We start from the raw sequence: 576,716 nt of genomic DNA, 5'->3' as shown, positions 1-576,716 counted from the left end.
GTCTCTGTAATATTCTTCTCTTTCTAAACCTCTGGTAATTCAGTAAGTGCTGCTTGATGCAGCATCTTGGGAAGACTGTTAAATACACTATTCCTTCTTTCTCAGACAGTAGTGAAAGAGAAAGCATCTAGCAATTAACTTCAGGCAAGACTACTCACATCTACAAACTGTTTGACCCCAAATGTTGCTAATCTTAAAACACATCTACTTTAGTGTTTGGGCATCAACTTCTTTTGAAACATCAGCTCATAAAACTGTCTCTCCTCCATCCTTTTTTTTTATTCTCTCCACTGATTATGTATCTTTGTTTTCCTTTCCCGTCACCATAAGTTTAATTTTTCTGTATGCTTCTACACATTGTTTCCAGATGTTTCCAAAGTAATTTTAAATTATTTTTTCCCAAGACTTTTGCTGAGACTTTCCTTCCACTTGAAGATTCTTCTCTTCATTTTGTCCAAGATCAAAATGAATAGGTTGAATTAATACAAGTGGGAGAGAAGCCCGGGCAGCTACTATGAAGTGCTTGCGCTGCCTAAAAGGGTTTGAGAGCTTCCCGACAGATTGCTGCAAAATGTTGTTCTTCTGCTTTGGGAAAGGTCTAGTTAGCTTAGAAACCAACAAATCAGAGGATATTACCAGACTAGAGATCACAAAAAGGACACAGTGAATAAAAGAACATAAGACATTAAAAGAGGAAGGAAAAAAAAAAAAAAGAGAAAGTCACATATGGAGGGAGCAGGGAATGATTAGAGTATATAATCATTATTCCCAAAGATTTCTTGCATCTATTCTAGTAAAGGAGTCCAAATATCCAGGTCATTTCTTGACTAGAAACATATATAAGGCAGTACAGTGCACATCTAGATGCTCTTTTCCTGTTTTCTTGAGAGTGTTGTTAAAAAAGTCTGTTATATTTTTCCCTTTGGTCAGTTCTTTGCTCTCATCTATGATGAGACTGTGCATATGGTTCATCACTGAAAAGTCTAGGGGTAATTTTCTGTTAACAGAGAGACAAGAAAACAGACCTGTGCTTGTAAATCCTCTGTGCTTGTAAGTCCTCTGACTGTGTGCTTAATAAGTATTGTTGGGCATGGTGAGGTCTGTGCAGGACACAGAGTTCTGCTACCAGACTTGGCAAATGTTTCCTTGCACAGAGTTGACAGGGAAAATAACCATGCATGCCTGAGTCTAGTGAAGTCTAATGAAGTCTGTCGTCCTTAATGTATGTAGACCTGAGCATCTGCACTTCTTGGGCAGGGACCTTGCTATTCATGTTATCTGTTTTGTTTCTTTCTGCAAAGACATACTTGTGGACCAGTCTAACTGAACCCAGGACAGCTCTAAGTGTTTTTTTTTTGTTTGTTTGTTTGTGTTTTTTTGTTTGTTTGTTTGTTTTTTGTTCGTTTGTTTGTTTGTTTTGTTTTGTTTTGTTTTATTTCTCTCTGTGTGGGACTTAAGTGAGTTTGAAAATGTTTGTTTCAATTTCTTTGGCCGTATGTATATAATATCTCGATACATCTTTTTAAAGCACCCTAATGTAGCTGAAAAATAACTCACCACACTGTTTTCCACCTAGCTGACCTTTTCCTTCTTTTAGCAAACACATACAAGTGTGAACAGCGTCTCTGACTACTGAAAGGGTAGGAAACTAGAGTTTCTCATCACTGGCATTCATAAAGTTGCCCATTCTTTCTGTCTTTCTCAGTCATTATTGCCCTCTAGAAGCAAAGATGTTTTCTTAAATGCTATACATCTATTCAGTAACATCATCACCGAGGAACCAAAAGGCATGAAAGCAAAGTAGTTTAAAAAAATATATAAATGTGTGTGTTGAGCAAGTGAGTTTTGGGCTTTTTTCTTCATAAGTTTCATTTATGAAACGGGTATAACCTGGAATTCTGTCACCATTTGACAGATGACTGAAAGCTCTCCATGCCTGTATAGTCAGAATTTTGCTGACTCCATGATTCTCAAATGTGTCATTTAAGGCTCACAGTCAAAAAATCATCTCCAGTGGCAGTATCTTTGCCGTGAAAATCTAAAGATATAAAACAAGCAAGGCTTGCAGGGAGAGAGAATATTTTTGATTTACTCATAGTGATGTATCTAAAAAAAGAAACAGATATTTCAGCACACCAGCCCACCTAGAAGACTAAAATAGAAGCAGGAAGTTTTAAAGCTAAATGCAGACATCGATAGGAGAAACCTCATAGTTGACTGTGAAGGTCACTGCTACTCTTTCACTAAAGGAAGTGCTCTGCTCTGCTTGAAATGGGAGCTAAAATTAGCTCAGCCCCATCTCAAAAGTCCAGTATTCCATGTTGTGCACTGTGTTATCACATCCTGTTGATAAAGTTCTATTTGCAATATTTTGCTTCCTTTCAGAGGGCTTTGTCTTTGCCAGCTACCACAGCTTCTCTTGACATCCCAGAGCCATGGCAACTATTTTGTTCGTTTTTACCTTGTTGGAAATTCAGTTGAGCTCATACCTCTTTCTGTGTTATCTTGAACTTGTGGGCTAATACTACGCACTTAGACATGAAAGTGTGATGTACTTGTTACACAATATATTTGCTGTGGTTTGAGCCAACAATAACTGCTCTCAAAACTTAAAACCAACTGTTCCACTTTAAGCAATACAGGACGTTAAAGGAAGACTGAGAACCCACAGCCCAAACCTGCTGAAAATGTAAATTTGGTATAGAAATGAGAGTTACATATAACTAAAGTTTTTCAAAGTATTCTCTGTGCCAGACAAAATACCTGTGCATCCGTGAAACTGAGTTTTAATTTTCCATTTTGTTATTACTGACTATCACTTCTTAATGCGTGTATGAAGAAAAGCATCTGTTTTGATGCCAGGAAGCACGCACACTTCTTACTCCCCAGTCTATGGTCAGCCTGTGGTGTCACTATCTACACCCAGATTCTCTATGTTTGAAGGCAAATATTTACTCTTCTGGTTACTGGATATAGTCATTTTGACAGCAAGTTTTTGGTCATACTTCTGTTTTGTTTTGTTTTCACTTCTCAAATACCTTGCCCTGGCATTTTCTTTGTGCCTATGAGGAGTTCTTTGTGCAAGGTACCATATTCCTCAGTTAAAAAATGCATATGTCCAGTTACTGCCTGAGGTCTCTGGCCATTGGTGGAGCAAAACAGCTAAGCTCAGGAGGAGGGAAATACCACAGTAGCCTACATATCTTCCAGAGATATCTGATGTTAATAATAGCTTACATCAGAAAAGGAAGCTAGTGCGAAAAGATCAAAGTGAGTTGCTGGAAAAATCTACTAGGGATTTTCAATTTCACACCTAGCTTTTTAGGGCATGCTTTTTGTTCATCTTTTGTCTGTCTTAACCACTAACTGCTATCATTTCTGTTCTTAAAGAGGCCAGCAGACCTGCTTCATTGGCTCTTCTTCTTAGATACCTTAGCTTTCATTAAAGGCTCTCTTTTTTTTTTTTTTTTTTTTTTTTTTTTTTTTTTCCTTTTTCCTTTTTGTAGTGCCAAAAGCTGTAGTGAAACATTAACTGGGTTTAGTCTAATCTCAATGGCCAAAAGAGTGCAGGATATCATCTTTCACAGACAATGTGGTTGCTTCACTTGGCTCCAACAGCAGCAGCTTTCAGCCCACTTTTCCATTCTGAGCAGATTTTTTTTCCTGCTCTGTTCAGGATTGAATTCAGCATGTCTCAGCTGGATAGTAAAGAGCCTCTATAGGACCTGCAGCACAGGAAGGAAGTGCTGGCTTGCATCTAACTACCAGGTAACCCCATTTTTCTGTAGGCCATTGACCTCTTCTGCCTTCCACTCTAACTTCCTGAAGTTCTCGTCGTAACACAGGCATCACAGCTTTGCTGACTTTGATCATTATATGCAGTGGCTGAGGATTAGAAATAGTGTCTTTTACTCTTGTCTGCCAGAGAATTTAGTTATTCACAACTGTGCTTATTTGCAACTTTGCTTATTCACAACTATATTTAGTTATTCACAACTATGCTTATTTCACAAGCATACTTAATTGTAGAAAATAGGGCAACAAATGCCTTCAGTCTTCTAAATACGTGTTCTCCTCTTTTATGCATCATGCTTATAATATAAAGAAAGTAGCCTGTATATGCCTGGTTATTGACAACATGTGCATAGAAAACCAGATACAGTTTTTCTGGACACAGATAACCTGCTCTTTGCCCCATATATCTCAGAACTGTTTTTGTATAGCCTGTCTTATCTGAGCATCAGTAACACTGGCTTCTGCACTGTTGCTGATTCAGGAAACTGCTTTCCTACTCAAAGAAAGAAAATAAATGCCAAGATTAATTGCTAAGAAATTGAGTCCTGTCCTGCATCCCACAGACATTGAAGACTGATATTGGAAGGGAGAAGGGAGAACAGGAAGGGAAATTAACTGACTGAAGTAGTGAACTCTTTGTTCTTTTTAGAGGATTTTGACTACCCTTTGGCATTATTTCCTTTAACAAGGAGGTTTTATGTTTAAGATATTTGGGCTTTGAGAAGGGCTATAAAAAAAGTAAAAGAATCTAGACAGTTCTTTTAGGGCACAAAACACTACTCTGATTGTTCTTCAGGTTTGATGCCAAGTGTCTCTAATACTGGGCATGATGCTTTACCATCACACAGATCTTTGTTCCTTCTGCATGACTGATGCAGTTGCATAATGGGCCTAGCAGTCTTTTATATGGGAGACAGGCTAATTCTGGGCATAACCATTATATCTCTGTCATGCGGTGTCTTAAATCCTGGTCAAATGAAGTCCTCAGCACCTTCAGCAGAAAACTGAAAATCAACAGTGCCTTAGCAAAAGCAGAAGCAGCAGCTGGAAAAAGCTGTTGTAGGCAGATATGGTCATGGTGTCAGGATATCTCACTAAGTATTTTGTGGCCAGGTGTTTTTTTGTCGAAATGGGTACTTGGGAACGTTCACGTTACAGGCAGAGGGGACATGACTCCTACAGAACACTGCCTGAAGTATTCTTATATGTTTGCAGTCATAAGGTTGAGCTGTTCCTTAAGGTCTGATTGTACAGTTGACACTCTCACTTGACTAACTTGCAATGCACTGGGGAGAAATGAAGGTTGTAGGGACCTCTACTGAATGAAACTCTGTATCTGACAGCATTGTCTGTGCAACCACATCCTCAGATGTTAACCTTGAAAAGTTTAAAAAATAACAAAATTTATCAACCTTTAGAGGTAAAGGCAAAGGTGTTAAAGCCTTCACCTTTGCTGTACTGATAACTTTGAGGTTCATATAATCTTTTTTTTTTGGTCTGGAATGTACAAGAAAAACAAGTCGAGCTGTCAGAAAAACAAAATGAGAAAAATACCACAATGTGCAAACATGTGGTCTAATTTCACTTGTAGAAGTAGGGTGCATGAAGACATTACTGTACTTTCCTGAGAACCCAGGCTAGTGTCTGAAAACAAGCTACGAAACATTACTCACCCCAAGTAGCATAGGGGAGGATTGCAAGAGTAGTGAGGGATAAGAGAAAGCTGAGTTTTAAATTGACACTGGCACTTGAATGGACCTTTATTCTTTCCATTTATCTGCCTATATTTGCTCTTTGCACTGGGGAAACACCTCTATAAGTCAGCCATGCATCCTGAACACATATATTCCCTAAATGCCCGTCTTTGGGGATCTAATACAGGAGCCTATTAACCACCTCAGTTGAAGACCTGCCTTCCTGTTGGCCCCTGGGACCAGAATGGACATAGAGGGAACTTTTCTGGTCACCTCCCCAGAAAGAACCAAAATCTAGCACAGCCTTTGTGACCTACTGGGCTAAGTGCCCTCATTTTTTGGAGACTTCTTTTCTGGGAAAACATATGATTGTCTTAAACTCTTGGTAGTCTGCCTGCTTTTTAATTAACTTCTAAAGGAACTGTGAAAGAATTCAGGTCTTTAGAAACTTTGCCAATCTTCAAACAAAGGAAATGAAATACATTAGCTATAGAAGAAACAAGTCCTTTGCACTAGCTCTGCAGTGAGTTAGGGAGGGCGAATGGTCTCATATCTGTGAGGAAGGATGATAGGTAACACTACATGTAAAACTCTGCAAGGGCAATGGCATACTGATAAACTGCATGGCAGCATCAGGTAAAATGTTTTGTTCTGTATCTTTTTCAGTTCTCATTCTTTTTATGTCTTCTTCACTCTATAGGCTATGAGATGAGTACTTTACTGGAAGCACAGCAGACAGTGCCCTGGAGAGCAGGAAAGGAGTCACCATTCTTCTTGGATCAGATTATTTTGAGCAGGCTGTTATAATCTAGTTTCCCCGGAGGAGGGCACTCTGTGATCGGCCAAGCAGACAGCACGGCCCTGACCAAAGCTTTGTGCCAGCAGCAAGCGATCGCTGCGGGCAGGTGGGTGAAAGGGAGCCTGGTCTGACAAGGGCACCCGCGTGGGCTGTCGTGTGAAGCCAGTATGGACTGGCGCTATCCACGGGTCGGTGCGACTGTCAGGCTGCTGATTCAGAGGAAATACAAATAGCCCAAATCTCAAACCAGACAAAAACACACAAGAAAACTTTCTGAAAGCCTAGACAGATTTATTTATTTATTTATGTATTTATTTATTTATTACTTTTTTAAACTCCATCTCAACATTTGAACCCATCACTGCCAGGGAGAGTTACTTGCCTGAGGGTCATGTCAGAGGAAGGAAAATCATGTCTGTGGCACTGTAGGAATGAACTTTGGGTTTTAGACAATCTGGAGGACATCAAGATGGTATTAGAACTGATCTCACATAAGGACTTCAGTGTCCCATCAAATTTATGGTCCTGAACACAGTGCCATGGCTCTGTTGCAATATATAGTTGGACACCCAGGGTTTGCCACGCTGCTTTCTGGGTACTTAAACCCTAAAACACCTCTTTTCCCAATACCTGGGTAAGAACAAGTGGTTCCTGCCAAGACCTTCCCAGAGCACCCGTAGCAACTAACCACAAGCCTGTAATTAGGGCAGTAGCAACACTGTCAAATTCCCATTCCTCACCTGACCCAGGGATTTATGTATGCCCAAGCTTCCCAGCCCCTAGATAATCAGGCTTTTATGAAAAAGCTGTACGCGTCTGTGAAAATTAAGCTGTTGGTATAAAGGATTACTTTTTTTTTCTGGAGCCAGAGACAGAAGGCATTGCTGAAGCCTGAGCATGGGCTATGCTTGCCCTTTTTCTTGACAGGGTAACGGCACTGCTGCATAGTGATTTGGCTAGAAAGCTTCTGTCTTCACTAGTGTGCAGATGAGCTTCTCATGCGGGGTGCAGGTATACTTGAGGACTATGTTGGCACAACTTGGAGAAAAAGTACATTACTGAACTCAGGCTAGGAAGGATTCTTTTAAGATATGAAAGAGTTGGTTTCAAGTCATTGTGTTAGTTGTCCAGGAGAACAGCTTTAGAAGAAAAGAGTGAAATATATTAATATCAAAATATCCATTAGGTCTCCACAGAAGCTATACAGAGGAAATAAAAGCATGTAAGTGCCAGCACGTAGGCTTTTAGAAACCTCTGTAGCACTTAAGTATTGAACTTAGAGCCTACAGCTAATGTTCCCTGATGAGCTGTGCATCTTTGGACTATGAAAACAGGGCAAAATTTGAAAGATAGTGGAAAGACTGGACAAAAGGAAAAATGAAATAAGAGATTGAGAGGCAAAAAAGCAAACACAATTCATCAATGAGATTAAGGATGCTCTCAAAATTTTTTATACTTGAAACATTTTTTTCTTTGTAAAAAGTTCCAATGAATATTATGGTAAATTTGGCACCTTGAGATGAGTGTCAGATGGAAGAGGGCTTAAAGACTTTGCTTCAGCAAAGTATATGAGAATAAATAGATCTAACCTTGCTTAGCAGAACACTTTGTGTATTCAGCTTTAGGTATGCACTTGTGTCCTCTTAAAGACTGTTTTAACAATCTCCCCTTTTCCCAACAAGCCCATTTTCCTTAAACTTGTTTTTCACCATGTGTAGTACCATTTCTTTCCAGTGGAGGGAAAACGTGTACGTCTATCCTGGCTATCTTCCTTTCCACATAAGCATTTTAGCACAACAACCAAAGCAACTTACAGACAGAAAAAAAAAAAAAAAAAAAAAAAAAAAAAAAAAAAAAAAAGTGTCATAAAATCATCTTTAGATGAAACAGTTTATTTTGCTATAACTCATACTAATTTGGATAAAGTTAAATCGTGTAATAGAAATAATATTGGCCTGTGCTCATAAGCTGAATGGAGAGTTGGCACAGGACTGAGAGTAAAGTCTGGGTATCCTAGTTTTTTCCATATTGCTTTTTTTGTCCCCCTTCCCTTTGACTAAACACTGATAATACTATCATTAATTGACTAGACTTTGCAGAAGAGGTGGAAAAAAAGACCTCCATATGGAAGTGCATGGTCACTACCTAACTGAAGATGGGCACATACAGAGTGTACTTAATCAAATGTATTTGACGCTTCTTCAAAATGCAATACTTATTTAGGGTAACTTAAAAATTATTGTTTTCACTTTTTCTCTTACTGGAGATTTCTGATAAAACATACATACTGTTGATGACAATGCAAAATGAGTGTATTTTACTGTTGTTTGAAGATCTGAAAGGAGGGACATTCAGGGACTAATGGTACAATCTTGTATACAGTTACGTGCTCAGATATTCATTTGTATTAAATTAAATAGAATCTATTTTTACCAGAGTGTATGTAGGCAAAAGTATTCCTAGTGTGTATCAACAAGCAAACAATACTTCAGAAATGTACAACAAACCACGAAAGTAATGAACTTTGGAATATTTGCATCCTCAGAATGGAAGAAATGCAAAACTTTCATATTTTAAAACCTCTCTCTCATACATACTCTACACTCTTCAAGAATCTTCTGTATTCAGAGATCTAGATCAGAGGTCAGGGAGTGTGATCCCCAGATGTCTCTGTGTCCGATACGAGTTACTCAGTGGGCAGAAACTTTAATTTCAGCTTGCAAAACAGCATCCTGGAGGTGGGGAGAGCACGCAGTAGCAGGAGGCACTTGTCTGGCTGCAGTCTTCCTGCTGCCCCGCTGCAGTTCTTCCTTGCCCCCGTGCTGGGAGGCAGCACTGGGACCTGCTGCAGGCCACTGCCTTCCCACCTCAGGGGAAAATAAGCTCAAGGAGGGAAGTGTTCGGAGGGAGAAGAGAGAGATGTGATGCTGAAAGTATCTTGGGAAGGGGGGAAGAGTAAATGTGATGAGATCTGTGGAAGCCTGTCTGCTCATTACAAAAGGAACGGAGTAGATATTTACTGGTGCACCATAACAGTCACGGGCTGGCCCGCATGGCAAAGCCACCACTGCCTTTAGAGGTGCACTTGTGATGTTTGAAGACTCGTGTGTCCTCCGAAACAAAACGTGAGAGCCGGCTGTCGCTGCCCCGAGCTGTCAGACAGCTCTGAGCGCCCGGGGGCGTCGCGGCGGGGGCTCCCCGTGCAAACGGGGGGACGGGGGAGCGGGCAAGCGGGATGCGAGCTTGGGTCTCAGCATCGTGCCGGGCTCCGTGCTGCGGCGGCGCTGCTCAGGCACAGGTGGGGAAGAAAAAAATATATACATATATACACCTCCCTGCCTTCCTCCTCTGCAGCCGCGAAGACGGACGGACGGACGGACGGACGGCCGCCTCCCGCGGAACGGGCCGGGCCGGACAGGGCAGGAGAGGAGGGCAGAGGAGAGGAGAGGAGGGGAGGGGAGAAGAGGAGAGAGGAGGGGAGAGGGCGGCTCCGTCGACGATCTCCGCCGATCCCGGCCTGTCCCCACCGCCGGGGGCCGATCCGGGCGGTCTCGTTGGGGGCGGAGCGGGGTCCGGGGCGGAGCGGCGAGGCGGGGCCGCCGCCCGGGATATAAGGGGCGAACCAGGCGGGTGCCCGGAGTCGGCAGCGCGTCGGGAGCGGGTTGGGGAGGGGATCGGAGCGGGCAGCACGGAGCCGGCGAGGCAAGGGGCTGCGAGGTGCGGTGATGGAGCTGCTGCGGACCATCGCCTACCCGCCGGGAGGCGGCGGCGGAGCCTCCAAGGGCTGCGAGGCGGCGATGGGCAGAGGCGGGAGCGGCGAGTCGCGGAGGAAGAAGGCTGAGGAGCAGCCCCACCAGCACCCGCACGCCGCCGCGGAGGTCTCCCGGATTATTACCGACCCCACGACCGGGAAGCGCTACTGCCGCGGGAAGGTGCTCGGAAAGGTAATGGACCGTGCCCGCTCCGGAAAAAAGGGGCTGCCCTTCCCGCGGGGTGCCCCGCTTGGACCCCACAGCCACTCGGCTCACCCCGGCCTCCCCCTCGCTCCCAGCACTCATCCTGTTCCCCCGCCACATCACGGCCCCGGTGAGCCCGCGGAAACGATTCGGATTTGGGGGTGCGCGACACAGCCCCTCGGGCAGGCGATGAACGCGCAGCCTGTCTTTTTACCAAATTGTCCCGTACGAAGGAAGTCGTGCTCCTTGACTAATACATGAGCTGGTGAATGACTAAGTGTGGGGCTTCTTTCGTACCTGCTCTAATTGCCTTTTTTCTCCTGTGTCTCTTCAGGGTGGATTTGCAAAATGTTATGAGATGACAGATTTGACAACAAATAAAGTTTATGCTGCAAAAATCATTCCTCATAGCAGAGTAGCAAAACCTCATCAAAGGGAAAAGGTGTGTGCATGAATTACTTTTTTTTTTTTTCCCGTCCCTCTTAAACTGTGTGCGCGCTGGATTGCCCAACCATTTTTTTTTTTTTCTGAAATGGTTGTGATAGAGCTGTCTGCTCAGCTCAAGCTAGTGGTCACAAGGTTAACAATGCTTTTTCCACCCTCTTGTCTCTGCAGATTGATAAAGAGATTGAGCTGCACAGAATGCTTAATCATAGGCATGTTGTGCAGTTTTATCACTACTTTGAAGACAGAGAGAATATTTACATTCTTCTGGAGTACTGCAGTAGAAGGGTGAGCATCAACTGGGAGAAATCCAGTATTTACTTGCCTGGAATCTGCAACTAATTTAAATGTGTAATGTGTAAAAGGTATTTTTCATGGCTTCTTTAGTTGCCGTTTACCTGTGTACTAATTTACCTCTGCTTAAGATTAATCCTCTGTGCGAATGTTCAGTGACACTTTGTTTTTCATTTGTTTTTCCTCTGCAGTCAATGGCTCACATCTTAAAAGCGAGGAAGGTATTGACAGAACCAGAAGTACGATACTACCTCAGGCAAATTGTGTCAGGGCTAAAGTATCTTCATGAACAGGAAATCTTGCATAGGGATCTTAAACTAGGTGAGTTGTTCTCCTTGCTTACTTCCGAACACCACTTCAGTTTTGCCAGCCCTGTACCACTTTACACCTGTGTGCTGATAACTTAATAGAATCAGCTTAGTCTGTCTTTATAGTGGAAACTTGGAGTGCTTAAGGGGTGACATTCAGTATTCATATTAAAAAGAAACTTGGCTAGCTTCTGGCTTTGAACAAAGTATGACTCAGCACCTGTGGCAAATGCATTCCTACCTAGCAAGAAAAGGACTGACTGGAATTTCTCTGTCTGCTAGGTAACTTCTTCATTAATGAGAACATGGAATTGAAACTGGGTGACTTTGGCTTGGCAGCTCGTCTGGAACCACTGGAGCACAGGAGGAGGTAGGAGCTTTTTTTTCTTTTTAAAGAAAGTAAAGGGAAGCCTAGTAAAAAATGAAACGAAATTCACTTAGGAAAAGCAGAGATCCTGTTCCATAGCAAAAGCTAGTTTCTGCTGGCATCAAAATTTCCCCTCTTAGAAAACAGGCTGCTGTGCTTTGACGTTTTCTTTCCTGTGAGCATTTGAATAATAGAAAATGCCAGAGGCAGGGTATCTGACTAATGGTTCAGATATGAGTCTGCTTTTCCTGTATCATGAAGACACCATGAAACATGTCTACACTATTATCATTCATAGAAGTCTTCTTCAAGAGCCTCCAAGCTCTTGCCCAAACATGAGAGTAAAACCTGCCCTATGAAAAATAGCTTCTCTCCTCTTTCTATCTGGAATACTAACAGGGTCTGTGGCCTCTTTGATTTGCAGAACAATATGTGGCACACCAAATTACCTCTCTCCAGAAGTCCTCAACAAACAAGGGCATGGCTGTGAATCTGACATCTGGGCCTTAGGCTGTGTAATGTAAGTACTTTGCTGCCTTTGAAACAACATATTTCTGTTTCTGGCTTAGGCTTTTAAGAGTTCAAAGGGAATGGATGTGGTACTGCACTGCTTTCTAGCCCTTTATATATGCCAAACCAAAGTGCAGCAATTCAAATTTTCCTTCTTGTGAAAAGAAGACAAAACATTTTCTGTAGTTGCAGATGTATATTGTGGGTGTATAAAACATGTAAAGTTAACTTCCTTTTGCTTTTAAACAGGTATACAATGCTGTTGGGAAGACCCCCGTTTGAGACCACAAATCTTAAGGAGACATACAGATGTATAAGGGAAGCAAGATACAGTCTGCCTTCATCTCTCATGGCCCCTGCGAAACACCTAATAGCTAGTATGTTGTCAAAGAATCCTGAAGACCGGCCCAGTTTAGATGAAATAATTCGACATGATTTTTTTGTACAGGTTGGTATTGTCTAGTGTTCTGACAAACTATCCACCCTTAAATAGGCACCCTGTGGTCTAAAAATTGCTTTTTGAATCTCCTTTCCACAGGGCTTTACACCTGACAGACTTTCTGCTAGCTGTTGTCACACCGTTCCTGACTTCCATTTGTCAAGTCCTGCTAAAAACTTCTTCAAAAAAGCAGCTGCTGCTCTCTTTGGTGGTAAAAAGGATAAAGCTAGATACTTTGACACACACAGTAAGTGAATTATAATTATGTGTGGAACTTACCTCTCTGTCACCTGTGCTTCAGAGTCATGCTCATAACATACAGCTATGAGATAGCAAGGGAACACCTGTATTTGTCTCTGAGCTTCCTTGAATTAGGTTTGACCTCTTTATCAATAGGTATTGATGGCAGCCTGCAACCTACACCAACTTACATAAGTAAATGCTGCTTCTGGCATACTGACAATCTATATGGGCCATCTGTTAGCCAGTCTATTTAAGTTTGCTCTTAGTGATCTGCGTATAATGGCACTACTGTTCTGGTAGACTGGCAGGTTTAAAAGTACTTGCTGGAAGGAGACAATGCACTCTGCAGTTAACTTGTTGCATTACAGAAAACCTAACAACATATAAACAATATAAAACAACACTTCCAGATGCACCATTAAGGTTTTTTGTTTTGTTTTCCCGTGTAACAGACAGACTAGCTAAAGAAGACGAAGAAATTTACAAACTCAGGCATGATTTGAAGAAGACATCGATAACCCAGCAGCCCCACAAACACAGAACAGATGAGGTAAATGCAAGTGTGGTTCAATTCAGATCCAATAACAGTTGGGTGGAGTAGCTATAATTAAGTTATATTTGACTTGGATATCACAGCTCAGGCTGTACACAGCATAATCAAGCTTAAATGATTAGGAGAGTTGCTTTAAGAAGGCTTAACCGAGCTTCACCAAACTATAGCAGCCTTTGTAGGGAGACTATCAATTTTGTCTTTTGAGTAATTACAGTATCTGCCTAGCACCCATTGTTTATGTGGAAACTAGTCTGCCAGGTGCTCTTTCCCAATATTCCAAATTCAGGGCTTAGTTTATGGTTGAATACTACTGCTTCTTAAAGGGTAAACACTGAGATCTAACCCTTAAAATTTTGGTGTTAAGGCCTGCATGCAGCGTCTCTTCTGTTCTCCTGCATTAGCAAAAGATTAATAGTGCTTAAGACTAAAATTGAAGATCTGAAGAATGGAAGGACTTGGCATGTTTCAAGCATGGTCTAGTAGCAGTTCTTCGTACTTTCTTGAAACATTAGTAACAGTTTTCCTAGTTTTTTTTTTGTTTGTTGATAGACAAGAAAGCCATGTGAAAATTTGTGTGTAAGCCTTAGCTTGTGTTATGTTTTATGTTTACATGTCTGACATCTCTTCTAGGAGATCCAGCCTCTTATCACAACAGTAGCCAAGCCGGGAGCGTTACCAGAAACTAAGCAGATTGGAGACTCTATTCGGATGATAGTCAGAGGAACTCTGGGAAGCTGCAGCAGTAGCAGTGAATGTAAGTGCAGCAAAATGTAATCTCTAATTCTAAATCCCACTCTTACTTTCTTCGTGTCTCCAGACTTAGAAGCCTGGAACAAACAGCTTCTTCCTACCCTCCTATTTTTAGTGCTTTACATTCTATAGTAATATTTTGAAAGAATTAAAACTGAAAAGCCATGAAGACTGAACTTGTTAAAATTACAGTCCAGATAACTTAAAGCTTTAGAATTAAAGGCTTCTCTGTGTGGTTATGTCAGTCTAATAATTCTTCTCTTTTAGGCCTGGAAGACAGTACTATGGGAAGTGTTGCAGATACAGTTGCAAGGGTTTTGCGTGGATGTCTGGAGAACATGCCAGAAGCAGATAGCATTCCCAAAGAACAGCTGACAGCATCCTTCCAGTGGGTTACAAAATGGGTGGACTATTCTAACAAATACGGCTTTGGCTACCAGCTGTCAGATCATACCGTTGGTGTCCTTTTCAACAATGGGGCGCATATGAGCCTTCTGCCAGATAAGAAGTAAGAATAATTACAAACCAACCACTCACTTGGGCAATTTAAACTTGAGGTGGTTTTATCTTACATCTGACATCCTTATTTTCTTTCTCCTCTTACAGGACAGTCCACTACTACCCTGAGCTAGGCCAATGCTCTGTCTTCTCAACCGCAGAGGCTCCTGAACAGTTCATTAGCCAAGTAACTGTACTGAAGTATTTCTCGCACTACATGGAAGAGAACCTCATGGATGTAAGTTTAGCATTTTCTGGATGTTGAGTTTCAGAAATGAACCTTGAGCTAAATGAACTGTGAGTTCTTAACGTGTTTGTTCTCTTTCCTAGGGAGGTGATCTGCCCAGCCTTACAGATGTGCGCAGGCCCAGGCTTTACCTCTTACAGTGGCTTAAATCTGACAAAGCACTGATGATGCTCTTCAATGATGGCACATTTCAAGTAAGTCCTGTTGCATCACCTGACGCAATGCTTCTACAATCCTTGACTGCAAAACTTGAGTGGCAGTCACTGAGATAAGAATGTATACAAACAGGAACTCTCTTCTCTTTTGCAGGTGAACTTCTATCATGATCACACGAAAATCATCATTTGCAATCAGAGTGAGGAGTATCTCCTTACCTACATCAATGAAGACAGGATATCCACAACGTTCCGCCTGACAACTCTTCTGGTTTCTGGATGCTCACTGGAACTAAAACACAGAATGGAATATGCTCTGAACATGCTGCTGCAGCGATGTAACTGAAGGGACTGACTTAAACCAAATGGACATTCTTGTTCACTGTGAAACTTACAGTGGGGATAGTGGAGCAACTAGTATGTTGATGATGGATGTGTGGTGGTACGAAAACTTGACTGTCATAGTGTGCTGGGCACACTTCTCTTAGACAGAAGCCTAAATCTACTGTTGGACTAAAATGGTGTGACAATGAGTTCTTCGGACCATAGTTTTCCTTGCTTCGTGTGTGTTAAAGATACTTTTGATATGAATTCTGAGCAGAGTGTGACTACTTGCTCCTGTGTAAGAGAGCATTTCTGATGGAGTTAAACTGTGAATATGTATCTGGAAAGGGAGGGAAGGGTGAGCTCCATTGCTGTGGAATAGCTGTTACAAGCAACAAGCAGCTTCTAGCTGCTTGACTGTGAACTATGGCCATACTTTTTTTTTCACTCCCTTATTTTTCAAAAACTACCCCCACTTGTGGCTGGCAAAGTGCATTCCTTGTTAATAATTTTTTTTATTTATTACAGCCTAAAGTGAAGTATTTATTACACAACATTTTTTTTGGACCTTGGCATTTTAAATATAATTCTGTTGGCAATAAAGAGAATGGAAAATCTGAAGCATCACTCTCCACTCTTTTTACAGTACAACTTAACCTTCCCTCCTTGCTATTGATAAACATCTCACAGGTCTGCTCTCCTTACGCCACTTTAAAAAAAAGTCTGCTACAGCTCAGGCTATGAATGACTGAAGCTTTAGAAAGGAGCGGTCTGTCCATGTCTATGCACACTTGTAGTCACAAGCATCAATAACCCACTGCTAATTATAGCAGTAACCCTGAATCAACAATTGATGAAGCTGCAGAATAATGATATGGACCTTGACACTCACTTATTTTCCTAGGACAAAAGCCTTATGCTAAGAACAGCATAAGGATGGCCTGGCCTGTATACCAATCCCACTGCTCCTAGGACTACGTAGATAAGAGCATTTGCCTTCCTAAACTGAAGGCAATGCAATTTGTCTGTTAATTTATGCAAATAAAGGGGATTACTTAGGACTGATGACTCAGTGTAGGAGGGTTATGTCTACTTGTAGCCTAGACTTCCTTCTATATATTGTATAGTACTTAGGTCTATGTAAATGAAGGCTGGTTTTCAACTGTTCTGATGCAGCATCAAGTAGTAGTTCAACTGCTTATTTGGATTAATCATTGTATAACTGAACCAGGTTTGTTCTAAAGGCAGACCTCAATTGTCATCAGTGTTTCATTCAAAGCAGCTGAATGCAAGGAGCAGGCAGTCAGTGTAATAAAGTACAGACTAAACAAAGCACAGATGTCAACCTAAAATAGTGAGCAGAGGAGGTATCACTGACTTGCTTCATCTTGCAGCAAGCTGTATAAATGTGATTGTTTTCCTTGTATTGAATACCATGCATTAGGTAATATTTATTTGCTTCTCAAGTCTAGACAGGAAGACTTAATTGAGTTCTTCAGATGGATTCATTAATGTAACTCTAGGCACTTCAGTGAAGTTAAATATATACTTGCTATAGTGAGCAGAATTCAGCTTCCCAGCTGTCTGCTTTCTTCAGGGGATAATGATTGATTTTATTCCTGGGAGGACATGCTTACCTCATTCTGCTGCGCACATACAGTTGTTGTTGAGCTCTTTTTACTTACAAAGTAAGATCTCACTTTTTGTTTATTATACAAGTAAGCGCACAGTTTGTATTTGAAACAAAAACTACTTGGTCTATAGTACTTAATTTCTTCAATTGGGAAACAAATCAAAACAGTTATTTGAGTATCTATGTGCTAGAGAAACTGTGAAGCTTTACTTCAGTTGCTATAATTTCTTTGAGTATCAAAATCATCTTTCTGTGGCTGAAATTCAGGTTGCTGTAAGCAAACACCCCAAATCCTATTGTAGGATGCTAACTGGTTGTGGACAGTTGTAATGCAGCTCCTTCAAATACAGCTAAGTGAATCAGTTATCTGTACGCAATGTATATGTATGGTACCGGGATGCTTGGTGCTTTCTAAATCTTTCTGTATCTTTCTGGTCAGTGCTCTGTACCCTTACTTTACTTTTTAAGTTTCATATTGAAAAAATAAGAAAGGTTTTTAGATGGGGTTAAGAAAAAATGCTAATTTCAAAGTGCACTACCTTCACCCTACTCCCTCAGCCCAAGGAGGGAAAGCTGCTTTGGAATTTGTAACATAAAGACTTGCATTTATAACAAAGGTTCTGAAATTCTTTCCCAGGGTGGATCCTGTCTTAAATAAGACACTGTAGTGCACTAATTGACCTCTTTTACCCAATCACATAACACCCCTGTTGTAATTCTGTGTATGGGAAGATTAATATTAGAAATGTATTTGTCCATTCCTCAATATAACAAGTGTCTTACCTTCTCTTGAAAGACAGCCATGTTGTGGATTTTTTTTATGTTTGTCAAGCAGTGATTCAAATCTTTTTTTATTGAAAAAAGTGTAAACACAGCATAAACATGTACTTTGGGAGCACATGTACTTGAAGGAAAATATGGGGATATTAAAGGATTAGGTGAAAGTTGGCACATAGATTTCTTAAGTATGAGTGGTGGACCCAGGAAATAACACTGTCACAAACATACAAAAACAATAAAAAAACAAATAACCCCCCTTTGTTGTACTTATATGAAAATGTATTTATCAAATCTTAAAATACATTTTTGCAAATATACATGTGTACTTGCACAGTCCAGTGTGGTAACCTGCCAGTAGGAAGCAAGTCAAGTAAGCAATTCAAAAATATCAATGCAATGCATTACCCATTGATGCCACTAGTCGCTTGAGTGTTCTGGGGCACTCTGTAATTCATGTAAAGTGTTCTGAAATTATTCCATTTCATGAAATCACTTCATATACAGTATATGAGAAAAAAAAAAAAAAAAAGTTCATGTTCTTGTGTTACAAGCTACTCTGCAATATTGAACAAACTTGAACAAACTTCCTGACATTGTCCAGGCTACTTAGGAAACTAAAAACAAAACAAAACAAACAAACAAACAAACAAAATCAGTCACTTTAAACCAATTTCATTACTTCTGAGAATAATCAGATTGGAAAATGATCCTTTTACCCTTTTACTACCCATTTATAACTGTGAATTTCCTGAACGATTAGAGGGATTCTAAATGTAAATAGGATATTTCAGAAAACATGTTATAGATTCCTGTAGGTAATAGCTAACTATTTGCTTTGTGGATTTTTTCTTGGGGGGGGGGGGCTGGTGTCCATTTTAAAATGCCTTATGACATATTAAAATCAATAGTCTTTGACTGAATTGCTACAATGTTAGACACATATATTCAAAGTAAGAAGTTAAACTCCACTTAAATATACAGTATCAGAAATTAATATCATGGTTCATGAGTATTTGGAAATTAGTATAACAGAATACAAAGATTTAGCCTCTGGGATTTATCTGTGTAAATTAGCTTCAGCATGGAAGGAAAATGATTTGAAAGATTTTGTCATATGACATAGAATTAGACTAAATTTGAAACTGTTGCAGGTTTTTTATGTACCATGAAATCATGGGGAAGAAAACATTTTACATTTTCTCTATTATGTAGGTGTTTTGTGAACAGGAGTAAGGTATTATCCCACTTGACTATTTACTGCTCTTCCTACTTATTATTAAAAGAAACACTTTAAACTGTCATAATGGTGACATAAAGATTTAATGAAGTCAACAATGCCTTGAGAATACTCATTATTGGTACAAAACTGGATGAGGTAAGGTAAAAACTTCTTATTATGAGGTTAAAAGGCAGTGAGGTACTTTACTGTTGCCTCCACAAAGGATTTTGACTGGAGTAATTGAATGAACTCCCTGGCACTTTGCCTTCTCTTGAGGCAAGCCATAAATTAAGATTACCCCATGCTCTCGTCCCCTACTTATCTTGAGTGATTCATGAAAATCACTGCATATTTTCCATCAATAATTTCAAAAGCCATTTAAAGGAGAGGGTGGAACAACAGTGCTCTGTGGATGAACGGGTGGGTGTCTTTCCATCCACCAAGAATTGTAGGCAGAGGTGGACAATATAAAGTGGAGGCAGCTGATAATCCAAGCCTTTCAAATCCAGAGTCACAGGCACACACAGTGCTCCCTTTCTCATCACTAACCCACAATTCAGCACAATTGCTGTAGTCTTCCTGTCAGAGAAGACCCCCTCTCTCTCTTGGCCTATTAGACTTCATGCAGAGGAATATTCATAATCTGACTGTGGATACTTAATGGATAAAATTAAGTTTGATTCTGATCAAATTCTGATTAAAATTCTTTTTAATTCAACCACATTCATTTTAAAAATAAAGTTGAGCTTTGGTCCACAGCATATTTACTGCTTTACTATTACTATTACTTGAGATATCAGATAATACCTTTTTCCTTCCTAAAGACCTCTTTTTTACTACCATTCTGATTTTCTCTTCTTTTCCCCATAATTCCACTCTGGAATAAACATCACATCATTATTTATACACCTGGATTTAAGATCTTTAGGGCTGATGTATCACAAAACTCTACACTTCCCAAACAAAGACGACTCCAAAGTGCTACAGTAATTCAAATAACCCAGTCACAACCTGGTCATTTTGGACATCTTTCTCATGCACCATTCTTCTGAAGGACTCAATTCACAGTATTTCACATGAGGTGACCACCACATCAACACTGCTAGCAAGATAAATAAAAAGAGCTATGAGGTCACATTTTCAGTCCTATCACAGACTCAGGAAGACCTCACCTGCTCATATGTCAAACACTGACTTCACAGACACAAGCATTATAATCAAATTAACAGGTAAACTGACAATTCAGGGAAATTTAACACATATAGAAGTTTCTCATCTTTAAAGTAGCATCTGCAATTTGCGACTTATGGCCATAGTCTTTTTTTTTTTTTTTTTTTTTTTTTTAATATAAATAAAGACACTGAAAAATTTTAAGGAGGTTTGTGTGTTTGGATTCACTGGAGGGGAGGAAGTGTCAGGGGTTATGTGGTGGGATTGGCAAATTGGTTCTTTTCCCTCTCTCCTAAAGAGAAAATTAGTGTGATTATAGCATTACTGGGAGCTGACCACTTCAGAGAGTTTAAGGGGTTTAAGAAAGGCTGCTTAAAATGGTTCAGTTTCTTTCTTTTACTTCTCTTAACAGCTTTGCAGTGCTAGATGTCAACAGATTTTGGGGAAGTAAAGCAATTTCTGGAGACCCTTCATGACACAGACACAAACACAGACACAAACACAAAAGCAAACACAACTATTTCTAACTGAGCACTAAAAAGCTAGACGTCCTTGTTTCTCAGGGCAGTAGCTGCAGAATTAGAGCTGCTAAGACTTGATGTTACTATCATTTCAAAGATAAAATATGAAAAAAAAAAAAAAAGAAAAAGAAAAAAAAAAAATAAACCTTTCAAACTCCCAGTTCTATCAGGGGCTTATATACTGATATATCATAAAGAAATGAATCTGGAGAAAAATTCCGCACCTTTTATTGCAGTGTTTAATATATGGCTGGAATTGTAAAAGAAGCAAAAATTAAATGTAGACTTGGATGTGAACAATTCTGTCTCTAATGGATGAAGACTACTGGTTCAGATGGGAGGAGTGGGGAGAAGTATATTGCTTAATAAAGCAGGCTGTGGCAGAGGTGGATGGTCAATGAGAACAGAAGAAAAGAAGCAAGGTCATGCCATCAAATTAAGTTTCATCTTTGAAGATGAAAAAATAAAAAAATGAGCAGTTTGCTTATCATCTTCAAGGACAGCTTCTCATGATTGCCTTCACATTAAGTCATGGATAGGTGCAGTCAAAATGCATGAGAGGTACAATAGCTGGATAGAACAGGAAAGTTTGGATGTTTTAGTACAAGGCAGCTGAGAGAAACTCATGCTACTTTAAATTCTTTTTATTACCTATTAGCACAGGCTGCAACAGTTGTGTATGATGTTTCACATGGTAATTGAAAAAAGCTGGCCTGATTTCCAGATACACCAGACTCTGCCAGTGCTGTGTACCAATGGAAATGCAGTGGATGGTCTCTCCTTACAGTCGAGGCTATATATCTCATAACAGGACACAGAACAAGGGGGTGTCAGACAGTTGTTATGGGAAGGAGAAAGCACACGGAGTGATTATAGGATTATTCAGTAGTATATGATGCTGTTTCTGTCTCTCTAAGCATTTACACTGAGCTTCTCATCCTCACATCTTACGTTTCCCCAGCATGTCAGTTCCTTCTTGTTATCGTTAATTACAAATAATTAGAAGGTTGGCTTGGGAGGGTGACTCACAGCACAGAAGGGAACAGGGTTTTCAGAGGGGTTCTGGAAAAGGCATGGGAGCTCATAGCACTATAAGGAAGGAAGAGAAGGTGCTGGTGAGCTATGAGTCATGGGAGGGAGTCCTGGGAAAGAAACATCAGGGAGGGCCACCAGGGGGGCAGAGGCACGTGTTTTGAACCCTCTCTCAGTGCAAGCATGTTGTGAGGGAAGTGGAGAGCTGAAGAACCAGGTAAGAAGGAGACAGCCAGATGAGACACTTGGAGAAGAAGTGAAGGCCAGAAGCAGGCCTCAGGGCAGGCTCAGAGAAAGCTGGGTCAGGCCTGGGGCAGCCGCTCAGTAGACCAGGGACAGTCCTGAGAGGGGCGCTGAGGATGCCTCAAGCAGGGACTGGGGTGGGAGGCCCTCTTTGAGCCATCTCAGTGACACATGAGGTTCAAAGCAGGGCTGGGGACGGGTGAAAAAAAAAGTGGTCTTCATGTTTTAGAGGATAAAATAGTAAAGAATAGCAAAGAAAAGTCATAGAAGGAATCAAACTGATCCATCATCAATCAGTAAAAGGATAGATGAAGGTGCAAGTGGGACCTTGTGTGTTTGGAGCAGGGGAGGAATTTGAATGTCATCTCATTAATTCGTGTCAAAGAAGGCTGATAGAGACGGCACTCTGAAGGGACTGGAGATGACAGAAAAGGCAGCTGGTAGGCTGTGCTGGTGATAAAAGCAGACATGAAGCAGGGGTGAAATGCCGAGGAAAGAAAGTGATGCGACTAGGGAAAAGACGCTACAAGAATTTAAGAAACAAGAAGGGAATAAGTCAAGTACAGAAGTTCAAAATCCCAGAAAAAAAAAAAAAAATTAGAGCCTTTCCTTATGAAGTGGAGCTGAGAACAGAAGGAAGATACTTGAACTTACTTATTAGTAGCCATTGCACATCTGTTGCCAGGAGAGCTGAGAGAGCAGTGCTAAATTGGGTCAAGCGGAGGATTAGCAGTGAGAAATGAAGCAGGAGATGCAGGCAAGGTGCCGGCGGGGGAAGGCAGGAGGAGACGGGTGCGAAGTGGGATAAGGAAAGCAGGAGTCCCGCAGGGAGACTGAATTCCCCTCCGCCTGAAGGAGAAGGTGCCATGTCACGAGGCCTGGGGCAGCACATTTAATACACACAATAGGCATCTCTGAGAACATTAAATGTGAAGTGAGTGCTTAGAAAATATTCACATTCTTATTAGAATGAGAGATTAACAATGATCCTGTTAGATTAGAGGTGCTAGCTTTGGGGACCAGTATTGCAAGACAATGTGTTGCTCTTCTGAGTCACTGGTTTCGTTCTTGCATGGGCCTTTATTAACTGCAAATCTTTACCTTCCAATGGCTGCCTCTGGACCATGTGAAATGAGTTGGTGGCTTATTCCTGCTCATACTGAGCAGGTATCCACATTACAAAAAAGCATCACTGCTAATTACAAGCCATTTGCACTAATTGGCATCCTTGCTGGAAGTCTTCAGAGGGAAGACTAATGACTAAACAACAGGCATGGCAACTAAAACACCCAGTTGCCATCACGCTGGGCTGTTGACTGGTCAGGGAGTATGTGGTGGGGTGGGTGGCCAGGGACATGCACAGCAGTTGTTGCCTGAGATGTGTCAGATTTCTGTGGCCTTTTTAGAACCAACCTTTGGTTTTCTGAGCCTCAGCTTTCAGCAGTGATGGAGATCTGTGACTTTTGTATTCTGTGTCTTTCTGTACTGCTAATTACAATGCAACGTTTCCCATCTCCAAATTTTACTGTAGTTTGTTTTCTGGCCTTTTTTGTTATTAATGTTTTCATTTGATTGTGCATCATCTGCACAAATGACAAAGTATGTATCTTCTAATTTCTAATGAATACATGACACATGAGTTGAGCATTCTTAATAGATTGTTTCTTCTACCTCAGGTTTCCCCATTCAGGCAGTTTCAGGTATAGAAACACAGTAGAAGATAGTTGTAATAATCCATCCTTCTATGAGAAAAAATAAGATGAAGAGGAAGAAAACAGTAAACCTCGTTTCCTTGTTTTACTAGTCAGTGGTTAACTTTGCATCATGCAACATCTGTTTAACTGGATGTTAACTGTGTTGGGGGACGATGACAATGACACATACTAGCTAACCTAAGTAATAGCAACAGGAAATATAGCATGTGGCAGGCGCCTTAAATTTTCTACTGTATCCAGATATCACAGGTTTGGCATACAGAGATCAGATAGTATGAAACTTTTGGAATGGACATACAGAAGGGTAGTATATGGGACAAATAGATTTCGAGGAGGTTGGTGAAAGCCCACCTTGCCTAAAATGAGAATTTTTTCCATTGTCTCTGTGACTCATGGTCCAGATCCCTTTTGTGCGTGTTATCTACACATGACTTGTAATTCAAGTACTGATTGACCTCTTGGGAATCTCCTCTTGGGAATCTGTTTAGTACTTGGGGGGGGAGGGGGGGGGGGGGAGCTCTTCTGCAGGGAGAATTTGCAAATTCTTTCTGGATACTAATGTACATGTATTTCTATGTAGAACCACTCTGTCAGATGAAGAGTGCTAATGCACCAGCTTAACAAAAGTAAAACAGAGCTCAGAGGGGATTTGGTTATTAGTTTGAGATCTCTTTCAACACTGTTTCTTAAATGGTCACAGCTCTTGCTCACGTCAATTGCTCCTCCTCATGCTCAGGTCCTGTGATCTTCATGTAAGAACTTGGACTGTGAGGAACTTGCAACTAGTGGTGACCTTAATTTGTGGAAGAAGACAAACAAACAGAAAACAAAACAAACAAACAAAAACATTAGCAGAATTTTCTAGACAGTCATTGACTTTTCTACACAACCTCACTCTTCAAACAGTGGGTTTGTGCTGTAGACTTACAGAAACCAAGCTCTTGGAAAAACAAAGGGTGATTCTTTAATTGTATTGACCACTTTGTGTTGTACAAATAAGATCTGTTCTAACATTCCATAAGGTTGAAATTGACATTGCAATTGTAATTATGTTCAATAACAGAGTCTCATAAATATTGTTTTTTCACCATGCTGGACAATTAAACTAGAAAATGTAGGAAAATGTAATCAGGGTATTTTCTTCCATTTTAAAGACTTTTAAATTTTCACTAAATTAATTCTCTCTTTGATAGCATAAAAAAAAAAAAAAAGTATTTCCATACTTGTAATTTTAAGATTATTTATAAAAGCCTTTCTGAGTTCACCAGAGAGAAGAGATCAGTTATTCAATGTTTTTCTCCTAATGAACAGACCATAAAGCTCTCATGAACAACCATAAAGCTCTAAGCCCTTTAAATCTCATGCTTTTAAAAATACTTGCAAATTAAGATTATATTGGGTACAGAGAAAAAATAGGATGAATCTACCTAATATTATCTAGGGGTGACTAAAGCCAGATTGTTATTTTAAGTCAGATTTCAAAGAAACCTTGTAGCATTTCAGGTACTGGAGAGCAAATTGCAGCACAGATTTGGCTTCTTATTCTTTTCTGAATGGAGCTATAAGAAAATGCAAAGTTTTGTTTTATAAATTTTGGCTGACTTTGACTTGCTGGCCTCATTTTAAGAAGCAATCTCTTGCTTTGTCCATAATGAATGCTTCCCAAAAAAATGAAGGAATTTGAAAATCATTGCATAATTCGGATGGAATAGACACTTTATTGCCTTAGATGCTTATTATGGGTAAATGCTCAGCTGTGTCACTCTAGCAATTCTACTGATGATGAGAACTTCTGCAATGGGAAAGGGAAGCTGTATTTGTTGCTAGTTTTTTAATTATGTAAAGACCAGAGATAAATGATCTTTTGGTTTGTGATTAGGGTTAATGATTTATAGAGGTGGTTAAGTGTCTTTCTGAAGACAAAGGACATAAGGACACAAGAGCCTTTCTGCTGAGGGACTTGCCAAGCAGTTGCCACCAGTGGCTGCTGTCCTCTGCAAAATCTTTCTGATTTCAGGAAATGTTCAGACAGGCCCAAGAAGCTGAGTTAGTATGTTCTGTTGCAGCTCTGTGTACTAATTATAGACATGGAATAATTGTTGAGTAATAAGGCAGTGAGGAATGACATGAGGAACAACAATAAGATTATGTGGTCACTTGGCAAGAGATGGTGCTTGGTATAATGTAGTTAAGGGGAGTTGTTTGTTTGTTTGTTTGTTGTTGTTGTTGTTTTAAAATTCTAATTAGTGTATATGTCCTATTTGGCTAGTGTTATTAAGGTATTGTGAAAGGAGTGTGTCTGGGGGATGGGCTTAAGAGAATTTAGTGAAGTGAACTTGCAGAACAAGAGACACAGCACAGAGGGCATGATGTAGAGAAAAGTTACTGGATTAAGACAGCCAAGACTGCTAGGACTGGCAAAATACTGAGTACTAACATACTGAGGCTGTTAGATCACACACCTGGGTGACAGTATGTAGCAAAGTGGTGATATGCTTCATATCTGACACTACTTAGATAAGTGGGCTGTTAACCTATGTAAGAAGCACAATCAAGTCCATAAAATGTCTCAACAGGCAGAAGGAGACTGACCTAAGCTCTCTCTCTGGTATGCCAGCTAGTCAGAAGCAAGAACCTCAGGTCCTCATAGCTGTCATCCCAAACATGCCTTGATAAAGGACATCTAGGGTAAGGCATTGCCACATGGTTTATGGATGGAGCTGGCTTAAACTCAGCCTGCTGGAAATCGGCAGTAGTGATCATATGTAGTGTGCCCATCTGTGAAAACCTACTGACTCTACCACTAATTCTGATATCTTCAGTTCCATATCTAGAGTGTTTTCAGGTGGTGTTAAATGAGCAGCAAATGAGTAACTCTAAATATGTTCTTTGAAGCGTGAATTTCCAGTCATGAGTTCCACCTGGGAGCACATAGCAAAGAAAGCCCCATGCCCCTCTATTTGCATGGCTTGAATATGCAGTGAGTGAGCTCTGGAGCAAGGATTCCAGACTGGTTTTTGAAAAGCTCATTTCTGAGCACGATGCTTTTGCTTGGAGGTATGTCCCTCAGGAAAACTCCTGGAAAACTTGTTATCTCCAGTGGAGCATGACTTGCCTGTTCTGGGCGATGGAAAGTGGTCGTAGCTGTTTGCACTTGAATAGTTTTGTAAATGCTCATAGCTTCTTAATTTTGGACTCTTTTCTTTCTGGATAAAAAGATGATGTGGAGAGCTTCCCGGCACACAGACAATAGTTGTACAAAATTCCTGGTAAAAGGTTTTGTCTGATAATACAAGTTCAGATTCAGGTTTGAGTCCAAACTTCAGATAAGCACTATTTTTCTATCTGTTTTGGTTCAGGTGCTGGGTGTTCTTTCTCTTTCTTCAAAGCCTCCTGGGAGATTTTACTTGTTCCAATGCCAAAGCACAAATTAGATTGAAGTTAGTCTATCTGCATGTGGCTCCATTTCCATTTTTGTCTGAAAGAATGTTACATTATTAAGACAATTCAAACCTTGTTTAAAGAGAGAATTCTGATATAAAAAGACAATTTCTCTGCTACAAATTTAGAGTCTAAACATATGGTAATGTACACACACAGCAAATCTGACTCTTTATTTCATGGGAAATATAGTTACTCTCCATCAGCCTTCTTTGTCAAAGAAATGTGGGATACCAAGAACTGGAAAAAGTAGCCGGTTACTATAAAAATATTAAGAATGCCCTCTCTTGGTTGTTTTTTGTTCATTTGTTTTTAATATGCTAAGTGAGACCTAGTCATTTAATACAGGTCATTTTGTTACAGTGTAGGACAACCTGAGAAGTATGGCTGGCATCCCATCTTTTCTGTGCTTTTTTATCTGATGCTTTTCTTGCTATGTCAATTGATTCTTGTTGTGGCGGTTTGTTCTTAGTCTTTGTAGTTTGCCTACAAAGAGATCACTTTTTTTTTTTTTTTTTTTGTTTTGTTTGTTTTTTGTTTTTTTTTTTTGAATGCACGTGCCTTTGCCTTCCCTTTCATCTGACCTTGCTGGAGTTTCTCAGAAAACAGTGGATTTGTTTGCCTACCACACAATGTTATTCTTTGCTCTAGTGTGCTCATGTTGGAAGTAGAACTGCATCAATGCTGATTACAAGTTAAACAATCCTTCCCTGATACCTGTGGCTTCTAAATACTATATGCAGCAAACTAAAAAAATTAAGATGAATGGTATCTCATTAATTACAGAAAAATTGATGCTACTAAAATCAGAGTTTAACAGTTAAAGTCTTGAAAGTAAGCAGCTCATTTTATCCAATCTAAACAGGAGATATGTTTTTCAGGGAGTGGGTGCACATTGCTGGTTCCTGTATGAAACCCCTTTAAACAAACAAACTTAGAACACCTTTATTCATTTTTCTCTTTTGAAAATTTAAGAATGTTGTTATTATTTTACCAGATAATTTAACACTTCTCATAACACATTGTTCTGCTTATCTGCAGCTACTCAGCTAGAAGACTCATTAGCTTTTACATGTTAAATATTTCCCCTTCGCTTTTTGTGGTTTACACTTTTACTCTATTTTCAAAATTAATTTTGTATTGAAGGTTATGGCAATAAAATCCACTTGGATGCTTTCTCTCTTTTATTTTTTCTCTCTCACAAAATACAATGCAATTAATTTTTTGCTTATCCCATGAAAAAGATTTAATGCTCTGCTGAAAAATAAAATGTACTATTCATCTTCTGTTTGCATGAATCTAGAAAACTAGGTTATATCTGGGAAACAAATAAACAAAAAAAAACACCCACACTAATTCTCTGACAGTCTGCAAACAGGTGAAACTGAAGGGTTAAATTCCACTATCTTTGCTTGAGGTTTGTGAATTTTGATTGCATGGCTGGTTCTGAGAGGCTGATATGGAGTCTAGAACTCTTATGGGAACAACTGAGGTGCCTTGAAGAGAATGCTCTCTCCGGTGGTAGTGCAGTACCCTTGCTTTTTCTTCATGCTGTCTTGTTTGTTTTTTGTTGCGGTTGTTTGTTTTATATAGGGTCATCCAAATAAATGAGAGTATTTTGCAGGCCGGCACAAGCTTTTTGTAAATGGATAGTGAAGTGGTTAATTCACAGATGAAGCTGAAGTTTAGAGTCTGTTCCTCAGCAATGGAGCCAATTTTCATGAAGAACCAAGCTGTAGTAGTATATTAGTGAAAATGAGCACTGAGGCATTTACAAACTAATTAATAAGACTGTGGTATATAGTGAGGTTTCAACTAGAAAGAACTATAGACTGAAAAGAAACACATCATGTCTGAATGTTAGGCAACATGTCTTGCCTGTTAGGCAAGGGGGACATGCCATATGTGCCAAGCTTTATGGCTTTTCTTCCCAGCCCCCTTGTGGCAAATCTCTGAGATCTTTGCCCAGGTACTCTGAGGATATGGTAAATATTTCCTTCTGAATACTTGTATATACATATTATTGACTTAGAGTTGGCTAACTGGAGAGGGTTTCTCCTACTGGCAATAGATCCTTAAATATTCTTGTTGGGCAAAAAGGCAATCACAGAGTTCTGTTTTTTTTTTTTTTTTTTTTTTTTTTTTTTTTTTTTTTTCTTTTGTAGGAAAGTACTCATAGGAACACTCCAAATTCTTTCCCAGCATAGGCAAACATATGATATTACCACAGTAAAGGAGCGTTGTTAGAATTGATATCTGATAAAATCTGTTTATTTGGAAAAGGAAGTTGTAAAGCAAGATTATTTGCATGCAGGCTCACAAGTACCAAGGGGATTTCATAAGGAATTCAATAAACATCACTTGCTCACATCTCAACAGTTTTATGGGGCTTCACCTTTAAATCACCACAATATATTCTATATTATATTCTATATTTGATATTTTCTCTTATTCAGGCTCTTCAGAAATTTCCTGAGTTGACACAGAAACACATCAAGCCTGTTAAAACTATTAAATGCTCTGCAATATCCTTGTAGGATACTGGCTTAGTATAAGAAGTTGGTTCACATGACAGTATCAAGTAACTTTTCTTTAAGTGATACAGGTGAATAAACTTAACATGAGTTTTGCAGGGCTTCCTGAAGTACTGTCAAAGTAAGAGCAAAAATAAATGTCTATTTGCTGTTCAAGTGCAAATTTGTCTTAGATTCTTGGGTGGGTCCCTCCTTCCCTTCTCTAAATGCAAACTGGCAAAAAAAAAAAAAAAAAAAAAAAAAAATTTATTTTTTTTTTTATTCCAGGAAATATGACACCAGTTCAGGCAAAAGATTCAGCTGTGCCTGCCCATGTCATATGTGCAAGTTTGAAGAAGACACCTAGTAGAGTCAAAGAAAAATTAAGTGTGGCAGAAACCTCTATAGGCGATCTAGTCCAGCCTCCTGCTTCAAGCAGAAATGAATTAACAGGCAGATAAGTTTACTTAGGACCATGTCCACTCTAGTTTTGAAACTCTCCAATGATAAGAGATCCCACAGCCTGCCTTGGCAACCTGTTCCATTGCTAACCACATTCATTGTAAATAACTTTTCCCTTGTGTGCAACTGCAGTTTCATTTGTCATGCTCTTGCCATTTTGCTGTACATATTCAAATGGGTCTTCCTCTGTCTTCTCTATTAAAATCCTGGAAGACTGCAACTAAATTCCACTTCCCTTTTTGGGTTGAGCTCTCCCCCAATCATCTCCCCCAGTTATCATCTATGATGTTGCTGAGGGTGCAGCTCATCCCATTGTCCCTGCCCTTGATGAAAATATTAAACTATATCAGTCCCCATATCAACACTAAAGAGTGCTGCTTTTAACTATCAGTCTTACTTTCAGTGGTAAACCAGTGCAGTGATAAAACTCTGCTTGCCAGACAGTTCTTCAGCCACCTTGCAGCCTACCTATCCAAAACTTGTCCTCAATTTCTCTATGAATGTGCTGTGGCAGATCAAACACCTTGACAAAGCCAACATGAACAGCGTCCACTGCTTTCCCCTCATTCACAAAGCCAGTCATCTCTACGGAGATGATAATCAATCTGGTCAAGCATGATTTTCCCATGCTAAAACCATTCTGGCCACTCCCAGCATGTTGAATGGGACATTATCCCATGATGAATTGTAAAATCATCTACAAGAGACCTGCATAAGGGTTCTTGGACACTGGCCTTCGAGGCTTCCTCCCCTTCCTGCTAGTCAGGTAATGTAAAAATTTCTTAGAAAGATATATTTGTTCTTAGATGGATGAGGAAACTCCTGCCTCTGTGGGTACAAAGACAGTTGATGAATTTGGAAGCAAAACTTGGGAGAAATAGCTTTGCTGTATACCTGATGTTTAACAGAGTCTGGTCTTGTTTGGCTTATTGAGTTACTGGCATGGGGAGGGAAGTTGCTGGCAGAGATTTGGGAAAAAGGCTGCTGTAGGCACTGTCTTGCAGCGAAGCTTATGACCACTTAACCTTTAAAAAAAAAAAAAAAAAAACAGAGCTACATCTTGACAGATTGGGCAAAATTGTCCAAATCCTTCAGAAGTACATAATTTAGCACTTGTGTTTCTCCTTGATGTTTCTTTTTGTTGATTTTGGTGAGCTTCTGTGCTGGAGATGACAGAGGTTTTTGGAGGTGCCTTTTTCTTGTGCTCACCCTATGATTGGAATTCCACTTGTGGTAAACAACTATGGGTTAAATGCTTCAGTGATCAGTAATTAAACACTAATCTATTTCAGAGTTGTCACCTTCAGACTTTCTGTACCTTTTTGCTGCTGATTGGACTTTCCGAAAGAACTCAAAAAGTGCATCTGATCTTTCAATTTTAGAGGTCCAAGCTTGAGATAAGCAGTCACATTCACAGTAAGATCAGAATGTCATTTGTCTGCTAGCTACTGAATTTAAGCTTCTTGGTATGGAGCAAGTCTCCATTTTTATTTTTCTTCATACTTAGAAATAATAAAATCAGGAAATTCAATGCCTTTCAGTAAGCATTGCTGTGAGTTTTATAAAAAGCACTGAACTTGCAAGCCAAGGATATTAAGTTCTATATTGCCAAGGTCAAATTTCCTGTAACATCATACTGCCTTCGAAAATACAGCTTATTTTGATGTTCTGTCTAATATATGCATCTGTTATTTAACAACATGGATCAGAATTATCATTCTGTATAAATTAACATTCTACAAAAGCATTGATTCAAATACTTCGATTATTTTGTTCCTAAGGCTTTTTTTTTTTTTTTTTTTTTTTCTTACTAAAGTACAGTTATTCCTTAGGAAGATGTTAGCTATCTCATGTCTTCAGATTTTTAAAGCAGATTTACACATTTGATGGTTCCGCTATGCCAAACCGCATTCAGCATGAATAATGAAGGGTGTTACACTAAGATAATCCTTTACAGCAGCAACACCAAGAAGGTATTTTTCTACCCTGACCTACTTCTCATTGTCATCTTCTGCACCTTTCTGTAGACATTGTTGAAATCTAAGTGAGCATTGTATGCTATCAAATAGAAGGCTATTTCTGACTGCTAACTTTATAACAGGAGGAAACCAATCCCTGTTCTGATATATGTGTTGCAAACTGAGTGACAGAAATATCATTTTCTATCTGTCAAATTTTATACTGAGATTATTTCAAGTCTCGGGCAATAGAAATGGGAGAAATATTTAAAGAAAAGGCAGTGCAAAGGTTAGGATTTATTCTTCAATACTCTTTATTGACTTAAGTTCAAACTGCAAAATCTTTCTCAGGTTTTAGCTGTTCTTTCTCCAGCAAAACTGCTAGTGAAGGCCACAGTAGAAATAAAGAATATATTGCTCTTACTAGCTCAGAGTTTCAGCGTGAATTTGGCATAGCTAGAGACTTTTAGTGAGAAAGATTGCTGTTTTGGGGAAGGTTGGGGGCTTCAACCAGTGCCTTGTGGACTTGTTATGCAAGACTGTTAGATTGCTATGATGGCTGAAATCAGGATAAAAATGAATGAAACTATATTTGTTCTTTAACCATCCTATCTATCAGTGATGTTATATACACAATAAGTATCAACAGTGTAAATTTGACAGCTAAGGCAAATAAGACTATTTTATTTTGTGATTACTTGGTGTTAGTCTCAGGACAGGTTTTGCTTCTGAAAACAAGAATTTTAAATAGCACAATTATTTGGTTCCCAATAACAAAGGTGCTCATAAATAAGTACACACAAAGCAGCATGGTTCTTTAACTGACATGTCAACTAACCTGAGTTGGCTATAAATCACTGAGGGAAAAAGAATACTCATTTTAGTAATAACGTGTTGTTTTCAGGAATTGGTATTGGAAGGAAGCTGTTAGCAAAGGCTATACTGGACTAGAAAAAGAATGTACTTACATCAGAATGTACTATAGATCAGAAGTACTTACATCTTCTGATCTATAGGAATAAAAAGGTGGCAACAGGGTTAAAGGTGAAGTAAATAGTAACTACTCTGAGAATGTAATTGCTTTTTTTTTTTTTTCTCCCACTGGCAGTGAGAAAACACCAATTTACAGGTACATTTAATCTCAACAGATCACCATGGCAAAAGGTTTTTGTTGAAGTGCTGAGGTCCAGTGTTTGAAAATTGCCTTTGAGGTTTTCATTTCATTTACATTCTTTTGTGCATCTTTAATGAGTATTCAATCTTATTTTAAAGTATAATGATAAATATGCTAATACACTTTTTGTTCTCACCAAAAGTAATTGAACATCTTATTGCTGTGCTCTGGGCTAACACAGTGTGAATATCTAATGCAGGAGTTCATGTACTTTTTTATTTAAACAACACAGGCTGGTCAACACTTATTTGGAATAAAACCAGGCCTGGGATGTATCAGATCCTTAATCTTCCCAGGGCTACATCAGGCACAGTTACTAGCTGGCTGCACTAGGATGCAAGTCCCTTTTGAATATAAAATGGTAGCCAAAGCCTCCATGAAACAACCCCAAAAGGTTACTGTATAGTCTATACTGTACTGTACCGCACTGTCCCAGAACAGCTGCGACAACTTTAAGCAAAACCATCTACCAGCTGCTACCAATGGAAGCATCTTGCAGGTAGCCACAAGATACTGCTATCTAATCTGGGGGCTGCTCTGCTCCAGTGCGGAACTGCCACTTGCAATCTGTTGGGTGCTGTGGGAACAGACCACCAAGAGCAGCCTTAGAGCTGCTCTGCATGGCACTGCTGATGGAGCTGACTTCTAATCGATTCCTGGAATGCAGGAAGCACCAAAGCAAATTGGGTTTTAAGTTGTTTTCAAAATCTTCTGCTTTTTTTTTTTTTTTTTTTTTTTTTTAATTGATTCTAAATTATCTTTGTCTTTAAATTCTTGAGTAGCGTGGGCCTTTAGTATCAGATAATTTTGGAGTACTACCAAAGGGGAAGGGAAATCTAAGTGCCATGTCTGTGAGCAAAATTGTTTCACCTGACTGCTTTTCCTTTTCTTCAGGATCAGCAGTCCCTAGTCTATTCTTCAGGTTTCCTCTTTCTTTTGTTAAAGCATTATAACAAATCTGAGGTCTGATAATAAATTTGTCCCTATATGTTTGAAGTATAAATTAACAGCCCTACATGAAAAGTTGGGTAATTTAATAGCTTATTTAATGTTGTGTATTGTATTTTTAAAATGACATTTGACAAATAACTTTGAAAAATTCCTTTGGTTAAAAAACACTTCAATCTGATATGTGGTTTATTCATAATACACATATGGTCTCTCATCTACATGTTTGAAGCACCCTGTGAGAATGGACACATTTTCTTTAACTTCTGTTCAACAGTATTCAGTGGTTTCTTTTTCCTTTTCTTTTTCTTTTCTTTTTTCTTTTTTTTTTTCTTCACAGTGTATTGAACTGTCTAAAAATATCCCTCTGTATTTTTCCCTTGATTGCATTATTCTCTTAGACCCTTAGCACTGCATTTCTCAGTCGACTGATTTGACAGTTCGTGAAAAGGGCAGAAATTATCAACTGAAACTGAAGCTCATGTTATTTCACCAGATTTTACTCTCTGCAGAATGATGCAAAAAGGATGACCCATTTTCTCCTCTTCCAGGATTAAAGGCTAATACATCAAGAATCCTGGAACTGTCACTAATTTGTAGTGATTTCTCTCAGTTAGAGATGTTTCTACTTCTATATTACAGACTTTAAAGTTTGCAGCCTCTTTGATAAAGACTTCCTTGCCTTGCTGTCTAAAATGAATTATTGACAAAGACAGGGAATCATAATTGAAAGCAAACACAAACATAGTCATCTGTATAGAAATGCTACAGGTTACTAACATGGTCAGTTTGTTTTCAGTACTGCAAATACAGATACACCCTTTGCCTGACAAGGTCAATGCTCCTTAAGCAGCACCTGGTGCAGCATGCAGGCTTCCATGCCTCTGCAATTCCTTTTTCCCTCCTATCCACTCATAATATCCGTAAATGCAAAGACTGTATCCATCAGCGACTTTTGTGTCTCACAGGAGCTTTGTAGGCCATGCCAAGTGGTTTGTAGTGCTGCACTGTTTTCCACATTAATTTTGATGATAACTACAGAATGGTAGTCTACAGAAAATATTGGTAGTTGGTAGTACCAACAATTTGGGAATTAGTCTGTAAGGGTGTTACTGTTGTTGAGGCCTCTCTTGTTCAGCCTAGTATAAATTGCCTGACTTGGATATTAGTAGCACAGAGCCCAGTATGGGCTGCAAAACTCAACTGAGTGGTGGTGAGTTCTTCAGTGATTATTCTGTTTGAGCTCCATATTGCTGGTAGTGCCTAGTATGGTTCAGCGTGCCTATTAGAGTTGCAGTCATAGCAGTGCTTGTAGTCTGAGCATACTCCAGAACATCTCTGTTTCTGCCTCAAATGCCGGTCTAATGAGAACCGTTTAAAGTACTTATCTATGAAGGATGAAAAAAGGACCCTTTAGGAAGATCATCTTGAGTCCTGGAGTTAAGGACTTAATTTAATGATCTTTATTTCTTTTCAGGAGAGTGTGCGTGAAGAGCTTAAGGAAAATGACACTGGCTTTATGCTTATAATGATCAAATGATCTAATGCACAACATGAATGAGGACAAAAGTTGTGATTTTTTATTGCTATGAAGTCAGAAGAAATTATATGAAATATGTAATAAGCTAGAATGACAGCACACTGATCCTTAGACATATATAGCATGTTGATTCTGTTTGACCTCAGAGCCATACTTATCTTTCATGCCAAAACATTGTACAGTGAAATAGGTGAAACAGTGGAAAATCTGTTGCCATCCATCTAGATACGTAAGTATCTATTTTAAAACAACCAAGCTGGTGTGATGAATCACATAATTCCAAAACGTTCTCTATCTCTGTATCGTTAAACCTCCCACTACTTTGGATTTCAAGTCAACACCTCAATGCTGCTTAAACAATAAAAAACACCCAAAACCTTTTAAATATGGAAATTTACAATTTTCTCCTGTGAAATCATCTTGTCCCTTCCATTTTAATGTACTTGTCACCATTAAGCTTTCATTGTTGGTTTGGAGTTTTCAATATCTTCTGCCTGCAAAAACATAAACAAAACATAACAGAAAAGGTTCTTATATGTGGAAAGTTTGAAATCTGTAGATACATCTCTAAAAAATAAAAAATGCTAAAGAGACCACTGGTGAGGAGAACTCTAGATACTTTAAATGTGGTAGAATATAAACTGCTATATATACTAAACCTTTGAGTTCTCTATATGGCGGTGTTCACTTATGCTCTGTAAGTTTTTGCATGAGCTTCATTTTGAGAGAATTTAAAGGGATGTTTGTTCTGCCTCATCAGAAAAATTAGGGAACTTCCTTCACCTTTACTATGTCATCATCTTTTCTGCTTTGTTCTGAATGTATATGATTTTCTCCTAGTGGATATCATTCTTCATTTTTTGAGGCATACTTTATATCAGTAAGAAGTTTGCCCCTTTGGACATTTATGGAAGAATAGATTAATACCTATAGCCATGGCATGTAAATGAGGCTGTCACTATAAGATGTTCATGAGAGGCTATATGTGCCTCAGGCCTTCTGTCCTGTGGTATTACTCCCTGCCCAGGAGACATGTACATTTTTCCAGCTCTTTTTAAACATTATTCACCAAAGTCTAGATTCTGATCCTCTTGCTCATCCTCATAAATGCCTTATTCTGAGAACTGTCCTTTTGATGATTTTTGGTTGACAGGGGGATATATGCTATGCTATGAAAGGGATTTAAAGCTGTCTCCTCAGGGACCAGGTTTAGACACATATGATAAATCTTAGCATATGTTAAATTCTCTGATAAAATACTCTCTGGACAGCAGGTATTTGTGATTGCATTCTGCAGGTTCTTACACTTATATGCTTCAAATAGATGGATGAAAGGAAATAAATTGCCATTTAGGAGCTTTTCTACCTGGAGAAATAATCCAAAATAGCTGTTCAAACAGGCACTTGTAAGAACAGAACATTGCAAAATAGCTCTTTTGGAGAAGCTGTTAGAGATTATTTCTCTGTGTCAGCAAATCCTTCAAGGATTATAACCGAGCAATCTTTTCAGCCTTCTCTCTCACTGTCACCAAGCTTGCAGAGAAGAAAAGGAAAAACGCAGGCCTTTTCTGTTTGTTCGTTTGTTTTGAGGCAGAGTATGTACAATTGTAATTTGTTTGGAAAGAATTCCTTTTTCTTTCCACTTCAGAATGACATTGAGACCATGAAGATAGACTTTAAGAATGCTTGTTGACTAAGGTACACATTCTGTTGTCTCATTACTGACCTCTTGTATATTCTATTTTAATTATTTTTGACTGTTAATGAATATTATTTCTTCTAATTATTGTTGGAGAAACAACATGAGTAAGAGAGATCTCTTTTACCTCCAATGCAAGATTTCCTGATATATTTAAAAAAGAAAACCAACCCAATAGTCTGGATCAAAACCTCAAACACTTTCTAAATTATTACAAATGTAGAGATACCTACACAGATGGTGACTATTTTCAAATCTTCTTGATTCAGAGCTGCAGGGAGTATGTGACATATACTATCAAGTATGTATTATTTGTAATAGTTTCCTTCTAGAGTTTGGAAAAAGTCAGCAACACTTAGGCAAGAAAATAATAAGAGGGAGATGTTAGAGATAGCAATAGTTGAGTGAAAGTAAACTGTGTGGTCCTATTTCCTAATCAAAGAAAATGCCATGGGGAGAGAATACAATGGTACTGACATTGCAGCATACATTAGAAAGGGAAAAGATACTCATCCTGGGAAACTATTTGCCAGAAGATGAAGTGAGGCTAAGACTTGGAAAGATTTCAAAATCTACTCAGCACTTGTACAAGCATAATCTCCCACAAAAACATTAAATATTCTAAGTTTTTCCAGGGAGATATAAAGATTGTTGCTTTAGAATTCAAGTCAATCAATAACTGCCTGAGAGCAGAATGAAACTTCCCATAGTTAGCCCTCCACTGTCTATGATGGGGCTTCTCAGACCTGTTGCAGTATCTAGTGCTGGCCATTGTCAGTGACAGGGCACAGGCTGCATACTTTAATTCATCTTTGCTACAAACATTTAGGCTAAAAGAGCTCTGGGATGATCAGTGAAATATTTAAACAAACATTGCTGGATGGCATTCTTGCAAAAAGGCCTCTTAAGCATTTCAGCTAGATGCCCATACTTCTAACCCTGTACTGCTGTGTAACAAAGTACAGCTATCTGAAGTGTTTAACAATCTCCACAGGACTGCTCTGTCACTGTGCCACTCTGGTATGATCGCAGAATACATAAATGGCTACACCTCTGCAGAGAGCCTGATCTCTTCTAGAATCAAGTACACTGGAAAAGTCTTTCTGTAGTAGTTTATGTTATGTTTTTCCTGTCAGTTAAAAAAACAGGGCATAGCTGTTGGTACTATACATTTAAAGAAGGCTGTGCATAGAGATATGCAGGATATCATGGGCACACTCATGACACAGTGCCTTCACAATTCTCTTTCAAATACTGTACAGTGCTTGGAAACAGACAGGGGTGTATCTTATCTACACAACAGAAACCTACAATGCTTTTAAAAAGCAGTTTAATTAGCAGCTCTGTGGCTACACTACAGAGCTTAGTTCAGACTTCTCAGCACTGTTAAACAGTCAGGGTAAATACACCTGTCCAGAGGTCTGCATTCTCACCGGCAGATTGTTGGACTCATCTATACAGCTAAATTAAAAAGTGCTAGACAGCATTCCTGGGCTCTGAAACTCAATTGTTTATACTGTTAGATCATTAGACTTGGGCACACCTTTAACCTGAGCCAGCTACCTCTGGGCCAAGCAATTTCTGAACATGGCAAGAGATTTGATTTGAGGAGCATTCCCAAGAGGAAATCAGGGTGTGGTCATTGTATTTGGAACAGTGAGAGAGTTTAAAAGTCTAGAAAAGGTCTAATTTCAGCCAGTATCTCAGAGGTGGGAATGACCCCAGGTGTATCGAAGTTACCTGTGTAAAGGCAGCCTTATTGGCTTCTGGGTTGGCGTGTTTAATGCTGGCTTTAGACTATATGAGACCTGTGCAGAGGAGACATACCTATCATCTTAGTAAAAATCCAAATAAAATGATTATGTTTGGAAAGGAAATCATTTCCTTCGAGGTATGACTGTGTGGTATTCCACGGGGCAGAAGTTAACTTCAGATTCTGATCATCTGTAGGAGAAAGTATTTCATATGTGGCACTCAGGTTGAAAATTTCCATGTTTTGAAAAGCTCACTCAACAGACTTATCCAAGAAGACTTTTGATACAATCGTAAGTCTGCAAACAATTTTGTCACTGCTCCTGGAGTTACATGCAAAACCTTTGTCTGCCTTCATGGTGGACATCTGCATAAAACAGCTTTACGACTGAGAGTTTGAAAGAAATCTTCCAGCCTTAACAGTACTGTGTGATAATAGTAAGAAATAGGTAACAATATACCGAAGAAAACTCAGAGATTTTATTAGGAGTCGAGAGCTATTCCATGGCAGGTTGGCAGGTTTTATCTTTTTTTTTTTTTTTTTTTCTTCACTTGGTACTACTTATGCCCCTTGGAATAATAGTAGTGGATTGATTAGATGTGGCACAAAGATTCATTGAGTTTCCTTTTGGAAGGACAGTATGTAAAAAGGCCACACAGAATACCCTGTAAACTCCAAGAAGAGGTGAAATGTCTTTCTCCATCTACGTTTATTTTATTTGCCATAAGAAATGTATTGCTGGTTATCCAAGCCTTGTAAGAGAGTCTGCATCTGGTTTGTGATTTTACAGGGTGTACACCCTTCAATTCAGTGACAGGCAAAGGTATCTGAGCTAACTCTGGAACTGGATAAGGAACTGCTGTGTCAGCACAGTGCTACACCCTCATTAATTGGCATGGAGGAGTTAGGTAAATTATCTCAGGTAGAACTGTGCTTTTGCAGCTCTGCTTCTCATCCTCATTGTATCTGAGCTGTGTTGGATCAAGTGAATATTCCAACTTGTTCAGAATCTGTAACCTGGTCATCAACTGTGTGATGTAGCACATCTGTTTGCTGGGTGCCTGACTTTGAATCTCCTTGTCTTGGGACAAACACCCTAGATTTGCAATCCAACTTAAAAAAAAATAATAATGTAAAAGAACTTTGGAAGTAGAAATCTTTTAGAACGGAAACTGAAAATTATTTTAATTTTCAGAAAGCAAATTCAGAAAATGTGTTTGCATCACAGACTCTGCTTTTGTGTGTGAATGTACTAAAGAGGGTTTCCAGTATAAACATTGCCACATTCTGTTCACTCAAAATTTGCAACAGAACAGCAGTTCTTAATCTGGTCAAACTACACTGAAAGGGTCAAGCAGAAAAATTATTTCATCTATTGTGACTAAAGAGAACCTTCTGCCAATAGACCAAGTAAGATATTAAGGAAGTCTTCAGTAACCTGTTTGGATGATGGCAGCTTCTGAAGGTCTAGTCAGGAAAAAAAGAAAAAGAAAAAAAAAAAAAAAAGACACTTTAAAGGGCCGTGATCATTTTAAATACTTTTAAATACTGTAAGGCATAAAAACATCCAAAGAAAAAAAAAAAAAGGCTCAAATTTTCCATTCTTTACAATGAGATATGTTGAGACACACTCTAAGTCAAACTGTAACCTCTAAGTCAAACTTAGAAAAAATCAAACTGTAACCTTGATTTTTATACTATACATTAGATCACAGGTGGCTTATGTCTTTGGTACTCATTGCAATATGGTAGTGTGTGAGGTGATGTCCTGAATTATTTTGAATATCTTAAGCTGCAGTTTAAATATTTCTTGGAAACTTGTTCTCCTTCCTCAGTTTCTGTTTCTCATCAGCAGATGTGGGTACAAAATATCTGGCCAGATGGAAAAACAATAAAGCTATTCATGTTGCTTAGTTTCCTAGCCTGAATTCCAAAAGAAATGGAGCTTGTGTAATCAGAGCCTATATTCTTCTACCAGCAATATGAGTATCTTGGCCAATATCTTCTGTGTTTAACAGCAGTATTGAGGGCTTAGAAAAATCAAAGTCTGCATGCCTGATGAAATAGCGGCTAAGGTGTGTAGTGGGAGATGATCCTACGCTCCTACCAGCAGAAGTGCTGCAGTATTATCATATCTCATTTTTGATGTCTGAGAACCTACATGACAGACAGACATTTTGAAAGCATGAAAAGCATCAGTCAGAGCTTGCATTTTCTTTTGAAGAATGTAACCATGTTACAGGAAACCATGAGAAATCTCTTTTCAAACATTCTTTTGCTTATAGAATTTGATTTATAAAACTCTGGATATTTGGTACAGAATTATGACCACAATAAAGTTATCTAATTCTTAAGCGTTTACAGTTTGACACCTGGGAATCCCTCACATCTTTACTTATGTCTTTGTGATAGACACCTCTGGAGTGACCCAATCATTTCATAAGAAATTTTGATTTCTAGCTGCTGATGAATTGTTCACAGAACTGAAAACGGAAGGTAAGCCATTTGAAAATACATTATGGTGACAGAATCTCCTCAGGCACCCACAACCTAGTGGAACAGAGAGTTATACAAGTGGCTCAGCCGCTTGCTAAAGTTATAAATATTTGCATTATATGGTCCAATTTCTGTTAGACAAGGCCAAAGCCCAGTACGAGCTTAACCTGGCCACTACGGCCAAGGATAACAAAAAAAGATTTGCAAGAGGAGGACCAAGGAGAATCTCCATCCTTTACTGGACACAGGGTGGAACATGACTACTTAGGATAAGGAAAAGGTTGAGGTCCTTAATGCCTTCTTTACATCTATCTTTACTAGCCAGACCACTTATCTCTGGGGTACTCAGCTTCCTGACCTGGAAGTCTGGGACGAGGAGCAGAAGAACAACTCCACAGTTCAGGTGAAAACAGAGTTGCCCCACTGGATTGCTGTGAACAATTAGTTGTTCCACCTGGACTGTCACAAGTTCATGGAGCCAGATGGTATCTACCTGAGGGTGCCGAGCGAGTTGGTGGATGTGATTGCTGGGCCACTTTTCATCATCTGTCAATGGTCATGGTCATCTGGAGTGGTCTCAGATGACTGGAGACTTGTTAATGTGACGCTTATCTACATGAAGGGTCAAAGGGTTGTAAGGAGGAATTGGGGAACTACAGACCTGTCAACCTGACCTCGGTGCCAGGACAGGTGATGGAACGGGGCATCTTAAATGCTATCACACAGTATCTGTTGGACAATGGAGGGATCAGGCCCAGTCAGCATGGGTTCATGAAAGGCCCAGTCAGCATGGGTCATCAAACCCATGTTGACCAACCTCATCTCCTTCTATGACCAGGTGACCTGCCTGGTGGATGAAGGAAAGGCTGTTGATATAGTCTATCTGACTTCAGCAAGGCCTTTGACACAGTCTCCCACAGACTTCTTCTGGAGAAGTTGGCAGCCCATGGCTTAAACAGGTACACTCTTCACTGGGTTAAAAACTGGCTGTATGGCCAGGCACAGAGGGTGGTGGTGAATGGAGCGAAATCCAGCTGGTGACTGGTCACCAGTGGTCCTCCTCAGGGGTCGGTGTTGCAGCCCATCCTCTTGAATATCTTTATAGATGATAAAATATATAAATATAAATATATTTATAGATGATTTGGGTGAATTGAATGCACCCTCAGTAAGTTTGCAGACGACACCAAGCTAGGGGGAAATGTCAATCTGCCAGAGGGTATGAAGGCCCTGCAGAGGGACCTGGACAGGACAGGTCAATTGGCAGAGGCCAGTGGGATGAGGTTCAACATAGCTAAGTGCCAGGTCCTGCACTTTGGCCACAACAGACCCATACAGCACTACAGGCTTGGGGCAGAGTGGCTGGAAAGCTGTGCAGAGGAAAAGGATCTGGGGGTGTTGGTTGATGCTCATGTGAACATGAGCTGGCAGTGTACTCAGGTGGCCAAGAAGGCCAACGGCATCCTGGCTTGTATCAGGAATACTGTATCCAGTAGGTCCAGGGAGGCGATTGTTGTATTCAGTAAGCACAATCTTTGCCAAACAATAGCAACATCATCTCATAGGAAAAAAATACTGTAGAACTTCAGAAAAAGGGTTGGTAAACTGAATATAAAACAAATAGTCAAGTAACAGGTCTTGTCTTTTCTAGCACGTAAGACAGCATGGACATATTTCCCTGGTTGTGATCTGTGTCTGCCTGCTCAATTTTACATGTGGTACTTCTTGTCACAGGGCTAGTCCTGTGCAAGTTGAAATTTGTTCTGTCATTGAACTGCAGTGAGGAAAAATGTCTCAAATCAGAGCTCCTCTGAGTATTGGACACAACTCAGCACTCTCCTGCTCTATGTCCTAGATGCAAGCAATCAGGCAATCACCATAATCTGTTGACCATCTCCATCTGTAACAGGGGATCATGGATGGAGAAAGAGGCTATAGCACTGTGGTACATAAATACAGGAGGTACACTCTTCACTATGTGCATGTTAGTTCTCAGAGATGCAAAGCACTTGATATGTCTCTGTCCTGCCATCCTGGATTGGTGAGTAAAGTCATATCTTTCCTAAAAGTAAACCCCAAATCAACCAGTTGTAGAAAGGCACTGGGAAAAAAAAATCTTCAAAATAAATATTTATATAATAATGGAATTCCTTGTACTTTCCTTTGAGCTTCTTGATAGTGATTCTGGCATGTCCAGGGACAAAACACAGTATAATGTGAACTACTGGTCAGAGGAGATGCAACAGTCATTAGCAAAGTCTTGCCAGTACAGGGTTAACACAGCTTGCTCTTGACAGCCTCAGTTATACAGCTTTCCTCACATATCACCGCTTATCTTCCTTCCCCATGACATTGCCACAACAAATTAAAGCCCCCATCCTGCAAGCACTTTACGCATGTGGATAGTCAGAGTTAATCACATGCATGAGTGTTTGCACTATTGTAGCATGAGAGATTAAAATCTAGAAAAGCAACCATATAAAATGACCCATTTTGAATAGGAAGAGAAAGGTTCTCAATAGAAGTTCTCTACAGCTTGCTTGGATTTAACATCGATAAAGATGTTCTCTTACCTTTTTTTTTTTTTTTTTCCCAAAACATGTTTCTCTACTACACCACACATATCTAAAGACATAACACCAAAGGCTGAAATATGACACATATGACACTGGCACTCTGCCAGCACTTTAAATCTGTTGGTGTGGCTGAGACACTAAAACCCATACACAGGAACAGCTGCCTGGCACAGGAGTGTTTTAGGCTGGTTCATTGATAAATTCTTAAGCAACGTTGTCAGTTGTGAAGATTATGAGTTGTGATTATGTGTTGGTAGCATAACCAAAAATAAAACAAAGGTAAAAAAACAAAGGGAGATACTATTAGTTGCTGATTGTTATGCACTTAGCAGCTTCAACTGCCCGGTTAGCACCTGCCTCTCTAATAGGTTTTAACAAGAAGGCTGGAACTGGACCTTTTGTTGCAACCGTTAATGTGCAAATCAGCTCTACTGGGCTTTAAAAAAAAATGTTGTTTATCCTGCTTTCTTTGAAGAGAAAATGCTAAACAAGTGTCTCTTTTAAAATATTTTCTTGCTTTATATATATATATATATATATATATGTATATATATTTAAGTAAATATGAACAACTGAAAGAATAGTATAGCACTTTGTGGCCTGCCATTGCATTGCCTACATGTTACTAAATATGTTACATTATGTTGCCAGACAGAACATAATGTGGCGGGAAAGAAATCTGGAAATTTTTTCAAGTGATTGCCAAACATTTTTTTTACTTCCCCCCCCCTTCCCCCTCTTCCCTCCCCTTATTTCATGTCGTTTGGAATAAAGCTTCATTTTCAAGATCACTTTCTGAGTAATTTGATCAGACATCTTTAAATCACATCACTTTACACTGCTGTGGGGATGGAAGTTTAACACTTATGAGCAATTAATAATGATGGCCAATATAAATTCTCCTTCCTCCACTCTGTTTCTCCACAACAAAAGCACAACGCAGAGATATTTTTTTTATATCTGATAAGGGACTATGGAGAGATAGAATTCGAATCTTTGTTTAAGACCATGTGCATTAAAAAAAAAAACAAACACTTTGTTCAGGCTGTGCAAATGCTTGGGGTCTGCAGATCCATAGGAGTGCTACTAGTTGTGTTTTAGCTCAGAAGCATTCTTCTGTGTTCAGGGGCAAAGATAAATATAAATTATTTGTTAAGTCCTTTGGTTACCCCCATTTTAAGTTCCCATGTGGTATATAAGTGAATTTTGCATGAGGTTTCCACTACTTGCCTGACTTTCACCCAAAGGGGTGAGAAGACTAATATTGGATAGGTTTCACATAATGACTAAGCACTCAAATGTTCACGCTGTTTTAAACTTCTTTAAAACACTGTAACTTGTAACTGGATTTAGTTCCTTCAAACAGAATCTGAGGATATTTTTGTATGAGTTATATCTGAATCAGAAATATGGCAAGAACAACATGTTGCCTCCGTCTGGCATTTCATCTTCTAGTTGCAGATGGAGAAAAGAGAACAAAAATATAAAATATGCTTACCAAACAAGGATAACCAACAGTTGAAAGCTTCAGCTTTTTTTTTTTTTTTTTTTTTTTTTTTTTTTTTTTTTTTTTCCCAATATGAAGTTCACATCTTTGGTAAAAGCTGTGAATGCGTTGCCACTGCAGAAATTCCACTGTGGTTAGCTTGCATGGGAAACACTGCTTGTAATTTGGATCTAGGACCTGGGATATCTGTTGTAACTTGCCTTTAAAAGAAAAGAGCTTTTGAGAAAAATTCCTTTTCCATCCACTGTGGCTCACAGTGCCTCCATGGTGGCACGCATAGACTCTGTAATGAAGCCTCAGGGATTTCTCCTTCTGTAAATTGCAGTCTAGACTTGACATAATCATTTTATGTTGTCCTTCCTCATAGCACCCACAATTAGATGGATGTGGCTGAAAAGTTGTGGGCTGGGGTCATTTTTGATTGGAAGGCAGCTTCTACTAAGGTCTCCAGGGAGTCACCAATGAGATGCAAGGAGTTATCTTGTCTTAATGCTGAGCAGATGGATACAGTTGCTTAACATTGGATTTTTATTTATTTATTTACTCAAGCACCTCCTTGGGCTAAGCTTTCTATCCTGTGTCTTCTAAGTTACACAGTAAAAAGTGTATATACATTTATCATTCAGCCCCAGGGACATACTGATAGAAGTACCTGAACATGGCAGAAATTGCACTAAAAGCAGAAAATTAGACATAAGCAGTCATATATATTTTCTGGGTCAGTGAGCTCTGAACAAAAGACAGAGAAACTATTCTTCGTGTAAAGTGTAAAAGTAAACCAAATCCAGTGCTTTCATTATGGCAATCACCTCCCTTTAAATGTTGTGATAGTTTTATTCATTATTACACAATAATTGTGGTGGTTTCACCCTGATGGCTAGCTAGCTAAACTGGCTAAACACATGGCTGGCTAAACCAGTCACTCTCTCACTCCTCAAAGGAAAAGGAGGAGAAAATACCCTGGAAAGGACTCAAGGGTTGAGATAAGGACAGGGAGACTGCTCACCATTTACCGTCATGGGAAAAATAGGCTCATAGTAGGGAGATTAATGTATTTTATTGCCTATTACTACCAGAATAGAGCAGTGAGAAACTAAAAGCAAATTAAAAACACCTTATTTCCATCCACCCTCTTCTTCCTCCACCCCCCAAGCAGCACAGGGGAACAGGGAACCGGGGCTGAGTCTCCACCACTCCTTCACCAGTCCCTCTCTGCTCCAGCTCCACGTGGGGTCCCTCCCATGGGATGCTGTCCTTCCCAAAATGAGCCTATGGGGGCTGCCCACAGGCAGCAGCTCTTCAAGACCTGCTCCCACATGGCTCTGTCCCACGGGGTCCATCCCCCAGGAGCAAACTGCTCCAGCACGGGTCCCCCACGGGTGGGCGGCAGCTCCCCCCAGACCCCCTGCTCCTGCGTGGGCTCCTCTCCATGGGCTGCAGCTCCAGCCCAGGGCCTGCTCCACTGGGGGCTCTTCCACAGGCTGCAGCATGGAGATCTGCTCCATGTGGGACCCATGGGCTGCAGGGGGACAGCCTGCTCCACCAGGGGCCAATCCCTGCACAGGCCTCAGGGGAACTGCTGCTGCCTGCCTGCAGCACCTCCTGCCCTCCTGCTGCACTCACCTGGGGGCTGCAGGGCTGGTTCTCACTCTTCTCTCTCCCAGCTGTTGTTGTGCAGCAGGTTTTTTATTTCCCCTTTCTTCAGTCTTCCCTCCCAGAGGCTCAGCCAGTGTCTGACCAGCGACAAGTCCCTTTTGGAGCCAGCTGGAGCTGGCTCTACTCTGACAAGGGGCAGCTGCTGGGTTCTGCTTACAGAGGCCTTCCCTGCAGCATTCCCACTACCAAAGTCTCGCCACATAAACCCAATTAAATAATATAGTGGGGTAGTCTCCTAGGCTTTTTGTTTGTGTGCTTGTTTGTTTGTTTTATATTACAATATTTTTTATAAACGGAAGTGTGTTTCGCATTTAGATGCCAAAAGGAAAACCTTCTCTTAATGGTCATCAGGATTTATTTTTTCCAGGTAACTCTTTTGCGTGATTAAGTGGTGATATATTCTCTGAAAGCGTCTATCATTTTCTTATTTGGATGACCTAATAATAATTCCAGACAGTCAAAATACAGTTATGCTTTCATTCTTTAGAGTATGTTTGAGATGAAGGAAGACCTCTGATGCTCCTAATCATGTTTTATGGGCTGATACTGAGGACAACACTGCTAACAAAAAATTATAATAGAGGCTAACTGATATCACCCTGATGCTATAGGGTAGTCACATGAGTTATATATCTGTGTGAAGTTTTCCAATATGATAACTCTGTATTTGCAGTAAAATAGCTACTCCTCCAATAAATTCTTAAGGAGTTGTAGCATCTCACTTTACTTAAGGTAGAGGTCTTTAGTTGTAATGTGAAAGATTGCTTGGATAGCTCTAGATACATTTATTTAAAAACTTGCTGCACTAGGCACATTTTAATTACAATTAGTAAGGTCTATATGAAAATTTTATTTTATTTAAAAAGCCATCATGTAAATTAAGTGACAAATCCTCCCTGCCTTCATCCAAACACTCATTCTCAAACTGGAGTCTCAGCCTCTGTCAGGTCAGTTCTACCCTGCAGGTCACATTGCACGAGTATGGAAGCCTTATTTGAACAGACGTGGCTGTGATGAAGTGAAACAAATTGCCAATATATCCTGCATGAAAACTGAGGTGTGAGGCCTGAAGAGTTGCATAGGTTATGGCTGAAGAAATTTTGCTCAGCTTATGTCCAGTAAAACGCTGGTCCCCAAATTTTCTGCTCTTAGCCCTTTATTTTTCCTTGCAATGGCAGCATGACCAGCCTGGTTGTTATGCTGTCTTTTGTTCATGGGTTTTGGCCATGATAACTCTGTTTAAATAATGATGTGTCATTAGGAAGTGCCTAAGGATACTGAGGTGGAGGATTGCTTTGGAGATGAAAGGAAACCAAACATGAGAGCTCTGCTTAGACACACCTTCCCCCAGGATCACGAGGGTGCTCTTCCTGTCTGTGTTGTGTGGCATGCAGGATCCATGGAGTGTCTGTGTTTGCAGCAGAAGTTAGACTAGGTAAGAAGATGAAGGAATTCCGTTCATCTACATCTCATCATAGCAGTGAGGCACTGTAAAAGAACCTAGACAGTTGGCAAGGCTTATGTGGTGGGATCCTTGGTAGATATAGTGATAGCACAGCCACCAACTCTTTCCCTGCATGGATGAGAGAAGCACCCAGAGATGGCCCTGCATGGCATGTTATTCTAGACGATTATTATGGGTTAATGCAAGTTATAGTCATTTTCCCAACGACAATATACTTTTCCAAACTTGTGAAAAGACTTTAGCGTACCAGTCAAATTGATGGTAGCTCTGTCTGCTTCTAAGATCTGCTGCTAGATTTACTATACTATTAGCTCTAGTAAAAAGAGTGGTTCAGCGTCTACCTGCATTTAACAAATGCAGGCGCTAAACTGAGCTGCAATGTTCAAGCAGATTCTCACAGGCATGCATGGAGAAGCAGAGCCCAACCCTGTCCCTGTTTTGGCCTTAGTGTGTGTACACAATGAGACACTGTTTGCACAGGAAGATGGTCCTCTGTAGGAAATTATTTCAATACCTGAGTGCTAGATGTGGCATGCAACACCTAACAACTAGCTTTTTGTATGAATCCTTACCCTGGGTGTCCCTTCTGAATTCAGTGCAGCACGTTAGTGTATATTTGTGGTCTTTCTTTTATTTCTCTATTTCAAAGCGCTGTTTTAATTTTTGGTTTAAGCATGAAAGTGAGACGTGTGCTGAGGCTGAAACCTCTTGCCAAATGTTGGACTGCAGTGAATTTTTATGGCTAAGCTGTAAAGCATGAAAACATAGATTTATAGGAGAAGCCTGACAGACTGCTAATGAAAGCCAAGCTGGCAAATAGTTACAGATTAGAAATACATCCCTATCGATATGTATTTCTGTAAAGTAACAGAACAGCTTTGCACTGCATGTTCCCTCCCACCTCCAGGAAGAGCCAAGGCTCTGCAATATGAAAAAGGAATTCTCACTATTTTAAAGTGTTCAGACATGTCCTGTACCTTCTATTAGGAAATCATACAGTCAAATGCTTACTAATACATGGTGACTAACCTTCCATTGAGCTCAGCATGACACAAGCTTTGTGTCAAAGCTTTCACTGTGCAAGCATGACCTATCACTGTCATGAATTCCTGTTGTGAACTTTTCTTTATCACGGACTTTACTTAATTATTTCCAACCATATTTAAATAAGGTAGTTTCCCTTTGTGATATGAATGTTCACTATCAGAGCATAGTTTTTCCAATGCTTAGCATGTGCTGACTGACCTATATAGAGCCGAGTATCTTCCAAATGGGTAATGCTTAAATAAAGAACCTAGCATATTTCAGAGGAGGTCCTATTGCCCTGAGACTGTCCTTCTCTCTTAGCAAATGTACTCACATTCCAAAATATTCCCTGAGTTAGAAAGCTGTAGTGGCTAATACAGTGTCAGATGTTCACTGAAGCGTTGCAGCTTCAAAGTTTTGCTGTCTCCTTTCTTCCTGTTGGCTACAGCTTTAGATTTGTCCTGGTTTTAACTGAAACTATTATATTCTACAAGCCTGAAGCTGTGTCATTTTGAGAACTTACCCTGTTGCAGATTCAGATACCAAAGTTCAAGTCTTCACAAATCCTCTGTAGTTGTTGGAAGCAAAGATATACAGTTAGAGAGATTACAATGAGGTATTTTTTGTCCATCCACGCACTATGATCTTTGTATGAAGTCACTGCTTTGTGTTGAAGATAGAAGCATTCATTAAAAAAGAGACTGAGGCTGCCATGCTTTTAAATATCACAATATTAAGCTTTTCATGCCTAATGCTACAGGGAAGTCCAAAGTGTTACCTGCAGTCTCAATACAGTTCACATGGATGGGACGAAATTCTGCTTAGGGGAGAGCTTTAAAGACTCTCGGCGTACTCTCATGTGAAACAGTGAAGACAAAAGTATGGCTTAAATGCCATGCATCTCCAAGGCTTTTTCACCTTAGCCAGTGCTGTGTGGCATCCCTCCACACACAAAGGACTTGGAACCTGATAACCTGGAGCAAGGTACTTAGCCCACTTCTCTAAGCCTGTTGTTTCAAAATGCAGTGTGGTGTTCCAGTGCACATAGGGCAGGGGGAGAAAGTCGGGGGTCTCAGGGCTGTTCTAAGGAGTCCTTATTTCATGTTGAACTGTTATTGGGTAAAATGCAGAAATATGTTTTGGCACAGTTCACCTCTGCCAGGGGAAAGCTATTGTGTCCTCTTCTATCCAGCTTAAGAGCTTCAGCAAGAGCAGGGACCTTGCTGAAGCACACTTTTCTCCCAGAACAGCTTGCAGTTTGTTGTAGTGAGGATTGTTTTTGAAATTAATTGGATATACTTCTTAGCAGGGAACAGTTTAACTGCTTATTCTGTTAATGCATAGGCAATGAGTTTGTCCCCACCATCTAAAACTTCTGTCCTCCCTATTGTCAAAAGCACAGTTTGAGCTTAGCATGAAGTCAGTCACCAGAACTCTAGGCTTCTTGTGATAATTCTGTAATTATAGTTAAACATTTTTCTGCATCATTTTTTAAATTATGATTTTCATGGTTTCCTCTGGGGCTATCCCAGATCAGATGGTATGCTATTAAAAATTCTAGGACTGGTGAAAAGAATTAAAAAAGAAACTATTGGTCTGATTTTGTTACTCATTGCCAGATTTACTTAAATATAATCTTGACATTTTAGCATGTAGCTTCAAGAGCTTCCATGTGATTGCCAGTCTGCAAACATTTTTTTTTAACTTTTTTTTTTTTTTTTTTTTTTTTTAATCTGCTTTACTATGGAACGTACGGGAAGATTTCTGAAGGAACTGATGGACCATGGACACAGGAAGGGTCGGGGGAGCATCACATGTCAAGCTTTCTGAACAAAATACAAACTGACCCTGTTAAAACATACTTGTATGGAGAAGCCATGTTATCAGATCATTGCAATTGTTTACTCTTTTTACTTTAATTACTTTCCTGAGGGACTGAACTATTAAACATCATCATTAGAAGCTCCAGTTCTCCCTTTGACTTGCTCTTTGGCTCTGCTGGTGCCTAAAGTCATTAGGTGCCCTTTACTGATAAATAATTAGGTTAGTTAACAATCTCACCATATCCTGTTGTATTCTAACCTATTGTAAAATGTCAAACAGACATGCAAAAATGAGATCATCATACCAAAGATTATTATAATAAATATTTTTATCGTGCATCTGAAGTTTTGTTTTCCAACAAAATAAAAATTGGGATGCTTTGGAGGAAAAGAACGGGTTTTGTGTGAGTATCAGCTGAGCATTCAGATTTTTAAGATACCTCTAAGTATTATGAATAGGATTCCATGTATGCTTGTGGTTAAAATGAGTAATTACTCAGGAACAAGCTGCCATTGGAGAGCTGTTTGAAGAGTGCTGATACACCCCAAATTTGGACAGACTCTTCAGTCGCAAGGGCCCTTGAAACCCCAGGGTGTCTGGGAGGTCTGTAAGCCAGAGTGACTGGTGAGCTGTAGCAGCACTGTTATCCAATGCAAACCTTGAGCACACACCTGGGGAAATTATTAGGCCCTTAACTCTCAAAACGTGAATTTTACAAAGAATAGATGATTGCTGCCTGAATCTGACTAGATTCCTCTTTTATATTTCTCCATTATTTCCTTTAAAATTAATCTATGAGTCCACCAGCTTTAATACTGTTTTGCAGAGGCTTCTTCCACCCTCCCTTTGTGCAATTGTTGACCTTTGGTTTGTGGGTTTTTCATGTGAAGTGTGCTGCTGATACTGACATAGGAATCTTAATGAGAGACTTTCAAACCAGACAGAGGTAATTCTGTCAAGAAGCAAACCAACAAACAAACAAACAAAATGAAGGCCCCAAATATCCTCCATGACAAAAATTCAATATATAGGAGATATCAAAACTGGCAGTTAAACTGCCTTGCAGCTATGTTTGAAACAGTGAAGTGTTTCCTGATTTTTAAATTTTATTTATTTATTTATTTTTTTCTGTCATAAACTTTTCAATATCTACTTTTAATCTTACAATGCTTAATGTACCTTGCAGGAAGTATAAGTGAAACTCTAGGTACATGAATCTGGCACGGAGTCATGCTCTGACACAGGTACATCTCACAGGTCCTGTCCTGTCAGAGCACATTACCTCAATGAGATAACTGGAGGCGCTGCTGCTGGTGGCATACAATTTCTCAAGTACCCTGGAGAATAAAAATGTGGTGAAAAGTCAACCCTATCCAGTGGCCACAGCATACACAAGTAATCCTGCATGTAAAGCTTGGAATAGCAGACTCTCAGATGATTAGGAACATTTTTAATAAGAACATGGTTGTTAAAAAAATGGTGCAGCCCTAACAAAGAAGGCTATTAGTCTAGATCCATCCTGGACAATATCAGCATTTGGGAACTTTGCTGTGCAGAGCAGTGTACTGTATCTTTGTGAGATCTTTGTATCTCAGTGTACTGAGACTCTGCCTTACACCAGCTGGATTGAGGTGATGTGCTCTGAAGTTACCCATGCTGAGCAGGGCTTATGGACTTGGCAAAATGCTGGCTGTGCCAAAGACTTGTCTCCAAATACTGAGCAACCTGTCCTGAAATACAACTCTCTATCAAGGATGCTGACAAAGAAGAAGGGAGAAATGTATGGAGGGAAAGTATGTAGACACAGCTGTTCAGAAAGATATATGCAGCAGTGCACCACATGAGGCTACATGCTAGTTAGAAGCCCCCACTTAAATTAATTTCTGCCAAGGACATCTTGCTGCTAAAGAAATAACCTGAGTACAGGTACTTAGGGACTGTTTGGTGTTGTTTGACAGTCCATGTGAAAGAAGAGTGCTTTTTCAAATTTTCCCTCTAAAGTCAGTCAGAGGAGTGAGAGAGGCTTTTCCTTTGGTGGAGACTTCTCTCTCAGGTGACTACATGAGCTTGCTGTCTCTCTGAGTAGTGCTTCAGGAAAGCACATCCTCAGACTGTTATCCTGTCTCTCTACTGTCTGTCCATTCGTCATGGTAGTTCATCTGTCTCCATCACACAGGAGGCAGGGAGTACAGCCAGGATGGTTTTGCTGGCTGGGGTTCAGCTCCCTGCTGTTTCATCAATGAACAAAGCAGAATGATGGATTACTGACATATTGCACTGATATTTTGCCAGCAGGTTAATCGCTGTCATGTAGTGTCACTGTTCAGTAGAGACTTAACTGAGAACTTCGACAAAGAATGGGCTGGTAGTACAGCATCTGAAATTACCCAGGTATGCACAGGTCATTTAGCAGAACGATTAACACTGAGCAGATCCAGGACTTCATTTAACAATTTGAGAGCCAAACCTTTACCCTTCTTCTATATTTGGATGCCTTAATGTTGGTCAATACTGGCCTTCAAATCCACATAACTGGAACTGTGTCTCTTGTTTCCAGTCAGCTGCAATTTCAAAAATTAATGCAGGTTGGCCTGCCAGTAATCAGCGTTATGATTTTCTGCTAATATTGGGGTGAAGTGATGGTCATAATTATTCATGAGGTTTGTAGTTCTTCATTTTGGTATAAAATTCTGACTTACTCATTTGTTATGTAAGACTGCTTGTGCAAGCAAATATTTTATGTTATTATTTTTATTTTTGTCAAGGGTTACAACCTCAACAACAGTTATGAGGAGGACTTCTTCCACTGTAAGTGCTGATTGAGCTTTCTTTTCTTATTCTGCAAAGAGCATTTGTATAACTGTGCAACCAAACCTGAAGACCCATACCTATTTAATTAACTTCAGTTCTGTTTGGTCTTTCTGAGAAAAAAAAATAATAATGTTTTTCAGTTATTTTATTTGAACAATCAAAATAAGTGTTTGTCACAACTAATGTGTAATAGTAGATTTGTTACCTTCAATGGCAGCCTGTTCTGCTGAAGATTACTTTCTCAAAGATGACCTAGAAAAGGGCTTAAATGTTTAATGATTATTTCTTTCTGTCCTTGTTTCAGTCAGTCAATCAATCTCTGACACACATCTTATGTTCAATAGTACACAAAAGACAAATGATCTGAAAAGAAATGCATCTCTTCTGAAGAAGGGAATGCAATCTCATAGTATCAGGTTGTAAACAGCAAGTCAGAGTCATTTGTTTGCTTCACATTGTCACCTGAGTTATTTATTTACTTATTTATTTAAAGATTTTCTGAATTTCTGACATCCACAAATATCCATTTATTTATTTATTTATTTATTTATTTATTTAAGACTGTGGATCTAGGAGTTCCAGGAAGAAAGGATATAATTTTGAAATATTCTGAGGAAAATACAAGTTCATAAATTCCATATCAAAAAAATTGTCCTTTACAAACAGAAATTTGGAAAGAGAGATTAGTTGCTTTTAATGTAGTTGGCAAAGCATACATACCAAAATGGGTATCTAACTTTTTTTTGAAGACAAGGAAAAGTAGTGAATATTTAACTCTTCTTAAGCCTATATTGCAGTTGACGAATTGCTGCCTTCGTGAGGACTGGCAAAGACTGATCTTTGCCAGTCTTTTCTATATTTTTCTGACACTCTTCTGTATTTTTTTTTCCAATATTGCAAAGTCCCATAAAATATAGCCAACAGCACTGACATAGTGCTCTACTAATGCTTTTAAGGTCTACACACAGGTAACATTGTGTAGCTGCTATTTTCAATTTAGCTTCTTCTTAAGGGCTCCTGATTTCTCCCTTAGATCCTGCTTTCAACTTAACTCGTACTTTCTCACTTCTGTGTCAAAGGGCAGTAGTAGGTAATTTGCCAATATGTCATGTCATTGCCCTTCAAGATGAGTTTGGATTGCTTTCTCACTGGGATCACTACATCCTTTTCATGAGTAACTTTCCAAAATGCAATCACTCTTTCTATATATGTGGTCTACATCCATTGTTCTTAAGAACAGAAACAGATTTTACTTTCAGCTATATTATAATATATTTTAATGAATCATCCTAATTAGCATTCCAGATCATGCTGAGGGACTGTCTCAAATTAAAGTGGCAGTAGAAGAGGTTCTAAAATAAATCAATATAATGAACACTGACTAATTACTAAAAGCAGATGGTATTCTCTCTGGAGTTCTAAAAGAAGTCAAATATGAAATTGCTGAACTGTTAACTGTGATATATAAATAAGCCCTACACTGAATGCCCTGGTACCAGAGGATTGGAAGTTGGTTAACATATCGCCAATTTTAGAATCGTTTCAGACATAATCCTAGAAACTAACGAACATATTGATAACACTGCTAGAAATAACACTAAAGAATTAAATTAATTTATACATACATACTACAATATGATGACAAATAAACAGCACTTGTTTTGTATGGAAAATAGTATCTCATAATTCTATCAGAATTCAGAAGTCTGTGATGTCATGGATTGACTGGCAAAAATGATAAAATTTATTTCAATTTTCAGAATGCTTTTGGCACATATTCTCTCCTAAAGGTTTTTGAGGAAACTATAGTGTTATGAAATGAGATCTTCTTGTGGGCCTATGATATATTTAAGTCAGGAAGTAAAAGATAGAAATAAAGTGTGAGTTTTCAGAGTGGAAGGAGCTTCTTGGTGGACTCCATAAAAAGCTATGATGAATCCCATGCTGTTAAACATAGTCAAGAATAATTTGGGAATAGGGTGAACATGATATTGTGTTGTGATCCAAAGAATTGCAGGAAAGTTCCACAATGAATGCTTGCACTATAAAATGGCAAATGAAATTAAATGCCAATAAATGGAATGTATTATACTAAAGGAAACAGTTTTAAGGAGCTGTGTATAGCAGAAGTCTTTTAGTTAACAAATATCACCTGGAAAACGTGATTTTGAGGCCACTATACATAGTTCACTGAAAATTTATGCTTAATATTCTATGGCAAACAGAAACAAACAAACTGACAAAAAAAAAAAAAACCCTATAGAGGATATTTTAATGTGTAGAAGAGGAATAATGAACATCACGGGTGTCCTGTAGAAATCCATGATACACCCACCCTTTGTATATTCCACATAGTTGAAGTTATATCTTTGTCTTTACCTTCCTTCCCCCCTGCTCCAATAAAGAAGAACGATAGAACAATAGAAAGATAGATAGATTAAAAGGAATGGAAAAAATAGATAGAAATAAAAAGGATGTATAGAATTCCTGGAAAAGTAAGTAAAGCATTGCATATATATGCAATAATGCACTTAGCAGCATTCAAACCAGGAGAAAGGCATTTAAGGGAAAGTATATGGATGTTTATAAAATTGTGACTGTCAAGAAGGCAAAGAAGAAATTGCCAGATAGCACTTTCATAACAAGAAAAGGAGATGCTTGTCCAGATAATATGTGGAACTCAGTACTGCAAAATACTGTGCATGTTAAAGGATTATGTGCTTTCAGAAGACAATTACAGAAAACGAAGAGAAGAAAAAGTCCATTAGAAACTATTACGCACAAAGACAACCACCTCTAAATCATCAGGTCCTTAAACTGGAATTGCAGAGTATATTGTGTGACGTATCTCAGTACATTTACTATGTTCCTATTGGTTTGGGGAGATATCCACTCTGGGTTGCTGCAAAAAATAGGATACAAGGCTAGACAGCCATTTGTAGACACCCAGGACTGTTGTTCTTATTTTACAAACTTAATTAAAGTTGTCTGCATCATACCATATATTGAATACTCCTTCCAAATGCATATTTTTAACACAGTGCTTTTTGGGTGTTTCAGTTATGCAGATTGACCCCCCCAAGCACTGTCTCCCCGGTATTGTGAAGTGTATGTCCATGTAATAATGTCCCACACCCCAAGGAGTTCAGTTGTCCTTGTTTTTCAGACAGTACTGGAAAAGCTGCTCCTCCGATGTGTCGCTTTGCTGAGATGTGTTGAACAGCCAGTGCAGCTCGGTGAGCAGGGGTAGCTCTGCTTGTACAGCCTGCTTTAGCTGCTGCCTGCCTACGGCAGAAGCAGAGCTTAGCCTATGCACACAGGGAGCAGGTGTAGTAAGCAAGCCAGCAAAGGAAGGGAAAAAGACAGGATAATGATGTAGCTATCAAAGGAAAACATGGCCCCTCAGATATTGCAATTTGACTGACAACTTTCATCAGCATTTGTATTCCAGTCATTACTTCAATACTGGGAAAAACAAAACAAAACAAAACACAACAAAAAGAATTGTTGATCTGTCTGTTCCAATCCAAGTTTAGCTAAAGAATACTTGAAATGATGTGGGTACATTCTGAACTTATTGGCACATACATTTTATTTAGAAAATTATTGTGTTGATTTTGTAGCTGTTCTGTACGTTTAGACAGAGTTAGAAATAAACTCTGAGAAATTGGTCAGATCTCTTTTAGAGTGCCTCGGTAATTTAATTATCTTTATTTCCATTTATAAATTCTACTGCAGATGTTTTCCAGACAGAAAATTAACCATTGTCAGCTATGTGCATGGACACTTAACTTTATTTCATATCTTCTATCTTTTCAAATCCAAAAGAGCCTCAGGAAGCTCTCTGAGCTTTTATTTTAAATTTACCTGCATGGCATTATAATTTTGCTTTTGTGACTGGGGATGGCTGAAAGTGGAAAGCAAAGTTTGATAGTGCTTGTTGTTAAGCCACTTAAAAAAAAAAAAAGTAGAAAAGTAGACAGGTCTAATGCTTAATTACAGCAAGCCTGGGGCATCTGTGTATACTTTGGGTATGTTATGAGACAAAAGATTAATTTGGTAAAATTTTCTTTGTAATTCAGATTCTATGGGACAAGCCTAACTTTTTTCAATTAGTACTGACAGACAAAGACAGATCCTTCCATTTACAAAGCATTTCACAGCACGGAATTTCTGCATGTGCATTTGAAGTGATCTCACATGGAAGTCAGACTAGTTGCTTCTAATGTTCTGGATGCATTAGAAGCAAAGAAATGAAAAATCTCTTTAGCAAACTTGTAGCACTGGTTTTATGTAGGAATCTATAAATACATTCATAAACTAGTTTATTGTGCTTCACAGTTAAAACTGCAGTGGCTGAAGCTAGGATGAGGTAACTGTATAAATAGATCTTCATGCATGAAGTATCTCTGAACATATCTCACATTGATCTTTGAAAATAATTCACAGCCTGGTCAGGTACTAAATATTCCATGGTGTACTTCTGCTTGTCAAGCCTGAGGATTGAAACTGCAATACTAAATAGTGGGTAGTTCCCAACTTATTTGTTTGTTTGTGATAGTTCTGTCACCAGTCTCCACATATTTTCAGCCATATTTTTCATCTGCACTCTGGATTTCACAGGTCTGATTCCAGCTGCAAACAGCATGCTCTGTGACTGCATTTCTAATATCGCCACTTGAAAGGAACATTGACCCCATTGTGCAGGAATTAGTAAGAAGGAGTGACCAAATGAAAACAAAGAAACAAAAAACAAACACTAAATGCAAGGCCATTAAGTCCATATGAGATAAGGACATATCCACATAGCAGGATATGTCCTTATGTCACAAACTCGTGTCAAGATCACAAACTCTTTTGGGTGTTGAATCAACTGCTTTCTACAAGTTCCTACTGATTCATTCCTACAAGAAGTCTCTGTCTTCTGTTTTCTCCTCAAGTTCTCATAATGGGAATGCTTCCAGGGTTTAGAGTTGTGACGTGGGGACAGAGAATGCACAGACTCCGTAACAAAAGACATGGAGTAATTGTCTCTAATTATATGAGTGGGGATGGAAGGATATTGGGTTAGAAATTTAACTTCTAGGCCTGTGTCCAGTGTTCCAAGATGCATAGACACCTGTCCATGCTTGGAAGGATTTTCCCATAGAACATAAATGTATGCAGGGCTGGAGGCAAGTTTATGCAGGTTAAACCCGTAGGATCTTGTTTTTTGACTCTATTCCTTTGAGGGCAATGAGATTTGCACTGTTGTTATTATAGCTTCAAGATAGCATTCCAGCCTTTGTAGACTTATTAATCTGTTCCAAGATATTTGTGTGTGTGTGCATGAGTGTGTGTGTGTGTTTGCATGTGCATCTGTATGCCTGTGTCTGTGTGTGTGTCTTGGGGGGTGGGTGGGGGTGTTAAGCCCCACATCCCATTCAATGTTTCCTTTAACGCTTTTGTGAAACTTCAATCTGTGGTGAGGAATTTTCAGTAGGAGGGTAATTGTAGAAACATTTACAGCATGACACTGTATACAGGTCTTAGACAACTTTTTTTTAGATTATCTTGACTTAAATATTTGCTTACCCTCAAGCTATATTTGGCCTGTTTTGTAACCATTATAGACTGATAGACTTTCAGCTAGGAATCTTGTGAATTCATCAAAGATGCAAGTGTGTTGAATGGAAGCCTGAATAAAGAGTATATAATACTCTTAATACAAGAATAATACATATAATACAAGAATACTATATAATCTATAATAATTATATAATTTATATAATAGATTTATATATATTATATAATAATCTACTATAATAATCTATATAATACAAGAATATGTCTTGTATGTTAAGAACTGTCTTATGATAATACATGTACAATAGAGTATCTGACAAAAAAGAAGGGTCATTAAAATGTGTTCATGAGACTTACACCATAATCTCACCCTCTGCTGATTTACCGCCTTCAGAATACAAGTTTATACAATTCCCACCCTGAATACTTTCCAAGAGCAAAGAATACAGGCAGCAACCACTGACTTTTATTTTATTTTTTTTTCTTTTCTTCCTCTTCCTAATTATGCTTCCCTTTAACGCATTCCTTGGAGATGTTCCCATCAACTAATTTAACTGCACACGCATACACAGTCCTTCTTGGGTAAGAAAATGATGAAACTGGAATAATTCCCAAAATAAAATGTTTAACTCTGCATAACTTAGTAATACCACCAACAGCTTTTTCAAAAACATTTTTTCAGACATTTTTCTGATTGAGGTATGTGTTTTTTACCAGAATATTTCTCTTTCTCAACGTTGCTTGACCATTAAAGAACATGCCTTATTAAACATAAGGTATTTTCTACTTTAGCTTTCTCAGATTAAAGCACTTTAGACTGTCTCTTTGGTGAAATCGTGAAGCAGAATGACAGCTTTGGACAAAAAGTAACTCAGGGCAATTATAGCCAAACAATTTCAGGAAGAAATGAGTAATTGAAGATAATTTTTTTTAATGGAAAAGCTGGCACAATCATTGGCTTGCTCTGCATTTAAATCTGATATCTTAACTGACCCAGCAGAAACCTTCATACGGGCAAAGATATCATCATTAAAGAAAATGTCTTTTTGCCATCAAAGCTTTTCATTCAAGAAATAAGATTAATTTTTATCAAGAAGAGGTCTGTCCTGCCAGTAGAATTATGTAGACCAGGAGTGACCACCAGTACAAATGCAGGGTGGGGTAGCTTTGCACTGAAAGTTAGAAGAGAGCCTAAGGCAAACAGCACATTTATGATACCTCATATCTAAACCTGCTTCACACATTAAGGCAGTTTTACAGTCAAAATTGCTTCCCCCCCCCCCTCCATTTTTTTCATATAACTTAAGAGCTTTTTCATTGAAAAAAATAATAGATGGGTTCAACTTTTTGCGGTGAACATCTTCTGAAGTGTCCTGTGAAAAATCTATTTAAAGATCCCTTTATTTTGAACTTTCTAAAGTGAAACAAAACAAAACAAAACAAAACAACAACAACAACAACAACAAAAAACACTTTGACTGTTTTGCAATGACAGGTTTAACTGTGAAAACCTTTCTCATTTCTCAAGATCGTTCAGTATTTAGCAATATGCTCATTTTTGTAGCTGAGGAGACAGAGACAGGATGTGTTGAATTAATGTAGTTATAGGACATATTCTTTGTGTCCTCTCTTGGTGGTCTTAGTTATAAAAAAATATTTTATTTTAGAGCCAGGTCGAAGAGAATGTAATGCCAGCTTGCTTTCTTTTCCTGTACATAAAGCTCAGTCAGTGAACAAAAGGAGGCCTCTAAGAAAGTGGATAGTTTCTAAACCTACTTGTTTGAATAATATTTTGTTTAAAGTTTCTCTATATGTTTCACATAAAGGCATTGATATTGGATACAACTGCTGGGTAGACATTATAGTAGAGTTAACTTACTTTAGGCCTCAAACTAATTTACTGATGGAACAAGTAATAAAACTTGTCTCCTTTGACCTAGGCCAGTGTGCTAATGCACTGAACTGCATTGATTATTAACAAAAACTATTTTTAAGTGTGGACCTAGGCCAAATATTTTGCTCTGTGATCTCAGTTTTCAGTTTTGCCTTAAAATGCCTAGACTGAAAAAGGAACAAAGCAACAAAAACATTAGAAAGCATTAATACCAAGAAATCACAGGAAACTCTTGCACCAGCTTTTATTGTAATAATTGAAAGCATCACCTTTGACTCAGGGGAGAGGAGCATTTGCTCCTCTCTGACATAATCCTTAGAGATATGTTAGACCTGGCAAAATAACAGAAGAGCATTTGCCTCCAATCTCCTGATCTCCCTTGTCCATTTCACTTTATTCCTGTCTTAAGCTGCTGGTTAAGCCACAAAGAAACCTAGTAGGATCTTACTGTGATGGACCTAGAATAAACTATTAGGTGTAACTTCTTTATATCATGACATAATTTATGAGAAATGCTATCAAAACAAAAGCAGTTCAGAGCTGGATGGGTAGGTTGTATTTTAACCTTCTCATAACAAAGACATTTAGGAATAACATTAAAGACATTAAAGTGATGATGCATATTTATTCATATGGAGAAGTGGCAGCCCATGGCTTGGACAGGCATACTCTTTGCTGGGTTAAAAACTGGCTGGACGGCCGGGCCCAGAGCTTTCTTTTAGGAAGAACTTCTTCACTGAAAGGGTTGTGAGGCACTGGAACAGGCTGCCCAGGGAAGTGGTGGAGTCACCATCCCTGGAAGCCTTCAAAAGACGTTTAGATGTAGAGCTTAGGGATATGGTTTAGTGGAGGGCTGTTAGCGTTAGGTTGGAGGTTGGACTCGATGACCTTGAGGTCTCTTCCAACCTAGAAAATTCTGTGATTCTGTGATTCAGAGAGTGGTGGTGAATGGAGTGAAATTCAGCTGGTGACCAGTCACCAGTGGTGTTCTCCAGGGGTCAGTGTTGGGGCCCAACCTCTTTTATATCTTCACTGATGATTTGGATGAGGGAACTGAGTGTACCCTCAGTAAGTCTGCAGATGACACCAAGTTGGAGGAAAGTGTCAATCTGCCAGAAGATAGGAAGGCCCTGCAGAGAGACCTGGACAGGATGGATCAATCTGCAGAGGCCAGTGGGATGAGGTTCAACATAGCTAAGTGCCAGGTCCTGCACTTTGGCCACAACAGCCCCATGCAGTGCTACAGGCTTGGGGCAGAGTGGCTGGAAAGCTGTGCAGAGGAAAAGGATCTGGGGGTGTTTGTTGATGCTCATGTGAACATGAGCTGGCAGTGTACTCAGGTGGCCAACAGCATCCTGGCTTGTATCAGGAATACTGTATCCAGTAGGTCCAGGGAGGTGATCACCAGGTACTCTGCTCTGGTGAGGCTGCACCTTGAGTACTGTGTTCAGTTTTGGGCCCCTCACTACAAGACAGACATCAAGGCCTTGGAGCTTGTCCAGAGAAGGGCTATGAAGCTGGTGAAGGGCCTGGAGCATAAGTCCTGTGGGGAAAGGCTGAGGGCACTGGGGTTGTTTAGTCTGGAGAAGAGGATGCTCAGGGGAGACCTTATTGCTCTCTACAATTTCCTGAAAGGAAGGTGTGGGGAGTTGAAGGTCTCTTCTCACAGGTAACTAGTGATGGGAATGCCCTCAAGTTGCACCAGGGGAGGTTCATGTTGGAAATTAGGAGATATTTCTTCTTAGAAAGAGTAGTCAGGCTTTGGAATGGGTGGCCCAGGGAGGTGTTGGAGTCACTATCCCTGGGGGTGTTTAAGGAGAGGTTGGACATGGTGCCTAGGAACATGGTTTAGTGGGTGAAATTGGTGGTAGGGGTATGGTTGGACCAGATGGTCTTGGAGGTCTTTTCCAAGCTTGATGAGTCTATGATTTCTGTGATTCTGTATTGGATATTGATTCCTTTCCTATATTATCACCTGAGAGATAGGTCGCTGCAACATTATTTACGGTCCCTGCTTTATACCTTCTGTTGGAAAATTGCTCAAAATTTTGAACTAAGAAAATAAATTTTACTTCCTAACAGGAACAAATACGTTTTTTTTTTTGTTGTTGTTTTTTTTTTTTTTTTTTTTTTTTTTTAATCAGGGAGATAAAGGTAGTGTCTCTGCAGCTGTTGTAGAATTTGGAGTATGGATAGGATTATTAAGTATGTTAACCGACATTTGAGCACTTTGGGGTTTTCTTTCAAAGACCTGTATAATGTTAGAGCCTTATGGATGGAGGTCTGATTCCCATTGTGGTTGACATTCCTACACAGTAAAGGATCTTTCTGTCTCAGGAAATTAATATCAGTGTGAAGAATGTAGAGTAATGTCACTAAAAACTTTTGGGAAAAAAAAAAAAAAAAAAGATTAAATAGCAAATTCTGCAGTATTTCATTATTACTTTCCATTCCCAGCTATAGGGAGATAATAAGGTATTATTATATTTAAGGCAGATATACTCTAAAGTTAAATCAGTACTAAGTGAGCAGAATAGATCTGGCTGAATTTTTTTCCACAATGTGTTTTTACTGCTACCAAAATTTTCAACCGCCTGTGATAATGGAAGCACTGTGCATAGAAGCACTATCCACACAAGAAGTAGTACTAGCAAAAATAGACAGTGTGGATGACCGTATTTTATTTCAGTTTCCTGAAAAATTAAACATTTGCGTGTTTTATAAAATGTAATGTTTCACCTCAACAAATGCAATTTCTAGATGTACTCATAATCTGAATCCTCACATTTGAAAACTCACCTGTCTATTGGAGATCCCAGTTACTGCACCAGCAAAGACGGACACACATACTGAGCCTGTTTGCCAAAAATTCTGTAGATCTGGGTCTAGTTGTCATGATACTGTGCCTGTAGGTATGGGGAAGTGTTTACTTGGTGGTGAACCCTCTGCAACTCTATATGTGAAAAAGGGAGCAGAAGGTTCACTGAGTTTTTATACCTTGTAAGAATAGATGACAATCAATACATGTTTGTGCAGATCTTAGACTGCAATTAGAGAACAAGCTTGATGCACCTCCATTTTCTCTTAGAAATGTCAGCAGTAAAAGGACTAATCATAGGTGTTTGGTTAGTCACAGGCGTAATGACATTTCTGAAACATGCTCAGTTAAAATCTGATAATGGATTTCTTCTTGCTTCATAAAAGACATTTATGAATGCTGTAAACTGAAATCTTGTCACAAGCTACATTCTCTACACTTTAGAAGTTCCCAAGTGCAGTGAGTACACTGGCATATAGTAACTCTTGCTTTTGCAAAGGGTAGAGATTAGCTGTTGTACTTGACTAGAATCAGCTCTCCAATCTGTGGCCAGATACTGTGGCGATAATGTTGTCTAAGTACCCAAAGGGAGAGCTCTCTAGCCTCAACACTTTAGGACATAGCATGGCTCATGTCCATACATCTAAAATTGCTTGTGCTGTAAAATAACGGAGTTGCATTCAAAGTGCCTTTCAAGAATGGCCCTTGGTCCTCCTCTCTAGGAGACTGCTGTTTGGCATTTGCCAAAATGATGCCAAGAGTTGTGCACCTAATATAACAAGAGGAGTATCTGTGTGAGTATTTCCATTCTGGTCCTGTTTAACCAACAAAAAGTCAAAAAGACAAAGACCTTACAAAACAGCAAGGTGGGATTCATTTGCTGAAGAGCATATGTATTAGACAGAAATGTAGATCCACATTAGCTTCTTTGGGAGGCTACAGTCAGTAAAGAAAAATGGGCATTTCTAACACATGATTCAACTCTTCTTAAAGTAGGAATCTAAAATAGGTCAGATATATTGTGCCTTTAAAATGCCAAAAGGCATCCCACTAAATTGACTATAACAGAAGTCTGCTAGCTTGGAGATAGGAATCTACTCTGTAGACAACAAAAGTTAGGGAAGATGACTATACATCCCATATCTGCAGATTCAGTGCTAGAAAAGCATGTTCAGGACAAACTCAGAGGTATGAAATGTTCAAGGGCATTGTGAGAATGTGTTTCACCTAAGGTCTCAGCTACACAAACATGTACCAACACCAAAGTTTTATGTTTTTAGTATACGCATTTACTCCTGTGAATTCCATAAGGTAACTACAGTTTCTCAGTATAAAAATGCCTTATTTCTATACGTGTATATTGTTTCTCTTCTTGGTCTAGAAGAAAAGCCTTGAGCTCTTTATATTGACATAATTGTATAAATACTCATCTGGTTAAGTCTCTTCAGCCTAGCTGAAGGATTATGATTCTTTATAGTAGACAAGGGAGCTATGGTTTCCTCACACAGTTTGCACAACATTTCACTACTTAACTGCATTTAAACACATTGTCAAAAACCATTTACAAATTAGTAAACTTCAGAAGCACTTAAAAACATGACACCAGTATGAAATAAAAAAGATGATAGCAAAATTTTCTGTTTATAAAGGACCGTGTCATAATAATGGATGGGTGGGATTCAGCTCATCTTCAGAAATCTACAGTGAAGTTGTCTTTAAGATTTCTGAGCTCTTGTAGCAAATGAGGAAAAATAAATGTATGCAGAGAGTGATTCATCTCATTCTAAGAGAGATGTCTAAAATAAGCAAGATTTATTACATTTTATAAGTGCCTGTTTCTCTCCACCCACTGTACAGAGAGTCCAGATGACTAGCTCTGATGTAGGTGGCTACACTGTAGGCATTATAGTTGGGGAAATTAATCCTGCTCCACATTTTGTAAAGGGGTAGCCAAAAATCAGTGACCAAATAAGAGATAGGATGCTTTCAGAGCTGTTCCTCACATAATCATGGAGCTCTTCCAAAGTAACATAAACCTTTTCCTCTTGGCTTAGCAAACAAGAAGCCAGGTGTTGTTTGTTTTGTTTTGTTTTTTTTTTTTAAAAAAAAAAAAGGTCAGGTCAAGTTTGTCATATGTTAGTTCCCAGGGCCAAACAGAGGACAAGACTCAATGTATTTTAAATTAAACTGTTCATTAACATTGTATATGTATATTATGTAGGGGGGTGCACTTATGTGTCAGAGGGAATGGTAAGTAAAGAGCTAGCTTTCCCACACTGGTGTGTGAGAAGAGAACTCTGGAATGGCTTTTCTGCTCTACTTTGTGGGCATTAAAATAAAGAAAACTGTCTCCACGAACATTCCTTAGGTAAAAGGTTATGTCTGGAGCTGCCAGAACTGCTCTTTACTGCTAAGGCTTAAGCTGCAGGCAGAGGGCATGTACTGAGAAGAGATTTGGTGGCTCCTCTCTCTTCTTCACTGCCCTTGAGAAATTGTGCAGCTCAGAGCTGGACCCAAACTGTTGTAGCAGATACTAGCAGACCCCTGAATAAGTCCTAACCCAGTGGCTAAGAAGGGGGCTGTTTAATATGAGGGCAGACATGAAGAAATTTCTTAAAAGGTCTATTAATAATCATGCTTTCTTTACAGCATACATCAAGAGAAAAAAAAAATGGCACTGCATTTCAACATTTAAATTATCTTCTATTTCTGCAGCCATTTACACCCTTGTTAAATAATCATAATTCCCAACTCCTACAGAACTTCATTTAGAAACAAATATTGCCAAGCATATGGAGCAGAATGAAACTGGTTAATATGACTACATCATATAACACCCTGAACTGATGACATGTCTCTGTGTAGAGATTTAATGTTTGGTATAATTCAAGGAGGTGGAAGCAGCACAGTGCCAAGATGGAGTTTTGTTTGTTTGTTTGTTTTGTTTTGTTTTGTTTTCCTAGGGGGAAGGTGTTACTTCAAGGTACTGCTGTCTCTCTCCCATTTTATAACCCAGAACATCAGGCAGTGCTCCAGCCCCACACCACAGACCTCTCCCTGTGTAAGTCCTCCAGTTCAAGAGAATGTAGCATGCACATAATAACTGTCAGGATCAAATTATTACACATCGTTTAGTCACTCTAAGTTTTGTGTCAATAACATAAATATAGAGTAAACTAACTAGCTTTCCCTCCTTCCTGCCTGCTTGCCTGCCTGGCGGAAGTCTTTTGCATGGGAAGACCTGAATGTGAAATTGTCCTATAAGCAACGAAGCATGGAGTCTCAGGCTGTGATGGGTCTCCCACTGTACGTGTCCACAGACTTAGGTCACCTCAGTTTATACAGAAAGATATTTGCTGGGGCACCATGAATGAAGAAACTGAATGAGCGATAAAGGGAGAAACTGCTGTGAGATGGTGAAGCTCTTTTCAATGTAAAGACTACCTGCTATTACATTTGAGTTATTTTAATGGCTTAAAAAACTCCATGCTACTCCATTGCCCTACCTCAAGCACAGCCAGGCATGTTGAGGGGACTTGAACTGTAGCCCTGTCTCTTCCTTTTCCTCTTTTCCTTTCTTGCTCTAAAACATGCAGGCTCTTTTTGTGCTTGGCACTCCAGACAGTTGTGTAATGCACCAAGGGTTCTCCAGATATGCTCACATAAGAGGTAAACAATCAGAGGTCATGGAAAGGCAACTTTTTTTTTTTTTTAATTTTATTTGCTGAGTCACAAATGAAAACAACATATGGAACTGGTGACAACATAATCAAAACCTAAATAAGCCATAAGAGAAAATCAATTATGTGTTTTGGCCATAAAACTTCTCAGTTTATCGTTCCTACTAGATCAGCTCTCTCTCTGAACTTCATGGATAATTGAGGTCCCTGCATCATTCTGGTTCGTACCTGCCAAAAGAGCTTTCTTAAAATATTTTCATAAAGTGATGGAATAGTATAAGGGTTAGAACTTTAGCTTCACAGGTAATTATCACTGGGATTTCAATTTTCAATTGTTATTTTGTTTTCTGGTCTAGCTAGATGCTGCAATTGTTTTTATATTTATCCTTATTTTTATCCTTCTGTTTCACATTTTGCAGTGGACTCATCTGAAGTCCTGGAAAACTGCATAAAAGTTTTTGAAATTCCAATCAGCAGGATTTCTTTTAGTAGAGGAGACTTAAATTTTTGATTCTGGTTTTAGCAAGCATATATTCCTTATTTGAGTGTTAGAAAGTCACAGTGAAAACTTTAATAGACCACTCTGCTCCAAAAATACCATACACATACCTCAGGAAAGGGCTTATTTTACTGAATTTTGGACCAAATATGTTTAGGATCACTGGTCTTACCTTTGCTGTGCATTGCTTGTGATAAATTAGGGAGGGTGAGATCTGTGTTGTTCCTATGAGTGTGTCAAGGTGAGATAAGTAACAGCACAATGTTATTACAACAACAATTACAATAATTCATAATTATTCCTTTGGAAATGCAGTTTTTAAGCTCTAAACTGTTCCTTATGTTTCATCTTCTCCTTGTAACACATATAGGTGGAATTGGCCACTTGTATGAAGATTTCGTACATCTGGGCTGAAACTTCTGGTAATCTTTGTCACGATAAGCACTTCCAGTATGTTTCTTGCACAGACAAACATGTGCTTTCCAAATGTTCTTTGTTATATATGTCCATAGGATTTCTTACAGATCTAGGTCTCCATGACTTTCCATTGCCTGCAGATCTGCATATAATATTACTTGCCTCTGGCATGGAACTTAAAGAGAGGATTAGTAGTGAACTTTTGTAGCAGGTCTTTAACTCTCTTCTCTACATCTGCTCACAATGACAGGCTGAAATGTGAAGGAGCAAAAGGATCTGAGGCCTCAGAAAAAAAGGCTGTTAATGCATGTTTTCATTTTATGCCAACTAATTCAGCTCAGGGAATATAATAACAGTTCACCTCTCTTTCCTGTGCACCAACCACTCCCAACTCATCTCCCTTTTTATGGTAAACTGAACTATTCCTGGAAAAAAACAAAGGAAGTTGTGCAGATACAGGTTATGTATAATGAGAAATAATAACTATCCTGTAAATAATGGAAGCTCTTGTCCCATCACCACTTTACACCACTTTTTAACAAATTGAAATGAATTGAAGTAAATGCAGAAAGTTGTGAACTTAATCAAAACTTTTAACCGCATATTTCCTTGCAGTTCCTTGTCTCTCTACATATAACTCCTTTCGATAAAAACTTCTCAGTGGACATAATGCTGAAGAATACGTTTCTCACCTGCTTTGGAAGAAAATACACCTTCGGACATCAGTCTTCAATATGATATTCTCATGTAAAAACTTTTCAACCCCATCAGTACTTCAGAAAACATTACCTCAGCTCTAAGCTGGTCTCCAATGTAATCGTTTCCATTTATCATAACCAGACAATATGCATTCTTCCTGTGTTGCCTCCCTCTGACAGCAAACCACCTAATCAATGAATGGAACCTGCCTTTGTCAGATGCTGGAGGTGTTTTAGGTATCCAGTATAAAGAGAAAGCTAAAACAAAGCCTTGAAAGAGCATGGACACTAAAGAAAGTTATACAATGGACATAAAGGTTTTGGAAAATGATGGAAAAATGTAAAATTCAGCAAGAATAAAATTCCACTACTTTGAGTTATAACTATTTTTCTCGCTAACTGGCAGCCAGTTACAAGTAGTATTCCTCATAAGGAATATAAGGATAATGTTTAATACCTTCACCAGTGACCTGAATAATGGGACAGAATGAACCCTTCATGAGTCTGCAAATAACACCAACATTGTGGAGTAGCCACGTGTGACTGTACTGGCCAGGGACTGACTGACGGGGAAGCAGCTTTGTCGAAGAGAGTACAGGGTCCACAATACAAGCCAAATGCATGTGGCAGCCATGAAGTCTAAACATGTACTGGGCTGCATAAGCAAAAGTGCAGCCACCCCATTGGTGAGAAAGATTATTTCCCTCTGCACTCATTAAGTCTGTACCTAAAATACTGGGCCTGTGATACATGCAGACAAACTGAAGGGAGCTTATCAGAGGACCAGCAGAAGGAGGCTGGGACGTATGACAGAGGAGGCAGCTGAAGGAACTGAGGTTTTTAGTCTGGAGAAGAGAAAAGGAATCTAAGAGCAGTCTTCAGCAACCTAAAGGAAGACAAAAATAAGGCAAAGCCAGACTCTGCTTAGGGTTGCACAGCGAAACAGCAGGAGGCAATAGTCACAACTTAAAACAGAGAAAAATAAAGAGAAAATATTTTTTCACCATGAGTGAACACTAGACACTAGAAGAAAAACAGCAGAACAAAGTCTGACCCTGAATTTAGTCCTGCTTGGAGCAAGAATTTGGACTACATCTCCAGAGTTCCTTGCTAGCCTACAGTTTCACTCAATCTATGATCTCTGTGGCTGCTTGAAAGCATCCCTCTTCCTCATGCCATGAAGCAGTAGATCCAGCAGCAGGTTTATTCTCTTCAAGTAGAAGTCAACAATATTTCTTACAGAGTGCCGTCCTGGGGTGTTCAAATCCCCTCTCTGCCTGTCTGCTTCCCCTGTTCCCTTCAGCTTCAACCTCGCTGTGATTCACCTTGCATGTTGACCTCAGTTTTCTTACCCGGTGCATTCTACTTTTGCCCTGCTTTTGTCTCTAGCCACCTTCACGTCTTTCTGTTTTTCTCAGCCAATGTTAGCTGAACCATTTCACATATGAATGCATACAAGAAGAAAGCAATTCATGGCAGTAGTGTATTGCTTGCAAACCGTGATAGCTCATGTCACCTTCATAACCCAGTCCTTTCTACCTACAGTCTTTACTTCATGTAATTAGCTTTTTGTTCTGAGGGAGGCTGATATGTACAGGCCTGTGCTACCCCACAGCAAATACATTTTATCATATGCAAGCAAGGCTCAGGAGCAGAGGACTCCCCAGAGAAACACTCCCATGTATGTCAATTTTTTAAACAGCCAAGTTATCTATACATCTATACTCTCCCTCTAATTCATGGCTGAACCTTAATGTATACTTTCTTGTCTTGACTTTTTTTTTTTTTTTTTTTTTTTTTTCTGTTTCTTTCCTTTTCCTCATTTCAAAAGGATATTAAATATATGCCTATGTATTAGACTTCCTTCAATAACAAAAGTTATTTTATACACACAGATTCCTTTTTTAAAAAATAAATTATTAAACAAACTCCTCTGAGAAGTTTTAAAGAACTTAAGGCCAAATTCTTTGTTATCTGTAATATTTCCATATTTCCATAATAAAATGCATGATTGAGATGTTCTATCATACTGACCTTTAAATGTTTTTTAAAATGAAATATTTCCAGGCTTCTTACAACCGAGCATAAGAAGTTCAGGTTGGGGTGAGAGTGAACTGAAATACAGAAAAGCTCACAATGACATGCAGCATTCAGAGCTGCAGAAAAACATCTGCAGCCACATGCCTTAACTAATTGCTGCATGACTTAGAAATTATTCCTTCTAAGGCAAGTTCAGACAAAAAATGGAAATATTTAGTCTGTGCCAGCTTTGTAAAGTGCTCACTCCACAAAGGGACTTTACTGTGCCATATTGTATAGTCCTTGTAAGGGCTTAGCTCCACAGAATTCTTAAACTGTGCTACAAGAATTCTTTTCTGCAGTAAATATTGTTGTTGCTAAAGTACAAGAAACATCTCTAGTGCTAGGCCTTGTGTGGTAAAAGTATTCTTGTCAGGAAAATTTTGCTCAGAATGTATAGAGGAGAACGCCTTTAAAACTTGGCTACGTTCACTGCAGGAGACTTTCTAAAAGTAGTAGTAGAAGTGGAATGGTAGTTCTGGAATTTTTTAACATTAGTATATTCAGATTTCTACAGTGGTAGTCTGCACATAGAGGTCTAGTGACATCTTTGATGTTGATGGCTAGTTTAGGTGATGGCACAAGCCTGGCAGATATGACACAGGGCTACTGGGAGACTGGTACCCTCCATGAGCAGCAGCTTAAGGACAGTCAGGGTTCCACAGGACTTATAAAATGCACAGTGTCCACCTGTGCACATGTGGTGCAGCCATGTGGTTTTACAGGAACCAATAATAGCTTTATAGCCACTGGACAGATGGCCACACAGGACTGTTTGTTTGTTAACATTGGTACTTATTGGAATAAAGCAAAAGGTAGCAGGTTTATTTGTAAAGAAGACTGCTTTGTTTCCCATAGCAGACAGTACCTAAAAAAAAGTTTGTTTGTTTTAATTGTGTTTGGAAACAACTAATGTGTTTAACCCATTTTGTTTTTGACTAGTCATGCCTGTGAGCTTGTTTGGAATTTAACTCTAAAGAACATATAAAAGTTTTTTCAGAGTTATTCTTGAATATTCCAGATTCAGGTTTTTGTGACCGATTTTACAATTTTATCTCCATTGCATTCTGTAGTTGAATATGTTAAGCACTAATTTGAAATATGCTTCTATAAATATATTGTCACTTAAATTTACTGTTCTAGTGAATATTCATGACAATGAATTCATTTCCTCCATGACTAGTGGAAAGTAAGCACAAAAGGGATGCAAAAGTGATTTCATTAAATAACTCAGATTAATATTTGCAGGTGATTTTTTTTTCTTTCCTTTTTTTTTTTTTTTTTTTTTTTTTTTTCCCATGCATTATTTACTTATCTCCTCAGCAAGCTGTACAAATAAATGGCACCACCATATATTTGCTTAAAAACTGTTGTTCTTAGAATACTGTGAAAGTAAATAAAACTTGTGTTTTCAAAGGTCACAACAGTAATCCCAACACCAGTAGGAAATCAGCAGACTAGCTGATACAAAAAAACCATCCATATAGATTTCCTTAAGTAAACTAGGCATAGGAAAGAACGTAAGGCTACCTTAAATCCTAACCTTTGATTATTTTAGGGAGCAAGCTTAACTTATTAGTAGTATCTCTTATACTGCTATTTGTCTTTTCTTGAGACCCAAATTTACTGCTGATTCTCCAACACTAAAATTATCCCAGTGGGGTGGCCTAATTTTGCAGTGATAATCTAGAGTTTAAGCAGTTGGTTTGGTTCATCATAAAGAAAAGGACTAATTTGCACTTCCATATGATAAGACAGAAATTAGTCTTTTATGTCTTAACTTTTTGTGTGCAGCCTGCAGCTGCCAACAACAATCTCCATTTCAAAACCCAGAACCAATAATGCAGGCTAAATCTGATTCAAAAGCCATTGTGTTTGTATTTTAATTAACAGTTTAGTGGAATATATTATTGTCTTCTCCTAAAAGCTGAACAGTTCCTCTCCCCAGAACATAGCCTGTAGTATTAAGCAGCAGCAGACTTAATTCAGAAAGGAAGTACCATTTGCACTAGCCAAATAGTTTGTCTGTTATATCATAGCAATTACAGACAGTCTACCTCTGCCATGTTACATGTCATTCAAAAATACCAGACTGCATCTCTACCTTTGATATCTGGAAATACACATATATATTTATTTATAATATTTTATTTATTTTTTATTTATTTATTTTATATTTATAATAAGTTTATAGTATTTATATATTTATTATATATACTTATATATATTTATATTCTTTCTTTCTTTCTTTCTTTCTTTCTTTCTTTCTTTCTTTCTTTCTTTCTTTCTTTCTCTCTCTCTCTCTCTCTCTTTCTCTCTCTCTTTCTCTCTTTCTCTCTTTCTCTCTATCTTTCTCTCTTTCTCTCTCTTTCTCTCTTTCTCTCTCTCTTTCTTTCTCTCTTTTCTTTCATAGCCCCTATTAATTTATGTAAAGAAAAAGATTAAACACATCAAATAATAAAAAAGAGATTAGAAACTTTCTCATCTCTTTTTATACTGAAATAAAGAGTGAGTCAGCACATGATGCACAGTCTTTAACAGGTAAAAGGAAATGAAAAATAAATGAAGTGCCTTCAGGAAAAAAAATGAACGGTTTCATCCCATTAGATAAATAAATCTATGCAAGTGAAATAAGCTGTACATCAAAATTTTAAGTTTCTATTATTATAGAAAGTTTTCAACAGAGGACAATAGATAACAAGAGTTCTCTTTCAGCACCTCTTCAGCAGATTGCAGCAATGACAGTCCAGTTCTCAGTGAAGGTTTGTGCACTTTGTTGTATCTGCCAGGCTGTTTTTATTCCCTGAAACTGAGTAGCTGTGGCAGGGAGTGCTGTCAGCTTCTTCTGACTCACAAGTGGAACTGAGACCTGCCCTAGAAGAGCAAATGAAAAATGTTTCTTTGGGTATGGTGTCTATTATATCCCTGTCATCTCTAAAGGGAGAGATGTTTTATTTCACCTCCTCCTCAAGAGTTACAAGCAAATAGCTGAAGAAAAGGAGGGGAAAACACATAATCTGATGGACTGAGAATGTGATATGTCTGTGAGCTTGTCAGTCTCAGTAGCTACTCAACGAGGCATTGAGTGTTTCTCAGTGTTGCATAGTTGTTCCATCTGCAACTTGTTCCATCTCTTCTTACCAAGTCTTAATACTTCAGCCATGGATCTTAGGCAGAAAAGTTTAATTTAGGTGCACTGCACTGAATTACAGCTTTGAAGTTTGAAATTTCACCAATAAGTTACATGATAGCAACACATTCTATTTTTCATGCTACCAATTGTTAGACTGAATTTAGGCACAGGATAAAAGGCTTCGGATTATTCCTTGCATTTCTACATCTAGAATATCCATACTAGGTTATTATAATCTCATAGACAGCTGAAAAGCAGTATAGGCTCTATAAATTTCCAAAGCAAATTGGATTTTACTTTAAAATGTTGCATCCACTAGAACATTTATTTTGTTAATTCTGGAAAGTAAACACAAAATTATATTCAGGGTATTCCATTTACCAAGAAATGATAATGGAAGAGTACCAGTAGAATGACATCAGCACTGAAAGTGGAAATGGAAACTCAATTCAAAAAATATAATCTAGCTGAATCACAAAAGGCAAAAAGTTGGATAATGGAATTGCTTAAACAAAATGGGAGTCTTGGCATAATGCCTTGTGATACCACAATTAAGACTTCACTTGAAACATAAGAAAATAGTCAACAATGGACTGTGATAATATTCTGTAGGGCCATTAAGCTTGCTGTTCAGTCTTCAGAGCAAATTTAGAACTCCAATTTGATGGAAGTAATGATCCCAGAAAGCAGTGATGGATGGGATTTGTGACAGTCTGGGCCAGTTTGTTGACCAATGACACAATTGTATCTGCATCTTCTGGGTTTCTGTGCTGAGTACATTGGGAAACACTATAGTAAGTAAGTCAGAAAAGCTGAATGCGTCAGTTGGTAGCAGAGAAATATAAATATACAAAATGACTATCTTATTATCTTGTTTCTTCAAAATGCACTTTATTTTATTTTAGGAAGATGGTATAGAGTCCAGAAGTTGCTTCTTCCTGCACTGGAGAATAACTGCTGGTGACCTCTGTCTCCAGACAAAGTCATCAGATATTTGAAGAGTGTTGTTTCTTGTTTTTAAATCTCCTGAATAAGAAGAACTCAAGTCATAAAGCAATATGGCAATTAACCTTTTTATCCTATCCAGTACTTATTTCAACCATGTATTGAAGCAAATATATTCAGGTACCCTTTGGTATTTAGAATCACTGAGTAAACGAAGGTCTGGATTCCTGTACCTGAGGTTGGTAAGCCCTGGCAGTTCAAAACATGCATAATGGCCTAAGAATGGCCTTTCATTTTCAAATCAACAAGTTTCAGGCTTTCTTTGCGGTCTTCTTCTTCTTCTTCTTCTTCTTCTTCTTCTTCTTCTTCTTCTTCTTCTTCTTCTTCTTCTTCTTCTTCTTCTTCTTCTTCTTCTTCTTCTTCTTCTTCTTCTTCTTCTTCTTCTTCTTCTTCTTCTTCTTCTTCTTCTTCTTCTTCTTCTTATTTTTTCTCTTTAATATATTTTTATAACATTCTACCTTCTGATTTCTGCCTGCTATTTTGAATATTGCTTTCAAATGTCATTCTAAGAGTTTTTCTGTGCCACATAATATGAAAAAGAGGAGGTTACTAGGATTCATTTTCATTCTATTTTGAAGTAATGTCATATCTTTTGTTCCTTACCATGGTGCCTCATACGCCAGTAACAGAAAAAGTAATGGAAAACAAATTTGATCATGCTGAAACTTAGGAAAATTTTCTACTAAATATAGAACAAACTTTTGCAGAAATCATGGACACTGCAGAAAGGTAGGGAGGAGAATGTTAAAAATTACTGACAATAATAAGATGGGATGTGATAGTAGGACCAATGGGAAAAGGAGGTCCTTCAAAATTCAGTTCTTAAAGAGGCCAAAGGGAATTTAACAGACTGCATTGTGCTGAGCCAGACATGATTTTAACAGGACAACATGAAAGTGTAGCATCAGTCACTATAAAAAAAAAAAAAAAAAAAAAAAAAAAGTAAAATTAAAAGTAAATTCAGATTGTTCTTCTCTTCTGTTGCTCTTCCTGGAACAGTTCCACTTAATATAAAGTATTGAATACTCATTGGGCTAGAGGGAAGTAGTGAGAGGAGGAACTGTACCTCCCAGCAGTTAGAGTACTCATTTGGGAAGAATGATGTTCAAATAGCTGCTCCAAAAAACATTCAATTATTTATACAATCAGAAAAACTCAAGATAACTTCAGTCACAACCTGTCAGATCAGCTTAGAAGTTAGAACAGTCACTGGGGAGAGGTGACCAGAGTCCTGCCAGTAAATAATGCATATCAAGGGCTTAAAACAGTCTTCTACATTCCAAATGAGTTCCCCAAGCTGTAGGCTGCATTAAATTACTCTGTACCTCTCATTACTTTTTTTCAGTAATGATTTTCTTATGCATCTTTCATATTATTTTCAAACATCTAGATTTTGTCCTGATATGAACAGGGCTAGAACAGAGTAGTTACTAGAACATTTTTACAACAAAACAACAAATAAACTTTTGCTGTTTGTTACTTTAGTCTCTCTTTCTCTAGCTTGGACAAAATAAATACATATTCTTTATCTGCTCTAGGGTGAACACTGATGACACATGAACATAATTTTTAGGTAGGCTATTGCATTTTGGCATAACAGTAGTGCAGGGATTGGTCATCTGAAAGAATAAGATAAAAAGTGGGGAAAAACAAACAAACAAACAAAAAATAGAACAGCTTTCTGTAATCAGCAGAGTACTCCAATCAAAACTTTAGCTTCATTTCTATTAAAAAATACTTATCTCTTGCTGATTAATATAGAGTAGATTACAGTTTTTAATGCCAAAGAGTGAAGAGGTCAGATTCATCCTTTGTATTTGTTATTGTACTAACTTGGTCTGTTAATACTGGAAAGATATTAATCAGATGAGAAATGTCCTAATCAGAGAGAAGCAAAGAGTGCTTTACAAAACAGGTGGCTACTGCTGTGCAGGAGCATGACTGGAATGTGGAGTGAGAGAGCATGATTTTGAAAGAATTAATTAAATAAAACATACACCAATGATGAAGTGTTTTGTTGTTGGTGGTGTTGTTTATTTGTTTGTTTTTCCAATTTACTAGATACCTTTTCAAACAATCCATCCTGATGCTTGCTAGTTCAATGAATACCAAATGACTTCATACATTTTTAGGGGGCCTAATTTGCTTATTATGCCACACTCTTCCTTGCTGTTCTTCCACTGAGAAGTTCCAAAATCAGTGTGAACTGAGAGTTTGTCATTACCTCTCTGAATCCAGTGTTTGGACATCCAGCTTTACTACAACAGTTACTACATACAGTATGGAATGCCATTCAAGATCTAAAATGTGACACGAGTTAGTCTTTGCTAAATTAAGTACATCAATTTTCTAAATATGTTTTGTGACTTTTCTTCATTTCATGCTTTTCTTTCGGACTGTTAGACAACTACCTTTGTCTGCAAACACAGCTAAGGGATAATTCACCACAGGGACAATTTCCAAAATGGCAGTATGGGTAAGGCAACCTCAGCTTTGGTCTCCTTCAACTTCTACAGTCCATCAGTACTACCCAATCTGGCCTTGCAATCACAAACACTGTGACACAATCCCAACTGACACTAGAACATTCAACACATAGTCTATATTACCTACCAGAGGAATACTGCTTTGGTGGTCTGTGACACATCTTCATGTAAGACATTTCTTCTTAGTTTTACATTGTATGCTTGGGCTCTGTGGCTACTTTCAGGTGTGTGCCCTCCATTTTTGAGTTCTTTCTCACTTTTAAATAATTAAAAGCTCCTGATGGGTCTTGTGGATCTTCACAATGTCTTACCCATAAAACCCTCTCAATATCTACCCTATCTTTCCTTTTTTTGTGGTTACAGTGGTCGCAGTTTGGTGCTATGCTTTGAACACCTTTTATTAAATTACAGCTACTGTGCCTTTAATCTTCAGGCTATCTATCAAGAGATGCTCTCTATCAATTTTCAGAGTTTGATGAAATCTCCTTTTCTTAGGACATTATCCCTCTTTTGATGTTTCCCTTTCGTAGAATAACACATGATTTCTCATTGAGCTTGTGCAAATTATGTTTTTCTTCTTTTATTCCTTTCCTCTGCTTTATCTATCTCCGTTGTCACATTTGCCTAAGAGTGTTGAAGTGGCTGGGACTTAGAATGGTGTAGCATTAGACTTACTGGATCTCTCCTACAATTAGAGATCAACTAGAGACAGAACCCTGCCATGGCATTATTCTTCTTTCATCATACATTTTTTAAGCCTTTCACTTATTCTTAATGCTCAAAGTAAATGCATGTACTGAAAAAATGTATTCTTGATTTCCCTTCTGTTCTTTGTGAATAATTTCTACTTACACCAGTACTCATCTTACAGTGTGTTCTTGCCACATTCCCTTGATGTCAATTTTGCCATGGCTTTGGCTGCATGTGAAGTTTCTTATTTCTTCACTTTATTTCTTATAATTCCAACATCTAAAGAGCCATCGAAATGTCATCCTGTGAGAACCAAAGTTGTGTTTTTGCAGTCAAGAACTAATTTTCTGTATTCCAAGGTAGTTGTGTAGTCATAATAAGGAGAAACGCTAAGTAGATACATGTAAGTGGACAGTAGAAGACCTCACTGTTCCAAAATAAGGTAGAAGCTTGAGAAAAACAGAATGAGCAGTGTGAGAACAGTAAAACAAAGATCACAAGTTCTCAAAACATAAGAAAGGAGAAATTAAAGGGTTGAAAAAAAGAAAAATTGTACATATATGGTATAGAGAAGAGTCAAGTAGCTTTTGAACCTATAGAACTCAGCCAATGAGGAAACAGGGGAGGTGATCAGGTGTCAGGTAATAAGGAATAAAAGGTTATGATTCGTTTACTAAAATGCACTCCTGATTGACAGGTCTCCCTCTATTGCAATCGCGAATAAAATAGCTTCACAGAAGATCCTGTCTGAAGAAAATTATTTGAGATGTTTCTCACAATTCCACAAGTTTTATCCCTATCTCCCAGATGGTCTTCTTGCTGCTTTCTCTTTTCCCCTATATTCTCTGTCTGGGTTAATTCTCTGACTAGCCTATTACCATATTTTGCTTTCTTATAGTCTTTTATCACCTGTCTCTTTCAAATTTTAAAACCTTCCTGTGTAGGGCTGAGAATCTGTACCAGGTCATTTATCTTTGGGAGCTGGACCCTACTTTTTGCTACATTTTTTTATTCATAGAATGCTCTTTGCCAAAGAGGGTAAAGCTTTCCAGATGACACCAGGTGCAAAACAGTATGCTTCTTCCCAGGATGTGTTTGTTCCTGCCTGACATTTATTCACATTTATTTCTACCTTTACTTCTCCAGCAGAGCTTACAGCATCCTGAGATCACTTCTGACCTGTTATGGGTTACCTCTAGCATAGTGTTGTATCATTGAAAGATAGTGCTCAGAGAGTTTGATTGACTTAGGGTAACACTCTCTGCTGTCCCAGATTTTCTCCCTATGAGACAAAACATCTCCCTGAATTATGGGTCCAATCATCAGGCAATTTGCTTTATGCCTCTCCAGGGAACCTCTAACCTGCTCCACCTATTGTTTCTCCTTTTCAGATTGTAGCTGTAACTTCCCAGCTGCAACTACATCTGATTCCTCAGTCTTGATTGTCATTGTTTGCTACTGGTTTTTAAATTTAAAGATCACTAAATGATTCTTCTATCCAATGAGAAAAGGACTTGTGTAGGAAGTGAGTCACTACCTGCTGACTGAGACAGACAGTATCTGTCCTCTGCTGAGGAATGTTTTTAAAATATGAGTTCCAAAATCTGTCTTCCTATGCATTGGAGCTGTGGAAGAAGAAGGGGAAATAATAAACAGAAAAATACTGTAATGTGATCTTCTAAACTTCTGCACAATATTGGCTGATTGGGCTTTTTTTGTTTGTTTGTTTGTTTCATCTGGGGACACAAAGTTTAAAAATCTTCCACAAGGTCTTATCTCTTTAGGAATCTGACATTAGTCTTTTCATATTGGTTTCATTCTCCAGTTGCTACATATTTTAATGTGCTGATTTTTATATTTTACCAAGGATAGGGACATTAAGGAAGCATATACATGGCAAAAGTGCATGTGTCACAGAGGAACCCGTGAGTGGCAGAAGACTAGTAGATGACATCTTTGTTTATAAAGTTTCAAAATAAATAAAAGAGAGATAAAAATATTATATGATATATATACAAAATATATAAACATGGGGGAAAGAAAGATACATAGAAACACCATCTCTGATTCAGACAGGGGCACCTCTTCTAGGTAACATGCCTGGATGGAAGAATATAGGCAAATTGAACAAGCAGCAGCAGGTTCCTGTAAGATCAAGCCACTGATAGAGCAGGGATTTGGGATGTATAGCTCAGAGGATAAAATCCTTATTCTGGAGCTGTGGAGAACTGCCAAGGAATCCAGACAGGGCTAAGATTGTTTACTTGAAATCGTTGCTATTTGAATCAGTTTTATGAGGTGGTGCTTCGTAGCTGGTATGTTTTTAGAATTGTGTGAATCTACCTCACAATTGGAGATATACATTCACATGCTACTATATTCACATATTGAAAATAGATTGGTCATATGATGTCCTTAAGCTGCAAGTGAAAAATTCCAGGAATGCAATTAAAACTATTATTTTAGTATATATGCTAAAGTCATGGTTAGGGAATCAACAGATCAGAATTTTTTTAGATTCATACTTTTTGACTGTATCTAAAGAAACTATGCAATACAATGCAATGTCCTTGGTTTGCTTATAACATCACTTAATAAATTAAGCATTTAAAAAACTTATATACTTGAAGTATTTCTGTTCCAGTTCAGGAGTTAGTTTTTGCACTAGGTTCATGAGGAAGCAGGTGACACACTATTTAAGCATGCTATATTACACTGAAAATCCACACATCACTTGAGCTAAACCTAAGCCAAAGCTGACATGGTATTATGGAAACAATATTTTAAACCTATTTATTTATTCTGTGATTTAAATATGCAAAACATTAGATAATTTTATTCCACATAAAAATAATTTAGCATTTTGTAAATTCAAAGCTTTCTTCTTGTTATAAAAATGTAAGTCTTTAACATACCAAATACTAGCATATATATAGCATAATGACTACCTCAGAAATAACACTCTCTCTCCCCAAAATCTGAAGGTAGATTTTCTTTATTTTGGTATGAGCCCTTAGGTAAAATAAGAGTGGATATAGATCTATTTTCACAAAGTCTTGTTTCACAAAATAAAAACATTTGAAAGTATCGTGTAGATTTTTGATGCATATAACTAATTTTATTTTGAAGGAAGTGCACAGCTTTTGCAGTATAACTGTTTTCACCTTTTCCAAAATGCCTCTCCCAGACTTTGTTTTTCTTCAGTAAATCAAGATGCATATTCCCAGTATATGTAGGAAAGGAGCTAAATGTCATGTTAAGATATTGTGCTGCCGTTACACTTAACATGGAGTGGGATTTCTTACAGTTTAAACAGAACTATTTGGAATGGAACTTGTTCGTTCTTTAAATATTTATCATCTTGAAAGACTTTTTTTTTTTTTTTTTTTTTTTTTTGCCTGAGGAAATAGCAAACAAGGATACAAGCATGCTTTATTGGTCTCAACAGGTTTCAATGTGAGATTTTCAGAGTGTTTTACATATGTTAATGACTTGAGCTTCACACTACTCCTTTGGGAAAAGACAGCATTATCCCACTTAGCAGTGCAGGAAATGAAGGAACATGTGTGAGTTATTTAAAGGTATTAGGTGTCAATCTACATGATGAAGTGCTGAAATACTGAAGAAAAAATCTGGCTCATTGAACCTTGACGATTTAGTCAAGCACATACAGGAAACTTGTGGCCTCAGCAGGAATCCAGAACTTCTAATTCCCAGGGTTTTTGTCATAATCCTCCTCCCAGTACTTTCAGTTCAGTACGCAGCTGCAGCCGGTGCAGGTAAGGAGCCCAGGAGTTTTAAATGTTTATATCCAACAGAGCAAGAGTTGAAAAGAAACTTCAGCTTGAACAGCAGGCTCTTGCTTTAGCCATGCCACAAGCATTGGCATTGGTGGAAATAAGATCATTTTTTTTTTCGACTGACAGGATGAGATTCTTGTTTCTAATTGTAGTGTTTTTTAAAGAAAAATTAAAAAAAACAAAAACAAAAACAAAAACTGCATTTGTAAGGAAAGGAGGAAAAGAAACAGACACACAAATTCTATTTGCCTTTTTAACTCCCTTTCATGAAATGCAAACTGTGACTTCACCTTTTGTGGGCCTTCAAAGGGTAGCTGTTTCAAGTGTAATTTACATTTTTCTAAGCCTGTTATTCGGAAAAGAAAATAAAATGCTTTACTCTTCTACATTTTGGGGGGAGGGATAAGATGAAAAAGTAGCTAGATGAAATCAACTACTTTAAACAATTACAGAGATCTATGTAAACTAACAATGACAAAGTAAACTCACCTAAATATTTCTCAAACTGACATGGAAGCCAAGGTACCTAAGATTTAAGGCTTATGCAAGTATTTTCTTTACTTAAAAACTGGAATAAATCCTTGCATTACTTATAACAAAGGAAAAAATGATATCAAAACACAATCTCTTCTTATGCTATTATGCTCTACACATCACTGACTCAGCTTGGGTGAAGTCTGGGCAGGGCTGTCCACACTTGGTTCTGTGGACAAATTGCTCACCCCATAAGCTTCTGCTGAAAAGCAGATTTATAACCATTTAGTTCTTGTATCAATTTGTTAGCTGGAGCTCCTAGCCCACACCAAAGCCCTTTTGAAATGCTAAGACTCCCACTAACTTTTTCAGCTGCTGATCCAGACAGCTAATCATTATCAAACTGTGGACCCTCCCAATGAGGTGGTCAAGTTTAAGAAGACTGAGGTTTTACGGACACATTGATGTTTAGGTTTCTTCCCCTCAGCAGCCTTTTGTTTGGAGTACTATGATGGATTTGAAAGGCTAAATTCTGAATTATTAGACTCTCAGACAAGAAGTAGGGACTGTAATCAAGGTCTCCACATGCAATAGTCTGCAGATTGTTGTCTGTTTTTAAAAGGGTCTTTCTCAATCTTATTTTTGGAGCTATTCTGCTTTATAAATAATTAAATATTCAGTGAAGCGGAGACTGGAATCTCTTGTTCCCACCTCAGTGCCCTAACCATTGAGCCTGAAAGTCCTTCTCTCCTTTTCTTTGGCTCAATGAATATTTAATTATTATCCCAAATGGAGCAATGTCAGCAGATTAAGATGTTTTTTCTATGATACCCTGTCTGGTGGGTTGGACACACTCATGGGATGTTTGTTGTGCCTGTTCCACTCAACAGCTTGTAAAACAAATTTCTGACCTGCCAAAAGACTACTTGCTCATGGAGTAGGTCCCATCATGCTTGTATTTTTTTGAGCTTGAACATATGACTCATGGGAGAAGTCCTACTGGAGTCAAAAGCAAACATGTCTTTAAGTATATTGTGTTATGTCTTCAATCAATATTTTAATTCACAGAATGGAATTAATTAATAATGTATAATTTGAATATTATTCAATACCAGATTATATGATAGTAGGTGTATGAAAAAGCAAGAATGCTACAGTGTCATAAAAGCACTATAAAGAATTCCAAAAGAGTCAAGAAACAAAGGTGAAGTCCAAGACTGGTACAGTAGAAGGAATGGGAACTATGTCAGGGAAATTAATGCTGCCCAGGGCTGCTCTTTAACAGAAAGAAAGATCTTCAGAATCGTAACTCCGAAAAACACAGAAAATTAATGAAGGACAGCAAGCTAACTGGAAATGTTTGGTGCAGAGGTCACAGAAGGAAACCAGAGCATTCCTGTTGCAATGTGCCTTGCTCTTAATGTATCCCTTGGGACAATCAGCACAGAGCTCTGCTTCCTCCTTGCAACCCTGGTGCCACGCACACGGTCAACGCCTGACAGTGCACTAATGTCACCTTTTGATGGTCCTCGTGGCTTGCTTGGGACACCGACTGATAGTAGGGTGCCGTGGTGTGTGGAGACTCACCTGCCTCATCCCTGATGTGCCAGCTGTGATTGGGGCCTGCTGTGCCCGAGGCAGGCTTGAGGCGATCAGGACAACACTGGCCAGGCCTGTATACTAAAGCACTGTTGTCACAGTGGTGGGAAATATAATAAGGCATGAATTTTAAGTTTCCCTGTTTGAGATCAGTTCTTAAGGGGCGTATGTGGTTGTGTGAACGCTCTTCCTCTTTGACTGTTTGCACAGGAAACATAGCTGGATGCTGTGTTTCATTTCCCAGCATTGCTGACTTTAGGGACTAATGCGGTATACCAGCCAACAACCCCTCCCCCCCCCCCCCCCCCAGGTGTGAAGATGTTGGCTGGAATCACTGCTTGTCATTGAGTGAAGCTTGAAATCATTATGTTGCAGTATTTTTAATATGGCTGACAACCATACACTAAAATCAAATCATTACAGTGAAAATTACATCTCTAATGCTTTGAGTGTGTATATGTGAGGGAAAGATTTGAGATTACAGCAAGGCCTCTAAGATTGGTTTTAACCCTTGTGAATTGCTTTAGTGTTCCCCCCTTCCCCTCTGTAAAAAGGACTTTTTTTTTTTTTTTTTTGGCAACACAGTGTGTTAATTTTCTACCTTCAAAACTAGAATAAAGTGGATAGCTGACACTTCCCTGGAATAGTATGGTTAGACACTTTCAGACAGTATCAGACTGTGTGTATACCAGCATTTTTACTTGACTGTAAAATGCAATAGTGCAATAGAAACCTATCATTAAGTACCATTATAGAGGTAGAAGTAGAAGCTGTTGCTGAACTAGGTCTCTTGTTAATTTAAACTAAATTCAAGACCTGGCAGGGAAAAATGATTCTTGAACAAATAGAGAATTCCTAATGAAAATGAAAAAAATGAAAAAAAATAATGTTGGACAACGTATTTTTAATCAATATGTATGAGTTTTTTTATAACCTGTCAAACTGATGGCATGCTTCCTTTGGATTAGCCAGCATACATAAATATATCAACCACTTCAAATCTGCATTTGTTAGAGCTAATATGACTGTAACTTAGTAACAAAATAAATTGTATAAGTGATTTTACCATGTCTGGTCTTGTCTTTTTCATTGAAATGTCCCTTGCTACTCTTTTATTTCAGTTATAATTACTTATTTTTAGCTATTTTTAGCTAACACTTTTAGGTTTTGCTTATTTCTAGTAACCCAGGCAATGGTCCTTGCTTTATCTATGCCTGTACCTGAAATCTGATATTTAAAAAAAAAAAGATATTTAATCAAGAGTATTAGCACTGAAGAAGAAAACCACATGATAAATACCTATGTTGACATATAGACATCCACCCAAGTCTATTTTTTTCTGTTCTCTCTCAGGTGTGAGAGCTCAGTGGAGGTGGCAGTGTTAATAACTACAGCAGCCCTGGAGGATTTGAGGGCAGAGTGATCTTAGTAACTTTGTGGGCACAAAAGCTCTCTACATGTCTCAAAAAAAAGTTACATTTTGGAAGGAACATGCTAGTTGTATCATGAGGAGTTCTGCAAGTCTCACAAGCAGCAAAACCTGGTTTGGTTGTACTAATTTAGTTTTTTAGTGTTGCTAAAATACCAGCAAACCAGACTCAGGTCTTTCATCTGGTGAAATGGACAGTGTTCAGGCATCATGTATATCAGGGTAGATTTGTTGTTCTGCACTGTAATTTCCCACCCCAAGGGATTTTGAAAAAATGATACAGAGTCCAGCTGACTGTTGTCAGCACAGACATGAATACTGAAACCAGCTTGTCTTTCTTCTCTCCTATATGTCCTTAAAGGAATGAGAAAAACAATAAAAGTAGGTATTAACATTATTAACATTAGTTGTGACTGAAAACTAGTAAAGCAAGATATACTGCAAATGGAGATGACAAGATGAAAGATTTGTTTACAAAAGATAAATTTGCTTTCCTGGTACCTGTGGTTGCTCTTAGCTTGTCCTGCCTTTCTCAAGGGTGTGGGAGGAACCACGATCTCCAAATATAGTGAAATTATGTGGGGAAAAGTGTTCGTCTGGTTTTGTAGTTCTTTTTAAGTCTGACAGTCTGAGAAGCATGCAGTGCAGCAAGGACAGGAATAGAGTATAGGATAGGAATAGGGTATAGGACAGGAATAGGGAATAGGCTGCTGTATTACTACACAGGGAAAATAAATGAATAAGAGACAAATAATTCAAAACAAAAGGGTTGACTGTCTTGGATGTGCTAATGACAACATGGTTTACACTCCTTTGCTCAGAGTAGTTTCAAATTTGAGTCCATTTAGCAACTATATGCTATAGAAAACCTCTTTGCATAAACTTTATGCATTACTTTGCATAAAGTAATACTAATTAAATGCACCCTCATAAAGTAGGATGCAAGATACCAGCTTGAATATGGAAGATGTTTTGCTTTTTTTTTTTTTTTTTTTTTTTTTTTTTTTTTTTTTTTTAGGATGCATTAGGGGGATTAAGTATTTTAGATTAGATTTAGTAATAGATTCTAACAGAAAATGTTTTCCTCTGACAGTTTCAGTTAGGGACCTGCTAACACTAAAGTATAAACTTGTCTATGGTGGAAAATAATATCAGCTTGGATGACTCACCCTTTTCCTTCTTATAGCAAATAAAATATATAGCATTTAAGAACTTGAATTGCCTTAGGGCTTAAGCCTTCTGCTTACTGAAGTTTTCCAAAGGAAAGTGTAATATAATCTATTTTATTTTATGGCATTATAATAAGCTGGATTTTCAGTTATTTTAGGGAATACACAAGTCTTGACAATCAGAAATAATTTGTTTGATTGTTTGACATCAGAGCATTTCATTTATCTCCATACTTTAAATCTCACAGCATTTATGAGGCTATTTATATAGATATTTCCTATCAGCAAAGTCAAAATAGAAAAGACTGGAGATTTTGAAATAAAACATTTTACTTCATTTTATTTTACTAGCAAGTAAAATAAACCTGCAAGGTAGATTGGACTGATGCTAGAGTAAAATGTTAGGAAGACAATGCATTTTAATGATGTTTTAATTGTTCATCCATTTGGGGAATTTATTTGAAATTCTGCCTCTGTCTATCCAGGCAGCTCTACTTACTACTAAATGTGAATTTTTATAATAATCCAGCAATCATCTTTTTTGGCCATAGGAGATTGTCCTGGAAGGCTATTCCTGAACTGCAGTTAACCATGAAATAGATCCTTTGTCCAGAAAGATGAACTTCACACTTGAATTGCTGACAGGTCACAACCTGCCCAGTTTCCAAACATTTCACAACAAAACTAAGATGTTGTACAAGAGCTGTGTGCAAAATTGTTGGTATATGCTTTATATTCAATGCTTATGGGCTGTGCTACCACTGAGAAACTGACCTCAAAAGTGGAGATCTCAAAAAAGCCAATTGTTAACTTAATGACATGTGCTTTACATGCCAGTGCAGGAGCAGCGTCTATGGCTCTGGGCACTCCTCATTAAAATTCCTCTCTGAAAGCAGAGGTAAGGGGATTTCCTTCTGAAGGAACTGGTGCTTTGATGAATAGTGCTTATCATTCATGTCAACAGCAGCTCATCCTGAAGGATCAGGTGAAGAGGATTTTTTTTCCTTTAGTTTGTACTTTACATCTAATGCCAGGGTTTTTTTAAACATCCGGAATTAAACTACCTACAGGCTCCCAGCAAACTTTTACTTCCTCTTTTTCTGCTTTATCTAAAACCCCAGAGCAAATGCTGATGGGGAATGTGCTAGTTCATTTCAAAATACCCTTTTTCAAGGAAAAGTCTATAATTGCTGAGAAGCTATTTCCAGTTATGACTCTTTCTGTTCTTATCAAAGGCAATCAGAGATGCAAACAAAAACAATAGGTTTTGGCTCTAGATTGGTAATAGTAGCAACATCAGTCTGCCTATTGAGTCCTGTGTCATAGACCTGTGGGATCTCAATAATATGTCAGAGTTCAGCACTGTAATCCATCTGCCAAACCCAGAGAGGTGCATGGGGGCACCACTTTCATGAAGCATGCATACGTGAAGAAGCCCATGGTTATGGTGCTGTTGATTTAGTGTTGCTCATAGCTTTCATTGCTTATGAAGTTTAAGTGGAATGGATGCAGCAGCTCCCCAGGCTCCACAGTGAAGATCCTGGGAACTTTGTCAGGATTAAATGTGTTTTATTCTGAAACATAGAGTCGGATTGATACAAAAGACTACTCCTTCATTCAGTTTTTATATTCCTGGATTCTGGATTCCTGGATCCCTTAAATTCTCTGTTCCTCCTCGTGAGTGGTTTCTGCAATGCCACTTGAAGTCTATCACTTTTTGTGAGGTTTAATTTCCAGTGCCGGAACTGGAAAAAAAAAATCTGTGTCAAACTGAACTTTATTTTTTTCATTTTCTCCCAGCACAACAGAAAGTTTTGAGAAAATGGGCCTTCCTGAAGATTGTCACTACTGTTCCCTTCTTTTGTTTGGGTCTGTAACTGCTGATACTAATTATAGGTGAATATACCTCTTCCTTATTTTATGCAAACTGCATGACATAGAATGAAGCAAACAGGCTGTAATAATATATGTGTAGGTTTCTAAATCAAGCATAGATAGACATGGTAATTTAAGTCATAAAATAGCGGATATGTTATATTTTATTTTTAGTACTTAGGTGGTGTTTTCCTAGCCTTATATGAAAACCCTTGCTGTCTGTGCCATTGGTAGGTAAGATTACCTAACAGTATCCATTTTAAGACCTTGATGATTATTGTATATCTTTGTAGATATTGTAGATTGTAGATTGTATTGTATTATAATATTGTAGGTTATTGTATATATTGTAGATATTGTATATCTGCAGAGCGTAGTTAATTTTTGCATTCTCTTCCCCACTTCTCCTAGCAGTTCAGGTATTACTTTTATGTTAGTTATGTACATGTGTATGTAGTAGAGACTGTAGTCAAAGGATGGAAGATGTGATTTTTTATTTATTTATTTTTTTTTAGTATTATTTGCTAGGCAAATACTGGGAGCTCTAAAGAAGGGTTCAGTAGGGTGTATACGTGTGAGTCTCCAACTGTTCCTGTGTAATAGGATCATTTCCTGAACAGGAATGTACTTAGTATTATTTAGTCATAAATTATCAGTGCATGTAAATCATGCTTTTGTCATGATTTTAGCGTATGAAATCAAATTGCTTTCTCTTACCTAGGAACAGTTATTGATTATCTTTGGCCTGGACTTAGGTAGTATGTTGGCCAGCCAACCAGAAAGGTGTGTTCAGTTTTTAAATCCTGTTTAATAATTACAAGATCTACTAAAGATTGCTGAGTTTATTGCCATAAATTAGAAACATTCATTCATAGATCAAAATAAATGTTAGGACTAATATGATGTTTGAAGTTGTTACATTGCACTAAATACTAAATGATGTTTCAAATCCTAGTGTCTGACCATATTTAAGACTTTTATCTTCAAGGTTACACATGATGTAACATAGATACAAATGCTGCAATCAAGGAGAAGGCCGGTCTACACACTATTTGTCTTTTCTTAGCTGAAAGTAGATTTAGAGTAGATTCAGATAAGCTGGAGCAGATTTCTGCTTGGGTGTTCTTTTTCACATAGGGATTGTGTTGATTCCACCTGACCTAGAACTGTTTTAAATAAGCAAAACTAATTCAAAACAGCTATAAATCCACATGAGGAAAACTACGAAATCAGTATGGCTAAACAAACAGTTTTCCTTGTATAGAATTGTAAAGAGAGTGGAGCATATGGACCTTTTGTTGCCAATCTTTAGAAGCATGAAGGCAAAGCACTGAGAACCAGGCTGACTATACACAAAGATGTTTCCTTGCTCCTGTGAAGTGTTTCCTCTCTGAGTTTGTGTATATATGCTATACTTGCATACAGTACATACTACTGTGCTCTTGTGTGAGAGAGCTAAGTCACTTTATCAGGAGTGAAAAATTCATCATATTACAGACTAATTCAAATAAAGCATGTAAGGGTTTGGAAAGCTTCATTTTAAAATTAATTAAAAGTACCAAAATTTGGAAAGAGGCACAAATGCTTTAAGTCTCGTCTTAGGAAAATATAATATTTTGAATCTTATCAGAAATATTTTGTAGTTCCAAGGATGAAAAGCCCAGACAAGCTCTGGATTGTTTCCTCCTATAGTAAATGGAGAATGACCAGGAAACACGTTACAGAACAAAGTTTCAGATCTGTACTGCATAGATACATCAGGCTATTTAGCATAGTAGGGTTTAATTTTAAATACAAGCTGGTAAGAAGATTATTTTCTCAGTAGTACTGTCACAGATGCATAATGAGACCTTCTGCTGGCTAAAAGAAGCAAAAATACATTTGACTGTTTGCCTGCAGCTTGTTTAGCTCTATCACTTGCTTTCAAATTGCCAGGTATTGAAACTGCATAGGTGAAAGTGGGTGAGCAGAACCTTTTGATTTCACTGGATTAGTGAGGATGCATCATTGCTTTTGTCTCAAAGCTTATGTTTTATGTAAATGCTTACTAGATCTTTTACTGAGCCTGTGCACAGGGGGGAGAGGTAGCATTCAGACTGAAAAAACAGACAAAGTTTTAATTGCCTTAGTATAAGAGCATGAAACTTGGGAACCAAAAGAGTAAGAAAAGAAGGACCTTTGTGATTGGTGTCATGGAATCTGATACATGAAGAAAGAAGTGGAAAACAGGAGGAAAACTTTAATACTAATAGTTTCACACTTTTGCTTATTAAATGAGAAAGCAGGTCTTTCTATTCTCTTTCTTTTCTATGTCACGTCTGTTTTTAATATTATTTTATAGAGCTAAACTATCAGTTTTCTTTCTTTAATAGCAATGGGTTATTTTCTAGTCTGATTTTTTTAAGGAAAATATAATCACAATTTTTGTCTATGCAAGTAAGTTTTGATTGTGTTGACAATTTTCAGCCAGAGGTTAAAGTCACAAAGATACTAAATGCATGGAAGTTACATTAACAAGCAGTTAGATGTAGCTAGAGACTATTTCACTGTCCCCTCCACACCCCGTACTACCTCTTGCTAAGAAAGGAGAGGCTTCAGGCTTTGCTAGATACCAGAGGACACACCTGTGATAAGACATCAATCCCCAAACAAAATTCTTCATTTTTTCTTTTTACAGAACTTTTTCTGAAGGAACAAAAACTACACTAGTAAAGTTATTCATATGTGTAGCCTACTCGCCATGTTTTTTTCAGACCTTTGTATATGAAATTTGTTATCTTTTGCGTTATTGGCAAACAAATGCATCAGTGAAAAATTATACATTTAGAAAGGAGCATTGGATAAGTCCTGTAAGAGATTCTTAAATTACAGACTGTTTACACAATGATTTCAAATATCAAACTGTATGTTCTTATGTTAATGTGCATTGGTATATATAGTTAAAACTGCCGTCCATTTTGACTACTTAAAACTTGCTTTACAGTGACACTGAGGAGTGTCATGACATGCACTGCTTCTACCAATGATCTTACATCAGCATATCACAGTTTATTCATATATTCACCAGTGCACATGAATGTACATCTAATATTTAGCGACCTTTATTAGTCTTGTGTACCACTTTGATTTCTGGGGGGCGGAGGGGGGGAGGGGGTGGTGGGGGTGGGATTTCATTTGTTAATTGAGATTTTCACTTTATAACAAGGCATATGTTCAAGTCATTTGGTACACAAAGACATTTTGTTAAGAGTTGTTTACTCCTAGTTCACAAAGCAATTGGCCTGAAGAAAAAATCAAATAATTATAAATATCACTGATGATGTTTGTATGCTCAAAGTGAAAGTTAATGATGCCTGATCAAAATTCTATGAGTCTTGTTCAGAATAATAAGTAGAGAAAACCTGCTTGGAAAATGTCTGTGTTGCTGTTGAAACAGAAGCTAATTTTAATATTGTGGAGATAACATTTTTATTTTATTTTCTGCTGTGTGACTGTTGACTCCAAAATATCTTCATAAAGTTACCCTGGCTTTAGAACTGTGATCACCTCTGTGTTAAGACATTGTCTGTTTCCATTCCCAGTGGTATCAGTTCTATGATATTTAGGGGTTTACACTGGGATAACTTATGCAATTGCTGGCCCTAGTTGTCCAAACTGTATTTCTTAGGGATGTTGTTTTCTTTGTAAGTACATTGGCAAAACTGATATTGTGTGATCTTCTCAGTCTTAGTTCATTCTGGTCTGTTAATGTAAGATGAAGTTAATGACCATATACATTAGGTGTGAGGCTGTAACACATGTAGCTGAGGCCTGTGTGCATCTCCTGCTGCATGGGACTGCTGTATGACTGAACTAAGCTGCCAAAGTTTATAAAGTCTTAGATTGTCAAAACCACATCTGCCACGAATAGAGACCACATTGTCTCACACAAAGATTAAAGAAGTATCTTTATCACAGCTTTGACACACGTTCAGCACTCATGTATGAGTGGGTTATAAGTTTCCATATTTATTTTTGCAGAAGTTACTATTGGCTATGTTATTCCATTCAGAACACTGTTCAAAACTGAGAGGCTATGTCCACATGCTAAGCTGACATGTGCCATGGAGATAAAGCATCCTAATGGGATTATTGCAGACTTCTGTTGTTCCAGTTATAAATACAAAATACCTATGACACTTCTACCTGTGCAAAACCCCATAGTCTTAGTATTGCACCTGAGTTACAATTGTACCATTGTAAGAGGAATCCCTGACAAGGTTCTAGTGCAGATTCTGAGAACAGTTTCTGAACACCAGGACTTTGCTGCACCACAGGCAATTAGTACTTTGTGCCACACACGCTTCACCATGAGTCAAACTTCTTTCATCTTTCACAGGGAAATCACTGCTGGGTCAGGAATCGCAAGCCACCAAATCCTATTGTAGTTCTTGTGCTGAAATAGTGTCAGCAATATACCACATCAAAATGTTTCATCCTGACACCTGTAAATATAGAATGGAGGAATCCTACTTGTCTGGTTTTGCCTTTTGCTAAGGGACAGTGTATTCTGTCTTCCTTCTCTGAACTATTTCAGGTTCTTCACTTCCTCTTTTCTCTTGAATTTTTTTTTCTTCACGTGTGTGTGTGTGTGTGTGTGTCTGTGTGTGTCTGTGTGTTTTTCCAGTGTGGAAGGAGGATAGTAGAGGCAAAGCTGAGAGGCTTGTTTCAGTTCAAGGATGGCCCTGGAGGAGTAATATGCTTTCAGTTTATGAAGGTTTGTTATTTTCAAGCTTCATCTGCAGACTTACTTTTTTGTGCCATGCAATGTCAGCAGGTGAAGAAAAACCTTGACATAACATGGCTGTGAGAGCTCCTACAGGCTCAGCCTGCAGTTTTGCACAAAACTATTATCAACAGTGGCATTTGCAACTACATTGTCTGATGCCTTTGAGTCACTATTTTGAAAATGGTATGCAGGTGTAACGCTGAGAAAAGGTGCAGATGTGAGATGACATTTCTATTGCAGACCCCTCCCTAAAAGCATCCATACTAATGGATTGGGGGATTCTGATCATCTTCCACAGGAGCCAGCATCTGTAATGGGGCTAGAGGAGGAAAGGAACTGATAGGAGGTGCAGCTGAGCAACAGAGGGTTGCAGGCATGGAACAAATATAGTGCAGCTTTCAGTTAACAATCATTATCTTAGCATTGGTTCCCCTGCTAACTGTCACTAGTGGTAAAAAAAACTCATTTACAAGTGAGTCCTGTTCATTCTTTATTTTTTTTTTTTCCACAAGAATCTTACACCACCTCTTTTTTTTTTTTTTTTTTTTTTTTCATCCTTCTCACAAGTCTTGCAAGAAAACAAGAGCTTCTTTCTCAAGTTCTGGCTGCTACAATCAAAAGGCAGGAAACTAAACACACTTTTACACTTGTCAGGTTTTAGCTATTTGCTGTCCTCAGACTCTTTTTTTTTTTTTTTTTTTTTTCTTTCTTACAGAAAATTGATTCGCTAAAAAATACCCAAACTAGAAATAAACTAATTGTAGCTCAGTGCTTATTACCCTGCTCCTTTCTACACAATCTTTGTGATATCAGGAGATTGGTTACTGAATAGGTCATTCTTCTAGCTCTCCCTTCTCATTCTTTTCATGTTTAGCTGCTTTAATATCTCACCTTTCCTTACTGAGGATGGAGGATAGCTGGGAGAGTCTATTGACGAAACATCAGGGAAAGGCCACTTGGCTTTTTCAGTATGTGATGTGGAGAGCCTCAGGGCTGCTATACTCAGTTAGCCTTATTTGCTTGTGGCCCCACTGCATGTGTACTGTTTGTCTAGGGCTACAAAATGAATGTGAGATGCATATGCAGATTCATATGTATCACAGAGGTGGTACATGTCTGTATTCTGTGAGCACGTGCTCCTGCTCTGGAAAGCTAATCTTGGGACAATGGGGGATGGAAGCCCCTTCCTGCACTCTTTGTTAACATCCAGGTTTGGCTCTTGCATCATTCTTTTGAGCAATGGTAGGTAGAGCACGTGATGGGAGTTCCTCATTTGGTGTTTGTATTTACTGTATCCTGGACTGGCTCCAAAATATTGAAAGGCTGGAATGCTTGTTATGGATATTTACATGCCCATGCTTGGATATTTTTCAGTCTGTTCCTGTTGAAGGTGAATAGTCGGGGCTAGCAAATAGTTTTCTACATGCCTGGAAGTAAGCTCATTATTATTATTATTATTTTGGCTACAACTTTTAGTTCAGCAGCAGAGTTACAACTAAAAACATGCTTTAGTTACAACTAAAAACATGCAAATATGTTAGAAGTAAATTCCATGAAAGTTAAAACTAGCACAATATGTGGGTCTAGAATGCAAAGCTAATTTCTTTGAAAGTTATTTTCAAAACTGTTTTAAAGTCAAGATGAATGACACATTGGTGGAATGAGCACCACATCTTGCTTGCTCTGTAATTAGTTATGTAAGTTCTCCACTATAGACGTACAAAAAGGTGCTTGCCTACTTGGACACATACATGCTATCAGTACCACTGGTCTCCAAACTCCCACCGATTGTACAGTTAGGACAACATTTGAGAAGCACGGTGTTTGATCTCAGGCAAATATGTAATCTGTCACCCTCTGTTCCTCCTCAGATTCCATGCTCATTAACTATTTGCAAAAGCTTCCAAATTTGCATGTAAACTCAATAGTCACTGTGGAAAATCACAGCTGAGCCACTCTGAATATATTTGTATTTGGGGACAAATGTTTTTAAAATCCTCCAGAAAAATAATAGTGCTAAAACTGTCTGATGATTACAGCAGCTACCACAGTCTTGGAAGTGCAAAGTAGCAGGAGTGTCTGCCTGAGAAAATGAACATGAATGCTTATAATGCAATTATTATTCATAGTTGAACAAATTGGAAAGCATTGTAAGAAAAATAGCTAATAGATTTTTAAACACTTTTAATCAATTTCAAGGTGATTCTTTTAAGCAGCATCTTAGAGAAATTCTTACTACAGTACCTCCTGTGAGGTTCCATTATTTCTTTCATAGTTGTAGACAAAATTTTTGCTGATATCTCTATCTCAGGAGCAGCAGTTAAGTGATTTTTCACTCTGTGTTTTTAAGTGTCCCATAAATTTTTACTTAGATACTATGACCCTACAATGAGAGCTGCTTCAGATATTTGAAGTGTGCAAACACAGTCCTTAAGCCGGGCTTTGATCTCCTTTGTCTGTAAACCAAACAGATATATTCGATAAGGAGAGGTGGACAGAGCTCTTGAAAAGGAGTAGCTGAGAATTTTATAATTTCATGATTGATATTTCAAAGAAAATAATATGGTGCTCTCTACTTCTAGAAGACTTTCACAGGCTGTCTGAATGTGACAAAATAGGTTTGGTTTATATTTAAAAATCATGAAAATCTAGATTGCTAAAAGGTACTAGACACACTTTGAAGTGTACTGCTTGCACAAAAAATATGGTTCTGATATTTCAAAAAAAAAAAAAAAAAAAAATCCTGTATCTTTCATTATCCAATTCCCTTTATCTTTCATTGGTAAAGCAGGTATTTGGATCCCTAGAATTCTGGTCTGAAAACAGAGGTTAGTAATTCATAATTCATATAGGAAATTTCAGTCTAATGCATATTTAAACCTGAAAACAGCAGTGATTTTCATGTATAGCATTTCATTTCAGAACTTCACTGACCCGTAAGCTATTTAAGAACATATTTCAGAGGATGCTTGTTTGTTTGTTTTTTACTGAATCATTTTGAAAAATTAGATTTTGCTGGTGGATATAGCAGTTACAAGGAGATTTAAAAGGTGGTGTCTAATTTTTTTCTGTTCTCTGACTACTGATACACTAGTGTTATGATGAAATATTAACCATAATTAGAGGTGAAGAAAAAGGATCAAGAGTGGAAATTTTCATTTAATAACTTTTTTTTGGATCTGATTTTTCTACATTGATACATACAGCGTGGAACTTATATACTTCTCATCAAAGTTTCCCTGGATGTGAATATAACTAAGGAGAAAACCTTGCCATGAAGAATTTATCTAGACAGACAAGATAACTAAAGTCTACACTATACAGACAAAGCACAGAAGCATGAAGATTTTATATAGAAGTTAAATAGCTGTATTAGCATAAAACTGAGCTCAAGCCATCAAGACCTACCTTTCAGCGGGTTTTTGAATGCTTTTATCTTCAGAAACAATTCCCCAGGGTGGAAGATTTGGTTTAAAAGTGTGTAAATGACATTATGTTGTTGTTTAACCCCAGCGGGCAACTCGGCACCACACGCCTCCCCAGGTGGAATGGGGCAGAGAATCAGAAAGGTGAAGCTTGCAGAACTCATGGATTGATATGGACAACTTGCAAGGTAAAGCAAAAGCTGTGCATGCAAGCAAAGCAAAACCAGGAATCCATTCACTGTTTCCCACCAGCAGGCAGGTGTCCAGCCACTCCCAGGAAAGCAGGGCCCATCATGCTGAACAGTTTATTGAAAGACAAACACCATTACTCCAAATGCACTACCCCCTTCCTCCTTCTTTACCCCAGCTGTTTGTGCTGATCACAGCACCACACGGTGTAGGACACCCCTGTCCTGGCTGTGTCTTTTCCCAGCTCCTGGGGCACTCCCAGCCTCCTCGCTGGCAGGACAGCACAAGGAGCTGAAGGCTCTGTGTGAGTACTGCTCTGCAACAGCTAAATACATCATTGTGTTATCACCTCTCTTTTAATCAAAAATCCAAAACACAACATGGGATGAGCCTCTATAAAGAAAATTAATTCTATCCCAGTGAAAATCAAAACACAGTACAAGACAGATTATTTGGGGAATCGCCAGCTATGTAAGTGATACAAATTCTGGTCAGAGATAACATGTTCTTGTAGCATTATCATAATATGACTGTGGATACATTGAGCAGTCTGAAAGTGCCTTTGGGCAATGGGCTTTCTTCAAGGAGTATTCAAATGATTCAATACCAAGTAAGACCATGATCCAGGACACAGAATTAAGCAGTCTGAGTAAAGATAGCTAAATGAGAGGTGTCAGGAAAGACTCATCCTATGGTAATGGATACGTCAATGAACATGTGCAGAAGTAAGAAGCGAAGGAAGAGGAACACCTGGGAAGTGAAATCTGTAGTGGCTGTGAGGGAGCGTACTGCTGGAGCTGAAAGGAAGAACCACAGATGGGATGACAAATAATGTACTAAGGCAGTGTGCTGTGAGAGAGCAGACAAAAGCCCTAAAGCCTCTGTGGTCCTTGTGGTAAGTATTCACAAAAGGCAATGACAGAAAACAGTTACTGGTATTGCAGTGGGACAACGGAGCCTCCCTAATAACAACAGTGATCCGTTAAATCGCTATAGTCAATCTGGGATATATATTATCAAAGTCAGTGAGAGTGAGGGCAGGGAGAGTGTGAGAAAATGTGGCATAGAAAGGCCTAAGGAAACAAGGGCTACCTATGATTAAGAAAATTAAGATGCAATTCAATAAACGAAAACTGAAGTTAGATGGAAACAAGTACACCACATCAGTGGTACAAGCAAGAATCTGAAGTTGAATTTTAAGGCAATTATATTTGAAGAAATGTGAAAAGTAGATGGCTGCAAGGAGTTAGCTGTAAAGTGGGTTTACACAAACGTGGTTTCTGCATCAACAAATGCCTGAGTGGAGATGTGATCCTACTTACAAGGAAGTGTGATGAGGTTCTTTCAAGGAGGTGTGATGACCTGTGGAGAATGGAGATGAAGGAACATAAGTTTCCTATGCAGACAACTTGGAGAAATAAGAAGGCAGCTTGTGTGGCATGTTGCTCACCTGGATGGTATGGGACCTGAAAGTGAAACCATCAGGGGCAGTGAACAGCACTTGCTAGAGGCAATCTCCTGATAATTTTTCTTAGAGATTAGAAAATAACCAATTACAGGGAATGGAAGATAAACTTTTGTTTTCTTCAAGGCATAGGGTATTGCAGTTTAATCAAGGAAGCTTAACCAGATGAACTGTTTCTACCATAAATTTGCCTCAGGTTACTAAATGGTAAGAGGCACAGAAAGGGCTTACCTCAAAGGAAGGCTATGAAGATTAATGAGTGTATGCTTATATTGTGTTTTGCCCATACTGTAAATGCTTTCTAGAGAGGAAGATTTTGAAGTAACGCAAATAGAGACTCTAGAGCAGGAGGTGACAGATGCAAAGCCTTGGTCTAAATTTAGGCACAGTGGGGTAAACTGAAAACAAGAATATTCTGTGTTTGACTGGAGCACTAATAGGAAAAACAAAACAAAATAAAACAAAACAAACAAAAAAACAGATTTAGGAAGTACAAACATTGTACAGTGAGAAAACTGGAGTGCTTTTTAGCACTTTCAGCATCAGTTTGGGAAGGAGTTAAGGCTCTCATGAAGACCATTAAAACCCTAAAAACTAGTAAAGGGTAAAATGCAGCACCCAAATCAGTGAGTGTGCTTCCCCTTCCTTGGAGTTCTATGAGAGATGAGATGATGTGGTTTTTCAGCCACCAATCTGTTTATTTCCATTTTACTTTATTTTATTTTATTTTATTTTATTTTATTTTATTTTATTTTATTTTATTTTATTTTATTTTATTTTATTTTATTTTATTTTATTTTATTTTATTTTATTTTATTTTATTTTATTTTATGACAAATACACAGAGTTGATTTTCTCTTGTAGGAGAGGATAGATTGCCTTTGCATCTGAAGATCTGCCTGGCATGGAAGCAGACTCAGAAGGGAATGTAATAAAGACATGGTGCCATCACTGTGAAAATTACTGCTCTGTCGTCTCTAGTTTATTTGCTGGATTTCTTGCTCCTTCACCTCCCAAAAATCCATTATGTATAACATTGAACAAGTAAGTAATTAAGATAATCAGAATTTCTGGCTCTACATAAGGCAGCCTAATTTTTTTTTATTTTTTTTTTTTTTGGGGGGGGGAAGGGAGAGGAGGACAGTCTCCTTTTACTAGAGAATGAAGAATCTAAGAATATTATTATTCAAATACCAGTCAAAAATGACATGGGGAAGTTACTTTTCATAAGAACAAACCTATGAACGCTGGAGTCTTCAAAACAGACCCTATGAGTTAGGTTTCTAGTTGCATTGAATTTTAAGTGGACTCAGATGCCCAGTTCACTTGAGCACCTTTGAAAAATCCCAGCCTAGACTACTCACAAATTTAATTTAATGAATCTGGAAGCTCTTTGCTTTATTTCTTACTAATCTTGTGTTACTTCCCTGTCTCTATACAGTGTCCACTGAGACTTTAATTCAGCATAATGGAAGTTGTGTGTTTGGGCCTGCATGTAGTCACTGGGGCTGCAGGACTTAATACAGTCTGCCTGTGCAGACCTCAGATGAGATGGTCTGTATTTTAAACATGTTAAACTGGAGCACATGCAAAGCATCCTTCGTTCAAAGTTGCTTAGTAGATGATCTAGGAACAAAGCAGGCCGTGGAACTGGGTTTAGATTTCTATGCTAAATGTGGTGTGATGTGACAGCACAGCTGAGTTTATGGAGGAAAGCTATGCCTGGCTAGGGGAGGCAGTGGTAAATTCTTGGTGCTGACAGTCATCTGTCTTCCCTTCCAGTGGAGCATGCACTCTGCGATACGCTCCAACTGAATAGCAGATTTACTAGGTTCAAGTTCCATTCAGTAAAGGAATATAAAACAGTTTTTTTGCTATGAAACGGAAACGTTTATGAACTGACAGTCAGCCCTTCATTGTTTGCAACATGGCTTGGTGCAGAGATGACACTTTGAAAGGTGTGCCAAAAAGCTAAAGCAGCCGTGTTGAAAAGGCTAATATATTCTCAGGGGCAGCTGGCAGACCATAGATATTAATAAAAATCTCAATAAAGACTTATTGTCCTGGTTTCAGCTAGGATAGAGTTAATTTTCTTTCTGATAGCTGGCATGGTCCTGTGTTTTGGATTTAGGATGAGAATAATGTTGATAGCACAATGATATTTTAGCTTTTGCAGAGCTGTGCTTGCACAGAGCCTAGGATTTTGAGCTTCTACTGCTGTCCTGCCAGCGAGGAGGCTGGGGGTGCAGCAGGAGCTGGGAGGGGACAGGAGCTGGGCCAGGACAGCTGGCCCGGGCTGGCCAGGGGGATGTTCCGTAACTTATGGAGTCATGATGAGCAATAAACTGGGGTGCATGGGGATTCTGATGCCCAACAAGCTGGGCATCAGTTGCTGTATGATGAGCAACTGTATTGTGTATCACTTGTTTTGTGAATTCTTTTATCAGTATTATTATTTTCCCTTCCTTTTCTATTCCATTAAATTATCTTTATTTTAAACCATGAGTTTTACTTTTTTTTTTTTTTTTTTTTTTTTTTTCTTGTGTCCCCCAGCCCAGTGCAGGAAGAGACAGTGAAAGGCTGTGATGCTTAGATGCGTGCTGGGTTAAATCACAACATTTGTTTCATCACAAAAGAGAAATGGGAAAGTGACAGAATAATAGATACAATTTCTGGTGAAGAAAGCAGAGCGCAACTAAACCATTTTGGTTACGATAATCTGGAATCTTCTACTGTTTTTTACTACACTGAAAAGGATCTGGTGTTGGCTAGTAAAGCTGCCTCTAAGAGGCTCCCAGCATTTTGACAAACAACATTGAAATTCAACCAATTCATGCACGACTTGAGAGGGGAAGACATGGGAAAATGCCAGCCTCAAGGATGGGGCCGCAGCTTTCCCAGAATTTCCAAGCTGTGACACGCTCAGGCTTGACTTCAGTGCTGGACAGTATAACCAGGAGCTAGGTTTTATGAGGGGGACAGGGCAGGAAATGAGAGATAAACTTTAGCCACAATTAACTCAGGTCAGGGAAATTCTAAGGACAGTTTAATAATCTGTAACCTGACCAAGCACAGAGGGATGTCTGGCAACATTAAATTTTCTGAGGCACTCAGATTCCTAAAATTGTTATCCTTATGCTGTTCTGATGCCTATTCTGTACAACAGGCACACATTAAATATGAAAGAGCAAGAATTAAAAACTATTACCTAAATTACCTGTATTATTGTGGAAGAAGCTGGTTTTGTAGTCAAATATATGTATCTATTTATTTATTTATTTTATTTCTGCTGCTTAGGCTGATGAGCTGTGTTTATCCTTTATCACAATAATAAAAAGATTTTAATTCTGTCATGGACTGCCATCCAAGTTCTTGTAGGAAGTATGCAAATGTAGAGCAGAAAGATGGATACAACCCCAGACCAGGAATGGTGTGTGTCTGTGTCTTGTTCAGTGAAATGTTTGCAATTCATGTCAACAAGGATAGTTATTAGGGACAACAGAACACAGAAAATCCCAGCATGGCCAAGTTAAGAGGGATTCTTTTAATGAATATGACAATTACTACAGCCTGAACATTTAATGTTTTTCAGTTATAGGCATGTAAGTGTGGGGAAGAAAATTTTTTCCTCCATCAGCTATGTAATAAGAAGTGTCATTGCAAAAACATAAATATGGGTTCCATCTTTTTCTTTGTTTCCTTTTTTTTTTCTTTGTTTTTTTTTCTTTTTTTTTTTTCTTTCTTTTTTTTTTTTTTTCTCTCAGAAGGACACAAGTGACTCAGCCATTTTATTGTGAAAGAAAAAGAAAAACAGTTGTATTAAAGTGACCATTATCTTTAAGTGACCAGTTTTAAGTTAATGTTAGATGACCATCTTTAAGTTAAAGTGACCAGTATCTTTATCTCAGATACATGGCATCCACAGATTAACTGGTTAATCAGAAATGATCAGAAACCTAGAAAACCTTCAGCTGAAATGTGAATAAATTTTGATTGCCAACTTTGTTGGAAAGTGAGGTGTGTTGATAGCCAAAGCTGTCATTGGTGCTCTCTGAAGTGATGTGTAGTCTCTTGCAAAATCAATATGTAGTCAGCCTTTGTGATACTAACGCTTGCTTTGGCTGCAGATGGAAGAACTCCAGTGTGATAATACAGAACAAAGTTCACTTTCTGGATTGTTTGTTGTTAAGTAATGTGTAGAAAACATTGTAAGGTGAAAGATGGTAGAGGACTTTCTGGACAGACAACCTTTTCCCTTTTTGAGACAGCCCATTGTATTTTGTTCATGGTTGTTCCTAAAAGAAAAACAGCTGAATGTTGAGGGGCTGCAGGACTAGGAGCTGAATACCAACAGAAATATACCTGATAAGTATTCACTTATATGGTGCTTGTGAGTATAATAGTAAGTATCAGTGAACTAGAGGCTTTCCTGTGGAAGATTTGAAATGCATGCCAGTACGTTTTGTAGGTGTCAACTTTGTTTGTAGTCATAGTACCTGTGGTGAAAGACTTGAGAGGAGGTACCCATGTACATTCTTTGTTCTGTTACTTTTTAGCACCAGCTATTCTTTTGTACCAGTCTGGAAGAAAAATGAATGTTGTACATACAACATGACAGGATATGTATGAAAGTCAATCTGTTCTCCATCTTGTCCCTGCAAATGGCTGCTCTCGGGTACCAAGCAATGTGTAACAACAGGCAAAATACATAATGACTCTTACAGAAGAGAGTCTTCCAGGCTCAAGCAGTCTGTGACCAAGGATTCCCAGGATCCACAGGAGCATTGTTCCCCTGTGTGAAGGCCACCTAGACATTATTTTCCTTCCTTTAACTTAGCCAAGTTCTTTCTGAACCAATGCAAGCATTTGATACTTACAAGGTCCTATACCATGAGTCTCTGTTATTTAAGTCTGTTACTAAAGCATCTCTTGTTTATTATGAACCTACCACTTCTTACTTAATTTGATACACATATGTTTTGTACTGGAGAAGTTAAGGAACAATCACACTCAATTCCTCTTCTCCTTTCTCTCATAGTTTTATAGACTTCTGTCACATTCTCCCCTTGACATCCCTTCCCACACCCACCATCTCTTTTTCAAGCTGAAGAGTTTAGTCTCCCTAATCATTCCCAATCAGAAGCTGCTAGAGCTTTTCTAGTTGTCTTTCTTCTTCTTCTTCTTCCCTGCATGAACAGAGTTGCCTGCCTTTAAAGTTTCTGGTACATTAAGGATTTATAAGGTGACACATTATTCTATCCCTTCACTAATAATTTTTGAAACTTGATTTTGTCTTTTGATAGAGAATTGAGAAGTAATTGAGCTGATAAAACAGTTTATCATCATTAAAGATTCTGCTTGTGACTGAAAACAAATAAAATATTTGGATATTGAGTTGAGAATATAAAATATAGTACAATTTAACAGTTTGGGCTGTTCGGGAAAGGGAAGAGGTAAATAAGAACTGGACAAGTTAACATATCTCCCTATCCTTGTTGCCACTGGAACTGGAGTTGGACAGGGTGATGATCTTCCCTTTCATTTGGTATGGCAGCTGAAAAGTTAACTTTTTCCTTGACAGGTGAGCTTGGGGGCAGAAAGGTTCCTGAAAGCAGTCAGCAAGCATTGACTCAACAGGAACCAAAAGGAACAGTTTCATACATAGCTCATGTCACTGCTACCTGGGTGCACTTTTGAATTATTTTATTTCAAATGCTGAGTTTCAGTGTATAAGAGGCTGTGATGGAAATTTCCCATTACATTCTATTGATAAATGCCATTTTGGCAAAACACAGAAGTTTCCAAGGAAGAACTTACGAGTATTTGGAAAATGCAATGCTCTGCTTGGAAGATAGAAAATCTGGAAGACTTTAGTCTACTTGGAAGTAAATCTCCGCAGACATTCTATATGGGCTACTGGGAAGCAAAAAAGGTATCACTTGACATTGTCCCTTGAATCAGAAGAGTTATAACACTCTTCTAATTTAACTATATATGTATTTATTTGAATGTCTGACTCTTTCTGTATAGATGTATATCTTTGGCTCCCTGCCACTACAACTTCTGATTATTGCCTGTTGAGATTCTGAGATTCTCTGTTGAGATTCAAGGGTCCTTATATTTTTTGTCCATAATCTTCTCCATAAGACCTATCAATTCAGATAATCTCCCAATTCATCAGTATTTATTATAAGATATTAATGCCTATCACTAGTGGAGGTTTGGATTCAAAGATTCCTGCATGCTGTGGCATACCCATTGCTCCAGTTTGCAAAAAGCCAATGTAAGTTCCTGTGGAAATGGTGATAGGCTTCCTAATGGAAATGCCACGAGAGCTGAAATAATTAGCAGAAATCTTGCAAAATCAGGAACTAAAAGATGTCTTTATCCTGTGTGTTTTAGAAATAGAAAAGTGTGAATGAATGTGCACCAGACCCTTCTTATCAATTTCATCTTCTCTCTCCTGAGCAAGAACTCAAAAACTTAAATAGATTCTGGCAGAAAACAATTAGAGGTTAATCCTTTGTCTTATTTCAAACACTTTCTCCAAACATATCAATATAATTTTTTAAATATTAAGGCACACAGCCTAAGTCTGGAAATCTGTCCATGGATGTAATATGAATTTTACAAAGAGAGTTTGCAATAAAGGTTTACATAAGATCATCTGGCAAAAACAAACAAACAAACAAAAACAACATACATTCAAACTGTTCAAAACAGCTTTAGAAGACAATTTCCCCAGTAGTCCCACTTTTTTTTTTTTTTTTTTTTTTTTTTTTAATCCAAATTATCTAGCTTTGGGATTGGATTTAAATCATAAAAATGATAACATCTCATTTAAAGACACTCACACCACCTGAATTTAGGCAGATAGCTTTGGACTCCCTGAATGGCTAGTGAAGGGTGAAAGATCAGATTTAAAATCTTCCTATAAGTGATTCACTAGTGCCTTTTATTATCTATATAGACAACCCTGACTATCAGTGGAAGCACTTAAGTCTGATGCTTAATGTATGATGGTGAAAATATCCTTCACTGAAAGATCCAGTCATACTGGAAAGGACTAGAAATTTGGGCTTGTTTATGCACACCCATCTGGGGCGACAACAAGGAGGAGGTGGGTGGTCAGGAGAAAGCCCCACCAGACCTGGAGGATTCTGAGCATGAGGAATGGCAACTTAGTGTAGATGTGCTTATTTGTCCTTTCACCTTGCTCTTCTGATGCTTCTGGAGCCACAAACATTTTCATGCTCTAGCAGTAGAAATTGTTTGGCAGCTACCACAAGGAAAAGATGGTCAGAGTTGTAGCTAAATAAAGAAGCTCTATTCTTGGCGTGGCACTGACATTCTTTTCAGTAATTGTAACACCCAATTGCACTACTGCAGAGGAGTGCATACGTGCCCCACATTGCACTGATAGAGCGGATGGGACCAACACCACTGTGATATGTGTGATATATACCTCAGCTACCTTGCTCTTGAATCCTAGGAGAGTCCACTGATGACCAGTCATTGACTTCAGTTGTTGTTCAATGTGGTGGAAGACCATTTGTCTTCTATGTTAAATAACTTCTGCCATCTAACACAGAATTATCTTTTCCAGGATAGTCATAGTAGTTCACATTTTTCCTTCTCATCTTCTGTAATGATCAAGGAAAGAAACGTACAGAGCTGTTACTGTGATGCTTCTACAGACTCAGGAACACCTTTGGAAGTCCTGGATGGAAGATTTTCAGTGTTGTTCATATACCAGAAGCATGTTGTTGTTATTTTAGTGGGCAGATACTTTCAGCACTTTTTTTTTTTTTTTTTTTTTTTTTTTTTGGTTAATGCTTTATTACATATAGCAAGGCAACATGCCATTCTGGGCACTGCACTAGAAAAGCAACAATGGAAACAATAACTGTCATCAGGCATAACTATAGGCAGTGCTGGAAAAAGAATGAAAGAAAATAGTAATAACAGAGTCAAACAGGATAGAAATCTGACTAATGAATGCAAAATCTCTACCAGCAGCAGAGCGTGTGGGATTTTTATTTCTATTTTAACTCTGCAGTATTGTTCTTTAGTTGTTGCTCAAATCTAGTAAAAACATTTGGAAGTGAAAAAAGTATTTGCTTAAGGTAGTTATGGGTGGAAAGCCTGCTGGAATGATCTGGGTGGTGCAGTCAGAGCTTAACCCTTTCATGCCACATCTGAGCTGTGCTTTTGTAAAAGGGCGCCAGTGACTCACTCTCATAACCCTTCCTCCTTGTTCTCACCTGTGCAGGTCTAAGACTCCAGCACACTTTTAGAGCAGCCTGAAGAAAGCTGCAAGAAATGATAGAGATTAAGTTGCTTCGACTGCATCCCATGTGGCTCAGATGCATCCCTTCTGTCAATGTGAAATGTTCAAACAATATAGGCATTGCTTTTATGACTGTTGATTACCTGAGTTTCACCTTACATAAGGCAAATTCTTGAGAAGCTCAATAAACCAGATGAAGGCTGCTTTGTTTTGCAGAGCAGTTACAGTTACACTGAAGAATTTGGACCTTTGAGACGGTGAGCTCTGAAACATAAACGTGGCAAGCACCATGCAGAGGTAAACAGTGGCAAACTGTGTTCATGGACCTCTTCTGTCATCCAAAATACTTCTTGCTGGAACACAGCCCTCCCTTTTTTTGCCTTATAATGGTAATACGTTAGATGTGACAGTATGCACTGTCATGCTCGGAGAGTCCCTAGGTAGCCTGTCTGTGTCTTCAGCAGTAAAACTGATCTCATGAGGTAGCAGCTGAAGAATGTTTGCTATTTGCATGATAGCATATCTAGATTTGTAGTGTGCAGTCCATCCATAAATGTGCTTATCCTTTGCCTTTCAAAAACTGCTTGGTTACTCATTTACACTCGGGATCATTGTAGTTCATATTGTCATGGGTTTGGGGATAATTGTGCAACAGTTAAAAGGTCTTAGCTGTGTCAATGACAGGAAACAATGCTTCTATTTATGTTAATTTTACAGGTAATGTGTACACTCAACTAATTTTGCTAGTCCAGTTAAGAGCAGAATTCTAGTAATTGACTATAGGGTGGAGTGGTGGCTACTGTTTCTCAGACATATTGCACTCTGTGGATGTCCTGACTGACTGCTGACACTTTTGAGTAGGGACTAGTACTGGAGGAAGGAAGGAAGGAAGGAAGCCTACAGACAGGCTGAGGTGTACACTGCTTTAAAGTGGGTACCATATAAAAGCTAATTAAAAGAAAGACAGTTTCAGAAAAGTCATGCATAAAGTCTTTTAATGTTAATTTCCCAGAGGGAAAGGCATCAGATGGTATATTAATTGCTATAATTCTTCTTCTTTCTCTTTATTGTTTGTGCTAGTCCCCACTGTTTCAAACACAGCATCAATCTTTTAATCAATTTTCAGTGTTGTTTATTGGCAACATTCACCAACTTTAGACCATAGAGTAGAGTATAAATTTGGAAGCTGAATTGATCTGTAAATCCTAATATTATATTTTTATCTTGAAAAATATATAAACATCCATTTATTGTAACCATAGTTATATATGAGTATGATACCTATAATCCTTATTCATCTGCCATTCTTCATCTCCCAAAAGAGATTTTTTTCTGAGATCTTAGTCACCTTTGTAAGAATTGATTCTCTCTTAGACATATACACTGCAGATGCAAAACAAACAAACAAACAAACAAACAAAAACAGACAGCCAGAACATATGGTTATATTTCAGAGAATGTTATTTCATTTAAGTTAAAACCATGCCAGAGACTGTTTTAACAGTCAATACTCATGGTCAAATCTTGGTGTTCTGAAACATTGTTCATCACAATTTATTAACACAGACGTAGCATAAGATGATAAACTTAATTTAGCTCATTAGTCTGTGTTTGCTTTCGTGCTTTGATCTTGTAGAGGCAGCAAGTTTCTCCCCCCTCCCCCTTCCACCATGTTCCATGGGAAGAGTTAGCCCAAGCAATTCACAGATCTTTCAATCCCTGTCAGTCTTCCATATGCACAGCTGTGTCTCTGTCTTGACTCCAGGCCTCTTGGCTGGAGTTGGTGGAGCAAATAAACTCATCTCCATGTATAAGGGCTTCTACAGAATGACAAGGTGGTTGCATGTATTGCCCAGTGTCTGGGCTGAGTGTGATTAATGGCTGACCATGTTCATGTCTAGATGAGCTATCTAGTACAGCATGTTTTTGTGAAAATCCTTTGAGCTGAAGGGCTTTAATACTTTTTTTTTCCTTTTTTTTTTTTTTTTTTCTTATATTTTGTAGCCCTGAAACATTTTGCTGTTAAAAAATACTGGAAAGTATTGAAAGATACTCAGGAAGTTACAGAAGGTTGTGAATACAAGGGTGGGATTTGGATGCTGTGAAAGACATTTTCAGAAGTCTTTCTTTCTTTCTTTCTTTCTTTCTTTCTTTCTTTCTTTCTTTCTTTCTTTCTTTCTTTCTTTCTTTCTTTCTTTCTTTCTTTCTGTTTCTCTTTCTCTCTTTCTTTCTCTCCTTTTTTCTCTCTCTTTTTCTCTTTCTCTCTCTTTCTCTCTCTTTCTTTCTCTCTCTTTCTTTCTCTCTCTCTCCCTTTCTTTCTCTCTCTCATTCTCTTTCTCTCTCATTCTCTTTCTTTTTTTCCCTCTTTCTCTCTCTCTTTTTTTTTTTTTTTTTTTTTTTTTTTTTTTACAGAAGCATAAACAATCTTTTAATTGTTTACTCTTTGCTTGTTCTTCAGACAACGTAACATCCTCTGCATTGATGCATTAGTCACCAAGTATGGGCTGTCCTAAATCTTAGCCATCTGGATTTCTTATAGAAGATAAGAAAGAGTACTGTGGGAGCTAAAGAAAACAGGAAGATCCCATGTACAGAATATAAAAAGCAATTGGATCACACTGCCTATTACAAAGCAAGCACAAATATTTTATAACTAATACTTAACTATGTGATTTCTGAAAGCTTCAAAGAATAGTTGTTTTCTTCCTTTTGAATGCTCTTGATATGAAAGAATATCAGTTTGTTAAATGAGCAAATGAATAATCTTTGGTGAAAATGCTTTTAAAATTAATAGCTATAGACGCAACAAATCTCAAAAATGGGATCTCTCAGTTTTTTCAATAATTAAACTTGGAAATCTTATACAATAGAAAGAAATCTAACTCTATGTGTAACTGTTGGCAGAAATCATTTTTCAAATAGTTTATATTTTATAATAAATGGGTTTGCCTGATAAATTCCAAAGTATGTATGGCACAATTCTCCTCTCATCCCACTTTACTTGCTGAGCTAATCTGTTTTGGTTTATGTCAGCCACTGTTTATCAAGCACTCTGCTTTTTCAATAAATCTCAAATGAGATAAAAATGTGTTTAGTGTTGTTGACATCAGACCCCTGAAACCAGCTGCGGAGTTCCTATTGTTTGGTTTCAATGCTCACTAAAATGAATTTCCTTTCTGTTGAATCCAAGGGATATGATGAGTGACAGGCCTTCTCTCTCTCTCTCTCTTTTTTTTTTTTTTTTTTTTTTTTAATCACACAGATCTGGTTGAACCTCTAGATGCCCCGATAAGCAGTGCATATGTGTGTGAAAGGAAGGGAAACAGGAATTCCTTTTGGAAGGGTGACAGCCTTAGCAAGACTGAAGTGAGTTCAAGGCAGATGTTCCTGGCAGAAATCAACTGAAAACTCACATCTAAAATCTTGCACAGCTGCCAGCAAAAAAACTTACATTTATCTTGGCTCTTTTTTCAAACATTTATCTTGAAAAATAATAATAAAATAAATAATAATAATAATAAAACCTTTATAAAGAGCTAGCTTTCTGCCAAGTATATAACACACTGACATGTTTCACCATGAAAAGCAGGACTCGGCATTGTAATCCCAAGAAAATGTTAGCCCGGCAACCATGTAACTGTTCTTCAGTTTAATATGTGAATGTTTGCATCTTAGAGAACACCCCAGGGACAAAACATTGCATTTAACTAAGCATTTGTTGGGATAGTAATCAAAGTGGTGGAAGAGAGATAGAGATCCTTCCTCCCTTTAAAAAATCTATGTCTGATAATACATCTACAATATGAGTATGGAGGCTTTTCTCTTTCAGGCTTTCCAGAAGCATGTAACAGACTCCACTGATGCCCTTGGCCTGCTAACTGGCATGCTATTCTCAGTGAAAGAACAGCATTTCTTCCTCCTCCTGTGATTCTGCTCAGTACCAGGCCCCTGGGGTTTCCCTGTTCCTCTCCTTGTCCTGTGCTCCTGTCATGCAGAGCAGTACTGCTGCCTTGTTTTAAGACCTCAAGTGACACTAAGTTAGAACAACTTCTAATGCCTCAGATCTAAGAGGCAATGGTCAGGGATAAATGAGATCAACAAAGTGAGAAGTGATGTGGCTTGGTATTTCATGTGGGATGAGACCCTTTTTGTGGGTGTGGTGGTTTTACTCACTGAAATAACCAAGAGCACTAAGACATATGTTGCAGTAGGCTGCATGCTTTAAGAATTAAAGCAAGGCTATGTGCTGGCCCCCTTGAGATTCTCCATAATATTTTCTTCACTAGGCAGCTCTACACAGGGAATCCTGGACTGATATGAAGCTAGCTCAGAGCAGGCAGATTAGATTAACATCTGCAGTTCAGTTCCTAATTACTAAAATGTCTGCTAGAGTAATATTTCCCTCTTGATTCCAGAGGTTCCTTTTGTGTGCTTTCTGGAAGAGCAGATTCCCACCTGTTCCTCAAGGAAGCTGCTTTACCAGATCAGATTGGAAAATTGCAGGGCAATAATGCACCATGCACATAGATTATCTTTTATATGCTTTCTCTCTAGCTTGAAATATGTTTAAAATTTTTGAAAAAATCATCTTTTGAACCATCATTGACAGCAAATTATATCCTGGGGTTAATATGTTTATTTTTGTACCAACAGTACCTATTCATTGGTGATAAGACTGATATAGTTTAGTTGTTGAATAATTTTTTGAATATTTTTGAACACTTCCATCTCTAATTCTTAGTGGCTACTATCACCTTTAAGAGTAGAATTAAGAGTCACATGTATTTAATTTGTGTATCCTGGCTCTTTGTTTAAGCACTTGTATAGTGTTTGTCTGGCCATTTCCCTGAGGCTCATGAGACACTAGAATCTTGCCTATCCATACTGTAGACACCTATGGGTTACTCAGATATGGATGACCTGAGAAAGTCAAATGAACCCCATGTTAGGCAACCTCTTTTCTGCATAAAGATGAATTATGAAATCTCCTTAAGCTAAATATTTACTGAAATCAGGGCATTATTGCTTCAGATATGCACTCTGGGGCCTGGAGAGAGATGAAGGAAGGATAATTTGTTGTCATCTGTCCATCCCCATCTATAGATTGGGACGTTTTTTAGAGATTGGAGAAAAAGTGAGAGTATGTTGGTTATTTGGAACTCCCTAGCATTGGTTTGATAAGTAGCAATTGTATCTATATTATCGAGATCTATATTGTCAAGCGATATTGACTGGGGGAGATGATATTTGTGAGCTATTGTTATGCTGGACATCCAACAATGTGTGTGAGAGAGCTGTCCCATTGTAATTGTAGAGGAAAGTCTACAGGTCACTGCAATGCAGAGATTGCTGGCAGATTCCACATTTTTGCTGTCCGTTCTCTGTGGAGGAAATCCTAGGTCACTTCTGCGCATTTATGAGATGGGTGGGTGGGCGGATGGATGGGAGGGGACAATTTATTATGACACATGAGCATCCACATGGAGAAGAGGTTTGCCAAGTTCCTGCAGAGGCCAAAGTGACCAGGAAACAGGCTGCAAGTGTGACGTAGGGGAAACTTGGTGGGGTTGCACAAGCAGGACACTTAGCTAGGAACAGCGAAATGTCAAAGTTAGCTGGCGGGATACTCTTGTGTGTGCCAGGGTGGAACTTTCTTTCCCTTCAGCAAATTCAGTGATAATTATAGTAGATACATGATTTACCTCTGCATCTCCTAAAGACAACAAAGCATTATTTGCTAGTTTGTAATTGGTTATCCTTATCCTGTTTAAGAAACACAGCCTGTTTCCTCTTTCTCTTCCAGATCCTGGCAGCCAGATGCTCCAGCTGAAGCTCCTTGTGCTATCACTGAGTCCAATCTGACAGGATTTTGTGTTAAAATACATTACATTTATTGAAGTCCGTAACCAGACCACACCAACCTTGTCAATGTCCTAATGGGGGAGATGTTGCAGGGATATATCTCACTGGAACAGTATGGTGTGGTTTTACAATATCCCTGGAAAAGACCCTGAGAAGCACACTGCTGAAGGGAACATGAGCATTACACTACTCTGCCAGCCTCAGCCCAGAGAGGACATGGCACATGGCATCACCTTCCTTCTGCTGTACTCTTTGGTTTGGAGTAGGGTCTGCAGCTGGAGCGGGAACAAAGTTTGAGCTTCATGAATGCTGCATTTGTGTAAAAATTGTCATTTGTTAAACAACACTGAAACTTTTTTTTTTTTTTTTATCTTTTATCTTATGAAATCTCTTTCAATATTTGTGATATTTTGTCTATGAACAGAACTCCATCTTCAACTGTGCTCCTATAGCTTAGGTCTTCCAGTTATCCAACAAAGGACTATATTTCTTGATGTGCTTACACATAGTTTTATTCCCTGTTTCAGAGGATGGAATACAAGAAGCATTACAGATAATTAGCAAGATCTACATAAATAAATTGCATTCAGGCCTTCACTGGAAATCTGTCTTTTCATAAATGTTTGATACAGGGGAGAATAATGCACTTCTGAACTTCAGAGGGGGGAAGTTCTTGATCCAGGAATTTAGAAGTAGAGGAAATTCTATCTATATTCCTCTTTTTCTTAAACTGTAATTTCTCTGGGATTGGCTCCACTGAGTAAACAGTTTTTTTTTTTTTTTAATTTATTTTTGTTTAAAAAATGAAATCTTTTTCCTAACTACTTTCAGACTCTTAAAAAAAAACAAAAAACAAAAAACAAAAAACAAAACTTTTCTTCTTTCTGCTTTTCTTTTTCTATTACTGGAAATTATCCCCTTCTTTCTTTTTCAGATTCTGAAATGTTAATGTGTGCAGCCATGTTAGAAAAAAAAAAAAAAAAAAAGGATCTGTCACCATCAAAACCTATGTTTCAAAAATTCAGACACTGAAAGTTGTCTGGTTTTGCTTCATGTCTTGCTCATTCTTTTATTTGAAGTGTTTTGGAAGACCAGTTAGGTCTAAGAGTAGTTATGAAATACAATTGTACAATGATATCTTCAGCTTAATGGGCATTGAAAGGGATGCATAAATGCTAGAGCATGTCATCATGCAATCACAGCAATCATATATCGCTGCTGCTGAAAATTCAAGTAAGAGGAAAAAATAAACTTTTTTTTTTTCATTCTGTTTTGTTGGTTAAGTCAGTAAGTTTGTACATGTACATACATACTTCTGTGTATTCCTGATGGCCAAAAGGAAACTCTGAATCACCTGCTCTGTCCTCCTGTCACATTTACTGTATTTATTTTGCATGCTTATTATCGTTTTATCCCCTTTTTTCTGTGCCTTCTGTGCATGTCACCCTGATTCCTACTACTCTTATATTTTGCAACAGAATTATTTAAGGAAGAAGAGTGAACTCATATTTTCTTCATCAGAGATTTCCTCATGATTTTAAGGAATAGTCTGGATACCTTGGCAATGCCACCATTCCCTCACTTTTTTTGTTTTGTTTTGTTTTTTATTCAGTGAGATCTCAGATTCTGAAGAAAACAAACAAACAAACAAAAAACATAATAATGCAAAGACTCCAAATATTCCTTTGTGAGTTACCATATGACAAAATATTTGAAAATCTCTAAAGGAAATTCTTGAAAATTTCACAATCTTTTCTGAGAATCACTTAAACTTTTCCTGCATTATACTGCAAGTACTTTTATGAAATCTGGCAGATTAGTGTGCAAAATAAAGAACAAGTTGCTTGCTTTTCAAATGGATTAGACTTTCAAAAGTGTTAGGACTTATTTAAACTTGTCCCTTACAAAGCTGCCAATGTGAAGATGATGGCAATGGCAATGCAAACAAGTGGCAGCTGTTCCAGAGAGGATAGGATTTAGTTTCACCAGATTTCTTTGTTACCATGAAACTGTTGTGTGGAGTGTCATCATTTCCTCCTCACAGTCAGCTGCAAGAAATGAAAGAGTAAGACAATGGCTACGGGGCAACAGATATTGGAATGTATGTTATATATTTCTGTGTTGTGCAATTAGAACTGTTATTGGGAAGTCACCTGAAGGATATGGAATTTTTTAGCCAGTTGTCATTAAGTGGGCTTGTTTCAGTCCCTTCAGAGTACAATTGCATGAAATCTGTAAAAATTGCATAAGGGGTTAAATTGGAGCAATGTATCATTTAAATTGTTTGTTTCCTTTTCTAAGTGTCTAGAGTTTCCCTAGCAACACAGAACTTGAAGTGCTTAGGTAGAACCTTGCCAGTTTCTTTCTTTTTTTCTTTCTTTCTTTCTTTCTTTCTTTCTTTCTTTCTTTCTTTCTTTCTTTCTTTCTTTCTTTCTTTCTTTCTTTCTTTCTTTCTTTCTTTCTTTCTTTCTTTCTTTCTTTCTTTCTTTCTTTCTTTCTTCCTTCCTTCCTTCCTTCCTTCCTTCCTTCCTTCCTTCCTTCCTTCCTTCCTTCCTTCCTTCCTTCCTTCCTTCCTTCCTTCCTTCCTTCCTTCCTTCCTTCCTTCCTTCCTTCCTTCCTTCCTTCCTTCCTTTCTTTCTTTCTTTCTTTCTTTCTTTCTTTCTTTCTTTCTTTCTTTCTTTCTTTCTTTCTTTCTTTCTTTCTTTCTTTCTTTCTTTCTTTCTTTCTTTCTTTCTTTCTCTCTCTCTCTCTCTCTCTCTTTCTTTCTTTCTTTCTTTCTCTCTATCTCTCTTTCTTTCTCTCTCTCTTTCTCTCTTTCTCTCTTTCTCTCTCTCTCTTTCTCTCTCTCTCTCTCTCTCTTTCTCTCTCTCTCTCTTTCTCTCTCTCTCTCTTTCTCTCTTTCTCTCTCTCTTTCTCTCTTTCTCTCTCTCTTTCTCTCTTTCTCTCTTTCTCTCTTTCTCTCTCCCTTCCTCCCTTCCTCCCTTCCTCCCTTCCTCTCTTTCTCTCTTTCTTTCTCTTTCCATTCTTTCTTTGTCTGTCTCTCTCTCTCTTTTTTTTTTTTTTTTTTTTTCATTATTTCTTCTGCCATGGAGTTTAGCAAAGTAAACTGGAATTTATTGAAGCAAAAAAGTCTTGGATTTAGTAATTAAAGAACAAGCCTGTCCAAGGGATAAATACTAATAATTTAATGTGATGAACTAGAACTGACAAATCCTCATTACCATAGGTATGAATCAAATGTCAGTTCACAAACACAGTAAATGTTCAGCTTTTGCTCTGGCAACACAGGTTAGGAAGACCAGGAAAGTAATCTTCCTAAGAAAGTCAAGAGGATGCTGATTACCTTCTTGAAGATGTAATATTCACAGTATGTGGCTGATACAAATACAAGTACCACACATAATCTCAGATTGGATTATAGAGGGTATTTTAAGGTTGTTTACTTATTAGCTAAGAGTGGATAGACACAAAAGGACAATAGACCAAGTAGTGCAGAATGCATTTACTTGCAGCCCTTTTCTGCTAAACTTTGTTTCTCAGTTTAAGGTGGCATGAGCAGCTTGCATATGTTTAAGTACTTGTTTCCTTTGCAAATTTTTTTCATGCTGGATAAACACTTCGGAACAACTATTTCCTTTCCATTTTTGTGACAGAGGGGAGGAAATTAGCAAGAAAGGTTTAGCTTTCTCCTTATAATTGAGAGCTATTCCATTTCAGCAAATTTATTTTAAAAGCTCTGACAAAGTCACACATCAAAGTAAAAGATCTGAAATCTAGCATGTCCACGTTGCAGATATAATGCTCTTTCCCTGTTGACAACTTGCCCACATTTACCCAACTGATGTTTGGAAAATGAAATTTGTAGATGCACAGAACAGCTATAGGTGGACCTGCACAATGCAGTGTAATGCACCACAGACAATGCAAAATGAGCTGTCAGGATACTAAAACTAACCTTATTGCATGAAGTTCTTATCTTTCACTCAAAGAAATATGAATTTGGCCTTGCAAAAAGTCCTGAAATATCCTCTATCAGAGTCAACAGAACTGCAAAATCACTATAATTTAGAAAAAACATGCCCAGACCTGTATATATTGCAGAAAACTAGGGTAAAGGAGTCACGTCATAGGATACTGTCCTTTTTAACAGTGTGGGCTGTACAGCTTTGCTATACAGGCCATACAAAGCCCATGGCAATGCAATTACTGAACAAATATTCGATATTATGTATTTAAATGTCAGTCTTCTGCAGCTCCATATAATACACTAAAAAATTTAGGAAAGTTACATATTGCAGAATAAATAGTTTGTTATATTTCAGTGAAACCAACAGATACCTGTATCTGTCTACACAAATAAAACCATGGCTATAGTTATTGAAGGAATATATTAACATAAAAAATAAAGATTTTATTTGCTGTAAACTGAGTATCATTTAGAAGAACTAAGTGTACAAGAGCAACAGCTGTCACTAGCGAAATATGCCCTTTGCAACAGCTTTACCAAACTTAAAAAAATTGTTTATGATATGGGAGGTTTTAAAAGTAGAAAGGAGCTTTGTAATCAGTCAGTTGGAGTTATGTGGTTAATTCCCACTCCTAGCCCTGATGACCTCTCTCTACTCGACAAAACCTGTGTATGGATATATATGTATATATATATAATATTTATATCTTGGAGCTTATAAAAATAAATTCACACCCTAAAAAAACTGTATCTGCCATCTTATTTAAACAAATTTCTATTGAATTAATCATTCAAGCAAAGACTTCAGGACCATGTTTTGAACACCATTTTGTATCTTTTGTATACATGTGGGCAGAATAGTTGGTTTAATTCTTGCCAGTCTCACTGCCTAGGTGGTTCCACAATCCAGGTGATGGGGATTTAACAACAAATGTTGTGCCCTTGCCTTACCCTGAACTCTTGAAAGTACATGGCATGAAGTGTAATGCAGTTGTAGGGGCCAGCAGAAGAGCTGTTTCTGAGACAGAACATAGTGGTTATAACAAGAAGGTTCCTGAATCAAATGAGATCACAATGAGTAAAAGCAAACTGATGCTGCTCAGGGCAGGACTAAAACAGAGAGTTCATCATGAAATTTATTTGAATCCCTCACTGCTGTCAAGATTCAAGATTTAAGATACAATACATTTATGTATTTATAAACGTGGCCTCCTATTTTTACCACAAAGACCCATGAACAGAAGAAGTACTTGCATACAAATTATACATAGGAATATGTAATATTTAAATGATAAATCTCAATTTTATTTCCTGACAAATACCTATTTTAGGTCTGCTTTAACTGGTCATCTAGTCTATCTCTACAGTCACTACAGTCAAGGCCTTTGAAGAAAAACAGCCCTCCTGTACTTGATACCTGCCTTTGGGTAGGATGTAATGCCCTTTGCAAATCCTTGGTTCTCTCTCTCTCTCTCTTTTTTTTTTTTTTTTTACTGCCTGTAGAAAGCAATCCTCTTCAACAAGAACAAGAAGACAAGAAGCCTTTCTGAAAGTAAAGTTACTTGCAATGAAACACACTGATGTAAGGCTAGCATCCTTAATCTTCCTTTTCAAAACAGGTAACTTGAGGCACCAACAGGTAATAGCTTTGCTTATAGTCATGCAGAGAAATGACAGCAGAGAAGAAGGAATAAAGACAAACATTACCAATCTGTATTTGTCAAGTTATTTTCAGCCAGATCAGTGTTCTGAAAGACTAAATTTACTATGAACCTTTCCCTGAGAAAAATACGCCTTGGGTCAAGTAACATTTTTTTTTCCATCCACAGCCAAATCTTTCCCTAATAAGCCTCTGTACACCAGATGGCTGATGAGCAACAACCCATGCAAGTGATACCATCCTGATAATTTTCGACTCTTTCTCTGTTGTCTAACAGTGAAAATGTCACCAGTTTTCTTGCAAAGTCACATTTTTGTCTCAAGCATCTTTTAAGTGTGCATTCCTTTCTCTGATTAAACATCTTTCTGAGGAGACTTTCCCATTTCTCTTTTCCCATATTTGAGAGTGGTAAGGTGCCATCAACACAGATCCTAAAAAGAAGTAGCACATAGTTTGGTATAGATGTAGAGAAATAGCAGAAGAGGTGTTTGTACAACAGATCAGTGTATTAAAATTGTAAAATGAGAAAGGAAAGCAATTTGAACAGGAATATAAAAAAGCAATTGTTCTGCTCTTAGCCAAACTCCCTCATGATTAGGATGTACTCTAAACTTTCAGCACTTAAAAACATTTTGGACTCTTTGGAGACATTGGTTATCTTTTGCTTCCTCTGGTTTTAGTCTAATTCTGATCATGCTTGATATTTGAACAGGAAAAGTGATTTTATGAGAATTTTGTTCAGATGCTGATATTCTAAAATTATGTACTGCATCGTGTATATGGTTCAGACTGTAACAAAAATCTAACAGTGATGAAATAAATTTATAGCATAAGAAAAAAAAAAAAAAAAAAAAAAAAAACAACAAAACAAAACTCATGGAGGTTGCCTGTCTGACATTTATGAAGAATGGCAGAAAACCCATCAATGGCTGGTGTTAGATATTATAGATAATCCATGAAAAATAAACATGATCTCAACATATATGAAACTGAGATGAAATAATATAAATATATGGTCCAGGCACATTTTGATTGTGCAGTGTGGTCAGCTGCAGTGAAATGCATAATATCAACATGTACTGTTTTATATTACAGGTATCTCCATGACCCTACATCTGCCAGAATGCTTGGGAATGCTTCTTCCTCTGTGGTCTGGAATTGTTTGTGATGGTATTCTGGGAATTCCTAGGTAACTGGGTCTGTTTCCTGTATTTATTTGCAATTTGATCGTGTGAAAGCCATCTCATGAGAAAGATATGAGAAAGCTAGCTAGATATGTTGCTTTAGCATGTAACACTACACAACCAAGTGGTGAAATATGGAAAGGGAGGATAAGCATTCCATCCTGCTTATCTCACAGAGGTTGCAGCAGTAACATTACAGTTGCTGTGATTGCAATGAAAGTGGAATAGAGTCCCCTAATTTTTTCTCCCTTTCCGTTTTCCTGGGTTAGGAAGAAGTAGGGTGGTTATGTTTATCTTTCTTTTGAATGAGTCTGCACTGTGTGTCTCTTTTGTGCTGCTTCATATAAATTAGAAATTGTTTTATTCCCAGGTGGTGTAGTGTCAATTTTTTCCCTTGTTGAACAATGTATTTTGATAGTTACAGACCTTGGGCAGCAGAACAAGCTAGGCTGCAGGTGTTCTTCAGTGACTAAATATTATCAGAGAAGTCAAATTTTGGTTGGCCTGTATACTTCCTCTTTAGAAAATGGGAAATCATCCAACACGTCACATTTTCCTTAGAGGAAACTAGTCATAGGAACAGGAAGGCTGTGTCAATAAAAAAAAAACGGTACAACTAAGCATTTTGTGATTGTTTTTAGTCTCTAAGTATTGTGCAAAGGATAAAACATATACATGTGTGTGTTTGTTATGTCTTAAACAGTTGGCGCTGTCTAGCAAAAATAACAAACAAACAAACAAACAAACAACCCAAATTTGCTGACTGTTTTAATAAAGCCCAACATAAAAATCAGAGAGATTGCTGTGCAGCTGTAAACTGAGAACTGATATGTAATTACTCAGGCTCAAATTCCAATTGGTAAGATTCTTTGGTGTTTTGTGTTATTTTCTAATATGGACTTGGGTATGAAAATCACATTAACTGTGCAGAAGTGGAGAAGCAGCATTGCGCCTCGTTTTCTAGTTGACGGACTATCTGGAAAGGTCAGTTGCTTTGGGAAAGCTCTTATCTTGCAGTGTGATTTGCTAAATTTGCATAGGTATTGATTATTTATTAGAGCAGATTAGGAAGAAAGATCAAGATGGTTACTTACTATGTAAAAAAATGGGCCATGTTTGTTTACACATATTTTTACTTAAGACTGTCAGCTCAGTTTTGAAAAGCTTCCTCCTGACTTTGTCTACAATTTTTGGAGTGAAATTGTGCTGAGGTAGACATGATGTCATTTACACATTTAATTACCTTGCTGACTTGGCGCAACAGATTGCAGCTATATAAAAGACATCATCTTCACTCACAAACATCTGATACTCACACTTTCTTTCCTTCTTACATGGAAAATGATAAGTTGATTATCAGACACCTCTTAAAAGTATCTCCTTTTTGTACAGAGTTTAGAGCTATTTCTTGTTCGTGTAGCTCCCTGCCAAAAGTTTGGGAAGTTCTCTGTCATAGTAATTGTGTTGTGAATGCTATACATGCTGTGCATTAACACACAGGGGTGTGAAAGAGACAGTAGAGGAAGTGCTACCTCATGAAGTAAATGTATGCAAACTGGCATCATAAGATGCTTTGTCTAAGGCAACAAAGACACTATTATCCAATGAGAAACTAGAGACAATGTAGTTTTAAAAATTCCATAGCAGTGTCTGATAGTTAGTATGTGTTAGCTCAAGATATTTGTTCCATAAAAGTTTGGAAACTACTCTTTCTTTCAGTGATCATTGCAGAGATGTCAGTCCATGGTCAAAATATAAATTGAGAGCATTTCAAAAATGCTTATTCTGCTGCTGCTGTGATCAGTCTGTTTTCACAGTTTAACTAGATGACTGCACCATTTCTGCAGCATCCATAGCCTGTAACTTTCAAAACACACTTGCATGAACATTGCCATTTATAGACTGAATAACTGGCACATAATGTCCTAGCATCACAAACATCTTTTATTTCCCCACAGCAATACTAAAGAAAATGCAACACTGTTCCCTAGCTAAACAGAAGCAGGGAAACGGTGCATGTAAACCAGTATTTAATCTCTGGCCATGTTACCAGGTGTCCTTCAGCTTCCATAGGTGGAAGGAAAAAGAGCACTTTTGTTTTACAGTGTTGTTATTTTAAGATTGCAAAAGATAAATATGTCTACTTACAACAGTTTATAAAATTACTTTGTCTGATGTAGACTCATATCATTACAGCTGTCTTATATGGCCAGAAATATACAGTTTTTTTTTTTTTGTTTGTTTGTTTCTGTTTTTTTTTTTTTGTTTGTTTGTTTGTTTGTTTCCCTTAGAAACACTGTTGTTGGGGCATTCTGTGTGCAGTCACCTCTGACTGTAAATAGCAATAGTACCATATGACCCATTTCCCTTTCTTAGCTCATGTGAATTTTCTACAAGAAAAAAATGACAGAAGACCCCAGTATCACTCCTTGTCTCTGCTAACAATCAGCATGGTGAATTCACTGACCTTGCTTCTATTCTTTTGTCTAGGATAATGTCAGTTAGTCCAGTTCTCAAACCCTCACCACAGTTTTTCACATGACACCTTGTACATGGCTCTGTACAAGGTGTCTCATTTTCACTTTCACCAAGGGTGACCTGTCTTGTACCACCTCAGGGCTGCTCTGGACTGTCTATAGGGCTAAAACACCACTGAGCAGCAGTGTAATTTTACAACAATCAATAAGTTTGCAGTAGCTGTATTCCTGTCAAAGATGTGATTACCAACTGGTGGGTTGAGAAATCCTGATGGGATGAAATCCGGATGATCATAGCAATGACATAGGGATAGATTTAAACATGTATATAACATATATTTATATATATCTATATATATATGTTATGTATTTATATATATATATATATATATATATATATATATACATATATATCTATAAGGGTAATGCATAGATTGGCAATTAATATTCTTAGATTCATTGAAATCTAATGGGAGTTTTGCAACTCATGTTATTAGTCCCAAGAGTCTGCCTAAGCTGTAAAGAGAAAAAATTAGACACTTATTAAAAATGATAGAACAGTCAGAGTTCATGCCCTACATGTTGAAAAGATGCAAGTTACTTTATATTTTGAACTAAATCTATGTGTTGGTTGCTCGGACTTTTTATGACACACGTAGGTAAGCAAGAGTAAATGCAAAATATCCATTGCTGAAGCCGTTACCACAATTTCATTCTAATGGGGAAGCAGTAATTTCCTAGTGTTATGCTGTATGCATTTTAAATATTAGTTTCAAACATGTAGAATTCCAGCTGCGTTAAATGGAAATGACCTTTTGTCATCATTGCTTTAAATATTCAGTTCCATTGCATGACAGAGAAAATCTAGTGCAAATATACTCTCTCCAGGTTAACATTCAGCACTATTTTGACAATTCATTTTTGACAATTACAGCTCTTGAAAAAAAAAGGAAAATTTTAATCAAAACTATTAATAAGGTGTATGTATGTGGTAAAGCATTTATACCCCTATTTTGAAACATCACAGTGTTGTAATGACAAACATCCTCTTGCTTTGTACTCTTCAAATATAAGAGAATAGAAAATATACATAATGTGTCAAGAGCAAAGCTAATTTTCAGCATTCAGACAAATTGTTTCTTTCTTTGTTTCTTTCAAACAAAGAAACATTTCTGCAAACCCGGAAACTGAAAAAAAATATATATTTTTTTCAGGAAATATTTCCTGGTGAAGAAAAGATTTTATACATCTTAATTTATGGACTGTACACTTTGAATATCAGATCTTCAGGTGTTTCAGTACAGGAGTCTAATCTTAGCTATGGAAGATGAATAAAAAATGGTAACACCAGTATGTTGAGACTGCTGTAACTCTTCGGGTGACCTAAATTTTAGAGGTCAGTAATGGTAGTACTCACGAACAATTAAGATATTCTATCCACCTGTGCCAAGCTCTGCCAGCCACTCTTTCCATTAGTCATCAGCAGAGGTTTGATTGCACTTTTGCTTTCCCAGACCCTGGAGAATGGCTGAACAAGGTCCCCTGTCTCTTTTCTAAATGACAGGTGTATATCAGGGCACTGAAGGTACTTGTATATATGCATATGCTTTTTATTTTTTTTTCAGATGCAACGCCTCGTCTGGGTTGTGCAGTCAGTCATTACTTCCAGCAGGCTGTGTATGCCAGGTCTAGGTATCTGCTTTCTTGGTAAGCAGAGCAACACGTTCTGTGTCAATACATCCTCCCTGGACATTGATGGTTTAAGCAACTTTCTTGTTTTGCATTCTTTATGATATTGCCTGCAACTTCTTAGCAGTTGTGGTGGAATTTAGCTGCCCAGCAAAGTAAAACCACCACACTGCGTTTCTGGAATCTACAAACCTTGGATAAGGTAAGTGATGAAGCATTTCGTGAAAAGCTGATTCATTCCATAGGAGACCATGAGCTTGTTCTTCTAGTACCTTTCCGCTCAGCAGCTGCTGCTCTTGTAGTGTGCAAAGGTCTAAAAGACGTTCAGAAATTGCTGTGACTGGCAGCTTATGTTCACCTTGCTACCTAATATTTGCTTTAGCACCAGCCAATACTTGCCCAAGTGTGCTTGTGGCAATCCCACTGGGCTGTGGAAATAGGATGTTTACAGAATGGTTATTTCCACAAACTTACCCCGTGGAACGCAGAACATTGTTTGGCATGTGCATGTGCTGAATCTGCCTGAACAGATCCATATATGAACATGCTCTGAACTGAGTCTCTTCAAGCAGAATAAATGCCTGAAATCTTCAGAAAAATGATTTCTTGATTTCAGGCTTGAATTCTCTTAAAAGCAATGAATATATAATAATGACTGATCTTGATTAATTATTTTGATGTGCTTGAATGCTGGGGATGACTTAAAATGTTCTCATAATGAGAAGGAATCCCACTGTGGCAGTTATTAGAAAGGATAAGAAGGTTCTTCCCTCATAGACCTTACAATTTCAATATGCACATAGTTAGGTAACTACCAACTAATTACACACCCTACAATTAAAAAAAAAAAAAATCTGCATGAGAAGCTCTATCAAAATGCAAAATATGATTATTGCTTTGGGGTCATGTAATTTACAACATTAAAAGCAAAGCATATTGGTTTTCTATGAGTCAAAAATTAATTTGTGTTTCTAATGAATCATTGCCCTCATGATGACGAAAGACATGAGTATTGTATTCTGTTTACAAGCTTTATTCTGTTTATTCTGTTTCCTTGGCATTAAGAGTAAGAATATTTTTACAGAAGAAGCAACACAAAATTATTTAGACAGAATATAGATAAGTTTCTTTAAATAATTATCATTTGTCTTAGTATATGCTTCGAGACTCTTCTAGATAATGATTTCTATCATAAAAACTAAGTGATTGATTTATTAAATTCTAGATGTTTACCATATCTCTGTCACACAAGTATTCACCTGCTTGTAGCTATATATGCACGTATTCTTATACAGATAATTCTTGGAGATCTGAGGAATTTAAATATAAATTAGGAATTCAATTCTGTCCTTAAGAATTTATGCATCTTTCAATCTTATGAGCCTCTATTTGCATTTTTTTAATTAATATGTTTTGTTCTAGGGAAAGAGGCCAGCCTGATATGAGTTGTAGTATTATTATGGCAGCAGACAAAAGCAGATGTGAAAATGCTGCATTCTTTAATTTGATAAAATGTGTCTTTAGCTTTATTTTGGAAAAGCTACCACTTCAAGTACATGTTTTCTTAATGTTACTGATGGAAAGACTCCAGAAGAGACAACTGTAAATCTTGGTAATGTTTATTTTATGGAAGCATAGCTAGGCCTATATAAATTTTCATTTTGTGAAAAATTTTGAAGTTCTGAAAACTGTTTTAAGTGCTGCTAAGGTGGTAAGTGTGTTATCTTCTTGTTTTAGCTTTTACCTGTAATTCTGTACATATTTCCATGATGTCTTTCATTTGAAAAAAAAAAATCACAAGACTTCCTCAAAAAAAAAAAAAAAAAAAAAAGGAAAAAAAAATAGTCCTGTCCAAGGATATCTGTCCAATGCTATTAAGAAGTTATTATAGCTTATTATAACTTATAGCAGTTCCATGGCTTGAAGCACTTTTGCAAAAGGGAATGAGTGAAGGTCAAGCCTGGAAAAAAATCTTGTTTTGTGAAAAACACTGAAGCTTCACCCTTTTCATCACAATTCCATCATCCAGATTCAGGAGCCTACCATGTATGAATCAGTTCCTGGCATAATTTAGAACAGCCTTGAGGCAACATTTATTTGAATTGGCTAAAATTGTTCTTCTAGACGAAGTTCCCAGATTGCTCACCTCTGTGCAGTCAGTCAGGAGGAGGTGTTACCCCAAAACACCACTTCCTGCCTTAGAATGCCCACTGTCTTCATTGATATATGCTCCTGTACAGTGAAGTCTGTAGCAGGGGGCATGGGTATCCACCACAACACATAGATAGATAAAGATCACCCTTTGTTTTTCTTTGGAAGTGAGATGGTTTGCCAGAGGCATGTTTGTATTGAATTGATGAAGCATTTCGCTCTTCAATCTTTCTTGTTAGGCCCCACTTCGAGTGCTGTGTTCAGGTCTGGGGACCCCAGCACAAGAAGGATGTGGACCTATCAGAGTGAGTCCAGAGGAGGGCTACAAAAATGATCAGATGGCTGGAGCACCTCTCCTACGAAGAAAGGCTGAGAAAGCTGGAGATGTTCAGCCTGAAGAAGAGAAGGCTCCAGGGAGACATTGAGGCCTTTCAGTACTTAAAGGGCTCTTATAAAAAGGATGGAGAGGGACTCTTGTGTAGGTAAGGATAGAACAAGGGATGTGGTCTTAAACCAAAACAGGGTAGGTTTAGATGAGACATTAGGAAGATATTTATTGAGAGGGTGGTGAGGCATTGGCCAGACTGCCCAGAGAAGCTGTGGATGCCCCATCCCTGGAAGTGTTCAAGGCTACAATGGATGGGGCCTTGGCCAACCTGATCTAGTGGGTGGTATCCCTGCCTGTGGCAGTGGGGTTGGAATTAGATTATCTTTAAGATCCCTTCCAACCCAAGACATTCTATAATTTAGGGAAGTCAGACTGATCAAATCTCACTAAAAATAAAAATAAAAATCTATGAATTTGAAGGAAATTTGTTTTTATGGATTTGTAGGAGCCTACCCTGAAAAACATACCAAAAAGAAAGAAGTGAAATAAGACTTTAAAATTTTACTTTTTGTCTTGTACCATGAAGTACTGTGTATGCATATTTCCGTTTCTCATAGAAGCTAGCTATTCTTCAGCAGACTTAACCTCCATTATTAACAGAAATAGAATGGTGACATTTTGATCCAGTTACTGTACAGGTGGACAACCTAAATTAACTATTAGTGAATTATTATTATTATTATTATTGCTTTTAAACAAGTTATTTTAGTTACATTTTTTTGCTTTCAATTAGAGATGTATAACTCATTTTGAAAATATTTTTAACACTTCATCTGAAATTATTAACCGAATTTGATCTGAAATGTTTTAAAGATTTTCAGTACCTCCCCAAATACATGTTTCGTTGAATTTGCTACCCAAGAGAAAAACAAGCTAAATCCAAAAACATCAAGCTTTGCTTACAGAGAATTGCTGTATGTTAGCTTATTGTGTTGTGGTTTGGGATTTGCAGAGCCCTAGCTGCGTTTATGGTTACTGCACCAGGTGTAGCTTTGGGATGGGATACTATGAGGTTTTCTTTGTTTGCTTGTTTTAATAGCATTTACAGTAAAAATAGCAGTACTAAAACAAAGTTGTCCCTATACATCACTGGCATGTGCTCATAACAATCTTTCAGTTTCTGTGCAGTAGGTACATAGTTCAAAAGCAGCTAAAGTGTTGGGTACAATAAAATAATTTTAAGAGCATTGCTGTATGGCATTGCCTTTATCAAGCTCTTCTTGTCATGCTGAGGATTGAGACTTGTCATCATTATCATTCTCATTATGTTGTTTCTTATCCATACTGATGGTGGAAACTTTTACATAGAGGAGAATGGGAGTGACTAAGGCCTTAAACTGGTCCTTCTGAGGAGAGGAACAAGGGTTTGTCACCACTGTAACATTTAGCCTCCAATATGAAAGGAATAGCACCTAAGGGACATTAATCTCAGCCCTGCCATGTTTGATTTTATTCATGCAGAAAGCGGAGCAGACTCATTAGACCTCAGTAGTGATGCAGCTGCTTTCTGCCAGTGGGACAGCTGAGTATCACAGAGCTGTCACAGGGATGCATGCCACAGATCTTCCTTTGTCAGAGAGGAAAACGACTGTAATAGGAACTGGCAGATCTGTGCCAGGACTGCACTTCAGCCTCACACAACCATACAAGGCTGGTGTAAAAATAAGAAGTGCTCGCCACAACACAGAGGCAGTGTTTGTGCACAGGGCAGAAGAAAGCACTAAGTGTGTTTGTTCTCTGCTTTGTAATCCTTAAGCATCTCCAGGATCTGCAGTTGGACATGCTTGAAACAAGAAATAGAATGACTTATTCTTTTGGTTAGGGAGGTTTTTCTGGATGCTTTTTTCCTTTGTGGATAAATCAAATAAGGTTTTATCATACCCCAATTTACAAAGACAATTGTAGCAAAGCCAGGAAGACGAATGGCCTGATTCTTCCTGATTCTTCCTGGAAGAAAAAAAAAAAAAAAAAAAAAAAAAGGAAATTCTTCAACTTGCCAGTTTCCTATTTCTGTGTTGTGATGTTGTGCTCGGATCATGTCAGGGCATGTCAGGGCATGTCAGGACGGTCCTTTCTTTCAGGGTTATGTTTTATAAGCTCAAAGGCAGAACCACCAACCAATTCCCATGTTATTCCCATGCTATTCCCATGCTATTATGTGGCTTTGTTGAGCTTTAATTGATATAAAACATCTTCCAGAGGATCTTATCTGCACAAGCTGTTCTTCAGTTTAAGGATATTACAGTGCTGCGTGCTACTGTGATAGGCTTTATTACAGATGTTATTCATTGTGGGACTGCAGTAATACTACAGAGGGGTTTTCTGTTGAAATGATTGTCACATATCACAGGAGCATATTTTAACGGCAAAACCATATAAACATCATCCTGCTTTCACACTGAAATATTTATGATTTGCAAAACTATTAACATCACACTAAAGGATTAAACTATTCTGAGTTAGAGCTGACTACCTATTTCAGGATTCCAAATTATCAATAGTATAGAGATGATTTATAATGAGATAGTTATAGTGCTGCTAATTAAGAACTGGTTTTCAGCTGTAAATAGTCATTTACAATTTTCTGAAAACAGTTGCATATGCAGTGTTGATTTGTCATCATTATTGAAAAAGTAGTTTTATTTTTCCACAAATAAATATGAAGTGTCTTAAATTAATAAAGCAAAAATCAAAGCCCACAAAAAAAGCCTAATAATAATAATAATAAATAATTTGCTTTTGTAACTGCTTTAGAATTCATCCAAACAATAGTCCTCACTCTCAGTTGTTTTCAAAGGCAACTTTTCCAAATTTGTTACATAATTTTCACCAAAGCTTTTGAACAGAGCTGCTGAAATTTGCGCTGCCTTTGTCCCAAAAACTGTGGCTGCACAGCTAAGATTAGTTCTGTGTGTAGATTTTCTTGTTTGCACTTAGAAGTGTTGGTTTAAGCTCAAAGGTGCTGTTTAAACCTCATTTCACAGAAGGTGCAACGAGACAGTCAGCTTAGAAACGTTTCTTCAAATAATAACATTATGACTTTTCCGACTGTACTTTGTGTTGGAAGATGACATCTGCATATACACTACATCATGCAGTGTGATTGCAAATGATTTGCTTTACCACTCTCAATCTGAATTCCATTGGGATTGTGTAAGGCTCTTGGCGGTGTTGATACCTTATCGTCTGTAAGCAGACCAACAGCATAGTAATTAGGAAAAAGGAATGAGGAAGTTCCTCTAAGATAAACTTTATGTCTTATCAAGCCTTTAAGGCTTTACTCATCATTCTGATTTCCAGACCTTCCCCTAGCTCTCAAGTGTCTGAGTTCAGCTTTGAAAAGTCGTTCATTAGCTCGATCGATATCTAAGGGCTGGACTTGGCAGGACAAAGTAGGCATTGACTACAGGAAGTTTTGGGTTACATGTAGCAGCCATCTAGATGGGACAGCTGAAGTAGTTACCAATGAGCCTGGCCACTACCAATACCTAAAGGCTAATGTCTTCTTACTAGAGACGGACAATGAAGTGTGCAAACAAGAACTATAAAACACCTGTCATAGTTACTGAAACTACTGGAAATTTTAGTTCACATTAAACACCACAGTTAGGGTGTTTATGTAAACACAGAGAACTGTGGCATTGTACATAGAAGTATGCCCCACTCACTGCCCCTTTCAGGAACAAGGCATCATAGGTTCTGAGGCAAGGGTCATAATCCTTCCAGACATCTGCGTTTCTTCTGTTGCTGCATGTCATTCAGTATCTATTTTTTTACGGCACCTTGTTGCCAAGTATTTAATGGAATTTACAAAGTCCAAGTGGGGTTCTTTGGCTTGTTATGAAACATATAGTGCAAGTTAGGACATGTCTACTTGCAGTGCAATGAAATCCAGTGCAACAATTTCCTGATCTCATAAGTGGTATGACTTTGGTGGCTAAGGTCTAGAAGCAATGCCACTGGATCTGTGTGATGCTGTGGCAAAGTCAACTGGTGCCACATGCATGCAGCAATTATGGTATATCTGTAAGCTGTTCTTCAACAGAACTATGTTAACATAGGTGGTAACAACATGAGTGTATCTGTCTGAAAGTTATTGATACGGCCTTAGGTGCTCAGGAATGAGGTCTGCAAAAGGCATCCCTCCATGAGGGGAGCCACGCTCTTTGCCTGTAGCAGAGAGGCTAAGGAAGGAAAGGAGTCTTATAGATTGACTGCTTGGACTTTGGCATGGGACCAGTTCTGTCTGTTGAGTATTCACAACTGTGAGCATGTTCCTGAAGCATGACCACCAACTCTCTTCATTCAAGAAAGTTAAGTGAGGATACATGTTTATACATGTTTTTTTTTTTTTTTTTTTTTTTTTTTTTTTTTTTTTTAAACCAGCATGGTCAATAACGGTGGGGTCTAGTTCCTGTTCCACTGCATATTTAGCATAAATCAGGAAATCCTTCGGTGAAAAAGACTCTAGGCCCCAGTCTTTTCTGTTATAAGCTTCCACAGTCATAATCACACTGTTTCTCTGCCTCTGTCATCAGTATTCCATATAAATTTGACAGCTGCTCCAGGAAGAAGCATGAATGTCCTCATTCTAGAGTACCTTGCTGCCTAGCATCTGAAGCAGTCTCTTTCAGCAAGTTAGAAAGTAGTTGAATTCTAATTGTCATAGGTGAGTGCTCTAGCCATTAAGATACTAGATAGAAAAGAAACAAAACCATGATCTATGTAGAGCTCTCTATATTTCACCTGATAAGAAGGCATCTGACAGGTGGAGCCTGGAGGGAAGACAAGTAGAAAAGCTACCACGAGAATCCTGTTAAAGCTTAAGCTTGAAACAGTTGCTGAACTGCCCCAAACCATCAAGGCTGAAACATTTCTGAGCAGAAAGAGAGATGTAGGCAGCTAAAGAGCTTTGCAATTAAAAAGTTTTGTGATTACGGATTTTTTGTGTCTCCAGGGATAGGTGGTAGCTGAGATAAGTGCAGTCTTTCCTGAGGTAAGCACTGTGTCCACATAGGTAAAAACTGGGATTAAGGGCAATTGGAGTGATTGGCTGAGGAGAGTAGAGGACTTAGGCCTGGTAGAAGAATATCCTGAACTATATGGATCTGGCAAAGAAAAGATGGAGGTTAAGGCCAACTCAGTCTTAAGCAAAGTTAATCACATTTCTGATGAAAATGTTTATAGGTCAGCTGTTGCCTATATGAAATTCTAGAGATAAATTAAGGTATTATGAATAACCAGGCAGAAATGAGGGTTAGGCATGACATTCTGGTTTATCTTTTAGTTTAATAGCAGGCATTTATCTTTCTCTCTTATTTCCCAAAACAATCTAGTTTCTTGACAACAAGAGGTAGCATAAGACACTTACAGAAGAACCAGATGGTTTAATCTTGTCCCACTTATTTGGTGTTAACTTAGCATCAGGTATCTGTACGCTTCCCCGGCAAAGACAAAATGAGCACTTCTAGTCGCTCAGCTGGAACTGGCTCCTGACTCAACAGTGAAAGTTGATGGTAGTCTGCCTTGCATTCTGCAGCTGTACAGGCTAGTACCTTGCTTGCATTCTGCCTGTGCATATATGTAAAGTATTTGGTTTGGTTGTTTTTGTTGTTGGTGGTGGTTTTTTGTTGTTGTTGCTGTTGTTCTGTTTTGTTTTGTTTTTGTTTTTGTTTTGTTTTGTTTTGATTTGTTTTGTTTTGTTTCTGAATTGCACAAAGAACTGAAGGAATATAGGATATCTGTGTGCCTTAACTAACCAGACCAGGTTACTTAATCTTAGCTGTAGTCCCAGAAGCAAACTGAAGCTCATTAGAAAGTGAGGCACAGCACATTTCTCCATGCAGGAAGAAAGCCTATGGACATTACCAGGAAAAAGAATTTGTTTTTTCAAGGTATCTTTTAAAAAAAGAAAACCAAAGTGAAGTTCAGGTAAGGATTGTTCTGCTGTTTCCTTATGTGCAATACTCAGAGAACACTCAGTGAGAATAGGTGCCATGTTCTTTGCAAGTACCCATGGCAGATGTTTGGAAGTAATTTCTGGGGTGGAAAAAATACACCCAAACTAAACCAAAATCCAAACCATTACCTGCAAGTATCAATATCTATCCAAGTATCAAAACAAAATTATAATTTAAAATGAACCCCCTTTCCCTGATCCTTACATTCTGCATCTTTTCTCATTTATCTTTTATACAATCCTGTTGACTTCAACAAAGCCCTGACAACCCTGACCTCAAGCCAGTGAAGCATGTTCTGCCTTGGAGTAAAACTATTTTATTAGTGCCTGCAGTGTGTTTCTGAAGTTATAAGGGTGGATTTAGCTCAGGGATTTATTAGCCAGGCCTATGACTAGGATGTCTCATGTAAAAAAAAAAAATGAATTACACAATATTTTTCCAGAAAATAGTGTTTTCTTTGATTAGACTAATTCTCAATATTATGTCTAGTGGAGACAAAATGTTGAAGGTCTTTCTGTTCTTATGTATTTCTCTCAGCAGTTGTTGACAAGTTACAATTTTCTATCAGGCCTTAGCATACCTTTGCCCTCCCCACAGTATCTTCTCAAATTTTACAGAGCAGAACTCATATGGAAGACATCCCCAGATATAGTTTGTACATTTTGTGCATTTCTTTTACCCCTCATAGCATGCAATGTCAGTCCCATTTTGCTGCTGTAATCTTTTTCATCATCTGTCCTACTCTGCAATTATTTACTCAAGTGATGAGTAAATCACTGTTTCTTTCATATAACCTTATTGTCACGCTTTGTTTAACTTTTTCTGCAGTTAAAATTGTCTTTATTACATTATCTGTGTTGTTCTGTGATAATGGAGTATCACAGTGTTCTGTGATATGAGAGCTCTGTCTGTCTCAGCTTGGGGCTGTTGTAAATGTCAGCTGAGTGATTATATATTGGATGCAAAAAGCCTTTTCCTGTTGCATAAAAGACTAAATCTTAGTGGGACATTTCATTATCCTAATTCTTTACAATTTTAATATTCAAATTAATGCTTTTAGTTTTGAATAAACTATATCATTCCTATATGCACCTGATAGAAAATTATATTTCAAAAGATATACTAAAATGTCCTATTTATAGAATATTTATGCTAAAAAAATAATGCTGAATAAGCTTACACTCCAGTTATTCCATATTTTTAAATATAGTCCTAACTTTAAGTATGAGAGCAGTCTCAAATCCTGTTTTGACATTGCTTTTGTTCACCGTGCTTTTGCTAAGTCTGTGATTTTGAAAGCACTGGTTATCTTTAAAATTGAGAGAGAGAGAGAGAAAATGTAGGAAAATGTATCTTTAAATTAAAATTTTGAATGTTTATTATATAAATTCTATAAATTCTGGAGACACACATGGACATGCACTTGAAACAACAAAAAATCCTCTTCTACTCTACTGTAATTTTCTAATCACCACTGCCCCCTTTGTGCTTTCTGTGGGTAAGCCACAAAAGCTTTCTCTATTAAATACTGCCTAATTGTGCCCAGTTATATTTTAGTTCACAGCAGAGAGATCCAGGCTGAGAAGACATTGAAATAAAAACTGTCTTTCCCTAACATCTGAGGTCATCCAGAAACAGAATAACTGTTCTTCAATTTGCTGCATACTTTCTGTAAAGCATTAGTGCTATGAAAATTCACCGAGGTGTACTGAAGCACAGGCAACAATGACCCAGTGGAAATATCCGAAAAACAAGGCAGCGTGAGGCACTGTACTTTGAATGAAAAATTGCTTTGCTTCTTCTTGTTTTTTGTTTTTTGTGTTTTTTTGTTTTGTTTTGTTTTGTTTTGTTTTGTTTTGTTTTGTTTTGTTTTTTTTTAAATGAGCAGAACCAAGCAAAGGAGAGTTTTGCTGAGAAGACTGTTCTTTTCAATTCTTTGAGAAAGCCTGAGGCACACTGATGATGGAAACCTGCTGTCATGCTTCTGTGTTGGACTGTATAAATGAATATTATTCTGGTAGCAAGACTTGGTTAAAGCATACAGTACAATGGAAGATGATGTATGTATGCTCATTACTGGAAATGTCTGTGTATATTTAGTTGTGTGAAATTACTCACAGAAGTAAGAACTGATACCTAAACAGTTGTAGGTCTGGAAAATTTTAGATATAGATCAGGAATCAGCTACCCACTCTTTCCTGGAGGTGCTAAAGAGAAGGAAGTATAAATTTTTATATGATATCCATCTGATCACTCTGAACTTCTTGTGGTAGCTTTTTTCAGGTTTCTGTGTTTTACTTATTAATCAAATTCTGCTACTTTGAGAGTCATCTGTAAAGAAAAGTTGTTGAAACTTTTTTCCTTCCTCTTTCTTTTCCACCCTAGTACTTTCTCATGAAGGTATTTCCGCAGAGTTGTAGGGAACAGCCACTGTGCTTGAGAAGTTTGGAAGAAAATTCACAGCTTAAGCTACATTGCTGACAAGATCATTCAGCTCCTGTGATCTTTTAGCCTATATTAAAGACACAGTTAAAGCTTCAGAGATTATTGTGAGAGTGAAGAAAATTAATCACATCTCTGTTAAATGTTGTGTTTGTAACATTTACTTTATGAATCCCAGAAGTGGATTTTGCAGCCACTTGAGGATCTGGACAGTTTCACAAGGAAACTGTGTTTGTTTCTCAGCTCATTCTGGCATTCCAATAGCATCTTGCTTGTAAATCCATTCCTCCAGTCTGCAAGGAACTTGCTCATCTCCTGGCTATTACCTCTTGTGGTTATCTGCCAGCTCAGAGCATGGGCAGAATCACCTTGCAACTGTCTGTGCTTAGCTGTGCAGACAGCCTTGCAGGCTGGCAGGTGTTGTTAGTAGTGTGCAAGGCACAGTGGCCTACGGACAGACAGCTCAGACAGCTCTCCCTCTTCAGAGGTAGATGAGTATTTCTTGTGAATTGCTTTCTTTGCTGTTCCCTCTCTTTTCCCCACTTCTATGGTCTTTCAAGTGTGCTGCACCTTCAGTTTACCTACTGGAGTTCAGACAGTGGTGGGTCTGAGAATGAAATATTTGACTGGAACTGGCACTTAACTTGTGGCAAGTGGTAGGTCTCAGGAAACACTCCCTTTTCCTAGCACTGTTTTCTTTGTCTCCTTTTTCACCGTCTCAATCTTTATCTGTCCTTTATACATAATATATGATAAGACAGCATAGATCTCCAGATTGACTTGATTTGTTGTGATGTGAGGTTCCATATGAAACAGTTCTGTTATAACTGCCTGTGGAAGTGGGCCTGACTGCTTATGGTTCATGAACATTTGCCTTTGGTCTCTAATAGTTAACTTTGCATCATCAGCCTCATAATTTTTAATGCTTTTTCAATTGCAAATCTATATGAAGAACAACTTGGCTTTTGTTTTTGCACAAGGGAGTAGAAAACCCATGCTACAAGATGGGATTCACACAAAGAGCTTCCATCTGTAAAGAGATGGAAATGGAATTTGACAAAAATCCCAACATGATCATGTAGTTTTGGTTTTGGTTTGGTTTTTGGTTTTGTTTTGTTTTCAGCTCCTCATGAGGCTGAATGCAGCTCCAGCTGCTTCTGGTATATTTCCTACAGTATCTCCAAACTATAGCCAACCAGGGAACACTCTCCCCAGGCCTAAAATAGCTTTACAATATAATGTTGCAGTTGTATTTTCTATCTCAGCCACTGTGGGAGATGTAACTTACCCTTCAGAGAGGACCTCTGAGCATTAGATGCTAGTGAAAACAGCTGATACACATTCATGCTTCAGTCTGCAGTGTAATAATTTCAGCAGTTGTACATTTTAAAAGCACTGTGACATAGAGGTCAGAGACTGATATCCAGGGCAGAACGGAGTTATGGAAGAGGATTAACATCAAATAGGTTTTAAAAGCACTGTTCACATTTGGGGAACTAAAAGTAATTTATCTAGTTCTGATAATATTAAAGAGCAAAGCATAATGTGACCCTTGAGAGAACATATCAAATTTAGTATTACTGAAAATCTGAAATAGATGTCATTGCTGTATTGCAGTCCTTGCATGAGATATGTGATGCCATGTAGGTCTCTGAGTATGAAACATACTTTGTGTAGTCCCATGAATTTCCCTGATGACATGGACTTGTCTTAGAGATAGCCATCTATTTCTGTATTTCACTAAGGCAGGGCAAGCATGAAAGAAGTACGTTTGCTCAAGGTCAGCCTCCAGCCTTTCTCACAGGTGATAGAGAATATATCCTAGTCCTCCTGCCAAGACTTCACGTGCCTGCACAGCTAGCCCTGCTCCACCTCTGGGCACAAAGGTCCATCAGGGTAGCTGCCAAGCACTAGAAAATTTAGCTTGGCTGATAACAATTCACAGATAGATTTGCAGGTTACCAGAGAAGAAAGAAAGCTGTTTGTTGCTCTTCTTTTTCTCTTAAAGGTTATATGTAATTATATGAATTTTCCTTAAATTATTTTACCAAAGACTATTTTCTCTGGAAGAGGACTTCTAAAGGAAGTCCTTTACCAAGGATTTCTCTTCTCAAGAGAAGGGAAGGCTCCGGGGAAACTTTATAGCAACCTTCCAGTACCTAAAGGGTGCCTACAACAAGACTGGAGAGGAACTTTTTACAAGGGCATGTAGTGGTAAGAAAAGAGGTAATGGTCCTGCTGCAACACGTGCTTAGATATAGTGATGAAGTGGCTGTGGAGAAAGATCAATTTGATTTAAAAAAATATTAAAGACTTTAACTCTCACTGATCTGAATCACTTGTCAGAGGAGGAGATTCTGAGCCATACTCCACATTTCTGTACTGCAAAGGGGACAGCCTACACCTCTGTAGCTAATTCACACAGGTCTATGTGCAACACAGGTGAGATCAGCAGGAGACTGTTGAAAGCAATACAATGTCTCCCCTAATTCTGTTTTCAAAGGGGAGAGTACTACCTCTTCTGTGGTTTTACATTCTTCCATGTCCAAGTGTACCTACCAGACATCTTGGAAAGGTTTGGGATGCCAACAAACTCCTGATAAGCAGTGCGAACTACTACAGGGTCACATTTTCCTGTGTAGTGAAAGATTTGTCTCAAGAATTTCTTCCCTACCATCCCACAGAATTAACTTCCACATCATTCTCCTGAAGATGCTCAGCCAGTCCAGTGGTGCTTTAATCCCATCATCTGATTTCTTTGTATTATAAGCCAAAAAAGTGTGGAAGGGTTGAATACCTAAGGTGTATATACAGATAACTGGAGGATAATTAAAACATTGTAATTTATTGTTGATTTTGAAAAGATGAGCTGGATACTCTTTAGACAAGGGTACTCATACAGCTCTGGAAATATGTGTTGTTACATGGTACGATTATAATTTGTATCTGTGCGTTTATTAGTATTTTTAATCATGTGTTTAGCCCTTTCTCTGTAACAATACATTTCATTTACCATAATCTAGTATAATTTTAAGAACATAATTCATTTTCCAGCTAACAAAGGTGACTAGGTAGTCCTGTATCTTCAGTGCAAGCTTCCTGGGGCATCGGCTGTTTTGTTGTTTGAATCTGCCTCAGTGAGGGGTCCAAGTACACAGGGCTGCAAAATGTGCTTCAATTCAAACAGCAGCATAAAATTTATTGTAAGGTTTCATATTTACAGGGAAAACTATCACATAACTGGACTTTGTTTGCATTGTGACTTCTTAAACTGACAGGAATGACTATAGGCCTGCATTTCCAGAAATTAATCCCAAATTCAACTGATTTAGCTTCTAGTGGCAATGAACACTCCATCAGACATTAAAAAAAAAAATACAGGGATTTTATGTGCAGGAAAAAATAGCGTTCCTCAAAATATCCCAATAAAGATTTTTTATATATATATAATTATATATATATACTTTCTGTGTTTACAAATGCTAATCCGTAGGAAAATTTTGTTCTAATTCCCCCTGAACCTTTAGATCTTGCATTCAATTAATAGAAAATATAAAAATATTTACATTTGCTGGTGATTCACAGAAAAAAATGCCTCTCCCATGATGTGGATGTCTCAGGATAGCCCTGTCCTATGCTGGAAACATCTGTACATTCAGTAATTTCAGTTGAACCTGCACTAACATTTAGCATTACATAGATGTATAACTCTTTCTGGAAAGTGTGACTGAGGTCAGGTGGAAAGAAGTCATAAAATGCTTTGGACGTAACACTTTTGTCTTTTCCATGCTTGAAGCTGTTGGTAGGACTCATGCAACCTTACTTAAAGTGAACACTGCATACAAACCTGACAGTCTTCAAAGTAAAATTGCAAAATAATTTATTATAATGTCATTTTAGTCCTCTATATTGTCCCAGTATGGTTGCACTAATATTACCCATTTGGAAACACTGAGCAAGGGCCAACATCTTGCTGCTGGCACTCACTCTTTGAAACACAGGAGAAGAGAGTAATTAAATGATGTAATCTTATGAGGACTGAGGAACCAGAGCCCATTCATTACATGACATAAAAAAGAAAGATACCTTCATAGTACTACCTAATCTTCCTGACATATCACATGTAACATACAGAGGATTTTAAAGTCCTCTGTGACAAAACACAGAGAAATGAGTCTTACTTTCTAGAGTAAAACAAAACAAAACAAAACAAAACAAAATAAAACAAAATAAAATAAAATAAAAGAGAGAGAGAGAGAGAAGAAATGAAACCTCTTTCCAGCAAATAGCAAAAGTTATTTAATTTTTAAAGTCATGCTGTTTACCAAGTTCTTCCTATACATCTGTTGGAAAGAGCTGACTGTGTCCTGCTGCACTACTCCAAGCATCAGTCTGGGGCAGCTGCATGCATGGTACCCACTCCTGTGCCATGGGATCCCCAGCTTTAGCTCCAGCACAAGGATCAGCACCCACCACAGGTAGGTACAAGGAGACGAGGAGCAGGCAGGGGATCCACATGGCCTTAATGGTGTAATGTACTTACCAGCAGTTTCTCTGGGGTAAGAGAGGAAGATGAGGAAGGCAGGATCTGTGCACAGGAGAGAAGCTGCATGCTTTTGTCTGCTCCAGTGCTGCTTGCAGGAGGAAGCTGTATTATGAGCTCTCCAGGTGAGCAGTTTGGAAAGAAGAGCCTAAAGAGCTGCTTGGTACCTGTTGAAATTGCCTGGCATGGCATAGTTTGTACAAATGAAACCATTTGCTTCATCATGGAGAAATTATCACACAGAAATAATATCTTCAGATAATAAAAGAATCTAAAATTTCCTGGCAATTTTTCCCTATCACCCCAGACACCCTTTATGATATGATGGTACTTTGTCTTCCTTAAACAGACAAGTAAACCATACATAGCCTGAGGAAGAAGGTACCCTTGCTTGTGAAATTCAATGTATAATAGCTATAGATATTTCAGGGTAAATACTATGAGGGAAAGATTTTATTTTTTTTTTCTTGTTGTTACATACTACGTTTACACAATGCAAACATAAAAGATAAATGGGATAAAGGCACGTGGCTTGTGACCCAGATAGCATGACATATCTATGCAGACTGAGACTCACATTTGCAGAATCCCAGGAGGAATTTCTGAAGGCTGCTGCTAGCTCTTAATATTCTTATTCCTGTTTATGCATCCTTGTATCTGCTCATTGAGCAGTCCTTTTCTCCTCTGCAGAGGTATCTTGGTTTGCTGTTTCATCTTTTGGTTTGTGCTTTATCTTTCCATTTCATTTCTTTAGTGTTAGTATTTGCCATTCTCAGCACTTTTGTGGACTTTTTCCCTCATCACAGAATCACAGAATTGTAGGGGTTGGAAAGGACCTCAAGAGATCATCGGGCCCAACCCCCCCGACAAAGCAAGTTACTTAGAGCAGGCTGCCCATCCAAACTCTTTGTACTAATTTCCTGTTTCTGATATTCTGAATGCCTTCTTTTGCATCCCTTCATTTTCTCAATTTGCCTTCTAGAATTAAAACCATTTCTCCTCATAAACCTCCTTCCTCCACTTTCCACTCCCAACATTAGCACTCACCCCCACACAGATTCCTGTTCTACTACTGCCTGACACCTGCACACAGAAACTCTGATTACTACTCATCACCCCTCCCCTCCAAAAAAGATACTCTCAGACATGCTGTCACCTTCAGAGACACTTATACTCCCAGGTCTTCTCACTGACACCTGCACTTCGCCACACAGAGTGCCATATTTTTGCACTACATCCTTCATCCTTCACATCCTTCATCCTTCATCCTTCATTCTTTACCCACCCAGATGTGTGGGCCTTGATGAGCTCGTTCAGCTGTAGTCTGCTCTAAGCAGATCACAGAAGTTTTATTTCCTTTTTCCTTTTTTTTTTTTTTTTTCTTTTTTTCTTTTTCTTTTTTTTTTTCTTTTTTTTTTCTTTTCCTTCATGGTCAATATTTTGCATCATCAGAGTTGTGTGGCATATGAACCTCATACCATGAACAACGTGAAAATCCTCAAATTGAAAGCACAAATAAATCAAATGAATTATTTTGTTCTTTCATTCCCCAGTACCTTGTGCTCACCTTGAGTTGGGACAGGTTGCTGGGAAATCCCATTGCATTGCAGAGACTCCCAGAGACTCCAGATCACTGATCTGCTCCGACATGACTTTTCTATGATTTTTGTTTTATTATTATTATTAATACAATTCTCTTTTTTATGTGCTTGCGTCTCACAGCACTTTGCCGCTTTCATAATGTGCTTAACAAATAAAAAGAGAAATTGATTCAGCAATAAGTAAAACATTGTTATATTTAAGCAATTTGTTTTATACATACATGTGGCTGTGTTTTGGGAAGCTGTAGAGACACACAATACTTTTTAATTCCTCCAGTTAGGTGTGGAAAGTACATAACTGCAATGAACAGGGAGAAAATTAAACATTAGAATTTAAATATTTTACATCAGAATGGGAAGAATGGAAATCTGCAAGCATTTGAATTGCAAATTGCATTTGGAATTTTGTTCACGTTTACTCAGCTTGTGAAAGTGTCAACTCTTGACATTTAATAATGTCCCTAAACCCTGCACAGTCTAGAAAAAACAGGATTTTCTTTGTGACTGGGTGTTGTTGGACTGTTGCACAGCACTCAGGTGTAGACTGCTGAAGAGCAACATGTTCCTGGCACTTAGATGCGTGTTGCAACTGCATACCAACCCTGTGTAGTGGCAACACCAAGACACCATCCAACTCTTCTCCATGCCTCTTTCTCTCTAATCCCTGTTTTCCACAGAAAGTATGTGCAGTTTCACCAGACTTACAGGAGCCCAGGTGTATTCCCACTGAGGCATCATCTGGGTAGAAGCGGACAAACACCACTTTAAATACTACTTATGCATTTAAAATCATTTAAAAGCATTTACTCCAGGTATGAAATTTATGCTGCTACATTGGAGTCATAAAGAAGCATAAATTCCTCTTCCATAAAATATGTCATTTTATTTTCTTCAGAAACATCACTGGCCTTTGGATTTCTCCTATACCATTTCTCCTATTTTGACCTTGAGATGCTTTGGAGTACATTATTGGACAGAATGAAGGCTGAAAGAAAGTAAGGGGCAATGACAGGGAAGGTTTGTACTGTTAGAAATAGTTTGTCTCTTTGGGGCCTCTGAAGAAGGAGAACTGGACTGTTACTGGAAAATATTTTACTTTCCAGACAGTCCCTAAATACTACAAATCAAACTTTGGCTTCTGAGCCCAGATATGCTCTTTTTGTATCTTCTACCCCATCTTTAGTGTACATCTTTATTGAGAAGCTCTAGATATGGTATGTTCTCATGAATATAATGCCTTTCATTTAAAGTTATCTTTCAATAAAAATAACCTGTAATAACTCACCAATTGAATCTTTTGTTTTTCTCTATACAGGCAATGTTATATTAGGAGCCTTTTCATAGTTTGGAATAGCATGAAAAATAAAATATCAGTTTCAGATTATATCAGGACTGCCAGATTTAGCTCACTCTGATGTAGCGTCAACTGTTGCACTAGAAAAAAAAAAAAAAAAAAAGAAGAAGAAAAAATAATAATAAAAAGAAAAAGAGGAAAGAAGAAAAAAGAAAAAAAGAAGAAAGAAAAAAGAAGAAAGAAAAAAGAAAAAAGGATAAAAAGAAAAAGGAAAAAGGATAAAAAGAAAAAAGGAAAAAGCGATGTAACCTGATTGCATGATAATTTTCTTCATTTGAAGGGGATTATACTAAATGGGATTTCAGAGTATGTGAAATCAAGAACTATATGAAATAGCCACAGTGAAATCATATGAAACTATTATATTGCCCAAAATACTGCTGTAAAATCAAAGCTCAAATTCAATGTGCTAATGTGCTGTGGAAATAGTCTCAAACGAACTTTGAGATTTTAATGTTGTTCGAACTGTAAACTCATTCAAATGAGTTTACAGAGGAGACAGAAACATGGTCATAACCTTTTCTACTATATCATACAGCAGGATATGGAATGACCTCTAGGATTTTAGGACTAAGCTTTATGAAAAAAAATAATATATAAAATAAAATTACACATCTACTTGTAATAGTAAATGGTAGGATTAACCCCAAATTAAATGCTGTAGGCTATAAACTCAGTATACATGTGAAATAGAAGACTCAAACTGATTATCTTAAGGTAATTTATTTAGAGTGACTTTTTTCCAGCAGTATTCCTTCTATATAAAATCTGTTTATTTTGTATTTCTTATGAATTTATAAGATGTCATTGTAATGAACATACTTTGTTAAGTAATGCAGATCTGTTTTTCTCATTTTAGTATGAAAATTTGTCCACCAGTCAGACCACAGAATATGTAACTTGTAGGTATGTTGGTAACTCGTACAATATTTTATTGTAAATATGAGTATTTTATTGTAAAATATTAGTTTAGTTAAAAAATGTAATAACCACTGTTAAATGTTTAGGGTAAGAACCTGAGATTTCACAATGGATATCCTACTGCTCCTAAATGAAGATTTATTAGTACATGTAATTAAGCCATCAAATAAAAGCATGAAGTCTTTCATTTTCTGATGTATGCTATAGTCAGCTTGAAAGTCTTAAGTTTCTTAAAGACAAATGTTGGTACAAAAGATCAAAACCATCACTGCTAGATACAGGATTTATGAAGCCGTTGATAAATGAAGTCTACACCAAGGAATTAGTAAAAATAATTAAAAAAGAAATCCCCTTCCTTCAACTCATAAGTGAAAGAAAGACAGAATAACTTCAAAAGAAAGCTATGACATAGTATAAGGGATTCTAATTGCTACATCAAATTACAAAGGTAACTACCTCATTAAAATTTCTTTTCAAAATTCATTTCTATACTATAAAATATACATCTACAGCAATTACATAAAAAGCTATGCTCCTGGTAATCTTTTAGAGAATCACTTAGCCTTCACCTGGATGCTAATATGCATATAAAAATGTAATGATGACAACTAATACAGGTTCTCTTTCAAACATAAAACATCAAATTGTTGTACATCCAGTTGTATTATTTATTGGATTATTTTTTCTTACTGAAACACACTCTGCAGTGATTATGAGTGCTTTGATATTTCACAGACAATTGAATAGATTTTACTGTATTGAATGGAGTAGGATTGATGGAGGCAGAACTCTTCCATCTGTATATAAATCAATGAAGTTAAAGCCTTTATACATATTGTAAGAAGGTCAGGGTCTTTCAAGTTAAGCCCCCCTTTTTTTTACTGGTGAATAACCCTTGACAGTAAAACATGACTCCTGATATTGGAAGAGACCTCTGAAGGCCATTGGATGCAATTCTGCTTTTTTAAGGGGTTTTAACTGTCTTCAAGCATGGAGACTCCACAGCCTTTCTGGACAACCTCTTCCAAAAATTGTAAGTATTTGTTTCTCACACCAAGTTGGAATTACCCTTGTTCCACCTTGGGTTTGTTGTCTCTCATCCTGTCCTGTTGCACATCTGAGAAAAGTCTGATTACATCTCCTCAACACTATCCTTTTCAGTAGCTACAGGCTACAGGTCTCCTATTAAACTTCTTTTCTTAATGCTTAATTTACACAGTTCTTTCAACCTTTTTCTGTATGTCATCTGTTCCAATCTACTAATCAACCTGTCCCTCAGTTGGACTTGTCCCAGTATGTGATTATCTTCTTTATACTGGATAACCCGAAACTTGATAACAATCAAGAGTCCATAAGTACTGATACTTATGGACTGATGGTTGATGGTTTCTTTTGAATGCAGCCACCATGACTTATTAGCAAAATGTTATAGCTAACACTGAGAAGAGCAGCTGCTGTTGCTGAAAATCAGCATATTTATTAATGCCAGATGCCTATGTTATGGCAAATAATTCAGTCAATTTATTTAAACTATTGTCAACAATAGGTATGCATTTTTCCCTGATAATTTTAAATCCTCATTTTCTCATTAACTGATTACTGTGAATTAAAAACAAAAACAAACAAAGAAAAAGAATGATGGAAACAGTAAGAAAACGCAGGCAAAAATTAAGAGTGTTTTTTTGTTTGTTTGTTTGTTTGTTTGTTTGAAAGCTCCTAGAAGAATGTTCCATTTCTGATACTATCCATTGTATCATTTAAAAGTAGGTGAGAAGCTACTACTTGCAGCAAAAGCGAGTTTGATGAAGTTACAGTTCTGGACATCAATATGGCTAGAAGCATGCACCATAAGAAATTATTCTGTGTACATGTACAGTAATTTCTACAATTAAGGCCTTTGTATGCCTATGCTACAATTTCAAGGTCAGGTAGTGTTTTGTTTGTGTTTTTTTTTTTTTTTTTTTTTTTTAATCACTCGATATAAAGGACTCACAAGCTGATTATAGCCTGGAACATGCATTCTCCAAAATACCACAAGGCCTAGGAAAGCTTACATTTCTTTTTTGTTAGTTGGTGGAAACATAATCATTATTTTGTTGATCACATCCGTCGGAACGTGGTGACATCCATCCAGCCATTTTGCCCCCAAGAACTGGATTTCCTGTGCAGGTCCCTTGACCTTATTCTGCTTAATAGAAAAACCAGCTTTCAGGAGAATTTGAATTATTTTCTTCCCTTTCTCAAAAACTTCTTCTGCTGTGTTACCCCATATGATGATATCATAGATATACTGCAGGTGTTCAGGAGTGTTCCCCTGTTCCAGTGTCATCTGGATCAGTCCATGGCAAATGGTAGGGCTGTGTTTCCACCCCTGGGGCAGCCGGTTCCAAGTGTATTGGACTCCCCTTCAAGTGAAAGCAAACTATGGCCTGCATGCTACTGCCAGAGGGATGAAGAAAAATGCATTAGCAATATCGATTGTAGCATACCACTTAGCTGCCTTTGACTCTAGTTCATACTGGAGTTCTAGCATGTCCAGCACTGCAGCACTCAGCGGTGGTGTGATTTCATTCAGGCCCTGATAGTCCACCGTTAGCCTCCACTTGCCATTAGACTTTTGCACTGGCCATATAGGACTATTAAAGGGTGAGTGAGTCTTGCTGATCACTCTTTCGCTCTCCAGGTGATGAACTAACTCATGGATAGGGATCAAGGAGTCTTGGTTGGTGCGATATTGCCACCGGTGCACGATTATAGTCGCAATGGGCACTTCAATCATCAGCAATACTACAGCAGAAGGGTCTTCTGAGAGACCAGGCAGGGGAGAAAGCTGCTTAATCTTCTCTGTGCTCAAGGCATCTGTGCCAAAATCCCACCCTTTTGGATCCTTGAAGTACCCTCTCTTGAGGTAGTCTATGCTGAGGATGCATGAAGCCTCTGGGCCAGTCACAATGGGGTGCTTTTGCCACTCATTCCCAGTTAGACTCACTTCAGTTTTCAATACAGTTAGCTATTGGGATCTCCCTGTCACTCCAGAGATAGAGATGTGTTCTGCCCCTTGGTGGCCTGATGGCATTAGGGTACACTGTGCGCCTATGTCCTCTAGAGCTTTATATTTCTGCAGTTCCAGTGTGCCAGGCCATCTAATCCACACAGTCCAGTAAATCTGGTTGTCCCTCTCCTCTACCTAGCCAGGGGCAGAGCCCCACTAGTCCTGGCTGGAGCATCTGTCAATTAATTCTTGAAAATGTGAAGCAGAAGTCTCTTCATCAGAGTCAGGAGTAATACTAGCCTTTCTACTGCCTCTGGGGGACTGCCCAACAGAAACTGGGGCAGCAATCCTCTTAGGGGCCCCTTTTCTTGCTGCTGTATCTTTCCACAGTTCATGTACCCAAGCAGCTAGGGCTGAGGTTGGTTCATCGTCCCACTTCCTCATATCTTCCCCATGCTTACGTAAATAAAACCACAAGGCGCCCCGTGTTGTGCATCCCGGATTCTCCCTTGCTTGAGCTGGAGAATGCTGGTACTTAATGGCTGAAAGATTTTTCCATCTAGGTGAGGAGGAAGTTATGTGTTCTTCTAACCATTGGGACAGTTTCTCCATGGCTGAAATGCAAGCCTGTACCAGGGCAGAGAGATTTTCTTCATATTTATGAAGCTGGTTGGACACAGTATCCACTGTTGGCCCCATCCCCTCATCCCAATCTATTCCTGCCAGTGTGCTGACATGTGATAAGTGTGCAGCCTGTACAAACTTCCACCACATGGATGCTGTGCACTGGACTTCGTCAGAGTCTTTATGTGTCTGTTCATGGTACAAATCACTATAAATCATCTCCAGCACAGCTAATTCTCTCATTTCCTGGAGGCCTTTCTCCATGGTGGTCCACTTGCCTACTCGATATACAATATCTTCCTTGTGGGGATACCTTTCTTTCACTGCTGCCAGGAGTCGCTTTCAGAGGCTGAGAATCTGTGCTTCTCTCCCAATTAATCTGTCAATGAGCCTTTCTCTAGAGAGGGATCTGAGCTGCTTGGCTTCATTGCCTTCTAGTTGTTGGCTATTAGCCCCTGTGTCCCAGCACTGAAGCAGCCAGGTGAAGATGTGCTCGCCTGGATGACAACTGAAATCCTTTTCGTACTTCTCTCTACTCACTGAAGGATAGAGATCGAGTGGTTTCTGATTCATTTATGATTTCAGTCTCTCCTCCCTGATGTTGTTGTGATGATGCTGCTTTAGAGCTGTCTGCCTTTTCCTCTTCTCCCTCCTCCTTACGAGGAGCTTCTTCCCTTACTAAATGAGCTGACTTCCGTTTCCATTGTTTCCATTGTCTTGACTATAGGGGCGACTGATACCATAGGTGGTTGGTCCTCTGGGGTGGTCACAGTGTGTGTTATCTCGTCATCAAATTCAGAAACTTCCCTATCCCCTTGAGGGTGCTGGGCAGTGTTAATTGACATTTGATAGGTGTAAGCCAGACCCCAGAAGAGTGCAGCAAGCTGGTGGAGTTCTCTGGTATTGACAGGGTCAGGGCATAAGTCTTTCAAACATTCTACCATTTTTTTTGGATTTTGCACTTGTTCAGGGGTGAAGTTAAAAAACATCAGAGGAGAAAACCATGACAGGTACCTGCCCATATCCCCACACACACCTTGCCACCCACAACTACTTTGTCTCAGGGCAAGTCTTAGACAGTATTCTCAATAAATTGTTTCACCTTAGGGAGGAAGAAAAACACTAGAACTAGTAGTAGGAGGATGACATGTGACCAAGGGTATCCAAAATACTCAAAGGCTGCTGCAATTAGCCCACAGGGAGAGAAGAAGGAGGCACCACTCCTGATATTATTCACAAATTGACTGCTAGGGGAGAAAAAGAAGGTGGTGTAATTCTTAATATTTCCAAAAAGATAATCTCCAGGAGACCAGACTGATAACAATGCAAGGCCTGAGTACTAGACGAAACTGAAGGCCAGTATGTTACAGCACAGTATGATAAAGAAACCAAATACAGATTTTAACATGTTCTCTGATCAGATATAGAGGAAAAAAGAGAACAGAGAATTGATTACATACAACATAGTCACACAGAAAAACATTAACAGCAAACCGAACATTGTGACTAGCAAGTATGTTAGTTGTAAATACTTTAATCAATTCTACTGTTATCTCAACCCTCGAGCCCCATGTTGGGCACCAAAAAAGACGGTGGTAGTTTTACTTGAATGGGCAGCTGAGCTCCACCACAACTGCTCTCTCACTCCCCCCTCCTCAAAGAGGAAGGGGGAGAAAATACAACACAAAGAGCTCAAGGTTTGAGATGAGAATTATTTCATTAAAGGTAAAGGGAATGGGGAGAAAAAGAAAGAAAGAAAGAAACAAACAAACAAACAAAAACAAAACAAAACAAAAAACAATAACAACAAGGCCACACAAAAGCACAGAGAAAAAGGAAAAAAAAATATTCTCTACTTCCCATCAATGAGCAATGTTCGGCCGCATCCTAGGAAGCAGGGCCTCAAAACGCGTAACGATTGTTCAGGAGGACAGCCTCCTCTCCCATGAGAACCCCCCTTTTTATTGCTGAGGTTATCAGGTGTTATGGAATATCCCTTCAGTTGGTTTAGGTCAGGTGCCCTGGCGATGTCCCTTCCCCATCATTTGCCCACCCCCAGCCTACTGGCTCTTGGGGGATTGGAGGGAGTCTTGATGCTGTGCCAGCACTATGCAGCTGTAGACACAACACTGCTGTTCCAGCTACAAGTGCAGAGCACATCACTCTGTGGGTTGCTGCAGGGAAATGTGACTCCATCCCAGACAGACCCAACACAGGTAGATAAGTGCTGTACTGACTTTACAGAGAGTGGAACTTGAGTACAGAAAGTCCAAATGCGGTTGCAGAAACTTATTCAGGAAGTCAAAATCAAACCAGGAACAGAGCATTTGTTTTCTGGCACCCAACCCCATGCTTTAAATAGAAAATGTTCCATCCTGTGACAACATTTTCAGTCCAGCATTGTCCGAGGAATGGATTGATGACCTCATAGGACTTTTCCACCACCAGCAGCTGGGTTTCCACAATTAGTCATGACAACTTTGTTGATGCTGTGGTTAGTGATGGCTGCCTCAGAGTTTTAGGTGTGGTTATGTAAAATGTCTAAAGCTAAAGTTAGCTGTGGAAAAGATTTACTGGCTCATCTGACCTATACCCCTCCCATGCAGCATTGCTCACAACAGTATGTATTTTTTGTGTTTCTATGGGTATGACTTCCACCTTCTTGGACGTTCAAGGTTCCTTCATTTACTTCAAGTAGAGAAAGTATGCAAAGGACTCAATTCTACCACTTAATGCTTCTCCCTCTCATTCCCAACAGCTAGTCAAAGCTTTCTCCACTTGTACTTATTCCCAGGTTTTGTGTAATACCTATGTGCCTTGTCTGTCAAGATGTACCTTCTTTTTCTCTTTCTTACTAGAAATCCCGACCCCATAGGAGTAAATGCCACTGATGGATTCGATCTTTCTCTCTTCCATTTAGAAATAAAACAAAACACCTTCCTGTCTCACCTAACTCAGGACACTGTCTCTGAGACCTCAGACATGGAACCACCTGCTCCATTCCTGCAGGAATCAGCAGCAGTGTGTTATACCGGACTAATGTTCTTAGACAATCCCAGCTGATGCAACAGATTTGACCACCACCTTCCTCTTTGTCCCAATGGCTGTTTCTGTGTTAGACCCAAAGGTTTAGATCCATGTTGGTGGGAATCAGGAAAAATCCAGAGAAATGTAGGTTGTTTTGATGAAATAAGCTCCTCCGGTAACTTCCATCATGAAGGAATAAATCTGTATCACATAGTAGACTACTCCAAAGGAAAACAAAGCAAAGGAAAACAACGTGCTTACATTTTAATTCTGCTTGAGGGACAATGAGGTTATTTTTAGTACATGACTGTTTCATTAATTGCAGTTGCTACTGTGAATGACATCAAGCTAGAAAGAGGAAACTCTCTTCATGTACTTCCGTGTAGGGAAAGCAAATAAAAGAAATATGTATTTTCCTAAGAGGTGAAACATTCTTTCTGAGAAGGCTGACTTAATAAAGACAGAAATATCTGAGTAAACACGAAATATTTCTAAAGTGAAGCCTTTACATAAACTTTTTTTTTTCAAACAGTTGTTGTTGTTGTTGTTGCTGTTTTTCACAGCACTCACAGTCAAACAGACCAGCTAGTGCAGGTCATGCAGCATTTTCCACTGTAGGCAGACGTAGTTGCTGTGTGTCCTTGTGGCCATGCAGCATTGACAACTGGGATACTGAAGATTGTCTCTCTTTGGCACAGAAAAGAAATTCCTCTTCCTGTGCAGTAAATAGATAGATAGATAGATAGATAGATAGATAGATAGATAAATGGTGATTTCACTAAATTCTTTATTTGTGTGCTGTAAGGGGTACAGGACCACAGAACTGACCATTTCTGAGTAAATGGTGACTTTGTACCTGGGTAATAGATGGCTGAAAATTTCATTAGTTAAAAAGCAAGCTGGAGCCTTTTGTCATGTTATGTTAGGTGACTTATTGAAAATTTGGTTTCAAACCTCAGTGGAGGAGTGGGGAGGCAAAGGGATGAAGTTAAACGTATATGTAGAAAGCAGCTGAATTATAAGACAATTTATTCACAGTCTTTTTAAAGTGCACCTTAGAAGAAGACTGAGTGCTAAAGGGAGCCCCAAGGTTTTCTAGGCTTGAGCTGGGTTTTGGAAATCTGTCCTTGAAGGGTGGCATCAGATTGTGAACATTTCGGTGAGGTCACTTGCCGCTCAGGAACAAAAGGGCAAGCTGTCTTTGTGACTGAGTTAGATTTAGTCTAGAAAAGCAGCTTCGGCTGATCACAAGGCTCCCAATGTGTACAACTGCTGCATCTGCAACATTTGCTCTTACTCATTTAACTTCCAGTTCAGAGGAGACCAATCTGCGTCAGGGCTTTGTAATGGCATCTGCAACCCAAAGCAAACAGTAACTGTTCAGATCAAAGTTTTTCTCTGGTTTCAGGTTGAGTAGCCTCAATTGCTGATTATGGGTGCTGTCAAACTAGTGCTCAGTATGCACAATCATCCAACATATTTATTTTTGTTCCAATCTAGACATACTATTCAGAAATCCATAGAAGAAATCTCTTGCATTAGAGAAAAAAGTTGATTATTAAATTCAACTTTGAGGATTTTTCTTTTTATTTACTGACTCAGGCAAACTTTTTTTCTTGATAGGTCAGAGAAATACCAGCATGAGGCCTTGCACTTTATGTGTGTGAAAATGCTCTTCCAGAATGCATCCATTTTTTCAAGTGAAGCAATTGGAGCAAGATGGTCAGAAATTTTTGTTTTACTAATGAGATCAAGCTTTACTTAGGGGAAAAAATAAAAAAAAAAGTCTCATTATTATTCTTTTTATAACTATATCAGTTTTTAGTTGAATACTAGACACAGTATCCAGAACACATCAAGTAGTATCCAGAACAAATAACTGCATAAGGCAGCAATTGCTTTTAGTTTCAATACTCACATTTACAAACACTGGATCACAGTGTTTGTAAATCACAGGGTTCCTACTTTTAATGTGGCCCATGATATTTAATGATTTGTGAACTGTGAGCAAGCTTCTTACAAGTATTACAATGGGTTGTAAAAGTACTTCTTATTGTGAATTCCATTCTGTAAATTAACTAACGATTTTATTTTCTATTTTCCCAAGCTTCTACTTGTATCTTCAACACTGTGCAGTCTCTCCTACAGAACAAAGCATACCTTAAAATAAAAAATGTTTCAACCAAAGATTTTGTTGCTTTAGAAACACTACCATTAGGAGGCAATATAGAAATGGAGGTAAAGTACTGTATCTTGAAATGATCCATACAGTAGGAAGCCTTTTTCACATTACTGCTTGCTAAACCTTGTATATTTGTATGCCTAGCTTTTCAGTCTGCCTCAACTTTATTTAAGGATGAATGTTGATGAATGCAACTTTAATTTAGCTCTTTGATCTTTCCAGTGGTTGTCTATTGTGTCAGAATAAAAATGATGTTAAACACTTTTTGCCGCTACAGTTAAGTTGGTCAAGAGTGACTATTTGGGAAGCTGTGTCCTCACAGTGAAAATTAATTTTTTCATTAGTAGCTCATATAAGTTACGCTAAAACAACTGGAAATTCTCTTGCAATTCCTAAAACAAAATTCTCTTCTTTCACCCAGTGAGCAGAAAGCCCATTAATCCTAAATTAATTATAAGCAAGCAAGCTTCATCTCAGTAGCATCAAACTATCTGAAATTTGAAAATTGAAATAAATTAAGAAAGAGAATATGGCAAAGTGTTCCTTTTTCTCATCTGATATTTCTCAGATGACATCCAGAAATGGTTTGATTGACTTGTTTTCCTTGTACTTTTCCCGTACTTTTCTGATTTCAGTATCATTGTTCTGCGGCTAATCCACTACTTCTAACCATTTAAAAATGAATTGCAGTAAGAAAGTATTTAGCAAATAAAATTGTCATAAAATTTTCATTAGAAAATATGCTGTTTCCCAAAAACTATTCAAACTAAGATATTGAACCTGAGTACCAAAAAAGTAAGTGGGTTCAGGCTTGCTCAGAAAATCTCTGCAACAAATTTACAAGCCAGAAAAAGAACAAGGAAATTAAATTCATTGTTTTCTATTGAATATTTTAAAGGGTTAGGAAGAATGTCACTAACACAGAAGTAATTTTATTATTTTTTTTCACCTGGAGTGTTTGTCATTTCTCTTTCCATGAGCCCCTCCAACTCACCATTTCAAAAATGTATGATCAGTAAGAAAATAAGAAAAGCCTCCAATAATTAAACTTTATACTGAATAAACAAACAAACAAACAAACAAAACCCTTTTCTTTCATTTCTGCAAAGGAAATCAGGGAGGAAAAAAAAAAAAAAAAAAAAAAAAAAGAAGAAGAAGAAGAAAAGGAAAGCCCTATGAAACTTTGTAGGAGTTGATGAATAGATTACCTTCAAAAGGAAGATAAAAGATTACTGATAACAGATAACAAACAGCTCTATCTGCACATTTCTGGGATTTTGGCTATGACGCTAAGGTTTAAGTCCACTCAGATTTGCTGCAGTTGTTCAGGGAATAAGCTGAATAGCATCTGACCAAATGAACCTCTTTTAATCATAATAATAGAAGACCAACCATTCGTATTCCCTTTTTGCATGTAACAATACATCAAGTATCTCATATTTTGCATTTCCTAAAACAGTGATAGGTAGGAATTTTAAGCCTTGTGGACTAAGATATACATGTAATTCCAGTGTCTAATCTTTGGAGGCTTCTTTAGAAATACTGGCATAGAATGTCTTCTCTTGGCTTGCTGGTGGTCTGCACTTAAACTCTTGCTGTATCAACACAGCCAGAGTTTATAGGAGTTTATAGGAGTTCGGAGTTTATAGGAAGGCTCTGAGCACATCACAGAAAGGATGGACTTTCATATGAGTTTGTGTGATTTCAGCCTATAAATCTGGCAGCAGTCCTAAACTTAATTATGTCTTGGAATTAAGTTGACACTTGGTATTATGGGTTTGAGACAATTCTTAGAGTCAGTTCTATTACACAGTGCTTATTTACCTTTCTCAACAAAGACAGCTATTGACATGGCTAAAAGGAGGAGATCAGTTGTGTGGATTGACAGCCTAATATGAAGAAAACCATTGGCAAGAATAAATCTTCATGGTATTATCTGCAGTAGACATCACAATGGTGCAGAAGCTGTAATAACTCATTATGAGAAATTTAGGCAAGTCATGGCAATGTCTACTGGTCCAGTGCAGCTACATTTGAAAGTCCAGAAATGGAGGATTCATTCCCACAAAATGAGGAATGCTTTTCATAGCTGCAAGTAGGCTCAAAGCTTCAAATTCCAGAGCTGTGTTTGGATGGAAGTTCTCTGACAGCTCAGCGTATAGAAAAGTGTCCCAGGCATGCTACTGGGCAGCAGATTTAAGGGAGGGAAACAAATGGCTCAAAATGACTGTACCAAAGTCCTTAGTAATTTTCAAAAGCATTTTACCCTGTGCAGAGGACAAATATGAGTCCTGTGTATCACCAACACAGCTTGTAAATCATGAGGTACTTAGTTGGGTCTTCTGCTTTCCATAGTGTTCTGAATTTTATTCGGCATAAGTATGGTTCAAAAAGATACCAACAAAGACCTTAAAACAAGACCTCCAAAACTTCCATTTATTGCTTTACAAACATAGCCAATGTTATCATAGTACTGATATTTCACTGCCATGTTAAGATAGCAGTCTTTGAAGTGTCAGCCAAACTGGAGCCAAAGGTAAACTTAAATGAGATTACTCTGCATGTTGAATAGGGTTTGCATTTGAGAATTTTGCTGCCATTTCCTGTTGTGTATATCACACTTTATACAAAAGGTGAAGTGATGTGGATTTGGTAAATTATGTTTTATCTGGTCACACAGGTTATTTCAACACCTTTCGGTTCATACAATTTTTGCACTTTGTCATGTTGAAATTAAATGGAGAAAAAGGAAAGAAAAACATCTTAACAAACAAAAGCACTGCTATGCTTTAGTAATGTTTCTCCTGCAAATGATAGATGTTCAGAATTACAATCTTTAAATAGGCAAAGAACACAACCAGGGATGTAGTAGGTAATTTTACATTTTCAGTATGGAAATAAATAGCTTAATAGAAAAAGGACAAATTCAGAACAAAGTAAATTGTGGAAAGATAGTTTTACAAATAGGAATCAAAGTTGATATGAAAGTATTACAATAAGATTAATACAATTTGTTATGCTTTCAGAATGGAAAACCATTGCTCAGTAGCTTTGTTCAGAGTGCTTTAAATTTACATATAAAATAAAATGGAATGCACACCATCTCCCTGGGGAAGCTGACCAGCTGGCTTACACTCACAGTATGTGAAAACTGTACCTTTTCTGGGATAGTTTGAAGTATGTCAATTCCTTTAAATATTTGTAGTAATAATTATAATACGATAATAATAATAAAGCTAGATGTTATCCTTAGTACATTAATAAAGACTAACATTTCCAAAAAGGACAAGGGAGTGAGGATGTCAGTCTTTCTGAAACTGGATGAACAACTCTTGGATTCTTTTCATAATCTAAGCAATATAGTTAAATCAGCAGGCATATACAAGCAATTATAATATTTTTTACTTAGAGTAGTCCAAATTAATTAAAGGCAGATTTACTTGCAAGAATTGTTGTTGTTGATCTAACCACTTAAAACTTTTAAACTAAGTATAAAGCTGAGATAAAATTCAATTTATAAGCAATTATTCCTTATATTTCATTAATGCACCACGTATACTTTTTGGAAGAGAATAACAAATATGAATCCAATAATTTTGTTTATAACTAAAATTAATTGGTCATTCTTGCGTTCATGGATGTGCTTCTCACATCATAGTGCTGTTTAAGAACTGGAGCTTGATGCTGGAAAAGAAAGAATATGAAAGTCAAGAAGAACAGATGTATTTTTTCCTGCCTGTGTAGACTTTCAGGAAACTAGTATCTGCATGCATTTGGATGTGAAAACACAAATGTCTTCCCTGGTTTTGCTTTCAAGTCAAACACTGAACTCAGGTTGTTAAATATTAGTAACCCTTGGACTATATTCTGGTCCCATGCTAAAGGAAAGCTGCTGACAGAGTTTTGTTTGGGATATGACTGTGTTGCTCTGTGTGCTCTTTGATATTTATGTCTCTTGAGTTGTGTGCTCATCGTGCTGGTGTAGAGGCTTATAAGGAAATAACTTTCTTCTCTTTCCCTGAACTCCAGCAGATTGTATACACAGGGCTCAGTAGTTTGCTTGCACATGTTCCCCTGCATGCTTTGAAGTATTATTCCAGTGATGATAACAAAGGAAAACAGGTATTGTACTCCCATGTCTGAATGTTTTTTTTAGTAGGACTAGTATAGCAAAAACACAAAATCCTTTGGAGTCAAAAAGAAATTAAATGTAGAACTTCATTTTTTTTTCCTCTTTTTTGTGAGATGATTTGTTTTTTAAGGGTATCTTGGAGGGAGAGTGATTGGAGAGGGTTTGAAAAAAAGACATTATTAAATATACCAGATGCTCACAGAAATTCAATAATTTTTTTTTTTTTTTATTTCTTTTATTATATTATCCGGTATGTGGCACACATACACCAAAGGAATTTTTGCTTTAAATAAGAAAGATTACCCAAGTTAAATTACATTTGTTTCATCCACAAAATAATATAAAATTAAGATATGAGCTCAATAACAACTGATGTAGCCAAGACAATCTCCCATAAGCACCTATTTTTAAAGTTTACATGACTGATTCCTAGAAATATAAGCTGGACTGAAAGCTATTGTATTTGCCTTTTATAGTAATAAAGATACTAGGAATGAGGTATCATTTCAACTTATCTTTTCCCCTTTTAATTAAAAACATCCTGCTTTTGGAGATAAGTGGCATCTCATCTGAAGGAATTTATGGGTAGAAGAAGTAACACTGTTCCATGTAACTCTGAGTCAGAAATGATAACAGATTTACTGTAAACTGTTATGTATATGTACTCATAATGCTCTCAGTTTCAGTGCTTTAAATATGCACAAGCTTTATATCCTTGGAAGACACTTTTGATTTAAAAATAATTTAATTTTATAATAATTTAATTTAAAATACATTTTCATACTTTTGGTACCAATGTTGATTTAGAACTTTATTTTCTAAAGAAAGTGTAAGAAAGTTACTTTACACCACACTTACTATTTGTTTCTGTGTTGTATTTTGCCTGTTTTGGAGCATGTAGACAGTCTCAGAAATTGTTCAAGCAACCTACTGAGAAAAGGGATGCAACATCTGAATCAGAGCTATTATTATGTTCCCGTGGTCCTGGGATTACTGTAGCATTGAGTCCTTCAATACACATCAGTGTTCTTAATACAAAATTTTAAGCTGTCTGCCCACATCCCTCTTCTTCCACCTCCAGAGTTCTTCTATACATTTCTTCTTCCCTGGCCAAGACCATTTTCCATGTGGGTTTCTACAAGATCTGTAGAGAATCCGCCATAGCTAACAGATCTACATATCTAGATGATTCCCACTTACAAGAAAACCATGGAAGGTGGTTATAGATCATTTTATCTGTGTCTTTGAATAGAGATAGAGTTGAGATAAATTTTAATTCACTCATGGAGCTATTCTCAAACCCCAGTATGGTCCCCTCACACATTCACAGATTGGACTTCTGGGTTTTTCTTCCATTGTTGTGGCCACCTGATATCCCTCTGCAAACTACACTCACTGCTTACAGGGCAGAATACTGTCAGGCAGATATTTAGATATTTGTTAACACAGTTTAATACAGCCTTTAATTCAGTTTAGCAGCCACAACAAGAAAGCCTAAGGCTGTTGCCATTCAGCACTGAATTTAAAGGAGATGAGACAGGTTGATTAGGTTAAATATATGAGTAGAGGCAGTTATTGCGGAAATACTGTCACACTTATAACACACGTGAAGCCAACAATATCAAAAATATTAGAAGATAGCAATACCATGCTATCTTGGTCTATGGAGCCTTTTGTAGTGCAGACCAGCCCTGCCTGAGTGCTCCAAGACAACTGTATGTTTGCCTTTACCCTTTCCCTGAGGTGTGATAAAGGGAGGTAGAGCAGAGCTTGCCAATTTCAGCAATGCTGGACAAATGGGTGAAGGCTTACTTTTCTCTCCTGAACTGCAGAAGGAGAGAAAAATCTCCTTTGCACCAGGGCATATGAGGTATGGTGCTCATGTAATTAAAAAGTGGCCAGAGTTGGACAGATGAATCTGTAACCTAAGACATACATTACGGCATTCCCTCTGTATATGGACTCACAGAGAATACAGTCTGTGTACAGACCTGAAGTGCAGAACCTGGCCTTTTCAGATTCAGATTGTTCAAATTTTAAGAACATTTTTTTCAAGTCCCACTGTCAGAAAAGAAATTTTCATAAAACATGCAATGCTTGTGTACACTGTTGTAAGCATCACGGGATATTCAAAGAGGACTACTGTAATAAATAAATAAATAAATAAACTGAGATTAATAGTTAAAAACAAACATAAATTTGAAACCTATACTACCTGATTGGATCATTTATTAATCTTCATGAACTATGTACGTATCAGAAACATTTCTTCCAGTTGAGCTAAGGCTCCAGGAAGGTCACAAGTAATTTTAGGTCACGGTTGTATCTATGTGAGTAACAACTTTTATATGAGGCTTTTTTCTCCTACTCCTCTCATTTGACAGGTAAGTACAAGTAACTCTGACCAGCAGTAGCTATCCACTACTCCACAGGCACTAGAATGCAGCCTAGTTATCTCTTGTGACACAGCAGGGAGTTCAGACTTGAAGCAAAGTATGCTGTAAATTTTCTGACAGTTTCCCATTTTATTGCAAAGCCAGCATAGTCAGAGAGGCTCAGAAGCCAGCAGGATATTAGCTTGGCTTGGTTAAATTACAGGGAAAGAGTAAAATTTGGCCCACTGAATTTTCTTACAGTGTAATCCAGTGAAAAATTGTCTCAGTTGTTGCCTGTATACTAGTAACCAAGTGCAGTCATGCCATAGACCTAACACAGACATGTAATCATTCATGCTGTGAACACAGTCCATTGTATAATTTCAGTTTGGGTCAGCTAGCATATTTGCAGGCAAAGCCTAGTCTGGTATTGCAGGGTGAGCCAGGACCCATTCCTTGCCACTTGGGCAAGCTAACCTACAAAGTAGGGGTTGGGGGATTTTAACTCCATGAACGTGATGTTTTGCTGCTGTAACTAGGACTCAAGAGTCTCTGGGATGTTTTTGTTTGTTTGTTTTTTATTTGTCTAATGGTTTTACTCCCCAGGAGGAGAGAGAGGAATGGGTGTTCCTCCAGTGTCCTCAATGTCAGCATCTGAGGAGAGAAAACCTCCAAACTCCACCCTAACCATTCAAGCCACGTTTTTCCTAGGCAGATGAAAGTATTCCACCTTTGAATGGCAAATCATCTTTGTCAAGTCATGGTGTATATTATGGTGCTCAATAGGGGAAGAGTGCATATAAGAGAGCACATAACTAGGACTGTGTTGATACAAGGTTTTGACAAGTGCAGACCCAGGGCCAGGTAGCCCCCATAAGCCAGCTCTTTCCAAACCATCTCTCCATCCTGAGTGGAATGATTCTATGTTATCATCTCATTTGTATTTCATACTTGTTGGATTTCCTCCGTATGTTTGTCTCAAATTGAAATTAACAAATTGGTGCATTCCAAAGTCAGGGATGAACATGTACCTACCCCAAGATAAACATCACAGGTACAACAACATTGCAACACTGTGTGCAGCAGCTGTCCCACTTTTATCAGTCATGATGTTATGTGCAAAATCTGTTTTAGGGGCAAAGAGGAAACACACCCTAACTATATGCATATACAGTCAAAAGTTTATTGTTAGTGTAACTGAAATGTTAAAAGTTTAATCATTACTAGTCCAAGTCTAATTGATATAAAAAGAAATATTATTAATAAAGTTAGAATATTTACATATAGAAAAAAAATCTCTTTAATAGTAATAATACAATTGAAATTGTTACACACATTTCTTAGTTTCTGCCCTTTCTTCTGGCACTGTGTTCACCCTTCTACTGCTCTTCTGATCCTAAGGTTGGTAGTTTCATCAAAGGTTGTTGGGGTGGGGGGATGTTAAATCAATTATCAGTGTCTGGAGACCTTTGCCAACAGGACTAAGATTTTTTATTTTTCTTTTCTCCTCACTCCAGGATACAGTAGAGGTCATTTTTATGCGCTTGCTAGAATATTTTTAGACTATTTTATTTTATTTTATTTTATTTATTTTATTTTTATTAAATATATCATATATACTAGGTATTATTTCTTCTCTTCATTACCTTTAAAATTAGTTTTGCCTTGCTCCAGATCTTAATTTCTTTAACTGACTAGGTAAGCTGTAGGGTCTCCAATGCTAAGCCTATGCCACATCTCTTATCATGCCATGCCTATATTCCTCTATGCTACATCTCATGTCTCTGATTCTCCAGGTTTGTACCAGGCTTGTATTTCTTCACAGTACATCATTTTGTTAGAGTTGTAAATATCACATTCTACATAGCATAACTGATTGTTACTGTTGGCCATTTAAAACCGTGGTTGTACCATACAAAGATAACAAATTAGCTATAGACACCTAGTCAATTAAAAAAATTATTGTCACAGCTAAAACAAGTAAAACAAAGCTGCAGGCAGGTCAAAAAAAGTTCAGACTGAGCAAGTTTGACAAGCCTCAGTCCTAAGGCCTTACAATTCAGTACAAAGTTGATGGCTTAACAACCACTAACTGTGGTTATACAATATTATGGGGATGTATGGGTATGATCCCATGCTTGGATTGTCTGCAAGATTGCTTATAGCCTATATATTAAAACACTTAAAGTGTATTAATCTTTTCGCTGACTTATTCTGATACCTGTATACAGTAGTTGAAAATGGGAATGTTACCTGAATTACTGGAAATTAAAGTGTGATGACCTGCAGGATGGGTGAGAGCGGAAACACATTTTGCTACCATGTCTGTGGAATGACATGGGTGGTAAAAGATTATATTACTACTTTTGAGGGGAAGGTTGGAGATGATAATATGATTAAAATCAGGTTTCTTATTGTTTTCTGAAATAGTTGTTTTTACTGATTTTGTAAAACAAAAGCTAGGAAAATATGATTGAAAAGAAGAAACCTAATCTTAAAAACAAAAACAAAAACAAAAACAAACAAAAAACAAACAAACAAACAAACAAAAAAAACTTGAACCTTGGAAGTCATGCCAAAAAGTGGTGTCTAGACAGTGCTTTCTCTTTGTTTTTTCTGTCTATTCAGCTCTTTATAACCATGGATATCAACTGAAAGCTGAATAAGGCTCTCACACCCATGACTGCCTGACAGGTTGTAGATGGTACAAGACAGAGACAGGAACAAGAGTATTTCTCAGCCTCAGGCATTCTAGGATGTTTTAGGCAGGCAGAATATAATAAATTATTATTGTAATGCAGTAGGAAACATTTTCTGACCACTAAGACTGAGAAGTTCTATCCATACAGTTCCATCCATACAGTTCCATCCATAAAGCTCCATCCTTCCTTACCTGGAGGATGTATGCACATCAGACAGGAAGATCTGAAGAACTACTTTTCCTCTACAATACTGATGTCTACAAGTCACAACGAGAGGATTGATTTGTTTCTTGAAGTACAATCAGTCAAATCTGAAAAAATATTAGCATAATCTTAATGACTTTTGACTCAGAACAGAAGAGAATATCCTGAGTTGAAAGGGACTCAGAAGGATCGAGTCCAGCTCCCAGCAGTAGTACCCAATTAAGACAATTTGGAAATATTAAGCTAAGAGAAAGTGGTTGTGAATCCCATTGCACAGATAAAGCATTCATCCTGACAGAAAGCTTTAAAAAGCCTAAAGATGCTGCTGTCTTTCTTGCTTCATTTTCTGACCAGTGAAACAACTATGGTGAATGGCTGATTCACACACAAGGTGAGGGCATCCCTGGAGGCTGAAAGACAAATAACACCTGGAACAAATGTCCAGAGTCTGATCTCATCTTTGTCAGTTGGGCATGCAATCTGATTGCAAAATACAGTGCAATTTGAAGCCTCTCTTCAAGAGACAATTGGGATTGGAATAACAAAGGTGTGGTAGAATAGGAATTAGCTGCATTGTTTGAGCAATGTTGAGTAATTTGCACAGTACCTTCCTAGTCTGTGCCTCACTCAGCTAAGTCCTTGGTACAGTCAGTCTCCCACGATCTGCAACTTCATTCACTAAGAAAACGCAATGCACATAAATAAGCAAATGTGGCACCAGGTCTGTAGCAGTTTGACTCTGTTGGAATGACCTCAAAATCCAAAAGCCATCCAGATTTTTTCTTTTATGTAGATTTGCAGATTCTAAACTGTTTCTTTTTTTTTTTTTTTTTGGAAATCTGAATTTACTTATTGCAAAAATAGCTGCCTGAAAACAATTAGACAGAAAATACAAAACATATCTCTTAGATGAATTCATTGTTCTCCTCGTAAACATCCGTTGGGGTATTGCATCCTGGAAAAGCCACTCAGTTTCACTACATATGGAGGTTAAAGTTTACTAGTTCCCATGCATCAGCAAACCATAGTTGCCTTGTATGCACATTCAAGAAATGCACCTTCCTCTGTATTCAGGTATGTAAATTTTAAATATACTGCCAGAGTCAGAAAATTATTTTTCTCATGTTGTTAATTAGAGCTATTAACCATGAATTTTCTGCTACATAATCAGAAATGACAACAATTAGTATACAGATGACCATAATTTATATTCAGTCAGGTATCCCAAAACTGCTGAACTACGAGTCTTATACCTCTCTATATTGTTTTTCTTTATTACTATTTTTTTCCACAAAAACAGCTTCAAAGAAAGAAAACACATATTATGCAGGTTTATCTTTTCTTCTGTGCTTGTCTTCTCTGCTCCTCAGCACCTCTCTCTCTCTTTCACCATCAGAGAAATAAACATTCATTTGGAAAAATACAGACCAGCAGGTCCTGTATTTCCCACTTTTGTCCTATTATTCTAAAGAGGCTGACTCTGCCAGGAAGGTAATAACATTCTCTATGCTCTCCACAGGTGTTGGGATATTTAAGTTCATTAAAAGAAACACTGAGCCCTAACACAATTACACCTTAATTCAGCATCTCCAGACAATTTGGCAGTTTTATTATTTTACAGTCAAGGGAACCATACCTGGCAGATGACAAACAAAAGAGAGAGAAAGGCTGCTCAAAATAATACATGTATGTATAAAATTCTATACATATAGTCATACATGTGTATCCATATTATTCTATATGTCTATATATGTAATATATATATGCTGTGAAAGTCTGCTCTTAGAAAAAGAAGGTAACTGTGACATGCAAATGCACAAACTAACAACAGTTAGAAATTCAGATAGTCATTCCTTCTCTTGGATGTTGTCCCAGTGTTTACAGACTGATACTTAGACTTTGATTTCCATGGCTTTGTTTGGCTTGTACTGCGTCAGAATAGTCATTCCTTTGTTTAAACATCCTTACAAAGAATGATGTGAAATCTATAATGGACATATACACCCCAGTTAAATATTTAATACTATCTGCATGTGTATTCTGTCTTCAGGCAACATGGCTGACAGATGCAGTGCTTTGTGCTCAGCACAGGGCTGAATTTTACCCAGACTATTTCCATGTACACAATAACATATACTTCCAGTGCTTTAATTAATATTACTTGTCCAGAATTATTTTAATTCCTTAGGCAGGGATACATGAAAAACAAAAACCCAAACCAAACCAAAAATCTGTTTTCTTAGCATACAGTGCAAATTCATAGAGAAACTGCACAGAATTAAGAAGTAAATGTCTAAAAGCTGAGGAATGATCAGACTGTCTAAAACACTCACCTAAGCCTAAACCTTCATCCGATACTTTAATGAAAACAAACAAACAAACAAACAAACAACAACAAATCAATCCACAAATAAACAAATAAAAGAACCAGATTGTTCTTTCTAAAGAGCTACTTCTTAACTGGTAAGCTTTTTAGCTCCAAACCCTACTTTAGAGGTATGAAAATGGAGAAACACTTTCTCTCATTCACTTCTCCTTTACATTCCTCCCTTCTCTTACATATGTGCTACAATATCTTCAGATGACAACTTAGGGTGACATTTTAATTGTAATTGCCAACTAAATTAAAACATTGTTAAAAAGAGAATTCAAGGGGAAATTTATGAAAATGAGGCTAACTGTTGCACAGATCATCCTCAGAGCTGTTATACTGATGGACAGGAAAAAAAAATATGCTTTTTTTTCATAAACACTATCTGTACTGCAGTGAGTTTTCTATCTGCTGTTGCATATATTGAACCACAAGGTGTTGAATACTAGAAATTATCTTTTGGATTCTGAATTTACAGCATACATAAGGCACAGTGTTCAGGCAATGGAGGTGTCTTTTAAAGGCTCTGTTCTCTGATGGATGCCTCCATGCTGGATGACAAGTTTACCCCAGTGATTCTTTGGACACCCTTATAGAATTTATCAGCTCATGTAAGAAACAGTATTTTAAAAAACAGTATTGGAATCCAGCAGTTCATTTACTGCCCCAAGGATGCTATGCTGTTTCCTGGTGCACTTTTCCACTTTGTGCTTTTAACATTTTTTCATCATTCTTCAGCCTTTATGCTACATTCTGGAGTAGATCATTTAGACTGATTTCAAAGATGACAAAAAATCTGTGCCAGTTTATGATCAATCACTGACTGAAAAAAAGACCCTCTCTTTCCTTCTAATTGAAGGCTAGGTTGTATTGGAGTCCGGCCACAGAAGCAAACTGAGGGAGTTACCTAATGAATCACTGCCCCAGTGCATATTTCAGGATCTCAAAAATGGCTTAAGGCTTTGTTCACAGACTGCAGACAGTGCACACATTCATGCAGAAAATAAGTGAGAGCTATCTCGCCAAGACATACCTTAATCTGGTCTCAGACTCCTTTAAAATCACACATATCATTATTAAGAAGTAGAAGATTGTGAGGCTTGTAATGCAAGTCTTAGTATTGAAAAGGCATTTCTGTATTTTAATTATTATTATTATACAAAAGTATAAGTACTCTGGTATTTGATACAGAGGTGTGGCTCCAGAAGTTAGCACTGAAGTTTCTCCATAGGTATGGCTAAAGGCAGGGACATCCTTAAGGAAATTTTGAAACAACATCGCCCCACTCCTTTGAAAATACCTTTGGGATTATTTCAGTAGCACCTTGCTGATGTTGCAACAATGAAAATAGTTAGGTCAGAGACATTAACATTCCTTTGGCTATGCTGTTTCTGTTGCATGACTAGGCAACCGAGCCCATTAGACTAATCCAGGGTTGGTGTTTTTCCCAGTTTTGCAGATCATGTGGCTCATCCTTATAAATCCATAAATAAAGCACAACACAGCAAAGCTCCCCCTTTTTTTTTCTTCTTTTATTTATGTATTTATTTTCCAGCAGCAAATTCATTACCGCATATCACATATAATGTAAAATCCCAGTTCTGAAAGGTGACTTAAACTTGCTTAGCTTCAAGCATCTGAGTGGTGCCACAGGATTTAGGAGGGACTGTTTCTGTGCTTTAGGACTTGGCTGAACTGAAACCTCACTTAGAATTTTTGTGTGCTGGATTAAACCTCTGTAAGGATTTGTTTCAGCTAGAATAGCACCTGATCTCTAGCAGCAGGTCTTGAGAAAAGTGAATTGAAATCAAACTGCTTTTATGAGACCCATCCTAATCATCAGTGTTTTGGAAAAGCAAAGTTACCTGCAGTCTTGACTACTTCTGTTAAATACAGTGTTACAGGGTGTCAGTAACTGCTACTTACTTGGTATAATTATATGCAGCTATGATTATGCTTTAAGTGATTCAGGACAATATTATGGCCCCATGCCTTTCTAGTCTTCCCTCACTTACAGTAATTGAAAATTATACATAATCGAATTAAATGCTTGCTATTGCTAGATCTGGCTGTACATTGGCAGACAGAGACATTACCTATAAGTCATTCATATATTAGTTGGATATACTGATATCTCCATCCTGTTCATATTAATCCATGAGGGCAGCACAGTAAATGTACTTTTTTGATGCTACGTGTCTGTTGATTGGTTATGTGTTTCTTGACTTTTCAGAGCTGCTTGGGAACTAACAAGATTATGCTCCAAAATGGTTTCTTTTCAAGAGTGTTTTGTAATGTACGGAGCAGAGCATAGGTAATCAGTAACCTTAAATTTAAATCCTAACGCATTTTTGGACTGTTGAGTGACACAGACTCTCTTAGACTAGATTTAATTTCTCTCAAAAGAGAGAAATAACACCACATAATAACACCACATAAACAAGTTTTGATTCTTCATTGACAAAGGCAATTTAATGGTCTGGGTGAACTAGGCTGTGTGAATACTACCATTCATGATAATGAGAGATTACAGCATTGTGTCAGAGTCCTGGCTCATCTGAAGCCTACTGACCTGCTTTGACCACAATTAAAAAGAATGTGATGTATTTCAGTAAAAGTTTAATGTTGTGGTAAGTATTAGTTGGCATGGTTTTTCCTTTGTTACCCCTTCAACAACAGCTTTGCTGCTGTACTTCAGTCATTCATCATGCAGAGGTTTTCCCCTGAGACTTTCACAACTTTGTTTGCCACACCAGAAGTTCAGCTGTTTTCTTCCATCCCAGTGCATTTGAAATCATTCTGTGAATGAGTACAGCATTAGGAACTTTCTTTCTGGGCACAGCAATGTATTTTCAGAAAACATTTTTGGGGCCAGACTCAGAAAACCTCATGCAGGTACCTTTGTGTAGTTGTGTATATCCTTTTTCAACTTCCTCTGACTTCTCTGCTGCTCTCAAAAATACACTTGACAGCAATATCATCCTTTAGGAAAACATCATTTCTCCAAGTGTGCTGATTGTCCTGGCAGCTGGTAAATTACCAGACAGTAATGGTGAAATATTTTACTTAATAAACTCTTTTTTTTTCTTTTTTTTTTTTTTTTTTTTTTTTTTTTTCTGTATTTCAGTTGTGGCCTTATTTAAGCAGCTGAGGTCTTCCCAGCTGCTTGAGCCAGAGGTTAACATACTGTAGTATTAGAGGTATGGATTGAAATCATTTTCAGCTGTGACAACACTAGTTTCTAATTTTGGCTTTTCTGGAGAGAACAGCTGCAAAACTCAAGCCTAAGTGGAAATGAAGAGACAAAAAGGCAAAGTGGGAAATCGGAATCTATTGGTTGCCTGGAGCTGAGGTACAACACACAGCTAAATGACATTTTCCTAAGTGCTTGCTAGGCAATAACTTCCTGATGTGTTATCCAACTGACAACAGGTTTCCAAACCCATTTTTAGGTATCAGTAGAAAGAAGCCTAGCTCAAATTAGTTAAAGTCAACAAAAATTATAAGGAAAACAGAGGCATGGAAACCCATACTCTCACAAAGATATCTACTTCAGTCTTAGCTACAAATCAAAGAACATATTAGTACCCTTTCATAAAGCATAATGGAATAACAAAACAAACATATGTAGAAAAATTAGTATGTATTGCCCCTTTTCAGTTGCATTGCTCTAATGGGAACTTCCAGCTTCTCTGTGCTGCATCTGAGTGATTGGATGCTATGTTAGGTATACCACAACCCATCACGATAATTCCTGTGTCCCTATCACATTTTACCCTTAGATCTATATTCAACACATATGAGTGTAGAAATCTTGGAGAAAATTCTTGCGGAATAATAAGCAGAAGTCTCACATGTATGTAAAAAAGCAGGACATCAGCATGGTGCGAGTAAATTTTGTGCGCTTCTTTGCACTGTGACTCATAACTCTGTCAAGATGTGATGTTCAGGTTCAGTTGCAGAGTATAGCATTGGGTAAGACAGAAGAAACATGACCCAAATAGTATTTGGAGGATATCCTGCAACAAGTTAGAAAGTAATAGCCATATAGCTGCTAGTACAAAGAAGATTCAAAGAAGAAATCCCCACCCCAAACCCCCCTAAAAAAAAATAAAATAAATAAAATTAAAAAAACATACTGAATCTCCTTTGCTATGTTTCAGGCTTGAGTTTAGGGAGGATCTTGGAGTCATTCAACTCTTGTTCAGCAAGTATGTAAGTGCATGCCTCCTGCTGCCTGTAACTCTGGTGGACTCTTAGTATTTAGAATCCCAGCTCAGTTTCATATTTTTCTCTTTTCCTTGGTGAACTCATTTTTGCATGGCTATGCTAGTTTGCCAATGGATGCCCTTGATAGCCTCACAAACAGACAGGCAGCACATGGCTCATGTCCTGTGAATGAAGGGACTGAAAATAATGAAACACATTTTAAGATTGTAGGGAAGAGATTCTCAAAAACAATATTGGCTGTTAAGTGACTATGTCTGTATTGAAATAATTGAGAACTGGGGGTATAGCTTTGATTTGTGCCATTGAAATTTTCTCTTCACTTATTTCAAATGTGGTATAAAATGTTTTGCCTAGAACAATCCTGCTATAACAAGTAACTGAAAACCATGACAGTAATACACATACTATTCAATAATACTGAATTATGGAATATCAGAATTTCAGACCTTGAGGGACAATGCTGCCATTAACTTACTAAAAAGGCCTTTCTAAAGATTTTAAAATGTTTTCACAATGCTTTAGCTTTCCTCTTTTATTCTCTTTTGCAAAATTCCTTGTTTTCTTTCACAAATCTTTTCTTCTTCTTCTTCTTCTTCTTCTTCTTCTTCTTCTTCTTCTTCTTCTTCTTCTTCTTCTTCTTCTTCTTCTTCTTCTTCCTCTTCCTCTTCCTCCCCTTCTTCTTATGATTCTTATTTTTTTAAAAAACAACTATTTTTATACAGTCATATAACATCATAACATCAAGGGTATTATGCAAAAATGTATTTGGCATGAAACACTTTGGTTCTCAAAGTAATAAAACTCAAAGGTTTTTGTCATCTTATTGTTTCTGATAGCTCACACATATGCCCTCCCATTCCTTCCCATTGTAGATAGATTGTAGGTGCTTTGTGGCAACAGCTTATTATTATTTTTCTTTTTCTTTTTTTTTTTTTTTTTCTGAAATTCATTTTACAGAGCTTAGTGTAATGTGCTGTGAATATGGCTCTTAGCAGACCAGGGAGAAAAATAATTTTTAAAATCATGATTTCTTTTAACCTGTTTAATTTAAGATAGCTATCAGAGTCAAAACTCAAGGGAGAAGACTGTGCCTAAAATACTAATGCAAATACTTGGAGTATGGCTGTAAAACAGGTGCTTGTACACGTGTTATGACGTAAACATCTAACCATCCCTGTGTGCCTGATAATACTTGATTTGCATAGCTGGCTGGGGAAACGTGGGAGTGTAATTTTTGTAGGACCCAAATCCGAAGTTTCAATTTACGCTCTTTATGTTGGTAGGTTAATGTGTCTGTCCTAGTACAGAATTGCCATACCTCATTTTGTTTTATAACAGCAATTGCAAACTAATAATTAAAAGTCAAAACTTCTCTTCAGTCTCTAGAAGTGCCATGCTATTGTGGCTGTTGTTGTTGTTGCTGTTGTTATTATTATTATTATATTTTTTTGCGCTCTCTAAGAGATATGGTGCTGTAAGCAAGCTGTGATCTAGTACTGTGAATTACTCCAGGAGATTGACACTGAGTCCCGCTAGGAAGTGAGGTACAGAGGTCCTCTGTATTTCCTAAAATTGTGTGCCAATTATTATCTGATGCTTACTATAGAGATATCATATAATTCTTGTAAATAGGGATAACTGATGGCAGACTCACTAACCTGTACAAAAGGCACAAATCTGATATATTCCCTGCTGCCTTTAGGGCACAGCTTCTTTGCTATTGGGACTCCAGGATTTTCTTCACAGAAGTACAAGTCCAGCATGTGCTGGAAAGTGCAGCCTTCCTGCATGCTGGCTTACTTCTCACTGATGAAATACACTGTACAGGACTTCCTCTTAGGTCACAGTGATAAGCAGCTCTGTAGCATGATGTTGAGGTACTGTGTTTTACACCTGAGTTGCGCTGGATGTGCCTCAAGGAGTCAGCCAGGCTGGAGCTGCCAGCGAGGAGAGGCAGCTGCCTGGCTGGCCGTGCAGCTCCATCTGTCTGTCCTTCCCCAGCTGGGGCTGCAGGTGGAACAACATACTGGAATTCAGAGGATCTATTGTTACTACACAGAAAACTGTGGTTATATTTACTTAGTACTTTTATCTAAGGGTATAATAGTGCTTTTCAAATCAAACAAAGCTTCCCAAATAAATATCTCATGTCAAACTCATTATTCAAGTATTTTATAGGAAATAATAATATGGTAATACTGGGTATCTTGCTTAAAGTGACACAGGAGGCTTGTAGCAAGACAAAATAGGAAGCAATGTTTTCTGACTTGCTAACATAATTATTGCCCTAAAATAATTCATCTCTCACTATAGCTGAATGTTCAATGTTGTGCTTTTAAATGTTCAGTTAGCATCAGGATTAGGTGAGTGGTGAAAAACAGCAATGTTGCTTTGTTCAAAGGTTGTCAGTTTTGATAGCAGATAGTTAAATTATGTTCTATAAAAAGAGCCATCTTTAAATACATATTTTCTTCTTTTTATTTCCGTCTTTTTTGAGGGGCAAGCTGCTATTCAGTGACAGTCAAGCCTGTACTGTAACTTCCTTATTCTAGACAGACCAGTAGATGGGCACAGTACAGCCTACTCTTAGACATCAAAAAAGGATGACTCATTTTCATTCCAACTATGAGAAAATGAATCTTTGCCACAGGATTTCACAAACTACTTCTAATAATTAAAGCCATAAATGTGTGTTTGTTGCTGCTTCACCCAATAAAACATTTCTGCCTTTCAAAGATACCTAGTAACTTTTATATATTTAATTAATAAAAAGGCAGACACAGCAGCTGCAAAATGTTTAATACTTAAAGAGTTTTTGCTTCAGAAAGAAACAAAGACAGATGGTTTTCTTTAGATATAGGCTTGAATTTAGTTCATTGTGTTTAAAGATATTGATTAGAACAATTCAGGTGCTTAACTGAAAGTTAAAGTTAGTCTGTGTGGGGAAAGAAAATGGCCAGGAGAAGGTAAAACTCATAGATTTCCTGGAAAATAGATTCTCCTTGGTCTTTGAACATGGCCTTTGAAGAACTGACACTCAGGACTATGGCACTGTGGTGGTTCAGCCTTGTTCAGCTGTCAGAAGCCCACACAACCATTTTCTTACTCCCCCTCCTGAACAGGATGGGGGAAGAAAATAAGATGGAAAAGCTTGTGGTATGTCAACAGGGAGATTATATACTGATAAACATGAGCAATCCAGGCTTGACTAGAGGAAAACTAATTTAATTTATTGACAACTAAAATAGATTTGAGTGGTGAGAAGCAAAGACAAAATCAATATAGTACCTTCCTCCCACTCCCCTCTACCATTTTTCCAAGGCTACCCTTCACTCCTTCATTCATCTACCAAGCTGTACAGTGGGGAGTGGGAAACGAGGATCTAGGATCTGTCCACAGCAGTTCCTCTCTGTTGCTCCTTTCTCCTCACACTTCTTCCACCTCAGCATGTCTGACACCAGATATGGTTTTGCAGCAGCTAGTGGGGAGACAGTTCATCCTGGTATAGGGTACAGAGACATGCTGCCCACAACAGATCCCAGCCTTGCTGGGTACCTGTGTACACAGAGCTGCACCTGGAAATATAGGTGCATACCTCTTTGGACTTCCAGAATTCAGTATTCATCATGGAAAGACTTTGACAATCTTCTAAGCTTAGAAGACTTAGGGGTCTGAACTGGCAAATATGTGCTTATGTTTCTTTCTGTATCTAGCCTTAGCTGGCTTTCACAGGAGATGTACTAAGAAAGTGCAATGGAGGAAGAGATGGATTGGTGACAGCTGCACACAGTGACACAATTAGGCTTTCTGAAAGGAAGGGCATTTACAGATTGTGTACTTTGGCCAAAGACAGGTTTATTCATGATGTAGAAAGACAGACATATCATGCAGTAGTGTGGATGTAATGCTTACTTATGGCGTGAGTGAAGGATTCTCATAAATAACATCTTTTCTTTTTCCCTCTTATCACAGAAACCTGCACATGTAATTCTCAAAATAAAAATATATTTCACTATTCTGCTAAAAAGTTGAATTTATATGGTTTTGTGTCTGTATTGTACATGATTTAAATATAGTAATGTCACTGGAAAAAAAAACACACAGGAACTGAAAAGTTGATGTCCCACTAAAATATTTATCTTTAAAGTAAAATAATTGTTTAAGCTTTTATCTCCTACTAAAATTCTAACGTAAGGCATTACATTAAAATAGTGTCATGAAAAAGTCTTGAGAAAAAAAAAATCTTCCAAAATGAACAGTTGTTTTTCTTGTTGGTGGTGGTTTTGTTTTGTTTTGTTTTGTTTTCATTTGAGAGTTTTGTTTGCTTGTTTTTTTTGTTTTTACTCATAGGAGGTAGAAGCCCGAAGCCTCAGATTTGGATATAGGCATTGTAATTAATAGACTGAGTAGAGCAGACTGTCCATTGGTGTGGTTTGCTGATACAATTGAACATCAACATAAAGAATCAAACTTAGCGTGCCTTCATTTATATAATTCAATTAATGTTTTTGTCCTCTGTGTCTGCATCTTGAAATATGCTGCAGACAACTTAACAGGGGCACAGACAAAGCAGAAACTCTGAGTTTTTCTTTGTTTGTTTGCTTTTCTGGTTTTGTTTGTGTATTTGTTTTGTTTTGGAGATATTTTTTTCCTGATCAATGCAATAACCTTAGCTAAGCAGACAAATACTGTGCCATTATCATGACTTTCAGCTGCTGCTACACCCACCTCATCTTTTAGGACTTCAGGTAGTTCTATGCTAGAGCAGCTAGCACTGAACTCTGTGTTGGAATCAGAAGATTTTTTTTGCAATAGTCCTGAAATCAGTCTATTTAGAAATATTGACTTGCTGTGGGAAAACACAATGAAAATTATTCAGATCCTGTTTTATTTTCTCTCTCTGGAACTAGGGGAGTTGAGAATACTTCCAGACTGAAGAAATATGTCCAAAAGAATTATAGCCAGTCACTTGTGTTTTTGCGTAAATGGCTACAAAGTTAGAACAAAATTAATTTCCCTGATTTTTTATAGGGAGTTAAGAAGTATTATGACAGACAATGTATGTATTCTTATATTCTGTGTTTTTTGCATCTAATTGATGCAATTAAAAATGAGACGAGTTTATATTAAAAAACAGACATAAAATACTGCTAAATGCAGACAAAAAATTGCAATGAAGCTGGAATTAGTAACTCTTATATTAAAGATATTACAGAAAAATCACTCATTATGTAATAAAATTGCAAGTGACCAGTCAAAATAGGTTGCTGGCAAAAAGTAGAATCAATGGAGACACATAAAAGGATGAAGTGTAAATTGCTTGAACAGTATTTCATTGGGGAAAATCCTGAAGTCCTGTAGGTTTGTTTGTTTGTTTGTTTCCAAATTATACCTACTAAACAAGCATCAGTTGCTTTCATCTCTTTAGAGTTAAAGGGCACTTATGATAGAAAAGAAAAGAATCTTGTCTTCACCTCTTCAACTTCTTCGCTCTTGTTTGTTTCACTTGGCAAAAGGAAGGATGTGATTTGACCTGTGAATTACAAGAAGCCAATTTTATGTTTCCTTCAGGCTATTCAGATACTACAAACAGCATGAATTTCCTGGAATAATAATAAAGTTTTCACAGAATGCTTTCCTAGTATCCTGGCTCCCCTCAGGTAAGACAAAGTTGAACAAAAGTTTGATTGTAGCCAGCAATGGTAACAAAGAACAAGCTTGAGATGTCTGATATACTGCCAACCAGTGCCTTAGTGATATCCCCCTGTCCCACAGTATTAGTTAGCTTGATATAGGTCCAAACTCAGCGTTTCAGTGCTCCGCTCTGCTGATGCCTCACAGTTCTATACTGTACTGGATGCTAGGCTGCATGCACACAGTGTCATTGGACCAGGATCTCCAAAGGATTTTCCTAAACCTTCCTGGCTGAGAAGAACACTCTTGCTGTTGGTCCCAGGTCTGGGCTGAATTTAAGAAACAGAAATTAATTTGGGACCAGAGACTGGAACCAGAAACTGCCTGCAGTCAGGTGCCCTCCTCACACATTTTCTCTCATTTTTCATCAATCTATTTGTGTCATGGATAAAAATTCAGCAAAGTGGCTGGTGAGAAACTCTCCTTGGACAAGAGAGTTGCTTCCATCCAATATGGATGGGAAAATGGAAAAACACAAAGATCAGCACCACAATGTTGTCTTTTATGAGTACAACTCATTCATTTATCAAATAATATCTGCCAGATTTTTGCAACTGCAGGCTCTCATTCACGGGCAAATCAGAACTACATAGCAGTGAGGCAGATCCAGGCTTTAGGGGTGCTTTTTCAGACAATTTTATTCTTTCCAATCATTTATGCCCAGAAAAGTATCCTATTTGCTCCCAAATGTCCTTTTTTTTTTTTTTTTTTTTTTTTTTTTTCCCACAACTTCTGTAGCCTGGATTCTTAACATAGAGATAGATTTATTTATTTACTTATTTATTTTCTGATGTCAAACAGAAAGTCATTCCACATCCTGGCCAGGTCTGTGTTCCAATGAACGTCTCTAAAGTTGGGCCAGTAAATTTTTTTTTTTTTTCTGAGCAATTAACTATATTCCCCCCTACCTTTAGTTTGTTACTGAGATATCCTTCTTCTTCTTTAAAGCTGAAATTATCTGTCTCACCAGGTATGACCTCTTGATGTGTCTTTCGTTCCGATTCTTGCTGTGTATTATTAACCTAAAAAATGTAAGTTTTCTTTCATGCATATCAAAAAGCATTGTAAATATTGAAAGTACAAAAGTACTTCTCAGAAAAGTCCTTCATGTCCCATCTGCAGGATTTGTTTAAAGTTTTTGACAGTCTATAAAGAAATGCATTCAGTGTGTACCATGGTTAGATATCCTTACAGAGCTCAGCATGCTGCTGCCTAAACATTTCATCCCCTGCTGCAGAATAATCGGAGCCCAAGCACTTTCCCATTTATTTTTCATGCAGTATCTTTTCTTGGGGGTATGTGACCTTGAAGTGTTGCTAACACCCTGAGATTTATTCAGCAGCTTCCTTTGATGAGGCAGCCTGCTTCATTAAGTCAATCCCCATGCATTTGTAGCTCAAGCCATAGCTGTGAGACAAGTTTCAAGTTAACAGTTCATATCCCCAAAAGAGAGCCCTCATAGTACTTATGCTCTCATCGTGCAAGGACTTCTCTTTGCTTCATATTGACTGTAGGTTGAAGTCCCATTATCTTCATAAGGCAGAACACTTGCACATTATGTGGCAAAACAGGTACCCATGGGAGCCCTAAGGAGGCCAAGAGGTACTTTCCATTTTCTGTTATCCTTCTCACAACTGCCTGAGACCACACTCCTGAGTATGGAAATCCCAGCTATTCTCGATAATTTCACATCCTGCTTCTTAGCTGACCTGGTCTTACTCTGTTTTTAGCGTGCTTCATGTATTTTCAGCATTTTATATGATGTAGTAACACCATGGATACATATGCTTCAAAGTAAATCTGTTTGGTGGTGTAAACATCTCAGATCTTTGGGATAGTTTCAAACAAAAGGGAAAGAAGTTCACAACTTGAGCTCTAGAAGGAGAATATACATTATTACATGTATATACACATATACATATATTATATATATATATATAAATCAGAGCACTGCATCTGGAAACTCTGACCAGCTGTGCAAAGAATGCATTGTCAAACAAGCTGTACAACACTGCAGAGAGAAGCAAGGGTGAAGCTGGGGACAGAATTTCCTTCTCCTCAGCTGCTGTTTTTCTGATGAATTAATGAAACTTTAATTTAAGTTACTGTGAGCTCCATTAAAGGCTGAATTTATCTGTGGATCAAGTATGAGTTTAGGTTTAGAACTATGTGTGAGCCACAAAATCTTCTCCATGTAGCCAAGGAGGAAGAAGCAGAGCATGACTCATTATGGCTACTGTTATTACAAAGGGTATTGCTAAATACTTGCATAGATTCCTTCAAGCAATTGTAAGTATGACCTTGGATACAATATCATTATATTCATCTCTTTCTAACACCTTATTCTGGTTTTCTTAATGTTCAAAGTGGCAGACAAATATGACAAATACATCAGGTGTGGTAGCATCTAACATCTAGCAACAGCGACAAAGTCCAAGATACCCTGCAGGGGCTAGCTTCCTTCTGCTGCCTCCACAGCACCCCATAATGTTTGTCTGAAAAAATCGCACAGTGCACATGACACTAAGAGGAGTTGTCTCTCCCACTGTTTGTAGCCACTGTTCTTTCCTGTTGCTCTGGAATATATAGGAATGCAATGTCTTTGAAAGTTGCAGCAGTCTGATACATAACATCATTTTTATCCTGACCGTTAATAACTGATATCCCATCCATTCCTGCTCCTGCAAAATTTTCATATATATTTGGCTGATCTTTTCTTCCTCAGAAGAATTCTGCAGGAAAAAAAAAAAAAAATGTAAACAGTCAGAAGTTTTAGTGCCTGAATGAAGAAGCAAAGGGAATAATGTTTAAATAAAAATAGTCTATCTGCTCACACAGCTACATCAAACGTGAAGAAATTGCCTCAAAACAAAGACACCAGTTTCCTCTGCCACAACTATATCCATATGGAATAAGTGAGACAGAATCTTCTTCATCAGACTGGGGAATAGGGAAGATGTGGCTGATGATGTGGACCAAGCAAATCAAAGAGATCCATCTGAGAGATAGATACAGTTCTTGGACTATAAGATAGAGTCCCGTGGAATGATTCCCATATTTTCATATATCTGAGATAAGGTGAAAAGTAAGAGATCTGTGGACTGTTATAGCATCACCATCATCCTAATTCTGAGTAAATATATCAGAAAAAAAAAAATAGCTAGGGATAGTTATCATTGTTAAGGCTGATAAAAAACTTTAATCTTTGAACTTGTCACTTTAACTCAGCAGCTGACTGCTTTTTCAGCATCAGCAAACTTCAGTAAATCTGAGGGGAAAATACTGTTAGTTGCATGCACAAACATATTAAACATTATTTACATTGTATATAAATATAAGGAAACTGCCTTACATACATAACAGTATATTGCCTTCTCACCTCACATACAGGTGGTGCTTTGATGTGACTTATCTAAGACATTGTAAACCCAACTCACCAGTAAGCTGTTCTCTTTGAAAAATATTAAACTGATTCTCATGTTTCTGGTGCCTATGAGGATAAAGCAACTGCAGCAGAATGCTAAGTAAAAATTGGAAGATACACTCCATTAGTGGTTGTATTGGATATCGGTGTTCACCAGGTTGTCCATGTCCAAAAAAGGCAAATTTGCAGAATTAATTATGACAGTGTCTTGAATTAGTAGCCCATGAACTCTTCGAAATGACCCAAAAGCTTTGTATAGTGGTTTCCAGTGAAGTGGCTAAATGGTAATTGCATCTGGCTGAATGGGAATTTGCCTTAGTGATCACACCTACCAGCTTGGAAAGGTGTTCTCTGCAAATTCCTTGTTTTTCATAGACGACAGAATAGCATTCATTGCCTCATAGTTGTGACCCCACCAATGAGAGGCACACCAATCCCAAGATATTTGTCACAAGCTGTGGGGTTGCTCACTTCCACCAACAGCAGACTATCAACTTGGTACTACTAGTTGTCACATCCATGTGCTCTCATCTGCTCTGCTGTCAAGACAGGGAGGTAAGATCCTCATGTAGTGTCATCAGTGTTTCACATAAATATAATATTCACAAAAATATTCAGAAAGTCATAATATTTCAATTATTATTTTGCATATTCCATCCATTATTAAAGTGCACAAGGCCAATTAGTGCTCTCTGTGTGATTCAGTACAGTGGGTTTCCAGCAATGTGTGCTGGTGTGTCTCACTTTGTAATCATAATTTATGAACCATACCTCCCCTCTTCCACCCCCACTCAGTCATAGCTCCTGACTGGGAATGTTTACCTCCATTTTCCCTGGCCTCAAAGCAGGGAATTTAAAGCAAATGTCTGCCAACGTCTCATGGCAGCAGCTTGTGCAGAGTCATGAAAAAGAAATTCTGCCCTCATAAAAAGCAGTAGCTCTTGGCTGCAGTCAGGGCAAGTAAATACACATGAGCTGACCTGCTGCCAGGAAATCAGTTTTGCAAGACCAGTAATCCACAACAGACAGCTTTCCCCACATGCCTTGCAGAAGGAAAGCATGGAATTACATGAGTAGTGGCACCATGGAGGGCAGATACTGAGCCAGCCACATTGTACCAGCAAAGACACAGAGTGTGGCAGCTGGAGACTGTCACAGACAATGCATAGAGTACAGCACCACACAACTACTTCCACAATGGTTAGTACAGCCTCTAGAGTAAGCCTAAAACTAAAGAAAGAAAGAAAAAAATAATAAAAGGAGCTTGGTTTGTAGCTTTAGCTTAGAGCCTAATCCTAAATTCACTGTATCTGTAGCAAGGCTTTGGGAAGTGGTATCCTGGATTTCATTTTTGCTACATTTTTGCATTGTACCTATGCAAACTCCCTGATCCTTGAGGTGGTACAGTCCATGTGAGTAAGACTCTTACTGATATTCACAATCCTGACCAATCTTGGATGTTGCTTAGAGTGGAAACCCATCTGGAGTAGGGAAAAAAAAGAAAAAAAAAAAAAAAAAGAAGAAGAAAAAAAAGTTTACTTTCCATGAAAAGTACTGGCAGATAACAGTGATCACTGTGAAGTGCTTATGTAGTCTAATCTGTTAATGAAACTCTTCATGGTGTGAATTACCTTGGCCAGGGGGAAAGTCTAGGTAAATCTGGTAATTTCATCTCTATTGAACTGTGGCTACAGATATCAGATTTCATGGTTTGTCTTAAGTTGAAAAAATATAAGTCTCTTTGCTGCATACACAACCATTAAAACCACCTCTTAGTAGGTAATCTACAGGAAAGGATACATTCTGCCCTGAATTATGGTTTTAAGAGTTTTGCTTTCATACAGGAAAATAGAGTGAAATTACTTGGCCAGTTATATGCAGAAGGCCTTGGTGACTTTTAAATCAGTTATCCTGTGGGTAAAGCCTCAGTTTAAACAGGTCTCAGGTCAAGGAAAACAAGTGATTTAAAAAAAAAGAAAAAGTGTCTCATTGGTACAGTGGGCTCCAGGACCACCTTTAGCATCTTGACAAGCATTGTTGCTCAAGGTTTGCACTGAGCTTATTCATCAGAAGACTGTAAAGCTAATCTTTCTTAAGATACATGAAAAATATTGACAGGGAACCATCACCCTTAACTTTATAAGATGTCATTTTTACTTCTTTTAAAGGAGCAAGAAATGGAGATTTACATTCAAAGAAATTATTAGTTTGCTTTGCTCAAGTGACCTTTAGAGATTCTGACTGAAGAAAATGTGCCTCCAGCCTGACTCATTCTTTTCCCTTCAGATACAGTCTCTGTTTGTCATTAAAGAATGCTACTACAGCAGCTCTTGAGAAAGCATGCTGTTTTTTTCCCCGAGTTATAGTGGGAAGTATAATTATAGGATAAGCTGCATTGAATTTATGTCAAAATGTTCAGCTCAAGTCACATGTCAGAGAATGAATTAACTAAAAAGAAAAGCTAAACCTTCACCTGTTCTACATTTTTGAACTATGTATTTGAATTGGATTCTGTTCCTGCACAGAGAGAGAGACACCTTTTATCTTCCCAAAATGAACAGATATTTCTTCCTCCAGGCTTCCAGTCAATGGAAACTAATTGTACTGTTTATCTCTCCTGTTACAAAGAATTTATGAAGAAGGGATTTGCTTAATGTAATCAGATCTCTCATAGGATGGTGTCTTTGTACTATTATAGGCAAAATCCTCATCTTACCCACTCAGATTTTCCATAGAAAGACACTTAAGTTGAGGTTTTAATAATAAAATATTTGTTGTAAAGATAACAGTTTCTTAATCTTAAAGGATATATATATATATATATATATGAAAAAGGGTCCAGTTTCAAATTTTGAGCACTTTTATATTTTAATTGCAAATATATTTATATTTTCACCTTATTAAAATCTAAAAGTGAAAGGGTTCAAAATGTCTTTGAAACCCATGTGGGTTGAAGAATATAAATGTTGTGACTGGGAACAACTCCTTCATTTGGTAAGAGTATAGCCCCCTCAAGAAGTGGCTGGAGATCAGTCATGTCTGTGATGACCAAAACCTCAGGAAGAGTTTTGCCTTCCTGTTGTGTACACAAGGACTGAAGTGCATTTTACACATAGAAAAAAAAAAAAAAAAAAAAAAAAAAAAAAAAAAAAAGTGATATATTTTGCCCTGAGCTGAGGATTTATGAGCTTAGACCACTTTACCTGGCCCAGAAGGATACCCACTTTCCTCAAGGTGATATATAGCCACTGTAGCCCTCAGCTATGCTCAGTGGTAAAAGTGAGCTGTGGACTATTAAGGAGTGAAATGACTAAGGTGCAGGGAACACCCTGCATGGGAAAATATAATTACACAGTGCCCATGAATTTGCATGGCTACCATGCATTTGATTCAGCTGCTGGAACCACTCAGTGCTCCTTGATCATCTTTGTAGCCCTCCTCTAATCTGGGCAATCCTAATAGGTTCTAATAGGTCCTAGGAGGTTCTAATAGGTCCATGTCCTTATTGTGCTGGAGGCCCTAAAACTGGATGCAGCACTCCAGGTTGGGTCTCACAAGAGCAGAACAGAGGGGTAGAATCACTTCCCTTGCCACACTTCTTTTGATGCAACCCAGGATATGGTTGCTTTCTGGACTGCAAGTGCACACTTCTGGCTCATGTGAAGATTCTCTTTCACCAGTACCCCCAAGTACTTCTCCTCAGAGTTGCTCTCAATCTGTTTTCCTCCCAGCCTGTCTTTGTGCTTGGGATTGCCTCAGCCCATGTGCAGGACCTTGTGCTTGTTCTTGTTGAACCTCATGAGTTTCCACTTCATTCCACACAGGCCCACCTTGCAAGCCTGCCCAGATCCCTCTGGATGGCATCCCTTCCCTCCTGTGTGTCAACCACACCACAGCTTGGTGTCATCAGCAAACATGCCAAGGATGCACTCAATCCCTCAATCCCACTGTCTACATCACTGACAAAGATGTAAAGTTCTGTTTACACTCCTGCTGGAACAGACCAGCTCAAGATCAATTCATAGGACTTCTGATACCAGTATGATGCTAGTAACCCCCTAATTCTAGTTATTTATTTATTTAATTATCTATTTATAGTTTTGCTCCCTATCACGTGGCTTTTCTGAGAGATGAAGATATGGCAGTTGTCTAATTATGACTGATTTCTGTGTGAGCATTCCTGTTGCATCTCTTGCTTCTTAAACAGGTGAAGAACAGTGAGGAGAAACTGAAAAAAATGTATTCTGCAAGGCTTCTGCAACTAAGGCAGACAGTACATTAACTTCTGATAATGTACTGTGCTAAAGGACAAAACTGTGATTCCACTACATTGTCCCTCTTCGTTGCTGTCACAGCAACACTACTGTCATTTGACATGCCCTGTGTTTGCATTTCCTGCTGGATTCAAAGTGACCACACTATTTTTAATGTTTCTTAACCTGTTAGAAAGTTGCATCACCCTTCCAGTCAAGATGTTTGGAAGGTCTCATGTACAAAAAGCATCCAGAAAGCCTGATCAAGAGCACGCATATGTAAAATGGGAAATTTCAGAAAGTCTAAAGGGAACTGAGGCTAATCAATGATTCTCCATCTGAAAGTGCCTGTTTCAAAATCTTGTTTTGACAAATAGCCTGGACTCTTCTTTTAGACAGCCATGTTTAGGTGAGATAAATCTTGCTGTTAGGAGCCTTAAAGTCTGCATAACATTATTTTATTTTATTATTATTATTATTTTTAATGGCTGAACACACTATTTATTCTTCACTCTTCCAAAATTATTCTTCCCTTCTCAAAGTCAAATCAGCTAGATTGAATGCATGTTCTGTATCACAATCACTCCAAATGAAATAAAAATAAAAATGTTCAAATGAAGTCTCCTAAGCTGCCTCCAATAGATTATGTTTTATGGAAATTTTCCTTCCAAGTTCTTTCTAATACTGCATCCCTAGTTTCATATGTTATGTTTATTTTAATTTATATCATTCACTGTCTCACATATTCCTAATAAAAACATGGTTTTAATAATCACATAACCTGATCAGGCTATATTTTTCAAATATTTAGAAATTGCTTGCAAATAAAGTTCAGACTAGCTTTTTGTAAATGGAAATATCCATCTGCATTGTGGGGAGATATAAAGATGACTGCAGGGTTAAGAAAACTTCAATTAACAAATCTGTAAGAAAACAAAACAACAATAAAAAAAAAAAAACATTTCTAATATGATATGAAAAGTCAGTTCTGTTTAAAGTTATTTTTGTGCTGTCTGGCATCTCACTTTTATTTAGTCAATCAAATGAATAGATTTACTTTTGAGATATTTGATCATAAATTTATTGAGGTAGATATAGAACACAGGATTATCTTAATAACAGAGAATAATGGAGAAAATATGTCAAAGAAAATAAAAGATATTTTCAAAGAATTAAAATTATTCCCACACAGGAGCTAGACATTTCAGCTGCTTAATGAATTGTTCTTTTTGAGACTGAAGCTAGACTTTGCTTCTTGTCACAAATTAAATTAATTTGGAGTCTGCTTCACTAGGTCCTGTCAAAAGTCTCCTGTGAGATTCCCCCTTTAATACCATGCAATATTTTTCAGGCCCCAGGAGTCCGTGGGACATTTCTTAGCATTAGAAAATGATCATATCATTTGGCATGAAGAACACACTTTTCTCCAGAGAAGCCAGTTCTACAGTAGGTGGTAAATTGGAAGCCAAACCTGGGATAAAGCAGCAGAGTATTAGGAACAAAACTCCTCCCAGTCAGTTCCATTTGGTGCTTAAAGCTCATGGAATGTTTCTTCTCACTGACCTGTTGTAAGCATATTCTGATGATGGGGGAAAATAGAAGCAAGAAACATTCTATATTGTTGCTACAAAATTTGAGAGGGATGAAAGGTAGCAATATCAGCTCCTTTATGTCAACATACGTAAAAATCTCATTCGTAATGGCACAGAACAGGAAATTACTTATGTGTCACAAGTTCTAGCATCTTGGAAGAATGCTATAGTTAAACTAATCACATGGAAAGGCTCAAATTAATAGTTCATATCTTTTCATTTCAGTGTCTGCTTCCTCATTCTATATCAGTGAAATAAACTTTATTAATGCCGTGCATATTTATAATCCATAGATAAGGAAGCCAAGCTGCTACCTCAAATGTCCATTGTACCCAGGGAAATACAGAGCAAACTGTGGCAGGAAGAGACATAGCTCTAAAGTGAGGAGGGGGAAGAGAGCTGCACAGCCACACAACTGAAGAAACTTCACCTGGTGCAGGAGAAAAAAGGACACCCTGACTTAAAACTGTATTCTTTCTTCTTTCTTTTCTTTTCTTCTTAAAACTTTTTTCTTACTGCCGTTCTCTTGGGTCCTGTCACTGTCCCCAGAGAGAAGCTGTGAGCATATTTGTGAAACAAGGACCAAAATCTAAAATGCTGACCCAGAGACTGATGTCATTGACTCCAGAGACTAAGGCAGGGTGTCAGAGAGATGGTCAAAATCCCCATTCTCTGGTCAGAACCCTCCCATTCTCCTCCAGCTTGTAACTGCAAGTCTCATCATATTTGAAGTCCATATCTAAGCAGAGAATTTAAGTTATTTTATAGGTTTTGGTAATGAAAATAATAGATGAATTGTCAGAGATATTCTTTTGGATGGAATGATTTTAAACAGAAAAGTTTTCTACTGAGAAATTGTTAAATCTGTGAAGTCCTTGTAGCTCAAATAAATATTTCTAGGACTTGGAAGGGCCAAGCTTAATGTCCTTGTTAAGGATAAAGTAACTCACAAATGTGTTTACAACTGTGTTTCTGTTGCTGCAAGCAAGCTCTATAACATGAGACTAAAACAAACAAACAGACAACAATAAAGCAAACAAAGCAAACAAACATACAAAACCAAAATGAAACAAAAAAAAAAAAAAAAAAAACAAACAAAACAACAACAACAAAAAACTATAGAATCATAAAATCATTTATCAAAGCAAAGGCAAATAGGTGACTTGGATATTGCGCCTGAGCAGGCAGGTACTTATATAAGGAAGAGGTTTGTCCATCAGGATGTTTTCAGTCTTACTGACAATCATAACAAAAGGCAGTGCCAAAAATTAAAGTTGGACAAATTCAACTTTGAAATAAAAGGAAAATTCCTGGCATGTCTTTGAGGATCAATTAGGCATGTAGAACAGTTTACAGAGGCAGATAATGAAGGTTGTAAGGTGAAGTCTTTGAAATAAAGATATCAAATGTCTTCTCTGAAAAATATATTTAAATATATGCCATATTTTTGTAGCTTCTATGATATTTTTTTTTGGTTGTTTGTTGTTTGCATGGTAGCTAAGGGCAGCAGGGTGGGGAAGAGCCAGGTCAAGATGTTGTCTTCTGACCACAGAGTCTCTAAGACTCTGCATGGCCCAGAATCCCCTGCACGAGCTTTAGGGGAGCAGCAGTGCCTACATGGCCCTCAGCATCCACAGAGTATTTGCAGCAGGACAGTAAGACAATGTCCAAACTCCTGTCCAAACACCAGCCCTATCCTCATTCTTAAGTCATGCTGCTTTCTCATTGTCTTGCTCTTCCCTTGAATTTTCTTTTCTTTGCTGCAGACAAAGCCCAATTTCAATAGAATAATGTGTGCCAATGTCCACCAACAGAAACAGTGGGAAAAATAAGATTTTGATTTCAGCTCCACTTGTTTACATCTGGTGTAACTTTACTGATTTCTGGGGCTAGATTAAATTCAGGTAGTTCTGAATTCTGGAAAGAATAGAACAGTATGTTTTAACAAACTTAACAGTAAGTACATGAATAGTTCAGCCATTGTCAGACTAATTCTTAGTCCATTTACAAGTTCTAGTGTTTTTCTAGATATAGGTCACTGTGCTCAGCACAGCAAAGAAAGAAATCCTCATTCTATCCTCACATCATCAATAGAAATTTACATCATCATAGCAATCCTTATATTCATTGATAGAAGTTTACAGAACATTTTACAGAAAACAATTACAAAACAATTTACAGAAAATGTGTTTTGGTGGGAATATAACTGTTACTAGAGCCTAGAGCTCCTGAACATCCTTGTCAAATCTCTTCTCCTCAAAGTCCCATGTGATACTGATGGAAGACCTGAGAATTCACAATAAATGAACTTATCATTCACTATAAGCTGGAAACAGCTTCCCAAATTGAAGAAAATATCTTCCACTTACGAAATTTTTTGGTCCTATCATGTACAACATTATCATGGCCATGGTGGATTCCCTGATATTAGCTTAAAGATGGTAATCTGTTTCTCCAGACCATTATTAAAACTGGCAGTTCTCTTTGAAGAGAGCAAGAACACATATCAACACTAGGTAATGGTTGTTTTTATAGTTCTCTTATTTGAAATAAAATGTTCTTCCACTGGCGCTTACATTGAAAAAAAAAAAAAAAAGAAAAAAAAAAAGAAAAAAAAAGAAAAAAAAAGAAAAAAAAAGAAAAAAAAAGAAAAAAAAAAGAAAAAAAGATAACTTTGGAAGTATACAGATTGAAAGGAAAGACTGTTGTATGCTGGCTAAGGCCAGAAAACCAGGAAAGAGCAGTACTCTGGATTTGTTTTTACCTGACATAAATTTATTCTGTGTCTTTGAAGGGTCCCCTAATCCCACAGTAAATTTGTCTGTTCACTTGAATGTTCTTATTGTGTAGCAATATTAACTGCCAAGTTAATTTAATGTTAAATGGTGGTAATTCCATAAAAATACTTAAAGAGTTGATGAATTGTATTCCAGCATTATTTTCAGTACTTAAAAATACATTTCTTTGGATGGATCCATCATGAATTCCCAAAAGACAGTATCTTGAGAGATATTGAGAGATCTTGAATATCTGAGAGCTCAAAACTATAGCTTCAAAAACAATATCTAGGAAAAATATAGAATTTCATAGTTTAAATATATCAACCACAACATCAGCTGCTAATATTTCCCAAAGGGTGTCTGGCTTATGTCTTTTCTGTAGTTTTGTGTGAGGGAGGATGTGTGAACTATCACACCAAGGTTTATGAAAGTTGAAGCAAGCAGTCAGGGTGACATTTTTTCAATATTTGATGTCAAGTTTTCCACCTATTCCCTATAGCAAGGCTGGGGAGATGAAGGGAAAGTATTTAAAGGCTTCCACAATATTTTCTTCCTGTCATGAAGAGCAGATAGCCCCATGTAACTTCTCTCCTGAAGAAAATCTTTGCTATCTCAAAGAAACTGTGTGTGTGTTTTAAAAATTGTCTGGGTTAATCATTACTATATTTCTACTGCTCTGTTCTAACAGCAAATGTCTGTAACTTAGTTATGACTATGGCTTTAGATACCTCTTGTTCTACAGCACCAAGGGTAGTGTTTTCCTATAAACTGATATCTGTATGTTAATGACTCAGTGAGAAAGTCTTTTCTTTTATTGTGTTTTTGCATAGTGAAACCAATGCTCTATCCTGGAGGTGCTAAGTCACAAGTTTTTGTAATGAGACAAGTGAGGTGCTGTATGTTTTTTTCAGTGTTAGAAAAAAAGCATTGCAAATGCTTGTAAAACATTTCAAGTAAAAGGTCTGAAACAGGTAGGAGAAAAACAGGCAGTAAAAAGATGCCTTTAATTACCTTGGTAAACCACCATATTAACATTTGTTAGTTTCTTGTAGTCAGCTTACATTTACCTTTTCAATAGGTGACATTCCCTGGGACAGTCCTCTGGGAAGACCCTCATAAGAATCCCATGCCATCCTTTCCATCTCACATCATTCCATGAAAAGCCAGTGGGAGAGCTCTAAGCTATGTGAATAAGCAAGGTCCTCCTGGAGCAGGTCCCACAGATGCTGTAACAGCTAAGAGATGTAGAAGAGTGGATCTTTTCACCTTATTTTTAGCCCTATAATGCTGTTTTACTCAGTAAGGTGAATGCAACCTGCTAACATATTTTTAGGAGAATGGAGAGGAGCACACACATGTTTTTCCCTCTATGGTTGCAGCTAGTGTTCTGAAGATTTCACAGGAGTTTCCAGTATTTGCCTGTGTTACAGCATCTGCTCTAAAAATACAAACAAAACAAACAAACAAACAAACAAACAAACAAATTTCCTCTCATAGGTTCAGTTCAGAGGGCAAACATCACTAAAAATAAAGTGTTTTTTGTTGTTGTTGTTATTGTTTGTTTGTTTGTTTGTTTGTTTTCCCATTAGCACAACTCTACTGTGCCTGTTTCCAGGGTACAGTGTCAGCCCAGCCCACTTCCTGATAGAAGGAGGAAGAGAAAGAAAATTAGTAAGTGAGGCTCCTTGTCTTTTTTTTTTTTTTTTTTTTTTTTTTTTCATGAGAAACTTGAAATGGTCCAGGGCATTAATATCAACATCTCCAAAATCATCAAAGTCACAACATCTGTGCACTACCTGGGAGCTCCTGATGGTGTAACTCCATACTGATACAAGCAGCCATGGCAGAGCTCTTACTAGTGCGCTAGCCACTTATGATGTATCTCCTGGGATTGGAGCCCTGGAAGACATGGTAAATTATCCCATAGCATGTAAGGTCTTTCATCCTTAGTAAAATCTGCAACACACTATGCTTCTGTACTGTGCTTTCCTATATAGATTTACCTGAGCTTTACAAACATTAGGTGGGTGTTTGCAACCTTGCTGTCATGGTGAAACAGCTGCATTTTCTAGGCATCAGTTATATCAATGGGATAACCCAAGGAAGAATATAAATGAAGGTACCTAGAGAATCACAGCCATGGAGAGATACTGGTAGAGTCAGATAAAGTGACCTGGAGGATCCACATCCCTCTTCCCCTCCATCCTTTTCTGTGCCTATTTCCTATTAAGGCTGTTTAGAAGAAAAGAGGAATGTCTATTTGGTAACAGGACATAATTACCTTCTACACTGTTTACAGAGAATGGGCTGGCTGCTGTAAGCAGATTGAACCAGCCCCACACAAATCCTGCTCAAAACACTTAGCCACAGCATTCAGCTTGGTAATGATTCAGGCCTCCAGGGAAGATGGAGCACAAGGGTCAAACATTAAAACAACATTAGTTAAAAAGCATGTGTGTTAAGGTCATGGCTGGAGGAACATGACATTTTCTCATATATCCCAGCAAAGTATAGAAACACAATATGCCCTGTGTAGAAGGCTCACTTTTTAGATGCAAAGTAGGCTGCAATCATGAATAGTTATGAATTATACTTCATTAATGCTGATGCTGTGCTCTCCAAAGGCTTTTTCTTTTCCTGCCATGCAGGGATGCCCTAGAAATTCAACCAAAGAAAAGATGTGGGCAGGAACAAAAGACCTCAGCCAGCTGCCAGATTCGTTTGTAACAGTACAACGAGTGTGGTCCTAGAAAGTAGGAAATTGCTGCTGCACAGTTGGAGTCAGTTCTTTCATTCAGTGTCAGAACAAGGCTTTCTAGCAGGGTTCCTACATGAGGGGCAACTTAACAAACATAAGAATGGGTGCATTCAACAAGGCCACAGTTCATCCAGCTAAGTGTCCTGCCAATAGTGGATGCTTTGGAAAGATTATAGGAATAGAACCAGGAGAGGCTGATGCTTCCCAAGATTAGCCTCTCAAATGGCACCCTTTTAGAGCACTAGAAGTGCCATTTGGAGTTGGTCTGAGGAGAAGGTTTTACTCTGAGCACTGGACTGTTAAGTGTCCATGATGTTTAATTGTGTGCATGCCTTGAGGCACAGGCTTGAACTCTAAGCACATTATTCACTTCCAGCTACTAGTTTATTAGAATGTTTGGAAACCACAGAAACACCCAAAAAAAAAGGGAAAGGGAAAGGGAAAGGGAAAGGGAAAGGGAAAGGGAAAGGGAAAGGGAAAGGGAAAGGGAAAGGGAAAGGGAAAGGGAAAGGGAAAGGGAAAGGGAAAGGGAAAGGGAAAGGGAAAGGGAAAGGGAAAGGGAAAGGGAAAGGGAGAGGGAAAGGGAGAGGGAGAGGGAAAGAGGGAGAGGGAGAGGGAGAGGGAAGGGAAGGGAAGGGAAGGGAAGGGAAGGGAAGGGAAGGGAAGGGAAGGGAAGGGAAGGGAAGGGAAGGGAAGGGAAGGGAAGGGAAGGGAAGGGAAGGGAAGGGAAGGGAAGGGAAGGGAAGGGAAGGGAAGGGAAGGGAAGGGAAGGGAAGGGAAGGGAAGGGAAGGGAAGGGAAGGGAAGGGAAGGGAAGGGAAGGGAAGGGAAGGGAAGGGAAGGGAAGGGAAGGGAAGGGAAGGGAAGGGAAGGGAAGGGAAGGGAAAAGGAAGTATAGTATAGTGTAGAAAAAGCTGACTGATATCGACTAATCTCAGTATCCTGGTCCTGTTTTATTTTGCGGTAGAGGAATACCTTTTCATTTAAAAGTTCTCAGAATCTCAGTGATTTTGGCCACTTACTTCTACAATCCATGTATGCTTTTAATTTCTGTGGCCATGCTAAAATAAGGAGTTACAGCTTCTTTCTGGAAGAACTACCTCACCGCCCTTTGTTCAATGCGTGAACTTTTGGGCTAGGATACAGCTGCAGAGCTCTCTGGGCTATGACTGACTACTTCTCCTTACACTGTTAGTACACTGTTACTATACTACTGGGCACACAGCTAGTGGAGACATTGTAGTGGTGTCCCAGTGACTAGTCAGCTTTCTCATGGTTCAGACAGTTAAGGAGTCCTTTTGCAGACCAGTTACAAAGGCTTTACAAGCTGTCTTTAACGAGTTAAAGACATATCAGGCTTTTGGCTAGTGGGAATCAGATCTGCTTTCTGTCTAAAAAAAAGTAAATTAGATGCGCCTTGGAAGTGCATTCTTTTGTGTGTATATATCATAGAATAGAATGGTTTGGGTTGGAAAGGACCTTAAAGATCATCTAATTCCATCCCTGCCTCTGGGCAACCTGTGCTTGTACCTCATCATCCTCACAGTAAAGAATTTCTTCCTTATATTGAATCTAAATCTACACATGTACTATCCTGTAGGCCCCCTTTAGGTATTGGAAGACAGCTATAAGGACTGCTACTGGGAGAAGAATGTGGAAATGTTTTTCCACTGTGTGGGTGACTGAAGACTGACAAAGGTTGCCCAGAGAGCTTGTAGAGATACTCAAAAGCAGCCTGGACATGGTCCTTGGTAACCCGCTGTAGGTGACTTCTTGAGCAGAGGTGGTTAGACTGCATGGCCTCCAGATGTCCATTTCAGCCTCAGCCTTTTTGTGGTTCTGTGATTCTGTTAAAATGCTAAAGGGTGTTCCATGAGCTGAAAAAAAAAAAAAAAAAAAAAAAAAAAAAAGACCACTGAACAAAAGAATCATTGTAAACCTGGCTGGCCTACTGAATCTTTCATATCTGGGAGACCACATCTGCCAGTTTCTGTGAACAAAGAACACCTTGTCTCTTTGAGTGGTCTAGGAAAGTCTCATTGAAGGGAAGCTGGTGGAGTTTTGTAGAAGTGATTAAGGCTGTGAAGTAATCTGCCAAACTCACAAGTGGAACCTCAGCCTACCTCCATCAGCTGTGGCTGCTGCCTAACACAAAGCATGAGTCCTGCTGCACCAGTGAGATTAGAAGGGCTTACTGGAGCTTTGACATTGCTGTGAAATAGTCTTATTTATACAATAGTGTGGTTAACAGGAAAGCACACATGTGCCAAAGGAAAAGAAAAAAAAAAAAAAAAAAGAAAAAAAAAAAAGGCAAAGCAAAATAATTTGATATTTCAGTCTCCTCTCCCCCAGAAAACCAGATTATGTATAATACTTGTCTTCAGTTAAATGCATGCTGTATGACAAGTCTTTGTTCATTTAACAAAGGATAATTTAAACTGTTTTTCCTTTAGATTGCTGTACTTCCTAAAGGTCCACATTCTGAGAAAAAATCAAAACAGAACATAGGATCACTCAGGTTTCCATGTCTATTATAAACTTATTTATACATAATTGTGTAAATTCATTGAGATGCATAGCACCAGTTCTTCCAGTTGACAGTTCTCCTGAGGGAGCATGAAGGATCATGACTGCCCTGCCAGTTGCATTCATCCCAGAGTCATTCCAGAGCGCATCTCCTGCAGACTGAAGTGTTACTCTGGACTTATGCCCATGATACTGGGAGAATGATCTTGTTCTCAGGTTTGCCTTCTCAACACTTAGAAGTTCTCAGTGAGCAAATGTGTAAAAAATATGAGGACATCAGTGATATCACAAGAACTACAATTCCTTAGATACCATTTGTAATTAATTTTGATAACCTGATACACTAGTTTAAAAGCAGTTGCTATGGCAACCTAAAGTCAAGTCAAGGAGTTGGATGTGTTAATTGGCATACTGTGTAAGTAGCTCATTCACTGGTTTATATTGCTATGGAAACATAAATGTCATTTTACACCGATGACAAAGGGCTCAGTTATGCTTTTATTTTTTGTTCTTCCTTTCAGCATCTTGTGTTTATATAATTATATTTAATAAATGAATGCTAGTCCTAGTCTCAGGAAGATTAAGGATTTCTAACCTGAATTCAACATCTGCATCCCAGGAATCCTGGAAATTCCATGCACTATTTCTTTAACAAAAATTTAACAAAGCTATAAGCTTTAAAATAAAACAGTGTCAGAACAATGGAAGGTTGTCCTAAACAGTGCTGAAATACCAGCTATACAGCATACCTACTAAAATGGAAGTGTCCAACTTGGAAGACATTAGACTTGTAGAGCTTTGTGCTGCCCTAGAAATCTGTTATTAAGGTTTAGTCTCTGATATTGGTTATACAGAGATAAGCTCTACTTAAGACATGAGTCACAGCAATGCTCCAATGTTGTCCCTACATCGTTAATAAGGACTAGCGTTACAGAAGGCTAATACACTGAAGATTGTATTCTCAGCTACTGGCTGTATATTGTTGGTGAGAGCTGTCAGTGTCCTGACCACAAGTTGTTGCCATAAATGACTGCCTTCTTGTCTGAATTCTCACTGATTTCTTTAGAAGGAGTTCAGATTCAGGTGTGTTATTAATAGTGGTGCCAATGTCTTTTGATCAGTGTCTTTCTTTTGACTTAAAACATTAATATATAAATAAAAGCATAGAGTTTCTATTTGGTATCAGTGGAGTCAAAGATATCACAAAGTACTATCTACCCTTTTAAGTGACTATTTTTCATCATCTCAAAGCATTATGGCGTGTGAATTGACAGTAAAAGAAGAGCTGTCAGAGGAAGAGAGGACCAGAAAGCAATGAGTACATGGCCCAGCAAGACAAATTCTATCCTGTGTGTTCAAAACACAGGTCACCTCTCTAAATCCAATCTTGTTATGTTTTGGAAAGCAGTGGATTTACTTTTTAGAATCTATTTTCTTTCTTAGGATTTTAAATGGTGCAGAAAGACATGATTCTAGCTGCCGTTTGCCTTAGTGATAGCAAATGTTAAGGAGAAGAAACTACCTTCTTTGTATTGCTAGCAACGGCAACATTGTGCAGTTCTTTGGTACCTTGGTACTGTTCATTGGCTACTACAAAGGAAATCTATTCAGTATCTCAGTTAACAACCTCATTGATTAACATTACACTAATAAGGATTTCTAAAATCATTTCTATCTGTGGCATGCAAAAGAGGGAACTCTCAATAGATGTGTGAAAAACTAGCAACACAGGCTGAACTAATGAACGGAATGACACACAAAGCTAAAACAAAAGCATTTACTAATCTTTTCCTCCATCTTACAGTGAAATCGTTAAGGTATAATTGTGAAGTTATTAAAACAAATGCTTCTTAATTGGAGAGGTGGTGTTATTTCCATACCCTTTTAAATATATTTTAAGATCTTCCAGTATATAATCTCCTTGTAAACAGTCCCACTTCTCATATTAATTCTTTCTGCAAATGATCTTACCTCTTCACTTATTAATCATATTTCCCCAGTGTGACAGTGTGACAATAGGTAATATAGAAAACAAAGGAGGTATTTAAAATAGAATTCAATCATGCAGTATTATCAAGCAAGTTTCTCACTTTAAAACTAGATCAAAACTAACACATTTCCAGCAAGAGGAACAAATTTTCTATGTTCTGCATTGAGACATTGTTCATGAGCACAGACAAAGGCTGATCCATGTTTTTCAATCCGTTCCATATGAACAATGCGTGCACTTGAGGGATCACTCCATGGACTTTTTCTCCAGACATACAGCTTAGTTAAAGCTTTCCCACACCTTCTTTTCTTGAATTGCTTGTTCCCACTATCATGCTGCTATTGACTTAATTCGTTGGAGTGACAGGACTAATCATGGTGCTGATTCAATCAGAAAAGATATTTTGAAGAGCTTAATTTAATCCACATCCTTTCACAGAGGAAGACGGATGAAGGAGAAAGTGGGAGGACAGAAACCTCTCAAAATAGCTTTGCTATAGGAGAAACTGTAAGGTTGAATCACAGCCACAGTGAGACTCCTCCAGCTCCCAGTAGATGCTCCCTCACTACAAGAAGGACATTGAGGCCCTGGAGCATGTCCAGATAAGGACTACAAAGCTGGTGAAGGCTCAGGTTCTGTGGGGAGCGGCTGAGGGAGCTGGGGTTGTTTAGTCTGGAGAAGAGGAGGCTCAGGGGAGACCTTATTGCTCTCTACAGCTACCTGAAAGGAAGGTGTGGGAAGCTGGGGGTTGGCCTCTTCTCACAGATAACTAGTGATAGGACCAGAGTGAATGGCCTCAAGTTGTGTCAAGGCTTAGGCTGGAAATTAGGAGACATTTCTTCTCAGAAAGAATAGTCAGACACTGGAATGGGTTGCTCAGGGAGGTGGTGGAGTCACTGTCCCTGGGGGTGTTTACGGAAAGGTAGGACATGTTGTTTAGGGAAGTGGTTTAGTGGGATGTTGGTGGTAGGGTGATGGTTGGACCAGATGGTCTTGGAGGTCTTTTCCAACCTTGGTGATTCTGTGATTCTTTCTTGTGTCCACCCTGCACACTGCAGTAGATGCAGACATGCCCAAGCTAGTTCCACATAATATTCTCAGTGGGATGATTTGATTTCTAGTTGTTGTGGGTAGGCTGTTTCCACTATCTCACCCATCTCAGGTAGAGCCTTCTGGTGTAAGTGTGATCTGTGCACTGGAGTATTACGCTGCAACCTATAGTCTAGTTAAAATGCAGTTGGGCTAGTTAAGATAAGACCCTGGTGACTGTGTCATTGTGAGTAATACTTAAAGCTAATATAGGATGCAACAAAAACTTCTTCCACTAAAATTCTGTTCTCAGTGATGTCCCTGTTTATTTTTACTGTAGCCAGTATTTGATCCTTAGCAGCTACTAAGTGATGAAGATCATGTTCTGCTACAATTATTCTGCCATATATTTTTCAACATATTTAGGTTACTAAGGCAAATGACCTATCAGCACTGCACAAACAAATAATCCAATTACAATGCAAACACTTTCAATACTGCACCTTTCATTAAAGTTCTTTACCTAGGTATCTCTTTTGAAAGCAGCATTAATCAGCATAAGGAGACCTCAGCTCTTTCTCTGTGTCAACTTCACAGCTGGAAATTTTATCATTAGAGAAAGTAGACACTGCTTTCAGTCAGCTGAAAACAAACTGTGCTAAAAAAAAATGCATCTTGGATTATTCAGAATTCACTTCACCAGAGGCAGTTCTGTCACTGTATGTTCACAGCTGATTCAATGGAAAAGGTCACATGGCCACTTAAAAAGCTTCAGATTCATGTTATCTTTTGCTCCAGCAAAAGTGAGTGAAACAAAAAGGATAATAATTCCAACAGAAGGAAGAAAATAAAAAATAAAAAATAAAAAAATGGATTTGAGAACAGTTCAGCTCCTGGAGTTAGAAAATGAGATTTTGTTACAGAATAGCACTTGTAAAAAAATCTGGTAACATCAGCTGTTATAAAGAAGCTTTGCAGGTGGGCTTGGTGTTATGCACAGGCTGCTGCTCCCCATGGTGGAGAAGCCTGGGTACTATTACAGCTATATTATAAAGGGAGCTTGTTACCATTTAAACAGGTTGGAACTTCCCTGGTCATTTTGATGAGATGAGGTCTGCATTCTGCTATCAGCTAAGCCCAAGAACCTCAGATGGAGAGGGACATCACTCTGATGTGACCTGAGATGGGGAAATGACCCTTGTTTCCACATGGGTCCTGTGGTGGTGCCGGAGCATACCCAAGGTCACTGCACTGTTCCCAGCCGGAAGGTATCAGGCAGCTGCACTGGCACAATGCCACAGGCAGTGGGGTCCCACAGGCAACGTGCCACAGCCACAGAAACGGGTCTTATCTGCTCCTGTTCCCTGCTCCCCTGCTGCAGTCCTGACATCAATCACTGTCTTTGTTATCATACTTGATATGCATGCACAGGTTAGTGTCACGACTGGTAGGAGACAGGAGCTAATGAGGGAAAGGTTGCTAATAAACTTTCCTCCTTCTCCCGCCTGCTTCTCTCTATTTTGATAAATCTCTCCTCTCTCACTGTGGATTGGCAAAGCACAAGAGCAATTTTTTTAGTTCATTCGTTTTCACAGAGATGTGCAGTGTTTTACCAAGCGGCTGTATGAAAACCATTTATTAGCTCTTTATACCAAATGCTGTAGGAAGAGTATCTAGTCATGTGCTATGAGTACCATGGATAGGACACTGAGAAATCTTCCTCAAAAACAAAGCATCAATATAGTTTCCGTTAAGAAACCTACTATAAACAATTGTGTGTAACAAGGCACTCTAAAAACTAGAATAACCTTCATTGCCTGGGAATTCAGGCAACCTTCATTTTTCCTCAAATCTTTTTAAAAATAGTATACATTTTAGGAATCCAGGGACTCACTGTAATTTTTCTAAACATTTTCATAAGGCTATGAAACTAGCTTCTAGATATCTATCTAGTTTGTTGCAAAAGAAAACTGCTGCCCAAGGTGAGAAACTGAATTTAATCTGAACCATTTGGACTCTAGGGGAAGCGACTGGAATTTCACATATGGTAGAAGTTGGCCATAGACCTTATTTTACCTGCAGCTGTTAGGTGAACATCAAAATGATTGTGTCAATGTAGTTATAATGCCCAGACTTAATGGTTGTCCTGGTGAACACTAGAACTAAAGACCTAACAATAAATGAAGCTGCCCTGTATTCCCAGACTGTCTGGGAGAAATGTCAGGTTTATTCAAGTGGGATCAGGATCAGCTACATGGTGTTGCTATAACGGTGTGCTGTACTTGAAAACTTAGCCAAGAAGCTAAGTGCACAGGAGTATCTTTGTATCTTCTACGTGCTATAGCCTAACAGTACGTCAGCATCCAGCAAGGATGATGGAGTGATACTGCCAATGTCAGCCTTTGTTCTCACAGTCAAGTACACAGCTACCTTGATTCTTAAAAGCATAATTACACCTTTTACCTGCTGTGATATAGAGATTGCTCTTTCAGTGACTAGAATTTGATACCTGCTTTCACAGTAAGGCACTGGGATTTGTCTTCAGACATGAAGCTCCTGGGTTAAATTTTAAAATGAAGAATAGCGGTTTACTACAGTGAAAATGATTTGTGCATTCTCTGGGTCTATTTTTCTTGTCTTCCTTTTCATCTTTTAAAAACACTTCCAACCTCACAAGAGTTTCAGGATTGTAAGATGTGTGACCTAGTATAACATCTTGTGAGAAAGACACAGGGACTGTCACAGGAAAGGCAGCACAACATGTCCATGTAAAGTGCAGTCACAGCTGAACAAAGAACATTAGCAATTAATATTAAAATACATACATTGACTTTCCAACAGCAGAGGATAGGATAGGTAGGCAAATTCATCAAGAAGATACATAGACAGAGAGAGAATAGTGTAAATGAACACTAGTAACTTTCAGACTGCACAAGTACTCACACATATTTCTCCTCTGTCTGGGGGTAGTATACAAATCTCTAGAATATTTGTACTTATTTTTAATCCTACTTCAGATCAAAGACTGGCCTTTGTTTTAGCTCATTTGACCTCTGCTGTTCCCTCATCTTCAGCTTCCCTGGTACACACAATTTCATTCATCTTCAGTCTGAAATATAGCTGTTAAATTCCTTGTGGACATGAGCCGGTGCTCTCATTGGTCTATCTTCAGATCCAATTTCTGGTTCTCAGTTTTCTCTTTACAAGGTTCAGATTTCTTACTTGACCTTTCAAGCTTATTCTCAGTGGTCTTTTTGCTGCCCTTAGCCGGGCTGATATCTTCTGGCTTCTCTAAAAATGTCAGATCACTGATCTCTGAGCTTGTCAGGGTGTTCTCAGACCCACATTGCTAGGGGCTGTATGTACCTACCTTGTTCATTTTTCCACTCAGTTGCACTTTAAAGATGGGACACTTATTTTGTCTGTGGATAAATGCTAACAACTGAAATAACCCAGCTACTAATGTTGGTCACGTTAAGGGGTAGCATTTTATCCGTCAAAAATCTTGGTATTTTAATAGTTCACCATTAAAAGGCAGGAAAATGACTGTAGGCTTTAGTTGTTTCTCCTGCACTTTGTGCACATCTTATCCGAGGCTGTAATCTTTGTAGGCCAAGAACTGTCTTTCCTAAGTGAAGATTACTTTGATAGCTACCAGAATTCAAGGAATTAGCAATAATAATGTTCTACTCCACTAAAGGTTGCTTTCACTGTCTTTTTCCTATGACTTCTGGCTTCTGTTAAATGTATCCGAGCTGTTTGTGGGAAAAAAAAAAAAAAAAAAAAAAAAAAAAGCACCCTATTGAGAGAATCACACCATGTCACAAAAAGTTTCTTCATATTGTACACCAAAATGTGTCTAAGCTTTTACAGGGAAATGTGCCACGTTATTTTCACCTTCCAGAAGACTGTCTTTACTGCAGGAACACAAGCTGCAGCTTCCTTTGATTTCAACAGAGTTCTTCATGTTCATCAGGAATGTGACAGTGAGTAATGGCTCTTGTAACTCATCTTTGAAGTTGGATCAAGCTGCTATGCAAGTACTCTTCCAGTGAAGCACAGAAGTCAAGGTGCTGACATTAGGCTGTTTTCTTCAGTCATCAGATGTATGTTCCCTTAAGGGAATCTTAAAACAGGAAATGAAGGAAACCTTTCATCCCCATGGTTGTGTATTGTCCCAAAGGCCTATGCTTAGTGCTGCCCAGGAGCTAAAAAAAAAAAAAAAAAAAAAAAAAAAAAAAAAAAAAGACTCAAATGATTCAAATCTTCTGTACACACACACAAAATGCATCTTTTTGAAGGTTTAGAAGGTTTAGTTTCTGAAGTGCAATCAAATTTCTACATTTGAGGTAAAAAGAGAAAAAGAGTTTAGGGGATTAAATCTCCACAAAATCCCACTGACTGAAGGCCCCTCAAAGAGATGACATGCATGCAATTAGAGATTTGATGTTTACAGAGTCAGGGAAGGTCCCTCCATCACCTTTAATTACAGGTTGTGCTAGAATATGATTATAAACATTCATCTTTATCCAGACACTTCCCAAATCCCAAGGCCCTACTGCTAAAATATCCTTGGTTTGATAATTTTTGTGTTGTGCTTGCATGTGATGATGTGACGGGATCACTGCTGAGGCTGTGATTTTTTGGAGATTGCAGAAGCTGCACAGCAATTCCCAAATGTGTAAACATGCTCCGTGTGGCTTCTCAGCTTGATACTCAGCTTCATTTGAAATATAAGCAGAACTGTTATTCTCCTCCAATAAATGTTGTCTTTCGTACTCCTGTATATCTGAATTTACCACATCCTGCATGAAACACTTTAAAAATAATATAAGAACTACTTGCAGTTCTAGTACATTGAGACAAAAATAGCAGTAGAATGAATGAAAGTACTAAGTACACCTCTATATGACTGGAATGGCACATGAAATTGCAATGGGCTATTAGCAATACTGGGCACTGCTTAAATAGTTCAAGAATTTTACCCACTGATAATTTAAAAGAATATTTTCTGGCTTGAATGTCTATAGACATCTGTTCTTGATTACTGTGTCATCTGAGAACTGCTAAATCTTTTTGTTTTATTCTGGGCAATATATGTTTAGGATTTCAGGATCAAACAAAAACTACCTCACAAACATAGTTTGGATGAACACGGTCATTTGAAGACAGTTAAACCACTCTAGAGCAAGCTTTTAATTTAGCTGATCTAATATCAAAGTTATTCTGTAATTTACCAAACTTTCTAATTTATTATTTATAGAAAGGCTTTGTGGCATATCTTCGGTGAAAGAGCTTTTTCCATTATGATCTCTTCCTTGATTTTGTGCCTGAGGAAAATACTAGATCTTTTCAGATCAACCTTTTTCTTTCTATTTCACACATTTTGTCCTGATTTTGTCCTGAAGAATGTTTGTTTGATTATATATATATATTTTTATGACAATATCATAGAAATATTTTCAGGTGTTCAGTGGTCATTCTTGGCTCCAGATGTTCAGAAAGAAAGAGCTTTCATTTTGGTAGATTTACAAAATATTTTATATTGTGTATGAGGAAGAATTGTGAAAATCCAGAGTTATTCTGCAATTTTCACTTGTTTTCTTTAATCTAGTTTTCATTAGGAATGCCTGTATTATCTAAAAAATCATCTTTTATCAAGACATTTTATACTACTGTACTTTACCTTGTTCCTTTAACTTTGAAGTTATCTTGTAACTTTACAAGGTAAAATGTTCATTTTAACTTCTCCCTTTAATCTTTGTCTCTTCAGATAAGGTTTCTGTGACTTCATTTGTGATATAATAATTTTCTAATAGAACTTTTTCCACATTGTTTCCATTGTTTTATAATGCCACTCTCAGTAATGCCCCTCACTCCATTCCACTTCTTCTCAAGTCAACACCTGCATTTTTTCTCAACTGAGAATCTGGTACAAAGGGATATACCTTGTAAGACCTTCAGAGTGGCTTTTTCAGTCAGGAAGGAGCAGAGTGCTGTTTTCCATCCCTGTTCCATGGCTGTGTCCTCACTTACTGCTCAGCAGTAGCTTGGCACCCCTAAGTGTTTAATGCATCTTGCCTTGTTAAAGGCCAGCACACAGAATGGAAATTCCCCTGTAGCACTTTGTAAGTGGCAATGATTTTTTTGACTGCTGCATGATTGTTTGCTGGAGGGGACTTCAGTTTGGGTTGTTTGCCAAGAAAGAGATTGTTATAAGAACATTTAACTGTGCTTTTATTTCTCTACAATTTCTTTTTACTTTTTTTTTTTTTTTTTTTTTTTCTCATTGTAAAGGAGTTATTGATTTTTATGTATTAACTATATATAGTTTATAACCAGATGGAACTCCTCTCTCTCTAGTGAAGTAATCTTTATTATGCTGATCACTGATGTTTAACTGTCCCTTATCATTATGTTTTCTAGGTATTTTTTTTTCTTTCTATGTTAATATATACTAAGAGCTGTGAACCTACCAAGGAGAGATACGGTTTCTACTGCTCCTGTAAGATAGAGGGAGGTTGTTAGTTATGACAAAGGTGATTTACACAGATGCTAATTATATTTTGTTCAGTGTTTTTGTTCAGGATCTTCTGTTGGCTCTGTTTTGAGATGATTATTATGGACAAGAAATAAAATGTTTGTGAGAAGTAAAATTGGAGGGAGGAGGGGGGGAGTAATGTAAGGTATAGGGGAGCTTGATTGGATAAAGAATTCAAAGGTAACAAGCCCCGAAGGACATCATTGAACCATTTTATTTTAAGCTTGTAATTTAGAGACTGATTTTGTGGGATGAAACTGGAATAGCAGCAGATCTGATGATACAGGATCAGGGATGGGTCTTAACAAATAGGACTCCCTTCAGAGACATGTATGTCATGCACCTGAAGGCCAAAGCAGTATGTTAAAAAGGAAAAGAGCTACTCTTGAGTCAACTTCCAAATAGGTGAGGTATGACTTTGTCTTTTAAAATATGGGCCTATGTCCATATAGAAACATACAAAAAAAAAACAAGCTAATAAACAAAAACAGAAAGCCACTGGGCTAATAGCACACATGCTATTTTTGTGTGAACATATGCTCACAGTGGTTTTCCCCAGCAAAGCTTGTGTGACTCCATTTTCCTAAACAGTTTCATGTGCTAGAAAAGTGAGAGGTATCTGATTGTGAAAGGCACTAGCTTTTGAGGCATTGGTAAATTTGGAGGTATTCACAAAAAGTAGGGGTGGCATAGTCATTCAACGTCTATTTTTTCTTTTAGAATTTTTCCTCCAAGATTTGTATCAGAGATATTTTTATTTCCCATCACACAAAAATAATGTACTAATTTAGTCCTGTTAATTCTTCAGTATCTGCTTAACTTTTAAGGTGTATTGTACTAGAGGTTCTCATGAAGTTTTCTTTTACAAGAGAGCTGTGCGTATGCATATGCATGGTGATTTTACTCACCTGGGCAGCTGAACATCACCACAATTGCTTTCTCACTCTCCCTCCTCAAATGGAAAGGGGGAAAGTGGATGAAGGGCTGAGAGACTCAGCATAGGGAGACTGACTTATTACCTATTACTAACAAGTTAGAAACTATGAGAAACTAAAAGTAAGCCATTAAAGCCTTTCCCCATCCACCCTTTTCCACCTCCTCCCCTCCAAGCAGCACAGAGGTACAGGGAACAGGGGCTGTGGTCAGTCCTCATCGCTTTGTCTCCACCACTCCTTCACAGTCCCTCTCTGCCCCTGCTCCCCGTGGTGTCCCTCCCATGGATGCCGTCCTTCCCAAAACGAGCCTGTGGGGGCTGCCCACAGGCAGCAGCTCTACAAGCACTGCTCCCACATGGCTCCATCCCACGGGGTCCATCCCCCAGGAGCAAACTGCTCCAGCACAGGTCCCCCACGGGTGGGCGGCAGCTCCCCCCAGACCCCCTGCTCCTGCGTGGGCTCCTGTCCACGGGCTGCAGCTCCGGCCCGGGGCCTGCTCCTGCGGGGGCTCTCCATGGGCCACAGCCTCCTCCAGGCCACATCCACCTGCTCCACCGGGAGCTCCTCTACCCATGGGGGGGCTGCAGTGTGGAGATCTGCTCCATGTGGGACCCATGGCCTGCTCCACCAAGGGCCTGTCCACAGGCTGCAGGGGAACTGCTGCTGCCTGCCTAGAGCACCTCCTGCCCTCCTGCTGCACTGACCCAGGGGGCTGCAGGGCTGGTTCTCACTCTTCTCTCTCCCAACTGCTGTTGTGCAGCAGTTGTTTTTTTCCCCCCTTTTCTTCAATCTTCCCTCCCTGAGGCCCAAGCAACTTCACTCCCTGGCTCATCTCTGGTCAGCAGCAGGTCCCTTTTGGAGCCATCTGGAGCTGGCTCTGCTCTGACATGGGGCAGCTGCTGGGCTCTGCTTACAGAGGTCACCCCTGCTGTCCCCACTACTAAAACCTTGCCACGTAAACCCAATACATTATGCAATTTCAAAATCACTATTAACAGATAGGGAATAATCTGTTGGACCTAAATTATTGATTAATGTTTCAAAGCACTATAATGATATAAAGATGTACTTACTACTTGTAAGGGACCTTCAAAGATCATGTAGTCCTACTGCCTGACCAATTTAGGGCTAACCAAACGTTAAGGAATAGAGAGCAATGCATATCTGAGCCTCCTCTTCTCCTGACTGGACAACCCAGGTGTCCTCAGCTTCTCCTCATAGGACATGCCTTCCAGCACTGTTACAAATGTTGTTGCCCTCCTCTGGATACTTTCAAGGACTTAACATTCTTTTTGTATTATGGAATCCAGAACTGCACACAATGTTCAAGGTGAGGCTGTACCAGCACTAAATATAATTGAAAGAATCACTTTATTTGACCAGATGACTATGCTGTGCTTAATGAATCCCCAAATAGTTAGCCTTCTTGGCTGCCAGGACACACCGCTGTTTTGCGATGAGAATGCTGTTGACCAGCACCCCCAGACCCCTTTCTGTTGAGCTGCTTCCTAGCCAATTGTCTCCCAGACTGTACCTGTGTCTTGCATTGCTCTGTACCTGGCATTTTCCTTTGTTGAACTTCATGCTGTTGATGACTGCCCAAACCTCCAATCTAGATCCCTCTGCAAGGCCTCTCATAATTTTAGCAAGTCAACAGCAAGTCCCAGTTTAGTCCCACCAGAAAACTTGCCGATGATGCATTTAATTCTTGCTCCAGATCATTAATAAAAATGTTGAACAGGACTGGCCCTAGATTTTATCCTTGGGGAACAACACAGCTAGTGACTGGCCACCATTCAGGTGGAGCCCCATTCACTATGACACTTTGAGCTCTACCATTGGGTCATCACCCAACATAACATGAACTTGTTTATTTCACAGTTGCTCCATTTATCCAGAAGGATGCCATGAGAGACTGTATCAAAGGCCTTACTAAAATCCAGAATGATTACTTCTACTGCCTTCCCTTCATCCAACAAATGTGAAAACTTATAGAAGCAGATAAATTTATAAGGCGGGACTTTCACTTAGTGAACCCATATAGACTATGCCTGCTAATATCTTTGTTCTTTATCTGACTTTCAATAATGCTCAAGATAATATTTTCTATAACTTTTTCCAGGGACTGAGGTTATACTGATAGGTCTGTAGTTTCCTGGGTCTTCTCTCATTCCCTTTTTGTAGATGAGTAGTTCTCTTTGCTTTTGATCTTCATTAATTCCTAGACACATTTCAATTTCCAATAGTATATTTTATCATTACTGCAAATAGCCTGTAGAAAATATTAGATCCTTGTATAATTTCATTGTTATATTTATCTTATTAGCCGCCTCACCTCTTTGCTCTCCATTATCCTTTCCAATCACAGAATCACACAATCACAGAATGGCTGATGTTGGAAGGGACCTCTGAAGACCATCTGATCCAACCCACCTGCTGAGCAGGATCACTTAGAGCACATTGCACAGGATAGCATCCAGGCAGGTTTTGAATATCGCCAGAGAAGGAGACTCTGGAGACAGCCTCTCTGGGCAACCTTTTCCAGTGTTCTGTCACTCTTACAGTAAAGAAGTGCCCTCTCATATTCAGACGGAACCTCCTGTGCTTCAGTTTTTGCCCATTGCCTCTCATCCTGTCACTGGGCACAAATGAAAAGAGATTGGCTCCATCCTCTTGACACCCTCCCCTCAGATATTTATACACATCAATGAAGTCTCCCCTCAGTCTTATCTTTTCCAGGCTAAACAGACTCAGGTCTCTCAGCCTGCCCTCATACGACAGGTGCTCCAGTCCTCTCATCATCTTCGTAGTCCTCCTCTGGACTCACTCCAGTAGCTCCATGTCCCTCTTGTACTGGGGAGCCCAGAAGTGGAAATAATACTCCAGGTGTGGCCTCACCAGGGCTGAGGAGTGGGGGAAAGCATATGGAAGGAGGAAATCATAGAAAGGGGAAATCATGGATGAATAGATCCAGAATATGGTTCTTTTCTTCTTACCATCATTGTGAAGTCACAGGATCACAGAATGGTTGAGGTTGGAAGAGACCTGCAGAGATCATCTAGTACAACCCCCCTGCTCAACCAGGGTTACCTAGAGCATGTTACACAGGATCACATCCAGGCAGGTTTCGAATAGCTCCAAAGAAGTGTGAGAAAAGTCTCAAATAATTTTCTTTAGACAGTATCTTCTGTGAAGCTATTTTATTCATGATTGCAATAGCAGGTGTCCTGTCAATTAGGAGTGCATTTTAGTAAAAAAATCATAACCTTTTATTCCCTATTACCTGACACCTGATCACCTCCCCTGTTTCCCCATTGGCTGAGTAGTACAGGTTCACAAGCTACTCGACGCTCCTCTACACCATATATGTACAATTATTTTTTTTTCAACCCTTTAATTTCTCCTTCCTTATGTTTCGAGAACTTGTGATCTTTGTTTTACTGTGCTCACACTGCTCATCTTGTTCTTCTCAAGCTTCTACCCTATTTTGGAACAGTGAGGCCTTCTACTGTCCACTTACCTACTTAGCATTTCTCCTTATTATGACTGCACAACTACCTTGGAATACAGAAAAGTAATTCTCTACTGTAAAAACACAACTTAGTTTCTCACAGAAGGAGACTCCACAACCTCTCTGGGCAGCCTATTCCAGTGCTCTGTCACCTGAACCATAAATAACTTATCCCTCATATGGTGATGAAACCTCCTGTCATTCAGTTTATATCCATTACCCCTTGTCCTACCACTGGCTACCACTGAGAAGAGTTTGGCACAATCCTCTTTACATTGTCCCCTCAGGTGTTTATAGAGGTTCTCTCAGATATTTATAAGATCCCCTCTCAGTCTGCTCTTCTCTAGGCTAAACAGGCCCAGCTTGCTTAGTCTTTCCTCAAAGAACAGATGATCCAATCCCTTAATCATCTTTGTGACTCTATACTAGACACACTAGAGAAGTTCTACATCCCTCTTGTACTGGGGAATGCAGAACTGCACATAATATTCCAGGTGCAGCCTCACCGGAGGTATGGCTTCTACCTGAGTAGGGGTAGGATCACCTCTCTTGACCTGCTGTCCACACTTCTACAGATGCAGACTAGGATCCCATCGGCCTTCTTGGCCACGACAGCACACTGCTGGCTCATGGTTAACTTGTTGTCCACCAGAACTCCCAGATCCCTCTCTGCAGAGCTGCAGTCCAGCAGGACAACCCTTAGCCTCTACTGATGTATGGGGTTGTTCCTTCTCAGGTGTAGGACCCTGCATTTGCCCTAATTGAACTTCATGATGTTGCTCTCCACGCAACTTTCCAGCCTGTCCAGATCCCTCAGAATGGCCATATAGGCCTCTGGTGTGTCAGCCACTGGACCAAGCTTTGTATCGTCCACAAGCTTGCTGAGGGGTACACTTCATCCAGGTCATTGATGAATAAGTTGAACAACACTGGACCCAGTACTGACCCATGGGGGACACCGCTAGCCACAGGCCTCCAACTAGATGTCACTGTTGAGTACAACCCTCTGAGCTCTGCCATCCAGCCAGTTCCTGATCCACCCCACTGTCCTCTCATGGATCACACACTTCCAGAGCTTGCTTTGGTGGGTATTATGGGAGACAATGTTGAAAGCCTTGCTGAAGTCAAGGTAAACAACATCCACTGCTCTCCTCTCATCCATCCATCCAGTCATCTCATTGTAGGAGGCTATTAGGTTGGTTAAACATCACCTCCCCTTGATGAATCCATGTTGACTGCCACCTTCTTTTCCTCCACATGTTTAAGGATGGCCTCAAGGTTGACCTGCTCCATAACCTTTCCAGGGATGAAAGTGAGACTGACTGGCCTGTAGTTTCTTGTGTTTTCCTTCTTATGCTTTTTGAAGACTGGGGTTATGGTGGCTTTCATCCAGTCCTCAGGCACCTCTCCTGTTCTCCAAGACCTTTCAAAGATGATAGAGTGTGGCTTAGCAATAACGCCTGCCAGTTCCCTCAGCACCTTCTGCTGCATCCCATTGCGTGTGTCTAGCTTGACTAAATAACTTCTAACCCAATCCTCTTTAACCAGGAGAAAGTCTACCTCTCTCATTTTCTTTGTTTGTTTGTTTTTTCTTGTTTCTGAGCTTGGTAGTGCATGGGGACCAGCCTTAGCTGTGAAGACTGGAGCAGGGAGGGCATTCTGTAACTCTGCTTTCTCTGTATCCACCATCACCGAGGCACCCACCTTCATTAGCAGCACACCCATATTTGCCTTAGTTTTCCTTTCGCTGCTGATGTATTTGAAGAAGCACTTCTTGATGTCTTTTGCTAAATTTAATTATAACCAGTCCTTGGCCTTCCTCAGTGTATCCCTGCACTCTCTGACAATGTTCCTATATTCCACCCAAGCGGTCTGTCCCTTCTTCCACATCACATATGCTTTCTTCTTTTGTTTATGTTTTTCCAAGAGCTCCTTGTCCATCCACACAGGTCTCCAGCCTCCCTTGCCCAACTTCTTTCTCATAGGGATGCACTGATCCTGAGCTTGAAGAAAGTGGTGCTTGAATATTAGCCAATGTCTCCCGTACCCCCTTCCTCTTTCTAGGGCCCTGACCCAGGGGATTCCTCCAATTAGGTCCCTGAGGAGGTCAAAGTTAGCTCTCATGAAATCCAGGGTTGCAGTCCTACTTTTTGCCCTGCTGCATCCATGCAGGATCTTGAACTCCAACATCTCATGATCACTGCTGTTGAGACTGCCCTCAGCCTTCACATTACCATCTCCGTTTGTTTGTACCATGTCCAGCAGCGCCCCTCTTTTTGTTGGCTCATCTACCGCCTGTGTCAAGAAGTTATCCACCATGTTCTGCAGTAACCTCCTGGACTGTTCTGAGCTGTGTTGTCTTCCCAGCAAATATTGAGGTAGTTAAAGTCCCCCATCAGAACCAGGGCCTGTGAACCTCAGGCAACTTGCAGCTGCCTGTAGAAGGCCTCATCTACTTCCTTCCTCTTCCTGGTCCAGTGGCCTGTAGTAAACACCCACTACAATGTCGCTCCTGTTGGCCTGCCCTTTAATCCTCACTCATAGGCTCTTGACTTGCACTTTGTCACCCCCTAGGCAGAGTTGCATAGATTCCAGTTGCTCATTCCTGTGAAGAGCAACTCCACCACCTCATCTTCCTCGCCTGTCCATCCTAAAAAACACAAAGCTGTCCATGGCTACATTCCAGTCATGAGAGCTGTCCCATCATGTCTCAGTAATTGTGATGAGATCATAGCCCTGCAACTGCACACACCCCTCCAGTTCCCCTTTTTTATTCTCCATGATAATTTTATATCATATGTCATCTTATGAAGGACATTCAACCCCAAATTAAGCTATTTTCTTAGAGATAATGAACTTTAAGCTGGAAAGTGCAATTCATATCACACTAGTTTAATTTCATCACCTACCTTCCAAGAATGATACTGCCAACTTTTCTTTGGCGGCATCCCAGTTGCTCCCAGTTTCAGCTCTAATTCAGGACTGAGAGCAATGGAGGTCTGTCCCCTGGTTGGACAATGTCAACCTCCTACAGCCACTGGACAGAAAAAAAAGAGAAAAAAAAAAAAAAAAAAGAAAAAAAAAAGAAAAAAAAAAAAAAGAAAAAAGATATTTAAAAAAAAATGTACAGCTGCTTACAGTCTTTGCAAATTCATCAGCTCATGGGTTTTATTGTGATATGAATCTTCTGATTTAATTAAATTGGAGTCTACTGAAGAAGATTGGAGTTGAAAATGTAAGCATTAACACATGCAGATTCTGCCTTCCAAACATTATTCAGCAGTTTTCATTAGGTCAGAGTTGGCTTTCCCTCTGTTCTTTTGGCTAGTATTGACATTCAAACATTGTATCTCCATGGTAATATATTTTCCATTTGGCAAACACAGATGCCTCATTCTTCCACCTTGTCTTTCCCTAAGATCTCTGCCAGAACTGTGGGAAGAAATATATTTTAGTGAGACAGGAGATCAATGCCATAAGCTAGGCCACAGAGTTGCTGTTTCACCTTCCTGACCTTTGACTAGACTTCATCTTTTTTTGCCATATGGTCAGTGAGCACTGCAATGTAATGCTCTGGTTTTGTTTTCATATGTGTAGTTGATACATAATGCAAACATTAAAAAGTATTAGTAGAAGAGGCTGGCTGGGCCCAATTCTTTTTCATGATTGATTCTGAAATTTCAAGTCTAGAACAAAAATTAAATCCTTCAAATTTTATTTTATTTTATTTTTATTTTTATTATTTTATTTTATTTTATTTTATTTTATTTTATTTTATTTTATTTTATTTTATTATTTTATTTTATTTTATTTTATTTTATTTTATTTTATTTTATTTTATTTTATTTTATTTTATTTTATTTTATTTTATTTTATTTTATTTTATTTTATTTTATTTTATTTTATTTTATTTCGCTCTCTATAGGTACCTCAAGGGAGGCTGTAGCAAGGTGGGGGTTGGTCTATTCTCCCACGTGCCTGGTGACAGGACGAGGGGGAATGGGCTTAAGTTGAGCCAGGGGAGTTTTAGGTTAGATGTTAGGAAGAACTTCTTTACTGAAAGGGTTGTGAGGCATTGGAACAGGCTGCCCAGGGATGGTGGAGTCACCATCCCTGGAAGTCTTCAAAAGACGTTTAGATGTAGAGCTTAGGGATATGGTTTAGTGGGGACTGTTAGCGTTAGGTCAGAGGTTGGACTCGATGATCTTGAGGTCTCTTCCAACCTAGAAATTCTGTGATTCTGTGATTCTGTGATTCTGTGATTTTATTTTATTTCATTTTCCCAGACAGAATTTCTGGGAAATGTGAGAAGTTTTCATTCTGGCTTTCTTCCACCCCTAGGTTAGAAAGGCTTAGAGGAGCTAAAACCTCTTAAACCTGTGAAAACCTTTTTGTGCAACTGATATGTATCATCTATTCAAATTTTACTGTAGTGAAACAGTAAGTTTAGCTGAAAATGCTGAGACCCTGTCTACAGTTGTTAGCTCCCTGTAGTTGAATAACTGGAATTTTTCTCTCTTGTAAGAATGACATTATCTTTGTTTTTGAGAATTTTCTTCTCAAATGTGATGTCTAAGTGACGTATCTTTAAACTTAAACGGTATTATAGGCTATTACAACGCAGATCTTCTGCAGATAAAGAGCTAGGTAAATAACTTTTTCCCAGTTCCAACCAGTCTCACCATCAGTCTGTGCCTTTTTCAGACTGTTTTTTCCAGAAATTTTCTGCAAGAAACAAGTCACTCAGATCTAAGACAGATGAATAAGCAGGTAGTGCAAACCCTATTAAACAGTTCTTGAATTCATCAGTTTCAGGTATTATTATAGGTACTGATCTTGTCATAGTTTTACAGACTGAAATCTGTTTTAAGTGTTTCAGGGTTCCCTTCTGTCATTTTCCATTTTCTTCATGCCTTCAGACTACACTCGGGAATTTACTAAGATATTTAGTAAACACATTAGTTTTTACAATGTACTCTGTACATTTGTAGAATTAAGAATGGTTTAGATAACCTAGTAATAATGATGCCTAAAAACAGGAAAAAAAAAAAAAAAAAAAAAAGTTCATTTTAAAAATAGTTATAAAAGAGGGAATGTAACTGTAAAGGCTGCTGATGGCCCTGAAACAGATGAAAGAAAAATAATAAATAAATAAATAAAATGAATATCAGATCATTTGTTTCTTTTAAGAGAAGCTTTCATTATTTTTGCAGGCTTTACTAGACTGTCAATGAAAACACTAACGCTAGCGATGTAGAGAATGTAATTACCCTGGACTATTTTAATGCAACAACCTTTGTCTTATTCTCATAATAAAATTTCTCTTGGATAAATGTATTTAAGAGTGTAAATAGCATGATGCTACATAGTGGGAAGGGAACCATGGCAACAGTAACAACAAAATTTCCTGCCAAGTTGTAATCAATATAGATATTTTACCTTGTAGTTGTTGGTAAGCAGCTCTTTAAAACTGTAGACATTCACTGGTATTTTAGGAATACAGTAAATGGGTTTTGCACACATCTTTGTTTCCAGAGTGACTGCCTTGAACCAGAACTTCCTGTTGCCTCAGTGGATGTCTGGAATACTTTATGAACTGTTGTTCTGAGACCTAGCAAATAGTTTGATCAGGGTAAGTTGCTTTACTCAGACAGGCTTCCCACTCATTTCAATTTGAAGTCTACACATACTGAGAAGCACTTTTTCTGTGTGGTACAGTATATTCATATAGATGAATATTAGTAGTGGCTAATCCTGCATTATCACGATATTTTGCAAGAACATATGCTTTGCCATACTTTGCCATGCATATGCTTTTCAGATCCATTCTGAAACTCAATGTTATACCATCCTGGCTAACCACAAGGCCTAGTACCTTCCACAGGATAAGACAGCATCAGGACAGCAAGAAATCTTCAGAGCAGTGATCATACGGTTAGAGAGAGTTCAGACACTAAGAATCAACTCCTATGCAAAGGCAGGCGCATCCCTCAAATCTTTTGCACAGCTGCCTGTTTTGTAGTGTTTTAATTTCTACTACCAGAAAGAGATGCAAAGTCCAACATGGAGCTAACATCTAGCTGTCACCCCACTTCAGTTTCTACATAACATAAAGACAAGCAGGAGAAATATTATGCATTGTCAGCCCATTGTTGTGTTCTCTTTTGCTGATTTTTTTTTGTCACTTCTGAGAGGAATAACAGATTACGTGAATGGCATTCTGTTTACAGTGGGAAATTCTTATCAACTAGGAAGACTTTATATCATTTCCTAGCTATAGACATTCTAATCTCTGTCTTGTTTTGATCTGCTGTCTTGTTTTCTTCTCTCTCAGATCCCCTCAAAACAAGCCCTGAAGGGGCTCTCCACTGTTCTGAGACATTTTCCAGGCAGTTACTGTTATGTTTCTGTGCAAAATCTTAATGACCCCAGTCTGACCAATGTACGTGCTGCTTTCAGTGGAATTCAAAATCCAAAGGAGTTAGTCATATTCTCTATTTTGTGTAGCTAATAAATTTATTATTCAGAGGATCAATGCTGTATGTTGAAGTTCTTGTGAAGAGAAACTGGTGTCAGTGAAGGTTGGTTCGAAACACTTAAATCTAAAGGGCAAAATTAGACAAAAATTGTGCTAAAATACAGAGAATGCTGATTGAATGTGAATGCAAGAGGCTCCTTAACACCATGGTGACAATATGATATGGAAGGCAGCAAACCTGTGCCCAGGCTGAAACTTTCCGTGTTTCTGCTGTGAAATGGGCTGTGCCTTGACAAAGTCAGAGGAAACATCAGCCCAAAACTAGGCAGGCAGGTCCAGTTTGCAGGGCATTTGGTGAATTGATAATAAAACCATGAATATTAAGGTAGTTATTGCATCTTGTGACACTACAGTATCTATATGAAAGGGTTATAGTTCACAGTATAGCTCAAATAAAAACAAAATGAAACAAAAAGCAAGAAGAGGATAGGAGCCTAGCACTTTTTGTTTGGTTGGTTGGTTTGGTTTGTTTTGGTTTGGTTTGGTTTTTGTTGTGTTTGTTGTTGTTGTTTTGTTTTGTTTTTGTTTTTCAGCCCTGATTTGGAGATAATTCTTTGATATTTTTCACTTTTAAATTGACCATATCTTTTAGAAAGACCATGGGAGGACTTGCTTCTAGAGGGATTCTTATTCCAAGGGAAATAGAAAAAATATTGCTGATAAATATTTCCCCCAAAAATAACAATAAATAAATAAAAAAAAAAAAACACTGCAAAAATAATGAATGTCAATTAACCATATTCAAAGTAAGCTACACTTGCTGTATGTGCTCTTGCAGGAGAATCTGTTTGCTTAGACACAATTCCTCTCAGATTGCATTTGTTATAAAAATACTTCATGGACAATGAGGAGATCATGAAATCTGTTTAAGATAGCCAAACTTAACGCGAAAGCATTAATCTGCTAGGCAAATTTACCATTCCATATGCAATCTTAAGTCATAAATTAATGTGTTTAATAGTTAGAAGTTCAAAATGTGCACACACACACACACACAAAAAAAAGGATAAATTCTGAAAGAAAACTTCCAATGCAGACTAACTACATTTCATGACCTACATTAGAAAGTCAGTTTCTAATGCAAAATCTATTTTACTAAAATAGCTCACACTAAAAAAGAAACATAGCTTACTCCCATTTCTCCCCTAAATCCAAACAAAATTATTTTTCTATTAGTCTTATGTATACTGTGGCATTTTTCATAAAATGAATATAAAAACAATTAGTGTGATTGGTGAGGAGAGACATGAGAATTCTCCCTTGTCATTAACTTGCTATAATTTATGTCAGCAATTTTGATTTCTATTTACTTTGTTACTTAAATTATTTTTGTTGTTGTGTGTTTTTTGTTTTGTTTTGTTTTTGTTGTTGTTTTGTTTTGTTTTTTAATATATTTCTTAGACTTATTCAAAATCCTTCTCAAGTGTCTTCAGATAATAATTCTCATTCTGCTGATGGTATACAAATCTGATTGCATATCTTACTTAAAGAACCTACCATTTCCTTCCACTCAGGGATTGCGTGGGTAGTCAACATTATACAAAAAGTTAGCAATAAAACAGTCAAAGAAAAAGTGAGAGTGGCAAGAATACTATTGAACTAAACACAAATTTCAAAGAAATAGTTGCAAAACATCTTGTCCATTGGTAATATTCACAAAAAAAAAAAAAAAAAAAAAAAGAGCATAAGTGTGCATTCATCAGTATTCTGTAAGGTTTGTAGGGTTTACAGATTTTATTATTTTTTTTTATTTTTTTTAATCAATGGCACAGGAACATGGTAATTTTAACCTTTTGATCCTGACTATATTAAAAACATTGGCATTTGCAGACACAGATGAGAATAATATTGTTCCTTTTAAATACAATGGGAGATGGAAAAGTGACTTCTCATATATCATGTACCAATGCCATCCCCCACCAAATCAAAACCTTATTCTATTTGAAAACATTGCCAATTAATAGATGTTAAAGAACCTAACATTAAGAAGATTTTTTATGCCAGGATCACCAACAATGGATTTTGAGAGTCTCCTGAAAGGTCATTTTGTATCAGTGTTTATCTAAAACTATCTAGCTTGTTTTGGCTTTCACCCATCTATTACATTAATGAAACACATTAGACTGTTGGCCAACTTCAACCAGAAACATAAACCTGGAAATCACATAAGAATGTAATTTTTCAGATTTTCCTTTTCTTTTCTTCTTTTGTTCATGCTAACAGTACAGAAAGTAGGTTATCTTTTAGGTTATCATTTTATCAGTTCATCTTCCAGTCCTGAGAAGTAAAATCAAAGCTCAGGAAAAAGGAAGATAATTATTCTATATAAATGTACTGAGCTTTTTCAGAATCCCTAAAAGGAACTGTTCTGTTTTACCTTGGACAACAGTTCATACTGATTCTTTAAAATGTTTAATTCACCTGCTGGGTTACAGTGAACACAGACAACCAGTGGAAACACAAGAGACATGACTCGAGTTTTGCTTTTTATGTATTCCTTTGAATTTATGATAATGTGTCAGAATATTGCCCCCAAAGGTAATCATTATGATATTCTGAGAGATAGCTGGATTCTGTGCTCAGATGTGGATCCCGTCATGAGTAATCTTTGCTTTAATGAGTGTATTTATAAATATATTACAAACAGTTTATCATCTCAGAAATCAATGGAGGAACTTCCAAATGTATTTTATATATATGTATGTATGTATGTATGTATGTATGTATGTATACATGTATATACACACAGATTATTTCCCTATCATGTTTTTTAAGTAATTAAAGAAAAAAAAATCCATTAAGGACAGCAAGACATTGTAGAGTATAAAAGAATAAAGTTGATTTTATTAGACTGAGTGAAAAAGTTAGCCAACTTTTTTTACAATCCAGACTTATAAACAGGTCTACTTTTCAAAAATGGTTAAAGGACATTTGCTTTCCTAAAACTCTCCCTGGACTGACAAGGAATCACTTAAGGAAGTGATTCTTTGCTGTTGTGTGACTTTAGTATCTCCTCTTTTTTTTTTCTTTTACTCCCAAACTCACAGAGGAAAGACCTATGCCTTTCAGGACTTACTGACCTGACAGTTCTGCAAGATATTGGAAGAATTAGGGAGGCTGGGAAAGAAAATGTGGTTTAGTGTCTGGACATAAGGGTGGCAGAGACTGCTCCAGCACAGCAGTGCCGAGAGCTCTGTGTCAGCCTGCTGCACTGTACCTCCTGACAAGCCAGCTGGGAGAGCTTGCTGCCGCCTGCCAGCTGGGGCACAGAGCACAAAGGACATCATAACAGTGTTCAAACGGACCTGTGAGAGATGAAGTAGCATGTTTAAAATACATGTTTTCAGAAGTTTCTACGAGGTCATGTCCTTGTGTTTATGTTTTTGTTGCTGTTTCAAAATCCTAGAAACCACGTTCTCAGCAAAGCTGATAATCCTCATTTCTCAATAAGGGTACTAAATAGGTACTGCATTCTCTGCAGCACAATAGAGGCATTTGAAAAAAAAATATATAATCACAGATAATAAATCTACTTTTTAGTAAAAGTTCTGGATACAGATGACCAGCCTGGTAAATTTGTGTAATATTTGCATCAAATGCAATTTGAACAAATAGGTAATATTGTGAAAGTTTAAACAAGAGTTCATAAGATCTAAGTTACTAGGAAAAATTAAAAAAAAAGTTCATATCCAGGATTCACATGATGTTTCATTTTCAGGCTTGCAGTCATTCATAAATTACTATCCTATGTGCATTTTAACTTAAACTTTATATAATTTCAGAAGAGGGAGAGAAAACTTCTAATTGGTTCCTGGAAAAAATAGTGATCGTTTGTTTGTTTATTTATTTATTTATTTATTTATTTATTTTTCACATCATTTAACTTGTGTTCTCATCACTGTTTTCAAATATACCTTGCATGTGACTGGAACTTAGCTGTTGTGTATGGTGAACAGGTTATGCAAGAGCACCCCCTGGATAAAGCAAAAATGAAATCATTTCCTCCTCGTCATTCTTACAGGCTATTTTGGTGGATTCATTGTATTATTTTGAATTGGCTTGTTTCACAGAATTGTTTTGTTTTTCCTGAGGATTGACTTAGAGTATGTGTACGTGTGCTGAGAGGCAGGAGGGAGAGGAGAAAAAGTTGGTTTGTTATTCATGTTTGCTGCACACACAGACATGATAGCCATTGTGCGATTAAAAAGAAAATAGTCTGGGTGTGGTACTACACAGAGACCAAAGCAGATATGTCTTCCCCTACATGGGGAAGTTCCCAATCTTATGCCTTTCTGCAAATCTCTTAGAAGGTTTGTAACTGGTGTAATTGACGAACATCTACATTAGTGTAATAAACAGAGCCAGGACATTGACCAAATAGTGTCCTGCAATTGTTGTTTAACTGTTAGCGTGCACCTCAGTAAATTTTTGACCCACAGATACCCCATCCTTGGAAGTGTTCTAGCCTGGATGGGGCTTGGAGCAACCTGATCTAGTGGGAGGTGTCCCTGCCTATTGCAGTGGGTTGTAATCAGACAGTCTTTGAAGTTTCTTCCAACACAAACCATTCAATGATTCTATGATCTATCTTGTAAGGCTTAGCTGGAGTCAGCATATACCAGCATACAAGCCTTATTTTGGGATGGTGAATGAGAAAAATAGAATCCAGAAATAGAATCCAGAAATTTTAGCAGAGTAGTTAACAGTTGAGAACTGAAAGATGAATTTGAAAGTTATCTAGTATTTTATCTAGGTAGCAAGGTCATAATGAAGATTTACATAGTGACAATGTTTATATAATCAACAAAATCCTGCTATGAAAATGTAACTTCAGAATTTAGCATTTGCCTGTTTTTAATTATATGCAATTCTCACATACTGAATCTACCATACTCTCTCAGTATACTCTTTTTGAAAACTCCCTGTTAACACAGACAACAAGGATACATCCAACATTGTCTCTTTCTGGATTGACATTACCAAACATCTATTGTTTCCCATCTTTAATCTCTCTGATGTTTTCTCCTAAGTATAATATTCCTAAAATATTTTCTGGCCTTGTCTGCATCCATCTCTTTCCATTTCAAACTTTCCTGGTGATTTGTGTTTTCTTACAGTCTGAATAAAGTCATGGTGTCTTTTTGTGTGTGTGTTTTAATGAATATATATATATATATTAATGTGTTTTAAAATTCCTAGAGGTGAAATCATTTTCAGGATGGAAGGTATGTGAGAGGTTGCTTTTACAGAATACAACAGTGATGATAACACACTTGGTTGCAGATGCCATAAATCACAGAAGCATAGTTACAACCCCTTACTTCGTTTTGAGCTGACAGCAGCTTGAGTGGCAAATGTGTGTAACAGATATTTCTTTTGATCCAGCCCACAGATTCTCCTTTAACTGTGGAAAAGATTTCTATCCAGGTATGCGCACAATCAAGAACATATTAGCACCTATTATCTGTCGAACAGACACATCACAGCTCATTTACAATAGAGAATTTGGTATGCAATTCCTTGCTTGACAGAAAGCTGCAGACATAGGCAGGTGGCTTAACCAAGAAGTGTGTTGTTGTTTTTCCATGTATAAACAGAGCTATCAGTTCATAAAGTCAAGGTAATCTTCTTTTATTACAGTAAATGCTAGGAGAAATCTCTTATTAGTTCAGATCTCCACTGATATAGGTGTGCAAGGGCTCTTCATAATAACATACATTAAGATTATCAAGGACAGATACACTGAATGTCACATCTGCTGTCCTTAATCTCTGAAAAAGTATGATACCCTCTCAGAACTAATGCAAAAATGAGTGTGTCTGTCATTGACTTCAATATTGCAGTACTTGCACTTCCGTTTTCATCCAAAGCTTCCTCATACAAAAATAATTCACAACTAAAATGAGCTCTCCCTGGTCAAGGTTTCTTCATCCTGAATGCATACGTAGCCTCTCCGGTCCACATTCATAAATAGCTTGAGGGCTTTCAAGCTTCTGAGGTCATTGTGCTTCACACAATTGTTCTTTGTTATGCTCTGTGAAGGAGATTACAGGAGGGCAAGCTGGAATTCCTGGATATCATATTTCTCACTATTGAAGGGCTATCTCATTGAATATAAAAAAAAAACAATAAGGCTATCTGAAGTGACCTTGCCAATTGTTCATGTGCTTTATGGTATTATACCATTAGATGTGATTTCAAATGTAGAAGCCCTGAAAAATCACAGTGAACTTCAGGAAAGATAGTGTCTCTCTGAACTGGTCAAATTAATTTGAATGAAGGTTACACTTTCTTCAATATGACTCCGTGCATCAGCCAAAGTATTTTATTAGTATTTCCCTGCATGATTTAACCCCATCTATTATAGTACTTCATTGGCAGCAATTGCTGAGCTGCTAATCCCTGCAAGCATATTAAAATTAAACACATGTAACAGAAACAAGTTGTTGCACACCAGGGGTAATTCTCAGTAAGCAGAGCCAAAAATAAATTATTATTATTATTATTATTATTAATAATAATAATAATAATAATAAACTACAAGGAATCTCATTATTGCTAAATGAATATTACTAATGCTGGCAAACTACTTGCTGGCAAGTAGTAACTACTTGCTGGCAAATAATAGATAAAATATTCAACATCATATAATAGAAAAATATATCAGGTTCCTATTTTTTCATTTTAGCTTGATGAAAATGAAACATGCAACTAAGTGCGAAGGAAGGACTTTGTCTACACACACACACTCACACACAAGTAGGAAAATTCTAAGCTTCCAGATTGCTGGTGTTCAGAAAATGTGATACTGGGTAGCAGAGGGAAACAGTCATGCAAGTAGAGAGGATAAGGTGTCACAGATGTTGTTATTCATTCTTGAAGCCAAAGGATTGAGTGAGAAGAGGTTATGACTGCCACTGGAAAAGTTTCAGTTCAATCTTTGCCTAATTAGACACAAATCTAAACACTTTCACCACACAAGATTCCCATTCACACCCCAAAGGGTAAATCTTCACTGATCTTGGAAGCTGTAGTTTTCAGTAATTTTTTTTTTTTTTTCTTCCAATACTGCTGAAATCTCAGTTTCTCAAGGTGTGGTAAGGAGGCTGTCAAGAACCTGTTGGGTTCTAGTGCGTGGTGTTTCAATTACAGCAGTTTGGATAGAGCCCCTGAGAAAGCCACACTTCCATCCTCATTTCAGAAAAGCATGAGAAATAAAACTTTGTAATAGTTAGATTTTTTATTTTATTTTATTTTATTTTATTTTATTTTATTTTATTTTATTTTATTTTATTTTATTTTATTTTATTTTATTTTATTTTATTTTTATTTCTTTTGTGGAGTATACCTGTGATAAAGATTTTGTTCTAATATGTGTACAGGGAATTTGCCATGGTACATTCATAAAAGGAACAGTGGTTTCTGTTGGTATTACGTCCTTACAAATATTCATTACTTTATATATTTACCATACTTAGAACACAATTTAAGCTGTGTGCAGCTCAAAGAAACAGAAGGCATCTTCTGCTTAGCCTCTCCCACCAAGTCCTTCATGACTGTGGAGTCAGGGAGGTACTTACAACTATTACCGCCGATAATACATCTTTTCCATGACCCTAAATTAGAACTGAGAAATATCTTTCCAACAGCTTTCTGATTGAAACAAAACAAAACAGGAAAAAAAAAAAAAAAAAAAGAAAAAGAAAAAGAAAAAAAAAAAAAGAAACAGGATCAACACAAAACCCAACACCACAAGTGTTGATTAAATGTAAACCTACAAAATGTGGCAATTTTGCTTTAGGAAGACAGACTGTAATGTCAACAGATGTCATTTCAAATTTCAGGAAAACTTCTATTTTAGTTGTGTTTTAAAGCTACTTTTATATATATATATATATGTATATATATATATATGTACATAAATATATATATAAAACAAAATGTAAAACATTTTAAACGGAGAAGTTATCAAAATGCAGTATTTCAACTGATTAGAAACTGTCAGGATCTTTTTTCATTTTGTGAGGTCAGGATTGGGTTTAAACATCCTGAAACTTCTCTGAAAGGGATATAAAATATTTTAGTTGCACAATTTCCCATAACATGCATCTGGAATTTTAGTAATTTCAGATGACAGTTAGACAGAAGCACAGATACAAAACAAACTTTATGTTATTACTATTATTTTATGAAGATATGTTTCTTTGTGGTCATTAATGTACAGAAGTATTGTATGGATTTGCTGTGTTTCTTCATATTACAGCTAGCAAGAGTGATTTAGTAACGCATCTGCAGAGACAACATCACACAGATGCTAATTTGATGGGATTTCATCTGGTCTGCAGCCTACTGTTCACAGCCCATACTGTCTTCATAGGAAGGGTAATGAAATCTGAATGAATTTTATTTTATTGTATTTGGTGTTCTTTTTTTTTTTTTTTTTTCTACTAGACAAAATTTTTCCACAGTCATGATAACTTTGCATACTCCTAAGCTAAAAAAAAGGCAGAAGGAAACAGCACCTTGATTCCTCTGTGAACACTACCACAGACAGCATGTTTTAAAAGAATGATAATTGACATCTGTGAAAGAGGAGAAAATACAATAGCCAAAAAAGTGTCAAGTGCTAAGCTTGTAGAGCATCCAGTAGACAGTGCAAACATAGACATTTAGAACATTTTACAATGTTGGCTGGATTCAGCAAGAACAAGGACTTCGTACAAATACCCGCAAAATTATAAAAGTCTTTCTTGGTGATGCTTGTAATTCCAAACTCCAGTAATGGGTACATACAGAGCTCAGAAAGGTCACAGATTTTAGTCTATGTTGATTGCCACTTATTAGCAATGTACGTGTCCTGTTGATTTTGGACTTCTGCCCAAGAAAGTTGGGGGAGGAATTTAAAATGACCAGAAGTCTCTAAAACCTTCTCTCTTACTAAGAAAGTCCATTGTGTAAAAACATTCATTTTTGCTAAGTTCTATTGTCAAATATTTTTCTAGGTTTTCCCAGTTTTCAACAACTGTTCTTGTTTCCCTCTTCTTTGAAGAAAAATAACATCCTGTCCAACCTTAGGCAGGGAAACCCCCCCCACCATGTGTGCGTGCAGTTAAGCATGCAAGCAGTCCTATTCACAACTCTTGGCAAATACTGATGTGGATTTTTAAATAACCATTTCTGGCTGGACTTGAAATCTTGGACTCAAGTATCACTGTACCCAGGAATTTACAGTGCACATTTTCAGTAGAGGAAAACACAGAATAAAATCCAATAAAACTGAGATAGGGAGAGAACAGAGACACTGTTAAGCTGTGTGGATATGTATGTATGTGACATTGCTGGAATTACAGAACACATTTGATTTTTTGTTTCAGTAGGCTTGAGAAATAAGAACAGGAAAAGTCCTGAGAATAGTAAAACTACCACCCTTCCATAAATAAGACAATGGCTGGCTATCTGTTTCTTTCCATACATATCTTTTTCTATTCTTTTAATTGTGTCATGTGTGTTACTTCTCCTGAGGAAAACACTGTAAGCTGCACTTGCTAGAGACCTGTGTCCTGACAATGGCAGTGAATATCTCCTTGGTACTTTATCAGCTGTCCATGTTTCAAACATCTGGGAGCTGAAACAATTCTGCCAAGGTCACTTGATTATCCCAAGTTTACTAAAACTCCCTTGAGACTTTTCGTGTGATGATTAGATAATTCAAAATTAGTTCATTATCATCATGTTTTCCAGACCTTCACAGCATGGGGAAACATTCTCTTACTTTCTCAATAATAAACACATTGTTACAAATTGATAATCACACCAGCAAGGGCAAATTCTATTACATTGACCCTCACAGAAATGTACAGATTTCAGATGCAAATCCAGCCAACCTAACATTAGGTACCTAGCAGAAATTTATGTCTTAAGATTTTGTCAGCTCTATGCTGTCCTCAGTCAGAAAAATAAGTAAAGGACAGTTTCTGTGGGCTACAGAAAGGGCTCAGGTTAAACAGGTTCTTCATATATATAATCTCTAATTTTGGACTGGATGGATCTAGACCAGTGTGCTTTGCTCTTTGGAGGTTACAGTTCTACTGTACTATAAGATTAATTAATTACAACTTCATTATGTTATTTCCATCACTTCAGAATAAAAAACAGCAATCTTCACCTGTATGCATTGTGAGCAATTACTGAATACAGACAGAAATATGGTGCAAAAGAGACTGTCAGAAGCTCTGAGATTAGTTGGCTATATTCTCCAGCAATGGTGACATTCATGACTCTCTGTATCGTATAAATCAGTTTACCCCAGGTAATAATGCTTATTGGTCATAAATACCATGTTATCATGGTCACAGAAGAGGTACTATGTTGTTGTTTTTAATATCTATTAGGGAATTAAACTTGGAAGATGCTGAGGAAGTAACTTTTAGAGAAGGCAATATATGTAAGGACGCTGCTCTCTACATTATTAAACCAGGGGAACTCAAGGGAGAAACATGAAAGTATGAGCCGTATAAAGATACAATTCACAAACTATGAAATATATGTAGAAAAATTAGCAGGCTTAGTTAGCAAATACAAAACAGCTTTTCCTGACAGACTTACTCAGCTCTTTAAGCTCACACAACACATACAAAGCAATCTGTATTTTTCCTTCCTAACTGTATTTTAAGAATACAATAAAGCAAATTAAACACAAGAAAAAAAAAAGTATCACTTCAATCATAAACAATTTACAAATATTTTCATTGATGAAAAATACATCTAGATTTTGTAAGTAATATTTTATTTTCTTTTACTGTTTTTAAATAGCAATTCATAGGGGCACTGAACTCCAAATAACTGATGGAAGAGAGGATATAGTCAAAAAATCTGGTATCACAAAAGCAAAGATGAAGTTTGTAAACACTGGAGGATGGGGTCAGGATTCAAAATGGTCTTGACAAAATGGAAAGTAATTCCAAAATCTTAAAACATGGAATTTGGCAGAAAATAATAAAATTCTACACTTAGAAAGGAGAGGCCAATAAATGGCTGCAGTAGGTAAAGACTCAGGCAGAAATACCCCACAAAAGGATCTGGTAATGCAATTATCACAAACATAGCAGAAGTCTGCTGGAAAGGGAAAGAATGAAAAACAAAAAAAAAAACAAAAACAAAACCAAAACCAAAACAAAACAAAACCACTTCTTCCAGATTAAACTGTGTACATTGCTGTACACATGATGTATATTCCCAAAATAAATTTTGACTAGGATGCTGGCTGAACATGTCCCTCTCAGAAAATCTCTTGGACTTTTTAAATCCACATAGTCATCAGTATATTCTTTTTGTATCTTATTCCAAGGGCAGTATCATTTTCAATAGCAGAAGGCCTCACAATGCCTTAATTAAGCATTTTTTTTTAGGATTGCCTCTGAAGGGAAAACCTTGCCTTCTTTGTTTAACATTTTCCTCTCTATACCTGTGGGCAATCCAGGCCAGCTCGTTTATATTACAGCCTGGGTCACCATCCTAACACCTGGCTGCTGCCCTCACTGTTATTCAATGTTAATGAGTACAAGGTATATGATTCCTAAGACTGCCAAAGGTAAGCAGATGATAATCTAATCTGACAGGTGATTGACTGGCCCTTTCTATATTTTGTCACTTTTGTTACAGAGAGTTGCTGTGCCCCACCATATGACAGGTGGTGGGGGAGGCCTGGCGTGCCCCAGCGGGGACTTGTCCCCAGCCTCGCTCCCACCAGTGGGTCTGAGTGACTGCAGCAGTGGATACCTGAAAGTGGGAAGTTTATCCCCAATTCAGAGTGTAACAGAGCTGTTAAAACCAAGGAGTACAGATCAGTTTTTGTTACTTATATAAAAATATTGTATGTTTTTGCCCTTCAGAGTTTTTGATTGGCCTCATAAATGTAAATTTTTTCCTCTTCTGGCTTTCTCAGCATTTGTGCTGCACGTTCTTTCTCTTTGGTGGAGAAAAAGATACTGAGCTTGCCATTTATTATGAAAGTGGTTTTTTTGGAAGGGGGGAGAGGAAGATTCAGCATTTTTTTTCAAAGGGAGGGGGAGAAATGCTGTGATTAATGCTGTGCTAGTTCCTATAAATTACTTCATGCTCCATAATCCTGGCAACTCAGTTTTTGCTTGTGTGGTTTTTAAGCAGAAGGCATGCATGCAAAGGAGCATAGGAAAAACTGTACCACAGATCTGGTTTTGCATGCACGGTGGGGAAACCAGTAGAGCAGACTGCAGGCTTTAAACCAGCTTCCTTGTATTTTCTGGCAGAATAAGGAAACAAAGTACATAGCTTTACAGGAGCACTCTATGTATAAAAACTATTTTTTTCTGAAGTCAAATACCATAAGATGGAGTTTGTTGTAAGGCTGGGTTTCTAAGATGTCACCCACTGCATCACTGTAGCTTATGTCAAATATGCTAATCATGATCTCAGCACTTTCTCCTTATACTGCAAGAACTAGTCTAGCACAGGTACTGACTGTACTTGTATTCTTGATGTGTCAGCAAGCATGAAAAGTTAAACTAGAGAGAACGTTTTGACTAAATGAGTTCATTAAAATACATTGCTTTGTTGAAGCTAAAACATCTTAAGTAGAACTGCTGGCTAGGTAGGAATTTTCCGCATATTTTTTTTTTTTCAGTAAGTAAGTCTTGTTCTGTGAGAGCATGACTAGCTTCAAATGTAAGAACTCCTGGCCTTGCTATCTAGATCAAGCAATCTGCTCTGAGCCCAAGAACCCTCATGCCAAGGAAATGCCATGACAACTCCAGGTTTTTTTGTGCCCTTAACACCTCTATGGCACTGGCACAACTCTCAGCTGAAGAACTTGGTGTTTTATTTCCCTTTATTTGCACACCCTAGATCCAGTGAAAAATACCAGCTTTCCTACTGAATCTCACCTCATAAATATACTGGAAAACTGATCAAAATCTGTACCACTCCACTTTTGTATGACCAAAGAGGAGAGCGGTCATTTTACTGTGGAACAAATACCAACCTGGAAAGACATAGGACTGCCATGGAGCAGGGTGCTCGTCTCTGGATCAACAAGCTACAATAGTCTAAGCACACTGAAGCAGCTAGGGAAAGCAGTCACTTCTATTATATCTTCCCCTGCATAAAGTCAGAAGACTTCAGAGACTGGGACAGTGAATTTGAAACAATTTGTGTACTCAAAAAGTATAAGGAACTTAATTACTGGGCTATAAAATACTTTTTGTTGGGCTGTGTGGCTCAACGGACAAAAATATATGATTTGAGTGAGTCCAATTTATTTCTTTGCATACAGTCAATTCTCTTTCCTGCAGAAAGGACAAGATCAAGGGTGCTAAGCAGCAGAAGTGATGCAATAGATTTGATGGCACAGTTTTGTAGTAATAACTAAAGCTGTTCACAAAAAAAAAAAAAAAAAAAAAAAAGTTTGATCTCATCTACACTTGCTGACTCTTTGAAACCAGAAATATCAGGAGAGGCAGTGTCTCTCCAGAGTCTGCAGGAATCCTTTCCATGTTTCTCCCTGAGCCCAACAAGGAGATTATGTGTGTCTGGTGTGTCTGGACTGCCAGGAGCCCATGGTTCCAGAGCAGCCCCAGTATATTACTGAGCCTGCAGTCTACAATTCCAGCACTTTGATTTGCAACTCTGTTACGTGAATTTGCTGAGTCTCGCAGATGGGGACCTCCAGAGTTTCAAAATGTTAAGTGGTGAGGCAGATAGTTTTGTGTTCCCTCACTGGGCTGGCTGCCTGTGAAGGTTTCCAAGAAATTTGGGCTGCTGTCCAGTTTTGGTGGGACTAGGCTCTTCAGTCCTGCACAGCAAACAGAATTGTTAGTGCTCTGGAACAGGACTCCCGGTCCAAGGTTTGATCTTAAAAAAAAGAATGAGAGGTGGGGACAAATAGCACCAACAAAAATGCTTCTCAGTGAAGCTGTCTATAAACTTCACTCCTGAAGTACTCAATGTAATGGGTACCTCACTCAGACGAGGTCTTACTTATTCATGACAGCATTTCTAGGTGTTGAGAAGCTCATAGTTCAATCACTTGCAGACAAGTGCTTTGCTGTTCCCATGAAATTTCATTGATATGAAGAGGAATTGGCAGATGCAAATCCAGTGCCATTCAGAAGAGAACTTTCTGCATACAGGAGGATAAATCTAACCACAAGCTAATGGGTGCAAGGAGTTAATAGCAGATTATCTCTGAAATATGTTATCAGCATTTAAATAAGTAACGTCTGCTATTACTTGATTTGACAGACTTTGGAATTGTTGTTATGTATGGGATGAAGCACTCAAAAGCAGAAAGTTGGTTAGACAATCTATCTTGTAGCTATCTTGCTGTTCAGTTTTCAAAACTGAACACTTGCAGCCATGCATAGGAACAGCAGGAGTATTTCCCATCTGTGGTATAATTGCTGTTTTCATTTTGTTTCAGAGGAAAAAGATGCTGCTGTTTCACAGTAAATTTCTTCAGGAAGGCTCCTTCAAGGCAATAGCTAACCACTGATGTCCTGCCAAAGCTGTAACGGAAAGCATTGCCTCTTTACTTTGCAATAACTTGCCAGGATCGTGTACTTGTAAAAGAAGGGAAGAGGGGAAGTAGGGTGAAGAACCTAAATCAAATAATTAGCCACTGAACTTGCTTTGCTTTAAGCTAAAACAATCTCACCCCTATCCCTCTAACCTCCATTATTTGAGTGAGTCCAGATTTTCAGAACATGTAAAATGCTTTCTCCAACTTTAAACTGCCTCTGTTAATTCATTCTTTTGTTAGATTTAGGTTTGTTTAATGTAAAGACATGTTTCTAAATGGAATCATTTAAATTTATATGTTACATTCCTTTTTTTCAAGCTCTAGTTCATGAGTGGTTCTAGTCTTGAAATTTAGTGGTTATATTTTTCTCTGAAGTAAATTTTTTTAGTCATTGAAAAATTATTTAAATGCTTGTTAGAGCTCAGAAATGAACAAAAAAAAAAAAAAAGCCACTGGCTTTCTCTGGATTTTGGATAAGTGATAGTTTACAAACTCAGTCCTTGACCATTCTTTCAGATATTCACTGTGAAGAGTGATATTCACCTTAAACACTGTTGCATACTAGATTAGGACCATTGGCGATGTAGCTGTTTCTACTCCTGCTGGCTTCTCAAGGCTGTCCTTCCAAGCAGCAGCTGCTGTTTGCATGCTAAAAAAAAGAGGAGAAAGTGTTAAGACTAGAGTATGTTTTGGTACATGCTCTGTGGGCAAGAAGAGCTGTCTTAATAAAAATAATAAATCTAATAATAAATCTCTAGTCAGAGAATACACGTGTTTCAAAACACTAATTAAAAAAAATAGCAGAAATTCTTGGCTAACTTAATGGTGATAAGCTGGTGCTTTGTGCTCAGCTCCTGCCACCCCTTTCCACAAACCTGATGCTTTGTTACAACTGGTTAGGTTACAACATGATGAAAAACTGAGACCTGTTGAAGAAGTAAGTATGAAAGGTCTAACCTGGAAATATTTGCTGATGATATAAGAAACGGCAAACACTAGGTGAAATTTTGAGGCTTTCAGGTTCAGTTCTATCCTCTGCTGGAGAGAGGTCAAACCCACATCAATCATCCTGCCCTAGGTATCAGGATATAGGCTGCTCTGCATATTACTTGAGTTTGTGCAAAGGTTGGTAGATAAAATGTCTAAATCATTCTTAGGAATTAGGACTCTTCCCCTCTATGAGGTCTTATGATTACCTGGCTATCAGATCAGGTTGCCACTTGTTTTCTCTTTAAGGTCAAATCTAATCTTTAGTCCATTCTCTGTGCAGCAGAACAGCTTTAACAGGATGAAACACAGATTTCTCATACAGTGTAGCTAATAGTAGTCGGGGTGTTTGCATATGGAGATGTAAGCTTTGAAACCTCTCAAGCAAGGAAAAGTAGTTGAACTTGGGTTTCCTGCTTCCTTGCAAATATGCTTTGGATACAATGTAAAATAAGATACCAGCACTGACTCTCTTCAGTGACAAGAATTGAACTTGTTCAATGCTTTGAGGGGAAGGAGAAGGGTTCTGGGCTGCAGACCTGACTTGGCAGAGGCAGTACCTTACAGACTGCCTAAAGTGAGCTGACATGAGATTTGTTTGTGTAAACAGATTTTCCTTTTGACTATCTCTAGACAGACTTGTAATGAGCACTTTGTTCATGAAAAGCTTTTTATAACATCTCTGACATCTACTGCTCAAACAGTATGACACTCAATTTTCAGTCTTTAAGGACTTCCACTGGAGTTGATACAGAGTCTTTAGTACCATGTGCAGCATGGTAGACCATAGCGCTCTGTGCTGTCCCTCTTTCACCCCCTCCCCCCCCCCACAAATAATATATAAATATACACACAAATGCAAATATATATATATATATATATACATGTATGTAAGGCTTCCAGTACTGAGGAGGCTTTTCAGCAAAAGCTGTGTTAGGATTTCACAAATATATTATTTGATTTTAAAAATGTTAGTCTCAAGATTCTTTGAAAAAAAAACAGGGTATCCTTTGGCAAAATTCTCACTGATTTTAGGAGTGTTGTACAGGGAAACAGTCTCTGGAATGCTGATGGATAGGGTCATATTTGCTTGTTCTAGTGTATTCCAACCAATATGACTAAATATTACTCTTCTGGCTTTTTTTCTTCCTCTGATGATTCATAGACTGGAGTCTATTGTTAACATTGGATACATGCCATTTTCACAGCTGAACATATTGCAGAAATCTAAAAAGATTTTTGAAAGGACTAAATGACAAAATTATTAAAAACTCCTAATGGCATGCAATGTATTTGTAGCTCATGAGTGGGAGAATCCATTGCATACTAACCATTGTTCAGAGATGATAACTTATGAGCTCTTTTGGTTACTGAGGAAAAGTTTTGTGCTATGTATACTTCTGCAGATTTGAAGTAAGTAAGTCACTTGCCTCAGGTGGGAAACAGATGTGTGGTAGTAATGTCTGTCACTTTAATGAAGAAAGTGTCAGTGAGGCTTTGTTGTCATAGTAAATTTATACAGTACTTCACAAATGCCTATTGTCCTTAACTAGCATAATATTCCCCTTTGGATTTCTCTGTCTGCCCTAAATTTAATTCTTATCCTGATAACCGAGTTCAGTCAGGTTCCTCAGACAGGGCCCGTGATGGAGTGTCTGCTTCCTTACAGCCAGCTGGGCAGGAGTGTTCCTCCTTGCTTTTTAACCTTTCCCACAGTAAGGAGGCTCCACTTCACGTAGCAAAACTATTACAATTTCCCCTTCCCCATGAATAAAACCTCCTACCAACATGTTTCTGCCTGAAGACTCTAAATGCTAATTCATGTAAGTCATATGAAAGAGTTCTGTATTTGTTTAATTTCAAGGTTTTCATACTCCTTAAATTGACTGCAATATCTGAGTGCCTTCTACCTGACCCACTGTTAAAAAGGCAAAGCTGTGCTGTATTTCATGGAGTGTATGTGGTATTTTCAGTGGGACTGTTAGAGAATGCTACTTTCATGGTGGTGTTGGCAGATGTTGGTCCTTATCCCTCTGATTGGTGGCCTTCATGAACCCCTGTAAGTGAAAATGGTCTTTTGACTGCCCTGTAGTCAAAGGGTGCAGTTGCAGCTTTGATGTGCATAGTCTAGAAAAGCCCAAGTAGCTCTATAATCTGTGAGCCAGGAGTGTACTCGATTGCTGAAAGGTAAGCTCCCATTACATTGTTTCTACTGGTTTCTTGACTCTCCAGATCACAATGGGTATAAGCAGGAGTTGCTTGTGCAGTTGCATCTTGTAAAAGGCCTCAATTTCCCTCTGTCTTTGATTTAATCTTTGATATCTTGTTACTAAAGGTCTGATTATTTTCCTAAAAGTATCCCTGGGGCATGATGTCATTCTTTGTTACTGAGGAAAGGATCATGAGAAAAGATGGGTCTTGCATTATGCTCTAAAAATAGAGAGGTTACTCCCATCAACAAAAGATAAGATTTTCAAGTTAAGGAAAACCTCATGTAATCTCACACAGACAGAGCACACAAAAACAAGGCAAAATGCAAGGAAATGTTCCAGTGCAGTCTAACCGAGGGGAAAAAAAATCCAAAATACTTAATGCTAGGTTAAATAAAATGTATTTTGCAGAAAATATTAACCAAAAATGAAAGTTTTCTGGGAAAACTTTAAAATAAACCTGTGGAAAAGCAGGGAGGTATCCTGAGCTCCCAGCTCTGGAAAGGTTGAAATGAGCTAGAGCCAAAGAAGCATTTCTTGAAGTTGTATCACAGCAGATAGTAGTTCCATCAGAGTTTCTCTCCTGTAATGCATGTTACTGTTTCAATTTTATTTCCAACAAAACAAGAATTCTGTCAAGTTTTGGTATCAACAATTCCCCAGAATGAAGTAGTGCAACAAAACATGTATGTGTAAAGAAATAATAATAAAACCAGAACAAATGCTAATTTTAACTTCTATGGACTCTTTGGAGCCTTAAGGATAAATGAATTTCAGGTAAGAAATGAGAGAAACATCATGTAAATTAATGTTAGAAACAGTGGAATATTAACACTAAGTTTGGGTTTATTAAACTCAGTAATATAATGTAATTCAACCACTCCCTATGGCAAGACATGCAGAGAGCAGTAATATCAAGACTAAACTCACTGAAATATCACAATAGCCATGGATAGGGGAAACAAAAAAGTATCTGCAACATTCATGTATGGGGTGTTTTGAAAAAAAACAGAGATAGTGGGAAGGTGGAGGAAGGATTGTAATTTGGACCTGCTGCTGGAGTCTAATCCTAGATCTCAATTTAGTGGAAGTGGCATTCTGCAATGCTACATGGTGACAGACTTTGGTAACAATAACTTACAAGAAGGTCTTATGCCAGCATTAACATGGGTCCATGTAAGTATCTGAAGAGATCAGATATGTGGGTGGGATGGGGGGTCTACTTGCATTAGTGAAATGAACCATGTACCATTACACTGTGCAAATTGTCCTATATTTAGGCTTGTTTTACCCTTAAAGTGTACAAACCTACTTTAAGTTCAATAAGCTTCCAATAAATGTTTATTGGACATATCTATCAAATAAACTATTGTAGGGGGTAAAGATGAAAGCAGAGAAGTTTTGCAGATAGGTTAAAATCTCTTGAAGTAAACACTATAGTGAAAACAATAATAAAATCTAGCCTTATAGACCCTTTTCAATAATTCCAATATTTTGTATGACTGGGAAATTGGTAAAAGTTGACTGTTCTTCAGGATTTAGAATTTTATAGTGAAAGCTTCTAAAAGAATTATTGTTAATTATCATTCCTAGGTTCTCTCTTATGGGACTTGAAGGTAGTGACAGCTTATGGGACTTGGAGGTAGTGACAGCTTATGACAACTACTGCTGACTTCTGCGTATATGGCTCTCCTATAATTCACGTATTTGGGTAAGAAGGATGATAGATTTTTGCTTTTCTTAGAAAGCTGGTTGCAGCTGTCTAAGTCTGAATGGTACTAAGGCTAATTTCAGTGCAAATGGCTTGCTATTTTTGTCTTCAGAATTCCAGGTTAATACTAAATCTGGTGGATATGTTGCCACTATGTTAGTGCTCTGGGGTTTATGTAGAGGTTTCTGTGCTAACATGTTCTCCCTCTAATCTCTCAGACTCCAGATGAGTTTACTTCATAAAAAGCTTGTCTTGACTTAAACTTTGAACAATGCAGCTCCTAGCAAAACAATTCAAGAGATTAAATCCTGTATTTATCTTTGTTATGAACATAAAACATACACTATTAGTTTCCTGGGATTCCACAGGCTAGAAACAGCAAGTTGGAAATTCAAGACTAAGCTTCTTCTGAAATTATTTGCCAAGAAAAGTGTCCCAAAGTCTTTTCTGTCAGTGTCCCAGCCAAACTTTGATATGAACAGATTCATAACCTGGAAAAAAATGTTGACACTTCTGAATTGATGTTCATCTCTTTCTAAAATAGGCACCTAAGGTAGTTTGGGCAACCAACCCATCCATCTCTCCCCATTTACTGTAAAGGTTGTTTAGGTGGAGATGGTGGTGTGACAATTAACCCCACCAACATAGCCTTTTATTCTTTTGTACCTCTGACTGTCATAAAACTCATGTTCTGTGCTGTATTTATTGCTAGGATACTGAGAATATTTGACTGGGAGTTTTATACTACCAATTTCCAAGGAAAATATATGCTTGAGGTCTCTGAATTGGAAGTCTGCTTCTTTTTACTGATGGAAATAAAAAAAGCTAGGAGTAGAGAGACGGTGATGGATGAAGGCAAAATTTAACCCAGGCAACTGGAAAAACAGAATGGCATGAATAATATAAGAAATAACTCTGTTCTAGGTTTTCAGATTTCCTTAGAAATATAACTGCCTCTATTTCTTTTCTGTTTTCAGTATTCCTTTACAGCCTAAATGTACTATGCTCTTTTATGAGCCAAAAATATGTGCTTACAGAAATGAAAAAGATGATAAAGTCATGAGAAACGTGTATAACATTTTCAGGTTAACAGGTGTTCTGAACCACTTGGTACAACCTTACACAGGAATTTTCATGGTGATCATTTAAAGAATTTCCGACTAGTGCATAGTTATATAACAGGTTGAAATCTTTAACAGACTAAAAAAAAAATAATAAAAAATGGTTTTCTTGAGATTTTAAACAGGCAAAAAATATAAGAGGAAACAAAAGAATGTTTTTCCATGGGTCACAGGAAGTTTACCTATAAATAGAGCTCCCATTTATTTCACACCTGGCAGTTAGCAGAAATTAGCCCTTAGCTCAGAATTGCAGTAGAAAAAAAGGCAGAATGAGCTGCACTGTTAAAAGTTGTATGCATCTACATCAAAACATTTCTGCTGGGGCTGGAAGACTTAAACTAGACAAGGCTTTACTTTTAAGGTTTTTCTTCTCATCTGTGACCACTGAGAACTTTGTAAAGTTCTTCAGACAGCTGAAAACAGTTACTCAAAAGCCTAAAGTTTTCTAGTTATGTCAATAAGCTGTTGGCTTGGGAGCAAAAGCATGATCCCCTATGACCTAAATGTCTTTCCATTACTTCCAGGATACCAAAAGTGGCAGTGCAACCCAATGTTGAAATCCTTGTTTTAGTCTTAAGTTATATATATGAAAATACATTTGAAATAAATATCTGTTGAATATTAAAAAAATAAATAAGTACCATCTCAGATATGTAATAGTCTGTTTGTATAATTCTTATACAGATTTCATCTAAGAAAAAACCTGTTACTACAGAAATAAGGAATCCAAGGGGCTATAACATTCTGGCAAGCTAAACTCAACATTGTATATGGGAACTCATAAGTGTACCAGGTTTTTGGCATCTACTCTGTGGCTTTTATATAGAAGAACAAATAAATGCTTCTGGTAGTCTAATATGAATGTAACTGGCCCTCATACAAGTTATATAAAATTCTCCCAGTCAGTCTGCTAACATCCTGGTAAAAGCAGAATAAGCGCCTGGTGATTTTCTTGCTATACTAACATGTTAATGCGTTGATTCTGAATTCTCTCAAATGACATGTAAAACCCATCTTTGGGGTATAAATAAAAAAATAAAATCTGTCTGTGAACTTCTCATCTCTTAAATGCTCAACTGAAAAAGCAGTGGCAATAATTTTGTTAAAATGTGTTTCTGAACTTTAGCCTTGCTGGACAATGTCCTACTTGCCTTGTAGGACTATGTTCATCACCGTGTTCATAGGTTGCCATGCTGTTCAGTCCTTCCAGAAGTGTGGAAAGGGGAGTGACTGCTGTTGTGCTAGACTATAAAATGCACAGCTGAAACAAGTCTATCCTCTACTGTACAATATCCGCTTCTCTATTTATCTTGACACTGTCTTTTTACACACTTGAATTCATTGCTTATTTCCAAGAAAAATAAATAATGTATATACAGTAGTTTATGCAGTATCATTTAGCTCATGTAATTAGGTCTTTCAGATTACCTTATCTGACCTTTGGGAAGAAGAGCTTGTTTCAGAAAGTCACTCCTCATTTCAGATGTATCTGAGGAAAAAAAAAATATGTCTTCCAGGCTCTCTTTTAGCCTTTGAGAAAAACTTCATGACTCATAAAGCTCTGTTCACACTACTGCATTCACACTACTGCATTCACACGGGACAAAGCAGTCATTGGTCCCAGCCAGCATAGGTTTGTGAAGGGTAGGTCCTGCCTAACTAACCTGATTTCCTTTTATGATAAGATCACCCGTATGGTGGACCAAGGAAAACCAGCTGATGTGATTTTTTTGGACTTCAGCAAGGCTTTTGACATGGTTTCCCATAGGATCCTACTGGACAAAATGTCCACCATACAGCTAAATAAAAACATCATACGATGGGTGAGCAATTGGCTAACGGGCAGGTCCCAAAGGGTTATGGTAAATGGGGCTGTGTCAGGCTGGCGGGCGGTCACCAGTGGGGTCCCTCAAGGCTCCGTTTTAGGGCCGGTACTTTTCGATATTTTTATAAACAATCTGGATGTAGGAATAGAGGGTATTTTGAGCAAGTTTGCTGATGACACCAAATTTGGAGGAGTTGTGGACTCAAATGAGGGCGTAAAGGCCTTACAGAGGGATCTGGACAGGTTGGAGAGCTGGGCGATCACCAACCGCATGTAGTTCAATAAGAGCAAGTGCCGGGTTCTGCACCTGGGACGGGGAAACCCTGGCTGCATGTACAGACTGGGCGATGAGACGCTGGAGAACAGCCTAGAAGAGAGGGATCTGGGGGTCGTGGTAGACAGCAAGTTGAATATGAGCCAGCAGTGTGCCCTGGCAGCCAGGAGGGCCAACCGTGTCCTGGGGTGCATCAAGCATGGCATCGCTAGTAGGTCAAGGGAGGTGATTGTCCCGCTCTACTCTGCGCTGGTGCGGCCTCACCTCGAGTACTGTGTGCAGTTCTGGGCACCACAGTCTAAAAAGGACATGAAACTGTTGGAAAGTGTCCGGAGGAGGGCTACGAAGATGGTGAAAGGCCTGGAGGGGAAGACGTACGAAGAACGGCTGAGGTCACTGGGCCTGTTCAGCCTGGAGAAGAGGAGGCTGAGGGGAGACCTCATCACAGTCTACAACTTCCTCGTAAGGGAATGTCGAGAGGCAGGAGACCTTTTCTCCATTAACACTAGTGACAGGACCCGCGGGAACGGGGTTAAGCTGAGGCAGGGGAAATTTAGGCTTGACATCAGGAGGGGGTTCTTCACAGAGAGGGTGGTTGCACACTGGAACAGGCTCCCCAGGGAAGTGGTCACTGCACCGAGCCTGTCTGAATTTAAGAAGAGATTGGACTGTGCACTTAGGCACATGGTCTGAACTTTTGGGTAGACCTGTGCGGTGTCAAGAGTTGGACTTGATGATCCTTAAGGGTCCCTTCCAACTCAGGATATTCTATGATTCTATGATTCTATACTCAAGAAAATATTATTCTTACATGGTAGGTTACTGCAAACAGCAATCATATGTCGTGGATTCCTTATAATGCAGTAGTGACTGAACAACTGTAATTGTGTGTTCATAGTCCAGTTCAATTTATGGCCTTTATCCACAAACAAACAAACAAACAAACAAAAACAAACAAACAAACAAAAAAAACCTTGAATGTTTTAAAGCTTGTTTCCTAATAAAATCCGTGCAGGAAAGTGAAAGTTAGGAAGGTGAATGTTTTTCTCTACCCAACATATAGCTCTTCTCTCCAAAGGATGCATCTAGAAAGATCAAGAAGGAATATCTCAGTGTGAGGTATTTCCTCAGCTGCTCTTCTGGGGAACTAGTACTCACATAGTTAATTACCATAACATATCAGAACCCAGATCTAGCAGCTGCACTCAGAAGGAGAGTCCTATATGTTGATAGCATCCAAGTGTAGTATGCTTACATGCAACCATGACTGTTTATTCATCTTAGGAAGAAGCTGCCTTAATCAGCCAAGATCTCTCTCAGCATAATGCAAAATAGGAATATTTTTGGTGATCCATCTTGTAAAAAAAAAAAAGCACAAAACAAACAAACAAACAAAAAAAAAACTTCAGTAAAGACAGACAACAAAGTTGGCTTATAGTAATCATGTCCAAGTGTATCCTGAAACTGTTAATTCCTTTGGCAAAGTAAATAATTACATAATTTTTATATCAATTTCAACTGCTTGGAGTCTTTTATTACTTTGATAGGTCTTACTATCTCAGTCCTCTTCAGTCATAGAATATACTGAGCTGGAAGGGACATATGAGGATCATCAAGTCCAACTCTTCACTCTGAGTTAAGTGACTGAAATCCATTCTTATTCTGTTCCCAGCACAGCCCAGGATCTAGCAAGTGAGGCAATGTACAACACATACCTGATAGATGACTTAAGAGTCATTAGTGTACAAATCAATCCAAAACAGAAAAAAAATAAAATAAAATACTGCCTTGGAGGGGTAGAATCAGAGTTAGAAGCAGCATTTTTGGTTGGATGTCAGAAGGCAAATAGGGAAATAGAACATGTATACAGAATGCTGGTAGTGTCCAGATGTTATCTGAAGGAAATGCAAAATGTAAGTTAGTGCTATTCTGCCTTCCTTTTGTTCTTCTAGTACTAATTTTAGCTTTTTTGAAGGGAAGTCTTTCATCGTTTCAGATCACCTTCCATATGCTTCATTTATCTTGGTCAGAAGTGTTTTAAGTGTCTCTTGTCTTTATTTTGTGTTACATCTCTTATGTGAAAAGTTGTTTAAGTGCTACCTTTCCCTCCCAGGTTCAGAGAAAGACTTATCTTAATTTAGTCTTACACATTCACTGTGTCATCTATCTTTATCTTAAAACTGATATGATACTGACCAAAGATTTTATTCCAGTTCTCATAAAACACACATAGGAGTATCAAAATGTCACATTTTTGTTAATTTTAAATTATACATTAGATGGACTTAAATTGTGAATGAAAGATCCAAATTCATGAAACCTAAAATTCAGTTTTGCAGAATTACCAGGATCGGTCTCAGACTTTTTGGCTCCTCTCCTTTTTCAGTCCCTTTAGCTCCTCTCCTCAGGATGGGGTTTAGCTGCATACATATCTTTCTCAATGCTGCTTGTTGTGTGTCTTCTGCCAGAAACACTTTGTGCTGAATTATTTTCATTCTGTGTAATACTGATGCTACCTACAAATATGAGAGATATGTGTTCTATGGAGTCAGATCAATTCAACACCATGGTGTTAACAAAGTCGTGCCATGTGGTGTGTCTAGGGTTATGCAAACTTGATCTAGGGACCTGTGCCAGCTTCTAAAAGGGGGCTTTAATTTACCTTTTCCTGACCTTCCTGTTCCCTGTCTGTATATCCACAGATGCTCAGATTCCTTGAGGACAGAGTTTTCTGAATGGATTTCATCCAATATGATGTGCTAGACTGCTTTTCCTCTTTGATCTGCTCTAGTGCAACATGAGAGTATGCATCCATGGCTAATCATGGGAGACAGGCTAATCAGGGAGTCTGGGAAAGAAAATCAAACCTTAGCAGACTTTAATTCAGAGGGTTACCTTTGAATGAATAAAGAATTTTGGTAGAAACTGGTAATTTTATTTTACTTTTTTTTTTTTTTTTTTTTCCATTTTTAGTGGTTGCTGTAAGAAGCTGGGTGTATTTCAATTCCTTTGACCAACCAGGAAGGGAGGCGGTGTCAGTATAAGGGGTATCGTTTTCAATTTATTAGGTTTCTTTCAGCATCTCTTGGAAGATTTTCTAGTTCAATAGCTCACTTAGTAATTATTTCTTCCCAATACTTTAATATATTCTTTCTCCTAATAAAGTTCTTGAGAATCTTCAGCTGCCTGTGACAAGATGGGTTTTCTGAATGCTAACCTGAGGCTGTGTCCTTTTGTGGATCATGGTAATTGTGAGATGATTTATAAGAATGTTAAGTAGCTGCATTTTGCTTTAGGAAACATACCAGGCTGTCACTTCAAATTGGTGAGAAGGCATAGGTATGTTACGGTTCACCTCCTGTGCTTTATTTCACTACTTCCTACTGAGTGTCTGTGACTGAAACTAGATTCTGTATTAAACAAAACTACCCCTCCTCTGTGGGAAAGAAGACAAACCTAGCAACAGCAGTTGAAGCATTTCCCGGCCTTTAGAAGAAAATGCATGGCCACAAAATTAAATGACAAAACTTGTTGATCAAGAGGGGTCAGAGAGTTCTGGCACCAATCTACAGTCTCATCTTTGATGTTCTTTCCAGTGATGAGTTCAAGCTGATAGGCATGATCGCAACTTAGATTAGGTTATCTTGTTAGGTTAGTTTACTAGACAAAATGGAGGAAGGAGAGGGACGATCAGGATATGCATCATGGTATAAAAGCAAAATACTCCATATCAAACATCTTGTCCAAAGCAGAGGTCTCTAACCATTTCTGTCAACTGATGTGATATGAAACTGCATATTCCCCATAATGTGGCTTTTGTTCTGATTTGCACTTTGCTGAATGCAAGAAAAAAATAAATGAATCTTTAAAAAGAGGTTCTTTCTCATAGCTTCTGAAATATATTCTGAAAAGTGCCACAGGATGCATTCCATGTATATTTGGAAAGGTAATCCGAAGAGAAGGAAAACATTTTCTGAAGTACGAAAGTGTCTTTTTGTCTTGAGTACTATTGAAGTGTAAAGGAAAGGTAGCTGACAATAATGTTCTGGAGAAAATATACAGAAATTGGCCCACTGGGCTAGAGTCCTCAATCTTGACTGCTCAAGAAACTCCAGGGAAAATAAATAGCAAGAATTGTAGCACACCTGTTTCCACAAAATACACATAAGAGCACTTTACAATACATTTCACTGGTAGAAAATACAGTCTAGATTTGACTTTTTCAGCTGAGGCCCTATTAAGATCTGCTAATGAGGTAAAAATCCAAACCTTTGTCAATAAATGCAACCTATACTGATTTTTATTTTTATTTATTTATTTAGAATCATATCTTAAAAGCTGTCTCTGGAGTTCATAACCTTGCTTTACAGGCTTGTATTCCTCTAAGTCTGTGCTTTAATTTAACTGATCAAGTCAACAGGGCACCACTGAGGAAAGGCACACTGGGTATCAGACTTCTAGAGTAATAAAAGTTGTTTGAATCTGAGCAGTTATCTCCTTTTATATCAAGACTAAATTAGATTCTTACAGATGAAACACGTATTTTAAATTGGAGAAAATATTTTAGTCCCAGATAAGCAGGTGAGTTAATCCAGCGGCTATGTGGAGAATGCAGGGAAACACATGTCATAGCATCATGGAATGGGTGAGGTTGGAAGGGATTTCTTGAAATTGTGTAGTTCGCCCCCCAGCTCAAAGAGGGTTCAACTACAGCATATCACTAACAGTGATGTCCAGTCAGATTTTGAGTATTTCCAGGAATGGAGGTTACAACCCCCATGGACAACTTGCTCCCATGTTTCCTTCCATTCTGATGGGCTGCTCCCTGGGGCCAGATGAGCAGCCTGTCTTTCAGCAGAATTTCACCACTCAAGAACCAACACTCCTCACTGTGAACCTGCCCCTAGCACATACCTGCGCTGGTGCTGACAGTGGGAGGTGCCAAGAGAATTACACCTACTTCTTGTCTCTAGCTGTCTTGATATCTTCCAAACAAAGAAATAGAAAGGTCAACAACACATGATTTGTGTAGGATACATAGGCAGATGGATGAGGTTGAACTGCAGCCTCCCAAGCTTGGTAGCTGGAGCTCATGATGCAATCTGTTCTGTGAAACATCCTTTTTCATGTTATTTCTGGCTGTTTCTGCAATGTGTCATCAAATGCTATTCATACTATGAAGCACAACGATAGCACTGCTTTTTTTTTTTTTTTTTTTTTCCCCAAGCTTGCTGTGACTGATTAAATAGTATGTGGGCTAGAATTAGCTTCAATGTAAAATGCAAAACTGAATCCTCTCTGCACAAGGGAACCACCATAACAATGTTTTATTTATTTATTTATGGTCACTTGCACAATGTTATTAGTTACAGGGTCCAATAATGTAAAGATCATACAAATAGAAACATGAACAACTCAAAAGAGTATTCTTTTCAGTCAAAACCATGAAATATAAAAAGATTTTAGTATTTTACCTCCAATTTTAAAACTATTCAGATTTCATACCTGTGGTTTCATACCTTTAATGATCTTCCATTCCCTAGATCCCCATATTCAACAATTCTCTGTTCTACTTTGTCCTCAGAGAAGAAAAGCACCAGATAGGTACAGCTAAACAAATTGTGCTGTGACTTTCTGGCCCACAATAACTTTGGTCTTTGTATATTTCTAATAACTAGTTCATGGTAATAATTCCCTATTAAGGTGTCTCTCTTAATTAGCATTTAGATCTCATGATATATGTAGGATCTGTCACTGAGACTCCTATAAATTCTCAGTAAATTGTAAATTTGTTTAAAATTGGCTACAGGGTTCTGAGGTTATTAGAGAAAGAGGCAGGAGAGGTAGCTTGTTATCATTAACTTAGTTTCCCAAGGAAACAGGACTGAATAATTCAGATGATCTTCTTACTGCTATATTGAGGGAAGAAAAGCAAAGAGCAGAAACACAAGGATTGAAAAACACAATAATAAAAGCAGCAAAGTAAAAACAGTTAGAATGAAAAATTTCTTCATAGATTCAATGAATACATAAGTGACCAGGACTGAATCTAGTTTACTAGGTTTTCTCAGGAGAGGTGTAGATTCTATTATGGAATTCCATGAATAATACTACTCATAATACTACTCCATTTTTTTCCTCCCATAAATTTGGATGAGAAACTGCACAGCTTGCCTAGAAACTGAGTTTGTCTAACTTTTGAAACATATTGATTCGCTGTAATTTAAACTTGTAGGATTTTTAAAGGTTTTAGTTTGAGACTCTGAAAATTACAAATTTCTTTTGCTTCATAATGACATCACTGACCCAGATGGCTCTTCAGAGCAATTATTTTTTTCCTCTGAATCTTATCTCTTCATTCTGTTTCTCAGTATCTTGTTTAGTTTCCTCAGAGGTTTTAAACTTAGGATCTCTTTTCTTTGTGAGGCACCTTTACTTAACACTTTTTGTATCAGGCTCTCTTGCAAAAAGTGACTTTTTCTTGGTTTAGACCATATATTATCCCAATGCCAGTATTCACCAGGAGATACTACTGCAAAAATCATCCTATTAACCTGTCCGAGAGGTTAGATAATAACCTAGATATTCTGGTATTTTACATGTACATTTCCGTGCTATATTGTGTTGCACAATTACAGTGTTGCATCTGAAGCAGTGACAGTATTTCCATTCTGTTTTCAGGTGGAGCTGGGTCTTGACTTGAAATGTTTGCAAGCCACTTCTCACCCTGAGGTGTAGAGGGACACCCACTGGTGACCAGCCCCATGGCAGTCTGTTACTCTTGGCAGCCTGGGCTTCACTCTGAATGTGTGTGCTGCTCCCAGAGGATTGTGAGGCTGCTTTCACCTGCACATCTTTCCCTTCTCACAGCCCCTGCTACTTCTTGAAAAGATTTTCTTTCTGTTACTCGCTCTTTAGTTAAATTTGATTATTTTCAAGTGATTATAGGGCTCCTCACAGACACGCCTAAAAATCTCAACCTCAGCAAGTTTATTTTTGTAAGGAATAAACATATTTTTGACTAGTTTTGAAATACCCCACATACAATGAGTATATAACTCATGATGGTCACTTCAGAGACACTTATTTTCTTCCTGATGTTTTTGTCAGGATTTCATGAAAAAGACCTTTCCCAATCTGAAACTCAAAGTTGCCCTGTCCAAAATAAAAAAACTTTGAAATTTGTCAATTAGGATTATATTCATGTTGCACTGAGCTTTTTCATTCTTCAGCTTTTTCCTTATTGTTTGTTCTGTGATACCAGAAGCCCTAACCACACAAATCAAACTGGTTGTGTCTTACAGCACCAGTGACAAACAAAATGCGAGCTACCTATAGGAGCTTACAAATGTTATGTGAGGGTAAATAGCCAAGATAAAGAAAAATGTTTGAAGAAGGCAGGAAAAGGGAAACAGAAGGAGTTGGCATGACCTCTCGGACAGGTTAATAGGATGATTTTTGCAGTAGTATCTCCTGGTGAATACTGGCATTGGGATAATATATGGTCTAAACCAAGAAAAAGTCACTTTTTGCAAGAGAGCCTGATACAAAAAGTGTTAAGTAAAGGTGCCTCACAAAAAATCCAGAAGTCTTAGGAAACACATTAATGAGTACTTTAAGTTTAAGGTGAGGGCAAGGAAAAAGATCTGTTTTGAATTTAAGTGTATACATTTGTCCACAAGGATTGAAAAATTGGTTACTAGGTCTCATTTTTAGCTTCCTGTGAGATCTTTAAAAGGAGGTACCAGGGTAAGGCTGAGATAGATAGCTGGAGAAGAATGGGACAAAAAAGGCTGAAGTTAATCTATCACGCATTTGTTCTTTCTTTGTGACCTAATGGATACAGAATATTTCTTAGTCACAGATGTGTTGACTTCCAAAGGTCCCTTCTAACCATCCAGTCCTACCTTCAGCTTGAAGCAAGGTTGTTTTCAACACCAGGTAAGTTCAGCCAAGGCTCTATCTAGATAGAGTGGCAATTCCACAAAATCTCTAGGCAAACCTGTTTCAGAGATTCACTAACCTCCTACACAGATAGGAGACTGATGTAAAGGAAACAAGTGGCTGGGGGGTGAACTCAAGGAAACTTCAGTTAGACACATTTTTAGATGTTGAACTCATCTTTAAAACAGTGAGAATGTTTAATCATTGGAGCAACATTTTGAGGGAAGTGATGAATACTCCATTTCTTGTTATCTTGAAGCACAGACTGCATTTCAGTCATATGATTTAACATATACGAGGTAGATGTCACTGAGGTGTAAGTTATCAGGCTCTGAGCAGGAACAAGTGAGAGAAATTTCAGTGTGTTTTAGGGGAGATTGGGGAGTTTGTTTTTCTTTCTTCCCTTCTATGATTTAATGTAGTATGTGTACAGGGATTGTATGCACACCGGTGAGCACCAGTATGTCTGACTTGGTCAGTTTTATGCTGAGGTTCTTATTTATGAGAGCATGTTATGAACACCTAAATTCTTTCATTGCTCCAGAGGAGGCAGAAAGTAGCTATTCTGTGCACCCCTTCAACCCCTGTCTCCCCCCCTACCCCCCAAAAAAATCTCCCCCACCCTTTAAACTCCAGGAGAGATCTTCACAGAATAGTATACTATCTATAATAATAATTTCTGTGTCTTTAGAAACAAAATATCCTGAATCATAAGCTCATCCTAGTGCTGGAAAGTCATTACTGATTACTTATTTATCTTAATGACTCACCACCTTCTTCATCACTGAAAAACTTCCTCCCAAAATAATGTACAACCTTGCTGGCTGAGCACTGTGAAGTAGCCTATATTTCTGTCCAGTTTGCTGTGTCGATTTTTAAATGTGACTTCCAAGATCCTGAAAAATACCACAAGCAACTGCCCAATGATGTTTCTCTGGCAATTTACACTAACTCAAGTATTGTTTAAAATAATAATAATTAATAATAAAGGGAATTTATTCACTGTGCCATATTCCATGCTAGAATCCTATATTTTCCACACAGGACAGTAACAACTGGTAGCACAGACGTAACTTTTTAGGCTAGTAGTTTCCAGTAAAACCTGATATTGTTTTTTTTTTTCATCTTTTCTGTTAAGTTGGAACAAAACGAGCCCTACCAAAATAAATAAATAAATAATGATGTTAATTTTAAGGAGAGGAGGGGAAGGAGCAATATATTTTCTGAAAAATTAAGTTAGATGTCTAAATCCTATGTTAAAAAAGACACTTCAGCTTTTCACTGAGAGCAACTATATTCACAGCTGATACTTCATTGTAACAATACTTTAATGAAATTAGAAAGCAAAGCTCTGAAAAACCTTGAACATGACTGACTTTCATGAGAAATGAACTTTTCAAAGTAGTTTAATAAAGACCTACATCAGGTTTACATTATCCTCTTAGGTTAATTTTGCTAAAGATCAAATAGTTTCCTTCAGCCAAAAAGATTTTTCTTTTCTTTTCTTTTCTTTTCTTTTCTTTTCTTTTCTTTTCTTTTCTTTTCTTTTCTTTTCTTTTCTTTTCTTTTCTTTTCTTTTCTTTTCTTTTCTTTTCTTTTCTTTCCTTTCCTTTCCTTTCCTTTCCTTTCCTTTCCTTTCCTTTCCTTTCCTTTCCTTTCCTTTCCTTTCCTTTCCTTTCCTTTCCTTTCCTTTCCTTTCCTTTCCTTTCCTTTCCTTTCCTTTCCTTTCCTTTCCTTTCCTTTCCTTTCCTTTCCTTTCCTTTCCTTTCCTTTCCTTTCCTTTCCTTTCCTTTCCTTTCCTTTCCTTTCCTTTCCTTTCCTTTCCTTTCCTTTCCTTTCCTTTCCTTTCCTTTCCTTTCCTTTCCTTTCCTTTCCTTTCCTTTCCTTTCCTTTCCTTTCCTTTCCTTTCCTTTCCTTTCCTTTCCTTTCCTTTCCTTTCCTTTCCTTTCCTTTCCTTTCCTTTCCTTTCCTTTCCTTTCCTTTCCTTTCCTTTCCTTTCCTTTCCTTTCCTTTCCTTTCTTTTCTTTTCTTTTCTTTTCTTTTCTTTTCTTTTCTTTTCTTTTCTTTTCTTTTCTTTTCTTTTCTTTTCTTTTCTTTTCTTTTCTTTTCTTTTCTTTTCTTTTCTTTTCTTTTCTTTTCTTTTCTTTTCTTTTCTTTTCTTTTCTTTTCTTTTCTTTTCTTAATTTTTTTTGTATAGGCAAAAGAGGAAATAACAATAAGTCAGATTTTAAACTAGTGCTTTTTTTTTTTTTTTTTTATGTCAGTGGATTTATTTCAGTTTGCAGTATCTAAGGATGAAGTGCAACTATCCACTACAATGACCACTTTCTAACTTACCACTCTTATGTGGCAGGAGTTGGCAAGCAGCATCTTACCTGGGGTGCAATAACCCCAAGCAGAGCTACAGGCTGGGAGATGAGTGGCTGGAGAGCTGCCAGGCAGAGAAGGACCTGGGAGTGATGGTTGATAGTTGGCTGAATATGAGCCAGCAGTGTGCTCAGGTGGCCAAGAAGGCCAACAGCATCCTGGCTTGCATAAGAAACAGTGTGGCCAGCAGGGATAGGGAGGTGATCATCCCCCTGTACTCGGCTCTGGTGAGGCCGCACCTTGAGTACTGTGTTCAGTTTTGGGCCCCTCGCTACAAGAAGGACATCGAGGTGCTTGAGTGGGTCCAGAGAAGGGTGACGAAGCTGGTGAGGGGCCGGGAGAACAAGTCCTACGAGGAGCGGCTGAGGGAGCTGGGCTTGTTCAGCCTGGAGAAGAGGAGGCTCAGGGGTGACCTTATTGCTCTTTACAGATACCTTAAAGGAGGCTGTAGCGAGGTGGGGGTTGGTCTATTCTCCCACGTGCCTGGTGACAGGACGAGGGGGAATGGGCCTAAGTTGCACCAGGGGAGTTTTAGGTTGGATGTTAGGAAGAACTTCTTTACTGAAAGGGTTGTTAGACATTGGAACAGGCTGCCCAGGGAAGTGGTGGAGTCACCATCCCTGGAAGTCTTCAAAAGACGTTTAGATGTAGAGCTTAGCGATATGGTTTAGTGGGGACTGTTAGTGTTAGGTCAGAGGTTGGACTCGATGATCTTGAGGTCTCTTCCAACCTAGAAATTCTGTGATTCTGTGATCTTGTATTACTTTACAGCACAGCTGCTTTTTTTTTTTTTTTTTTTTTCCTTTTTCTCCCCTTCCCTCAGTGGGATATTCTACCAATGATGTGGGTTGTATGTCCAGCATCTCTCTGAATGCGTTGACTGCCTTTGATTATTTCTAACAGTAGCTCTTCGCCATCCCTCCTCCTAGCCTTAAAAGGAGACTTTTTAGCAGATAAAACACTTGTGGGCTTCAGAAACTTCCTGTACGAGATGAAAGCAGCTCTTAAATCTCAAGAATGGGGGGAAGCTACAGAGGAGTTACAGTATTTTTCTGAGTCCTGGACTACATCTTATCTCATGATGTGTGTACACAAGGGGACAATGTGTTGGCTAACAAACCACTTCTGTGAGGCTTCTCATGACTTCACTTTTAATGTTTTCTTAACTTTCCTTTTTTTCTTTGATTACACTTCTATGTATTTCATGTAGTTCCTGTTTCTAAAGGTTTCCAACTCCTGAAACAACCTTGACCCTTCAACAACATGTGTTTCAAGAGCTGCAAAGGGAATGATTTTTCAGCAGGAGTTGATATGAACTGCCCATTTAGGGGCACTAAGACCAGGGAGTTGTTAAAAGTGAAGGAATAATTTGATTTTCTGCCTATTCCTATTATCAAAATGGAGTACTTGTTTCTCTGAGTGAAACAAGTTAAGCAAGACCCTGCTTTCAGATGGATGACAAAATCTGCCAGCCAGTCATCTCACTGACAGCAGGTATCTCTGTAGAAGATGCAAGCATTGTTCTTGTAAACAAATGAGACCTGAGTAGCATATTCTTTTGAGTTATGCCAATCCCATTTGTCAGAGTATTGACTTTAATACATGTCCTATAACTACCCTGCATTATAAATGAAACTCACGGCTCCTTCCTCAAAGTGCACTTTAACCAAAAGATCTGAAGGAAGAGAAGTGTGGGGAGATTGCAGTGTAGTGTCCAGGCCACGTTTGCTGGTAACTAGATTTCTAAGCACGTCATCTTACTTCTGTCTTTAGGGAAGATACAATATTTACAGTAGTAAACAAAGGGCATAATTAATGCTGTGAATGATATACCACGCATTTCTTTCAAGAAACTTGTCCCTACGCTTGCAGTGTTTCAGAGTGAGTTCCCAGCCTCCCCACCTGCCAAATAAATCCTTCAGAAACGTCATATCTGGAGTGTCTGTTTCCTGCTAAGCAATGCCCTGTGACCCTTACAGCAGGAGTCTCTTTCCCTTCAGTCTGACTCTGTGACTTTGTGTCCTCTCTCCGTGAGAGTCAAGAGTGCTGCTCCCTTGGAAGGTCTTGGACTGAAACATCAGGTAGGAAGGAAGTGACATGCAGCGTCTTTTGTCAGAGATAAAAAAACTCATTAGCCTGGAGGATGTGCAAGTAAAGGAAGCTTACAGGAAAAAAAAAATATATATATATATATATAAAAAAAATTAAAAAATCATGTGACTCAAGCATTTAAAGGCACTTGTTGCAAAAATGTAAGGTACAATGCAGGAAAGACTGAGGCCTTAGACATAGTTCTTCAGTTGCAGCCCAGGTTTCAAGACCTGTCAAAATTTACCTTTGTCCTCCATGAATCACCACTGAGATGCAAACATCACCACTGTGATGTTTTTATTGTCTAGCTCGTCTTACTTATACAGTTCTTTTGCTTTTGAAACATGTTTTAATTTTCTATGTTGGTAAAAAATATCAAGGTAACAGTTTTTTGTTTGTTTGTTTGTTTGTTTTTAGAATAAAAACTAGAATAAGAACATGTGCCAAATTGGGAAAGTTTTGTCTTGGCAGCATTTCATGTGGTTTTGGCAGTATTAAGTATTTGATTCAACCTATTTTAACAGAAAATGACACCATAGGTAGATAAGACATTTCACATTTGAATAAGAAATTAACAAAAAGTCAGGGGAGAAGGAGGATGGAGTAAATTCAAAATGACTTATATTAAAGTGACTTTCCCAGAGGGTCAGCTTACTGAGTTCATTTCACAAGGGATATTTTTAGCAACTCGGAAATTTCATTTAGAACAACGGGCTTAGATGTAACACAAAAATTAGAAGTAAAGGCTACAGTCTTGTAAACAGGAAAAGTCTGGTTTAATATCACATAACACAATTTAGGTTAATTATGCCAAAAAGTGAACTGAAATTTGGCTACCTAAATTGAGAAATATATAGTATTTAAAGATAACAAAGTGAATTTAAAATCTGCTGCTTTAATGTAGTAAAATCTATGCTAGCTTAAGTTGGTGTAAAATGATCTTAGCTCTACTCTCTCTTTGCTGCAGAGTTAAAGAACTGTTGATAAAAATACCTCTCAGCAGTGAGTGAAAGGTGCAATAGACATTTCAGGGATTTTATGATTTCAGTACTGACCAGAAATATATTTACCACACTTGCTTGAATGTATGAGGAAAGGCATATGAAATTTCTGCAGGATTATTTATGAGAACAAAGTAGACTGGCATTACCCTTGGTGGACCCCTGTTTCCTCTGCATGTTGAAGCTATGCTTAGTGCAAGGCTGGAGAGCAGCCATCGTCACAGTTTCAGGAAACTGAGACGCACAGTCATCGACCGAGTGCCACTCTCCCTCACAGCAGATCAAGGGCCATTCTGGTTTGCTCCCGGCTTCCTCATCAGGATGCAGTGGTACATCCAAGCTGTGACCTGTTTCCTTTGAGTGCACCTCCTCTGCTCTTGGTTGGATAGATAAGGAATATTATAAAGCTTCCAAGTCTCTTTGATGGACACAATTTATCAAAGCAATGTCCTACCCTTCCTTGTGTGACTAGGACTATGTGGTACTGTGTACGTGCTCCTAGTCATGGGACATCACAACAGTTGACTGGCTATCCTGCTGGTGCTTTGGGGCACTAGTGGTAAAGCTTTGGCACAGGTCCCAGGCTTGGCACTAATGCAGCTCCCCAAACATGTTTGTAATTTCTAACATAGATACCTTAGACTTACGACTGCTTATTCACAGCAGCTATTAAATTATCTTCATTAGTGATCATAATCAGTAGTTTGAAAAGATCTAACCAAAGCTGAAGGTGGCAAATAGCCACAGATACCACTGCATGTGATAACATATGTGGAAAATAATCTGTCCACAAAATCTACAATTTAAAATCAGTGGCTCCTGAATTTCTCTTTGCAGGCAGCTCCCACTTCCATTAGTAGCTGAGTGTTCACAGCTTCATTTCAGTCCTACCATTTTGTAAAGTTACTTTCAGAGTGACTCTGTGGGATTCCCATCTCCACACCTCTTTCTCTCCGCATCCAGGAGAAGGCACCCGGTAATGCAGGTGGGGGATGCATCGATGTATAGATAAGAGTAAACCAATCTGTTGTGGCTAAATGATACAGGGAAGCCACAGCTGCTGAGAAGGATAGAAATTGATGAGTAAATAAGTATTCTTGTTTAATCATCTAAGAAGCTGTTTACCTTGTAATAAAAATGAATATCACAGGAAGAGCAAGTGAAGACACTCAGCATTTAGACTGGAACAAGAAGCTTTTTCAGTCTAGGCAACAGAATGCATTAGGAGTTCCCAAGATTTAATTGGTAGCACTTAAAGAATTAAATGCTTTCCATCCTTGTTTATATACTGTTGGTGAAAAAATGTATTAAATACACTTTCTGTTTAACCCTTCCATATGTGCTGAAAAACACACCAAGCAAACAGAATTAAAGCATAAAATAAAATTACTGCATTGCAACACTTCAGAAATTGTTTATGACAAACACTTAATCCTCAAACTAAAAGGAGGCAGATGGTCTCCCATGCAACTGCTGAAACAACTTTTTTAGGTACTGTAAGACTAATTATACTTCCATTAATTATTCAAACTGTCTACTATGAAGCAGAAATAGAATTGTTTTTTTATATAGTGAATGCAAATTTGATCAAATAGTAAGCATATTGCAAGATTTGCTGACCTTATATTCATTTCTGTTACTTAAAGGAAAAAAAGAAAATAAACTTATTCTTGATTCTCAAGATTTAATATTGTTCCTCTCTATATTCATAATACTAGATTGTTTTTTTTTTTTTTCGTTTTTTTTTTTTTCCATTTTATTTTTCACTCAGCAAGATATATATATATATCTTATATAACAATGTTTATTGGGATTTACACTTAATATTTCCTAAACTTCATAATATGTTAAAAATCACCACATCTCATTAAATTATAGTAATTTAAAAATGGAACAAGCTACAATTAGATGATAATTATTTCAGAATTTGAGAGTTCATCTTTAATTTCCTTTATCTATATTTTTGTACACTGGAAAAATCTTCTGATTATTTCTACAAAGGTGTTCATAATAAAATCCTTGAGAAGATTAAGCAAATAGCCTGCATATCAAGGAAACTCATATGACTAGTATCATAGAGATTTGTTTCCTCTTTCTTTTCAAAACAACAAAATGTTTAGAAGGCGCTTCGACCTGGCTTGATAAGATGGAAAAGATAGGATGCTGAATAAGCAGTTCCAGTCCCCAAAATTCCTTGGATATACACTTAATTTTGGGACTACAACAGAGCCAATGGCACCACTGATTCAGCAAAAAAAAGTGTGCTTTAGTGACCTGCTGGATTAGAGTCAATATTTTCTGCCTACTACAAAAGGGAGTTCCTTATATAGGAATTTAACAGTGTCCTCAAATAAAGAGGTTAAAATTTCCATCCTAACATGACTACACCTTCCCCAACAATTGGTTTTTATTCTTCTATCCCAGCTAGAGATTAACAAAGGCATTTTAAAGTTATATATAATTGCAGCAGAGGATTTGTGATTCTATAGCCTTCCTACTTGTTTTCCTGCCTGGAAAAAATACTTTCCCTTCCAAAAAAAAAAAAAAAAAAAAAAAAACAACAACAAAAAAAAAGCTACCACAAACCGTTCCTTGTCCATTTATTTATTTGCTTGTTTGTTTATTAATACACTGCCACAAACTCTCTATATTCTTAGGTCCTCCAGCTAGAAAGAACGAAACTGTAAGATACTAGCTAATTTTTACTGCTGCATGGGGCTGGTGAGGATTTTCTGTTCCCAGAAAAGCCCCACCCGGGTATGGTCTCAAAGCCGGGGACTTGGTGCTGGCTGCATGGGTGTCTGGCAGACATTTGGGCTCCGACTTGCTGTGCCTTATGTCCTGTCAACAGACACCAGGGCCTGAACAGTGGAACATGCTGAAGTCCACTCCAGGGAGATTTTTCTTTACCATCCTGAAAATGTAATTTTTAAGACTTAAGGACTATACTAATTGGATCTGGAAATCTTGCTCTGTGCAGCTCCAAACTGGAGGCACCTGTGAGTGTACGTGTTCTGCAAGTGCAGCAGCCTTTGCCCCTGCACTGTCCAGATGGAGAAGTTACTTGGAATTTCTCTGTGAACAACTAGATGCTAATTTAGGGCTCTTCAGATGTATTGAGAAACTGAAACAGAATATGAGATTCCCTTTCAGCAGTCCGGTCCCCATTTCCTCATTTGAGGAGATGGCTCATAGGCTGGGTAGACATAAATACTGAATTGATTGGAATGGTCATGCAGATAGTATCTAATCTGTTGTACTGTCTGACTGCATGGGATATTGGTTAACATCCCATCCAAATAAATACTTAGGCATATGATGTTCCACCTTATCTAGTATGAAGGGCAGTAGATTTGCTTAGGATATGACAAACTTAGATTACTCTGTGGCACCTGATCCTGTTAATGTGATGGCTGTTCAGTTATAAACCACTCTCAAACTGTCCTCCTCAGACATACTCCTTTACACACAAATATTCATCATAGCAGGATCCTCAAACTTCATTTCCCACAGCCAATGCCTCTTTCTCTCTAGCCAGATGTTGCTAACATATTTCAACATAACAAGACAATTCCAGTAGAAGACACCTTTTATGCAGAAGATACTTTTGAATCTTCCATATGTTACTTTGATGCTCTAACCCTTACATCATCAATTATTTGTGGAGAGAAGGCACTGTTCATCCTTTTTCCACTCAGGTGAAATAGAGTACCTCTCACTGGAGAAAAATATAACATTAACAACATTGATACAGCTGTTTACTGAAGTGCACACCATTGTCATAGCTATAAGAGCTTGAGAACACCAATAAGCCTGTGGACATGCATTATAAACTTTAATTGATATCCCCTTGTAAGCAGATGAATTTTATGGGTTAGGTGTGTTATTCCAAGATGTTTGAGGGTGAAACTGCATGTATGGTAAAGGAAACTTATGACAGATACAAGAAAGAAATATCCCATATCCCCAAGTCCAAGCTGGAAGATCAGTCTCTGATTTATGTCAGTTCAGTGTGTAACACATCTGCATTTTGACAATGTGAGTTTTCACTTTACCAGTGCCTGCATCAGTAAGCTTTACCAGAGCTTATTGATTTGATTTGCAGCAACAGTGGGGTCTTGCCTGCCGTGTTTTTAACCATCTCCCCCACTGTTTAATATTTTTCTTCCCATCTGATTCCAAGTGAATATTGAAGAAAAAAAAAAAAAAAAAAGAAAAGAAAAGAAAAAAAGAATAAGTCAAGGAAACAAATACTTGTTACAGCATCCTTTGTTTTCCACTACAGCTGACAACCAGCTGACAACCCTGACCAGTGCACTTCTGGCTCAGAGAGGGTGTAAAGAGAACTAAAGTGTTTGTGTGGTGGGTGTTTTACACAGAACTTGTGTAACTGTGCTAAAATGTGTCACAACTAGCACCTGTTTCCTTCCTTGTGATCAACACCAGATGGACTGTAGGTTTTACTCAGTGAAGTCAATTCATCTCCTTGTTAATCCCTTGTGTATCAAATCAACTCTTGAACTTTTACTCTTTGAGAAAGAAAAAAGAAAAAGAGAGAGAAGGAAATGTTTAGTTAGGCCCCATTAAACTTTTGCTGTCAGGCACTGTAAGGTCATGGATAAAGAAGACCTCTTTGCTTTTCAAGATGTTGAGTATTTTAGTCTTTCTACACTGCCTGTTTGAGGACTGGTGTGTTACACTTCTGACCATTTTTCAAATGCCTATGACAACTCCATGTGTCCTCTTTTATTTTCAGACTAGCTTACAACCTTTATTCTTATCTTTATTTGTAAATAAAGTAATGGCTTCTTTTTCTTGTCCAGTATTTGTCTGGACTGCTGTATCTGGGCTTTACTATTTCTAGCATATACATGTAGTTCACATGGAGATCACAGATGTTGCAATGCATTGCTCCTGCTTACCCATGGCTGGAGGCATATATATTTTATTTATGGTTATTAATTTCTACCTAACAATTTTTGTTCTGAAGTGCTTGAAAGATAAAGAACTCCCTGTCTGTCTTCTTACTCCTTTATCTAACATGTTTTTCCACAATGCCTCATAAATACAAGTGTTTGTCTCTTTTACCTATTAAATCAACTATGAACAAGTACTGAGACATGTTTAAGAAAAAAGACTTTAAATATATATATATATTTTAAAGGAAATTGAAGGAAATGTTGAGAAGATCTAGTCACCATCTATAGGCGTTTGTCATTAGAAGAAGAAAAGGCCTATTGGGACATAATTGTAGCAATAGTTGAACATATTAAGGCTTAGCATCAGCTTTTAAATGTGAGCGCCAGCATTGAACAAAAAAAAAAAAAAAAAGGTGAGTCCACCTTCCTGGAAGCCTGGAACTGGATGACTTTTCACATGTTTTAGTTTGACACAGGATTTAGTTGATGAAGGTTCCAGAAGTGTTTTCTCACTGTAAGATCAATTACACATGAACCAATCAATAGGTATTATTCTGACACTGGTGTCAAAATACAATAATGTTCTTTAGGTAAATCAAAAACAGATTATTTTTTTCTCTTCCTTTCTCAGCCTTTCTAGAGAATACAACTTTGCCAATATCCACAATGTTGCTCAGAGGACTGTTTAAGACTTTTCACATGGAGTTCTGTGTACCGGAGTATCTCAGAGGTGCTAGAATTTGCTGATAGTTTATTCAGTTACATTTCTTCTAAACAGTTATTTCTGGACTACTGCTGTCAAATAAGAAGAAGGAGAACATACATAAGCATTTTTGGAAGTTCCACCTTTTCTATTCTCAGAGTCTACACTTTGGATTTACGAATCTTGACATGTAATCCTTAAAATAGCAATCGTCTTTTAAGATATCAGAATACTTAATTATTTGAAAAATAAATTAAAGGAATTTTGAGAAATAAAAAATAGCTAGAAGGAGTGACTTACCAGGAAAGATTTAAGTGCTAAATGACAGTAAAAGAGAAGAGGATGAGCCCTCTTTCCAGATGGAAAGCAAGAAGATGTCCAACTAGGTACAATTTTGAACAAAAACAAAAGGTCCTTTCAGGTCACTAAATCCAATTCCCTGTTTTAATAAGCTGAGAATAATAACTTAAAAGCTTTTGCAAGGCTCATGCCAGAGATCAGTGGAATAGTGCCTATACCAAATGCTAGCATGTAGCTCTGTGGATATAACTCAACCATTCATGTCAAGCTCTGTTACTGCATATTTTGTGCATTTTCATATTTAACAGCATGGTTTAATACATTGTGCACTGAAACATTTCACAGTAATGTTAATGACAGACTCCAGCACTGCAATGTTTATTTCTAAAAACAACGATGTTGGCATGGTAATTTTCTATTATTTCAGCTGCAAGGCTAATCAGAATTAGTCTGATGATTACTTTGAACTTCTTTCCCTTCTTCTCCTCGTCCTCCTCCCCACTCACAGTGATTCACTTCTGATTGTCACATACTAGGAAGAAAACTGCAGTATTCACTTGGGGAGAACTTTTGTTTGCTTGGTGAGATGTTTTATTTAAATGCAATGTGCTTACCATTCAGTAGTGGTCACAATTAAGCAACAGAAAAATTACATCCACAAAACATTTAGAAGTTGATAAATTCCCTATGGAGTTTTTTGGAAAACTCTTACATGTATTAGGTTTGGAAAATCACGGACATGCAGAATATATTGGCCATAATGAAAGAGAAATCTAGCAAAAACTGCCTCTTCAACAAACAATTTCAGGACAAACAAGCTGAAGGTAAAAAATGTATAAAAAAAAAGAAAGAACATCTAGTAACTACAAATTTTTTGGGGGGGGAAAACAAAACAACACAACGATAACAAAAAAAAAAAAAAAAAACAAAAAAAAAAATTGAAATCTGGGAATAAATATTAAAATGACCAGGAGGAAACCTTTAAAGATGATGAAGCCATGCTTTTTTCAGTGGTGTCCAGTATTGTGTAGAAGCCAATCTTGGGTAGAAGCAAATTTTGTTTGAACGTAGTGAGAAACTTTTTTAAGGTGAGGGTGACTGAGTGCTGACACAGGCTGTACAGAAAGTCTGTACAGTTTTGATGCTTGGAGACCCACAGAATCTGCCTGGGCAACCTGCTCTGTGTTGCCTTGCTTGAGCAGAGAGGGTGGACTGGATGACCTCTAGAGGTCCCTTCTGACCTCCCCCATTCTGGGATTCTGCGACTGGGTGCATAAAGGTGCTACAGCAGAATGAACAACCTGGAAGTAGTGAAAGACTTCTGCTGTTCATTTTTTATGTTCACTCATTCAGATTTGTGAGCCAAGCTGTCCCTTAGAATTGTGCTTGAAAGTTATTTAGTTATAGATAATTTCTATACTAAACATTGATGTGAAAAACACTGAGTAGTTGTACAGAATAAGCAGTAGTAGTTTTATTTTACAATGCAGAATAATCTGTGCAATAAGATAATGCTAATATCTGATAATGTGTTGTTTATTTTGATCCACAGAAAATTAATTTTGTCCATTCAATGTACCTGTTGACAATTTTTATTTTGAATGAGACTTGAGATACTAAGCTACTCACAGGTCATTTTGGAGATGCAGTCCATATTTAGCTAGGTGTTGCATCTATTTATATGTAGTATGACGCTGTAAAGATCTAAATTTTCAGCTTTTTATTATTAGCTCTATTCCTCTCTCTTCTCTAACTTTCTTCCAAAAGCTTTCTCTTCAATACATAAAATAGTTGGATCTATTAATGTTTGATATCTTCTGTGTACAGGAAAATTAGGTCCTTTCTTTTCCCCCATGATGCATTTGGAGCCACAGAACATTCCTAGAACTTCAACAAGCAGTTGGGCATACAGGCAAAATATTTTTCCTTTAGAAGTCACTTGCACATAGTCTGTCCTCTTTCCTTCACTTCACCCTTTTTATTCTCAGAGATTTCTAACTGAACTTATCAATCCTCTCAGTTTTCCTCTAGTTTATGTTTAAAATAAATCACTTATTCATTTTCCTTCTGCTATTTCAGCAGTAACAAAAGGAAACATATGAAACAAAATTGCCTTTCTTCTTGATCTCATCTTCTAACCCATCTCTCTTAGTGACTGACTGTGATTTTTTTTTCTAAAATTCATTATGACTCTCCTCTACCTTAACAGCCTTCTCTCCACTCAATTTATTTATGTTTTCTCTACTCTAAGGACCCTTCCAATATGCCCCCTCATTCATTGAATACTAATTTGCAAAAGGATAAAGAGAATAAAACTGCTGAGGTACCGTTTTTCCCATTGAGGGCTGCGTTGTCCCTTAAGCCCACAGGGACCCATCAAAAGAAGAGTCAAATGTTTAGTAAGTTCTGCACAGAAAGTCTTAGGGAGTCATAGTCCTGAACTGGATTTTGATAATGCAAATATTATAGTATTTTTTGTTGTTGTTTTATTTTTTTTACTCTAATGGTTAAGGTGACCTGTTGTTCCTGAACTGCAGGGAGACCTTCCTGAGGTTGCTTTTGTGGGGAAAGGAGTTTGAAGTATAAGATTTATTGCAGATACCAATGAGAAAACGAGCCTCTCACCTGAAACTGTCCCATGTCCTCAGACATACATAAAACTTTGAAAATTTGAGGAGTGGAGGCAATGAGATTTCAGTGTATTTCAGCTATGTGCTTCACTTTCAAATTACAGAACTTCAACTTTCCCTTTTGATTGAAGATTTGTAGTTTTCATTTTTATGTCAGTCAGTTTTGGAGCTTAAAGACCACTAATTCTCAAAATACACATCACTATTGGTCTTACAAGTTGTAGCTCTTAAAGAACAAGCAAGCGACAGAAAAGCACAGATTGGAATCACATTGCCTACAGATGTAAGTATGCCTGTCTAATACCATTAACAGTAATGTTAATGATCCCTAGATCAGTCAGAAGTGAACACCATTACACAATGGCTCAGAAAATATTTCCCAGCAGTGTCAAGTTTCACTTCACTTACAGGTTTCACATACTATGTGTATTAATTTAATTAAATGGATTCCTAGCTCTGCACTATTTTTATCCATATAATATGAAAAGCTAGTCAATATTTTTAGCAAAATGTTTCTGTTGAAGTATGCTATTTCATTCAAGCCAAAAGGCTTTGCTTATATATATTGATTTATAAGCTTTTTACACAATGATTTCTGCAACTGACTCTGGATGCTTCAGGAAAGGGAATCTATTTACAGATTTTTAAATCCAATAAAATGGTTCTATTTTTAGCAATTGGCTCATGAAATACGTGATAGTTTCTGTCCTTACTACAGGCTGTAGAGAGGTAAATTAACAAAATAAAAAACTAGGATTATGATGAGAGGGAACAGCTCTTTCCTTGCTTATTTATACTGATATGAAATGATGCCAACCCCTGATCTTAAGATGATCTGTAACTCCAAGAATCATGTGGAAAAAGTGAAGGACAAAAAAAGCATAGAACAGGTACTGATAAATCAGTTAATATAGTTTTCTATATTATAAAAAAGTATATATAAGAAAGACATAAAACTATTAGTGCTCAAAGAAGGGCTACAAAGATGGTTAAGGATCTGGGAGGAAAGTCATATGAGGAGCAGATGAAGCCACTTAGATTTTTCAGTCGGGTGTAGAAAAGACTGAGGGGATGTCACATGGTAGCCTACAGCTTCCTCATGAGGGGAGCAGAGGGACAAGGACTGATCTCTGCTCTCTGGTGACTAGCGATAGGACCCAAGATGATGGCTTGAAGCTGCAACAGGGGAGGGTCAGGCTGGGTGTTAGGAAAACATTCTTCACCCAGAGGGTGGTCAGGCCCTGGGACAGGCTCCCCAGGGCAGTAGTCACAGCACCAAGCTGCCAGAATTCAAGCAGCATTTGGACAGTGCTTTCAGACGTGATTTGTTTTGTTTTGTTTTGTTTTGTTTTGTTTGTTTGTTTGTTTTGGGGGGTAGTAGGGTGTGTCCAACTTCTGGGTTCCCATGTGGAACCCAGGAGTTGGGCTTGATGATTCTTGTGGGTGCCTTCCAGCTCAGATATTCTAAGATTCTAAAATATTCCAATGCAAATCTGTATAAAGTTATAGGATACAACAGCAATGTGGATTTGTTGCTGAAAAAAAAAAATCTAAATAAAAAAAAATCTAAATAAACAATTTCAGGCTACCAGTGAATACAAATGTCAAAATACAATATAAGACTTCAGAGTTTTCCCTCCAGAAAGCCATACCATACCATACCAAAAATACTATACCATTGGTATAGTATGAGTTGCATTGTTTATAGTTAGATCTGTCTTTGATTTGTAGCATGAAGTTCAAGCACTGCCCTGCTTAAGGAACAATAAAATGTGTGGCCTGAGAGGAGAATCAGTAAAAGAAAACAGGGGTTGGCTACATGACCTGAATTTGACTAACATTCATTCAAAACTCTTGAGGTTACTGAAAGTGGAAATTTCATTAAAACATCTGAAAAGAAGAGGAACCTGTTTGATTCCTACTGCCTACTTGGATTTTTACATAAAAAATATTAAAGATTCTGATTAGATTAATAACAAAGAAAATGTGTTTCTTCACACAGTTTCCCTGCTTCCTGAACTTGAGTTATGTTCATTTTGTCTTCCCCTCCTCAAGAGAGTTGTTTTTCATATTAATCTGCATTCTGGTGTGTCCTTTCTGCTCACACCACAGATCTGCTCTGAATAATGACCATCCACTCAACCTACCCAAACAACACAAAGCTATAAATCACTAAAGTAAAATAGAGAAATCCTGTACCTTAAAAGACAAAAATGAGTCCTGGCAACGTAGCCTGGATAACAGAACATGTGTGTGTCTATGATGGTGCTTACAGCTCTGCTGTCATCCAAAACAGCTGGTCAACATCCTGATCAAGCTGGGCTATGCTGAAAGAAAAATAAGTATATTTTACTTACATTGAAGTACATTAGTACATGGAAGGAGCTTTGGAAGCACGTTGAAGCAGCAGTAATTAATCTGATCCTATACATTTGTAACATATTGTAGGACATTGTTCTAAAACAGATGATTTAGTGGACAAAAAGCAGTAAGTTTCTCAAGCAATAAGTTCCTCAAGAAAATCCTGAGTAGGAGATCAGACCACACAATAGCTCCAAGCTATAAAATCTGAGCTATATTTTAAAGGAATCTCTTAGATAGTGTTAATAAGACATACTGAATAAAACTTTGCAAAATGGTTTTTTGAGCATAAGGCTTTTGAAAGCTGTCAAACACTTGGAAATGTAGGAATAAATATACTCCTCCATTATTTTCTGGCATTTCTCAGACTTTTATGTAATAAAAAGTATGTGCCATGATATATGCTCAATCTGTGCCAAGTATTGTATCAGGCAATGACAGAACATGTCCTTACACAATAATTGGACCAGTCATATGCAATTATTTCCAATGAGTTGACAGAATGTAAATTCATTAGGAAAAAAAAAAAAAAAAAAAAATCTCAACCACACCATTAATGCCTTGAATTGCTGCAATGTGAGAAATTCAGCAAACAGCCTTCATACCTGGTAATGTTCTCTCTCTCTCTCTCTCTCTCTCTCTCTTTCTCTCAGTCTCCCTCTTTTTCTTTTCTTTTCTTTTCTTTTTTTTTTTTTTTTTTCTTAAGAACATTGCAATACAATTAGCATTAGGTGAACTATTTCAGAATGCCTGTGGATATTCGTCCCAACTAAAAAAATGAATTCAGACATATTTGCTTTTTACAAATATACTGAATTTATATATTCTGCATATATTAATCATATATTCTGAATATTCTGCAATATATGGCAGAAATTTTTGCAAAATTAAGCTTTAAGTGGAGACCATTTACAGGAAATTAATGATTCTAGATGCACTTATTTATTTATTTATTTATTTATTTATTTATTTATTTATTTTAAGCCTGGTCCATTCAGTGAATAGCAAAAAAGTAGTTATTTCCAAGCATATTCATTTTTTCAGTATCAGTTACTTGCTGTAAATTGCTCATGACTATTTACAGAACTTATTCAATATAAAATATTGGATTAATGGCAAGAATCTCTAAGCCAGCTGTTAATTTGGTGATGAGGAGTATGTGCTTTAAATATTATAAGTTCCCAAAGAACCTTTTCTGGTTATGGATTATTGAATCAAGTTGCATTTAATGGGATTAAAAGTAACATCTCTTTTATTAACTGACAAATCTGTCTCTCATTTTATCTTGATTTGTCATTGCAGGGATCAAAGGCAAGTTGTTGTGTATGAATAGAGGACATGTCCTCAAAAAGAATACAGAAGGGGGACAAAATAGACCCTTAGTATTTTCTCCTCCATATCGACAGCAGAATAACAAACAATACTTTAACTCCGTTTTTTAATGTCAAGGCAAGGATGCTCCTTCAAGTTGATCCTAAATTTCCCTCTACCGTGGTGAGTGGAAGTTTGGTTTCTTTTGTTTCTTTAGTGAGTTAAACAGGACAAGATTTTAAGCTGGAGTACCTCCCTGTGGAAGTTTCCTCATCTTTTTTTCACTGACACTTTTCCTCTCTTCATTCTTCTTCTCTCTGATAATTTTAACTTTTGTCCCTTCATTATCTTTTCATGCTTTCATCTCCATTGTAAAAGCATTCCTTGAGCCTTGAGGTAAACTATATCACTGCAATACTGAATTTTCTCTGGGGAGAGCTACTTTTGGACATTGGAAAATCCTTCCCCAAAACTTACAGTAGCACCTTCCCCTGTCCTGTCCATCCAGATACTGTCTGTGAAAATTGTGTAGCTTGATTGTATTCATTAAGGCTAGCAGTCTGTCTAAAATACCGGTACATGTCCTGGGCTATACCTGCTTCTTTCAACTCAGCTCACAAACACAGCTTACTGGTTTCACCCTCATTCACCCTGTACCACAACATTGTACAAAACACAGGTTTAAACGTATCTATAGTAAAAGTTATATGTGTTACAAGGAGTGAGAGTGTTGGAGGGTAACTAAATCTAAACTTATCTCCAACCTCTATTTTGCAGGGCTCTTCCTGAGCTGTTAGCTTGCAGAGCTCCTTCTCACCCTGTGATATACACCAGCCAGGGCCATTGTTGTTGGTGTTTCTATGGTGGGACAGGCAATTTTTTAAGTCTTTTTCAAAATTATGGAAATGGAGATCAAAAAGAAAGGCCTATCTGTAATTCCTAGCAAGCACACAACCTCTCCAAAGTGTGGTGGTATCTTAGGCACATATAGGTAACATTATTTGTGCACCGCTAACTCAGTCTGATAAGGGTACTGCTAGCTTCTCCTTTCTTGTAAAAATTAGCTTCTACCTACGCTCTTCTGCAATGAACTTATTTTTATGCCATGTAAATATAGTTAAGGTGAAATGGGGTTTCAGTTACTTATCAAAAACAGTGTAATTCACCCTGGTAGTCCCTGGACTGCCACAGTTATTGATGGTGTTCATTCAATCAAATTTCCAATAAGGTATTTAATTTTATAAAATCTAAAAATTAGTCTAGAAAGACAGCTTTCCTCTGGATAATAAAGGACAGAATGATGACAAATTTTTAAGTCGTTATGTGATGATGATGAAAAAGGTCACTCATGATTGTACTGTGAAATCTCAGACATTGGTGTGTAGTTGTTACCCAATTCCAACAAAGATCACACTTCACTGACAAATTTAAAACAAATCTAATAAATTCTGTTATCGGTAATCCTCCAGTTTATCAATCAATAAGACACCTATCATTTTCTTTTCTTTTCAAATATTAAAATCAGTTTCAACAACCCTTGTAAATGGTTGTTGTGTCACTCTGCATTCATAAGAAATAATATTCAAAGCCTGACTTCCAAAGAGCTGTGTCTCTGTGCATTCATAAATAAATAAACAAATAAATCACCTTGAAGAAACATTTATTGAAAATTCTGATTCCCAAGAGAACCATGTTTTTTAGTGTTTCTACTTCATTATCAGCTTCAAAAAGTTTGAAGTTTAATTACATTTGTTATGTTTTATTTAGTATAGGTGAAATACTATCAGATTACAAAATTTACACTTCAAGGTGAACTTCTAATTCAGAGTTTTTGTTGGAACTCATCTTTATCTTTGAGCACACCTTCAAATGCCGGAGGCTCAGTTCAAGCTACATTACCTTTTCTGTGATTGTTTCTGGCCATTCAGAGAGTATCTCTTCTACTTGTACTCATTTACAGGTAAACTACCCTACTGCCCTTCTTTCTCATTCACTTGTTACCCATCATGCTTTGAGAACTGAGCTGCTTTAGCTCCCATGGCAGTTTCCTTTCTCCTCCTTGCCATGACAAAAACAAAACAAAACAAACAAACAAACAAACAAAAATGAAACCAGATTTGAATTTTCAAATCAAATGATAATTGAACACTTGTATTTTTCATAGAATTTAAACACATTCCTCTAAGTATATTGGTTGGAAATAAAAAAAAAAAATTAAAAAAAATTAAAAAAAAGGAAGAAAAAAAATAGTGCACTGATACCTTGTAAGATAGCAGAAGAATTATATCTTTTTGGTAGTGATCATCTTTTGCACTTATCAGTCATAGACTGAAGAGGAAAATGTACAAGCAACTACCTTGAGTTGTGATAATCTATTACTTTTCAACTCTTTGCTTTCTCACCGTATTTATATTTTCATTCTTATTACCAGGTACAATCTACAACCTGTACATTAACTGGTTTTGATAAAAAAAAAAATTATGAGTTACATGGAACTGTGAAGACAAGGTCTGCAGTTCCTAGCTTTTCCATATGCTTAAGAAAAACAAAATCAACATCCTAAAGGAGGAGTAGAAGAAAACTTGTTATTCTTGATAATAAAAACCAAAATCCTTAATCCATGCATTCATTTATGAAAGTTCATGATCTGTAGTTACAGAATCACAAAATGGTATGAGTTGAGACGACTTAAATATCATCTAGTTCCAATCCTTCTGCAGAGACACCTCCCACCAGACCAGGTTGCTCAAAATCCCATCCAGCCTGGCCTTGAGCACTTGGGGCATCCACAGCTTCTATGGGCAACCTGTGCTAGTGCCTCAACACCCTCTAAATAAAGAACTTCTTTTTACTGAAAGGGTTGTTAGGCATTGGAATGGGCTGCCCAGAGAAGTGGTGAGTCACCATCCCTGGAGGTCTTTAGAAGATGTTTAGATGTAGAGTTTAGTAATATGGTTTAGTGGAGGACTGGTTACTGTTAGGTCAGAGGTTGGACTAGGTGATCTACTAGGTCTCTTCCAACCTAGACAATTCTGTGATTCTTCCTAAAGTATAATTTAAATTTATCCTTTTTTAATTAAAAGCCATTGCTTCTTGTCCTACCACTACACTCCCTGACAGAGTCCCTCCACAGCTTTTCTCTAGGCCATCTTTAGGTACTGGAAAGGCTCTATAAGGTCTCCCCAGAGCCTTCCCTTCTCCAGACTGGACAAGCCCAGGTCTCTCAGCCTGTCGTAGGAGAGGTGCTCTATCCCCTTGATCATCTTTGTGGCCCTCCTCTGGACTCATTCTAATACTTCAATGTCTTTCTTGTGCTGGAGGACTCAGAGCTGACCACCAGACTCCAAGCGTGGTCTCACAGGAGCCCTCTCATAGAGGGTAAGAATCCTCTCTCACTACCTGCTGGCCACGCTGCTTGTGATGCAGCCCAGGATACAGCTGGCTTTCTGGGCTGTAAGTGCGTATTGCTGGCTTATATCAAGCTTCTCACTAACTAATACCCTGAGGTCCTTCTCATCAGGGCTGCTTTGAGTTTTCATCCAGCCTGCTTCCTACTAGCTCCTGATACTCACTTCTACTCTGCTCAGAATTTGTTTCTGACAAAAACTACAGCTCTTTGCCTGGTTACATGTGTGGAGACAAAACAAAAAAAGATATCATTAGGTAAAAAGGAGCAAAATTCCAGTTGTTTAAAACAAACCTCACAACATGAATATATTTCAGCCATCATAAAATCAAAACTGTGATTTAGGACAAAACTGGCTCTCTAGTCCTTAACATCTGATCCAAAACACAATACTTAGGTTTAGTCTGGGAAATAACTCATAAATAAATAAATAAATAAATATGTACACACACATACATACATACATATTGCAATTAAAGTCTTTTCATGGTTTTTCCTTCTTAATAACAATCAAATCCTATCTCTAAAATATTAAGATTTTTTTAAAATTTTTTTTTTAATTTTTAATTAAAAAAAAAATTAAATATAAAGATTTTTTTTTGTTGTTGTTATTAAGTTTTCAGTGAGAACTGTGAGAAATAAATGCAGAAAAGATGAAATCTTGGTAAAATAACCCTCACAGAAACCAGTTAACTCTGCTGCTCTAGAGAAGACTTTCATATGAGTTATACTTTGTCATACTCAATGAATCTTTCATGCTGTTATTTTTAGATCTCCATAGGGGAAGATTAATTGATGCTGCAGAAGCTGTGTGATAGATATATGACACTATCATGTCTAGTTTCATTTGCACCCAAAATTCTTGACAGAAAAAGGTGACATTACATGAAATAACTTGCTTTGATCTACTCTTGTTGAAATTGTGCAAGACAAAAGGAAACAAATGCAACTAGAACAAATTTACAACACTTACAGAGAACAGTTAAAAAAAAAAAAAAAGTTAGGTGTCTTACCCAGGTGTTTGTGTTTTCCACCCCAATGTGGTAGATTAATGTGATTCAAAAATTGCCAATTGCATTTCAATTCTGACAAGCTTCCATCCTGCAGAAAAATAAATAAATAAATAGATATATTAGAAGAAATTTCTTCTCAGAAAGAATGATTAGGCATTGGAACAGGTTGCCCAGGGGGTTGGTGGAGTCACCAGTCCTAGGGGTGATTAAGGAAAGGCTGGATGTGGTGCTTAGGGACATGGTTTAGTGGGTAATATTGGTGGTAGGGGGATGGTTGGACCAGATGACCTTGGAGGTCTTTTCCAACCTTAATGTTTCTGTGACTCTGTAATTCTACATACATATATATATATATATATATATATATATATATATATATATATATTTAGTGATAGCAAGGGCAGAAATCTGACCTTATATATTTATACAGCTACTTTTGTGTCTATTTGGAAAGTCAGTTGTATATGTGTAGGAGAAGTTGTTAAAATATGGATGTTTTACAGACCAGAAGCCTAAGAGTGAATATCTAGGAATACTGGGATCTACGTTCAGGTTTCCAAATCAGCAATGATACTGATATAATGCATTCAGTTTCCAAAATCTTTATACAGTTGGTGAGACTATGTATGGATTCCCTTGCTGAGAAACATTAGATACCAATTAAATTCAGAAAATATTTTTATTATTATTTATTGATATTATTTTTAATATATATACATGTATTTCATGGCTCAGACTGGTTAAGAGGGTAAAGAGCGGGAAATCATGGATAAAAACATTTCAGACCAAGAGGGTTGGGAGTGTTGTGATGATGATAGGAAAATAAATCCAGATGAATATGGCACGTTTGAAATGAAAGAACCTATTTTTATAAAGAAAAAGGCTGAAATGTGTTGTTGTATGAAAAACAAAACAAAAAACTTATCCAAAAGCATCACTGAGTTGACCCATATTTACACATTGTTTCAACTTTTCCAGAACAATTGGTCTTTTAATTTGCTATGTAAAAGTATGACTGGCAGTTTTTGTACTGATCATTTTCCACAGTAATACATTAATTCTATTTATAATCTGCCAGTGTGGTAGTTGATTTAGTGCCATTGACCAAACCATTTTATATACTAAAATCCACACTTTGTTTACAATACTTTTATAATCTAAAAGTGATTTAGGATTTGGAGGATTGTCCCTTTTGGTTGGAACTTCTTAGTTTAACTAGGCCTTTTCCTATTGATTTTTATTTTATTTTATTTTTCCCAGTAACTACCGTAAAATGATCAAATTAACCCAGAAAGATACAGGGACTTCAGATACAGCTGTGCACCTTACAGGATTCATACCCTATAGTTCACAACAGACATTAAACTGTTCATAGGACAAACTTATGGTGAATTATCAAAACGTACTGTACATAGTGAATAGATTCAACAGAGTAATTAATGGTGGCAAAAGGTGAATGCCAAGGATCTTAATGTGATTTCTATGAATATTACGCACAACTCGCTTTAGTGTATTGCATGGTAGCAAGTCATTAAGAGCTGTGGGATGATGAAGGGAAACAACTGTGAAAAGAAGCTATCCTCATTGAAAAGTAACACCGGTTTCTTGATAACAGTTTGGTGGCTGTAAACAAAACGTCCCCTTGTTGGCTCCATCCAAGGTAAATACAATGTTCCGAAGGAGGAGACCTGACCTGGACAACTGACAGGCAATGTAATCAACTGCAGAGTTGGTGGCACAGAGTGAACCTAGGAAAAGAGTGTCAGGATCCTCCTCCAGGCAAGATTTGTCTATATAGGCCTTCTTTTGTTCTTTAGCTTCTCTCACCCTACTTTTTTTCTGTTGTTTTAGTAGCATCTTGTAGTAAAGAGGCACAGCAAGTCTCAACAGATGATGTCTGATCACAAGGTCCCCCAGAGAATCTCTTGAGATAGCACAGCCAAATTGGCACTCCACAAAGAACAAGAAACTGTAATGCCACGGCTGAGAAACACAAGAACAGAAGGGTCATGGAGCTCATCTTCTCCATGGACATGTCACTGTCACATCCCTGTAAGTCCAGAAGAGTCTTAGTGTACTCACTATAGACTGGGGAGGAAAGTACAGCATTTACAATAAGTTCAGACAACCCGCATCTGAAATTCTAAATTTAAGTCTGAAAAATAAAAATGAAGTTGTAATTTCATAATATACTGGCATCATGAAAGCTGTATTTTCCCAGATCAGCTTTTTTCTGTCCCAGTGAAAGTTTCTGCTTCTGCAATATGGCATTCTGCCTGATATAGGGCTGTAATAAATGAAGTTGCTGAAGTTATCAATGTTAAAAATGTATTCCTCTTTCTCCCCTACCCTTTTCTGTATATATTTTTGAGGGAATATTATTTTATGATTTTTAATCTTATTCGGTTGACAGCATGGATCCAAATAAATGCTGCCAGCCCAAAAAATGTGAAACTATCAAACCTATGCTATCAAACCATTACACTGCAAGAGTCAAGAATGTACTGAAGAACGTGTAAGCAAACAGTGATGATACCAGCTGCATCAAATAGAAATTAAAACAAGTCACCATTTTCTGGGGTGACAAACTTTGCTTTTGATTTCTGATCCAGTTCATTTCTGAACAGAAATGAAATATTTAAAAGTGAAGAAGTGAGTGTCTTAAACTGTCTATTACTGTTTTTTGGGGTTTTGTTTGTTTGTTTGTTCATTTTTTTGTTTGTTTTTGCAAACAATAAAAAAAAATAAAAAATATTAATCATTTGGTAACTTCTTCAAATTTTCTTAAACAACTTAAAACTACAAGTGTTGCTGATTTATTTAGATGAATCTACTCTCCAAAAGAACTGGGCCCATATCTAGTACAATATGCATTCTCATTTAAAAGATTTTAATTCTGTCCATTTCAGTAGGAAGTTAAGAGCCTAAATACTTTACTTAGAGTCCTTCTTCAAGCCTGCCATCACAAAGGCAGAGATTGAGCCATTGGCCCATGGGCAACCACTTTGGCCTTTCCCTGTGGAACAGCTCTGCATTGAGACAATAATCAGTGATGTTGCAGACCCAGCCAAGAGATGCTTTTCATCCTGACACGGAGCTGTTCCTAGTGGAGATGAAGACCCATTCTTGGGTGGCTTACTTGCTCTGCTAGCCTCCCTTTACAGTCAGGGGTGAAAACAAGTCCTTCAGGAAGGAAATTCAAAGATTTATATTAGGCTTCTACCCTGAAACTTCTTTTGAAGGAGCCTGTTTCTCCATGGATTACTCATAAACATTAGGACACTTTTACTTCAGTCAAATCATGTGACTGCTTTAGAGTATCCTGTGCCAAAATAATCAAATCATCATGTCAAGGCACACATGAAGGTGGAACAGGTTTAATTTAAATGAATTAAGATGACTAGGGAACTTCTTCAATATTCCAAGTAAGTGCTAAACTTACAATTCTGATTGTTCCACAAAATATCCTTTTCCTCTGTATTTCAATCAGAAAGTATATCCTATAATGCAGAAAGCTCTTTACAAATGTTTTATTGGAATAGACATTTCACATTGAAAAACGCTATTCCTTTATTTTTGCAAAGAAACATATATATTTTTTTCCCAATTTGCACTACAATTTGTTTTATGTCTACTGTGGTTTACCATCTCAGCTGAGCCTCATGACCTCTTAAGTGTCTTAAGAGTGAAATTCAGCATTCTGTCTCACTATTTCTTCACATGTTTTGCTCTTTTTTTTTTTTTTTCCTACTACTTTCACCCATCCTAGAGCCATTTTTTGTTTGATTATTTTTTTCTTCAACATTTGCTTTAAAACTCAGGGCCAGATTGTGAGCAGTAGATCAGAGAAACATTCCTCTATTGTCATTAATAATAGCTAATGTGACTGCTCATTAGTGGTAGCTGTTCACAATCTGGTCTGTGTGATTTAGCTTTCTTTCCTTTATAAGAAAAGCTACTGATTTTCTCCCTACAGCCCACATCACTCCTCAACTAGCTATTTCTCCCCTACTTTAATATATTAATATATGTGTATGTATATACACATACACACATCTAAGTGCTTATTCTCTCCCATTCAGTGCTAAATAAAATCTTAGGCATTCACACATGACAGTGAGATTCATCTGAGCAATTGCAGTCACACCTAAAATTGTCACATTAGATTTCTTTTATGCTCAGTGTGGAGAAAGAAGCAGTTGTAGGACACAATTCATCCCATCTAAGTAAACTTCTAAAATGGGTCAGATGAATCCCATGTTTAGCATCACCAGTTATCCAGAGAAGCTCTTATGAATCAACTGCCTCCATCATAAATATTTTCCCTTGATATTTTTTACTTTAAACCATTTTCATTAAGATGTAAAGAATAGGTGCCCTAGCTACAAGTACATATTATTCAATCTATTTTAGGGATGTTCTTTTTATGTTCTGTCACACATTTACACAGAGTCACAATAGAATATAAGGTCTGTACAGTAACAGCAGTATTCATGAAACTTGTCAGGATGTAATTTTCCTTCTGTCCTATTCAGTGATGAAGAACACAGTAGTAAAATAGGTGTACATGCCATACACATGGCAATGGTAAATCAGTAATATGTGTCTATAGTGTTGACTTTTGCACAGAGCTACCAACTTGGACCAAAATGAGCTGCTATGGGAAGGGAAGGGAAGGGAAGGGAAGGGAAGGGAAGGGAAGGGAAGGGAAGGGAAGGGAAGGGAAGGGAAGGGAAGGGAAGGGAAGGGAAGGGAAGGGAAGGGAAGGGAAGGGAAGGGAAGGGAAGGGAAGGGAAGGGAAGGGAAGGGAAGGGAAGGGAAGGGAAGGGAAGGGAAGGGAAGGGAAGGGAAGGGAAGGGAAGGGAAGGGAAGGGAAGGGAAGGGAAGGGAAGGGAAGGGAAGGGAAAGATTTATTTTTTTTTTCAAGAGAAGCATGAAGGAGCAACAGGAAGAAAACAGTATTGGGAACATTTTCAGAAGTTTTCTGAAAAGATTTTCAAGGAAAGACTAAACCTTAAAAAGGCTTTATCTGTAATTAGAACATAAATCATTCTTCTGTGGATTTATAGACACCAGCTTCATGTTTTATTGCATTTTCAGTCTTTTTTGTTCAACCGTTTAATTAAAAACTCATTTTACAGATGGTAGAAAGAGCATAACTATGGAGAGTCACACATGTTCCTTGGTGCTTGATTCCTTACACTTGATCTATCATGAATTGCCAGATTGCCAGCAGCTCAGTGAAGACCCCTCACATGGAAGGAGTCACAAGAGATTGTCTCTTTCATGAGCTCAGATTTTAGCAGTTTCAGAAGGCAGGTCTATGTGTCATTTCACATTCTTACCCTGTGGAGGGAGACATGAGGGAATGTGAATGAATGTCTAACCTATATATGATCCAGGTACCCAAAGGAATCCTTTCATTTTGTCTTAATGAGGTCAGGAATACATTAAGAACTCTCTACTACTTCTGCCTTGTCATTACTACATGTTTCAAGACTTTCTATCTGCACTTTGAGTAAACAAATGGGCTGCCTATTCTGGGAAACCTACTTTGAAAAGATGATGGTGATTTGTTCATTTAGGATTCAGGAAGGCTGCTTAAGGACTGCCCTGTGCTGAAGGCGTGCAATGAGCTTCTCCATCTCCACAATGGGTTGCTGTTAGAAATATAATTCTTCATAAATCGGTATGCACCTCCTGAATTACTTGAATTACTTCTGAATTAATTGAATTACTTCTCTAACTAACTAGATTTAGGTTCTGAAGTTTTGTCAGTGAATAAGTACTAAATTTTGGGGGACTGCACAGTTTCCTGTTTAACTGATTATAGTTTTAAGATAGGCATCAAAACTTGCCCTTCTAGAATTTGAATGTTGGTGATAAACAGGGAGTGAAAAGGAACAAAAATCATACATTTACACTTATGTTCAAAAGCAGAAGAGCACAGGTAACTGCGGTGCAGACTTTCACAGTTTAGCTAAGTAATATTTCACAGTACCTCACAATAACCCTCACTATTGCCAAGTGCAAGTATCATTCATGTCTTCTTTTCTTGCCAAGATTGCCAAAGAAGTTACCAGGCATTCCCAAGGGATGAGAAAAGTCATTTCACACAGGTCAGAAAAGCTGCTCAACATTAAAGCTTCTATATATGTGCCTCAATAAAAGCCAAGGATTTTGCTTCCACGATTTATGTAAGAAAGTAGTTTTATTCTCTCTCTTATGTACATTATGACACAGTCTGAAGTTGCATTCATCACTCTGCATTCATAGCACACTGTCGTGCCAATCCTCCTCTTCTCTCCAGCAACAAGTATAAAAATGATACCACTTAGGAGTGAATCAGTCAAATTACTTACTGAGAAAAAATACTGCCAAAAAACCCTCTCTCTTTTCCAGCAGGTTTACCTGTGTCGGGAATGACCTATCAGTGAGTGACTCTGTCTTGTGTTCAGGTCCAATACAGTCAGGAAGCCCAGTGAGACAAATGACACTTTGCATGAAAGGCAAACAGCTACAGAGAGAAAACATGACTAATAGCATAGGGCGTGTTGTTATAACCTTTAAAACTGTTCCAATCCACTCTTCTCCTTGAATATTTACTCACACATTTTTTTCTAATAAATATACCCTCCCACACTTATTATGCCATGCAGGATCTCACAGCTCCTTTTATTTTTTTCTTTTCTTTTAACATATGGTTCTTTTGCTACCTACTCGGTCTCTAGAACTACATTTAGAAACGATGCATAAATACAACTTGTTATACTCATCTGCAAACTCTGCTCAATGCTCTTCTTTATTAGCACCTTTTCACTGGTCAGTATGGTTGAAAGCACGAGAGATTTAACATTTCTGTGAAAGATTTTTTTGTTTGTTTTTTATTTTCTCACCAAAAGTCAAGATGCCATTATGCTAGTGTGTAATAAATTCAGATGCAGATCTCAATACTCTGTCTGGGTCCCACCTCTATGTAAACAATTCATTCCCATTTTAGAAACTAACACAAGCAAAAAATTAAAATGAAATTTGTTTCTGCAAAACAGAACTTTAATGCTTTATATGATTATTAAAGAAATTCAGAGAACTTTAAAGATAATAATACAGTAAAACACCAGAGTCTGAATTTATATTCTGTGGTTGTATGAACTAATAATTATAATAGTTTACAGTTCAATATAAATATTTTTAAAAATAAGTAATTTACTTCATGAAATGCAGATGACTAACTCATTAACTTTTGACAAAATCCTGTCTAGGATCTGTTTTAAAAATGTCTCCCTCCAAAAACCTAGAATAGCTCATCACTAAAGATAACCACCATTCAATCCAGAGATACCACTGCTTTCACAGATAGTTATTGGTAACTTCCCATGCAAATCAATTCTCCTTCATGGAAAAGTTCTGTGTCCCCAAATATCAGATTGTGAATGTGACTGATGGTTTGGGCTCTATGATCAATAAAAGCTGGTTACAGGATTTTTGCCTCTGTTTAATCCTAGGAGCCAACTGGAGAAGCCCATTTCTGGCTTATGGCTAAGATCCATGCATTTCAGAATTGCTGCCACCTCTGAGCGCTTCAACAAAATAGTTGTTTTAAAACCAGTGTGGCAAACACAAGACCTTCCCCAGACTCTGATTATACTTCTGGACAAGAACAAGCCAAAGAGTCTCTCAGAGTCCCTTACTACATTTTTATGCAGTTCTATTCTACATTAGGATAAGAAATCACAGTCCTTCTTCTCCCTCTGTCTGCAGAACTAAGGATTCCCTAACACAAAACTACACTGACATGAGTTCACTCCAGTACATCATTTCAGATTGCACAGTAAAACCACACTTATCTGAAAGTGTTCTGGACATGTCTTTATTCCAAACAGGTTAGTTTACATTTAATCATTTTCTGTATTACCAGACACGTCACCATTTAAATACAAATGTCGCTACACATGCTAGCTCTTCTTCATCCATATGTCATTGCGTTACTGTGCAAAAAAAAAAAAAAAAAAAAAAAAAAAAAAAAAAAATTACATATCCAGACTTTCTGTACTACATGTTAATCCACTGAGGTTTTTTTCTCAAAGTAAGTTGCCTTCAACACTTAAGTTCAGTGTGAGTTTCTGAGCCATTAGTATCTGTCTTCAGAGTTAGAAAGGCAAAAAACTAAAAGGCAGAGTACAACCTGAGGACGATCTAACAGAAAAACAGAATATTTAGGATTGAGGCAGAATAATTGAGCACTGGCAGAAATAAATGTGCCAAAGCAAAGAGAGAATGCATCCTTTCCATTTTGTAAAACTGTGTTTAAAAATGGCTATGTTCTAGAGAAAGATTAACGCCCTTATACAGACTAACAGGAAATGTATGTTGGAGCTACAAACCTGTTTCAAGTCTACTTTGCCAGGTATTAATAATATGTTCTTAAATATCTCACCACCATCTTTACCACCACTATACTAACTTGGACTTGAAAAAATAATAATAATAAAAAACAGTTAAGGGTAACATTACAGAAATCACAGCTTGCTAATACAAAGTTACACTGAAGGAGTCCTTACACATGTAAAAAGTACCTTATAAAGAAATTAAAAAATATATAAATAAATCAAATTTAAATGGCTACCTAAATTTATCTACCTCCTCTTGGAAATGGAAGGCCTAGCATGGATAAAGTCCGAATCTGAGACAAGCATATTCTGCCTTCAATAATTTTGTACTTCAGCTGAAAAATAAGCATGCAGGCTCATCCTAGGTGTTAGTAAAATATATGTTTCCCCTTGCATGATGCCTCCTTGTTTTCAAACTTTTTTTTTTTTTTTTTTTTTTAATTTCAAAAACCTTCCCTTTCTTCCCCTTCCTTGTGAACACCGGCCCAGAAGTTCCTATCATTTTACTGAAGTGATGTTTCAGAATTCTGCAGTTTCGGTTAATAATTGATAAGAAATACTAACAAAATCTTACCAGTGGACAGACATCATATTTCCGAAATAGCAGTAGCTTCCATTTCACTATTAGTAAAAATCTTCAGCAAATTAGAGGGGCATATCTTTTCATAGGGGTTTTAAGCTTCTCTTATACTCTCACCTCCTAGGTTTCTCAGATGAATTACTCTATTAGTAAGTAGGATATGTATTTCCTCAAGTCAATATTTCTGAAACTAATATTGCCTGATGTGTGTAGCTGGTCTAACAGTTGTAATTACTAACCGTTTGCTGACAATAGCATATTCTTTAAAGTCATTAATGTACCCTTGTCTAGTTCTTGTGGTTTTTGTTATGTATCTCTCAAGAGCCAAGCTAACCTTAGGGCTATAACACAGAGAGACAGGCACCTTTTTTCAAGCAAGTCGGTACTGAGGATCTGTGTAAAAACCTAATGAATATCTAAAACAGAAACAGCTGTACTCCACATCTATATTCATGAGCTCTGTGTTCTTGAAATATCTTTGCAATCACAACTTTAAGATTCCTAAGAATTGCACCAAGGATATTTTGAGAAGTTATTTTCCAGAGCTGGTAACCATTATTGTCAGTTTCAGTTACCGTACTTTGTCAAAAAATAAAGGATACTTTTTAAAATACACCAGAAAAAAATATATACAGCTTAAAATATAATACACTTTCTGCTTCATTAGTGAAATGTCACACTGAACACTGAATGGGCATCTATCTGCCTCTACTAATGAGCTGGAGAAAGTTAGTGTTTTCCACAGCATATTTTCAGCATTTGTAGAATGCTGAAGGGTCATGCAGAGATCACGTGATCTACATAAAGTGTAGGAAATTAATGTACTTCCAGAAAAGCATAAGTAGTTTTGTAAGTGTGATGGAGCTGCCAGCATTCAGATGCCCTTTTCCTACCTCTTGTGCCATTACATTTTTAAAGAGAACAAAAGTGAAAGATGTGTTTTCTAGGCCCTCTTATTGCCTCACTGAATGCCATTGTTTTAAACACATATAAACAGGTAAAGATGACATTATTCAACACTAATATCAAACTGAGGGAGAGCTGCTGTAGCAATGTTCATCTCCAGTGTATTGGGAAAAATTAGAGCCTATTTCTCGTAAGTAACCTGGCCTAAGCAGTGCCTGCAACAAATACAGATGGAACAGCAGCACTGTGAAAAAGAACAGCAGTAATATACTGGCTTGTTTCTCCAATGAACTTGTTTAAAAGTCATAACAGACCTGCTGCCTTGTTCAATGAATTGCCTGCAGGTTCCCTTTATTTTTATGTGGTACCAGAGACTGAAGATGACATCTCCAATTCAGAGAACCCAGAGTCGGCCCTTCTCGAAAGAATAAATCAAGGGAAACACCGGTGTGTGTTTTTTTGTTGTTGTTGTTTGTTTCTTTCTTTTGTGTTTGTTTGTTTTAGATACAAACTGACAGTTTTATGTAGAATTTTAGGAAATAGTTAGTTTTCTAACTTCTATGTCTTATATTCCCCAAATTAGTAAAAGCTGGGGAACAAATTAAAAATAAATAAAAAAAAAAATATTTAAAAAAATAGCAGTCTCAATCCATCTCCAAGTGGTTTTGTTTGTATGTTTGTTTATTTGTTTCTTCAGGGATCCTACAGTGCACACACACATCCACCTTATAACAAATGCTTACCCATCCTTGCAATGAATGCACATCCTACACCACCTCACCCCTTACATGTGTTAATCTGGTTTAAGTGGGAAAGTAGTCTGGAGCAATGTTCTGAAAGACTTCACTTTGAAGCCCAGTTGAGATCCTGTCATCCTCATTTCCCTGCCCCTGCTCACACAAAGTGTCTTGGTATGCTGCATTGCAAAAGCCTATTCCAAAGAAAGAGCATTCCATAATGCTCTCCTGGTTTCCAAAACAGAGTCAGTTTAAAGTTGTTATACACAAAAATCATTTGGGATTGTAATTATGAAATGAGTACCTCCTCACAATGAAAATGTTAGTTCCCTAGTGTGCTCCACTATTAAGGCTACCAACGCTTCCATACTAATCCCACACAGACACTGCTTGATATCCAGTCTGGTAAAATAATGCCAGACTGAAAAAAAAAAAAAAAAAACAGCAAAAAGAAGACAAATCTGCTGCTCCCAACCAAACAGTTCTCTGCTCACACCAGCCACTGAAACTGACCAAAAGATACAAAAGTAAGAAAGACAAGAAAGTCTGTTGTAAGGTGGAGGTGAATCAGACTTGCAGAAGGGTTGGCAACTGGGGAAATCATCCTCTCCAAGTCCATTTCAAATACCCATGAACCCTTGAAACATACTGTCAACAGGAGCAGAGGAAGGAGTTGCTCATAGAGCTGTAGGCAGCCTTTTAAATTATGACTAAGACTTGCTATTTCTGAGAGTCACCACAGGAAAGAAAAGTCTTCACTCAAATTACATGCAAGAGTAAAAAGCTGTAAGGCCAGTGCAGGAACCCAAAATATAAGAGCTTTCTACATATGTGCAGCAGAGACACCAGGTCACAGGAGGCCATGACCTGTTAGAGAACACGAATAAGATGAATAGGTTAGCTCCTGTCTTTTTATTTTGTTTCTGGCACCCAATCTTCCACAACCAGAATCACAGAATGGACCATGTCGGAAGGGACCTCTGAAGATGATCTAGTCCAATCACCCTGATGTGCAGGATCACCTAGAGCACGTTGTGCAGGATTGCATCCAGGTAGGTTTTGAATATCTCCAGAGAAGGAGACTCCACAACCTCTCTTGGCAACTTGTCCCAGTGCTGTGTCACCCTCACAGTACAGAAGTGCCCCCTCATGTTGAGACAGAACCTCCTGTGCTTCAGTTTGTAACCAGTTCCTCTTGTCCTGCTGCTGGACACAACTGAAAAGAGATCGGCTCCAACCTCTTGACACCCTCCCTTCAGATATTTATACACATTAATGAGGTCTCCCCTCAGTCTTCTCTTTTCCAGGCTAAACATGTACAGCTCTCTCCCTGTACAACTGGTGCTCCAGTCCTCTCATCATCTTTGTAGCCTTCCTCTGGATTTTCTCCAGTAGCTCCATGTCCCTCTTGTACTGGGAAGCCCAGAACTGGACACAGTACTCCATGTGTGGCCTCACCAGGGCTGAGTAGAGGGGGAGGATCACCTCCCTTGACCTACTGGCAACATTCTTCTGAATGCAGCCCAGGAACCTGTCAGCCTTCCTGGCCACAAGGCCACATTGCTGACCCATAGTCAGCCTGCTGTCCACCAGGTCTCCCAGGTTCCTCTCTGCAGCCCTGCTCTCCAGCAGGTCAGCCCCCAGCCTGTACTGGTGCTTGGGATTACTCCTCCCTAGGTGCAGGACCCTGCACTTGCCCGTGTTGAACTTCATGAGGTTCCTCTCAGCCCAGCCCTCCAGCCTGTTGAGGTCCCTCTGAATGGCAGCACAGCTCTCTGGGGTATCAACCACTCATCCCAGCTTTGTGTTGTCAGCAAACTTGCTGAGGGTGCACTCTGTTCCATCATCCAGATCTTTGATGAATATGTTGAACAAGACTGGATGCAGTACTGACCCCTGGGGGACACCGCTAGCTACAAGTCTCCGACTAGACTGTACCACTAAGCATAACCCTCTGAGCTCTGCCATCCAGCCAATTGCCAATCCACCTCACTCTCCACTCACCTAGGCCACACTAACTGCACTCCAAAGTGAAACTAAAGCATATTTCTGACAATACTGCCTCCTGATGGACAATATGGATGTGTCAGTGGTAGGGCTGTTCTCTGCACACCACTTCCAGCGTGGCTCCTGGAGGCCATGAGCCACTGAATATCACTCCTACCATCCCACTGCCCAGCACATGCAGCATGTAACTTCTAACACCTCATTGTAAAAGCACTGCTTTGGGCTGTGGCAGAGGTCTCTCTTATGTAATTATTTCAGGCATGGTGAAGTGGAAAAAACACACACCACATATTAATAACAACAGAAATTGACCCTCTGGAAGATTTGCATTCAGACTTGTAGCAGGTAGAATTTAATATGCAAAATCTCTTTGTATCAGACTCGTCATGCAGAACACCAAAATGCTTTTGCTACAATGTTGTTGATACCAGCACGTCTTTGGAAATTTCATTCTGAACCTTTGCATGCAGGGATAACCCTGGTAGGCACAAATCCAGCATAAGTCTTTTACATCTGTGGAGCAGACACAATTATCTTCCTAGCCTGTCACTTGCCTCCCACATCTGCAATTAGCTGTCATTGTCTCTGCCTACCTTAGAGTGCTACTGTCAACTTCTCTTTGAGTGTTTTCTGTAACACAAATCCATTGTTCCCAGTAAAATTTATTTTCTGATTATAAAGGCAAGCTAATTCTTTTTTTGTTATTGTATTGTACATTCTCATAACTATCTAAACTGTTTGTAACTGATAACACATTTTTTAGATGGAAATGAATTCTCTTCTATTTGATCTTGATTTACTTCTTTCATGGGTTTTGTGCAGAAGAGCTAAGTAACAATGATATCAAAAAAGTCACATAAGGCAGATAGAACTATTTATTATCTCTCTCTGGTTTTATGTGCCACAAGATTCTAGCAAAATAATCTCATATTCCTCTTTTTGTTTTTGAATGAATGGCTTCATTTGTAACAACTCCCTACTTGCATTCCACCCTGAAACCCAGTTTTATTATCCAAGTGTGAGTTAGGCATAGTGATGGGTAAATTACTCTGAATCAGAATAAAATCATTTTCTTCCCACTCAGATGTGTGGATGAAAAAAATGGACATAGAGATTTCCACAGAACAGCAAGAACATTTATTGAGCAGTTTTGAACTGCTGAATTGTTGCAATTATTTAAACTGACATAGAAGAGCTCTGCCCCTCCTCCACCAGGCTTAGTGGGGATGCCGTGCTCATGGCATGTAAATAAGCACTTGTTTAAATACTTGCCGTGCAATATGCTCACCATGGGCTGTCAGCGACTCTGTGTCATGCAGCGTGACAGAAAACACAGGAGACATTGAAGGCCAAGGAATGAACACACCACCACCATGGTGAAGCAGAAGCTGGTCACAACAAGATCGGCAGACAGCAGCCATGCTCCAGTGATGCAGAGGGCAGATGGGCTGCAGCAGCCCTAAAGCAGAAAGTGGATGGCATTCTGCCATGCATGGAGCATGAGAAGGACTAAGTTGTTACCCAGACATGTCGGCCAATGCCAGCTTCAGCACCAACTCTCATGATCCTGCTTATTGTGCCAAAATGTCATGGAAACAGTTCTACCTCTGGTGTTGCTCAAAATACCATTCCTCCCAAAACAGGCTGACGTAACCTACTGCCTCCTCTCTGTGCTCAAGGATCGGCACTGCTGAGAGCAGCCAGAGTGCATCCTGGGTCATTAAACATAATTAAAGACACTTGAATTTTCGGCTGTGATGTACCCAAGGGAATAGCTCTCACATCAGCACAATAACATAGCAAATTTATTAACTGTGGTGACGCTGTTAATCTGTATGATTCTTTCTTAAAAATAATAATCAACACAGGGCTTTGTACCAGGACAAATGTTTAAAAATCCTTAAAAACTTCAGCAAAATAGAAATTCTGCAAAATGCTTTTTTTCAAAGGATTGGAGTATCACTCCATTTTTAGGCCAATTACATAATCTGTCTTTCCAAGTTAATTCAACATCATCATGCATCATTTGTCCATATCAGAACATCCAATTTTACTATAGTTTTCCTCATTCAGGGCATTACTACACAGTTCGGACCAGTTTGTTTTATGGATGAGAGAGCTTTAAACTATATATGGCAATAGAAAAAAACAGAAACCATTTTTAAAAGTGAATAGCAGCAAATACCTTCAGTCCACTCAGAATATTCCTTCAAAAGTCAAGCCAATGCAAAATTGAATAGTGTTTTTTTTTTCCCTGAAAACAAAATCTTTAAGGGGAATGTTAATAGAGAAATCTTCAATATTATAAGAAAGGCAACTTGCCTTCTGCTAAGGATTAAGATGAAAATTCCCAATCAGCTCTATTTTCAGCATGAGGTATGCCCATTCATGCCTGGATGGAAAATGTTTCTGTGCCAGCACCCACCCTGCAACAATAGTGGCACAGGGAGGAACATGAATGCCCTTAAAGCAAGCTTCCACAACTTGGGAGGAAATGCATCTCCAACACGCTCCTCAGAGCTTGGCAGCCCATCCAGCTGTCTCCATCCATATCACCTCTCACTTAATTTCTGAGAATAGTACAAAGATCCACATTCAGTACATCATCAGATGTTACTCTTAAGCAAATTTTCAGGTAGCTCCAATAATATCAAAGGTATTAACAATGAAAAAGTCTGCCTTTTCTCTCCACATTTTTGATCCAAACCCTTTTTGGTTTGGATGCAACCAAAGGCTTTCAGATTTATTTACACTCCCATACCCCCACCCTCACCCCACTCCCTACAAAGTAATGGTCTCAAGCCTGTGGTCAGTGATCTTGCTATATTGGACTTTTGCTCTCTGTTTCTCATTTGCAATTTATATATATAACAGAATATGAAAGTACAAAGGAATACACTAACTGCAAGACATACTTCTCTGAGCTGAAATTCTGTTTTGGAGAATAAATTTATTTATTTATGGTTTTGCTTTTTGTTTGTTTGTTTCTTTGTTTTTCCTCCTAAAAGTTTTAGCAAAAGTGGCTTATTTTTCTGGTTAGGTTTTTGACAAACACACTTGGCCTACACCTGGGAAAAGTTTTTATATGCACAATCAGTATTTCCAGACAACTGGTATTTTTGGTAATTGTTACTGGTTTTAATTACTAAGTCTATTTAGAAGATAGAGATAATGAAGGGCAGAAAAAATTACCCAACTTCCTTGTTCCTGAGTCAATGGAAAAGCCAGAAATAGAACCAAGGAAGCTTCAGCAGCACCCAACCCATACCTGGCATCTCAAAAAAAAAAAAAAAAAAAAAAAAAAAAGCAGTGTTAGAATGATTGGCAATATGAGCCAACATCCATGGGCAGTTTCACACAGTGGCATCCTCAACCAAACAGGAAATATCTGAGTTATCTAAGATCCTGCCACATGGTGACGACTGGCAAGCACTGACTTGTTACCAGCACACACTGTACACCAGTATTGCACCTCCAACATGATTTTTTTTTAATCACAAAGTGTTTTATTGCTACTCAAAGTCTAAAGTTAATTGACATTGTTAAGAAAATGTTCACTTGCTGCAGAAACATTACTTTTATAGTATAAATTAGTTTAGCACACAATGTTCTCAATTAATGGTGATTAAGGTTCAGATATCATTAATCACAATGCTTCTTTAAAAAAAAAAAAAAGTACAAATAAAGATGCTTCAGGGTGGCTAAGTTGCTAGATATTTTGTCATTATCAAGTTACATACTGTGACTTGTTCTATACAGAATGTCTTTGAGACTATAAATCTGCAAATGTGGGGGGTGCCTTTTTTTGTGTGCGTGTGGTTTTGTTTTGTGGCTTTTTTCTTTTTTTCAGTGATCAGATTTTTATCTGGTATAAAACTGATATAAAACTGGTATAAAGCAACATCAGATTTAGCCATCCCAGATGGTGTAGCAGAGGTTAAGCCCACATACATCTAATCATTTTGTGGACAATAGGAACTTTTTGAGTTGCCTGGAGAGCTTTACAGAACTGTAAAGTTCTAAACAGATGTTGAAGTGTGATCTTAAAAAGTGTTTCAAGCTGTGTTCCCGGGTCATCTAAGTCCTTAATATCTCAGACAGAGAAGAACTTGCAAGGCTTAGATGCCTGTTTTAAATGTATTTATTTGTTATTCTAATCTGTACGTACATGCATTCTCTGGAATCTAAAAGTCTGATTCACTGAAAGTGGTTAAGTAAACATACCTTCACCTCAGCTCTGCCAACACATTTCTTACATATATTTCATCTGTCTGCTTTATGACTAAAAGATTTTTTTTTCCAGAAAAGCCAAAACTTTACCAGGAGAGTGGATTATCATCTTCTGTTTCATATATCACATTACATTAAGGAGAGTTGTTTGACTAGTCAAGCACTCACTGAGAAACACTGATCTTTGCTACTAAGGCAAAAAAAGCATCCATTTGAATTTCAGATCCTTGATTTTCATCAGTCACAGAGAGGGGAAAAAATCCTTCTATTTACAATATACATGTAAGTAAAATTCCGTGAACTTAATAAAATAAGCCCCAGAGTATTCTTTAAAAATTATGTAGAATTGCATAATGGCATTCAAAAGAGTAAATACTCTGAAGCTCACAACTCATCTTTGACAGGTGTGTTGGCATTTTGGTAAGCAGATGAATGAAGGGACTCTGAAGAGGAGCTTATAGCACAGTTCAGAGATTCTCCTTTGTCGTTCTTTACAGGTGAGTGCAGGCACAAAGACAGGAAAAAAAAAATGAGTTTATTTAAATTATATTCAAATCACCCTTTTGCCACCTAATATATTTCTGTAAGACTCGAAGAGGAGGAATAAAGAGGCAGAACAGATATTTCTGTTTTTATTCCTGTGTATTGTGTTTGGCTGAAGGATATGGACAGAGGCCAGGGTGGTAACTGAGAGCATCCCTCAAACTGAGTGGAGACAATTACACCAAAGCGTCTCCGGACTTCTCCACCCTGGTGCCAAAGCACACTGAAGACCAGTCCTGAGACCTTCTCCAGGGCACTTCCTAGCATTACTGAGCAATGAGGAGTATCCTGCAAAAACCAGGGGAGTATTGAGCAGAGGAGCACCTCTGAGGGTCCCTCACTGGCACAGCCAATGCAACTCTGCTGGCCCCCAATTGCAAAGCCCACTGAGACAGGGCCTTATTGAAAAGCTCAGAAGGATGTATCTACTGCAGTAACCTACACTATTTAAGCCAAAGAGAATTTACTCGCATGAGGGGAAAGGGACTTAGGGTTCATACACCCTAGATATCTGCAGGGAAATAGAAGCTCTGCAAAACTAATGAATAGTCTAAAATAAATCTGTCTCCTGTGGGAATGTTTCTTTTGTCATAAAATATACAAATATTAATTGGACCAGGGGTTCAAACTCTACTTTTTTTTTTTTTTTTTTAATTTTCTTTGTGAATATCCTAGCCAGTGGGCTCAACAATGCTTCCCTCTCCCCAGTGGATCTTTAATTATTCTGCAGAAAATAACCTTTCTTTTTCTTATTATTAAAATAAATTCATTAAGAGGAAGAAAAGGAAAGAGGTTCATTTTTCCTCAAAGGAAAAATGTGAAATTAATGGAATATAAAGCATACCAGATACTGATTTTAAACATGAACATTTATACCAATTTTAAGCTGAAATGTGTCTATTGGTTTAAACATAATACATCTGATTTCAGAATTTAGGAATGTGAATAGAATTCGAACTTAAAGAACCATGACCAGAACTGGACTTAGCTTTGAAATTAAGTCAGAGGCTTTTACCTTAGGTCTGGTGGGAGTCCATACCCACCCAAATTTTACAGCTTCTTTAAGTGTTTTCTTTGCGTTTCCCTAGCATTGGCAGGAAGTGGCAGCACAACAGAGATTTAAGATAACAATATTCCACAGAACAAAAACAGTGCAGGTTAATCATTATCAAAATAATACTAACAAGATAAGACTATTCACTAATTACACCTTAGGGCAAAAAATAGCCACGCTCTCATAAAGGACCTCATAATCTTCTCCTCTGTTTCCTTTCTCACACTCTACTGCTTTGCTACAAGCCCACCACAGCAAGGTTGTGGCTAGTCAGTGAGAAAAGCAAAATGGAACATGTTCTCAATGATCCTTTTAAAAAATTGATTATTAATTGTGTTACAGATACACTGTGCCTTTGTGTGATCAAGAAGACGCCCACAGAGGTATGTCTTGCTATCTCTACACACACAGAGATGGGCATGTACAGGTACTTTACAAAGGAGTAGCAATTTTTCTGTTTTATGAAACATCACAACTGAATATTGTTGTTAGCATTGCCTTGGTAATGAGTAATTAATATGGATAATAAATAATCATATTGATAATGAAAAATGTCCTTGTTTTTCATCAGATTTTTCATTTAAACCTCCAGTACCTTGTGTACACAAATGTTCACCCAACTGCCTTCTGCAAAAGTTCGTATGCACAAACTGAAAAAAGTGAAAACTGAAAAAAACTGAACTGAAAAAAAACGAACTGAAAAAAGTTTGTATGCACGAACTGAAATTCCATATAAAAACAAGATGCTGCACACTTAATAAAGTTATTGATCACAATACCCACTTGTGTTTGGGTTTCATAAGTTTGACTTTGTCTGCCTTGAACTTCCCTGAGTTCAGACAGTAGGATTTGGTACAGAATCTGTTACCCCTTCAGTGGAAGTTAAATGAATTCTAAGTGACAGTGTTTATAGTCCGTAGTACATCATGGGAAGCTGGCAGGAAAACTCTTTACTGAGAAAGTTGTTTAACAGACAGACAGACAGACACAAAAATTTACTAAAGGGAAGTGAAGACCTATCACTAGCATTCTTATCAACTCTTTTAAAATAATACTAAAAAACAAACAAACAAACAAACAAACATATGAGCAGGAAGAATGGAAGAAAAAAAATCAAATTATATGACAAAACGAGGGGGGAAAAGTCATGCATATATTTGCTAAAGACATAAAATTCAGGAACGAGTTAGTAAAATATTTCTGAATATACCAGGAAAATTACTTTCGATTTTGCTCTATTCCAAAGAGATAACAGCTATTACATTGACAGATAAATACACACACACACACACATACTAAAAGATGCAAAAGATTTCTTGTGATTCAGAATAATTCTGTCTGCAATATTTGAGAGACTTTTCCACTTTAATCTTACCACTGCATATGTCCGATATGATGGAAATTGATGTTGTTCCCATCTACAACCTGCTTATTAGTGAAGGAAAAGAGCTGCACCTATACCTCTCAGTGACTTTCAAATGAGACTCTTGGCAGCAGGAATGTCAAACACCTGAGCACAGATACAATGCAAAGTGCCTACAGTGATTAGGATCTCTGGCAGAAAGCAAGAATGATCTTTAAGACCAAGCTGGGAAGACACCTCTCAAGAGATATAATGGACCCTGTGAGGGACGAAGTCTGGATTAGGTGGACCTTAGACTTTTTTCACTCTTATTTTCCAAAGAAATATGAAATATTGGGAAAAAAGGGTGGAGTATTTCAGCAGGAGTGAACTGAAGTGAATCCAGTCTGCTTTTAGAACAGCAATGAAAAAGAAGCCATAGCATGATATTATAAAACATATTAATTTGGCTTGTTTCATAAGATCTCAGTAAAAAGATGCCAGTGCAATTTAAGGCTTGATAGACAAATGTTTTTCATATGATTTTCTTATAGTTGAATTTGCCATATTTTCTCAAGTTCTTGGCATCATTAAAACATAGGAAAAGTGGTTTTGTAAAAAAAAATCAAAGTTTTCCTATGACGAACTGATGAACTCACCACAGAGTAAAGACGAAGTGAATAATGGTGTTTGTATAATAACATATGTATAAGTTATATGTTTATAATTGTAAGGCTTATGAATATTTGAATTTCATGTAAACATGTACAAGCAAATGGAATCTACAGAAGGTCTTGGCCTTAAAAATCAATCCCCTTCATAACAATCAAGACCCTTAAGGATTTCACATCTGTGCAAAATGAAGTTAAAACATGGCAAACCAAGCAACCATGAGAAATAGCCTTCCTAAAAATGTAATAGTGACAGATAATAATTTTTCAACCCCAAGAGATAATAATTTCACTATTTAAAACTCTTAATGCTACACTGCATCTCTACATCTAGGGAATAGATTCTTTTCTCTCATCAGTGGATGATCTCATACCAAACCTATCAGTTTGTCAGTAGGGTTTGTATGTTGTAAGAAAATTAACGTATTGCTTTTACTTTTTCCATATTTGCCCCTGTTCAAAGACTCAGACAGTGCCCATAAAAATAAATAAATAAAATAAAATAAAATTAAATTAAATTAAATAAAATTAAATTAAATTAAATTAAAAAATAATAATTTAAAAGAACAAGAATACAACTATAATCTTAAGATATGAAGAACTACTATAAACAATTAAGAGACCTCACTGAGACTGGTTTGCTAAAAGACAGTGCAAGATGTCTTTTGTACAGATCAAAGATCTCTACAAAGACCTTGATGCTATTCATTGGCTTTGCTGATCCTTGAAATTCACCTGAACTAAGAAAACATACAGCAGCAATGTTAGCAGCAGAGCATAATGTGTTGATAAAGGGTCCACAGACTTGTCTAGCTGTTCTAACTGAACCAGGATCTTAGGGAAAGGGCAAAGTAATAAAGGACCAAAGCAGGTGTGGCACCAGTCCAGAGGATCCCAATAACAGTTTGGGATCAGCAGGACAGGGGTCAGGCAGTCACATGTGTTCATCCCCCTGTCCTCTGCTCTGGTGAGGCTGCACCTCAAGTACTGTGTTTGGTTTTGGGCCCATCACTATAAGGATATCAAGACTCTGCAGCATGTCCAGAGAAGGGCTATGAAGCTGGTGAAGGGCCTGGAACACAAGTCCTATGTGGAGCAGCTGGGGGAACTAGGTTTGTTTAGTCTGGAGAAGAGAAGGACCATACTGCTCTCTACAATTGCCTGAAAAGAATGTGTGGGGAGCTGGGGATCGGCCTCTTCTCACAGGTAACTAGTGATAGGACTAGAGGGAATGGCCTCAAGTTGCACCAGGGAAGTTTTAGGTTAGAAATTAGGAGACATTTCTTCTCTGAATGAGCAGTCAGACACTGGAATGGGTTGACCAGGGAAGTGGTAGAGTCACCGTCCCTGGGGGTGTTTAAGAAAAAGTTGGATGTGATGCTTAGGGATGTGGATGACATTGGTAGTAAGGTCATGGACCAGATGATCTTGGAGGTCTTTTCCAATCCTAATGATTCTATGATTCTATGATATGACATAGCTGAGGCCAAGCCTGGAGATCCTGATCTGAGGGGTTGTAGAGTTGCCTGGCCAGGGCCCTGACAATCTGCTGCAATTGTACCATCTAGAGGTCTAAATAAAACAAATATTATTCATCCCCTTTGATATTATTTTCTTGAAAATAGGAGAAGGTCTTCTAGAAGTATTACAAAGGCTGTTGTGCATCATATTTGTTAAGATCAGCTAAACAGACTCAGATGACCGTTTGGAAGCCAATAACCTTTCTGAAGGTCTGAAAAAGTTGGATTCAGTACTTTAAATCTGATTTTCTCTTCTGAGTGCTTTAGTACTTCCTGCTCCCAGAGCAACTCAGAAGAGAGCATGTATAAAATCTCAGGAGAAAAAGAAAGTAGGTTCTTTTGCATTTCCCATTCAACTCCAGGCCTGTTCAGAGAAGATCTAAGTTTGATGTTTGCTCATTACTTTATCAAACTGAAGTTTGGTTTCTGTTTTATACTCACATGCTATATGAATAGCTCAGAGAACTTACAGAAACTGAAAATAAGGGCTGTGTGTATTTATTAAAATTTGTTCCTTTAAATAAGCTCCTAGTAGAATTTTTTGGGTTCATCAAAAGTCTCCAAAGAGCTGTTAGAATGATTAAGACAACACAGTCATATATATAGGTGTACAAAATGCTGAAGGCAGAAGAACATACCTGGTTTCCTTCTAAACAGTCAGTCCTATGTCAGCAGCACAGTCTCAAGGTGCAGAGCCACATGTGTAGACTTCATTCAGATAAAAGCAGCTCAGCATTTCTTCACCACACATTCAATTACACTTAAGTTGAAGCTGAGAAATTTTTACAATTTCAAACATTCATAGATGGCTTATTAAAATTGATGGACTGTTAGTAAAAATCTGTAATAAATCACACTGATCATGTATGGCAGGATCATAACACCAGAGAAACTGTATTATGAAACAATAAGCAGCTTATAAAAATTAGACTTTTTGAGGACCTTTTCCAGATGAGGAAAAATAATGATATAGACTGGATTTCATCTTTGTTTTCAAACTTATGCTATGCTGTAAAGTGTAACAAAAAAGTCATGACCTATGGGCCACATCATTTTTGGCCCATTTATCATTTTTGTAGTCTCCTTGCTGTAAGACCTCTTGTGGATACCCTATAAGACAGATAAACTTGCTCAACTCTCAAAGCTCCTTGTCTTCCTTAAAGATAACATAGGTTCTTCTGTCACTAAGTCATATCTAATGGCCAAGGACTGGAGGAGAAGAAGTGGTATGGTTTCAGCAATTGCTCAGGTAGCATCTCACTTCAGCTCCCCTCTTTCAGGGCCAGGTTGGACTAATGAGCCCCTCACCTGTAGATCTGTGTACATCCACATACGCCAGGCACCTCTAGGAAAAGACAAAATGGTCACATGTACTGGGTGTCACCAGTATGGCCAGGCCTTTTCACCATCCTGTCTGCTGCCACCAACCATCATTATTGCTACACAAGGATATGCAAGTTTCTGTAAGATCTGTGATGAAGCTCTATTGTCCTCTCCTCCTCTATTACTGTTAAACCAGGGAACAAAGGGGTATGAACTTCACAGCAGTATTACCAGGCATTTTGTATACTCTTAGTACTCTGCTTTTCTGTAGTTCTTTATATCCTCATGGATTTTCCTTCAGGCTTCTTCCTTCTGCTGCCTGTGACAGACCTTTTGTTCTGTGTTTGTGCCAATTTAAACCCTCTTTATATTGCTTATACTTTTCCATATCAACATAAGAATACATATCCCTAATCCCCTTTGTGACTATAAAGAAACAGCTGAATGTAGGCTAACTGAAAGCAGATTCTCAAAGCTGCCATTGGTTAAATATTGACCCAAATATATTTGCATTAAAGCAACTGTCCACATTTACTGAAATCAATGGAGTATGTCACATTCCCAGTATTGGCCCAAAACTTTTGGTGTTGCAAGTTACACAGAGCTTGCAAAATATGTCTTTGTCCATCCTCAAAATATGACCAAGGATTGACAAGATCAAAATTTTCATTTTTAAAACTCATTTCTACAGGAAGCCAGGCATGTGTGATTCCCCCTGTGGTTTTGTATTCAGCAGAGTCCTTCTGCATATGGAGGTTGCAGGGGTAGAGGAGAAAGAGGGGGGTGGATCATCTCCACATTCTGCTCCAGATGCCATAATATCTTGCTGTGGTTTTCTGCCAGAGCAGTGCTTGCCACATTCAGTAAGAGACAGAATGAAGGGACTATATAACTTTATACACACTTTTGAAAAGAACACATAAGAGGAAAACCTTAGTGTACATGTATGCCCACTCAGGAACTGGGAAAAATAAATAAATAAATAAATAAATAAATGCTGAAAAATGCTGGCATAGTGTGATGTGGTCTGTAAAATATTTTTGTACAAATTCTTAGGCTAATGGAACAAATTTTTGAGCAATATGAAATTTACAGATGGATTCTCTTCCAAGATTCAAGTTTCTCTTTGAGTGAAGGAAACTTATCTTTTCCTCCAAATGTATCACTAGAAGCACACTAGAAGCATTGAGACTTTTTTTTTTTTTTTTTTTTTTTTTTTTTCAGGGTTTGGGGTGGTGGTGGGGAAGGGAATTGGAAAAAATAAGGAATCTAATTTTTAGTTTAAAGGATATGCATGGTGGAAAGGATATTTTTCAGGCAGACAAAAAGTTGCCATCAAAATTCTTTGTTATAATAAGAAATAAAGACATAAATGGAAATTTTCAAATGCTAAAGTGTTTCAATTCAGATTCTAATTATTTCCTTTCAAACCTATTCACATATTAGCCAAATAACAGCCTTACAAGAATCAAGAGCATGCAAGGTTCATTTGATCTCATTGGTAACTCCCACTTGGATTAAGCATGCATTTTTTTGGTCCCATATTTCCTGGCAAGGCAGTATACTTTCCTGACTTATGGTTGTTCTATATTTATTCCACATTTTCCTCATGGAGGGCTCCAAACTTCCAGCACACTCACACCATTGCACAGTGTTCAGCATAAAACAGCATATGCTTTTATCTCGCAATTATCTTTCCAAATATTTAGTCAAAGGTCCAAAAACTCAGCTTTACTCTTTTTCCATTTTCCCTGAGATAAATAGCAACCTGCAGACAGAGCAAGAAGTGGAGGTGACAACAGGCTGTGACCAGCTCCTAAGCTAGAAAGGTCCAGGCAAATTCTTGTCTGCACATACGGAGGCAGGACAAAAGAGCTTGTGAGAGAAAATAAAAGCTGCAGATCTCTGTCACTGCCTGATATTTTCTTCTGTCTTTCAAAAACAATTAAAAGTCAAAAATGCTTTTAGAAATAAAGCTGTTTTTCATGCGGACACTGGCACTATGTGCTACACTGTACTGAATTTTAAAAAAGACAGAAACCCTCAGTCATTGTTAGCATTTGGCAGCTCTGACCACAAACTTGTTAAGTTTTACTTGGTAGAGATCTGAACTTTTATAATGTTCTGTGCTGGATCTGTGCCTTATGACTGCTGCCCCAACTGGAATGAAGTGGCAATGCCATACATGGAAGGATTTTACTGAAATATTTATAAACAAAATTATCAAGACCATCTCTTAGCTCTAGCTAGGGAGCAGAGATGATTATGTATAAATCAATGCTTTATTCAAATGAAACATCAGAGTGTCACCCAGTGCAATGTATAAAACTCATCAGGAGAAAAATGCATCAGACATCATCAACAGGCAGTTTCAAGACGTAACAAATTGAGGCAGCATATTACAAGGTTCCTCCCAATCCACAGCTTACCACGGTAAGTGGCAGGCCATAGGAATTGCCACAGGTGGAATAAAAGGGAACATATGTGATATACAGATCAGTAATTTCATGCCTTCCCTTAAACCTCAGGGAGATTACTTTAGGGGTGATCTTTGTGAGAGTCAAGTAGGGACTTCAGTGTCCAGGGCCTGCCACACAGGACCACAGCTCCATCTCTGTCTACAGAAGATAGCATCCTGCTATTAGCTTTGCTTCAGTTGCTGTGAGTGAAGCTGACTGTCTGGCTTTGGCTTCAGAAGTAGCAAGTTAAGAGGATGGAGTCCTCAAATGGCAAATGGCATGTGTATCCTTTGGCAATCAAGGTGAGAATAAAGTTCTATCCTGTCCAGACTTAGCAGTGCCTTATTCACAAAGGATCACTCAGCATGTGGAGTGCTGTCCCATGCCAATCAATCTGCCTCTGGGACTGACCACCTACTGCATGAAAACATTTTGGCAGGCTCCTTCAAGAGGACTGCAGGTACATGAACACCATCAATATTTTTTGTACCCTAGAAGCTCTGGGAACAACAGAGCCTGAAAGCCAGTTCTTATTTCCAGCACAGCTTGATACTCAAGTGGCCAACAACAGCACTTACATTCCTCCTTCAATATTACCTTAACTGCTGATTTTCCAGGATCAAAACAAATTGTCAAACAATATTGAACAGTCTGGCAACACAACTAGCAACTCATTTCTGTTAGTTCTGTTAAGTTTCCTTATTTATAGTTTGTAGCCCTCAGACACCAGTCAAGCATCCTGCCTGGTTCAGGATAGGCTGGTTGCTCTTGTGAAAGCTGTATGGCAATTGTTGTTGCCTTTGTACCTACACAATGATCCAATCTGTAGACCATGCTGGTTTTCTCACACCACTCACTCTACTGTGCACTTACTTATAAGAACATACTCTACGCCATCCATATATACCACAATTTCTTCCTTTCCATCTTTTGCACATATTGTACAAGACAAAGATATTCCAGTTTCTATGGATATGGTCACTTGTGTCACACAATCATGAGAAGCCATTATTTTCTTACTACAATGCACACAGAGGAAAGCAGAGAAAATATGTGGTTATGGTTGGGTCTGATTCTGGGGCAGAATATTCCTCTTTGCCCAGTGGTAGGAAAAGTGGGAGGAGTCCCCAGTCCCAAATCCAGTGTGGATGCAGACTGGCAGGCGCAGACTCAGGTCCTGAAGGCATAGGATTTGAGGAAAAGACACTTTCATGGTTGAACTCACATGGTGTTACTCTGACAAGTGCTCTCTATCTGAACTCTCTGGAGTCTTATAAATCACTGGAAATGCCTAAGTATTTTACAGCAGAAAGGGTATTGTGACCCAAGTAGTCACCTACTACTAAAATTTGGTTTTCTGAATCCAGTGAAGTAAATGAACAAACTCTCATTCAATCCAGTCTTTTTTTTTTTTTTTTTTTTTTTTTTTTTTTTTTTATCCTTAAATATTTAATCAGAAATTATACCAAGAAAGCTCTTGATCCAGAGACATATCCAGTGTTAGCTGAGAATAGAGACAAAGAGTGAGACATATTATGGTTGCTTTATGGTTTCTAAAAGTAATACTTCTTTTGTGCTCCACAGTAGTTTTTAGAAAAGAAAGGATTAAAATCAAAAATGTCTTATTTTTTAATGTACTTGGTTTTCCAAAATCCTTCCTACATTCAGCTCCTGCAGGCAGTTAACCATGAAACAGCACAAGACACTGTGCTTTAAGTGATGTCAAGGAGGTTCTCCAAGGGAAGTATTTTGGTGTACTGCTCTGAAAGACTCTGGGGACATAGAGGAAGCACTGGAGTAAGACAAATGCACAAAATACATGGCAGGCTGTCCTGAAATAGCTTGACAGTAGTTCAGACTCAGATACAAGCCTCAATTAGGAAACAGCATTGATTACAGCTGTTAGTCCTGTATTAATCTATTTACAGAGGAAATGATATCACTGAACCTAAATGTGTCATTGTGGCCAAAATTGGTACTTTCAGAAGAGTCTGTTGAAATATCTCATGAGAAAGGACTCTTTATTATTATTATTGTTTCTTTAATCAAAAATGCATGTTTGGGTTGTCAGAAACTACTGAGGTAATGATATGGGGGGAAAAATGCAAAAAAGTCACAAAATGAAGAGTTCAAATTTAGCAGGGGAAAAAATGATGAATGAAATACTTACTCCACAATATTTCTTCAGGAGTTTTTTATTAGAGAAATGGAGAAACATCTTCATGTTTTTGGATAATTTAAAACAATTCTTCCTACTTTTCACTTCAAAATATTAAATATAAATGTTAAATATAATATAAATATAAATATAATGTAAATATAATAATATAATATAATATAATATAATATAACATAACATAACATAATATAATATAATATAAATATTTAATAAATTAGTCACTAGGTAATGATCCCCATTTCATTCTACCTAATCATTTATTCATGTGAAAATACTTATTCAAATGGGTGGCTTTTAAGGAACAGTGTTTTATAGACTTTTCTAAATTCCATGCATATCCAAAGAAAAGATCAGGCAGAGTGTTTCTTTCAGAAACTTCTGCATATAAAAATGGCATTTATAATAATAAAACTACAAAGAGTTTTTCATTTTTAGCATGGCAGGGAAAACATAACAGTACAGTAAAGCGGTAGTACCAGAATCCAAATTTGTTCTCAATGATAGGTTTTCCAAAAGTGTTTGAAACCTTTCATTTCATAGCACTTCAGCTATCTGTTGAAAATAGACATGGAATCCATTTGTGGTAGAAAAAAAATAGAGATGACAGCTCCATCATTAAAGCTTTTCTTCCTTGTGCTGCTGAAATAGCTGATGGATGTGAGAAAGCTGGAGTCATTTTTCTTCTGAAAATTTCAGTTAGACTTGTATCTGTTTGGATGCACATTTTTTAAAATTATTCAACTTCTAAAGTCAAACAAATGAGCAAGTGTATCTTTGATAGGTATAATCATTGTCCACCAAGAGCAGATCTGCCAGGAAATCTGGACTCATTTTACAGGATGAAAGCCGGTAAAATGCACCCTCTGCTGGCTCTTCCACCATTCCACAGAGCTTTGCAAATGCTTTTGAAATTGCTTGGACCCTTCAGTGCTTTAACCAGTTCTAAGAAAAAACACAATCTCTTTTACATGCAGCTCACTTAAATAATTTTTCCATGTCAAACTCTCTCACCAAAACAAAGGCCACTTCTCTGGCTTTCTGCCCACCTGCCAGAGCTGGCAGGACTTCCTGCACTGTTGTGTGAACTGGTGGCAGCACTGGCACTGCGTGCAGGTTTTGTGCCAAGTTCAAGGGAGTTGATATTCTACAGTAAACATCCCTTTTCCTATTATTATCACAGACTGTATCACTGAGTGCAATCTCAGCTGCAGGATTCAAAATAACTTGAAGTAAATGCTTTATGTCACTGTTATGAGCATATAAAAAAGCAAAACTGCAAGCAAAGCCAAACGTGCAGATTACACTGACCAAACCAAATACAGCCATGCTATTAGCACATATATTGTGCAAAATCTCACAATGTCATGGAGTTTCTGAGACACTCACACAAAATAACATGAAAATAAGGGGAAGAGAGAATTTCATGTGTCTGTCTTCTTGGTCTACTTTCTGTTGGAGTTTGTTTCATAAGAGGTATGTCTTGTCTACCCACATAAAATACATGTGTACTTATTTTGGTAAGTCCCCCAGGTGTTATTTTAGGAAGAGTTGATACCTTTGAGGGCTTTTATCAGACATGTTCTCAGTATCATTTCACTCCCGTTTCATTGTTGGTAGGACTTTTAGTACAGTGGGACTTCTGCCACGGTTCATGGATTTTAATATTCATCTCTCAAGGACTAGATGTAGACTGCCAGATTAATTTCATTTGCAATTTAAAGTTTAAAGACTGCTTGTCTTTGTTGTTGTTCTGCTGATGTCTCAGTCTCTTCCAAAGCCTGTGATGGTTCCCAAGACGGAGGAATGTTGTGCTCTTTGTAATCAACAGTCTCACAGAAGTGATAAACTCTCTCTGGCACACACTGATTACCTCCAACTCCCACAAAAATCAGTATAAGGAGTATAAGGTAAATGTTGCATGACCTGGTCCTTGCAGATGTTCTTGAAAGACAGCTCGAAGCTCATAACAGTCAAGAAATGTAGTACTCAAGGACTTGGTAAGTGATAGCTGGATTAGGACAATTTGTCTCAATCCTCATCATTAAAAGCACCTGCTTATTACTTGAAATGCACATGGCTTTCTGAATTCTGTATGCTTAAACTTGGTTAAAGTAGCACCATAAGAAATTTTAATTACTGCCAAAGCAGCCAAAAATCCTTGACAAGACGGTCACCAAAATATTTCCTTGTCCTCAGGCAAATATCTGTCATTTAAGGAAGATTGCTTTTGAAATCTCTTCTGAGCCAGACTAAAGTTAACAACAGATATTTAAAGAAACATACATATTCCCTTAGAAAAGACATTGTAAAGGTCAATAACTCACCTTACCTTTTAGGCAAAATATGGTGAAAAATGAAATGCAAACAAAATGAACTGGTTTCTCACATCTGCTGAGCATTCACAACCTGAGATCTTAAGCACTTCTGAGAATAAGTGTAGTATTCTAGTATTCCATGGAACTACAAATGTATTTACATATACTTTTTTTTTCCCAGTTGCTTTTTTACTTAGATACAACCCTAATGCATCTGGCTGAAGTACATAATCATTGTCCAGATGTATAAAGCTGATTGAAAGAACCTTACTCTATCTTCAGTGCTGTGCTCTGAAATACCTAATAATATATACATATATATACATATATAATATATATAATATACATATATTTGCTGCTTATTGCAGCAAGCATTTTTCCAGTTCACCAGTTTCTAAAAGTGATCTATATCTGGTAACATATTGAAAAAATCATTGTTGATTTATTAGCCATGAAAGATTTTTAAAGGACATGACAGGCACAAACAGCTGTCTAAATTGCAGACTATATTGTAACACTAGGAGGCTCAAAAAGTCCCTCTCGAGAGTTCCCAATGTATCATGTCTTTTCTGCACTGACACACATATTTAAATGTAAGCATGGAATCAGTCCCAGCAAGCACAGTTGAATAGCAACCATGCATAAATGTAAACACAAAGACTGCCTTCATCCTTGCACTCTATTCAGCATAAAGCATATAGCTAACACTACACCTCAAGAGTGTTGGGAAAAGAAGAGAGAGGAAGAGAGGGAGGAAGAGAGGGAGGAAAGAAAAAGAGAGAAAGAGAGAGAGAAAGAAAAGAGAGAGAGAGAAAGAGAGAAGGAGAGAAAGAGAGAAAGAGAGAAAGAGAGAAAGAGAGAAAGAGAGAAAGAGAGAAAGAGAGAAAGAGAGAAAGAGAGAAAGAGAGAAAGAGAGAGTTTATTTTCCAAAATATTACTGTACCTTATTTGAAAGAATTGACATGTGAAACTGAAATCTGGGTACAAAGTCAACTTTATTGCAAAACTAAAATTTAAGCAATCAATAAGTGGAGAGTATAATATCCAGAAATATATTTAATAAAGTCAGTTGTTTTAGTTATACTTGCCTTATTTAACTAAATTTTTGCCTCCTAGGAAAATAGACAAATAGTGGTTTCAAGTTAGGAGCAGACACAGTTGCATGAATAGGAATACAAGATTCAAACCATTATAACAATGAAGCACAAACAACTTTTTCGCATATTTCAGGTACTTTTAGCTTAATAGCTACTTTCACTCCAGTGAATAAAGGATTGAAACTACTACTGGTGTTTTGGTTCATTATCACACAACAGAATATGTTTTAAAGGTAGTGCTAGTGTTGTTGAGAATGTCTCAAACATAATTTCAATCACAGGAAGTGTTGGTGTTGATAATATAACGGATGAGCTTCTCGCCAAAATAAAGCCACAAAGCAATTCTAACTGTTCAGACAATGTACCCAAAAAAAAAAAAAAAAAAAAAAAAAAAAAAAAAAAAAAAAAATTAAACTCAAGGGATAAATCATTTGCAAGAACCAAAAACAGAACTTTTACTGAGTTCTGAAAGGTCTTGAAGGCTTAGCTCTTATTTATTTATTTATTTATTTATTTATTCAGAGTAAGCACTGTGTTGGCCTTCAAGTTAAACAAGTCCAACAAAACAATCCAAGAAGTCCAGGTTTCTCCTGCCCTGACCTTGGCTGCTGGAAGCCACCCTCCCCTCCTATTGCTGTGACTCCTGCAAACCAGAAATCTTATTTCAAGATTCTTCAATGCACAGGAACTGAACATGTTTGCAATTAAGCTCATCTGTGCAAGACAGATGGATGTATATAGGCTGGTCTTTTCAGAAAGAGGAAACCTTCTTTCAAGTTCTCCGTGGGCAAATTATGAAAACTGTAGACATACTTTAGATTATATCATTCTTGCTGTCTCTGTGCCATTGCTTCAAGGCATAAAAATTCCTTCCTCTTCAGGTTCTCACAACACACCTGCTTGGATAAACCTCAACTTCTCTGAGAAACAAAAATCTTCACAGAAACATTTTTCCTTTGACCTGGGACTCCACCTTTTCCCTGAGGCTAACTGGCAAGGCCATATCCTCTTCAGCTGTTCAAGTAACGCCCAGTAATCATAACTACCAAACAACTTTGGGCTGATGGAGGTCTCTAGTGGAAAATCAGCAGAAACACAAGTTCATCTCTGATCAAGATAAGATCTGCTGGAAGTGGGGGAGTGAGGGGGAGGGGTGGGGGGACGACAGCAGAAATCTTTTGCTAAGCAATTAACTCCAGAAATAAAAAAGGTATGCTGAGGAACTGTCTTTCTGGGCAGGGCAGAGCCTTTGTGGAAGTCAGAGGTGCGGTTGGGAAGAAGGAACGCCCATTGTCATCTTACTTTTGGCAAGAAATGGTCAAATAAATATTTCTTTGGAACAAATCCAAGATTTTCTGGGCTTGTTCAAAATACAGTAACTTCTGATCAGTGGCTCTACATTGCTTGTCTCAGTGGATATAAAATAATTTCTCTAGCTGGGAAGCGTAAAATTATTTTTAAAAAGTCAGCAACATTATGCACATGAGAAATATTGTGCAACTGTATAAATTATCATAATTTTTTCAACCCCAGTAATTTTCTCAATAGTTGAATTGTTTAGAAGCAGGACAAGAACAAAAGCATAACCAGGAGACAGAGTCACCAGGAGACTGTGGCTAAGAGTAACAGTCCCATTTGGGAGTTGTGGTGGAAGCATCTGCAAACTGATGTCCTACCTGCAGATCCATAACTGACAGAAAGAGTCAGTTTTGTGTTGCTGCATGACAAATAGGTCATTATGGAGATATCGACATAAAAGGAAGCAAACCTTGAACAACACATTGCACTGAACTTGATTTTCTTTTTTGGAAAAATAATAATAATTTAACAGAATTTACTGATTTATAAGAGTTCTACTCTTATTTACAACTATCATATCAAGATAACAACAGTTATCTTGGAGATAACTGTTCTCTGAAGATAATTCAATGACCACATCTTCATCTCAGTATGGACAAAAAATTAAACGATACAAAGCAGAATGGGCTTCAGGGTGTCTGGAAAGTATAGCGATATCCTCAACCAAAATCAGCACAACCAGATCTGGGGACACAGAATAATTTTCCACTTTCCATTGGAACCACAGCATGTTTCACTCCCATCCCTCCCCCTCTCCCTACATCTGATCCTTGGCCAGATTTTGCATATGTTCAAACTGAAAAACAAAACACTTCATTATTACTGACTGAGAGCCAGTGTTATTGTTTTAGAATGGAAGAATTTAATGTTGATTTAGTTATGGATAGAGAAAGAGGAAAAAAAAAAAAAAAAAGGAAAAAAGAGGACTCAGCATAGCTAAAATTCATGTATATACACTAGTATGATTAAAAGAAAGAGTGCACATGCACTCAGTTATACCATTATAACTAGAAATAGCCTGAGGAAGGTAAAAAATATTTCCCTAGTATACCTGCAGCCAGTTATGCAGCAAAGAACAGAGTTTGGGGAGTGGTATATTTCTTCTCTTGACCTCTGCAGACCCTAACGTTTAGTGTGGTTCTTATTCAAGTGGAAGTTAATCCAGTACCGGGTATTTTACTCATTTTATCTGACTGGATTTTATGGAATTGCATAATGCAACAAGGGTGGACAAGAGAGACTTCATCACTCTACCATCAACACTTATTGTTGTTGTTTTTGTTATTATTATTATAATTCAGAATTTCTTTCAGTCACATAGGTTTTTGCAAGTAGCAGAAGTTGACTTTATGTGAAAATATTAGTTTCCATGCTTCCTATGATCCCAAATTGCATCTGCATATAAATTATTAGATAGAATCAAGCAAGTAATTCATAGTTAACAATTTCTCCCTTCTCAAATATCTTCCAAGAGGACATTCTTTCCCCATTGTTATAAAACTGAAAATAATTTTGTCCTGTATATGTATTATATTAGCTTGCTAGAAGTAACAAACATTCAAGACTCACTTACTGTTACTACCTGGTGACCAGACTGTTAAATCATGGTTCTGGGTTTTGCTTACCAGTTGGAGGGGTAAGCAAGAAAATTCCAAGGGCAGTAACTGTGTTTATTTATGTAGTAAATAATTAATATTACTTCATGAATAGAATAACTGAGTTATTTCTCTTAAAAGTGACCTCTAGAGGTTATCTGGTCAATCTGTGTCAAAACAGGCCTTAAAGACCCACTTCTAGGTAACAACTGTCTGTTCATGCCCTGCTCCAGCCCACCCTACCCAGCCATCATTGCCTGCTGTGAGCACTGCCAATGCTTGCTGGCTGCTAGGAGCCCACTGCCAGCTGGCCCCAGTGCCTCAGCCATCTGCACCCTCCAAGGGGGCAGGACGCTTGGCAACACCAGCCCCAACAGGAACTCCTTACAACCAACCACAGGTTAGACTTCAGCCCTCCCGGACTTGGAAGGCTACAGCTTACTGCTTCATAGACACATACATGATACAATCAGATGTCTTGACATTGCTTGTTAATGAACGTAAAAGAGATGCAAGCACAGCTCAAACAAGTTCATTAAGATTCTGAATAGATTTTGTAGTTTTTCAATGTTCATATTGCTTCAAATAAAAGGTCACTGTAAAACCATTAAGACTACATGAAATTATTTCATATGTGTATTTTTAGCTACCTATGTATTTGAAATACAACCTGCAATTTTAAATCTTACTCCAAGATTTCCTTCAAGAAAGGGACTTTGCTAAAATTTTCTCTAATCTTAAGAAACCCAAGAAATTATTGGGTAGTATAGGTAGATGTTCTCTGGGCCCTGGATATCCTCTATGCAGAGATAAAGTGTAATTTTATCTGTCCTCATATCACCCTACTAGTTTTGTTCAAGTTATGATGAAGTGTTACTGTACAAACAAAATGAATCCTTCACAAAACGCAGTACTTACAGCTATTACAAGAACTTCTAAATTGTTCATTTTGATTATGAATAGATTGGTACAATACCTCATTTGTCAGTCTGCTGAACTGAAGCCCCTCTTTTTATTTATCAGCAGAAAACTGATAATGCTTTTCAAAAGGGAAAACAGAAATAACAAAACTATTTTTTGCTGTTTTCAACCACCTAGTTGAGGAAAGAGAACAATTTTTCCAGATAATAAAGGAACCACAGTTGCGACTTGCGCTTAGATTCCCACCTGTAAGAAAACCAGACAATGAAACGTTCTCATCGTTTTTCTCATATGAACTGTTATATTCACCTGGACTGGAATAGCTAATGACCCCTTGCAAAACAGAAGAAAACATATCTATAGCATGCTCTGGTTTCTCAGAGACAAAAACATCAGAAAATCTGAAAATTCAGTTGTCATCTGATGTTTAAAGAAATAAAAGCACTGAATGTATCTGCCCTCACAAGAGGACACAGGCAAAGTAACCCTCCAACTTCACCTCTACCACGGACCCCTGCTGACTTTCCTTTCTCAGTACCACACACTTTACAGAGCACTAGCCTTGAAGAAAAGCCAGGAAGGTCACTCACACTACCAGGCATGCTGGTGCGTGAGATGGTGACCTCCAGAGTCACACTAGCACTCCATCGAGGGCTGTTACCTAGAGTCTTCTTCTGCTGGAGGGGTTTGTACAGAATCAGACAGGATGCCTGAGGTTGTAACACACCTCCTAAGGTCATCTGGTCCAGTCCCTGTTCTGGGAAGGCCACCTAGTAAGGGGTTGGCCACAGCCGTGACCAGATAGCTTTAGACTGTCTCCAAGGAGGGAAAATGCACAGCTTCTCTGAGCAGTCTGTGCCAGTGCTCAGACAGGGTGGGAGGTAAAAGCAGACTGGCAGTAATTGAAAGTTAAACTTCCCCACCTGATTTTGATGGTCACTATGAGAGCAGCAAGGGAGCAACACAGTTCATAGTCACTGGTGCTGTGTAGTGACACAGGATAGAAGAGCAGTGATTGCTGACCCACAGGCTCCTTGAAGACTATTTGTGGTCCCAAAGACCCACCTCCTCAGATGCTCTTCAGGTACCCCCAGAGCATGAAGTACACTTTACTTTGGCATTGACAGCCTGGGGAATTGGAGAACATAGAAGCAGACAGCTTTAATTTTGTCCTTTTACAACATCAAAATGTATGCATCCTTTTCACCCTTGCTTGCTATTTGTTTCAGTTGTTAAGCAGACGTTGCCCCATCTGCTAAATCCCTGACTCTGAAGACACAAGTGCTGATTTGCATACTTGTGGAGAAGGAGAAGGAAAGGTTGCACAGAAATGTATCCTGTTGCAAGGGCTTTAGGAGCAACCAACCAGACAGAGCCAGGTGTGTGGCAGACTATCTCCAGAAGAGTCAAATATCTGCCCCAGACTGATTTCAGCTATGCTGATTAACATCAGGTGAAAACGTAGGTGCAAGAGTTAAGAAACAAAAGAATGCATTTTGCAGCTTATGTTGCAATTTTGAACTTCTTGCAGCAGGAGGAGAAACATCTGGTAATAACAAATGCCCTGAAGACAAAGACATCATACATTAATATTATGGGAACTATTCAAGACTGTGTTCAGTATATGTGAAAAAACAGCCAACTAGCAAATCATTTCCTTTCACTAATCTGATGTAATGAGGTTGAAAAAAAAAAGGGGGGGGGGGGAAGGAGGGAGAGGGAAATAAAAAAGAAAAAAGAGTTAAGAAGAGTTAAGCAGAATTTGATAAGCCAAGCGTGTGAGTTATATTTTACTCTCCAGAAGCTGAGCTCTAGTGAGCAATAGCAGAGGTGGAGACTTGAACGCAGGGGTCTGGAGGTGGATGACAAGAAGGACAAAGGAGCAGCATCACAAGGGCCCACCCTCTCCTACAGGGCCCCACACAGGACGGTTTCCATGGCGTAAACTGGTTTGTGCAATCTGCAAAGAAACCCAGCTCCAGGCCAAACGCACTTGGGAAACAGGTCGGCATGTTTCCACTGAAGTCAGATGACTTTCACTCCCTGACAGCAGTGTCAGAACGTTGTGACCTGTGTCATCCAGGTTACCATGCTGCACTTCACAGCATAGTGGGTCATAAGCATTGTATGCCTGTGTTGGATGCTGTGGGCCTCCAACCTTTGTGCAGTTAATAGGAGAAGGAATGTACTTGTGTGATTAAACAGTTCATCTTAAGAAACTTGAGATTTGCTTTGATGAAAGTCTTACAGAAATCATGAATATGAAAACCAATGCATTAAAGATATTCTCCTTTCCTCCTTCCTTTCTGTTCTTTAAAATCTTATCTGGAGATAAGGGAAAAAAGTCCTCTTTACGACATCTCTGTATGTTTTAATGAGTGAGGGCTCTCTTTGTGTATACTCATGCCTTTGCCAGGTTCCCAGGGTGGTGAACACAATGGTGTCATCATGGCTTTGAAACCGGAGGCAAAGATGTCAGGCAGAGCTTGCTGGGACACCTTCTGAGGTTTTATTGGGAAGCCTTCAGGGTGAAGAAAATTGGAAGTGACCTTTATACAGAATTACTATACATGCAAAAAGGATTAGACAGAGAAGAAAGGTTCAGGGAAAGGCTTCTGTTAGGGTTTACTCATATTTGAAGCCAAGTAAAGCAACTTCATTTCCCTAAGAAAGTGCTGCCATATGGAGCAGAACAAAAATGTGATTTAGTAAGCAAGATATATTGGGTGTTATAGCAGAAAACATTAGTGGCAATAAGCAAAATTACATAGGGTTTTGACTTGTTGCAAACATGACTGGTTCCTGTGATACTTTATTATCACAAATTAATATCTCACTATAAGAAAGTAAAGGAAGGGTGGGCCTAAAGAGCAGGAAAGACTCAATGAGTGTTAATGAGCTGCAGGGCTGTCTCACCAGGAAAGCGGAAAGCTGCGGAAGCTTCTTTCCTTGAACTTTTAAATAGTTTCTTCTGGTATCCCAGAGGAAACCTCTTTACCCACCTATTACAATGTTTGTCAGCTTTTCTTAACTCCTTGAACAGCCTGTCTTTCAGAGGAAAGAATTCCTGGGCCTAGAGAAAGACTTGTATATGTTGCTGTTGGTGGATATTGGTGCTAACTTTGAATTTTGCTATACGTATTTGCCATTTTATTAATTTCATTACTTACATGAAAGGGAAAAAAGAAATGTATATTTTAATACCACACACAGATTTTGCTCTTTCTCAATCATATGCAAGCAAACAAGTAAAATGAAGGCACCAGATAAGTGTAATAAATTAAAATTCAAAGCTTGAGTGTGTTGTTGTATTTATACTTTTGAAAGCCACTTTATGGACCACCTTTCAGTGTTCTTCTTTGCATCACAGGTAAAGAAACGTTGGAACAGAGGATGGCTTTGGGAGGGGTTGTTGTGTCACTTTTGTAATAAGGCAGGCACAACTGCAGAATTCATTAGGTGGATCCCTTTGAAGGAAAACATGAGGCAGACCTACAATGCCGTTCAAGGCCAGTACAAATCACAGCTTATTGCCAGAAAAAAAAAAAAAAAATCAGCTCTAATCTTTTGCAGAGCTTTCCAAACAGCTGTTCTCACTAGCCCGTGCCTCTTTGCAGATGGAGTCCTACTTTCTGCCTTGTGGAGCTGACCCCAACACCTGCCATGCATGTCCCCAGAGAGGAGGGCTCCTCTTTGTCTGCTCTCCCTCATACCAGCCTTCCTCCTGGATGGTTGATGATGAGGGTGAGACAGTATAACAGTGTCCTCTGGGTTTACCAGACTACCCTGGGTTGTTTGGTGGGGATGGGAGGAGAAGGGATGCTCCCTGAGGCAGGAGACATTTGGGAGCGGCAAGGGATGCAGCCTCTGGGGCCAGGAGATGTGGGTACCACAAGGAAAAGAAAGGAGAGGAACCATGCTCTACACAGCAGTGGTCACCCCAAAATGGGGGGTGAACACTAGTTCCAGATTGTAAATTATTCTCATGTCAATGAGTGAAAAATAAAAGCCCCAAATCCTTGACTGTGTGCTGCTCCTTGTCTCATTGTTCAAAGAGCCCCCTGAAGAATCCATGACTTTAACCGCAATCAGAGAAATGCATTTTTCTTCTCTCAGCTTCAAACTGAGTTCTGCTTTGCCAATAAACTTTTTAATATAATCACGTTCCTATATGGAACCCAGGCCCAATGGCATGAAAAGTAAAGTCTGGTCTGCCAGTCTGAAGAAAATATCATGCAGGAATTGGAGGTTAACAAATCCCAACACGCATACTTCATATAGAGGCTGAAGGGCATGTTTGCAGTAAATACATTTTTAATGTACTCTTCCCTGCTTTTCTTTGTAAGATGTTTGTTTGTTTCCAAATACAAGTGTGTTCAGTAGTTGAATCATAACCCTAACTGTTGGCAGATTCAGTTGGCACAGTGCAGCTTTTCTCTCACATTTTGTCTAATAGTGGCACAAAGCAAGCTCCTCAGTGCTGCAAAAATCATTTAGGAATTGAACAGGAACACTCAGCACTGCCTAACCTACAACACACCCACAAACATGTTTAAGTTTTTCATTCCATGAAAGAACACAGCAAGGATCTTTGTCTTTTTTTTTTTTTTTTCCTTTTTTCATCTTTCTATATTTTCTTTAGATCATATAACAAAATTCCATCTGTGTTAAATTAATGGAATTTATTTTCATTCAGTTTAGATAATTAGGATCATTTTGACTGGAGTTTAGAAGCCTATGTGTTGAAGTTGTCCAAGGCCATGAATCTAAACCCAGATTAATTTAACTGAAAGCGTTTAGGGTTACTGCATACTCACATGCTTTTCTGTTTGCTGTGGTCAGTTTCTTCTTTTCTTCCATCTGATGTGTACTAAATGTTCTAGTCACATAAATAATGTTCTCCTAACCAATAAAATTGTGACTTTATTTATTTATTTATTTATTTAATGTGGGAAAAGTGTAATTTCACAAAATCTTAAGAAATTTGACTGAATTACTGATTTCTCATGGGATTGCAGATTTGTTTCTTAGCCCAAACACTGAAATAAACTTCCACATTTTCTTGAGAGTATAGTTTCCCATAATTTCCTCCACAGAAATCAAAGGAAAATTGCCTTGTAAAATTTATTCTATGGTCAAGAAATGGCCCCAAAATCTTATTATCATTGGAAACTTTTCATAATCCACCTTTCTAGATCTGGCCTTAAATTTGGGCAGGATAGCTAAAGAGGTCCAATAACTGGCAAACACCTTACAGGTATTTGGAAATGAAAGGTGATACATCTGGGAACTTTGTGACAGTCAAAGGCAAACACCCACTCAGTGGATTAAAGGCAGATGAGATGGAGGCAGAAAGATACCTGCAACAGGTATTGCTAAGCAATTCTCTGATGACAGGTTTAACATGCAAATTACAGACAAGTGATCCATTACAGGGTAGAGTTTTAGAAATAAGTAGAAGAATGTGCTTTAAATCAAAACCAATAATTTTTGATATCACAGAGTAACCTTAAGTGAGGTTTTGTGAATTAGGAAAGTATGCATCTAAATGGTGTCTGTGTTATACACGTTTAAGATGAATGCCACAAAAGATCTACAATGAAATATTTGTTATATTTTATTGTGGTGCTATGGGAAAGGGAAAGGGAAGAGAACAAGAAGGTTGATACCAGCCTGTCATGAAAACAAGACCTTGTATTTTGTCCCCCTGCCACTGAGGATCCCAAAATGGAGGGGGACTCAGAAGGAGAGAGGCTGGATACTTTCATGCCTAACAGGATGAAAGGGAGCTAAAAGGAAAGGAAAAGTGACCTTACCCGTAGCACAGGGCATTTTTGCATAAGTTGCATTATTAGACTGAGGAAGTATTTCTAATAAAAAATAAAAATGAAAACTTAATTTAAAAAAAAAAAAGTCTTCTTACAAGAAAGAATTTTCACATACCCAGAATACCTACTAAGCCAGGAATAAACACGTCATCTCCACCAAGGTTACTAAAAGTTGTCTGCATCTTTCCACAGACCAAGTTTGACCTTGTGCACTCTCTGGCAGGTAACTACAAGTAAATAATCTCCTTGGCTGTTCTTGCGGTCCTTTTTTTTACAAGGATGTGTAGTCACGGAACTGTATCCCACCATTTTTATTCCTCTTTCAGGCATCACTGCTGAAAAAAAAAAAGGAGAGGGCTTGGTATGATCACAGAACTGGTCAAAGCCAACAGACACATCATGCTTATCTCTGTGCAAATTGCCCCTGTTTCATTGTGTCTGTGCTGCACAGCCTCCACGCTGACTCATGTTATGACCTCATGGGAAACTCCTCTTAAAAGTGATGAGCAGTATTTCTGCAATGTACATACAAGATGTCATTTACTGGCATCTGACTTCAATACTGTTGTCCTAATAAAACTGCTAGAATTAAAGTTTCTGAGATCTTCTGAGATAGTGACCAGTAGAGAGAAGGCATGAAAGAAATTTGGAGACTAATGATGATGAGAACTTTAGGAAAACAAATTTTAAAAAGTGGGAAGTAAAGAAATACATGTTTTGTTTTGTTTTGTTTTATATTGTGTGAGCATAAGAGAAGGAAGCAGAGCTGAGGAATAATTCTCCTTTGCCTTTCTGCCACCTTTACCTTATTCTTTTGAATTAGGAGAAAAAAAAAAAAATTAACCACTGGGCAATGACCCTCATTCTTTTCTCTATGATCTATTGACTGAGTGCCTGAGGTTCCTGTGATGAGCAGAAGTGCTTGCAAGTACAACAGATTGGACTTTTTCTGACAAAATATTTTTGTCATCATAAAGAAAGGGTTCAGGGTTCATCAGAGCAGAAACTGTTTGTAGGAAGGGACTGGCATTCAAGAATCCCTCAATTTCTAAGACAAAAACATTTTTAAATGATTTGAGTTCATTAAGCAAACTGATTCTGATATATCCAAGATAGAATCCTCACCTTCCTTTCTAAAGCAATTTCTCTTTTGAAAATTGAGTTGTTAGAAGTGGTTTACAAACACAAAAAGTCAAAATGTTTACTTCATCCTCTAAAAACGTAACCAGTAAATTAAACATGGTACTTTCTTCCACATTCAACATAAGAAATATTTCCAATATCTCAAAGTTCCCACCAAAAAAAAAGTAAAAGAAATCTGAGTTATATTCTTTGTTATATTCTTTTCTGTGCTCTGCTTCAGCTGGATTCATACACACAAGTGAGCCCTGTCCTTACAAGTAAGCTCCAAATGTGGTGTTACAAGCATTGCAGGAGATGCATGTATAAGACTGTTGAAATGGAGAAAAATACTCACTGCAGGGTACCTGAAAGTAACACAGGTGCAGAAAATAACATGTATATCTTTATGTTTGCGTATTTGCTCTCAGTTTCTAAAAACCACAATCTTTTCAGATTTATCTTCTTTAAGATAAATCAACAAACTGCGCCCAGAAATCACTTGTGAACTTACTGTAGCTAAACTCTCTCTGCCTGACTCTCATTTAATTTCCTGTTCTTTCCCCTTTCCAAGGAAGAGCAATCCTTCCCTTTCAGGACAAAAACTACTGAAACCATTCTAGGTTTTCTCTCTGCACAGGTCAGGAGGACCTTCCCTCAAGACTGTGCATTTTCAGCATTCTCCATGATGCTGACACAGTCGGTTGAAACCATGCAGTCACAGCTTTGCAGCAGCACCATAAACACCAGGTTTCAGTACTCAGTTTTCCTTGCCACACATATGTGCTGCTTGCAGCATGAGATCAGTTAGCTCTTCCTGATGGAGCACTTTACGGTAAGCAGGTGCTTACACTGGTCTCATCATGCAGGCTCACCAGCATTTTTTCAGCTGGGAAACAACTGTGAGAACAATGGAGGATACGTCGCTGACAATAGGTGCAATATCATTTACATTTCTGACAAGCTCTCAGCATTGCTTTATTTCAGCTGAGTTCCTGCCTCCATTATGTGACTGCAATGTGCCGAGTGATGAAATGCTGGCTGCCTGACAATAGCTGAAGCGGGATACACCCAGTATTGGTTGAACACAAGGTGACTTTCCCAGCTTGTAAAGGCCTGGGAAAAGACATGAATAATGTTGGCATAAACCACCATATCCAAAATGTATTGAGTTCTTCCTCACACATATGTAACAAACTTAAATAATGGTGAGGATGCTACTGTACTTGCACACAACAAGGCCACATAACCTTGGAGCCTGTGTTCTTGCACATTGTTGGGGAAGCTTTCTTGGGGTCTTAGGATTTTATTTATTTGTTTATTTATTCTGCAAAAGAGGTAGAAAAAAATATTTTATTTCTCAGAAAGTGTTTTAGATAAAACAACATGCTTTACTCCTGCCCAGATTCCTGCTGCCCTCTGTGGGGAACTCACACATTTGGAAGAAAACATTCAGAAAAGAAGCGATGCTAGGCAATGACTGCAGAAGTTCTCAGCAGAGGACCTGTCCACCACACTACCCAACATGTGTGGATGCCTCACTCCCATCTCCACCAGGAAGAGATGGTGCTCATCTAGCCATCCAGGTTACAGCTGTGCACACTCCTGACAAAAAATTGATGGAAGATTTTGAATAACCAATCAGCAGAAAAACTCAAAGCCAATGTTACAGTCCAATAGTTCAGCTCAACTGCTCACTCACTTACACCTGTAAATTTCCATTGTCTTTCCAAGGGCTACATGGCTATTTTGGAGGGTTGAACATATTCCTTACCACCTACACAAAGGTGTATTACAGCGTCAAACTGCATTTACTAGCCCATCCTCTTCCCTTCAGGTTGTGTGTCAACACTGATGTCTCTATACAGCAAACACAGATTAGGGCTAGTTTTAATATAGGCACCAAGCACCTCTTTACCTGGACTCCCAGGGTAGTCTTTCAGACTCAGCTGAGTTCTGCACTGCAGCATACAAATTGAAAACTGTGCTTACAGCAGCTCATGTGAGTCTGCCTGTTCCATGCAACAGCAGTAGCCAAGAAATCCTGGCAGCATTGCTCTTCAGCTTGTTAGATAGATTTTCAACATGTTGTTTCTGTAAAAAAGAACTGCAGAAATTGCCAGGTTGAGATCTCAAAGCCCTTAAAAACAAACAAACAAACAAACAAACAAATAAACAAACAAAAAATTAAGCAAAATCATGCCCTTTGTGAGAAACAGTGCACCAAATATTGCATGTGCTCAGAGAGCTCTTTCTCACACTTCAGGAGATGCTAAGTTCCTCATTAAGAAAAAGTTGCTATAATATTAACTCCAAAACAAGGCCAAGGACTACAAGAAAGCAAAAACAGTTCATTTCTAAAGTGATACTTTCAGCTGTCCAATCTATAAGGCTTTTTTTTTTTTTTTCTTTACGCAGACTACAATGGTGTTGTGACATCCCTAACTACATTTAATCAAGATACAGAGGTATAAAAGCCTTTTGCACCTTTTACTGCTGCCCCCATCAGATTGCAGGTGCAAAAATTAACACTCCCTGCAAAAGTCCTACACAAAGTTCACTATTGCTTCCCAAAGCACTGCTGCTGCGTAGGCAGGACATTGAGAACTGGTGGCTGCTTGTAAACTTCTGGAATACACTTGGTTCAAACATGACTTCAGGAATACAAGTTTCCTCCATGTATTTTTGCCAAGGTCAGCGGTAACCAGTGAAACCATGGAGTTAACTGCAAGTGAAGATGGATAATTGGGACCCAAATCTTCAGCAGCCCAGACTCCTCTTTCCAGATGAAAAGGAGCTTTGGCTAGTATTTTGTTAAGATAATTCAATCCTTAGGAAGTGTAAAAAAATAAAGCATGACAGAGAGCTTGTCTCCTGGAGCTAGTACAGTTTGGGGGTGTGTGTGCTGGAGAGATGGAAGTCAAAGTTACTGTGGTGGCTACTCCTTTCTCTGGGGCTCAGGCACTCCCAGACAGTTACTGCAGGAGACACCTCAGCTTGCTTCTGCAGCAGGGGGGTGTAGGAGAAATGGAGTTGTGATAAAACCTTTGCCTTGTGATATTGTGGTGTTATTGCTCAGTATTAAAAATATTTTCCTGAAGTTGATCTTGGCATTGATGCCTAAAATTCTCAAGGACTGTGAAATTTTTAGATTTGAGGAATTTGTTCTGCATGTCATCCTGGATTAAATATGTTATACTTTTTTTGTACTTAATATTATTGGCTAAGACAGTGGATTCATGTTCATGAGTGAGGAAAATTAGGCCCCAAAGCACAAAAAGGTTGTTTGTTTGGTTGTTTGTTTGTTTGTTTTTTCAAATAGCTGAGCAGTAGCCTAAGGCTATGATTTATTACTAATCATTTGATATTTTAAAGTATCCCTTTGACAGCCTAAGACATGTAAACATTATAATCAGAAGCAAAAAAAATTTGCTTCTCAAAAAAATTCAGATCAAAAAGGTAGACCACAGAATCACAGAAAGGCCGAGGTTGGAAAGGACCTCTGGAGATCATCTGGTCCAACCCCGCTGCCTAGCAGGATCACCTAGAGCACATCGTGCAGGATGGCATCCAGGTAGGTTTTGAATATCTCCAGAGAAGGAGACTCCACAGCCTCTCTCAACAACCTGTTCCAGTGCTCTGTCACCCTCACAGTAAAGAAGTGCCTTCTTATATTCAGCTGGAACTACCTGTGCTTCAGTAATATTTAATAATACATTAATATTATGTATGGGAGAACTATCCTACCATCTGGTTTTGCTTCTGCTTCTTTCTCAGAGACAGCTCTGGTTAGTCTCTTATTATCAGAGAGAAGGTGGAGCAAAGCCTCCAAGTGGAAGTTTATTGCTCTGCCTCTAATTTTGGAGGTTGAGATCTCTTATTCAGATAGAAAGCTTGTTCTTCCAGAACAGGTTTTTTTGCTAAGAGTTTTCTGATATGACCCAAAGCAGGAAATGACAATGTATAGGAGATTACCAAGGAAAGGTTGACTTTTTTTTTTTTTCTTATTTCTTACTGCTGTAAGAAATTGCATGTTATATTTGCCTCCAAGAATAAAATTTGTTAATCATACCACTGAGTCACTCTGCTTTGCACATCCTACATGATAAAAATAAAATACTTTCATTTTTATTTATTTATTTCTATGTAGACAAGGAGTATGCTGCACAGAAGCACTTATATACTCTAAGGAGCTTCACTTGCAAAGCAACATTCTTTTGATTACCTGCATTCCCCCCGCCTAGTATGGCTCATTAGAGCCAGGTTGTTTATAGTTTCTGATTAATAGAACTTGATTTGGGACAACTATATATTCGTTGAATATAAAGATAAATTGTAGCAGAGGAATTCATTTGCACAAATGTCATTGATGTGCTGCTCCTTTTTCATTAATAAGAAAATTAAAGTGGCAACCTACGCAAATTCCCAGAGCAGGTTATCTGAACATGGTAAACTCTGATAAGTAGGATTAAATGCATGCTACAGTGAAAATGTATGGTGCAGAAAATGCTTTAACACTTCTGAAAAGAGGCTGGCTCAAGCTAACGGGCTTTGTTCATCACATAGACCTTTTATTTTCATAAACACTATCTTAGGTAATGCAAAACAATTGCTGAGCATAGAATAGCAGTGTAGAATGGGAAAGCATGCAAGTAAAGAGACTTTAGATCTCACAGTGCAATGAACAGAAGCAGATAACTTCATACCCTCTTCAGAGCAACATGAATGTGCAATACAACTGAGAGTGAAAGCACAAGGCCAATGGAGGCCCCAGGCAAAGACTGTAGTTGGATTTTTTTAGCTTTCATATTGATACGCAGTGACACTTAACCTGAGCTAGTTAGACTTACAGGCCACAAGGCAGTTTTCTGCAAAGTAGCAGATTCTGGTGCTATAGATGCTAGTGCAGCTGGTGAAAGTGCAACAGTTCTGCAGATGGAGGAGATAACACCACCAGCAGGTCTGGAGGGGGAGTAGAGTCCACAAGAAACTGCAGCTTCCAGAGGAACTTCGGCAGAGTCACCTTGCACTCTGCAGCTGTCAAAGAACATGGATAAAATCACAGATGAAAGAGCATGGCTGGACACAGACACCTCTCTTTGTTCCTTTGTTTTGTTTTGGTTTGGTTTTTGGTTTTTGGTTTTTGGTTTTGTTTTTGAGGGGACAGGCCATCTGGTGTCTGGAAGATTTAACGCAGGAAGCAATGGAATAATGGTGAAGTTTTGCTAGACATTTATTTTGCTGATGTTGCAAATACTATTTCATCTACCTTCAATCATTTTTCTTTTGTTTTTAAAAGTTTCTGTGCACAACTATAGCCAGAAATTTGTCTTGTTTTCTGATCTACTAATGTTCACCTGTCAAAGTTCAGGCCTCTGGTTTTTTGATTGCCCATCTATGGTCCCTGAAGGTCAAGAGATTGGACAGTCTGAACATGAAGACCTTATAAACACCGGTGGGGCTGATCTCTGGTTGCAACACCAGTTGTTCTGATTGAGAAGAATTATTAAAGCAAGGTTGTTCACAGCAACTCATTCTACCCATACTGTCTGGTAAAGGGAAGAATTGGATCCTTAGAGATTAAAAAAATTGAAGAATATATCTTCTGAGGAAGCACCTCTGGGCAGATGGAAAGTATGACAGAGTAAGCGAAGCAAAAGTATGGTGGGGGATAAGAAATGCCCTGGAATAACTAGGAGGTGTGCTGTAATACTAACATGGTCTGGGGAAATAAACAGATGAAAAACTTAGTAGAGATAAGGAAATTGGTGGAGGAATTAATAGATGTGCCTTGGGAGATGAAAAAAAAAATTGTCAGAGCCTCCAAGAGAAAAGCTTGGGAAGGTAGTAGTGCTGACTCTGTGAGGGAGGATGAGAAACAGACTGGAGAGGCCAAGATAAGCAGTAGGAAGATGAATAGCAGGAATAACTGAAAGACAATGCCAGGCTTGAGTAACAAGCCAAGGAAGCCAGCAGAAGTGCCAAGATCCTGAGAAATAATCTTGAGGAGACAATTAACATCAAAGCCAAGTCATGAAAGCCAGGAGCTGTGGTTTGGAAATCAAGACGTAAGCCTCTTTCTTCAGGTCACACTGAAAATTTAGGTATTTTCTGGTGTTTGAGGGGCTTTGCCTAGGTGTCTCTTAACAAACAGATGACAGTCTGTTTCTATAATATATATCTTGTACATACTAGATTTATAAACAGTAGTGTTTTCCAGGGTAGTTGGTGGAAACTGTAAAAATGCTTAGAAGTCTTATAAAATCACAGTGCTGAACCCAACACAGGCTCTGAATATATATATTCATCCAGACCACCACAAATATATATAATTACAAAGTCCACCTTGGAGTCCACTTGGAGATCTACAGACTCTACCAAGGATTCATGATAGTCTGAGAGCACATTAGTTTCTACCTCTTGCAGGGCTGTTGGCAGCTGGTTCTATCCTGGTATAAATACATGGTTTCCCTCCACTTTTTAGGTGGTATACCACAGCATGTACCTGGAGAGAAGCTGAGGTACTATGACCCTAATATGTGACTGTCTTTAGCTGCTGCTCAGCACTCACTGATCCAGCACTTGTGGAAATCTGAAATCATGGGAAGAGAATGAATCCAAAAAAGGCTGAACTTACCTCTGCTCAAGCAGGTAGAAGAAAATCTGTCTTCCTTTACATATGGACTTAATCCTGGGAATCACCATCTCACCTCCCTTAGCAAGAATTCGTTAAAGGAGAAAATTCTATCCTGAACACAGCCATTCACTACTTTACCAAGCAACAACAAATCACCAGCCATTTTTCAGAATGATATTTGGGGAGTCTTGGCAACTTGGTGACATCAATAGTTCCTTCTGCCCACGGATTTCTGCTTTCCAGAGAGAGTGCATAAATATATATGGACATATGTAGTATTCTTCCTCTGCATACATTGAGTCTAATTCTGCACAGCCTCTGATCCTTGCAAAGCTATTTAGCCTGGTACACAGTTTGAAGGTCCTCACATCAGAAAGGAGCTCTGAGAAAACTCAGAACTCTCTTTATCTTCACAGAATCACAGAATCACAGAATTTCTAGGTTGGAAGAGACCTCAAGATCATCAAGTCCAACCTCTGACCTATCGCTAACAGTCCCCACTAAACTATTTCCCTAAGCTCTACATCTAAACGTCTTTTGAAGACTTCCAGGGATGGTGACTCCACCACTTCCCTGGGCAGCCTGTTCCAATGCCTCACAACCCTTTCAGTGAAGAAGTTCTTCCTAACATCTAACCTAAAACTCCCCTGGCTCAACTTAAGCCCATTCCCCCTCGTCCTGTCACCAGGCACGTGGGAGAACAGGCCAACCCCCACCTCGCTACAGCCTCCCTTGAGGTACCTGTAGAGAGCAGTAAGGTCGCCCCTGAGCCTCCTCTTCTCCAGGCTGAACAAACTCAGCTCCCTCAGCCGCTCCTCGTAGGACTTGTTCTCCAGGCCCCTCACCAGCTTCGTCGCCCTTCTCTGCACCCGCTCAAGCATCTCCATGTCCTTCTTGTAGCGAGGGGCCAAAAACTGGACACAGTACTCGAGGTGCGGCCTCACCAGAGCTGAGTACAGGGGGACGATCACCTCCCTATCCCTGCTGGTCACACTGTTCCTGATACAAGCCAGGATGCCGTTGGCCTTCTTGGCCACCTGAGCACACTGCTGGCTCATATTCAGCCGACTATCCACCATCACTCCCAGGTCCTTCTCTGCCTGGCAGCTCTCCAACCATTCCTCTCCCAGTCTGTAGCTCTGCTTGGGGTTATTGCACCCCAGGTGCAGGACCCGGCACTTGGCCTTGTTGAACTTCATGCAGTTGACCTCAGCCCATCGGTCCAGCCTATCCAGATCCTCCTGCAGAGCTTTCCTACCCTCAAGCAGATCGACACACGCACCTAACTTGGTGTCATCTGCGAACTTACTGAGGGTGCACTCGATGCCCTCGTCCAGATCATCTTGCTGTAAATTATATCACAGGGTACACAGCAATGGTGAATCCAAAGATGTTGGCCCCTTAATGAGAGACCTTTCACTTACTGACGAAACTACAGGTATGGCTACCCCAAGACATGCCTGGTGCTTTTCTTGGTCCCTTGTGCTATTCTCATAATATCACAGCATTTGATCATAGCATATATTGAACACATATTGTTAGATGCTTTGATCTAAATATCGCATGTAAATAACTAGATACTATTGAGTGGGTATACAAGGAAATACATGGGAGGTTCCTTCCATTTAGAGATAGGGTATGAAAACACCAGCTAGGTTTGTCATTTTCCCAGGAGATAGTTCTTATATTGCCTTTCCAGAGGATGATGACTAAGCAAAATTTTCTAACATAGCATTGTGACATGGTATTATCACAACTTTTGATTTCACGACATCTAGATCTGCGAGGACTGGATTTACTGAGTAAATGCACACAAATGCTGCTTTGAGGAAAGTTGCATTTGCTTCCCAACTCCAAAATGACCTTGTTAGTGATTTCAAATGGGAACATTTCAAATTTACTAACCATGAAAATCCTTGCTATTGGATTAACACCCATACTCTTTTCTTAAAATATCTGTTGTAATGTCACAATAGTTGTTCCTATCTCTGCAATTTTTAGTTAGAAAAGTTTCACCATCTCTTCTCAGCCGTTTGCCATTTTTTGTATTTGCTCACTCACAACAGCAATATGATGAGGAACAGTTAATATGTGAATTAATGAAGTGGCAATGTGAGTAATTTTACACCCTTATATTCTGAACTTATTAAATACAAAATGGATATCACCTGGTTAGTCAACTCCTCTATGAACAGGAAGAATTGAGATCATATTTAACATACTAATTTCTGTCATTCTTATTAAAATGCAAATATTTGTCCAGAAACCCTTATGATTAACTGCCACAAAGATTGCATTAGATAAAAAATGAGTCATAGCACTGGAATACTGGCAGGATAAAGCCTCTTTGATTGTTTTATCTACTACCAGGACAAGATTTTAGAATCATCAGAATTTGCACATAAGACAGCAGTCCATCCACCCCACTATAATGACTCTAACAGGAACCAGCAAAGGGTGCCTAGGAACATGTCAAATAGGGTAAGGAGAATTTGACCTTTCTCTGGATACATTCTCTCAGCTTCTCTCAAGTAGTGATGTAGGGATTTGTCCTTCTGGAATTTGCATGTGGATTCTATAATTTTTCCCTCGTGGCAATGATGGGCTATTACTTGTGAAGCTGTTCAGCATCTTTTTTTTTTTTTTTAATTCATTTAAACTTTTAACAGATCCATGCCAACAGGTACCTTAATTTGATTATATACTTTTTGGAGAGATGGCTTATTTTAATTTGTTTCTAGCTTCTTAAATGAGCCATCCAACCTCTTGCATTGTGAGAAATTATGGTCTACTCACTCTCTCTGTGCTATTTATGATTTCCACTTGGTTTTTTTTTAATATCCCCCACCGTCATGTATTATCTGACATTATCTGAGATGAAGATTCCTATTTTGTCCTCACACAGAAGTGATTCCACTGATCAGCTTTTCTACCTATATTCTAGTTTTATGCCTACTTTTCTGAAGTAGAAGGATCAGTTTTCCACAGAATATTCAAGACACAGTTAAACCATGGTTTCTCAGAATGACAATATTCAATCTTTTCCTCTCGTCTCGTCTCGTCTCGTCTCGTCTCGTCTCGTCTCGTCTCGTCTCGTCTCGTCTCGTCTCGTCTCGTCTCGTCTCGTCTCGTCTCCTCTCCTCTCCTCTCCTCTCCTCTCCTCTCCTCTCCTCTCCTCTCCTCTCCTTTCTTTTCCTTTCCTTTGACTGGAAATCATACCTTTGCTACACCATTAAACTAGAAGAGAGCAACCATTTCTAACATTATTGGGGAAGGGGGGAAAGGGTTGATTCTTACTGAAACAATATTTTCAAAAAATGTTTCTCGAGTGTTCGTCTAGAGAATGTTGTATACTTACAATAAATACTATCTTTTTCCACATGTGTTACTACATACCCACCAGCATTAAATTTAATCTGCCTGTTATTCAGTGTTCTAAGATCTTTCTGAAACTCTGTACATTCAACTTTTAATTGGACCATCCCAATAACTGTGTGTAATCTGCAAACTTTCCCAATTCACAGCTTATCCCAATACCAGATCATTTAAGAACAAGTTAGTCAGCAGATGCCTATACCAGAGAATTTTGTTGTGGACCTTTATTTGTGCTGGAAATCTCCTTTACTGTGAGGCTTTTGTTTTGTTTTGTTTTGTTTTGTCTTTACTATTTTCTTCTTACCTGTTAATCAGTTACTTAGCCACAGATAAAATAAGCTTTTTTTTCTTTTTTTTTTTTTTTTTTTTTTTTTTTTTTCCTAAGACAACTTAGTTTCTTTAATATTCTTCAACATAGAACCTTGACAGAGCTTTTTTTTTTTAACATATTTGGATTTTTACTTCAGGTTTTCATATGGACAAAATTTTTCTCCCTCAAGGAATTCTAGTAGATTGCTGAGATATGACATTCAATTCTATTGTTTTATTGCAGCTTTAATAAATTTTCAAGGTACAGAATCCAGGCTTTATGGTTTTATGGAAATATCAAAGATATTTCTCCATTATTTTTTTTAGGTTTAGCATTATACTATCCAACTTTTCTTCTTATTGAACTATGTTTAAGTAATATAAATATAAATATTATAGTCCTTTTACAATTCTTGTGTAAACACCATTCTTTCATGGCAATTTTTTTGCTGTTCATTTTATCAATGTCATCTAAAAGTTGTTTTTTGTGCTGTTTATTTGTTAGTTTGTACTTTAATTCTGAATTGACAGTTCTCCAGATTCTCTCTTCCTCTAATGAGCTGGGTAAAAGCCTTTCTCCATGGTCAGTACCAGTAGAAATAGATAATCTGTCTTTTCTGTAGTGACGCTGTTCTCTTGAATGTTCCTTTTGACCTTAGTTATCTATAGCCATATAAATTCTGACTTTGCTCTCCTTCTAATTTTTATTTTTAAAGTAGCCTTAATACTTCCTTATTTACATCTTTAAATGGGTTGCATGCAATGCTCAGCAACTCCTTTTCATTCATGGGAATTGTGCCTTGATAATGTGTTGTCTTATTCTTTATATTCCTTCCAGCAAATTTCTGAAACGTTTCCTCTAATTCATATTTCTTGGTCTTTAGATATCTGCATTTGTTCTGAATATTTATAGAAACTTTGTATATCTGTGCACATGTATAAAACTGCATGTTCTACGTATTTACATTATGGAGTGCAAAGTCTTTTTACTGTGGCAAAAATCAATATGACTTAAAATATGAGATAGTTATGTGTCAAGGCTAAGTTATTAGAATCAGGTATGTTAAGCTTGTTAACCACACCACACATCAAAGAAGTAATGATTAAATATTATAGGATAATTTCTTCTCAGACAAATTTTCACAAGATATCTCACAGCGGCATCACTGAGCTATGAGCAAAAGTGTCCATAAGTAAAACATCAAACTCTCATTATCACTGACTTTGCCATTGAAACATGTCATACAAAAATATGCAGATATCTTAAATAGAGATTAAATGATATTCATATTACAGTAACCCAAAGCAATGCAATCATCTTAATATTGCTGGGTTTATATATCTTCTCAAGATTAGAAAGGACACTTTCAATGTGCTTTTCATCTTTACTTTTTTTAATTCCTTGCCAAATCATTTTCTTTCATCACTCATGCACAGTGCATCATCATTATAGTTGCACAAGAGTGAAAGGTTAATCTTCTTCTCCAAAAGCTATTGAACTTTCATAAAATGCTTGGCTATTGTCATGTTTTTATTGGTGAATGCTGTGATTTTTTTTTCTAGAAATTCATGAATCGTATAATACATATTTGGAACCAGAGAAACTAAGAGTCGTGAAATTAAAGCCTACACAAAATCATATCAGGAAGGCAGCAAAAGTGATTGGGTGTATGGTTGTGGGGTGGTTAGTTGCATGTTCTTTGCCCAGCATGTCTGGTTTATCATCTGGGACAACTGGCCTGAATCCAGAGATGCCTCCTTCCCTCATGAGGTAGTTAATGAAGACCTAACAACTTCTTGGTGTCTTTAGCTTCAAACCAGCTTACATCTTCCCTGTAGTTGCATGGGAGGACTAAACTGATTGTGAGACTGTCAGGCCTGCTTATTTACAGTGTCAGGCATGGGTTTGGGGGCTGCCTGTGATGGCAACAACAATTCCATTAAAGACAGCCTCTGCCAAACAGTCATTTCAGCAGTCCTTAGCCCAAAGGTTGCCAACATGCAGTAGGTCCACCAGGTCTATGGCCCTATGTGCTTTCTTCCATACAGATATTCATTTAGGTGATGCCTGAGCTTAATCCTACTGCCACTTCTGAAGCAAAGGGTACTTGCAGACAGACCGAAGCATTTAGGATGAAGTGCACCTATCAGAAATGGTACTGAGTTCAGAATAAAGTCTGTCTAGATAATACACACTATTATTCATGCTGAACAAGTTTACCCAGCTATGTAAAGATGCGTTGCTGTCAGCACTTCTCAATGCATTCCTGGTGTAGAAGTATTCTTACCTTTTGAACTTGCAAAGTACCTGAGCACAGCTTACCCATTAAAATAAAACATATGGCATATCAATAAATTCATTTTTTTAATTAGCTCTCCTTCTATCTCTACTTCTAATACTGACAAATCTTGAATGGGCTTTTTGTTATTACTATTGACTTTAGTCTTTTGAAATGTTGCTGAGTGGTGTACCACAGGGGTGGAGGTGGAATTAGACCCAGCAGCACTCATGACATCATCTGTTTGGTATGTTACTTCCTTTCACTCTGATGTTGGAAAGATCACACCCAGCCTTCGCATTCCTCTTCAACAAGTTGTGTCAAGGAAAGGGGAGAGAGGAAGCTGCACCACATACCACTGGATATCAGAAAGGAAGGTCTTAATTAGGATGTCAGGATGTAATTTCAACAAAAATCAGCCCTTCCTTTTCTCAGTTCCAAGTCCGGCTGCTATAATCATTTCAACCGCATTGTCCTCAGGAGTGAGGATTCAAAATATAATATACTCTGGGTTTATTTAATTCATTTGGCTTACATCTGAAAGGGATGCTGAGTTCTTAAACTTAGCAGCAATAATAAATCCCTAAAAATGAAAGGGTATTGGAAGCTATTGGAAGTGAAATAATGGAGTTTGTTTTGGCTTACATTTCAGAGAGGTTAAAACAGACAACATACCAGAATATGCAAAGTATGCAAATGTTCAGTGTCATAGAACATCAGCAGTAGTAGCAGAACACTAACTGAAGTGAAGAACTTACTGTTATTTGAATGAAGAACATACTGCTATTTTCTTATTCATAATTTTGAGAAATATAAATTGTTCTGTTATTCAGCACTGTAAAGAACAGAAAGCAAAAGGCCATGACATGCACAGTCAAAGTCATGGATTTCCAATCTTTCTGCTTAAATAATTCTTAGATCTTTAAAAATAATCCTTTATCAGATTTTGAAGTGACTCATATGTAAAACAATGCTTGTATTTCTGTGACTCAAGAAAATTTTCTTTAAACAGATTCACTCAACTTAGAAAGGAATGCACAAAAATTCCATTTTAGTACACCTATAAGCCTACTTGAGAATTTAATAATTCAACATTAGTAAGGCTTTTATAGTACTTTACCCATAAGAGAAAAATAAAAATAAAAATTAAAAAAAAAATGCTTAGTCTAATTCAAACAATTTTTTTTCTCAAAACTTCATTTTATTTTTTCTCTTATTTGATGAATTAGGAACTATCAGAGTTTTACTGAAAGATTATAGTAAGCATCTCTCATTCTTAAACAAAATAAGGTAGCTCTAATTTCTATGCAATGCTTGAACATTTCTAACCTGCAGTCTGGTCCTTGCAGTTGGATTAGACGATCTTTGAATGTTTCTTCCAACTGAGATATTTCATAGTATTGCATAGTATTGCATTCGATTCTATTCTACTGCCCACCTATTTTTTTTATTGCTTGATGTTCGTTACACAAGCAGAAAATGAATGGTGACCAGTCATCTCTGTGGGTTTAGAATGGATTCTGTGCAATGATTTAAACAGAACGCACCTCTTTGTCTTGCTTGCTGCTATTTTACAGTGCCCATCTGCAGTGACAGGTCTGTGTTTGAATTTGGGAACATGAATATACCCTCAGAAGCTAGACAAAATGTCACGCTAAGAAGTGCCAGGTTAGGACACCATATCATAACCTTTTCCAGGAGAACTGATGGATATGTCCCTAACATGGACTTTCAGAAATGAATTAATGGAAAGATATATGTATAACAAAGGTAATCACTGAGTTACCTAACCATTATTCTCCATCAGATCACCTTCAGTCAGCCTGAAGAATATTTCATTTTCCCACACATTTGGTCTTGAACACAGGGAAAGCCACCAGGACTATGGTTATTGCTTTTTTTAAATATGGTTCAGTTCTCAGGGCCTGATGCTTATTTACTTACACAAAAATAAATAAATAAATAAATAAATAAAAATAAAAACAAAAATACATAAACAGGAGTAAATATCACTTACTCCAACATTACAGACATTTCACCTTCAGCAGGGAGGATGGCATAGATTGGCCTTATGTGAATAAGTACTAGGTATCACAGAAGCAGTGAAACTTTTGAAAACTTGGCTCCATTCAAACCAAAATCTTATGGAATAAAAATAATAATAATAAAAAAAAAAGACAATGTTTTCTCTGGTATCTTTAATGCTTAGAGAAACTCACTGTTCCGTCAACTCAAAGAAAACAAGTTATCCCACATTTTGATTACTTATCTTTCTACAGATGCTTTGAATAATAAATGAATAAATGTAGTCATTATCACGAACAGTTCTAATCTACTTATTTAAATTAGATCCTGTAAGATTTAAACCATTACAAAATGTGGTCTTTGCAGTGATATTTTTGGAGTATGGATATTTTTGTAAAAAAATTCTGTCTCTCTTCAAAAATACCATGCAGCAAAAAGGAGTATTGTGTGTGGATGTGTGGAAAGACAATTGTGTGTTTCTGTGTTTGTTTTGGAAAAAAAAAAAATAGGCAAGTGTAAGCAAGAGCAGAGACAATAAGAGAAATTATGCTTTTGTGTGAGAAAGAAAACTGGCAGACTACCTAGTCACTGCAAATACAAAAGTATTATGGAAGTTACTGCACAGTTTTCTCTGTTGCTGACAAAATAGGTATGTCTGACTACAGAAAATATGTGTTTTTTAATACTGTAATTACATGATCACATGAATTACATAAGGGATGACAAATACGTTTCAATAACTACAAATGCATAATTTCATAACTCTGGCTTCTATTTACACCTGCCAGATGTGGGTAGACACAACTACAGTCTTGCATAAAATGCAGATATTCAAATTGTTCTCCAATGCTAGAAAATCAAGTTCAAATACTGAAGGAGATCATACAAATTTAATTTTGTTTATGGCTTCAGCCAATTCCTGATTTTAATATTACTGTGGGCCAGAACAATCTCCCAATTCAGAAGTTTAGGACTGTGTCTCGGTGCTCTTTCTACATAATTACACCCTTTTTGTTTTCCACCTACTGTGCCTGCAAGTTAATCTACTCCAAAAACCAAGTTCTGTATCAAGGCCAAAGATCATTTACCAAACCTCTCTGAAAAGGTGAGTACTAATATTGAATCTGAGAATCTACCGAAATTTAAAACATTTCAGGTGATTGTTTATATTCCACAGCCATCTACTCACAGAATGAAACATTTCAGCACCACAGTAACGCTTCTTTATATAAAGAAACTAAATAAATAGGCTTCTACATTTTGATTTAAGTATCATGTAAAGCTGGCTTTCTTCCCTAAATTCAAGACTGCAGCTATGCAGTTTCCCTGATTCTAAAGCTTTGGCTGAAATATCCTCCACAGTTGTTGTAAACACAACTTGATTACACCAAGTTTACCACAAAGTTTTGCAGCTAAATGAGGTCTTCTACTTCAACACTAAAACTGGAAAAAAATTATTTTCCACCAATGGATGGAAAGGATGTAGAGTCAAAAACTAATCTCGAAACTGTGTTGAGCCTTTCTTCTGCAGCAGAGCACAGCCAACCTATTACGAAATAATGATGACATTGAATACAACCCACTTAACTATCTTCTTTATACAACACAGGAAAGAACTGAAACATGAAACAGAATTGAAATCCCACCTAGATGAGCATCACGTTCTTCTGTCTCCCAAAAGTTTTTTATTTGCTAAAGAGAAGAGGTTTCTTGAATGGAATTAGTAGACTTGTTAAATCCCATGTGTACAAGGGTGTGCAGGTTGCTTCAAGGTACTCAAGAAAATCAAGAACTGAAACCTGACTGTACCTACTCTAGCTTCATCAGTGCCAAAATTACCCTTGGCTTGCTCCTTTACAGTCTCACAAGTTAGTAATTTCTGTGTCAAAAAAAAAAAAAAAAAAAAAAAAAAAAAAAAAAAAGTAGCTACTTTACAGCCATACATGTCTGAAATTTTGATCTCTCACAACAGTTACTCCAAACAATAGAGAAATACCATACTCAGAAAGTGCTGGCAACAGCTGTTCCAGCTCTTCACAATAGTGTGGGTTGGTGACTACTTGACTGATAGTCATGAGACACAGACTCCAAGTGCGAATCTGAAGTGGTCACTGGGGTGAAGAAATGAAGGTAAACTGTCTATTAGTCCATTTTCTGTAGTCTTCATTGCAGTGCTCACTAGTACCAGTAAGAGGCAGCTCCAGCAGTTGGGCAGGAAGCAATATGGCTCCAGAAGTTTAATGTTCTCTCTCTGCCCTCCTTCCCTTCCTCCCTGCTATGCATGCATGCAAGCATGCATGTGCGTGCACACAAACACACATGTACACATTACTCCCTGATGGGAGACAGACAGTACTTTTTTGCTGATATGAGTTGCAGCTCACTCAGTTTTTACCCCCCAAAAAATAGGTGGTGTATTGCAGATCCCAGGTCCCAAGATACTGTACACTTCACTGAAAGCACAATGATTGCTGAGTTTCATCCATGTGTTCTCTAGCAGAGAGGACAGGCTATATAACAGAGTGTGTGAAAATTCCTTTTGGAAAGACAGCCCACTTCTTTTCCATCACCAAAACTACCAAAGTGATGCTATTCAGCATGTCACGCCAAACCTTAACCTACAATTCAAGAGAAAGTTTGGAAGCTGATGAAACTTTAAGCACAACCTATAGCAAGACCCACTGGTGATTACATGGGAACTTTATGGATGTTAAAAGTGGAAAATATCCTGAAGATGTTTCTATTCATCTTTGTTAAGGCACAACAGACAGAAATGGATCATTGGCACTTTTTCCATTTGCCTAGGTCTTGCTAATTTTTTAGGCTCTGTTAAAAATACTTGGAACCAGCTGGAGCTGGAGACAATATGCAGATCTAGATCTATCTTAACCAGTTGAACAATTCCTGCAGAATATACTACCCATGGCCAACAATAAACAATAAAAAGAGAAGAAAGGAAGATGTTACCTGAAGCTTGTTCCATCACTTAAAAACACTCAGAATGGGAAATAATACAGGAACATTTCTATCTACCTGTTTACTATCCCTCATGTGCCTTGCTTTTCCTCGAACCTGAAGAATGCTGTGTGAACATTAGGATTCCTCACAAACAGGACATAAGGATTCCACAGCAAACAAAAACTGAAAGGGCTTTAGTGATGAAGAATGTCATCTACTTGCCTGCACATCCCTTCCCAGAAACGTTCTCCATAAATACCAAAAATGGACAGCAAACCTTGGCCTATGGTAGGAGTGAGCTGTTCATGTCTTGAGGACAGCCTGAGGGATGCTCCTGCGGATAATCCATATGTCTGGATTCTGTCTGTAAGCAGATACTTGGAGTTCTCTAGGGCTTGCAGAATGTTTGCTGTTGCCAGTTTAACAAATACAGCTATCTCCCTAAGAATATTTAGCAGTTATACCGCCAGCTTTTGCAACAGCAAACTTTGGGTTTGGGGGGGGGGGGGGGGGGTTTCTCTGTGCTTTTCCATAAAAGGCTATGAAATAGTCAAAAATTATATCCTTTCCCTTAAAAAGATAATTATGTCACTTTAAAGTTTTAATCAGACAATTTCTATTTCTATATGAGGGACTCCTTTTACTTTAGAACTCAGACATGGCATAATGATTTCAATCAGCTGCAGAGTTTTGAGGCCAAGAGGCAGGATCACATCTTAGTTTTACCTTCTTCTGTTTTGGAGGAAAGAGATTTAGGATTAATGAATCAGTGTGTGGTTCAAAGAGCAGACTGAAGTACACAGAGGCCCATCTCTTCTGGATTCACCCTCCTTTTATGAAAGAACTACATTTTGGATACTGCTAAATGCAAAATGAGTTGTGTTCAAGATACAAGATTCTCATATTGAAAAACTAATTTCATTTAAAATTACACCACAAAGACCAGGGTCCACCTTGTATCCCACATACAAATGTTGTCAGGCTATCCGAGTTATTAGGTAGCTTAGGGACCTCTTCAAGTCTCTGAGAACATCTCTTCAGATGCAATTATTATTCATTCCTTGTTTCAGAAATTATTTTCTATCAACCTACCCCATCACAGTTTTCAGAAATTTTTGGCCATTTTTTTTTTTTATTTTTTTCTGGTCACATCTAGTTTCTGCATAGTCCAGATTTTTATCATATCATGGATGTAAGAGTACATTCTTTGTCCCAGGAATATGAGGCTTGACAAATCATGTATTCTGGTTAGAGTTCTACAGCTCTATTTCAAAAACATCTTGATCATTATACCAATAAAATCCAATGAAGTATGATAACCAATAAAGTATGATGAGGCTAATATAAAATATTAAAATATATTTCACTTTAGAAAACAAAACAGGATTCTGCTTTGTAAATATGGGGGAGAGGGTTTTATGTTTCATGCAAAATATATTTTCTAAACATATTTGAACTCATTTATCTGTTCTTCTGGACTCAGGGAGGAGTCATTGTGAAACGTTTGGCACAAACATTTTCTCTTTATCACAAAAGGTGGGACAACACTATTTGTAAAACAATTTCAAAGGGAAAAAAAATCTTCATATAAGAGAAGCTGATTTATTGATAGGCTTAGGTAGTTCCTTATCAAACCTGTGTTTGAGGTTTAGCTATCACTTTCATTTATGGTGCTGACTTCAAAAGAAACATTTGCTGCATGAAAATATTGATTAATTCCCCCCACTCCCTGTCCTCCCACACCAATGCTTTTCTCTCAAATGCACAAATGCATCAGCTGTGAATGACTATAATTTCTGTCAGGCAGCAAAATACATACTAAACAGGAAATTCAAAAGGAGTGTATTGCAAGACTGTAACTGAAGATGAAAGGCCAAAATGGCAAGTGCATGTATGAAGCTGAAAATCACAAATATCACCTTGATGGAGAGGTTTTGTTAGGTCCCAGAAGTTCTTTGTATGCTCATCTCTCTTCGAAGGAGTTGTTGAAGCATTGAAGGGGAGTATCTTCCTCTTGTCCATTTATTTAGAGACCAATTCTTACAAAGCAGTCCAGCTCCATGTTAGTTTAGATTATGCCTACTCGGTACTGTGCACCATGAACTTCTGCATAAGTTACTGTCCCCTTCACACATACCCATAATGTCCAAGAAGGCCACCTTCAGCCAAAACAGAATGAGCCAAACAGAAAACCAAACAAACAAAACCACAAACAAAAAAATAATCACAAACACACAAAAATTAACTAAGTTAAATGTCAACAGTCTTATAGGTGATAGAGTATACTGGTATAAAGATTTAAAAAAAAAAAAATCACAGCAACTGACAGGCAATGAAATAGGTAGTGTTTCCAGTAGAACAGCAAGGAAAAACTTAAATTTAGTATTTAAATTTACATTTAGTATCTTAAGTATTCATCAAATATTAAACATGTGTAAATAAGAGAACCTGAAAAAAAATTAAAATCCTAAGAATACCTCAGAAAGTCTACCAACCTACCAAGGGAACTGAAGATCACTAGGTAAAAGAAATCAGTGATGTTTGGCTAGCCATAATTTAAATAATTCCCTTAGTGTGTTACCACGCTTGTAAATAAACAGTGTTAAACACACACACTAACCTAACTGAGGAGAAGAAAATAATGTATATAGGTAAACTCCCTTTTTCTTTATGGTTTTCTCTCACCCCTAAGGCAGATGTTCTAATACTTAAAGCCTGCAAAATTTTCATTACAGAATGACACCGATCAAACTGCAGCATCAACTCATCTTGTTCAGAGCTCAGCAGCACAATTTTCATTGCTTCTTAACTCACAAAACAAAGAGGAGACTGAAAAGCACGGGATAAATTTTATAGAAGGGAGAGATGGAGATATCCAAGCTCAAACAAAAAATCTTTAGTTTGTGTAGATATGAGAAATACTTCATTTTTAAATTCTCCCTCTTCTTGTTCCAGAAAACCTATTTTATGTGGGATTACAATCCCACATGGATAAGAACTAGGCCTTTCCTAGCTAAAATGGGAATTTCTGCTGGACTTCCATAAAATAATGTTGCACCTTAGTGTTAAATGAAGTTCTGAAGGCTGAAGACAGCAGAGGAAAAAGGATTGAGACTTCTTGTTTTTATTCTTTAATTGTCTCTTAATTGGGTTTTGTGGGGAGAGAAGAATAAAGGGAATCATTATCAGAGATCTTTTCATGAGAAAAATAAATGTTTTGCTTTTCCTAGTCCTCAATTCTGCTGGCCACCTTACTCCTCGCTTAGGGTGTTTCCTCACAAATTACAGTCTTAAATGCAATTGGGCTGCAAATTCATTTTTAACATTAGTGAACATATTTCATATTTGCCATTTTGGTTTATGCTCTTCTCTTACTGAAGTAAAAGGGACAGGGAGATATGGCAGCAAGAAAGAAATATAACCTGGCTGCAGACAAATGGAAAAAAAAATAAGAATCTATTTTCATACTATCTGAGTTACATGATATAGTTTAGACAACTCAGGCTTTTTTGTTTTTCACCCCAAAAATATTTGTCTCACATTTACATAGCTTCCAAGACTAGATTTCCCAATGCACACATTTCCTCAGAAATGTTAACAGATGAAGTTTTATTCCCTCTTTAAATTAAGCCTGAATTATATTTTCCTGTCAGGCTTGTCAGTGAATATGACTGCTGTCCTCTTGCACCCAACTTCATCTCCCTAAGAGAATCTGATAATCACTTCATTCCTGGGAAGATGCAAGGGAAAGACTTTGATGCACACAAAACAAGATTGCTCCTTTACTGTAAACATAATCAGGATGAACACATATGTGGGACATGCAGACAACAAAAAAGTTTTCAAATGAATCCAAATAGTTGAGCATGAGAGACCTACTACAATAGCTAACTGAAGCAACACTGGCAGATACCATACAAACCAGCTAAGGTTGCCAGCAGGGTTTAGAGAGAGCCTTCCTGATAAGTGCTTGTTATTGGTACCATTAGTTGAAACTGATTTAGGCAATAGGTAAGGTTTAAAAGGCTTATCTAAAAGAATAAATTTACGAGCAAGTAGCAAAAAGTGTGGCTGTATTCAAGCAACAATAACAATAGTAAAACCCTGAATGACCTTCTGGAGAAGTTTCTGAATTCCAAGAGCCTAAAGTCAGTTTGTAACCTCATGTATATGACATGAGATTGCCTTAAAATGAGCCATGTTCCAAGCACACCCATCACAGGTCATGGCCTTAGACTGAATCATGAGGAGCTTTAATTCCCTGTGTCATTAGCTTTATATCAGCTGCCTGAAATTCCAGTGGCCAATCTGGTACTGGTCTTCTACTTCCTCTGTGTACTGAAAAGTGAAGGGTGGAAGTTCAGCTTCACAGGCAAGCACATCATAACTTCTGAAGGTCTTACTTCACAAATTAAACACTGCAGTTTTCAAAAATGAAATTACTTTTATGCTTTATGTAAAAGGTTATGATTCCATATTTAAGCTTAACAGTTGGCAGAAGTAAGATAAGTTATTTCAAATCTTTCAATGATACAGTTTCTTTTATGCTCTGGCACTGACTACTACCATTGAGAGCCTGGACTGCTCTCAATGGACCACAGAAATAAGCCAGAGAAACAACTTCAGTTCTCATGAAAGCAGAAATTTTCAGGTCTGAGAAAAGCTAAAAATGGGACAAGACATCTCATCTGTGTCACATCAATCCAGCTTTCATATAGACAATGATAAAAACAGTTGATTCTCTCGTCCCATTAAAATCCCTTCAGTTTACATTATCAATTTGCAGCCTCTCCCGATTACACACATTCCCCTGGAGCTGGCAGGGCCCTTATTACCATTGCTATAAAGGGTTTTTCTTCCTGCATGTCTTTCCTTTGCATTTTATCATTTTCTTCAGTGGAACCATAGCTACCACATGGACATCAGACAACAGCAGCATCAGTAGACTATCTCTAGGCCATTCCTGTAAATTTAATTCTCGTTAGAGACCTTTCTTGGTTTCGTTTCCCACACAACAGCTGTGCTGGAAGTATAATTCCAAAACTGCGTATATTGCTTTATCCAGTAAACACATTTCTGGAGAGATTAGTTGAAAGGCATCTTGGTGTTCTGCCACCCACACCCTGCAACCGCAGAGTAATTTCAGTTCAGATAAAGCGACTACTTTTTTTTTTTTTTTTGAAACATGAAGGAGAACTTCGATTAATTTAACATAAAGCTCCAACTCATGTAGAAACTAAGGAAACTGGCACAGGGCACATTTTGCAAACAATTAACACATTAAGCCCTTTGGCTCTATTTTCTCTTGTTATTATTAGCAGCTGGTATTTCCACAAATGCTGATATGCTTAGCATCATAGACAGAGTGAACAACAGGTTTCTCTAGCGGGTAGTAACTGGAAGCAAATTATGCATGTACTGGCCAGGCCAGCTAGAAAATCTGTCCAGCTGAAAGTCAGGCAATGTCTACCACTCTGTCTTCATTAAAATCTCTTTTGCAAAATTCTCCTATTACAATGAAGTCTACCAATACATCAGTCACAATAATGCTTTCATGCTCTCATTAAATAACTTTAAATTCACTTAAAAAAGATCCATGCCCTGAATTTTTCAGGAGACGACTTGTCTGATTTTATTATCTTAAGGTTGTAGACCATTATGTTCTCAATATTTAACACATGCAAGGGAACAGAAAAATTATCTTAATAAAGATCTTCCATTTTTACACTTAAGTAAACTCACCTATCATCTGCTTTGAAAGAAAATAGAAGTTTTCTAGGTTTTGTTCTTGTTTTGTTCTTGTTTTTTTTTTGTTTGTTTGTTTGTTTGTTTTTGTTGTTTGTTTTGTGTGTTTTGTTTTGTTTTGTTTTGTTTTTTAATCTGGAATGAATGTTACAAGACAAGCTAGGGAGAATTACTTTAAATGTCATAATCTTTTTTAAAAATGCTCAATTAAACCACAGTAAATAGTATTCAATATAAGGTGACCTTATATTGATCTTTAAATACTTCTTCAGTCAGCATATTGTAATTTCTATATTGTTTTTAATACTGAAATACATTAATTTCTAACAACACATGTTGCCTCACATGACAGGTAGTTTGGAATTACTTTTCTTATATGCTAGTCTTGAATAGATAGAAGCCAGTGCTGGATGTAACGATGTATTAGGTATGCAAACCTCTGGAGAGGAAAGGCAGGTTCATTAACATTGATGGAACTACTTCTTCCCATTCCAGGATATGGTAATGTTTTACAGAAAAGGATGTGCCCACTATACCCTCTCATCCACATGTATAAAGGGAAGTAAATTAAAACCCATACTCGCAAAAGTCAACCACAGGCATAATGATGGGTTGTAAAAGCTACCTGTAAACAAGCAAATAAAAAAGCCAAAGTCATCACAGTGTATTGCAGCTCCTCCTATTTGGCTGGCCATCAATTTCTCCTGATGCACAAGCTAATCTAGTTATGGAAAACAACTTTCTGCACATGAAGGGTGACACTAATTAACAAGACAGTTTACACCCTTTCTGGCCCGAATTGTTTAAAATAATAACATGGATTTGGAATAGGCTTAGCCAGCTTAAATTTGTTTGTGGAGGTGTGCTGTAGAACATCACAGTGGAGAGCAGTAGAGTGGCCAGAATAGAGTGGCAGATGAAATTCTAGTGACTGCAAAATAACATGCATGGGTGAAAAAGGTATCTACTTTAAGTAGATATGCATAACGACAAATTACATTAGTCAAAAGTCTGTAGGACATCCAATGCACTAAAAGGAGATTGGAGATTTTTGAAAAGATCGGAGATGGTTGTCCAACAAAACAATTGTGTTTGTTTGGTTTTTTTAATTGAAATTTTATGAAGGCAAGATAGATCAAAGCACATAATGTAATTATACTTCCACATGCAGAGTTATGACAGAGATGTATTTTGTGGACTGCAGGTAGTTCATGTCATCCCGCTTCATGGTACATGCAGAACTCAAAAAGCTACAGACAAAGGAGTCCAAAAAGACAACAGATTTTGTAAGAACTTCTGCAAAAGACGGACCAAACCAACTCACTTTTTTCATTTGACCTTTCTAATTTATCATGGTTAAATCTTATTAGTTTTAGTTTGCCAAGAACACTTGGCAAAGTTAAAGAAAAATGATAAATGGAAATCAAATACTATAAAAGCAAGCTATGAAGAGAACATGGTAAAAGACTATGAAAGTTTCAATTCCATTAAAAAAAAATTGTAGAAAGAGTGATTTTTCATGTCTCATCACAATATAAAAACCCGGATGCAACCAAAGAAATGATCAGGTTTACAAAAAAAGGAAATGCTTTTTCCACATAACTTCTTAATTGAAGTGTGTAATTCATTATCACAGGATGTTGTGGAGGCTACAGCATAAAAGGAATGGAAAAAAAAAAAAAAAAAAAAAAAAAAACACGGATTTTGTGGAGGAAAAACCCACTGGTTTATCCTCCCCTAGATCAACACAAAGGTCCAAATGCAAACCTTACTAGGGGAAATTCTTAAAGCTTCAATTACTGGAGATGAAGATAATCACTTGATACATTCTCTGTTCCTCATTCTATTCTTTAAGCATTCATTGGAGTTCATTGCCTGCAATAGGACACTTCATTGACTGGACCTTCAACTGATTTGTACGGAAGTTCTTATCAAAAATATCACCAAGCTAATGAATCCAAGAATTCTGACAGGAGTAGATAACAGAAAATGCAATACTGTCCTTACACTTCCACAAGTCATGTATTCATCAAAAAGTTTACAGCAACACTTCTATCACATGTTGCATTAAAAATGCAGTGTACACATATGCTGCAAGAAGGCTGTGCTCTTACTAACTAAACTGAGAGGGATTTGTTTTGAACATTTGTGACTGCAGAAAAAAATAAAAATTAAAAATACCATGTCTTGTGACCTATGAGGGTTAACCCCAGAAATGCAATGTTGCTCAGCAGAACATACCACAGAGTTTCCCAGCTACTGTGAGAGATGAGACATGCTCTAGTCTATGAAGAGCTTTTAATACATAAATTGTTAATAGCAAACACTAAATTTCACACTAAAGCAACCTCAAATTTTGTTTAGAGCCTCAGTTCTCTTACAATTTCATTTCAGATGGCTCTAATAATGCATGGCGCAGAATGTTTTGGTGGGGGTACAGTAATACTCAGCAATATGCAATGCAGGATGCACAAAGAGGAGTCCAGCACACAACAGCTCAGTGACTGAATCCCATTGACGATCCATTTGCTAACGGCTGAAACATTTTTCTGTGTGAACATATTTCTGTGTGAAACATTCTTCACTGGGAGTGAATAGCAGAGACTGAGGGTGCCATTGGGCTGTCAGGACCACAAGTGCTTATGGGCAAGGTGCAGGACTGGCCCATATCCCGACTAGATACACATTGAGAGGCAACAGCACCCAAGTGCTGTGCCAATATGAACAATAAAATTTCATCAGTCACTTATACCGCTTTTAATGTGAAACAGCATGGTAAGATGTATTGAAGTTTAAATAACATATTGCATGTAAAATCCATTTGCCAATATTGCCATGTTCCTACATACTCATCAACTGTTTATTCTAAAATAATGTTCCTCATTACTGTTCTCTATAAAACTGTAATTCAAAACTACATTTTTGTGTTAAGGAGTATGATAATGTCTGGCCAGTTTACAAAGAAATTAATTATAATTTCCATTAAATTAAAAAACTAATGCTTGTATATTTGGTCACTGCATTCATCTACTATTAAAAATGTATTTAAAAGAAAAAAGAGCACACACCCAAGTGATCAAAAGAAAGTTAACTGCTGAGACCAATTTATGATAAGAAGCAACACAGTCAGCACTTTGAAAGCAGAGCTTAGAAGAGCCGGCACCAACAGAGAGGGTTTCTATAGCTCTCTAGTATTTACATTAGGAGACGTTTGTGCAAAGCCCAGCAGATTTTCTGACTGAAGGCGATCAGCCCTGTGCGGGAGGTCGCTGAGGAAGGAGGGGCCAGCAGGGAGTTCTTGGCATGCAGGCAAGGGGAGCACAGGGTGGTGGGAACGCGTGAGGCAGGAGTTCCTCTCCCTTGTGCTCAAAGTGTGAGAGGAACAATGCTGAGAAAGGCAGGCAGCTACACCCAGGTCAGCGAAGACGGACAATTCCCCACCGGTGTTATCCCCACCACGTCCTGGCTTTTCAATAACATTTACACGTTCGTGGTTGTGAACTGTCGAGCTCTGTTTTATTGTCCGACTTTGTGACTTCAAGGGGAAACACATTAGAAGATAGAATTCATTTAAACATTAGTGATAAACTACAAAGGGAACACTCCTTGTGCATTACTACTAGGCATGCCTTGGCTGACATCCCTGTAACCCCTTCCTTTTTTTCTTTCTCAGGGAGACCTGCAGATATCGCAGCACATTTCAGGTGCCTGAGCCTTAATGGCCACTCCAGGTCCTACCCAGCACAGATACCCCCTTACCACATCTCTGCCTCTACCCCAGCCAGGGCTCTCTGCCTAACTACACTCTTCCTCAGTTCTCTGTTAATACCAAAATGGGGCAGTTAACACACACAGGGCAAGTACGGACTGCTGTCAGCAGATTATTGGATTCTCCCAGCCCTTTGGGGTTTCTAATAGGGTGGTACAAGAAGGTGCCATTGAAATGAATTAATCATTTAATTCTTCTGAGTCATTTTTGACTTTGGGAATCCAGGCATTGCTTATGTATAGCAACAGCACTCTGCATCACTGCATTGCATGCAAGGTTGGGGAAACAGCTATGTGGCCAGCCTAGCAGTCTTTGACACAGTACCCAGAGGCCACTGTGGTTAGGAGGCTCCCCCTGCTCCTTGTCCACTCTTGAGGACATCAGCTTCATGCCCATGCCCTACAGCTGCAGCTCTTTACACAGCAGTTTTGTGCATTAAACCTCCATCCCACTGCACATTAAGCTATTTGCCACAGAGTGGTACAGTGCCTCCATGGGCTTTGTATGTGTTCTCTGGACAAGCCATAACCTCTTACTTCATTCATGCCTTTGCAGCAGATCTGAAACACAAAATCTGCTCTACTCTTGGTTGCTATTTACTCACCACTTGCTGTAAAACCTTGCCCAGAGCAGCCCTGTCCCTCTTGCCACCTGGTCTGGTGTGCCAGTGACCTCTAGAGGCTCACGTCTCACCTCGTGGTGTCTCAGGCCACAGCTCACAACCAGGACATGCAGCTGCTGTGGGTCCTGTCCACCCTTCCCGGGTCGGAATAGCTACTTATGCAGAGATAGGCCACACTGCAGATAGACTGCCTGATTACTGCACTCGCAAAATATTCACTTGCTTTTGCAAGTGAGAAGCACAGTCTATGTCACACAGCACACAAAAGTTGATGGATAAAGACCAGGACATGGAAGGACCTGCTGAGCACATTACCAGGCACACCTGTGTGCAGAGTTGAGCAACAAACTGCTTACACAAGTCTCAATTCTTTTACAGTAGTGGAATGTGTGACCAGTCAATGTAAGAGTGCAGCAACAGCAGAGGCCCTGTACTACAGACAGCACCATGATCCAAAGGTAGCTTCAGATGAGTTGCCTTAGCAGAAGTCTCTAGGTACACCTATAACATCTAAAATCATAAAATGGCCAACTAACAAGGCAGGGAAAAGCTGAAGTGATTCCCTCTCTCACACAGACATCTACTGGCCAGGAAGTCTTGCACTTCTACACTTAAATGGAACCACAGTCTTATCCTGTATAGGTTTTGGTTTTGGTTTTTACTTGTTTTGGTTTTGGTTGTTGTTGCTGTGTTTCTTGCTGTTTTGTTTTGGTTTTGTGTTTGTTTTGATTTTGTTTTACAGAGAAAAAGATATTCAAGAGCAAGGAAACCCTACATACCTCATATGCTCACTTCTCACATCACATTTTTGCTCCCCTTCCCATATCCACAAGTACCATGCAAGGCTTAATCCCAGTTTGAAAAATGGACCTCTGAGCTGCAGAATCCTGCTTGATGATATTGAAAATATTATCAGCCACTGTGGCTATTGCCAGTCTGGGGTTTTCTATAGTTTATGAACAAATTCTACACCTTCCTTCATAGGACAGTTTTTCCCATGCTTTCAGAGAACCATGATTTGCAGAACATCTGACAGTATGAACTGCTAACTGTGGGGAAGCTATCCATTGCACACAGAGACAGCAAGCAAACATGGAGCAGCCTGTAGTCAGACATAATGCACCAACTTACATATGTACAGCACCACAGACTTGGCCACGTAACAGAGCTGCTTGGCACAAGTAGGATGCATGTGCCTGGGCTTTAAAATGGTTCATTCCCCGTGATCAAACAACCCCCAAGTACTTTGGGGGATACAGGACCTTCAAAACCCCAAGTACCCAGAAGAGAGTGTTTGGGCGTATAAATATGTATGTGTATATAGAGATATATTTTTATACATAAATATGTATTTTACATATATATATGTATATATATATATGAAATATGCAAAACAACTCTTGCAGCTCATGAAATGGTCCTTCTATGTACTAAAGAAGCTTCAAATTACATTGGTGGGTGAAGGAGGGAGGGTTGGTTAGGACTAGAGAAGCATTTACAAACATTCACAGGCATCCCTGTGAATGATGAGATATTCAAAACCCTCAGGGATGCAAACCTGTGCAATATTCTCTAGGTGACCCTGCTTCAGCAGGGGCTTGGGCTAGATGATCTCCAGAGGTCCTGCTATCTTCAAACACAGAAGTTTTGCCCTATAGCCAGCCAGTTTCATCATGCTCTTGTGAAAGCTCCTCTGGCCTGGCACTGCCTCTCAGCACCTTGTGGTGGGTGTACCAAACCAACCTGGTCAGTTCCACACCAAAACAATAACAGCTAATGTCCATGTGATATTCTCAAGCACGTGGCTTATTGTAAGTATCACAAAGGTAACTTCCTGCCCATCAGCTCTCTGGCTCCTCCCTTATGTAAAATATTACTCTAGATTGCTTTTGCTCATGCTGCTTATAAATAGGCCTCTTTAGACCTTGCAAATCTTTTTCTTAATGCAGCCAGAGTGTTTTGTTTGTTTGTTTGTTTTTGTTTGTTTGTTTGTTTGTTTTTTCCTGAAGCTGTCAAGAACAAAACAATAAGACAAGCTAACAAAATAGTCCATCAGGAATATGTTGGCAGTGTAATAGGGTTTGTTCTACAACTTTGTTTTCAAAAGAACAACAAAAAAAATTGAAAAAAAAATGTTATGACATCTCAAGTAGGCTAAGATATTGCCATACATGTTACTGATGCAACAATGTGCACCCTAAACAAAAACTCCTGTCTATTGTAAGGTTTTGCCAGCACTCATTGGCTGACATAATGGTGAGAAAATGCAATTGCAAAAGAGAAGCATTTTCTCCACTTTATACTGATTTTGTTGTTTTAGCCCAACTTCGAGAGGGGAAGAAGAACTGAATTTTCATTTTATCTACACAATGACGTTATATAACTATATCTTGTAGAATCCAATTTCTGATGTTACGTCTGTTAAAAAGAGTGTTTTAGTCGAGGAAAAGGGTAAAGGAGGGGATATATTTTTTAGGTTGCATGGTGCTTTCTGGTCATTGTCAGAAAATAAACTCCCTCTCAAATGCAGGCAGGTGTCTGCACAGAAAGGATTTCCCTGGGGTTCAGAGAGGAAGGACCTGAATAAAATAGAAGATGTTAAAAAATATATATATACCCAATTCTCTCCATGCACCATTTTAGCACTCCTCTGTAGACAGGCAAGACATATATTAAAGAAGGGAAAAACGGGGGGGGGGGGGGGGGGGGGGGAAGAAAAAGGACAGAAAAGCAGAAACAGACCACCACGTTATATTTATAGCAGTATGCACAGTAACAGGTCTGGCTGCAGTATGTGTAGGAAAGCCTGCTGGAGAAATCATGTCACAAGTAGGGATAGATGTCAAGTTTTCTTAGCCAGGGATTAGAAAAAAATATGTTTGTTTCCAAATAAGCTTATCCTGCACGTTGCCAGGAAATAGCTTAACGAAAGCTGCCACTCAGCCCCATTTCTTTTACCACAAAGTGAAGAAAACATCTGGAAACACTGACAGGAGCCACCAATTCCTGTTTTATCTGCTGGAGCTTTCTCCTGGTTCTTGCCAAGCCCTACCCGACTGGCTGTGAGCTTTCTACGGGCTAGCACTAGGGGTTAGTGTTCATCAACACCCAAGAGCTTCCTTTCTCTCAACAAACCAGCATTGGCTACTTACTTCCAGTGTGATCCTATTTCAGCCTGCCAGCAATGCCCTCTGCTTTTGTTCAAGGAACATCAAATGTTGCTATTCAGCTCTTTGATGAGGTAGAAAATCTCTGTGGTCATGTACACACAAACAGCACACCAAACATTTGATGAGGAATATCTTTGCAGTTCTCAGATCAGGCACCTACTTTTTCAAAAGCTGAGAAGTGTGCAACTGAAGGGTCAGTCTGTGTGTTGGCAGCCAGGTTTAGAGAAGGGAGAGAGAGAAGGAGGGACATCTCTAGAGAAGATTATGCACCCACCAATGTCCAACACAAACTGAAAACAAAGCAAGAGTGACTTCATACAGGAAAGGGAAACAAAGCCAAAATGAAACCTCTCACTTAATGAGACTGAGGCAGTCAATGTCTTTTTCCTCTGAGAGGGCATCTGTCACCCATGTGGGACAGCCCATGTGAAGCAGATTAAAACACAGCTAAAGGTGACGGAAAACAGAATGCAGACTGTGGCTGGATCTTAAGAACAATTTTTCATGATGAATAAGGAGCTGTCACTCATGTTTTGACAGCACAGAACAGGTGTCCTGAGGCAGCAGATGGGGCCCAGTCAGAAGGGGAGGCCTCAGTGCAGCACCCTCACCCCTGCACCACAAGGGCCAATGTTCCTCATAGTCTCCTCCAGCCACCACCTCCAAACACCACCTGGGACATTCCCCTCAGTGTAGTCAAATCTCATACTGCTGGTAACAACACAAAGAAGGTCATAAAGCTCTCCTGTGGGTGCCGGAAGGCTGCTACCTTTGCTTGCAAAATGTGTAATGGTTAAGAAATGGTCTGTTTCATGAAAGTAAATAATTGTAAGCACGTGTTGGAGACATTCAACTTCAGGACTGTGTTCTTCCTAAACAGCAGTCATAAATGCAGACTTGAATTTAGACATGTTTTGCCATGCTGAAGCCTAACCTGTCCTGGGAATGCTGGGATAAGGAGTATTTCTTACTTCCAAAACCTCTGGCAGTGGCCAGAGATGATCTGAGAAAAGCTGGTGCAATACAAGTAGGCACAAAAGCAGAAAGTGATTGAAGGTTTCTAATCACATTTGGTAGGCTCCCTACTTCAAATCCTTCTGAAAACTTTGCCCTTCCAGTTATGCAAAATTTAATGTGATGTTTACAGAGCATCTGGCAGTTTGTTAAGCAAAAGCTCACTCATAACCCTTTAAAATCAATACTGAGCTTTTTGTTGTTGTTGTTTTGTCTTGTTTTTATTGTCTCTAATTTACTTTTTTGTTAAAGATAACTATTTCATGGTTTCTCTTTCATTCAGCAGCTGAACCACAAACTCCACCACAAAACAATGGCTGGTCTCAGCAATTCTGCATTTTCTTCTAGGATCCCACCTCCCCTAGCCCATACTCTAGGACATACTGTGATAGCAATAAGAATAACTTCATCCCTTGTTTAGCATTTCCAGGCATTGCAGATATTAAAGCATCTACCACAGAGAGATGTTTGTGTCTCATGTTTCTAATGGAGGCCTGTGAGAATACCAAACTAGAGTACTTAAAAATACAATGCAGCAATATCCAAGTAGAATTGGACTTTCACAGGGCTTTTGGCACACAGTATTCTCACATTCAAACTGAAAAAATCTTAGGGAAATGAAGGGTATGCTGGAAAAGTAGAGGGGCACTCAGAATCAAAGTTCAGGACACAGCAATTCAATGTCCAGCAGGCAACTATCTGGGGATGACAGTCTCAGGAGAGCCTGCTGGGACTGATGCTACTGAGCATCCTCACCTGTGACCTAGGCAGTGGAATGCAATGTACCCTCAGCAAGTTCAGGGGTGAAACTAGTGGATGTTGTCAGTGCCCGCAGTAAGGAAGGATGGTTGGGCTGGCAGGCTGAGGGAAGGAGTGATTCCCGTGCTCAGGCCTCCCATGGCCCCATACAAAATGCATTTCCTTTCAGGGACCAAACCATGAGGGGTTTTGAGAAGAAAAAATACTAGGGTCCAAACTGGGTTGGCCAAGCTAGTCTCACAAGTAAATTTGGATATTGACCTCACCATCCTACTTAGAAAAAGGCAAAGTTACCAAATAGAAAAATAAGGAGAAAAAAAAAGAAAAAAAAAAAAAAAAAAAGGCAAAGCCAAGCAGGATTGGAAAGCTCTGTATTAACCCTCTCCCCTCTATCTATGATGCAGTTCTTCATGCCTCTTGTGACCAAAATATTAAATGATAACAAGCTTATGTTAGCTTCATGACAACATGAAAGGAGGAGGTCAAGCAAGAACACACTGTTGAAACTTCGGGCATCAGGGAGCTGCAATGCAGACAGAGATGGGGTTGGTGCCAGCAAGTGTTTCCTGTTTTGATCCAGAACATGCAGTGTAGGATCCTGCTCTTATCACAAGAAAGCTCTTCCTTCCTACACCTCTCCCGCAACTCAAAAGGTCAGAGCAAGATGGCCTGCCTAAAAACAAGCAGAAAGGAGCATGATCCCAGAGTTTTCCACCAAGAACAAACTAGCCACCCTCCACCCAAGCTAGCCATGGGCACAGTCACGTACTGCATGTCTCCCTTCATGCCCAGTGGCCCCTCCTAAGGTTTCTGTGGTCCCCCTCTACCACATGTCCAGATCACTGCTCGTCCTCCATTTTCCTATCAGCAGCAGAGCCAGTTCACAAGTTCCAACTTATCTGCCCATACCTGACCCTCACACATAAAGATGGCCTTTTCAATCAGATGGGTGAAATGATGGGTGTTAAGGGTAATCCTATAGAGATTATTAGGGGTTTAGTCCACATCTTAAGTACTGCCCTTTGGCAGCTCTTACCCTCTGGCAGGCACCTAGGAGAGCACTGGCAGTGACACAGCCTCAGGAGGAGCAGAAACAGGTGGGATCTGCCACCAAGACATAGCACACAGCTGGCTGGAAAGGGTGAAAAGTTGGAAAGCTTTTCTCTACAAGCTCCCTGAGGGAAAGCAGAAGGTTTTGTTCTTTTCATTCAGTCCTACACAAGGATGGAATGTGCAAAATGATGGTTTAACACCCCCAGAGTGTCTGTGGCCCTAACTGGACTTGCTTGGCAGAATATAGCCAACTCACCACCAACACTGGTGTTGCTGCTTTCTGTGTAACTTGAAGGAGAAATCTCATCTCTCCAAAGCTGTTGCCCCATTTATTTTGCAGGCTTAATTACTGCTGTCATATCCACTGATGTTAATTCTTTAAGGGAATAAATATGCAATTGATTTTTAGAAATGATACTGGCAAAATCCAGTTGCATATGAAACCCCAGAGTTTTAACAATGGCCCAGTAAGCTTGTGCAGTTGAAATATAATCCCTGCCTACTCACATATCATCATAAACTCTACCCAAAATGGACAGGAGGAAAAGCTCTCGCTAGTCGGTCCAGGACTGTCACCACCCCTACCTGTAGCTTATGCTCCAGTGTGCTGGCTGAAGGGGACCAGCAGTGCTGAGAGCTGCCCAGCCCAGCTTTGCAAGGGAGCCCCATCATCTCCACAACAGGGAGAGGCAATCCTGCTGCTCCCAACCCTGATGCCACAACAACAGATCCAGAACAGGTCCAGGTTTTCTGCCATAGAAACTACTCACCAAAGCTGATGGGAATTTTGTGGTAGGGCAAAATGATGTCCTTGCAAGGTATTTAATCTAGGTTTACAATTTCAGAACGTCCCATGTCCATGAACTATTAAAAACATATCAAAGCCTTAAAAAAAAAAAAAAAAAAGTTCTCTTCAGCTTTCTTAATTCTGCTTAGTCCTGGTTGATACCCTTTCCAACACCAAATAAAAATGAAAATAAATAATAAGTTCTGTTAAGAACCCCCCAATGATAATGTCACCATTTCATGGAACCTACAAAGTGATCATCCTCAGTAATGTCACCAAAGTCATCAGAAGCCAGATTCTTATCTGTTCTCATTAAGGGACAACCAAAGATCACATTTTGATTCTTATCTTTCCCGTTTCCATAAGCACCTTTTTCTTTTTCAGTCTGTGATCCTCAGAGGCTCTCTGGCACATAGAATAGATTTAGTTTCAATAGCACCACTTCTGCCTCTCAGTGTAATATGCTGTTGCTTGATGGAAGCTGATTTTTCTACTCTGCTCCCACTGTGATTCATGTATATCCCACGCAGCTCTGTCAGGCAGCATCTCTGGACATTTGTGTTCTTTAAAATCTTGTTTGGAATTCCTAATTCCATCAATATGCTTTATGCACCCACTCGTTTCTATTTAATTATACTTTGAAACAATAGAAGTCAAAGCTATATAATTCTAGTTTTATCAGACTCATGCAGCTCTGAAAAATGATCTTTGACTGGAAGGGAAATAGTTTCTTCTACAGAAGTGCACATAATAACATTCCACAGCCTGTTCTGCATTTACACTGGCGTGTTGATTTCTTTCAATAAATTAAAAAGGCAGAATTACCTCACAGAGTGCAGGATAAGATTTTTTGGTTGAATAATTTGTTGGCTAAAAATGTAGATTTGGGTACATCTATAACTATTTTCAGACAGGCATATGATTTATTGATTAGTTTCGGCTGAAAGAGCCTGGAGAAAAAGGAACAGAAATATTAAGAAATGCTTTGATTTTTCATTTAAAAAATAACTTTGTTTAAAAATGTTCCTGAACATAGCACTGAATAATTAAAAAAATGTGAAAAATATCCTGTTTTTCAGTTCAACAAAATAAGAATAAATGTTTCATTTTAATCACAGACCAAACTTAAAATCAGAGCTAATCCACAAATGTAGATGCCACGTAGAAAGGTCTTGTAAGGCAATGCTAAAGGAATCTACCAGTTTGAAGAGGATCATTTCTCTGAGATTTAGGTATGCCCATACATAGAATCATAAACTCTCACCAGAAGCCCCAAAACAACATCTAAACAAATGTTGAGACAGAGCTACACTGCTGGTAATTATGTCATATTAACCAGCTACGTCCTAATTCAACAGTGAGCTCCCATCTGGCTGCTAGACTCCTTGAAAGACAGCACATAGCAACTCCTAAAAATATAAGGAGTTACTCTCATCTTCTATTAGAACAAATTAATATTTGCTCAGAAGATTAAATGTTAGTTTTTCCTTCTCCTCAGTCACAGGAAGTGTTTCAGGTAACTGGCACCAACTGCTGACGGACAGCATTTGATGAATTAACAGCGAGTTATTTGCTGCTCATGGAGTGTTGACTAACCTCTGGGTTTTCAGCTATTCCTTATTAGAAGCAATTACTTTAGTTAAATCACAATGGACAAATAACAGAAGTTCTGGGAGAACGTTCTCCCAGTGGAAAACACCTATTTAAGAAAGTCCTCATGTTCTATAGGGCAAGGGATTGCAAGGAAATCCCAGAAGCAGCTGCTGGCAAACACACTGCTTCCCAGCCAACTGCATGTGGGGCAGCTAAGAAACCTGCCCTCTGGGACTAATGTATCTTCAGTACATGGCCTGAATTAGGGCAATTGATTTTCCTAAGAAACAAGCTCCTACACTGACAGCTTTGCTTAATAAAGCAATTCTCAGGCCACAACCTACTTGACACCATTCTCTGTGCCAAAAAAATGTTTGTAGTTGGCTCTGCAGCATGGTTTGCGCAGCTAACCCCACCAGGACACAGCTTTCAACCAAAGCCACTTCACAGAGCAGCTGCCAGATTTATCCTCAAATGCTGCCTGCCTTTGGCAGCTTAATTATCTTATCAGCTTCATCATCATATGGTTATCTACAGGCACCTGTGGGAAAGAGACAGTCTTGGGAAAAGGCCATTATTCCTCCTGTCGGGTCTGACCTCAAAACTTTTTCCCAAGCCTGTACATTTGTTATGACACCAATTTCAAACCTTTGCAATAACTCAGCATGATAGAGGAGACAGCAGACAGAGCTCACACCCTTCCCAGGGCCAAGAGGTTCATAGGCCATGAAAACCACCCAGCCATGTCCTCCGTGCCTCCAGAAGTTGTCAAAATAGCTTTGCTGTCTGCATCAAGTACCAGGCAAAGGGCTTTGAAAAACATTTGCAGGGATGAAAACATGGGGCCATTTCTGTACCCCAAAAGTGCATGCAGGTGCGCCCATTTGACCTTGGGGCAAGAAGCCATGGTGAGGGGTGAATCCTGCCCTTGGCTCCCAAGCATTATTTAAAGAATTAAGGGGTTGTTGGGGTTTGTCCTAAGCATCATCCTGCTCCCACTCTGACAGCTTGCTCATCTCATATATGAACTAGTCTACCTTCTGTTCACAAGCTCAGAACTGACAAAAATCACATCAATCATTTCCTGTATATTCTGAGAGTAAAGTAAGAATTTATAAATTAAATTTTCATTAAGACTTTGATGATGCATTTCTAATTCACTCACAGAGGAATATGCTGTAGACAGTCATAGCAAAACAGATCCAAGCAGCATATCTAAATTAAAGCCAGACAGCAGTAACAGAGAATGAGTATGATATTGCATTAAAAGTGGTGCCATAGAGACATCAGCACCTCACATCACTAAATAGAGAAAGAAAGTGCTTTTATTAGCATTTAACCAGGGTTTGGTCTTTGAAAAATAAGTGTGCTGTCAATTTTCTGGCAAATACAACAAGTTAAAACTGCTTCTTGGAAAACAATGTAGTAGGAGTAGGTCACACCACAGACAAAGCTTAGCTCCATGCCCTCAGTTGCTCCTCCAAGGGGAAGTCACCCAGCACACTGCAGTACTTAGAAGAGCAGACAGCAAGAAAGGCATATTTATTACCGTGTTTCTGCTGAAGCACAAAGGAAATGCTGAGGATAAATGAATGCTATAGCAGAGGTCACAATTCTGTTACTATCCCTATTTATTCTTTAATTTACAAGTGCAGTGCTTGGTAATAGTCTATAAGGCATGTTTCCTTTAGTTGAACCAAAAATAAACCAGGCCTGCTATAGTCTTCCAGGCCTCGTTAGTGGTTCCTGGGACACCAACAATTTCTCAGAAGCCTTTTCTCTTTACCTTCAAATACACTTCCAGAAAAGCCATTTCCCTAGTACAACTGTGTCTTGATTATGGACAGGCCCAAGTTCTGGGGAAAATCAGCTTCCAATTCCTTTTTAAACATCCCATAATTTTGCAAAGACAAGGAATCTTCTCTTTAAATTCTGCCTATCAAACCCTCAGACAGAAGTAAATCACATCCTTCTCAGTTTTAAAATATTCTCTGTACTGTTTCCCAACATCTATACCGACTCTTAGAAATTGTCTCTCAATTTTATGACACACATTTTCCTTTAGAGACTTTTAACACTTTTATCCCTTGAAGTAACTAAAATTTCCATTTCAAGCTTATGTTTTTGCTCTGATATATAGCATCCCTAGTTGTTTGCCTTCATTGCAGTCAATGTGAGCAAGTAGTAGTTCATGCTGGCACACTGACCACACACTCCTTACCAGATAAATTGCTCTTTTATGAAGGATTTTAAAGTGCTTAGAAGTTTGTCCAGCAAAAGCCATAATAAACTGGAGGAAAATCTTATTTCTCATATGTGATGCCAACATTATGCAACTATTAGGGAAGAAGGACATTGATATTTGACTTGATCTTACAGACTCCTGGCAAATTCTGGTTTACAAGCGTGGCAAAAAGCTCCAAAGTATTCTCAGATGTTGGTATAAAACCAGTATAATTCAATGTACAATTAATTCTTCACAGAGGATGTGAGGGAGCATATGGTGTCATGCCCATCAAAACCTTTTCTGCAAGCCCATAGTGTATTTTCTGCTACAGGAACTAGGATTGCTGTAGCACGGCAAACATTGCAAACAATACATTACTTTATGTCCAAAACGTTTTCCAGGAATGTTGGGGCCAAAGCAAATATCTTTACCTTCAAGCTGTCTACAGTTATTTCTTTTCCCAAAATCACAGGAGAACTTCAAGAACTTCAATCACAAAGTAGAACTTCACTTCATTTTCACTTCATTATTTATGTGGGCTCTACTGTATAAGTACAGCCATTACACTGAGACCTTTTCTCATTTCCACCCCACCTTTTTTTTTTTTTTTTTTTTTTTTTTTTTTAAGGCATTCCTAATTCTTTTCTGAAAAGTTTCAAAAGCTAGAAATTTTAAGTACTACAAAGCACCATGGTCACAGCAGGTTCTGAGGACACATTGTCAGTTGCTAATACAAGACAGGGCAGCACTTTTGCCATGAGCAAACACAGAGCACCATGTAACCTCAGATGAAAGTAGCAGCTGTTGGTAGACAACAGATCTCATTTGCCATTAGTTGCCTCTGTTTCCACTGTTCATTTCTAACAGTAATCAAATTTTGAGTTGGTCATTCAAAGTGCGCAAAAGAATAAATCATTGGCATGTTCTTATGTCAGAACAAAAATACCCTTGTAGTCTGAAACCATCCACATGCAGCCATAAACTTAGTTACGTTCTGCAGCACCATAAGAATTGCTTCATAGGGAGCCTGGACAACAGAGCAAAATTCTCTGTGTAGCCATAAAAACTTAAGCCCAGTATGCCCAGACCAAAACATTATTTTTCAAGCAGGGATTTACATGAAATACATTAGAACCAGAACACAGGAAAACATCCTCAGAGAATGTTTTCCTGTTGCAGGTTACATTCACATCTAGGGGTTTGGTTACAAGAATCAAGGTTCCCTAGTAGAAAGGACACATCTGCTACAACTGTTCAGCCAACAGGATTACAGACACTACTCTGGGTAATAAAAAGTTTCTACAAATGAGGAGAAAAATATTGTTATTTTCCTTAGGATGTTTTATTAAGGAAGTTTTTAGGCCATAAAGCTAGCATATGTTGGTACGTTGCCTGGGCATGGAGAGGGACTGTGATGGTTTGCACTATTTGGCAATGTAGGTTGTGTATCACCAGGTATGGAGACCTGCCTTGATCTGAGAGATCTGCTGGCCCGCAGCACAGACTACCATGCAGAAAAAGAGCTAGTATTTCCCATTTTAATGTTTTTATGCGGAAAAACATTAATATCTCTATTCTTCAGAGCTGAGCTTTGGGGGGGGGGGGGGGGGGGGAGGAGGAAGGGGAGGAATTATTTCCAAAGAAAAATTCCCTGCTCTGCTAATAAATGATATTCAAGCAATGTGTGATCCCACCACAGATGTGTCAGCTTTAGAAAAGAATGTGTGAGGATATCATGTTGCTTAGTTATTTTAAGACTTCCAGTATTACAAAGCCATCCGACTTATAAAAAGCATGTGCAGGCACAGCCTCATTTTTGCAATGGAATCCACATCTAAGGAGAAAGCTCAACCAAAGAGCACAATTATAAAAGCAACCTGCATCATTTCAAGTAGATTCTGCACTGAAGGCCTGATCTCATTTGTACCAGTGTGAGCACACTGAAATCAGTCAAATTACACAGATGTAAAATGAGGAGATGCAGTGCCAGACCTTAGAAATCCTTGTCCCTTGCAATATATTATGTTCTTGTGCTTAAATACTATACCCTTTGCGTAGGCAACACACAAGCAAAGCTAATTTTCTGTGGGAGTGGCAGCTATTATATACTCTGATACATAACAATCAGATACTAACATAGCAGTTCAGCTGACAGGCAGAACAGGTTTCAGTATGCTACTCCAGACCTTTCTGCCATGAAACTGGCTGTCTGCAAAATGAGGGAAAAATACACGGAAATCAAGTTCTTCTCTCATGCAGCTTCAGCTCTCAGTCCTGACATAAAACATGATCTCTACATTTATTTCTGGAGCATTTGCCAAAGGTTTGCAGGTCTCACATTTCTTCTGAGAGAATGCAAGAATCCACTTACTAAATGTTTTGTGCCAAATAGGGACTTAAATTTTATCCAGCAGGATAATCTTTAATGTGGGTGCCCATCCTTGCTGAATAAAGGTCACGCAAGAGCAACACAAAGATTAGTGATGCATCAGTTTAGGCTATAGTCTTGGGCAATCCCTGATTATAGAATCTTTCTAAGATCTAGTACAGTTTATTTTGCTGTATATTATTGCCCAAAACTCCCAGTCACTTGGACATAAAACCTTTAACCATTAAGTATGCATACAAAGTATGTTCCCATGGTCATGCTGGTCCAGGACAAGGGATGTGATGAATTGTTAGCAGTGACCTGATTGCTGATTTCTCACCATAAAGACAGCCAAGCCCATGCACCTGTGCTTGGGTTTGGATTGGGGGTGTTTACAACACAAACTGTGTCAGATGCGAAAGTCAGTTCTGCCCATGCTCCAAGCCTGAAAAGAGTAATGTAACCGTGTTATCATTGCACCAAGCCCAAGGTGATGTACCCTGCCATTGCATTTTGTCTCTCTCAGCAGGTTTAACTAGCTTGGTCTCAAGTGCTGTACTGACCTGGTCAGTACTAAATGTTTTCTACAGAACCGGAGAATTAGGACCCCGTGCAGATGGAGCAATGGAAAGAGGAACAGGAAACACCCCCAGCGTGTAGAGCAACCCCTGAAGCATGGCAGCAAGGAACACGTGAGGAAGAATCCTTCAACTGGCAAGAGGGAATGGAAAATTCAATTCAATTGCAAATCAACTTTTTATGTGGATTGAGAGAATGGGAATTTCAGGCCTGTAGCTTTATGAACCTTTTATAGTCAAATATTTATTTGAACTAAGTATTTGAGAGCAAGTCAAGGGAGAATGCACATGTCCACAGAGCCTGCTGTCCGCACTACATTTTAGCCTTACTCAAGGAGAAACTAAGATGCAACTGAATACAACTGAACTATCTGTCTTTTACCTTCCAGCTTCTAGATTTATGAAACAGAAGGCCAGTTAACCACACTCAAGTATCTAGGCAGCTCATTTATAAAACACCAACTGTAAAATTTCATTCAATCACCCTGTATTGAACCCCACATTCGTCAGATGCCTAAGGTATAACTTTTTCTAGCTGAAGCTTACCTCATAAAAATGAACATATTGTCTTAAAGAAATGAAATCTTCCATTCTCACCTTCTTCATTTATTCTATTGATATTTGCTTTTTGTGACAAAAGCATATAACAGAGAAGCAAATCAAAATTATTTGGAGACACTCATAAATTTCAAATAAATTACCTCTCAGGTCTCTTTTGCTAAGATAACTAGACTAAGTTATTTCAACTTTTTCACTGCCAGGCTGTTCCACCAGCATAGCAATGGCTTTAGTAACCATTGTCATCACCATCTGCAAATTCTTTCAGTGTTAAGGAGGACACAAACCAAGAACAGAGTCTTGCAGCATTAGTCCCCTTTTTCCCTTTCTTCCTCATCTTTTTTGTTCTCCTAACAGCATCAGCCTTCCTTACCACAACAAAAGAGATGGCAAGGTATGGACTAGCCCCTAAAGCTTTTCCAGACTCAGTGCTTTGGATTTCCCATTCAAGAGACAGACTTCAGTGCCTGGTCCTGAACCAAAGTTTGCATTTGACTGTGTTAGCAAAGTATGTGTAAATAGGCCTTCTTTGCAGAGGCATCCCTCCAGCTCCAATGTCTTCATCATTGATTAAAACTCTGACAATCTTCCTAACATAAAATCTCTGTTAATTACAGTATGTGAATATTTGCAACTAGATCACTGATGAAAACACAGAATAGAGTAAGACTCAGCTCCATCAAGTGCATAGAACATTCTAGAAACACCTGCAGATGTTGAGGCTTTCCTTCTGCTCCAGCTTTTAATGCTTATAGTACTTGCTTCACTGATATAGCATGTTAGTTTTAAATTAGAATATTGTGCATTACCAATAACAACATATTTTTAAGCATTTTAAAGAAAAAAATTGTTTGTTTGTTTTTGTTAGGGCCGGGGGGGGGGGGGATGGAAGGTAAAGGCATGATTCATTTCTTCCATTTCTTCCTGTTATTAAATGTTTGCTATACTTCAATTTCTTTATTTTTAACACCCTATATTTTCTTTTTCTTTCCTTGCAAAGGGCGAGAAGACAGTAGATGTATTAATAACGCTGGACATTACACTTGGCTTTCCCAAATTTAATTCTTTTTCAGACTTCCACTATATATTGTCTCCACAGTTATGAAGAGGTGCATGACTTCTTAACTATGAAGACTTAACTATGAAGAACATTTTACACCAATCAAAGAAATTAAAAGCCAAGATTTTCAAATTCTTGGCTTTATTTATCCAGAACAGCTTATTTAGAACAAAGGGAAAAGAAATCAATTCCTAACATACATTCTTTAGACATCATTGCTAGCTGCCAATAAATTGTAAGGCACTTTCCCACCTTTTTATAACCTGAATACATCATCCTGACTCTTTCCAATCAGAACAAATTATAAAATATACCAAAACCTCAAAACACAGGAGGAAAAGAAAAATTGTACGTGATTTTAATATTTTTAATATTTGCTTCACAGACAGACTCTTCAGCCATGTGTAAATTGAGGGAACCAATAAATGAAAAAAAAAAAAAATCAATAAGTTAGGAATTTAACATATAGCTTTATTTTCATTGTAATACAAAGCAACTCCAAAGAGGTTAAAAGAGCAGTGGAAGTATAAAGTGAATACAAACAAGTTCACAAAACTTAAAACCTAAGTTTAGATTTCCCATGCATGCTCCTTTTATTTTCTCTTTAGACAAGCATCTAAGTAAGAAAAGTTTTGTTTGCACAAATACTTGTGCAAACAATTTTGAACTTAGAGAGTAGTACAGTGGAAAAATATTTTCCCAAAATGGAAATGGTAATTGTTTTGTTTTGTTTTCCAAAGTTGGAAGCTGAAACCCACTAACAAGTTGAGATGAAACTAGGATTTATGCTTGGCATCAGCATTGGCTAAAACTGACTCTCTTCAAGGGAACCTGCTCTCTTTGACGGCAAAATTTAAATTCCCCATGTGTGTTACTAATTAACAAAAGCAGGTGAAACTATCACAAAGTTTAATTTCAACGGATCTGATTAACCAAGGATTTTACTACAAAGGTCCAGGTACATCACCAGCTACTAGAACCAGAAACATGCTACATCAAAAATGTATTAAGAGATGCCCGACACAAATTGGAAATAATTATACAAGATAACAATAATTCATGTTCTAAGTGTGTTTAATACATAGAAGGAGTAAGACCTGCTATCATCGAGACCATAAACAGTTGCACTATTTCTGCCCAGTTTTCAGCTAGAGTTCTGGAACTGATGCATCAATACAAGATACACTTTCTATGCAAAACAGCTATCTGGTGCTGTGCATAACACCATCCAAATTTTTACAGAGTAGAGACGTAATAAGCAGATAGGAATCTGAACACACCTTACACAGATGCAATCACTTCGTGAGACAAGAGGAGCTTCATTTTAAAACTCACCCTACCTGTACTATCTCAGTAGACCAAATTTCATTCACGCAGGCCACTGTTCCACCAATCCCCAGACAAAACATTTCTGCTTGCTTTAACACTCCCCTCCCCTGCTGCAAGCCCTTCCCATGCAGGCAGGGGATAGTCTCCCAGTGCAGCCTGTCTTCTTCCCATGCAGTTGCTGCAGCAGATGAGCTGCCTGTGAGCAGCCCATTTTCCACCTGGAAAATCCCAATGGAACAACATGTGGAGACCTTTGGTATCTAGAGCACAAACAAAGTTGTTTGCATCCAAGGACCTTCCCTGCCCTCAACAGCTCCACAGATGTTTTCACTATTTGTAACAATAGCTCCAGCTACAGACACCAACAGGTAGGAGACCCGTATTGGCACCTCTGATCACTGCCTAAGCCATCTCTTGTAATCACAATTCAAAATTGCTGCAACTGTTTGATGCAAGTTGTTGAACTGGTGCAAACTAAACATTTCTGGAGTGATAACCTTGTCCCCATTAGTACACCTCAGCAGGCCAGGTGTAGCCTCTGCTCCCACATCAGCATGCAGCTGGCACAGGCCGTGTTATGACACTCGCTAACATAAGCGCAATGCACTTGTGTGCTTACATCTGCTTCAGGGCCCATCTGGCTGCCAGGCACTCAGAAACACACAGGTTAGCATAAGCAAATATTGAACTGTTGGCACTCCCCAAGCTGCTTTAAAACTACAACCCTCTTCCTTAGAGTCCACAACTTCTACAACAGCTGTTCCACCTCATTTCTCTCATTCCTCCACTGACATCAAAACTAAAGTTTCCATAAGAGTCAAAGACAGTACGATTTCTTCCACCTAATGGCAGCCTTTTCACACAATAAAGTCTTAAGAGGCATATAGTCTCAGTCTTCTCGGTCTACAGCATAATTTGAAAACATGGAGGATGTGAAATTTACCACAGTTCCTCCAGTAGGTCTACATGGATAAACTAATCTTACATTTGTTTTCACTGATATTTTAACGACTTTAAAAAATCATAACTTCATAGTTTTAGGTATAATATGGTTTACGTTGTGAATGGGTGGACAAAAAAAAAAAAAAAAAAAAAAAAAAAGGGATGTTTTAAAAAACAAGGGAAAATTATTCTCAGAAAACCTCTCTTTCTTCCTCACCTTGGGGGAAAAAATAGGAGAAGGAAAAAGAACAAGTTATTTCTCCTTCCCTCATCCCCTACAACTCACGTTCCGCATACACATTCTCTCCCTTCTGTCTCCAGTAACCCCCAGATTATAACAGGCTTTAAATATTCTCCTTTTGACTTTATCTTTTTCTGTATTTTTTTTTCCTTTTTATTTTTTTTTTTCAGTAGTGGAAAAGAAAAAAAGTGGAAAAAAAAAAAGACAAACAAAACCATTCTCAGAATAATAATAAAAAAAAAAAAAATCACAAATTAAGCTACTTCTGATAACGGCATTTTTCTTCAGAATTTCTAAAAAGCCATAGAATAGTCTTTCAAACAAAACAGAAAATAGCTTGTTTTTAATCTCACTCAACTAGTTCTATTCCTTCAATGGCTCAGCAGCAAATGCCCTGTTGGTTACAGAAAGAGGCTTTGATCTCCGCCTCCTTTAAATAAATAGGCCTTTGGGGGACTTAGACAGGAAATTTCTTCTAATTACTGTAGTCAATCAATCATAATAAATAAATAAATAAATAAATAAATAAAATACTAGGTTTCACAGACAACAAGTATTTTACCAGTGACTTGTAAGAAGTACAAGACTTAAGTGCTGAAAAAAAACAATTCCATTAAAGATGAAGTTATTTCAATTGTTAAAACAATATGAGCTTATTCTAATTTGTATTAGAAATGCCTGGGATGTCTAATATATCTGGTGACCATTCCTACAGATCACTCAGCTGCTGTGATCACTCATTGCTAATGGAGCATGCAGGGGGATCAGTCAACTGCAGAAGCTGCGCTGCCTTTATAACCAGAGTATACATTTTCTGCAGACATCTTCATCACTGTTTCTCTGATAAATTGCTTTTCCAGATGTAGTGATATTGTGCCAATAATTTCGATTTGAAACTCTGGAATATTGTTCTCTTCTCTCCCTTGTTGACCACTTCCGTACAAACCACCTATGAGAAATCTTGTTTACTCAGGGATTCACAGTGAGAGAGAACAACAGGGAGTGAGAAGAGGATTTAGTCACGTATGTTTTTATCTCAAGAGAAAAAAGAATTGATAGTGGACCTAGTTGCTAGGATGGATATTATTTGTTTTCAAAAATTTTTATGATGGATTGATTTCAGAAGAATCCAAGAGAATTAGACACACCTAATTTTTGTCTCTCCTGGGCCAAAATGAGCAAAAATTTCCTTGTGCTCTTAGGTACCGGATTAATTTTGACTACCCACAAAAAAAAACTTCTAATCTAGACAGCTGAAAAGGTGGCCTACCCAGCCAGATTGATTACAGGAGGCAATACCACATCCAAGAATTTCACAGGAGTAGCAGCACATTGTTCCTGAAAAAGCAGTAACTCCATGCTTGTGGTTTTTGTTTCAGTTCTGTCTGCTGCCTCCCACCACCAGAGCAGGTGAGAACAAAGTGTGCTTAGTGTCAAAGGGCTCTGTCTCTGAGGGCAGAAAACAAAAGGAGCCTTAAGTGTCCCACAGCTCCAAATGGCCTCTGTTCAATGGAGCAATGCTTAGCTCATCAATACTTTACCATGTGAGTCGGGCAAAGGTCTGGGAAGGGATGAGAGTGACCACAACTACTCTGGTGTCTTTGTCTTCAGAAGAATAGGGTATTTATTCTGTTACTCTTGGTATTGCCATACCAGCAGCTTCATTCCCACACTACAGGCCATACGGTGACATAAACCAGTCACTCCATGACCTTGAATCTGGGAAATTCCAAACAGCTGGGAGCTGCTCCTCTCCCAGTTATACACACAGCCTTAGTGATAGCAACACTAGTGGGCTCAATTTTAATAAAGTACAATTATGCTAATATCCCTTAATAATGATTAAGATAATCAGGGCACCTTTGATTGACAAGAAGGAAGACACTTTTATGTTGAATATAATTAAGCTGAAAAGATCATTAACTGCATTAAAAAAAAATAAAAAATAAAAAATAAATGAGGAAGAAAAATTAAAATTTGGAACTTTATACCTGGCTGTAAGTGTTTTGGGTTCCTGAGAGCACAAGTGAATGTCAATGAGCCTGTGAAGCAGGAGGAAATTGTGCTCACTCCCATAGCAGCTGCAGTCAGGAGCTACACCAAGGAACAAGTTCAAAACAAATAAAATTGCTACAGGCACCAACAGAGCATGCAGGGATGAAATCACTATCATACTGGCCACATTAAATCAGAATTAAATTAAGTCACACACAGGTTCACTAGCTCTACTGTAGCTTTTTCTTTCCATTGCTACCATTTTGGGGATTTTTTGTTTATTTTTTTTGTGTGTGTTTGTTTTTTGTTGTTGTTCTTTGGTTGTTTTTTTTTCCCTCTATTTCAGTACCAATAGAGATTTTGACCTCATTCATCCTGCTCATGTACGTGAAGGGAAGGCAAGAAGCAACAAATCAGTAGGAGGGAAAGATGGCCAGATAGATCCCCAGGTAGACACAGGTTGCATCACTCAGCCAGCTCTTGTTTTCTAGAATCATAAGGAAACAGAAAGCAATTCTGATTAAATAAGGTTAAAAACAGCAAGAAGGGAAATAATGTTGGAAGAATCTGCCACATTTTCTACTCTTGCAAACACACTTCTCTCAAGGTCGCATGGTCTAGGGCTTGTTGAAACGATAGGCAGAAACTCATGTTATGTTACAAGGGCTGCAACAAGAGGAGGTGGCATAGTGCATGAGTGTTAAAGGGAGATGTAAATGGAGAAAATGGAAGGGAACACATTTCCATCTCACCATAATAATAAAAAAAAAAAAAAAAAAAAAAAAAAAAAGAAATAAAATCAGGAATGGTACTGGTACATCAAAAAATTGAAAGTGGTACAGAAAACAGGTAGTTTTCTGAAAATGTCCAACCTCCACCTTTTAAATCAGAGAAACAGTTTGCTATTAGAGACAAGGCTGACACTCCTATCCATTCCAAAATATGACACTTTCTCAACTATAATAGGAAGTCAGTCACTTGTAAACCTTTGCCACATCTTCTCACTTAGGTTTAGTCTGCTCTTGACAAGTACCGCAGATATAGATTAAACAGTAATGCACCGCAATAAGGTTAATAAACAACAACAACAACAAAAGTTTTGTTGATAAACACTGCCATGAGTTTGTGCATTCAATCCAATTTTAAAATGAAACGTGTTTCAGGCCATGCTGTGTCCTACTGAGAACCAAAGATTGAATTGTTCCTTGCTTTATCTGTGCAGTCATTCTCCAAAAGTGGTATGTTGAAGTCAAATGTAGAGGCTCCTTCTTCACCGATAAACTTATTGGCCACTTAGGCAGTCATGGTGGATTACATTATAAGCAGAACAGTCACTTAGTTCCCTGGGGCATTGTTATGGGAGGTTGTTTTGTTTTCCTCTGTCTTTAATTTTCCCTCTCCTCATTTCATTACATTTCATTTCATTTGCAGAACAGCGTTTGGTTGAAAGCTATCACTTGAAGACTACCTCATGAAAATATTGCATTTAAGGATGTTAAGCTTTTTTTCTTTTTAAATAGATATAGATACATGCACACACAAGGTCTTTCAGAATGTAACCCCTCATCGCCAAGCCTGAGTGAAGGCAGGATGTGAAAAGCTGCTATGGTGCTCAGCACTGCAGAGCTTTCTGTGATGATTCCAGGTGACAAAAAATATCTGCCCCAGCAGCAGATGTCCTCAGATTTGGCACATTAGAGGGAAACAACCACTTCAGTCTAGAGCGTGACCTCAACAGTCAATAATAAATACTTTCTGCAAAAGGCTTTTTCTTAAAGCACAGGGTCTCATAAAAGCAAATTTAATAATAATAATAATAATAATAATAATAATAATAATAATAATTTCCTAGAAAACAAATATTTTCATTAAAAAAGAAGACATCAACTGTGATTCTCAGAAACAAAGCAAACATTTTCTGTTTAAAGAAAAATATGCTTTTGTTTATAAACAGAAGACTCTGAAGGTTTCTAATAAAAGCTAACATATGGGGTAAAAGCTAGTTTGGAGCCAGTTTATGTTCACCAGCTGCACAAAGTCCTAAGTCTTCTTAGGATATCTTGCCATTTTACAAGTGCTGCCTGCAGTTTTCTTGACCTGGACACATGCCAGACAAATGGCTGGGGATGATCCAAAGAGGCCATACCAGCTCAGAGCACGGGTGCACCCAGCCCAATTCTCTGCCTCTGGCTTTGTGATGGGACATGTCATGCGTGCAAACACAGCTGCTCTCCCTGCTCCACTCTGCTCACCTTCCCCCAGCACGCACAGCTGGGTTGTTAAAGGGCACGTACATCTTTCTGTGTCTCTTACACCGCTTGGTATGTTTTCAGACCAATAAAATTGTGTAATCCATATCTGAATATGCTGATGCCATCTGCTCCTACAGCCTTCTGCACCATAAAATTCATCATTTCACTACCCACTGTGTGGAAAACTGCTTTCATCTGATTTAAGCCGATCTCTTACTAATCTCATTGAGTCTTCTTAGCCCCAATACAGTGGGATTTAGTGAATAAGAGTTCTGCATTAGGCTTTTCTGATTCTGTAAGATCCAGGCATGGTCCTCCAGCTTCTTACTATCCAAGCTGAAGTCCTATTATATCCAGCATTTTAGTATCTTCTTACAAGTTATTGATCATGATTTTGCTTGATCATTTTAGCTGCTCTTCTCTAAACCCTTCCTGAGGTGTGGATAGAAGAACTGTACACAGCACTTTTGATGTGCACATACCTAGTAAAATGATCCCTTTTCCTTATTCTTTCCACCCTTCCAATGCCAAACAATGTTTTGTTGGCTTTTGGGGCTGCCTTTGCTGTGTATTGCAATAATGAGTACAAGATCTGTTTCTGAGTTCAGCATCACACAGTCACAGTTCAGACTGCATGGTCAAGGACTTAGTGTTAGGTCAGAGGTTGGACTAGGTGATCTTGGAGGTCTCTTCCAACCTAGATGATTCTGTGATTCTGCCTTACATTTATCTACTTTGAAACTTGTCTACTACCTTACCTTTATGCTTTCTCACTTTGTTTTGCAAGGTTCATTTGGAGTCACATTTCATTTTATTACCTGCAAGAGTTTAATGAAGAGTTCAATATAATCTGCAGACATAGAGACTTCACTGTTTACTCCTTTACCTAGCTCACTGATGATGCTGTTGGAAAAAATCAGTCCCTGACAGCCCTACTGCTGAGTCTTCTTCATAATGAAAATTGAATATTAAGCCCCTCAAAGGCATGCCTTCTCCTGGGCAGATCTTTTAAAAGAAATAAGGACTTGTCTCTCTAGATAAAATAGCACCTATGCATAGTAATGTTCTTCACTGGCCACCAAAACACTCTGTAATCTTAAATGTCTGTCCATGGAAAACTCTCAATTGAAAGAGTTATAATCATACAGACAGTCAAATAACACAGAAATAAAACAGCTGGAAGGTGAAGAGACAAATTAGAAGCTTGGGATTTTTTTTTCTTCCCCCCCCCCCCCCCCCCCCCCCATAGAAGTACACCAGCCAGTAAGGAGCTGTGGACTATAATTTTTCTGATTTATGTAAACTCATTTGCTTAGTGCCACTTTTTATTTTTGTATGAAGCACTCTCAGAACAAATGTTTGTAAGAGGCTATGTCAAGAAAAGAAAAGCTTTGTGGTTGCAGACAGTGCTTCGGTATTCATCACATAGGAAAGGAAACTTTTATTGTAACTTCCTCAGTTACAATAAAATGAGAATTTAAAGGCGTAAAATCCATATAGTAGAATTAGCAGTTTGACAGGCTTTGGTCTCATTTGTTCCATTTGTACCAAGATAGTTTCCCCAAGGCAAGCAGAAAACAAAGTGCAGCTTTCCTCACATGTGGTCCCAGCCTTCCAACAGCACCCAGCTCAGACATCTACTTCATGCAGCGGTTGGATCAGCGGCAACCCTGCCCCCTCACTGACTTAACAACACAGCATATCTCTGTATGTTCCTGGGTATCTTGTCTGAAAAGTTGGTTGTTTTGCTTCCACAGCCTACAAGACAACACAAAAAGAGCTGGCAAGAAATATATCCACAGAAATATTTTACATTCATTTAAAAATCCCTGTGAGAACATTTTCTCTTGATATATGTTGTCCCTCTCTTCCTTTTCACTCAGAGCTACAGGCTGGGAGAGGAATGGTTGGAAAGCTGCCAGGCAGAGAAGGACCTGGGAGTGATGGTGGACAGTCGGCTGAATATGAGCCAGCAGTGTGCTCAGGTGGCCAAGAAGGCCAACGGCATCCTGGCTTGTATTAGGAACAGCGTGACCAGCAGGGCTAGGGAGGTGATCATCCCCCTGTACTCAGCTCTAGTGAGGCCGCACCTCGAGTACTGTGTTCAGTTTTGGGCCCCTCGCTACAAGAAGGACATCGAGGTGCTTGAGCGGGTGCAGAGAAGGGCGACGAAGCTGGTGAGGGGCCTGGAGAACAAGTCCTACGAGGAGCGGCTGAGGGAGCTGGGCTTGTTCAGCCTGGAGAAGAGGAGGCTCAGGGGTGACCTTATTGCTCTTTACAGATACCTTAAAGGAGGCTGTAGAGAGGTGGGGGTTGGCCTGTTCTCCCACGTGCCTGGTGACAGGACGAGGGGGAATGGGCTTAAGTTGAGCCAGGGGAGTTTTAGGTTAGATGTTAGGAAGAACTTCTTTACAGAAAGGGTTGTGAGGCATTGGAACAGGCTGCCCAGGGAAGTGGTGGAGTCACCATCCCTGGAAGTCTTCAAAAGACGCTTAGATGTAGAGCTTAGGGATATGGTTTAGTGGAGGGCTGTTAGCGTTAGGTTGGAGGTTGGACTCGATGACCTTGAGGTCTCTTCCAACCTAGAAAATTCTGTGAAATATTTTTGTCATAGTTGTCCTTTTAGTGATAAAAGTGGAAAAAAGTCCACATGGAAGAGTTTGAGATGGCTTTACTACAGTACTACTGTTCTCCAATGTGTTTTGCTTTCCTCAGTAAGCCAGGAGAGTGTTTTTTTTTGGTAAGGCTGGAACAGTCTAATTGGGAATTCAAATTTATGTTTAACTGGGCAGCTTAAGCAAGAACAGTGCATCATGTTAAATGTCCCATGTAGTATGTAAATGTGTAACACTGCACAGTGGTGTTTTCTCCCAGGAAAATCCTGGGACAAGCAGCATCATGCAAGCTGGAGCAGCAGAATCACAGCTACTGCACTTGCACATCCATTCCATGACAGGCTGCGAGTTCATAACTAAATCCTTATTATCAACTAATCTCTGAACTTATACTGACCCCACTGCACTACTCTGGCATGCAGTGCTGTCTCCCAGACAAAAAGGGTTGAAAAACAACACTCTTTCTGCCACAGGCATAGGTTATCACATCTAAAATACCAAGGAGAGGCATCATGGGGTTACAGTGTCCCAGCAGAAATATGGGGCTTCTCATCAGACCCTGAAAGTGAGTTCCATGGGGTAACATGTATGACATCCTTCCCTGCCCTCCAAGGCAATCCTTCACCTTTTGGAAGCCTTGATTCCCTGCCAGGGCAGAAAGCTAAATTCCTTGGAGCCATCACGCGGCTCTGTGTAAAGTCCTTTTGGGACTAAGGGATAATGGATAAAGAGCTACAGAGAGGGATGAAGAACATGGGGACAGTTGTGCTCCTAACCTCAGTGGTTTGAGCACGTCTTCTGCTCAACATATCCAGCAGCATTGGTTGGAAGGGAGCTCAGATGGCTGACATCTGTGAATGCACCCAGCCTGCAGCAAACGGCACATCTGCCGTAAGCAAACTTCCTCCTCATGTTTGTAAAATCGGAGCTAGAAAAAGGTCAGCCAGGTTTCAGTCTGACCATGTAGATCTGACCCACTGCTCAAAGCACTCATAAAGAGCATTGGTAGAAATGGTCAGAGTAATTTTCTAATTTCCTTGGATCTCCGCTTCGCATTACAGAGAGACAAATTAACGACACAGTAGAAGTTCTAGTCATGTGCTTTTAAACAGCTGAATTAATGGGTAACACGATTAGTAGAGATCAGTAAACAGGATGTGTCCCCAAAATAATCTCTCAATGGCTCTACCAGCTAAATTTAAACTGTTTAACAAGAATAATTTGTCTACAGCAGCAGCAGATTGAACTGCACAGTTTGTCATAGGCTTAAGGGCTCAACTATGCAACCTGTGTTTGCACTGAAATTTAATTCCCTTTTGACGTACATGGCTGGGGCACAGCCCTCTGTACCACGTAAGCTTTGTGCAGGAAGGCAGCAAGCAGTCGGCATGTTGAATGGCCAAGGCAAAGGACCTTCTAGCCACAGAACTGGCGGTCATTTATTGAGCAGCCAGCAGAGCCCCTTGGCCACATCAGCAAGATGAAGGTTTTCTTCAACAATATTTCTTCATGAATTTACTCACACGTGAAGTCAAGTCTTTGTGAGTAACATGCAACATCCAGTCACACTACACTGGTGCTGTTCACTGTTGGTTGGATGTTGTCCCTACACACAGATGCTTTGATGCCCCAAGCGCTATAGACAAGGCTTCTGTGTGTGAGGTGGGAACTTATGCCCAGTCCTTCCACTGGCCTGTGAATACTAAGTACATCAGAGATGCTAAAATTAACTCTAGTAAGGGCTCAAGGAGTTAACTTGTGCCTTATTCAGCCTAATTTTCACTGGCAAGAAGAGAACTGATGGCTCAGTACACACCTGCAAGCCAGCCTGAAGAATGCCACAGTAGTTCACATGTAGAGTTTCACAGCATCCTTCAGGCTTCTGGGGACCAGGGGAGGGGATATCCCATCCTACCAACAGCAGCCATGCCTGCCCCAAGATGAAACCCTTCTGCCTGGGAGAGGAGGGCAGCCCCTTTCTCCTGGGCTGGAAGCCTTCCCAATGCAGAAGTCCAAAAAGCAGACCCTTGGGCTGGCTCTGGTTCTTACTGCCTCTTTAATCTCTTGGTGCAAGGCCGCTTGCTCTTCTGGTCCCTCAATGACCTAGCTCCATCTTGCAGGTTTTTATCCTATGGCTTCACCTTGAGCTCTCCTTATGGCTGCCACCACCAGCACTGTGGATGCACACTGCCCGGAAGACTGACTGGTTACACACTTCATTGCCTTGCCAGTGCCAGATGGCTGTGTGGTATTTAACTTCCATATCTTTCCTGAGGCCTCTTTTGTTTGCTTTAATATAAATAACAAATACTTCTTTTCTTCCTTTTCTAGTTTATGCAATAGATACAGTGCTACCAGCGACCTGCACATGTCTTCATGGGATCTTTAATCCTGCACAGATAATACTTGCCTAATCCTCTAAATGTCCTCTGAGGTTTGATAAGGAAGAATTACTGCCACATCTTACCTTCAAGGGAAACCTGTGGCAGAGAGTTAGGACCCAAGACTACAAGGTAGCTCAGATACAAATTCAGTCCTGATGCCACAGTCACTATGTTGAAGAGGATGCAGTTGACATCACCTAGGCTGGGAATGAATAACCTGTTCACTGCAGTATTCAGGTAACAACTCTTTGACTTCCTTGAACTGGACTTGCCTCAGGATCACTTTCCTCTATGCATCATGCACATTAATGGCAGTAGGTATTATCAACACTAAGTGCTCAAGATGAGACACGTTGAGACATTGAAGCTGCATTTCCCTAGGCATGAAAATACTCAGCACAGAACCAGATTGAATTAATTCATAACAGACTTATGGCCAGCAAAAGAGATGCAAGGAAGAGAGAAGGCTGAGTCCAGGCACCTATGAAAAATGGCTGGCTTTTGTTTGCATTAAAATGTCTTAATACATCACATTGGCACACATACTATAGAAGAAATGAATTTGATGGAAGAAGTGATTTTAACAGAAAGGCTTTTCAACAGTAACATCTATTGACAAGGTGCAAATAATTACTGTATTCCCCCAAAAGCTGTTATTTTTGAACCAATGCCAAGCATGAACCTTACTTTCTATGCCTTCTGCAACTCCCGTCAGCTCAGAAAGGAACAGCAATGTGCCTCTGAGCAAGGCACATCTGACAGACGGAAAAGCACAAGAGGCACAAGGAGACTGATCACCACAGGTTTCCTTATGAAGCAGTCCCATCCTGCATATCTCTTTCTGCAGGGAAGTAGGGGATCTTGGAAAGGAAAGAGAGAGAGGCTTCTGATCATCTTTTCTGTCCTTGTGTTTGCTTAGGTCTCCACAAAGGCCACAGGTATCTTATGTACTTGAGAAAGACCAAAATTTCCATGAAATAAAAACAAAACCACCAATTAAATAATAACAACAGAAATTACACAACATATTTTAGAGTAAGAAAAATTTTAAAGATTTTTAAAATATGGCAGTCTGACTGTCAAAAACTGTATTACTCAAGCTAAACACAGGTCCAACAAATGAGGTTGCTTTGTTTTGTTTTGTTTTGTTTTTTGGTTGATTTTTTTTTGTTTTGCTTTTTACAAAGGAGCAAATACAAGAAGCAAATTACATTTCTATGGATTTTTAGGACCTGTCAGAGTTAGAACATTATAAAATGAGGAACAGATAATTGCATTTTCCTTCCAGTTGTCAGGATATACCTGCAAGTGAAAGAATATATAAGAAGCATCAAACTTTATCCCTTCTTCAACTCACATAGATCTTCAGGGAAAAAATAAATAAATAAATAAATAAATAAAAATCATCTACCCTTATTTTGGAGTTCTGACTGCTTTTTTTGGAGATAGATCATCAGGTCTACGGAATCTTTTTGGTTTGGGATATTAGGATTTGCCAAAAGAGATAAAAAAAAATATTTTGGCAGTTAAGTCAGAATTAGCTAGCTGTCCTGAAATCTGTGTGATGAGAACTGAAGAGATTCTCTGAAGAAAGGGAAGAAAAAAAAAAAAAAAAGTTAGCTTTACAACCAGCATTTCCTTCTATTTCATTAAACACAGGACTGCTGCAACAGTAAAGAGGAATATTGTATAAATAAATATACTGTGTTCCCCTTCATATTTTCAAAAGACAAATAATAAATATTTTGAAACATAATTTTAAAGAATCCTCATCATATAAAAAAATTAAGAAGATACATCTTAACCACAATTTTACAAGATTTGAGTTGGTCATCAGGAGAATTCCTGCTGCCACACAGAGACTCCCCAGAAAATAAATGTTATGGTTGTGGGTTCCTTTAACCTCTAGACATCGTGGGACAGATACACATTCTTATTGGTCTATTGTATTTCTTCAGTTAGTTTAGTGTAGTTCAGGCTCACTTGAGCACATAAACATCCTTATATATGGCTGAAGGTACTGCTCAGGTATATAACAAATTTTTGATGGCTATAAACACAGAAGTAGAAGCCCCAATGACAATACAGCCTCTCAAGTATTCAGAAATAAAACCTGACAACCTTTTGCTTCCCTTTGTAAAGCTATCAAATTCTTTCTCACTCCTGAAATCCTCTCTGCCATAAGGCAACAAAGCAATGCTTGGTGCCAAGTTAGGGCTGCTGTGTCTCTGACAATTCCAAAGAACATTTTGGCATTTTGATCATCCTGAAACACTTCAGACAATCAAAAGCTAACTGTTTCAAATATCTTTAGGAATGTTAAATATCCAAAGAAAAAAAAAATGTATATATATATATATATTCTTCACCTTTGCAGCAGCTGTAATCCCTTTAAATACTAGAATTAATTCTATTAATTATTTGTTATGTCCCTGCTCCAGCCCCATGCAAGTCCAAACTGACACAGGCCAATTCTGGTCCATTGCTGAGCAGGGCATACCAGCAGCTAAGACCAGCATGTTTTTTATAATGACAGCAATGAAATTTCTGTCTGTAGCTCAGCCTGTTTATGTGGCAGATGTAATTACTCCACAGTCCTTGCCTTGGTTTGGCAGATGGAGCATTGGTTTATGGTAATGTATTTCTTGAAAGACTACAAGGAGGGTGCTTAATGAAGAACTGAGATAAATTAGCATTAGAAGTACTACAAATAAATTGTTTTCCCCTGTGTTAGAGTTCTTGCATTACCCTGGTTCAAAATGTAGTATACACTGGGTGCAATAAACCAGAGATAAAGAAAACAAAACAAAACAAAAACAAAACAAAACAAACAAAAACCAGATAAAGTCTATCAAAACACTATATTTTCTGTGGTAAACAGGAGAAATATTTGTCCTTTGAACATGCAGACAGATTGTCACATAGTCCACTGCTCCCATGTACTTGCCTTCCAGTCCACGTGGGTGCAAGAAGGGAAGGATAGGAAGCAGTAGGCAATACATTGGAAACAGAAGTTTCCATTAAGAGTTGTACATGCTACACAAAAAGTCACTGAGTTATACCCTATTTATTTTCCATGATAAAGCATTCAATGGAATTAAAGACCAAACCTTAAACACCCACCCAGCCACCCACCCCCCCCAAAAAAAAGAAACCAAGCTCAGGAATACATAAAAGCATATCCCAGATGAATCATTTTAAACAGCTTGTTGTAGAGGCAAATAAATCCCAAACAACTAAGCAAGATTCTAAGAAGCAGAAATTTATATGAATAATGTGAATAGCACTTGCAATTAAAAGAATGATGAGAGCTGAGGGAACTCATCAGTCTTTATTCCTCATGACAAAGGGAGACCACCATGCCCAGGGACAGGAAGGTAAGCCACTGGAAAGTATCTGACAGACAAGCTTACACTCTGAAGAAATATAGTTCTATATTCATCTATACACTGACACTATACACATATAGTGTATATACACTATATACAGTTCTATATTCATTTATAGAAATATAGATGGAACAAAATCCTTCATTCTTTTGCACTTCCTTGACTTCCTCTATATCCTGCAGGCATAGGCAACAAGAGAAGTCACTGCCTTAGGATACCTGAGTGTGGACCAACAAGTAACTACATAGAATGGGCACATGCCAAAAACCTATTATATATATTATATATTACAGCTTCCAGACAACTGGGATTTTGCTGTAGCTACCAAAAGGTGTTTATTCTTGCACACATGGAGGATGGTCTCTCAGGCAGGTGTCTACCTGCCTGAAGCCAGCTACACAACAGCCAGCTGTGGCTTACCTTTCTTATCTTGAAATAGGCACATGCCACTGAAGTCACTGAAGCACAGACATGTTTGTACATAAGGAGGGAATTATGCATTACTGAGGACAATATGGAGTGAATACACTATGGACAAAAAGATTTATTATCCAAAATGTTGTCAAAAAAAAATAAACAAAAACAAAACAAAACAAAACAAAAATGTATGCAGCGCACGCATGCACACACACACACACTAAAGTACTCAAAAATCCAAATAAATATAAGAAACTGCAGCTGCAGCTGAAGACTTGTTGCAGTTTAATGCAATCTTTTCTATAGTATTTCTCATCAGGAACACTAACCTTGGCTTTCATTTACAGAAAGTTGGAACTTTTCACAAGGAAACCATTGCACAATTAATTATCAGCCAGTAATCAAGCGATAGCTGGGGACAGGCATCTTCAAACATACCACAAAATATCAGTTAGACAAGCTATGATGTACTAGTTTACCTTATAAGAAAATTATAAGGCATTAACCCTACTGGGATTTTACAATGGGTGGGTAGTGTGAATTCCATAGGGATAGCAGGGCACAGAGAGGAAAGCATCTTTTTATTCCTGCTGCAGATGAATATCTTTGGAAACATGACAAGAAAGACAGGTTTAAGAATTGGAGAAACTTGATAAACAACATGTACCCACATCAAAAGATGAATATACCATTTGTTCATTATGTAAATTATGTTGGCTGATTAGGAAAAACGCTAAGTTCAAAGCAAAAGCATGAACTGAAGAAAAAAGAAAAAAAAAAAAAAAGAAAATTAAAAAAAAAAAAAAGCTTGCTTTTAGTCATTAATTATAAACCTTCCTGAAGGCTAGTGAAGTGACCCAAGTGTGATGAACTGAGTGCTTAAAATCACTCTTTTTTTTTTTTTTTTTTTTTTTTTTCCCAGAGTAGTAGGGAATACAAAAACAAAATTTATTGTTTCATATGTAGTGTCTATTGTTACACAGAAAGGTTAAAGCCCTAGTTTCTAGCTTCAGCTGCCATGCAGAACCATTTGGCACCATTGTGCCAAAACCTGCCTGAACACATGTTAAGAATATCTATGCAGTGGGCATTTTGACACAGCCCTCTCCAGACAGGATAAATTTCAGCCGAAGTGGTAGATCAACGAGCATCAAGGATGAGCTTATTGCTTCCACTTGTTTCCCGCACAGCTTCAAGGGGCAGAAGGGCAGCATGCCACAGCAGAAGAAGCAGGCTGGACACAAGCTGTGCTGCGGCAGCTTCTTGTGCACTTAGGTTCCTCCAGGATCTTGATATCTAGGACACCAAAACATGCAAAACTCTGCATGCACAGGACTGTCTGAGCAAATGAGAGAAAAATTGTGTGTTTCCTTCCTTGGAGGCCATGTTCACACTCTCTAATGGTGTTCTGTGTTGGGTGGTGAGACACACCAGTGGGCCTGAGGACTCCCTTCTTGCAGCATGACCCATCCAACGCCGTGCCCAAGCTGTATGTTCAGTCACAAGCACCATTTTTGTCTGTCACCCTCCATGTTATTCCCTATATTCATACCACATCCTTTCTCTTAGCCCCTCTTCTCACATGAAGACTCCATTTCTTTCTTTTACCCCTTCTGGGGTAGATGCCAATCCCACTTCTCCTTTGGCAGAATTAGTGGGGAGAGAGGGAAATAACACTTGTGATGTTAGCAAACACATACCAATGTAAAATGACAATTGCTTCCTATTGCAAAGATGAACATTCTTTGTGGGCACTAAGATGTCACCCTGAAAGGCTACAGGCCACCAAAATCAGCTGAATGCAGACTGCCCAAGCCAAGTGCTTCCTCAGAGGGCTCCACCTCTCTGTGCCCCTTCCCTGTGCATCACCATCAGCAAAATTGCCACTACCTTGCTCTGCCTTTGTTTCCTCTGGTTTCCTCTACCGAGTGCAGGACTGAAAGATGTTAGTGCAGTTTTCCACATCTGGATTTTATTTTATTTACTTATTTATTTTTTTAACATAGACCAGTAACGAAGAGCACCAGCTTTTAGCTATGGGCTGAGAGTGTGGAGGTGGTGAACTCTTTAATGCTAGACTAATGCTGAGGTTAAATTAAGGTGCCTTGTGGAATTCACAACCAGAAGGCAAAGTTGCTGTTGCCACAGATGGTCTATTCCAGAGGTTGGTGTTGCTCTGGAAACACCACATTAAATATTCCATGGAAATCACTAAGCAGTCAAAGAAAGAATCATGCACTGTCCTTTTGGGCTTCAATATAATTTTCCCATTCTCTTTTCATTTTCTGGGTCTTCTTTTTATATTCTTCATTATATAAAATTAAACAGACATCAAAATCCAGATGTTTTCTTTTTCTATATTAAAAAAAAAATAATAATCATTTTGGAAAGGAGACAAGTAATCATCCTCAATACTGATTTCAAAGGTTATTGGGCTGGTTCCATGGTTTTCTGTTTCTGTAAAGACAAATATATCTTAAATTCACAGTGACAGCCACACAGTTTCAAGATAGCTGTGTAGGGAACTGTTCATCATAAAATAACCTTAAGAGGGAGGAACAGGTAAAGAGGGATTATTAAATGGATGGGTTCTTAAAGAACAGCTGTTACTTCTTTATACATAGTTCCTGACAGGAAAAATAATATATATATATATATTGATGTGGAAAACATTTTCAATAGATTGGGACTTACAGACATGTAAAGACCACTCAGATGCTGTATAACTCTTCTGAAATTTTGTGCAGGGATTCAAACTCCATATTTGGAAATAGTAGGCAATTTTCACAGCCTCTTTGGAAAGATTTGATATTTTGTTCCCATTTCACAGACAGAGATCAGAGGATGTGCCTCAGAACAGGTGCCTGGCATCTGTAGTGTGCTTAGCTTACATGCTCTGAGAGCCACTGTACAGAATAAATGATTGTAAATGTCCTCTACATAACATTTTCCTGAATATAAATAACAGCCAAGTAAAGTAAAAAGAGTAAGAATGCACACAAACAATTGAAGGAAGAAAATAAATATGGTTGAATAAAGGTAAATACACATGAAAATGCATCATGCTCTTTGTGTGGGGTTTTCTTGTTTGTTTGTTTTTAACCAGCAACACAAAAATACAGCTATCAAAAGTCACAGCACAGAAAAAAAAAAAAAAAAAAAAAAACAAAAAAAAAAAACCTTGCATTAAGGATCATGAATTTAAAATTCACAGAGTTGAGAAATGCACAAGCTGTGATTTTCTCAGCTATAGTAAAGTCCTCTCACATGCTGCAGTGAAACATGGCAGATATATGGGATGCTGTATTTCATACAGATTTCCAATTCCTTGTAAAAACAATATGAGGTTTGGATTATAGCAGCCATATAACCAAACACCTCAGTGTTAAGGTCCTTTAAAAACAACTTCCCCATATTACTCACTATCCCTTTAACTGTAGATCAACTTTCTTCTCACATTTCTGTGATTGCTATGGCCTCACTCCTCCCCACAACGGCTTTTCTAATTTCCAATTAAAGTAGAAAAACTGAGAAACATAGAAGCCAGTAGGACTTGGCCTTCTGGGGGCTTCATCAGAATTGCACGATTTTCTGTTTAGTCTCCTTCTTTGGAGATATTCAAAACCCACCTGGATGCAATACTGTGCAATATGTGCCAGGCAGGTGACTCTGCTCAGCAGGGGGGTTGACCAGATAATCTCCAGAGGTCCCTTCCAACCTCAACCATTCTATAATTCTGTGATTGTGTGTGTGTGTTTGTTTTTCTTGCATTCCAGTCCTCGTCTGCCTAAAATTTTGTCCTCCAAAGCCAATGAAAAGGCACTGAAAGGCTCAGGATAACCAGGAACATAACTGAAAATAAGACTCTTGTTTCCTTCCAGCATGATGTTAGCTCCACTCAGCACTGGCCCTCATCTTCACATCAAAGATTTTGATATTTTTCTCTCCACATCCCTCACATCTGTCCTTAACTCTAGCCCTTTCCTTACTTTTCCAGAAGAGTTGATATCAGATCTGTAGTTTCGTATGTTGTTCTACACAGTGACCTAGCAAGCAGAGAAGAGGGTAAAACAAAGTTTTCCATGAAACTCTTTCCATCACATAGAACATACTTATTCATTCTTCATATTAAGCAGAGAAGATCTTGGTTTTTTGTTCCACTAAGTAGCTGGTGGGGAAGAATGCAAGCCTACAGGCAGGAAAGCTGGATGGCCCAGAAGTGTACAATATAGTGCTTGTCAAAGCTCAAAGAGCAGCCTTCCTTCTCTATCTTTGGGCTCTCCACTTTGTTTCAGATTGAGTTCAAAACCGGGCATTTTTCCAAGTACTGAGTATGACCAATTCAATTTTTGCCTTCCAAATTTCCTCTAAAATAGGAACCATAACTATAGTTCTGTAGTTCTGCTCACAGTCCTGTGTAGCACAGAAGCCTCATCTGCCATTTCCCTCACTGCTTTTCCCTCCAGCAGATCAACACTTCCTCTCCACACACACACATGCACACACACACGCACCCCTCGCTTGGTGTCTCCAGCAAACTTACTGAGGGTGCACTGAATTGCAGAAGACTTGAGCTAATGCTGCCTCAGGCCTCCAGAAACAGATCTGCAAGAAGCTGAGAAAACCAGAGCTGTGCAGCCTGGAGAAGTGGACACTCAGGGGGAATCTCATCTGTGTGCATAAATATCTGAAGAGGGATGCAAAGAGGACAGGCTCTTGCCATGGTACCAAGTGCCAGGACAAGGAGCAATGGGCACAAACTGGAACACATGAGGCTCCATCCGAACACTTCTGTACTGTGCAGGTGAGGGAGCCCTGGCGCAGGCTGCCCAGACAGGCTGCTGGGTCTCCTCCTTGGAGATCTTCAAAATCCACCTGGACGTGGCACTGGGCAGCCTGCTCTGGATGTCCCTGCTTGAGTGGGTGTTGGACCAGCTGGACCCAGAGGTCACTGCCAGCCTTAAGTGTACTGAGATTCTGTGTACGTTTGTAGTATGCAAGCAGCAACAAACCCTGCTTTGTCCAATCTGCAGCTTCAGCCCAGGCTCAGTGCTTCACCAACACAGTCACATCACGTCTTCCTCACTGGCAGAGAGCCAGCACTGCCTTGCCATCACACATCCCTCATGCTGTCACATATAGGTGAGACTAGAAATCTAGCCATGTGCCCCTGTGCTTCTCTGTTCTAGGATGCACACTGTACATACTCACTGCATCCTAATTTTGTCACCTCTTTCACCTAAGCTTATATTTTTATTCATGTGACTATCTGCGCTAAATAAAAATAAATAAATAAATAAATAAATAAATAGTATATTCTTGGGCTAAAGCATCCTTCAGTCCTCCAGAATAAGCATTTGTCCCCCCAACCCCACACTTCAGTTGTTTCTATTCCACCCTGAATTCACACTTTTTTTTCCCATACTTGTGCCTACCTCTTACATTCCTTGCATCACATCTCATCAGTTTGGTCTGAAAGGGTCTAAGGACAGACTGCTGTTTAAATCACAGTCATTTATAAGCTAATTTGATTTGGGACTGGAGAGGCACATGTTTTTTATTGGATTTTTTAAAGTTATTTTAACTCAGAGAAAATATTTTTTGTAATTCAATATAAAAAAAAAAAAAAAAGTAAAAAATAAAAAACAAGAACTTAAAATGATTACTATCGCAGGAGCCAAAACACAGTATCAACAAACATAACTGAAGTAATGTGATTTATGAGAGACTGTAATCAAAAAGATGGATCATCAGGCTGAAGGAAGCAGCTATATGTTCATCAGACTTTGTAGCGTTCCAGCTAAGCTCTGCAACAGCAACCAACTCAGTCACCCAGGAAAAGAATTGTCACTGAATACTGCCTTTCTGACATTGTCTATATTTATATACTTTTTCTAACAACTATACCCGAATCACCTTTACCTCTACAACATACTGCAATTATTTGTATATGTGATTAATTTTTAAATGTGCCTGTGTGTCTCAAAATACGACTCAACCAGAAATTCCCTCAGCTTCAAAAATTAATCTGAAAGTGACCCAAAAACTGCAGAACAATGGCTCTATAGCAGAAATACATTTAGATTTTATTTTTTAAGAGAAAATATATGTTTAATCTAGTGAGCAAACTGTAACTTGGAAGATTACACACGCATAGATAATTTATTGCAACGCCTGACAGTTACATTTCAACACATAAGGCTTTTGCCTGCAATCCTAAGGAGAACTGTCTTTTATGTTGATTCCTATATTAAACTCAGAAATGTTTTTATTATAAATATTTATAGGTAACTTTTAGAAAACATTGCCTACAAATGCATAGGGAATAAATTGTACACTTATGCATTTGTAGAATAATCAGTCATATAAATGGAGCAATTCTAGAGCAATGTCATTAACTTCAAACTTGCAAGAACACCACAGCAGAAGTTGGCCCTGCATATATATATACATACACACACACACACACACATATATATTTAATTTAATTTTTTATTTTTTTTTCTTCCAAAGAATTGCACATATAGTTCTGATGTGGAGATAAAACTATCCAAAGAAGCCTTTTTTTGGATAAAAAAGCCCTCAACATAACCTAATATAACACAGCACTGTAGTGCCATTTGATTTCAGGTTTTCTCAGTGTTTCCAATATTAAAACAAAAATTTTAATGGGGTTAGATTAGAGCTTTGGCTGAACAATTGTATGAGATCCAAAGCTTTGACATAAGAAAAGTCAAGCCAGAAGCAATGTATTTTCAGCAAAATTTGAAAAGACTATGTTAAACATACATAGCTCATTTCTAGATTATAGGGATATAAAAAAAAAAAAGCTGCTTTGACATGTGGTTTTAGTTATCATATGGAAATTTTTGGGGTTGCAAGTTAAAGCATGGATGAGACATGAGGCCCACATACACTGAAGGTTACTATAGTAAACATATAAGAGTTACCAGGAAAAAAAAAACAAAACAAAACAAAACAAAACAAAACAAAACAAAACAAAACAAAAAAAAAAAAAAAAAAAAACTATGGTCCAAATTTTGACCAAGATTCTCTTTTTTTTCCCGTTTATAGCATCTAAGCAGCTCCTCAAGGGCAAGCCAGCAGTTTGGCATAAAGCTGCAATAATAATTTGCAGATAGGGAATTTTGTAGAGGTCAAAACCTGAACTCCTACCTCTAAGAAAGGTGCTGTGCTGCCAGCTGGTGAAGATGAACAGAAGTGACTGATTTATCATTTTATTTTTATTCTAAAGATATCAAGCGAGTGTTTTGCCTGTTTTACAGAGCTTAATCCGCTACCACCTACGCCTCACTGCACATTGCTATTTTTAGCCTGTTTAACTGTATTAAATGGAAGGCATTTCTGGTTTAGGAGGAAAAAATGAGGTATTTCACTCATGTAAACGTAACTGTAAGGAAAAAGTAGAAAATCCTGATAGCCTTCTAAGACAACAAGCATCAAATGACTGGCTGCTTACAGCTCCAGCTTCCTTTCTAACAATGCTGAGCTTAAAAGCATTTTTTCCTAATTTGTTTTCAGGGCCACATTACTAGCAATTGTCTGGGCTATACCACTTCTTTTATAGAGTCTTGGCTATCTATCCTCCTGAATCTCTTTTTTTGCTTCTTTTCCAGGTGCACACTGATTTTCACAAAATGTTGCCATAAGGAGAGGAATGTTTCTGGGACTGCAAGAGCCATCTCATCCTGTGAAACAGTTTCTCAGTCTCTCTGACCACAACACTTCAGTTCACTGAAATTTCAGGAGACTCCTAACAATATGTTTAATCAGGTGAGAAGCAAAAGGGAGTGGAAACAATTCAAAGAAAACAGCTGAAGGAGAACAACAGCAATCTCCCCCTTACAAGTCTCTGCAAAGCTTGAGATGTCACATTAAAAATTGATGACGGTTTTCTTCTAGAAAAACCCTAAGTCCTGAAACTCATACACCATGATATAACAGCTGATGCTATACTGCTGCTCAATCTTTTATTGAAGAGTGCAGGAAACAGTTATGTAAGGCTGTTTAACTACTCAGAGTGTAGTCTGAAGGTCTTCAGCTTTTAGAAACAGGACTCTTCTACCAGCTCTTTTTGAAATGTGCTCCCATCTAGCAAAAGCCCTCAGCTGCTTACAGGTCCAGTTCACCGGGCTTTTGGGGGACACACAACCCCCAGAAGCTGCACAGCAGCTCCTCAGGAGGTGCCTCACTCAGCAAGTGCCTCCAGCCATCGCAGGACCAACCCACACCAATATAGCTTGGAGGAGTGCTGCTGACCTCTAAAGATAAATTCATAACATTCATTCTAAGCTCCTCATTTTATCAAGGACTGGCTTCTTTTTCTTCCCTTTTGAAACAGACTAAAATTCATGTAAAGCTATTAAATGGTGTAAAGTATTGTTTTATCAAAGTAAAACTGTAATGTACTTGGTAGAAAAAAAAAAAAAAAAAAAAAAAAAAAAAAAACCATAGCTATTAGTATCTGTTTTCTGGAGTTAGAGGTATGACTGATGTATTACAGGTAATGGAATTAAGAGGAATGGTAAATTATCATCAAAATATGTATCAAAATTATCACCAATCACAAATCACTAAAGGAAGATGGGACAGTCCATATTTTCCATGCAGAAATATTAGGGAACTCAGAGGGGAAGTAGCATTCTACATGTTGATATTTAAGTCCCACAAGTGCTGGTATCAGAGGCTTGTAAGAAGTTTCTGTGCTTGGACCTTTTGTCATGGCCCTCTCAGGCCACCCAGACACAGTCCCCTGATGCTGCCAAAGCCAGCACTTCCTCTAGCTAGGCTCCAAGGTCACTCCAGTGACCAACTATGCCTGTAAGCAGCACTTCCATAGCAATGTGCCTTGTTGCTTTCCTGGACATCACCTGTGACACATTCATAACTGCTGACACAGCTGAAGCAGAGCACCTTTGTAGCAGAGGCAGAGCAAGCTCCAGCCAAGCCAGGACTGCAGATGTACATGCAACACCACTCTCCTCCCACACGAGATTTTACATCCAAAAACATTTTTCGCACATTAGTGGGCAGTTTCTAGCAAGGCAATCTGATTATCTGTGAAGGAATTGGGTGCCTCCCTAATTTTTTCTCATAGTCATGACACCTTCCAAATAAACAAACAAACAAGCAAAAAGGTACAGAAAGCGTTTCACAGGCAATGTCCAAGCATGGGAAAAACTATCAAATGTTTCATGAGAGCTGAGGAAATAGTACGAACATGCTTCTGTCAGTGCCCAGAGGTGAGACATACTGCAAGGAATGCTCCATGATGCTTATTTTCCAGTTTCTGATCTTGAACTCTCCGGACATTGCTTAACACTCCCATCTCATCTATCACATTCATGGAAAAACAATTGACTAAGATGAGCAGGCAGAACTACCACTAGAATGTTATGTCCAGGAAATATAAGCTTGCAAGTGTTCTCGTGTTCAAGGGAAAACTTATTAACAAAGTGAGGGAAGTCAAAAAATAATTTAAAATAAGTTTGGAAAATTAACATTGTCTTCAAGTCTCTCCTGAAGGAATCAAAACACACTGCTTCTCGCTGATATAGAGGCTGAGTTGTGTCTTTCTCAGTAGCTTTCATCCAGTAGTTGCAAAGGAGCGAGATCAGAACAAGATCATTTGTCTTTGCAATTTCAGGTCCCATGAACATGTAAGATCATTAATAACTACCTAATGAAAAATAACTATGCACAGCTTAATGTAAACAAGTGCCTGCTTGGTCAAGCTATTCCCTTGTGTTCTCACAATTACTGCCATCAGGAAGACTCCTAGGAGCAAAATTCAATTATAGAAAGGTGTAAGAAAGTCTAAGAGGAAAGCACAAGGAAAACAACTAACCACTGAGGTGCTGGAAAGAACAGCGTGTGGAACTGGAAAAAAGGCTGAAAACTGGAAAGGTTAAGGACAACAGCTTAATTTATGCAACTAAACTGCTCCACAGGCTGTCATCTCAGCTGTTCATTAGGCAGTGCTTCTGGAGAGGGACTGCATCTATCCACCATAACATTGTGGTTTCCTGGACTCACCATCTGGCCTGAGTCACAGAACTGTTAAGAAACAGCCCATAGTTCTTGGGCTTTACTGAAGCACTCACAGGTCAGGACATGGAGCCTGGTACTGCCATACCATTTTCATACAAGCTCTTACAATGTCTGTGCACGTGATTTTGAAGGACATAAATTGATATACAAATATAGGATGAACAAAACCACAGTGGTGTTCATGATTGGTATTAAATGAACAACTCAATTATCTTTTTTTTTTTTTTTTTAACCAGCACATCATAAATAAAATTCACATAGAGTCCTCCATGACAGAGAAATCAAGCTTTCCTACAAGTTGCAGCATTAAGGTGTATTTGTAGCACAGGGTTCATCACTCCACGACACTAACAAAGCCTGCAAACATATGAAGTCTAAAGATGACCCCACAGGACCCCTCAGAGCAGTACTCCAAAGTGAGAGAACAGAGGGATGGTTTTCCGCAGAGTGAGCCCCTGGGAACCCCAACTTGCTGGATAGGGCAGGAAGGCACCACTTCCTGGTACTGGGGCTTCTACTTGGGTATCTGCTCTGATGATGTGCTGGATCTGACTAGGTCTTGCTGTCTCTGCTGCTCCCTCAAACACATAACAGTCCATTATACTCAAGCGCTTGAATATCTGGAAGGTTGTTTTCATGGTATCATTTGAAAATTAAATTTAATCTTTTCCATAATCCCTAGGAAATCCTCTCTGTTATAATCTTTACATCTTATTTTCCTCTGACCTGGTCCTCCCTCTCTTTCTTTCAACTCTCTGTATTCATCTCTCTTTACAAGTCTCTTATCTAGGCACTTTTAAAAGACCTTTCCTGAAATTTCCTAGTTAAAGTTCAGTCAAACCAACAATAGCAGCCAGAAATGGGTTATAGTGGATATCTGAATGTGAGTTCTCCATTTTCACAGCCCCAAAACAGCCTTGCACAATGGCATTCCTAAAGCCTAAAAACAGTGACAGCACTGCAAAAATTGCCAGACGTACTGAGAAACCAGCACAGATTTATCTGAAGGGATGCTATGGTGAGGATATTGACAGCTGGTTGAGCAGACTGGAAACTTATGTGAAATATGTGTTAATGTTATATGGATAGTAATTCTCCTTCTCAGTTTCTTTTCTTCAAATATCTCTCCAAAACTGAGAAATCACTATAAAAAGAACAAAACTCTTCTCCTGAGGCCAAAACACTTACCATTGCTAAAATAATACCAGGATTTAGGACAAGTAGCAAAGACATGTCTTGCTGCAAAATATTCCAGCAAGAATTCAAAGTCCTACTGAAGCCAGGCCAGCACAGGTCTCGGGGACTCCTTGTAACAGGTGGGATCTGCGTCAGCCCTGTTCTCTGCTCTGCCCTAAAGATTTTGAAAGATGCATCCAACAGCACAGAGGCAAGATTAATATTTCACTGTCTCTTATGAAGTCAAAATCTAGTCTGGCTTATAAATTTTATATTGAAAAAAAAAACATGTTTTTTATGGTAGCAGCAAAAGATCCAGCATTTGGCACTTATCCTGAAATGGCTTGATCTGTGAACCCCAAAAAGCTGCTCAATGCCACCCTGGTGGCATTGGGATCCCAGTTGGTAGCACAGCTCCAAACAATTCTGGAAACTCAGGAAAAGCTCAACATTTGGAGAGAATCTAGGGTGGAATGGAGATCTGCTGTCATCATTACTGCTCATTCATAGGAGGAAGGAAAGCTGCCCATATTTCTATTTGTTTTGTATAGTGTGACCACCTGTGGCAGCTATTGAGAGATACCATAACTTTAAAAAGGAACTGTCAGTGAAAACAGGCAGATAAAAAATCAGAGAGAAAGCAGACTGCCAAAGCAGGAACAAAATAAAAATAAAAATCCAGGGGTCTCAAATATCCTCAGAATAATAAAGGTATGTCATTGCAATGGCCTCTAAAACCAGCAATAATCTGGTTGTTAACAGAATATGAAAACAAGATCCCAAGAACTAACCAAAAACAGTAAGCCACTTAGGAAAAACAGTTTGTTTTCTTAGAGACTTTATGGAGAAAGTCTATTACATGACCCTAGCCAACAGTAGCCTCCTTGCAGCATTTAACAGCAGATGATCGGATGTTCAATGGAAGGACAGAGTCACAGACTTGGCAAGCCAGAGTGCTATTTTAAGTCTGCCTTGAAGGATTCACAACTACAAACAGGGAAGAAAAATACAGCTCACATATTGGTAGCACCCTCGAGGAAAATATCAGAAATAAATAAATAAATAAATAAATTATGAATACCAGTTTGCCAAGGTTAGAGGTTCTCAAGAAACAGCAAACAGTGGTGCAACCAATAAATGCCTGGCTTAGCTGAACAGCCAGATATCACATTTGTTATTTCCACTACAGATTGCAAAATAAAATAAATAAAGAAACTCATGAAATAATTCAATCCAGAAAAGACCTTGGGATGTCATTTAGTTAAAGCAGGGCTGACATTTTCACAGAATCACAGAATAGCTGAGGTTGGAAGAGACCTCCGAAGATCATCCAGAACACATTGTGCAGGATGGCATCCAGCTGGGTTTTGAACATGTCCAGAGAAGGAGACTCCACAACCTCTCTGGGCAACCTGTCCCAGTGCTCTGTCACCCTCACAGTAAAGAAGTGCCCCCTCATATTCAGCTGGAACCTCCTGTGGTTCAGTTTGTGCCCATTGCCTCTCATCCTGTCTCTGGGCATAACTGAAAAGAGACCGGCCCCATTCTCTTGACACCCTCCCTTCAGATATTTGTACATAAGATCCCCTCTCAGTTTTCTCTTTTCCAAGCTAAACAGGCCCTGCCCCCTCATCCTCTCCTTGTATGAGAGATGCTCCAGTCCCCTCATGATCTTCATAGCCCTCCACTGGACTCGCTCAAGAAGCTCCATGTCCTTTTTCCTCTTAACACTAAGTTGGCAAATGCACAGTGATAAATTTTCATTTCAGAGTTATTGCCACTACTATTGCCACTACTCACATTTGCTGAGATGAACAGAAAAGTAACAAGGCAGTATTCAGATCAACCACCTATTTTTCTGACAGAAGTCTACAAACTGACAAACAGAACTGTCCCATAAAAGCAAAGTCCTGGCTATCCAAATCAGTTACTCCCAAGTCACTTGCACACCTGTCACAGAAAGAATCATCACTTCCTTCGTAAACAGGAGGAAGTTTCTATCTCAGACATCCTACACCAGCCTAAGGCCAAGGCATTTCTTTTCCAAAACAATCCTTGTCTTCCATCTTAACACACTGTTGCCAGACGTTTTCCACAGAACAGTGGCCTTTGCTTAGTTTTCATTTGTATCCAGGACCTGGTCTTCTGCAGAAACACCTCAAAATCAAGAAAGAAAAACACCTTGAAACTACCTTCTACCTTACCGAAATGTGTACTTCTTACCCTGGAATTACTACAGAATAGGATTTTTACCAATTCATTTATACAATTTCACAGTGAAAGTATCATTTTTATTTTTCTTTTTAAAACCATGAATAAGCTTGAGAATAATCCAATATACATTGGATTGAGAATAATCCAATATACCCTGTAAATTGGACACTTTTCAAATATCAGCATTTTATTATTTTAATGTCAATATACTTAAGATTTATATCACATTTGGCAATTAAAGGTTGCTCTTCTAAAAATTAAGTAATAAGTAATCATATCAAAATTTCTGTAACATAAAAATTACTAGGAGCAAAATCTCCAAAAACTTATCTCATGCAACTATGTTTCTAATAATTATGCGTTTCCATAATTCTTCACTAATCTGCAATGCTGATATACCTGGAATAGAAGATACAAAAAAAAAAAAAAAAAAAAGTCTACAATGTACTTATTATGGTTTACATTACTAGGGAAAACAGCTCCAGTGGGACAGAGGATATGTTATTATGAGAACTGAAGTGTCCAACTGATTTCAACTAGTATAGAAATTCGGTTTAGTTGTATGTTGCATCTTCCTTTGATGAATGCTCAAACCATAAGGATTTCTTTAACATTTCAAAATTAATAATAGTAATAATAATAATAATAATAATAAACCTTACAATCTGTATAAATGGTATCTAGTAGTCCAGCTCACACAGATTAGATCCAACAGACTAACACTGTTCTTTAAAAAAGGCCATCATATAACCACACAAACTCTCCCTTAGTCTCTTATTATCTTCTTCAGAGACCCATCACTCATGGCAGATCCATCACCTCTTCATCTTTTCGCTATTAAATGTCATTTGGGGGTCTTCATTCCCATACTCTTCCTTTCCTTTATGTTCTGAGGTATGTCACCAGAAGCTGCCTTATCCAACCATCCAAGAACTGTAGTCTACACCTCAGCTATCTTTTGTGGGGGAAAGACTAGCCCTCATCCTTCTTACTCCCTAAAGACTAGACAGCAAAAGGGGTGAAAAAAAAAAGTGAAAGACAATACTGTTTTAACAGTAATACTGGAATCCCATGTATTGACAGGAATCCCATGCCCAGCATAGGACATCCCAGAAAAGAGTTGAAGGTGCAAGGAAAATCTGTTTCATTCAAAATAAAGCCAGTGTCTAGCACAAGCCAGATCTGTGTGACTGAGGCTGATGGGTACTGCTTGAGGTAAATAAAGTGTAGAGTAGCAGGAGGAAGAAAAGCTACATGAACATGCAGCTTAGTATCCAAAGGAATGAGTACATAGCCTTCACTGAAAACGCTTTTAAGTACTTTGGGGTCCCCAAAATGAATACAGACATACTGTGACAGGCAGAAGTTGAGGACATTTCATGGGAAATGGCACAGTAGTACCTCCAGGGAGATGCATCACATCTGGTGTTACTGCTGGAGCTGCTGATACAAGAACAGGGAATAAGGAACAGATTTATGCACACTTCAGTTGCATAAATCTTAGCCTTTTCCTTTTGGTAACTTCAGCTTCAGAACAGGCTTGATCAGAAATACGCCTGCACGGTTATCTCAGCACAGCCCACTTCATAAATTACAGATCATTGGAGAGTTATAAAAACAAAGTCCTACGGAATTATATAATGGCAATGCTGCAGGCCAGTGCAGACACTTTCTCAAGATGAGTAGCAGTGGCATGGAGCAGCAGAAACACAACCCAGGATGGGTGAGCTGTCCAGGCTCTGCTGGAAGGTCTCCCCCTCCCTTGCAGGCAAGAACAAGTAACCAAAGCGTGACAGGCGACAGAACCTCTTTTGCAAGCACAAAAAATCTGCCCAGCACACGAAAAATATCATAGAGTCATAGAATATCCTGAGTTGGAAGGGACCCACACGGGTCATTAGGTCCAACTTCTGACTCCAAAGAACCACCCAGACATCAGACCAGATGTCTGAGAGCATTGTCCAAATGCTTCTTGAACTTCAGTAGCTCAGTGCCATGACCAGAGCCCCGAGGAGCCTGTCCCAGCGCTCAACCACCCTCTGGGTGCAGAACCTTTCCCTAACCCCCAGCCTGACTCTCCCCTGTCCCAGCTCCATGCTGTTCCCTCGGGTCCTGTCACTGTCCCCAGAGAGCAGAGCTCAGCACCTGCCCCTCCGCTCCCCTCGTGAGGGAGCTGCAGGCTGCCATGAGGCCTCCCCTCAGCCTGCTCTGCTCGGGGCTGAACAAACCAGGGGACCTCAGACGCTCCTCAGACATCTTGCATTTTTCTTTCACCATCTTTGTAGCCTTCCTTTGGACACTCTTTAACAATTTTATATCTTTCTTATAATGTGGTGCCCAGAACCGCACACAGAGCTGGAGCTGAGGCCACACCAGCACAGAGAAGAACAGGACAATCCCTTCCCTCAACCAGCTAGCAATGCTGAGCCTGATGCACCCCAGGGTATGGTTGGCCCTTTTGGCTGCCAGGGCACGCTGCTGGCTCATGTTCAACTTGCCATTGACCATAAATCCCAGATCCCTTTCCGGGAGGGCTGCTTTCCAGCCCCTCATCCCCCAGTCTGTATGTATAGCCAGGGTTGCCCCATCCCAGGTGCCAAATCCAACACTTGCTCTTGTGAAACTTCATGTTGTTGGTGGATCTCTCTGCAAGGCCTCTACCAGCTCCTCAACTGTGGAGTCAGCAGCTCCTCCCACTTTAGTTTTGTCCACATGCTTACTTAGTATACCTTAGTATGCCTTCAAGTCCTTCATTCAAGTCACTTTTGGGAAATTTAAATTGAACATGCTATAAAATGTAGCCCTGTTCTACCCCACTTGTGACTGGACACCAGCCTGATGTAACCCCATTTACTACAAGCCTTTGAGCCCAGCCTCTCAGTCAATTGTTCACCTATCACCCTATGTATTTTTCTAGCTGTATGATGGACATTTTGTCCAGAAGGATACAGCAAGAAACAGTATCAAAACCTTTGCAGAAGTCCAAAAAAATTACATCATCTGTCTTCCCTTAGTCAACTAGACAGGTGTCCTTGTCAGAAAAGGAAATTAAGTTCATTCAGTAGGATTTTCCTCTTGTGAACGTGTGTTGGCTATGACCAAAGATGGTATTGTCTTTCAGACATTTTTCAATAACTCCCAGAATAATGTTCTCCATAATTTTGTCAGGCACTGAAGTGAGGCCAACAGGCCTGTGATTACTAGGGTCTTCTTTGTTGCCCTTCTTGAAAATGGGGACATTTGCCTGCTTCCAGTTGACAGGGATCTCTCCAGATTCCCAAGACCATTGAAAAATAAATGAGGAAGGCCTCATGATATCAGCAATCAGGACCCTAGGATGAATCCCATTTGACCCCATAGACTTATGTGCATTCAGCTGATGCAGCAAATCCTGCACAAGTTTGGAGTTGACTGTGAGTTTATCATTCCCACAGTCATGGTCTTCCAACAAAGAGCTGAAAATGATCTTTGTGGTGTTAAACTTTTTTGCTGGTGTGCTGTGGGGTTTTTGTTTGTTTGTTTTTTGCTTTTGTTTGGTTGTTGTTATTGGAGGGAGTGGGGGAAGGAGGAGGAGGAGAGTGGGAGAGTGCTTAAAGACAGCACTGTTTTAGCTGGTGATAATAGCTCCCTGCTAATAAAAGCTATGTGTGGCATACTGAGCAGATGGCAAAAAGCAACAATAATCTGTTTCCCCTTATGTCTCCATTATAGCAGCTTAGAAAACTGGAGCTTCTTGTACAGGTGAGATCTCTCTCTAACTTTCTTTCCTGTTCTTTTCTCTCCGTCCCTCTTCTCAACACACTCAACAATTAATTCCCTCCTTCTGGTGAGCTACAACAAATTTCTGACCAATATGAATGAAATTACAAGCTGAAGAAAGAACATAAAAGAGAAATCAAGCTATCATAGAGAACAGAAAGAGAGAGGTGGGAAAATTATACATTTTGACAAAAGCAAATTGAATTTGCCTACTGTTTCTGGGCTACAAAGTGGGACAGGAGCACAATGAGCAATTTATTCTGTAAGTCTTGTTGTCTCCCCATTTGTCACCCCAGAGTTATTCACAGCCATACTGGTAAGTGCAGATACCTTGTGTAAATACATCGCAACCCACTGACTACCTGAAATTCATTCATCCCCAACGGCAACAAAAAATATGATGCATGATCACCCATGCTAACATCTCTCTAGCAGAAATCCATGGAACACACTTCATTCATTTGCAAGATCACAAGGATCTATCCAATAAACCTTCCTCAGAAATGCACATACACAAGAAAGAAAATAAAATACAGGGATTTAAGTATAAGAAATAATTCAAAACTGGAAACATAATTCTTGTTTAGCTGTCTGGAAAACAACAACAGTAACAAAAACATGGGAGGAGATCACCATAAAAAAAAGAGCCCTTGGACTTCTGTAAGGCTAAGACTTCCTTCAAATTTCGAAAAATAAATAATAAAATAAAATAAAATAAAATAAAATAAAATAAAATAAAATAAAATAAAATAAAATAAAATAAAATAAAATAAAATAAAATAAAATAAAATAAAATAAAAATCCAAGCATGGGTAGAGAATTAGCACTGTAAATCAGGTGTTATTCCTCCCTTTCTAGATTTGAATGGCCTCACATTTATCAGCAGAAGGAGGCATGACCAGGTTACAAAAACTGTGATTCGATTTGCAGACTGAAGGACAAAGCTTTTAAGTCAACTGCTTGGCCTGCTTTCTAATATCCTACCACTTCTATCTGCTGAAAAGATACTGAAGAGAATTTGTAAGTATTTGAAATATGTCCGGATAGCTATCTGAAAACATTTATATATGTTATCATTTAACTATGCTCTTTATAAAGTGAAGCAGAGCAACAGAATCCTTTAAAGGAATAGCAGAAAAAAAGCTGCCCTGGATTTTCCAGAGAAATGCCCAGATCCCAGGTTTGGTCTGTTAGTACACACACACTGACAAACAGAAAATGTTAAGAAACAGTGCCAGGAAAGAAATAGTTTAAAAGCTTTTTCGTCTCATAACAAACTTACTCAGGTTCTTGCCGTCAGCAAAACTTAGTTTTGCCGCCATCCTGCTCATGAGACAAAGGCTTGTCTTCTCTAGCCTTCTCTAAGAGAAGGGTCGGGGACAGGAGCAATGGGGTGGGAGAGCAATGCAACCAGGACTGCTGCCTGTAACTGCCTGCTTCACCTTTGCTTAGGGATGGGTGTCACTCTGGTTACACACAGTACCAGTAATCTGGTTTACACAAGGATGAACATCATGTATCCAACTGCATTCTGGCTGCAACCTTAGCTATGAAGGTTTTCTCATAGTGGAGCAATAGCAACAGTGATATCAAACAGCATAAATATTGCAGTGAAATGCAACCTTTGGAAACACCTCAGTGTTCCCAGTCCAATTATACTGGGTAACAGTGACATGCAGAGTGGGATTCATCTTTCTGCAGTTTAGATATCTACAACACTACTCATTCTTTACTGCTTTTAGACTAGACTAGACAGAACAGTCCAAGATGGAGGGGAACTACAGAGATCATCAAGTCCAATTGTTAGATCACATCAGAGCTGAGTGAAACTTAAAACATATCATTAAGAGTGTTATCCAAATATGACAGCAAATGGAAAAAAAAAAAAATTACTCTCTGCTAGACATTGGTTTTAGGGTGTCATCATTCCCTCTGAGCTTGTTTTCCTCTACTGATAGTAACGGGAGTGCAGAGTGACCTTCTCAGATACAGAGAGTCACACAAGGATATGTACATCTTGTCAGGCAGATATTGTCCACACATCCAAATTTGCAGCACCATCATTTGGCTGGGCTAATGTTATGTGCCCAGCAATCCTCATCCAAAACCATACATGTTATGGTTAAGTACAGCTAATACATTTCTCAGAGATATTATCTTTCTCAAATAAAGATAGGACAAATCTAGTATAACTGAAGGAAATGCATGAGTTTTGAACAGGTGGGAGTGCTGTCCTTTCAGACACACATTTTTCAGGGTACGTCATTATTCGCTGAAAAGACATGTATTTCAAAGATTGTCCACAGTAGGTGTCTTTGCACAAAATACAATTCTGTCTGCAATGGAAAATTTAATGACTCACATTGTGTTTATCATTGAGGGAGGAAAAAAATACACAATTCATCTTGGTAGACAGCAAGTAAAGGTCATTGGTGGCACACATGTTTTCCTTCCAATTTCAGATAGTTGAGTCATTTCTGGTTTTTAATGCACTTATCTGCTATTTGTTTTTAGGACCTTTGGAGGAGGGCAGAAGATGTAAGAAGAACAGCTTGTAGTATGAAAAGTCCATCTGCCAAGATTATTTGAGACTGAAGGGAGAATGAAATGGAGAGAATCACATTTGCACATTAAAATACCTTTCAAAAAGTAAATAGTTTGTCTTCGAGACTTAATTTTTAAAGAATTATAAAAATCATGTGTTAGGTAGAGTACCTACCTCAATGGGTGGGGTAAAATTCTATCTGCTACTTGCTTGCTAAATTCAGTAGGAATTCCTTAAGAAATATCCTGTTGATACACATTTCAAAAGGTGAATTGCAAGATAAGACATTGCCTGTTTTACTGCTTGATACACTCAGAAGAGCAAGGTGTGCAGAGAAAGATGCTTGGTATTTTCTACTTTCATTGCCATGGGGAGAGGGAGGTGTGGAGAGCAGTGAAGGCAACATTTCTCAGCAGTAACAGTTGAAAAATGTGGATGAAGCCTAACCATGGTGGGTGAGCAACTAGAGATGTGGTTTGTGGTGGAAAGACACCCCACAAACTAACTATGTTATTGATGTGGACAAGCAGAGATCAGATGTTGAAAATCATGTGCACGCTGTGGAAAAAAAAAAAAAAAAAAAAAAGTCATCATCCTTCATTCTTCACAGCTCATTAATCTGAAAACAAAAATATTGGTTAGGTTATTAAAAACAGAAAATAAAATCCTACACATAGAAAGGAAGGAGATGGCAGAAGATAAAAAACTCTGTTTAGAACTTCATACCTCAGTGAACTCTCCATTTTTCAACAGAAACCTATAAAGAAAAGACATCCAGGAAAGCTCTAAACCAAGTTTCAGCCACATTATTTATTAATCCAAACATATCTGAACATACTTTTAATTTTTTTTTATAAATCTTCCAGTCAAATGTTTTGTACCCCTGAGTGAATGATCCTTCTAAATGATTTATCTTTGTCTTTACTACATAGTCGACCTAGTCTGCTTATCTGCTTTGAAGCTTCCTTAGGACTAATCAGCTGTCTCACTTCAATGTCTCAAGAGCCCATGTTTTTGTCTTCCTTTCAGGATCGTCTACATGAGTAGAAAAAGCACAAAAGCCAGGAAGACAGATAAGACATTAGAAGGCTATAAAAGCACTGAAAGTCATTAAACCTGTTAATCAACAAGTTACATACACATGGGGGAAATTATTTTTGATAATATAGTGGTAATTTTTCCACAAAAGTAGAAAAAGTGGAAGACACATATCCCCATCAACAGATATAATCTTTGTAATTAGGATCTGGTCCTATAACATTTACTTCTGAGCCAGATACTGAGGGACTGAGCTGTTGTTCATGTGCAATCTAGCTACCTGCCACAGGGTTAATGACATAAATCAGATGTAGATAAAAGTGCAACTGAGCCCATTTCACTCATTGAACTCATTTAACTCATTTATTCAAAACTGAAGAGCACATTAGAATTGCAGACAGGTTTATGAGTCATGTCTAAGAGTCTGCTTTTATGGATCAAGATCACCAACTTGTACATTGAGCACTCCCTGGAAAATTAGCAGTTTAACAACCACATTGATAAGCATACTTCCTGCTAGATGAGGAAAAACAGACTTCATCTAAGTTATTACACAGTCTTCCAGAGACATTTCAGAGTCTCTGCTGGCTTAGAAAAAAATTAAGTACTGCACATTTCTTGTGAAGTGCTCAATATAAAAGTTACTAGTTTCAGCTTGTAAAAAGGAATTAATGCTTCTAACCTAGAAGACTTTCCTGAGTTTAGTTTTTCCATGAAGCAGGATGAAAGTTCTTGTCACTGCAAAGTTTTCCAAAGGAAAGCTGTTTCCACATAAACGCTCTCTTTTCCTGGCAAGTAAAAAACTGGTTTCCAATTAGGTGTTAAATTATTTCAATCTAGATGAGACATGGAATGGGGTCTCATCTCCTGATATTGCCACTGAATATTCTACAGCAGGCATTGTCCACTCCTAATTTTTATACAAATAAGAAAACATGCATCTTGCACGTTTTTTCACTTTTTTAAGGGGAGCTATAGGTTTCTAAAATCTTTCATTATATTTTTGTAATTTAGTAACTTGATTATCAAAATTATCATGTGTGGATCATTATCTCTTATTTTACATATGAAGTCATTACCAATAAGTTTATGGAAATATGGATGTCAATGGGCAAGAGTGTTTCATTCAAGTGCCCTCTAATATTCTAAATATAAAGGAAAGCAAGAATTGAGAATTTTAATATGATCTTCATGGTAAGCAGGATGCATGTTCCATAATTAAAAAGTAGAGCTTGATGACTGCCTCAGGTGGCCCCAGCACACACTGTGCTACATGTTTACTAAGATATTTAGTCTGCCCCAAAACTAGGGCCACAGTTTTCATCATTTCCTCAAAGATATAAGATCATGGATTTGTCTAACAAAAACAAAAATCAGAGAAAAGCAATGGGTCACATTTCTGCACTCTGTAAAGCCCTCTGGAAAAGAAAACAACCTTAGTATTGATGATATATTATTCAGCTTTATATTGGCTTTCCCTCTCAATTCATGTTCCTTTCTTCAAAAATCTTCACATAAAAATGCACAAAATCCAGACCTGATAGTTCAGTTCATCTGTAACATTTTGTCCTCAAGAGTAACAAATTACTTCCCCTTTCCACCCCAATTTATCTCAGAGTGTTCATGCCAAAGTGTGGGTGTTCTGCAAAAAGCAGAACCATTACCATGCATTTAGCCCTTTAAACTCACAGTTCTGGTACATAAACAGAAAAGGGTAATTGTTTGCCTTGCTGTGTATGTGCCACAGCAGCCACCTCTTTGACAGAGCCCATATTGAGTGGCTGTGACTCAAGCTTGGACGGGTGGGTTCGTGCTTATATCTGTGTGTGTGTTGGATTACAATAAAGACACTTAACAGCCAGAAGGGTTTTCAGCAACTGCAAGACCGGAAGAGGCATGCCTGTTTCTTTTGTGCTCTTTCCCTTTTCATGACCTGATAATTATGCAAACATCTTCTGGAATAATAACTGCTCAGTATTAGTTTGCAAATACTGCTACAAATATTGACTACAGTACTATTACTTGTAACAGATGAAACTATTTTTTTTTCCCCAGTCAAGGCCATTATTAGGAAAACAGACAAAATAAAATAAAATAAAATAAAATAAAATAAAATAAAATAAAATAAAATAAAATAAAATAAAATAAAATAAAATAAAATAAAATAAAATAAAATAAAATAAAATAAAATAAAATAAAATAAATAATAAACAACCAAACAAGCAAAAAGAAATAACACCAGTTAAGATCTTTTTAACCCCAAAATTCATATTCATCATCACATGACCCCAAATCAAACACAGATCTCTCATTTCAGATACTGTGTCTTTCCCAGCTCGAGGTTGCTCAGAGTACACAAAATCCTTTTCTCCCAGGAATAAGTAGCTCAGGAGACAAGAACAGGTCACAGACCTGATGCAGACAGCCATTGAACCAGGACTGAGCTCCAGTCCAGAAAGTCCCAAAAGGCAGTGACTACCAGGTGAGATACAGCTAGGATAGGTGGTGAGGCAGCCTAAGGACAGAGCAATGGTACTTGAGAGGGAAATTCAGCAAAAGGGGGAAAATATTCCATTTGAAGGTTTTGTATGTACACATTTGTACATATACACACATATATGGGCCAAGGTTTTCAGTAATAAGCTGTGACTGAAAATGCCCATCCTGAGACTTCTGAAGGGAAGCTTGCTTTTTGCACGCTTGACAAGTACCAAGAAAGGTGCAGCTATTGAATAATCTAGTTCCTGGCTTTCACTCAACATTACATGCTGCTTTGCCACCAATTAAAGAAGAATTAGAAGTTAGACGATACTCCAAGGTGATAGAAGGGGAAGACGATGACCACCTGACACAAAGCAATCAGTACGCACCTGTGTCAGAACTCACTTGTTTGTTTTCATATGTGCAGTTTATTCCAACTGTAAAAAAAAAAAAAAAAAAAAAAAAAGTTTAGTTTCATAAGGCACAAGTGTCTTGCCAAAGTACATTATATGGTATACCTTTTCACACTTACCCAGGCCTAGAAAATCACTTGAAGCAGAGTTGCCATTTAATGTGCAGTTTGCTTTTTCTCACACAGATGAAATCCTGAATCACTTTTACAACTGCACTACACTGACTGTGAAACACTAACCTGTCTCCTTTTGGCAGACAAAGCACGGAAATGGCCCAGCACAACATATTTTAGATACTGGCCGCTAGCACAAGCTCCTTAGTGCAGAACAGTTCATCATTGCTCTGTGTTTTTGCAGTAATGACTTTAGCTTGTTCTTTCTGTCCTGTTTGTCCTGAAATCACCATAAGGACTTAGTATTTTTTTTATGCATTGCTCCTATTTTTTTTTTCTTACTTTTTAAAATTAATTTACATCTTAAATGTTGTCCTACTCACAGGCAATATATATATACATATGTTGCAGGGTCCTTGATTACAGAAACTTGCTGCAGGTTCTGATGCTACTGTAGAAATATTGTAATAGTGGTCTAGCCAATAGAAACTCTCAGTATCTCCAGTTTAGGAGAGACCTTTTGTTTCTTCTCTTCCCATGTACCCCAACAGGAAGAGAAAACATTTTCACACATATCTTTTTTTTTTTTTTTTTCTGCTAGTCACTAAGCAAGAATTCAGCCCAATTACTTTCAGTTTTAATGAAGCTTCTGAGAGACTATCTAGCATCACCTATGTGATGAAGTAAGCTGAAATCAGTGTTTGACAAGGACTACCACCTGAAGTTGGTGACTGATGATATCCCTTCAGATTGCAGAGATCACTACAAAGGTGGTACATCCAAAAGCCAGCCTACTGTTTTTTTAAATTTGTTCACAAAGACATAGACTCAATGATACAAAGCTGTTGAATAACATACTTTTCATCTATGGAAAAATATCATGCCTATTAGAGGTATGGATACCCTGGATTTAGGAGAGCAAACTTTACCCCCTTCAGGGCTCTGCTTGGCTGAGTACTATGGGACAAAACCGTGGAAGAAAGAGAGACCCAAGAAAACTGGATAATATTCAAGGATCACCTTCTCCTGGCTCAGGAGCTATGCATCCCAACAAAAACAAAGTTCGGCAAAAATGCCAAGAGACCTGCATGGATGAACAAGTAGCTCCTGACCACGCTTAAACAGAAAAAGAAGGCATACAGACAGTGGAAGCAAGGACAGATAACCTGGGAGGGATAGAGACACACTACCCAAGCAGCCAGGATTATGTTAGAAAAGCCAAAGCTCATTTAGAATTAAATTTGGCCAGAGCCACTTGGTGTGGGCCCCAGAAGGCAAAGTCAGGGACTGGAAGAATGATGAACTGCCCTGTAGAGAAGAAGATTAGATTCAAGACCATCTAAGGAACCTGAAGGTGCACAAGTCCATGGGACCTGATGAGACAGAATCACAGAATCACAGAATTTCTAGGTTGGAAGAGACCTCAAGATCATCGAGTCCAACCTCTGACCTAACGCTAACAGTCCCCACTAAACCATATCGCTAAGCTCTACATCTAAATGTCTTTTAAAGACCTCCAGGGATGGTGACTCCACCACTTCCCTGGGCAGCCTGTTCCAATGTCTAACAACCCTTTCGGTAAAGAAGTTCTTCCTAACATTCAGCCTAAAACTCCCCTGGCGCAACTTTAGCCCATTCCCCCTCATCCTGTCACCAGGCACGTGGGAGAACAGACCAACCCCCACCTCACTACAGCCTCCTTTAAGGTACCTGTAGAGAGCAATAAGGTTGCCCCTGAGCCTCCTTTTCTCCAGGCTGAACAAACTCAGCTCCCTCAGCCGCTCCTCGTAGGACTTGTTCTCCAGACCCCTCACCAGCTTTGTCGCCCTTCTCTGGACATAACAAGTCCTGAGGGAACCAGTAGAGGTAGTTGTTAAGCCACTGTCCATCATATTTGAGAAGCCCTGGCAGACTGGTGAAGTTCCTGCTGACTGAAAGAGGGGAAATATAACCCCATTTTTAAAATGGGAAAGGCACAGGGAAGAAGGAAGACTTAGGGAACTACAGGCCAGTCAGTCTCAACTCTGTACCTGGCAAGATCATGGAGCAGATCCTCCTGCAAATTAGGCTAAGGCACATAGAAAATAAGGAAGTGACTTGTGACAGCCAACATGGCTTCATTAAGGGCAGATCATGCCTGAAAATCCTGGTGACCTTCTACTATGGGATTACAGAATTCATGGATAAAGGAAGAGCAACTGAAATCATCTACTTGGACTTGTGCAAAACATTTGACATTGTCTGTCATGATATCCTTGTCTCTAAATTGGAGAGAAATGATTTTGACAGACGGACCACGGTGAGTAAGGATTTGGCTGGATGGTTGCACTCAAAGAGTTGTGGTCAATGGCTCCATGTCCAGGCAGAGATCAGTAGCAAGCGATGCTCCTCAGGGGTCTGTACTGGGACTGGTGCCGTTTAACATCTTTGTCAGTGACATGGGCAGTGGGATCAAGTGCTTCCTCAACAAGTTTGCCATTGATACCAAGCTGTGTGGCAACAAGCTGGAGGGAAGGGATGCCATCCAGAGGGACCTGGACAGTCCTGAGATGTGGGCCTGTGCAAACCTCATGGGGTTCAACAAGGCCAAGTGTAAGGTCCTCCATCTGGGTTGGGGCTATCCCAAATATAGTATCCCAAGTATATAAGGCTGCTGAAGAATGGATTGAGGAGAAGGACCTGGCAATGCTGGTTGACAAGGAGTCAACATGAGCCAGCAATGTATACTTGCAGCCCAGAAAGTCAACTGTATCATGGGCTGCATCAAAAGAAATGTGGCCATCAGGCCCTGTGAGGTGATTCTCTCCCTATGTGCAGCTCTCATGAGAACTCACTTGGAGTCCTAAATTCAGCTCTGGGATCCCCAGCACAAGAAGGGCATAGAAGTATTAGAACAAGTCCAGAGGAGGGCCACAAAGATGATCAGAGGGCTGGAGCACCTCTCCTATGAAGACAGGCTGAGGGACCTGAGGTTGTTCAGCCTGGAGAAGAGAAGGCTCTGGGGAGACCTTATAGCAGCCTTACGGTACCAGAAGGGGGCCTAAAGGAAAGCCGGGAGGGATTCTTTGTCAGAAAGTGGCATGATGAGACAAGGGGGAATGGCTTTAAACTAAAAGAGGGCAGCTTTAGATTAGACATTAGAAAGAAGTTCTTTACTTCTTGGTGAGGCACAAGAACCTGTTGTTCAGAGAAGCTGTGGATGCTCCGTCCCTGGGAGTGTTCAGGGCCAGGTTGGATGGGGCTTTGAGCAACATAATCTAGTGGAGTTGAGAAGAGGGTTGAAACTAAATGGTCTTTAAGTTCCCCTCCAACTCAAACCATTCTTTTAAAAGGAGGTCTGCAAGTCAAGTTGTACTTTTAAGGCTGCAAGAAGAAATCCAGGCATGGGACATTTGAAGCCTTAATCCCATCTTCCAGGGACACCAGATACAGCTGGACATGTTCCCAGGTCCTGTGCATGCTGCTCTAGCCCAACTGCAAGGCTACCCCATGGGAGTTATCACAGAATCGTAAAAGAGTTCAGATTGGCAGGAACCTCTGGGTCCATCTGGTCCAACCCCTACTCAAGCAGGGACACCGAAAGAAGGTTGCCCAAGGCCATGTCCAGGTGGTTTTTGAACATCTCCAGAAGAGACACTCCACAGCTTCTCTGGGCAACCCGTGCGAGGGCTCCATCACCCACACAGTAAAGAAGTGCTGCCCGATGTTCGGATGGAACCTCTTGTATTCTAGTTTGTGCCCATTTCTCCTTGTCCTGGCACTGGGCACCACTGGAAAAAGCCTAGATCTAACTTCTTTGCACCATTTCTTTGGGTATTTATTTTGATGAGATCTTCCCTGAATATCCTCTTTTCCAGGTTGAACAGTGACAGCTCTCTCAGATTCTCCTCATAGGAAAAGTAAGTAGGTACCTTCAAGGATGAAAACTGCCTGGTCCCAATTAGTGAATTTTTATGTGCAATTAGATTTCAAATACAGAGGATCAGCTAGGATTTGAAATACAAAAATGAACTGCTATGTTGCTGTCAAGATGGACTCCATTAGTACAAGCTGAGAGACACAGATTAGTATACAGTAAATTGGTGTTATGAGTTATTTAGCAAGGTTTACCTATTGAACTTCAAAAGGCCGCAGTGGAGGTAACAGCTACCTCCTGTTTGAACTCTCTTATAAGCATGACAAGTAAAACATATTTGCAAACAGATTTTAAGTCTTCAATTTAAGAAATAGAAGAAATGGAAGAAGAAATGGAATACAAAGAAGACAGGAGAAGGAGAAGGAGAAGGAGAAGGAGAAGGAGAAGGAGAAGGAGAAGGAGAAGGAGAAGGAGAAGGAGAAGGAGAAGGAGAGGGAGAAGGAGAGGGAGAGGGAGAGGGAGAGGGAGAGGGAGAGGGAGAGGGAGAGGGAGAGGGAGAGGGAGAGGGAGAGGGAGAGGGAGAGGGAGAGGGAGAGGGAGAGGGAGAGGGAGAGGGAGAGGGAGAGGGAGAGGGAGAGGGAGAGGGAGAGGGAGAGGGAGAGGGAGAGGGAGAGGGAGAGGGAGAAGGAGAAGGAGAAGGAGAAGGAGAAGGAGAGGGAGAGGGAGAGGGAGAGGGAGAGGGAGAGGGAGAGGGAGAGGGAGAGGGAGAGGGAGAGGGAGAGGGAGAAGGAGAAGGAGAAGGAGAAGGAGAAGGAGAAGGAGAAGGAGAAGGAGAAGGAGAAGGAGAAGGAGAAGGAGAAGGAGAAGGAGAAGGAGAAGGAGAAGGAGAAGGAGAAGGGGATTGTCAGAAGGTAAATAGAAGATCAGTCCAGGCAGATAACGTGGTAGTAAAATCTCAGTAAATCTCAGGGGTAAACCTTGTTTAATTTTACAGTCACTTACCATGTGATGGCAATGGTTCTGCTAGATGCAGTGACTACAGATCCATAACAGTGGTGGCTTTCCAGATGTAGGAAAATACCTCACAACAATCAAAGCAAAGATTTTCATATTTACTTTTTTTTTACCATCGTGGTGTTGGCTTGTTAATATCTTCTCTGCATGTGCAAACACAGAACTAGTAATAGATGGGATGAAACTAGATAATGTCTACTACTTGGTGGTCAAGAAAAGTGCTATCGCTTAGAGAAAACAAATAACCAATGCTGTTTTAACAAAGCCAGGGGAAACCTCACTGGATAAAGCCCATACATTTACAATTACAGCTAAAAAATTAATGCCATCAGCATCAAGCAACATCAAACAATTCTATTTTAAAACTGCAATAGATTTTGGCATAGGGCTTTTGTTTCACTATATGTATATTCAGCAAACTTTATCCAAATCTAAACCAAATGTACATTCCCTTCTTGAATTCTGTGTGCAGTATTAGCAAAATTTAGGAGGGGAAACATGTTTCAGTACCATATTCAGGACTTCTTCAAGAAAAACTAATAATCTTTTGTACATGAAACATATTCATTTACTTGAAAAGGAATAATATATAAATATTTGATATAAAAGAGAAAATATATCAAGGAGAACTAATCTAGCCTTTTACCAAGATTAGTTGGTGAATTTGTTTATACTTGTACTGTGATACAAAGTACTTGCAAGCCCTCTTTCACTCAGAACCAAAAGGTCTTGCTAAAGCAAGGGGCCTTCTAGCCACCCTTCCTGAATCCACTTAGTGGTGGATAAATTAAATTCCTTTGTGCAATAGGATAGCTGGAAAAAAATAATAAAAATCTACTGGCCAAAGCATGGCCACTTGAGACCTGAGCAAGAAATGGTTCCTGAGAACAACAACAACAAGATTTAGGTCCTTTTCTGAGAACTAGCTCAAACCTGAGGTTTTTAGAAAGGGCTGAACAACAGGTGTATGCATCTGTGCACTGCTAAGAGAGACAGGGGAAAGTAAAGAAAGCCAGAAAGAAATTTAAAAGTTTCAAAACCACAATCAGGCCATCCCAACAGGCAGAGACCTGGTTGAAAACGTAAAATTGATAAGTACACAAAGAAATGGCCCTGTGAACAGAGGGCCGTGTGTGGCAGAATGGTACCAAGAAGAAATTCCTTTGGCACCTCCTGCTGCTCAGGCCTTTCTCATAACTTAGTTTTCCTGTGCCGTAAATTATCACCTATTGTGAAAATTTTGTTTAAACTGGTTCTCATTAGTTAGCTCTGGAAATGTAATGTTTTCCCTGCAGGAAGTAGGACCAACCAGCCCCTGTTCTTGCATGATGCATCTCAGCCTTAAGAAACTGTCTTACCTCTACAAACAACCAAAATAACCAAGAGAGATTTTCACCATTAACTATCTGTTGGTAACACCCTGATGGCAATGCAGAGTCCAGAGTAGCACCATCATACATTTCCTTCTGCAGACCACAAAAATCCCTTATGCCCACTCAGACTTGGTGAATATACAAATCCACTGTAAGAAAATAAACTGACATTTACTTGTGGTTGTTGCTTATGTTTTGTTTGCTTGGATCAAAAGTGAGCATGTCAACTACTAATTCTCCTTAAATAAGAAAATTTATATTAATCAATATGTAATTTCACACCAAAACTCACGGGCATCTAGAGTCCTTGGGAGGAGCAGGAGAGAAGGTAAAACTCTATTCACCAAGGAAGGAGATAAGATTTTACAGGCTTTGGCTCTTTCAGCATATCAGTTTGCCGCCTAGGAAACCAAGTGAAAGAGAGAGCAATGTTAAAAGCCAGATATGATAACACCTTTCTGGATGGCCAAGTTGACAGGAAGCCTCCTGAGAAACTATAATCTACTGGTTTTGGTTGTGGGTTTTTTGATGTTTGTGTTTCTTTTGCTTTGTTTTGCATGTGTGTGTGTGACAATCTTCTGAAGAAAAGAGAACAGAAAAAAAAAAAATTAGGCTTACAGGAATTAAAACACTTCGTATTTATAGGAAGTGTGTACACAGCTAATACACTCAGCAGGAGCTGGATGAGTATAGACAGCAGCCACGGATCAAGCAACACTACACAGACTTCCTTGATGTCATAAATGTCAGCCAAAAAGTAATTTTCAGGTTATCTAGTGGTTTACAAACTAAAACAGGTGCATCAAGACAGCTGTGAAAAATGACTTCGTAGTCAGTGTCTTTCACGGGGATTGTTTGAGTGAATTATTTATGTTGCATAACTGTATCTAACTATCAGCCTCTGAATAGCTCAGAGAAGTAGTTTTCTATTGTTAGGGTGGCTATGAGTTGTTTTCTTGGATTCAGTCTTTGACATAATAATGCATGAAAGCCAAGCAATAGCAAATTGCAGAATCTTAAAACACACATGGATCAGCAAGCTGTCTTTTTTGTACACAAATAACTTCAGTTTATTTGCCTGAAAACATAAATATTTTGAAAAGGTCATTCCTTCCCATTACCTTCATAGGGACGGCAATAACAAAACCACATGCACAAACATGGAGGAGTTGAAACTAAAGCTCTGCAGAGAGCTGAAGAGCACATACATCTCGCCAGACCCACCCCCACTGAGCATCTATTCACCAGTGCAGATTTTTGGCAGTCCTGTCTACCAGAAGTGTTTAAAACAACAGCAAGTGGGGCATAATAAGATGCTTCTTCCTCCTATTCCTCCTCTCCCACCCCACTGGTGCTGGACGTCCCGTAAGTACAGGATTTCGACTCAGAGTCTCAAAGACCACCTTTCTGGCTAGTTGTGTGGAGGATGTTCCTTGTGCTGCATTTCTCCCATTGCAGGGTGCTCGGGGGGTTCCACAAGCTTTAAGGAACCCTCTGAGGTAATCTGTGGCTGCAGGATGGGACACACAGATCCTGCACAGGGTGATGGATGTCCCAGCCCCGCAGGGAGAAAGAGCTGGTTCTGAGTTGCTCCTGCACTCCCCACCACCACAACATGCAGCATTCCCTCCTATCCTGCATTCACCCCTCCCAGGATGACAAAATGATAGGCTTGGAGGGATCACAAAAGGTCATCTTGTTTCTCTGCTTGCCCAGGGCAAGACGCTGATGACACTCCTGGCAGCTGCTTGTCCAACCAGTTCCCAAAAACCTCCACCACATCTCCAGGCATTTAGTCCTACTGCATCTCCGGCCCAGTACATGAGTCCCTGCTGCCAGTTAAGCCCATTACTTCTTGCTCTACCTTCAGCAAGCGCAGAAAACAGATTTTTTCTTTTCCTCTTGGTGTTTGAATGAAGAAATATGTTCCCCACCTCAACAGTAACTCCTGAATATTCTTGAGGTATTTCATCTTTCTAAAGATTTTCCCCCATAACCATTGCTTTCACCTCCAAATGGCCATGGATTTTGTTCCTGAAAAAAAAAAAAAAAAAGAAAGAAAAAAAGAAAAAAGTCTTCTGAAGACTTTATTTCTATTTCTATTTTAGAGAAAATGTCTTCACATTTTTTTTTTTTATTTTTTTTTTTGCAGTTGAGAACTGGTCTGGGGAGCTTCAGAGTCTTCCCCAAGCTCCTGCAGAAGACCATGGCAACATTTCTACCATGGCAACATTTCTAACAGAATACAGACTTTAGGGACAAAGTTTAAGCTACTTTCAGATGACACAGTTCTCATACTTCCACACTACAGCAGTCACAAGAGACTACAGAGTTAGAACCACCACCCTCTTCCTCCTCCTCCTTTTCCCTGGCAGCCCCTTGGGATGAGGCTGGACCAGCACAGAAACAAAACTGGGCTCTTGCAGTTTACCACTTTACTCTTCACAAGATATGACCATACTTCTTTCTATCTGCAGTAGTGAAGACAGCAGCTCCACAGGCACAACTAATGTCATAAAGGCTAATTGAGTGTTGAAGAAAATATTGAGTATTCTTGATAATGACTGCAAAGGAACTTAATAAATAAACAACCAAATAAATAAATCAGTGCTGTAAACAGCAAGATTCAGAAGGGAATCTGGTTTGAGGCAGTTAAAACAAGTTAAAATGAAAGACTTGGGGTCACAGTATCTTAATTCCTTAATTCTTTGTAGGAAATAAATTTATGATAATGTTTTCCTGAAGACAATTCATTATTTTGGGCTTACTAAAAATCAGCAGTCATCAGGTGGACTCCACTGCTATGCTGCCTCCTATATACTAATCAAATCCTTTAGTTCACTCGGACAGAATAATTAGAAACTTCAGCACCTTGTTATAGCTTTATCCTGTGTCTTGCAGCTCTCAAGGTGCAATATTCTCATTTCTAGCCACCGCTATAAGTCAGACAAATCTCCAGAGCACACTATTGTTTCCCCTGACACAATTATAGTCTTATATGGGTACTTTGGTTAAAAGCCAGGTTTTTAAAAGTACATTCTTCTAAAATCAAAGCTTTGGTCACCCTGAGATAAGAAAAAAATAAAATAAAATAAAATAAAATAAAATCTGAGTCCTACTGAAATATGAAATTATGTCCTAGAAACATCAACTCAGAGCTCAAGTGTTTGATTCTTGCAGAAGTATTACATGGAGAACAACAGCTGATTATACCATGGCCATCTGATTCTGTTAGCATAAAATGGTCTGTGTACTAAACGAAATCTTGCAGTTTCACTTTCTCTAGTATGAGTAAATAGTTTTTTCTCCCTGCCCTGATTCAATCTGCCTGCCCTGATTCAACCACACAAACAGGACATTAAAAAATACAGTGCAGTTTTTTATCTTGGTTTCTTATATATTTAACAAACATTGGCCAGTCTACTCATAAGCTTCTGCAGAGGTGCGTCAAAGCCGAATTATTTAAACAGAAAATTAATAGATTGAAGTAACTTCATATTCCAGCATTCACCCCAAATTGCAGTAGCCATAGAATGACAACAGTCTGAAGATTATAAGGATGAGCTAAGGCTTAATTTACTCACCACATGTCTGGGAGCAAATTACTAATAATACTTGTAGTCTCTATCCTTATGGTGGCTGCACAGAGATATCATTCCAGATTTTTTTTGCCCTTTCTTTTTATATATGCAGCCAAGAGTATAATGAAATAAATTACCACCCGTGGATTCTTCAAATGCCAACAACTTACAATAATTCCTCTCCTTTAAAAATATTCCTTTATTTTCTTTTTAAATTCTGAAAAATCTTAAATAGTTACCTATGTGCAACTGTAAGACTATTATCCTACTTCCTGCATTCTTTAGCTAGAAACCTATACTGAAACTTATACATAATCATATTTAAAAGAGCAAGGCGAAGTACAGGGGGAAAAAAATAATTGTCTTAAATATTAAAAAAAAAAAGTTATTAGAATTTTGACCTATTATCCTTTCACCAACAAGACACATTCCTGATTAATATCTAAACCTGGTTAACTCTATTGGTGATTTTCTTCAGTTTGAGTCCCAATTAACCTTGTTAATATTGTGCTAACAGCACAATATTCTCTGATTCTCTTTTCCCTTCTTTTCCACCACAACATTTGTTCCACTACATCTACTAGTTTCAGTTTCAAAGGCAAGGCAATTTTAAAACTTTATTCTCAGTGAAGTCAAACACATACTTTGGAAGCAATCATGGTTTTTCTTCTTTCCAGATAAGAGTATAAACAAACCTAGTCTTAGAAATGTAACTCCAGCTGCTGCAATGTTCCAATAATACACTATCGCCTGAAGAAATGTTGAAAAGCAAGTTTTAGTAAACATGTTGAGTCAGGAAAGAAGCCACCAATCCACTTCCTGCAAGCAAAGATGACACTATAGCAATGGAAATCGTTCCATTGTCACAATCAGGAGAAACTACTCTGAGGATGCCTCTTTCTTGTATTGCATGAAGGCTGCTTCAGTAGTGGATCTGGCTTTCTTGGTCTCAGTGTTTCACTTACATAATTGCAATATCTGTCAGCCATCTAAAGGGAAAAGGCCCCATATGAGCATGTCTTATAAGTCAAAAGAGAATAACAGCACCACTAGTAATAACACACCCAATCTACATTGCTATCCCATTTATTTCATCCAGCGTGTTCTCCACACAAGACACCCCAGCCTCAGAAAAGCGGTGTTTTTTGTTTGTTTGTTTTGTTTTTGTTTGTTTGTTTGTTGTTTGTTTGGTTTTTGTCATTTTGTTTTGTTTTGTTTTGTTTTTCCTTTCCTTTCTTTCAATCATTTTCCAGCTTTCCCTGCTTGGCACTTCAGTAGCAATTACAGCAATTAAGAGTTAGCTGGAGGCATACATCCATCTGACTTCCCTCCCAGGAAACAAACGCACAGAAAGAGGAGAGGGGGGGAAAGCTGCAGACAGAAATAATAGAAAATGTAAAGGCAGGACTAGACAACCCTTTGATCATCACACACAGCTTTTCTCCCAGCAAGCTGAGACCACCCAGTCACAAAACCATACACTCCTATATCAGTCCTCCAAATCCCACTTTTTTTCTCCTCCTGTCTAGACTGTGCTTAAAGAGGTGTCCAGGCAATTCTTAAAGTCATCAAGTAACAGCAACTGTCTCCAAGGGCTCTTGCTATGAAAGACGTATATTATTCCCCCTTTTAATTTGTCTCTGTTCATGATAGCACTCAGAGACAGAGCAGACAGCCCAACTCCAGTCCCCCCGCACCTGAGGTCAAGTTAAGGTGATGTACATCACCTCTGTCGCAGAGGTGCTGACTTGCATACTTTGCCTGGAAAAAAAATGCTCTGATGTTGGTAACAGGAGGTGTCATGGTGTTTGTGTGATCTGCTCTGAAATCTGTCATTATTTTATCGTTTAGTAAATCTGCACCCTTAATATTGGTCTGCTTCTTTTAAGTGGTTCAAGGGTCCTACTGCAACCACAAAGAATGCAGAACCAGAGACAAGCAATTAACGGTAAAGCATTAAAATCAATAGCAGAGGGAAGAGTTAAAGCAAATACACAACCAAAAGGCTTCCATCTCTGCTTAACAACACAAAGCCAAAAGCAGCAACCTTGAATGAGTTTAGAATATCAAGTACAAACTTGTCCAATTTAACTTAAAAATTGTACATGGTAATAAGAATTCGTAAGTGACAGTGACTTAAGAAACAGTAGGCTTTCCACAAAGTAGTTGAATGTGTGTTACTCAGCATCCACTTATACATGGGTGTTTTTTTACTGCCTGCGTTCGGCACAATGCTTTAACCCATGGTAGATTAAATAGTCCTATTGAAGGGTATACACATATTTTTCAGCATTTCTTTGCTACCTGCATGTTGGTATTTGGTGCACACCTTTGCTCATTTGCAAGTTGGAACCTCCTATACTCTTCAGATGTAAGCAGGTGAGAATGGGGACCAAAATCTGATTTTGTCTCTCTGGTGATGGTGACTGGACCCAAGAGAATGGTATGAAGCTATGACAGGGGAGATTCAGCCTGGGAGTTAGGAAAAGGTTCTGTACCCAGAGGGTGGACAGGCACTGGAACAGGCTCCCTAGGGCTGTGGTCACAGCACTGAGCCTGCTGGAGTTCAAGAAGCACTTTGACAACACTCTCAGACACATGGTCTGATTTTGGGTGGTCCTGGGTAGAGCCAGGAGTTGGACTAGATGATCCTTTGTGGGTCCCTTCCAGCTCAGCACATTCTATGATATTATGATTTGATATGTGTCCATGCCTTAAGCAACAGGCAACATCACCAGCCCACCAATATTATCATACTACCACATCAATTAAAAGCAGAGGAGTCAAAGTCTTTGCTCTCCATGCCGACAACATTCATGTGCAAGACTGGCATAAGCAGGACTGGGAAAGCAAGGTAACATAATCATGGAAAGAGACTCCCTTCCAGAGAGCATTGGCTGTAAGCTGGAGACCTGTTGGTAGCTTGCCAGCTCCACAGAGAGGAGTACTTAAAGGATAGCACAAGGCACCACTGACAGCCCCCAGCTGGCAGGATGCAGTGACTTGGCTTTTCTATGCCTTCAGAGAGAAAAAGTGAAAAGACTCTTTTTCAGAAAACCACACCAGAGGACAATGAGCTGTTTGAGCAAATCCTGCTGAAGATATGCCCTTTGTCTGACATCTTTTGGAGTGATACATTCTCCTCCATGTAGAAAGAGCAAACAGGTTGCTCAGCACCTCATTCATCACTTCTGAGCTGAAGCTGGCCACCCACCCAGCACAGCACTGTTCTCCATTTAGAAGGAGCTGGCTTCACCCCACAGGCTGACCATAGAGAAGAAACAACTTGCACAGCTTGCCTTTAAACCTCAAGTCTAATAACGAACCAAGGCTTCCTTTCTGTACCTGTTCTCCCTGCCAGCTTTCCTCTGGGTGAAACTGGAAAGCCAAATGCCAAGTGCAGTCTGGCCATGGCCATGAAAAAAAAAAAAAAAAAAAGTGTTGGGTGACTTTCATACTGACATGAGAGCAATAAGCAGACACCAACACCACAGCAATCCATCATTGCTGCTGCCCTTTGATCCTCTAAGGACACAAAGATGATGAAGGGACTTCAGTTTGTCTTGTATAAGGAAAGGCTGAGAGCTGGGACTGTTCAGCTTGGAGAAGAGGAAGCTCAGGAGGGTTCTCATCAATGTCTGTAAATATCTGAAGGGCTGGGGGGGGGGGGGGGGGAGGGTGCAAAAAGGAAGGAGCCAGGCTCTTTTTGGTGTTGTCCAGTGCCAGGACAAAAGACAGTGGGCACAAACTGGAACACAGGAGTTTCCATTTGAACATCAGGTAGCACTTCTCCACTGTGCGGGTGAGGGAGCCCTGACACAGGTTGCCCAGAGAGGTTGTGGAGTCTCCTGCTTGGAGATCTTCAAAAGCCACTTGGACGTGGTCTTGGGCAACCTGCTCTGGGTGTTTCTGCTTGAGCAGATGGACCCAGAGGTCCCATTCAAACTATTCTGGGATATAAGACTTATCACAGTGCTGCATCAACAATTGGTGATGTTGCCAGTCCTGCCAGAAGCTGTGTGTCCAGACTAGAATCTGCTCTATAAACTTGGTCCCTCCTCTACAGTGGTCAGAGAAGACTATCATGGCAATTTAAAACTGCAAAGGTACAATACTATTCTGTCTTCCAGTAAGTGACCACCGATAACTGAAGGAATTATCATTTAACTCTGTAGATTATAAAACTATAGAAAGTTTCTACTCAGTAAGCGGCACCTCCTTATGGAGTGCCACTCTTTACCACAGATCACAACAAACTGTGACTTCAGATTTAGACCCTGTGGGGTCTGTTTCAGGACCTAAACCATCATTTTATACATACTACTTTGTAAAAGATTCTGCTGCAGCCACAATTTGTTAAGAGAATAAAAATACGTTGTTTATTAAACTGGGGTGCAGTTTTCTCAGGCACAGCAAAAAGCAGACAAAATACACAAGCTTTATAGGTATGTGAATTAAACAGGTAAAACTGTTCCCTCCAGTAACAAGAGAGGAAACGAAACTACAAGAGCTGGAGCTTTTAAGTAAAGTGTGAAACAACAGAACTGACTTCTTGCAGTCCTTTGGCTGTCTTATCTTCCAGAGAGTAGAGGTAGCCCTATCCCAGCAACACTCCCCCTGGTTTTCCTATCAGACTTTTTTTCGCTGTCATCTCAGTTTAAATTTATCCTTCATCACCACTCAGAATATATTGGCCCATAAGTTTTCCATATCAAAAGTCTCCATGAGCTAGTGCCTATTCAGATTTCTCGATACCCTTAAATCACACCTGAGAATACAACAGAAGCTTACAAATGTGAAATTGAAAGAAAGCAACACTCCTCCACTACCTTCACACTTCAGTTAAGTGTGTGAAATGAACTTTTCAGAGGTGGCTGCATTTTCGTGGGAAGGGAAATCAGTCACAAGTTGTGAACTGCAGCTTTGTTGCTTGCTCAGCTCTCAGAAACTGAGAAAAGCAACAGAGGAGACATGGGTTTATGGTTGAATATGAACACTGGGCAGCCAGGCTCAGAGAATCCATTTAGCAGCTCGATACTGAGGCAGAAGCTTCAGAACTGCCTGAGAAGGTTTCTCCAAGGACATGGAACAGTTGCACTCACCATTGGACTCAGGTCTTTACCCATTGAAGAACATCCATTCAGCACACTGACTTCCACCACTGGTCCACACAACACCTCACCCTACAACTTTAAAAACGTAAATCCATATTTTAATATATCCATGAAGTTTAATAAGAGCAGTTTGTCAAGAGCCTTACTTGGTTTGTTTAGTGGCTCCTGCTGCTGCAGATAGCTAATGTGACAGATGATGCCCTCTCAGCCCTCCTGGAGCTGCACTCCTGAGACCCTGGGGAAGGGCAGTTATGAAACAGCAATAAAAAAGAGCTTTGTGGATTCTTTGCAACCAAAACCAGAAACATGGCTCTTAGCAGAGCTGCTTGCCAGTCCATGCACCTTTTGTACAGAAGAAAGCATTACTCCAGCTTCGCTTTCTCAGGAAGTCTTGTGTTAGTGTAGTGTGGAATACAATGTAATTTCACTTACAGACTTGCACAGGACATGGAAAGGGCAGTGAGCAGAGGAACTGGCTCTACAGCTGGGTGACCTCATGGCTAGCCTGCTCCAAAGGCAGATTTTATCTTAACCTGAAAGAAGAATGAAGCTTCATGTGGGAAAGATTTTTTACTTTTTTTATTTTGCAGAGCAAGGCTTACAGGGAAAGGGCACTGTCCCGCTCTGTCAAAGCCTTAAGGCATGTCTATCTATTCCAACAAGCTTAGGCAGATTTAATTTCTCCATGCTGCTTGTTGAAAACACCAGCATAACTCAGAACCAGCCTGGAAGCCAACACTGCACAGCACAGTGCATCAGGGGACAGCCCCATAGACCAGAGCCAAACCAGTGCTGGCATAACTCTCAGCTGTCTGTGCAAATGCAATCTCAGACACCTCCACAAAGCGTATCCTGTAGGTTGAACCCATTCCTAGTGATATTTTAGGTAATTACATTAATCAGAAACCACAGGCTGGACTAGGGGTCCCAGTGGAGACCTGGGCTCCCTTTGTGGCCAAGGGGTTGTCACCTTTGCTGTTCTTCTCACGGGCCAGACATGGTACATACTAGGGGAAGATACATATGGGAAGGAATGAAAAACTATCTTCTCTGTCACTCTTTTATTTGTTCCTTTTGATTAAATACATCTACATGCACACAAAAAGCTATCTTCTCACCTATTCCACATTTCACTCTTCAGTCCCCAGAAAACCCACTAAGAACCTGCAAACCACAGCATGGCAGCAAGTAGCAAGTCATATATCAGACCAAAGTCACTTCAGTTGCGATGGATTTTTCTAAAAGCAAACAAAAAGTGCTTTCAAGGATTGTAATGATCTTTCCAACTGTCAGTGTAGGCATACCAAGCACTGAACACAAGACCTGAAAGAGCTGCAACCCTGACATTTCAAGCTGCCAAGAGAGTTAAGTGGTTTTCAGAGGGTTGTGTTTGACTCATTTCCTTCAGTTTTGATGCACATTAGTCAAAGGAAGATCTTACTTTAGCTGTGACAAGAAAGAAGAGAGAAAAAGGCACAGCCACAGTGGAATTCAGACAAATGCAGCTCTCAGTAAAACACTATAGTAGTGGTAGTATCTGTTACTTGCCTAAGCTGTACAGCTCAAAGAGAAGACAAGCACTCTGTAATATCTGAAATAGATGTAGAATACTGCAACCGTGAGTACAACTGGAGAGCAATCTGTCACGGTTTTAGTAGGTAGGTATTGATCTGATCACCTTTGAAAGTAAAGGTAGCTTTTGTATGTGGAGCAGAGAGGAGACAGGTGTACAGCCAACTCTCAGTGTCACAAGCTTACAAAAAGGGACTCAACACTGGGGTAAAATTTCAGCTTTCTCCATCAAATAATGCAGTAGATATTACATTATCTCACCAAATCATTAATTCATTGACTGTCACCCTCCATCAAAGAGAAGCAGCAGTGTCTCCTGACTGCATTTGTGTGTTGGAAGTCGGTGCCATGCAAAGACAGCTGGCCTGCAGCTCTCCCTCCTAGGCAATACCCTTCTATTCTAGACACAAAGATGTGGACACAGTCAAACAGATATGAGCTAATAATATTAGACCCTTAGGAAGGCCAAAGCAGAGTTTCTAGAAGCACCGAGCAGCTGAGGAGTCCCCTTCTGTCCAGTGTAAAACTTGTCAAGTTGAGATTTCATTACTCTTCCAGCAAAGATGTATTACCGAGGAAAGGCAGCAGTGCTATTCTATGGGCAGCACAAGACTCTCTGAGGTGATGCTGCCTTCTGCCCTCAGGCCTTGATTCTTTGTTGGCTGAGATGAACAAAGGGCAAAGATGAGTCTTCAGCTTAGTCCCAGAAGCTCTCCTGTCAGTACTGGGGTGTAAGGCTTTTCAGCTGATCTTAGTTGTAATTCAGTCTAATGTAATCACAAAACTTTATCTTTGAAAGCTAGGTGCAGCACAGGGTTACTTTTTCCAGCATTTTGAATTTCACACATGTACACACACCCTACTCACTGTTCCAAATTAGCTCATAGTGGACATAGTTCCACCCCAGTGACAGTCTTCCTTATCTCAACACCCCTACGAAGAGCTGAACAGTGACCCTCCATGTTCACAAAGCATTTTCTGTGCAGGACAAGCAGGTTGCCACAGGGGCATACTTGGGTGTGCAGACAGCACCAGACCCTGCTTCCCAAGACAGGTGGAGATGGCCACAAGTTCTTGCAAACAAAGGGGGAAAAAAGGCCAACAGGTAGCTTCTTGTGCTGTCAGACCACATATGTGTTACATATGGCATGCACCTCATGGTTTTACCTGAGGTTCATGCTGTAGAGCTGATACCCACAAGGTCATCCAAAGGATGACAGCACCTGCTGCCCTCATGCCAGGTGGACCCATATCAAACACAAAGCTGAAGCATACTTAAATTTCCAGGTTTGGTTCAAATTCTTCTCCTTTTCACTGTCATAGTCCTGCAGGGAGAAACATTTCTTGTTGTTCTTCAGTGAAATCACCTTGCATCTACCAGAGCAAAGTCTACTCAGCAGAAAGCATCCCTGGGCAAAAATATCCAGGCAAGCTCTGATAGAGCTCTGGCATTGAAAGAAAGTTAAATTAGCTTCAAAGCATCATGCTGATATATTTGACTGTCTTCAGCCAGCTAACTGGCCCATTCAAAATCAGCTCTCCTCTCTGTAAAACAGCATATTGTAGCAGGGCCATGTAACCTCCATGAAAGGAGAGCACGTGAAGGGAGAAAGCACAGGCAGCCAGCACATCAAGGAGGTGAGGACACACACATATGATGGCTGAGGACTACACACATGCACATACACACATGCATACAGACACTGCCAAGGTCAGCTGAACACGTTTCCCCCTGAGCAGAGAGGAGGCGCCTGAAGCAGCAGTCTTTAGAGCTGCAGGGGACTGACTGCTTACATACAAAACCTCATTTTTCGCTAAAAGACAGGAATCCTATGTGAATCCTATGTGAAAGCTGTGCCCTGGATCACTCCCCTCCCCCCAACATACACAGAGCCCTGGCTCAGAGCAGAGAGGCTCCCAAAGCAGCCCAAGGCTCCCTCAGATGCTCTGCCCACCCAGGAGGTGAGAGGCCATCTCAACACAGAGGGGCTGGAATATTTTCTGAAAGGAGGGGTAAATCCACACATGTTGGAAAGTGCCTCTGAACCAGTTCAGCTTGCAGCCTAGTGTCTGTTGGGAGTGAAAGAAATACAGCTGACAGCTCCTCAAGCAAAATGGACTAATAATTGCCCAAGGTCATGCAGGCAGACTTGGCTTCCCATAGATTTTTCTCTTTTTTAAAAAAAAAAGAAGATTGTACTTTATTGATGATTTGTTGTCTATTGGTGATCTGCTTGAGGGTTTTTTCTTTTCCTTTTTTATTGATATTTTCAGGGCTATAGGTCAAAACCAAGAAGGATAATCAAGCATGAATGAACTCAGACAACATAAAATTAAAAAAAAAAAAAAAAAAAAAAAAGATAAATGAAGGGCTTTGACCCACATACAGTAATGATCAACAGAGAGCACCGTGTCCTGGATTGTTCACTGTCCTTGCTTTCATGGCCACAATGATCAGCACTATACAACCAAGGTGGTCCTCCTTTAATAAATGACAGAGCACATTGAAAAGCACTGGCAAGGTATATGCCTTATAAAGATGAAACAAAAAAAGTAAACAAACAAACAAAAAAACAGGAACCATGTTTTTTTTAAGCAATTTTCAGCATGTTTCTTGGAGGAAAAGCTTCAGTTTGCACCTGATCCAGGTTTCTTATGAAAATAGATATCCACTTGCACTGATTTTCACTGAGCATGCAAATACCATCCGACAAAGTGTGATCCAATTTACTTCAGTAATTCCCCAAGGCTCATTAAAAGAATTACAGAACTCAGAAATAAGGAACAATAAATATCAACTTTTTCTAAGAGATGGCAATGACTAGTATAATGACATTACCTATAATGATTCTCACTGCAGTCATCAACTCAAGGAAACAGGCATGTTGTGATATATTCTCAGCTGTTGTAAGTGTTCATTCATTTATTTAGCAAAGCTTAGTCCAATGGGAGTGGAATCAGGCACACAGGCTTGTTAACAAGTATGCTACAGAACAGAATCTTTCTGTCCATAAAATTTCTGACTTGGAGATCCTTTATTTAAAGTAAAGAATAGGGCACAAGCCAAGGCCCTTCTGACTGATTCAGAGATCTGAGAAGCTCAAGTCCTACATAACTACAGCTGTACAGCATTGTGTGCATTGCCATAATGCAGTCAAGAGGCTGTTTTTCAGATAAATGATTGTACGGTTTTCATGGTCCAGTAGTTACTTCAAGTTGTCGTCTGACTCATGCTGTCTCTTAACATGAGATCATAGAATCATAGAATCATAGAATATCCTGAGTTGGAAGGGACCCTTAGGGATCATCAAGTCCAACTCTTGACACCGCACAGGTCTACCCAAAAGTTCAGACCATGTGACTAAGTGCACAGTCCAATCTCTTCTTAAATTCAGACAGGCTCGGTGCAGTGACCACTTCCCCGGGGAGCCTGTTCCAGTGTGCAACCACCCTCTCTGTGAAGAACCCCCTCCTGATGTCAAGCCTAAATTTCCCCTGCCTCAGCTTAACCCCGTTCCTGCGGGTCCTGTCACTAGTGTTAATGGAGAAAAGGTCTCCTGCCTCTCGACACCCCCTTACGAGGAAGTTGTAGACTGTGATGAGGTCACAGTCAGCCTCCTCTTCTCCAGGCTGAACAGGCCCAGTGACCTCAGCCGTTCTTCGTACGTCTTCCCCTCCAGGCCTTTCACCATCTTCGTAGCCCTCCTCTGGACACTCTCCAACAGTTTCATGTCCTTTTTAGACTGTGGTGCCCAGAACTGCACACAGTACTCGAGGTGAGGCCGCACCAGCGCAGAGTAGAGCGGGACAATCACCTCCCTTGACCTACTAGCGATGCCGTGCTTGATGCACCCCAGGACACGGTTGGCCCTCCTGGCTGCCAGGGCACACTGCTGGCTCATATTCAACTTGCTGTCTACCACGACCCCCAGATCCCTCTCTTCTAGGCTGTTCTCCAGCGTCTAATCGCCCAGTCTGTACGTGCAGCCAGGGTTTCCCCATCCCAGGTGCAGAACCCGGCACTTGCTCTTATTGAACTACATGCGGTTGGTGATCGCCCAGCTCTCCAACCTATCCAGATCCCTCTGCAAGGCCTTTACACCCTCATTTGAGTCCACAACTCCTCCAAGTTTGGTGTCATCAGCAAACTTGCTCAAAATGCCTTCTATTCCTACATCCATATCTTTTATAAAAATATTGAAAAGTACCAGCCCTAAAATGGAGCCTTGAGGGACCCCACTGGTGACCGCCCGCCAGCCTGACGCAGCCCCATTTACCACAACCCTTTGGGCCCTGCCCGTTAGCCAATTGCTCACCCATCGTATGATGTTTTTGTTTAGCTGTATGGTGGACATTTTGTCCAGTAGGATCCTATGGGAAACCATGTCAAAAGCCTTGCTGAAGTCCAAAAAAATCACATCAGCTGGCTTCCCTTGGTCCACCATACGGGTGATTAACCCCAGTGTGTTTCATGATGAAAGAAACTGATTTTGAGAACATGACTAAGGTTTGGACAATAAAGAAGCCTAGTTCCAACAAGAGAACGAATTATGTCTGAGTTTGACAGAAACCTTCCATGTTTGATTGATTTTGCTTTAAAAAATAAATAAATAAACAAATCTTTTAAGGCATTCTAAGGCATTCTGGAGTTGTTTATCCAAAGACTGCTATAGGGAAATTGTATGATTCATGTAATGCAATCAATAACAAAGCTTCAGCAGCTAGCTGAATGGGTTTTATCAACAAAATTCAATACATTTAACAAGTCAAAATGCACAGCTATTAAGAGACAACCTCTAAAGTGTTGTAATACCAAGATACTGAATCCATTAACTTACTAGGATGCTTGGTTCTAACGAATACACCTAATAATTATTCTGTCCAAAAGGCAGATGGATTTGATGAGAGCTGGCATCACATGACTAAAACTACCAGCAAAAACCAATACAATTCCCTCCACATTGTCTCTTCTGCTGAATACATTTAATTCCACTAATATGTTTAAGCAGTTGTTGAAAACAACAACACTGCCTCTTTCAATGTGTGTAACACAAATCTAAGACCAGGTAAATCAAAGTTAACTTGAGATAAAATACTAGTTGCACAGAACGTAACCAGTTTCCTAGTGCTATAATTAATTATTTTGTCTAACTTGAAAGCTGGCAAAAGCTTTCTTTCTGACCAGAGCTGTAACAAATGGTTGGAATGGGCAACTATATTTAGTGCTGAGAGATGATGTGCCTGGGAAATTAATTCCTTTGCTTATCCATAGGTTAGGCAAGGTAAGTGCAGCTCTGCCCGCTCTTCCCCCAGCCCTGAGAAGGCAGAGGGGCTCCTAGGCACTCCATGAGATGGACAACACAGCAGCCAGTCAATACCAGCCATGGTGATTCTTTTTCCTCACGGTGTTACTAATGAACAAACTACACTGAAACAAGAAGTGTGGATGGAGAGAGCATTTTATGCAGACTACTGAACATGAATGAGGGGGTCTTGTGTCAACCTCTGATAGCCCTTGCTAGATTTCAAACTAGTATAAAAACAAAAGGTTCCCATTAGTATTCCTTTTTCCTTTGGACTTGGAGATTTTGGCTTCCACCAAAAAAAACAGCCTTGGTGAGGGGTAGCTTTTAGGAACATTACCACAATGGTTAAAAATATTGTTTGTATTATGTAAATTCCTTCTTTCCAGAAGAGAAGTGTAACTGTTGTAATCTATTTCTATTCACCAAACACAACAGTCCTTTGCAGAACCTTTATTTTTCTATAATGAGGAAGACCAAAGGCAAAACTTGCTGGCTCTCACTGACTGCCATCACCGTCTTATTTTGCTTTCAGGTTTGTTTCTGCAGTAAGTCTTCAAAAACATGTAGTGAGTACTCCAAGGCACACAGTCTCCCCAGGGGATTGCAGGATGACATAGCAGGAAAATTGATTGCCAAAGTTCTCACCTGCTTCTAAAATTCTTCCCCTCACTGACCAAGACTCCCTTCCTAAAACAGGCACAGACTCAGCACCCTAAGGTGCTGCCACAGAGCTTGGAAAATTGCCTCTCAGTAGATGCAATCAGCTTCATATGCAGAGTAGTGAACGAGGCTGGAAAGAGAGGTTCCCTCCAACACTGTTCCTGCCAGATCAGAGAAGAAAGCTGAACAGGTCAAGAGAGACCATCTGCCACTTAAAATTCTCCAGAAGTTCCAGCTTGCTCTAAGAACATCATGGACCATGGTTCACCTCGAGTGCTACTGCTGCCTCTCCACAGCAGCCTCACAGGATTTCCAATGCCAGAGGAAATCCACTAGATCACTGGCCAAATTATTAGTTGTTGTTGTTTGATGTTGTTGTTTTGCTTTGTTTCCTTTTAAGAAAGAAGCTCCTTCTTTACCCCTATGTTTTTTAATCAAAAATATTGTTAGTCTTCCTGAATTTTGAAAACAGTTACACTACTGTTATGGTCAGAGGCTTTCACTGTTCCTTAGATGTGAGACCATTTGCTTTTTCCATGCTGCACCATAGATCACAGAGGGAAACATATGTTTCTTAATCAGACATCTAGGAAGGTTACCTTAAATAATAATAATAATAATAATAATAATAATAATAATAATAATAATAATAATAATAATAATAATAAACTTCAGTTTATATTTTACGTCCTACCAAAACAAGACTGACACATTCTACTTTAATCTACAAACAGATGGACTAGATCCATAAAAGTTCCTCTGACTGGTAGCATATTGTTAATCAATATTAAAACCAAGAAAAAAGCTTACATCCAGCCATAGAAGTTATATTCTATGTTCTATTAGAACAGTGAAGACTGACCATAGGTTTCCTGTTTTTATTTTTTTCAACAAAATTGACAGACAACTTCTAGAGGAAAGCTGCACTGCAGATTTTCTCCTTCCACAAATCTATCTACTATGGGTATATGAGGTTTAAAATTCATTTCCTCTACATCATCTCCAGTTCAATATGGTTTTCCTCTCTGTGTAACACCAAACTTACATATTTTAGTAATGGACTGGGACTTTAGGGAGGGTCACTACCTTCCAAAAGCAGTTCAAATGAAAAATGTCTCCTTCAACGAGGGTAAATACACTGATGTCAAAGGAAAAGAGAAATTCAAAAATTTGTCCTTGTGTGCTTTGAGAGGGGTCATCAATTACACATCCTCTATGGATCTGTTTTGCAACTGGTAAGGCTCATTATTTGTTGTGAAATGGCGTGCAGCCTGCCTCCAGCCCAGGAAACCATAAAAACTTACTCCATTAGAGTCATCTAGGAAGACAGCCTTAAAGGAAATAAATAATAAATAATAGTAATAATAAAACAAACAAGCTTGCAGGAGAGACCACAAAGGAAAAGTGGATTGCACTAGTACAGTGTTTTCTTGCAACATTTTATGAACTGTTGCTGTAAAAGTGACTTGAGTGCCCTGAGGATAAACTGGCAAAAGAGGTCCCTCAAAAAAACTGATACTTTCCAGTTCTAGTAAAAAGAAATACTAGGGGTAAATCTACTCACTATGTTTCTTTGTCTTAGGTAAGCTATGGAAAGCATCTCCTCTCTTATTTGAGAATTTCCCCTAGTTCTCAACAAAACCACCTATTTTCCCCCAAAAGATAAACCTATGCTATTTCCTCATAGCATCCAGCTCTTCTTTCAACCCAAGAAAAACGTTCAAATAGACTAAGCCTAGTTTAAAGACTTTGGAGATCCTTACAATTGCCCCTGCTTAAAGAATTTCTTATTCCTCTTTCCTCCCCTCTGCCCCAGCCTTCTTCCCACCCCTCCACTGCCCCCCCACCCCAAAAAAAAAAAAAAAAAAAAAAAAAAAAGGTTAATGAATATGTTGAAATCAAAGGGAAACTATACAGTTTGCCCCAGTCTATCTTCTCATTACAGAATTATTGCAGCACTGTACAATTCATGCAGCTTTTCTTTTTTTATCTAGTGGTATTTCAGAGAGGCCAGTACCAACAATTTTGAAGGACTTCAGACATGTTTCCAATTGTAACCATATGTGGGAAACAAACTTTTAGTTCAGAAAAACTCTTCTGTCTTCTTTTATGGACAAAGGCACCAACATCCAAGAAGCCTGAAACTGCAAAACTGGCATCATCTTAGCCTATAATTAGATGCATTTGTAATGTGTTTGTTTTACTAACGTAGGTATTTTCTTACATGAATATCTGTGATCAAGTTAACCTGCTTTATCCTTGCTTTTGAAGATGAAGTGGGAAACCTTCTCCCTGAACTGACCATTAAAGCACTCTAAAATACCTGTTTGAGATATTTTGCCAGAGTCTGCAGCTGATGCTGTTGATAGGAGCATTAAAAGAGGGCATCAGTCCCTGGAGGCCCCACAGAATAATTGATTTCATTGAGATTAGTGTACATCACGAAAATGCAGGAAACAATGCCAGTCTCAGCAAACAGGTCAACAAATCTAATGCCTCATATGAGCTAAGGTATGGACAATTTGCAGCACTTCCGAAAAGAGCACACAAGGCACAAAGAGACCATGACCTGCCCTAGGTTATTCAAGAAACAATGGGGTGACCCAGGATTGATACCAGGTCCCTAATGTCTTGTCTGAGTGTGCAGGCTATTGGAGACACCTAACTACTGCTCCACCAAGACCAATGTGGCCTACACACATGCAAAAACAGTTTTCTAGAATTCTTGAAAGTAATATGATTTTATTTACAATTCTGGCACTATTCCCTGTGCCAGGGTAGATTAACATTGATGCCGGATGATCAAACCTGCTAAAGAACAGTGCTGCAAGATGCAGCCAGTCTGAGAGCCATACTGCATAGGTATCAAAACTGCATTTCCTTGTATCCACAGCACCAACTCACCAGTCACCTACCACCTCATTCACAGGAGGACATGGACAGTCATTCCACTGATGGGAGTGGAACAGCCACAGATGGGTGACCAGACCAGACCAGCCTGCTGAGCAAGGTGCATTTGAGCTGTCCTGGAAGAGCTTGCAGATGCCTCCTGTGGAAGGCAGAGCAGGAACAGCCCTGAAGATGGGAGAGGAAGAAATAGAAATCATTAGTGAATACGGGAATAATGAGTAGTTCTAGACAGTTTAATTCTCCTCGTTGCATTAGCTGTTACTATGTGGGGTATTACAATGCAAAGAAAAGACAATTTTGTGGTTAACATCTAATATAGTTACCATTTAAGAGGATATGGTATTTCCCAGAGAGCATTTAGCATCAGTTAAGAGCAAAACACATGGAATGTTTGTGTGTAAAGTTCATTTTTGTTTCCTTTCTCTTGATTGCTTCTCCTCTTAGGTGGGAAAGTGTATATTTACTCCCAAGCAAGGAATTAACAAGCCCACCACTGAAGAAACACTTGGAACATTCATTCTAACTCTAAAATTTTATTCATGAGTAATAATCCAATTACACTTTTTCATAATCTTTGATGGCTGTTCATCATCTTTATCTTTGGTAAAACAAGTCAACATAAGATGTTTAGAGATATAGGGCTAAAGAACTCTCCACAGCTATCCTGTATGTCTCTGGGAAGAAAAAGCAGAGAAGTCAGAAAAAGCAAAATTCCCCTGACTTTCTTCCTTGTTCCTTGTCTTCTGCAGAAAGCTCATCTTGCTTTTGCTTGTTATAATTTGCAGCTATGTGTCATCATCCATTGTTTAGTGAACTGTTTTATCTATGTTCATCTGAAAGGTGCCTCTTTTAAAATTTTTATTTTTTTTTACATTTTTCATACAGCAGTAACTAGTTGACTGGTTCCCTTATTTCATAAAAAGATTTGTAAGTTAAATCCAATGCATCTTGCATCTCACAACCATGCTGTCTTGAATTATCAGGAATACCTTATCATACACACCAGCATAAACATTCATATTACTACCACTGTCATCTTGCAGTTCTTAGTGTGAAGGACTAGTATAATCTTGAATTTGCACCTGAAGATCTGAAACCCCAAAGTTCCAGTGGGACCATCTTTCACAAATAATAGTCCAATAAACGTCATCAGACCACACTGCAGTATTAGTTATCTGAAATAACAAGCAAACAAACCTACTCACTGTTCAAACATCTTTTTAATTAAAATTCCTTTGTGAAATTTACCACAGCTATAAACCAGAATAGTAATTAGGAATGTGGCATAGACAGTTAGGATTTGGATCATAATTAAAATAAGTACCGCTTGTTAATAAATAAATTGTCAACTAGCCAGGCCTTTGATGCAATAACAGCTTAATTTTGACTGTTTGTTTGTTTCTTGTTCAAAACAAAGAATAAATAACTGAAAGTAACATGGGCAAGAATACAAAGAAAAAAGGGTTGTTGCTGGGTTTTCCCCTTACAATGAGACTGAAGAAAAATAATGAAAACCAAAATATACAGTCATTTTTCTGCCTTTCTCTCTATCTCTTTATCTGTCTCTCAGACCTCTTTGAGGCAAATGAATTGCCCCAGGAAAAGTCATTGTGTGGCTCTCCAATGTTTTGTGTGACGGTACCAGGCTGCATTTGCAGAGACCCCTACACATAGACTCATTTAGAAGAAGAAAAAAAAAAAAAAAAAAAAAAAAGATGTGAAGATGTAATGTATTTCAAAAGAAGTAAAATCTTCCAAAGAAGGAAAAATTACTTGTTTTACTTAAAGTGAAAAAAACTCCATCTGAGAATAACATGGTTCCTCCTCTGCAATGATCTCGGAAGATTCCTTAGCAAGGAATCCCACATTAATTTCTTCTTCCAGTTTTGTGTATCTGTCTATGCTTCCTAGCTAAGACCACCTTATGTGATGCATTGACAGCTATAATACACATCCTAGGCTGCTCTGCCTGCTCCCCATGCACAATTCTGATAACAAGTCTGTAGGGAAAGGCAAGTATTTCCTATTCCTTGATGCCATTCAACCCAAATACTAACCCTTCTTTAAATCTAACAGAGGTTCTGTGTCTGTGGAAAGCTCCGAACACAGAGCTGTCAAACCTGAGAGTATTGAGACAGCGTGTGTTTTTCCATTCGAACAACTCACACTGGTAACGGGATAATACAAAAGGCAGCTGGAGTTTAGGTGAAAAGCCTGGAGGCACATACACAAATTGACAAAAAAACTAACAGTCTGATCCTAAAAGTCCCAGCAATTAATGAAAGCAATTTTTATAAAGGAGCAAGCCACTCGATCACATTCAGTCACATCCACAGTGTCTTTGCAGTTGACACAACAGAAGGAAGGGATGCCATCCAAACAGACCTGGACAGGCTGGAGGCCCACATGAACCTAATAAGGTTCAACAAGTCCAAGCGCAAGGTGCTGCACCTGGGTTGGGGCAATCCCAGACATAAGCACAGACTGGGAGAAGAACTCACTGAGAGCAGCCCTGTGGAGAAGGACCTCAGGGTTCTGGTGGACAAAAAGCTCGACATGAGCCAGAAGTGTGCTCTTGCAGCCCAGAAGGCCAATTGTGTCCTGGGCTGCACTGACAGAGCTGCTCTGCCATTTTAAGGCCTTAATTGGAGTGCTGCGTCCAGGTCTGGAGTGCCCAGCACAAGAAAGATGTCAATCTGTTTTTTATTTTCAGCATTGTCTCACTAAATAATTTCAGAAATCTAGTCTTAGAAATTTGTTGGTTGTGGTTGGTTGGTTTATTTTTGAATGATTTTTGAATGATTCCTCCCCTTTGATTTCTTTCAAGATATCGCTCAGCCTGGCATTGGAAGGACAATGATGATTCACAATTCACCACAATGAAATCCAGGTGGCCACAGCTCAAGGCTTTGGGAAAAGCACTTTTGGCAAACCTTACGGACGTCATATCGGTAACACAGTGACATCAGTCCCATATTTCACTTGGGTGCGACAACGATACAGCCTGTTGGGCATTCATGCACCACATATGGGGTTTCTTTAGAAACTGCAGTTTTAAATTTCAGAAATTTCAATGAGGCACTAATATTGGTAATGAAGAGCAAGAGTCCAAGGAGAGGTACACAGAAAATTGCAGTAATTAGAGTTTAAAGGGGATGAGGTGGCTTGAAAGAAAACGGGTAGTAGTAGGTGAAAACCTAAAACTGAAGAGTAAAAGAGTCACCTCAGGATGCTTTAGAAAAACAGAAAATAATGAAGGAAATTAAAAAAAATAGCAATAAATATAAGAGTAATTGTTCACATTAGAATCTTAAAAAAATAATGTTAATGCAGTAACATGGTAAAAGTGACAGTCATCTTTTTTCTTCAAAAAACTTGCATCTGTCCTATTTTCCTTATGAAAACAGTGACATAAAATGACAGTTGTTAGTTTGGGACGCTCATACATTTTACATAAGGAAACTGCATACAATATTGTTTTGCTATGATAGAGACAAAATATTTCATTCTGTCAGGCAAGTAGAAGAAAAAAAATAAAAATAAAAAAAATAAAAATAAAAAAGTGAAAAGAACATTTAAAACACAGAGACTTTTAAAAGTAGATTTGGTAATGTTGCACGTATCATCTATGGTAAGATTGCCAGTCACAGAGTTGACCAATGACTCCTTAGTATTACTTTGCTACTTTTGGCTACTATACCCTAACATTAAGAGCAGGTAATAAATAAAGCTAAGTATAGTGAGAAAATGCAATTAATTTTCAGTGAAATTTACAATTTTTTAAGCCCAATATTAAGTATCCTTAAAACAGCTTAAATGCACATTTTTGCTTACAACATTTTTCATAACGATACAGGACTACATAAAAAGGGAGTCACAGTCACAAAAAGTATGGAGTTGTACTGTAGTGCTTCCAAAATTTGCAATTAAACTGAATGAGAAGTTCATTTCCCATCATCTTTAACCCATCAACAGCATGTGTACTCTAAATGTTGAGGTTATCCTAGCACATGGCCCTCTCTTTGTAAAATATTGTACTAGAAAGAGTTACTGATGTGGCATAAAAGGAAAGCACAGTTTGTTTTTTTCCTTTAATTGGAACCTTTATTGAGGCTCCAAGTGCTACTTACCAAAAGGAAGACACCAGCAAGGCTTCCTGCACCACAAACCTCTTGACTCTAGTAAAAAACTGGATTTGACTGAAAAAAAAAATGAATATTACTGCCAGAGAACAATTTTACCAACAGTAAAAGGCAATAACTTTGTTTTGCTCTATTATTCTGCATATGTAGAACAGCCTGAAGTGGTTCAAAAATCAAATTCACACATAAAATAGGCAACAGATGGCATCAGATGGAGATGGAAGAGGAAAACACGTTAAAGAAACAACTGACTCCAGCAAATATTACCAAAAAAAGGTCACTTTTATGTCCACATACATATATTTTGATTTATCTAATTAGTTGTATCATGTATACTCGTTTTGGAAATCTACCCTGGGCACTTAGCTTAAATTTCTTGCCCTAAATTTTACCAGTGGAGTAACTCAATGTGAATAAAAAAGGGTCCAGTTGCTGCAGTATTTCACAGACCATGCAAACAGGTCTTCATTCATTATATCTTATTTCCATATTCATGTGCTTTGAACAGAAATCTGGATTGTGTTCTCCATCAGCTCACTCATGACTGCGACCATTGCTGTGCCCCTGGCTCACCTCCTCCTAGTCCTTCCAGAGGAAAGCACAGCAAATTGTGTTCCACAGGGAAGAGTTGATCACTTAGACGTTTCCTTTTCCATTTACATTAAACTTCAAGAAAATAAAGCAGGGAGGGCTGGTGTTTCCTTTCACAGAAGGGGACGAATGCCTTTAGCAATAGGGAGCATTGATGTAAACATGTTTCTGCTGAAAGCCTCTCTCATTCATAGAATAATGTCTCTCATTTGCCACAAAACTTTACCTGTCAACTGCTTTCCTATTTAAGTAAATTATCCCATAGTTTGTCGCACAAATACACCAAGCATGAAACTTTTACTCAAAAACGATGACAATTTTAACAAATTGCTTAGCCTGAAAACATAGGAATGAAGGCTGTTATAGAAAATAGTAATAGTAAAGGGTTAGTCAAGTCACTACTCGGGTAGAGCAAGGTACATTTTAGAGCAAGAGAGGAGGGGCAGGCACTGAGCTCTGCTCCCTGGGGACAGTGACTGGACCCAAGGGAATGACATGGAGCTGACATGGAGGGTCAGGCTGGGTGTTAGGAAAAGGGTCTTCACACAGAGGGTGGTTGAGCACTGGGAAAGGCTCCCCAGGGCAGTGTTTATGGTATAGAGCCTGCTGGAGTTCCACAAATGTTTGGACAATGCTCTCAGATATAGGGTCTAATTTTTGGGTGGTTCTGTGTGGAGCCAAGAGTTGGACCTAATGATCCATGTGAACTCCTTCCAACTCAGGATATTCTGTGATTCTGTGATGTATATCTGGGCTCAGAAATGTTTCTATATGCATGATCTTTGACACCCACAAGAACTTTAGATTTCTCATTTACTTTTTCTTCCTGTCTGTGTACTAGAAATTTAGTATTGGACAAATATATCCAGAATAATAATTATAAAAACAGTGAAAAAAAAAAATGCTGTGTTAGAAAGGAGGAACAGATGGTTCAGAATATACAGACCATTGCTTTTTCTTACTTGGCTATCATGCTTAATTTCCAAAAAGACAAAAACAGGAGTGGGATGAACAAAGTGAAGTTCAACCCTGAAGACACAGAAAAAAAAGTAAAATACAGACAATATTTTAAATCAAGGGATCAGTCTCTTCTTACTAGAGGTACAAATCCAAATATAAATATTGTATATAATTTAAGAGTAATTTTGTACTTCTTGCAACACCATGCATTTGCAAGTAATGCCTGTTTGCCTGATGAAGTGAGCCTGTTCCCTACTGGCAAATCACAGGCAAGCATTTGTACCTCTAAGCCCCTCTCAAAAACAGCAATGTCATACACCCAGTGCATGAAAACATTAGAGACAAAACACATTTTCTCACCCCAGTGTTCCCATAGCATCACTGGCCACCAGTAGCACATCAAGCCCATCCTCTGCTCTCTTCCATGACGTCAGAGAGCTGTGTATCAGATTCAAAAGTCTCAACTATCAAGATGCAAATAGTGTAGGCAAGGACATTGAAAAGCCTGTAGCTGGCAGTTTTGCTTCTGATAATCTCTCATGGCAGGGGGGCTGGACTTGATGATCTTTAAGGGTCCCTTCCAACCCAAGCTATTCTGTGATTCTATTAGCCTGAGCTCCTCTCTACTGTATAAAACCATGTACATAATTGTGGGAAAGGAATTTGCAGGTGGCTTCATGTTGTTTCACACATCCCTGAATCAGAGATGATGAGGAAACAAGTGGTAGAAACAAAAAATTGAGCAAGGTTGAGATAAAGTAAATTGGCTACCGTGCTAAAGATGAGCTTTGGGCAGTGGCCAATTGCTGGCTGGCTCCAGGCGCGTGTCGGAGGGTCTCTAACCAATTGTATGACAGATTCGGGTGTGTGGACAGCATGTGGGGCTACAGGGAAAGTCTATGTAATAGTGAAAAAGGGCAATAAACATCTCCTGTTAAAGAGCCATCAGGAATCTGTGTCTTGCATACCTTCACATAATAAATCCACTATACTTCACTTAAGAAATAAGGATAACCTATGTGTTACTGTTAACAGACAAAGACCCTGATCAGACTAAGGCAATGCTTATTCCCCAGCTGGAGACACAACTGCAGCACTTACACTTAAGCTATCATCAGTGGAGTAAGAAGCACAGACACACTCCTACATACATTTCAATACTGTGTAATCTGTCAGGTTCCCTGGAGGATGTCTATAGCTCAGAGTACAATTTTGTAGCTATTAATATCCAGGTTAGTTAAATTAAAGCAAGCTCACGTACAACTGCACATGCTGCAATCACACTTTCAATTACAGGACAAAAAATATCACAAAGCTGAAAAGCAGATTTAGCAACAAACCCCAGGATTTTTCTGGGAACACCTGCCTACACAGGCAAGCACAACTGGCTTCAGTGGTGATCTGGAGGACAGCCAAGACGTGGCCACACACCATGTGGGGACAAGGAAGCTGTACCCTAGCAAAGTTATCTCTCAGATCTCACCAATGGAGCCCTATAGGCAGAGAAGAAGCTCATGTCCACCAGCACAAACATAGACCCTGATTCCCTATTCTTCCAGCATATACTTTTTTTTTTTTTTTTTCCCCCCGACAGGACAGCTTCCTCTGATTGCTTGAAGTACCCATGGTTTCCCAGGGCGTTACAGGGAAAAGGCATCCTGACATCCCACATTTCCCATGCGTTGCTGAAGAAGGTCCTGGTACAGGAACAGAGCCCTTGCCCACAGGAGAAGTTGCTGCTTACTTGAGAAACCTTTGTTACAGCACTGGTTTGTTCAGGTGAATGTGAAATTTGTCTCAGTTTCCCCATCTGTAGAATTCACGTATTGACCTGACAGAAGGACAGTGTAAAACCTACACAGCACTTAGCAGAAAAAAGGCTCTAGACAGGTTCTTATTAAATATGTAAGAACAGGTAGAAGTGCACAGAGCAATCTCATTCATCATCACAAGTCTCATCATCATCACAACTAAGCATTATTTCTGTGTGTATTCTGTGGATTCATCTTTTGTCTTTTTAAAACAGGCACATAGAATTATGCAATCATGCAATCATTTAGGTTGGAAAAGACCTCTAAGATCATCAGGTCCAATCATTAAAATATACCTTGGTTTCAGCAGTTGCATAGAGACACGTAACAGCTTTAAAGAGTAGGGATTTATCCGAATTAATCAGCAACTCTAGGGCTGGGTATGAACCTGTCTGCTAGTTTTGTAATTTACTTTTTTTTTCTTTTGTCATTGATGAGATCCTTATCTGTGTCTGTGCTGCCAAATAACTACTGGTTTCAGTCTTCTTGGCTTTTTCTCCTGCTAACACTGGGCAGGTGGGACACAGGCACCCATGCCACTGGCAGGCTCAGCTGCTCCTTAAAGTGCTGGTCCACAAGTGGCTGGAGCTGAAAGCAGCAGAAAATGACTGAAAAGGAGATTCATGTTTCTTTTCCCTCTTCTGTCCAAGCAAAGGCCATCCAGCCTGGTTGCACATTAACCCCCACAGGCACCTTGAACCAGGCTACCCATTTGGGTAGCAAGTACATTGCCCCACATCTGCACCCAAACACAGGGCCATGGTCCTATGGGTACCATGGTCCCATGGTACCATGGTCCCAGCTGTGCTGTGAGCATGCTGTCAAGAGCAGGTGGCATTGTGCTGCCACTGTGATAGATGTAGAGAGATGCAAGTATGTTCGAATGGTATCAAGCACCAATATCTTCATGAAGGCCCCAGTATGGAAGAAGTGAGCTACTGAGCTCTGTATTGGGTTTGCAAGGCAAGGTTTTCTAGTGGGGGGGCTGCAGTCGTGGCCTCTGTGAGCAGAGCCCAGCAACTGCCCCGTGTCAGATCAGAGCCAGCTCCAGCTGCTCAAAAAGGGACCCACCACTGGCCAGAGATGAGCCAGGGAACGAGGCTGGTTGGGCCACTGGGAGAGCAGACTGAAGAAAAGGAAAAAAAAAAAAAAAAGCTGCTGTGCTCCAGCAGCTGGGAGAGAGTGGTGAGAAGCAGCCCTGCAGCCCCCAGGTGAGCGCAGGAGGAGGGCAGGAGGTGCTGCAGGCAGGCAGCAGCAGTTCCCCTGTGGCCTGTGCAGGGAGAGGCCCCTGGTGGAGCAGGCTGTCCCCCTGCAGCCCATGGGTCCCACATGGAGCAGATCTCCACGCTGCAGCCCCCCCATGGGTGGAGGAGCCCCCGGTGGAGCAGGTGGATGTGGCCTGGAGGAGGCTGCGGCCCATGGAGAGCCCCCGCAGGAGCAGGCCCCAGGCAGGAGCTGCAGCCCGTGGAGAGGAGCCCACGCAGGAGCATGTCATTAAAATGTATTTAATATGCAGGTCTTGTCAGTGAATAAAAGTTCACAAGCTATTGGACTGACATGCCTTATGAAGGCCATTGTTCAGTGCCATGACAAGAGGCAATGGACACAAACTGGAACACAAAACCATTTGTCTGAAGAAAGCATTTCTCTACTGAGTGTGTGATGGAGCATCCTCAGAAGCTGTCTGGACATGGTTTAAGTGTCCCTGCTTGGGCAGGGGGTTGGAACAGGTGGCTGCCAGATGTCTCTGCCAACTTTAACCATTCCCATGAGTCTGTGATTCTGTAAACAGGACCAGAACAGCTCTTCCCCAGAAACACCTTTCAGATTGTGGTGTTACAGAAGTTTTCAAGAATAACACACCTTCTAGAAACAACATCCTGCTGCCCAAAGCTGCTTGTGGGACATGTCAAACAGCATCTTTGTCTTCTCTCCACACCTTGTGAAGTTAAAGGCCTCCAAACACAAGTTTAGCTACATGAAATGAGACTCCAAAACATCACAAGAGCTGGTTAAATCTGGTGTGAAGTTATATGAACAGTACAAGGGATTGCAGTGAACTATCACTGATTTGCTTTATATTACCATACCTATTTTGAAATCTATTCTCCTGATTTGCTGTTGGGTTTGACATAAATAAGATGTCTTTTCTGAAAGTAGTGTTAACATTTCAGCTAAAACAGACAAAATTCTCAAGAGAAGTCACATAAAGATAGCCAGACTCACTGTCAGATCTCAAACATTTTCATTTCAGCCACCCTCATGTTTGAAAAACTTGTATCAACTCATTGATCTTGTCAAAAATCAACAGTTTTAAAAGCAAACCTAATCTGTCATGTTACCAGGATGTTTCTGTTTTCTAGAAAGCCACCAAGACTTTGAATTCATACTTAAAACCAATGTAATTTATCTTTTGTTTGGATTATAGGGGATCTGTCTTTCCATTTTATTTGAACATGAATAGTAATTCCCAGTTATTTTATATGCTAGCTACATTATTTTGAATGCTAAGTTCACACGGTACTTTTCTATTTCACATGCATTTGCAAATACAACATTCACATTAAAATATCCATAACCTGAATAGCTGAGCTTCATGACAGGAGAGGCACAGATACATAGATGCAAGAACTGAAGTAGATAGCACTCCAAGTTGTCATCTGTTAATATTTACTGGTGAGGGAGGAATTATGTAAATCCTAGGTGACATCAAAGTCCTTCATTCCATTTTGTCTTATCAGGAGAAGGAAAACAAAAATCCCTTCAAACACAAGCTTTTTCCAGGTTCCTGTGCTAAAAACAACAACAACAAATCCTCCAGCTAGCAGAAAGTAATATTTGAACAATTATCTGCTCTAGGATTTATGTTTTACAGAAACACACAGCAAACAACATTTCATGAATATTGCATCTGCTTAAGAAACCCATTCCCAGTATTTCAAACCTACTCACCAAACAGGACAACATGTTACAATAGCGTTCAGCAAGAAGTGGCATGGTCTCCTTTGCAAAGCACTGAGCCACAGCTATAAATTAATGAATCTCATTCCAGCTTGCCACTTAATTTCTTCATGGCCTTCAGCAAGTCATTTTACATCTTTTATTTCTGCTCACATACTTCTTTAAATTCATCTACTCTAGAGGTGGAAGGGTAGGCAGGTAAAGGGCTTGAAACATAATAGTAACTAATTTTTCTACTAGGAATAATGATTTACTTCTCCTTAGAAATAAAAACTGTCAAAGTGTAGCTATAGTACAAGTGTTGTAAAGTGCTTCAACATTAACACACACCAGCAGCATGCTTTGCAGCTTTATGGTGATGGTAAGGTGTTTATTCACAGTACTCTTCTTTCCCTCAAATTCAGTAAGAACCAGATCTAGGGTTTTTACTGTTGCCCATCTTGGATACACAATTTTAACATAAACTGAGGATAATAAGCTTGTTCTTGTTAAGATAAATTGTCCTGAAAACAGAAGCAGCACAAGAACTGTGTAAAATAAAAAATAAATAAATAAATAAAAATAAAAATAAACTAACTCCTACCAGATTTCAAAGCTTCTTCTCTGAAACACGGAAACCTTAAAAATGCTTCAAAATAAAAATTGCCATACTGTCAAGGACAGCTTTTCATACTTTGAAATAGCTTATTTTCATTTCAAAACTGTCCATTTGACAATCCCTGGCAAAAAATAATAAAAAAAAAAAAAAGCAAACAGACAGTGTGTTTCAGCACATAGAGTTAAATATCATGCAGTAATGAACATTGCTAGTAAAGTGGCCTGAAAGACCCTGAAAAATAGATGTGCTGTCATCCACACTATAACACAAGCATTGGTGTTCACGGGAAAAAAAAAAAAATCCCTAGCACAAAACAGATTTTAATATTTTTAGCGCCTAGATTAGAATTTATCTGAAAACTTTTTAAGGCACATTTTGTTTGATAAGGAAGCAAAGAAACAGTCTATCTATTTATCTTGTATTTTATTCACAGTTGTATACCGAAGCCAACAGCAGAAAAGCCAACTGTAAAACTGTTAATTAGTTGGGCATGTGTTTTTCACTTGATCTTGAATTTAGAGAAGAATGCATCATTTTCTTTTCTTATGTGAGGGTACATTTTGTCCATATTGTTGTGGTGCCAAACACATTCTTAAGTATCACTTAAGAGGGAAATTATGTGCCACTTTAATTTTCTTATATCTCTCAAAACCACAACTAAAGCAAAACAGAAAACACCACAGACACCTGGGAAATAAAAAACCCTACATGCAAATGCAGATTCAAGCTGAAATCACAGAACGTCCGTGTACAGAAATATCAACATAATTTTTCATCAGACAGTAGTAAATAAATGTCTAAAAAAATGTCTAAAAATGTCTAATCTTCCTGCAATCTTCTATTTTCTAGGTCAACACAGCCAAAACAGTCTCTGTATCTCAGCTTCACACTTTTTCAATTGGTCAGGCTTTCAAGGGAGAGAATAAAACATTTTAAGTGACAAAAGGTCAGGAACTGCAGGGCTACCTGCCTCCTGTCATTAGGTAATCACCACACACAGCTTGGGGCAATAAACTGTGTTCAGGAAAGGAAAGAAATTGGTTGTTGTAGGAGTTTGGTTGCCCTTGCTGGTTTCTATCAGAGATGCTCTAAATAGCCTGTTGAATTTAGTGGTCAAGGTCCACTTTGCCTCTAAGTATGTGATATTTGGATGTACTTACTCTCTCTAGAGCTGCAGAGTCGCTTGCTTACTTCCTCGTCTTTATTTATTTATTGCAGATAGGTACTTCTGTCTCTTTTCTGAGCCCTCTCCAAAGCTTCTGTATGTCCCACTGGAAGTATCTGTAATTCTGGGGAGCAGATTAAATCATCCTGCTGGGGCCAATACTTCTGTCATTACTGCATAGCTGACAGTGGAACAGCAGCATAGGCAAGGAGACTACTTATAGGACAAAAAAGCAAAGGTGTGGTTTCACAAGAAAGTCACTTGTGGAACAAGCACACATTGGAAGCTCATGTTATTTTTCAGTGTCTGAAGTTCATCAAGATGGTGTTCTTGTTTCTTTCAGCACCAGTATTCTGGGGATCTTGTAAATGCAGGACCCACCCCCTTGGTGCTTTTCCTCTGCTCTGGAGCACAACAGGCACCATTTTGTCAAAACAGATAAACTGAGACAAGATTTAAAAGTTGAAGTGTCCTGAGTCTGAAGTATCTCTTTGGACATAATAAGCACCTTGGAGTGTGATGGGCTCTGGTGATAGGGTCAGTTTCACAGTCCTTTAGGTTTCCCCATGTTTTTCTTTCATTATCTTGTGAAAATGCTGGTTGAAAATTGTTACAGTTCTGCCCCAGCACATGAGGTAGAGACTAGTATGTGATACCATAAACTGCTATGTTGTGCTAGATCCAATCAAGAAAAAGCCACTTCTGCCATTGCCAACATCCAGCAGTACAGGGTTCCTCACAGAAATGAACAGAGTCTGCAGCCCAGAGGCTTGCTCTCACCATTGAGCCCTGTAGCAGCCACGAGACCAACCATGATTTCACCATAATGTGCAGCACAAGCACCTGCAGGTACTCACCTGTGAGCAAAGCGCTGTCTATCTGGGAGCAGTACCAATTCCACCAGGCCTGTAGACTTCACAGATTTTGCCTCTGACAACAATTGTCAAAAGAATCCAAGTAATTTTCCTACCTTGGCACAAATATTTGATCTAGATTGGCATCTTCATTCTAGCATCTCTTCTGCTTTCCTCCAGACTGGATTAGCAAATTACAGTATGTATGATAAACCTGGCTCCTCTATTGCCCATGAAAATAAACAAATAATAATAGTAGTAATAAAATCTGAAAGGACTTTCATTTCAATTACTCTATTATTAAAGTACCCAGCATATCAAACTACATTTAGCTTCTCAAGAACAATGTTTATCCTGATAGAAAAGTGATAATTACTTTGATAAGACTCACTTTCTTTGCTTTTCCTCCTCATGCAATGTCCTGACCAGTGGTATGCAAAATCTCTTCCTGCAAATCTAAGGCCTGTGACCTGTATATTTGGTTTACAAACAACTTCAAATTACTGCCTTCTCCAGGCAAACTTCAAAATATATCTGATGACAAGATATAACTTCTAAAATTCAGCAAACATCTTCTGAGAGACTGGTTCTGGGACTCTAGAATGTCTGCCAGATGCAAGTACAAACTGGAAGACAAGAGGCTGGGGAGCAGCTCGGCAGAAAGGGACCTGAGGATGCTGGTCAACAGCAGGCTCCATGTAAGCCAGCAGCATGCCCTGACAGACAAACTGCGTTTTGGGGTGCATTAACCACAGTATAACCAGCCAGTCAGAAGAGATGATTCTCCCAGTTTATTTGGTGCTGGTGCAGCCTCACCTTGAATATTCTGTGCAGCTCTGGGCTCCACAATACAAAAAGGATGTTAAGGTCCTTGAAAGCATCCAGAGGAAGGTAACAAAGGTGGTAGCAGGGCTGGAAGGCATGGAGAGGCTGAGGACTCTGGGGAATATCTGGGAAAATCAAGGGAGAAATGCTAGTGTAAGTTCATCCCCATGAAACTCCACTCACTAGCAGCATGAATAGACCAGGTTTGACAAGTGTCAGTATCCCTTTTAGCTGCTTGTCTATTTTGGAAACTTCATCTGTTAATGTTGCAAGGGTATTTTGGTCCTGAAAAGTAGTAACTTATTGTAAATTAGCCATTTACAGTGAGTTTGGGTTCATGTTTTCAATAAAGTAAAAAAGACACAGTCAATTAAATCATTCTGTTCTAATGCTAGTATCCCTTATCGTGTAGTACTCATTAAACACTCACTGCATAAATGTGTAGCTGTAAGCTTAAGATGACAGATTAAAATAGCTTTCAAATTTATTTAAGAATACCAGGCAGCCCTCCTGTCATAAAGTTTTGATCTACTTAAGGACTAGCATGTTCTTTCTTATACAAGTAACATTCTTCTAAATCAGAGCTCCTTTTAAAGCAATCAAAGAGCTCAAATTTAATCAGAGTTCCTCTTCTGCAGGGTTGGTGGAAAACAGTCCATCAGAGCCCTGCTTTATTGGAACATAAAACAGCCTGGGCTAGCTTTGCGCTATATGAAACCCCATTTGGGCTGAAATGAAACTCTGCAAAAAAAGTAGAAAACATTCCACTACCATTAAATGTAGTTCCTATGCTATCCATACCAGACAGTACTCAAACTTTCTGTATTTCACATCCAGAAAGAGCACTTTTCTACATGCAGATTTGGTGCAGCACATCTGAAGCAAGCTTTCTTCTGCAGTATATAGGAATACACTTCAAGAAGCTCTTGAAAGTCTGAAAGGCAGGTGACTGTGATGACTTCAACTGCAATTAGCTATTTACATAATTAGCCTTACTGATCCTAATTCACTTATGCAAAGATGTAGTGTCCTAAACATCACAGTTGTTCCAGGGACAGTCTATGTGGTCACTAAATAGTTGAGCATACATTTCTGCTTCCAGGAAAAGACTAAACTGAGGACTAGTCTTCAGGGTGATGTTCACATCTTAACCTCAAAAATAACTTCAGGTCTGTTCACCCACCAGTCTGATGTGATTAGTGCTCTTCTATCTGCAGCATTGCATGGGGTTCTGGCATATCATTTGTGACACTGTTACTGTGCAAGGTGACTGCCTCCTCCAGCTTCATGGCCTGAAGACACCAGCCTAGATAAAGCACCAGCTGCCCGTCACAATAACTCATATTTTTTGTCTGCTTCCTAGCTACTCCACTAACTTTAGGTATCTGCATGGACCACATTGTTTATAGAAGGCCATGTTTCACTCAGGACAGCTGACACAGGCCTGATAAGCCAAATAAAAATGTCCTAATGAGATCAAACCCCACTGGGATCTAGTGGGATGAAAGTTCATGAGTCAATGACCAGCACCCTCCACAATGGGCCAGAGAGCATGACTTGGCTCCCATTATCTCTTTGCTAAGTAAGGCCCACGATCCATGTCCATCTTCCCAAATTTACCAGTCTCTCTCACACCAGTGGTGGTGAGGAAGGAAATTATGTCTCTGGCATGGAGTGAGGCTCCTCTCCCTTTCCCCCTGGCCAGGAGGAGCACAGAGGACAGCCCACCTCCAGCTGCCCTTCACCCTCATTTGGAGGCAGCACAGAAATCCACTCAGACACCAAATGCAGGAGTTTTGCTCAGTGCCATACCAACTGGAGATTTGGAGTGAGGTGATGTTTCCCCAGGCCACCTGGGAGGGAGCATAAAGAGGATGAGTAGCATGGTGTGGCTAAGATATTGCACCACGTTTTGCCCTAGAGGGAAGAGATACATAATACCTGTGGTATACTAGGCTGCCCTGGTTCTGCACCAGGCTCACCCTACAGTATCCCGAGGAATGAAATACCTTATTCCCACTGCAGTCTTCTGTTTTGGAACAGGGCACATGGACAAAAGTTCACAGGGTGCACAGGGCAAGGAGTTGCTCTTACAGTTCCTTACAGTGCTCACATTGATGGCAATCCCTTGACTCTTCAGATGCCATGAGTCATTTTAGCATTAAGTCACCAAAGACAACAAATAAGGGAGGGCAGAGTTTCTGGGGCTTGTTTGGGTTGGTATTCTCACAGCAAACAGTTGAAGAGAAGAGGAGTAGCTTGATTCAGGAATTAGTTACATTCTTAATAATCAGAAACAACCCTTTTACCGGGCTGTTTTTCCACTTTCTGTATGATTTTAACCCTGATATCCCTTGCATTAATGGCCAACATTGACTCATGAGCAAACCTATCAGCTCCAAGAGAAGAGAACAACACCACATTATCTATCTTAGGAAAGCACCAGTCTCTTATATTTGCTTGAATAGAGGCAAATACTTCTCTTTATTTAACATAGATCTCATCTTACAGCCCAATTGAGAATGCCTTCCTGTGGAACACTACATGCTATTTAGGAGAACAGAGCTCCTTAAAAGTTTAACAAAAAGCTTTTTCATGGATTTTTTCTTTGATTGAAAACTCCCTGCTGGGGGGCATAAGTGTCTGAGGGGTGGGTAAGACACTCAATGCAAAAAAAAATGTTAAACATGTAAAAGCAAGGGATAGATACATTTCCAATTTGTCTCACAAAATTTTCAAAATGTCACCCATTTAACCTCCAAAATGCTTGCATAGATTTGCCTTTTCACAGTCCCCATGCTTTTCTACAGCTCTTTTTGTGTTGGCACTGATTTAACTTGTGAATTTAAATACTGAGCTCCTCCCTGCATGCACAAACAGTTCACAAAGGAGTAAAGCAATACATTTCTTCTGGGGTGAAACAAAACACAGTGTGAAGAACTGACCTAACACAACTAACCAGACATACTGCTGCAATTTCCTCCAGTTTGAGGTCTTGTTGCACCTCTCAATAGCACAACTAAACTTAATACTTTCGCAGAAATCTAATCTACCCAAAACAGTCACAATTTTTTCACTCGGTGAATTGATGCCTGGGAGGACGTTCGGGGAGAGCTAGCTCTGTACGGTTTACGTCGAGGCTTGGAGGGACAAGGGAAGGAAGATTCTCCACCCTTTCTAGGGCAAAGCAGTTAGGCTGCCTGTCTGGTAGAACTGCACTGTCCCCGTGTGGATACAGATGTAAGCAGCTTTGTGTCATACACTGCAGTTACTTATCTCTTGTTGTTTTTCCCATATTATCTGTGTCCATAAGAACGTGTCTGCCAGCATCACATACCTCCATAACACTATAAGTGAATCTACATAAGATACTGGACAGAAAATCAGTATAACACATTATCCACGCTCTTATAATTATGATAATATAGTCTGTGTGAGTACAAGCCCTCACTTGCTGGGATTAGCAAATTGCAAAGAGAAAGTTATTGTTATAATTGCACAATCATTCCTATATGTGTCGCTGAAAATGAGATCCAACATTCCTTTGTGGAGTGCTTTGAGGCCTTCTGAAAGGCTTTGGACACTTATTACCTGGTACATTCAGCTCTGCAAAAGCTAAACTGCAAGAGTGTAAGAACAATAGTGAAACAGCTAAGGAAAATATGCACACATGTTGCTGTTAGGAGGAATGACTCACTGTGCACATCCTTGCCTGCCCTTCTGGTGAGGATGCTGCCCCCTCCCGCTTTCTAACTGTTTATTTTTTCCTCTCTTTTGCTCAAAAGCTAACATACTTTGGTTATATGCTCGGAGATACAAGTACTCACAATTGAATTTTAGCCAAATATGTTTGTCCAGTGAGCCCAAAGACAAGCATTTTGATCCTGAAAAGGTCAAAACCTATTACAGTTTTGTTTTTTTTTTTGTTTTTTTATGTTGCATTTAGGAGAGTATCCATCTCTGCTCTGCACAACGCCCATAGAGTGGTTGTGCTCAGCAGAGGTGATGACAAGCCAAACAGCTCTGCTCTGATTCAACACAATCTGCCATGATGTGTTTTTTTTCATTTCCATATCTAGAATATTAAAGAGGAAGGAGAGGGAAATGTGTGTTTCTTGTGGCTTTGTTACTTCAAATACCCCACACTATGTCATCTCAAGTTATGCTTGTTTCTAACATGCTGACATTTCACAACCTACAGTGAACAGGAAATAACTAAGAATTATTTTGTTTACTTTTAGATGCAGAACATTCATTGCTCATAATTGAATGTGGGTATCATAAAAAACATGTGGTAGCTACAAAGTGAGACTGCACTGTATGAAAATCATCCCTGACTTTTTAAATCTGGGCTTATGTGCTACCACCTGCATGTAACTAGTCTGATTTTCTGCTCCCAGCATTTAGGCAGGATGAATTACTAAATGAATGGGGTCAGGAGGAGGAGAGTGGAGAGAATCATATCTCCTGACATGTCCAAGGTAGTATTGTTATCCATGTCTCCTGAGATAAAATACAGCTCAAAAGTGGTGGATTTTGAGGTGCAGAATGAAAGTGGAGAAATGAAGCACAAAAGTGAAAATTAACATAGAGTATGTATATGATTAAATGACTGGCTCTTGCATTGCAAAGTCTCTGTTACCTCTGTTACTAAATGGATGGCTGTTAGTCATAAAACTGTTATTAGTCAGTATTATAACGGTCTATTTCCTCTGCTCTTCTAACTGAAGCACAGCTGAAGAAGAAACAACACAAAACACTGTCTTTGTATTGGGGAGGATGTGGCTGCTTTGTATCTTTCCTCATTGTGCAGAAGAAATCCACATCTGAGAAGTAATTCTGGAGGTTTGTAATTGCATACAGATTATCACTAGCTGGAGCCTGATCTTTCCTGTCTCCATATTACACAGTACTTCAGTCATTCCCTATGATTAAAGTTCTGACGTTTGCAGTCAAAGCCTAAGCATCTACAAACTGTATTAAAACTGAACTCAGGAGTAGATCTGCAAAAGTATGAATTTCACATAGAGCAACAAGCACCAAAATCCCAAATTTGGTTCCTAACTATCTTTAATCTCTACTTAGATTTTTCAGCCATAAGCCTGGAGCTGTAACACATAACACTGCTCACCCTGGTTTTCTACCCAAGTTGGTGGGCCCTACTGAATAAAACACTTGGTCCAAGTTCCTACTTCAAATGAAGTGGAACAAGGATTTGATTGCAAGGTGTGTTCAGTTTGAGAGCATCGCCTGTTCAAAGACTAATATATCTTCACCTTTTTCCTTGGCTGCAATGATCTCAGATATACAGATGCTACCTGGGAGCAGATCCATGGTGTCACAGTAATGGGGATTGTCTCTAAAACCTAGTGCCACTGTTTTGCAATTCACTCTGTGCTTAGGCTTACCAAAGGTATACAAATTGGCCAGATCTATGCTCAAGAATATGGATAGGTATTAAAAAAACTGAACTTTGTGTCAGGATTTCAAACCAACCAACTTTACTTCTGAGCAAAATTGTCACTTTACTTTCCAAATTAAACAAGCAGAATGGAAATGCCACCACATCTATAATGAAATATTCTGTTCCTATGGCTGTATGGCTCTATAATTATGTTAAAAGTCATAACCTCAACTAAGATAAATGAACCTACAAGATTCATGGTCTCTCTGAGGAAGTTGTACTCTTTCCTTCTGAGTTTGGACAGGGTAATTGATATCTGGTACATGCTAACCACAAATGACGACACAGTTTGTAAATGAAAAAGTGGAACTATAAATACATAGAACAATTTTTAGTCAAATTTAAAACAAGATATTCCTGAATTGTAGTCCTACTAGATATTTAATCACACAACCTTTGCAGGGGACTTTGTGATTTCAGTCTGAGATCATTCAGGAAGCCAAGATCTTGGCTGTGTGCTGCCAGATACACAGAAGTTGAAGGTTAAGAGGGTGAAGAAAAGCCTGTGAGCTGGCACTGCCAAATCCAGCCCACAGTCTCAGTCTGCAGGGCATCCTGCTTCAGGTGCTGCACTGGCCTTGCTAAGTCAACATTGTGCTAAAGAGCCCCTCCACTTGTACAAAAGAAAGGTTGTATTCCTTTAAAAACTACTTAAAAGACATCTAATACACCATGGCTTGTTTTTCTTACTTGCAGTGCATTAACTTCAATTGAATGACAGCAAAATACTCACTAAGGGTAAGACTGGCTGCTGCTGATTCAGATAATAAATTAGGACTACTAGTGTGTTAATTTACCATATTTTACTAGTGGCTTTTGGTGTGATCACAGGTGACTTCCTTAAGCCTTCCTTTCCTGCATTTTGATAAACTCGTGTGATGACATTTACATGTATATACTATGAGTACTCGCTTTCCATCCTTCCCTAAGAACACATAAACTGGTAAATGAGCGCTCAAATACTACCATAGTGGTGGCTGTTGAAGAACTCACTTAAAAGTTAGATAAACTTGATGTAAACAAGAAGAAAGAGAAGGTTCCTTCTGTCCTTGACAAAATTCTTGTCAGACCCTACCTGGAGTCCTGCACTCAGCTCTGGGGACCCCAGCACAAGAAAGACATGGAAATACTAGAGCAAGTCCAGAAGAGAGTCACAAAGATGGTCAGAGGGCTGGAGCACCTCATCTACAAAGACAGGCTGAGGGAATTGGGGTTGTTCAGCCTGGTGAAGAGAAGGTTCTGGGGAGACCTTATAGAGGTCTTCCAGTACCTAAAAGGGGCCTATAGAACAGCAGGGGAGAGAGTCTTCATCAGGGAGTGTGGTGACAGAACAGGGGGAAAAAGCTTTAAACTAAAAGAGGGCAGATTTAGGTTAGATATAAAGAGGAAATTCTTCACTCAGAGGCTGGTGAGGCACTGGCACAGGTTACCCAGAGCAGCTATGGATGCCCCATCCCTGGAGGTGTTCAAGACCAGTCTGGATGGGGCTTTGGGCAACCTGGTCTGGTGGTAGGTGTCCCTGCCCATGGCAAGGGGTTGGAACTAGGTGGTCCTTAAGGTCCCTTCTAAACCAAACCATTCTGCGATACTATTATTCTATGATTCCATGATTCTATGATTCTATGATAATGGACATCCCTGCAGTATGGAAAGCACTGTCAGAAAAGGTATTATTATTTTGCCTTCAGTTGTATAATTAATTTAAATATGAGCAACCTGAAGATAATTTGCTGGTGAGGGAATTATTTTTCATTGGCATAATGGTTGCAATATTAGAGTATTAATCTAGGCTCTGGACTAATATTGTTTGTGTACATAATGGAAAGATGTACCTCACACAAATCTGAAATATTAGACTGCTGGCATGCACAGCTGTTTCACTATTGAGGTGTTTATGAAGTGCAAACTAATAACAAGTCACTAAAACAATGTGTTTAGTTCAAAAGGAAAAGAAAAACACACACATAATATTTTGCAGCACAGAAAAAAAATGCTTCTATATAGGACAGCTGGTTCATTGCATTCCCTGGGAACTTAAGCCTCATGGCTGAAGAGTTTCAAGAGAAACAGGTGTGGGAGTAATTAAAGAAAAATATTTTTTAAATACTTCCAAAGAAGTTTGATTCCAAAAATTGAACTGGAACATGTCCAAAATCAATCACCTACAACTGCAGAGTAAAGTAAACAAGAGAGGGTAGCAGGGGATTAGGTTACATACCCAAATCTGAAGTGGCACAGTCTCTGCTATGCATTTAAATGTGCTGCCTCTCCCTGCCTTTTCATTGCATCCCTTTCTCTTTTTTGGTCATATGTAAAATGTTAAGAAGAAATATGTAACATCAATGGAGTGATGAGTCTGTCCCTCTACATTTCTCCTGTAAGGTCACAATGGAAATGTCTTCCTGGAGAGAAACTGAGTATGTGGTAGTTTTCTTCTCCTCTTCACAACTGACTATGACTGAAGATTTAAGTTAAAGGGAAAGGAAAAAAAAATGCTACACCCTGCTGATGTGAGCAGAGGAAATAAAAATAAGAACAAAAAAGGCAAGAGACCTTTTTGGTTATACAAGCATACATGCTGAAGCACAGCCAGGAAAATAAATGAGCAGACAGGACTCAGACTGAGAAGGCAAGGTCAAAGTGAAATAATGAAACTACATGAGACAGTCATTCAAGAATTCTGGAGCATGTTTAGAAAGGAAAGAGAAGGAGAAGGAGAAAGGAGAAGGAGAAGGAGAAGGAGAAGGAGAAGGAGAAGGAGAAGGAGAAGGAGAAGGAGAAGGAGAAGGAGAAGGAGAAGGAGAAGGAGAAGGAGAAGGAGAAGGAGAAGGAGAAGGAGAAGGAGAAGGAGAAGGAGAAGGAGAAGGAGAAGGAGAAGAAAGAAGAGGAAGAAAGCTCCTTTCAAGGAGCTATTAATTTCTTTCTAAGAGGCTTTGTGTTGAAATGTCACCCTCTTCTTTGCCATTAATTTCAGCCTTTACACTGTTTCTGCAGCATCCAATGAAAACTGAGAAAACATATGTGACAGAAGAACATGGGTGGAAAAAGGAGAGCAAATTTTGAATGCAACCTTTTTAACCCTGCTCAGAAGTTGTTCAGTAACCTTCAATATCATCTCAACCCAACCTGCTATTGTTGCATCAGTACAAGGGAGAAATCACTGTGTTTATTTCATCTCTAAGTCTGAATCACTGTAAAAGAATTTTAAATGGTTTTCCTTTTGAAGCATGTATTAACACTTTGGGAAATAGCAAATCCCCTACATTGTCTCAGTAAAACATCTAATTTGTCAAGTAGACAGTCTCAAAAATGCTGTTCATTTTTTTGGCATTATTTGGGGCTTAGGAGCCCCAATAACAAATGAGCATGAAACTGTGCTACTGCTATAGTAACACCAATACAAAGCCAAAAAAACAGCATCTTTTCATTAAAACTTAGCTACAGGGATTGCAGGCATTGGGCAATATGCCTGCAATATGGCTGTTTCTTTCTATTTTTCCAATAATCTGGAAGAAAATTTTAATTAAGCTCTCAGGCCCTGCCATTTTGCAATGCATACTCCCCAGAGCAGAGGGCTGTAGCTGTCCAGAGCATCCAGCATACCAGATCTTTGTCTCTCAGCCAAAAAGTATGGTGCTATTTTGAGCTCCTCTGTATTATTTTCATGTGGCACAGGACAATTCATCTAGTGTGCAGCAATATGCAATTCATGTGACAATTCATCTACCTGATCCTAAGCCATTGGACATGCCAGTCCACTGCGGGTCGAAGTTTACTTTTTGCATGGGGAGGCAGTGAGAACAGCTAGCTATTGTGGTCTGCAAGATGGCCTGTTCTCTCACAAATATCTTTCCCTGTTTCAACGTAGTTTATCTTCTCTGTTCCTCTCTTCTTCTGTAGAGCAACCATGGATCAGTATATTCTCCACATGTTGCTGAAGACATAGAGCATTCAGTTTTCTTGTCTCTGCACTTCTGTTTTAGTTGCTACCAGAAGTAGAAAGGCCAAAATGCCATGAGAAAAATTACTCTCAAAACATTTCAAGCATTGCTGAAACAAAAATGTATTCATGTTTTGGAAAATGCTTGTCCTCATAACAGCTCTAGTCCAATTTTGGGGCCAAAGTTGTGTGAATCAGGGATATTTTTGTCCATTCTCTTCTAATATTGGCATAGAACACAACTTTCTTTTGCTGTGTACCGAGTTTATCTTGTCAATATGAGTGTGAAATGGGGCAAAACTGAATGAGACTGACTACATTTTCTACAGCTTTCAAAAAGGTCTTAAAGCAAGACAGCCACCAAAAAACAGTGCAAAGTCAGATACATGGGAATCTGTTCCTACCTGCTCATTCCTACTGTTGCATGTCCTGGTTTACCTTGAAGGTCCAAATAAAATATAAAAGTTAGATACATAAGCTTACAATTGCTTTTGTAAAATACTTGTACAAACAGGCTTTAATACTTGCAAATACAATATAAAAGGCAAAGGAAGTGAGGGAGACTGTCACAGGGAAAGAAAAAACAAGAGTTCTGGTCACAGTTCTGCTTCCAACTCACTACAAATCTGACCCCATCACTATATAATTTGCTTAAGGCACTATCAAAGAGCAATATGTTATTCATTATCAACCCCATGATCTCCTGTCATGTCCTCTGGAACCCCCTTTAACAAGAAAGCTTTCAGTAAATGAGCAATTTAATTTTCTAAAGCTGTTTATTTCTGTTACACTCCCTAAAATGAAGCATGTTGTTTTAGGCACATTGGTGAAAAGTCTGAATCTGCTTATTAGACTGAAATGAAACATTTCAAGTCTCCACAAATACAACTATTTCAAGATTTGGCAATGAATATAAGTGAATAGGAAGGGGTTTTCTAACCACAAAAAATGTCCAAGCAGTTACTTTAATCTTCAATAAAGTCAGAAGCAGTTGGTGTGTTGTAAGAAAAGCCACTGCTGGCAGATGAACAATTGTTTAGTTTCCTCATCTGTAGAGTAACCAGCATGATTCAAACATAATGTGACCATGTCTGAAAGCCCAAAATGTAATAACTGACAATCTTTCCAAAAGCTCACGTTTGCTCAGTTTTGAAGCCTGCAAGTTTCTGTGAGAGAATAATCCTTGAAAGCACATAGGTAGGGTAGGTGTCACCTGTGCCAAGAAGGTGACACCTGTGGGCTTCCCAGGGATGCAGCAACCTCAGCAACCATGAGCCATACCAGATGCCTCATCTGGGCAGGAAGGAGCAGCTGAGTGTGCGTGGAGACTTCTTGGGAGTAAACTGGAACCAGACGAGTGGCACAGAAGAGACTAGGAAGCCCTTTGAACCAATAAGATAATGGCAGAGATAATGGCCACATAGACAGGCCACCCACTCCTCCTTGGGTGCTAAAGAATGGAGGAGCTGGAGGAGGTTTTTCTCCATCCCCAGTGAATGGTGTCCAGGACTGCACTGAAGGCAGAAATGGGGACACTGCATTTGGGCAAGTCAGGACTCTGGCTGCAGGTGCTGGGATACCTCTAAGACATCTTTGTGGAGAGGATGAGAAAGCGGGCAGATATTTAATGTTAAGGCTTAGATAAAATTTTTAGTTCGCATTTTATTTTACCTGATTTCAGTCCTATACCTAAGTCTGACTTTGAATCTCACTGAAGAAAATTTTCCTTTTTTGACTTTCAGGAAATGTCTTGGTGCTGCAGGGAGATCCAGATAAAGCAGTCTGTGGGTTGCCTTCTCCTAAGGGAGCTACGTGCAGGAGATGTGTTGTGGGAGGCTTAGGACATTACCTACCAGCCTGCCACGGACCACTGTGCTGCATTCTACACACTGCAAGAGGCTGAATCTAGAAACAAGCAATGCCTGGCCAGCAGCAGGGACAGGTTTTTTTCTGTAAGGAGTAAAGAGAGAGATCCTAAGGCCCTCAGGGAGCCCCAGCACCAGAGGCACTCTCATTTTCTCTCGTTAAAGAGAAGTACAGCCCCATGGATTTAGCTCAGAATATGCATTACAGAAAGCTGTGGCTGTGCATTTATCCCCTTCATGTTTTTCCTGACCCATTGCCTACAGGACTGGGTTTTGATGAGGCTAAAGCTTTTAGCTGGTCATTGGGATGGAAAACATAGGAAGACCTACAGGAACTCGGGGTGGTTTTCATTTCCACCAAACCTACAGGATGCCATAAAAGATGGGGAGCAGGCTTGAATTTGGAGAGAGAAATCCCAGCACCATGAGCCCTTTCTGAATTGTACATGTATGTGAAGAGCTGCTTACTCCATGTAAATACAGCACCTCTCTCTGCGGGTCCCAAACGAAAGGAAAGAGAATTACTTCTGTTGCATGCCTGTTCCCCTCAGGTGTAAGCCCTAAACCTCTCCGAGCACTGCGCAAAGGCAAATAAATAAATAGGAACATAGATAGACAAATATTTTATTAAATAAATAAATAAATAAATCAGACTGTAAAGCCTGTTGAGGTTCTGTTTTACAGAAAAACTCTTTCTCTAAACGTGAGGCTTGGACAACATCAGAGTTGTACTTCCAGGCTAAGCAAAAAATACCAAGAATTCAGTGTGAAAAAGGCTTTCATTTAGGGTACATTCAAATACATACAGGTTCAAAAATGGTGATTTAATTGTTCTGGATTATCTTTCTTCTTTACACATTATTCTGTCCCCTTCTCAATCTTCCTGAATTGTAGTATGGATAAGCACAAGTATGGGTAAGCAAAATGTGTCCATTGCTGATTTGAGACCTATAAAGTCTATGTGCTTTTCCCCAAACATTTTGGAACAGCAAAGTCTTCCCACTTACTAACTATTAAACTGCATTTCTGTATTTTGCATTAACACCTTTGCTCAGCAAGAAACACTGAAAATAAATAAACAAATAAATAACTAAATTAAAAATCTTCCAACATAAAACAAAAAACTTCTGTTACTTCTCTGTTCTCCACTCCTCCCACCCCTTCTCAAACCCCCTCTCCTTCAGCAAAAATTTCTAGCCATGTTCCACTGACTTGATTTGCCTGCTGAGTAAAGTGGTTTTCACTAATCTCCTACTTAGTAGGTAATTGTAAAAACAATTTGTCCAAATTCATCAGTGGTGTAACATCATTGATTTCATTTGGAGTCGCACCAGGAATTAATGTGGGCTATTAATTTCACAGAAAGCCTTCCATATGCAAGTAGGTTTGTTGCATAATTGCCAGGAGTGTTGATGACTGATCCAGCTCCTGGGGGGCAGATATCAGTTGATGTAGGGAGCTCTGCACTGTCTTGTCATAAGAAGATTGAGTTCCCTCCAGGTGAAAGCTTTTGGAAAGCTGTTGGAAAGCTGTTTTTATAGAACAAAGATGCCAGTACATAGTGCAAAACACTCCTAAAAAATACACGCTACCACTGCTGACCCAATATTCAGGCAAAGGATGCATCAAGCTTGCATATATACTGAACCTAAGTTCTCTTTAATAACAGATCGTTAAACCCTTTTTAATAAGGGACTGCTATACCATGCATGAAGGCTGATCTAAGACCTGGAGCAACCAGCTTTCCTTGCAGCATCTTTTCTCACAAACTTTGGTGACCTCATATAAGAGAAAATTTGGTCATTTATTTTAAATAAATTATATGAATGACTCACTGAAGTTATGCTCATTAGTCTTCATTATTTTAAGGGGCTGGAAGATTTTTGATGGTAAATCATGAATACTGCTGCTGTAGAAATCATGAAGGACTGGGGAGGAGAGGAAGACTAGCAGATAGCAGATATTTCAAGTTTCTGTCATCTGGCAAGTGTAACAGCCATGGAGGGACTACAGAGTGTTCATACTAGGTGGATATTTTGGTGGAGAGAACTATTAGTTTTAATCAAATACATGGCACCTCTGTTAGTACTAGGTTTTAATTAAAATACATTATTTATATGCATGATCACACCTCCTGTAGCTGTTGTTTTAGAGCTGTATTGTGTATTGATAGGTCATGTTGTTTTCACAACCCAAAAGGCCAGATGGTTTGAAAATCTGAACAACTCTGAGGCTAAGAAGTGACCATGAAACAGTAGAATAATTACATTATTGGAGGATGTGCAAATACCTGAAGATTTAACAAAAGCCTCTCAAATTCCCTGGACTCTGCATGCATCTATCACACCAGCCCAACCAGGAACAAGGAATTTAGGAATGAGTAACTGCAATTTGTAATTTTTCCTTTTGGAACACAAGCTTTTAAGGAAGGACTTTTGAATGACCATATGCATATGCAAAAAAGAAGTACATCTTTCATCCCAGCATGCCCTAGCTTTATACATTTAAGAGTATCCCTTTATTTAAGAGTCCGAGGGATAGAGATGTTAAGAAATCTAGTTCTATAAATAACCCAAGGGCAAGCTTTCTCAGCAAAGTGTGGTTGACCTGACTATGAAGACTATCCTTTGCTATATATAGATAAAGAATGAGTATTTTTTAAAGATTGGAGAAAGAATAAAAATATTCAAAGTATATACAAGCATATTTTTGTAGTGCAGGTTTGAAATGCAGCACTAAATGGATCTATGGACAATAATCCAGCTACTTGAGTCTCTAAAAATCCCCCTGAGTCTTTCCAAAAACCCTGGGCTTTGTGGAGACTATCCAAGGTTAGGAGCAAGTCTCCAGGGAGCCAGCTGCAGGCAACAGTGGACAAGGCGTCTGCTAAGGGCAGCAGATTGTATGGTCAGCAAGAAGCCATGACTGAGCATTCGCTTTGTTGTCAGCATCATCTGTGCCAGGTGAGATGAGGACAGTGTAACTTGAAAGGGCAACTGAGGTCCTCCAACTCCTTCGCAGGACCAGCAGCTGAGTACGGACATACTGCATCCCTGGAAGCAGGTCTACAAATGAAAGGGTAATCCAAGCCCATCAGCAAGACTGGGATTCTGTTTCTTACCCAGCGACTTGAGTGAGTCCCAGTGCAGTAGCTGTAGGTGAGGTCTTACCTTCATAAGTCTCTTGGAGGCAGGTCACAAAAGCTGCTCAGGGAAAGCCCATCGGTGTTCCCAGTAGAGGCACGGGAAGGGACTTGTGGCACCCTCAGGTGTTGGGACATGCTGGCATGACTGTCAACAGCACCACCTCATACTAACACCACACGCATAAAACATGCCTGAGTACACTGGGGGAGAAAACAGAGTAGAAAAGGAGGAGGGAAAAGGAAAAATATCAACAAATCCAATGCAGTTGATAACAAGAATGCAGAACAGTGGAACTAAAAAGGATATCTAGAAAGATTAAAAACAAAACAACAACAACAAAAAAAAACAATCATGGGAAAAAATAAATACTTTGTCAGATCTCTCTAGAATGAGGTGTATCTTAGACTTTTGGATTTATTAAAGACTGCTTTCTAAGCAACATCCAGAGGGCTCTGTAGTATGTGTCTGAAATAACAATCAGACACAAAACAGGAACACACAAATAAAACCTGGCCAGACCTCCAGGGAGATTAGCAAGTTCCCAAGAGTGCTTTCAAGTGAAGGATTGTCGTGCTTGCTTTGAATACACCAATTAACCTCGCACCAAGAAAGCGCTGAGGGAGCAAAGTCAATCTAATGTAAAACCAATGTCAGAACAAAACTAGGGGAGATAAATGATTTTTTCATTTCTCTTGCAGGTTATACAAGTGAGAAGCCCAGCCCCTTGGACAAAGTAACCCCACATTCTGGAGCATTCTGGAGCTGTACCAGGGGACAGAAAAGCAAAACAGTTTTATTTCAGCAATAGGTGATGGCTGAGGCTTTGGGGTAGGGAGGAACAGTGCATAATTTCATGTCACCAATCGGGGGTCTTTACAGACTGTCAACTGGGAGCTCAGCAGTGGGAAATGGGTGGGAGAAGGGTACGGAGGAGAAGGAAGGAGAGCTGCCAACCAAAGGAAAGGGGCTGTGATGTTCACCTGCTGCCGTGTTATGTACACAGGCTGAGAAGTGTGAGCCAGACATCAAGCAGTCGATCAGACTAATCAGTTATTTCAGTTGGGCACCACCTGGCTCCTGTTTCAGCATGCTCTGTTTTTCACATTCTGCCTTTTATGCTTACCATGGCAGACCACAGGCTCTGTACTCAAAACCTCAAACCTGTTGTCTGTCACAGTGAGAGTTAGGGCTATATCATCACCTCTGGACTCTGAAAGCCCAGTTAGTCCCCTAAAAATCAACACAGTAGCATCAACCAACACTATTTTTTCCTAATAACAACAACATGAGAATCCAGCGGTGTCCCATGGGGATGACACTGCACAGGACAGGTGGACTGACCTGGCTGTGAGTTAGGTGGAGGGTCGCACAACCATGACTGCCAGGCTCAACAAGGCTGTGAGGAACAGGGATGGATGAGTAAAAGAGCTGGAGCCAGGCTAGAGTTAGGCAGAGCACAGAGATTTTAACCTGTGTAGCTGCAGCCATGGGGAGCTTGCTCAGCAGCATATGGTTGTGTTTTCCTCTTCAGCCACTTGATCAGCTGAAAATCCTTTCTGTTCCAAGGGAAGGTCTTGAAATCACGTACAGCTCAAAGCACAGAGCTCAGCAACAGGAGGGAGGGTGGGAACCAGCCACATTCAGAGCCCTGTGTCCCACAGAGGGACAGGGCACTGGGATGGAGGAGCTCAGCCATCATGTGTGGGATGGATAGCCTGAAGACATGGGAGCAGCAGAGAAGCTGGAGAAGAGGCAGCTGCAGGCAGAGCCATCAGCAGAGGCTAATTTTACAAATTGAAGCAACAATACTAATGGTATAGGCGTTGCAAGCCATGTCGCAGCTGTTTTGGGATTCAGCCGGCTTGATGTTGTTTTGATTAGCCTGACATTCAGCTGGCAGGATGCTTGCATGGGCACACGTGTGGGTGGGAGGGTAAACACAGCTGAGCAAATCTGGTCCCAGGTCTTGCTTCTCCACAAGCAAATGGGGAAGCTTATCCTCAGCTCAGATAAGAGCTGTCCTCCCTCCCACACCAAAAAGGTACAAATGTGTTTAATAACATGTATCACAGGAGTTTTTGCTGTAGTTTTGCTGATGTGTACTGCTTTAGACAACATGCAAATGCTTTTAATGCCAAGTGAAGCTGGTGAAAATCAGGCAGCTGTGAAGGAGAAAAATATGGTTGGGGAGAGAAAAAAGGAAAAGGAGCAACATCCTGAAGGATAACACATGACAATTTAAGTAGGATTCTTCCTTGTTAATACACTTCTCTAAAAAGCTCACTTTCAACCAGTTCTTTGCTGCAGAAGCTAAACAGAACTTGTTCAAAACCCTTATTTTCTTTCCTACGGTATGATAATGGCAACTGGTTGTAAACACACAAACTGCTTCTGAGCTGGCACTGAAGGACTGGGAAGGGGAGAAATTGAAAATATAAAGCCAATAGAAGGTGGAAAGCAATTGTATAAATGGAGTGAGAAACTAAAAACATCATCAGCCTACCATCTTTTGAGGTTCTCAGGGCTCTGCAGATAAACTCTGTATCTGGCATCCCCTACCCCTGTTTCAAATAGATGGCTTGGGTTTCTTCAGTTCCACAACCCTTAAAGAAGATGACATATCTTACCAATAACTAATATAAAAGAATAACAGAAAATGATCTTAAACTGACACCAGTATAATCTATGTTTTCCACATTCCTCTATAACATCTGAAAATTGGTATTTTTTCATGAGTAATAGTAAAATAAATTCTAGCAGCCACAAGCCTCTCAGGGGTTAATAAACAAGCAATGCCCACACAGATGGCTGGAAAACAGAGCCAAGACTTTGTGCTTCACAGCAGATCTGAGGCTGTAAGCTCAGGCATACAGCTTGTCCGCCGACAGAACCTCAGTGCCCTGTGAAATCTTCATTATCCAGGAACATGAAGAAATTCCTCTTCATAGCACCTAACTATTTCAAAATAATGCACTTGGATAAAACAAACACTCAGAAGTCTAAATGTCAGGATTTAGGATAAAAAGCAAGCTCCAGATGCAGAAATGTGGACGCTAGAGAATATAGGTGTACAACCACCACCAGAAAAAAAGGACAAGGCTGGAGATTCCCATTGTTCAGTGAATGTGAGAAAGCAGCAGAGGCTCAGAGGCAGCAATTCCCATGGCCCCATCAGCCATAACCAGAAGACACAAACTGAGGCCCTGTTTAGTCCTAGAGGCTGTTCTAAAGGACATGGAGTGCTTGTGTGGGGGGATGCTTCCACATCAGCATTTTTCTTTGTTTCCTAGAGTATTCCTGCAGACAACCTCCAGACTGTCCCCACATAAGAGCCAAGGAGGGATGGTAACCACCAGATTAACACTACAGCACGTGCCAGATTTCCTTCTCTTTTCCTACTTCTGCCATTTAAAGTGTGTGTGTAAATACTCCCTAACTCATTTTGTATCAACCAAGGGACATCAAGGTGCATAAGCTACCTAAAATGATTGGATGGACAGGTAACAACTCCATGAGGAGAGAAATAGCAAGCCTTTCAACAGCACAACAGTTTGATAAATATTTATCTATTTACACCCATTAACAGTTTGATGCCTCTGCAAAAGACTACTGCTCCAGTTCAGCTATCTGTCCTACTGCCAGTGACATCCCCATTAATTAGAGTGCAATGAGGATAACACTCTCAAGCATTTGCAAAGCAGGAGGTGGAAAGCTGAGATTCTTTATGACCATCTGTAAGCAGAAAGGGAACCAAGGGATTTCAAAAAGTAAGCATAAAAGAAACCAAGGGATACAGATGTTCAAAAGGGTGAAGAAAATAGTTTGCCTCATACTGTTTGCCTCAAACTTGCCTGAATAAGAAAAATCCCCCATATTCATGTGAGTGGGAGGTGAGTCAAGACTATTGATATGAATTTACTTAAGCAAAGGGTGCAATATGTCCAGTATAATTTATCTTGGCTTTTTGACTCTCTTATGCTGTATAAGCAGTGTGTTACAGACTGCCACTCAGGTGATGGATTTTTTCATCTATTGGACATTTTGTAGAAGGAAATAATGAAAAAATATATATATTCCTTGTGTATTGCTCAGACATTTTGAAATGAGCTTAATAATAATAATAATAATTATTATTATTATTTTAAAAAACACTTTAGTAAAATAAACCAAAACTCTTTGGAGAAGACAGCTTGTAATTCAACCAGCCCAAAATGCTTGATCCATCAGCAACATAGTTTGAAACTTGTATCTTTGCAGAGAAGTAACATTTAAAAATTTTTTGTATGGATACAAAGACTGTTAGAATTTTTACAATGCTAACATGCCTCAGTCTTAATCCTGGTATTCCAGCAATGGAGAGCCTTTTCCTTGTCATATGAGGAGCTTTTTCTGCATGGAGGGTGATATTCTCTGTCTAACATCAGTATATCACTCTAAGGCACAGGAAGTATCAAAATCTGAGTGTGGTTCTGTGTGGGTCAGGCCAGCACAATGTGCAACCCAGAATGTGTTTAAATCCTGTCCTTTATCATTTCAAAACCCACTTTTGCATTGCCATCAAGACAATTGCAAAATCAATGGCAATCTAAGGTTTGGCACTATTGTCTTCCACATGGGAGGATGGTCCAGAAGTGGCCACAACAGTGGGCTTCTCTGCCAAATCAACAGAGGCTGGCTAGCTGTCCTTGGGTTGAATTCAACCAAGTCTGAGTGCATTACTGATGAAATACATCTAATTTTACCATGACTTCAGGAAGTTTAAAACAGCAATTCTCTTTGTCTTTTCCCTTGTCCAGGAATTTCACACAAGGAAGGAATTTCAGTTTTTCACCATGTTATGATGTACAGCAGTAAGAGCAACCATGCTTCAATGAATGTTATACCTCAGCACCACTGACTGTGTAGTTCTGCTGACAAGCTACAGCTGTATACAAGCTGGTTGCCCAGTTCATCCAGAAACTATCTGATCAGAGATAAAAGAAATTGGTTATTTCCATATAAAACAGGTTCAGTTAATCTATCACCTTTAACCAAATACACTTCTTCCTTGAATATACACATATATACATACATCAAAAAGCAATTACCACATTTTCAGGATTTTCCAGGACACAAAGAACAAAACACAGAGGCACTACAGTAAAGGCAGAAACTTGCTGACATGGGAAAGGCAAACCAAAGGTTAAGTGAAGAAATTTAGTATAAAAAAGTGTAATATATATTCTACTCTTCTATCTGTTGATTTATTCTACTGTTTACAAATGCACTGATCTGTGCAAGACTTTGCCTCAAGAATTCAATATCTGTGGGACACAAGTAAAGTTTTATAAATATAAAGTTGGTGTAAGGAAAACTGAATTTGATCTCCTCTTCAATCCATTCCTGATTATAGGGTGGGCCCCTGTGCTTTCTTTTCACTGTATCTTGGAGCATTTATCTGAGGGTTTGCAAGCCAAACCCAATAGTTGGTGATCTAAAGTTAGGAAGCAGAGCAACTAAATGCTTATAAGAGCTAGTTTAGTATGTATCTATACCATAATAAAGAAATCATGCCAGATATGATCTTATAGCACTATTGGCAGTGGGTGAACAAAGCAGGCAATACCTAAGACAGAAAATTGCCAGGCTGAAGGAAGTGAGCATTTTTCCCATGCCAGAATGGTGGCCACCCCAGCCATGATCTCGAGGTCAAGTTAGGAGGAAACATGGTCCCATGTGAGGAGCAACATCTCTTGCATCCCCACCCCAGCACCCCAACCCCAGGAGCACAACATGGGTAAGCAGAGCTTCTCCTTTCCTTGCTGTATAGAGTTGGCCACTCTGCATACATTGGGACAGCAAAATCTAACTTTTCCTGATTTGCTCTGTGTTTAAGAAAGGGGAAATAGAAATGAATTGGAGATTTCAAGTGTCCCCAGAGAAACATAAGAGCAGTGACAGAGCACAACCACCACAAAATGGTGTGGTGATAGCTATGACAACAGGTAGAGCTTTATTCTTGCTCTCCATGCCAAAGACAAGTCAGACGTATTGAGCCAGACCATCTTTGATACAGCAATTTCATTTTTCCAATAACAATTATTGTTTGTATCCTGCCATTTTAAACAAAGTTTTAAAGGATCTCTGATTTTAATTTTCTTTGTAATATTTCATTTTCAGATGTATTGCCAAAACCACCAGCACAAAACCAAAATAATATAAATAATGAATGTATGTGTTCTATCTCTGAATTAAGAGTATACTTTTTCCATCTGTATTTGGAAACGAGTTGTTTTATATGTTATATTTATTTGAGAAAGTATGTAAAACCTCTTGTCGTTGCTAAACTAAAATAATAATAATAATCATAATAATCATAATTTATGTTTAATCATAATAATCATAATTTATGCTTAACATAAAAATCCTTGCTTCTGGACTGAACAGGCAAACCTTAATTCTATCAAGCTGCTATCTCAAGCTATTCCATAAGTGACTATCTTGACTGAATTATAGCTTTTCAGTTACTTTCCATTATTTATTTCAACAAAGATACCTCTAAAAAGAAAATCTTGTTTTAATCCCAATATCAGTCTGGCTGAAAACAACTCCATAGTTCCCTTCTACTTCACTAAAAAATAATAAAAAAAATATATATATATATATATATAAAACAAAATGGAAGCAGCTGCCCAACACAATAACGACTAAACAAAGCACAATATTTTTTACCATTACGGTTTTTATTACCACCTCACCAAAGTCCTTCAGAGATTTGGATTCTGAGATCAGGACAGAGTGCAACACATACATGTACAATAGATGCAATACTTTGCAAAAGTATTCTTTTTTTATCTAGAAAAAGAACTTTCTGGGTGAAAGGTATTACAGAAAAATTAGTAATTATAGAAAATCTTCACAATCTATATTTTCATAAATGCTTGAAGAATTGGCTTGGCAGTCCTCAGTAGGTCTAAATCTAGAGGCCAAATTTGACTATCATTTGCATGAGAGAAGTCTGGATTTATTCTACCAGTCCCAACCAGCAGTCTTCACGATGACATCTGTGCTGGGGACACAAGCCAAGCAAGTGCACCTTAGTGCTGCAGCAAGGGACCACCCATGGTGTGAAAGCCAATCACTGCTGAAGCTTCTTTGATTCATGGACTCACTGAACCATCAATACAGGTTCAGACACCAATCCTCAAATAAAGTCATTGCACATCACTGATTCTTTTATTTCCATCCTGTAAGCAGAACCAAAATCTGACCTTGTTTCTATTTTGTTTTAAAGTGCTTCACAGACCATGAAACATCACAAGTATGTGATTTCTGTCACAGGTAGTCCTTCTGAAACCTGGCAGGTAAGTAGGAGCCCTGTGCCTTCCAACAGAAATCAACATGGCAGGAATCAAGGCCTAAATATGAGGAAGCTGGCTCATATAAATCAGTTTTCAGCATGGGAAGAGATATAAAATTCCAACATAACAAAATAGTGAGGGTATCAGTATGAGAAAGCTGTTATGTAGCTTCACTGTCTCTTTATTGGTGAGCTACTGCCAGTTGTTGAAGGAGGAGATGGGTTGGCCAATCTCCACAACATAGTAGCACTACTCCCCTCTGCTCCCCAGGAAGAGACATGTTCTCCAGCATCCTAAACTACCTCTTGGGATGCAGAACACAGTCAGTCGCAGTCAGCAGTTATACAGTTTTATTATTGTAATAAATTACTATTTATTTTCATATGCCTTTGATTTGGGACTTTCAAGACAGTGCTTAGAGAAAACCACTTAACAGAGTCATTCAAACCTAACCAGAAATTATTGGAAACATTAATTTATTCTTGCAATATTATCTAAGCTAATTTTGTAGCCCTAAGAAGTTCAGAGTAGATTTGGACTAACCCAAAATGTTGACCGCTTCTCCAAAACAAATAAGAGAACAAAGTACTGCTTTTGCTAGGCACTAGTTACAACTACATGGGAAGAGATCATGCAATCCAAATGTTACATTGCTCATTCATCCCATATCAGAATGATCTTTTAGAATATCAAGAGGCCACAAAGCTTTTTGCAGTCTGGAAGAGTTGGGGGAGGATCTCAAATCTGAGCATGAAAATGTTAATCCACCCTTGGGAGATATATCAAGCTTGGCCAAAGGGATCAAAGCAATATTGGTGGTTTTTTAGGCTGGCAACTTCTATGCCAAGTTTCAATATGATATTGTTTCAAACAGCTGAGATGATAACATACAGATCTTTGCAAACCAACCAGTTTAGTAGAAAGTACAGTAAAAATTACAGTGTAAAAGTAGGTCCTACAGATCCAAAGCAGCTGTATCACATATGAAATAGGTAGTGAGGTATGAATGAGACAGCTTTGCTTTGTTGCATAAAGATGTAAGATGTGGATGTGTCTTTTATGCTGCCTCCTCACTTGTGCTAAAGAAAAGCCAAATACTCAGCTAGCATAAGTGCAACCTCACTGCTTAAGTAAGAACTGTACGGGCTTCTGGCAGCTGCAGCTAAAAGCTGCAAGCAAAGGGGAGATAAAATAACCTCTACAAATGCATGTAAAAGAACAGCAAAGCACCACATTCTCAAATAGACAAAGACGGCAACAACAAAAAATGTTCATGGCAACTAAGTGCAATTTAAATGTTAGGACCTCTGCCTTCAGAAGATGAGGATTACAAGTTTCTGTAACACTGATAGAGCAGTAGCATCTACACTCTCCACACTGCTCCACAATGATAATTGTTTAGCACAGGCATCAGTATGGTACAACCATAATATTCACATCATACTCATCCTAATGAGATAAAGTTATTTTTTTGCTATGTAGCACTGCCTATGAAGTCAGACTGGGAAATCTGACACATGACTCAGGACTGGAGGACCTACTCCAGAAAGCTCACAGAAGCTTTTAAGCTTCACCACTTCTTTGACGTCCAGGGACAGCTGCTTGGCTGGTCAAACTGATCAACACAGAGTTGTGTTTACTGCTTTCCAGGGTGAGACAGTGACATTTTTAGCAATGACAGTGTTCCAGGTTCCTGTAGGGCAGAGGAGCTCCTTTCTGCAGCATCAGGCTGGCATCTGCAGACAAGGTAGCAGGCCACCATACAACATATACAAATTATGCTTGGTCATTGCAGCTCCATTTCTCATCACATTAATCTGAAGTGAACATCTACAAAGCTATGGGTGAAGGTTTGAGCCCAGGCCACCAGGAAAACTCACCCACCCAATCCACATCACCTCTTTCCAAAAAAACCCAAAGCCCTGCCCCCAGAACATCAGCTAACATATGCACTGTAATAAGGGTACATTTCCAACCCCATGACAGGCAGGAGAGCTCTGGGACTGGAAGCCACAGCCATAGCCCCTCATGTAGCCCACTGTGTGTCATCAACAGGGGCAACAAGACAGTCAAGAGAGGCAGCATAGAAATAGGGTTGGATCTTGCTGCTCTACACTTCACAGGGAATCACTGGATAAACAGTAAACAGAAAAATCAGTGTTTTACTCTTCTGCAAGTGTTTTCAGACTCAAAGCTTTTGCAAGACTGATTTGAATTAAACCGATTGACCCATGTCCCCCTCATCAAATCCAGATGTCATAACAACGTCTTGTATTTATTCCCAATGCTGCAGTATACCAAGTTCATGACCAGGATCTGCGAAGTCTAGCAAGAGGGCACAACTAACATAAGCACACAATTAGCTATCATAAATAAACTAATGCTAGCAGATCTCATCATCATGCATCTTCCACTGCATCTGAGAGGAAGCTATTGTGACATCTTTCAGTACTCAGCTAATAACCATAATCATGAACAGAAAGGGGGAAGAAACAATTGTTGAATGTCTCCATCTTTAGGTTTTCAGCCACACTCAGTAACAGCATGTATTGCATAAGTTCTGCTCTGAAAAGAAACTGAACTACTTTCATTCCCAAATCTTCACTTCAAGCCATTAAATTGCTTAGAGCTAGGAAGCAGAAGTACTATTCAAGTATGTTCATTGCATGGGCTTAGGCATCTTCCACCACCTAAAATCAGCAAAGAAAAACCTTTCTCATTACTGAAGCATAGCTAGTGCATCCCAATTTTGGTGGTAATAATGAATAGCAATTAGATGGTTACTGGTGTGTGGGGGAGTTACAACAAAAGCATTCCAAATGATGCTTAGCAAAGCCTCGTACTGCTCATTGCTACATCAATTTAAAATCTAATTAATGGCCCATATAATAATCAAATTAACTTGCTATGGATTGTCATTATGTCCTATCCTCAGGAAATGCCTTAAATAAACACTTGGAGCTGAAGGAAGTATTCATTGCTAACCCTGTTAGCTCATGAGTAATAATAACATGCCAAGTTATAAATCATGGTTGATTCAGAAACAGCAATATCCTTGAGATTTGCTGTATAGGGGGACCTAATAAAAAAGCATTTCCATGACTGATGGGAAAACAAGTAGATAGGAAATGTGAGCAGTGTAACTATCTTTCAGCAACCAGCAAGCTCCTAAGGAAAAAGAGTTTTGATGTGAATTAGTGTGTTAGTGTCCTATGAATGAATGAAGCTCCCAGCAGCAGTTCATGGAGAGAGATGGCATACTCTAATGAAAGTCTGGGGCACTGCAGTGGTAGCAGCATTACCACAGGTGAATGAAAGCAAAGGAACCAGCAGCTCCACTGTGAAACAAAGAAAATGAATGTTCACATTTTAAGGGATATGGACTTGTTTCCAGAAAACTGCAAGTGCACATAAACAGACTTTGAGTAGTAAGTGAAGTTTAGCTTTGAGAAGCGATTAGATATTAATAAAACCTACCCATTCAACTGACTTTCTGCATGTACACACATTAAGTCCTGATTACATTATTGTCTAAAAATCATTGCTAACAATTTTTATTTGGAATAGCATTATGAAACCAAATGCCTGGCAGAAACTATTGAAAATGGTGAGGTCAGTAAAGACCTAATTCTGTGGTTCAAGTATACATTAAGTGTTTCTGAGTTGTTTCAATGACTTCCAAGTATTGATGAGAGAAGATAGAATAAACTTTGCTGTTCACATTTTTGTCTTACAGATGGCAAAACGAGGTCAAGGAGCTGAAATATGTTGCTGTCAGCTGCAAAGAAAACTTGGTAATAGAGCCTAGAAGACAACTCAAATTTCTCACCATCATCCCCTGCATTTATTCGTGCCACATTACTTCAATTTTCTTTCCCAACTGCTTAACAATTCCCATAGTATAGTAGTTTCAAAACTCCTCTCAGGTCTATGACTTGAGGCTCATGCAGCAAAACAAGGAAAAATTGTTTAACTACCACCAAACAGAGCCAACATGAACAAAACCCAGCACTGATGCAAAATTTGTCTTTGTGATCAGGAACCATTAAAGGCTGGTGAAACTCAATCTGGAAACCCATATGTAGGAATAAAAAAGCAGTCCAAATTGGTGCAACACATAAAGAGAGAGGGGAAGCCAACACATTCTTTTTTCAATAAATGATAAAAAATCTATGAGCATTCATTTCTCCTTGGACTGTGAAAGCGACAGCAGCCACAACACCAGAAGAGCAGGCAGACCTCAGACCTCAGTCACTGAAAAAAAATTTATAAACAAATCTGAATTTGCTTTTCAAAGGCTGCTAAGCTTTTGCCAAACCAGACAAATGTACATTGGTTTGTGAAAAACTATATATATATAACAATAATAACCTACTGTTATAGTGCAGCGGCTAAAATACAAACAAAAGAGGCCTGCTAGATGTGGCATGACATTAGGACAATGGCCACCACAAGCACCCTAGTGCAACTGCTACCAAGAGAAGTAAGAATGTGGTTTTCACTCAACTAAAAGCACTGAAAGGCTAGGAGGTGGAGATGGAGTTGATGGCTAGCAAGAAAAGAGGAGCTGTAATCTAATTTCATTCTCTTGCAGTCTGAGGGTTTATAAAGTAAGGTTTCCTCCAAAAACAGAATTGAGAGTAGACAAGCTAACCCAAGCAAGGCATGGTTCCTGAGCTTATTGATGTCAGTTGAGTTGGAAAACGACCCTTTTCTCCCTGAGGCCGCTCTCCAGAACAAAGACCCAGAAGCTCTCCTTTGTGCTGTTTTAATATAGAAGTATCTCATGAAGCTTAATATGTGGTGGAACTGTACAGAAATGTAGCGGATACTACCAGCTCCTCCTTTTACCTCAGCATATACATAGTGTACAAAGATGATGAATTACCTTTCCAGTACTTCATTTTGGCATGTGAAGGAGGAATTTAGTGCCTGTAAAGATGCTGGTTGTCCTCAAGAGCAACATGGATTCAGCCATGCTCAAGACCACCACTGTGTAAACATGACTATCTGTTCCCAAGGCCAGCTGAGTGCAGGAAGCAGACAAGGTCCCTTGGTGGAAATACAAGCCATGATCCTCACATCTTGTGGTACTCTGCAAGCCCAACTTTTACTCCATTTCCATCACCAGAGATGCAGAGGAGTGCAGTGCACACAGCAGCCTTTCAACATGGCTTATTAGTTATTAAGCAGGGCTGGTGCCTCCATGCTTCATCAGCTCCAGAACCACACTGTGCTCTCCTGGCATCCCCCATCCCATGGCACAAACAGTGCTGCATGAATGCTCAGCATCACTCAGGTCCAGCACCACAGAGCACTGCACAGAGACTGAGCATGGCTCACATTTGACCTGGTGAGTTTATCCATTCCAGATGAGCTTGTCCAGGACTGTCATGTTCTGGTGTTGGGGGGGCGGGGGAGACACGACAATGACAACAGTACTTAAACTACTTTTTCTTTTTTTATTTTCTTGTAAAATGTCTCAACTAGCTTATTACAAGATCATCTCATCATCTCATCGTGAGAAAGGTTAAGCTAAAGTCAGCTAGAAAGCAGCTAGTGTAAATGCAAGGTTGCGCCCAGTTTCTGAGGTTTTCAGTTTGAAGTCTCTGTGAAACACTGTGAAGCTCCTAAGGGGAAACATTCTGCATTCACAAGACATGAAATAAGGCTTTCTATGGGAGCTGTTTATAGAATTAGCTGTCACTTACTATAAAGCTCCCAGAACCTTTCCAGGGTTTGAAAATAGCCACAGAAGTAAAATACTGAGCTGTATGTGTGGTAGGTTTGTTTGTTTTCTGTTCAGGGTGACAGCAGTCCTGGGGAGGAACACCTTGTGGGGCATGTCTGCTTTTTTGCTCCATGTGCCCATAAGGAACCACTCACAGGTGTACAGGCAAAGCAGAGATGTGTGAAAAAAGCTGGGCCAGCCTCTTCTGCATCCACAGAGCTTACTGGTGTGTTCCCATGCAGAGGTCCAAGTGCCTGGGTAGGGGAAGGTCTTGGTACTGGCTGGGTAACTCCAACACCACTGGTACCCAAAACTGAGGCAAGGACAGGCAGTGGAAACATTGTAATCCCTCTTAGAGCCAGAACAGTGACCAGAGTGCATTTGCTGTAACAGCATGCTCTTTTTCCCATGTTTTCCCTGAAGGCATCAATGGATATTGTTGTATTGTATTAACGATAACAGAGGAAAACATTGGCTTAACAGAGGTACCTGACATAGCGTTGCCCCTGTGATACCATTAACTTGGAAAAGCAGCTCCTGAACACCAGCAATGTTTTAAAACCCATGCTGACATACCAAACTTATTTCCAATTTTTTACAAATTGCAGCCACACATCACAGTTTGAATCAGACAATCCCATGCTGCATGCCTGAGGACAGCAGTGAAGAATGGGACTTCTCCCTCCAGCAGTACCAGCATTTATCTAGCAAATGTACCTCTAATACACAGTAAAGACTGCTCTGTAACATTCATGTCTTGGAAGTATTTCAACACGTGTCATTAGAAGGCAGTGTATTGTTCCTGGGGCAATTTTAGCCCTACTAAAGTAAGGAAGAGTTGTCAGGGCATCGCACCAGTTTAAATCCTGAACCTGGAAAAAAAAAAAAAAAAAAAAAAAAAAAAAAAGAGGAGCAATCACCAGAGCCAAGTCTCACTGCAGTGGGAATTTATTCCCCAAAATAATGATGCTCTTTTGAAGCCAGAGCAGAGAGCTTGTAAATCCCAGAACAGCAACCACCCGACTACTACAAAAGACTTCCAGATTGCTGGTGCTCTGCACATAGACACACCAAGGGGTGCATACCTGCCCCTGGGGCTGTCTGAGGTGCCTGTCCATGGTAGCATGGGGTAAGTAAAGGACTCAGCAAGATCCTACATCCTTTTTCTCTCTTTTTTTTTTTATTTCATTATGTTTTTAAAATAATCATATATAGGCATATAGGAGAAGCATTTATATTCAAGACTAAATAAAAAACTGCTGTGTTTATTCTACGCTTTCAAAGAAATGCACATAATATTTTTCTAGACATGAAAGTTTAACAATGCTTTTATTGAAGCCAGCTGACTGCTGAACATGTGATTGTTTATACTGAATTAACAACACATGATAATTTGTTTCTCCAAAAGTTCATCACTTTGAACATGCAAATGAACTGGATGTTTTCTGTTCATTCAATGAATTAAATGCTTTAAAAATTTTAAAACCTGGGTGACTTAAATCAAAACAAATGGTACCCATTTTAAGTTAGCTGGGTTCAATCCTACCTTCCCACATAAAAACAGGCTCCCTTTCCCTTGATCTGAAACAGAATTGTGGCTGATGACAGCAAATCTGAATATGAAAAATATGGATGTGCTACTGACTCCAGGGGAAAGAGTCTCTAATAGTTTATTGGATTTCCTGTGGCAGCTCTTTGATCAGGAAAAAAAATAATTAAGTGATTTTTAAAAATCTGTCATCAAGTGAATGGTGCTGTTGTGATATATTGTATTAAAATACAAATTTAAAAGGGCTTGATAAAAGGAAGAAATGAAAACAGAAATACAGGAAACTACTCTGCAGCTTTTTATCATGTGGGAGTTAAGTAGTAAGCAAAAATGAATCTAAGCTGTGCTATCTGAACATAACTGCTATCTTTCTGAATGTCTGGGGGTGTTATATCTTTGGGGGTGGTCTGTATTCACCACCTTGTGCTAAAGCTGATTTTAGTGTTACATTTCCGTTCTCTTTTGTTTGACAGATGAACAGGCTGACTCCTCTCCAACAGAAGACAAAAGAAGGAAATGTACACGCACTTTTTGGGTAGTTCAGGGTATACGAGGGGTTTATTCCCTTCTTAACAGGGAGAAATTTCTGTCCTTCAGCAACCACCTTTTGTATTGTTCACTACATATGTCTTGGTTACTCTGAGAAATATACTGAAAATGTAAATGCCCAGATGTTTGGTGTTTATTTGTTGGTGTGTTGGTTTTTTTCAATAGTAAGTAATAGTAAGCCAGTCTATTCCCACATATTTTATTTCCATGCTATACATTCTCCCAGCTGCACTTTAATGTACAGAATCGCCTTATGAAAAGTGGAGTTACAGGACCCACCCCAGAAGAAGGGTTGACCCATAACATACACCATGTCACAGCCACCTCATTCTGCACTGAAAAACTGCAGTAGCCTAATACGGTCAGTGAAAGCATGAAGTTTTAGCCATACAACTAATAGGTAGACAAGCCCTGCTGTGGACACTGTAGTATCAGCAAAGGCCAGGAGCCCAAACTATTCCCTGCTGTCAAAGAGCTGTACCACCACAGCCGCTTTAGGGTTAGACAAGTTGTAACTTCCTTACAATTGACATGTGTTATGCAAGACCAGGTCTGCTCTACAGATTTATGCTGGCAGTTACACCTAGAGGGGAAAAGAAAAGTTGCATCTCGTATTGAAATGACTGTACTGCCATGCAGATGATACAAAGCCACAAAAGGTCTTCCCATACAGGAAATGTCTAACCACCTCCAGCAAAACACCACCATAGGCAATATAAACTATCTGCTCTCAGCAACATTAATGTCCTCTGAAATAAGGACCAAAGGCCGGATACCTTGAAGTTCCTCTTTCAGTCCGCTGTCTTGCATGGAAGCTGAATCTTTTCAGCTCAAGCCTAGGCACGTGGCTGACCTCCAACAATGGGTGATGGGAATCCTACCTTTGGATAAATTGTATTTCAGGAGAAAAAAAAGATCTTTGCTCAAGAGGGTGCCCAACAACGCACATGTGTCAAGAAGAGAATTTTAACTACTGTTATGGCCATTAGGAAAAAAAAAAAAAAAGAGAGAGAGAGAGATGGTATGTGTAATATGTGCCCTCCTTATAAACAGCACATCAGCAGTATATGTGCATTTACACAGCTTCAGCATATATGCATACTCGTTATCAGTACAACATTTTCAGATCTCAGACATTAATTATAGGAAAGCCAGCCCTATTTGATGATAAAAGAAGCTGTTCTTATTCCCACTGTGACACAGTGACAAAATTCCTAATGAATTCAAAAGGAAGCAAGAATAAGTTAAGCAAGCAGGTGACCTTTCCCCGACCCCCTTACAGTTTTAGCTTCTTAGATCTAATATTTATGCATGAAGACCAGCATCATGAAATAATAATACCTTCAGCTTCTGACTAACCATGAGTTTGAAGAAGTGAACGGAAAATAAAACACAAAGAATCCTTATCATAAGTTTGGAGCAGTGAGAAGTGGCATAGCACAAAACTCCTGTGCTGGAGGTCAGATTGGAGGCAAGCCTCCTGCTCCAGTACTGGGCTGAAACCAAAGGGATGTGCCTGCAGATGCACACGTGGGAGCCTGGCATCTGAAGAAACCAAATAAAATTATTGCTTATGCAAGCCTGATTATCCAGTCTTAATAAAGAAACTGTGTTCCCCATGTATTTCAGGATCCTTTTGTTCCTTTAAGTTTGTCTTTTTTTTTAATGTTTTAGGTTGATAAGTTTGGCTTAGATTATGGGAAAAAGAAATGATGAAAAATATCGTAAGAATTTCTGTCAAGCTGTCCAGAGAAAATGCAATTTTTAATAGTTCTATGCCTATTTTTTTTTCACAGAGATGAGCCTAATGTTGGGGGAGGGGGCAGGGCAGAACAGGAAGGGAGCTCAGTAAAATTAAATCAAAGCCAAAGCAGTCAACACTGCATGCTTTCCTTTCAACACCACTGAAGACAGTGGCTCTGGTCTTGTGGGAAGCCTAAGATCCTTAAAATGCACTATAAATGCAACCTGAGAAGTGGTGCTAGCAGGTTTTTAGGATGTGTGATAAACACCACGAGCCCTGAGGCAGTTGCAGATGGCTTTGGAGCCAGGCAGTGGCAGCATTGCAAGCACTGCCTGGGGTGCGTGCACAAAGCGCAGCCTTGCAGCAGGAGGTGAGTGCATCCCCCACCCACCCTTCTGAAGGCACCATGCTGTCCCCACCGTGCTGTCCCCACCAGAGTCTCTGTGGGAGCAGCTCCTCACTCAGCACAGAGAGTTTCTTTACGACTGGTGGAAAGAACACACTCAGGAAAAGCACAGCTATTAGTTTATAGACACAGGAAGTCTTACCAGCAAAGGAAAGAGAACAAGACCCTGGGTGTCTGGGATTGGGTTGCAGAGACCTCCAGCTCTTTGCGTGCAAGAAAGCAAAGACAAGACATGACCATCCCCAAATCACAAAGAGTAGGTGTAGACTGAAGAACATGCACTTTGCAAGTACAGATTTCTAATGAGTTATATCCTGCAAAGGACCACAGAGAGACAAAGGGAAAATACAATGTGCAGTGTGGTATTTCCTCCTCTGAGATCTCAAAGGATCAACACCTCTTATATGTACTGTATGCACATATATGTAATCTGTTTCCTCTTTAGTTCACAAATATGTTGGTGGTACCTTCCACTACTCTGCAATTACGTCTAGAGACCAGCCCAACTCCCTGGCAGTTAAACTCACATTAAAGAAGTAAAGAATACTACCTTAGAAGTAGTCCAAATGCAGGCATCCATTTTCTTCTTATTATTATTTATTTTAGAAATCATAGTTTGAAAACTGCCTCAAGTATCACTTCTCTTGCATCTTTATGCCAGAGACAAGCTTAGTGAAACCCCACTGACATCAAACGAATTGCATCAGGAACAAACATAGCCCATTAAAATGCTACTATTCCCATTCTTCCTTTTTAAGAAGGAAAAACCTGCCCTTAGGCTAAAATGTTTATATAGCAGAAGTTAGTCCCAGACTTCAAATAGCTGAATGGGGATCTGCTGCAAGAAGGGATTATAATGGAAACAGCCTCAGAGCTCTTAATATTGCAGGCTGGAGAGGAAAGGCTTCAAAGCCATATGCCGAACTTCTGTGCTCAAAACTACTATTAAACAAAACCCAGTTCTGAAAATATGATATTCTGTACAACCACACTTAAGAAAACAGTATTTTAAAAAATGTTTCCCCTAACCACTGTGTGGCCTATTGGGACACGATTTCCCAAAGAGCCACATAAATGGCACAGACCAACCTTTACTCTTGGATTTGATATTCACAGCTGCTGGCATAAGCCAGTTCCTAACCCACTATTACTCCTCGCATCCTTCAGGACCTTTCCTCATATATTATTTGAGATATCACCCACACGAAGTTTGTAACCCCACTGAGTTTACTACTCTTGAGTAGGGGCAGGGAGAGAGATGCCATCAGACTGATCAGACTACCCCTGCCCCAGGTTACAACCATGCTTGAATTTTGCATCAGCTGCCAGCTGAAGCAGAGGAACATACACATCCCTGCAACAGCATCTTGTGGTGGGGCAGGGAAGACAGCTGAGGACAATATGCTTTTAAGCCACTTCAACAGCAGACGCCTACGTGCAGGCCACAGGGTGTTTTCTGAATGCTCTAAGGGGATTGCTTTTGATGGGCCACCAGTGGAAACAGGATGCATGACTTCCAAAACCATGCAAAAATTCTTTTCCGATCACATTTGATGCCTGGCTCTGACCCAGCACTTGTACCTTCTTGTACATCCATATGTTTGCCATAATCAACTCTCTCACGTCAGCTAGGAGCAGAATGTCACAGCATAAAAGTTAATGCTGATGGGACTTTATCTCCTACTGCAGTTGCCTTGGGCGACAGGGGAAAAAAAAAAATATATGAGCTAGCAATGTGCTTCTGCCTCTAATACCTATGAGTCCAACCAGAAAGGATAAACAGTCAGAATTTTCCACTAAAATAAACAGTACTGACATTTAAATATCATTGTTAAAGTTAGAGATGACTAACTAAAAGAGCAGAAAGATATTGGCTGTAAGTTTTTCAGTAGTACTCTAAGCAAAATGTGCTCTAAGCCTCCTGGTCAGTAAGGAGAAATAACACCCAGATTGGGCAAAATGCTGCAAACTGTGAGCAAGAGCAGCGGGTCTTTTACAAATGAAATAAAATTAAATGCTATTGATTGAATGCCATATTAAAAAGTTTATTTTTTTTCTTAATGTATTTACTGCCCAAACACCAAGTAGCTGATACATTTATTCAGGAAATCAGCTCTCTGTTCACCTCAGGATGAATACCTGGCAACAGAAAGTCAGGGGCGAGGTAGCAGAGCTTCACCCCTGGGCCCTAGAGATGCGACACACAGTGCATCGGCTCTCAGCATAACACAATCCTTGCACAACTGTGCAGGCAAAACAGCCAAACCACTGCTAGAAAGAGAAGTTATTTTAAAAGAAGGTTACTTTCCTGATTCATGTTTCCAAGCAAAAGGTAGATCAAGCAGAACCACCTCAAAAACAGCAGCCCTTTTCATTATGATTTTGCTAAATCAACATCAAAGTGCTAAGCTCATTTCTGGTATGAGGGGCAAAGTCCTCCACTACAAAGGCCAGCACCTAAGGAGGGCAGTGGTCCCTTTTCAGGCATATTTGGGAAAGCTTCCTGCTGACTTCAGGGGCAAAGGGATCAATAAAGCTTTTAACTACAAAAGCCAGATCATTCACCTGAAAATCTCAGGCATGTTGGCTTGTGGGCTGTCAGCTCTTATTCTCACTGTCAGCAATTTGGCTTACAGCCGCCTTCAAAATTCTAGTTTGAATATTTCATGTAGACTAACAACAAAATATCTGATAGTGTGGGAGCAGAATACAGGATTTTAATGAACCAAGTATGACATCTGAGACGGCACAGTGGAAATGATAGAAACTGAGTCACTGAGCATATGGTGCGTCATATTCCAAACAACGAACACCTCAGGATGAATCAATTTCTCTGTAAATAATAACACAACCTCCTGATTACTGGATCAGAGCTGTGGGCAACTCATCACCTCTGAATTTTGTCTGTTATCTCCAGGCTTATTACACTGCTGAGCAGAGATGGTGCAATAAGTTCCCAAGAAACTATATTATATTAGGAATAACCATATGGTAAGAGCTAACTCCAAGTGAGCAGGCTGCTTGCCAGCTTGAAGTCCAGTGCTTTCAGCCTACTGGCTCTTCCTTGTCTTAATGGAAAATAATTTCTAAATATTTATTTTCACATTCCTTGTTGGAGCACACATAAGCCTGTCCTAGACCTTTGTTCCAAAATCTCAACTGCTTTATGGTCATGGCCACACTGTGAGGGTTTTGTGCTTCTTCAGGCTGGTGCCTTCACTCTGCTTGTCCCACACAGCTCCTGGACAGACAGGCTGAGACAGACTCTGTACAAATGGCCACAGTGGCAAGAAAGGGAGACCTCACAAACCTTTCCAAAGTTTAACCATCACTGCCAAAAGCCTCTGTGGTGGACAGGCCATCCCACAGCCTGCAAGCTGTCCTGGGGAACAAGTTACAGCTGGCTGGGTGTCTCAAAGAAGTGCCATTATTTCCTGACCCCATGGCACTGTGTTCCCACAGTCCGCTGCTCAGGATGGTTAAAACCCTACTCTGTCCCCAGCTATGTCTTTCCATTTCTGACTTTCCATCCTTCTCCTCACTCCTTGCTCAACTTCTCAACTCACTCTTGAAGTCCCCTCCAGCATCTTCCCATTTGCACTCCTGCCTTCCACTTGGCTTGCATGAGCATCCTGAAGCCCCTCTTTGCACCCTGCTTTCACACTGAACCAAATCCTTACGCTGCCACCATGATCCTCCTTCAGTCAAACCTTTCTGCCCATTGCCCCCTGGCTGGAAGAACCTCATCTGTGGTTCTTGAGCTTTCAGAGCTGACTCCAAAGCTTTATCCAAAGCATTACCATAACAACCCAGACCCAACTACCTGTCAATTAGTTTTGTGAAGACAAATTCTTTCATCAAAGATCTTTACAGACTGTCATCATTCTTGTTTCTTCATTACAGGGATGAGAGAAAGAAAATGAGAAATTCAAACTATGTTCAGCCCTATTTTTTGGTATCTCAGATAAAACTGAAACTTCACCATCTCTGTTTATATTACTATTATTTTTTATAAAACCCAGCTTTCTGGTTCAGTCCTTAAAATTGTATGTATCTTTGCCTTTACCCTGACTTTTTTTTTTAATGATGGGTTATAGGCCAGATCAGATATTCATACCTTTATGACACATGGTAAATAAAAAACACAGTTTCTTTTCCCACCAGATTTTTGCCAGAAATAAAGCATCACACAGATACTTTGTGGGGAAAACATACACACACACACACACACACACACACACACACACACACAAAAAGCAAACAAAACAAAACAACAACAACAACAAACACCTGTTTAGCTGAAGCTCCACTAATGTATGATGTTAATGCACAACTAATCCTGGTTTTGACTTTTTAAACAGTAGAAATGAAAAATATTGTGTAGGCTCATTTTCAGGACTTATTTTGTAAATAATAACTTGACAGTTTTCAAATGTTTCCTATAACGTAGCTGACATGACCTCCTTATCATCACCACCAAAACTGTTATAAAATGATACACAGCAGCCATCATTACACAATTGTTGCAAAGCAGTATACAACAGACTCATCACAAATTAAATCTTGGAAACAAGTGAATGGTTTCTAATGGCTCTTTATTCATCAGAGATTCCCTCATGTCTGAAAGAAGCATGTTTAATTCATGAATTCCCTATTTATCCCCAAAAAGGAGAAATACAAAGTCAGCCTTGACCGATTGGACAAAAATCTACCTTCTCAACCAAAAATCTCTAAATGGAAATATTTAATCTAGACAGAATTACAAAATCTCATGTACAGCCCAGTTTTCTGGTATCTCTAGAAGTCTGGGTCCTCCATCTCTACCCAACATTTAATTTGCAATGCACTTGCATTGCCCTAACAAGTATTGTTTGCATGGCAAAGAAAGATCATAGACTTGAACCATTTTGGAGGAAAATGCTGCTCCAACAGGAGAAGCTGCAGCCTACCATTAGCAAAAATTGCTCAATACTAGGAGGAAACACAAGGCCATTGGGAAAAACAAATGAATAAATAATTAAATAAATAAATAAAATAAAAACATAGAACATTCAGTAGATGTTTCACTCATTTAATTAAACCTTTACCAACACAAACTTGACCACGATCAAAAGCATTGCACTCCTCTACCTAGTAGATTACTTGTCCTCTGAATTCTCAAAGACAGGTAAGAAATATTAACCTGAAGAGAAAATCAAGACTTAGATACAAAATGCACATGCTCAGAACTTCTAAGACTTATAAAAAAATCATAAAAATATTTTTTTTTTGCTTACAGTATTCTTTGCAACAGAAGAAATATTCTTTGGAAGAGAGAGGAGAAGTGTTTATGAAGCATAAACAATTACTATCTACTAGCATGGAGTTCAAGAAGAACTACATCAGCTAGAAAGAAGAGAAAAGAAAAAGTAAGTGTGGATTCTTATCTTAAGATTTTTCAGGCATCTTTTGAGGTCCTGCTCATCTAAACTGTGAGGTAAGCTCGCCTGCAGGGTACATGGAAAAGAAAGGATGATACCAGCTTTAGAGAATTGTGTCCAGAAGACTTAGGATCCATTTCTGATACCTCTCCTGACATTCTTTATAGCCTTGGGCAAGTTACATAATTTCATAATTTTTCAGTGTAATTTCTGATGAAGCATATAACATGGATTAGCTACGTGTTTCACACACCTATTTCAATAACATCAGTATCCACGGAGAGATAATTTCCTCATTTGTTTGGATGGCAACATCGTTAATCTTTATTTATTGCCTATGAAACATAGTTTTCCATGGCCCTAAGCATTTGCAACTCCTCCTGATCCCAGCCCAGCACTTCTAAAACAAACCTTACACACAGTTAGAAAAGTCTGACATCACACAAAAAGTTCAAAAGCAATGCGAAAGGCTAATTAGTTCTTCAGAAGTCACTTCAAAGCTTGTGTGTCATAGAAAGCCAGGACAACAAAGGGCTGGGTTTCACCAAATTAAGCTAAGGATTAGAAGCAAAACAGAATTGGCATAGCCAGAAAGGAAGAACTCAAATCCTGCTTTCATGGCCCAATCCTGCTTTCATTGTGCTGTGTAGTACCGAGCTGCAGCAAAAGTTAGTGGGAACAGAGCAACACTAGGTCAAACTAAAAATCCATCTATTTTAGTAACTTACTTTGAGCAATGTTAGTGATATACGTCTAAAAAACAGGACAAATAGTGATCTCTCTTGCTCTGGTCTAGCCTGAGATCTCTAAGCATGAGGAGATCTCTCTCAGGGTTCCTAACTTCCTGAACCACTTTTGCAACCCTGAATTCAATTCATGAAAAACTGAACTGATTCTGAAAATCCTAGTGTCTTTTGGCAGTCTTTGCAGAATACATTTTCTAGATACTGTTAATGGGGGTACAAAAATGAGAAGCAAAGACATGTCAGTATTGTAAAAGCTGACACAGCTGGAGAACAGGCCTGAAGAGCAACTAAGGCTTCTGAAAAGGCATGAGGGTGAGTTCCTAAAAAAAATCATTAGACATACTGACAATTTTTCTGAGCTTTTTATATAAAACACTAGTGGGTTCTATTTCTTCCAAAACAAAGTATTCTCTTTCTCTCTCGCTTCCTCCATTTCTCTTTTGTCTGATGCTTAAAAATCCTCTCATTTTCCAAAATAAGACTTTTTTCCTCACAGCAGTAAGTGATAGATGGGGAAAATTGCATGTAATTAAATCTTATTACAAAGATAAAAAACTTTTCTCTTTAAAGGAAAATACAAGGTATATCAACTGAATTCAGTAAGGAAGAAAAAAAAAAAAAAAAAAGAAGAAAAAAAAACAGCATTACAAAAATTATCCTTTTTTCAAAAATCTCATGGAAAACTTGATATTTACAATACAATAGTAATTGTAAAATTTACAATACCAAAAAAAAGATAGCGAAGAGTGAAGAGATATGAAAATGGCTATCAGACAGTGTTCTCCAACACTGCCTGTGTTCTCATATGAAGGTACCTTTTAATAAGCACTTTGTATTTTTGATTTGCATGCAGAAAGCTCAAAAATATTTTATGATTGTATGGATCACTTTTGAATAGAGTACAAGAGTCATAAGTTTATTCCTAAAGACAGCATGTCTGGGTACACTGGGTTCCACGCTGAGCTCTTGTATGCTGATTAAATTACTACATAATAATGTACAATTTTCTTCTTATCTGCATTCAGCAGCCAAAATGTTGTCCTTGTTTATACTTGTGTTTATGTTAAGCTTACAGCTATGTCACTTGCAGCATCACTTTGTTATATGTATACTACTTGTCCTCTAAGTCCAGTATCTTCCATTCTCTAAATACACAGCCTTTCTGATTAGAAGAATAAGCATTTTTAAATTCCAAAACTGTATTTTTTAAAATATAAAAAATATAGGGAAAAACTATAAATACCTTTTTTTTTTTTTTCTTTCTCTGAGATTTATTCACAACAGTTTGATAACTACATGTTCGTGTTGTTATTTACACAAACTCAGCTGGCACCGAGGCACTGGAGGTTCTCCAGAGGCCAACACAGGGAAGGCTGCAACTTCTGTTATTCTGGAATAATCCATGTGTTCGAGGACAGACACACCACGTGACACAATACTCATTAAGATAATCAAAATCTCTGGTTTTCTTCTAGTCCTTTGTGAGAAAGCCGGTCAGTTCCCTGAAGGGTGATTTAGGGGAAGAACATGAGAGGACAAAGCAGGCAATGTTACCTTCATCCCTTGGAAAATAGGTACATTCCAGTCTGGACACAGACCAGGATTTGGCTTCACCCAATTACTTCTGACAAAGAAAACTGCAGATTTGCTTCACATGGAGTCTGTACGTGGAGACTTTTATCAAAACTACCACTTAGACAGCCTGAGAGTGAGCAACTGTTGAAAATATCTGTGCCTATGAAATAAGATCTTTTGTTCAAAGCACACTATTTCCACTTCTTGCGGATTAAAGTATCTCAAAATCTGCCACAAACCTTCTTGACCCTTTGCTTCTCACAGATGATGAAATACTATACAATTTAAGTGAGCACGTACCGATAATCTGCTTTGGAAATATGTGCTCTTACCCTGGGAATTCTGAGAGACATCTAGTTCATTTAATTCCTAAAATATTTAGGATAGATCACAAATTTTATTTCCTGGTAGTCAGATGAAATACATCAGGCATCATTCTGTTTTCTTGAAATAGAAAACAGATGAAATCTCCCAGGTTCAAAATTGTATATTAAATCAATTTATCTGAAAACTACATATCTTACTGTGCAAAAGCATAAAAGGGAAAATGTGGAACAGTCCTAATTATCATAAATCAAATGGGACTGTCTTTTTATCTTTGCTGTAGTCTAAATACTGAAGAGATAGGTAATTATAGCTGTAGAGCACTCTACATTATCATATCTATAGATATTATGTAAATAGGAAAAAATGAATTTCAACTATTATTTTCCATATATTATAAGAGATATAATAGGAGGCAATGTAGAAATGTAAGATATAAAGATTACTGTACATGAAACGTACTCCTCTCCTCTACAGAAAGCACAAAATAATAGGTACAAGTTAGTGTGTGTTTTTCAGCGATACGCAAAGAGCAGAATCATTCGTCCTTCAAGTCACGCTCAGCTGAGCAACACACAGTGATCAGTCAGTATCAAGGAGAGCTATGGACCAACGATGTTTTAGGTGGCATTCATTTCACCCAAATTTGGTCATCTAGAAAAGCAGGTGTTCTGTCAAACAGGGTTACCTAGGTTACCTCCATAGTTATTGAAGAGTGATATGGACCCCCAAAGGACAGTTCAGTCTGTGTATCTTAAGAGGAACAAATTAACATTTAGAATTGGTTTTATCTGTGCACTGGCAACAAAGGGAACCGAAGGTGATCTACATATGCTAAAATCCTAACTTTCAGTTGATCCCTGTTTGTTTTGCCTTCATCTTTGTGAATCCCTTGCCACTTGGCTTCCTCCACAATCATGGGACACACACATCCTTCTGGCACACCCTAAAGCCCACCAGGCATCAGTTTATGCTTTGTTACTATTTTCATGCATGCTGTGCAGACAAGAATGCTACATAAAGATCTCCCAGCTCTAATATACATGTAGAATGACCTTCAGATTCTTTGGACCCTATGCAACCCCCACTCCTGCAACAATGGAGAGACTCCCATTGGCACCATCTGGTGCAGAATGAGCCCAGATAAGAAGGAAAGCCTGAAAGTTACCCTACCCCCTAACCAAGAGGAATATCTGGTTTACAAAATTAAACATTTCATTTTTAAACCTATTTTGTCAAGTTTGCTTAAAGGTATTAACATTATAAGAACACTTTAGAGAAAACAAAAATAAATAATCACCTGAAAAAAATTACAATCCTTCTGAGTATAATTACATCACATTCCAGGGACTGGAGACATATGTAGGAGTTGGGGATAGTTGAAAGGTTGAAAAACACCCTTAACAGCATCCTTTTCTTTTGCAGAAAAGCACTACAGAATGAAACAATAATGTGAGCCACCAGTGGTTTAAAAACTAAGTTCTGCTTTTGAAAGTTCAAAATGAGAAAGTGATTATTCAGACATCATCTTTAAATGAGAACTTAATGTATCCCAAAACAGATGGTTCACAGTTAATGTTTCTTGTATCTAAAATAATTTATTCAGTATCACAAAACAACAACTTTCAACAGCTGCTGAAAACAAACACTAATTATAGCAGGGGCATATAACCATTCATTGTGCCCCAAAATCATTAATAAATCAACATGCACATTCAGAGATGACAGCAACAGTCACAATAAATGGTACCCTGTTTTGTGTATGTGTGTTTTTAAACTAAACAGACTTCACCATCTGTGGTTAATTATTCTGGGATCATTGCCATTATTTTATTCAAGATTTGTTATCTGGTTTTAATAAATTAATAAGGTGTTAGAAGAATCCTTATTCAAATGGAAAGAATGCATCACTACTGTTTATACACCGATCCTGATATTCTATCAGCTTCCATTCTTCCTTTCAGAAGACATCAGACATGACTCTTAACATGCCATGTGCTTAATTACCTTACTAACATTTGTCTAGAAAAGCATTTATGCTACTGCAACTAAACCCTTACACTTCCTATTTCAGCTTCCTCTGACAGACTTCTCTGGTTGAAGTCCTATTCGAGAAAGAAGCCAAGAAGACAGAAGAAGACAGAAGTCACTTAAAATCTGGGAATCCTTCTTAGAACACATCTAGGATCAGAGACAAATATGAGACGGGCTAAAGGAAGGGAAGCTCACCTTTAGTCATCTAAAAAGCCTTTGCAATTCCGGTAAAAATCTGTCAAACTAGGGTAATTTGCCTATCAGGGGCTTGCTGCATAAGCTTAAGCTGCTCACAGCTCCAGCTGGTGCCCCAGTTGCCCATGTTCCAGATGCAGCTGAGATCCTCTGCAGCCTTCAGCATCATGTCTTTGGGCTGGTCCATGAATTGGGCTCTTGGCTTTAGCAGGAACAGCAGGAGGCAGGCACTGAGAGCCACGTGGGAGTCACCAACGGTCTATGACCACCCTGTTGATCTTTGTGTGGCATGGAAGTAGGGTTTGTGCTGGCCAGTAGGAAGGGTAAGAGCCTCAACTGTAAACAGCAAAGAGACAGCAAAAAGAACTGACTGGGACAGGTACTCTGCTCTGCTTCACAAGAACTCTTCCCTGGCTTGCTTCCTATGCACCTCCAAATAGCACATAAATAAAGCTATTCTTATCAATAATAATAATAACAGGTTAAGAGAAAAAAGAAAAGAAAAAAAAAAAAAAAAAGCATCACCTGCTCTGCTCTTCAGCTTCAGAAGTCAAGCTGCTCAAAACATCTTTCTGGCATTCCTTAAGTTACATGTTCTTAACCTTGCAACCCTAATATTTCCTAGTACTTCATTTTTACATAGTTGTTTTTTTGTGTGAGTGCACTATCATATATAAATAAATCAGAAAAATAGTCAATGCATTAATATTTAAGTAGTAATGGATCGGGTCAGGGGCACTCCCTGGAGAATTAATGATGGGGAAGGAGAGATGGGGCCCAAGAAGCTGAGGACTATTAGCAGAGCATTAATTACCTGAGAAATGTCATGGGATGAGGTTGTCATTTGTCTAGCAGGGATGACTGTGTACATTAACTCTGGGGGGTTAAAATCTGTAAAGCATGCATAGAGGAGAATGTGTTCTGCTCCTAAGCTTGGCAGTACAAGAGTACAGGCACCTTCACTGCTACACAAAAGCAGAAGGGATTAGACCTTCCTGTCTGAAAGTAAGCAGATTGCCCCCGAGCAAAACTGAGCATCCCCTGCACTGAACTGAAGCAGCAGTTTGAAAACATTGACTCTGGCTGATTTAATTTGGTATAATCCCCTGAATCTATTAAATTAATACCAGCTGTCAGACGTTTTTCTCTGTGTTCTGTTCTCTGCTTGCACTTTTTATGCCTGAGTCTGAACATTGTACCAGTTTGGCTATTGCTTACATCAGATAATTTTGTCTTGTATCTTAAATTAGCCTGGGGCAAGAGATCTCAAATCAGTATCTTCTCTGATGTCATGCACAGATTTATATAATCCAATGGGGGAAATAAAAATAATTACTTTATTTTATTTTATTTTATTTTATTTTATTTTATTTTATTTTATTTTATTTTATTTTATTTTATTTTTTAGTTTGTGACAGAGAGAAATTAACTCAAATTCTTGGACTTTCTTAATGATTCTATTTTAATACTAATAAATGCAACATATGTGTTGGATCTAGAAGGAAATACAGTATTGTATACAATGCTCAAAATGATCCCATCTGGAGCAATGTGCCACAACAACACTTCTGAGAATACGAGGAGTAGATATTTATTTATACTCACACATACACATACACACCATTTTTCATACATTGCTTGCCGAGTGAACAGATGTTATGCTAACATTTTTAGATTTCAAGAAGATCTATACACAGTCATGATTTAGAATAACATTCAATTAAGCAAACATCAAGAAAATCTTAAAAGGAAAGGCTTGGGAGGGTAGGAGGAAAGGGTATGCAATCCCCAGTGACCTTTGCGATGTAATCTTTGCGGTGAAGCCTGGATGCTGCTGATGTCAACAGGAGCTTTACCTTTTGCATTTTGGTGGGCTCCAGGTACCACTGGAGAGAGGTGGAGGTGACACACATCACTGTAGGTACTTAGCCCTAACCTATGCTCTGGCATGAACATAAAGCCCAAATTACTGGGGAAAAAAATAACAATAAAAATAATAATAATAATAAGTAAAAATAATAAAAAATAATAAATAAGTAAAAAGCACCACACATAGTTAAGCAGATCTATTCTGTGTTTAAAACCAATAATAATATCTCTTAAGTCTTGAATAAGTGAAAGTACAGCAATCTTTTCTCAATCCGTGGCAGTACTTATCTCAGAGATTGCCATGCAATGTTATGACACCTGTGTAGCTCTGAGACCAAGGCTTTCTGCAGCAGACATCAACTGTGCTTTGCTTGTGTACAGCTGCAAGGAAGGGTTGCAACCTTGCCTGGCTCCTATCATCACAGAGAAGATAACACTGCTCAAAATTAAAACTTTACTTGAGCCCCCACACTCACAGCAGGCAGCATGCTGAGTCTGTGAGCTGCTTTTGTTTTATCCAAGCAGCAGAAAGAGCATTCCCATAGCAAACTGTTGCTCTCTCCACGTGTTAATCAGCAGCAAAAACAGAAAGGAAGCTCAGTGAGGAGTTGTTTTCTGCTACTGAAGCACCAGGTAACACTGCCAGCCAAGTGTATACAGACATTCCTGTACGCCTGCTCATATCAGATGAAAAGAACAAGGAGAAATTTTATCTTGGTTCCTTTAAGACCTATGCAAAATCTAAGTCATCTTAGAGGAAAGTGCAAAAACACATGTCTTCTGTGTAATTTCATCATCTTCCAGAACTACTTATAGAGTTACACTGAAGGTAAATATTTACGTACTCCAAAGTCTGAGTAAATTACTCAGATTACTCAAGGCTGAACATCTATAAATTAGCCAGATGCATGACCAAATACAAAATTATTACTGGACCAAATTAACGCATATTAGATTACTGAATGGGAGTCAGCATATGTCCAAACAGCCACTTGCCTGTACAAAATAATGAGATATGTATCCATAATTCCAGTCAAAGAAGCTGGCAAGAAAGAGAAATGAAGACTGAAGAGGAAGCAATAAGCACAGCAATGATGTGAAAACTTTGGAGATTAAGATGAGTGTGACTCTGTAACAAAAATTAAACAATTGGCAACGTGCAGCTACATAAATCAGAATGGTTCTAGTACCTCAAGGATAGATAGACAAGAACTAAAACTAATTGAAATCACAAGTATTCATTAAAGAAGATGTTAATACAGGAGACAATGAGAGGTTGGCAGCAAGGGTATAAAAAATAAAAACTATCTCAAATAAAGTGGAAGAAACACTGCAAAATTTCATGCATGTTTGATTAAAGCAGCCAGGCAAACTCCATCTCAAAATTTCTAAGGTTCTCCTCTAAGAAATCTCAGCTTTGGTAACAAACATTTTCCATAAACCTCTCTAATTAATGGAAGCACAATATGAGTGAATAATAAGAAATTAATATCCATATTCAAAGAACAGAGAGATAAAGTGAAATAGACAAGATGATATACGTTAGCCAAACCTCAGTGGCTTTTAAGGTTTTAGAGTGAATTAAAAAAGGCAGCCTAATGAAAGACAGAATGAAACAGAAACTGGAGGAGAACACAATACAAGCATATCAAAGGCAAAGCCAGGCCAAATCTATTATCATTCCTTAGGAGAAAAGCTAGCTTCCTAAAAAACAAGCAAAGGAAACAAACATTGATGAACAGACCCAGTACAACCAGTTAACATCTTGTGGAAGATTATTTGTTTAATCAGAGAAAGGACTGCTGTTAAGGCCTTCTTATTGCTGTTAAGAAGGCCTGCAAGAAGCTACAGGAGAGTTGACCACAAGCTGTGCTGTAAGGAGATGTGTCACTGCAGGGAGAGTTCCCTCACATTTGTCTTAGAGCATCCATGTTATTTAATATTCTCATTAATGATCTTGGGATATAGGAGTCCACTGAGTAAATCTATCAGTGCAGACCTGTGGAGCAGGAAGGGAAAAGCTGCAGAATGCTCTTCATGAAGCAGGAGGCCTCAGAATCTGATTAACGAAAGCACTGAGCCCTCCAGGTCAGTGTTTCCTTATCCCCAGAGTGATAGGCACACCTTCCTCTTTTGTGAATCAGGAAAATATCACAAAGAAGGATCCCATGCCCCTTGGCAGAAAGCATTAGGACACCAGTATTGTTGCTGGCTTTACAGAAACACAGTTGCATGGGAAGACTCCACATTCTGGGTTAGAGCGGGACTGTGCCTTATACCTTGACCTTGAGCAACTCAGATGACAGAAGCAGTCAGAACAGAGCATCAAGTTCAGTAGTTCAAAGTATAAGGCAGTGTGCTCTTGTGCTGGAAGCCAAAGAGCTGGAATCAAGAGGAATGTGGGTACACTAGCTGAACATGGGAAGAGAGGCCTCCTAGGAGAGTGTCAGCACAGTTTTGTGAAGGAAGGCAAGTCTTCCTCTGCAAACCTGCTTCAGTTCTCTGGATGGATCAGTAAGCGTGTGAATGAGGGTGTCTGGCTGATATATAGTCTGTCTGGATTTCTAGTGCTTTCAGCAAGGTTTTAAAACAAGCACTTCTAAGGAAACTTAGTGACCACAACATCAGAGGCAAATGCTCAAGTTATGCTGGAAAGAGGTGACAAGCAGTGTTCAGCACAGGTCTGCCCTGGGACTTGGGCTGTTCAACCAATTCAAAGTGACCTGGAAAAAGCAATGCAGTGACAAAGTTTGCTGATACTTATTTATTCAGAGTAGTTGAAAAGGCCAATCCTCAACAATCTCAGGAGGACCTCATGAAACTGAATGACTGGATAATAAAACACAGACTAAATCCAGGGCAAACAAACATAAAGTCAGCCCCACAGAAAATAATAATAATAATAATAATAAAAATAAAATCCTAATTTCAGATGTCAGTTGATGGTTTCCAGGCTGACCATTACCATTCAAGAGCAAATTTTTGAGGTTATGATAAATTGTTACATAAATATATCAGCTTAGTGCTTGATAGCAGGATAGCAGACAAAAGAGCAACATATTAAGATTTATTGGAAAAGGAACAGAGAATGAAACCAAGAGCATCATTATGCCTCTGTACGAATCCAGGGTTTATCCACAAATTGAATACTGTGTACAGTTACACTACTCTCATCTTCAAAAGAACATAATAAAATTTGGAAGGATTCAAAGAACAGACAACAATGATGCTCAAAGTTATGGATTGTTTCCCACTAGGAAATAAAAAAGTCAAAATTCCTCAGTCTGAAAAAGAGACAGCCAGAGAAGGGTACGGTATTGGTCTAAAAATTCATGAGTGCCAAGAAAAAGCAAGCAGGCACATATTATTCACTGCTTCTTCCAACTCAAAAATTAGAGATGTCAAATGAAACATAAAGTTATGGCCAGAGCAAAGGGAGTTGTTTCATCCTGCACTGTGGTTGACTGTGAGAAAGCTTTGCCAGGTATGTTGCAGCTATCAGAAGTCCACTGTCTTCAAGGGGAAAACGGATACATTAATGGAAAATAAATTTGCTGATGACTATCAAGCACATAGAAAAGTCATTTAGAAGTCTCTGAGATGCAAACAGCTGAAAAGATAAAGCATTAAGCGTCAAGCATTAAGCATAAAGCATTAAGCATTAAAGCATCAGCTTGTCCTTATAGCCATTTCTGGACACATCTTTAACTATCAAGAAACACACTGTGGTCAAAAAGATATTTCTCCTGGCTAAATCTTATTGCCCAGGTATGCCAAACCACACATTTAGCCACAGCTGGAGACAAGGCATCATCCATTTCAAACTGTGAGCTACCTACACAACATAGCTGTGAAAAGCCAAATGCAGGTTTAAGATGCATTAGAATTATTTCCAGCAGTTACTGAAATAATTGTCATCATATACAGAAGAGAGAATTCTAAGTTTTAAATATAGGCTTTTTCAAGGCTTCATGTAGTGGCATTTTATCTCCCAAGTGGTAGCGCAAAGCTTTTCAGTGTGTATAAAGCTCAAACACAGACTGGCTTCTTAGGATGAAGAAGACAATGGAGAACGTATCCTACACTGAAGGAATTCTGTTTCATATGGGAAGCACAGATAGAGATGGTATGTTGATCCCTATGAGGATATGTTTTCTCTGAACACATTAGGAGAGCAGATACTGTGGAGGGAAAAGAGAAGTGTAGATAACAATCATCAGTTAATACAGACTGCAGAGAGAACAAAAATTCTAATCTGCTCATGAGTAGGATTATATGACGTAATTCCTGTGACATTAGAAAACACCTATAAATCTTAACATCCTACAAGTCTTGCACCCCTAGGGTGCAGCTTACTCATCTAGCAGATTGGGTTTTCCTGTTTTTCCCTTTATTTATGCAGTGTTTACTGCAGCAAAGCTCTTCTCAACACCAATGTTCTCTGAGGCTAGAGCAATGCAAGCACGCAGCAGTGAGTGTCACTGTGGTGGTTTTATCCAGCTGGGAGGCTGAATTCCACCACAACCGCCCTCTCACTTCCCTTCTTAAAGGGGGAGAAAATCATAGAATCGTAGAATCATTAAGGTTGGAAAAGATTTCCAAGATCATCTGGTCCAACCATCCCCCTACTACCAATGTTGCCACTAAACCATATCCCTCAGCACCACATCCAACCTTTCCTTGAACACCCCCCAGCGACGGTGACTCCACCACCTCCCTGGACAACCCGTCCCAGTGTCTGACTGCTCTTTCTGAGAAGAAATGTCTCCTAGTTTCCAACCTGAACCTACCCTGGCACAACTTGAGGCCATTCCCTCTTGTCCTATCATTAATTATCTGCTAGTAAAATAAGATGGAAAGGGCTTAACGGTTGAAATAAGGACAGGGAGATCACTCAACAGTTATTGTCATGGGCAAAACAGACTCAGCATAGCGAGATTAATTTAATTTATTCCCTATGACTAGTGAGTAGAACAGTGAGAAACTAAAAGCAAACCAAAAACACCTATCCCCAACAACTCTTTCCTACCTCCTCACCTCCAAGCAGCACAGAGGAACAGGGAATGGGGGCCACAATCAGTCCCTGATGCTTCGTCTCTGCCGCTCCTTCCCGGTCCCTCTCTGCCCCTGCTCCCCATGGGGTCCCTCCCATGGATGCCGTCCTTCCCCAACTGAGCCTGCGGGGGCTGCCCACAGGCAGCAGCTCTTCAAGCACTGCTCCCACAAGGCTCCGTACCATGGGGTCCATCCATCCCCCAGGAGCAAACTGCTCCAGCACGGGTCCCCCACGGGTGGGGGCAGCTCCCCCCAGACCCCCTGCTCCTGCGTGGGCTCCTCTCCACGGGCTGCAGCTCCGGCCCGGGGCCTGCTCCTGCGGGGGCTCTCCATAGGCCGCAGCCTCCTCCAGGCCACATCCACCTGCTCCACCGGGGGCTCCTCCACCCATGGGGGGGCTGCAGCGTGGAGATCTGCTCCATGTGGGACCCATGGGCTGCAGGGGGACAGCCTGCTCCACCAGGGGCCCCTGCACAGGCCACAGGGGAACTGCTGCTGCCTGCCTGCAGCACCTCCTGCCCTCCTGCTGCACTCACCTGGTGGCTGCAGGGCTGCTTCTCACTCACCTCTCCCAAATGCTGTGTAGCAGCAGTTGTTTTTTTTTTTCCCTTTATTCAATATGCCCTCACAGAGGCCCAACTAATGCTGCTCCCTGGCTGGTCTCTGGCCATCAGTGGGTCCCTTTTGCAGCTGGCTGGAGCTGGCTCTGATCTGACATGGGGCAGCTGCTGGGCTTTGCTCACAGAGGCCACATCAAGCATTTTGCTATCAAAAGAGAGAATTCAAAAGGAACACCCTTGTGGAACGTACCCTCAGCTTGAATTAGGAGTCAACAGCATGTACATATCTGCCCTGAACAGAGGCAATTTAACTAGCAAAATTAATCTTCCTACACACACTTTTGTAAAAACCTCAGGCAACTGCCACCATATACCTTTCTAGGATTTATCAGTCAGGAGTAGCTGGGAAGTGCTGAGCAGCCCTCCTAGGAGACCGGGCTAGGCAGCCTGCAAGGAGGGGAACAGACATGGCACCATTGAAGGCTGACTCGCTGCCTCCCAGTACAAGGTCCCGTACAAGGCCCCTACACTGTTTTGTTGCCTTGGGTCTGATGGCAAGAAACATAATACCACCAACCTGTCCACAATCAGTTGCCTTGGGTAGCCAGTGTAGTTCACAAAATGCTCATGATTTCCTTCAGAAATAATATGGTGTTTTCCATTCTGCATGTTGTCCTGCAGATAAACCTTTGGTAGAAGCAGCATGGAGACCCCATGGGGCAGAAGCACACCATCTGGCAGACCACTCACAAAAGGCAGTGGCTGGGGGCTTATTGTCCAGGAAGGGCACTGCAGTATCAATCACAGGTAGTGTAATTTAGCCAACCAGGGTCTGCAGGGAGAGATAATGCCTCATTAAATCAAACAATGTAGCTGGGAAGAAGAGATGACAAAGTTCTGGACATGCCAGTACTGCTTCAGGTTATTTGGCACCTACCAGACTACATCTGGAGTGAAAATGTCTCTCTCAAGGCCTGTATTGAAATGTCATACTTTTCTAATTTCCTGATGACTTGCTTATGTTTTTGTACACAAAACACAACAGCCAGTTGTTGTACCATCCTCACAGTGTCCATAAACTGGCTGAAGCCCAGAGGATTCAGCGGAGGCAGGTAGGCTCCTAGTAACGGGAGCACCAAGAAATATGTCTCTGCCTGCATGGCATCAGTTCTTTCAGACATAATCCTATCCCATGAGCACAAGAATTTCTGGCTTTTTGGAGTGTTTAACATATGGAAGTGCAGAAAGAAAATCACTGCAGTCCCTAACAGACAAAACCGAAAATATAAATACACCTTTGTAGTGTGGTTTATTCATTTGTTTGCTCTCAAAAAAGCAAAAAAGCCCTCTACTAAAACACTTACATACCTCATGCGTACACAAAAGCTAACCGTTCCCATGAGTTCTGGGTTCTCATCCAAAAATACAGATGCAGATATATACAAGCTGCGAACACGTTTCTCCTTCTAATTGAGACTCACTTCACTTTTAGCTACGTATCATGACTTCTTCCTAAGACACAACATACATATACAGTGACTCCCCCTGCACACCCTCTCCAGGTAAGTGGACCTGGAGCCCATACCTCAACACTTTGTACTCCTGAGGCACCTACATTAACATGAACACTGGTCAGTGCAGAAAATCCTTAGTCACTTCCCATCGAGACTCAGTTTACCACTTAAAGATTAAATTTAAAAAAAAAATAAAATAAAAATAAAAAACACTTTTGACTGAAACAGAAATCCTTGATAGTATAAAGATAACAGTATAGTTTTGTTGGTGGCAGTGGTGGTGTTTTTTGTTGTTGTTTTTTGGGTTTTTTTTTTTTGGTTCTGTTTTATGTGTGTATGTGTAAGCAAGACTTGTATATAAGTAATATTACTCACTGACTACAGCAGTGTCTGTGCATCTATTCATACCACTGTGTTACAGTCTGATAAGGAAGCAACATAGCCTGCCTGATCTGTAAGTGCTGTAGCTCTCATCTGAGCCATACACACTGATGGTATCTTCTCTGATTTACAGCCCAGCATATTCAGTTCTTATTACATACAGTCTAGAAGCACTCTGCGTTTTCCTTCCTCTGCAGTCATCCAGTGAAACAAGTGCATTTTGTCTTACCATGTCTCCCACTGTCTCTCCAGGAAAATAAATAAATGAATAAATACATCTTTAAAATAACACAATGACAGAGTATCTGTTAAATGGAAGGCTACTGGGTAGGAGTCATTTGTTCTCATGCCTGTTATTCTGTTACCAAAAATTAAATAAATTTGCCACCTGTTACCTCAAAGACCTACAGAACATGTCACTGTAGTGCTCTGTCCTTGTTGGCAGTACCAGTGATCACCGTGGAAGATTTTTTCAGACACAGCTTCAGAAAGACAAACAAATAATTAAAAAAAAAAAGCTCTGATAGAATTATTGGAGTTGCCAGAATGTGCACTGGGGACACAGTCATTAAGATGTTACAGAATTAATTTCAGTCTGGAAATTATCTGTGACCTAAATGGCTTTTATAGATTACCAATTCTAAAGACTTCTTTCCTAATGGCACATTAAAAGTAGTTTTCCATCATTTTTAATTAATTGTTGAAAGCAAATAAACACCCAAACATCTGATATCATAGCCTCAATTCTGTAAACCAAAGTATGTGTTTAATTTTACTCGCATGAGCAACTCTTTTAACTTCATAGATACAAAAACCCCAGGAAACTAACTGCATTTGTATGTGCTTGCAAAAATCAGAGCCAAGACTCATCACCAACCTTCTCTTCTCACAAAGAAAAATATGTCCTTTCTTTTTGTTCCAGAGTGCTTGTGGTGGAGACTAGATTCATCTCTTTGTTGTTAGGTCAGGGTGGGGGAGACAGGGTTTGGAAGGAATGTGTGGAAAGAAGGCGAAAGAGTGAATTTAACATTTCACAACAATCTCCAACGAAAGCCACCACAAGACATGCCAGCACTGCCAGATGGATTGGGTAAATATGAATTTCAACAGATTTTCTCAAAGATGTGGTCCTGGTTTGAAAAGTGACTCCATAAATGTGATTGTTTATGGTTGTGGTTTATTGCTTCTCAGCAGCTTCAGCCTAGATGTGCTCTGTTTAATAGAAAAACCACAAAGCAAACAAAATCCCTTTCTTAACTAAAAATGACTTGCCAGGAGGCATTAGAATGACACAAGAAACAAATTTATCATATCCTGCCTGAGAAGTGTTTCTGAAGTTTTATTACTTTTCTTCCTTTCAGATACTTTAATTTTAGATTTAGTGTTACTTTAGGAGGTTAACTACCCGCTGTGCACAATTACAGGAATGACTACTTATCAGCAAGGTGCTGTAATTTTTATGCATATTATATACAAGTATCTGTATGGCACTACCACAAGACTTATGTGAAACCAAGCAGGTAGAGTACATCATAGTCAAGCAGAAATCAATCGTTTTACATAACTAAGTCTGCTCAGGTTTTCCTGGGATTGGGCTTGTAGCCCAGCAGATGAAAGTATATAAACCAAAGTATTATCTGAGCCAGAATAAACCATAGCAAGTTTCTGAAAGCAAATATTTACTAGATACATCTAAAGATCTGACGTATCCTTACAACCTGCAAGCCTTTATTCTGGGTTCTTACCACTAATTAAATATGTCAAAACTAGGCCCTTTCAGGAGAACAAATATAAACACAGGCTTACAAAATAAGCCACAGACCTCTTTATTGCTTTAGACCTTATTAATGAAGGGTAACAATTTGGCAGCCAGGGAAGTTATTTCACAAAAATACCCAGCACAAGATGAACATTGGGCTGCACACAGTTACTGGCCTCTACTCAGCTGAAACTGGTCTAGTTACCAATTACTGCAGTACAGCAATGATGGCAACATTAAAGACCTCAGATAACCCTGCCTACAGCCTTCTGCCGTCTGGCTCAGGCTGCAAGGGGTCTCACGTGTCCCTCTGACCTTTCCAGTTGTTGCTTTGCAGCCAAGCAGCTGTGTGAAGTCCTTTTTATCTACCACCTGCCCAAGACAAGAGGTTCCCATGCAGCATTTTCCATCTCTACTCCACATTTCCATCCTCTTTATCTCTTCTACAGACATAGAAGATACATAGACCTTCACTGTGGGATGCTCATGGCAGCCAAGGCATGGCAAGGCACAGAAAAAAAAACAGCAAAACACAGAGGTCTCAGCAATTACAGCACATAAATAATTACAGCCCCCAGACCTCCACATGAACACTTTGGGCTCACACTCATGCACAAACAGCAGCAGAAGAGTATTATTAAGGCTGAAAAGCCAGTATGTGCGTGGTGAAGAACACCAGGATTAGAGCTGCATTTGCAATGTAGGTGGGAATTGAATGTTTTTTTTCTAACCAAAACAAGTCCAATGTTTCGGAACTGCTTCTCAGCTTGATTTCAGGTAACAGGCTGACATTCTGAAAATTACCACTGTGTTAATAATCATCTTTGATATTTTCAGAATGTTTTGTTCTGATTTTACCTTTTTCATTTCATGAATTCTTTCACACTGTAAAAATCTTTAGAGCAAAAAAATGTTATGCAGTAAACCCTAAATGTTATGCAGTTTCTCCAAAGGAAAGGAATCAAGAGTTGACAATTTTGGACAACTTTGAAGGTTTGTCTAAGACTACCTGATTGGGTAATGCTATTAAACCAACCCTTTTCCTACAAATGTTTTTGCTCAAATTATTTCTGATTGTTCCTGGCTGGGGAAATGTTCTCATGCTTTATGTATTGCCCACTGTTCAAACTGCACTCAACATTACTATTACTCTCCCACTGAGATTTCCTGGGGCACACTTCACTGTAACCTGAGTGCAGCTGTGCATGGATGGATGTATTTCCATGCTGCCCCTTCCCAAGCTCCCCAGCAGAGAGGGCACTGGTAACCCAGACCCTTCTGCCCAACCTAGCCCAGGTGTGACACCTTCTTCTCCACCACACTCAACATGACCTTGTCACAGCTGTGTCTTTCCCTTTTGCACCATTAAATAGCCACTACTCCAGTTCTCTCCTCATCCCAAGGATAATTTTATTCTCCAGACTGGGCTAAGTGACACTCTCTGGGTTTGCTGTCCCCAGCCACTCACAACTCTTCCAACCCAATAGCCCCTGCCTGAAACCCCCAGGAAGCTGTGGGCAAAACAAAAATAAATAAAAAATATTTAAAAATAAATAAATACACAAGTCAGCTCGAGGCAGACTCCCAGTACCCCTAATTACAAGCCCATGCAATTGAAGCCTGGCAATGTAATAACAAACTAAAAGGTCTTCTGATAAGTGCTTCTGATAAGAAGCACTAAGCAGCCTTAATAAATAATGTATTTTTTGCAGCCAAAGGAGATGGGTTTCCTACAACATGAACCTGGCTACACAACTTAGAGGTCGTTTTCCTGTGTTTTACCCTTTACTGCCTCTTTCCATTCCTTTAGTCTCTCCTGTCCACATTTAGGTAAATGCTGCAGCTTATTAAAGAAGAGGCAGAAAAGGGAGTCATTGAGCCATTGCAAAAGTAAGGGTAGTTATTTGAGAAGCTGTGGCAGGTAAGTCAACAATTCTATTTGTTATTGGATTTTAAAGATGTAATTAACTTGTGCTTTACCCCAGCAATACAGAGATTTCCCTGTCACTCAAAACAAGGCCATAAAACAAATAAGAATTGTAGGGAGAGGTTAACGGTGATATTGACTGGATAGATGCACTGTTTGATGTAATGGCTGTGGCAGGTCAAAGGCTTCATGTTCCAAATCCTACCCGGAAAATTCCAGCTGTGGGAAATTGTATTGGGAACAGGACAAGCATCAGGTAGGACTGGACAGAGAGGCCATTTGCTCTCCACCAGCATTGGTATATGCTGAATTGGCTTTGAACAAGGAAAAAGAGATCAAAGGCAAAATAGATCAACCTCTTCTGGTGCATGATGCAGGCAAAAGAGTATTACTGTCTTCCCAGGGTGGCATAGTTTTTGTTTCAATGGCAAGCAAAAAGGAAGGGGAAGAACAAAAATAAGATTATAAATTTGCTACCAAGTCATCTAGTGCCCTGTCACTATGGTTAGGTGATTTTTAGTGTATGTTACTAATAGAAGAATGTCAGAAGTAGCATGTGCTAGACCAAGGTGAATAAAAGCTGCTGCTCACATTGGAGGTTCCTGATTTCCCAGCTGATGCCACTGGAGCTACAGCAGTGCCAGAAGGGACTCTGAGGGACTCTGCTGAACACCAGAGGAGCAGAGACCGAGAGGGCTTCACTGACATTCTGCAGGCACAGGGTCTGGGCTGGAGAGGCAGAAAGCTGGTGAAGAGCTGTCAGACAGCAGCAGACATGCATCCTCACTATTACAAGCAGCTCATGGAAGCAAAAGGCAGTGCTGGCAGCACACGAGTATCAGGAGGAATCTCTGCAACCTGGCAAGGGCTAAACCACACTCATTTGTCCTCCTCTGGGAATACAGCAGCACACACCTTTCAGCACTCTGATCCAGCATTAGCTGTGAGGCAAGACTGCACCAGCAGCTTCAAAACTCACTGTTATGTTCATTAAAAGGTGTCCTTGGGGATGATAGACAAGAAAAATAACTATTCTGGGCTATTAGCTGTTATCTGATTTAATTAAAGAGCTGTGTGGTTGTATGCTGATAAATATGCAGACAATGCTGAGCACCCACAGAAGCTTCTCATTCCCACACCTCCTCCCCCTCCATCAGCAGGGTATTAGAAGTGTACTTGAACCAAACTGTTCACAGCTCCCAAATGGAGAAGACCTACTTTGCTTCATGAACCGAGTCAATGATTGAGAAATAAAAGTGTGCCAAGGAAGAACGGGACACCAATAAATCCACCAAAATTAGAAAGAGTCTATTTTCTTTGAATTAGGCTTGAAAACAATTTTCAGTGTATAGTTGCGTAGTAAAGTTCATCTAGTAGTGGTGGAAGTTATTGTTGTGAAAGTAAGGGTTCAGATGCTGTATGTTAAGAAGAAAATGTAACTAAGACTGCAGGATTATACCATTACAAAAAAAAATAAAAAAAAAATAAAATAAAATAAAATAAAATAAAATAAAATAAAATAAAATAAAATAAAATAAAATAAAATAAAATAAAATAAAATAAAATAAAATAAAATAAAATAAAATAAAATAAAATAAAATAAAATAAGTGTAGAATTGCAGCTTCTTTACATGCATCAAAATAATTTTTAGTGCACACTGACGTAAAAACAATGCAGATTTTTTGATAGGTAGTTTGTACTCTAAATAATTAAAATGCCTAACACATGACACACTGCTTTCCTTCAAACCAAGAGATCTGGGAACTGATACCAGTGGGACAAACACTTAGTAGCATTGTCATACAGCACTATCATGTGTCTCCTAAAGGATAAAGGATGGAACAGGCAAGTAAGAGCTTCATACAGGGAAAAAGATGCTGTTTATTGTGTTGTTCTGTAAGTATGTCCCTATCTGTGTAAGTAACTATTTAAACACTATATAGTAGTGATATCTAGAAGCATTCATAGAGTGGACAAAAAGAGAGAAGCATGACTTTTACATCTAAACACATTGGGAACAGGGGAGGGAAGGGGTGGTGACTTGTTAACAGGAATTATTTCTCTGCCATATGTTGATTTCAAAATGCCTAAATAAGTGGTAGCCCTGGGAACGGTTTGTTTTCAGGAACCTGAAGAAGATGTAACTTTGAAGTGATCGGTGTTACCTCCCAGCAAAATGTAAGTGGATGCCAACCCAAAACCAGCCCTGTGGCACTCAGGAGTTTGGGCTGCTCCCCATGGGATAAACTTTCCAGTGCCATGGTGGGCACTTTTAGGAAACATTGTTTTTAATGCTTCATTTTCATTACTAACCCTGAGGACCTGCAGGACAATTTTCTCCTTTATGGAAGACCAGTCTCCAGGGTATCAAGGCTCAGGTTCCCTACCCAGAGAAGAGCCTGTTGCCAGCACCAGCTCCTGAGAAGCTTCCACCATCCCACTCCCATCCCACCGAGCACAGCTCTGGGGTCAGTCCCAGGTGCTGGGAGGCTTAATCAGCAGCCAAAAGGGTTGAAACAAGCACTGGCACCCCTGAACAAGAGAATGAACTAGGCAACTGAGAAGGAAGAGAAATAAAATGAAAGGCTGAACAAAATTTAGCAAGCATGGAAGTTGTCCCAATCCATTCCCCTGGCCGAAGGCAAGCTCTTATATACATTTCCTCCCCCTTCTCAAACAACTGTTACAGTTAAGAAATTCCTCTTTGCTGTCTCCCACCTGTCCACCACATGCTTTTTTCAATCATCCTGTTTGCATGAGTTGCAAGGAACTCTAACTGTTATAGAGGAAAGGCAGAGCATATTAAAAGTTAAATTGTCTTTGTTCTGTTTAATATTTCTGCACTACTTCATTGCATAATATTAAAAAGTCTGGGTTTGAACCCATTAGTTCAAAACATCAGAAAACAAACAGGCCACGAGCTTTGTCAGGATAAGATACACACTAAGGCCATTTCTTTTCCATCAGCCACGCAGTTTTCAAACAGCACGCAATTTGTATGCACTCAGCGTGCTTCCTTTTGGATCAGCTGGTTTCAGATCACGTTGGTGATTTATGAGATGCTGCACTTACGGGTCATGCTAATGCGAATGTGTATGGAAGAATCTCAGCTGCAGATCTACACAAATAATTTCTTTTCCTAAAAAGAAGGGGAAAAAAAAAAAAAAAGTGCAACAGGGATTGCATCCAAGCAGATTGGTTCTGCCTGAAAACGAGGGTGACATTTTACAAGGCTAGGCAAGCAAACAGCTCACAGTCACTAGAAAACAAATGTCGACTTTGTTTTCAGGAATATATATATATACATACACATATATATATTATAAATAAATAAATAAATAAATAAAAACTTTATTTCCACACTTTTTAAAGAGCTGAGGCAGCCCCGCTGAGGGGTCAGGAAAATCTGAGCCAACTCAAGTGTGATTGCAGGATGGAAGACCACAGAACCAGCAGGCATCCAGCCAGAAGTAAAGCCATTCCTCAGTAACAATGACCTGGTAAATTGGCTCTGCCATTACTGCGAAACTTTGCTGCAGTTTGTTTCTTAAACCCAGGTTAGGAGATAAAGATGGGCAGTGGATGGATGAAAGAGAAGGTATTTTCTTCTTCCAGTCATCCTAGCTGGTCCAGGATGATGCTTGCTGATGCTTGAAGCACCAGAAGTTACCAGTCAGAAGAATCAGAGTAAAACTAAGACTCCCCAGCAAGATTTGACACAGGTAACTCCAAAGCTGATACAAAAAAGTAACAGCATACACCAACAAGTAATACACTTGCTGCCTTTCAGCAAAATATCACTTCTAAGAAAAAATTGTGAAGTAAGAAAACTAAATAGACAGTAAATTCTTGAAGGTGCTTGTGGTGTGTGTGCTTACTGGCATCAGATTGCAAATTCTTATGACCTTTGCTGTTTTCTGGTAAGAAAAAGCCTGAGGTAAAGCAACAGGTATCCCAATGGCACAAACTAGCATTGGATGTGCACCTCAGGACCTGACTGGGGAAACATTACATTATGAATACTCAAACTGATGCAACAGAAAAAAGATCACTTTGCAACTGCAATTGAATTGATATTTGTAGTTGCATAAAGTGAAACTCTCCTTCCCCAGTTCTAACAGCTGCAGAAATTTGGACTCACTGACCATGCTTTCAGAATGACGTAACATCAAACATTTCAAATCCAAAACTAGAAGATTATTCTTTTATTGCTATATGAGAGTTGACCTTAGCTTTTTGTGGTCCAGTTGTGCTTCCTAATTGAAAATTATAAGTCATTTCACGAGCCTTTTGGGGACGTTATTCTCTCACTCATGAATGACAAATGCATCACTTGCTAACAGGGTTCTACAGCATGTATATGTTCACATGAACATGTAAACTTTGAAAATTGTAATGTGGAAAGAAAAAAGCCCTAATTTGAGTGATTCAGTCTTCAGATTCTTGCTTGGCATACTGGAGATAGTAAACAAGGCTCAGAAAAAGCTCCCCACCACCATCCCAGGAAGAAAATGCCCACGTGCCTGCCCCTGCTCCCATGTTTTCTGTCTCCTGAGCAAGTGATCACTCTATGGCCAGGATTTCTGGCTGTTTACATCCATTCCAGGACAGCTTTAGAGTCCAGATAGCTTCAGTGTGTCTGCTGAAAGAACCAAACTGAGGTCCATAACTAAACAAATACACACACGATCAGGCATGAGGGAGAAGGACTCATCAGCACGTGTAACTGGCTCACATGAGCTGACCTAATGTTGTGGTCCAAACCAGAATCATTTCAGGCTCCTGTATGCAGTTCCTTCTATTCTGTTTAACTCTGTATTTGTGTTGTAAATTATGGTCCTTTTCCACTGTAGATGTTTTTATTTCCAAGGAGGAAAGTCAAGAAACAAACTCGACCATCCAAAAGCACTATCCCCAGGATTATTCTGCTTTTATCCTGTTTTAGCTCTGGGTAGCATTGCTCCTTGGGCAGCAAAGGAGAATGAATGAAACCGTGGAGAGTGCTGCTCAGAAACTTCTTCTGGACAACTGAGAGCAGCTTTGCTGATGCTGCCTCAGATATCCCAACCCCTCCTTCACACCAGAGGAGAGAATGAACTGGGAGCAAAAGGCACAGAGACTCACAGGAGTTACTACAGCTGAAACTGAGAATCCAGTTTTTGCAAACATCAGTGTATCATTGCACTCTTTTACTCCTCATTCCCCAAAGCATCTCTATCCATGGACTTCTCTACCCACTCTCCTGTTTCTCTTCACCCTGTATGACAGTTTTGCTACGTATTGATGCTGGTTTTCATATCAAACAAACAATCTTAAGAACCTCAGACCTTGAAATAGTGGCAGGATGCCCAGACCATAAGACAGTGTCTTCTTTTAAAGTCCATTAATCTTAATCACAAGCACAATAAAGTTCACTGAGTACAGAAAAATGAAGTTATTGCTATGAATCCAAGCTTCACTAGATCTCCCTGTAAGAATAATTTCAAGTTGAGACTAGAGACAACACAGGAGAGACAAGACTCTCCCAAGCAGCCAGGCACAGAAGTGTGGGTACAAGAAGACTTGAAGCACACTGATAATTCCTCAGGACATTGCTTCAGATTCCTAAATTTTGTACCTACAGAGGCAAAGGTTGTGTATTTGGTATATTTCCATTAGTTTGCCTAAGATCTTCCTGAACCATTTGGCTGAACTACAATACACTTTGCTTCAGTCCACCATCAGGTTTTCAGGTTGCTTTCCCATTGCTGTCATGATTGTAGAAGATAGAGGACAAAGTTGGATTTCCATGGTTTCACCCACAACCAAGCAAGAAAAAACAGAAAGCACAGGGAAACATTGGGGAGACACAAACAACTTGCATAGCTGTGAACCAGACCAACATAGGTATATTGGCTCCCCGATTTCATATTCTTTGAACCTTTAGGACTTACTTTGTCATCTTGCTGTCATTCTTTCATGTGGGTAAAAAATCTGGCAGGAGAAGAGAGAGACAACCACTCTCATTTTGCTGTGAGACTTGGTTGAGCTCTGTGGTTCCAGGTGAAACCTGAACAGAAGGAAGAGTCCCACATCACAGACTCTGTGCACTTCACACATTACTGCCAACTTTTATGCTAACCACTCTCAAAATAAAACTATTCAGACCTGGCAGAAGAGGTTGAAAACTCCTCCAGCTTCAGTGTGTGCTTGGAGAAAAGGGGTGGGGAAGGAGAGCAACACCCCCTCCCACAACTCTGGTCCTGGATCCCTGTGTTGCTACAAACTGCTGTTGTCACCTAATTTAATATCATTGCAGTTCAGCTGAGCACATGTTGGTAAACAAAGCTGCAATGGAAGGGCAGCATCCTGTTTACATTTCACTGCAGGATGATTCATTTATGGCTCTTCAGCAGGACAGAGGCTGTAATCATGCAAAAGGTCAGCAGTTTCTGCTAGGGCTTTTGCATTTAGCCAGATACTGTTTAGGTTAAAAAAAATCCAGTGTTGATATAATCCTGCAGAGTAGTCTTCGTCTTTCCTGGAAATCAAGAGTTTGACGTAGATGGAACGTTAATTTAAGGTATGGAAAACTTTCTTTTGAAACCTGTGATTGTCTTTGAGCACAACAAATGTTCTCCTTCTGCAAAACTCTGATGGATGCCAGGAATACATCATCTTCCACATGTCCTCAGAAGACACAGCATTGCCAGACTTGCAAGGTGAAGGAAAAATAAATCATCACAAGATTTAATGGCCTCTGTTAAATGAGCCTGGGGGAGGCTCTGCCATTGTTTGGGTAAATAAGTGCAGATGAGAAAAGTAATCTAAACCATTTTCCCTTCTACCATAAGGTGGAAGTCCTGCAGGATCAGCCATTTAACTTCAGCATTAAGATACCAACCACGACATCCAGCACAAGAGGAGCTAATCTCTTTCTGATGAGGTATGAATTCTTCACAATTACTGTTTGCCTGAAATCCCATCGTCCAAACTAAACACTGAGTTTTGCCTTTTACTTGCATTAATTACAGCTTCTTATGGTGTGGTTTCTCTGCAAGCAAAGCCCTGAGTGACACCACACGTGCAGGAGGAGCTTGTTCCATGTCTCCACAGGAGCATGCTTTATGAAATTGGTGCACGTGCTTCTAGATAAGCTATCAGTTTAGGAGCTGATGCCAACACCTAAATATAGCAAACCTTCCCAAGGTGTATCCTCTTCAAACACTAAACATAGCTCACGTATACCAGGATACACATGAGGAATAGCTTTTCCCAGCTGTTGGAAGTGCTGATTTTACAGTGCTGCATGATTTATATTACAATCAAATAAACATGCCCTCTGAAAAGGTTAGAGCTACTTACTGCTTTCCAAATACTCCCTCATATACGTACTTCCAAGCCAAAGATGTCCTTAAATCAGTAACTACTTCACATGCCCTCAAGGAACTGTAGTTATTACAGCACCAGCTCCTGATTAAGGACTTGTTTTTTGTTTTTTAAAGGGTTCATTAATTTGCATGCACATCTCATTGACTGTGATGGAAGGGAGCTGGCAGAGAGTTACACAGGGCACCAGTTCCCCTACGCAGATCTCATGGCATTAGACACATTTCCACATGAAGAACTGCAGCCCACTTGTTTTCCATCTCTTCTAGACCACAATCTTAACCCTTAAAAACCCAGATATCTCTTTTCTCACAGGCAAAATTAATACTAACAATTGCATGCAGTTCTACACAGATTGTAAAGATATTCCCCAAAAACTAAGTGATTCAGGAAATTCTGACCTTCAAAGAATGCATGACAGGAGAGGAAGGCCAGCCTAGATCAGGAAATACCTTGCTGCCTGTTATCCACTCCATTGAACAACCACATGAAATAGATCCGTTTTATAGCATCATTAAAAGTAGCATTGTACAACCATTATCATTATATTAAGGGCTGCTGAGTAAAATGTGAAAATAGCTCAATTCTGTGAGATGGTTTTTAACAAGTATAAAGAATTAATCACAATTTTACTTGCCCTCTGAAGAGGAAGTTTATAAGCTTTGCAAGCCAGGAGGATACAATGGAGTCATCACAGGGCATTTGGCCAGAGTGATGGTTAAAAACATGAGGAAGCCAGCTAAAACTGCAGCTCTACCTATGACAGAGGCTATCAGAACAGGGCTGATAGGAATAATCAACATGTTGCCGTACAGAGGCTGGCTTACCTGGCAACATTGCCCAGTACCACGAATGGAGTCACAAACCTGCAGCCAAGATGGAGCCCTGCCTGCAGAGAAGCCCAGGCACCAGCAGAAAAGCCTCTGTCTCCACCTCTGCCACCAGCTCCATCAGTTGTGGCTCAGGCTGCAGTTTCCAATGTTTGCCCACAAACCCATTTTGAAGGCCATATGGGACACCCTGAGGCTGATTAGTTTCAACAGAGCAATCTATGAAGAGAGGAAGAAATTGAAGTAGCTGTGTGGGGATGACAGGAAAATATATTTTTTCCATGCCTTGACACAGCAAAAGACCAGAGCTAGTGTCTTTGTCCTCCAGGTTACTTTCACACTTCCTCCAGTTGTTTGCAGTTCCCAATGTTTTCAGGTCACACACTTGTGCTTTGCAACAAGCAGCGCATCTTGCACACAAAATCCTTCATGTTCCTAAACACAGGGAGACAAGACCTGAACAAATGTTTGCAAGCTCTTTGAGGGCACTAGCTGTACCTTCTCCACTCTTAGAAGTATTTTATACCACCAGGTCTTTAGGTACCAGCACCACTCCAATGCAAAGATTAGGCCCACAACATAAACGTTTCACTGTCTGCCAATTCCAGCTATTCACAAACTTTTTCCCAAACTGTGGTAATTTTGTTTTATTTGGGGGTTGGGCTTGGGGGAAAGAGGGTTGGTTTATTTTTGGATGTCCTTTTTCATCTTAGCAAAACCATCCCTGTGTCTACAGTCAAACTTTCAAGAACCTTAGAAGTAATCTAAGACATTCATCTTTTTTTCCATCATCTCAAGGTTATCACCTCCACAGCTGGTATCACCCTTTGGGATGGGGGTAAGAATTTCCTTCCAAAAATCATTTCTCAGTCCCCACCCCCCACAGGATGAGTTATCATACAGCTAACAACAGAGCGCTATTGGATATCTAAACCCTGGAGAGCAGCTTCATCTGGAAAAGGACCACCTCTGAGGGGGACAAATGCCAGGCATTCAGGCCTTTTAAACATTTTTCCTACAAACTTTTCAGAGACAAAGAAAAGCCTGTTCCTCTGCCTTTGTTTGCTTCCCCTGCTTTGTTCTGCAGCCCAGTGGTAAGCACGGAGGGGAGCTGGCAGCAGTGAACATGCAGCTCCCTGCTCTGGGTGTTTGTCCAGTACCTTGCAAGCACCAGGGGCTCAGCAGATACAAGCCAGTATTAGGGCCAAACTATTCTCTGGCTCCACTTGTGGCAGAGCAACAGCCAAAAACAGACACCCCATAACTGCCAGGGTGGCTTTTTAGGCTTTTGCATATGCAACAATAATTGGGGCACTTCAACTAAACTGCTGCAGTGAAGTCAACAGGAGTTTAAGCCTTTTGGAAAGATTTGGCTCCAGTCTTCTCTTCTGATCGCAGACGGGATGCTGTTCTGTGCCACACTCAATGTACAACAGCACAGCACAGCGATGCAGGGCCATGCATGGCTCCATCACAGCCAAGTAAATTGACTGCACCCACACCACAGTGGCACACGGCCCCAAATCCATCTCCAGCTTCAGGTGCCTGGTACCACTGCAGAAGGAAGCCATGGATCATGGACCAGAAGATGGCACTCCTGGGAATGTGGGAGCCCAGGAACACATTAACTCAGCAGGAAAAAGTCATTGTGAAAAGTTCTAATCCATTGCTCACCTTTGGAGATCTCCCTCTTTGAGGACATTCAAAAGCTGTGCGGACATGGTCCTGGGCATCCTGCTGTCCTGCTGGCCCTGCTACAGCAGGGGGCTTGGGCCAGATGGCCTCCAGTGGTCCCTGCCAACTTCATCCATTCTGGGAGTCTGTGAAATCTGAAGGTCTGGACCCAGTCAGTTCCTGTTGAAGACAATGGTATAACTTCAGTTCTGCTATACTATAAAATTCAGAAAAATTAAAATGTGACCAGCTCTATCTACCCAATACCGCTGGTGAGGGGTGTAAAACCAGAATACAGTCATAAATACTCATAAAAAGTAAATCATCATACTCAGATTAATACTGCCAGCTGGTGTCAGGTCCAAGAAAACCTTGTCTTTGTATGTAAATATGGTTTTAGTGAGAAAATATTTCCATTCATACTAGGTTCTTGAGAAGCAGGAAAGAAAAATGTTTTAGTCAAGCTGCCTGTGCATGGCTGAAGATCAAGTATTACTCTCGTGCATGGGAACTGTGCAGTTTATGTAACCTGCCTGAAGGAATACCAGAAAGACACAGGAAGACAAATGAAAATTGCTTAGGTCAATACGAACACGAAAATGCTCAAAATCAATAAGAAGCAAAGTGACTTATTTTCATTGCTCAATAAACAGGGAACAAAATGAGGCTTTAACACCTGCATGTAATGAGTTACAGCAAAACAAGCTAAAAAATGGTCTCATCTCCCCATCCTCCCACTCCCTTTTTTTTTTTTTTTTTTTTTTTTTTGTGTGTGTGTGTGTGTGATGGGTAGGAAAGAATACAATAATATCAACACAAACCTAAATATGACACAAATGTTTTTGCATTCCATTTAGTAAAAATCTAATGCATGAAGGCCAAGAGCTGCTGATTGCTACTTCTGTTCATGAACATAAACCCGCGTCCACAGTAGCATCTATAAAGTCAACAAACAAACAGAATGAGTTCATTGAACTAAGCAGTCACTTTAACCCCAGAATATATTAATCTGTATGTACAAATACGGCAAGAGGAGCTCTCCGTTTCTAAATTACACAATGTGGCTTTTACACATATGGTAAATAACCTTTAGAAAGTCTGTTTCTGATTTCCCTGCGTAGTAAGCCAGCTCACTACTCAAACACAAATAGAAATCACATGCTTCAGGAAAAAGGAACTGGCTTTCTTGGGAAAAATCCTGAAAAGTGGAACTGCTTGTCATGCACTCAGTGCACGCACTGGGCAGCAGTGACTTCCAGCAGCAGCCTCATGCCCTACAATGCTTCCCAAGCTGGGGCAGAACATGGTGGTGGGACAGACAGACCCGACCCTCCTCACTTTGCAAAGAATGGCTTGACATTTTCGGAAGTTTCTGTGTAACCTGATATCCTGGGAAGAAAAAAAAAAAAAAAAAAAAAAAGATGATGGCCATCACTAGAAGCATCTCCTGAAGAGAAGTTTGTAGAAAGATCTGTAGGTGTCACTTGTGGGCTATTAAACAGGTCCCACAACTGCTCCTAATCTGCTCTTCCAGGTCCTCACTCAGACTTCTTCAGTCTTTTGTTTCACCAATACACAGTTTTAACCACTAACAAGCATGTTCATCTCTGACTAGTTGTTATGTCTCGTCTGAGGAAGCCCCAGCATGGAGGGAGGATGGGTGTTTGTATCTGGATGTTCTGCCTACATGAGATAGCACGTGCCACAGCTGGGCACTGCTCATGTTTCTTCACATCAGGTGCCTTCAGCAGAGGCTGAGGCTCTGCCAGCTGCAGCAGCCTCCATAACTTCAGATACCTGTGTCTCGGTGACTGCAATGGTGGTTATAAAAATCTGAGCAATATGTTCTTTAACAGGGAATGCAGAAGCAAATGAAGCACCCCAAGGAAAATGAGATGGTTCAAGCAATTTAAGAACTGAAACAGAACCAGGTGTTGGAGTCTTCATAGAGCTTAAAAATATGTTCACATATACACATAAATGCACACAGTTGTGCATTGGCTTTAAAGAGTTTTCCGTAGGGTTAAAAGCCAGCAAAATCACAGTGTATATTTTAAGTATTTTTAAATAGATTTCCATCTCCAACAGAAGGTTACAAAAGGTTTAACAAGAAAAAAAAACTCAAGTCTTCAGTAGAAGAAAGGTACATTTCCTACTTCAAAACTCTCATCTGCAGAACATACTGCATCCTACACCACATCTCACAGTGACAGTTATAGCATGATTGTTAAATTCTCCTGTGTTACACCTTGCTCTATTGTCCATTTTCTCTGGAAAAGAGAGAATTGGAAGCACGCCCAGAAGAAATGCCTTCACACAACCACCCTGGCAGCCTGACCCCTCACATTTTGGTCTGCTCTTCGTATTCTGCTTTTACCTGTAAAGTGAATGAGGCTACAAAATGTTCCTTTTGGAGGAAGGGAAAAATTATTTGGGCCTGTCTTAAAGTGTCTGAAAACAATTTTGTGGCAGCAGTGCTCTAGGACTTCCTTCAGGCACTGCTGCACAGTGATTCTGCCTGGTTACAACAGTGGGATGCATGCATCATCCATCCAGTGTGGTACCCCTTGGGCAGCACCTCTGTAACAGCCAACGTGCAAAAGATGCAAGCTGCTCTGCCTCTGGCATAATCAGAAGAAATCCTTAGGTTCAAAACAGTGCATGATATCATTGCTGAAGCAAGGTGAGAACAGAAAAACCCAGTCTCTTCTTACAGGGGAAAGAAGCCATTGAATAAGTGATGGAGGATGAAGGCAGAGGGCTTGTTTTAAGTGACTATTCACAGGTGGGTTGTTGTGGGTTTTTTGTTTGTTTGTTTAGTGTTTAAAGAAGTGAAAGTCAATGCTCTGATTTAAGTGGTGTATTTTAGATGAGCAACATGAAGGTTTTGCTTCAGACATCTGGCAAAAACTGTTGAGTATCATCTATAACTCAAGTTAGAAGTGGGCAGATAGGGGAGTAACTCTTTCACCACAGTGGTAACAAGAATGGTACCTGTAGATTTATTTCTCCCCTCTTCCCAAGGAGCTGCAGACAGCAGCATGAAGATTTATTGCGCTTGGACCTATCCCAGAACAAAACCCAGCCTCTCCTCTTTCAGTTGCAGGCTCCGCGACTCCCCAGGTCTTACCATAAAATACCTTTGTACTGTGGAAGTGTACAACTTCCTTTACACTTGTAGCCTTCAATTTTTATTTATGGTTGTGCTTACACAGCTTTCCAGCTCCACACGTCCCCACTCCCAACAGCAGGAGTGGCTCACAGCTGCAGACAAACATGAGCTGGGAATGTGACGGCATTTAACCCAGGACAGAAACACCTGCAGCATCTCTTACCTAACTTGTGTGAAAACAGAAGTCCCATCCTCCTCCCCCCTCACCTCACATCCTGGCCACAGGCTGGCATTTTAATGTATCTTACTGCTTAGCTGCCTTATGCCTAGATAGTTAAAATAAACCACTTTGATTTAAAAGTCTAAAATGAAGTTGTGAAGTCTTGTTCTCAACAGTGCTAAGTATCTGTTACTCCTTGTGATTAGCGGGAACAGGGTCACTCTATCTTTGAAAACAGAGACAATTGTATGTCTAAATAAAGGTGTTTCATGCTAGCCACACAGATCTGAAAGTTTTGGCCAAAAGCCACAAAAGCTTGTTATAACTGTTGATGGCTCACTTCAACAAGCTTGCATTAGCATCAGAACTGCTGTGTGAGAGAGATTAAAAGAAATAAAAAGTAAAAAACAACAAAAAAAAATCCCTTAAGTGAGCTGCAAATTGCAGTTGTTGACTGTAGAAAGCCATCTCATAATGACAAAATTTCTATCTGTAAATAGACAAATAGGAGCATGTTTCACGTACTTCTTTGCTGTCCTCTAGTGTCAGCTTTTTGTGCAGAGCAGTTAGAATAAAAATCAAAATGAAAACCAGGTTTCTTTTTTCTTTTTTCTTTTTTTTAAATGAAGAAATGCCTATTGTATTGTGAACTCTGTTAGAGACAAAAAAACCTCTCTGAAAAGAGGCCAAGTTTGGATCAAAAAACACCAGCCTTCCCCTAGACTCGAGTGTGAAGTTTGGAACACTGCTGCCACGACACATGAATGTTACTGGCAATTTTTAAACAGTGGATGTACTGCAGGGGGGAATCATGGCAGAATAAAGAATACACATGATTTTCTTTTCTTTTCTTTTCTTTTCTTTTCTTTTCTTTTCTTTTCTTTTCTTTTCTTTTCTTTTCTTTTCTTTTCTTTTCTTTTCTTTTCTTTTCTTTTCTTTTCTTTTCTTTTCTTTTCTTTTCTTTTCTTTTCTTTTCTTTTCTTTTTTCTTTTCTTTTCTTTTTTCTTTTCTTTTTTCTTTTCTTTTTTCTTTTCTTTTCAAAGTCATGTATGTGGATCATGTATGTGGAGAGTTTGTGTAGCTAGCAATATAACAGAACCGTGTTTCCCTCCTTGATTTACTACCATAAAAATCTCCTATGCATCCAGAGTGTTCTGCTTACAACCAAACTCCATAATTAAACAAAAATAAAGCAGCTCTACGAACAGTACAGTTGTCTCTACCTATTAAAGTGTTAAAAAAAAAAAAAAAAAAAAAAAAAAAAAAAAAAACCAGTCTAGTTACACTAGTTTACAAAACAACATTAACCGAAATAGTAATAGCTGCACAAAACCCGTGAGTGGACCCGCCGCAAAGGTCGGAGCCAGCCGAAGATCTTCAGCACCCTCTTCTGGTGCCGGGAGGCCAGAGGCACGACGCCTGCCCCGTGCTCTGGGGACACCCGCAGGACCCGGCACCCAGACGCCAGAGCAGGCAGCGGCAGGGAAGTGTTGGGCACGGGACGTCCTGGTGTTGCTGCAGGTTTCCAAAAGAAATTTCAGCCATTGCAATATCGTTCTCATCAGTCTGAGCAATGCTACTGCACTAGTTTGAAGCTGTGCATCCAATCCAGGGAGATAATCTTAATATACCAGGCAATAAACACACGGACACAGGGAAGAACTGCTTTTACAGGAGAAGTAGGGATTGGAAAGCAGAGGGCATCAACGTGCAGCGGGGTCTGAGAGACAGCCAGAGATCAGAGCAGCCTGACTTGTCAAGGCTCCTCATTTTGCTTCATTTCCTTCTGGAAGGTTTGTGGAGAGGTTGTCAGATAACATCCCTAGGACAGAAGATGATGTAATTTTGTTGACCTCCAGAGAAACAGCACAGAGGAAAGCATGAGGATGCCCTTTTCAAAGCTGAGTGCACGGATGACACAATCTGACATCACTGGCCAAAGGCAGATGCTATCCTCTCAAAGCCAAGTGAAAAGTGACACAGTGGATGGGAGTGTTGACATTGCAGGGGGCTTTAAAGCATGTTTAAAATAACCAGGGGATAAATGGAAGGAGAAAGAGAGGATCAAAACCAGGACAAGAACCTGTGCAGTGTAAGAGACCCAAGGTAAGTTAACAATTAGGAATAGAGAGTGAGAAGTGAAATAGACAGAAGATGCTATTTAAAAGTAAGAAAATGGAAACCAGACCAATGGTTGGTAATGGTTGCTCTCTTGGCTAAGCAGTATCACCTCTGCAGCATGTGGAGTCATTCACTTGTCTTCCCATCACTCTGGTATTTCACATCCTTGGTGACATTTGCTATGAGGTCTGGCCTACAAAACATTGAGCAACACCTTCCTCTTGGGGACCAGATACCCAAGAAACAAGCAGCAGCAGCTCACCTCTGCTCTCTTTGACCAACCCAGGCCCTTTTCTCTCTAAAGGTCCTCCACAGCCATCACTCTGCAGAGCTAAGGTTCAGAAATGACACCATGCAGAGGTGCAGACCGAGCACCTGGTAGGAGAAGGTCACCAGCACAGCCCTCATTTGGCCAGGGACAGACTGACCCTAGGACTTTGCCAAAGTAAGCCAAAGATGAAATGAGTAGCCTGTTCCTGAGTGGTCAGGCATTCTTGCACAGAATAAAATATCACCACGAGCACAACCATCAGCTCCACGCCAATTGATACCTGATGTTGACAGCACTCAGCACATTGCTGCTGCTGGGCACTGCCAACCATGGCAGTGCTTGCTCAAGTACCCTTCTTCGGTCCACTCCTGCTCCCCACGCAGCACTCCCTGTGTGCCCAGCAAGCCAAGGGCTCCTGACTGCTGACCACCAGCTCACTGCTCAGCAAGAAATCAAAAAACTATTTCACCACTTCCCCTACCTGCTTCTGCTTTGGCCCTTTGAGAGCTTTAGTGTTGTTCAAGCCCCATCAGACATAGACTCAGTTCCTGTCCTCCCCAGCTGGCAGGAGGCACACACAGCGTGGGTCTTCACTGCTCATGCCAAGTGGCTGTGCCACAAAAGCCTCCAGCTCCACCACCACTCCTCATCAGCTACTGACTCATTGCTTCTTTGCTTCTGCACCACAAAGTCTGCTGAAAATCCAAGTGTGAGACCATCCATGTACCTTTAGGAAGTTTAATAGCAGCAAAGCAGATGAAAAAATTCCAGAGAAAAAAATGCAGATTTAACCTAAACTGCTGCTGCCCAGTTTTGCCCAAGTGAATTAGGCCAATCTGTGCATATTCAGAAACCCAGCTCTATTTTTTAATTTGTTTTCAGTCTCAGTTTTCCTCTTTACACAACAGGAAACTAATTTATCTTCAGGACCAGCCCTGTAAAGCAGAAAGAGAAAGGTATTCGGGGAAAATTAAGGTCAAACACTTGCACAGTAAGAAATACAGAACCTGACCGAAGGCCAGACTTGAACACAGGACTGTGCAGCCTCCAAGCTCTTGCAAGCATGTTACTGGCTGGACTTAATAGCAAGAGCACATACCACTCACCTGGTAGGACATCTGCCTTACTCAGCTTTTTGCTTTTACCTACTTGACACTTCGCCCAAGCCATGCACAAAACACAAAACTACTCCCCTCCTTGGAAGCGTGTCTCTGGTACCCTTCACCGATATTAATTTATTTTCATGCCCTTGAGGTTAGGCCACAGTATTATGCATTGTTATCAAGATTAATTCTAAAATATTCAGAAACTATTCAGAAGCAATCATTTAAATCAACACCCTTCTTGCCTTTTTTTTTTTTTTTTAAATACAGCATTTGTAGAACAATGTGTTCAAGGTAGTTTTCACAGTTCTGGATTACAGCTGTCAATACAGAGTTGCTCCAAAAATGTCTCACAGTCAACAGTTAAATTGATCTGATTTGAGCAGAGCAGCTGTACACGTCAATTCTCTTGCAAAGGCAAGGACAGAATCAATCCACATCTTCAGGAGAATTAAAGTGCACAGTACCTTTAATCCAAGAACTACCATCTTCACTCTCCTACAGGTTTATCTGTCTTGTTAGAATAATAAAAAAAAAAAAAAAGTGTTAAAATGTACATAGGTAATTTTAAAACTGACGTGTCCTGATGGACAGCAACCAGATGTTCTCTTAACATAGAGCAAAAACATGTAAAAAAAAAAAAAAAAAAAAAAGAAAAGAAGCAAGAAAAGAAAAAAAAAAAAAAGAAAGAAAGAAAGAAATTAGAACCACACAAAGCCATTATTTGAGCCAACTGAGATTTTGGTTTTCTCACAACACAACTAGAGATTATCACATACAGCAAAAATTAGCTGTGATCTTCTAACACAATATTAGCCATTAAAAGCAGCGAGGAACACTTTACTGGCACCACCAGAAAATAAGATTCTTGCTTGCAGCTACAAAATCTGGATGGAAACTTATTGCAGACCTTTTATTCCCCTAAGTGATCAGCTTGTGCCTGCTCTTGGTTGTCCCCGTTTATTCTTGCCACAGACATTTCTTTTCCCTCTTTTGCCATTGAGCTCTTTCCAGCCCCAGCTGCCCTCACCCTGCCTGCTGTGCTCTGCCACCCTACAGCTGCGTCCCTGGTGACCTAGCCAGAGGGGAGCACTGATCCCACAAGGCTGAGTATTTCACATCTAAGTGAATGAAAACAGACCCCTGCAGTGGGAGCACCAGGTAACCATAAACACAGACGGTGTCACCAGTTCTGCCTGCAACAATGGGTTCATTTTTCATCAGTTTCCTTGAACAAAAGACTGGAAATTATACTCATTTACAGCTTAACAGGAACACAGGTATATTTCCAAGTTGTAGTTTCAGAATAACTAATTCGTTAACCTCATCTAAGCAAACGTTTTTCTTCTGTACAAAGATTACTTGTGCACATCCACCTTTTTTTCTTTTGATGGAGGGGACAAAAAAATAAATTGAAGCAAAAAAAACACTCATGAGGACTCAGTAAAACATCTGTGTGCTTTACATTCACACTCAAGCTTCTTTTTGGAATAGTTTCCAATGCAGACAGAAGTATTTCCCAGATATTTTGGTAATGAAGATTAGCATAAACAGCAGCTTGATTCAGTGGCTGCCTACAGTAAATGTCTATTCCTTGCAGTCCAGCTCATTTCAAACACTATCCATTCAAACTGTCTCTCTTGTTACCTAAAACAATGTTACAGGATAATAAGCAAACCTTGTAACTGATGCTCTTCAGTGGAGACATAAGTATTGTATATCCTGGGTGGGAAAGAAAACCAATGACACTAATACGTACAAACCATAATGATAGAAATTATTGTGAACAGTTCTAGTGTCCCTTTCTATTACACTCAAACTGCATGCGTACATGCATATTTGTGCATATTTATGCCAGAGCACTCAATGCTAGGTCATTTTTCATCTGTACATAGGGCAAGACTACAACCCAGACATCTCCAGCTGTCTCCCCAAACACAGGATCCTAAATGAATGGCTAGCTGCAGACACTGAAGAACAGGAGAAAAAGGGTGGGAGGTGAACATTCATGCAGACGACGCTTCTTAAAAAAAAAAATAAAAATACACTACTGTATAGCCACAGCTAGAGAAGCAATGCAGAACCCTTCACACAAATGGCAGTTGAAGGGTTTCTCGGTCATGTGTTTGACTCTAAAAATCGCTCCAGTAGCGTAGCATTTGGTGAAGGTGTAAATTAAGCTGGAGACAGTGATAGTGCAGACACTCATGCTCAGACAGGACACTCCACAGCTTGTGAAAGACAGCTCCGTTTCAGCAGCCTTGCAACAGGAAGCGACATGAGATGGAAGGTGCAAAGATTAGGGTAGCATAGAGCTCCCAGATACCAAGATGTGCATTAAACTTAAGAACCAAAAGAAAGCCACTGTACCAAAGCTGCCACACCAGGATAAGCAGGATCAAAGATGCACATCATTCCTTGTTATTGGCTATGCTGAGTAACAGGCCTGAGGAAAATCATACAAGTACATCACCTCCCTTGACCCCAGCTGAAGCACACCAAAGCAATAAAGGAGGATACTGGCTGGCTTCAGAGCTGGTGTTCAGGAGGTGCCTTTTGGTACTGAAGCAAAGGGGTCTCTGTAGACTTAGACTGTAACTCATGACAGCACACCAACAGCCCAGTAATCTAGTAAAATGCAATAGCTCAGGCAACCAGGATGATCCAAGTCCATCTTTTAAGCATTTGGAACTTGTTCCATCAGTTCTCAAGTTTGCCTGCTTCCTGGCAGAATGGACAGAGTTCAGACTTCTTTACTTCCCGGGCTGAAGCTCTGCAGTCCTCGCTGACCACCAGCCAAACCATGTACCTCCCCACACCTCCTAGGGTGCACTCCAACTCTTCCACGGAGCCAGGTTCCATCAGCCTGACATGGAGATGCTTCTCCAGACATCAGTAGTCACACTAGTTACTGAAAAATATTCCCCTCCACTTCAAAGCTGTATCTTTGACCTGTGTAGGATAAAAGAGTTGATGCCCCGCAGGACATGGAAGGAATGCCATTACTCCGTAACAGCCATGTCATTGCCAGGGCAGTAAGTCGCTATGCACAAAGAGGATGTCCAAGGAAGAAGCATACAGAAACAAGCAAGCATGCTCTCAGGTGTCTTTGAAGTGATTTTAGAAACACAACACTACAGGCCCCGTGAGATCTCAAATCTCCACCAAGCAATGGGAACAGACATTGGTAAGCACTGAATTAAGCAGCAGAAAAATACAATAGCAGAACAATACTGGCAAACTGTTTGAAGGTAGATGTTAGGTGTTTTTTTCCAGTCTTCGAAGGTGTTTCCTGGATGGCAACACGCTGAGAGACAGACCCCCAAAGTTGCTTTGAAATCTTTAAGAAGCACAAACTTCCTGATAGCAGAAAGCTGTCAATACCCACCAATGTTTCTCCCAGAACGTCTCACAAATTGCTGCCAGCGCCTGCCTAGCAAATACATTGCTAGCTACCTCTGGGGAAGGCCGAACAAGATCCAGGGATCAAAAACATGACTCAAGCTGCAGTACAGCTCACCGGTGACTATGCGCAATAGCATGCGGAAACTGACCAGCTAGTCAGCACAGTTACCATGCCAGTGAGCCAACATTTCTTGGTGCACAACAGCCATAATCCGTAATGAGACCAAAAGTTCTGTGCTGCTGAGTAAACCACCTCAATCACTGCCTAGCAGCAAACAGGCCAGGAAAAACAGACAGCCTACACTAAACCTCCTTCCAGTTTCTAGTAGCCAGCAGTTTAAAAGTAATTGCTGAAGAACAGAGGGCATTCTTTAAGGAATCACTAAAGTCCCCATCATAAATAAGAGGCTTTTTTCCCCCAGAGGTGATTGCACAGGAGCACAAAATTTGATTTCCTTCATACCTGGTAACAATATCCAAAGACTGGGAATATAAGCAGCAAAAATCTACCCAGATTCTTGAGTGGGTCCGATACCCATCTATGGACTACTTCATTGTAATCAATGCTCTGTTCAGGAGTGGCAGCTTCTTTTACCACCTGAGAAACAGAAAGGCCCTGCACAAATAGGTGAAGAAGGCCTCCAGTCATTGCAGATGAGGTAAAGGAGCCCCAGCACCCTCCTGTAAAAGGTACCCTTCAGAGCAGCAGACACAGCAAACATCCATCACTAACAGGTCAGCAGAAGTGATTCAGTCTTCTCTCCTTTTAAAGAGGGATGGAAAGGCAGTGTCAAAAGGAAATGGTTTTCTGTCAATAAAGACAGGATTAGGAAGAGAAACAGAAGCAATTACTGCAAATCCTACAGCACTGCCCTGACTGCATGAAGTACTCAGTGATTACATCCGTTGATATCAAGCTCTCCAGGACCAATACTATCAAATTATCTCCAGCAGACAGTCTTTAATACTCAAAGCTTGAGAGAATATGCTAAAGGAATGGACAAACTTAGCCCCAACAACTTTTTAAGCTGTTAGCGCAGACATCCTTGCTGGTGTTGAGCTGCTCAGGCATAAGAAACAAGCATGTATCCTGGGAATGGAACATGGTTCGGGTGCAACAGAAGAGAAGGGCTAACTACTAAAATTGCCCTGGGAAAGGAACAAAGGTGAAGAGGGAGGTTACATTGTTACACATGAGAATTGTATTTCATTCTGCTTTACATCCGCATGCACAAAAGGGAGGGATGCAGTGTAAACAAGTGCCTTCATGCATGTCATGAAACTAATACATGAAAAACTTTCTTTAGTTGGGAAGTGTCACTCAAAACAAAGTGCTTTTTATTAAGGGAAAAAAAAGAGGACTTACGTGTTACTCAGCATTGCTCTAAGTAAACATACCATAAAGCAATCCAATTCCTCAGCAGAAACATAAAACTTCCCCACTACCACCTCTTACAGCAGAGAGGGACAAACTAAGTGACAGAGCAGACTGATAACTATTTAAGATAAGAGCTATGCAGACCTTTGATGCCAGCTTCTGAGCCAGCATGCAAGGTCAAAACAACTTCTTCCCCAAAGGGTTAATTATAGAGATGACACTTATCATTAAACTAAAGACAGAAACAAGTTAATGTACCGTTGAGATATCAAGGCTTACTTAGTAGTAAAATTAGTGTATTTATATGCAATTAAGTAGCTAGGATAGGCAGAAGATACTGTTGAACAGATGCAACAACCAAAAATGAAAAAATGGTACAAAGGTGTGAAATGTTTAAAAAAAAAAAAAAAAAAGCAGAAAGGAAAGAGAAAGAAGGTGTTTAAGGCATACAAGTAGGAATGACTTCATTATTGATACAGCACTTTTCTCTTCAGAAAAAACATTTATCCTCTGAAATACAGAAAAGAAACCACCATAGTTCTTTCTAAACATTGTGCCAAAATTACCTAAAACATTTGCATCTGTTCAAAGGAAAAAATCTTGAATAGAAACCTTTATTTAAGCTAAACCAAAAAAAAAAAAAAAAAAGCTATGTCTTTGGCCCAAAATTTTTAGATGCCGCATTATAAAAAGTCCTTTCCTAAAAAAAAAAGATTAAACATGGACAAAACCTCATCTTCACAACTACTTACGCTTTAGACTTTAAAATTGTGAGCTACTTACTATAAAATAGTGCAATTCAAAAATATCTTGAAAGAGGAATGTCTACACATATGCTGTGTTATAAATGTCTGTGACACCATGGAGTGCAGTTGTGCTTATGGATTAATGCTATGTAGTTTGTACAACCTTGCAGAACACATTTAAAGCACTAAGATGATCCAAATAAAACTGTATATAATACACTATTAGCTTTAAAATGTGTAAGGAGTTTGACACAAAGCAAGCAAAACAGGTGCTTATTGCATAGTTACACTTCTCCATTGCTGTGAAAGCAGGATCTGGTGATGGAAGTATTTTTACCTCACTCTGAAACGCAGTGACCGCTGCCAGAGTACATTTAACATGAATGCAAGCAAAATTTACTAGTTTTTAAAACAATACCCTTGATGCTATGCACTGAGACAATACTCTGTAAATCAGTTTATTTTCCATGTAGTGGACAAATCCAGTCAGTGTAATTATTTTTCCGCATGTGAATGGTAAATTCAAAGTGCTTATTTTCCCACAAGTGTGGGTTCATTGTGAGAATACTGGGCCTTGCAATACTCTATAAAGCTCTCAATTTAAAGGTTAGTTGTAAAAATTTGGAACTGTAACATCGAGGTTCTTTTCCATTAATAACAATGACTACACTACAATGGCTAAAGAGCAATTATGTGTGGAAGAAGTAGAACAGCACAACAGCTCAATTAAGGAAAAGAGTTTTAGTGCACTTTGCTCATTTTAGCCAACATGCTACATTGCCCTTTTTGCATACAAAGTGGACTCAAGGATTTCCATTGTAAGAAAGAAATGACCTGGCAAGCAAAACACAGTGTCAAGCTGCCCTTTTTTCCCCCTTTTATATGTGGACATTTTAAGACAGAAGCTTTGCAAGACATTACACAATTCTTTTTGTTTTTATTATTAAATGAGAAAGTCTGATTTGTTACATTGTCACATTGCTAGTCAGAAATGCTGCAGTGATGAAGAAAGTCAATGCTGGGGCAACCCAAGTCCTCATTCTACAACATTCGTTAACAAAGAAATATAGTAATGTTCGACACACCCAACACAACATTCCTTGCTTTCTTCAGAGAGAAGTCCCATCACTCTTCTTCTAATCGGGTATGTTACTACATAACTTAAATTTTTTTTTTTTTTTTGATAATACATCCCCATATTCTCATGAGATCAAAAGAAGCTTCTACAGATGGTACAGAAATCTTCACACATCGTCATCATCTGATGTATCAGTGCTGCTCGTCTCAGAATCATCATTCTCCAGAGCAGGTTTGAAAGTGCTGTTTTTCCAGGGGCTAAATTTAAAATCACAGATGAGGCCATTTTTCAAAATGCCATTTTTCCGGAGGCCGTTTTTCTGTAACTGAAACAAGAAAACATGATGCATTTAGAGAAAAAAAAGCTAAGCACAATAATCTGCTGCATTTCAGTGTTCTCTACATCTTTGTCTATGGACTACATTAGATCCACAGCACTACCTGTTACATACATGCACAAAGGAAAATTCACCTGAGACCCTTCGGTTTTGGACCTGAACCCAAAAGCCTGCAATCAGACCAAGCTAAGCTTCTGTACTGTGCAAGAGTTTACCCTCTTCTCATCTACCTCCTCAGATATTTTGCCCCAGTGATCCCCCACACACAGTCTCTTCTGTGATGCAGTCCCTTTTTCCAGTCTGCTACAAAAAAAAAAAAAATCAAGTCTAGATTGCCCATTCAGACTACATTACTAGTAAATTTTGTGTTCCTCAATTTACAGCAAAGGTAGACAAGGAAGCCATAATGAAATATTGAAAGAAAATTCCCTTTCCTCAGGCTGAGCTGAGGAACTGGAAAGCTTGTACAATTCTGCAACCAGCAATGCTGAAACTACTCAGAAGCCCTCCCTTCCCCTTTCCTTGATATTTTCAGCATAGGCGCTCTCTAAAATAAGCACTGCTCCCCATATCTTTTTTAAGCCACTGTTCTTCTGAAAGGGCAACGGAGGAAAGAAGATAGAGGAAAGAAAAATGGCACTAAAATGGCACCAACCCTAATCATCAAAATTACTGGAGATCCTACTCAAAGGTAAGTATTTAGGGCATCCATCTATAAGTTCATCACAGAATATTAACTTAGCATTACCTGTTCACTGATGACTTGGAATTCCCTCATCTCATCCTCTGTTAGTGGAGCACACGTTTCATCATTTTCTGCATCTTCCTGCCAGCCCATCTCCTTTAACAGCCTTTAAAATAAAGAGGACAACATTAAAGAATTTCTGCACACACTCAGACATTTGAAGCTCTGCCTATACAGATATGTAAAGAAGTGTAATAAATACATTAGCTCATAAATCTTTTTTAAACAGCCTTTTAACCCACTTTCATATAAGAGTTTAAGAAGAGATATATAAAGCACAGAAGTTCAGAAGTCGTAAGGTCCTTCACAGCTGACCCTGTTCTGACACATTTGATTTTAAAAGCTGCCAAAACTAAACGGTAATACTTAAATCTACAGAACACATAAGCAAACTTTCACTCCATGGCTTGTACATATTAAGTATTACATTTCCTGCCATCATGTTTCACACACAAAATAGACCCCGCCACCTCTGCCAATCCAGTGAACATACCAACACAAACGCCAAACTTTCTATTATCTTACTCCAGCATCTTTATTAATCTACTGACAGTGTTCCCAGATATGGAGACTCTTAGGATAAGCTGCCCAATATCTGGAGTAAAGCCTTATGGAACGCAGCCTAGAAAAACCCTCACTTTCTCCTAGTCTGTCTCAATTGGATGGCTGCTGTCCAGAACTGCAGCAATAAAGCTAGCAGAAGAGAAAATAATTTGGACCATATGCAAGTTCAGCTTTTGATGCATGGAGATTCTCTTGAAAGCTTATCTGGTGTTGTCACGCTACAGCCTTTCCAGCCCATTAAGCTGCATTGTCGGGTTATTTATCTAAGAAGTCATTCAAGGTAAATGAGTACAACAAAGAGACCTTGGCTATGCAGTGGCATCTGTCATATTCCTAAGGTTGAAGCTGCAAGAAAGCAGAATGCAAGTCAACTTTTTTTTTAAGGCAAGAAATCTACGTAAGATGGAAAAGTAAGAATATATTTCCTTTGCATAAGTACTTCGATGGAACCGTAGCATGCCTCCTCAAAAATGGTGTGGAGAGGCAAAGATGGATACTGAGGAAATGGGCAGGTTTTTTCCTGTATAACAGAGCAACCATGACAATGCTAGCACAGTCCCTCCACAGGAGCTAAAAGAAGAGATGTTTTTTCATCTCAAATCCACAGTATCTTCTGCATCAAGTCACAGAGACAGTGCACCTGGGAGAAGCTGCATTGCTGCTCAATAACAGGCATGATTCAGAATGCAATGGCCTCCTAGAGTTTCTACTTTTCTAACATATGCTAGTGTCAGAGATAGACAGGATACCCTGTCTCACCTGACAGATGTTGCTATTACAGCACAGACAGACCACAACAAAGAGTGAGTTTTAGGATACAGGGAGGGAAAGAAACAGACACATTCCTCTGGTGATTTAGCTTGAGATATCCAAAACTGCAATAATCAAAGTGTTTTGACTGGTGCCAGAAGTGTGACAGCAGTATCTGCACATGATGCCAGTGGTTTTAGATGTGAAGACACTGTGGTACCATGGTTATCTGATGAAGACATTGTGGTATTTAATGAAGATGGTATGTTTTCTTGCTGCAAAGTTTTTGCCAAAAGGATTAGCATCTTCCCCTGGCAAACCATTTGCTTGTTGACCTGAAATCTTAAGGAAGTAAAAGCTATTTCACAACAAAAATATAGAGGCTCCTAAAAGTATATGCTAGAACTGGTGCAGGAAACTGACAGAGATGAAGAACACTGAATATATTAAAAGTTAGTTAGCACAGAAGTAGTTAGATGAACTCAAGGTGATGAAGCCTACCTGATACTTCATTTGGCCAGATGTCAGCAAGAAATGCCATTCAATGGAACCCTCCCTTCCTAAAATTCTAGGTCCCAATACAAAAGGTTGTATTGCAACATCATCTGAAGTTAGCAGGACTGCTGTGTCTTTACAGCAGCATTAGTTTCTAGGACTGTTATGAGGGTGAACTATACTAAAAAAAAAAAATTACACTTCAAATTAGGAAACTCACCAACAGGACAAGTACATAATCACTGCACAGTGGAAACTCCCCTAGTGGAAGGAAACCCAAGAAGTATTCTGTGCAACGTGTGCCAATTCAGTTATTAGGCATCCACAAGCATCCTGTGAGTTAAGCTGGTCACTTCAAGTCCATTTTTCTACTAAACACCTACCAAAAGCACTGTATATACACTAGAGGTCAAAGCTAAAGGACTAGCATGGTAGAGACACACAATGTCTCCAGGATACCACAGAGAGAAGCTTGCCAAGAAACCCTATGAAGGCCTATCAAAGTCATTTGAGTTGACAAGTGACAGATTTGACTCCAACCTTACAGTCAAAAATCAGGGTCAGCAGCTACCAGCAGTCCAAGATTTCTGTCTCCACAGTCAGTAGGGGGTGTGTAGGGGGCAGGGGAAATGGGAGAAGAGGCCAGACTGCATTTCACTTCCGACACTCATATCAAAGAGATCAAGAAAGTCTCCTCTACAGGTACTACAAAAGAAGTTGTCTAGTCCAATGTATACATACTGTCTATCACTGGAAAAAGATGCTGGGTTTCTTCAGTTACCAGAAACAGTAATAATTTATCAGAACTCAAACAAGCTCACCTCCAGATGGAGTTACGATTTCTCAGCAGCACCATTCTCATCTCTACCAGCTGCTACTGCAATTACTTCTTATGAGATAACAGAATTATGTTTCGAACCTTTTTGAAGTTACTTTCTCCCTTTCCATTGAATTGTCTTGCAATATCACTATGTCACATGGTCAGTTATAAAAATAATACATTTATTTAACAAGAAAAAACTCAGAGTTGTACATAAGATGCATCATTTAAAGTATTGTTAATACTCATAGCAATTACATGCATTGTTCCTCCTAGATACGCAGACCAGTTTGCTTTATTTGTTTATACGGAAATATATCAAATATTTAATAAAGCAAGTTAAAGATGCCAGTACATGACTCAAACAGAAATTCTACGTTAGTATACGTCAGTAAGTTAAACTTTCTATGGTACTAGTAAGTATTTTGTGTTCTCAGTTTTCAGATTCTGAATAAGCTGGTAAAAATATGACACACGCTCACTTACCATGAATTAGCATTTTGTATAAGAAGTACATACCTATGCTCTGCCTCAAGCGAGCTTGAAAGAACATCTGCCTGAGGTAAAGTTGAAGATCGAGTGATCTGTTGAGATGTAATTGAAGCATTGCCATTCTCTTGAGGAATTTCATTTTCAAAGTTTCGGTTTATATCTCTCTCATGATGAGGACTGTTGCTGTTACACAAGTTAAAGGAGTCATCATCCTGTCAAAATAATTACATATTACAGAGTTTACATGTAAATTCCACTCACAAGTAAAATGCTGCAATTCACTGATTGTTTAATTTAATTTTAAATGGAGATGTCCTATACTACAGAGGGTAATTCTGCTCCTTTTTTCAAGGGTTTACAATACATTGATGTTACAGAAATCTGAAGTTATACCACTGATTGAGTAAAGTAGAAAGCAACTCCCATGCTCTGCCTGAAAGTTGTAGAAAAATTTCTAAATTATCTTAAAAATTCAAGCTTATATAAGCTGTCTTTTATATTTTTACAAAGAGCAAATTATCTGTTGAACTTACAAACAAGGTTCCTTATTAAATAAATACCCTGTGTCAGGCAAAGTTTGAAAATGTAAGAACTCTTATGCTTATTTGGTTTAAGGGGCAGGTCACAGTCACCTATCTCAACCAGCAAATTCACCTGCCACAAGTTCAGAAAAACTCCTTAAATTCAGACAACAGCTTACCCTACACACAGGCACACACCACAGAATTTCACAAGCTGTTGTTTCAGCTATTGTAACTTACTAGCAATGATATTAGAACTAGAGAGAGACAGCTTAATTAGAAAGCAGACTTTGCAGATTCACTCAAATATTAAAAGCTCTTTTATCCTATAAACCTGAGATGTTTATTTTTATTCTACTTTTTCAGCAGCTTGCAATTCTTACTCAGTAATTAGCCAAACAGACTCAGAAGTCTTAGCAACTATAGAAATAAAGAAGACCATGATCATTATCTAGCTAGAACATTTTTTTTAAAAAACAAAACCCCTAGGTTTGGCACACAATAGTATTATCCATAGTAGAAGTCAATCACTCAATCGGCCAGTTCTGCACTTATAAGAAATCATCCATCACCATCTTTCTGCTCCCATTCAGAGTTATCAGCTTCCAGAAATTTTAGAATGTTCACCAAAAATTTCTTTAAAAAAAAGTATCCCAGTAAATCTATGTTCATCTGTTAAATCATTAACCTGGAGAAGGTATCTCAGACTATCAGAGAAGAATCATAAAAATATCAAAGGATTTTACCGTATTAGGGTAAAACAGTTTCCTCAAAGCCTGTCTCAACTGCTGATCACAATTTGCCTCATTATTTCAGAGGTGAAATCTGTCACTGGAGGCCCTCTAATTCTATCATGTTACACAACACTGTTGTGCACTTATCTACCTAATAACTCAGTTGCACAGTACATTGCCTACTGATGATCATTTAAATGAATGTTGAAAGTAGACAACTATTACAGTTACACGCCTTGTTAAACTTTAACTTCTTTTCACACCTGTTAGTTAGTGAAACAAGGTGCATGCAATCACTAATAAATATTCCAAGCTACATGTTACATACACCTGTCCAAAGATATTATGGCTTCCACATCTAAACACCTTTTTTTCCTCCCAAAATACACTGATTCAGAAAATGAGCTGTGTACAGCGGTACAATCATATGCATCTGACATAAGCACCATGAAGACAAAGAACTCAAGACAATTTCATGAACAGGAAGTCCCATCGTGTTCATATATTTTGAGAATTCTAAGCTCATGGCAAATGTTTCCCAAGACCTTTCAACCTTAACATTTCTTAAACAACATTGCACTGAACACCCATCTCAGGGTGCTTGGCAACAAAATGCCTAAGAAAAAGGTGAAGACCTTTCCTAACTGATATGTAGTTAAATTGTACAATCCCATTACAGCAAGTTTTATTTTGCCTGAAATAGAAACAGGGTCAGAAGAGTCAGTCTTACTTTTACAATCAATGCACAGTTGCACTTTTTTTTTTTCATCTCTCTGAATCTGCGTAATACTTCAAGACTTTTTTTTCAATACTTTTACCACTCAGATGTGTAATCACCTCATCCTAAGGTAACACATCACTTAACTACATGAGGTAATTATGCTTATGGCTTACTGGTGGCAGGTAGCACAAACATTAACGTTCTCAGGTGCCAGCCAGGCACTACATACACAGACTGCGAATGAAAGAAACTTGACGCATTAACAATATATACAGTGCAGCAAGTTCTCAGTTCAGAAGCAGAAACAGGTTCTTTATATACACATAAATCAAACTATTGTTCCTACAGTAAGGCCAAGAATAGAGATGTTCTTGGCATCTAAGACTCCAATTTAAATTCTGAAAACAATTTGAGAAACAGAACCAAGTTTTTCCATTAATTGTTTTGCAACGTAACTAACAGCTGAGGTGCAAAATGCTGCCCTCCAGAAAGATTACACTGACGTACAGGGATTCTTTATTCTTTTTATTGTTGCTAAAGACAAGGTATGCACGAGTTATTGATATGCAGCAACATATCCTTTAGAAATAAAAACTACATGTACTGGAGAAACAGTAGTATTTGGAGCAACTTTTTAAAATTAATCAAAAGGTAATTCCTTTCCTACATTCAAACATCCAAGACCGTGTCTTAAAAGCTGGCTACAGACAAATGTGATGTATTTTACGTTCAGTCTGAAACGTGTTACTGTGGGACCTACAACAGGTATGAAGAAAATTACCTTCTCTTGCCCAGCATGATTCCCATCTTCATGTTCTTCTTCTACTCGATCTCGTTTCAATGCTTTTAAAAATTCACTCTTCTTATCAGTTCGCATTCTTGTCAATTTTGTTAAACGAGGCTGACCAACTTTGTCAACAGGGGATGAAGAATTTGACCGATTACACTAACACAAGGGGTTAGAAAAAAAAGTAAGACTATCAGAAGCTCATTCATTTAGGAAAGTTTGAAAAAAAGACAAAGTTTCTCAGGAACTTGTAGTCTGGGGTTGTGCACATAACCCAGTCAAAAGCAGAGGGAAAAATATTTGTCTTTTAATATACACAATTCTTGCATCTAAACAAAGAGATACAGATTTATAGAGTACTGCTAACAAACAAACCTTCTGACATTTATTAGCAGTTTTAAAAGTTTAAATTTATCAAGGTTATGCACCCTAGTGCACCATTTTTACTACATATCAAACCTACAAAGCAAATTGTGCAGGACTTAATGGCTGGTGAGGCAGCTTCTGTTTCCCCCTCTCATATAAGCTTCCAAAATATAACTTTAGTTATAACTTATACAGTTATAACTTTAGATAACTTATCTAATCAAGCAAATTAAAAAATTGATCTATTAAATTAAGAATACAAACACTGCTTTACCTCTTTCACTGAATTTTGTGATACAGGAAATGCCTTGGCAGTTGATTTGAAAGGAATGAAATTGCCAATACCATATGCAGATTCATGAGGAAACGCATTTCCAACTTTATTTTCTTTTGCTTGGCTTTTCCACTGTGAAGGCTAAATAAAAATGGAAAGAATCATTAACAACATTATTTCCATCAATCTTCAGAAAAACAACTAAGCAAAATGAAATCATAACTACAACCATTTAGAGCAAACACCTGTTTTCTTGTAGGATAGAGACTGTTTATGAGCAACTCATCCTCTCACAAATACTGTTTACGCTTTCTATATAATGAGTTAAATGCAAAAACAATTATCACTCTCTTATTTTGGTTCTTAATACATCAGATTAGAGTCTTCAGCAGCTGCATGTGATGTTTTTAATGCAGCGAATTCTAGAGTTAAGAACAGCTCTGTCAGATGCTCTCAGTAGCACAGAAAAAATCTCCCCAAAAAGATTAACATAGGAAGTTGCATATGGAAAGGGACCAGAACAGTTCTAGTGGGTTGCAACATTATCTGTATCAATAGCTGGGATAAATTCTGAAGGTATTTTTATGCCAGCTGTAGTTCTCTGCTTGGTACTTTTTTTGTTGTTGTTGTTAAAAAATAAACACAAAAAGCATTGCTATTTCCTAAGTTCAAAACATCCTTTTAATTTGGACATTTCTCACTTTTCTCAAAAACGGGAATGCAATAAATTGAGATTCAATTACAGCTGGTTTTTGTTGTCATAGTTGGTTTTTTTAAGTGAAAAAGTGTTTCCACTTCTGAAGTATGTGGCAATTGAAGTGTTCAAGATCTGAAAGCATACTCTGGAAACAGAATTCCCAAGGGTGAAATCAGGACATTTTGAATCAGAGCACGTTTCATTTTCCCAGCACGTCATTCATGCCATGAGTATCCAAAACTCACCTTTGTGGGTGGAGTGGCAGGTTTAGGGATTAATCCTTTATAAACACTTGTGCCAGTTCCATTTTTTACTGGCTGTGAATGAAGACTTCCTACTACAGGAAATCCAGATATCTGCAGTTCTTTTGTATTGCCCTTTTTAATGACCAGCATTCTGGGAGATCTAGATTTAGGGTTCAAAGGATATTCTGGAGAAAAAAAAAAAAGAAAAAGCATGCATGTGTATAAAGTCTTAAGTTTCTATTTCATAAGGTACTGTATAGCCATGTGGTCTAGAACAAACAGGCATAAGGCAGGAGATCAGTCTGGTGATATTTCCACAAATACCACTCTGTACAAATCTGGCTAAACAGAAGTTCTTTTCCATTTTCTACAACCATCATTTATAAAATAATTCCACTTGGCAATGCAGGAGTTTTATTTTCAGAAAAGATATTCTTCAAAGAAACTAGTTATACAGTTCTTGTTTGGAAATCTAAAACCAAATACTATCACTTGATACTAGAATAGTCAGTTTGAAGAGACCTCTAGTCCAATTGCTCAGGTACTTGGGGCTAACCAAATGATAAAACACTACTGAGGGCATTGTCCTAATATCTCTTGAACACAGACAAGTGTGGGGCATGACCACCTCCCTGTGAAGCCTGTTCCAGTGTTTGACCACCCTCACAAGAAATAATTTTTTCCTAATGTCCATTCTGAACCTCCTCTGCTGCAGCTTTGCACCATTTCTGCACATCCTGTCATCAGCTCCCACGGAGCGCAGACCAGCAGGTCCCTCTCTGCTTCCTCTCCTCAGAAAAATGTAGAAAGCAATGGGTTTACCTCTGAAACTTTTCTTTCCTAAACTGGACAACCCAGGTATCCTCAGCCTATCATCACAAGACACGCCTTCCAGCCCTGTTCCCAGCTTCGTTGTCCCCCTCTGGATGCTTTCAAGGATCTTAACATCCTCTACATTGTGGAGCCCAGAGCTGCACACCATATTTAAGGTGAGGCCACACCAACACTGAACATAACAGGAGAATCACCTCTTTTGACCAGCTGTCTGTACTGTATTCAGTGCACCCCAAAATGCAACTTACCATCTTGGCTGCATCTTCAAAAGATAATATGCCTTTCATATTTCCCTTCAAGGTTAACAAAGAATTATTACTTGCATATTAACCACTCAATTTATAGCCAAATATAATTTACATTTATAGCCACACTGATGTCTTTATAACCATGAGAGAAGAGATGACTACTATTCCAGACCATCGCAATGACCATTTTATCTCCATGGCATGGTTTCTCTCCAAGCTCTCTAACAGCTGTAATCAGTCAGAAGCATTCTTTCACCAAGTCTTCAGCTAGCAATCACATCACTAGTTTAGGTGATCCACCTGCAGTATATTTCCTCTTGGGAGATAAATTCTTGACATCTTTCCAAAAAGATGCATGGTTTTTGAGGAACAAGAACCCTAGTTGTGGCTACATCTAAAGATCAACAGATTGACATCCAAACAGAAGTGTTACCTCTCTTACAAAAAGATACATCGTAATGACACTGAAATTTCCACAATTTTCCTCGATCTCTATCTGTATCCTTATATTCTAAAAGAGATACTTATGTTCCTAATAAAACAACTTAAGATCTGTGCTGTATTTTTTCTACTTAAGAAGATCAGAAATACTCACCCCACACACCTGCAGCTAATGATTTATTCTGGTTTGGTTCCCTCTCATATTCAGGATTCAAAGATGGCTGAAAGGAAATTTTATCATTAAAAAGTTTAGAAGTCTTGAATTATAGAACTAATGAAATAAAGAATCATAGCAATATCAGAAGTATAACCTCTGCTGTCCAAGATTTTTAAATGAAGACAGACTAGAAACCTCCCCCTGCAACCCAAGTATATCAATGCTCACTTGTTTCTCTTCTCCCACAAAACATCTTAAGCACCAGTCAATACCACTGCATGAACTGTCCACGGAAAGGAAAAAAAAGAAACACACAGTAATGTATGGTTCTTGGAAGAGTAAGCTCACCCTTCCTCTTACATCCTAAAACTCTAGGTTTAAACCTGGGACCTCAGATGGCTGGTAGCAGAAAAACCACTTTGTTAGTACTTCAGATTTCCAGTAAGATAACTGTGTAGAATTTAATACATACACGTCACAGTAAACTGTGGTAAAATACTATAAACTTAACTGTAGCTGCACTTAATCATTTAAGTGACAGTAAATAAAAATACAATGATAAAAATGGAGATTAAAAGAGAAACAGGTGAGTGGAGAAATGACTAACACCACCCTTTAGGTGAGGGTGATCCCTTATATGGTGATCTGTAACTGGTGAAATCTCATGAAGTAGCCTGTAATGGACAAAACGGCACTTGCAGAAACAATGAAACCCTGTTTATTATAATTACAATTAACTTACAAAATCCTCAGCCTCAAACTGTTTAGGTACTTCTTTGTCTTCCTTCTTCCCAGTTTCATTAACATGTACATTGTTTTCATGCAGTCCTTGGCCTTTTCCACAGTGGAAAGCGCTGGTACGAGTGCGGGAACCTCCGCCATGGTATCCCCCACGATGGTTTATATTTTCTGTACCACTTCTGCCTTGTGAACGCCAACCATTCTTCTCTTTTCTCCCAAAATGCCCTTATATTTTTAAATATTAAATAAATGTAAATTACAAGCAATATTGAAGGAACATTCTAGTTTTGCAAAATTGTTAGAAGAGTTAAGCAAGCAGCTCTATTCTCTGGGATATAATAGCACAGTGAACATAAGTTTTCATTCACATAAGCAGCAGGGAAGAATCTCACAGAACTGTCAGAATCAGTTCCCTTTCCTGATTGCTCGTAAGTCACTGGCTAGAGAATTAACACAATATTCTTACCCTTCTTAAGAGAGAAATACACCCGGAATCACTACTCTAACCAGCCCTTACTCACCACATCCTCTCCCAGAAGATCTGACTTTCCATTACATATATTTTACAACAGAACACAACATTTAGCAAAGAACAGCTATTATGATAAGATTATTTTCCTAGTCAGAGGGCTACAGTGCAGTGATATAGATGTATTTAAAATATTTCATGAAAGGTAAGTTATACCTCCATTAGGCCGTCCAATGTTAGGATCAAATCCATCTGAAGAGTTGTGTCTTCTGCGATTTGCTTCATAACGATTCTCTGTCCATGAAAAATTTTCAGAATGTTTCTCAAAGTTCAGTGATGACTGTAAAAGAACACAAATAGTAGACCTGAGATACCTGATTAATAACAAAACTGATTTATCAGAACTGTAACACGTAGTATGGCAGACAATACAGCAATTGTCAAGTATGCATATGTTCAGAGTTATGTCAACCACCTTCATGCCAGTAGAACTGGAAGCTCTATATTCCACTCCAAGGACGCTGAAACAATGCTGAGGACCATGCTTGTGACACAGGACAAAAAAAGCCAAGTTTTTATTTTGTTCTGGCAGCAGGATGAAGACAAGTGGTATGTGTTGCAGCACAGGAAAAATAAAAAGTTAAGAAAGGACAATAAATCATAGTTTAGAAGACTGGAAGGCAAACAACACAACTTTTAACCTGGAGCCTAAGGACCTAAGAATAGATTGAGCATCACCTTAGAAGAGGTTTGGAAGGCTGGAGCTGAAGAGATAAAGGACACATGGAGGAGAGGAAAAATAAAAAGATAGGCTAAGCATAATCTGCAAGGCTACAAAAAAGGCAAGAGGTTCTCACCATGATAAGCAACTTCCCAAACTCCATAGATTTTATCTTTAAACAAAAATACCCTAAGTTTGTCATATGCTAAATGCCAAGTGAAACTTAGTTTTAGAGACCTGATCATCTCAAAGGTAAGGCTCAGATGATAATCTACTGAAAGGTTTGAAATCTGCACAGCCCAGAACCAAGTACCATTAACAATGACACTGCAAAATTTAGATTAATAGCAACTACAGCTCTTCAATTTGGGGTTTGATTCTGGCCAGTTTATCAGTCAGAATGCTTTTTGGCATTGATATGTATTTAGGTAGATACTTCGCATGTATTTATTTGTTGTGTTTGTTGCTATTAACCCACAAATTTTCCCAAGCTAATGCACCATATAGAGATGGTATGTAGCTTTAACTATTAATTTTTCAAACCTTGAAAACATCATTCTAATGTAAGCATGAATGATGCATGCCTGAAAATGAAAGCCCCAAATTTAATTACAATGGTTATTATCCATTAACATCTTAACAAGCTATATTAACTTTTGATTCCAATTAGAGTGAGTACAAAAAGAAAAGGTAAGTCATGGTAAGAGACTTAACTACTTTGGAAAATACATTGAAGAAAATCAGTCTTCCACCACCAACCCCATCAATAGGCAAGCACGCAAAAAACAATCCCTAGATTCTTATGACAATCTTAATAACAATCATAATAATGCCTTCAGCAGTGCTCAAGGTGCTGTTCAAAATCCACTGCTTTTGTGTAATTCGAGTAAGCAAGAGATGCTTTTTATTTTAAACACATACTATCAAATTGTACAGAATCCAAACGACAAGGGATTTCCCTCTCAATCAGAGACCTGGGAAGAGAACTATTCCCTTGAGAACTTGGAGAGGATGGAAAAAACAGAAAGCTATAAGAAACTGTCAAAAGATTTCAGATTTAAAGATTTGAGATTTAAATATTTGAGATATCCGTATAAGGAACCTCAATATCAATTCCTTACAAACAGGCTTTGATTAAGCCACCAAAAATTTAAGAACACTTCAAATTTGCTGATTATAGTTGTAATTTTAGAAGACAGCTTTGTGTGTTCATTTACATATGACAACTTTCTAATACTGCCTTTGGAGATTCATTTTTTGAGTAACTTTGAAGAACAATCATACTTTCACAAAATGGAAGTTGTACTTGATATATCTGAAGTTACTAAGTCATTTTCAAGGATCATGCAGTTTGTTCTTTCCCCACATGATGGAGGTATCAGTCTATCAAGCCTCTCACGGCAAAGATGACAGTAAGCTTTGTAATCAACAGGAAATCTATTGGCAATTTCTAAAATTGAAAAGTTATCTGACTTTATTCAGCCAGCCAAGAAACAAACCAAAACAGATTTCTGAAGTATAAGAATCATGTTATTGCATGACTTCATGTTATTGCATAACATGAAGTGACAGTAACCTTGCAAAAACTATTGACTTTAGCATTGTCTGCAATTGCTCCATATACATTTTACAGAAATCCTTTTAGAAATCATATGTCCATATCCCAAGATGGCTTCACATCTGCCCAATTACAGTACTGCACTGATGCAAACATACTAATTCCAGACCTGAACTAAGGCTGCTCAGCAGCGGCTACCCAGCTAAGTGGACTTTGCTATGTAAGTAACAGGGAGATGATATAAAAGCTTGTTCTTAAATGGAAATCAGCAGCAACAGATGAGCTGGATTTCAGTCAAGGTATCATCTAGTCAAGGTATCATTAGGTATCATTAAGAAAGCTCATTCCTGTTCCATCAGGTTTTTCTAATGCTATCCTTTACTTGTGTGAGGGAAAGCCTCAGCTATCCAGCATGGAGAGGAAATCAAACTCCTGAAGATACAGTTCCTCAAAGTGCCTCCTCAGTGAAACAAGTTCAGTTTCTCCTCAGTTCTAAATGCTGTTCATAGCACAGCCTTATCCCAGCTTCATCCTGAATGAAACATGAGACTCCTTCCCTCCTTCATCCTATCCTTCCTCTTCACCTCCATCCCTCTTATCTGTTCTTCCCTTCAACTGCCTCATTCAGGTAACGTGAAGCAGAAACAAACACTTACTCTAAAAACTGCAGTGGGAGGAGGGAAGGCTAGGCAGGGGGCCACAATATTTGAGATCTTTCTTGTAGACGAATGACAGAACAAGCCTTATGATGTAAGTTAAGAATTATTACCCATCAGTAGGGCCAAAAAGACTGTTCAAATGTTTAATACCCAAATGGGTCGTGTATCACAAAGCGCTCATCACTGAAGGAAGAGGTAATGGAAGCAAATAAGCTGCAATACAGACAACAAAGCACACAGACTATAATAGCTACAATGTTCTTGGAAGAGATAGAAGAAAGCTTATCTAAACTCCTTCAGGCAAAAACTCATGGAAGAGAACAGAATCCACAACAGATGCTTCCAATGAAACTTCCTACTATTCAGGAAGGAGGTGACAAAAAACAACCCACACCTCAAATACATTTGAATACTGCTGGAACTTACTTTTATCCTGCTGATAAAAAGAGATTTGCCTGCGTACTTACATTTTAAGTACGCAGGCAAATCTCTTCCAGCAGATTCTTGGAATATGTGGAGCAAAATTGTTTTGTAATTCTGACACTATATTAAACTAAGCTCCGATTATTATTCCTGTTGAAAACATTAAATTGGAAAGAGCAGGTCACAAAAAAAATGAGTATTTCAGAAATCAAGCATAATAAAATCAAACAGATCTCAGGAGCTGTCTGGAATCAGATAAGGCTGTCTCTTAACAGCAACTGACAGTTGCTGATAGACTATCCTAAACAAAGAAGCTAGCTAGTTCAGCATAAAAGAAAGATAAAAAGGTCATAAGATTAATCAGGACATTAAATGAGCTCAATAAAAAATGCATGCATGCATCTGTGTGTAGATACATAAGTAAAACAATGTAGACTACTCATACTGACTGCTGACTGTGCATTGAACAATCGCACAAGCCTATTTCCAAATTTTATAAAGGCTAAGTATTTTCCATGGACATGAAAGACAGCAAGAAGCTTAAGTACATGAAAGCAACGTCACTCTCATAGTTGTAGACAAGGACATTGCATTAAAAAATACTAGAACAAAGAAGGTAAACAGGTAAATTGGGAAATGATATGCATTTGAAATGTCCAGTGCTGCCTCTACATTTCTATATTCACATAAAGAAAGAGTAGGAGAATATGACAGAAAAAGAAACATAAGATAGTCAAGTTCAAGAATCCCTAGAATCCCTAGAAATCACAATGGGTTCAACTGTCACCAGTGGTATTCCCCAGGGGTCACTGTTGAGGTCCATCCTCTTTAATATCTATATTGAGAATATGGATGAGGGAACTGAGTGCACCTTCATTAAGTCTGCATATGGCACCAAGTAGGGAAGAAGTGTGAATCTGCTGGAAGGTAGGAAGGCCCTGCTTCCTACCAGGAACAGGTAGGAACAGGTAGAGGGACCAGGACAGGATGGGTAAATAGGCAGAGGCCAGTGGGATGAGGTTCAACATGGCAAAGTGCCGGGTCCTGCACTTTACTCACAACAACCCCATGTAGTGCTACAGGCTTGGGGCAGAGTGGCTGGAAAGCTGTGCAGAGGAAAGGACCTGGGGGTGCTGATTGATGCTCGCCTGAACATGAGCCAGCAGCGTGCCCAGGTGGCCAAGAAGGCCAGCAGCATCCTGGCTTGTGTCAGGAGTAGTGCAGCCAGCAGGAGCAGGGAGGTGATCGTCCCCCTGTACTCTGCTCTGGTGAGGCCGCACCTCGAGCGCTGTGTTCAGCTTTGGGCCCCTCACTACAAGAAGCACATCGAGGCCCTGGAGTGTGTCCAGAGCAGGGCTACAAAGCTGGTGAGGGGCCTGGAGCACAGGTCCTATGGGGAGTGGCTGAGGGCACCAGGGTTGTTTAGTCTGGAGAAGGGGAGGCTCGGGGAGACCTTATTGCTCTCTACAGCTACCTGAAAGAAAGGTGTGGGGAGCTGGGGGTCGGCCTCTTCTCGCAGGTAACTAGTGATAGGACCAGAGGGAAAGGCCTCAGGTTGTGCTAGGGGAAAAGTTCATGTTGGAAATGAGGAGATATTTCTTCTCAGAAAGAGCAGTCTGGCACTGGAATGGGTTGCTCAGGGATGCGGAAGAGTAACTGCCCCTGGGATGTTTAAGGAAAGTTTGGACTTGGTACTTAGGGACATGGTTTAGTGGGTGATATTGGTGTTAGGGGGATGGTTGAACCAGATGGTCTTGAAGGTCTTTTCCAACCCTAATGATTCTATGATTCTGTGCTACTTCTTGTTCTTAAGCAAACTATTCCATTTCCTAAACGGAGTATTTGCAGTCTCGATTGAACAGCCACAGAGAGGATGCACAACTATTTGAAAGCACCACACATTACCACCACCAACCAAGGAGACATTTCAGAAAGTCTATTTCACAAGCACGTTTTTTCTATCACTTGGATGATGCAGTAAGAAAAAGCATTCTCTAAAACGTATAGGACACAAAGCAAAATCAGAAGCAAGAACACCATCAAGCACACACCTCAGTCTCAGTTCCTTATTTTAAACTACCTATGAAGGAAGTTTTAATCCAACAACAGCTCTGACAATGTGTCCAGGTGCTTCCTTCCTTCAACCCAGCTTTTAAAGCAGAAATCCCTACTGAAGATATAAGCCTGAGATGCGAGGTTCAACTACTTACATTGTGACAGCAAGACTTGGTAGGTGTCTTCTTATCACCCTTCCCACGTTCAAAAACATATGTGTATTTTTACTGTGATTGAGGTTATGACATTTAGACTTCTCTAATAATGAAACTGACTGACCAGAAGAAAAGCAAAGAACATACCTTTGTTGACGATGGCGGAGTAGGAAAATTAAGCCAGGCTGGAGCAAAGTCATGCTGCGCCATTTAGGTCCAGTCTCTCCGAATCAATGAAACAAGGCTTCAGCACCTCATGGCAAGTCCCTGCAATTGGAAAAATGAGAAATGAGTACTTTTCAGATGTTTAACTTACAAAAGTATTACATTTGTGGTGTTGTCATCATTACTTCCCTTCTGTTTTCTGGTACTGTCTTCTCAAACAGATCTGGTTTGAAATCTAACCAGCCTTATCTCATTACAGCATCACATTTGTCCTTTTATTACCAGTGTCACACTAATCAAGTATTTCACAAGGATCATGAAAATAAAAATGTAACATTAATTCCTCCATTTCCTTTTACAGATGGAATGAAGCATCTTGTGTAAGGTCTGATCAGAAAGCTGAGAATTACGGAGTTGAAATATTTTCTGGTACTGTTCAGAATTGACTGCAGAAACCATTTAATTAGCTTCCTAAAAATTGATTTTTCAAATTAGCCCCTCAAAGATAACCTCAGAGGCCGTATTAGGGTTCCTCATGAAAAGACTGGATGGTTAGAGCCAGCAAAACTCCTTAATTTTCTCCAGATTGAATGTAAACAGAGCCAAAGTATCCAGAATACTGCCAAAATCCAGTAAAATTTTCTAGTTTGAAAATGGGCAAGAGAAGGTAAAGGCTTAAGGCAAAGCCCAAGAGTACTTTTTCTGCCCCTTGTTCTCCTCACAAGCAGGCAAACATCTTTCAGTAAGCAAGAGAATGCAAGATAATACAAGCTATATTACCTAAAGTTGAACTATAGCTCGAAAAGGAAAGAAATGGATGAAACACTGCACGGCCTATAAGGTTATGTGAATCATGCTCTGCAGCTAGATACTGCAAAACTCTCAGTGATTCAAATATATTTTAAGCAGGATAATACGCATTATTAGAAGTTCAGCTGGCAAAAATATAAACATCCAAGTGCATGTCATAGGGAAGCAAACACAAGTATCCCACATCTCCGAACAAGAGAATGCAGATTTGTTAGTCAGTGAGCACAGATGTGGGTCTCTAATCTACAGATGCTGTAATTTGAGTAAGTTTTAGTAAGAGCTGTGGAATCTGAACTTCATAACTAATAATTATTGTTGCATTCTGGCCCGAATTGAGGTATTGCAAACTTCCAGTGAAAGAAGAGAACATTCCAACAACTAAAATGAAGCTTAGCAGATTTCTAAGTGTTAATCTGCACTACTTAATTGAGTTGCTGCTTCTTTTTTATTCCAGGAGTTCACACAAAAGGTTTTGTAGCTACCTATGATACCAGAGTTAAGTTATAAGGTAAGATGCACCTAATCAGATGGAATCCAATGAAGACAACTTTAGAAGTACGTGTCACCCAACTTATTTGTTGTAAGTTAGTGTGCCAACATCATCTAATGTGCTTTTCTGAATTAACCTCAACAGAAATTCCAGAAAAAAAAAAAATCTAAAGAATCCAGTTATGACAGCCTAGAATATAACAAAGGAAGTTCTAGAATCATAGAACCACAACAAAAATAGATTCTCATAAAAAAAAAAAAAAAAAAAGGAACCAAGTTCCTGTTAGGAACTTTTGCTGATTAATCATGCTCAGTATTGATAAACAGAAAATGGTGTTTTACCATATGAGCCACCAAGAGATGCTAAATTAAGTAACAGCAAGTTAAATGTGAACTGACTAAGAAAGAAATAATAAAAAAAAAAGATTCCCCTCCTTCCCTCAGATACAGTTCCCCACTCCACAATGGAGAATCATGAAATCTTTAGAAAGGAGCGGAGAGGTATCAATACTGGAAAATCAACACAACAACAAAATCTTCAGACCAAAGCACTTACAGTCTAAAAACCAGACAAGATTCAGTACAAACCTGATAAGAACATATGAGAGGATCCACGAAGTATTACCATTGTGCTTTAATTCACTAGCATTCCCAGCTTTTAGCTTTTGCACATCAATCGCACAGGCTTGAGTTGAGACTTGGTGTTCACCAACTACCCCAGGACTAGAAAATATTTTTAAACCACAATGGTAGTATTGGAAAACTGTGGGCAAAGCTGTTTCTTCCCACAAAAAAAATGTTCTGGAAGCAGATTCAAATCTTACCAATGTTCTCAGTTAAAGCTCTAAATAGACTTTTGTTAGTGCCACTAAGTCAGATGAGCCAATCCCTTTCTCCCAGAGTACAGCAAAATGACAGAAAAACAAATTTACTAACAATTTTCCAATAGGCACAAATACCCTATCCATAACTAAACTGGCAAAACAAACAGCAGATCAGGAAAGGATAGATATTAATATATTTCCTTTAAACCACATTGGAGAGTGCACAGCCTGCCCGTCTTTGAGTTGCCAATCCCCATGTTTAACCACACGTCATCAAATTCTTACAGTTGCTGCCTTTCTAATGTTGCCAACAAACTTGTCCTAGAATGTGTTTTAATACCAAAAAAAAAAAAAAAAAAAAAAAACATCATTACAAGTGTGAGCTCTGTTTTGATGATCTGGCAGATACACAACAGTTCTACAATACTCGTCATTCTCAGGAATATACTTTGGTTAAACTGAAAAGATCACAAAGGGAGAATGGAAGACTACTCTGTTTGAAGGCAGGATTAGTACACTTTAACCATTTATGCTCCATTTGATTGCTGAACATGAGTTTGATTTTTGATTGCTTTCAAATCAAGTTACACCAACAACCAGGACTACTACTTTCTTCTGCAACTTGTCCCAGTTTTAAGCTGCTCTTGGATTATTTTTGAAAGGTCAGAGTTTCTACAAGATTTGTCCTAAGGTATTTTTTCTTTCCCCTTCTATTCAAGCCCATTACTTCTTCAGCTATCCAGTGTTCAGAGCCATTTCTCCATTCTGTATCTTCCAAAGCAATTGGAGCCTCTATTCAGTTTGTACTACCTTCAAATTTAATAGCCATATGCTCTATTTCATTATTGCCAATATTAATAAAAATACTGAAGACATCTATTTAGGAAGTCACTTGATATATCCCTCCAGCTTAACATCCAACAAGATCTCTCTCCGCAGAGACTGAACAGCCTCTAAGGCAAATAGGTAGCACGTATAATCAACTCATTTTAGAATAATACTTCTGCCTTTCAAAAATATATGACTGTCCCAGTTTCAAGTGAGAATTCACATTAAGAATCTGAAGAGAATGAAAATAAACAGTAGGCACTCATACAAGCATTAACAAGAACCTGCTCTAATTGCACCAACAGACCATGAAGAACTCATTTGTCTGCTAGCAAGCCTTCTCTTATTACATACACATGACAACAGATCAACCACTGTTCATTAACACAGATAAAACAGCTTTGTAGTCAACATTAAGACAGCTATCAGAAGTTAAGTGTATTGAAGTAAGCTCCATGGATCTGAACACAGCGATTCCACTGCCTTCAGAAGCTCTCTTGGTAACAGGATGATTAAGGATGATTAGGCCCAAAATTTATCACAATGATGAATTCATCGTTCTGTCATAGCACAAACTCAAAACACACCTGCCATTAATAGAAGTATCATAAATGCTAACTTTGCTTGTGTTGTCTGTCACTGATACAGAGCTGTGCAGTTCTAAAAAGGCTAGAGAAAGACAATGACATACTGCTATCCTCTTACTATTACTATTCAAATGCATTTAGGTTTTTTTAATCAGACTGCTCACAATACTCAGTCTCACGTCAGCAACATTTTTGATGTCTGGTTCAAGTAGTGAATAGTGACTTCAGGAAAAAAAGCCTTCCTTTGTCAGCCCATAAATTTAGATACAAGTCTTCACAAGATTTGTTTTGCTGTGTATGTGGACAGCAGAACAGATAGCAGAAAGAATTCTATTTTGCTTCTTCTGGATCCATCTGGGAAAAGTCTGTTTTAGGTAACATGAAACAATTATTCCAGTATTCAATTGCATCAAATTTAATTCTATTGTGTTGTGTTGTGTTTTTTTTCAGAAGTCTGATCACCAAAGATAAGGCAGTGAATTCCAAGCAATAATGAGCAGCTAGTCCAAAGAAGGTACAGTGAATACAGTGAAGAGATTTGTCATAAAGCTAACACAGTCACCCACTTTGAGCCACGTTAGCAGATGAAATAAGAAAACTGTATCAAGTACAATCAACAAATACTCAAAAGTTGTAGTGGACTTGATTTTGTTTGTGGTTTGTTTTTGTTTATTTACAGTTGAGTTGATAGGGTCCTTTGTGACAACCTATTTTACTCCAGTTTTAAAGGAGCTAGAAAAACTCATTTTTTATACAAACTGATTTGTCCTATCTCAGGAGTATTCAGGAAAGCTTCGTATATTGCCTCTGTTTTAGAAAAGAAGTTGCAGATTGAAAAAAGGGAAGCTAAAAGCAGCTGCATGAACCAGAAGTCAAGACTTCTGTGAAAAGGCTAAAAAAATCATCAACTCCCAAAATTCTGTATTAGAAAAAAATTAAAAGATGGAACTAAAAGAGATATCATTACATCAGTTTCTGCTTACTGCATTAAATGGAAGAATCAAATCTTAACCAGTATAGTCAGCCTTCTCTGTACTATCATTTTTTTCTTTTTTAAATCATCACAGGACAAGATGCAAGTAGGACTACATTTGGAATACCATCACAGGAATTCAAAACTTTACTGAGTACAAATCACTTCAGTATTCATGGACAAGTCTCTAAGAAAACTTCTTGACTTGCCTTGCCTCACAAAATGAGGACCTAAAACTGGTCATAACACGGGGTATATATATCTGAAGAGTAAATTCCACTGAGAAAAAAAAAGGCATTTTAATCCCAAACACCATGAGAATACAAGAAGATATCAGTCACGATAGACTGAAGCTGGAAAAAAAAGTTCTGAAGGTCAGAAGAACAGGGTTCTGGAACATCTTTAAGACTTCAGACAAATATTTGAACCTGCCATTTCCCATTATGCTTACAAGTCAGAAACTGCTGTATGTTAAACTGTTTAATTACACAATGTGTGTACACAAATATAACACTGTAATAATTAAGCCATTTTTTTCCTCCTTAGGTGGTAACCACATGAGACTACAGATCCCCCAGAAAGATTTTTCCTCTTTCCCCTCTGAAAATTCTACTTTGAATCAATGGTGTTTAAGAAAAAATAAACTTTCTAAATGTGAAAACCACAGTGGGACCAATGTATGAAAAGAATCTGCATTTTTTTTCCTGCAATAAAACAGAAATCATCATGGTACAAAAGGAAGAGACAGCCTGTATTCATGAACTTTCAGATTAATATACAAAGTTCTTCAAGTTTCATTCTATATTACAATTTTCATATTATATACAACCTTTAATTTATTGTTACTGGGAAAAATTACGCAATAGCCAAAACGTCTAACTTTTAAGTTTTGTCTGCAATGCTTGTTAGTTAAAAACCTCCAGGCAATCAGCACATAAAACATGGACACAAAAGGTCTCCCTGGGAACAGCAACAGGACCCAAGGGAACGGCATGGAGCTGGGACAGGGGAGGGTCAGGCTGGGGGTTAGGGAAAGGCTCTGCACCCAGAGGGTGGTCGGGCACTGGGACAGGCTGCCCAGGGCAGCAGTCACAGCACTGGAGTTCAAGAAGTGCTTGGACAACACTCTCAGACATCTGGTCTGATTTTTGGGTGGTCCTATGTATGCCATGAGTTGGACTCAATTATCGTTGTGGGTCTTCTCCAACTCCGGATATTCTGTGATTATATGAAAATACACAGACCAAGGAGATCAGAATGAACAAACAACCCAAAACAGTGCTACTGAATATATCTCAGGTTTAATATTGACTCCTGTTCTAAGGAAGTTTGCATAGTTTCTTGCAATTCTTAAAAAAAACAATACATATCTCCTCCCCGGGCTTACCAGGAAATGGAAAAAAAAATATATTGGATGCTCACTCATTCTCAAACCATTTGTCCTAAATTAGAGACTCCTGCTAAGAGAGCTATGCTGGTTAGAGATTTTGCCCTCCTTTACTTCTGAAGGATTTCACTAAACAAGCAGGCAGACTGGCAATACATGGCAGTTGCTTCTAACTGTGAAGCATAAGAATATTATAGGCTAAGCATGGCGCTCAGCCCTGGCAAGTATCTGTTAGTCCAACTCCCATCTCTGCACAGCACGTCAAAAAAGGGCATACAGTGCAGACACATAGCTGACTCATTACGAAGTAACTGTAGCCACTACAGGCATAATCAGGTGAATTTACAGATAACTTAGCTGCAGGGATAAACCAGGAAGCAGTTGTGCTAACAAAAGCCATGGAGCAAAAGGGTCAGGCATGCAATCAGACCTAGTAAAGGCTAAAAGCAATTAAAAGTAACAAAACTTTAAAGTAAAAATACAAGTCTCCGAAACAAATACTCTAGTATTTGATTCCACAATTTACGATCTAGTCTGACTTCCTCCATGTATTAGAAACCCATACAAAAACATATAGCACTTCACCTGCTAATACAGTTGAGAGAGAGTTATTTTCTTTACAATCACCTCCAATCTGGCATTAAAAATATTAGGAAAACAAAGGAAAACGGAGTCTGGAGTAAATTAATGGTTATAGTTAGATAAAAATTAAAGTGATCACTCCCACTCTACAGATGATCTTTTATCCAGGATTTCTTCTAGCTTCACTTCCATCATCAGCTCTTTGTAGCAACAGAAATGTTTCTTCCCTGTCTGTCTACTTATAACACACCCCAAACAGCATCTCCGAAGGCTTTGGAAAAGTGACTCCCGTGAAAACTCCTCTCAGGCACTCTGTACTGGCTGCTTATGTGGACGTGAGAGCTTGCAAACAGTGAGGCATGAGGACTGAGGGAGAAATGATCCTCTGGGACACTGCAGGCGTGAAGAGCAGGGCAAGCAGTTGTAATCGAAGCATTCTTCAACTGCTTCAACTTACAAAGATACCATGCTTCTATCTTTTTTTCTACGAACAGGCCAAAACAGAAAAAGTAAGCATGATTTTTAAACTACAAAATTCTGAAAAGCCAGTAGAAAATAACATAGTATCTACTCACTTCGCTGCTACTAGTTTTTGAAGCTATTTTCATTTTTTTAAATGGTTTAAGTAGCTCATAAGAGAGCAAGACAAACTACATAGTATCTCATTTTAAATGTATGAAGCCATAACAGTTTTGTGACTCACTGGAACAAAGCTTTAAAACATGTAATGCTACCTTTTGTTTTCCCAGGTCCACACCCCTTATGCACTAGAGGTGTTCTAGCAATGAAAAGCAACTCTTCAGTTTATCAGACACAGGTACAAATTTCAAGCACCATCCTGTAATGAAACAGTGCTAAACAACCTTTTGAGTGTATGCTGTCTTAACACCTGTCTCAGCAGTCTCCAGTCTTTTCAGTAGCATTAACAAAGATAAAGTTTTCCTCCTTGTTTGCATCCTCACAAATTTTACATGGAAGAACAAGAGTTTGATGGCTTACTAGTTGTGAATCCGGGAAGTATCTTCTGAAAAAGATAAATCATCATTCAGAGTTCTGAAGGACTGATCAAGTTGTATTTCCTTAGAATATCAAAATATTTTATCCTGCAACTTCAGTTTACACACATCATCAAAAACAGAACCACGTCCAGTCAGGTTTTGAATATATCCACAGACTGGGTCTATGCTACCTCTCTGTACAACCTGTTCCAGTGTTTGACCACCCTCAAAGCTTTTTCTTCTGTTCAGACCGAATTCCAATGAGTGTTTTACTTCTTTTTGCCTCTTTTTCTGTCATAGTACAGCTGAGATGAACCTGGCTCCCCTTTCTTCATCTGCTCCCATCAGTTGTTACACACATGGATAAGATCCCCCCCGGAGCCTCTCTCCTCCAGGCCGAACTGTCCCAGCTCTGTCAGCATCTCCCCATACGGAAGACGCTGCAGTCCCTTCATCATCCTTGGGGCACTTTTCTAGATTCCCTCCAGTCAGTGCACGTCCTTCTTGTACCAGGGAGCCATAGAGTGGACACAGTGCTCCACATGTGGCCTCACCAGCTAGCACAGTGTCAAGGGAAACGATCACCTCCCTTGACTTGCTGGCAGTGCTCCTCCTAAAACAGCCCTGCACGCTGTTGGCCTTTGCTGTTGCAAGGACCCACTGATGGGTCAGCTTGCTGTGCACCACTGTCCACACATCCTTCTCTACAAAACTTACCAACTCCCCAGCACATACCAGCGTGCATGGTTACTCCTCCCCACATGCAGCACTTCGCATTTTCCATTTGCTGAACTTCACCAGGATCCTCTCTGTCTCTCTCCAGTTCTCCAGCTTGCCCGAACACCTAGTGTAACAGCCACTCCTCCCAGTTTTATATCATCTGCAAATTTGCTGAGGATAAACTCTACCTCATCACCCACATCATTAGTAATATTAAGTATTACTGGCTCCCTGGATCCTCTTTCTGATGAGAGAAATTAACATTCGATCTCTTCCAGGATCTCTCATGATCACAATGACTTTTCAAAGATGATCGCTGAAGGGCCTTGTAATGACATCTGCCAGCTCTCTCAGCACTTGTGGGTGCACCTGGTCAGGCCCCAAGCATTTCAGTGAATCTTGTTAAAATGTTCCCTAAACCAATCCTCCTCTACTGAAGGCAGAGAAAAAAGCACAGCAGAACTTTAAAATGACAACGACATGAGATCAGAGGCTGTCCCCACCCATGCCCCATAAGAGCATGTTGTTTAACTTGTCTAACCAGTACTTAGCAGGCAGAGGAAAGACAGTCCCACTGGTGCTGCAGAGGTCCAGCTTGAGGGAGGTCTTTCCAGTCAATATGTGAAACATTTGCGCCCATAACAACACTGTCTCAGCTACCAGAACCAATAAAACCAACTTTGCTTTTTCATCATGTCCTAGCAGGAAGAGACAGATAAAACCAGTGGTGTCACTAAAGTAAGAAAAAAGCTGTTCAGAATGACAGCAAAATTGCTCAAACCCCAGAACCTAAAAATTTGACTTACTGAAAGATTTTAATACAATAAATCCTTGGTGGTTAACAGCATAAATACGGCCTACTAAAACAGAGCCATCTAAAACTTTATAGGAAAAGAATTTGTTACAATAATGCTAAAAACTAGGAAAAAAACTGACAGATGAAACCATCTCACCAGAAACTAGATGCAAGGAGAAAATAGTTAAGTATTCTAGCTTCTATACTTCTCATGCTACAAGGATAGCAAAAATTACTTTACCTAAAACAGTTTCTATGACACAGCGTATTGCAGAGATTGCTAGAAGATTATAACAAAATGAAATTATAAACTCAAATAAGTAAAAATGGTTCAAGCTTGTGAGAGGAATAATAAAGCCAGTAACAACAACAAAAAAAATTCAGCCATGAATTCCCAAAGTTAGATTATAAAGAAAGAAACAAGTTCAAGTTTCTTGATGCTCCCTGAAGACCAGTTTAGAATTTCAGTCTGCTGATTTGCATAGAGAAATCCACAAATAGAATAAATGTTAAGTGTGTGTATATATACACAAAGTTTTCAGAAAAATTTAAATTAACATGTACACATATCTAAGTAGCACGTGCCCTATGATCTTTTACCTACTGCCTCACAAATTATTATTACCTTAAGTAGAGCACACCACAAACCATGTGTGGGAACGTTAACTCCACCCCTCTGCTATAAATTTGTTTTATAATCCACTCTCATCTTGTCATAGTAATTTTAATATATTTATAAATGGGGTAAAAGAAGGTTGTAAGCCACCAGCACTAAAGTGTACTACAGTGTCATTATGACAGTGTAAAAAAAAAAAAAAATTTTATTCACTGCCTCAGGTTTGCTGCTACTGCTGCCTTGCTTCCTTGGTAATGACCTACAGCATGTATATTAAATCTTTCTTACTAAGTGAAGAAGGCAAAATCAAGTGTATATGAGTTTCACAGGGGCTTAATAAGCAAGTCTGCATGACATCTTAGAAGAGACTGATCATCAACAGGAGGAGGGCAGAGGGAGGCACACTATTTTCGGTGATGGAATTAAAGTAACGTTTGTACTATCTGCTGTGGCTTAACCCAGCCAGCAGCACAACTATTTGAACAAAACATTATTTTCCCCCATTTTCTCTCCATGCAGATGTATAGACACAGACAAAACAGGGTAAGCAAGGTTTGCTGCATTGGGAATAGGATGAAATCCTCTGTCAGACTTAAACACCTCCAGAAGTCTCAGGACACACCAGGGTATTAGAATTGTATGGCGTCAAACTGTATCCGACAATTTTTTTCATCATGTAAGCTAACACATTCTCTAGTAAAAATACAGCCCCCTAAGACCTAACATGACAGTGACTTAGCAAAAACAAATAAAACAAGAAAAACGTATCTTCATGTCGACTTAGGGCTCAAGTTCCTTATGTGAGAATGACTCAAGTGAAGAGTGCTTACTGCTCTTGTTTGGCATAAGGACCTAGAATGTTAGTAGACAGCAACTAGCAGATGTTCTGAAAATCCCAACTACTGCTCTGTATTGTCTTCCTTCTCTACATAGATATGGTTTACGAGTAACAGGGCTTAGGCCACTCCTGTGAATGAAGTATTAGCGTCCCAGGATTCAAAATATCTTTTAGGAGATATTTTAGAAAGAGACAAAGTTTAGAAGAAAGTTTAGAAGAAAAGGTTAGAAGAAAGGTTAGAACGTCTTGATCACTACTTCTAATCAAAAAAAAAAAAAAAAAAAAAAAAAAAAGGCTTTTCCTTCTCAGACTGAACCAAAACCTAAATCTAAAAACAAAAATAAATAAATTGTTTTGAAGCATAGAATAACTGCTTATTTGAAGGTAAACTACAAGGTTCTTTCTGCTCGAAATCCTACACCTGCAGTATCATTTAGTGGAACTCTAGATAGACATTGACCTTCTTGCCCTCTGCAAGGTTCAAAGTCCAAAAGCTGAAGTGTCACTGCAGTACCATTGCCCTTCAGTTCAGAATACACTATAACAAAATCACTGGGAATGTTTTCACACTTCGGAGTCTTCATGAGCAATCTGAAGAAAAAGCTGTTATAAAAGATGGCAGTTTTGAAATATCCCTAGCATATAAAGCAGAAAAAAGAAATCTATGTATTTCAGCTCTTTCGCAGAGCATGCTTACCTCAAAAAAAAAAAAAAAAGTGATCAGGGAGGAGTTGGTAGCACAACACACAGCATTGTCTTCAGTCACTGTGTATCACTTCTGCTCAAAAACAGTTACAAAAACCAAAACAGAAAGTGTGCCAAGTCTCATTCAAGTTTGTCTTTAATCAGTTCTGCATGTAGCTCCCCTTGCAGAAGAAATTTTACTCCTAGTACTAAAAGAAATATGAGCAACTTCCCCAGAAGTCCTCGATGAAGTATCACTGTCAAACGGCATTATCCACACATTTTAAACAGAGGAAACGCACTAGAAGGGAGGCAAAAAGGAACCTAAAGTACACTACCTTGTGAAGTACTAAGAAAGCTAAGTATCTGCACAATTTCCCTATATTATTTTACATATTTAACTCCACTTCAGCGTTGCTGCAAGTTTCAACTCTGCTTACACTGAAAAGCTTCCACTAGTAGGTTTTTGGGTTATTTTTTGTTTTCCCACACAGAGCATCCACAACCATTTTTTAACACAAACTACCCATTTTAGGATTCCACCAGAAGAAATTTAACCATGGAAGAGCCATTCTGCTGACAGTTATTCCGGTAAAAAAACTATGTTTACATCAAGGCTTAACGTATAAGCTCTCTGGGGCAAGGACCTTATCTTCATACTTGTCTGCAAACCACTTACCAGACTGTCAGCACTATAGAAATAAAAGCCCAAAGAAGGTATACATGTGGACCAACACACTACGCATTTTATTCTCAGTGTGCCTCACCCAGCTATCAATTCTGCTCAGGATACAAGGGCATAGCCATAAAGCGCACACACAAATCTACACCAAATACATATGCACACAAATCAGACAGGCAACTGCACTTACCAAGTGCAAACATTTTGAAAAGGAAAAAAAAAATCCTAACAGCAGCAAGAAAAATGTAAGAAAGAGCTAATTTAATAAAGCTGGAAGGAAATTTTTTTTTAAAACATCCAGAAGAGGGAGTAGAGATAAAGATGTGATTCCAAGAGTAGGTGGGGGGATGCAGCTCCTCAATTTCAGTGAGAGCTCCCCAACAAGAGGTAAGTTTCTCACTGAAAGTAAACAGCTTGAAAAATAACATAAGCATCTCTTTTTCTATTACTTATGAAAAAGTACTTGTATTACTACATTTGTGGGCACGTAACACACAAAATCTAATGAAATGGCCACTTATGCATGAATTCTTTCCATTCACCAAACGGTTTTCAAGCAAAATACAGACTACTCGACCTAAAATAATGAAGATAACTCTTTTGTGTTGCTCTGGTTCCTTTAGATGTGGTTCAGTTCATTCACTCAATCCCCAGCCACACTAAGCAGAAAAGCCCCAAGCCAGAGCCACAGGAGATTACAGAAAGACTCCTATTCATCAGCTACAGTTTCCATGTTTTCGTAACAGCAAAACTGAAATAGAAGTTAAAATAACAAAACAGCAAGGCCATTCACAGACAGCAAAATACTGGAGCTCGACCAACCTTTAGATAACTGACAACACACAGAGTAGAACTATTTCAGTGATCATGAGAAGTCCTGTAAAAAATACTTATTTAGATGACAGTCTTCCATTTATAACTTTCAATAGAAAGTTACAGGGGAAAAAATGCACTGTAGCAATTCTGAGATACAGTTTCCCAAAGCTCAAAATTACTTTTTACCAGGCTTTTTCCCAAATATCTTGGCAATGCTGTTATAGAGACCAGTTTTCCTTATCAGCTCCATGTTACTAACATTTCATTATTGCAGAAGCTTTGAAAAAATTTTGAAAAGGTGGTGGCCATGGTAAATGTATCCTCCTTACCAGACACTCTGTTTATAATCTGCCCAATAATGTTTTAATTATTTAAAGCTTTATGAGTAACCCAAGGGAGGGGAGAGGATTGCATTTAGTAAAATTACCACTGACTTTTGAATTAAGTTGTTCTGTCCATCTTGATTTTCTTTGAGGCAGTAGCAATTCAGCTGAAAGTACACCTGCAAAGAAAATATTGTAAATGTATATTAATTACCAGATTTAAATTTTATCTGCATTGAGAAACATTTACCTACTACAAGGGAAGAAGGCAGCAATACATCCAAAAATGACATGTAAAATCGGTTAGCTGGCCAACATATTTTGGATTTGAACTTTTCCCTAGCACATTTCTTATTGCAATATGGTTTCAAACCAGTCTCATTCCCACTATAGAACATGTAATTACTCTGAACACAACTTTAAAATATCGATAAATTAAAACACCAGTTTGTAAATTGACTTTTAGTAGTAAATAACTGACTTCCTTACATGACAAAGAAAGTGGAAAGAAACAAAAGAGCAAGGCTACACTCTCAGAACCCTCATGCTGCAAACACGCCTAACAAAAATGGAAAGACAAACCATCCAGCAGTCTTGTTCAAGAAGCATAACAGCTCATTGTTGAGTTTACAACATTAACGCAAGGTGTAAGTTACTTATGGATTCAGTCTACAGATACGTTGGGTGTTTTTTTTTTTTTTTTGGGGGGGGGGGGGGGGAGTGGGGAAGAGGGTTGGTTTTTTTTAAGTCTCCCAGAAAAACCACACTCCTGCTTAGAAATTGCTCTTTGTAGAGCTGCATGCATTCTTCAAATCATTGCAGATATACTATTTATTATTTAAAGCAACAAATTAGTTGTTTTTAATTTAACAAAAAAAGTTAGATTCTGCAAGCTCATTTCAACACTAAAAAAAAAAAAAATAATAATTTAAACATTCTAATGACAAAATGTTCAGGTGTAAATTGACTTACGAACACACTTCGATACTTACCTAATCCAAGAGGACTGCACAAGGCGTTAGCACTGCGTGATTTGTATTTTTCCAGTTTGTCTTCCTTGAGATAATATCCCAAGTTCTTGTTGATACTACATTCGTAGCTGTTTGACATAGATTTGACCTCACAGGAATCAGCTACCCATTCTTCTTGCTTACAGATTCTGCAAGGCTATTTCCAAAATTTTCCAAGTCTCTGACTTAAAAGTCTTGTTTTTTCTCTGAAAGATTCTTCTCTTGTCTATTCCATGTACATATCGCTATTGAAATCATCAGCTCCAGGTGAAATAAATACACTGTTTATGCCACCAACTGTAAAGCTGAAAATCCGAATTTCACATCTGAGCTGAGGAACATTTCCTAGCTTCAGGTAGCAGAGGCATTTGTAAACAACAGCTATCTGGATACCGCCATATTGCTTATTGGCAACAACATTTTCCAACAAAAATATTAAATAAAATATAAAAGAAAAAATGATAAACAAACTTCTGTTAGACTCTTCATTTAGAAAATATGTCTCAATGTAAAATGACAAAAGGCTACGTCAGAAAACCTAAAAAATAAAATAAGGGTAAAAATATATGCCATGAAACTTTTCAGTAACGTCTACACAGTGACTCAGGCTACATTTAACCTGGAGCCAGTCCACAAAACCAGTTACGCCTGTGACTCAGACAGAACGTTGCTCGGAAGAAAAAAGGTAACTAAAAACCTAAAAGCACTTTATTTGACAGCTGAAGCATTCCAAACTCGACGAATTCAGCTGTGTATCCATGCCGTGAGGACAAAAGCGTCCGAGGGCGAGGTGCTGTGCACTTCTAGAAAGCTCACGACTTCGGATTTCCAATTCACTTCCCCGGCTGCCTACTGATGGCTTCAGAAGCCCGTGCAGGAGGAAGCACTTGGACAAATAATCCCCGAGCGGCGTCCGGTATTTCTCCGCTTTCACGGGAAGGTCGCCGTCCACCGTTCTTCCTCCCTACCAGCAGAAGGGCTGCGAAGATCCCGGGCTCTCGCTGCAATCCAGGTTGCCTAGAGGGGAAAAAAAAAAAAAAAAAAAGTCAGAGCCGGCGTGAGGCGGAGAGCTTGAAGCTGAGCGCTGTGAAGCGAGCACGCCTGCAGCCAGCCGGGGCAGCGCTGACAGCGAGGGCTGCCGAGCCCCGCGGGATGAGAGGCCGGACAGAGACCGCCTGCTCTCACCGGGGGGTGAAGGAGCCAAAACAAACCCGCTCCGCGGCGCCTTTGCAGGCCGTGAGGCGGCGTTGGCGGGCCCGAGGCCTGTCCCCCTCGGGGCGCCCCCCTCACAGCTGCGCCGCCCCGGCCCCGGCCCCCGCCCCGGCCCCGCCGAGCCGCCTCCTCCTCATCTTCCTCCTTCTCCTCCTCCTCCGGACCCCCCCTGCCCTCTGCCCCCGAGCCGCGAGGGCCCGGCCGCCACCGCGGGGGCGCGCACCCCCCCCCCCGTGCACACGCACACACTCACTCCCTCCCTCCCTCACTCCCTCGCTCAGGCGCGTGCACGTGCACGCGCACTCACACTCGGGCGCGCACACACGCGCACCGCCCGCCTCGCTCCCAAAATGGCGCCGCTCCCAGCCGCGACAGCGCCGCGCGCGCAAGGTCTCGCGAGAGCTCCGCCGCGCTCGGGAGGGGAGGGGAGGGGCGGGGCGGGGCGGGGCTTCCCGCCGGTGAGGGGGGGGGGGGAAGGGGGGAAGAGGGGGAGGGAAGGCCCCGCCCCGCCGCCCAGAGGGAGCCCCCCTGCCGTGACGTCACGGGAACGATCCCGAAGGTTCCGCGCGCGGGGCGGTGGGGGGAATCCCCGGCGCGCGGCGCGGCGCGACACGCCCCCTCCCTCAAACCACGCCCCCTCCCTCAAACCACGCCCCTCCCTTAAACCACGCCCCCTTAAACCACGGGCCCCTCCCTTAAACCACGCCCCATCTCTTAAACCGCGCCCCTCCCCCTTGAACGACGCCCCCTCTCTTAAACCACGCCCCTCTCTCTTAAACCACGCCCCCCCTCTCCCTTAAACCACGCCCCATCTCCCTTAAACCACGCCCCCTCCCTTAAACCACGGCCCCCTCCCACCGATACGGACGGTCACTTACAGGAAAGGAAATACATAAAATAAAGCAAACGAAGCCATTTATATTTTGGCTTTCCCAGCTTTTTTTTTTTTTTTTCCTATTTTTTATGTGAAAGTATAAATCAGGATTCCAGATCCTATTTCATCACACTGGTAGCATTTTTGGCTACTTGGTTGCTCAGACTACACGTGAAGTCTGGATTTCTGAGGGCTAACCACTTATACGTGAAAAATGTTCACCGTAAAGTTAAAACTGTTCGATTTTAACTGCATTTACTGAGATAAAGATGACATAGGTCTTAGGGACTCGTATAAAACATAAGAATTTGCGAATGCTTGAACATACTGGGAGATAAAATAAATCTGATGCCATCAGTACACAAACGTAACAGTATGCCATGCTAACAAACAGCTTGCCTCAAGCAATAAAGTTTTAATATCAGACACTAAAAGTTAAAGCATTAAAGTGGCCTAATTTTAACACAAGCAGCTTCTGAAAGGAGGTAAGCTGAGCAGAACAATTTTGACATGGAGAACTGAATATATGGTACTTTCATATGAACATTTCTCTTTGGTTAGGCAAACTTGGAAAGGTAGGCCTAGATTTTTGCCACAGATTCTCACCCATGTTTTTAACAGGCCTTCCACTGAGCCATGATAAAAGCAATGAGTAACTCGTGGAATTTGGACAACAACTAATATTTAAGAACTAAGCTAAGAATTACTGCTTTTGGAAGTACTGAGGTACTTCCTGTAATTTGATGAAGACGGGGAAAAAACAACTAGAACTTTAATCCAAACTTATTCTTCAGTATGTACTTTAAAGTTCAGTTTAGTGTAGATCAGACTACATACTCTCAGATAAGTGAAGAGAGATACAGTATAGGTGAAGCCATATTTAGGGATTGTCTATCAGTATATGAGAGCATTCAATAAATACAATGAAACAAAAATCTGCTGGAAATGCTGAGGTATAAGAAACAAAACCAGAAACATTTTAACTCCCACAAAATCTTAGATATCCCTACCTAAATTCAAACCTTAGAGCTCATTTTAACATGAAAAAAAATATATATGTAATTAATTTCAAATTAAATCTTCTGCTCATAAAATTTGATGGTGGGATGAAGTACTAAACCTAAAGTTTAAAATGTTTTTTGGCAGGCACTGGAAATATCTTTGACTTCAATTTGTTCTAGAACAGAATACAAGGTACATATATAAGTATATTATAAGTATATTATAACTCAAAAAGTTAATACTGTAAATATTAAGGAAAAAAAAATATGAAGAAGAATTTTAACTTCTTCCTATTACACATTTATTGACACTCCAAAATGTACAGAATACTTAACCTTGTACTAAAAACCCAGTGTGCCAAATACAAAATCAATCTGAACCAAAGAAGAATCAAGCCAAAGGATAAAATCAAAATATTCACTTAGAAGCTTTAGAACCTTGTTAATACAGATTTGATCCAGAAAGCTTCTGATGCCTTAAGACCAAAATTTAAAAAGATAAAGAAAATGGCCACCTAATTTGAACAGTAAAAACCAAGTTCTAATGTATGTTTTTCTCAACAGAGGAGTATTTGTACAATTAGATTCCAAATAGAGCAAGAATTCATCATGATGAACACAGATCATGAACAGTCCTTGTTTCCAAGTTTTAAATATCTTTCAGCTGCACGGTCACAGTATAAAAAATTTTAAGGAATATAAACCAAGAAAAGTAAGTATTATACAAATGTACACAGCAACATCCAGATATTATCATTTGCAGTAACACAATGACCACTAGTATAAAGAATTTATGCTTCTCTGTTCATATTTATTATCCCTTCTAGGAAAGGAAAGATGACTTTTCTAATTGTTTCAGGATTTTGAGGGGCACACTTACACAAATAAGAGAATGGGATTTAACTATATTAAATGAACTTTATTACTTGTATCATAACATGTATAGCCTTTAATTATTTGATTTTTTTTTATTTGATTTGATATCTCAGTGTCCAGTGCACTTCAGTACACTTTGCAAGTGCTAAACGTGTCTGAAAATTAGAACACAGGGTCTTGCCAAATCGTTCTTTTCTCAATTATTTTAATATATAAAAAAAAAAAAAAAAGATTGATTTTGATAATAGATTGAATTTAGATTGAATTTTGATTGATTTTGATGAATAGATTGAATGTTGATAAGAACAACATTCAATCTGTGCAGACTTCAGTAAAGCTTCAGTAAAGACTGAATTCATATTTTGAGGTAATACTGAGGTATCACCAATGACACAAAAGTAAAAAATTTGTTCTATATTATTGAAATCAATTGATCATTTCGTCTTTCTAAAGGTAATGACTGTTTCGACTTGGAAGAATCAGTATTTTTATGACACTAGTAAAAAGCCAGGATAAGAAGTTTTTTTGTTTTGTTTTGTTTTGTTTTGTTTTGTTTTGTTTTTAACTAATTGAAAGGTAAAATCTTTATTAAGAATCAAGCTTTTAGAAGAATAGTCTCTCCATCTGAGTTCTTCACCCATGTTGTAATCAAAAGCAGCCTAGCCATTAACTTTTTCCCTTTTACCAGTAAAAGCATTCATCTGTAACACTGTTTCAAAAACACTAGGAAATACTATACCAAGGGTTACATGAAACTGTTTTTTTTCTTGTTGTTGTTGTTTTCTACATTAAGCAGCAATGCTTCCTTGTACATTGTCCTGTAATGAATTGAAGTTAAAAGAGTACATCTAGTTCTTTAAATATGTTCTGAGTGAATACTACTACATGGTATTTGTTTCTGTCTAAGGATAAAGTCATGCTATAAACCTTCTCTAAGATAATAAGGAAGCAAATCATAAACATACTCAAATTATATGCTGCTTCTCCCAGGAAACTGAAATGACAGCAAATTAATACCCACTGTTCTAAATCTCACAAAGAACTCAAAATAGTAACTATTAATTGCCAGGGGCAATTTAGATGAAAAGAGAAGGAATTATAAACAACATACAATAGTAAATCACTAATTTTTCATAAGCTACTTATCTTTTCCCTACCCTTTTCTCTACAAAATTAAATTCCTATGTTTTCCCTAAAACACACCTAGCTAACTTATGAATTTACAGCATGTTGATTTTGAAATAAAAAGACCACATGGCAAGTACGGTGACAAGATCTGGCACATATTTGAATTAAATCAGATCTCATATTTTCATGCAGATTCATTTCACTGCAAAATCTATTTGCTTTATCCTTTTTTTTTTTTTTTCCTAAAATCTGTTCTAAAATTGACAACTTAACATATTATTTCCTTCCTTTTTTAATGACTAAATTCATTTAGGAAATTTTCACTTATGAGTAAAGTGAACAAAACAGGTTTGGAAGGGTTTTTTTTGCAAGTTTTGCCCACCATTAACAAACAAATTTTCAAAATTTTTAAAAGTATGTATAGTTACTACTGTTTCCTTTAGGAGACTGGCCCAACACACCTATTATTTCTATACACAGATAACCTGATGAAGAAATCACATGTACAAAAGTCTGTCACTGTCTTCTCAGCTATACTAACTGAGATTAATTTAATATTGATTTAATATTAGTTATAAAATTATCGTTATAAAACTATAACTAATATTAAATCTCCTACACTTTCCCCTCCCCCCCAAAAAATAAATAAATACATACAAAAGACACAGCTGTACTGCTTTTGGATCTGTTTGCTTGAAACCTAGATATTTTCTTATATAGCAAACACTGTGGGAGATAACTCACACTTCAAAGATCTTCAGTGTTTTTTAATGTGATCCCCAAGACAAATGACTGCCAAGGCCGGTACAGTAGGTTCTGCTTCTGCAATTCCTTAACTTTACTACCAAATAGCCTTAGAAAGAAAGAAAAATAAATAAATTAATGTATCACATATGACCCACCTAAGACTCACCTACAAGTATTTTCAAGAGAGACCAAAAACATTTCCCTGACTAGTGGAAAATTCCTTCCATGCTTAAACCAGGCTGCAATGCCACAGGGTGTTCCAATATTCTAATGCTAAATGCAAAAGGTTAAAAAGAGTGAAATCTACCTGTTGTCTCAGATGCTCTTCTTTTTCTGTTTTTCCTTTCATGGGCAAAAACAGGCAGCAGAAGTTTCTCCTATCTCTTGCATGGTTCTCTCACCTTAAATGATGAAAAAAAAAATACAAGGAGTTGATGGAGTAAAATGCTGAGAACAGAGTCAACCACAACTGAAATATTTTCTAAGACTTCTCTTCCTGGAGATATCTAATGTTCTTTTCCACATTCCACTGGCCCTCTTTCATTCCTTCAGAACTGATAACTAAGAGATATGGTTCCTTCTCACTGGACACCCACCCACCCACCCAACATAAGCGATACTCATACTCTTATACAGTGTCATTTTTGCATGTTGCTAGTAGATACTCTTGCTATTTGTAAATAAGTGGAAAATTAGTCAAAATGTGAAACCACTGAAATGCTAGCTTCAGTCTAAAAAGATGATGCAACTGCTTGAAATCAGCATTGTCTTGTTTTGATTTTCACTTCTGCCAGAGATCCCGCATTAGGCTTTGGCTGAGTTTTTCAACTTTTCTGTGCTTTAATTTCCACATCTGCATAATATAATTGCTTATCTATCTTTGTGAACTTTTTTAAAGATAGTGATGATACTTTTTATAATCTTGCTAACTATTATTACTTGGCTTAGAGGAAATGGGCAAAACACCCTCAACACACAAATACTGGGCTTCCTGTTTAGGAAACATTCCTCCTCATTCCTTCCAAAACAACAATATCATATTGCATTATACTAACTTTGCCAGAATGGCTAGTAGCATTACTTTACTAATAAAAGCAAGTTTCCTGAAAATATTGTTTAAATTATGATGGCTATTATGTCAATGTTTAAAATATTCTGGGAGACACTGGAAAACACGATGTTTGTTTCCTTCCTGTAAATTGACACATCTGCTGATGCTATGGAAAATAAATTGGCAAGTTGCAATACTGTTCTTACCAGATGATTTTTGTCATGCTCTTAATTGTTTACAGTTTAATCACACACCTACCCTTTCATTAGAAAACTCCTACACTCCTCCTTGCCCAACAGCAAGGCATACAGAGGAAGCAGTCATGCTTTTCTACGTGCAGTTGGCTAACAGTTGTTTTCAGTTAGATTGCAAGAGAAGTTACATCCCAGCACATAGACATTTTGTGCTGACCAGAAAATCAGAAAGCTGCTTTCTCGAAGCAAGTTGCCTTTCCTGGGGAAAGCTGGGCCATCAAGGGTGCATGGGGCTCATCCCCTGCACTCATACCCTGCTACAGACTTGCCACCCAGGAAGTGAGGAGCCACATCACAGATGCCTGGAAAAAGATGGGGAACACTCTAGAGTCTAAAAAGAGGGAGAAATACAATATAGGAGCTCTGTAGGCAACATGTGAAGGGCAAAATGAACAAGATATTGGCTAGCTACAAACCCCATGGCTGAAACTGAAAGACAATTAAAAATAAATAAAAAATAGCACAAACTTTTCCAACAGAGAATAAAATGCTCACTGAAAGCTGCTGCTTCTGGTAGAAGAGAGATGAGAGAGTGAACTGACCAGGAGAGCCAGGCTGCACAAGTTCCTGCTATTGCCACTACCCTTTTGTTTCCAACCTTTCATGATTATATAAAAAATAAATCATTTCAATTCAGTAAAGAAACCATAAAATGTTCTCTAAATAAAAATATTAATTATGCACATATTACACCATCTCTTACATACACCATCTCTGTACGTACATGGGCTGTATCTGTCAGTCTGGGTAAAACATATCCTTGCTGTAAGTCTGCTGCCTGGTGGTGAACCTTACCAAAACAAACAAACAAACAAACAAACAAAAATCTGCTTTGCCTATAACTAAAATTAAACTAAAATATTATTACGACCATGAAAAACAAATATGTTAAAAGTGTTTCTCCATGTTCTTAAGGGAGGAATTAAACTTTCTTTTTTATAAAAATGGCAGAACACTTACTGGCTTGAGGAGGAGGTAAGGGAAACTATTTTCTTTGAAAATTTGGCATGGGAGTAAGTCAGCAATTCTTAATGAAAAAGTCTAACTTCCTTACATTATATGCAAGTCTATTTGGTACTGTAAAACATTGTATTACTTGGACTTAGGAAAATTAAAGCATAGGGAGATAGACACATCTAAGGGATTTAAAAATTCCTTTGTGTATCTATTCTTTATTGCAAATATTATCCTCAAAACCATGTGTTGTGGTTTAACCCAGAAAGCAGCTCAATACCACACAGCCATTTGCTCCCTTCACCCCCCTCCCCACGCCTCCTCAGTGGGATGGGAGAGAGAATCAGGAGGGGAAAAATGTAAAATGTGTGCCTTGAGATAAAGACAGTTTAATAGGACAGAAAAGGAAGGAGAAGTAATGATAATAGTTATGATAAAGGAATATACAAAGCAAGTGATGTACAACGCAGCTGCTCACCACTCACTGACAGATGTCCAACCAGTCCCTGAGCAGTGGCCTGCCAACTTCCTCCTTTCCCCCTGCAGCCAAATCCCCCAGTTTCTTGTTCAGCACAGCACCACACGGTGTGGGACACCCCTTTGGCCAGCTTGGGCCAGCTGTCCTGGCTGTGTCCCCTCCCAGCTCCTGGTGCACCCCAGCCTCTTGGAGGGCACTGTGAGAAGCTAAAATGTCCTTTGCTTAGTGTAAGCAGTGCTCTGCAACAACTAAAACATCAGGATGCTATCAGAGTTATTCTCATCCTGAAACTAAAACACAGCCCCATATCAGCTACTAGGGGAAAAATTAACTCTATCCCAGCCAAATCCAGGACAATGTCCACCCTTTATTTCATACCATCTATGTCCATCTATGTCATGCTCAGGTGTCACACTCTCTCATACATCCCAATTAATAAACACCACCTTTGCTGTCTTTTACTATACATACACACACAGATATAGTTCCCTTGGTCTGTGGGCCATTCCTCTAAAATTTAGTCCACAAAGTCCATTTAGTCCACACTTTCAGGCCTAATCTGTCATACCAGTCCTTCAGGGCTGGAGAGGTGGTGTGTGGTGTTGGATTCTTGCATGCTGAAGCCAGTGCTGGTTCCATCACCGCTGCGCTTGTCTGTTTCTATCACTGCTGCACTTTGCTTGGTTCCATCAAAGTTCATTCATCATTAATCTGCGTGATCCTTACTGCAATACTGTGGATGTGATATAGAGCAAACACAATGATAACATACAGTATTGTACAGCAATTAGTGTCATACAATTTAAATCATGGGCTGTTCTCACCCAGCATCAAATCCCTTTGAGGTGCACATCTGACTTCATTATTCTTCTGCATTACTCACCAAGTGCACGCAAGTCCATGAGCAAAAGCAACCCCATAGATGGGTTTGCCTTTGCCTGAGGGAGGAATAATACAGACTGTCCTCCCAAACATGTTTTTATGTGCACTTCCAGGGAATTTATCCCCCTCTACCATACATACATTTTTTTATTGGGCAGGGACAGCTCAATTGGCAGATTCCCTAGTGATGACTAACACTAGGCCTTTGCTAGCTAGCTAGCTTTGGTAGCTAGCAAAGCATGGCCTTTGCTAGAAGTGTATCCCAATGTTGGAATGTCCCAGCACCTATTGCTCTCGGTGTAGTCCTCAACAGCTCATTGCACTGTTCGATTTTCCCAGAAGTTGGTGTATGATAGTGGATGTGATACACCCACTCGATGCCATGCCCTTTGGCCCAGGTGTCTATGAGGTTGTTTTGGAAGTGAGTCTCATTCTCTGAATCAATTCTTTCAGAGGTGCCATGTCAGCATAAGACTTGATTTTCATAGCTGAGAATAGCATTCTGGGCAGTGGCATGGGGCGCAGGATGTGTTTCCAGCCACCCAGTGGTTGGTTCCACCATTGTAGCACACAGCACGTGCCCTGGTTGGGTTTGTGGGGGTGAGAAACAATCAATCCACCAGGCCTCCCCATATATGCATTTCAGCTGTCATCCTCAGTACCAGAGAGGCCTTAACTCTTTGGCTTGTTTAACTGCAGCAGCATGTTTCACATTTATGGATAACCTGTGCAATAGTGTTCACTGTCAGGTCCACCCCTCGATCACAAGCCCATCTAAATGTTGTGTCTCCACCTTGATGGCCTGAGGTGACATGGGGCCAATGCCCTTAATAAATAATTCAGCCTTATGTTTCCAGTCCAGATCCACCTGAGCCACTTCAGTCTTAGCAGCCTGATCCATCTGCTGGTTGTTTTGATGTTCTTCAGTGGATGGACTCTTGCATGCATGAGCATCTACATTTCACACTTTTACAAGCAGGTTCTCTATCTGAGCTGCAATATCTTGCCACAGTGCATCAGCCCAGATGAGTTTGCCTCTGTGTTGCCAGCTGCTCTACTTCCATTGCTTTATCCAACCCCACAGGGCATTAACCAGCATGGCTAATTCCCTCAGGTACTGGATAGCTCTCTCCCTTGTGGTCCTCTTGCCTGGGTGACATATAAAATCTTCCTTGAAGGCATATCCTTCCTTCACACCTGACAGGAGTCTCCTCCAGAGACTGAGGGCTTGTGCCTGTTTTCCAATCACTTTGTCAATGCCCCCTTCTTAAAGAAGGATCCCAGCTGCTTGGCTTCCCTGTTCTCTCATTCCATGCCACTGGCCCTGCATCAGAGCAGCCAGGTGGCAATGTGCTCACCTGTATGACAGCTGAAAACTTTTCATATATCTCACAGCTCTCTCAGGGACAGGGATTGGGTTGTGACTGCCACATTTATGAGATATGCCTCTTCCTTCATCTGTTCTTGTGATGGCCATGCTTCAGACTAGCCTGCCTTGTCCTCTTCTTCCTCCTTCCTCTTCATGGTAGGAGTTTCTTCCCTTACTAAATGACCTTTCACACCCATTGTTTCATCTTGTATGTAGCGGTGACTGATTCCATCGTGGGTTGGTTCTCTGGCCCAGCTGCAGGGCCTGTCTCAGGGGCTGGAGTAGTCACTTTACTTGTCAGAGGGCTTGGAGAAGCTGCAGGGCCTGTCTCAGGGGTTGTAGTAGCCACATTGTTTGTCACAGGGGTTGGAGTGGCTGCAGGGCCTGTCTCAGGGGTTGTAGTAATGTTGATTGTGACTTGGTGGGCATGGGCCAGGCCCCAGCACATTGCAGTCATCTGTGTCTGTTTGGAATTGCCAGGGTGATGGCATGCCTTTTTCATTTTACCAGTTTTTCAGGATTCTGCATTCGTTCAGGGGTGAAGTTCCAAAATACCAGAGGTGTCCACTGTCCTAGGTGCCTGCCCATATCTACCCTCCCACACTCAATGGGTAGTGTTCTTGAATAGTTGTTTAACATTAAAGAAAGCCTGAAACACATTCAGGAGACATAACATTAGGAACACGCTGGTTTGAACATCTGAAGAATATTCAAAATTCTCAAGGGTCATTGTGGCTAGCTTGGAGGAGAAGGGGAAGAGGAAATGAGAAAGGGAAGGTGAAGGAGCAGGGGGAAAGCCACCCCCCTTGCCCGGTGCCCAGCCAGACCCTGATTAGCACCCCCAACTCCACCCTGACCAAATCCCCCAGTTTATTGTTCAGCACAACACCACATGGTGTGGGACACCCCTTCAGCCAGCCTGGGCCAGCTGTCCTGGCTGTGTCCCCCCACAGATGCTGGTGCACCCCCAGCCTCCTCACCAGCAGGGAAGCACAAGGAGCTGAAACATCCTTGGCTTTCTGTAAGCACTGCTCTGCAATGACCAAAACATCAGCACGTTATCAGAGTTATTCTCATCCTAAATCCAAAACACTGTCACATACCAGCTATTAGGGGGAAAATTAAGTCTATCCTAGCCAAAACCAGGACACCATGGTATCTGAACACTGAGCAATGTGTCTAGCAGTCATAAGTGATGTCAGTGATGCCTATATGGGGTTCCTTCCTTCTTTCTTTCTCTAAGCTGAAAAATGTAGAGTTGCAGAAGATGGCGACTTGTATTTTCACAACATCCTCTCTGCTATTTTTCCAGTAAATTAAACAACACTGGCACATAATCATCCATATCATCAACCTATTAGTGTAATCCCCGCATACTTTGTGCACTGCTGACACCAACCTGCATCTTCAGGAACTTTCAGGAGTAGCGTCCAATGGTCCATCTGCAACAAGTGGTCTGTGAAGGAAACGGAGGTTTTGCTAGCAGAGATGTGTGCAGTTCTGGTGGTTTTAAAGTTTAGGAAGCAGTCCTTAGCATATTTAACTTTCTAGCAGAGATAAAGCTTAAGAGTCTAAGATCAGCTACCTTTCCTGAACAAGTAGGCTTCATCTTTGTTGTTGTTGTTGTTATGAGGAGTCCTGTTTTGCCTACAGAAAATGGCTACTTGAGGCCATTAATCTAGGACTTTCAGCAATGGATTTGCTGGAGGAATGTGTACAGACGTGAAAAAGTATCACAACATTCACAGCACCCAAAAACAGTTCAAGATTTCAACCGTGGTTATGGCATTCTCTAAACACCATACATCTGACAAATGTATCCATGCTAGTGGATATATACACTCTTATACTTAAGAGTGCAGAGAGGAGAAAAGTTTCTGCAAAATAACAGGCATTTGTGGCATACTTAGTTTTTTCATTCTGTAAGAGTAAAGGATAAAAGATGCTGCAGATCCCAAGTGTTTTTCTTCTAGAGCTTATGTACTTTTTATCTTACCACTCCTCATCTATAACTGTTTGGTTTAATTGATTTTTTTTTTTAATTTTTATTTATTTTTTTGCTACTTCTTTATTTTTAAAGAATAGATTCCTTTGTGTTAATTCATGTCAGTTCTTTCAGTTTTTCTTAGGCATATTTCTTCTCCCATCCTCTTAATTCTACCTGAAGAGAAAAGATGCCTCAAAATACAGAACTCCATGCATTCTTGTGTGCCCAACAGCTATGGAAAACTGCATTGATGTAACTATTTGACTCACTGTACATATGCATATTTTGTTCAGTGATCTTTAATTTGGAGTCCCTGTAAAATGCAAGGAACAATCTCACACTGCCCTACTGCTCCAGGAAGCCAGGTGACTCCTTCTTGTTCATCCCTTTTTCTGGACAAAAATGCTAACTGAGAAAGCGGTGGTACAATTGCATCCTTTTTCATTTCCACCTTCCTCAAAGAAGCTCACACCAGAAATTTCACTCTCCTCACTCTTAACCTTGATTTGCTCCCAGTGAAAACCACTGAGAGACAAAACATGCTGTAACAACATAGAACATAATTACACTATAGGTGATGGTAGCAAAATTCAGCCCCCGCTTGGATACGGAATCATTTGTCCCTTTTCAAATGTTCAGAATTCAGATATTCACCAGATTTTAATTTTTTTTAGATGCTGGAATCTGCAAATATTTGTGAGTTTCTCCCTCTTTCTCTCTCTCTCTTTCTCTTTCTCTCTTTCTCTCTCTCTCTGTCTCTCTCTCTTTTTTCTTTTTTTTCTTTTTTTTTTTTTTTTTTTTTTTTTTTTTTAATAGATGTAATTTCTGATTGCAAAACTTGATACAATCTCAGGAAAAGACCAGAATATACAAAGTTATTTTTTCTCTTAGATGCACTTTAGAAGAATGTAAGCATTGCATTTTTTTCCTGTTTTGTAGACTCCTATCCACTACAGTTCTGTGCATTTTCCAGAATCCTTTCTGCCTTCTGTGACAGCTGTGGAAAACACCTAATAACTTGCTGTGGTAGAGCTATGAGTTCATAATAGTTTATCAAATTGTTCCAAATTATAATTTAAAAAATCTTCACTTTGATCTACATCTAATAAAATATTTTAACTGGCAAATTAGCAGAAGATTTGGTACAGGACTTTGCTTTTGACTGTGATAACATTTTTAGGAAATTGTTGTCAATTTCTGTGTTTCTGCAAAGTGTTGGGATTTTTATTTTGTTAACATCATACCACCAGGTACATCAAAGGTAGGTATTTCTACATCTTAAGATGCTGTGTAGTTTGGAGGTACAATAATAGTTTATATATTGGAATTAGAGTGAAATCAGCAGTGCAGAAAGCATTTGACAATTTACTCTGTTTATCAGAGCAACAGGTGCAGTGGAATAAAATAAACAGTACAGAGCTTGACTGCGTAAGTACCTAATCTAGCTGGGGATCACTACACCATCTGCAAACAGAACTCAGGCACATTTTACTGGGTTTACATGGCAAAGTTTTGGTAGCAGGGGGACTGCAGGGGTGGCCTCTGCGAGCAGATCCCAGCAGCTGCCCCATGTCAGATCAGAGCCAGCTCCAGACAGCTGCAAAAGGGACCCACTGATGGCCAGAGACCAGCCAGGGAGCAGCATTAGTTGGGCCTCTGGGAGGGAAGATTGAAGAAAGGGGGGAAAAAAAAAAACAACTGCTGCGAAACAGCAGCTGGGAGAGAGAAGAGTGATAAGCAGCCCTGCAGAGACCAAGGTCATTGCAGGAGGAGGGCAGGAGGTGCTGCAGGCAGGCAGCAGCAGTTCCCCTGTGGCCTGTGGAGGGGCCCCTGGTGGAGCAGGCTGTCCCCCTGCAGCCCATGGGTCCCACATGGAGCAGATCTCCACGCTGCAGCCCCCCCATGGGTGGAGGAGCCCCCGGTGGAGCAGGTGGATGTGGCCTGGAGGAGGCTGCGGCCCATGGAGAGCCCCCGCAGGAGCAGGCCCCGGGCCGGAGCTGCAGCCCGTGGAGAGGAGCCCACGCAGGAGCAGGGGGTCTGGGGGGAGCTGCCCCCACCCGTGGGGGACCCGTGCTGGAGCAGGTTGCTCCTGGGGGATGGACCCCGTGGGATGGAGCCGTGTGGGAGCAGAGCTTGAAGAGCTGCTGCCTGTGGGCAGCCCCCGCAGGCTCAGTTTGTGAAGGACAGCATCCATGGGAGGGACCCCATGGGGAGCAGGGGCAGAGAGGGACCAAGAAGGAGCGGCGGAGACTGAGATGAAGCGTCAGGGACCGACCAGAGCCCCCTGTTCTCCTGCATGGCTCGGGGCAAGGAGGTAGGAGAGGGTGGATGAGCGTAAGGTGTTTTTGGTATGTTTCTCGTTTCTCACTATTCTATTCCAGTGGTCATAGGGAATAAATTACATTAACCTCCCTATGCTGAGTCTGTTTTGCCCACGACAGTAACTGTTGAGTGATCTCCCTCTCTTCACCTCAGCCCTTGAGCCCTTTCCGTGGTATTTTCTCTCCCATTATCCTTTGAGGAGGAGGGGGAGTGAGAGCGTTTGTGGGGTGAAACCACCACAAAACGGGATTATTACTTCGCGCATACAACGCACCCGCTTTTAAGCAGCAAAAACGCGCCGGGCAGTGAATCCCCCTTTCTCTGTTCAAGCCACGCCGCACAACCACGAGCAGCACGGCGCCTGGCGTTAGCTTTCCTGCCCCGGCACTGCGGGCAGCTGCAGAAGCGCTGCCGGCGACAGCACCGGGGACCGGGACCAAACTCGGGGCTAGGGCGCAGGTGAGCGACAAGCACCGCTCCGCGGCGGGCTGCCCTGGGGACGGGGGGGCTCCAACTCTGGGGACGGGGCTGCGGGGAGCGCCCCTCCCTCAGCGCCGGCTGCTCGGCGGCGGCCCCGCGGGCTGTGTGCGGGCGGCGGAGGCGGGGTCCCGGTGCCGGCTCCTCCGCCCCATCCCGGTGCCGCCGTCCCCTCGGCGCCCTCCCCGGCCGGCTCCGGCTGGGGCTCGGCGGCTGCCATTGGCTCAGCGGCGCCATCCGGGCACTCGGCGCAGCGCCGCCGCTCGGCCCCGATCGTCCCCAATATGGCGGAGGTGAGCGGGGAAAGCGGGCCGGGGCGCCGGGGTTCGCCCGCCTCCCCGCCGCCCCCCGCCGCCGCCGCGCCCCCCGCGCCCGCCCGGCCGGCGCCGTGAGGAGCGCTGCGGGGCGGCCCGGCGGGGCGGCGGGGCCGGAGGGGCGGCGGGGAGGCCGGGCGAGCCGCCGGGGCAGCGGGAGCCTGCGCGAGTAGGCCGCGCGGCGGGGGCCGGTGCGCAGCCCGCGGGACGGGGCCCGGTGTGGCGGCAGGGCCGGGGGCGGCGGGAGGCGGCGGCCGGTGCCGGGGGGCTCCCGGGGGGCTCCCGGCTCCCCTGTCACGGCCCGCGCAGGCCGGGGTGGGAGGGAGGGAGCGGGAGCGGCGGGCCCGGTGCGGGGCCTGCGGCGGGGCGGGTGGGTGGAGGGGAGGTGGGGGAGGCCACCTGCGGCGGGACTCACCGCGCTGTCTGCTCTCCCCACAGGCATCGTTTGGGAGTTCGAGCCCAGGTTCGTCCTCGCCAGCTTCTGCTGCCCAGCAGCCTGCCTGCCCGCCGTGCTCTCCCTCCGGGTCCTCCCCGCGGCTCTCCTCTCTTGCCTCGTAGCTTTCCTAGCGCAGCGCCTTCACGTAACTCATAGTCGCCTGCGTGAATTTCCAAAGGAAGGGATGCGCGCTTGAGGGCTCGTCTCCCGGCGCAGTTAGTGATCGGCTGCTGGGAGCCCCTGACCAACACAAAGTTTTACGGTGCTTTTAAGTCAGCATCTCAGGAAAGTCATGTAGTCAGGGTAGAGAGAGAGAGACAGTTCCTCTTCTTGCTGATAACTACAGGCCCGTGTGAATTTCTGACTTCTTGATATTACCAGAAAGCACTTAAAAGCATAATTATATGCAGTCGTTAAGGCCTGAACCACTGTAAAGGTTCTTTGGAATACCTTCCCTTTACACCAGCAAGCGTATGTAACATCATCAGGGCTACTCGCGAATAAGTATGTTGGGGAGTGCCTTTGCTTCCGTCCTATTCTGCATTAGCTACTTTTCTTCATTTTAACTGCTCTTACTGAATTTAGCAAGCTTGTGTTACTTGAGTATGGGTTGGATATTGAGTGTTCAGAGACGCTGAGGGGGGCTTTTTTTTGCCTAAAATATACGAGTTGTGTACACCTTCCAATTCAGTTATTCAAATATAAAATTAGTTATAGCAGTGATTTGAAACAATAGTCTTGAGCATATGGGCATATATGCCTGTGTATATATGTAGACATATGTATATATGCTAAATCAAGATGGTTCTCAGTTCTTGAAAAGCTATGGGATCGGGATGTAATAGCTAACAGTGGAAAAATTCAACACATAATGTAATTATCGTAATTGGGGTAGTAGTATCAGCTATGCTGGGAGATCCATGAGACCACAATATGAACAGCATGTGAATAAAAAGCATTTTTGGCTTGAATGATTCCTTCTGGTATGGCATTTTGAACTTGCACAGTATTGTCTTAAGCACGCTAAATGGACAAAGTTTACTTTAATTACCTGCATGTAAGGAACAAACACTTAGTGTAATTGCTGAAAATTAATTGGATGCTCTAAGACTCAGCAGTGTTAGTATATACAAGTGTCTCTTTGAAGGCTAGAAGCAGTGCAGTGAGGGATACTGCTTTATTTTATTATTTTTTTTTTGAAGAAGAGGATTGAAAATTTGTAGATATTTTCTTGATGTTCAAAAGAAGTTCTTCTGAGGACATAGTTCCTAATAAACCTTTTCTTTGCTTCTCATCAGCCAAGGATTGCATGTAGCACTAGTATGTAAAAACTGGAAGGGGAAATCAGAAGCGAAAGAAATATCCCAATCTGCTTACTTTTCCCATCCTGAAAGCCATAAGCAAGTCCACATTAAAGTATAAAACAACTCTGTATTTCTGTAGTTTTCTTTGACTTTGCAGTGCAAAATTATTTACATCTGTATGACTTGTCAAATATAATGATAAGGTTTCTTAGAGTTGACAAAATGCACATAAAATAATAACAGTACTTTTGGGTGACTTACCTCCTCGAGTAATGAAAAACTCTCTGTCAGACCACCACAGAGCTGTCACAATGGCTGGGTAACTAAATGCTATCCATTAGAAGCATTTTGTAATTTCCCATATATTTTCCTCTATTTCTTGAGACTCTGCAGATTTTGTTATTTCTTTCTAGATCAAGTGCTAAGACCTCAGCTAAACTAAGCTGAAGTGAGTCTCACTGTGTATTTTGCTGTTAGTAGAAAGTTGGTTCTTAAGCTAAAGGTAGCCATTTACCAGTGAAAAGCTAGACTAGTTACCATATAAATCATTATAAACAGAATCAGAGACTATAAATCACAGCCTCTGGATTTGCAAGGTACAACTGGCTTGCCTGTAGCACCTGATTTCTTGTGATATACATGCTTTATACTTCAACGGTGTTTTCAAGGATGGTTTGAATAGTCTTTTATCCATCAGAATACTCATTTGGGATTGTACTTTCTGCAACTGTTTCAGTAGTTCAGAAAGTTCTTCCAAGTTCTGCAAGAGAGAAAAGTATACCTATTACTTAGAAGTATGAAAAGGGAAGGCCAGCTAAAACAGCTGAATTTGTCAGGTAGCTAGGTGTTTGTTCCAGTTATTCCATTTAAAGTTTTGACCCTATATGTGAAAGAATACATGCAACTTTTTTTGTGTGTGTGTGACTTCATGTGTTGATGTAGAAAAAATAACTCAGATTAGGGTTTTTTTGATAGTTGGCTCTTTATCATCTGAGGATCATGACTTTGACCCTTCTGCTGAAATGCTGGTGCATGATTATGACGATGAACGCACTCTTGAAGAAGAGGAAATGATGGAAGAAAGCAAAAATTTCAGCTCTGAAATTGAAGATTTAGAAAAGGTAAGAGTGACTAACCCTCTTCTAAATGTCCATATGTGTTGTGCCCTTTTTACTGTAAAGAATGCTCAACCTGTTCTTTAGTTTGCATTGTATAATGCAGTTTCCTAAAAAATGCTTTTGCAGCTTGTTTAAAAAGAGGAAAAGAAAATCAAGTTTAGTTAGGACACAGCACTGTGTTCTCGCAAAAAGGCTGAATTTGGCTTTTCAAAGGAATTAGAGATAGGTTAAAGTTAGACTCTTCTTCATTTAAGAGTGCTTTCACTTTGGAGGAGAAACCACTGAAGCTGACTTTAAAAGTCCTCTTATCAAATATCACTTCTTATCACTCAGATCAGTTTTAGAAGTTGGAAATAGGTAGAAATTATACATTGTGCGTGCTTTTAAGTGACAACTAGCTGTATTTCATTCTCTTGGTCATTTCTCGCTTTTCCAATCTGGAAACAAACGTTTATGTTTTGGACGTGATGGATCGCATTCATTCGCTATGTAAATGCTAGTTTTCTGTCTCGGTTTTATCAGTTTGGCAGTTGGTGGGTGTACAGAATGACCAACGTGCTCCTTGGCTTTTCGTATTGTGTATTTTACACTGTTTAATTACATGCTTTTCCTGTTTACGCCTCTTGTTCATCCATGTCAGTGCATCACCCATTTCAAATGTCTGTTGAATGCTGAACACCCACAAATTGACGCCACTTGAATTACCATTCAGTGACCCACTTACATTGCTCAACATAACTGCAGATTTTGGTTGAGTTTCAGGAAAGCGTAGTTTCTGGCATCAAATATGAAGCTGTATCTGTGTAGCCCATATAAAAAAGTTAAATACTGAATTGACAGTGAATTCGATGAACTCCTGATTTTTTGTCCTTCTACATGTACAATTACATTTTCTGATTATGAACTTGTAGTTACAATAACAAAGGAGCTTGCCAAGTCTAGTGGTTAAAATGGAGTTATTACTCCACAAAATGATCTTATTGCCTCTATAATAGAAGAAAATAGAACTGAGAGCCACTCATCTTAAACACTTTATTACTTTAGGTCCCGATCCTGGAAAGACTTGGACATGTGTTTACGTTTACCCATTGTGAAAAGTCTTTGCAGGACTAACACCTTAGCTGACTAAAGAAAACAAGTAATTTAATCAGTGTATGAGTTCAACAAGAAATTTTTAAAGGTAATAAAACTTTTAAAGGTATAAATATTGGAAAATATTTCTTATTCTTTGATGGCTTGAATCAGGTAAATTAATCTCCATGGTTTGTTGTTTCATTAATTGCCTTAGGTTGCAAATACGGTATTTGGTAGAATCATTTGATCAAAAACTGTCGGAAAAAATTATAAATCCAGCCTCTCTCTCGATTATTTTTTTGCATTCTAAATCATTAGCTGTCTTTCTCAGCTGCTCAGCAGTCACTACCAAATATGTTGTGCGGAAAATGGATATGAGGAATAAAGAGTTGCTATTTTGGTTTACTTTTGTGGGGTTTTGAATTTACACATGCAGCTGTAACTATGTAGGACTAAAATCAAGTTTTTCTGCAGTTCTCTCTTGTAGGGGGGTTGTATTCCTAGTGTATCTTCTCTTGAAGAAATACAGGCAAATCATCAGATAAGGATCAATGTTTAATAGTCAATTACTATTTAGTTTCATCTAGTAAAGATTTTTCTTGAATTGTATGATTGGACTTCACTATATGACAATAGAGGTGGTGATGAATTATTTCAATCCTGTGCCTGAAAATATTTAAAATCTTGATTCAAGTTTTCTGCTTTCAAATAAGTATTTCTTTGTTTGTTCTTACTTTTGTTTTTCAAAATACGTCCTATCCTTTTAGGCCTGAACTGTTCACAAGTATTTGGCAATATGTTAAAGTGTTTGTAAATCCTCTTGTATTAGGAAGGAAACATGCCATTGGAAGATTTACTGGCATTCTATGGCTATGAACCCACAATTCCAGTTATAGCAGGTTCCAGTGCGGATAGCTCTCCAAGTGAACTTGCAGATGAACTTCCAGATATGACTCTAGATAAAGTAAGTTGGAGAGCCATCTTTACCGGTATTACAATTTAAAAGCAGAAATCCAAATGACCTCAAATTATGTTTGACTACCTCTTGATGTTACACAATGTGTATCTTTGTCAATTTCAATATGCAATTGATAATTACTGTATTATTTTGAATTTATTAATTTTCAAGGACAATGAAGATCTGGTTCTAGTTACACTTATTGCACTTACAAATGCATGGCAGCTTCAATGGCAATTTATAACAACAAATGAGAAACGAATAAGTTCAGTTATTCTAAAACACATCCAAAGAACTGTAGGATTTTGTTTGTTTTTAAAGAGAAGTGGGATTTTTCCCCAAAGTTCTATATTTTATTTTAATGTATGCAACATCCGGAAATAATAATTCTGGATTCCAGCGTATGTGTTATGTTTCAAAATTTATGTGGATGACTTGAAAATGCTCTCCTGGATGTTTGGAATGTTCCTTTCAGATATGTATCATTTGGGAAGGTCTCAACTTCAGGGAGAGAGAGAGAGAGACTGTATTTACCTACAGTGACTATATGCGTTGCATTACTGATGTAAAAAACATGAGCTTACATGATTTGCAGGCTAACATTGAATTCTGAGATTTTAAGCTCATTTTTGTTTGTAAGGAGTATTCAGACAGTAATTTGGATTATAAAATCTATAGGTAGTAAGTATATGCTTTTTAAAAATACTTTCTGAAAGTATGATGTAATGGTAAACGCCACAGAAAGTAGAGTATAATGATGGCTCTGCACATCTGATTCTCATTAGGATTCACGATTGTGTTGAGGCTACAAATATGTAGTCAGCTTGTTGTCTAATACCATTCTTTCCCTCCCTAACCTCCATTCAGAGGGGTTCAGACATGTCTGCTAGTGGAGGAAGTGAGCTTTTTCTTTCTTTTTTTCTGTCTTTCTATCTTCTTCCTTTTCTCTTGTTTAACCTATGAAAAATTCATTTTTTTGTGTGTGTTTTGGTAAGATACCAGGTTGTTCCTGGCAATTTTTTTTTTCTTTCCCAGAGTTTAAAGGGTAGCAGGTTCTTAAAGTTTCAATGTGTCTGTGATGTAAAGAATGGAAGTTGCCTCAGAACTTTAGAATTTTGTCATTAGTGTTTTTCACTGGAAGCAGTTAGACAAATGTCTGAGATTGATGGTTGCAGAGTTTTTTCTTGTACCTTTACTTTATTAAAGGACAAAAGAGAAATGAACCCCTGTGTCAACTCTGAAATAAAGTTATATTTGTTCTTGGATTTAGGAAGAGCAAAGTAGCTTTTTAATGAATGGAGTACAATCTACTAAAATGATTTCTTTCTGAATATGGGAGGACACTTCTTTACTGTGAGGGTGACAGAGCACTGTAACAGGTTGCTCAGAGAGGCTGTGGAGTTCCCTCTGGAGATACGGAAAACCTGCCTGGATGTGATCCTGTGCAGTGTGTGCTAGGTGATCCTGCTTGAACAGGGGCTTGGACGAGATGATCCCCAGAGGTCCCTTCCAGCCTCAGCTGTCCTGTGATTCTGTGATACTTAGGGTAAAATAATTCATTTTAATTAAATTATCAAAATGTGATGAATCTGACTCCTTACTGGTCTATACTTAGTAGACATTTTGAGGTTTTTTTTTTAGTTGTTGTTACTGTTTTTTATTATTATTTTGTTATTATTTTAATGATACAGGAGGAAATAGCTAAAGACCTCTTGTCGGGTGATGATGAAGAAACACAGTCCTCTGCTGATGACTTGACACCATCGGTTACTTCACATGAGGCTACAGACTTCTTTCCTCGGCCATTAAGATGTAGGAAAACTAATTTTGTAACAGTATTCTAAAAAGTCCTGGCATTATATACAGCTTCCTAGCTTAAACTGTCACATTTGCAGACTGCTAACTTTACCGGGAGATAAGAAATAATGCTTTGGGGGGTGTTGGACATGAATGTTCTTTGGTCATTATTACTAATTACCTAGAAGACCTATACTTGGTGCCATGCTCAAAGAAATAAAATAAAATTGATTAATTTTGCTACAAATACAGTAACTTTTTGTAATCACTATTTAGTGTGGTGTCGAGGAACACTTTTATGGTTTTCAGTATTTTAGTGAATGACATGAATCTGTAGCATATTCTTTTAAGTTAGTGTTTTTCTACTAAAACTTTGCTGCCATTTTTAAGCTAGTGACTCCTCCATTCAGCCTGAGGATATGAACATGGCTGTGATTTCTTTGTGATTTTTTCTTTCATACATACAGCACTTTTCTATGGGACTTCATAGGGTGAGCCGAAGGATTTTATCATGGTTTCAATTTGGCAAGTGTCTTAAGCTATTTCTTGGGGGAGTTCAGCCTTCGAGAGGTGAAGGATGATAAAGGTGCTGCCTCAGTCACCTGCAGTTGTAGTTCTTCACATGTTGCTAAGGTGTAGTCTAAGAAATTCATATTGAAAGAGATACTCTAAACCTTAAATCCTTAAACCATATTCTTATATATTCTTATATCCTAAAACCCTATTCTAAAACCTTAAAAATTGCAGTGCACTTTTTAAATTAAGGAAACACCAAATTCGGTGGCACTTAAACGTTGCTCATGAATTGGTAACAAATACGACACTGAAAATGAGGCAGCTTTATGGAAAAAACCCTCATCTTACTTAGGATTAAGGAACAGTCATCTTTGCTTTCAGCTACCATGTTTTTCTGTTAGCATGTTACTCTTTCTCTATTAGAACTTCTGGTTGGTCATTTTAAATCAAATATTTACTAATTATTGACACCATTTTACTGTGTCTGTCCTGTTGGCAGTCTTATCTTTTTTTGTGTTCCCTTTTCATTTCTCTAATACTAAGGCAAAGTTAAGTTAAACATTGGATTAATTGGAAATAAATAATTGCATGTGATTATCCAGGCATAACGTTATTTCATAAATTCATGTTAGCTTCTTGTCTGCTTCTTCTAACAGCAAAAAGAGAGAGACTAGTGATTCTAATAATGACAGAAGAGGAGCCTCTGTCAATGTATTTTTGGATTTTGTCTACGATGTTGAAAGTTCTAGTTAGGTGTGACGAAGTTAAAAATGCAACCCCATTTTTGAGCATACTGTAGTTTGAGAATAAAAAATAGCTTTAATCTTATTATAATGGTAGATTCCGTTCTACCAGGGATTATACATCTATAAAAATAGAATTACTTCAGAATACAGTAGCAGACTGTTCCAGATTCTAAAATATGTGTTATTCTGTGAAGTACTGTATTTGAATTACGTAGAGCGCTCTGCTGTCTGCCTTCCCAAGGAGAGAAAGAGAAAAAAAAAAAAAAAACGTAGAAAAGAGTAATGAATGAGCTGTCTTTTGCTTATTCTGTTTTGCATATTGCTGCTGTATCTTTGCTTCATCTTGAAGCAGCCTTGTTTAAAATAATGTCTTGAATACCCATTAAAACTTCTGATTAAAGTCTTTGCTAGGTAAAAAAGACTTGCCTTCTACATTACTTTTTTTTTTTTTTTTTTTTTTTTTGATTAACTGGGGCTAAGTTTTAGCCCTAGATTTATTTATTTTTTTTTAATTATTATTTTCTCGTACCTTTTCAGTAAGTTACAAGCTTTCATTGAAAAAAACAATGAAGAAAAATGATTGCATTTCCTTTATCTGTTAGTAAATTGGTTCAGTTGCAGTGAGGATGAATGTTTCAGTTCTGTAGCATACAATTGGCAGTGCTTTATGACTTAATGCTATAGTTTGACCCTTTGTCAGAAGGTTAGATCAACAGAATCATGATCGGTGTCTTCCTGAATAAAAGCAGGCGTTCCTCTCAAAAGCAAAAGATAACGAATGTCTTGCAGTTATGTTTAAACTGAAAATGCTTCCTAGCTAAAACAAAACTTTTTTGTGTCTGAAGCAAACACTACGTGTGATGGAGATAAAGAGTCAGATGGTGAAGACGTAGAGGCAGACAATGGTAATTCATCTGAAGATTTGAGAAAGGTAATTACTGTTTCTTAAGACAATCAAACAGAAAGCTAACATTTTTTAATAGTAGTTTCTATGTTATGATTTTGAGTACATATTTAAAATAATACCTTAGTTCTGAAATTCCCTGTGCTGAATGCCAAGTAAATGGCAGTTTTTAATGCTTCCATGTGAAAAATATTGATTATATTTTTCTCTTTTTTTTTTTTTTTTTTTTAACATCTTCAGGAAATAATGGTTGGTTCACAGTATCAGGCTGAAATTCCACCTTACCTTGGCAGGTACAGTGATGAAGAAAAGGGTAAGTTCTTCTGCCTATTTTACTTTTTATCTTATGCTTCTGTGTAGCAGTTGATTAATTTTTTTATTGTAAAGTCAATGACATAGTTAAAATCTCAGAGACTTTAAAAATACTAAAAATGTGAAGTGATGCAACCATATAATTATTGCTCAGAAATGTGATTCTACGACTTCAAGAAGACATTCTCAAGAAGACATAGGAGTGTGGATTACAACATTAATTCAGAAGTAGCTAGTGATTTTAGGAGGAAGCAAACACTGGGTCAAGAAGGAAATACTTTCCTCAGAGAATCATAACTGGCCCATGAGTTTGTAACCTAGTTTACAATGAAGATCTTCAAAACAGTATTTTTCTTTAGTTGCTTTTTAAATTTTTTTTGTTGTTGTTTGGCAAGCAAAACTGTGGGCTGTGAAATGGATATAGAAAGCATAATAAACTGTTTTCAATTTCCATGGCATGAGAAGGAGATACAGGTCCTGATACATTTTGTCTTTTACAAAACACATTCTAAGTCTGATATTATTCCATTGTAAATTTGGATTAAAAACTACAGTTGTGCTTGAATATAAAAAATAATCTAAGAGTTTTATTTAGTATCTTTAAAGGTTTTCACTATGAGAAAAGTGCAACACAGATAGCAGTGGAATAAAAAAAAAGAGAAATTTTCTCATGGATAGAACAACTGTGAAATTAAGGAACAGTTTGGGAGATACCTTAATAAATGAAAGGCATTCTGTGTTTTGTTTTGTTTTGTTTTTTCTGTAAGTTTTCAAAATTCTGTCAGGTACTTGCTTTCAAAACAACACATTTCATGGGAATATTATTCTAATGAAGCATATGAAGTCTTTTCACCATTGCCAATGATGGTTTGTAATAGAGAAGAAGGCTGTTAACTGCAGAGCTGGAAGCATTAGTGAGTGAACATCTCTTGTTCTGTAAGAAACCTAGGGCAGCTTCCTGTTTTTGAAGATTCAAGCATGATGCTTACCAGTTGCAAGAAATGGAGGAATAAAACCAAGATTTATCTGGATAGCCCTTTTACTGTTTATACTTGATTTTTTATCAGCCAAGAATTAGAGAATAACCAGAGGATGACCATGAGGGAGTTAACCTAACAACTTTCAGTGGAATGAGCTGATGCTAGAGAGCTGGTGAGAGTCATGTCTGCTGGCCCGGCCAGCAGTGTGGTAGCTCTCAGGATTGGAGAACCCATGGAGCTCCTCTTGAGAATGTCAGGCATGGACTCCAGCAAGAAATGCTGGATTGTCTTGATTAGTGAAAGGGGAAAAAAATAAAGGAGGTAGGACCTGAGGGTCAGTAGCACTCAGAGGTGTAAGGTGGAGGTACTCTGAAACACTGCATGTACTGGAATAAACAGGCTTCAGAGTTCTGGCATTACACTGCAGCAATTCCAGAATCGTCCCCCTCTACGTAAAGGTGATCCTGTGATAGCCTCTTCTGTACTAGCTGAAGAGGTGGTGATGGCAGACAGGCTTATATTTCTGCCATGTAGTCCCAGCTGCTGCAACTGTCATAGATGGCAGCTCAGTTTTTCTATAAACCTTATGCTTATAACATATCCATTTGAAATCTTTCTGTATCATGCCATAACATCACTTTCTGAGAAGATGTAACTTTATTTCTCACCTTTACTTAGTACTGTTACCTGCAGTTTTATGAGAGGTTAGAGAAGATTCTTTGCCTCTCTACTGTAACATCCATTATGCTTGTGTGTGAAAAATGCTGAATTTTGCATTACAAAGAGATTACATGAAACATTATATGCAATGTTAATCACATCTGTTGGTTAAATTCTAGATTAAACTATAGATCTTACAATGTGTGCACAGACTGGCAAAGGTTCAAGCCAAATCTTCTTTAGGACTGATATGTTGTCTGTCAAGCTACTTAAGAGGGTACATACATGAAAGACAGTGTACTATGAAAGACTATCCACCCTTTATTGTTTGTAAAACATGCAGTGTACAAGATTACAAAACTTGGTTGTTAACGAACACAAAAAGAAATAACACCATGAAGACCTAAATTCTATTCAGATAAGTAAGTTTTGGCAAATTCTTGTTGAAAGTGATCAGTTAGCAGCCTCCTCTTCTATTTTTTTCTCTTCCCAGATGTATAATATTTAAAATATTAAAGTAATTTTCTACAATGTTACTGTAAACTGTAAGTTATTTGCTGAAAACGGTTTGCCGTGGTTTGGCACAGATGGCTAGCTAAATTCCATAACACTGCTTTCTCACTCCCCCTCGTCAAAGGATAAGGGGGAGAAAATAACATGGAAATGGCTCAAGGGTTGAGGTAAAGACAGGGAGATCACTCAGCAGTTATCATCATGGGCAAAACAGCCTCAGTAGAAGGAGATTGATGTAATTTGTTGCCTATCACTAGCAGTTTAAAACAGTGAGAAACTAAAGGCAAACCAAAAACACCTTCCCTCCATTCACCCTCTCCTACCCTCCCCTTGAGCAGTGCAGGGGAATGGGGAGTGGGGACTGTGGTCAGTTCCCGTGGGGTCCCTCCCATGGATGCCGTCCTTCCCCAACTGAGCCTGCGGGGGCTGCCCACAGGCAGCAGCTCTTCAAGCACTGCTCCCACACGGCTCCGTCCCACGGGGTCCATCCATCCCCCAGGAGCAACCTGCTCCAGCACGGGTCCCCCACGGGTGGGGGCAGCTCCCCCCAGACCCCCTGCTCCTGCAGCCTCCTCCAGGCCACATCCACCTGCTCCACCGGGGCCTCCTCCACCCATGGGGGGGCTGCAGCGTGGAGATCTGCTCCATGTGGGACCCATGGGCTGCAGGGGGACAGCCTGCTCCACCAGGGGCCTCTCCCTGCACAGCCCGCAGGGGAACTGCTGCTGTGAGCCTGCAGCACCTCCTGCCCTCCTCCTGCAATGACCTGGTGGCTGCAGGGCTGCTTCTCACTCCTCTCTCTCTCCCAGTTGCTGTTCCCCAGCAGTATTTTTTTCCCCTTCCTTGACTCTGCTCTTCCAGTGGCCCAACCAGTGTCATTCCCTGCCTTGGCTCTGGCCAGTGATGAGTCCCTTTTGCAGCTGTCTGGAGCTGGCTCTGCTCTGACATGAGGCAGCTGCTGGGCTTTGCTCACAGAGGCCACCCCTGCAGTCCCCCACTACCAAATCTTTGCCATGTAAACCTGATACACATCGGAATAAAACAGAGTGGTTTGCTAGTTTGTTCGTATGAAGATGATGTGTATACATGCATAATTTGATTGAATCATCTAGCAGTCTACAAACCATTCCTATGAAAAGACTCTGGAGAGTTCAGTCCCTTATCTCACCCTCATGGAACCTGGATCTCTTCACCACACCATACAGCAGTTTGTCTTTTAACTGAGGCATTTGTGCAAAAAGTGAGCTGCAATATATAAGTGGCATGATGGTATTTGATTTGATTTCTTTTGCGTTCCTGTTCTCTGTCTTTGTAAAATAGCTTTTATGTTATAGTCCTTAAAATGTCACACCTGGTGTTAATGGATTTCTGTTTTAACAGCCTATGAAAACGAAGACCATTTACTTTGGAAGCCTGATGTGATCTCAGAAAATAAAGTTAAAGAATACCTTTTTGAAACCTCCTTAAGAACAGGAAATGAAAAAATGATTGGCAGAATTCCTGAAGGACTACATACACGGGACAATGAGCAAGTATGTTTTATATCCTGTTCCATTTGTGATACATTGCTTTGTAATTATGGTGTTCTCTTTCTTTGCTTGTATTATAAAGACAGCAATACTCAATGTAATTGTTTCTTTTTTTTTTTTTTAGTTTAGAATATTATTAGGATCAGGATCTTATTTGTAATCTTAAGCATGTGCTTATTTAGGCAAATTACATGTATTTGAATGTTGGCAGTATTTTGATCTTCTAATTGTCACACTCCACAAATCCAGGTGTTTTTTAAATAACTGCATATTTTACATTTGCTTGTTTAAACCTTGCTTCGACTTTTTGAAAGTTTTGGTTTTGACTGATTTTTTTAAAATATTTTTGTCATGAATAAAGACAAATTCTTTTTTGGATATGAGGCATGCTCACTGAAAGGCTAGTTTCATAAATTTAGATTGTATATTTACAAACTTTAACTCTTTTTATAAAGAAGAGGGTTCTTCTTTAAAAAGTTTGCAAATATACAATCTTTGCATACACTTGCAAATATACGATCTAAATCTTCTTTTATTTTGTAGGCTCTGTATGAACTTCTCAAGAGTAGCCATAACGTTAAAGAAGCAATTGAGAGATACTGTTCAAATGGAAAGGCGTCTCAGGGTAAGAAATAGTATATGATTTTTCAGAAATGCATTGGGAAAAAAATCTTAAAGTTGCCTGTCAATCTGATTCTTACTCAAGGTTTTTCTAGACATTTCCCTATCCATCATGTCTTTAGCACGGATTAAGTATAATCTGTTGGAAATTTCTGCTAGAGAAGTTTGCAAATTTATGCAAGTTTACAGGATCAGCTCTTACACCTTTTCTTCCCTTCTTTCCTCCACTGCAGCTGTAAGAATGGCACAGACTGAGGGATGGGAAAGAAGCTGTGATTTTGCTCCTGTAAGGCAGTTCTCACCCTTGTTACAGTTTGAGTTCATGGTCAACAATCATAGAACATCTTGGGTGGAATGAGACCTTAAAGATCACCCAGTTCCATCCCCCCTGCCAGGAATGCCACCAGGTTGCCCAGGTTGTCCAACCTGGTCCTGACACCTCCAGCAAAGGGGCACACACAACAATAATTTGATGGCATTTATACCGGAATGAGGAAAACATAGCTGGCTACGTAAATGAGCCCTACTCTTTTCTTCACTGCATCAGCGTTGTGTTATGTCAACCCTAATCTGAATCCACCATATTGTTCTGCAGGCCTTTGGTAGAATTTGGAAAACTTTGAGTTAAGTGGAAAATGGACTTCTGCCTTGCTTGCCCCTAGTTTTATTACTCCCTTACATGAAAATCAGATTTTATTGTGAGCCGGCAATGTATTCTTTCAGTTCTGTTCAGCTCTGGGTTCCACAGCACAAGAAGGGCATGGACGTATTAGAGAGAGTCCAGAGGAGGGCCACAAAGGTGACCAGAGGGCTGGAGCACTTCTCCTATGAAGACAGGCTGAGAGAGCTGGGGTTGTTCAGCCTGGAGAAGAGAAGGCTCTGGGGAGACATCATATCAGCCTTCCAGTACCTAAAGGGGGCTTACAGGAAAGCTGGGGAGGGACTCTTTGTCAGGGAGTGGAGTGATAGGACAAGAAGTAATGGCTTTAAACTAAAAGAGGGTAGGTTTGGGTGAGATAAAAGGAAAAAAAATATTTACTGTGAGCGTGATGAGGCCCTGGCACAGGTTGTCCAGAGAAGCTGTGGCTGCCCCATCCCTGGAGGTGCTCAAGGCCAGGCTGGATGGGGTTTTGGGCAACCTGGTCTGGTGGGAGGTGTCCCTGCCCATGGCAGGGGGATGGAACTGGGTGGTCTTTAAGGTCCATTCCAATCCAAACCTTTCTGTGATTTAGTAAAAACAGTTCTGGGGGCTTAACATACATACTCTATGTAACTTGATATTCAGTTGATATTGATCAGTGACCTATGCAAGAAGTATGTCAGAAAATTAATCGAATACCTTCATGATGTTTTAAGTCTTTTTTATGACAAATTTCATAGGAAATAATCAGTTTTTGAATATCCTTTGCCCTCAAGGATAAAAGATTTTAGAAATCAAACTCTTCCATGAGTCTTTATAAATAGGAGTGTTAGATTTGGGGTAGGATATCTGTACAGTAAAGAACTGGGTCTAAATAACCTATTGTTTTTAACAGTGTGTTTGAATATTCATGCATTAGCAACACAATTATTTTATTGTCTGTAAAAGTTTCTTGAGCACAAATAATATGCTGTTTTTGTTATTGGCTAGAAGAGATGACAGCATGGACAGAAGAAGAATGCAGAAGCTTTGAACACGCACTTCTGATTTATGGAAAAGACTTCCATCTCATACAGAAAAACAAGGTTAGTGTTTTACAATTAAATGGAAGAACTGGTAGATGATATGATGCTGGAAATCTCTAAAAGCAATACATTTGTCCAAAGTCATGCAGAAATGTGAAATAAGAACCAACGTACCGCAACCAGTTGGGCATTTTTGTGCTAAGGTTACCTCAGATGTCATTGAAAAAGCTAAATACTGTCTCTGAAATTGACTTGCGCTGACATCGCTTCTATTTATGCATTTATATTATGTTTTAGTTAAAATGCTTGTCTCTCCTAAAGTATAAAACCCGCATACTGTGGCTGTGGGAGGGGAAAACCCATCCTAACTTTCTTTTTATCACAAGAAAGGTGTAATTGTACAAACGCAGGCTTAGCTTTTTGTGTTTTCAGAAGGTACTGTACTCATCTATCAGGTTTGTGTTTTCTGGCTAATTGAAGGAATTCTAATCTTGATCTGGATTGCTTCTGATTAACTCCTTTGTGCTTGAAGAATAAGGATTGGATATTTTTTGATCAAAAATATATATATCAATATGGACACTTCCAAACTTTGTGTACTTCCTTTATGTTTTGATACCATCTTGAGGTTTTTTTTTCTTTATGAGACTGATGTGTTTGTCAGATTTCAGGTTAATATACATCAAAATGAATCTTTGGAGTCCTTAATGTCTTCTCAACAAGACAACAATTTTGTTTTGTTTAAACATACTGTTGTGCATATCTGTTTTCAAACCTCAACAGTTCCTGATTTTCCCAAAAGAAATCAGTACCCGTTGTCTTTTTTGGCCTACTACTCTTAGGTCATGATCTGATGAGTTTTTTCCTTCCAAGAGCCTGTCTCACAGTCTTACAATTTAAAAATTGTTACATGGTTTATGAACTGAAATGTTTCAGATATAGATACAGTTTCAATCTGTGAAAAAGAACATACAACAATGTAATACAGTAGAACCTGACATAACAGTTACATGAAACTTTGGATCTCTTCAGAGTCTGTAACTGAATTTGTTTATTCCAGATACTGGAGTAATAAATCTAACAATATTGCAGGGGTATGGGAACTGCAGAGATGACAAAATGTCTGTGCATTAATCTTGTCAGTCCTTCTTGCCTTTTTTTAGGTAAGAACCAGAACAGTTGCTGAGTGTGTGGCTTTCTATTACATGTGGAAGAAGTCAGAACGTTACGATTATTTTGCTCAGCAAACAAGATTTGGAAAGAAGAGATATAACCATCATCCAGGAGTTACGTAAGTATAATGCTGGAATATGTATTCTGTTGCAAATCCTAAATGTAGAAGATTTATTTTTTCTCCCATCCTTGCAGTGTAATGCTGCTGTGCCTATGGCAACTAAAATTAAATTGTGTCATCATTCTAGGCTTTGATTTCATGTTAAATAACCCATTGTGGTTGTAATATTCTTTTAGGGACTACATGGATCGTTTGGTAGATGAAGCAGAAGCCCTTGGTGGAGCAGTGCACACTCCAGCCTTAACATCTAATAGTCGAGCAGAAACCATTCCTGATCAACAGCTAAGCATTCTGAACTCCATCACTGCCAATGAGTTGACAGGTAAATCAAGGAAAACAAAACTCCTAACTGTTGTGAATACATAAACTACTATTTCATTTACATTTGTGTTCATCTGTTTTTCCAGCATTGACAAATACCGTAGCTACAGTCTGCCATGCTTCAGATGTGAACTGCCTGGATGATGCCTTTCCTCCTATGGACAGCTTACCCCGAGCACCAGTTAATCATGTGCCTGTTGGAACAGAAGAGTTGCTTAACTTGCCAAGCAATGGTGAAAGTGATTGTTTTAATTTATTTGAGACTGGCTTTTATCATTCAGAGCTAAACCCAATGAACATGTGCAGTGAGGATACAGAAAGACCCGCAAAGAGATTGAAAATGGGAATTGCTGTCCCAGAATCCTTCATGAATGATGTCTCTGTAAATAACCTTGGTGTGGACTTTGAGAACCATACACACCATATTACCAGTGCCAAAATGGCTGTTTCAGTGGCTGACTTCAGTAGTCTATCTTCAAATGAGACAAACGGTTTTATCAACACCCACACTCTTCACCAACATACTGCTCTTCACTCAGAATGACTATGGAAAACGAAACAAACAGTGGGTACTTTATGCAGTAGTAGTAAACTTGATGGGAGCTATCAGGTTTGCTTAGTCTTTCACTGGAAGTTTGAACATTATGACATCAGTGATGTCTTTGTATGTATAGAACTATTATCTTGATTTATCAAGAGTAATTTCTTTTTTCAGTCCATAAATGTGGAAATGTCATAGGATGTCTGGCAGAGTTTGGGACTAAGAGAACTCTGTGGTGCAGCTTTAAGCTCTGCTTCAATTTTTTTTTTTTAAAGCCTGTAGACAGAGGCCACCATTTCAAAACCAGCACAGAAGTTCTGAACTGATTGGAGTGGCTTTTTAGTCTAAGTTACTTTTGCTGTCACAAATGCAGTGGAATAACAATGTTTACAGGTACCAATCCTGATCCCTGCGCAATGTAGCATTTTCTTTCTTATAAAGGCAGGGATGGGCTTCTTTAATTTAAACTGCACAAACATACAAGGATGTTTTTTAAATGGAACCTTCTCTCATGTGATACTAAACTAGAGCACTTCAGTTTACAAAACAGCAAGTTCATCTTGGTGGAAGCTAGCACAAGGGACTTAACACGAGTAAAGTATGAAGACCTACACTTGGATGCTGTTGCAAAATTATAGGCCATGGCTACCTTACAAGAAGTAATTATACTGCCAGAGGTGTCTGTGTGCTTTAAACTGACTGGCTTAAACAGATGCATTTTTGGCTGTTGTATTCTGATGAGGTTTGTCCACAACTTGAAGAGTAACGTAATTGTGTAACTTAACTTTCCTAAGGCAGCTGTTGTTGCATAAACCTACAGTCTGCACAGTTTAGGATTTACCATTAAACAGTCTATGTTTTGGAAGACATCTTAAATTGTTTGGAGTACTGCAGTTCAAAGTGTTACAGTTTTGAGGGACTGTCTAGTTTATACAGAAGTAGTAGAACCTTGAAGTATGTATTTAAAAGCTTTTCTTTAGTGTGGATTGCATTTATTTGTTTTGTCAAAGTCATTGGCTGAAAAATGGCATTTTGCTAGCTTGGTCAAATAGGAAAGGACGAGTAAAAATGTTTCCCACAAAAGTAACTATTTTACTTCAGTGAATTTTTATTCTGAACATTGGGTCCAGTTCAGCCATCCAGAACATTTGTCTTGCAAACACTTCTTCTAATTTTTGTGGGAGAGTCAAATCAAACATAGTACTGGTGTGTAACATGTTGTAGCATACAACTTGCAGGTTTTTTTAATAGGAATCCAAACCATATTTCAGTAAGATTACTGCTTTCCCTCCATACTTTTCTTTGCACTGTTCATATTTTAAACTTAATTGCCACTAACTTGTTTTCATTATTCAAGCGATTAGTTTTGCATTGTTGATATATGTAATAGTTGCTTCAAGGTCATTCTGAGTAATTAGAAAGTAGTGACTAATATTTGAAAGGGAAGAGGGTATTTATTATGCATACTGTGAACTGCATTGTCATCCTGACTTTCGGATGCAGAGTATGGAGTTTATGGCATTGTAATGAAGATTGCTTTGAATTGTTTACACAATAGCACACTTACCACATTAAATGCAGATCAGTTTAGCACAGTGGACAAAAGCAGAGATAATTTGTAATCAGTTCTTAATTTATACATCCAGAACGTGTAATTTTGGTAAGTACACAGTAATTAACAGGTAGCCTTGGCCCTGTGTTGTACTCTGACATTTTTTAGCCAAGTTGTCAGCTTCTTGTTGCTGTGTTTTGTGCTGAACTTTGTATCCTGTTTCTTTTGTTTATGAATCAACACATTTTATGTAATTTTGTAAAATACTGGCCATATTCCTTCATTGTTATACATTCAATTTTATCTATGGGTTTACAGTGAGTGGCTGGTGTGTATAAAAATCATTATACAAAGATGACTGAATGCTTATACCAGTTGCACTTAAATGAACATGCCCATTCTCATTAGCTGATGCAGTAATATATTCAGTTTATCTATGCATTGCTGAGATCTTAATGTAGACAGAGACTTGTCTAAGGTTTGGGTTGTCAGCAAGTTGAATGGACACTTTAGTTATTTAATAAAGACTTTTGACCAAAATTCAGAAAATGATATGAGAGAAAAATGAATTCCGGCTAGTCTAGTAGATTTTTAAATGCTGATCTTATTTAGCCTGTTGGCTAGCTAGCTGGTATCGTTTACTTTTAATTCCTTGTTAAAATGAGGCAATAATTTGCAAGATTTTGTAAATATGTAAATTCTTCATATCTTTTTAGATATCTATTTCAATATTTTCTGACTACTTCTGTGTATAGGAACATTTTTGTGCATGCTTGATGTGACATTCATAAATTTGTACCACTATGACTTTATCCATGTAAAATAGCTATTTATTGAATTCTTCTTTTAAAAGCTGGACTTACTTATTTTTCTCTCAGTTTAAACATTTAAATGGAGAACTTGTTACTGTTTATTAAAAGAATTGCGTTTTGAAAGTCAGCATGAAGATAACTGAATTGCAAGCATATGAAGAAATTACCTTGCCTTGGTTCTTAGATGGTGAAGCACAATTCTTATAACAAACTGTGATGAATTCTTTATTCTTTGCCACACTTTTTCTTCATACAAACAAACCAAAAATCCATAATGGGCAATTGCAGTGTTGGTAAATGTATCCTTTTTATGTACAGGGAATCTGAAGAGGATAGCTGATTCATTTAGAAGTGTAACTGGTGCTGTGATTATAGCAATACTTTTACTTTTGTTAGTCATACATCATCTTCTCATGCTAGATTTTTAAATGTTTAGTTTTCCTCTTGTCATGGTCAAACTGCTGAATTTACTTGAAGGATGTACAATACTGTTTGAAGAATACTAAATTGTGTACAATTAGGTCAATGAATTGTACAATTGTTTCCTGTTTTTAATTTTTAAATCTGAGGGTCAAAAATGAATGAAAAAATCAGATCCAGTAGAACATAGTGGTATTACATAACTTAACCAAAGTCTCTAGTGAGTATTTTAACTTTGAATGTAAACTAATGGATGGACTGACCAACAGGGACATTATTTGCCCAGCATTACAAGCACATTGTCTACAGATAGGAAAACTAAATACAGTAATTTATAAAATAATGACCAGGTTACTATTTTTTCTTTTATTCCTATTTTTAATTGAAAAAAAAAAAAAAAGGAAAATACTATCAACTGTAAAATAAGTACATATGGTTATAGTCGTCTTAATAAAACAGAGATTCCAGTTATTCTCAGTTCAAAGTACCCTGTGCATAACAATAAATTTAGTGACAATCGGAACATGATTTAGTATCAGATGTTCAAGAGGAAGTCGCTATTGCATTGGTTTTAATATTTGTACATAAACACTGATTTTTTTGAGCATTATTTTGTATTTGTTGTATTTTAATATCTGGTGTACAGTTCCAGAAATAAATGTCTGGAAACCCTTCTTTACTTGTAAAGCTCTTCATGCATCTGCACCATGTTTGTTACTTCATTTTCAGAATTATTTAGCACTAATTGGCCACGTTTTAACATTCTGGGTAACACTGAAGTACACACTACCCCTCTACCTCATGTAATGTGAAGCATGACAAATGTAACACGCAGATATACATGTAAATAATAAGCAACGGTTTCCCTCAAAAATTGTGGCTTAAGTACAGCAAAATCTTGGAGAGGGCTTTAACACGGCTTCCTAGTAACAGCACAGCAGCATAACTCGGTGTTCAAACTACACAGTAAGCTGGGAGGGGGAGTATGTCTCTGTTCATTTCTAAAGGAAAACTTGCCCAAATCCATAAAGCCACAGCATAAATCCACACATCAGGCTCAGTCACGGGTGTGGGCAGGAAAAAAATCTCTACTCTGTTTAGTCTTAGTACTTAAATTGTACTATTTAAGATTATTTTTTTTTTACAATTTTCCTTTTCCCTCACGAAAATGATTACTGATCTTGAACCCTGAAAAGCACTGCATTGCTTCTGAGACCTCACATCACATCATTCCATCAGAGACCAGAATTTGTGCTGTGGTTTCCTAGGTCCAGGGTGCTTGTTTCTGAAATGACTGACACAATAAAGGTTCAGATAAAGAAAAGATGATGATGATTAAATTAGCTAGGAGCACACACTGATATAAATCTAACCAGCAAAAAGTAATTTGCCAAGTAATTTAATGAACTTATCTTCCCTTTCTCAAGGAGCTAAGATGAAGAGATACAAAAATACATCCTACAGTACTATAGTGGATAGGGGAAGAGCAATGGACACCATTTACCTGGACTTGTGCAAAGCATTTGACGCTGCCCGCTTTGACATCCTTGTCTCTAGAGTGGAGAGATGTGAATTTGATGGATGGACAGTTCCTGAGTGGGTAAGGAATTGGCTGGATGGGAGCACTCAAAGAGTTGCAGTCAACAGCTCAATGTTCAGGTGGAGATCAGTAGCAAGCGGTGTTCATCAGGGGTCAGTTCTGGGACTGGAGCTGTTTAACATCTTTGTTGGTGACACAGACAGTGGGATCGAGTGCACCCTCAGCAAGTTTGCCAATGACACCAAGCTGTGTGGTGCAGCTGACCCCGGAGGGCAGGGATGCCATCCAGAGGGACCATCCAGAGGGGTGGGTGTATGCCTCCACCAATATTTAACTTTTGGTTAGCCCTGAAGTGGTCAGGCAGTTGGACTTGATGATCTTCAAAGATCCCTTCTAACTGGACTGTTCTGCTGTATTCTATTAATAAATTATTATTATTAACAAACAATAAATACATTGAGAACTATGGGGGTGTTATCAGAGTGCACATTACATCTGAATTAGTGTCATAATGCATCCTGCTCTTTGTGCGTCTGGTAGGAATGAAGGGACACACAGAGAACTGGAATGACTTTCACCTTCCTTTAACGA

General features: G+C 38.9%; 3 protein-coding genes and 2 long non-coding RNA genes across 14 annotated transcripts; 2 read left to right on the top strand and 3 right to left on the bottom strand.

Moving 5' to 3' along the window:
• Positions 1–9,933: 9,933 nt before the first annotated feature.
• Positions 9,934–15,997, top strand: PLK2 (polo like kinase 2). Its single transcript, XM_084503987.1, has 14 exons — positions 9,934–10,232; positions 10,579–10,686; positions 10,860–10,976; positions 11,174–11,303; positions 11,573–11,660; positions 12,082–12,177; positions 12,417–12,615; positions 12,706–12,853; positions 13,302–13,399; positions 14,033–14,156; positions 14,420–14,660; positions 14,759–14,888; positions 14,981–15,091; positions 15,207–15,997. Exons 1-14 carry the CDS (start codon positions 10,014–10,016, stop codon positions 15,396–15,398), a joined length of 2,001 nt encoding a protein of 666 aa, XP_084360113.1. The 5' UTR covers positions 9,934–10,013; the 3' UTR covers positions 15,399–15,997.
• Positions 15,998–198,889: 182,892 nt separating this feature from the next.
• On the bottom strand, positions 198,890–427,551 carry LOC311427575. The gene is made up of 8 exons (XR_014687435.1): positions 427,366–427,551; positions 419,273–419,341; positions 415,137–415,307; positions 265,322–265,409; positions 259,430–259,557; positions 227,691–227,796; positions 208,965–209,092; positions 198,890–199,276 (listed from the first exon to the last, which is right to left on the bottom strand). It is a non-coding gene; the product is annotated as an uncharacterized lncRNA (long non-coding RNA).
• A 79,546-nt stretch (positions 427,552–507,097) lies between these two features.
• Positions 507,098–540,241, bottom strand: GPBP1 (GC-rich promoter binding protein 1). Of its 4 annotated transcripts, none has more exons than XM_084503696.1 (13): positions 540,106–540,241; positions 538,569–539,603; positions 537,688–537,755; positions 524,606–524,725; positions 519,104–519,227; positions 518,420–518,643; positions 517,675–517,741; positions 515,998–516,182; positions 515,056–515,196; positions 514,410–514,574; positions 511,680–511,864; positions 508,535–508,637; positions 507,098–507,774 (listed from the first exon to the last, which is right to left on the bottom strand). In XM_084503696.1, exons 4-13 carry the CDS (start codon positions 524,666–524,668, stop codon positions 507,616–507,618), a joined length of 1,416 nt encoding a protein of 471 aa, XP_084359822.1. In that variant the 5' UTR covers positions 524,669–524,725; positions 537,688–537,755; positions 538,569–539,603; positions 540,106–540,241; the 3' UTR covers positions 507,098–507,615. The 4 variants fall into 4 exon arrangements, with proteins under 4 accessions (XP_084359822.1, XP_084359825.1, XP_084359824.1 ...); XM_084503699.1 differs by having other exon boundaries at positions 540,130–540,166; XM_084503698.1 differs by lacking the exon at positions 540,106–540,241 and adding an exon at positions 539,772–539,868.
• Positions 540,242–542,015: 1,774 nt separating this feature from the next.
• On the bottom strand, positions 542,016–557,221 carry LOC311426896. 2 transcript variants are annotated; one of them, XR_014687105.1, is made up of 5 exons: positions 554,928–557,221; positions 550,812–550,868; positions 547,730–550,061; positions 544,732–544,825; positions 542,016–544,530 (listed from the first exon to the last, which is right to left on the bottom strand). It is a non-coding gene; the product is annotated as an uncharacterized lncRNA (long non-coding RNA). The 2 variants fall into 2 exon arrangements; XR_014687106.1 differs by lacking the exon at positions 547,730–550,061.
• On the top strand, positions 554,376–575,260 carry MIER3 (MIER family member 3). Of its 6 annotated transcripts, none has more exons than XM_084503691.1 (13): positions 554,376–554,491; positions 554,951–554,975; positions 557,228–557,373; positions 559,274–559,408; positions 561,094–561,214; positions 563,307–563,392; positions 563,606–563,678; positions 567,211–567,362; positions 567,903–567,984; positions 569,614–569,705; positions 570,809–570,936; positions 571,116–571,261; positions 571,347–575,260. In XM_084503691.1, the coding sequence occupies exons 1-13, from the start codon at positions 554,483–554,485 to the stop codon at positions 571,802–571,804; spliced, it is 1,653 nt and encodes a 550-aa protein (XP_084359817.1). In that variant the 5' UTR covers positions 554,376–554,482; the 3' UTR covers positions 571,805–575,260. The 6 variants fall into 6 exon arrangements, with proteins under 6 accessions (XP_084359817.1, XP_084359816.1, XP_084359820.1 ...); XM_084503690.1 differs by having other exon boundaries at positions 569,611–569,705; XM_084503692.1 differs by lacking the exon at positions 554,376–554,491 and adding an exon at positions 554,635–554,703 and having other exon boundaries at positions 569,611–569,705.
• Positions 575,261–576,716: the final 1,456 nt, after the last annotated feature.

The sequence above is a fragment of the Aythya ferina genome (assembly GCF_964211825.1).
Source record: "Aythya ferina genome assembly, chromosome: Z".
In the NCBI taxonomy this organism is placed as follows: Eukaryota; Metazoa; Chordata; class Aves; order Anseriformes; family Anatidae; genus Aythya; species Aythya ferina.
This window is presented reverse-complemented; position numbering and strand designations above follow the sequence as displayed.

What these genes read in the sequence shown, in the direction of transcription:
- PLK2 (XM_084503987.1), top strand. Translation starts at nt 10,014, where the DNA reads ATGGAGCTGCTGCGGACCATCGCCTACCCGCCGGGAGGCGGCGGCGGA. An exon ending in CTGCAGCAGTAGCAGTGAAT is followed by an intron (nt 14,157 to 14,419) that starts GTAAGTGCAGCA and finishes CTTCTCTTTTAG; the next exon opens with GCCTGGAAGACAGTACTATG. An exon ending in TGGAAGAGAACCTCATGGAT is followed by an intron (nt 14,889 to 14,980) that starts GTAAGTTTAGCA and finishes TCTCTTTCCTAG; the next exon opens with GGAGGTGATCTGCCCAGCCT.
- GPBP1 (XM_084503696.1), bottom strand. Translation starts at nt 524,668, where the DNA reads ATGGCGCAGCATGACTTTGCTCCAGCCTGGCTTAATTTTCCTACTCCG. An exon ending in AGTTTGAGGCTGAGGATTTT is followed by an intron (nt 517,742 to 518,419) that starts GTAAGTTAATTG and finishes ATTTCCTTTCAG; the next exon opens with CCATCTTTGAATCCTGAATA. An exon ending in TCCAAGTCATCAGTGAACAG is followed by an intron (nt 507,775 to 508,534) that starts GTAATGCTAAGT and finishes TTCTTGTTTCAG; the next exon opens with TTACAGAAAAACGGCCTCCG.
- MIER3 (XM_084503690.1), top strand. An exon ending in ATACACGGGACAATGAGCAA is followed by an intron (nt 567,363 to 567,902) that starts GTATGTTTTATA and finishes TTTATTTTGTAG; the next exon opens with GCTCTGTATGAACTTCTCAA. An exon ending in ATCTCATACAGAAAAACAAG is followed by an intron (nt 569,706 to 570,808) that starts GTTAGTGTTTTA and finishes GCCTTTTTTTAG; the next exon opens with GTAAGAACCAGAACAGTTGC.